This window comes from Phacochoerus africanus, chromosome 15 (assembly GCF_016906955.1).
Source record: "Phacochoerus africanus isolate WHEZ1 chromosome 15, ROS_Pafr_v1, whole genome shotgun sequence".
In the NCBI taxonomy this organism is placed as follows: Eukaryota; Metazoa; Chordata; class Mammalia; order Artiodactyla; family Suidae; genus Phacochoerus; species Phacochoerus africanus.
This window is the reverse complement of record NC_062558.1, coordinates 6,641,662-7,083,637: the sequence shown is the minus strand read 5'-3', so window position 1 is coordinate 7,083,637 and position 441,976 is coordinate 6,641,662. Positions and strand designations below refer to the sequence as shown.

General features: G+C 46.9%; 10 protein-coding genes, 1 long non-coding RNA gene and 1 other non-coding gene across 28 annotated transcripts in view; 4 read left to right on the top strand and 8 right to left on the bottom strand.

Annotated features, from left to right (window-relative positions):
• Positions 1-17,003: 17,003 nt before the first annotated feature.
• EGR3 (early growth response 3) lies at positions 17,004-22,645 on the top strand. 2 transcript variants are annotated; one of them, XM_047761704.1, is made up of 2 exons: positions 17,004-17,527; positions 18,814-22,645. In XM_047761704.1, the coding sequence occupies exons 1-2, from the start codon at positions 17,374-17,376 to the stop codon at positions 19,821-19,823; spliced, it is 1,164 nt and encodes a 387-aa protein (XP_047617660.1). In that variant the 5' UTR covers positions 17,004-17,373; the 3' UTR covers positions 19,824-22,645. The 2 variants fall into 2 exon arrangements, with proteins under 2 accessions (XP_047617660.1, XP_047617661.1); XM_047761705.1 differs by lacking the exon at positions 17,004-17,527 and adding an exon at positions 17,610-17,978.
• Positions 22,646-42,252: 19,607 nt separating this feature from the next.
• BIN3 (bridging integrator 3) lies at positions 42,253-90,479 on the top strand. 4 transcript variants are annotated; one of them, XR_007132118.1, is made up of 10 exons: positions 42,253-42,345; positions 68,535-68,583; positions 75,727-75,767; positions 76,166-76,227; positions 79,509-79,645; positions 80,179-80,219; positions 86,496-86,637; positions 86,760-86,894; positions 87,795-88,031; positions 89,653-89,712. XR_007132118.1 is itself a non-coding variant. In XM_047759531.1 (9 exons), exons 1-9 carry the CDS (start codon positions 42,338-42,340, stop codon positions 89,797-89,799), a joined length of 762 nt encoding a protein of 253 aa, XP_047615487.1. In that variant the 5' UTR covers positions 42,253-42,337; the 3' UTR covers positions 89,800-90,479. The 4 variants fall into 4 exon arrangements, 3 of the variants coding, with proteins under 3 accessions (XP_047615487.1, XP_047615489.1, XP_047615488.1); XM_047759531.1 differs by lacking the exon at positions 87,795-88,031 and having other exon boundaries at positions 89,653-90,479; XM_047759533.1 differs by lacking the exons at positions 42,253-42,345; positions 68,535-68,583; positions 87,795-88,031 and adding an exon at positions 68,617-68,806 and having other exon boundaries at positions 89,653-90,479.
• A 199-nt stretch (positions 90,480-90,678) lies between these two features.
• On the bottom strand, positions 90,679-105,269 carry CCAR2 (cell cycle and apoptosis regulator 2). 2 transcript variants are annotated; one of them, XM_047759523.1, is made up of 21 exons: positions 105,113-105,269; positions 104,160-104,255; positions 103,792-103,883; positions 103,291-103,382; positions 102,972-103,086; positions 102,678-102,807; positions 102,399-102,495; positions 97,852-97,971; positions 96,018-96,240; positions 95,813-95,926; positions 95,373-95,536; positions 94,762-94,933; positions 94,445-94,675; positions 94,107-94,325; positions 93,381-93,525; positions 93,166-93,248; positions 92,569-92,715; positions 92,302-92,413; positions 92,021-92,209; positions 91,730-91,935; positions 90,679-91,506 (listed from the first exon to the last, which is right to left on the bottom strand). In XM_047759523.1, the coding sequence occupies exons 2-21, from the start codon at positions 104,215-104,217 to the stop codon at positions 91,462-91,464; spliced, it is 2,754 nt and encodes a 917-aa protein (XP_047615479.1). In that variant the 5' UTR covers positions 104,218-104,255; positions 105,113-105,269; the 3' UTR covers positions 90,679-91,461. The 2 variants fall into 2 exon arrangements, with proteins under 2 accessions (XP_047615479.1, XP_047615480.1); XM_047759524.1 differs by having other exon boundaries at positions 93,166-93,245.
• A 1,873-nt stretch (positions 105,270-107,142) lies between these two features.
• C15H8orf58 (chromosome 15 C8orf58 homolog) lies at positions 107,143-111,947 on the bottom strand. 2 transcript variants are annotated; one of them, XM_047759525.1, is made up of 7 exons: positions 111,784-111,947; positions 110,123-110,634; positions 109,429-109,608; positions 109,213-109,321; positions 108,973-109,085; positions 108,666-108,772; positions 107,143-108,138 (listed from the first exon to the last, which is right to left on the bottom strand). In XM_047759525.1, exons 1-7 carry the CDS (start codon positions 111,833-111,835, stop codon positions 108,027-108,029), a joined length of 1,185 nt encoding a protein of 394 aa, XP_047615481.1. In that variant the 5' UTR covers positions 111,836-111,947; the 3' UTR covers positions 107,143-108,026. The 2 variants fall into 2 exon arrangements, with proteins under 2 accessions (XP_047615481.1, XP_047615482.1); XM_047759526.1 differs by having other exon boundaries at positions 107,897-108,138; positions 108,666-108,748.
• A 113-nt stretch (positions 111,948-112,060) lies between these two features.
• Positions 112,061-113,601, top strand: LOC125115494 (uncharacterized). Its single transcript, XR_007132119.1, has 3 exons — positions 112,061-112,395; positions 112,570-112,675; positions 112,855-113,601. It is a non-coding gene; the product is annotated as an uncharacterized LOC125115494 (long non-coding RNA).
• Positions 113,602-116,494: 2,893 nt separating this feature from the next.
• PDLIM2 (PDZ and LIM domain 2) lies at positions 116,495-130,862 on the bottom strand. 4 transcript variants are annotated; one of them, XM_047759527.1, is made up of 10 exons: positions 130,569-130,862; positions 129,084-129,178; positions 128,183-128,334; positions 125,981-126,050; positions 125,713-125,864; positions 125,515-125,593; positions 120,885-120,958; positions 120,492-120,637; positions 118,839-118,956; positions 116,495-117,087 (listed from the first exon to the last, which is right to left on the bottom strand). In XM_047759527.1, exons 2-10 carry the CDS (start codon positions 129,174-129,176, stop codon positions 116,910-116,912), a joined length of 1,062 nt encoding a protein of 353 aa, XP_047615483.1. In that variant the 5' UTR covers positions 129,177-129,178; positions 130,569-130,862; the 3' UTR covers positions 116,495-116,909. The 4 variants fall into 4 exon arrangements, with proteins under 4 accessions (XP_047615483.1, XP_047615485.1, XP_047615484.1 ...); XM_047759529.1 differs by lacking the exon at positions 130,569-130,862 and adding an exon at positions 130,165-130,465; XM_047759528.1 differs by lacking the exon at positions 130,569-130,862 and adding an exon at positions 130,247-130,465.
• A 3,415-nt stretch (positions 130,863-134,277) lies between these two features.
• SORBS3 (sorbin and SH3 domain containing 3) lies at positions 134,278-162,694 on the bottom strand. 3 transcript variants are annotated; one of them, XM_047760770.1, is made up of 21 exons: positions 162,573-162,694; positions 157,331-157,487; positions 156,945-157,062; positions 154,935-155,128; positions 153,702-153,765; positions 150,267-150,305; positions 149,470-149,563; positions 147,461-147,551; positions 147,123-147,209; positions 146,977-147,030; positions 146,040-146,126; positions 145,489-145,535; positions 144,936-145,069; positions 144,699-144,751; positions 144,511-144,557; positions 144,224-144,338; positions 141,168-141,293; positions 138,544-138,852; positions 137,802-137,905; positions 136,612-136,718; positions 134,278-135,105 (listed from the first exon to the last, which is right to left on the bottom strand). In XM_047760770.1, exons 1-21 carry the CDS (start codon positions 162,674-162,676, stop codon positions 135,044-135,046), a joined length of 2,193 nt encoding a protein of 730 aa, XP_047616726.1. In that variant the 5' UTR covers positions 162,677-162,694; the 3' UTR covers positions 134,278-135,043. The 3 variants fall into 3 exon arrangements, with proteins under 3 accessions (XP_047616726.1, XP_047616727.1, XP_047616728.1); XM_047760771.1 differs by having other exon boundaries at positions 156,945-157,017; XM_047760772.1 differs by lacking the exon at positions 162,573-162,694 and adding an exon at positions 160,258-160,867.
• Positions 162,695-167,676: 4,982 nt separating this feature from the next.
• On the bottom strand, positions 167,677-255,519 carry PPP3CC (protein phosphatase 3 catalytic subunit gamma). 6 transcript variants are annotated; one of them, XR_007132215.1, is made up of 17 exons: positions 255,211-255,484; positions 220,371-220,568; positions 219,905-220,029; positions 211,277-211,388; positions 204,541-204,686; positions 202,720-202,859; positions 199,112-199,189; positions 198,931-199,025; positions 194,928-195,053; positions 193,876-193,947; positions 183,860-183,886; positions 182,880-182,961; positions 182,163-182,260; positions 173,598-173,627; positions 172,179-172,485; positions 169,868-170,006; positions 167,677-168,107 (listed from the first exon to the last, which is right to left on the bottom strand). XR_007132215.1 is itself a non-coding variant. In XM_047760773.1 (15 exons), the coding sequence occupies exons 1-15, from the start codon at positions 255,257-255,259 to the stop codon at positions 172,259-172,261; spliced, it is 1,605 nt and encodes a 534-aa protein (XP_047616729.1). In that variant the 5' UTR covers positions 255,260-255,484; the 3' UTR covers positions 171,978-172,258. The 6 variants fall into 6 exon arrangements, 4 of the variants coding, with proteins under 4 accessions (XP_047616729.1, XP_047616731.1, XP_047616730.1 ...); XR_007132216.1 differs by lacking the exon at positions 169,868-170,006; XM_047760773.1 differs by lacking the exons at positions 167,677-168,107; positions 169,868-170,006 and having other exon boundaries at positions 171,978-172,485.
• Positions 255,520-277,884: 22,365 nt separating this feature from the next.
• Positions 277,885-325,540, bottom strand: SLC39A14 (solute carrier family 39 member 14). The gene is made up of 9 exons (XM_047760521.1): positions 325,381-325,540; positions 294,112-294,389; positions 291,974-292,160; positions 288,225-288,394; positions 286,338-286,460; positions 285,358-285,546; positions 285,025-285,232; positions 283,885-284,069; positions 277,885-280,934 (listed from the first exon to the last, which is right to left on the bottom strand). Exons 2-9 carry the CDS (start codon positions 294,373-294,375, stop codon positions 280,788-280,790), a joined length of 1,473 nt encoding a protein of 490 aa, XP_047616477.1. The 5' UTR covers positions 294,376-294,389; positions 325,381-325,540; the 3' UTR covers positions 277,885-280,787.
• On the top strand, positions 315,436-315,542 carry LOC125117097 (U6 spliceosomal RNA). The gene has a single exon (XR_007132473.1). It is a non-coding gene; the product is annotated as a U6 spliceosomal RNA (small nuclear RNA).
• A 9,578-nt stretch (positions 325,541-335,118) lies between the features above and the next one.
• PIWIL2 (piwi like RNA-mediated gene silencing 2) lies at positions 335,119-401,627 on the bottom strand. Its single transcript, XM_047760511.1, has 22 exons — positions 401,434-401,627; positions 399,764-399,851; positions 399,481-399,619; positions 397,730-397,978; positions 396,724-396,834; positions 395,316-395,433; positions 394,510-394,634; positions 392,995-393,075; positions 392,562-392,675; positions 370,970-371,158; positions 370,298-370,382; positions 369,303-369,392; positions 364,944-365,084; positions 361,117-361,230; positions 359,136-359,324; positions 356,524-356,625; positions 355,831-355,947; positions 354,283-354,371; positions 353,021-353,126; positions 338,467-338,720; positions 337,045-337,152; positions 335,119-336,001 (listed from the first exon to the last, which is right to left on the bottom strand). The coding sequence occupies exons 1-22, from the start codon at positions 401,623-401,625 to the stop codon at positions 335,845-335,847; spliced, it is 2,958 nt and encodes a 985-aa protein (XP_047616467.1). The 5' UTR covers positions 401,626-401,627; the 3' UTR covers positions 335,119-335,844.
• A 35,717-nt stretch (positions 401,628-437,344) lies between these two features.
• The window catches only part of POLR3D (RNA polymerase III subunit D), a 6,797-nt gene continuing 2,165 nt past the window's right edge, over positions 437,345-441,976 (bottom strand). The window contains exons 3-9 of the mRNA XM_047761161.1: positions 441,620-441,663; positions 440,753-440,904; positions 440,370-440,494; positions 439,719-439,887; positions 439,107-439,372; positions 438,239-438,391; positions 437,345-438,098 (exon numbers count right to left, since the gene is read on the bottom strand). Of these exons, the coding sequence (XP_047617117.1) occupies positions 437,976-438,098; positions 438,239-438,391; positions 439,107-439,372; positions 439,719-439,887; positions 440,370-440,494; positions 440,753-440,904; positions 441,620-441,663 (1,032 nt within the window). The 3' untranslated portion in view covers positions 437,345-437,975. The remainder of the gene's footprint in view (positions 438,099-438,238; positions 438,392-439,106; positions 439,373-439,718; positions 439,888-440,369; positions 440,495-440,752; positions 440,905-441,619; positions 441,664-441,976) is intronic.

Genomic DNA, 441,976 nt, shown 5'->3' with positions numbered 1-441,976 from the left:
CTCCCCCACCCCCATGCCAGTCCTCTCAGCCCCACCCCTACCCCCTCAACTGGCCTCTCTCCTCGGTTTCCCTCCAGGAGTTAATTACTGCCCCCTCCTTGGCTGGAATTCAGCACCCTGGGTGACTCATGCGTGCAGAGTGCCTGAGCTCCCCATTGAAAGGGGCGGGCTGAGCACGGGCTCATTACCTGCTTAGAGCCATGGCCCACGTTGAGTGAAAGGCAAGGGGCCGACCCCTCAGCCCAGCTGGGCACACCCGTGACGAGCGGGAAGATGTCCGTGGTGGGAGCTGGAGACCGCCCGGAGGTGGGAGACAGAGGTGGTGATAGGCTGGGAACTGGACGATGCCACGCCCTCCCCACCCCCACACCTCCACCCATAGATTCAGTTCCCTGCCCGGGCGATGGACACCAAGCTCTTGTTCTGTAGAAGGGCCTTTGACGCCAGCCTGGTGGTGGGAACTCCCCCCATACCCTTCTAGGCCACCAGGCAGGCTTATCAGCAGCGCCACAAGAAGCAGCCAAAGTTCTGGTTACAGCTTTGGCGTGAGTTCGATTCCTCCCCCTCCCCCCCAAAAATAAGTAGCTAAAGGAAGTGTCCAGTTGCAGTGTCATGGAAGCCAGCCCTGGATGATACTCTCTGGGTGTGTGTGACCCTCCCTCTCCCTGGGCCCTTCTCCCCACAGCCCCCACCCCATCAGGCCCAGGGTGTAATTGGCAGCTCCGGTTGGTGCCCAAGGCCAACCTAAATAGCAGGTCAGCTTCCTAGAGCAGCCCCAAATCGGACACATCCTCCCCTCTTCTGCTTTTAATTCCTTGTGGCTAGCATGTTTATTTTGGGTGAGGGAAAAAAAAATCGGATGTTTATCCTTCGAGGAAATTATCGGCTTGCTTTCCTTCCTCCCCGCTCCCTCCTTTCTTTTCCCCTGGTGTTTTGGGCTTTTAGCTCAGCTCCTGGAGAGACCCCCACCTTCCTGGCCCCAAAACGTGAAAGAAGAACAAAGCTGGCCCAGGCTGTAGGCTGAAGCCAGCACTGCCAGGCGTCCCTGGAAACCACAGAGAAGGAGCTCCCAGTGGTCAGGAGGGGAAAGCTGGAGGCCAGGAGACCTTGGGGAAGCCCACCCAACTCAGCTCTCTGCCTGCAGAAGGCTTGAAGCCTCTTGCCCCTTTTCTTGTCACTGCCTCCTCCAACAAGATGCAAAATGAGCAGGTAGATGGCTTTGAGATGGCCAACGAAGCAGCTCAGAAGAGAGGAGAAAGGGCGTAGTGGTGACTCCTTTACAGGGACTGAGAACTGATAGCATCATCATCATCATCAGATACCATTTGTGGAGCACTGTCTGCATACCAGGCACCATACCAAAGGCCTGACGCGTGGCATCTCATTTAGGGCATTCCTGCCCCGCTGCGCCACCAGCCAGGGCCTTCATCCACAGTCTCTCATCTGAGTGTCACAACCACCTAGTAGCGTAGGTGTTGTGATTCTCATTTCGTAGATGAGGAAACTGACATTCTGATACATTAAGGAACCTGCTCCCTGTTCTGTAACTAGTAATGGTAGAAGCTGGTGTTAACTCAAGCCTTCCCACCCTTAATACTCAGAGGTAAACAGTACTCTAATTTTACTCTCCGGGCTACATAAAACAAAGGCCAGAACTTCTGTTTAGTTAGAAGTTGGATGGGCCAAGAAGGAAGTCTGGAAGTTCCAAAGGAACTTAAGGGGGGGAGAGGTTGTCTCCCCCAAACATCTTCCCTCCCCCAGCTTCCACTATTCTAGACCAAGTGTGATTTGTAGGGAAGGCCAACTCCTGGACACTCCCAGCAATGACCTGGCCCAGTTCAAGGCCATTACCACCCTCCTTTACCTGTGCAAGGCAAATACCCCTACAGTTGAGCACCCTCGATCCTTTGAATCACCCCCTCTCCCTCCCAGAATGTTGCCTGTGTAATAACTGCTGAAAGAGAGATGGAAAAGGAGGGAGAGACATAGCAAACGATGACGGATGAGATATCCCGGTGGTGGTGGTGGTGGTGGGTTCAGGGGTTCCAGCTGAGCACGCAGGAGATAGGAAGAAAGCCTGCTAGATGCACAAGGTGGTGTAAATTTTTTTTGTCTTTTTAGGGCCGCACCCACAGCATACGGGGGTTCCCAGGCTAGGCATCGCATCGGAGCTGTAGCCACTGGTCTACACCAGAGCCACAGCCACGCCAGATCGAACCTGTGTCCTCATGGATGCTAGTCAGATTCACTTCCACTGAGCCACAACGGGAACTCCAAGCTGGTGTAATTTAAAAAGGGTAACTAGGAGTTCTCCTTGTGGTGCAGCAGAAACTAATCCAACTAGGAACCATGAGGTTGCAGTTTGATCCCTGGGTTAAGGATCGGGCGTTTCATGACCTGTGATGTAGGTCGAAGACGCATCTCGGATCCAAAGTTTCTGTGGCTGTGGTGTAGGCTGGCAGCTGCAGCTCTGATGTGACCCCTAGCCTGGGAACTTCCATATGCTGAAAGTGTGGACTTAAAAAGCAAAAAAAAAAAAAAAAAAAAGCTTTTTTCACTTAGCCCACCTAAATTCACAAAAACTCTACCACTTGATAGCCCTATGACCACGGGCAACTCAATTATTCTAGATCTGTGTTTCAACTGCAAAAAACAGTATAATGGGGAAAAAAAAAAAAGTGCCTTCCTTGAAGATCTGTTGCAATGGTTAAATGAGATGGCAAGAAAGGCGCCCGGCGCAGTGCCTGGTATGCAGGCTGTTCAGTAAATGTGTGTTTTCCTCCCCGTCTCTGCCTGCACCTCACCTGCTCTGCTCCCCAGCTCGGCTGGAGCAAGCAGTGAGGCTGACAGTAATGGGGAAGTGTGTCCCCCCACCCCATAAGAGCCCTTCCTGAATGACCCATTAGCTGATGGAAGCTCCGGGGAAAGGGCCAACTGTGAAGGGAGCCTCAAGCCCCAGCCCACATCCCCCTCCCAAGCTCAGCACAACACGGGGAGGCTTGGATCAGGAAAGACAACCCAGTTCCTTAGCAACTAACAAGCACTTCTCTGTAAAGACAAAGACCCTTCACTCAGAATGTGCCTTCCCTCCGCCTCTCCAGGTATCTAATCCATTTGCAGGAGTGGGGCTGGGGGCTGCCTGCCACCCCCAGGAAGCCTCAGGGCCTTCAGCCCCACCCTCCCGGCTGTCCTGATATTACCTGCAATTATCCCACAGCACCTTTCATCCTGACAGTAATTAACTTTCCCATTTCCCCCAGGAGCTGCTGGGAGACACATGAGGTGTACACACACACACACACACACACACACACACAAATACCGTATTTCCCCTGCAGAGACCCTTGACTCCATTTCAGAGACCAGGAAATTATGGTTAGAGTAAGGAGGCAATTCCTTGAGGGTCCCATCTGCCTCCTGAGAACTTGGAAGGAGAAACAGAAGTGAAGAAGCTGGCTCAAGGAGAAGAAAGGACAGTGTCCCTGGCGATCTGAGGGATGAAGGACCAGGAAGGAGAAAAATCTTTTGAGAGGACTGATGAAAACCATGCCAGGACAGGGCCTTCGCTCTGAGTACCACCTTGATGCTACCAGATATAAGCCATCCTGCTTAAGGCAGAGAAGGTGTTTCAAAGAGGGGGAAAAAAGGAAATATTTCAGTAGAATAGGAAGAGAATGAATCAGAAAGAGAAGGAAATAGGAAAGACATGGACATCTGGCCTGATGTCATGGAAAGAACCACTGACCAGGAGTCAAAAGCTGATTTTAGCACCTGCGATCCCATTCACTGCTGTGTGACCCTGAGGATGTCGGCTGCCCTCTCTGGACCTCTGCTTCCTCATCTAGAAAATAGTTTGGGATGGATATTCTCTGAGGCCCCCCTCTAGCTGAATAGTCCACAACTCTATGTAGTCATTCGGGGCATGGGAGAGAAAACCCCTACCACTGTCTCTTTGGCCATGGGCAGGCTGGTGGGGGGGGGGTGAGTGGAAGCCACCAGAAACAGGATAGAGTGAGCATCTTTGGGATTAAGAATAAAAAAGGGGCAAATGTATGTGGCTACAGGAGCCAGAAAACCCTATAAGGAGGTCCAAGTTAGGGAAGAGTTTGCAAATGTGGGGAGCAGGAGATCTGGGGTTTCACCAGATCCAGGAGCCAGCTAGCAGAGCTCACCCTCCCCAGAGCCAGGCCTGAGGAGACCATTCAGGGACCCGAGTGGAGGGAGGACAGAGGGCACATGGGCCCTGGGTCTGTACCCAGGCACAGAGGGAAATCTTCTGACCTGCTCTGAATGAGACCAGGACAAAGAAGCACCCTCTTTGCCCCTTAGGAGCTGGAGTTTACCCCATGGACACGAGTCAGCTGGGCAGGAAGCAGAGATTCAAAGGAAAGAGGCTGAACCGGTCAGAAAAGGGGGGCACAGAAGGGCCCTGAGTCCAACTTTCATTTCCAGTTTCATGAAAGAAGCAGGCAGAGCGGGCTTCCTTCAGGGCCTAGGCAAAAGGACAAGCCTGGGCAGTGCTGTGAAGGAGTCCAAACACCACACACACACACACACACACACACACACACACACACACACACACAGAAACAGCTGGATATGTACATTCAAGTCACCATAAGGCAATAGATTCCTTCTCCCCAGGCTGTGGCTGTGAGGCCAGCGCACAGCCAGCTGCTCCCTGGTATTAATGGAGGGCCAGCTGAGTGCTAAGGATTGAAGGGCCTACAAGAGAAACCTATAAGGTCTCTGTCCAACCCCCCAGCCCCCGGGGGGGAGCTCTTCTATGCAGTGGGAGAGAGTGTGGACAGACCCAGAGACTGTCAGGAGGCCTGTGACTGTGAGGCCTGCAGAAGCTCGGACAACACAGGATGAAGAGGGCCAACAAGGAGAGGGGATGGAGCAGCCTGCGGAGGGGAAACGGGGCCTGAGGAGAGGGGCCTGACAGGAGCTGAGTCCTGCAGTAAAGGCATCCCATGAAGACCGAAGCTGGCTGGTCTCTCGCCCACACCCCCACACCTGCAGGTCACTCACTACCTTGCCCTCCAAGCCTGACCCACAGACGCCACCTGCATGTGCCCACAAGGACGCTGGTCACCCCTGTCCAGAACTCGCCTGTCTTCCTCCCGCCTCAACCCCAAGAACCGGGCACTGCCAGTCCACACGTACACAGACGTACACACACACACTTATACACACCTCTATTTTATGCATCCTGCGCACACATACTGTAAATACACCAGCCCACACAAAATCACATGGTGTATGCACCCGCTAGACACCCCAGGGTTTTGACTCTGCCAAGCTCTTTCTAGACATCCATGCAAGCTGCATGCACATGCACTGTTCAGCCCAGGCGGTGGCAAACATAGGATTTGCATGCATACTCGGTCTCCCTATATGCACACCCGCTTCATTCACAACCCACATACACACCGCCTCGCTGGTGGCACAGACATACCACCCTTTGGATTAAACCAAGAACTAGACCGGTCCTAACCCCAGCTCTCACTTTGCAGTCTCTTGATGCAGCCTTTGTGGCTGTGTCTGTGGAGGGTGTGTGTGTGTGTGTGTGTTTGGGAGGGGGGGCGGCCTGGAGAAGGTTAAGGAGGAGGTTCTGGCAGAGGAGGGGTACAGGCCTTCCCCTGAAGTCCACAAGGAAGGCACTCAGACACACACCCTCCTCCCAGCCCCCCTACCTCTGGGTCCTCGCCTGCTGCCAGGCCAGGGAAAGGAGAAGCTAAAAGTGGCCAGTCTGAATTGCTAAATTGGTCTTTGGTGGAGAAGGGGAAACACGTCAGTTCCCTGGGGAAGTGGCCGAGCCCAGGGTGGCCACAGGTCCCTGGGCTTCTACTCCGATGGAAAAAAAAGTTGCTCAAATAGATCTGACGCTCTGTTTTCGAACCCAAAATACCCTGTGGTGGCTGCCGGAAGTGTGACCGCGGGAGGGAAGTGGGGCAAGAGGAGAGGTTAGCTCGAGTTTCCATTGCAGCAACTTTTTCTTTCATTTGGGGTCTAGAAGCAGTCCTGCTCATCCAAGAGAAGGTTTCTTCTAGAGGCAGTGAGGCTCTGAGATTGTGGGCTGGGGTACCTCAGCCCCAGTCACCCTTAGCCCTCTGCCATCCCTTCCCCAGAGGCTTCTGAAAAGAACTGGTCCTCAGGCCCCATCAGAATTTTCTCTCAGGCCACCTGGTGGCAGGTGGGAGAGGGACCAGAGAAGAGGGCCTATTCCAGGGGCAAAGGGCCAAGGCACAGGTCAGAGACCTGACTTTCCTTAGGGGACTTTGATGTAATTTTTTTGAACAAAGATCTTATTTACACAGAAATTTGCAAATGGCATCCAATAAATTCGCTAGACTAACAGCACAGACCCACAAATTCTGATTCAGTGCTTTAGTCCATGGCACTAGCGCTCGTTCCAAATGTAAGGACTACACACACAGGATCTCAACATGCACTTCCCATCGCTCTCTCCCCTGAATGTCCTTTTTCTCGAATCACTTACCACCACGTCGTGTGTCTTTTCTCATTGCCCATCCCCTCTGCCCTCGTTAGGCCTGGAGTCTCCCCATGGAGTCTTTCTATCACAGCTGTATTTCCAATGCCAGACACACAGTAGGTACACATGAGATATCTGTCAAATGTTGAAGGCAATCAGGAGGGAGGGGCAGTCATCAAACAGTTCTCTTGCCTAGTGGGGACTCCTTAATTCAAAAATGCTGAGGCCTCAGTTCCTGTTGTGGCGCAGAGGAAATGAACCTGACCAGTGTCCATGAAGATAAGGGTTCGATTCCTGGCCTTGTTCAGTGAGTTAAGGATCTGGCGTTGCCATGAGCTGTGGTGTAGGTCACAGACGAGGCTCAGATCCCGAGTTGCCATGGCTGCGGTGTAGGCCGGTGGCTGCAGCTCCTATTTGACCTCTAGCTTGGAACTTCCATATGCTGAGGGTGTGGCCCTAAAAAATAAAATAAATAAGTGTCATGGTCTGCTATACACCAGACATGAGTGGCAGGTGGGGATGGAGTGGGCTGAGAGGGGCTGTATCATGGGAATTCACTGCAAAATCAGAAGTGGCCCCTCCCCTACAGGCCTCCTCCTGATAGTCACTGGGTCTGTCCATACTCTCCCACCACACAGAAAAGCTTTCCCCCAGGGGGTTGAGGGGTGGACAGAGACCCTCTAGGTTTCTTTTGTAGGCCCTTCAATCCTTAGCACTGAGCCAACCCTCCACTGAAACTAGGGAATGGCTGACTGTGCTCTGGCTTCACAGCCACAGCCTGGGGAGAAGGAGTCTATTGCCTTACGGGAACTGTCATGTACCCATACAGCTGTTGCTCTGTGAGTGTGAGAGAGGGAGAGAGAATGAGTGTGCAAGTGTGTATGTATGTGAGAGTGAGTGAGGCAGGAAGGTGGGAGGCAGACATCCATCAAATGATTACACAGCTAAGTGTAAAAGGTAGTGGTGTTTGGTTTATCACCTGCTGTTTGGGCTATCAGAGGAAAGGCTTTCCTTTTTTTTTTTTTTCTGTCGTTATGTCTTTTCCAGGGCCGCACCCACAGCACGCAGAGGCTCCCAGACTAGGGTTCCAACCGGAGCCACAACCACTGGCCTACAGAGCCACAGCAACTCCAGATCCGAGCTGCATCCTCCACCCACATCATAGCTCAGCTCATGGCAATGACGGATCCCCAACCCACTGAGCGAGGCCAGGGATCAAACCCTCAACCCCATGTCTCCCAGTCGGACTCGCCAACCACTGAGCCATGACAGGAACACCAAGGCCTTTTTTTTTTTTTTTTTGTCTTTTTCCAGGGCCAGACCGGCAGCATATGGAGGTTCCCAGGCTAAAAATCCGAGCTGTATCCGCCAGCCTACGCCACAGCCACAGCCACGCAGAATCCACGCCTCCTTTGCGACCTACACCACAGCTCAGTGCAACTCGGGATCCTTAAACTACTGAGCGAGGCCAAGGATCAAACCTGCAACCTCATGGTTCCTAGTCGGATTTCTTAACCACGGAGCCACAACGGGAACTCCAAGAGGAAAGGCTTTCTGATAGGTGTTGATTTAACTGAAGGAATGCCTTCAAGGGCATCTTGGTCCAGAGAAAACGGCGAGGCTACGTGGCTAGGTGCGGGATGGCATTGGGGCCGTGCGGGTAGTTTGAACTGGTGGCCAAGGAGACAGAGCGGCGCCCCCACCCCCACCCCTGCCTTGGCAGTCGGAGTTGGGGCTTGCGAACCCGGGCTGCAGTTAGAGGCCGCTGCGCGCCCTCGGTGCCCGGGTGATCTTTACCGGCTCTTAATGATGGCGGGGTAATCACCCTAATGAAAAACTCCCTCCGGGCGCGGGCCAGCCAGACTGCAGTGAGGAAGCCGGGAAGCGTTTCGGAGCCGCCGGTGACTCAGGCTGAGTGTGCAGCGCGCGGTCTGGCCACTGGGCTCGAGGGACCCGCAAGTCCCCGCTCATGCTCCGCGCGTCCCTCCAGAGCGCGGAGAACCGAGGCCGTGCCGGCTCTCGGCCGCCAAGCCACCCGCAAAGCCGATGGACCACTGCCGCCCTCCGCCAGGCCCGCGGCCGAGAGACTTCTTTCTCTGGCCCTGCGCGGGTCTCCCGTGCCCCCCACCGCACCCCACTCATGACCTTGGCTCCCCAGCTGCCTGGCTGTGGGAGGGGGCCACTCCCTGCGATGCTCCAGGCACCTCCGCAGATGCCGGGCTCTGCTGGCCTTTGCATCTACTCTCCTAACCGCACTTTCTCCGCCAGTGCCTCAGTGTCCCCGGCTGAGGGGCCACAGCTCAGATTCTTCCACACCACCCCCCACCCTGCCCCCGGGTGGCGGGAGTATTAATTACAGTTTGTTCCTGGCTTTGAAGATGAAAAATGCCAAGGATCATTACCACTCAATTAACGGGGCTATTACCACTTGAGTTTATGTCTGATGAATCCTATCCCACCCCCAGCCTGGGACCCATGTTGTCTTGGACTCCTCAGGCTCCTCCTTCCTCCTGGATTCCACCCCTTTCCTGTTCCTGCTAACAGTATCTCAAGTGGGACATTCATTCTCCAACAAACACTGATGAAGCACCACCCCCCACCCCGTCCCCCTTTATAAGCCAAGTTCCAGCTGGGGATACAGCAGTGCAGGCCCAGACCCAGGCCTTTGCCCTCCTGGAGCCTGCATTCTAGTAGATGCACTAATGTCTGATGGCATCTAGCAGATCCAGTCTCAGAGCAGTCTCCCTTCTCTGTCTCAGATTCCTCCTTCACCCACAAGCAAACTATAATCAGGCCAGAGAAGGCCTGGAAGGACAGTGCTAATGGGTTCCAGTTTCAGAGATGAAAAAATGTTAACATGAAAATCTGGGGGGAAATCACAACTCCTCTGCTCCTCACTCCCCCTTCCTCCCCTCCACCCTCAGGGGTCTCATCCTACCCTCAAGGCCTTGATCAAGCCTCCCCCACCCCAGTCAGGACTTCCTCTCTCCCTCTTTGTGAACATGTCCTCTTGCAAGCCCCAGTGGTCCTTCCCCGACTGAACCCCCTGCCCACACCTCCTTTGAGAACTGATCCCATCTTGTGTATGGTCGTTTCTACTTCAGCCTCATTCCTCACTTCCCTCTAAACTGCCTGCTGCCTGACAGACAGCAGTCTCAAGTCTGACACACACACCCCCACAGGAAGTGCTCCCCGGATGTCTGTCTCATTGGAACAAGAGAGCCAAGTCCCAGACCCAGGAGTGTCCACCTCCACCCAGTGAGAAAGGAATTTTGGATGAGGGGCTTCCCATTCTGTATGGGGGTGGGGGCAGCGGGTGCTGGAGCGGTAAAATGCAAGGACCAGGTGGGAAGGGCACAGTGGATCCCCAGCTCCATGTTTCAGAATCACCCATGTGGACACTTGACTTGGGTCAACAACCACTTATGGGGCACCTGCTTGGGAGAGGCAGGGGGTGTACTGGGGGAACAGAGGAGTAAAACTCTGTCCCTGCCCCCAGGGAGCTCAGACACCATCTCTCGTCGTCCAGTAATTTTCTTGGTGATCTGTAGCCATGTAATTCTGAATGGCCCAAATAATTCTGCCGAGAGAAAGAAATATATCATGCTGCCTCTCCTTTGCCTATCTGAACCCTAGCGGAAAAACTCATGCCATCAGTCAGGCTGATGGGCAGACTTCCAGTGGGTTCCAGCTGATCAGTACTGTTCAGCAAGCAGAGTGACGGGGTGAGCCAAGGGCGGTATCAGTGGTTGCAAAAAGTTTCATTTTCTAGGAGAGCTTACGGCATAACCGAGGTCAGGAAGCCCTGCCTCGGCCACCTGATGAAAGAGGACCCCAAAGAGTCATTAACTGCTTTTCTCCACATCTCAGGTTTTTAACTGCATAGAACAGCAAAGACAACACCAAAAGTCTGCCCCCAAGTCCTCTCTTTGATGGATGAGGCAAAGGGCCCACATGTTTTAGGCTGAGGAAGGGAGTGAGGCTGGGAGCTGATGAGAGACACCAGGATCTAGAGACCACAGCTCTCTCTGATTCCCCAAAGGCTTTCCTTCTGGGGCAGGGAGGAGAGGAATCTGCCAACCTCTTGGATCCCCGGCCTGTCCCATGGGTGAAGGCTGCAGCCAGCAGGAGGCTGGTTGTGTGTGTGTGTGTGCGGTGGGAGACCTGCTGTCATACATGCTCTCACCTCTCCCTCCTTTTATCTCTCTCATTCCCTCCCCCACCCTGCCACCACTCCCCCCTATACTCACCCCATTTCTGGTTCATTTCAAATGACAAAGTTCCTCTTTCCAAAAAGCCTCATCTCCCCAGAGCCTTTCTGCAGAGACTGAGAAGGGGGCTGTCCCACAGTGGCCCCCAGGGGCAATGACAGGCTCTCTGAGCACATGACTTCACTTACCCTCCAGGCACCCCTGAACTAAGACACCAAACTCCCACTCCAAGCCCTCATCCCCTGACCCATTCTCCCTCCTCTCCGAGGGTCCCAGAAGCCCAAACTTGACTGGTCCCCTCCCAACCCTTTCTGCAATAGAATCCAAGGCCCATGGGTCAGCAGAGCTGGGAGGAGTTCAGAGGTAGGTTATCTAGTCCAGTCTGTACCAGAAGGCCAGGTCCAAAGTCACATAGATAATTGATGGTAGGACTCAGGAGTCCTGATTCCCAGGCCATGGCACTCCTACTTTCCATTTACTCATACAGCAAACTTTTCACAAGTCTCACCTTTTATCTAAGACCTGCCTCCTCTCCCTGCCCCAGCCCTGAATTCTCATCCTCTGGACCCCAGCGGCAGTTACTGCCTTGGACTTCCAAGAAGGGGTCTCCAGGACCACTTTGCCCGCCCCCTAGCAAGTGCTACTTTGCTATAAGATTTTTCTCCTTTTGAGCACCAGACTCTCCCCAAAACTGGATGAAGAGTAATCAGAAACACCCTGATTCAAAATGATTATAATGAGTTAGTCTGAGTGTAGGCACAGCAGATGTTGGAAATGGAAGTGTGTGATTGGCTTGGCAAGAAGTCTGTGGTCTTGGAGACAACCTAGGGCAGTGGGACCCAAGCTCAGAATGGCACAGATGCTATTCCACCTGTTGGGAGTCCTGGCAGAAACACTGCTCCTCCTTGACCTCCCTGTGCACAGCACCCCCTACTCTCCCCTGGGCGGGGGCTCCTGCTAGGTTCCAGGGGTGCTAGGAGGCAAGATCCAACTAGCCTTTCTTCCATTCATTGCCTTCTCCACAGGTTTATACCTATCCTTCCTCTTAACCACACCTGCCACCTCCTTTCTTTGCCCAGACGGCCATAATAGGGACAAAGGCTGGAATTAAGAGCAGTAGCTTTGCGGAAGTTCCTTGGTGGCTCAGCAGGTTGGGGATCTGGCATTATCATTGCTGTGGCTGTGGTTGCTGCTGTGGCGGGGGTTCAGTCCCTAGCCTGAGAACCTCTGTGTGTTGCAGGTGTGGCCAAAAACAGAAAAAAGGAAAAAGAAAGGAGCAGTAGCTTTGGAATCACAAGGTCCTGAGTTCAAACTTCAGCTCAGTGACTTCCTGGCCAAGTATCCTCCAACTAACTACTTGGACTCTTTCCAACACCCTAGATCTTTCACTTTAAAAATGTTGGGGGGCATCCCTAAAACTTCCTCACAGGATTGTTGTAAAGAATGAATTAGATGACATGTGTCCATGGTCCCCCATCACCCAATCTTCTGTGGGTACAGAAGCTCCGCAAGCCCGAAGCCTCTGGAGGGCCCCACACAATGTTCGTAACTAGAACCACTACCCTCGAAAGTCAGGTGTTGAGTTCCTTCTGCAAACATCTAGGCCAAAGCCACCTCACCTCAGAGCTGGCTGTCATTACTGAAGAATGACAGTGACCCCTAGAACATCAGGGAGGGTTGGCCAGGAAGATTGCCCCAACGACCTGTCCGTCTCCTGCGAACACCCTGAGGGGCTCCCCCAATGGAAAACAACTTAGAGCCCTTAAGGGAACAGTTATCCAGGAGCATTCCCACCATGGTGGGTGCCTGGTGTGACTTGAGGAACCCCAGACTCTCTCTGTACCCCAAACATCCCATTCTTTGTCACTGGACCCGACATCCCACAATGAGACCTTACCCAGCAGCATTTATGAGTTCCTACCATTTTCCAGGAAGGCACAGTGCTAAGCACTAGGCTTAATTCCTTTGGGGTATAGATTTCCCTTTTGCAAGCATCTTCTGTTAAAAGGCAAATACCCTCTGAGACTGGTAGTGCATTAAATCATCAACCACCTGGTTTGAACTAATTGGGGGTTTCCTTCTGGTAAGACAGGCGAGAAGGACTGAGTAGCTTTAGCAAAAAGGAGCTCAAGATCAGAGGGCAGAGGTGACTGCAGAACTAAGGAGCAAAACAGAGTGCCAACCTGGCCTTTTCCTGCTATGGCTTTGTAGGGCCACGCGCCCTCCTTCTTCCACCCGTTCACCAAGACAGACACACCCACTGCCCCCACAGGTGCAGCAAGTGAGGATAGCTGGATTCCCCAGGAGAGAGGAGTGGGGGCTGGGTGGCCTTGGCCCAGTTGCAAAGGGGCAGGGCCTGCCTTTCACCATCTCCAGGGTGAGGACGCCCTAAACCAGTGCCTACTCGCTCCCCAACAAGTTCAGGGCTTGGAGTTCAGGTAATTAGGCCCTTGGCAATCTCACCTAAGCCTGCCAATAAAACAGACGATCACCCTCAGCCCCTGTTCAGGAGGGAGAGAGGAAAGAAAGAGAGAGGGGAGGAAAAAAACTTTTTTTCTCTACACTGAATTCAAGACTTGGCAACCAGAAGGGAGAATGCTCTTAGTCTACAATCCGCCACTCCAATCCCCCTCCCCAACTCCATACCCGGGGTTGTCCCCTCCTGCCACAGAACGCTGATCTCCACCTGCCGACATCATCCAGGTTGATGGGACACCTGTTCAGGCTGCAACCCGAACAGCAGCCAGGCAGTGAGGACCTAGGCTTGTAGAGGCAGGCCTTCCCCAGCATGGCTCCTTCCAGGGCAGAGGAGGGGAGGAAAGGCACTTGAATCCCCCACCCCATCCTGGAGCCACAGCCACCTTCTGTAAGAGTCTAGAAGGATGCTCCAGAGTGTTAAAGAGCAACTAAGGGACTTCTTTGTATCCTGCTTTATGCCACCATCAGCTATTGAGGGCTCAATCCTTGTCTGGGATCTTACAGAGTGGGGGCCATTCATTAACCATCCCTCCAACGACAAAGCAGGTGCCTGGCACACAAATAGGACTTCTTGTACATGATCACACTGATATGGGATGGAGTTTCATACCTGACCCTTTTTATTCCTAATATCAACTACACTCACTCCTAAGACCCACCAGGGGAAAGTATGTCACATGGTACAGTGGGGGAGAATATGGCTTACTGATAATAACTGCCATTTTTTGAGTGGTTCCTGGAGTCTAGCAAAAGTACTCTATGAGGATTATCTAACTGAATTCTTCCTTAGGGAATCAGTACTATTATTATCCCAATTTACAGACAAGAAAACTGAGGCTAAGAAAGAAATGCAGAAATTTGCCCGAGATCACTCTAAAGTTGTAATGAATACTTATTTAATTGAATTGATGCCTCCCATTCTAGGTCAAGGGCAAGCAGGAAGGAGGGGGCAGGCATCATGTCCCAAAAGACTCCTATCCAACCTCACCAACAAGCAAGCAGGCTTGGAGCAGGCCTGCAAACCCTACTACTTGCTCTTCTCCTTGGATGCAACAGGTCCAGCTCACCTAAAAGAGTTTGCAAGCCAACTCTGGACTGGCTACACTCTACAGTCTTTGGTGCCCTGGAAGCTTTCAAATGCTCCCACTGCCTCTGCCTTTGCTAACGTGGGCCCTGGTCGAACAGGACTGGGATTTCCAGCTCCTCATTCTCCTCCAATCCTGGGGAGAGGTCTCAACAGGTGGGAGGGGGTGCATAATCATGATAGGGACCACAGTAGGAGTTGAGCTGGGCCGCCAGGAGGGCGCTCATTTCCTCCCTGCCACCCCCGCAGGCGGAGCTGTGCCTTGCGCGGGGAAACATGGGCACTGCAGTCACTATGGGGGCCTGCGACTCGCCTAAAGGCCTCGGACCTCGCGGCATCTCCGGGCCCCGGACCAGAACCCGTAGAGACCCCCACCTCTGGATGCACGCGGAGCAGGAAGCGCCGCGGAGGGGCCAGGATTGGGACTGGAGCGGCCGAAGCTCGCCGGTGGCCGCCGCTCCCCGCCTCTCCCCCGCTGCCTGGCTCCGCGGCCAGAGGCCCGAGCCGCTGGCTAATTTTTCACAACCCCCAGGCCGCCTCCCTAGGTGACGCTACAGCCTGTGCGGTTCCTTTAAAGGCTGCGGGTTCCGTTCTTCTTTCCTTTTCCACTGGATGCCAAAATATGCAAATCCGGGGACCGGAATCGGCAGCCAAATCGAGAAGGAGAAGGGGCGCGGCCGGCGCGTCACCGGATCCGCTCCTTGTATGGCTCTTCCCGGCCTGGCCCGCAGCCCCGCGACCCTCCCTGCAGCCGCCAGGGCCCCTCCCGCGCCCAGCCAGGCTCACACAGCCGCCCACGCCCCCAGGCCGGCCAATTGCCCCCCCCCCCCCCCTTGGGAGGGAGCCGGGGGCGGGAGGCGCTGCATGCCCTGATTCCGGCCGGAGCCGGGGACCGCTGCAGAGCGTTCCCTCCCCGCGCCGCGCGGGCGGAGGAGAACCCGGGGGCTCAGAGCCTCTCGGGTATAGGTGTGGGGAGCCTGGTGGGTGCGGCAGCAGGGGCGGGGAGAGGGGCTCGCGGGCGACGGGAATCCCTTCTTTCCTAAGAAGCAGAGGAGATCCGGGGGAGACCGGGCCCTCCCACCCCTAGTTCTCTACTGAGTGCTGTGGAGGGGAGGAGAGCGAGGTTGTCATCCACCCCCACGACAATGTGCAGCTCGGGAGTTCCTCCCACAGTCCCCGGCCCGCGTGGCCCTCCCACGGAGTGAGGCCCGGGGATCCTCTCCTCTTCCTTGTCAACACTCCCACTACCCCTGAGAAATGCACGTTCCCCCATCCCCGACTCCCCAGCGAGGGCCGCGGGATTCACCGCGCCCACACGGCCACCGACGAGGGAAACCTCCCACGCCGAGCCGGTGTGATTCGGGGTCGCTCCCCCACGCTCCCCTCCTCTCCTCCCCCTCTCCCGCGGCCCGGCCGCGCGCGCTCCAGGAGCAGGCCTCGGGGAACATATCAGCCGCCCCCGGGATTTGCTGCTGCTGCTGCTCGGGGAGGTGACAGCTTTCGGGGTCGGCAAACAGGCGGCCCTTGACAGCAGGGCGCCGGCAGTCAGCAATGGGAACAGCCCTGTGGAAGGCGAGGGGGAAGGTAGAGACTAGGGGAGGTCGCCACTGTGGCTCAGCAGACTCCTGCCGCAACTCCGCGGCGGGCCCTTCGCAGGCAGCAATAGACTGAGTCTGCGCCTGGGCCTGCTGAGCCCTCCTGCCATCCCGTGGCCAAAGGGGGTGCTTTGGAACCGTGAGGAAATTTGTGGAGGATTTGGTGCACGTGTTTCCTACCCCCTCAACTTCATTCCTCCTTCTTCGTCACCAAAACTGCACATCCTCGACCCCAAATATTCGAGGTTCTCGCCTCCCGCGCAGTCGCTCTGCAGCTACGAACCTCCCCACCACTGCGCTCAGCTGGGTGTCGGCACAGGGTCAGGGGCCCGAGGAGCAGCAGGAGTGTGGGCGGCGAATCACAGGGAGGGTGGCACAAAATTTCCTGGGACACTGGACCAGAGATCCCTGACCCGCTAGAATCCTCCTCAGAGGGACTTTTTCCCTGTCCCGGGCAGGATCCTGGGCGCGAGAAGAGCGGCGAGGCAGGGTCGGTGCGCACACCTTCCGGGTTCCCCAGAAGTTCCCGGGCAGTGAAGAGACCCCGCCGGGTGTTTTCAGTTCTCTTTCTTCCTGATGGGGGTGCTGGAGGCCACTTGGAAACAACGCCACCTCTGCGGGCCCCAGTCCCACAAGCGCGCTCTCCTAGTGCAGACATCAAATAAACATACACGCGGCTATTGGTCTTTCAACCCGGCGCGGCGCGCTTTACGCTTTCCGTACAGTTACATCGCTCTTTCCTCTCTCCTCTCGAATTTTCCTTCTTTCTTCTCTACTGTTTTTCTCTCTCTCTCTCTTTTTTTTTTTAAGATCCGCGAGCGGTGCGGGCGCCGCACGTTGGCTGCGGCCCGCTTCCTGCTTTCTAATGTTCCATTGTGAGGAGCTTCCATTGTGACGTCGCGCCCCTTCGGCTGGGCTTTGTCTGTCCATATATGGGCAGCTACGTCACGGAGCTTTCCCGGGGCTCAGATAAATAGGCTGGTGGAGTTCCCTGGCTGGGAGCTTTTGGGCAGCAGTGAGCTTGCTAGGAAGCGGCGGGGCTGGTGGTGGTGGTAGCAGCGGCAGCAGCAGCGGCAGAGGCGGCGGCGGCGGCGGTGGCGGCGGTGGTGGATCGGGGGGCGGGGGGGCCGCGGGCGCGCGTCTGTTTGTGATATCAATACTGAGGCCGCGTCCGACCCCCTTGGGCCGAGATCCACCCCCCCAGCTCAGCCCCCGTCCACCCGCCGCACACGCCCCCCCCCCCGACCAAGACTCTACGACACCAGCTGAGACACCAAGAGGATTACCCTCCTTTGCCCTCTCTCCCACCCACCCCCCAAAAAGAGAAGATCCCCTCCCCAGGCCCACCCCTTCCCCTCTTCCCTCCCCCCTCCCCCCGAACTTTCCCTCTCGCATGCTTTTCCCCTGCACCACGGATCGCCTCTCGGATGCCGCTTGCCTGGAAGCTGCGTTAGGAGCGAGCGGCGGCGGTGGCGGCGGTGGCGGCGGCGGCAGCTCGGGAGTGCTATGACCGGCAAACTCGCCGAGAAGCTGCCGGTGACCATGAGCAGTTTGTTAAACCAACTGCCTGACAATCTGTACCCCGAGGAGATCCCCAGCGCGCTCAACCTCTTTTCTGGCAGCACCGACTCGGTAGCCCATTACAATCAGATGGCTACAGGTAAGGGCGGCGGGGAGGCGGCGAGGCAGCGAGGAAGGAAAGGGAGAGAGGAAGAGGAGGAGGGAGCGAGCTAGAGATAGATAGATGGATGGATGGATGGATGGATGGAGAGATGGGGGGCGCGCTGGGAATTTTCCGGGGGGCGAGTTGCTTTTCCCACCCACTCCTCCCGCCCTCCCTGATCGGGAAGGCTCGGTTGGCTACGCCACGGTAGAGGCTTCGGTTCTCCCGGGTGGGGGCAGCCGCCGACCGAAGGGAGGTAGGTGCGAGCGGCTCTGGGGTTCTCCACTTAGGGGGCGCGATCGCCGGGCTGCGCGCAAGGCGTAGTGCTGTCGCCCCCTTTCTCGGGAGGAGCCCAACGTCCCTTTCACCCGCGCTCTCCCCCCTTACTCCCTCAGCCTCCCACCCGGGATGGAGCCATGTGCGGCGTGGAGTCCCCGCGGTGGGAGAGGTACTGCGACGCTGCCTTTCCAGGGCGTTCAGCGAAGCCGTGGGGGTGTGGGGATGTGGGGACGGCGGGTAGGGGAGAAGGTGGGGGGCCACCCATGCGGGGGCTTCCACGGGCTCGATCCCCGGGCGGAGGAGCTTGGGAAGAGCGGCCACTCCCGTCATGGAGACACTGGCCGGTTTTCCACCGCCCTCCACTCTCGCTTAGCTGAGGCTGGGCTTTCCCCCTCCCGCAAGAGCCGAAAGCTCCTTCAGGCCCGGAGGAGACTGGGGCTAGGGGAGGCGGCGGGAGAGCTCCTTTTGCGGGCAGCACCCGTCTATGCGCCGAGGACAAAGCGTCGGAGCGCTCTGGGTCAGCGACCTGGGCGCAGAGCGCACGGGGGGCTTCGTCGGGGCAGGAAAGGCGCGGCGTCCGGCGCGGACAGGGCTAGGGGAAGAGGCCGAGTTGCGTGTGCTAGAGAGCGAGAGCCACACGCACTCCGGGTCTGAAACTACCTGTAGCTGCAGCTACCTGCCAGCCCCACCTCAGGAATAACAACAATGCTTCTCGCGCGCGCGCCTGTGTATGTGTATGTGTGTGGTACGTGTGTGTGCGCGGCGTGTGCGGTATGTGTGCAGCAGCCACTCCACACCCCGATCCGTAGTATTTTGCTGTATCCAGGTTGCGCCCGGGAGCGCGGCACCGCCCGCTTTGCGCCGGGCGCAGCTTTCCTCTTACCCCATGCGCTGCGCACTCCACCCGGCCGCACCCTCCACACCTGGGCAAAGACCTGGGCACCCTGGCCCGGGAGCCGACTCGGCTTCACTCACCCCTCCCCTCTCTCCCCCGCTCTCCGCAGAGAATGTGATGGACATCGGTCTGACCAACGAGAAGCCCAACCCGGAACTCTCTTATTCGGGCTCCTTCCAGCCAGCCCCCGGCAACAAGACCGTGACCTACTTGGGAAAGTTCGCCTTCGACTCCCCTTCCAACTGGTGCCAGGACAACATCATTAGCCTCATGAGCGCCGGCATATTGGGGGTGCCCCCGGCCTCAGGGGCGCTCAGCACGCAGACCTCTACGGCCAGCATGGTGCAGCCGCCTCAGGGCGAAGTGGAGGCCATGTATCCGGCGCTGCCCCCCTATTCTAACTGCAGTGATCTCTACTCGGAGCCTGTGTCTTTCCACGACCCCCAAGGCAACCCCGGGCTCGCCTATTCCCCGCAGGATTACCAATCGGCCAAACCGGCCTTGGACAGCAATCTCTTCCCCATGATTCCTGACTACAACCTATACCACCACCCCAACGACATGGGCTCCATTCCGGAGCACAAGCCTTTCCAGGGCATGGACCCCATCCGGGTCAACCCGCCCCCTATTACCCCCTTGGAGACCATCAAGGCATTCAAAGACAAGCAGATCCACCCGGGCTTTGGCAGCCTGCCCCAGCCGCCGCTCACGCTCAAGCCTATCCGGCCCCGCAAGTACCCTAACCGACCCAGCAAGACCCCGCTCCACGAGAGGCCCCACGCGTGCCCGGCGGAGGGCTGCGACCGCCGTTTCAGCCGCTCGGACGAGCTGACCCGGCACCTGCGCATCCACACGGGCCACAAGCCCTTTCAGTGTCGGATCTGCATGCGGAGCTTCAGCCGCAGCGACCACCTTACCACTCACATCCGCACGCATACGGGCGAGAAGCCCTTTGCCTGCGAGTTCTGTGGGCGCAAGTTTGCGCGCAGCGACGAGCGTAAACGCCACGCCAAGATCCACCTCAAGCAAAAGGAGAAGAAGGCAGAGAAGGGGGGTGCGCCTTCTGCGTCCTCGGCGGCCCCGGTATCCCTGGCTCCTGTGGTCACCACCTGCGCCTGAGGCTCCGGCCCCCAGATCCCACATTTCCCCTCCAGTGTCTCCCGGCTGCTCGCCTGAAAGCAGCCAGAAAGCTAGCCACGGAGGCGCAGGGGCCGCGCCCTGGCCTCTCCATGGACGTAAGGCCCCTTGTTTCCCTTCGCTGTCCCCGGTTTCCACCCTTTCACACCGGCCAACGGGCGGGGGTCAGGGCAGGAGGTGCCTTCCCCTCGCTGCCCCCCCTTAGCCAAGGCGTGGGGGCGGAAAGGTGGCGTCTAGCCCGCTTTGTTCAGTTCGGATCGTCTTGATCCAGGGGCCGCCGGGCCGGCCAAGGACCTGCGGGGGACTGAAAGCGGGGCCGGCCCAAGCCTCGCTGGACCCGAGCACCTCAAGGTTCCCCCCGCGTCTCCCTCGGTTCCCCTTCGAAGACCCGAGAGGGGGAGGGGGTAAGGAGCGCACCAAAGCGCAGAGCTTGCTGCCCGCCGCACGCACGCGCGCCTGCGTGCGGGGATGCGCGCGAGTGTGCGTGCTCGCGTGAGTGTATGTGTGCGTGTGTGTTTCCGTGTGTGTGTGTGTGTGTGCGCGCGCGCGCGCGCACGCGTGTGTGTGAGACTCTTGAGCTGAACGGGGCTGTGTCCACCCCAAACTCTTCCGCATATCGGGTCCCCAGGCCGCTGGGGGAATGTCCCAGGCTGGGGGCCTGCATGTGGCGGGACGAGACGGTCTTCCATCTGCTCGGAAATAATGTTTCTTACAGAAATGCCTCGGATGCCGCCACCGCGGTGCTGACACCGCCGCTTAGGGTTTGGCCCTTCAGAATCCCTCCTTTTCCGAGTGCTTCCCTCTCAAGGCCTCAGGGCAGTTTGATCTGCGGGGAGAAGGAACAGCCATCATTGAACCTGCCTTTTTAGAAATGTACTTCCTCAGCCCCACTTTTTCAAATCTCTGTTCATGAGTTTGCCCTCTGCCCTTTCCTCCCCCAGTTCCTCTCCCTTCTCCCCTCTCCGGCTTTCCCCATCTCTTTCCAAATCTTTTTCCCAAAAGGCAGGCCTCAACCAGCCACCCCATTTCACCAGCTTTTAATTTTATCTCCCTCACATACCCATTTCTCTTCCCACCATTGATGGGAAAGCAGCCTCTTTTTTTTTTTTTTTTTTGCCCTTTTTCATCACCAACACAACAGGTAGAATTCAAATTTATGTATAGGATGTGTGTGTGTGTGTATACATGTATTATTTATGTGTGTGTACACACACACATATATATACATATATAACATACGCACAGTATGTATTTCTAGCAAAATAAAATCTCTAAGATACTTGGCTCTCCAGTGCAGTGCACCGGAATAAAGAGAATGTGTAGGCATATACAGCTTTAAATGTATTTTTATGCAAAATTTAACTGATGAGATTCTATCTACATCTCTGTGTCTGTGTGTGTATGTATATATGCATCCGTGGACACACATATACACACATCTCTGTCCAAATTTTTTTCAAAGCTCTGGGGATGTTTGCATTAATCCATGTTGTTGAATGAATGAGGCATTTCTTTTCCATAGCCCAGTCTCACCTTCTCCCCGCCCTACCTCACCTCTTCTCAGGCACCCCCTCCTCCCCAGCCTCCTCCACACAGGGGTGACTCTTTGGAAGTGGAGTAGTAGGGAAGGTTGCTCTCTGACACAGCTTCCAGAAGTCTTGTCTGAATGTACTGTGCTCTGTTAGCGTTATTTCTCCTGTGGTCAGTAAGCTGCCCGGAGAGAAGAAGCAAAGGTCTGGAGTTTACAGAATGCCTGTTTTTAAAGTCACTTTATGCGTTTCCCACATTTTTTTTTTTTTAAGAAGAAAGCACCATGGTTTTCTTTCTTTCTTTTTTTTTTGTGTGTGTGTTTTTGTTTTGTTTTGTTTTTTTGTTTTGTTTTGTTTGGTGGTGGATAAATAATACTAAAAGGAGTCTAGTGAAAAGGGAAAAAAAAAAATCAAAGAGCAGGGGTGTTGTGGATTTCCAGGTACTTGGACTTTTTGTAGAAGGAGAAAGAAGTGGATGAAGTTTGCTGGGAGGGCCCATATTTTTTCAGCTGAAAGGTAAAATCTTTCTTTGCAGAGACAGTATTTTGCTGAATACTTTTTATAATGTGATGATTATTAAAAACAAAAATTTTGGTCACTTCAAAGCTAGAAGGAGGAATCAGATATCCTTTAATATTTTTTCCTTGCTCCTTCTGGTATATGCATGTCACTGCATGATAACTCTGAGTTTTCCTTTGTTTTAATAAAACTGTTCTCAGACGTTTAAGCTAAACTAAGAGAAAAATAACTTTGTTGCCAAAAGGTTGTGCTGTCCAGATTTTTTATATGTCTGCATGTTTTAAAAAAACACAACAAAAGAAAATGCACTCTAACTTATGTGAACTGAGAGAAAAAAAAATCAGGTTTTAAACAGGAAAACCTATGGGGAATGATATTTTTTGAAAGACTTTTGTATAAAGTTGAGTACTTAGAAAAAGACAAACCAGATGTAATATATTTTGTGGATGTTTTTATTTCTTGGATTTATAGTACCTTATACTAAGGTTAAAAAAATATGCTTGATATTGTGAAAAGGTGAAATTCTTCACCAACATTTCATTTGCTCCTTTGTCACATTGTTATGCCAATATAATATAGTTAATGAAAACAGCATTTTTAAAAACCGAAATATTGAAATGGTGTAATGTTGTACCATTTGCACTGTGAGCAAATGCTAATACAGTAAATATATTGTGTTTGCTGACAATCAGCCGGCCTATAAATCTCCTTATTTTATTTCTTGTTTTCATAGCATAAAGTTTTGGTTTGGCCTGGTTTTTGTCTTGTTTTGTTTTTGGCTGGTGGTTGGATAGGTTCTTATGCCTCGTTTTGTGATTCTTGCTCTGAAACCCCTCATCGTGGAAATGTGGACTCTGGCATTATTAGAAGTTGTTCAGAATTTTGTGCGGGTTCTGGTGTTTCAAATTCAGTGTTGAGTGTTTACTGTGGTTCTAAGGATTCTCTTCCACGCTTCTGGGAGCCTCAAACTCCCAGAAAGAGCAGGGGAATCGGGGCTAGTGACTGGAACCTTCTAGAATCCTCCTCTCCAGTGGGTATTTGAGGTTGGAAGGGAAGGGAATCTCCTCTCCTGGTTTATGAACTATTTATCTGATGGTCGCAGGGAGCACCAGAACAGGGCCCAGGAGGATCTCTGCAGCCACAGTGAATAGTGCCCCTGCCAGAGCTTTCAAAGCCTGAAAAACAGGTGGAGAATTGCAAAGGGTTCTTGAGGGTTAGCAAGATACCCAAAGAGATGAGTAGCTCTTTTGTGATCAAATAATTGGCAAAAATCAGGTTTACAGGCTCTGCAAGTCAGTTCCCCTTGGACAGGCTTCTCCAGGCCTCACTATTCACAGCTGCCTGAGAAAGGTGGTCCTGGTTGAAAACACAGCTCTTATGAACCACCCAAGTGTTCAACGCTTAGAAGAAAGAACACAGGGACCATTTTATATAGCAGTAATCCCGCTCATCTTATGATTTTACCCCTCCTAGAAGTAACACTTCCCTACTCTGTGAGCTTTCTTCTCCAGAACCTTCCTTTGCCCTAACTGGCTTGCTTTGCCAGCCCTAGAGCTTTCTCCATTTCTCTTAAAGAGATATGTACCCTTTACCTCTTCTGTCCACGTCTCTAGCCTGCTCCCTTCCCCTTATTTCCCACAGTTTTTAGAATCCTTTATTTATCCCCGTAAGCCTTGTTCTAGAACAGTCTTTCTCTCCTGCCTGCCCTCTAAAACACTCACTTGGGTTTCTCTGCCATGCATTTTGCATATGATCTGCCTCAGCAACGTTTAGGGGCTTAGTGTACGACGCAGAGCTATGTCGGTGTAGCAGGACATCGTGACTCGGGGGCAGCGCCTCAACACCTGAGCTGCCAACCAGGCCAGCCATGCTGTGATAGAAGTGTACTGTGGTGTCCCTGCTCGGAAACTGCTCTTGTCCTACCCCCGACCCCTCCATGCAGGTCCATCCTAGTGGCAAATGTGGGTGGTATTTCTGGTCGGCTAGAGTTGATGTGATATAGTTGATGTGGTGTCGAGGGCAGACCCGAGTGGAGGAGTTGGGCTGTGACCCTCAAAAAGAATGCTTTTGAAGTGAGAGATCAGTAAGGAGAATGCGGTATGCAATCCTAAATTTTCTCATCCACACGGTTCTAGGTCACTGGCTGCCATCTGGAATTCCCTTCTCTCATGTCATGACACTTTAACGTTCCCATCTGCAACTTTGTGTATAGCCATGAGGAGGAAGCCCCTGAGAGGGAGTCCAAGATGGCCAAAAAGTCCCAGGGATGGAGCATGTCATATCCGTCTCCTTGCTAAACGAGATCTCTCCTTCCAGGTTTCTATGTGTTTTCAAGTGAATATTATCAGAGGGAGATAGCATCACTGGATGTCTTCACGGTTAGCCCTCAGCCCCACCTGCACCTTCTCCAATCAGACCCAGCCCTCAGAGTGACACTTTCGTCAGCAGTGTACTATGCTGCATGATTAACAAACTCACTTCCCATTGGTGCATATTACTCAACCCAACCTGGTTTAACCACTGGGTTACTTGGCAATATGGCAGCCGCCTGGCTGGCACCAGCCCTGGGTGGTGTAATCTCTGATTCACGCTTTGGAGCTAGATAAGACTGCCCCAGATAGCATCACACTGGCAACCCAACCTGCCTGGGTTTTGTAAACAGGTGAGAGGAGACTCAACCCTGAAACTTAGGGGTGAGGTGGGAAGACGGTAGAGGAAAGACGGTAGATGGACGTGGCCATCATGAGAAGGAATCAGTGGAGGGTTGGCGAAGAAGAGGCCCAAGAGCAAAATCAGATGTAAAAGTGTAGAAACCCTAAGTTGTTTGGAGGTGAATGAAAGAACCACACACACACACACACACCCCTCAGGAGTGGCGTACTGAGGCTGATAACTCTTTACAATATTGCACTCAGTGAACCGGGTTTGGGTACAAATGAGGAGATACTTTGTAAGAGCTGGGGGCAAGGAATAGCATATATTTTTATGTGGTGGTGGTGATAAGTGTGTGTGTGTGTGTGTGTGTGTGTGTGTATTATTCACAAGTACATAAAAAGGAATGAGAAGGTAGATTCTGGTGAATGAAGACAATAGCTTATGGCCGGTCATTACTGATCCCCTTTTGCTAATCCAGAATTTGTTGCCAAAGAGGAGGGTTTTACGAGCTGCATTTTCCTGCCTTGATTGGCTCCCCTGGTGTCCTGGGATAATAAACCTGGAGAAAGTAGGAGGCCTCTGTATGTCCCAAAGACTAGCAATCATACTGGCAAAAACTAAACGACTAGAGGGACATGACTTTCGAGAAGGCACCGGGAGGTTCTAAACATAGGTCATAATCTTAAACCTATCCCGTGCATCTTTCTAGAAAACCCACTCTTTATGCAGAAAGGAATGAGGTCTCCAGAAGAAGAGGAAAGATTTGAGTGACCCTGGGAGCCCCTTGGTCACAGCAGCATAGCCCTGAGGACATAGCCACCCCCTGCCCCTGTCAGACTTCTGCCAAGGCCAGGAACGTGTCTGGCCTCATTAGCTTCCCCCGGCATCCCAGCTCTTGAAATTCCACCACTCCTTTTGGTTGAAGCTTCCCATCTATACCATCGCTAATATTTTCCACGATGATCATCGTCGCAGCCCTGTGCAAGAGAAGAGGCGGGCCGTGGTTGGGGCATGTGCCGTGGGCCTTTCCCCAGCTTTTGCACTAAAGTCTCTGACGTGCACAGGCCCAAGCAGGAAGGGACCCAACCTTGACTCTCCTGCCTGGGATCCTCATTCCTCATCCTCATAATGCTTCATCTGGGCCATGGACCTGGAGCCATCCCTGCCTCCACCCCTGCTAGCCACCAGGGGCACAGCACGCCTCTGCCCCCTGACCTGGGTGTCAAAACACCATTTCTGGCAAGCACGTGATGGCTAAAAGGAAGGTTTTGGAGCAATCTTACTAAGGAAATAATGCAAACAGATCATGGCCACAAAGCTACACACAAGAATCTACAAGGTTCTAGATGGCGCCAGCTACTCAACTAAATGTGGGGCTGGTTTGCTGAGATCCTGCTCTGGTCTCCAGGTTTCTGGATGAAGAAGGCACTCACTGGGCCTGGAAGTACATTTCCTGGAGCTCAGGCACCCTACCCTACTCCTGCAGTCTCCTTCACTCATTCCTGGGGGCTCCAAGACTACATCCTCCAGGCGCATTGCTGCTCCAATGATGCTCTCATTCTGCGTGGAGTGCCATCACTGGTTCTTTGGGCTGGCCCTCCCCAGGAGGCCTGCCCAGGCCCCACAGTCATCTTCCCCCTGGACCTTTCATAGTGGCATCATGACCCAACCAGAAACAGGTGCTCTTTTTGGACCCAGCTAGCAGCAGACTTGAATTCCCTTTGGGGTTACCCACCAAGTTCCTAGGTAGAAGCTCAGAAATTCTTCCACCTCTCAGCTCCCTGGAGGAAAAGAGATGACCTGCCTCCCTGAGGCTGGGGACAGCCCCACCATCCATGGGGAAGTTACCCTTGTCTGTGGACCTGCATTCTCTGGGGTGACTCACCCCAGGGGTTGACCACCTGCCCGGGAGGGATCAGGTCTCGGTTTCCATCAAAGGCAAAGAGATTACTGAGTAGAACAGGACTGGGCCTCCAGGAAGGCTGGCTTCTTCTCAAGGATGGGTTGCTAGAGCTCTGGCACTTTTACTCCCGAGCATTGTGCCCCTCCACGTGGTCCAGGTGCCTAAAGGTCTTCCATTCTTTCTTGTTCCCTTCCTCCCCACAGCTTAGGAAGGCCAAGACAGCTGAGCAGGAAGGTAGAAAATTTCTGTTTCCTGTGCAACACCAGAGTACTAAGAAAAGCTTTCTTGCGAGTTCTTGGTACTTACTTGGGCCTCTGCCCTGCAAATTGAGAGGCAATTTGATAACCCAGCAGCTACTCCGGCTTCTCCTTTGGGGCCCTTTACCTGCTTTGGAATCATCTCCGTCACCTCTATTCTAGATCTGAGTCCCAGCTCGGCCACTTTCTTGCAGTGTGACTGTCGGCATGTTTTTAGTCTCTCTGGACCTCACTTTCCGCTTGTCTGATCACGGCCACTGGGGGAGTCAAATGAGGCGACATATATCGTGCCTGGGTCAGTGTGGATGCTCCATAAGGGTTGCTTATCTTTCTCGTCCCTTGCCCCACCCCCTCTCCCCATCCTGCAAACACAGATGTGAGAAAGAGGGCTCTGTCTCTACCAGCCAGAGGTCCTTGCCATCCTCACGACCACACCCAACTCCAGCCCCCCACTGGACATCTGTGTTCTTAAAGTGGGTCTGCTCTACCCCCCGACCCCCGCTTCCCCGATCTACCCAGAGGACATGAGTCCTGTCCCCTCTTGGCCACAGCTACTGCTCATTGTGGCCATTTCCTGGCCTGGTTCCTGACTCCTTCCCAGCTCCTTTTGTCTCTCTCACTTGGTTGGGTGGATGTAACACCTTCCTGATCCAGTATCATCTGCAAAGTTAGTTAATGTGTCATTGGGCTGTTGCCTGCTTCCTGATCCTTATCAGGGATTTAAATAAAATGCAGCAGCCACAGCTCTTCCCTGATCATCCCTCACCCCGGATCTGAGGCTTGTTCTTAGTCATCCAGTCCCTGACCTCAACCTTCTGGCCAGTTCTCAGCTTCCAGCCCCAGGGCTTGTGGCACTGCCTCCACCCAACCCTAGTTCAGGAGCAGAAGCGCCATCCGGGGTTTTGACAGCAGTGGTGTTCTATGAGAGAATCGGGAATGTCGGGGTCCTTACACGATCCTGCCCCCTTGGGCAGCTTCCCCTAGATTTTGTAGAGTCACAGGGGACCTTGAGAGGCCGCTTAGTCCAATGCACTCCTTTTCAGGTCAGGAAATAGAGGCCTCCAGAAGTCCCATGACTTGTCCAAAATCCCACATCCAGTAAAGGCAGAGCCAGGATTTCAGATCCAGACTCTCAGTGGAGGGTCCCCTAGAAAGGGGCTGATGGCTTTATGTACATACATATGTGTTGAAGGATACGGTGGTGAACGGCGACAGCAAAAATCCCTCCATTTTCAAAGACCCTCTTCACCAGGGCAGACACAGGTAAAAACAAACAGGCAGAATCGTCTGCTGTCACATTATGATATGTGTCATGGGGAAGAATTGCAGCAGAGTAAGAATGGGGAGTGGTGGCTTGCAGGTTACAGTAACACGTTGGATGGCACAGGGCAGCCTCAGGGGAAGGGTCCTTTGTGCACGGACACCAGAAGTGATGGAGCTGGCCACGCCTGGACCTCTGGGCCAGAGCGCCAGGTGGAGGGGGCAGCGAGGGTCAAGATCCTGCCCGTGGTGTTCTTGGACTTTTCAAGGAATCGCGTGGAGCTGAGTGATTGGAAGCAAGCGAGGAAAGGGATCCGCCAGAGGAAGCAGTTGGAAAGGCAGAGGGCCCAGATCACAGAGAAAGTAAATAAACTCCAAAGACGGATGGTCAGAGAGGGCCTCTCCCGATCTCCAGGGACAGCCATGACCTGGCCCTGGGCTGAGGGGCCGTGGGACAGGCGCCCTCTCCCTCTGCCCAGGCTGCCTCTCCTGTCGGCCTTCAAACCCCACTTTCTCTGCTTGGCTTCCTCATGACCCTGGCTGCAGGCTTCTTAACCTTTCCTCCATGTCCTCTCAGAGGCCCACGATGGTCCCTAAACTCCAGCTCATCCAAGGAGAGACAGAACAGCCTCCTTCGAGAACCGCAGCCTGAGAACGAACCCTTACGCTTGCTGTTGACATTTGCCTTGGTGCCAAGGTCCTAATAAGACGGCTGACTCTTCCTGCTGCCCAGCCTCAGAATGGGAATCTCCCTTGGCCTGATGTCTCAGAAACTGCTCCTGAAAGCCAGTTCCCTCCTTCATCTGTGGCTGGATTGGCCATGTTTCCTGCCTTGGCGAAGAGCTGGCAGAAGGCCGGCTTCCTCCAAGATGGTCATATTCTCACCCCTGTCCCAGCCTTGACCATGCAAGATGGGGTGGTCTTGAAATCATTTCATCTACAGTCTCCCCTGCCACAAGCTCCGTTTCCCCGCAGTGTTGCAAATCTTAGTCTTGGAGCATCCTTTCTATATGCTCGTCTAAGCGGTTTCATTCCGGAGAAGAAATGTGTCTTCCCTCTGCCTTTTTTTGGTCCTCCACTTCATGTCTTTCCAAAAGCCCCCCTCAGTCTCTGTCTTTCGTGGCAACTTGGCATCATCCAGAACTTCTCTGCATTGCATTCATTTATCCACCGATTTAGCAAAACTGTATTAAGCCAGGCCCAGTGCCTGCCCAGGGGAGGGGAGGGGAGGAACAGGCAGTACAAACACACCCAGGACGTGGTCCCTGCCCTCAAGGATCTTCCATTCTGCCAAGGGAGAGGCAGACACGGACAGTTTTGGAGTTCCCACTGTGGCGTGGTGGTAATGAACCTGACTAGTATCCAGGAAGATGCAGGTTTGATCCCTGGCCTTGCTCAGTGGGTTAAGGATCCGGCGTTGCCATGAGCTGTGGTGTACGTCGCAGTCGTGGCTCGGATCCCACATTGCTGTGGCTGTGGTATAGACCGGCAGCTGCAGCTGCCATTTGACCCCTAGCCTGGGAACTTCCATATGCCATGGGTGCGGCCCTAACAAGACAGACAGGCAGGCAGACAAGAAGGCAGGCTGGCAGGCAGGCTGGCAGGCAGGCAAGATAGGAGAAAGAAAGAAAGAAAGAAAGAAAGAAAGAAAGAAAGAAAGAAAGAAAGAAAGAAAGAAAGAAAGAAAGAAAGAAAGAAAAAAAGAAAGAAAGAAAGAAAGAAAGAAAGAAAGAAAGGAAGGAAGGAAAGGAAGGAAGGAAGGAAGGAGGAAGGAAGGAAGAAGGGAAGGAGGAAGGGAAAGGAAAGAAGGAAGGAAGAAAGAAAAAGAAAGAGAGAAAGAAAAGGAAGGAAGGAAGGAAGATAGAAAGAAAGAAAGAAGCAGACGATGTCAGTCCCCTGGGCCTGGTGTCATGGAGGGTGGTTCCTGACAGCAAGTGTCCTAATCAGAGTCTGGTGGGAGGCAGGGGAGGCGGAGGTGGGGGGTGGGGGGGGGGAGGAAACTTTCTGGGGCATCTTAGAGAGTTCTCGTCCAGCTCCGGTAATAATAATGAAGCCACAAAGATACCGAGCACTTCCTACCTGCCGAGTGTTGTGCTAAGGTCTATCGTGAATTGCCGCATTGGACTCCAGGTCTACCTGGGATTCTCACCTATAGGTGAGAGGGCTGTTTACTATAGGGCTGTTTACTCCCGCATAGGAGTATATGGCCTATAGGGCTGTTTACTCCCCTGTCCTTTTTGCCTCAAGGAGGAAGAGAAAAATCCCAGTGGCCCACAGGCCCCCGGAAACAGCAGAGCAGCTTGGCGTCTCTGGAGCAGGCCCAGCTGGCTTGGTGGAGGTTGTCCAACCCAAATGACATGTCCCTGTGTTACATTCTGGTTGCTTCTTCCTGCTACAGGGCCGACTTTTCTGGGGCTGGGGGAGGGGTTGGGATGGGGGCTCCATCTTTGGATTCTGCTTGGTCCATGCAGCCCTCTCTGCCTGGTCCTCAGCCCAGGACCTGGGATGCTAAGCTGGAAGCAAAGCCCCCCAACCATGCCCTCTTCCCTTTGGGCACTGTGAGATCGGCTTCCACAGTTCTGAGCCCCCATCACCCCGCCCACCTGCTTCTCCTTTGCTGCTGGTGGAAGAGCTCAGGCCTTTCAGCCAAAAGACCAGAGCTGTAGTGTCAACCCCGGCCTTGCCTCTCTGTGTTTGACCAGAAGTCAATCTCAGAACTTGGCTGAGCCTCTATTCTCCCATCTGTAGAGTGGAGTACCCCTACTCTCCACCAGGCTGTTTAGCGGATCCCCTGCAAAGTAAAATTATGAAAAAGAGCCATCCCATCCCAGATGCTGGAAGGAGGCTTTTTTTTATTTTTTGCATTTTTAGAGCCACACCCAGGGCATACGGAAGTTCCCAGGCTAGAGGTCGAATCAGATCTGCAGCTGCTGGCCTACACCACAGCCACAGTAACGCCAGATCCAAGATACATTTGTGACCTACCCCACAGCTCATGGCAACGCCGGATCCTTAACCCACTGAACGAGGCCAGGCATGGAACCCGAGTCGTCATGGATACTAGTCAGGTTTGTACTGAGCCATGATGGGAACTCCCCAGAGCCCAAGCTTAACAATCCTGCTTCCTGCTGCTCAGAAGCTTTGGCCTCTCTGCGGCCCCCAGGCCCCTTCACTATAGTTCCTTCTGGCCTGAGTGGCAGCGGGAGAATGTTCCGTGGCTGTGATTGTTTGGGGAATGTCTTTTCTAACCCTTTTTTCTCCCTGATTTCCCTGCAGAATGTGTGGACACAGACATTGAGTGAGGTCCCCTGGTTTGGGCTCCCATTCAATCCAGATGCTCTCAGCAGTGGCCTGGGGTTCTTGGCCCGATCAACCTCCCACCCAGGGACAGGAAGGCCCCGAAGGGTGGCTGGCTCCGGGGAGGAACCACTGCCCTGCTGATGGGCTTGGCAGCTCTGCCTCAGGGTCTCGTCCTGCTGGGAGTCCTCCACTGGAGATTTTGGCCCCAAACCCACACCTGAGCCTCTGCCCTTCCTGCCAGGACCTTGTCCCAGAAAAGGTCTCTCAGGAGGTTCTGGAACTTCAGTGCCTAACCCCAAAGCCTCCTCCCATCCTCCTCCCTAACAGGGTGCCCGGAACCAGCCACCCCTCCCTGCCGACACACCCTTTCTCCCTTATCGCAACATCACCTACTTATTCCATCCCTCACCCCACTGGAGCGTCTGCTGAGTTTCCCAACTGACCCCTGGGTCAAGCCTGTGTTGGATGAGTTGAGTCATGGGCTCCATCTCCTCCCCAGCCCTCCCAGTCCCAGGGCTCTGTCTGGTTTAGCAGGCTGGAAGGGAGGACTCATCCCTTCCATGGAAGTGGACTCCAAGGTCCACCGGTCTCCCCGGACTCAGATTTTCCTGGTATTCAGCACCCCCCCCTTCTTCCCCAGAACAATACCTGGTGGGTCCTCCTCTGACAGGCGCTGTAGACCCACCCATCGCCCATGAAACCCAACCACGCAACAGATGGCACAAGTTCCCTTCCTGCCCATCTCTCCCCCACCCCGCGCCTTCTCTGAGTACTCATGGAGCGCTTCACACAGCAGCTGGCTTCTCTGGGGCTCAGGTGACACATCTGTAAAATGGGGATAATAACACCTCGCCTGCCCCAGGCAGGACACCGGCTCAACCGATTTTCCAAGGCCCTCTTCTGGTCCTCTTGGGTCTGCTCACACTCAGTGCTTTCTCAGCCCTGCTCTGAGAACAGCATCTCCTCTGTAACCGCTTGGGTTCCTTAGTTCACTTGGTCCCCATTCTCTGGGCACCGGCTCTTTCTCATCAGCTCTCTCCCATCCACATGCCCGGACCCTTGGGTCTCTGCAGACTTTTTTACAGGCGTCTCCCAACAAATCCAATAAAACCCCCAAGAACAGGTCTCCAGACCCCCCTCCCCACCTCCCCAGGTTCAAGTCACCACTTCCCTCTGCACACCCCCCACATCGTCCAGGGAAACCCTGCGGTTAAGGAGCAAAGCCCAGTTTCCCTCTGGGGACAGGAAGACCCTCTGTTCACGCAGCATTCTGGAGCTGGTGGTGGGGGTCTCCCTTCCGTGTGTGCCCCCCACACACATGCAGGCAGCGGCCTCACTCAATTCTCTCGCAAGCACAGTCGCTCCTGCTCTGCCTCCCCCTCTGATCTCTCTTTCTGCGCTGTGCTCCCAGAACACACCCTCCCAGCCCACCAATCCTACACACACCACTGCACTTTACAAGCATCAGCTCCAGAATTTCCCAGTTCTCCACTCGCTCCTCCACCCTATCCCTCCAACTCCTCCACCCCCAAAGGGTGGGCCCCTGTCTGCCCACAAGACAGAGATGCCTCAGCTTCCCCCGGCCTGCCTTTGTCAGAAGGGTCCTTGTGGGCTCCTCCCCAAGCCCCTCACCTCCCTTGCCCCGAAGCCCAAGGTCCCCACCAGCCCCGGCAGCCCCTCCCCAGCATCTGGTGAGAAGACGAGAAGGAAGAACTGTAGGTTCTTTTCCCCAAGGCTCCTAGATTTTGTACCAAAATGCAGGGTGTGCTCCTGTTTGCATTTTTTTTTTGTTTCCTTTCTGAAAATAACCATGAAACTATCATTTCCTCCCACTGCCTTTTCCCTATCTTATTTGGATTAGCAGAGTTGCTGGGAGAGGTGGTTTGGAGCCAGTGACAGCCTCCTTCTCTGACCTGAGTCTGGAGGACTCACGGGTGCCTTTCAAGCAGGTGCTGCCAGATGGGTGCTGGGTCCCCGGGGTTGGAGGGAAGGAGCACAGATGCTGGGCACAGTGGGTCCAGGAGACCCACCCACAATCAGAGACTTCTGGGAAACCGGGTTTCTGCCCAGTCTTGGCCCCAACGTGGCAAATATTGGGAGGAACTCTGCCCTGGTTTTCCCTCAGCTGTAGCTTCTGGGCGTGGGGGAGGGACCAGCATCTCGGCCCCCTCCCTGGCCTGCCAGGAAGAGAGGCTGCAATAGTGGCAACCTCTCAAAGTGGCTGAGGGGAGGATCAACACAGAGGGGTGTGCACTTGCATAAGAAGGGGAATCGGGTACATGCTGGGCAGGGTATTTCTCTTTCTCTATTTTGTTTTCATCCAATACCTCCTCCCGTTCAGCCATTCTGGGCCCTTGTGCTGTGGCACCAAGCAAGCCTCTAAAGATGCCAGATCCAGGGTGAGGGGCGGCGGGTCAGAGAGGCCCTCAGAGGAAACTGCTGCTCCTTGCACCCGAGTGCCTTAGGGTGCAGCCCAGGATATGCCTGAGAAACCGAGTTCTTCCTGCCCCGCACCCCAGGACTCGCTCTGGAGAGATGCTGGCCTTGCAGGTCTCAAGCCGTCTGTGATGCCTCAGAGAGGCCCAGAGGCAGCAGCTGGGGCAGAGGGAGAGCACTTAGATGTGGGGGGTGCCTCTCACAGGGCGCCCCATCCCAAGGGCTCCAGCCCCAGCTCCGGGCACCCAGCTCCGGGCTCCAGCCTGCAGCTGCCCATCTTTATGTCAGGTTGAAGCTCACCCTGAGGGCAGTCCATGGGGCCGGGGAAGGTGCAGTGTCGTGTGACACTAGGGGTGCTGAGGCTGAAGGAGGGTCTGAGACTGTGCTGCACACAGACCTTGGCCTGGCCTTCGGGGTTTGGGGAACTGGTGCCACCGACTCCCTCCCCACCACTCGCTCATCCTCCCTTTCCTCCGCTGTGTGCCTTCTTTGGAGAGATTTTCCCTGCTCAGGGCAGAGGTGCAGGGGGCCAGGGCTGGAGCGCGGCAGCTGGCCTGGCCTCCGGGGCCCCTGGTTCCTGCCGTGTAGCTGTGAGACCCTCTACATCCCTGCTCATGCTGGTACCATCTTCTCACCTCAACCAGATTTGCCCTCAGGAAGGCTGGAGGGATGGCGGCTGCCCCATCTGATGGCTCTGGGGCATGGGGAGGGCTACCTACGGGGGCAGTGTGAGGGGACAGGCTTCCTGTGGCAGTGAGGACCTCATTCCTTTCTTTGAGGGCCCTCCCCCGCCCCAAGGCTGGAAGCCCGGAGGTGAACTCCTCCCCCAACCCCACAGTCCTTCCAAACACATCCACCCCCCACACCTCCCCCCCCAGTCCTGCCCCTTCTTCCCGGAGGACCCTTCTCCTCCCCCACTCCCTTTGCAGGGCTGAGCTGCCCGGCTATTTGGGGCTCTGGCCGGTCCTGCGGTGTAATCAGTGCCCAGGGATAATTGCCACCTGCCCTGCCGGTGTCTGGGGGCTGTCTCGGCCACGCAGCAGGGGGCGGACGCTGGGCAGCCAGGGCTGGAGTGAGGTCAGGCTAGGGCAAACCTCCCACCCTGGAGATCTGCTCCTTGCCACGCATGGGACCCCGCAAGGATTCCCCAGGAAAGCCATGCCCCCCTGGGGGCTGTGCCCACCTGGGATGCCCTGGGCTTCAGCTGGGAATGGGCGGCGGCCCCAGCCAGGGGACAAAGTTCAGAGGCCACTCTATCACCCATAATCTGAAAGCCTGTTCCCTCACACTGCCCCCAGGGGTACCCCTCCCCCGGCTGCAAGCTGACCTCTGCAGGCACCAGGACTGGAGAATGAGCTTTGCAGCTAGGACTTCCACTTGACCTTCAGCACAGGCTTTCCTGTGGCCACGCCCTCCAAGCCCCATTGTTCTCCTTTAGGGAGGCAGCAAAGGAGATGACACGCGAGAGTGAGTCTCCCCAAAATGCCGGTGCCCTCCTCTTTTGCTACTTTCTTTTCTACTCCGAGGGAGTTTACACAGCTTGGGTTTACACACCTGTTGTTCAGAGTTCCCTGATGGCTCAGCGAGTTAATGATCTGATGTTATCACTGCATGGCTTGGTTCACTGCTATGGAGTAGGTTCTACCCCTGGCCGGGGAACTTCCACATGCCGAGGGCAGGGCCAAAATATTTTAAAAATAAACAATGAACACCTGACCTTCTCACTTGGCCCACCCTATGATCTTAGGCAATTGGTTCAGCCTCAGTTTCCTCATCTACAAAAAGGCGGTCAAAAGAGGGGCTGCCTCACCAAGTCACTGTGGAAAACATATTATCTGGGAGTCCTCCTTGTGGCTCAGCAGGTTAAAAACCAAACATAGTGAGGATACAGGTTTGATCCCTGGCCTTACTCAGTGGGTTAAGGATCCGGCGTTGCTATGAGCTGTGGTGTGGGTTACAGACACAGCTGGGATCTGGCGTTGCTGCGGCTGTGGCGTAGGCTGGCAGTTGCAGCTCTTATTCGACCCCTAGCCTGGGAACCTCCACATGCCGTGGGTGCAGCCCTAAAAAGTTTTTTTTTAAGAGTAAAATCTTTTTTAAAAAATCGTTATCTAATAACAATCTAATAACTGGGCCAAAAGCTTAGCCCAGTGCCAATAAGACTTGACAATGATAGTTATTACTGTGGGGAACGTCAGAGGGCAGACAATGGGGCCTCGGAGCATCCAGAGGCCAGTCGTAACATGCTCAGGGGAGCAAAGCCTGATGAGACAGGCTGGGGCTGGAGGGACAAACCTCATAGTGACCCTGGTGCCCGGACAGCCCCCTTTGCAGTGATGGCCTTGGGGGTTGAGGGTGACTTTTCCCAGGCCTTCTCCTTCTTTTAACCCCATTTGTTCTAAGGTGATGCCATATATGCTTTTTGAGATCAGTGAACACCAGACACTGTGGATGTTTTATTTTTAAAAGAGAATCTGCAAGAGCAAAATCAAGATGAAGTACTTTGATCTTGAGAGATGTATAAATAAAACTGTTTCTTTTTCTTTACTGTTAGAATCAGTCCAAGGCTAATTTGTCCTAATTCTTAGAATCCTTCCCACAGACCTCCGTGAGTGGCTACTAGTCGAAGGGCCACTCAGAGAAGTGACTTCTTCCCAGGGTGGAGTGACACTGTCAGGGGAACGGGCTGCAGGGCTGGGCTGAGAGAACAGGACTCACAGGGCTGGCCTGTCCCTGCTGCAGCCCAGGGCCATCCCTCCCGGTTTCACTGCCTTCCCCGAGCAGACACCGAGCTCCCATCTCTGGCACCCTGGCCAACAGGCCAGACCAGGAGAGCACCTTAGCTCTCCTGCCCCAGCAGCACCACTGCAGGGGCAGAAAAGGCCACTTAGGGTAGAAAGGTGAGGCCAAAGGCCTAGATACCACCCCCCTGGGGAGGGAGAGGAAGGGAGAGTGCTGAAGCATGGGGCATGGAAACTGGGTACCATCCCCACCTACAGGGATTTCTCAACCCCAGTCTGAGCTCTGAGGCCCCCAGGCCAAGGCAGTTCCTGGCCCCACTATGGGCTGGGTACCAGCCCCACATCACAGCCATCATGGCTCCACGGTGCTCTTCCTCATCCTTTTCAGCCACCAAACCCCACCTTGGGAGCCACATCCTCGGGGACTTCCTCTTGGTGGACTCTGGACCCACCTGGAGGAACAGGCCACCCAAAGCCAACTCAGCCCCTGGGAGCAGTGGGCCTGGTGCTCCTCCAGCTGGTTCTCTTTCCAATGGGCGCCTCCTACTGTGGGGCAAGTGATCAGGGGGCGCCCAGATGTGGCTGAGCATCCCTTGGACTGATGCCTGGGGCCATGCTGTGGGGGGGACTGTTTTCCCTCCTGTGCGCTCTCCTTCTCTCACTAGCGTCTCCTCCCTGGCTTCTGTGAGCTAATCAGGGAGCAGGAGGGGGAGGAGGGGGATGCTGCTTGCCTTCCCCGTTATCTGCAGCAATCCTCGGTGACTAATGCTCCCAGTTGGTAAAAAGGCAGTGTAATCAAAACACTTTTTTTTTTAGTCCTTAAAGTTAGTCATTCTCCCAGAGTGGAGGAAAAAAAAGCCCACAGCAGGCACCATGAAATGCAAGCTGAGAGGCTCACTCTGCAGGTGGAACTAAGTCTTTGGCCATGGCAGCTCCCTGTGGGTCTGAGACTGGGTCCCTCCTCCTCGGGGCCCTTGGCTAGCCTTCCTCCACACCCTCATTTGTTCGCGCTTTCCTCGCTATCTGGGTTGTTTGATCCCTGAAGGACTCCCATGCCAAGTCAGGAGCTGCCCTTTCCTCTCACCCTGCCAGGTGCTGCCACCTGCTGGTCCTGAGTGTGCCAAACTGGAGGAAGTATATAAAAGCTCCCAGGCTGAGGCCCAGGGTCAGATCTCTTGTTAGGTGCCTGATCATGTGCTCACCTGCCCTCTACCCCAACCTGGCCATTCAGTGTTTGTGCATCTCCTGGATCCGTCTATCTTCTGACCCCATTTTTTTCTCAACAGAATCATAGATTGTCAGGAATCATCAACAAGAGCTGGTATTCCATAGTGGCAAAAAGGCTTAAGGGTTGGTGGGGGGGTTTGCCCATGTTGGAATCTCCATTTTGCTACTTACTGACTGTGCTTCATGCTAATAATAATAGTAGTACCTACCTACCCTGTAGCGTTGTTGTAAAGATTAAATGTGAACTGCTTAGAATAGTGCCTGGCACATCATGAGTGCTCCATTAATGCATAAAAATAACAAAATAATAAAGAGGAATGTATACGATCCCATTCCCTTTATTCATCCATGGCAGACATTGCTAATCAATCACAGACTTTCCCCATCAATAGAAGATTTCCCAGAATCCTCAACAGAGCACTCCAGGCAGCCAGCAACAACCAGTCTGAGATCTAATCAGACTCTTACTGTCAAGGAAGATGAGGCCCTGAGGAGAGAAGAGACTCCCTCAAGCCACTCGGAGGCAGAGCCAGGATCCAGACAGCTCTTCCTGGCCCTGACCTCTGCTTGTCAGCCCAGCTTCTAGTTTGCCACTTCACCCTGACCTTTGACCATCCATGTGGGCTCCCCACCACTGGAAAGTCTCACTCTGAGACCCTCCATCTTCTCCCACCCTCACTCCTCTCCCATGTCCTTGGCCTATGTCCGCCCAGAGAATTCTGTTGTTCTGAGGCATCTTGCTGCACAGGTGCAGAATAGGGAGAAGCAGGGAGTGAAACTATGTAGAAACCTGCTGCTTAATTTATGCAGCAGGAGCCTCCCTGAGATACAAAGACCTTCAGGGCTACAAGGGAGCTCAGCCCATCAATTTGGCCCCTTCATACTTGGTTCCCTCAGTCTCAGCCTTGTTCTCATGAAGCCCCTAATGGCTCAGATCCATTCTAGAATCCTTACTCTTAGCTGCCTAGAGGCTGGCATGGAGAGGAGTTAGATCAGCCCTAGACCTCTGTGTGGGGAATTTGAGAGAGGGCATGTATGAAAACTTCAGAGGTGAGAGTCAATGGGAAGCACCTGATTACCAACTTCTGCATGAAAAGCTCCAGAGAGAAGTCTGTGGTCTGATGGCAGAGCTGGTTCTTCAGCTGTTTGCCCTCTAGTAAATAGCTTTGGCCACTAAAGCAGATCCCTGCCACCTGAACAGGGAAGTTTTAACTTCTAGCTCAGACTTCTGGGGAGGGAGCAGTAGTTACCAGGCTTGAAACCAGGAGCACCCAAAGCTCCTCCACTCAGAAACCGAATTTGCTCATATTCTCTCCCACTCCACCCCCAGAAGGTCAGGGTCGGCCTGAATGGTGCATTGGTCACAGAAGAGAGAGACATAGCTCCCAACCCTGGGTCTGGAGACCCTGCAGCTGAATTTTCCACAACAGTGGTTGGTGTTTGTGCTTCTTTGAGTTCAGCTCCCCCCGGGATCAATGCCACATGGCACACCATGCTCACGGAGGGAGGCTTGTGGGTCCAGAGGAGAGCAGGCTGCCTGTCCCAGCCCAGCCTCCACCCTCAGCCCATCGCACGCCAAGCTGAGCCAGTGAGCCACAGGTAAGGAAATGGGGCCCAGCTCAGAGCAGGTGCTCCCCTGACAGACTCCTGGGAGGCCAGTCTGCTTGCCAGTCTCCTCCAAGGTCCTGCTGTCTACGTGGAAGGTTTGGGGTTGAAGATGAGAAGCAGAGCCCCAGTAGGGCCTCAGGTGGAATCCTTCCCTTCCAGAAGGTACATGTTTTCCCCTTTTACTTTCTATTATTTATTTATTGAAATATAGGTGATTGACAATTGTGTTAATTTCAGCTATACAGCAAAATGATTCAGTTTTACTTAGAAATTCTTTTTTAAAAATTCTTTTCCATCATGGTTTATCACAGAACACTGAATAGAGTTTCCTGTGCTATATAGTAGGAGCCTATTTGTTTTGTTTTGTTTTGTTTTTGTTTTTTGTCTTTTTGCCTTTTCTACGGCCGCACCCGTGGCATGTGGAGGTTCCCAGGCTAGGGGTCTAATCAGAGCTGTAGCTGCCAGCCTACGCCAGAGCCACAGCAATGCAGGATCCGAGCCGCATCTGCAACCTACACCACAGCTCACAGCAACGCCAGATCCTTAACCCACTGAGCGAGGCCAGGGATTGAACCCGCAACCTCACGGTTACTAGTCGGATTCGTTAACCACTGCAGCACGATGGGAACACCAAGTTTATCCACTCTGTGTATCTGCTAATCCCAAACTCCCACTCCATCCCTCTCCCATCTCCCCAAAGTATATGTTTGGCTTCATCCCAAGGTAGCAATGCTTCCTCCCACCTGCTCACCTCTCTGGTCTTGCCTCTCTGTTCAGACCCCATCTCACTTGCCTTCCCCACTCTCCTGTTTCCTGAGGGCTTCTGGAGTCAATAGTTAACTTGGAATCTCAAAATACTGGCAACTTTGGTACTTGGTGATGTGATCCATCCTCTCATCCTCTCGATGAAGAGACCAAGGCCCAGAGAGATGTGACTTGTCTGAGGTCAACTGTAGGATCAAAGAACAAGAGCCCAGGACTCCTCCAGATTTTTTTTTTTTTTTTTTTTTGGCTGCACTCAAAGCAGATGGAAGTTTCCGGGGCAGGAACTGAATCCAAGCCACAGCCATAGCATATGCTACAGCTGCAGCAACGCAAGATCCTTAACCCACTGCACCAGGCTGGAGATTGAATCCATGCCTCCGCAGCAACCTGAGCTGCTGCAGAGACAACGCCACTCCCCAAATTCCTAGTCCAGAACTCATCATTCTTGGCCAGCAGGATGTGGTTTCCTGAAACAGAACTCCCCTGGGATATGGCGGTTGCCTAGGCTAATATGTGGACATTCTTTAGCACTCTGGGGCAGTAACTAGGGGAGAGAGGATGGGGAAAAGAGGAAGCAGGTGGGGGAACCATCCACAGGTGCTGAAATTCCAGGAGGCTCATAAACACACAGCATCCTCCGTCCATCCACCATACCCTGTGCAAAGCAGCAAGGACTGTCCCTCCCCTGCCCACTCTTTGGTGACTTCTCTGTCTCCTCTTTACTCTTCAAGGCTGCTTTACTGCTCATGTTGGTCTGTTTCCTGAGGGATAACATGGTGATGAAGCTGATCTGTGCGATGAGCTTGGGGGCCCATCCTCCAATGGAAAATCTCTATTGAGTCACACTCTAGGCCCCCAGGAATGGGAACAGAAAATATAAATGAAAGACTACCTCCTGTGGACCATCTTCTGTCCCCCTTTCCCACAAGCCAAGCCCCTCCACCCTGCCCTGGGTGGGCAGAACAAATCATCCAGGTCTTGTGTTCTAATTCATTGGCTTAGCTACTCGCCAAGCGGCCCCTAAAACACTAGAGCCCCTTTGAAGGGGGAGAATTCCTAGAGAGAAGGCCTTTGGGGACCCAGCAGTTACCCACCCAGCCTCACTGCCTGCCACTCTCTCTTCTAAGGCAGGGAGGTTTAGGGGGGTGAAGAGGCTAACTTGGTCCAGACCAGCTTAGGAGGGACTCTGGAAGACCCAAGGCAAGTGAGCTGCTTGCCTGGAACTCAGTCCTCTTCTCAGCCGCGATAGGTACCCTCTGCCTGGACCCTCCCTGGCCTTCCCCTCAGGCTCACCTGGCACAAGCCTGATTTGCCTTCAGGATGTGGCTTGCATATTGACTCCTCCTAAAAGCCCTCACTAAAACCCCCTGTGCCCTTTAGGCGGACCCCTTACAGGCTGCCACAGCGTCCTAGTCTTTCCCATCATACTTTATTACCTAATTGCCTGTTTACTTCTCCCTCCAGATAAGTAACTCTGAGAGGGCATAAGGGCAGGTTTCCATGCTTTCTCATGGTTGTATCCTGGAAGTTAGCATAGTGCTGACACATGGTAGAAGCTCAATGAATGTTAAAAGATTGAGTAGAAAGAATGAGACCCTTCACGTCAAAGTTCTGTAGTGGGGAGCGCGGAGGCAAGGCTGGAAGACTAGGAGCAACCCTTACTCTTTGTCTTCTGCTGAGTAAATCCACCAAACATTCCAACCTGGAAAGCACCTATTCCATTTCTTTTCAGAGCCCTGTGCCATCTTGGAGGAGCGAAAAGATCCATTTGTTTTTTTGTTTGTATCAGGTAACCATGCACCGGGTACAAAATGTAAACGATACAAAAGATAATAATGAGAATGTGGGTCTCCCTCACACCCCCTCCTCCATCGCTCCTTACCCCGCCCCCCTCCCCCCCGGATAATTACTGTTACTGTCCCTGGCTGAGAAATCTCTTTAAAGACTGAAAAACTAAGGCAATACCCGGCTAGGCGACACGTGTGGTCAGCGGAAGAGAATTGTACAAGTCCGCGTTTAAGGCAGAAATGGCTCCCGGGGTCCTCATGCCCTCGCCACTGGCTGAGCCTTTCGGGATCCCCTAAACCTACGCGTGAGGGTCGCGGGCTAGGGCAACTCCGCCGAAGTACGCGGCAGCAGAAGGGTTAACGCGCCGGGCCCCGCCCCTCCTGAGAGCCTCTTCCGGGCAGAAGGGGCGGGGCTCACGTCACTTCCTGGAAACTGGTTAAATCCGGAAGTGATCCCCCAGGACAGAGTTGCGGCTGAGGACCCCGGCTGCAGGGCCAGGTTCGGGACCATGAGCTGGTGAGTGAGGCCCAGGCGGCGGGTTCGCCGGAGCCCCCGGCCCGCAATGCGCTTTGCCCTGCGTCCGTCTGAGTTGAGTTCCTTGGCCCGCGCTGCCCGCGGACTCTCCGTCCCAGAGCATTGCCCGACTGGCCCCTGCTCTAGGGTCGTTCTAGGACTTTCCTCCAGTGCTTTCACAGAGGCTCCATCTCTCGGCAGGACTCACCAGGAGGTGGGGCGGGGACCCCTTAGCCTGAGATCCCGAGTCTGCTACCCGACTCCTTCTGTTTCAAGGAGCCGGTCCCATCCGTGTTCTCTCACCAACGTGAAATGAGGGACTTCTTCCCTGTGCCCTACTCACCGAAATATCCACTTCTTTCCCCACCGTGGACGTCTCTCCACCGCTCCCATCAACCCCAGAGTTGTGGCCCTCTCTCTGGGCCCAGTTCACGGATCAAAACCCACTAGCTTTCAGATGAGTAGCTTTTGCCTCACTTAGTCTTCAAGAGGCAAAACTTGCTTTTCTTTTGGAAGGAGCCAGAGTTATACACCCGGAGTCCCAGTATGGGATTGGATTAATTTTAATTGTTTCTAAAGCCATTACCCACTCTGCTTTCTCTCTTAAATAAACGTAAGTAAGCTTAAACATTATGGGAACTATCAGGCCAGGAGAAAAGAAGCCAGGGAGTCTAAAGAGTAGTAGAGGCACAACTCCAGAGCTGGCAGGTATGTTGCTTTGGAACAATGTGATATGTGATACTTGGCTTGTAAAATCAACACTTCATAATGTTTAGTGGTTTATTTCTTTAGTAAAACTCAATTTGCCCAAAGGATTTTACCTTCAGGCCCAAGGGCCTGCATATCCACAATCCCAAACCTCAGAGGATCCACCTACAATGTGCCTGTATAAATGCATTGACCTCTGAAGAGGTACCAGATGAATCAACCCTTTTGGAATTCAGGTCCCATTAGCATAGGAAAAGTTTGCCACTCTCTGCAAAGTCTAGCCTGTTTCTCTACGAAAAGTAAGTGCACAAGAACTGGGAACGAGCGAAGATAGTAGAATATCATTCAGGAAGGTTCCTACAGACTCACCTTTGGCCATCAGTGGAGACTAAGCTCTGGCCACAAGCAGCTAATGTCAGTCAGTGTCAAGGACAGCTCTCTAATGTAAAATGTAAGCCATTCTGTGTCTCCCCCTTCCCCATGCTTCTCAGAGGAAGATTGACAGACAGACAGCACCAGCACATGGAGGGCAGCCTCGAGCAATCCCCTAACAAGCCCCAGCAGGAGCTGCTCTTCCTCCCTCCTCCTTTGCTCCAGGAGGCCAATAGGGGGCTGGAGCCTTAAAAAGCTAACTTTCCCATCTTGTTATAACCTAGTTAGCGATGGGCAAAGTGGCAGTCCTTCAATTTCCTTTTTCTAGAGGAATTACCTCCTTAAAGGGACAGCCTGGGTCCCCTGACCTTGTGATGTAGATGCCTTCTTGTCTGCTGCATCTTGAATCTCAGAGTTCTCTTGCCTAATTTCTTAAGGAGAACAGCAGAAAGGACAGGTGCTTTATATTGCTTAGATTGGCATTAACAACTCTTAACATGAATTAACCTTTTCTTCACAAACTGGGAGAAGAGGAGAGCAGAGACCACTAAAGGTAAAGGATTCTCTGGGTTATCTGTGGCTCATTGTTTCCACCTGCCTTGCAGAAAGCTTTTTTCTCAAAGACTAGTAGCCTATTTCCTGAAGTGTGTCAGGCTGGAGAGAGTTGCAATTGACAAGTACTGTTCAGCCAAAGCTGAGATTTTTATCCAGTAGAATTCATTTACCAGTACACACACATCTTGGCACCTTCTTGGACCGAGGGTCACAACCAAAAGGGTGGCTTTGTTCCTCAAGGCTGAGATTCTTTTTTCTTCCTCTCTTGACGGCTTCTACGTCATCTCTTGCGTGGACCATGACCCCCTCTCCCTGAGAGGGGAACAGCACCAGCGCCTGGGTGCACAATCACACTCAGTTCCTGGCTCAATGGCTGGCAAGGGGACCTGGGCTGGGTCCTTCTGATTCACTCCTGGAGTGGTTTTCCTGCTCCCAGAATGAATCCATCCATTCATCCAAGATCGGAATGCTCAGTGGGGGAAGAGACCAGAGTGACGTATAGTACAGCCGTCTTGGGAGGCTGATGCCCCAGGTCAAGTTCACTAAGCCCATGGGATCTGCCAGCTATCACTGAATAAGGCCTAGGGGCACGCAGCCCATGGTCCCCAGAGGGTAACCATTGTTCTGGGCTAGGCTGGGCTTTCAAAATGTCACAGTGAGAAATTGTCCAGTATTGGTGCCCTTTGCACACTGTGGACTTTGCATGAAGAGTGAGAGGTCATTGTTCTCTGCTTCCTCTGTGCATGCAGCCCGCCCACTCCCTGTTTGTTTAGTGGGCCCCTATTTCCTTCCTGCACCATCTACTCATCCACCCATCTACCTATCTGCCCTTTAGCAAGAAGGCCCAGTGGTGGATCCTGCTTGGGAGAAGACATTTGATGATCTACCTCTTGGCCCCAAGCCAAGTGCTTCTGCTTTCCCCACCTCCTTCCTGTGTGTGTGTGTGTGCACAAGTGTGTGTGTGCACGTGCGCACGTGCGCGTTTTTATTATGGCATGGAGGGAGCATTAAGTTGAATTACAGACAGTGAACTTAATCTTGCCTAGCTATCTCTAGGAGTGAAGTCTGCCTTGGAACCATGCTCCTTGATGCTGATCTTAGGCTTCAATGACAAGGAAAAAGGAACACTACTGGGAAAAGTCATCCTGTACCTAGAGATTTGGGGGTTTGACTCATAGAAAGGAAATTAAAGTCAGAGCAGATAAATTTGGTAGGAGTTGGAGTGCTGAGTTCAGGTTATATTTCCCTCACTCACAGTGTGGTCTGGTCGGGCACTGAGCCTTTCTCTGTCTTGTTTTCTCCAACCATAACATGGAATTGGATAATCCCAAGTGACACTTTGTCACCCAAGTCTGTTGTGAAAAGAATGGAAACTGCGGATAGGGTTGTTTTTTTTTTTTTTTCCCCCTGACCCTTCTGGGCTCTTCTACCTCTGTCTGCCCCTTAATTATTGATATTCCTCAGGGAGCATCCTATTTTTCTTTTTTTCTTTTTTCCCATTCTCACCTTGAATACCCACCGCATCATTTTCAAGATAAAGGCCTAACTCTGGGCCATAGTTTATAGAGGCTTTTTGGATCTGGCTGTCCCCTATTCACTCCTGTGTCCAAGTTTCTCCTGCTTGACGCTGCTCCTTTGTATGTACGTGCTATCCCCTCTGACTGGGATGCCCTTTACCCCCACTCCACTCCACCTCCTGTCCACCAGGCCAGCATCCACTCATCCTTAAAGAGTCAGGGCAGGCTTCGCCTCCCCTGAGAGTCTTCCCTGAATGGCCCTCCACACCCTGCCAAGCAGAGTGGGGGCACCCTTCCTCTGACCCTGATTAGCATCTGTACTGGAATTGTTGACTGACTTTTCAGTCAGCCCACCAGCGTGTGAGCTGTTGAAAACAGAAATTGTCTCTTGGTCACCATTCTATCCCTAGCACTGTTCCCAGCAATCAGTAAACGTTTACTGAATGTGTGAATGAGGACTCTGCTCCTCTTTACTGACTTGCCTTCGCTCAGGAAAAATTTGAAGATAAGACTGTGCATGGGAGTTCCTGTCGTGGCTCAGGAATGAATCTGGCTAGTATCCATGAGGATGCAGGTTTGATCCCTGGCCTTGCTCAGTGGGTTAAAGATCCGGCATTGCCATGAGCTGGGGTGTAGGTCGCAGACGCAGCTCAGATCTGGTGTGGCTATGGCGTAGGCTGGCAGCTGCAGCTCTGATTCTACCCCTAGCCTGGGAACCTCCATGTGCTGCGGGTTCAGCCCTAAAAAGACAAAAAAGAAAAAAGAGAGAGAGAAAGAAAGAAAAGAAGAAAAGTGCAAAATCTGCAGGCCACTTCCTGAAGCCTGTGTCCTCTTGTTAACATAAAGAAGTAGTTTCCAGGAGTTCCTGCTATGGCACAGCAGATTAAGGATCCTGAGTTGTCTCTGCAGTGGCACAGGTTTGATTCCCTGGCCTAGTGCAGTGGGTTAAAGATCCAGCATTGCTGCAGCTGTGGTATAGGTTGCAGCTGTGGCTCAGATTTGATCCCTGGGTGCAGCCCAAAAAAAAAAAAAAAAAAAATAGGACATGACTTTCAGACTCCCTGGGCAGGGCTGTCTCTGTTCTCTTCCCTGCCCACCCCCTGCCCAAGCTCCTTTATTCTCAAACTCCGTGGTGCTTCTCCTGTAGCGCTTTCACACTGTCCACACACCACAAACGTGCACCTCCCTCCCACATAAAAGCCAAGAGAGCAGGACCCACAGACTTCATCTGTGTGTACACATACAGTCTTGCACGTAGTGGGCATCTAAGCAGTAATCGTTAAATGGATGGAATATAAAGAAAGGACAGTGCAAACATTTTCTCAGCGGAGTCTCTTTTCCCTCTGGCTTACATTTGTATAACTATTTGCAAATTACTTTCCCATCCATTATTGGATTTCATCCTCACATCTACCCTTTGAAGTTTGCAGTTGAGGCCTGATTTATCTCCCTTTGACAGCTTACTTGATTCCCTCAGGGAGGACCTGGAAGAACTAGAACCGAAACCTGCATCTTTTGAGTGTTCGCTGTGCTTAAATAGGAACTTTAGGAAAGCGGAGGACCATTCCCGAGCTGACTGGATCCCACAGGAAGGTGTTTGACTTTGCTAGGCCATGTCGATGCAAGCAGATTGGGGATTACAGAAAGTTAGCACACATAACATACATGACGTGACAGAGGCAGCCCTCCATCCTGCAGGCCTGCAGCTATTCTGGACCATTTCAGCTTCTTCCTACCGTGGGGCTTCCCTGCCTAGGGCGGCCTTACCACTCACTGCTGTGACTTGTGGTCAGGCCAAGCTCTCCCCAAGCTTCTTCCTTCTCAGTGGAGAGCATGGTAATGCCTAGAAGACAGGGGCGCTCAGGAGATTATGTTCAGCATCATTTTGGGCACAGTGTAAAACTCTTATTTTAGCTGTTTGTAACAATGTTATTGAATCTAGTCTCTGCTGGCTGCTTACAAAGTCAATACTCACAAATGGTGGAAAGGAAAGGTGCCTTTAGTCAGAATGCTGGCAATCTGGGGAGTTGGTGGACTCAGCGTCCTGCAAAAAGCGTGTCCAAAGATTCTTCTTGGCCACGAAAGCTTTTAAAGGGAAACGGGAAGTAATATCAGCTAACCCTTGAGATCGGGGGTCCGAGTCATCGCCATCCCCCTCCTTGGGCAGCCTTGTTGACTCTGTGATCTTCCTCTAGATTATCTTGTTCACATGGTTTGGTCATACGGTTTGTTCGGGAGATTGCTTGCTGAAAGGGAAGAAGCTAGGGAAGAGATCACGGTACCTGTTAATTACTTATTCATTTCTGCTTCTTTGACCTACAGATAGAAGTGACAACTTAGGCAGAGTATCCTATGATGAAAAGATTTGAAAGGTGTACTTGAGCCATGGGGGTGCCTGGTTTAAAAATTAGTTACGGTGTAATTTTGCTAACATAGCAAGAAAGGGGGCTTCCTGCAGAGGGTGGTTTCCTTCAAAGAGCTGTTTACAATAAGAGGTGAGGGGAGTTCCCGTCGTGGCTCAGTAGTTAACAAACTAACATCCATGAGGATGCAAGTTCGATCCCTGTCCTCCCTCCATGGGTTAAGGATCCCACATTGCTTCGAGCTGTGGTGTAGGTTGCAGACACAGCTCGGATCCCGCGTTGCTGTGGCTGTGGCGTGGGCCAACAACTGTAGCTCCAATTCAACCCCTGGCCTGGAAACCTCCATATGCCTCGGGTGTAGCCCTAAAAAGACAAAAAGACCAAAAAAAAAAAAAAAAAGAGGTGAAGGGACTTTGGAAAGAGTAGTTGAAAAGAGTCAAGTATATTGAATCCTACAACTTCTTAGTCAAGGATGTTTTCTTGGAGTCCTCACTGTGGCTCAGTGGGTTAAGAACTGATATTGTCTGTATGAGGATGCAGGTTCAATCCCTGGCCCTGCTCAGTGAGTTAAGGATCCAGCGTTGCTGCAAGCTGCAGCATTGATCATAAATGCGGCTCAGAACCGGTGTTGCAGTGACTGTGGCATAGGCTTCAGCTGCAACTGCAGCTCTGATTCGACCCCTAGCCTGGGAACCTCCATATGCCGCAGGAGCAGCCCAAGAAATAGCAAAAAGACAAAAAAAAAAAGTTTCCTTAAGTATTATACTCTTTAAGTAAATCTATTGAGGTAACTTTCAAATTGGCAATTACGCTATTAAAGTTGTTTTCCTAAATCCATTGTTCTGGTGGCTAATGCATTTAAATAGAGCCCAGTATAGTTTGTCGCACATAGATAGTCTTCAGTGAATCTTTGTGGATTTAATGCATATTGAACTTTATTTATTTATTTGGTCTTTTTAGGGCTGCACCCATGGCATATGGAGGTTCCCAGGCTAGGGGTCAAATCAGAGCTGTAACCACTGGCCTAGGCCACAGCCACAGCAATGCCAGATCTGAGCCACGTCTGCAACCTATACCACAGCTCATGGCAACACTGGATCCTTAACCCACTGAGCAAGGCCAAGGATTGAACCTGCGTCTTCATGGATGCTAGTCAGATTCGTTTCCACTAAGCCGAGACAGGAACTCTGCATATCGAGCATTTTTTTAATGTACATGGACCTGTGCTAAATGTTGGAGAATATTCAAAAGGCTTTAAGAATCCATCTTTGGAGTTCCTACTGTAGCACAGTGGGTTAAGAATCCGACTGCAGTGCCTCACGTCTCTGCAGAGGTGCAGGTTCAATCCCCAGCCTGGTGCATTGGGTTAAAGGAACCGGCATTGCTGCTCAGATTCAATCCTTGGCCCAGGAACTTCCATATGCTGTGGCCGTGGCCACACACACACACACACACACACACACACACACACAAATCAATCCTTGTCTTGACCAGCTTATGGAAAGTGACAGGGGTCCACAGGAATGACAGTGGATCACTAGACATCTGTGTGGCATCATCAAAAAAGCCTTCAAACAGGGTATGATTTTAACTGAACCTGAAAGGTGTCCTGTTGCTGTGGGGAATGAAAGAGGAGGGGGTTCCAGCTAGAAGGATGGTGTGGAAAAGGTGTGCGGAGATAGAACGCATCAAGAGTGTTGGGGGCCAGAGTTCTCGCTGTATCCATGAGGACACGGGGTTTGATCCCTGGCCCTGCTCAGTGGGTTAAGGATCTGGCGTTGCTGTGAGTTGCAGTGTTGGTCACAGACATGGCTCCAGTCTGACGTTGTTGTGGTGTAGGCCAGCAGCTGCAGTTCCAATTCAACCCCTAGCCTGGGAACCCATATGCCGTGGGTGTAGCCCTAAAAAAACAAAACAAAACAAAAAAAAGTGTTGGGGGCAGACAGTCAAGAAGCCAGCCTGGGTTTAGTAAATAGTGACTTGGGTAGAGGCTTTGTGGATGAGAGCTGGCGCTCTAGTTGGGGCCACATTGTAAGTGCTTTCATTGCCACGCTGAGGAATTGAAACTGAGCCTAGGCTTTTGGAAATTGAAGGTTTTTGAGCAGGGAAGTGGCAGGGCAAAAGCAGTGATTTAGGTTAATTTGGCAGTGGTCTGCAGGATAACTCAGCAAAGAGAAAGAATGGACCCTGGTAGGGGGACTAACTTGGATAGTAGCTTCCAAAATTTTTTGACCACAATTTGCAGTCAGAAATGCCTTTCATTTCAGCGGATATGCATGCTCACACACACACTTGACATGTTTCACATCGCATGTGTACAGTGTACAGAGATACTTTCTATGATGTTTTTTTTTCCTTTGGTCTTTTTAGGGCCGCACTCACAGCATGTGGAGGTGCCCAGGCTAGGGGTCAAAGTGGAGCTGTAGTCTCTGGCCTACGCCACAGCCAGAGCAACATGGGATCCAGGCTTTGTTTGCAACCTACACCACAGCTCACGCAATGCCAGATGCTTAACCCACTGAGCCAGGCCAGGGACTGAGCCCGCACCTCATGGATGCTAGTCGGGTTCGTTAACTGCTGAGCCATGATGGGAGCGCCCTCTATTTTGTTTTTTAAAGAATGACCCACTTTAGTTGATTTCATGATGGATTTTGAGATTTGTTTACGATGGAATAATGCATAGCAGTGTAAATGGTGAGTGATGAGTATTCTACATACAACCCATTTTGAAAAACACTTATCCGGGAGTTCGTTAAAAAATATTCAGAGTAGAAATTTACCTCTGCGAATCCAGCCAGGTAGAGAGAGTGTTGTTTGTTAATTTGGTTGTGTGTCAGGGGTTATAATAAGAAATACAGAAGAACCCAGGCTGGTCCTTTATAAGAACTTATTCCATAGATTTGAAAACCACGAGTCACTTTATAGAAAAGAAAACCCAAGTGGACAAAAGCCTAAACCAAGATGTTCCATTTATTTGTAGTCAGGGAAGAGCAGATTAAACCAACAATGAGAAATGAGATGCCATTTCACTGCCATCAGACTGGCAAGAATGGTAAATTGCGTCTGGCAATGCCAAGTATTGGAGGATGAGGAGTGGCGGGAACCGGCAGCCACTGCATGGGGTGGAGGTGGGCAGAGGAGCGACACAAAAATGGCTCTGAGAGTTTGCAACACCTCGCACAGTAGGAGACAGGCCTAGCCCTCACACAGAGAAACTTCTTCACCTGCACAGCAGCAGACCTGCACAGGAGTGGTCACGGCTTCTTTGTTTGTAGAGGTCCAGCCTCTGAAGAATGGGAAAATAAAACATGGTATCATGACACAGTGAAATATGTAGTGATGAAAATGAGTGAAGGAGAGCTGTGTGTGTATCTACAGGGGCAGATCTCAGAAACATAAAGCTGAATCTAAAAGCTAGTTTCAAAATGATACATTCAGTATTGTGCTATTTGTATCGTCTAGACTTGTAAGACAATATGTTGTGCTTATGGACTCAAACTAATGTAGTAAAAGTATGAGAATAAACCCTAAATTCGGGGTAGTGGTTACCTGGAGGATAACAGGGAAGGAGGGGAGGAAATGGAATCAGGCTGGAACACTCAGAGCTTTAGCAGGATCATTGCTGTTGTACTGCTGAAGCAAGTATGGCTCAGTGTTGGAAGTTGGCAACGCTAGGTGGTAGATACATGAGTACTTACTGTGTATGCTTGATACTTTTCTGCGTGGTTACAGTATTTCTGTAATTCTTGTCATGCTTAGCCTGACCAGCATCAGGGCCAAGGCTGACCTCGTAGAGAATTACTGCCTCCTGTGGCCGCAAAGCTGGAGATGACCTAGGGAGGTGGGTCTATAGGTGAGTTTGCATCCAACCCTCCTCCTCCTGCTTTCTAGGGGCCAGCCCCTTAACAGATAAGGGGAAAAGGTAGCATGAAGGCTCTTTTTAAGATTCCTGGTTTGGGGAGTTCCCGTTGTGGCTCAGAAATGAACCCAAGTAGTATCCATGAGGTTGCGGGTTCGATCCCTGGCCCCCTCAGTGAGTTAAGGGTCCAGCAGTGCCATGAGCTGTAGTGTAGGTCGCAGACGGGGCTCAGATCTGGCATTCCTGTGGCTGTGGCATAGGCCGGCAGCTACAGCTCTAATTTGACTCCTGGTCTGGGAACCTCCATATGCTGCGGGTGTGGCCCTAAAAAGAAAAAAAGAAAAAAAAATCCTGGTTGGTAAGGGATGGAAGTAAGAATGAAATTAAAGCTAGTGCCTCAGAAGCTAACCAGCTGGTCTGGTGTCTCTCAGAGTCTGCGTCTCAGCCACTGTGAACCCATCAGAGTGGAAGTCAGGCCATCGAAGGCTTCTCTCTGGCTTGTTCCATAAGCAGGACAAACCTTTCACCTCCAAATGCCTTATGATTCCCCTTTATGAACTGGGAAATCCCACTTTCTACCTCTTCCTGTCTTAAATTAGAATGAGAATAGGTAGTTATTTGTCCGTCAAATATTAGAAGTTTTTAAAGAGCTGCCCCCACCAATCCAAACTTCTTCCCCAAATTGCCTTCCTTCCTCTCTCTTCTTGACCTTTTGATGCTCCATCAGCCTCCAAACGTCTGCCACAAATTCTTTCACTACTCAGGAGGAAGTTACCACTCAGTTTTAAGCAAATATGTTAACTTGGGCCTGGTAGTGGTGCCTTGTGACGTGGAACTGCCGCCTGCTTCCGGAACATGTCAGGTTTCCGGGCCATACTTTTCTCTGTGTAACTTTGTTCAGGTCTCCCCTCTGGGCCTCCGTTTGATCATCATCATCAAAACACCACCGCTACGATCTTTACGACAGATACTTACAGGCTGCTTACACTAGGCCAGGAAACATTAAAGTCATCTAGCTTTTAAGGTGACTCTATACGATAGGTACACTCTGACCCTATTTTATAGACAAGGAAACCGAGACACAGGAAGATGAGGTAACTTGTACACATCTCACAGCTGGCAGATCTTGAGCCCAGGCAGTCTGACTCCGGGGCACATCCCCTTACCCAAGGCACTGTCTCTTGAGTGAACTGTGGGAGGGCACTGCTTTGAATGAGCTGACAAGCTAGGAAGCACCTAGCACGGAAACCGGCAATAGTAGCTGCTCAATAAATGGCTGCTTTAATGGGCTGTCTCCCCCGACATTCTGGGATTCGGTCTGTCTTTCCTTCTCAGAGGTCAGCCCAGGGAGCATGGGGAAGGAGGGATCACAGCTGAGCTGGGTGAGTGTTCTGGTCCAAGTGACAGATCAGCCAAGTCACAGAGTCATGCCTTTTATTTTTAAACACACACATACCTCCTCGGACTGGCGGCCAGCGAGGCTCGTGTTCTCCGTGCTCTGGTTTGGGATCCGGCTAATTTAGGGGAAGGACTAAGGTGGGGCCGGAGAGGCTGTGGCCGACCGTAGGCGCTGGAAATGGGTCACTCACAGCTCTGCCCATTTCCCCTCCTGACACGGTCTCTCACGTCCTTGCCGGGACTGAACTTGCCTCGGCCCTTGGCACCGCGGCCAACTGGCCCTTCAGAGAGGATGGCATCCAACAAGCAGCTGCCGCACCGGAGCCAGCTGACTCCCCCTAAGCCCTGGCCTGGCCCGCCGCACGCTCTCTCCCATTGTCAAGGTGCTGGTAGCCTTGGGGGGCCTCAGACCAGAGAAGGCTAGGGTGACAGAAGGCTGGGAGGAGGGGGGCTCATCCTTCCAGCCTGCAGAAGCTGCTGCCTTTCGCCCACCTTCCTGCTCTTGCCGAGACAGTGACTCAGGCCCAGACCACTCCCCGGGGAGCCAGGATTTCAGCCACTATCAACTGCCGCCTACTCTTTGCTCTGCTCTCCCTTCATTCTCACCTCTCTCTCCTGCCCCCCCACCACCAAAAACAAAAACAAACACAAAACAAAACAAAAAACCCCTGTGATCTTTGCCCAACTGGAGATATCAGAAAGATACAGGGTGGGGTAGACTGAATCATTGCATGGTTCTCTCCACCCCCAACCAGGCCTAGGCCCAGGCCCGTTCACTCTCAGTGGAAACAAATTCTGGAGGCCAAGCAAAGGCCGGGGAAGAGGGTGTAGGTTTTTAAGCTCTTCTCGGTCATGGAAGTGGAAGACTCTCTGAAGAAGGCGGGGCCCGAGGGATCTGCTGGGGTGACCAGGGGATCCCCACCCAGCTGCCATCTGGGCCTGCCTCTCATCTCTGCCTCTGCAGTGGAGGGGGTGGGGAAACAAAAGATTGAGAAACCTAGCAAATTGAAAATGCACAAGAGCTGGTTTTGTAAATAGACGTTACACAAGAGCAGGAGTTTTTTGGGAAAGGTTTTACTGAGGCAGACAGAATTAGCCAGCTGGCATCATGCTGCTAATGGAGATATTTACTGTTTGAAAAAGTATATTTGTAGCTTTGGAGAACATCCTGTTGACTTTTCTTTATTGTGAAAGAAAATAGAACCTTTTTTTCCCCCCCTTCCCCTCTGTACACATAGAACTTTTTTTTCTTTTTGAGGTGGGGCCTGTTGAGGGTTGGGGAAGGGTAGGGCTGAGAGTCATGTTTTCTCCATTTTGTTGCTGAGACCAAAATACCCCTGCTCCTGCCCTCTGGTGCTCACATTTATGGCATGGCAAGTGGAACCAAGTCAGGAACTCTGGTCCGGGGCCGGGAGCTCACAGCCTGCCTGATGGCTTCCAGAACATCAAGATTCTCTGGGGAGCAAGAGAATCTGCCTATGTACCCGATTCCAAGGGGAGACCCCAAGGAAAGCTCTCGGGAGGAGGAGGAACTGAAGTCCGGAGCCCAGTGAACCCCCATGCCCCATCAGCCCGGCTATGCCAGGGCAGCTCCATCCTCGGAGCTGCTGTGATGCTGTCACTCTTGCCACACACTTTCCAAAGCAGCTGCTTCTGAGGGTGTCCCCACGTTCCTGTTCACAGGATGAAGTTGGGGGTGGGGGATGGTCACCGAGAAGAGGCAGAGGAGCCGGTTGGTGTGCAGTTGCTTTGCTCTTTCCTCTCGCCATCTTTCACCCCCTCAGTGGCAGAGAATCTGATCCCTCCATCAGGGCACCCGCCCCAGTTTTCTGGTGCAGAGTGGAGCACCTTTGCTATTTGGCAGCCTGAGAATAAACCCAGCAGGCTCTCCTCCACCCGTCTTTCCACTCAAGCTCTTGAAAATGTCTTCCCTTGACCCCTGCTCTGATAACGTCACCAGGCTTTACTGCCACTGCCAAAGGCCAGCTCCGTTTGTCTCAGTTTCCACTGAACGCACTTTCCCTTGACTCCAGCTGGTACTTGTGGCTGGTGATTCCTCTTTCGGTGGTCTTTTGGCCAGGCAGGGATCGAGAGACCAGGGACAATGACATTACCTTCCTTTGTCTTTTATGTAGCCTCATCTAAGAGTAGGTTTTTCAGGAACCCTAAATTATGGCATTTTATAGGGCCCTTGGGGCAGTGGACTCATTTTACTCATCCATTTAATCATTCATTCCCTGCTTACTGTGTGCAGAAAACCAGACTCCAAGCTCCATGAGATCATAGAATGAATCTGCCTTATTCATCCTGATGTCCCTAGAACCTCACATAGTGCTAGGCGTGGAGGAGGCCCTTAATACCTAGTTACTGACTGTTCATTCAGTAAAAGGTTGAAAATAGCACTGTGCCTAGTACAGCACTTGCAGGAGTTGGAAAGAAGCGGTAAGATTCAGTCTCTGCGCTTGAGGTACTGATATGTCACGATCAGAAAGCAAAATGTATGCACACCAAAGTTAATTAGCATGTACCTTTTACCAAGCGGAGTTGACTTCAGTAATGAACGGATGGCTTAGTCTTAGGACAAGCATTTGCACAGTTGGTCACAGCACTAGGTTGTAGGAGAACCAACTGGTCAACTAAACGCGTGTTGAAAAGGCATCGATGTAATTCAGAAATTCAGTCTTCGTGTCTCTCAGTAAACTAGGAACAGAAAAATATTTCTTTACTCTTGGGAGGCTTCCTGGCTGAAACCGGGAGCCCTCCTTATTTTTAACAGTGGAAGATCAGACTCAAAGCATTCTTACTAAAGTCAGAAACATTTTTCTACAATTTCTAGCTAATGTAACAAGGAACAAGAAATTCGTATCAAATATGGGGGAAGAAGAGGGGTACTTTGCAGTTATTTTCAAATGATATGACTGTCTATTTGGAACCCCAATTTTTTTTGTTTTTTGTGTTTCTTTTTACCCCCCACCAAATTTCTTGGGCTGTATAGGTTAAGTATGTAGATATGGTGACTGATTGTGGGGTAAATATTTAACATCCAGTAGCTTTCCTGGGTATCAGGAGGATAAAATGAAAAAGAGAATCCATTTGTACTATAGCCAAAAATATGAAATTCCATGGAATGCACCTAAGATGTGTAATGCCAAAAATTTCACATATAAGTGTTACATTGGGATGTTAATATCTAACAAAATAAATGTGGAAGACTATATGAAAATAACCCTTGGAGTTCTGGTCATGGCTCAGTGGTTAACGAATCTGACTAAGATCCATGAGGACTCGGGTTCAATCCCTGGCCTCATTCAGTGGGTTAAGGATCTGGCATTGCCGTGAGCTGTGGCGTAGGCTGGCAGCTGTAGCTCCCATTTGACCCCTAGCCTGGGAACTTCCATATGCCGTGGGTGCGGCTCTAAAAAGCAAAAAAAGTGGGGGTGGGGGGAGTGAAAAAACTCACAAATGAAAGAAAATAGTTGCAAATCATCTATTTTATTAGACTTAGGGACTTGCACCCAACATATACAAAGAACTCTAAGTCCTACTGTATAGCACAGAGAAGTATATTCAGTATCCTGAAATAAACCGTAATGGAAAAGAATATGAACAAGAATGTACATATATGTATAACTGAATCACTTTGATGTACACCAGAAACTAACACAACAGTGTAAGTCAACTATACTTCTATTTAAAAAAATAACTCTTCCAATTCAACAAAGAAAAAAGATAACCCATTTTTAAAATAGGCTAAGAATTTGAATAAATGTTTCTCCCTCATAAATCCTGCAATAAGCACAGTAAAGTGATTTTTTTTTGGGGGGGGGGTCTTTTTGCCATTTCTTGGGCCGCTCCCGCAGCATGTGGAGGTTCCCAGGCTAGGGGTCTAATCAGAGCTGCAGCCGCCGGCCTACGCCAGAGCCACAGCAACACGGTATCCGAGCCGCATCTGTGACCTACACCACAGCCCACGGCAATGCCAGATCCCCACCCACTAAGCAAGGCCAGGGATCAGGGTTCCTAATTGGATTCGTTAACCATTGTGCCACGACGGGAACTCCGTGATTTTTTTGTTTTTTTGAACATAAAATCTATAAATTCAGGGAGAATAGAAGAGGCAGTGACAGCATTTGGGGCCTGGATTGTAGTTACTTGGGGTAACTGAGTTAGTTCCCAGAAAGCCAGATCGTAAACTGGCCTTTAGGAAAACCAAGAGCTTTCATCACAGAATCCTCAGAGTTTCAGGAACCACTGGCCCTAGGTACCCCCGTAAGTGGGGGTGAAGCAAACACTGGGATCAGGAGGACTGTTTGAAAGCTGTTTATAAATTAGTCGAGAGCCATGTCATCTCTTCCCCAGCCCCACTTCACCAGCGACTGTTCCCGTCTCGCCCCTGTGGAAGGACCAAGGGCCCCCACCCTCTGGAGAGGGGAGCAGGGAGATTCTCTGCTGGGGCACACAGAGGTGGATTTACTGTGTGAAACTAATAAAGCTTAAGCTTCAGGACCCCTTGCTTCCATGGACCTCATCCAAGGCCCTGGAAGGAACCCTAACCATGTGTCCACATGATCCTGCGTTTCTGTAAACTTCATAAATGTATTTATACTACACTCACTTAAGAAAACCCCTACCTTCCTGTCCTCCTTCCTTTTTTAAAAAATTTTATTGGAGTATAGTTGACTTGTAATGCATTAGTTTCAGGTGTACAACAGAGTGAATCAATTATATATATATATATATATGTAATTTTTATATATATATATAAAATACACACACACACACATATCCATTCTTTTTCCCCATATGGGTTATTCCATACTGTTGAGTAGATTTCCCTGTGCTAAACAAAAGCTCTTTGTTAATAATCTATTTTATATGCAGTGGTGTGTATATGTTATTCCCATCCTCCTAATTTACCCCTTCCTCCCATCCTTTTTCTTCTTTATACGACCCTTCATGTCAGGCAGCTTTGGAGTAGAATAGACCTTTCTTGGAATGGGACTGGATTGAGGAGGGTTGTTGAGTTGGGAGTATGCTGTTTTGACCTCAATTTGACAGACATTTTTTGAAAAACTTTAATGACATGAGAAATTATGGAGTCCTGAGTTAGAAATGCACAAATAGGTACCTTTTTGGATCCTCTTTAAATTTGTTTTATAACAAAGAGAAAAATTGGATAAAAAATAGAACACAGCAAAAGTGACAGAGGTGAGCAATGAAATCAATAGATATTATCCTGAAATCAAGTAAAGTGTAGCAAAACATTGTCACATTGTACTGAAAGCTAGTAATTCATTAAGAGAATAAGACCAATTTTAAATAGGAGTGGTGATTATTTGATAATCTAGTTACTGAAGAGGAGGAGCAAATCATGTGAACACATTGCTAAAACATTTAAATTCTTAGCGGATTTAGCATGAAAGACATAACGAAGATAACATAAGACTCATGATATGTCCTCCTACAAGGACATCAGTGACAAACTGATTATTCTCATTAATTCAGGGAGCATTTAAGATTAGTCACTGTGCAAGAAAATTTGAAATGTGCCCTGAAATCTTACAGTTTATTTATGAAAGAGACATGAGATTTTCCTAATTTTATAACAATCTGAAAATTTGTTATATTTATATATTACCAATAAGCAGGGGGGAAAAAAAGCTTTTCTAAACTGTCAGTAACAGAAAACAAATTTCAATCAACCCTTCTAGAGAAAAGGCTAAATTATCTTTCTTTTCTCTCGAAGAAAATGATTTACCAACTCTGTGTCACATGAAAAGGCAATCATAGACTGTGCAGCCAACAAAATATAGAGAAATGAATATAAAGGTGTGTCAAGTGGATGATTAATACAAATATGAGGTTATTCTTGATTTTCTGATGTTCATGTTATTTGTCAGCTTTCATAACTTGTAATTTATCATGCTCTTTTTCTCTGTCTAAATAAACATTCACTTTCAGGCCTATTTTTATATTTGTAATTTCATCATCTCTTCTTAAAAAGAGCATGCAAAGTCGTATAAGCTTCAGGCCCACAAAACCCAGGCCCACTTCAAGCACAGGTGAGGACAGGGCTTTATAGGAGGTTGAAGTGGATAAATGTGCCTGGAGCACTGACCCAACCCCAGTTCCCCAGACTCAAGGCCTCTTCCACTCTTTGAGCTCCCAAGACAGTGAGCTGGGCCTTTATTCCCAACACAGGAGAATGGAAGAATCTTCTCTAGGGAAGTTTACCTCCCCCAGAAAAAAGACTAGATGCTGGTATCAGGGGTTCCCAACCAAACTTCACTGCCAGATCATCCTATACAACAGACCACAGACGTTATTCTGTCTGTTATACTCACAGGTTCTTGTCAGCTTTTTTGTCTCCTTTTTTTATTGAAGGATAGTTGAAGACAGCCAAGAGTTACCACTCATCCAAGGGACATGTTTAATATGAAAAATGAAGACCAAAGCAAACCAAAAAAAGCAACTTGAAGGGAAACTGAGGCTTTAAAGGAAAAAGAAACTTTTTCTTGAGCTATCATTAAGATTCTCAGAGAGAGATGGCGTCCAAGAAAGTTAAAAAAAGATAAAAATAAAAAACAGGATACCACAAAGAAAAGAACATCCTGAAAATTAAGAAGAGCTGTTGAAAATTAAAAACATCAGAGCAGAAATGGAAAACTTTAGAAATATTAGAAGATAAGAAAACATTGAAAAAAATAGAGAAATTAGAGGACCAGCCAGGGAGGGTCGGCATCAGAATTGCAAGAGTTTCAGAAATAAAAAAAATAGAGAAAATGAATGCTTGGGGGGAGGGGTCAACAACAACAACAAAGTTTTCTTTACTCCCAGAACCAAAGATTATAAATTGCCAAATTGAAGGAGTCCTGTGACTCCCCCAGCACAATGGATGAAAACCAACCCACAGGGTACCTCATTGTGAAATTTTACACCACAGGGGACAAACATGTGATCCTTGAAGCTTGCATGAAGAAAACCAAAAGGTCAGGATTTCCCTTGTGGCCCAGCAGTTAAGGATCCCATGTTGTCGCTGCTGTGGCTCGGGTTCGATCCCCTGCCTGGAAACTTCCGAATACCACAGTCATAGCCAAAAGGGGGTGGGAGGGCAGGCCAAAGTTCAGGAATCAGAGTGGCTTCAGACCTTACCACTACAGCAGTACCAGGATGCGAGAAGACAGTGAAAACGTTTTGTGCCTTTAAGATTCTAGAAGAACTCATATCCAGCTTATAATTCTATACCTAGTCAAACTAGTGTAAAGATAGAATAAAATGGGCTTGGCCTGTGCAGAGTCTCAGAAATGATCTCGCTTACTCTTTTTCTCCACACAAATGAGATGTAAGCCAAGAAAGAGGAAGACATGGAATCCAGGTGGAAAAAATCTTAGAAGAGGAAGGAATCCCTGTGAGGATGGTGGCTGTACAGCAAAGGTGGAGGCAGCTAGTCCAGGCCTGAGCAAGTCAAAGGCTCCAGTAGAGACTGTTTCTGGAAGGGACGATGATGGAACACCTGATCCTAGTGAAATGTGTTGGGAGTGTGTTAGGCAACTGAGGTAAATCAAGCATGGGAAAGAAAAGTAAAAATTATTTTCTTTTTTAAGACCGTACCCATTGCATATGAAGGTTCCCAGGCTAGGGGTCAAATCAGAGCTATAGCTGCTGGTCTACACCACAGCCACAGCAACGCCAGATCCAAGCCTCGTCTGCCACCTCCACCACAGCTCACAGCAATGCTGGCTCCCCAACCTACTGACGAGGCCAGGGATCAAACCCACATCCTCATGGATACTAGTCAGATTCTGTTCCGCTGCGCCACAGTGGGATCGCCCTAAAAATTATTTTTAGGGAAGGCAAAAACTTATGCAGTATTCTTAGTTCTGTATTGCCGTGTAACAGATTACCCCACAACTTGGTGCCTCCCAACAACCATACCGGTTTCTGATTGTCAGGAATTTGGGAGTGGCTTAGCTGAGGTGGGTGGGGGTTGGCTTGGGAACTCTGCTGTCTCCTGAAGGTTTGGCTGAGGCTGCACAGTCTGCTGGCTGCCACATGCAGGAAGGAAAACAAATCACATTAGCTCCTAATCGTTGATTTTGTATTGGTCTAACCAAATCAGTGTAACTCTTTTGAGAAGACAGAGTTGCAAACGTGCCTTTGGATAATAGGGATAAAGACTCAAAAGAGGTGTGTTTGTTTAGTTAAATCTTCCCCTTCCAAAATAAAAAGTCAATAGCTAGGGCCTAAAACCTAACAATCAAGAAGTGTCAATGCACACATTTTTCTCTGTTTTTACCCTTAAAAAAATTTTTTTTATTGAAGGATAGTTGATTTACATACAGTGTGTTAATTTCTGCTGTACAGCAAAGTGATTCAGTTATATATATGTATACACATATATTCTTTTTTATGCTTTTCTATTACGGTTTATTCCCTGGTTCCTTGTGCTATACAATAGGACCTTGTTGTTTATCCACTCTATGTGTAATAGTTTGCATTTGCTAACCCCAAACTCCAGTCCATCTCTCTCCTTCCTCCTTCCCTTTGGCAGCCACAAGTCTGTTCTCTATGTCTGTGAGTCTGTTGCTATTTCATACATAGGTCCATTTGTGTCATATTTTAGATTCCATATATGTGATATATGTTATTTGTCCTTGTCTGGCTTACTTCACTTAATATGATAATCTCTAGTTCTATCCATGTTGCTACAAATGGCATCATTTTTTCTTTTTAATGGCTGAGTAGTATTCCATTGTATATATGTACCACATCTTTATCCATTCATTTGTCAGTGGACTTTTAGGTTGCTTCCATGTCTTGGCTGTTGTGAATAATGCTGCAGTGAGCACTGGGATGCATGTATATTTTTGAATTATGATTTTTATCTGGATATATGCCCAGGAATGGGATTGATGGATCATATGGTAGCTCTGTTTTTAGTTTTTTTGAGGCACTTCCGTACTGTTTTTCATAGGGACTGCACCACCTTACATCCCACCAACAGTGTAGGAGAGTTCTCTTTTCCTCTACATCCTCTTCAGCATTTGTTATTTGCAGACTTTTTGATGATGGCCATTCTTACCTGTGTAGGTTGGTATCTCATTGTAGTTTTGATTTGCATTTTCCTAATAATTGGTGATTCTGAGCATCTTTTCATGTGCTTATTGACCATCTGTATGTCTTTTTTGGAGAAATGTTTATTTAGTTCTTCTGCCCATTGAGTTGTTTGGGGGGTTTTCTTGTTGTTGAGTTGTATGAGCTATTTGTATATTTCAGAAATTAAGCCTTTGTGGGTCAAGTCGTTTGCAAATATTTTCTCCCATCCTATAGGTTGTCTTTTCAGTTTGTTTATGGTTTCCTTTGCTGTGCAAAAGCTCGTTAAGTTTGGTTAGTTTCCATTTGTTTATTTTTGTTTTTATTTCTGCAATACACACATTTTTATTTAGTAATGCAAAGGTATGTATCAAAAACAAACAAGAAAACCCAGGAGTTCCTGTTGTGACTCAGCAGGTTAAGAACCTGACATAGTATCCGTGATGATGTAGATTTAATCCCTGGCCTTGCTCAGTGGGTTAAGGATCTGCGTTGCTGCAAGATGTGGCATAGATTACAGATGTGGCTCGGATCCCTTGTTACTGTGACTGTGGCATAGGCTGGCAACTGCAGCTCTGATTGGACCCTTAATATACTGCAGGTTTGGCCCTAAAAAGAAAAAACAAACAATGACCACCCAGCAGAATGGAAAGTGCTCATCTCAGGCAAGTGAGATTGGGGGTCCTAGAACCTAATGTTTTACTTATATGTTGTAACCTTGTTAAACTGTATACATGTATAACTTTGATAAGAGCAAAACTTGGATTAATAGAAGGAAATAGTAAGGGTAATAAATACAGATGATTTTTCTATGTTGGGATGGAAGAGGCAGGTCTTTCTCAGTATGACACTGAAAGAAGACATCATGGCGGGAAAATAGATTTGGTCAATTTGACTTCATAGTAATTAAAAGCTCCTGTTGCATTAAACACACACAGGTACAAAAGGGAAAGGTGAACACTAAGCCAGGAAAAAAAAAAAAAATCCTGATATACCAGCCAAAGGGCTGGTGGCAAAATGTAAACTATTTCAATGCTTTAATAAATGTAAATGTTTCATTTTATCTCTGGAGCAATTTGGCAAATGAATTAAAGCCTTGAACCCACATACATCCTTTGACCCAGCAATACTAATACAAAGGATTTATGCTATGTGACTAATCCTTGATGTGCCCAAAGATTTAGCCACTTGTTTTTGTTTATAATAGAAGAAAAATTTGTAGTTAAAATGACATTCAGTAAGCAGTATGGGTTCCAAAAATAAAACCAGTGGTACAGTTGATTAATGCAAAAGTCAGGCGGATGAAGCCCATGTATTGGCACATAAGAACACTCATAATACATGTTGCTTTCACTTTTTAAAAGTTGTGTGAGTGTTCATATACTATACATACATCCATGTATATGTGTATACACTGAGATTTGGAGCATTACTTTTTCTCTCTGGGAAAGTGTGTGTGTGTGTTTGTCCTTTGTGGTTTTCCAAGTCTTTGACACTCATCAGGTGTTATTTTTCTAGTAAAGGGAAAAACTTAAGGGTTTTTTTTTAGTTCATTTGAAAAATAGGGAAAGTGCAAAGAAGAAAACAGTAATCATATTCTCACCACCCAGAATTAACCAGTACTAACATTCAGCACATTTGCTCCAGGTTTTTTCCTTCCTGCAAATGTGTAAAAAATAATCAACACCAGAATATTAACCTTGGTTATCTTTTTGATATGAGACTGTGGGCTATTTGGGGTGTTTGTTTTTTTCCTTTTTCTTTTCTTCTTTTTCCTCTCTCTTTTTCTCTCTCTTTTAGACTTTTCTGTATTTCTCATGCTTTTTTCTGATGAGCATGTTTCGCTTTTTAAAGAGATGAACTGTAATTAACTGTACAAGGTAAAATATTTTTAAATGGCCAAATAAAGTCATAGACATTTGGAGGAAAATAAGCAAGGTTCAGAACAGCTCTGACGCAGCCAGGAGACGGGACAGTTGTTCCTATGGGTGAGGGGGCCATATGTCCCAGTTGTCCTGGACAGTCACCATTTTATGCTTTTTGTCCTGATGAAATTATTCGTGACATATTGGCCCTACAACATGTTTTGGGAAGGAAGTTACTTATAAGGAGTCTGAATTTGGCAAATAAATGCATAGCCACTTGGCTGAGTCAGGGTAGTTGTATTGGGTAAACGGGAAGGGAAACTGAAAGGAAGGTTGAGACCATATTATAGAGGCATGGTGGCTGCTGGTTTAGGAACTTCCTCCGCAGTTCTAGGGCTGGAGCAGGAAATGTACAAAGTGAGCCTGGAGCATCTGTAGTCCAGAAAATAAGAAAGCACTAAACCACACCCCCACCCCCCCACAGATGTATGTCAGAAGGAGCTCCCAGTGGCCAAAGCTGGAACAGTTTGAGCAACAGAATGAAGTAGCATTGGATTACAACCCATATAAAATAACTATCTATGTGTTTATACTGATTTAAATGAATAAATGAAGAGAAATCTCCCATGCAGAATCCCAAATAGCTTAGGCAAATGCTCTGCCCAGAAAGAGGTGGAGGATAACTCCCACTCCCTGAGTGTGGGCTGTGCCTACTGGCTTCCTTCCAGAGAGGGTGGGAGTGTGGGAGGGGTGAGGAGCGACTGTCTGTGGAGAATCCTGGGGAAAGGCTCCTTCCACCAGGTGACTGAGGTTCACCTCAGCAATAGCAAGTCAAGGTGCTAGCTTTTGCCCTGAGTGTGATGTGGTGAGAATGGCACTTTACTTCCTCCTCCCCAGACCCACTCCCCAGTCTAGCCATGAGGAAACAGTAGACAAAGGCTGGATTTTAAGTCCAAACTAAGAGAATCTGATTAAAGTATAGGCTTTAATATTTCAATATGGGTTAATTGTGACAAGGATGGCTTACTAGTAGGAGATGTTAATGATAAGCGAAACGAGTGTGGGGTATATGGAGATAGTGTACTACCCTTACAACTGTTCTGTAAATCTGAAACTTTTACAGTTAAAAGCTGTCTTTTTTTTTTTTTTTTAAGGCCGTTCTTCTAGCCGACAGGGAGATGGCTTTGGAAGAGATCAGTTGGAAAAGAATCAGAATATCAAAATCTTATGATAAAGTTATAGATGGTTGTCAGGAGCTGCAGTGGAATTACAGAGAAAGACCTAGTTCCATCTACATTGTTCATGCAATCTCTCATTTGTGCAGAAGCGCCCAGTTCAGCACCAGCCTCCTCCCAATATCGCTGTCCTCTTTCATTTCCTATCTCTCTTTTTTGGGGAGGGGGTCACACCAGTGGCATGCAGAGGTTCCTGGGCCAGGGATTAAACCTGCACCACAGCAGTGACAATGCCAGATCCTTAACCTGCTGAGCCACCAGGGAACTCCATCCAGTCTCTTAACTGAACCGTTTCTAAATTACACAGAATTTAAAATTAGGTGTTTGGGGAGTTCCCATAGTGGCACAGCAGAAATCAATCCAACTAGGAACCATGAGGTTGCAGGTTCGATCCCTGGCCTTCCTCAGTGGGTTAAGGATCCTGTGGTGTAGGTTGCACATGTGGCTCAGATCTGATGTTGCTGTGGCTCTGGCATAGGCCAACAGCTGCAGCTCCAACTAGACCCCTAGCCTGGGAACCTCCATATGCCTCAGGTGCGTCCCTAAAAGGACAAAAGACAAACATAAATAAGATTAGGTGTTTTGATCAAATGATTTTTTTTGTTTGTTTGTTTCAAATACATGTAAGAAATTCATGTGAAAGAGTATTAAACTCTGAGTAGAGAGAAACTGGACAAGAAGTCACAGCCTTGGAGTTCCCGTTGTGGCTTAGCAGTTAACAAATCCGACTAGCGTCTGTGAGGACGTGGGTTCAATCCCTGGCCTCGCTCAATGGGTTAAGGATCTGGTGTTGCTGTGAGCTGTGGTGTAGGTTGCAGATCCTGCGTTGCTCGGATCCTGCGTTGCTGTGACTGTGGTGTAAGCCAGCGGCTGCAGCTCCAAGTCAGCCCCTAGCCTGGGACGCTCAATATGCCACAGATGCGGCCGTAAAAAGACCCCAAAAATTTTTTTTGTTTTAATTAAAATTTAAAATAAAAGTCATCACAGCCTTGATTGTTCTGGGTCTTGTCGTTGAATGACCCTGGGCTTGTCACTGAACCCTCCAGATCTGCTTCCTCATCTATAAAATGAGAGGGTTGAACTGGAAAAATTTCTATGGTAACTTGCAGTTCTAAAAATACCGAGATTCTAAATTAAGATTTAGGGAGAGGCTGTGGCACCACAAATAATGGAATCTAAGTTCCCAATTTCTTTGTATCTAATCTGTAGTACTAGACTCCAAGTTAGAATCACTTTGAAGTCTGCTCTGAAGAGTCTTTAGCATTTTCATCCCGCTGCCCTTGTTCTTGGAATGGAGAATCAGTTTAGAATTCACGTTTTTCGATAAGCTGAAAGGGCTGTCTTGTCCAACCCTTTTTTTTTTTTTTATAGTTTGTTCAAGAAATGAGTCAAAGGCAGAGACCAGGGTTTCTGATTGCTGGTCTAGAGCTTTCTATATGGCAGCGTGCCTCACACAGAACAGGATCAATCTTTTCCCGATGCCACCAGGACCTCATTTGCACTGTCACCAAAATGGTCCTTGAGGGCACTTGCTCGCTGTCCGAAACCATTGTGTCAGTCAACTCAAATCCCTGATTTGGGGACGAGTACCAAGGGGAGGGCGCGAGGACTAAGGTGCTCCTCTCCCCTTAACCTTTCCTCCTTAGGTCTGTGAAAGGGAAACGGCAATTTCTTTTTTTTCTTTCCTTTTTGGTTTCAAGGCTTACCGTTCCCCCTGGTAATTATAGAGCCAGAAATTATTTGTTTACAGAAGCCACGTGAATCCACCAGCCCCCAAAGGGTTAACGCTCCCAAATTACGGGGCTTGGTTAACAATAAACAGGATGTCCTCCAGAAATTAAATTTAAACCGCTGTGACTCAGGCTGGCCCATCCTCTCAACCAGATTGTTGTCTGGGGTTATTATCGGTGGTTAATTATACCATCAGGTTTAGCAGCAGTATTGGTCAGTGTGAGCCAAGAGAAGCCAGGCTCTGGGATAGGGGGGTGTGAAGGGAGGGGCCTGGTGGAGGGGGTGGGGGCAGCAGTGCGGCGGGAGGTTTGAATGGAAGGACGGCTGGTCCTGAGCACTGGAAAGAGAGCAGTGAGAGGGGTCCGTGGAGTTCCTGTTGTAGCTCAGCGGTAATGACCCTGACTAGTATCCTTGAGGATGTGGGGTCCACCCCTGGCCTGCGCAGTGGGTTAAGGATCCGGCGTTGCTGTGAGCTTTGGTGTAGGTCACAGACACGGCTGGGATGCTGAGTTGCTGTGGCTCTGGCGTAGGCTGGCAGTTGCAGCTCCAATTTGACCCCTAGCCTGGGAATTTCTATATGCCTCAGGTGCAGCCCTTTAGAAAAAAAAGGGGGGAGTCCTAGCCTGCACCCCTAGAGCTTGTCCCTGAGCTGATCCCAGCCAGGGGTACAAAACTCACTCCCACCTGGTCCAGGAGAAAGCACTGTGGTTGCTTTCTAGCCTGGTTATTCTTCTCAGAATTGTAAGAGTATAAAATTTGCAGCACTTGAAGGAAGCTTCTAGATTATCCAGTTTAACCCCCTCATTTCACCAGGAAATTAAGTCCCAGCACCGTCATTACCTGCCAAGAGGGAGGCAGGATTAGCGCTCAGGGTTAGGTTCCTAGGCCATGACCTTCCTTCCATTATGCCAAGCTGTCTTCTCTTTCCAAAAAGGGATCCTGAGCTGCAGAGCTTCCCAGCAAGTTCAAGGCAGACTTGGGCTTGATTCAGTCTTCTGCAAGCTAGCCTCATTTAGGTATTGTCAGTTCTCACAGAAAGTAACCCAGCCTGGCTAGTCCTTGCTGCTCCTACAATTTGTCACCTCTTTCCTGGCACACAAGAAGCCCTCCACCGTTTGTCTCTCCCTCAAAAAGTAGGGAAGCACCTAATGCAGGTGATAGTGGGGTTTGTGGTGTTTTTTTAAAGGCGCATTTTCCACAATGACAGCTATCCAGTTGAGTCTCAAGCCACGGACTTTGTGGTGACTTTTATTTGTGCAGTATCTCGTCTTTCCTGCCTTCACCTTTGCAGTGTATTTAAACAACACACTATTAGTAGGAAAGATGCTCGGGCCACCCCATCTGACACTGTCCCTGGAGGACTATTCTCCTGGAGCCCGGGCCTGGCCACTCCTCACTACCCTCCGGAGAGAAGTGGCCCATACTCATCCAGTCTTTTTCAGCCACATCTTGCCCCCATTTCTCCTAACACCCCTCCTTGTCTCTTTCTCTTACAGGATTCCTTTTAAGATTGGGCAGCCCAAGAAACAGATTGTCCCCAAAACAGTGAGTAACCAGTTCTTTCCAAGACTCCGGTGGCCTTTGCTTAGAACCGGAGCTCTGGCCCAGTGCCGCGTGGGGCTGGGGAGGCAGGCCCTGGGCCTGTTACTCCCAGTCGTGCTGCTGTAGAACCTCGCCCGGACGGGGGCTTGCAGGACCTCCTGTCCTGGGACACTTTCTTCCCTCAGACCAGCCTGGGCTGCTTCTCCTCCAGGGGCAGGTGAAAGAGGTGGGTGAGGACGGACAGACACCCTGCTTCTGAACAGCCCATTCATTACCGGGACCTGGCATGGCCGTCTGCAGTTTGCAGAAAGGGTTCCTGCAGCATAGGCCCCCTCAGGCGGTGTTAAAGGCCGGGAGACTTTCCCATGATGTCCAGGTCCCTTTCTCTCTGCTGCTAAACGCATTCTTAGCCAGGACCTGGAGCCACTCAGCAGGAGTCGTGATTAAATTCTACCTCCTTGTAAGCCCCCAGTTTTTATCCCTATTTTATCTCCACAATGGGAAGAGAAGAGAATCTAGGTTCTTAGAAAATTAGAGCTGGAAACCCTGAGAGGTCATCCGTTCCAGCCTCCTGAGTTTTCCTGATGAGCACACCAAGGCCCCAGGAGTTGCAGTGACTAAGGTCATAAACCTATTCTGACACAACTGGGAGTAGAATTCGAGTTTGAGGCTCTGTTCTGTATTCTTTACATTGCTTCATGTGACCCCACTCAGGCTGCAAGGCCCTCCTGAGGTTGTGGACTTCTGGTCAAGTGTGGCCTCTCAGCTCCTCACCCACAAATCTGAGTGAGGGTTTACCACGGGAGACCGTATCTATACAGTGTCTCTCACCGTGACAGCTCCAGAAAGCCCGGCGCTGTCAGCCTGGTGGAGGCCCTTGTCTGTCATCCTAGCTGCTGACAATTCTTGTCTTAATAACCTTGGCCTTCCTTGGCCCAGGACTCAGAACTGGCTTTGGCAGGAAGGGAAGTCCAGCACACATCTGAACAGTGGCTCTATCTTTGGGAAATCCAAAGGTAGGTCCCTTAAAGGGAAATGGGTTCACATTAAAAGAGCCCTCCTTTTTTTCAAGCAAAGGCAGGAGGAGGACAGACTCAGAGTTGACCTCCCATGCAGAGGCTGACCAGCTGTGCAGGCTCTCGGCTGAAGCGCCAAGCATCTGGGCAGGCTCCAGCCTGCTCCAGGAAGTGGGAGGGTGTGGCTCCCAGTCTCCAGAGTTTAATCCAGGGCAGATCTGAAAGGGAAGTGGTTTCCAGAAGGGTCTTTAATTCCCAGCACTCACTACCAAAAAACCAACCAACAAACAAAAATTTCTCCTAACACCCCAACCTTTATCAAAATAGCTTTTGTTCTCCTCAAAAGAAGTAGAGGCTAGGATGCAGTGACTAGCATCTTTGCCTGAATTTGCTGTTGGAAAGCTCTCTGGGTCCTTTACTCTGAGAAGTTAGTGGCCAGGACTCCACAGGGGAAGGGCAGATGTACACACCCAGTGCCTATAGATGGGCTGGTGACCTCCCTCTTTGCTTCCTCACATCCGCCTTGTTGGGGATGGAACTGTAGTCCTCTAACTCATGGCATCCGCTCCTCCAGACAGGCCAGGCCTCGAGGAGTGGTTCAGAAGCCGGGTTTGGAAGGCTCCCTGCCTGGATTCCCCTCCTGGCCTTGCCACTTGCTGTCTGTGACCCTAACGCAAGTTCAACCTCCCTGAGCCTTTGTTTTCTCCTTGGTAAAGTGAGGTTGCTGCTAGTACCCGTGTCGTCAACATGTTCTGCATCTTCAACGAGGTAGTGCACATGAAGCACTTAACACAGGGCCTGGCACGTAGTGAGCCCTCTATAAATGTTAACAACATGATGAGAAGAGCGCTGACTTGACTCTCTCTAATCCACCAAGGACACAGCGTGTCCTAAGCAGCCAGATTCCCCAGTGAAAAGAAACGGTAGGCTGGGCCACTGAGCTCTCACGCGGAACCGGAGCCAGCCTACAGCTTGAATAGAGTCCTTCGCTTCCTTGACTCCCCAGAGGCACTGAAGCATGTGTAGCAAGACCCTGCCTCTTCAGAGTCTCCCCCAACCCCATAAGCCCCCTCCTGGCCCCCAGGCAGGCTGAGGCTGTGCGGTTGTCTCAGCATCTCCGGCAGCTGCCCCCGAACGCTGGTGACGCACTCTGTTTTTCTTGTCTAGGCACTTTCAGGGAGGGGAGCAGATGTGGCTGCCTGGGTTATTGGAAGCCGTGGCACCCCAGTCATGGGAAGAAATGCTCATGTTATCTTCAGGGAGTTTGAGGAGGTTTTTGGCTCAAGGGACCCAACTGTCAGACACAAAGACAGTATTGTGCCTTTGCCCTCCCTGTTCTCCTGGGCCCAGGTTATTAACGCAGACTCCAGAAGTGTCAAGGCTTTGGCTGGAAGGGCGCGTTCTCTGCAAGTGCTGACCACTGGGATGGACGTGGAAGGACAAGCACTCCCCCACCTCCCCATCCCGCTGCCCCATCCATAAAGAGAAGCTGCACCTCCCACCGTAACCGGGATGATGGAAGGCTTGGCTCTTTGAAGCCAGGGTCTGTCTCCCTGGGTCTCGCACACACCTAGATTGCCAGCCACACGGGCACTCCAGGAATTCAAGGCAGATGGGAGTGCTGGCAGGTTGAGCCTTCACTTGAAAAAGGTTTTCACGTGCAAAGTGGAGGGATCCTTTGTAACAACCAGAGGGAGGCTGCTTTCCACCTCGAGCAGCCCTAGAAGATGAGCTTCTCAGAAGCCCCAGGGCTCCCTCTGCCTCAACCCCCATCTGGCTCAGCTTAGTTCCAAGATTAAAGCCAGGCCCCGAGTTCCCTGGTGGCTCAGTGGGTTAAGGATCCAGCTTTGTCATTGCTGTGGCACAGGTTCAGTACCTGGCCTGGGAACCTCTGCATGCCGTGGGCTCAGCCAAAAAATTAAAAAAAAAAAAAACAAAACTAATGCCAGCCCTGCCAGTTGGGCTCCTTCCCTTTACCATGAGCACAGGCGGGTGGGGACTTAGCCCTCTACTCACTTAACAACCACCGAGCTCCTGCCATGTGCCATCCTGGCCTAGGCCCTGGGGACAGGCTGTGAGTAGCACAGCCCCTCCTGCCACCCCGGGCCTCCGTGAGTGGAGGGGCAGCCGAGGCGGTCTTGGTGCTTGATCCTCCCCGCACTGACCTCGCCAGCCTGACCCGGCCCACCCTGACCTGCACACAGTCGCGCACATGTGTTTACACTTGCATTGTTGACTGGGCTCCAGTTGCCTTTTTGGCAAAGGCATCAAGCATCCAAAGCTGTTCAGATCTTTTGTTTTTGGCTCAGAATGGATATACCTTGGAATGAGACTTCAGTCTGTCCCTTAATCCCCTTAGCCATCCTTTGAGGGCCGAATCCCAGTGCTGTGCCTCTCAGATCTTTCCCCAGTGGAGGAGAGAGACCTCAGGACCAAGGATCTGTGGAAGCAGCCCCCAGCTGACCCCGGAGGCAGAGGAGCTAAAGCATTCCTGAACTTCTCTTAGGCCATCAGATGGCCTTGAGCACGGAGAGTGGACGAATCGAGTTCCCACCCTGACACACTTGTCCACTTCCAGCGGGAGACAGCCAGTAGGAAAGCTGCGGTCCTTCTCCGTGCAAGTCCCAGCACTGGCAGCCGGGGAGCCCAGGTGTTTGCTGACATCCCACACGCAGCACACCAGAGATTGCAAGAGAGCCCTTGCCTCCCTCCCCTCCCCAGGCACCTACTCTGTGCTCTTGATCTTCAGGAGAGCTGGACTCTGGCCAGGGCGTCCTTAATTTCAATTTCATCATTCTGGCAAAAACTACCTGTAAGATGTGAAGGCTGCTCAGCCGTCACATCCTAGGAAGCAAGAAAGGAGATGGGCGCCGTGCAGAGAGGCCCCGGTGCAGCCCCAGGAGCAGGGCTCCAGCTTTATTCCAGCTGCCAGCCAACCTCCTCTCTGCCAGAGGTTTACAGACCCCCCATCCTCTCAGCACCTAGTGCAGAGGAGGGGAGCAAGGAGACCCCGTGCGTGGGCTAGGCACCATGCTCTGCAAGCCACACCCACTGCTCATTAATCCTGCAGACAAGCCCAGCTGCCTTCTCCGCCACCTGAAGTCCTCATGGGGTGAGACCAAATGAAATTATCCCATTTTACTGGAAAAGAAACTGAGGCTCAAAATGTTGGTAATGTTTCTAATCTAGCCTCCGAGTTCATATACTCTGTCTCTGCGCATTTGCCTCTGCCACCTTCCCCTGAAGTTCTGTTGGAGAAAGGATTAGACCAACTTCAGTGTGGACTCTGACTGGTGGGGAGAAGCCCCTATGCTCCAGAACAAACCTCCCACCTGCTGTCGCAGGGGAGTCCATTTAGACCTTCTGCTAAGACGCTGATTCCTGTCTAACTACAGATCCCCTGAGGCAGGTAACACTAATCTTTTATCAGGCACAAGCACTTTAGTGGGAGTGAATTACGAATTCCTTCTTTCTTTTTTTTTGGCTATACCCTTGGCATGCGGAAGTTCCCTGGCCAGGGGTCAAACCTGCAGCACAGCAGCCACCCAAGCCACAGCAGTGGCAGTGCTGGATCCTTGACCGGCAGAGGGGGCTCCATCAGTGTTTTTTTAAGAGAATCTTTTGGTAGATTGGAAGAAAAGTGATGATGAAAATGTTGGGTTCCCATTTAGAGAAAGAGTAGGTCTGTTGAAAAGAGAGGAAAAGATTGTAGGGCAGAGGCTGGGGCACCAGTGATGAACTGTACTTCACAGCTTTGTAGAAGATCCCAGGTGTTAGGGTCAGAAAGTAAGGGAAAGACTGTGCCTTCCTGCTTCTAAGTTGTACAGTTCAAGTGCGGAAGGCAGAGTTCCTGTCATGACTCAGCAGAAGTGATGAATCTGACTAGCATCCATGAGGACACAGGTTCGATCCCTGGCCTCGCTCAGTGGGTTAAGGACCTGGTGTTGCCGTGAGCTGTGGTGTAGGTCACAGATGTGGGTTGGATCTGATGTTGCAATGGCTGGCTGTGGTGTAGGCCAGCAGCTGTAGCTCTGATTGGCTCCCTAGCCTGGGAACCTCCGTATGCCGCGGGTGAGGCCCTAAAATTTAAAAAGAAAGAAGAAAGCAAGCCAAATGCAGAAGGCAAGCTGTCTCCATACAGGAGGACCGGTGCTAAGTAGGGCCTCTGCCTGGGGCCTCACTGTGCCCTTCCCTGCCTTCAGTGGGCCTCCCCGCAGTCCTGTTGTGGGGGTGGGGGGTGTTTATCTCCCTCACCAAGGCCCTATGTCTGTCTCATTCACAAGTATATCCAGAACACCTGGCAGAACGTATTGCACTTAAGGGGTGCTCAGTAAGTGTTTGTGAGATTAATGAATGTAGTTTTGGGGGGAGTCTCTGTTTATTTGTGTTTTAAAGGCCTGAACTAGGAGTCTGAATTCTAGCCCTGCCCCCATGCGAAGTAGCCCTGCATTCTTATGTAAATCACTTCCCCACCCCAGCCTCTTCTCCTCACCTGTCCTGTGAAATAATTGGCCTGAATGATGTTCTGCCTGTCTACAACTGTGTTGAATTTTCCTGAACCCGAACGTGGAGCATGAGGCCAACAGGGCTTTAGAAAACTCATTCTGGGCCCTGTTGATGAAGGGGCAAGGGGGCTTTGATGATTTCTGCAAATTTGTACTCCTTCACCTCCGACCTGGAGCATGAGGGAGGGACAGGATTTCGGACCCTCCCCAGCAGGAGTCTCTCGGGGCAGCAGCAAGAAGGTTCCCTCGGAGGTCATGGCTTTGGTTCATCAGCTACTGCTTTCTCCCCCTTTGGTAGAATGACGGTCAAGGGCACAGGCCTGGGATCTAGGTCACCTGGCCCGTGTTCAGACCCAGGCCTGCTGCCTGCTAGCAGTGTGATCTCGCACAGACCACCCCTCCTCAGTCCCAGGGACCTCAGTGCAGTGAGGGCCATCAGTACACCGGCCTGCCAGGTGGGTGGTGGAGGGGAAGCAGGTCAGAGGGGCGGGTGGCGAGCACTCTGTGCCTGTGAGCTGGCTCTGCCTCAACAAGCCACAGGGGGAGGCATACAGCCTCTGAAGGAGAGGCTGGGGCTCAGTCCCTCCTATCAGCCCTCGGACTGCAGGACTCCACAGGCCACTTCCTGAGACCACTGCCTGGCCCCACTTTACAGATGGGGAGATTCAGGCTCTAGAAGTGCAAACAACTTTCCTGACTGCACCTGTCGTGGAGGCGGCAGAATTGGTTCAGGGCTCATAGCTACTTGGTTTAAGTATTAGGGAAGGAGTTTCTGTTATGGCTCAGCAGGTTAAGAACCTAACTAGTATCCATGAGGACTGGGTTTGATCCCTGGTCTCACTCAGTGGGTTAAGGATCTGGTGTTGCTGTGAGCTGTGGTGTAGGTCGCAGACACAACTCAGATCTGCCGTGGCTGTAGCTGTGGTGTAAGCTGGCTGGCAGCTATCCTTGGAACTTCCATATGCCGTGGGTGCAGCCCTAATATATATATATGATATACATACATATATATATATATATATATGTATGTATATCAGGAAAACCTGATAATAATGCGGAATCTAAAGAGCCTCGCCTGCATGGATAATGATCGTTTTGGGGATGAGTACATCCCAGTGCACTGAACACGGAGGCCTGGTCTCTCAGGTTCGGGACTTGGGAGGAAACCAGGGCTGGGAGGGGAGGTGACCTGTTCCCGCTCCAGAGCTGCTGAGTGGCAGGGACAGGACTAAACTCTAACCTGCTGGCTTTCCTCAGTGCCCCGCCTCCTCCCCAGAGAGTTTCGGCCACACTCTGAGCACCTTGCCTAACCCCCCGGGGGAGGGGAGACGCAGGAGCACAGCCCAGCCCTGCTCCCTGCCGCTGTGGTGGAAGAACAGAGCCGCGATCCGCTGGTACCTGCCTGCCTGGCCCATCTGGGAGGAGAGTCTTTCACCCTAAATCAGTTAATTAATTTGGGAACACAGGGATCCTGTGTCGTGAACGATGTGCTGGTGCTTGTATGGATAGGACCGTGTTGTTTTCTGCAGACTGGAGGAGGGCCTGGAGGGAGTTTCTTGTGACTGGTAGATTTTTTCCAGCCTGCTGTCATTCCTCCAGCGATTGAGTTATCTCTTTCCTTACAGGTGGAGAGAGACTTTGAAAGGGAGTATGGAAAACTGCAGCAGTGAGTGTCAAACCCCACGGGGGTGGGGGTGGGGGGTGTGCTGCCGCTCCGGGAAGGAAAAGAGCCTTCTGCCCGGTCTGCTTCCTGCACTGCCTCATCCACTGAGCATCCATCATGGGCTCCTCCTCTGCCCCGTGAGCATCCTGGGAGCTGAGGGCAGCGCATTTCACCAGAATTCTCCCAAGTGGTGGGTGTATGATAGTTACTAACTCGCCATTGGGGTCATGGCCTTGCACCAGCTCTCAGTGGCCCTTCATTCAGTGGGAATATCCTCACGGGGCAGCCCCCCAACCCTGGCGGGTAACCCTGAATATGAGGTACGGCTCAAGTGGGCAGACAGTTGGGGCAGAAGCAGGTGGGCAATGCCAGGTCCCCAGACCCGTGCCCCTGCCTTGCAGGCTGGAGGAGCAGACCAAGCGGCTGCAGAAGGACCTGAAGAAGAGCACGGATGCTGACCTGGGTAGGTGACCCATCCCCCAGGCCTGGGGAGGGGCAGTGGTGTTCAGAGGTGGGCATCCTCCTCGCTCAGTCCCTTTAGGTCTGGCTTTGAAGTGAGTGCCCCGTAGATGTCCCTGAGAAGTGGCCTGAGGTCACTCTTCACTTAGCAGATCACCACGTAGCACTTTCCCTGGAGCAGCAGCCACCAGTGGGTGAAGGGCAGCTCCTGTGGCCTGTGCCATGCAGCCCCCGCCAGGGTTCATCCAGAGGGTGGGGGCAGGTCTGGCCGTGACCGCCCCTACTCCTAGTCCCTGGCCTCTCCAAACTGGGTGTTGCGAGCCGCGGGTCTGATTTTGAGCCCGTCCGTTGTTTGTTTTGTAGTTGGTTCTGGGTCTGGATTCCATCCTTCTTTGAGGCTCCCCACGGCCTTTCCAGCAGGGAGGAGCTGTGACCTGTGCCTCCTTTCCTTTCTGCTTTTCCACACTACTGCACTCTCAGAGCACGAATGGAAGGACGAGAACGTCATCCATGATGTACAGGCTGGCTGTAGAGAGTGTAGGTTTGTAACAAGGAAATCGGGATGAAGGGGCTGCTTCTGTCCCCAGTCAGAAGTGGAGTGTGAGCAGAAGCAGTGGTGCCCATGCCCCCTAGTCCAGACCAGGGAGCCTCACAGGCTGGTGGTTGGTGCTTCAGAGTCGCTGAGGGCTCGCTGCTGTGCGGATCACCCGGCCCACCCCCAGACTCTGATTCATCAACTCTGGGTGATAAAAATCTGTGTTTCTAACGAGTTCCCAGGCAGTGCAGATGCAGCTGTTCCAGGAGCCCCACGTTGAAAACCACTGCTCCAGGCACTTGAGGGGGAATCACATTATCCCTTTCTTGGTCTTAGAAACTCCTTAGCTGCTGCTGAGGCTGTGGGTTCAAAATAAAACAAATGGGTGCCTGCCGGGTCCTTGTTGACCCTCCCCTCCAAGGTTGCATTAGGGCTCCAGAGACCCACGAAGGATCCCAGAACCTCATGCTCTCCAAGGTTCCAAGTCTCCCAGCATCCCAGTTTGTGCTGGGCCTATCACGCCCACCCCCTGTTCCTGTAGAGGCAGCAGGAGGGGTGTGAGCTGAGGAGGAGCATGGAGGCCACAGCGCCTTGCTCCGTTCACAGAGGCCAGTGGTGTCTGGGGGTGGGGGTTCAGGCCCAATGCCACCCCACGGACTCTGGCTATTGATGGACTTCACATGGTTCTAGCAGAGACAACAGCATGAAGATGTGACAACTTTAGGAAAGAAAAGGAAAATTGAAAAGCCTACCCTCCCAAACCCTAAGCTTTTGGGAAGTTTTTCCTCAGCTATTAAAATAAGTGGAAGAGGGAGTTCCCATTGTGTTGCAGTGGAAACCAATCCGACTAGGAACCACGAGGTTGTGGGTTTGATCCCTGGTCCCACTCAGCGGGTTAAGAATCCAGTGTTGCCGTGAGCTGTGGTGTAGATCACAGACGTGGCTTGGCTCTGGCGTTGCTGTGCCGTAGGCTGATGGCTGTAGGTCCAATTGGACCCCCAGCCTGGGAACCTCCATACGCCATGGGTGCAGCCCTAAAAAGGCCAAAAAAAAAAAAAATGAGTGGAAGAGGAGTTCCTGTCATGGCGTAGTGGAAACGAATCTGACTAGGAACCACGAGGTTGCGAGTTCGATCTCTGGCCTTGCTCTGTGGGTTAAGGATCTGTCGTTGCTGTGAGCTGTGGTGTAGGTCGCAGACTTGCTTGGATCTCGAGTTGCTGTGGCTGTGGTGTAGGCCGGTGCCTGTAGCTCCAATTGGACCCCTAGCCTGGGAACCTCCATATGCCGCGAGTGCAGCCCTAAAAAGCTAAAAAAAAAAAAAGGAAGAAATTTTTCAAAAATATTTCCAGTTTTGTCCAGGCTTTTTTATCTTTTCATTACGCTGTCTGTTCCATGAGAGCTTGCCCACAAACTCACTTTCGAGATCTTGAGGGTTTTTCCCTCCAATGCGTCAACATCTCTGGGAAGCTTACATTTCCAGTCGTCTTTTATGTTCTTCCCTTTGGCTGGCGGACTGCAGCACACTTCCAGATACAAGAGAAATCGAGGCACTGTAACACTTGATAGTGTATCCTGCTCTAATTGGCACCATTTTGTTTTCTTTCTTAATGGTTTATACAATAATGGTGTGTCTTACAGTTGGCAGCGTCTTAAATTTAATGACATAAAATAGTAAGAAATACACTCAAAAACCGGTTTTCCCCTGAGACTGCGAAGCTGGTACAGACACTCTGGAGCAAACATGGCCTCTCTCCAGCCTCTTCCCGCCCCTCTAGGATTTTGTTTGCCAGTAGTGGAGACCTGAAACTTCTACAAAACCAAGAACGCCAAAGCTGCCAACAGGATGCCTCACCACACCAAATCCAGCTTAGTTTTGGCCGTAAAGTTTTACTGGAACACACCACACATTCTTTGGGTATCGCCTGTGGCAGAGTTGAGTTGTTGCAGCAGAAACCCTTGTGGCCCACAAAACCTAAATCTTGTCTCTAAACCTGTGTGGCAAGTTCGCCTCCCTGGTGTAGCTACCCTGTTACTCCTTCTGTGAGGAAGTCCCAGACCAAGCTTCATGTCCAAACCACCTGGAGATTTATTTATTTGTTTTTAATGCATATTCCTGGATTCCAGACTTACTGAAATAAGTCTTTTGAGCTGGAAAAATCCATTTCTTTTCTTCTCTCTCTTTTTTTTTTTTTAATCTTTAGGGCAGTACCCACAGCATGTGGAGGTTCCCAGGAGTGGAATCGGAGCCACAGCTGCCAGCCTATGCCACAGCCACAGCAGCGCCAGATTGGAGCTTTGTCTGTGACCTACACCGCAGTTCACCACAACGCCAGATTCTTAACCCATTGAGCAAGGCCAGGGATCGAACTTGCATCCTCATGGGTACTAGTTGGGGCTGAGCCACGACAGGAACTCCAGAAACATGCATTTCTTAAAGCTTCCCACCCCAGTGATTCTGTCATAAGCCAGAGTTTAGAAAATTAAATCATGACAACAGGTAAATCTGCTCAAAGGAACTACCCGGAACAGCCTCAGGTGGACATTAACGGCATCAGGAATGCACACTATGCAGTACGGACCAGCGTCCTACAACTCTGTTGGAACTGCGTAGTTTTTGTGGCCTGTGCTGGGGGTGGAGGTCTTCTGAGTGCAGGCCTCTGGCCCCCCCCCCCCAACCCCGGGAGGACAGGGAGTCCTGAGGAGAGGACCTTGAAGCCTTCATCTGTTCACTAAGCTTTGACTTCTCATAGCCATGTCCAAATCCGCTGTGAAAATATCCTTGGACTTGCTCTCCAACCCCCTCTGCGAGCAAGACCAGGACTTTCTGAACATGGTGACAGCCCTGGACACGGCCATGAAGCGGATGGATGCCTTCAACCAGGAAAAGGTGACTGCGGTCTTGGTCTCCTCCTTCTTGAGGCTTCTTTCTGGGTGGAGCACCACATGGGGTCCTTAAGGAGGCTCAGCCTCCTCTCTGGGTGCCCTCAGCCACCTGAGGCCTGCGTGCCCCACCCTGGGAACTTTTCTGGTCTCCTGCCCCAGCCTGGGGGTTTCGGGGCACCCCTGAGCTCGCCTCACCCACTGTGAGGCTGTGAGGGAGACCTAGGTCTGCCCACCTGTGCCCCTCAGGCCTGCCGTGGCTGCCCGCCCAGCCTCCTCGCTGAGCCAGGCTGTCGTCGGCCTCGGCGCACAGCAGCTGGCGGGATGACTGACCTGGGGTGGTGTTCCTCGCACCCTTCAGGCTCCCCGGTCGTCATCTCTGCGTCACTCCAGGGCAGTTAGGGGTGTCCCCTCCCTGCCCAGGACTCTCAGGGGGCCCCTGGCAGGACATCCTTCTCTTCCCAGGAACTTGGAGCCTCACCTTTTGGAAAGAATCTGACTCCCCCCAGTTTTGATACCATTGGGTTTTTCTTTTGACAGGTGAACCAGATACAAAAGACCGTGATTGAGCCCTTAAAAAAGTGAGTAAAAGTCGGGGGATCACGGGCCTTGGGGCACTTACTGGAAAGGCAGGTCACCCAGCCACTTGGGGACCGAATATCATTTTAGCAACCTGGCCCCAGACTCACGAGGGGCAGACGAGAACTGCCAGGGGACATCAGCTGCCCGATCTGTGTCCCGGGATTGACACTCCTGGTAGCCCAGAGCACCCACCTTGCCAGGTGCTCAGTGATGGCAGGGCCCTTCTGATGCGCCACGGAGGCCAGCGGCACTCCTGTGGTCACTCCGCAGTTGTCCCTTTGTTCCCGGTTGAGGACCCGCGGGAGCAGGGCTTGCCGAGTTAAGCTAGCAGAGATCTTGGCAGCCCTCAGTGGGGATGAGCGAGGCCTTTCATCTCGCTCAGCCGGATTGGGAGAGCAGCTGCCTGCAGCACTCGGCTTTTGAAATGTGGGGGCGGCCGCACACGGGGAAGGGAGCAGCAGCAGGGTCCCGCCTGGGAAGGTCCCCTGACTCCTGACCTGTCGGGGTCAGAAACTCTTCTGTGAGACGCATCTTCTGTCCGCGGGCGCTGGTCAGTGATCAGACAGGCCTATTCCCCGGGTCCCCTGGCGGGGGCAGGCAATAGAACAGGGGGGCCGGGGGGGGGGTGGGGGGGGGCACGGGCAGGAACATTGCCTTGAAGCTTCCGAATCACTTTGTCTTCCTCCCTGGCCTCTCCCAGCCCGGCCTGACCTAGAAAGGCTCCCGCTCCAGCCCGGCAGCTGCACTCTATTACCTCGTCTGTGGTGGTCCCTAGCAGTTGCCTCGCCAGGGCCTGGGTAATGAGTCTCTGCTAATTACTATTCGGCCTGGATCAGGGCCTGGAGGGAGATGAAGAGAGCAGGTTTGGATCCTCCGGCCCTGGTGATGGGGTTGTTGAGCTCTTGTTCCCTGTTTGGGTCCAAGAGGTGGGGTTGGGGAAGCTCTTTCTGAGCTGGGCTGTCTGGAGGCTCAGCCATGGCTGGGAGGCTGAACCTGGCCCACAGGGATTTTGCCCCACTCCTCCTCTCCTGCCCCGGCCCTTGCTCAGCCCCAGGGCACAGGTCACATGAGGAGCCGGGCACTGAGGAGGCTGGTAGCTCAGCGGGGTGGTGCTGGAAGGGGCTTGCTGCTTGTGGCTCTCTGACCCGGACTCCAGGCCTGAGGGTTCAGAGCGGCCCCTGCCCACGGCAGTCCAGGGGGCTGCCACGGAGGCTGCCGTGGACACCCCTGGCTGGCAGAGCTAGGCAGGGGACACCAGCCTGCAGAACTGGGGGACTGACTCCTGCCTCGATTTCACAACCAACGAGGCGGCCTCGAAATCTGATGCCTGGCTTCTGGAGCCAAATGGAGAGAAATCCCGGCTGCTTCCCACCACCCAGCAGCCCACCACCTGCCAGGAAGGTGGGCGAGTGGCTGAGGGGGCGGGCACCACCTCCGCTGCAGATCCGCTGACCTCTGCCTGAGCCCCCCAGCCCGCCCGCCTGCCCGGCTGGCTTCCCTGCATCCCGTGGCGACATGCGATCTCCTGCAACCACACCAGGCCGGCACTGCCTGTTGCCGCCTCTTGCCAGGAGAAACGCTCCCCGGGACCCCAGCACCGGAAACAGGAACCTGCAGCTTTCCTGTCCCCTGATGAGGAATATCACCACATGGCCACCCGGCCGCCCCCAGCCTCCCCCCAGGGGGCTCGGCCTCTAATCCCCCCATCTCTGGGCCGCGTTCACATGGTCGGATGGGGATGCTTTCAATTTCCCCTTCCTGGTGGGTGGAAGATCCCGGCTGTGTGGGCACAGATTGAGGAATGGCAGGCATTCCCCACCAGGGCCGGCTGCTCCCAGCCCACCTCCCAGCCGGCCTCCCTCCCCCCTTTCCCTCCGCCTCTCGCTGCCTCTTCACCCCACGCTCCCCCGGGGAGGTGTTTGTTGTCCAGGCTTAGGACAAGCCAGAGACAGCAGAGCTGCAGCGAGCGCCTGGGCTAGGCCCAGCCCGGTTCTCCCTTCTTTGAGGGTAGATCTGATTCAGACTTTAGGAGCTCAGAATGTGGTGTGGAAGCCAGGATGCAATCTCGAGAAAAGGGACCAGGATAACAACCGGGGCAGTGTGAGGAGGCGGGAGGGCAGCCCAGCCTCGGCCAGGCCTCGCCTCTGAGTCCCTCTGAGTTGAACTTGCAAAATGGCAGAGCCCCGCTCAGGAGCAGGGCGGGGGATGTCACGGGCTGTGTGCGGGGACAGGGTGCCTCCTGGGGTCCTGGCCGAGGGACTCCTTGGCGCTGATTTCCAGGGGAACGCCGGGCACAGAGCAGGCGGCTCTGACCCACAGCCTTATTTCTTAGTGGCAGCCCAGCCAAAGGGCAGGCTTGGCACCTCGGGGAGAGCTGGTCCCCCCCATCGTGTCAGGCAAAGTCAGGTTCCCTGTAGGGTCCCGGGGCACATCTGGGAGGGTCCAGTCACTGGATCAGCCTGTGCTTGTCCTCCCTCCCTGCAGCCAGGGGAGAGGCAGCACACGAGGGGGTCCTGCAGCCTGGAGCTCCTCTCCCACCCAGCAGCAGCCGCAGAGCTCTTACCGTTACTGCCAAGTAAAAACTGCTAAGAACAGAACAGTTCTTCCTGTTACCACTAAGTCGAAAAAGAGGAGGGGGCCTCAGTGGGGCGGTGACCTGAGCCAGGAGTTACAGAGGCCCCCGCTGTCGTCAGCCACCTTTGATTACAGTCTGATCTTCCGTGCAGACCTCAGTTGCTCTGCTTAAGGTCAGAAGGGTGTGTCTCCTGCCCCTGGGGTTCCCAAAGCCACCCAGGCAGTAAGGGATTCCTACTCACAGCAATGAATTGAGCGAGCTGAGCGCTCCGCGGCCTCTGAGTTTGACTATTGTGAGAAGTGGGAGTTATCATGGTGAAGAAATGCTTTTCCTGGAGCGTCTCACAGAGCAGCTGGGATCAGTTCCGGCTGCAGCCACTTCCTCCCGGCAGAGGACAGGTGGTCTTGCTTCCAGAAGGCTGAAGGTAGTGTCCCGTAGACACACCCGTCCCCTGAGGTTGCCCGGAAATCTGTCGGCCCTGGCTCCATGCCTTCCTCCTCTGCTCAGGACCCGGCCTGGGCTTGGCTTTTGCTCCCCCTGATCAAGTCCCTGCATTCAGTCAGCCTTCCCGGTGTATCCACCCCTGGCCCTGGAAATAAAGCCTGGTTGACAGCTGGGAGAAGAGGGTTAGGACACAGGTACGCGTGCTGCTGGGGTCAGAGGCATGACTTGCCTGACCTGGGCCGGGAGACCTGTCCTGAGCCGCAGGCCACCCCGCACATGTGGCTTCCTTCGTTGCGGTGGCCTCCTTCCTGAGCATGTGAGCCAAGGTGATGGCCCTGGGCCCAAGGTGAGGCCTCCTGTCCTTGTTCTGTTGCTGTGCTGGCCCTTACCCAGCATCTCTCTGGGCAGCCAGAGGCCCAGGCACTGGGGCCACCAAGCCGAGAATCAGGGAAGCTACTAGTGGCCCTTGTCTAGTTAAGGGGCAGAGGGAGGTGATGTGATAGCTTCTCAGACCCAACCAACGCTGCTGCCTTGAGCCACATGCCTCTGGGCCAGGAGGGAGAGGGGCGCCCCTCGCAAGTGCACCGCCCGAGGCCAGAGCAGCGAAGTGAGTCCAGCTCGTCCCGATGATCATGTTCAGCCCTGTCCCAGCGGGACGTGTCCTAGAGGGGGCTGGTCCAGTGTGCGCAGCGCAGAGTAGGCCTACATCTTCTGCCTGGCAGATCAGTCGTTCAGGTATTAATTTGGGTTTTGGGGGCGGGGGGGAGGTGGCCATGATGGAGGATTTGGAGAGCGGAGTGCTCTGGCCCCACAGTAGCACCTCCACCTACGTAGTGAGCCCACTATAGACACCCAGTAAGTTAGAAGAATCCACTTTAGTGGCCTCTCCCTTTATTTCATCAAAATCTTCTTCCTGGGTCTATAGCTTTGCTGGGGGCGTTTGGTGCTTCAGTCAAGTGTGTGTTCTCTCTTCTCTGGCAGAAGTCTTTCCTTCTCTCATGGCATGTGGACTCTAGATGTGCAGAGCCTTTGTCCCACCCCGTCTTCATCTTCTCCGGGGTGCTCCTGGCCCAGAGATGCCCCACTCTGTGCTGCTCAACCCCCTGAGTAGCGGTGGCGCTGTCATCTCGGCCAGGCTGGATCTCCAGTCGCTTCTCAGGCTCCCAGCTGTGAGATGGGCACTCCCGCCCCTCAGGCTGCACGTTCAAGGAAGCTGCCCCGTCTTTTCCCGTCCAGTTGTAGAAAACCTGCTTGCGGTTTGTCTGGCCTCCTCCCACAGCCATTAAACAAGGAAAATGCAGCGTCTCTGCCTGGGACGTGGCCCCGCCCTGGGTCCACCTCAAGGTCGTGTCGCCCTTCCCAGTCCCGAAGATCATGCCCGCAGGGGCCAAAGAGGCCGGAACCTCTGCTGCGGCCCTGTCCCAACGGCCAATCTAGCATCTCCCGGTGGTTCTTTTAGTCCTGGTGTTGTGGAGGAGCTCTTGAGTCATTCTTCTCAAACAACTGGTTTGACAGTTTGGCTATTTCAGCAGTAGAACATGAGGATTCCTGCTTTTCCCACAGAGCTGGTGCAGTAGGCCCGGAGCAGGAGGTAGTGGTGGTGGTTTATGGAAATAGAGTTGATTTACTACATTGTGTTAGTTTCAGGTGTACAGCAAAATGATTCAGTTACACACACACACACATTCTTTTGCAGGTTCCTTTCCATCACAAGTGATTGTAAGATAGTGGACATAGTTGCCTGTGCTCTACAGTAGGTCCTTGTTTCTCTCTTTTATGTATAGCGGTGTGTATCTATTAATCACAAGCTCCTAATTTATCCCCCCTTTGGTAACCATTCGTTTGTTTTCACTGTCTGTGAATCTGTTTCTGTTTTGAAAATAAGATCTTTTGTATCATTTTAGATTCCTCATGGAAGTGATACCGTATGCTATTTGTCTTTCTCTGACTTACTTCACTTAGTGTGATCATCTCTAGGTCCACCCATGTTGCTGCAAATGGCATTATTTCATTCTTTTTCTACGGCTGAGTAATATGGGAGGTTTGGTAGTTCCCTGGTGACCTAGTGGTTAAGGATTTGGCATGGTCGCTGCTGTGGCTCAGGTTTGATCAGTGACCTGAAAACTTCTGCATGGTGCAGGTGCGGCCAAGAAAAAAATACAGAAGGTTTTGATTGCAGTTCTGTCACCTGCTGGTGGCTGCATGACATGGTGCAGAGGTGTCAGATGGGGAGCAGGGACACGAGTTCTCTGCTGACCATCATTGCCTGCCTGGGAGCTAGGACAGGCTATGTCATCTCTCTGGCTTCAGTTCTCTCACTTTTGTGAGGGAAGATGTTGGGCAGAAGCCTGATCTGCACGCTTCTCAGATACCAGCCCTCTGTGCGGCTGGCCCCGCCCCGCTCCTGCAACACCCCTGGGTCCAGGCCCCTCCCAGGGGAGCCACCTCTGTCTGTTCTAAAGGCTTCCTGAGCACTGTCTACCCCTGTTCCCTTGAGATTGTCCAGGGAGCTCTCCTGGTTCTGCCAAGTCATCTGTCTTTTTTTTCTGAGATGCCCGATGCTAATTAAAACCTGAATCATTTTTGGTCCAAGAAAAAAGATCCAAGGAGTCTTCGGCTCCCCCCTGTTATGTTACAGGTCTCAGAAATGTGGGGCAGGGTCACACAGACAGGGGCCGAGGCCAGTGGCAGTTTAAGTGGCATCGTGCTTTCATGACCCTCTGAGTCTTACCCAGGCCAGTGAAGTGGCCCTGGCCCTGTTCCCCCTTCCCCTGGCCTCACCCCAAAGTAGCATTCTCAGCACATGCCCCACGGGACCCAGGGCCTCATCTGTCTCCTTCACAGTGAGCTTCTCAAGACCTACAAGAGGGGCTGGAGCTTGGTAGGCGCTCAGCATGTCTTTTGTTGTTTTTTGTTTGTGTCTTTTTGTCTTTTCAGGGCCACACCCTCAGGATATGGAGGTTCCCAGGCCAGGGGTCTAATGGGAGCTGTTGCCGCCAGCCTATGCCGCAGCCACAGCAACGCCAGATCTGAGCCGCATCTGTGACCTACACCACAGCTTCAGCTCACGGCAACACTGGGTCCTTAACCCACTGAGTGAGGCCAGGGGTCGAACCTGCAACCTCGTGGTTCCTAGTCGGATTTGTTTCTGCTGCGCCACGAAAGGAACTCCCAACATGTATTTTTGAATGAGCAACGAGCTGCCTGCCTGCAGCTCCCAGGAACTGCCCGTCTCCAACCCAGCCGTGTCTGGCAGGTTTGGCAGTGTCTTCCCGAGCCTCAACATGGCGGTGAAACGGCGGGAGCAGGCCTTGCAGGACTACAGGAGGCTGCAGGCCAAGGTGGAGAAGTATGAGGAGAAGGAGAAGACGGGGCCGGTGCTGGCCAAGCTCCACCAGGTACCAGGGAGAAGGGGCTGGGGGTGGACAGGGCCACGGGGTACCAGGCAGCAAGTTCCTCCTTCCCCGGGAGACGCTGGGCTAGCCAGAAAGAGCTGCGACACCCAGGGTCTGCCCCCCAGGCCCGGGAAGAGCTCCGGCCCGTGCGGGACGACTTTGAGGCCAAGAACAAGCAGCTCCTGGATGAGATGCCACGGTTCTACAACAGCCGCCTGGACTACTTCCAACCCAGCTTCGAGTCCCTGATCCGCGCACAGGTAAGGCCCTGCCCTGCCCCCCCAGGATGGCCCAGCCGCTCTTCCCTGGGGAGACAGTCACCGGCTTTGAAGACCCATCTCATGCCTGCCCAGCCCCACTCCCCACACCTGAGGGTGGCTTTGCCACCCTCTGCGAAGAACATCACAGTCCCTGCCCCCAGCACCCCCCCCCCCCCCCCGAGGGCTCCCCGGTTGTTGGGTGGGATTCCTGTGTTGGTTCCTACTGGCTGCTTTGGTTAAATCCCAGCCTTAGGATGGGAGTGGAGAGCTCTTCCACTCGCCCTCTGCAGCAGGAAAAACCAGCTGCGCCCCCAGCACCTCACCCTTTGCCTGGTGTCAAGGATGAGGACAGGGGCCAAGGGTGACGGCTCTTTTCTGAGGACCCTGCATCCCGCTCCCTTCCCTAGTCAGCCCTTTTCTTTTGATGGAAGACTAGACCCCTTGGAGGGGGTCCCTAAATCCTGGAGAGAGCCTTGCTCAGCGCCCCCGCCTGGGCACCAGGCTGTAGTGCATCATCCAGTGGAAAGGCAGGCTGGGCTGAGGCTGGACGTGGGTGGGACGCAGCAGTAGCACTGAGGCCAAGACCCTGCCTCCTCCTACTCCAGGGTGTAAGGACAGTGTGGGGTCAGGTGTCGCTCCTGCCCTCCCCCAACCCCATTCAAGCCATTAGCAGAGATTACTCCCCCTGTTTGTAAAAGAGAAAGACTTGAGGTGCCGAAACCAAGAGGTCTCTCCTCCTCATGAGACCCACACCCACACCCCCTGGCAGGGGGCTGCAGGTGCTCAACATCCTGCCGCCTTCCCCACCTGGAAGGCTCAACGTCCCCATACACCTCCAGCCCACCTCTGCACTTGGCCTGGGTATCTGGCGCCCTCCAGTGGACACTGTTGTTCTTGCAGAGTCCACGGTCACAGTTTCTAGGAAAAGCCTGATTGCTAGCTCCCAGCTGCGTCTCTGGAGAACACCAAAACCCATGGGGCTGCACACTTGGGATCAGGAACCCTTCGCAGGATTGATGTTGGAGCTGGGACTTGTCAGTGACCGTGTCCCCAGTGTCTCAGGGAAAACGAGGCAGAGCTTAGTGCGTAGGGGTGCGGAATGTTCCCACACTCGCCCCCACAGCACTGCCCCTGGAGGTACGGGCTTCCTTCCAGCAGCTTCACCCTGGGCTGGGGAGGGAATGTGTTCAAGGAGACCCATGCCTTCCCTCTCTGTGCTGTCACCGTGCTGTTCCCAGCCCCCCAGCCACCTGCCCTGCCCCCTCCTTCCTGTTGCTCAGAGCACAGGAGGAAGCCCCAGGGTGCCCAGGTTGGGAGTCTGGGATGCCCTATAACCAGGCAGAGGGTTGGGGGGTTGTTTACTGCTTCATCCATGCCAGCCTCCCCCTCCTGTGGCTGCTGCTGCCATTAGTCACTGGAGAAGTGAGCATTCCTAGTGACTCAGCCTGGCGGTGCAGCTCAGGGCAGGGAGCTGGGGGAGGTGGGCCATCCTCTTCCCTCCCCAGCACCAGCCCAGCCCCCATCCCCTCAGGTGACAATATTTGGAGACCTTGACTCAGCTCCCCTTCAGCCCAGTGGAAACCTAGCTGTGCGAGTGTGGAAGACATGGCCTTGCTTTCCATTAATAGCACTCGAAGTTTCTAGAGAAGGAAAGTTCCTTCTTCCCAGAGACAACTTGGAGCTGGAGATGGTAAAGTCTAGGGCTGTTTGTTTGATAGTGTGGAATGCTTTCTTCTAAGTGCACACTTTTGTTTAGTCATGAGGTAAAGACTGAGCAAGAAATGGCTCCTGCCCTCGCAGAGCCCTGCCCTGCACCTGCTCAGCGAGCCGCCTCACTCCTGTGGGCCTCGCCATCCCACCTCTGGTGCCTGAGCACAAGGAAACCTGGAAATGAGCCTGGCCTCTGGGCCCTGCTTTCCTGGCTCTGCAGCTTAGGCAGCGATGAACGATGGGATGAGTTGGGAAGGGACAGAGGTTAGGACCACGTCACCTCTCTCACCTTTTTTTTTTTTTTTCCTCCTGTCTGTTTAGGGCTACACATGCGGCATATGGAAGCTCCCAATCTAGGGGTCCACTCAGAGTCGCAGCTGTCAGCCTACACCACAGCCACAGCAACGGGGGATCTGAGCCACACCTGTGACCTACGCTGCAGCTCAGGGCAATGCCGGATCCTTAAGCCACTGAGCGAGGCCAGGGATCAAACCTGCAACCTCATGGGTACCAGTCAGGTTCGTTGCCACTGAGCCACAACAGCAAGTCCCTCAACTTTACATCTAAGACCGCCTCCCAGGGCTTTGGGAGCTGCAGTGCCCCCGTCCCGTGGCCATAAGTTTCTCCTAGCCTCTGTAAAGCAGCCCCCGTCACACTGCCTGACTCCCTAATCGCCCCCCCCCACCCCACCCCCGCTCTGGGACCTGCCCCCAGCCCTCCCCCCTCAGCTGCTTGTTGAGCTCAGAGGGCAGAGCCCCACCTCCACCTCACCGAGGACCTGTTGCTCCCTTCCCGCAGGCATACCACCACCCAGGAGTGGGCAGTGAGTGTTCCGGAAGGGCTTGGGGCTTTGGCTGCCCTGCAGGTCTGGGAGATGGCCTGAGGGGAAGGGTGGTGGTGGAGGGCAAAGTGGAATCCAGCCCCTTCACTCGGCCCTGTGCTCTGCTGGAGGGGACAGCAGCGGGCCAGTTGCCCAGGGGTGTGGTATGGGGGGGCTTGGTGCCCCGGAGCCCAGCACCTGCCAACCTCCTCTCACCTCCCATTCCAGGTCGTGTACTACTCGGAAATGCACAAGATCTTTGGAGACCTGACCCAGCAGCTCGACCAGCCTGGCCACACTGACGAGCAGCGGGAGCGGGAGAACGAGGCCAGGCTGAGCGAGCTCAGGGCCCTATCCATCGTGGCCGATGACTGAGCCCAGGCCTCAGAGGACCCCCGGCACACGAGTCAGCCGCTAGTCTGCCCTTCTCAAACTTAGGCTCGGGCGTCAGCCAGCAAAGGGCCCTTCCCTGGGAGAAGTTTGGGGATGGCAACGACTCCCACTCCACCTCCCCAGCCCTTGGGAATGAGCCTGGCACCAGGAACCCCAAGCAGGCTGCCGTCTCCCCACCCGTAGCAAGAGCCTAGACAGGTAAGCAGTGTAGACTGTCTTAGTTCCTAAGGAACTGTCCAAAGTGCATCCAAACCTAGGGCCAGAGCATGGGCTTTGTCTGCTCCCTTGAGGTCTTAGCCTGGCTTGCACAGTTGGGGCCACATCTACCTCCAGAAGGGCCACCTGGGGGAGTCACCCACCCTCGTTGCCTTTCCACCTCAGACTCCCCTTTGCTGGGAGAAGCCTGTGACGTTGCCCTCGGAACAGTGAGAGCCGTGGTCTCCCAGCGCCCCCAGCAGGACAGTGGCGCTCTCAGCCCTATGCGTCTAGTTTTACAGGTTCCCTAGGAAACCAGGGCTCAGTGAGTGTAAATACCCTACCAGGCAATATGTCACTGACTGATTCACAGGCCTCAAAGCAAGAACAGTGGGGTTTGTGTCTCACCTGATTATTGGGAATTTTATTTTTCCAAGTAAAGTTTTCAATAAAATTTCCTTATATTATTGTGCTGAAACTAAGGAGAGGAGGGAAGCTCCACCCCCGGGCTTTCTCAGGGCCAATCTCCCCCCTGGGGAGCGGGCAGGACCCCACCTCCTGACCACCAGGCCAGGGAGCCCAGAGGCTGGGCGAGGGCCAGGAGGAGCAGGGAGCACAGGCAGACCTAGAAGAGGAGCAGGAGAGAGCTATGGAGGACACGTGGTCTGTTTTTGACTTTGGTTTATTTAAAAAACAAAAAGCCAAAAAAAAAAAAAAACCAACTTTATATACAAAGTCAAACTGAAATCACGGATTATGGAAAAAGGTGAGACTTATGGGGAACAGGGGAAAAGGTTTGGGCCAGAGCCAATACCACATTCTGAACACGAGGAGCCGGGGGGAGGGGTGCGGTGCTGGTTTCTTCTGGCACGTCTGGGGTGGCTGGAACACAGTGTTCACTGGCAAACACGGCCCAACACTGAGCGCTCGCTAGCGCTGCGGACCCCACTCCTGCGATGGCCAGGGGAGCCCCTTCCCCCAGGAACCTGCTCCTGTGACCCGGCAGGACTGTGCATCCAGAGGAAGGGGCTCTTACCCCAGCCACATCCGCGCCTGTTTCTTCAGTTTATTGGCATCAGACCTTACGACAGACACGAAAAGCCTCTTCCTCCCCTGTCTTACTCTAAACTGGGAGAGGACAGGAAAAAGTCAGCACGAGACGAAAGGGCCCCAGAGGAATCCCAAGGTGGGGGCGCGAAATGACACTGGAGGGCGCAGAGGATGCTGGATCTAGCTGCAGGTGGAACCGGCTTCCTCACTCATCCGTCCCACACGGCAGACCCCGCCCTGCCGGCCCGAGCCCCTCCGCAGAGGCTGGGCACAGGGGTCAGCCACCCCTGCCTATGGCTCCCAGGTCCTGCTCCAGCTTCTTTCTGGAACCAAAAGGGCTCTAACATCAGCAGGCTCCATCGTTGATGTCACAGGACAGCCGCTTCCGCACCAGGCCTCTCAGTTGCTGGGGGCTGGCTCCTCCTTCTCTACCCAGCTGTCTGCCTATGTGAACAGATGTAACAAGGATCAGGAGGAAGCAGGAAGGACCAAGGTCCCAGGACACCAACCCCTTCCTCCGGGGAGACTCCAGGCAGCCAGCTGCCGACTGCCAGGCACCATGAGAAACCAGCCCATGGCGGCGAAGGTGGGGTCAACCTGGACGCGGCCAGAGGGGCCGCCGAGCTGCGTCCTGACCCCAGCCTCACAACCCGCCCAGGAGGCTCACCTTCTCAACCATTCGCTGCATCTCCAGCTGCAGGGGGGTCAGGCGCCTTCGGAAGTCCTGCAGCAGCCGCTGAAGCTGGTTCTTCTGTCGCTCGGCTGTCCGGGCCGCCTCCTCAGCCTCAGCCAGCCGGGTCCGCAGCTCCTGCATTTCCGCTGCCAGTGTCTTGTTCGTCACTTCAGTGGCTGAGAAACGGTTATGGCTCTCCTCTGGCGGGGAAGACGGGAAAGACGGCCCTCAGCTGAGGAGGGAGCAGGGGCCGAGAGGCCTGGGGCTAAGGGGTGGGCCACTCACCCAGCTTCAGCTCCAGTGTGTGAATCTTGTTCTCCAGGTAGAGCCGCCCGCTGTCCTGCTGCTCCGCGCGCTGCAGCAGGTTCCCCACGTCGATGAGGCTGCCGTTGTGGGACACCAGGCCCTTGTGCTCCACAGGGGCGGCCCCCGGCTTTGCGCTCTTCCCAGGAGGAGGTAGCAGGTCCAGGTTTCCTAGAAGGGCCGTGAGAAGACTCAGCGCCCGGATCCCGGGAGAGAGCAGCCTGCCCCACCGTCCCCGGGTGCCCAGAGACCACGGGACGCACCGAAGAGAGCTTCCTCAGGGAGCCCCCCGTCTGGGCCCTCTGGGCGGCTGTACTGAAGGCTCCGGTACTGGCAGATGTTCTGGGTCACCACCCTGCTGACCAGCTGTTTGGCCTGCAGGAAATACACGCCCAAGATGTCCGTGGGTGAGAAGGTGCCAGCCCTCCCGCAGGACGTGCAAGAACCCAAGACCAGAGCATCCCGAGCTGCGCCTGCGCCCACAGCTGTCGGGCGAGGCGTCTGAGGGGACCAGGGGCACAAGGCAGCACCTGCTCTGCGCTGAGTCGGAGCCCAAGGGTGAGCAGGATCCTCTCCAGGTCTCGCCGGTGCAAGTAGCCACACCAGTTGGCATCGAAGAAGACGAAAGCAAGAAGACAGTCCAGGGGGAGCACAGCAGAGGGGTCCAGCTCCTTGGGCTGCAGGGGAAACAAGGATGAACTGGATTTACAAACAGTGCTCTTAATGCTAAACCAGCCAAAATCGAAGCCCTTTCAAAAACAAAGCAGCTTGGCCGACAGATACGCCCAGACACGCCTTCCAGTTGGAGACCTGGCCAGGCTGGGTAGGTCCCTGTGCCTGTAACCACAGGCCTCTTTGGGGCGCTTGTGCCCCAGAGGCTCTCACAGAGGAACCTCCTGTGCTCCGAGACCGGTCAGCTCGCTCCAGTCCCACCCTAACGGAAAGACTGAAGCATTCTCCTGGATCCCGCGCACATGCCACCCCATGAGTCAAGCACCACCTTCTGTCTTTCGTCACTGAGAAGATGCCAGAAGTCATTGAGTAAAAGCATTCCTCTCCGGGAGCGAGTCAGAGGCCATGCTAAGTGTCCCTGTCACTGAAGCCCGGAGGGGCACAAAAGGTCTCACCATATCCTGAAGAGAAGAGAACTCCATCTCTGACTGGTTTGAGGCAACTGACCGGACCTCGGAATCCTCGAGCTTGGCTCCTGCTACAGAAAGCCTGAGATGAGCCTGGAGCGGGGACCCCCGCGGACCCAAACTGGCTCCACGGTCAGACCAGGCAGCGCGCAGCAGAGCCCCAGAGCCAGGAAGCCGCCGTCTGGGGCCGGCACCGCACTTACCGAACTCCTCCTCCCCGTCGTCCCTCAGAAGCAGCAGCTCGGGGTCGAGGGCCATCTCACAGAGGTCCTCGGACGCCTCGCCCCGGGGCTTCTCTTCTTCTTCTCCCCCAGAAGATGGGGGTTTGGGCAAAAGTCCGTCTTCCTTCTAGAAGAAGCAGACCAGGATGAGGAGAAGAGCTGCCCCTGTAACTTCTGACAGCAACAGTAGTAAACATCTGAGCAACAGCCAGGTTCAGGCGCTGCATCAAAGGCTCCTGTGCAACACCTTATTTAAAAGTCGTCAGTCACATGGGGATTGTGGAGGTCGGAGCAGACCAGGGTGGGTCCAGACCCCTGGGACTGTCCTCAGGCGTCAGCCTCAGTGTGTTTACTTGATAGTATTTGGCAAAAAGCAGACCCACGTGGTTTAACGATGCTTAAGAAAGTGCAGTGTTCTGGTTAGCCCTCGTGTTAAAGCACCGGTACCTGTGCAAGCACTCCTCCTAACAGAGACTTCTGTGCTGCTGCATCAGCCATGCTCCCCTTCACTTAGGGGCTGCGTGACCATGTGGCAGAGTAAAGAGGGCCCTACGTTTGGGTCACAAGGTCCGAGCAGTGAGCAAGGGGCAGTGAGACCCACAAAGCGCTCAGAGCAGCGGCGCCACCACGCAGCGCTCCCTTCTGTCCAGTGTTACTACACGCCCCCCAGCCCTGGTGCCCGAGCGGGGTGCAGGGGGAGGTACTCACCGGAGGGGTGTCTGACTCGGCAGCTGTGCCCTCACTCTGTACCTCATCCTTGGACTCCTTGGCCTCCTCCTTGACCACTTCTTCCTCCTTGGCTGCCTCCTCCTTCTCGGTTTCAGGTGGGGCCACAACCTTTTCAGGAAGGCTCAGTAGCATCTTATAAATCCTATAGCCAAAATCCCTCTGCAGCATCTCCAGAAATAGCTCAGCCAACACCATCACCTGGTGGAAGAGACCGCAGGGGGCCATGAGCATGAAAAAAGAGAGTATTCCAAACCCTGCCCTCCCTTATGCCCTGCCCCACCCCCCACCACACACACCCACCCACACCCACACCCTACCTCAAAAGAGATCCTTTCTTTTGGCCTCCGGTCCTCCAGGATACCATGGAGGGACAGGTTTACACAACCAGGGCGTGCCACGACAGCAGGCTCTAGAGGGGGTGGAGGGGCCTCTGGGAGATCAGAGTCCATTTCCTGCTGTGCGGTGACCTCTGGATTCTCTGCATTCTGTTTAGAGGTGTCTGCTGCTTGCTCTGATGCATCAGCCGCCTGTTCTGTAGGCTCTGTTTCCTGTGACCAAAGTCAAGAGCTGTGAGCACCTGGTCCAGGCCTTAGGACACCTACTTTCCCCACATGTTCATAAGGCTCAGCCTCACCGCTGGCACCTCCTGGGGTGGGGGAGCTGTCTCTGCAACTTTCTGCTGGCACAGGGCCTCCCACTCTTCTAAAGTAGGCATGATGGTCCAGACATCCGGCAGGTACACCACCACGGTCTGGAGCCGCCTTGGGGGTCCCGGCTGCAGGTACTGAAACTCGGCAAAGCGCCACCTGCTCACAGCAAGAGGAAGAATGAAGTACTGACCCATGACATTCGCAGAGGAGCTTCAGCTTCCAATCAGCATGTAATAAATACACACTGCATGCCAAGCTCCAAACATACAAAAACAAAAAATATAGACCAAGTCCTTGAGAAATGGTTAGTCCGTGGAGAGTCACAAGTAAGCAGATAATTACTATTCAAGGTGCTATAGCAACAAGGAGCACAGAGTGTTGCTGGGAGGACCACTGACAAGCCTTGGGAGGCTTCAGCATCCCCAGCCCTGCCCATGACCAAGGCGACCACCGTGAGGGCCGGAGGGAAGGATGAGCGGGACTAGGCAGCAGATGAGAACTAACAGGTCAGAAAGGCCCAGCAGAAGCCTGGCCTCCTGACCAGCCTCGCCAGCTCAGTGGGTGGCCGCAGATGAGAGCTGGGGCAGCCACTCACCACTTAGTGCAGGCGCTCAAGTCGATGCCGGTCTGGGCCTGCGCGCAGCGGATGGCGGTGCGGACTAGCACCTGCGGGTCACCCTTGGGGTCAAGGCCGTCCAGGGAAGGAGACCACTCGCCCCCAACCAGCACGGCCTCCTCTTCTTTCCGGCCCAGCAAAAACTGCAAAAAGAGACCAGGGAGGAGAAACAGAGAAAGCAATTACCCTACTGGGAGGTGACCTGCCACCGCTGGGGAACAAAGGCAGCAGGATGTGAAAAGTGCACCTCACGGAGGGTGGAGGGCAGTCTCTGCCCCTGACCATAAACCACCCACATGGTCCCTTCTGATGAGGAAGATCACCTCTGAGCCTCGCCATCCTCCTGGTGAAATAAGTGGTCCTGACAGGGCTGAACACCATCAGTGACTGCATCTTGCCTCCTGGATGCCAGCTCTTACCTTAATTTGCTTCAGAGGATGTTCTGGCGTCTCCCTCGGCTCGGCCATGTCGTCCACGAAGAGCATGCAGCAACGATACAGTTCCTCCAGCCCCGGGGAAGAGAGCAGCAGGACCTGTGCAGGGCAGGGCAGCGTGAAGGAGACACTCGACAGCCTTCTCAGCCTCCAGCCATGGGCTAAAGTGGCACGACCCCAGCCAAGTCACCTTGGAACTGTAAGCAGGGTCACTGTCCGTGGGGGTGGGCTCAGCTCCAGCGTCTGGAGCTGGCTCCTTCTCAGAAGATGCCTGGATGCGGCTTGGATGGTGGAGGGAAAAGGGCTGGCTCAGAGGGAAGGCCGACAGCCAGCTCAGATGCACGGCCAGAAAACCTGAGGGAACCAGGAGGCTGCGGTAACGGCGCTGGAGTTCTAGGAAGTCACAGGTGGGGCTGCAAGAAGAAAGCACGGAATTCCAGATCAAGCAAAGACTTGATTTTTAAAATGGAAAAGAACTGAGAGGGGAGTAAACTATGTTATAACCCGAGAAAGGAGAGCTTTCTAAATAAGACACCTCTGAAAAAACAAAGATGGGTTAGATTTAACCACTAAAATATTATGACCTCTAAGGGCAAAATAAAGTCAACCTGTGGAAGGAAAAAAAAAAGATATCTGCAATATGTGAGAGAAGAGGGTCACCATCTTAATATAAAAGGAACCCACAAATCACTAACAGAGTTTCACAAATCTAAGAGAAAACTGGAAAAATGGATAGCAACAGATCCTTAGAAAAATGAGACTTAAGTTCATTAAAAGATGCTCAGTCACCATCATAATGAAAGAAATGCAAATCAGAATGTCACTTTTCACCTATCAGACTGACAAAGATCGCAGAGCTGGATAACACAGCGTTGGCAGAGGCTGGGGCACAAGTACCTCATGCCACCTTGTGAAAACACAACTGATCCAGCCTCTGAGAGACCTGGCCTATCTTTCAAGGTGGACAGACTTTTGGGCCAGCTATTCCATTTCTAGGAACTGAGCTCAAAATGCTTGCACCTGTCCACATAGATGTACAGAGAAGGATGTTTATTATTTCAACAATGTTTAGACTCAAAGTGGAGAACTGGCTAAATAAAATTCTGGTCCATTCATTTGGTGGACTACTGCGTCGCTGCTAAAAAGAATGACATCAATCTAAGAAATGTTAACATGGAATAAATGCCAAGATAAATGAAAAAGCAAAGTACCAAACAGTATGTACAACAGGCTTTCATTTGTGTTTTAAGAAAACACACCTGTATGTGGCTAATTGTTAGTAGTCCTGTTCTGATCATGTGAGGGGGGCTCTATATTCACCCATCCAGCGGTGATGATGTGGGGATCAGACACTGACCTTGGGAGGCAGGTGGGTCAGCATGCAGACTTGAGAGGCCTGGCCTGGGTCTGGGGAGAGGAACCAGTGCCACAGCAGCCCTCCTTCCCTGCCGTCTTGACAAGGAGGTTTCCGGAAGGAGGCTGTCCCCTCAACTACAACTTAGGTGGACTCCGCTTTAGGGGCTTAGCTCTAAAACAGCAGCTGGATCCCTGCCGCTCCACTGTTGGATGGAATCTGTAACTGCTCATCTACCTGTCACTCAACTTAAAGGCGTGACAAGTAAGCTTGTGGGCCAGTGTTCTCGAATATGCTGTAGCACTTAAAAAACAATTCAGAGCTTCCCTGGAAAACCAGTCCCTGGGTTCCCATGACCCATAGTTTCTACCTGATTTATAACTGGTATTGGGTACCTGGATTTTGATTTCAAGCCTTAATTATAGCCTGGCGTCATTTCTGGTTCTATCGAGGAAACCCATGTCAGAAGTGATATGCTGGTCAAATTTTGAGATTTTGAAATAAAAAATGTCATATTAAAAAACAACCAAAAAAAACCCCCGAAACAAAAAGGTCATGAGACCACACATATACTTACTCCCAAATAGACTAGATCTCATTTACATGAGAAAACTACCACCAGCTGCAAGTCTCACTGCCCCCCCCCCCAAACCCCACCCTCACCACTGACCTGTCCACAGTATAGGGAGTGAGATGGACTCGGTAAGGAGGCAGGTCATGCCTTGGTTTCTTAGCACCCCAAGGCTCTCCGCCAGCCCGCTGTTTGCGTTTCTTGGAGTCATAGTCATCGCTGGAGGAGGATCCGTCACCAGAAGGAAGAAACCACACTGTTACACAGATTCAGTACATACAGGCCTAAAAAGAACTGGACACTGTCTGAATGCCCAACAGTCAAGAAGGGGATCAAGAAGCCATATAGGAGATAGATAGTTGTAAAAGATGTTAAAATGGATATTTAAATGCTTTTTTTTTTTTTTTCGGCCGTACCCACAGGATGTAGAAGTTCCTGGCCCAGGGATCCAACCTGCGCCACAGCAGTGACATCAGATCCTTAACCTGCTGTGCCACAGGAGAACTCCTAAATGCTCTTAATAACAAAACCACATATAGTAAACAAAAAGAATAGTATCTGATACTATACATTAGTGTGCCTCAAACACAAAAAAAAAGGCATTAAAAGACTGAAAAGAAAATATTACCGGTGGATGCCTCTGACTGATAAAGCTGATGACTATTTTTTTGTATTTTCGTGAACTTTGTAAGTTATAGTTAACATATAATTTTTTGAAATTATAAGAATTTAATTTTTTAAAACATATATATTTACATACATATATATAGTACCATGCTATGGGTTCTATCAAGTAAGTTTTATTAAAATAGACAGTTCTTGGGAGTTCCCTGGTAGCCTAGCAGTTAAGAATCTGGCATTGTCACTACTGTGGCTTGGGTCACTGTTGTGGAATGGGTTTGATGCCTGGCCGGGGAACTACCTGCATGCCATGGGAGCAGCCAAAAAAAAAGACAGTTCTTGTAACAAACCCTTAAGAGTACACATTAAAGTCATAAAAATACTCAAACCCTTTGATCCAATAATTTCACTCTTAAAAATTTATCCCAAGGAAGCTAATTCAAAAGAAAAAAGGTTATATATAGTAGAAAAAAATTCAAGCTAAGAAAACCACATGCATATCTAGCAATGCTCTGAGTGAATTTTTATGGTAAATAAATAATCGTACAGCCATTAAAACAATCATGAGGATTACACTGCAACATGGAACAGATATTCAATAAGAATGTATTAAAAAACCTAAACTCCGAGATTAAAATTATAAAAAATATATATAAAGACTAGAACCCAGGGGAAAAAGGTGGCAGAAAGTAATTTTGCTTTTCAAAATTATTTTCTAAAGAATGGTTACCTTGGGGAAGGAGCAGGAAAGATAAGGGTAGGAGATTAAGAGGTACTACAAACTATGGAGTTCCCATCGTGGCACAGCAGAAATGAATCCAACTAGGAACCATGAGGTTGCAGGTTCGATCCCTGGCCTTGAGCAGTGGGTTAAGGATCAGGAGCTGCCGTGAGCTGTGGTGTAGGTCGCAGTCGGGGCTCAGATCTTGTGTGGCTGTGGCTGTGGCTGTGGGGTAGGCCGGCAGCTGTGGCTCTGATTCGACCCCTAGCCAGGGAACCTCCATATGCCGCGAGTGCGGCCCGAAAAAGACCAAAAAAAAAAAAAAAAGAGGTACAAACTATGTACAAAATAAAATAAGACACAAAGATGTAATGCCCAGTACAGGGGATACAGCCCACATATAACTTTAAATGGCATATAATTATAATCACTATATTGTACATTAATATAATATTGCAAATGAACTGTACTTTTAAAAAATGTTTTTAAATGGTTATTTTAAATGGGGAAGAGCATTTTTACAGCATTTTATATAATAGCATGTACTACTTTAAACATTTTTATAATAAATCACTTATTATAGTATCACTGTTATGGGTGCAATAAATGAAAACAGTAAAAGAGAAAAAACCTTTAGACCATTATAAAATGCCAGACTGATAAGAGGGAAAATAAATGACTCACAGGTAAATAAAATCAACTGTCCATTCTTCATGCTGAGGTAATGCTGAGCTGATTCTATTTACCAGGTCTCTGCTCTTTCCCTTTAGACCTGTCTGGCTTCTTTTCTCTTCTTTACACCCCTGAGCAAGTTGATTACATTTAACACTAAGTTTTTCTTCTCTTATTTCTGCCTGGCTAATTTCCTCGTTTGTGAGCATCTCCCTCCTAAAGCCGCCTTCTAACCTTGCCCTTGTGGGGTGTCAGTGCTTCTGTGTCCCTAACAGTGCTGCTCCAAAGTCATTTTGAAAACTCTCTTCAGCTCACCCGTGACTGAACTCTCCAGTAAATGCTGCCAGCCTCCAGTTAAAATGAATGTTCCACTGAATCCTATAAACTCGGCAGCCAGTTTTCTCCCCTTATCGTGAAATGTCAGGAACAGGTTATAAAGAATGACCAGTAGAACACACTGTAGAAACCTCAGCATGATACTGAGATGATACATCCAGATGAATACACTCGTCTGAAAACCTCAGGAGGTCAGCATTAGCAGTCCAGGGCAGACACTGCTCCCTGCCTCCCCAAACCTGAAGTTCAAAATAAAACTTGGCTTCCAGTCACCCACTCAGGCTGACTCCATCATAAATGGTTATTTCCCCTCCAGGTGACCTCATTGCTACTGTCCCCCTTCCTACTCTGCAAATGCTCTCTACTGACTGAAGGCATTGTCTCCCTGTCAGTGGTCATGTCTCCTTTCTCTAGAAGCCACTACACTGAAGCATTATGGCCAAAGTAATAGAACACAGGTCCAGAACAATTAAATGCAACTGGCTATACAGAAAGGCTGAATTTGCACCTAAAGCAGAAAGTCACTAGCAGCCATTGCTTCCCCCTGGGCTACATTATCCCTGAGGGCACCTGCTGTGATTATGTAATGAAGTCTTTAGTAAACTCAGAATGTGAGAGGTGACAAGTCCTTGGAAACTTGGAAAGACCAAAGATGCACAGGACAAGAGCTGTGAGTATATGCAAAATATATACCAGTGCCTTGAGAATGAAACAGTGTTTCAGGCAGTGGAGACATTGTGGAAAATCATCCTATGCCATCGAAACTTCCCCAAGTCCTTAAGAGTTCATGATGACACATCCAAAGGGAACGAACACTAGCTTCAGCACAGAAACTGAGCTACATCGCTTTGCCTAAACTTTTTGTCTGAGGAACTCCATGCTCAGTGGACTGCATTTCCAGGCCTTTCCATGTAATAATCTCCTGGCCCCTGGGATTGTGGGTTGTTTCCTTCTCAGAAGAGTCCTCCTTTCAGAAGGGAATTAAAACATGAGAACACTTTGTGGAATGGCGGAAATGTTCTGTATCTTAAAAGGGGTGAGATTTACAATGGCATTTCCCATTTGTCAAAAACTGTCCACTGGAGATATGAGCGCTTCAACCTGTGCAAATTTTACCTAAAAAAAAAAAAAATCAAGTACAAGGGAATAGATGAAAAAGAATGGCAGATGTTGATACTCGTGAAAGCTGGGTGACAGATATATGAGGGTTCATCATCCTGTTCTACGTAACTGTGCTTGTATGCTTGAAATTTTCCATAATAAAAAGTTAAAATGAAGACCAACAGAAAGAACCAGAACGAGTCTTAAGAAAGCTAGTCCAGTGCATAACTCCTAGAGATAGAAACAAAAACTTTTAGGGAGAGAGTAAGGCAACATAAAAAACATGTGAGCCAGAGAGAAGAGGAAGCATGCTGCTAGCAGGCCCCAGCGGCTCAAAGGTGACACAGGATGGCCTAGGATGCCCCACAGGCTCCAAATCCATCGTGCCTGTTCCACACAAGGCCATGTCTGCATGTCCACGGCACGGGCCTGGATTTCTGGGCAGAGTGCAACACACACAGTCTAACGCACCACTGGCTTATACAGTGTATGTAAAAAACATGTTTTATATTAAGAAATCATGCACTGCAGGAAACTAAAAAAAAAAAAAAAAAAGAACAAACGTTTTTAAAAAACACAGAAACAGACTTATGGATAAAGAGAACATTACTGGTGGTCACCAGAGGGGACGAGGGTGGGGGGAATGCGCAGAATTGGTGAAGGGTGATTAAAAGGTACAAAATCCCAGTTATAAGTCACAGGGATATAATGTACAGCACAGAGGATGTGGTCAAGGATATTCTAACAACTCTGTATGGTGACAGCTGCCAACTAGACTTATTGTGGTGATCATCTCACATAAAAATACCCAATCTGCTGGTATAATGTGAACTATACTTCAATTTTAAAAATATACTACAAGGGTACTTTTTTTGGACAATTACTATTTTCTTGATAGTTCTGACTCTTACTGTCTGACTCTTAGGGACTAGAACTAAAAGGGAAAATTCTATATGAAAAAAGTTCAATGTGATATTTTGAAAGATTACACCAAATCCCCACTTGCTGAATCAGCTTATAAAGTTCCAATATTTGCATATACATCTCTATGTATCGGCCTGCATCAGGGGGTGAAGGGACTAGGATCTAGCTGCAGAAAGAATGTTAGCGTCAACAGGTGGCAAAAAAGGGGGGACATTCTCCTAGAGGCAAATAAATAAAGTAAACTACCTTTCCTGCTTGATCATCCTCTTACCTTCGGCCCTGATCCAATCGTCCGTGAGGGCCCCGAGCAGGAAATCTGTTCAGGTGGCTCAGATGAAGTGTGTGGGATGTTTGGAAGAGACTCAGAGCTGCAGAAAGGAAATGGCTGGTAACTCAAAACCCTAAACATTTGCCCAAATTTCCTGTCTCTTTCTTCCAGTTCACAAAGTACCCACTTCTATTCTGAGAGCAGCAGCCTAACAGTTACAAGTCCATCCATCCAGAGTACCCCATAAAGTCACACCCCCAATATCCATGCCACTGGACTCACGCTTCTGAGGAAAAAGTGGGGGAATCCGGTGAGGCTGGAAGATCAACTGGGGCTGAGCTCCCAGAATCCCTTGCTTCTGGCCTAGGGCTGCCACATGTAGAAGGGGAGGTGCTGGGGACTTCAGCAGGGGCTGCAGGGCAGGAAATTCAGGGCATCCCATGGCTGATGTGCTCCCTACCTTGGAAAGATGCAGCCCCACCCCCTTGACCAAAGTAAGGTTTCTGACCAGCTTTCAGGGCACAGAGGCTTCCCTCCCATCCCTTTCCAACTCAGGTGCCAAGGAGAGATGAATACCTGGTTGGAGAGCGTTTGCACCTTGACAGCATTCCAGGGCACTGCCTGGCCTGGGTTGTATGCAGCCTTCACCAGCACCTTCTCACCCAGCTGGGGCAGCCGGCCCTTCACCACACTGCCAGCACACAAGCCAGGAGACCCAGTCAGGAGAGAAACCCTGGCCCAGCCACCCTGACTGTTTCTATGAGGACTTTCCCATCAAGATTTCTCACACCATGCATAAAAAGAGCAAAGCAATGGCTTTAGAGGGGACCCACCAGCATGGTGACAGAACTGAATCCAATAAGCATTTCTGGAAGGGGACCAGCCTCAAGCCTACCTTAGCTGAAAAAAGACCTCTTCGTCCACCACCCCAAAGTAGTCGTGCAAGCTTGTAACAATACCAGTGAAGACCCGCTGCTTCTCCCCACCCTGTAAGAGATGAGGGCAGTGTAAAGGTAACAGGGAGCACCTGTCCACACTCTGCCACCAGCATCTCATCTTTATCCATCCCCACCCCAGCTCAATCAGAGTACCGCATGGAGTTTCCCATGGAAGAAAGCATACGTGAAAAACAGGCATATCTATTGCCCAAAGGGGTGGGGGGTTCATGCTGGAAGGATTTTCAGTTCTTTAATTCTAAGAAGCACCCTAAAGATTTTCCAAGAGCCAGAACCTAGGGCTCCCCAGTCAGAGGTGCCTAGTCACCTCCAGACTGCCCCAGGACAGGCGTGTCAGGAAGGATGAACACTGTGATGTCCGAATGAATGCACTGGGCAGCCATGCACTCTGGGGTAGCCCCAGGTGCTGAAACTCACTAGATAGAGGATGCCCAACCTACCTGAAGATGCCTGGCATTTTGAGACAGGTCTGTGGCCACAGGAGGAGTGAGCAAACCAGGAGGAGGACCCAGAAGAGATGTTGAAGCTGCGCCTATTGTGACAGAGAAGCCATCTAGGAACAGTACCTACCATCCAAGGTACTAGAGGCAGCAAGAGGATACAGTAAACCCAGAGGGCAAAGTGGATCCAAGCAAGTTCCACCCAGGGTTTCGCTGACAACCACTCTGGTCATCTCCTATTTTCCTAAGAAACATCAGCAGCAAACTGCACTGCACCAGGGAAACCCCAAAAGCCTCATTTTAAAAGAAGACTAACTCCAAAGCCCATACTTCCCAGTATGAGGCCAGGTAGAGATAAAGGTGATCACCTGAGAAGTTGCGTCCCCCTGGAAGCGGGTTGATCCGCTGGCGCTTAAACTGGGACATTGGGAATGCTGTCCTCTTTCAGAGTCTTGGGAAAAAACCTTCAATCGGAAAAGAAATTAACAGCTCACAGAGAAAACTCCCATCTACCCCCAAAAAGGAACTAAGGGTCTTAAAGAAAGTGGCGAGATGAATACTGAGAATGAATGGAGAAGATGGATGGAGAGGATACAGAGGAGCAGGAAATGGAGAAATTACAATGTTCCAGTGTGCCCTCACAGTAACCTAGCGGTGGGTGATACTGTATTGCTCTTTCAAAAACAGGAAACTGAGGCTCGAGGGACTGAGACTTGCCCAAAGCCACATAACCAGGTAGGGACAAAACCAGGACTCACACCCAGGTCTCCGACAACTTAGCGCTCCTCTCACCATGCCACGCCACCCTCAGATGGTTGGGGAGAGTAGGGGGTTGGAAAGAGCCCCGGTGACATTCATTCATTCAAATACATCCGCCAAAAGCTCCACGCAAGGCCCGGAAAAATGGAGGAGGCTGGTGCCGGAGAGATGGTGTGGGCCCTCTCCCCGGAAGCCCGGCCCGTTGTTCCCGGACGGGTTGGTGGGAAGACAGCTCCGTGGCCCGGCCGGACGCGAATCCGGCTGCGCGCCCGCCCTCCTGCTCCCGCGCTCCCTGGCCCTCGGCTCCTGCCTCAGCAGCCTCCAGCTCCGGGTCTACCGGCCAGACAGCGACCGGCCACCGTGGGAGGACGAAGGCGCGCGGTTTCTCCTCCTCCCGCCCGCCCCCAGGGCCGAGGCCGTTGCCAGGGAGACGGGACTTGCAGTCCGAAGGGGGGCTCGGCCCCTTCTGCGCCCGGTGCATCTTCGCGGCCCGGCCCTCGCAGCCCCTCGGCCGGGGGAGGGGTGAAGGGGCAGAGGGGCGACGGAAGGCCCCCCAACCCACCTGCGGGCCAGGGCCGCGACACCGGGGGGACAAAGACACCCGGAACCACCACAGCCGCTGCTGCCGCCGCCACCGGAAGCGCCTCTCCGGAAGAGCGACCACTGGTCGGAAGCTGCCACTCTCCCGGATATGGTCCCTCCCTCCTCTCCACCGACCTCTCCCTGCCCCCACGCCGGTCTGCCATCCCGCTCCAACTGCGGAGCGGAAGTGCGCCTTCCCCCGTCGGATGCGCGTTAGGAAGGCGTGTCTCGGCGGTGTCCTCGCTTAAGTGTCCCATTAGAAAAGCAGGCTTCAGAGAATTGGTTCCTAGTCCAAAGACAGCTGGAGCTGGACAGCCCCCCTCCCCCCAAAAAACATAGGGGAACACCTACCACCCCGACACTGGCAAACCCCAAGACCCCAGCAGCAACAGAACTAGTTGACTTCCTCCTGACTGAAGGAGATTAGTTGACTCCTAATCAGTGGCCATCTCTAGGAGACGTTCCAGTGCCTTACCCAACCAATGGGTAAACCCCATCCCTAGCCCTACCCTTCCATTGACCAGGCACCCACACCCACACACACTTCCCATCCTCTGGGTACCTGCAGGAGACTATGCTTCCCCCCATCCTCAAATAACAAAGAGCTAGGAACCTAATCTAGTAAGATAAACATCCATGATAATTAGGTATACATTTATAAAGAGGTCTCGTGGTCATTTCCTTTAGTTCTTACATCAACCCTTGGGGAACAGGCAGGTCTGGAACTGGTGTCTTAATTCTCAGATTTGAAACCTGAGGAACTTCAATGAAATGACTTGCTCAAAGTCTTGCCATTTTAGTACCCATTAGCAATACCAGTTCCCCCTTATCCTCTGACCTTCCCATCATCCCTCCTGTCTAGCCTCCCTCCAACACCCTTTCCTAATCATTTAACATGCACGAAGCACTTTGAAACAGCTTGATCTCATATTATCCTCATAACAAGCCTGTGAGGTTGGTAGGGCAGGCATCATTATACCATTTGGGAGATTGAGAAGGTACAACTCAGAAAAGTTAGGGGTTTTGTCAAGGTCTAATGGCTAGTATTGGCCCCTGGTTTCAGCTGTGATATGGAAAGGCTAGTAAGGAGTAAAGCAGCTGAGAAGAGACCTTGAAGATTACTCTGCTGTTCTGCTTGTTGTCTTGACCCTCCCATCTCTGGCACAGTCTTCAGGGCCAAGATTTGGCCAAGGGAGTGCCCCGCTCTGTCCTGGTCTGGTGAAACAGAGCAGAACTCTATGGTCCTTTCCCACCATGTCTTCCACCTGCTTTTGTCTGTAGAAATACTTTGGCCAAAGGATAAGTTTAATCAGAGACATGAGAAAATACAGACAGAGGAAAATAAGGCCAAATAGCAATGGTTTACCCATTAAAGAAAGCCAAGGACTTTTAGTTCCTCCTCAAAGGCTATAGATAATATTCTGAGCCATATCCTTCCAGCTGTCTTTTAGATACTGAAACCCTCATTAGGTGGAAGAACTTAACTACGTAACTACCAGGCCATAGCCACGACATAAGCTGCCACAATTCCAAGAACTAGCTTCAAAGAAATAGGAATAAACCGACCCTAGAATTGAAGATTAACTGTACTTAAGATGACGCTGGTCAGTCCACACTGCAGGACCAATTTCAGGATGACTGTCAGAGCTGACCATACTGTTTCTGCACCCAGCCCCCTCCCTCCACCTATACACCCCGGAAACTCCCCTTTAAGAGCTCTTGTCAGAGAGCTTAGGCAATGGGTTAAGATCTCAACTGCAGCAGCTCAGTTCACTGCAGAGGTACAGGTTCAATCCCCTGGCCTGAGGCAGTGAGTTAAAGGATCTGGCACTGCCACAGCTGTGGCTTGGATTCAAGCCCTGCTCCGGGAACTTCCATAAGCCACAGGTGTAGGCATGAGGGGAGGAAAAAAAAAGTCTTTCCCTGCTGGTTGTCAGCGGGGAGAGTCAACCTTTGGACATGAATCTGCCCTCCTCCCCAGTTGCTGGCCTCCAAAATAAAGCACTTTCCTTTCCACCAAGTTTGCATCTTTATTGACTTTAGAGCAGCTAACAACTGGACCCCACTTTCGGTGGGGCTGCCCACGCAGTATGAGAAGGAAGGCAGGACTCCAGCTCAGTAAGTGTCCACTCAGGAATGAAGGTCAGTTCCATCCTTCTGCAGTCACTTCATCCTGGAAGACTGACTTTTTTTTTTTTCCCTCTTTTGTTCTTTTTTAAGGTCGCACCCACAGCAGATGGAGGTTCCAGGCCAGGGGTCAAATCAGAGCTGTAGCCACCGGCCTACACCAGGGCCATAGCAACACCAGATCCAAGCCGTGTCTGCGACCTACACCACAGCTCCAGCTCACGGCAACACTGGATCCTGAACCCACTGAGTGAGGCCAGGGGTTGAACCCATAACCTCATGGTTCCTAGTCAGATTCGTTTCCCCTGCGCCATGATGGGAACTCCCGGAAGACCGACTCTTTGAGTGCATGATTCCAGAAAGATGGTTGGATCCAGTTGGATCCAGCCAGTTCACAACACTGACAGTCCCACAGATATATACATATATATCATTTTGCATAAATATACATCTGCGACATGCTGGGTGCCGATAGATCGCCGTGCCAAACACACTCCATGGGTGCCAGATAAATAAGTTCACATTGCCTAAGCCCAGGGATTTCTGGCAGTCAGGGAGGAGCCTGAGAGCTGCTGCACCTGAGGCCTCGCAGGGGCCCAGGGCTCCTCGGCTGCTCAGAGAAACTCAGCCCTCGCCTCAGAGAGGAGGGTGAGGTCAGCAGCTTTTCCCGGCAGTGTCCCGAAGCAGCAACAGGGCAAAGGGCGAGGAGGAGGACTTCACTGCACTCCGCTGACCCGGGGTCACGTCCCTGCCTGCACCAAGAGGTCTCAACACACCGAAAGGTTTTTGGCTCGTTGCTTCTTAACCACTAATGATGGCATAAAGGTCTTCCGGAGGGGGTGGCACGGAGGCCTGTCAGGGAGGTCACCTGATGCAATCCTGGGGGGAAAGAAAGGAGGCACTAGGCTAGGAGGCAGAAACAAAGGCAGCGATGCCCCAGAGTTGACCAAGCGTCGTGAGAAACCTGGGGATAGTCATTGACATGGATAATTCCCCCTGAGAATTATTCAGTAAAGACCCCCACCCCGATCCCCCAGCATCCACCTCAGAATCCTGTACACCCTACCTTGCTCTCCTGGGAAAACCTGGGGAGGTGACCTAGGTTTCAGCTTTGAGGAATGAGGGCTTGCTGGGCTGACATGAGGATTTCCCATCTTCCGGTCCTGGCTCTGCCACTGACTCACCATGTGGCCTTGGGAAAACAACGTCCCTCCCCTGCTCAGTCCTCATCCTCCTATCTGCAGATGGGGCACTTTAACTGCTTTTTGGTTCTTCCAGCACTCTCTCCAAGTCTATGTCTCTCAAATTTTGCAGGGACAAAGGAAACTAGTGGCAGTGTAATCTCAGCAGCCTACTTCATCAGGTTTCTCCCTCTGCCCTATTCTGGGCTGGGCCACAGGACTCACCTGGGGGCAGGGCCATCAGGAGGGGCAGGGGGTCCAGCAGGTCGAAGGCTCCTCCACCGGATCCGGTTGAGCAGGACCTTGACCTTGTTCCAGTGGGAGAGATCCCGCTGAGCAGAGGGTGGGGGGGGGGGGTCACCCAGAGCCCCTCCCCACAACATACCCCTGACCAAGCTCCCAGAGTTAGCTGTCATCACAGCCAGGACAAGTCACCTGCTCCAAACAGGAATCCTCTCATTTTCTAGCCTTCAGGGTATCCACGCATCCCCACCCATCCTGCCACCTGGCCCCACGTATATCCCTCCCCTACCTTGTGTCCCTGGGAGGATGGAAAGGTATGAGCTGGCTCTGCCGGGGCCTCTGACAGCCTGGGAGGCCTGGCACTGGGCGCGCCTGCCTTTAGGGGTGAAGCTGTTTTTGCTCCTTCAGAAAGAGAAGCAGATTACTCAAGGCCAGAAACAGGAAGCAACCCGCCCAGCCCAGGGCTCAGGAGGTCTGCTGGTGGGGCCCTGGGCAGGCAGGACACAGAGGGAGACACAAAACCCCTCACCTGTCTCTGTTTGGCTGAGTTGCTCCCATGGCCCATGTACCTCACTGCCTGGGGTGTGAGAGGGTGGGAGTGAAGGGGCCAGGGCCGACTCCTTCTCCTCTTCAGGATCCTGTGCACAGTAGAGATGGGCCCTCAGGGCCTGGCTAGCAGGCCAGGGCTGTTCTGAAGGGCATCCTGGTTCTGGGGGTCCCACCCCTCCTCCGCCTCCCCACTCACCTGCCCGCCTGCTTGCCTGAGCGCCCACAGCTCACTCACCCCCAGGGCCCTCTGAGTCTGCAGCTGCAGGCACAGCTGCTGCAGCCTTGCCATCTGCTCCAACACCAGGCACAGGTGTTCCAGGTAGCGAAGACCCTGCCCAGGAAGGCAGGCCCAGGCCTCAGGCCCCAAGCCCTCCACCTGTGGCACAGAGTGAAGAGGGGAGACTTCCGAACCCAACCAGCCTCCCACCCTCAGGGGCCAGCAGATGGGGGCAGGATACATAAGAGGAAGAACACACACCTAGCTGGCCTCCCAGTAGCCACTCAGGCAGGCCCCGGACCGGCCCAGCTCCATACAGCTGGGAGCCAGGTGAGGTGAAGTTCTCACACAACCCATCAATTAGTGGTGAGTTACACCCCACCCTGAGAGAGCTCCAAGGAGAGCAAGTTGGGGAGGGGGAGGACTCCATCCTCCATCCCATTCTTTTTTTTTTTTTTTCTTTTTTGGCCGCCCCGAGGCCCATGGAGTTCCCAGGCCAGGGATCAGATTCAAGCCATAGTCAAGACCTATGCCACAGCTGTGGCAATGCTGGATCCTTAACCCACTGTGTCAGGCCAGGGATCGAACCTGCATCCCAGTGCTCCCAAGATGCCGCCGATCCCACTGCGCCACAGTGGAGACTCCCATCCCACTCTTGAGAGTTGGCACTCACCACCTCTGGTTTTTCCAGGCCAGCCTCTAGGTCACTCTCTGCCTTGGTGGCCTCCTGTCCCCCTGCTCCACAAAGGGGCATTTCACTCTCAGGCTTGCTGGGCGGCTTCTGGCAGCAGCAGTGTTGTGATGAGCTGGCAGGGGAAGTCGGGAGCTGGCAGGACCGCTCCAGCACCTGCTCCAGCTTCCGGCTGGCCAGAAGCCGGCTAAAGTGGGCAGGAGGCTCCATGACACCAAGGGCCTGGGGCTTAGGGCTCCCCGTGGGCTCAAAGCTCAGAGAGTCTTGAGAAAGGCCCAGTGAGGTGGCCAGGGAGCTTTCTCCCACTGCCATCTCCACTCCTGAGTCCTGGGAGGTCGGTTTGAGAAGCAGCACCTGCTTCCTGAGACCTCTCAGCCTGCCATCCCCATTCCAGGAGTCTGCCGAGCACCCTAGAGCAGCGTCTGGGATCCGTCTGTAGGTGCTGGTGACTCCAGGCACTACACAGCCACGTGCCAGGTCCTCGCCAGTCCCATCTGCAAGGAGAGTGTCATCAGGCTGGGCAGGCTGTCCCCAACACCCCCAGCATTCCTGGCAGTTTGTGGCATTCCCTGGGGAGGAGTGTCCTGGGCCACTGGTGACAAGAAGAGCCTGGTCAGACACAGCCCCACCCAGATCTCTCTCCAACCCTGGCTGGGAGATGTTAGGATGGGGTTCTCTTTGCCAGAGTGATTCTTAGCGATATCTTCCTTCCAGGGGTTGGGCACTGTCTTCCTGGGAGCCCTTGTGCTCAGACCCCTGGGGTCAGCCTAAGACCTCTGAGCCAAAATTAAGGAGCCTCAGCCTCTTCTGTGGCTCCCCAAAGAGGAGTATGACTGTGCGGCGGCCTCAGGGAGCGGGGAAGGGGTGCAAAGTGAGAAGCCTGAGTCCAAACTGGCATTAGGATGGAAGAGGAAGCCCACCCTGGCATTCCTAGGGCAGGGTAATAAAAAATAAAAATCGCTATAACCATTTGGGACTTTTGTTTTTTTAAGTGAGAAACAGGCGATTTTGTGAAGAATCAGAAGAAAAAAAGTGTAAACGGAAGAAAAGGAGCTGGGGAGTAGAGGAGAAGCAGCGTGCTCCCCCATTCACTATCCCACAGCCCTCCCTGCCTGTGTCAGGTTCTCCTTCGATCTAGGATCTGAGCTCCCCGACTGTAATGATGCAGAAACTCAGGCGGGAGAGGTGGAGGGCCGCCTTCGTCTCCCAGCCGGCCACAGCCGGCCACTCGGGAGAGCTGGATGCCAATGCAGGCTCCTCTGGGCGAGGAAGTCGGCCAGGAAGTCCACTCCTGCGCGGCTCCTTGGAAAGGAGTCCGCCGCCGCGGAGGGAGCTTTTCGGAACTACTCGCTGGGCAGGGCGGAGAAGGACCCAGACGGGGAATTAGAGGGAAGTGGACCCGGACGAGGGGGGGGGAGGACGGAGGTGGTGGCCAATTTAACGCCAAAAGCCCACGGGTCTCCGACGTGCAAGACGAGGTCCCCCAGCCCTTCCTAAGGAAGGCGGCGAGGAGGGCGCAACGAGGTCGGGCGCCTCGGGCGGCCTGTGCCGGGGTAGGGCGGGGAGCGCCGACCGGGGCCCAAGGGGTGCGGGAGTCGGCTCCTAGCCTGAGGCCCCGGCCGGCCCGGGCGTGGGCCACTCACCCCGGCCGCCGTGGAGCGGCTCCACGGCGAAGACGCGCCGCCGGCCCAGCATGGCCCCAATCCTGGCCCCGACGCGGCGCCCCGGCCGTGGCCGCTGCCGCCGGACCGAACGATCCCGGCCGGCGTCCCCGCGCCGCCGTCGGGCTGGCGGCTGGGCTGGCGCGTCCGGCCGGGGCTGGGCGCGGCCCGGGGACCCTCCCAGCGGGGTGGGGGAGGGGCGGCCGGGGGGAGGGGTGCGCAGGTGTTCGGGCGGCGCGGGGCGGGGTGGGCACGCCAAGAGGGCAGGGGCCTGGGGGCCCCCTAGTGCGGGCGGGGAGCGGGACCCGATCTGCTGTCCTTCGCTCCCTTCTGCCTGGGGATGCTGTCGGATTCGCGGCCCGGGGTCACCCGGCCCTCAGTTCCCAAACAGGGTCTGTCTTCCTGCCGCCGACATGGAGGCGGGCGGGGGTGCGGGGCGGCGGCGACCGGACGCGAGCGCGTAAGGAAATGGAAGCGCACGTGCCAACGGTGGGAAGAGCGCTGCCCTAGACCCCCGGGTCCCTGCGCTCTCAGCTGTGTGCCTTGGGACAAGTCACTCCGCCACTCAGAAACTAGGCTCCATCAAAGGAGGAAGTGAGTCCTGGCACAGGGAAATCCTTTCCAGCAGTTGCAGAGCTCCTGTGTCCTGAGCCAGATCTGGATCCCCTCCTCGTCCCACCTCTTTTCCTCACCCGGGTACCCTAAAGCTTGGGGGTGGGGGGCGGGCTCCCTGTCTCCACCCCCACCCCACTCTCTTTGTGTCCGTAGGATTCCACCACCCCCACAATGGGAGCCCAGGCAGCTGCTAAAGGTGAGACAGCCTGTGACAAGATGGACTGGTGGCCCCTAAGGAAACCTCAGCCTCCTGAGGAAGGTGACAAGGCTGGAAAAATCCGGGCATGACCCTGAGGGAGGGAGATAAGGGAGCTCGTGGACGTGCAAACTTGCACCTGAGCCTCTGGGGGTGGGGGCTGGGGCTGGGAGCAAGTGGCTTTTCAGTGGGAGAGAGATGACAGTTGTTGCCACCACCTCCTCCCTCCCACCCTTTCTCAGCACCCCAAGCAGGAGCCGACATCAGAGAACCACAAACAAGATTGTAACTGTGTGAGATGGGGGAACAGGCCTACAAGTAGGCCCTGGGAAGAATGCGAGCCAAGAGCCTGAATTGATCTTCACACCTGGATTTTCAAGCCAAGCCCTGCCCTGCTAGCCGTGGCTCCTCTGGGCCGCCCCTCCCAGCCCTGTCCTCCTGGACAGCAACCCCCGTTCCTCTTTCCCAGGCACAGAGAGGGACACTGAGCACACTGGCCCTGGGGGAACTGCTTTGTGCAAGTCGGAAGGGAGGAGGGTTGGTGGGTCAGGTGGCTTCCTCCCTCCAAAGTCAGAGGGTGGGGAGGTAAGGGGAGGGAACCTTTGCCACATCTTGTCCTGAATTTGGAGAATGTGGGGCCAGATTCCAAGCAGTCTCTGTGGTGACTGTGGGCAGGAATGCATCTGGAGCAGGAAGCCCAGCCAGCAGGAATGCGGTGTCTCAGCACAAGCCTTTGTGTGGGCTCAAACCACACACACACACACACACACCCCAAGCACCCTCTCCATGCAGATGTGCACAGTTGGGGGGGCTCACCCCATCTGCCCTCTGCTGCCCTGACTGCCAGCCCCATGCCTGCTGGGCCAGGCATTTACCCCCCTACCTCAGAGGGCCCTGAGGCCCCACATGACCACCTCCACCGTCCTACTAGAGGAGAATCTCCAACTTTTTATTTTTATTTTTTAGGGCTGCACCCATGCATAGAACCATGCATAGGTTCCCAAGCTAGAGGTCGAATCAGAGCTGTAGCCACCGGCCTACAACACAGCCACAGCAACATCAGATCTGAGCTGCCTCTGCAACCTACACCACAACTCACAGCAACACTGGATCCTTAACCCACTGAGCGAGGCCAGGGATCGAACTTGCATTTTCATGGATGCAAGTCAGATTCATTTCCACTGAGAACTTCTGGAATCTGAGAATCTTCTCCCTTTAAATGAAGGAAGGGGAGGGGCTGCACAGCCACCCCTCACTGCCTACCTGAGGGGTGAGCAGCTACTGTGAGTTCCTGAGACAGAAGGTGGCCCCAGCAGTCATCCTCCAGGCTGAGGCTAGGGACACGGCTGCCTCTTACCCTCCATGAGGAAGTCCCAGCTGCAGGAAGCACCTTTCCTGCAAGCTCAGCACTGAGCTTGTGGGAGGAAGGGCGACAGCCGAGAGCCTGGGGCAGCTCCTGCCAGACTAGAGGTGGCTGCAAGCTGTGGTGACCTCCTCTATGGCCTGGAAGGTTACCTCCGGTGATGGAGGAGACAGAGCACCCCAGTGCAAGCCGGAAACCCAGGAGTCAGTCTCAGCCCCCTCTCCTTACTGCTAGGAGCTTTTGGACGGTGACTTATCCTCCCTGTCCTCGGTTTCTTTATCTAAACAAGGATGACAACAGTACCTACCTCAGAATCATGAAAATCAGAGTTAAAGCACTTGAGAATTATCTAGCGGTGTCCCCTTGGGAAAGTCATTTTCTCATCTCTAATAGAAGTGGGCTGTATCAGAAGCTCTCTCGGGTCCCTTCTAACTCGAATCTATCATCATTTCTGAAGTTATTCCCCCAAATACAGAAAAAAGGAAAGGGGGCACTGTGCTGGACAAATTGCAGCCACATGGTGCGGCAGTGCCTCCTCCCCACCCCAGCATGTCTGAGTCAAAGCAGGTGGGTGCTCACAGCTGGCTTGGGTGAAATTGAAGGCAGGAGGCAGAGACCAAAGGCTACCCCCAAGCTTCTCTGCTGACAAAAAGGATTGGCTAATAACTCCTTCTTCCAATGAAGTTGGTCCCCAAGCTCAGGCTGGCTTTGGGGCAGTAGCGAGCTCTGATGACGAAACCCTTGGGCCCCAGGGAGAAAAGCTGGCTGCCACAATTAGACATGTGGATTTTACCTTGAACCCGGTCAGCCTTCGAAAGGCCTTCGGCAGCTCGCTGGCCTACGTGTTTCACGTGTGTTTCCACTTCCCATTCGTCCTCCGTTCTTTAGAACACTGCTGGCCCACCAGGGTTTGTTACTGAGGGGGATCTGAACATGTTAATATGCCAACTCATCCTTTTCCGACCTGTCACTTCCCTGTTGAGAATTTTTTCCAAGTGTCCCCAGAGCCTCAAGGTGAAGTTCAAACCATATCTTCTGGCACTCAAGATTCCCATCTTTCTGATCTTATCTCAGTATCCCCTTCAGCCGCTGCCCTAAACTGCGCATTCCACTTGCACTCAGCCCCTCACTCTGCATCTCCCTCCTCCGTCGGTCCATGTCCTGTTCATCCTCTCATACCCATGGCCCCTGCTCTGAACTCACCGGATTCTTTGTGCTCACCATCTCATGCCATTATTCATTTATGGCAGCTCAGTCACTGCCCTTGACAATTCTCTTTAGGAAAGCCAACAAAGTGCTTTGTCTTTCCATGCTCCCACTGCTCCAGGACCCAAAAATTGACAGTCCCCTTTTGTGAGCATTCACCCCAGCTGGTAATTACACCTGACACTAGGTGGCGCCAAGGAGCCCATCCCACTTGGGAACAAACAGTTCTGGCCTGACAGCTCCTGAACCACAGCCAGCATTGATCTTTCCTATGAAAATAAAGGCAGCCATCCAGGCAAAAGGTGAGGCAATTACACCAAGGGGTAAATTATAGCAAGGTGCCTGAGGAGGCAACGCAGGCAGTCTCCACCTGGATTCCTTCTAAAAAGAGGCAGACAGCCCAAAATGTCCACTGAAGCCCTGCTTTGCTCTTTTCTTCCAGGCTGACAGGGGCCACAGAGGAGGTGGAGGGGGGAGGGGTCTGGAGCACCCAGTGGCACCTGTGCACCCTTCTGAAATGTCTTCTGAGATTAGAACTGGCGGTGATGGGTTGACCACTGTCCCCTGCCTGACTGAAACATATCCCTAGGGCAGGCAAGCCTAGCACCAGCTTTCAAATCAACCACCAGTGAAGCCAGTTGGAGCTCCCTGGGAAGGGGCCGGCAGACCAACCCTGACTTGAAGGTGAAGCCATTGTTGGGTGGCAGTCCTCAGGGTGGGGGAGGGCGCTGCTGGCTTGTCTCTCCAGGCAAAGCAAACTCACAGTCCTGTCCAAGAGTATTCCTGAGGGTGATTTTTTTCAAAGGGGTGCAGACATGCTTGGGCAAGTGTAGGAGGCCCTCTAGATGTGGCCCTCTCTCCCCCCATCCAGCTCTGGGGAACTCAGCAGGGCTGGCAGCATCCACACCCAGTTGAGCAGCGAGAGGCACAGCGTGCCAGCCCAGCCCGTGCTGGCAGGGCCAGATGCTGTCTGCAACAGACGGAAGGGGTCTCGGGGGACATCTCCTGTTTGCTGCCAGCCCTTGCGCATCCCTTCCCCTCTGCAGGCTCCCAGTGAGAACCTCATTCATCTACCAGGGATCATCCCAATAAAACAGGTATCTTTACAAAAGGGTCCAGGAAGAGCATGGCTAAAAGGAGCAAGCCTCTTCAGTAGGGCGTGTCATGTGGCGAAGCATCTGGTAGGGTGAGGGTTTGAGAGAAGGGGAGATAAAAGGGAAAACGTTATATATATAAAGACTCTCCACCCAATATGGGGAGAAGCTCATCCCCAGGGGCTGGGGCAGGGAAGGAGAGGAAAGAGGGGCACCGTCTTTACTTTGTCCACTGAATAGTATATATTTATAGAGCTCATACGTCGAAAACATTACACCGTGAATACCTGTAGCCTCTGGCCCACCCCTCTCCTTCTAGATGCTTATCTCCATGTCCGAACCTGCTTAACTCCTGTTGCACAAACATGTCCAATGCAGCATCCACTTCAGACTTTGGTGCAGAGCCTGTCCAGCAGGGGGACGTGAGAGAATCCAGCAGAGGTGAGGTGAGGCCGCCCTCGCCCACAGCACAGACAGGTCCCAGCCTCTGGCCTCACTCAGTGAGGAGAAAGGGACCCACCCCACCCCGCAAGGCCTTTCCATGGGAACTCGCTATTGGCTGGGCCCTGGCACGGAGGTGCGAGCAGAGGGCGGTGGGGCAGGGTTGGAGGGGTTCTGAACACGCAACTGGCGCTCAGGCTTGGGAGTTGAGGGTGGAGGGTGCAGAGTAGCGCTGGCGGGCGTGCTTCTCGCAGTACAGCTCGTCCCCCACCCAGAAGTGCCCACGCATCTTTAAGTTCAGCCCGCAGTCGGCACAGGTGTAGCAGCCGGGATGGCGGTACCGCCCCTCCTGGATGCGCACAGCCTGGTTCCTGTGGGGACAGGGAATGGACAGCCATTAGCCTGCGGGGCAAGAGAGAGACACAGAGCACCAGGCAGGATGCCACTCTTCCCATTCTGAGAGTCAGGCGCCAGAAAGGCTCCCAAACCTCAGACACTTGCCTCTGCAAGCCTGCCCTCAGGAATCTCACTTTAACAACCCTTCAGCCCGCACCCCCAGGACCCCAATTTTTTTCCTTTTTTTGGTCATCCCCAGGCATATGGAGTTCCCAAGCTAGGAATCAGATCCAAGCCGTAGTCACCATCGGAGCCGCAGTTGCGGCAACACCGGATCCTTAACCCACTGTGCCTGGTCTGGGGATCGAACCTATATCCCAGTGTGATCCCAAAATGCCGCCGATCCTGTTACACCACAGTAGGAACTCACAAGATCCTAATTTTCTTTTTCTTTTTTTTTGTTTTTTGTCTTTTTGCTATTTCTTGGGCCGCTCCCGCAGCATATGGAGGTTCCCAGGCTAGGGGTTGAATCGGAGCTGTAGCCACCGGCCTACGCCAGAGCCACAGCAACACGGGATCCGAGCCGCGTCTGCAACCTACACCACAGCTCACAGCAATGCCGGATCGTTAACCCACTGAACAAGGGCAGGGACCGAACCCGCAACCTCATGGTTCCTAGTCAGATTCGTTAACCACTGCGCCACGAAGGGAACTCCCCAAGACCCTAATTTTTAAAAACTCATTCCTGGAGTTCCCATTGTGGCTCAGCAGATTAAGAATCCAACTAGTATCCATGAGTATATGGGTTTCATCCCTGACTTCAATCAGTGGGTTAAGGATCTGGCATTGCTGTGAGCTATGGTGTAAGTCGCAGACACAGCTCGGATCCCACATTGCTGTGGCTGTGGTATAGGCCGGCAGCTACACCACATTTGACCCCTAGCCTGGGAATTTCCATGTGCTGCAGATGTGGCCTTAAAAAGAAGAAAATAATAATTAATAAAATAAATAAAAAGTCGTTCCTCCCCCACACAAAGGCAGACAAGCACCATCCTAGGTTTTCTGGACCGAGAATGGAGCAATGGTTCTCAAAGTGTGGCCCCAGGGGCCAGGACCCACAGCATTGCCTCACCTGAGAATGAATTGGAAATGCAAGTTCTGGGGCCAGGGACCTTCTGGAGAGGGTGCTCTGGAGGTAGGCCCTGCAATCCCTCTCGGGGGCCCAGGAGCTACGCTTTGGAACCATCAAGTTGGACCCCTTCCTTGGGCCTGCATGGCAGGTCTGCAGACGAAACCCTGAAGCCCATGGAAGCTAGCAATCTGCCTAAAATGACTCATCTGACCCTGGCCCTTGTGCATGGAAGAAACTTACCTGGGGGAAGGGTTCACTTTTCTAGAGAACGTGGCTGCATTATAATGCCACCCACTGAGAAAACTGGAACTACCTCTGGAAAAATTCATCCCATTCCAAAGGGAGAGGGGGAGGGGGTACAAGCAACATTTTCCAGGAGGAGGCACCTCACCCAGAGGCAGATCTCCAGAGGCTTTGGGATTTTAGGAGAAAAATCAAAAGCAATAGCATTTCTTCCTCCTCTGGGGAGGGGCTGAAGAAATCCGGGAGGAGATGATGCAGCAGGAAGAAGGCAGCACAGGCATCTTAAGAAGGCTGAAATAACACCTGAGGTGCCCATCACACATCCACTGCGGAGAGGCTCTCCCAGGGCCCCACAGGCCCCTCCCGAGAGCAGCAGGGCCCTGCCCTGCAGGGTGAGCCGCCAACACTCACGCGATGCTGGTGCTGCACTTCTCACACGTGTGGAGCTTGGGTGGGGTGGCCAGCACCCTGGAGGTGGGCAGGGAGGACTGGGGGCTCAGTGGGCTGGGCAGGAAAGCAGGCGTGCCACCTGGCAAGGAGGGAAACAGACAGACACATCAGAGCTCAGGGTGGCAGCAGCATCCCGGCTGTATTTGTTAAGCCCACCCCACCTTTTCCAGCACAGCTCCGGAGGAGGCTTAGCCTCAAAGGCGCACTTAGGAGCAGACGGGAAAGTAACCGTGGGTGTGAGGAGGGTCAGGGGAGAAGGAAGCCATCATGCCAGATCCCTGGCCGAAGCTGGTCAAAGGCAGGAAACACGTTCAAGGCTGAGTTAGCCCAAGCTCAGGCTGCCTGAGCTGTTCTGTGTCTGACACGTCAGGCCAGGCAGACGCTTCCTCTCATGATCCAGTGGTGATGATATTAAGAGATGGTAATGATAGATAATAACAGCACCATGGTACCTCTGTACAGCTCTCAGAGAGCTTTTATGTGCATTACTGGGCATTACTGTGCCTGAGCCTTGGAACAAGGCTAAGGTGAAGCCCACATGCTGTCGGGCAGAAGTGATCCCCAGGACACCCCGAGACTGCAGGGGTAAAGTCACCGTCTGCACTGCCTTCACCCCGCCGCCCCTCCCTGTGCCCCATTCCCAGGCCTGCTGAGGCCTCTAGGTCCTGATGGACAGGATTTGCTCCAAACCTTCCCCCCTTCTCCTTGCCCTCTCTGAACACCCTCAGGAGCGAAACTTCAGAGTTGCACCAGCCACCAGGTACGGATGAGTCTGTCCATCAAATACCTGTGCCATCCTCTCCCTCCCTGCACCACTGCCCAGGCTGGCCTCTTCATCTCTCCCCTGGGTGAGGTCAATGCCCTCAACACACACACACACACACACACACACACAATCTCCTGCAACACCATCTACTTTCTTAGGAGCTGTGCAGCCAGTCTGCACAATAAACAGAGCTCCTTGGGGGCAGATGTGGGTCCTGACTGCCTTCAACTGCCACGTGGCACATGTCTGGGACATCAGATGGGTCACTAAACGCCTGTCGAGTGAACAGCTGAACGGCTGGTGAAAGTCTGCACCGCTGTGGCTCACTTCGGCACCTCACACACTGTCTGGTGTTATTTAACCAGCCCTCCTGGGTTGGGACACCCCTCAGCCTGGTGTGCGAGGCTTCACAGCCAGGACTTCACCTCCATGGCCACCCTCCATGCTGGACATGGGACAGGCCCACTGCCCTCTTGCTCCCACACCCCAAGCCCTCTGGCTCCTGCCTCCGCATTCCACACTGCTCCGACATCACCTTAAGGCCATTTGTTAAATCTTTCTTTCATCTCTCTTCAAAGGCCAAGTCAAACCCTTCTTCCTCCATGACACCCTCCCTGGAGATCCAAGCCCACCACCAACTTTATTGTTCCCTTGGCAGTCTCGTCATCCCAGCCAGCACCCCTGGTAACCCCTCCTGGACCGTAAGCTCCTTTAGTGCGGGGGCTCTGGCTGGCACAGGTCAGTGCCTGCTCTGAGGGACACTTAAATACCAATTTAATAACATGCCCAGTCAGGGGGCTGGGGTATGGGGGGGGCGTCCTTCCCCTCCGGCATCCCCTGGGTCTCACCTCTCTCCTCAGCCTCCAGGGCTTCCTGCAAAAGCCGAAAGGAGCTGGACTGCCGGGGGGCCACCCGGGCCTCCCGATTTTCTTGCAGCATCTTGAAGACTTCGGAGTCCTCTCTCAGGAGGTGGCTTTCCCCTTCCGAGGCCACGCTGAGGGGAGGGGAGAGAAGCAGCCAGGAATGAGGGTCCCTTTCTGGGGAGGTGGGGGGTTGGGATGGGTGTGAGGGCAGAGAAAGAGTTCCTGATGGGGAAAGGGTTAGGGGGCCAGGGGAAAGCTGACCAGGCTTAGACAGCCCAGGACCCGCAGCCCTCTCCAGGAAGCCGGTCTGTCTCTCGCCCCTCCCAGGCCCTCCCAGATCCCGCCCCCCCTCCCCATCTCACAGAAATCCACTGGTACCTGAGCCTGGGGCTGGAGGAACGGGGACCTGGGGAAGGCTGTGGCGGCAGCACCAGCACAGCCCAGTCGCCGGCCTGCGGGAGGGAGAGGCACCAGGGGAGGAGTCAGTGGGAGGGCGGGCGGGCAGGCGTGGGGCCGGGCCAGCACACCCATCTGGGCGGCCAAGCCCGGCCATTCTGCAGGCCCAACACCAGAGGGCCCCCCGGCCCTTGGTGACCAGCAGCCCCCTACCCTGGCCGTGGACCGCTGCCAGCCACTGCCTGCAACTGCCTCCGCTGGGTCCCAAAGAGAAGGGAGGCCAGCACTGCGGCTCTGGGAGCGTGAGCGCGCAGCCCTCGGGACCGGGCCAGAGGCAGAATGAAGATGAGGTTGCAAAGCCATCAAGAGTGTCCTTCTGCCCCCTCACACGGTGTGTTTGTAGAGATGTTGCACACGGGGGCCTGATGGGCAGAACAAGCAGAAAGAAAGTACGCTGACCCTTTTACACGGAGGAAAAGGAACCAGAGGGCCAGGACCCCTCTTGGAGTCAGGGCCGGGGCCACATGCAGGTCGTGTCTCCCTGTGCACACTGGGCCCTCCCCTGAGCCAGCTGCCGTGGGAGGTCTGGTCCTGCCCCTGGAGCCTTGGGGAGCCAGGCCCATTTGGGGCCCTGAGCAGAGCCCCTGCTCAGTTCGTGCCGTCCCTCTCGGGCAAAGAGCGTCTCAGAGACAAGCAGGCTGCCACGGTGCACCAGGCTGAGGGCAGTTTCCTCCTCAATTTTAAAATTCAAAGTTGGGGGTGAATTATGAGATCAATCAAGCAGAAAAACTGCTTGCGTTCTTAAGCTAAAAACAGAAACTTCGGTCTTAAAAAAACAGTCTAAAGAGTTCCCTTGGTGGTTCAGTGGGTTAAGAGCCTGGCATTGCTGCTGCTGTGGCTCAGGTTGATCCCTGGCCTGAGAACTTCCAACAACAGCAAAAAAGAAAAAAAAATGGGAGTTCCCGTTGCGGCTCAGTGAACTCAACTAATATCCATGAGGATGATGGTTCAATCCCTGGCCTCACACAGTGGGTTAAGGATCCAGTACTGCCTTGAGCTGTAGTGTAGGTCGCAGATGCGACTTGAATCCGGTGTGGCTGTGGCTGTGGCGTAGGCCAGCAGCTGCAGCTCACATTCGACCCCTAGCCTGGGAACCACCATATGCCACGGGTGTGGCCCTAAAAAGACAAAAAAAAAAAAAAAAAAAGCAAGACCCTCACCCCACTGGCCCTCTTGCTCTAGCGACATTCTTCTGCTCTTGAGCCTCGACAGGTAAGAAGACTAAGAGTCAGAAGGGCAAAGTGGCTGGTCTAAGCCACCTAGGGAGTGGGAGGCAGGGCCAGGAGTCCACGCCTGGGCTCCTGGGTGCCTGGTTGGTCAACTGACCGACAGCTGGTGAGACTGTTCCCGCAGGAAGGATGGCCAGCACCAGGTGCTCAAGAACCAGGTCCCATCTCACGTCCTGGACAGGCCAGCATGTGCCCTGCACAGGGGCCCTGGCCAGCCCAGAGGGAAGGCAGGGCTGCCCCCGCTCATGCCAGCCAGTGGGAGAGAGGCTGTTTTCACTTCGAATCTGCCCACTAAAGCCTCTGACTGTCCAGGGAGGTTTCTAGAAGGGCTCTGCAAGGACAGGTGATGTCCTACACTCTAACCCAGGGCGGCCTCAGCCAGCCCAGGGGCCAGGCAAGGCCACGGCTACAGCAGTCTGAGGTGGGGCACCTCATCCATAAGCTCCTCGGCCCCCTTCCTCCTGCCAGACCACCTCCCCTGGGTGGAGAGGAACCCCCCCCCCAGTCACGCAGGGACACCCGCCTTCATAGAAGTGATCTTTCACCTCCAGGTCCCAAAAAGCTTATCACCTGCCTATCAAGAGCTGTCTCAGGAGTTCTTGTCGTGGCTAGGCCAAAACGAATCTGACTAGCATCCATGAGGAGGCAGGTTCGATCCCTGGCCTTGCTCAGTGGGTTAAGGATCCTGTGGCTGTGGTGTAGGCCAGCAGCTATAGCTCCAATTTGACCCCTAGCCTGGGAACCTCCATGTGCTGCAAGCGCAGCTTTAAAAAGACAAAAAAGGGAGTTCCCGTCGTGGCGCAGTGGTTAATGAATCCAACTAGGAACCATGAGGTTGCGGGTTCGGTCCCTGCCCTTGCTCAGTGGGTTAACGATCCTGTGCTGCCGTGAGCTGTGGTGTAGGTCGCAGACGTGGCTCGGATCCCACGTTGCTGTGGCTCTGGCGTAGGCTGGTGGCTACGGCTCCGATTCGACCCCTAGCCTGGGAACCTCCATATGCCGCGGGAGCGGCCCAAGAAATAGCAAAAAGACAAAAAAAAAAGACAAGGAGTTCCCGTCGTGGCGCAGCGGTTAACGAATCTGAATAGGAATCATGAGGTTGGGGGTTTGGTCCCTGCCCTTGCTCAGTGGGTTAACGATCCCGTGCTGCCGTGAGCTGTGGTGTAGGTCGCAGGCGCGGCTCGGATCCCGCATTGCTGTGGCTCTGGTGTAGGCCGGTGGCTACGGCTCCGATTCGACCCCTAGCCTGGGAACCTCCATATGCCACGGGAGCGGCCCCAGAAGTGGCAAAAAGAAAAAAAATTTAAAAAATAAAAAGACAAAAAAAAAAAAAGCTGTCTCCGACCAACACCTGTCAAAACGTGTTTGGGGGATGTGAATAAGTGAGTGGTGGGGAGGGGGGATGCCAGGAGAAATGCTGCAGTTAAACAAGTTTAGGGAATGAAAAAAAGTAAACTTTCTTTCTCACAGGACTTTTCAGAGTGATTAAGGTGCTCAAGTGCAAGGTGACACCCCAGAGGGAACAGTGGGACTCGATGATCCTACAGGCTCCTCTGTAGACCAGAATGCAAGCTTCCCCGGGTGAGGAATTTCTCTGTTTTTCCACCCGTGCATCCCCAGAGTCTAGAAGAGTGCCTGACACAAAGCAGCTGCTCCACAAATATTTGCTGAAGGAATGACCAGGGGCCTCAGGGTCAGAGAAGGGAATTCAGAGCTTCGGGTCTGACTCGAGGCCCAGAGAGTGGAAGAGGGCTTCGTCCAAAGGGACACAGTAGAGGTGGAACTAACCCAGGTCTCCTTGCCTCCCTGCCTAGGGCTCCTCTTTACACCCCATGGGTGGTCCCCACGTCTGTGTGAGCATCAGAACCCCAGGGCTCCTTAGGACTCAGATGGGTGCCCCCACCCCCACCCCTGTGCGCACCCTGGCGTCTGCTCTCAGAAGGCGAGGCTGGGGCCTGAGACTCTGCCTTTCTAACAAGTTCCAAGGTGCTGTGGCTGGTTTGAGAGCTTCCCTGTACCACCCACCTCCCTGCCTTGCCGGGGTCATGGATACCGAGAGGAAGGAGGCCAGGGCAGACCCAGCTCATTCCCAGCTGGTGTCAGCCCTGGGCTCTCCCAGAGAAGGCCCTGCCGGTCCACTGCTTTCCCAGCTCCCCAGCTCTATTCGAAAACCTGCCCCATCCTACCTCTGACATCCTGCAGGATTCCTGACCAAGCCTTCTCAAGCCACCCCAGCCCACACTCAGCTGTCCCCTCCCAGAATGCCTCCTGCTTTTTTAATTAAGACCATACTGTTCGGGGCTTAATTGTTCCCAAATTGTTTTGTGTGTTTATCTTATCTCTGCAACTACATCTTAAATTCTTTAGAGACCCAGATCTCATCACAGGCATACATCTGTATGCCCACATTGCCTGGGGGGCTGCAGGGAGGGTCCACGGCCATCACCAGAGAGCCCTACCACGCAGCCCCTGGAGGACCTGGCTCCTTCCTCCTCTAGAGCCCCCAGTTCCTAATTCCCTCCCTAGCCTTTTCCAGAGGCTCTGCTTTCTAAAATGCGGAATCAACCCAAAGGTAGGATTTCAGCAGCTGGGCCTCATCCCCTTCACCCTAAAGCCTGGACATGCCCCCCCTAACTCTGCCCCCAGCAGCTGTAGCCCAGGACTCTTAGTCACCTCCCTCCTCACCTCCCCAGCCAGAGGGAGGAGAAATTCCATGGGAGGGTGGGGGTGGCTGGCTGTCGCTAGTGGACAGTGGGACCTGGAGGGGGGTCTGGGGGAGCCAGGGCAGGGAGGTGGGACAGACGGAGGAAGCCAAGGGCAACGTGAGTCGGAACCACAGTCCGGCTGGTGGTTCTCTGGTGGTTCTTGGGGGGGCTGAGTCAGAGGAGGAGGAAGGGGGGTGAGGGCTGGGAGTGGGGGGCGGGCATGGGGCTTGGAATGGGGAGGAATGTGTTCAAGAGATGCAGCCAGAGCCAAAGGGAATCTTCCCAACAACAGCAGCAAAACTATTTCGGTCTTGGCCCAAGAGCAACACGAGAGAGGGGAGGAAGCCAACAGGAAGGGGGGAGGCGGCGGCGAGTGGGGGTGTAAGAGGTAGAAGGCCACCTGGGACTGGCCGGCCCGGAGCAGCCAGTGTGACCCACTGCCAGAGCACTGGCCTCCCAGCTCAGGAGAGGAGCGTGCCTGTTGCTAGGAGACGGAGGCCCTCGCTGCCCAGGTGGGACCAGCCACATGTGGCCTCTCCAGGACAGGGGGCGCCAGCAGGACACCAGGAGCAGCCCGCCGGGACCAGGGGGGCGCTCTGCTTCCCTCAGTCTCCTCACCTGTCGGCTTCCGGGGCGGCCCCCGTAGGACAAGTGGTCAGCCGTGGCGGGTCCCGGCGAGTGTGCCAGGCTCTGGAGACTGAAACGGGGAGATGGACAGTGTGTGTTGGGTGCCCCCAAGCTGACCCAGGGCCCCCTCAACCCAGCTACGGAGACTTTGAGAGGCTGGCCTGGACCTGGTGGCCAGCGCAAGCTCACCTGTGGCTGGTCACCACCTCTCCAGCGGGGGTGTGCGGGCTGGTTGGGGGCAGGGTGGAGAAGGGGCTGCTCGGCCGGGGGCTGAGGGAAGCCTGGCTGGAGCAGGAAGACCGCAGGGAGGACTGGCTGTCAGTGTGCCCCCTCCGGGAGCCCTGTGGGGAGAGGGGACTGGCAGGGCGGGGCCAGGAAGAGCAGGGGAGGGGGCCTCCCCCACCAGCCCTGACCAGACTGCAGGGCGCAGGGCTCCCAGCAGGAGGCACCATCCTACCTGAAAGCGAGTAGCCAACACCTCCATGGAGCTTTCCCCATTGGTCTGCCCAGGAGAGGCAGCCCGAGACCTGCGTCGAGGACAGAGGGAGGCCAGGGTCACCGGGGTCCTGGACCCCCCCGCCCCCAGCCAAGCGGGTCAGGGCTGTAGATTCCAACTGTTCCCACAGTGGGTCCTGAAGATTGGAAAAATGTCCAAGCCATTTGGACACAGGGAGCCAACTTTTAACTTTGCCAAATTTACAACAAATAACCATCCTCAATGACCACCAGCATTTCTTAAAAGAAAGGACAACTCAGCACTAAAAAGTAGAAAGGACATAATTTCAGCAAACAGTTTGATAAATTCAGTTTAATTAAAAAACTCCTCATATCATCACCCATCCTCCCTGGCTTGGCCTCGCCCTTTCTTTTTCTTTCCTTCCTTCCATCCTTCCTTCTTTTCTTTTCTTTTCTTTCTCCCTTTCTTTCTTTCTCCCTCATGTGGAGGGGAGGTGGGCATTTCAGGCAGAGCTTGTCGCTGCTCAGCCTCCGTTTGCAGATGGATTTGGCAGGGGACTGCTGCCTGCATGTAAACAATACTCTATCTTTCACCCCTGGAGAAACCGAAGCCCGGAGAGGGAGTGTGAGTTGCCCAAATTCCTAAAGGCCAACAAGAGCCATGCCAGCTGCCCCCTCTCCCCAGAGGCCTGTCCCCTCCACCAGCTCCACCCTGGGGTAGCTCCCTCCCTGCCCCTTCAGAAGGTTTCTCCCCCATCAAACAGGGGGGTGTCAGGCAGCTGAAGGACCTAGAGAACAAGGCGGCCCAGTTTCCCTTCCAATCACCGAGGCTCCCCCATCTCCAGTTCCCCAGGGACCCCCGCCCCCATCCCAGCCCTCCCCGTGGAATGAGCTAGAACCTCAAAAAGGAGGCCCCTGGAGAGCTGGGGGCTGGCTGAGGGTGAGGAAGGAGCCCGCCTTGTCCTATACCCAATACCCCATTCCTGGATGTCTGGCCACTTGGAGAGAGGTCAGCAGGAACCTCAGTCACCACCAGCACACCAGCCACAGCCTCCCTGGGGACAGTGAAGGGAGCTCGGGCTTTGGCTCCGCCCAGAGCACTGCTTCCTGCCACAGGGCCTCCAGTGCCTGAGAGGTCTCCTGGGGGAGGGGGACTGCCCGAGGTTAGGAGGGGTTTGGGCAAAAGAAAGAAGAAATGGAGAGCCTTAACCTACCCAACGTGGAGCTGGAGGCCTGGGGGTATTCAGCCAGGCCCCCCTCCCTGGTGGGGGCGTCCGTCTAAGAGGCACCAGAGAGGAAGTGATGGTGTCAGCAGCTCCCTGCCCCTCCCCCGCCCCATTGGGCTTCTGGTGGATGTTGGTCCCCTTCCCAGATGCCAAGAGCTCCTCTCCACCCTCCTCCTCTGGGTCCCACTCCTGCAAACACTCATGCGCCAGAGAGGCACGAAGTAGTCACTGCAGGGGGCAGGGCCGTGAGAGTGTCAGGGAGCCAGCTTCTGCAGCCCTGCAGGGCGGTGGTGGGGGGAGAGGGCCTGGAGCCCGAGGGTGCAGAGAGATTGGTGGTGGGGGCGGTGGCAGAGGCGCAGGAGGTACCTGACTCAGGTTCAAGGCCCGCCCAGAGGGTTCTCCTGGCTGGGGATCTCCCAGCATTCCTGCCCTGTGATTCACCGGGAGGCTCCACCCGGGGGGGGGGGGGGGGGGGAATACCTGTACTCCCCCAGCCAGGCCTCCAGGCTGAAGCCTGAGAGTCGGCATTCACCAGCGGGGCCCAGAGAGGCAATGGGGAGCGACAGAGGGGCTCCACAAGGAGTGAGCCCTCAAACTCCTCACCCTTCAGGGTCCAAACAAAGGCCCTCCCCTCCCCTCTCGGAGGCGGAGGCCCTGCACACCCAGCCTTAGGGGCACCTTTCCGCTCTTCGATCCATTTCATGCCCATGCCCTGTACCCCACACTCCTGGGAACTAGCTAAACCTGGGCGTCCGGGTGGCTGATGCCAGCCTGCCCTGCCTATGACCACACATCCAGCTGGATACAGGGACGTCCCTCAGCCCCCCTGCGGCAGCCCCAGGGACGGGGACCTTCTCGCACATGAGCCCCAAGGGCTTGGGAAGGCCAGGTGGAGTGGAGGGCAGGGCTGAGGGCAGCCACTGTGCAGGGAGCTGGTGGAAGAATGCTGGCAGGCCCAGCAGAGGTGGAGGGCCTACCGGTCCAGCTGCAGCCTCAGGGGTGAGGGACTCTGGCGAATCTTGCTCTGGGCCTCGGCATGAAGCATGCCCTTCGCACTCTCCCCGTTGATGGCCACAATAATGTCACCAGGCCGGAGGTCAGCAGCCTCAGCCTTGCTCCGCTCGGTGACCTGTAGGGGATGAGGATCAGGGAGTCTGAGGTGACCCTCAGGTAGGGATGGAGGAGAAGGGATTTCCCGGTCCTGCCCAGGAAAGGCAGGAGCTGGTTTGAGCCAAGCTGGCCTGCATCCGCCTTTAATATCTCTCTCCCTGCCAACTAGTGTCCACCCAGCTAACCAGCTAATCCCCTCCGAAAGCTGGAGTGGCAGCCCCCCACCCCAGCACTGGCATCCTAAGGGGCCTCCCTAAGAACAAACGTGTAATGGCAGAATTTCAGGAGCTGTGCTTGGAAATACTTTCGGATAGAGAGCCCTGCCCGTGCAAATCAAATCATGCAGGTGCTGCCCGCGCGCAGGCCCTCTGCGTGAACACTGCCTGGCCTGGGCCTGGGTCAGGGGAAAGCTGCCAAGAGTGCGGGGCTCCTGTTGGAGCAACCACCCAAAATGGCTGCCAGCAGGTTCAGGGTTGGTGACCAAGGAGACAGGAGCAGGCCCTGCCCTTGGCCCAGCTCCCCTTCCCTTCCTACCCTAGAAGCCTGTTCCTGAGGTGACCACCACATCCCCACGGCAATGGGGCCCCAGCCCTCCCAGGGCCAACAATCCCAGGAGCAGGCCTCTGGCTTCACAGCAAAAAAGAAGTCTCTGTGAGGAGCAGGAGCGGGTGGATGGCGGGGGGGGGGGGGGGGGGGGGGGGGGGGGTGTGTCCACCCTGACTTCGGGGGAGGGGGAGTACCTCCCGATCTCCTGGAACTAGCACTTACCTTGGTCACTGTGATAGGCATGTGGAAATCCCTGCCTCCGGAGATGCGGAAGCCCCAGGGCGCCGGCCCCACCACATCCACTGTCAGCGCCATACCTGAAGGAGAAAGGATGGAGAGATGGAGCCTGCCACCCAAAGGGATGCTGTGAGGTGGCAGGAGAAGGGGGTGACAGGTCCCTAGAGCAGCCAGTCAGGGGCTGGGGGTGGGTGGAGGTGGGTAGAGGAAGTGACTAACTCCCGCCCCGCATGCCCCAGTTTCACTTCCCCCCACCCTGGGAAGTCAGACTCTGAGTTCCCCCTCTGCCATCTCCAGCAGAGCGGCTCCCTGGAGGCAGGCTGTCGGGGTGCTAGACGGGGGCTTGCAGGCAGGGCTGGCAGGTGGTAAAAATCAGCATTTCCTCCCTCTCCCCCTCCTCCACCATCAAGGCTAAGTCCCCTTCGCACTTGCTTCCTGTCCCCCAAACCGACAGCAGAAGGTACTTCCTCCCTGCTCTAGGAACAGAAGTGACAGCACAGAAAGGGGTGGCACCACCTCAGACTTTCAAGTAGTTGGCTGGTGGGGGGCGGGGCAGCTGGCCGAGGTGGGGCCAGGGTCTTCAGAGGAGAGGGGCCTCCCCCGCTGCCTGCGGTCCCGAGCAATGTGGTCCAGTTAGGCAATACTGGGCTTCCCACTGCCCCCAGGGGTCTGCTGCCCTCCCAGCGGCTCCAGCAAGAAGGACCGGCTCATCTGCCGAGCTGGGCACACCCACCCCGCTGGGCACTGGCCAGCAGGGCGAGCTGATTGATGCTGCCTGGGAGCCGGGGCCACGGGGCCTCTCATCCACTGCCCCTCGGCTGGGTAAGGGAGTGTCTCTGCAGATCAGGCCCTCGTAGGATTTCCTGAGCCTCGAGCTCTAGAGTCAGGAGCCAACCCAGGCAGGAAGCTGCAGTGCCAAGCTGGGCCACCACCCTGCCCAGCACCCACCCTGGGGCTGCCCCTGGGGAGGCCCGCAGACTACAAGTGCTGCCCAAATTTCTCAAGCACTCGGGGACCACGGCCCGCGTCTCGGGGCCTGGGGAAGGGGGCGCAGGGCAGGCTTCACCTTTTGACCAGGCCCAGTCTCTGTCCCTCCCTCGGGCCCCAGGTCGGCGCTGGCAGCTCGCAGATGCCTTGGATTCCCAGACCTTTGAGCCGGTCAGTGAACTCCGCGCCGGGGTCGCCGGGAGGTGCCCGGCTCGTCGGCCCGGCTCGCCCAGTTCTGGCGCCTTCTAAGCTCCGAAGCTAAAGCACCCGTGGGCTGAGGGGCTGGAGGAGGAGCGCCCGGGACGAGAAAGCCCAGCTCGCGGGAGGCGCCCACCGCAGACGAGGCTGCGGGGAGCGACCGTTCGCGAAGTCCCGGCGCCGAGCGAGCCGCGGGAGCGCAGGGCAGCGAGGGCGCCGGACCGGGCAGGTCTCCGGCGGTGCGGACGGCGCGCAGGTGGGCGCGCTCCCCGGGCTCCCGCTCACCTGTCGGGCTGGGCGGCCAGGCCCGGGAGCGAAAGGAAGGCTAGGAGCGAGGCGAGGAGACGCCGCCGCCGCAGTCTGTCCGACTCTGGGGAGAGCCCGCTCGGGGCTCCGGGACCTGCCTCCGCCCATGTGATCCCGGGGCCGCCCTTGCCGCCGCCCCTGGCCGGGGAGGCCGCCTCCTCCGCGCAGCCCAGCCCCTCCACTGCCACCTGGCCGGCGCCGGCTCGAGGCCCGGGGATACTCTCCCGAGAGCCCCCTAGAGGCTACAGGGTGTCCCCATCTTCCCGAGGGCAGGGAGGAGTTCTGGAGACGGGCGCCGGGCCACACTTCGCAGACAGCTGAGGCTGCCGCCCCCGAAGCTCGCCCAGGTCGCCCGCGCCCACCCCTTCTCCTAAGGGGCCCTAAGCTCCTCTAACCCCAGCCTGGGGCCGGGCGGGGGCGGGGACGGGCCGGCAGGGTCTGTCTGCGGTCTGCCCGACTCCCCCGCCCACTCCAGGCTCCGACGCTGGCGCGGATGCAGCCCCGACACCCACAAATCCCAAACTAGGGGCCGCCCCTCCGCCTTCATGCCCGGCCGGCGCGCTCGCTGGGCCGCAGCCGCGGACTGCTGCGGTTCTTCTGGCTGCGCAGAGCTTGCTCCACTCAGGTCGACCAGCCAGGCCCAGGAGGAGATGGAGACTCGGGATAGAGGTGACACGGCGCCCTCCGGGGCCTCCCTCACTCTTGTGGGCTGAGGCCTTTTCCGTTCCTGGCTGCCTTCCACTCACCCTTTCTGCCGCCCTGCCCGGGGCCAGCCACTCCCAACAACGACCACCGGGCCTCATCCCGAGCGCCTAGCCCTCTGCCAACCACCTGGAACCCCTACTCTAGGGATCAGGGGAGAACTTGCCAAGGAGAGGCCCCAGGTCCCAGCTCAGAACCATCTGGCAAATGGTTTTCCCCAGAGCCAAACCTGGCAACCCTCACCCTGGGGACCTGGGGACCCACCAGAGCCGCTCTCGCATCTCCCACTGGTCTCCTCGACTTTACCCTCCGCCAGGCTGGCCTGTTTCCAGGGGAGCACACCTGTGGGCACAGCTGTAACTTGCCTGCCTGAGGTGTGAGTCATTCCCTCCGGGTTCCCCCTGCAAAGGAGTGCCCTCACCACGTCTCTCGCCTACCTATGCCGTCTCATCTCTGGACTCCCAGACCTGCCCGTCTCCAGCACGGTTACCTCCCCTGTCCCTCGCCTCAAACAGCCTCTGTCCTCCCTGTGTGTAAGCCACTCTCCCACTAACAAGTCCCGGGCCTCCAGGTGAGGCCTCTTTGCCTGATTCACCTGTTCTGCCTCCCCAACTAGACTGGAAGCCCCCAAGGGAGCAGGAAGCTGGAGTTAGGGCAGGCACTGCCTGGGGGGAACACAGACCTAGCCTCAAACACCAGCTCTGCCTCTTCCTGGCTGTGTGACCCCAGGCAAGTTCCTCAGCCCCTCTGGGCCTCAGTTTCCCATGTGTAAACTGGGCATCATGCATAGCTTTCCCTCTTGCTGTACGAATCGCATCGCTTCCCATCCCCTCCACCCCTCCCACCCCTGGTGTAAATCTGTGCTGTGCTTCCTTGGAGGGCAGGGTGGGTTCTAGTCTGGTTCATTGCTCCATTGCTAGAGCCTAGCACAGGGCCTGGCCCACAGCAGGCATTCAATTAAATTTCGTTGAAAGGATATTGTTTGAATGAATGGATTAATTTCCCTTTCCTCGCCACTCATTCCCATCTCACCAATTTGCGGCAGGTACTCAGTTTTGCCCCTTTGTGCTCAGACTTGGATAGTCTCTAGAAAAATCTGCAGGTTCATCTGCAGGATTTTCTTCTTTCCTTCCTCCCTCTCTTCTTCCTTTCTTCTTTTCTCTCCTCTTTCTTTTTTCATGGCCACACCTGCAGCATGTGGACATTCCCAGGCCAGGGATTGAATCTGAGCCTCAACTGTGGCAATGCCATATCCTTTAACTCACTGCGCCCTGCAGGGATCAAACCCACACCTCGGTATCAACCTGAGCTGCTGCAGGAGGGATTCTTAGCTCACTGTGCCACAGCGGGGACACCTCATCTGTAGGTTTTCTGCCCCACGCAGTCACAAAAGACAAAGGCAGCAGACTTCAGCACACACCCCCTGGATCAGGAGGGCATACTGTTCTGTGGCCCCAGGCATGTCACGTACCCCACTGGGATGAGCATCCCCAAGGACCTAAGGTCCTTTCTGACTCTGATGCCCCGGTTCCCCTCACTTCTCCCTCCTTGTGCCGAGTCAAGGCAGAGAAGGGGTCATGTCCAGGCAGGGTGCGACCTGCTGAAGAGGCTCTGGGGCCCCACCAAAGAGAGGGTGTGGATTGGTTTCTGCCTCCAGGAAAGGAAGTCTCAGCCCTTAGATCTTTTGAGGGCATCGGGCTGGGAGGAGCTAGAAGGGTATCAGGAGCAGGCCAGCAGGTTCCTGAAGAATGGTCACTTCCACAGGATAGGCTGGACCTGCCACCTTAGCAGCAGGCTGTGGTGAGCACTGCAATGCATGGAGGAGTGAGAGTAGGTCTTGTTCTTCAAGCTCCTCTTTAACCACCAGTGGGGCCCGGGCCACACCCAGGCTCAAGGAACCTGCCAGGGACCAGCCACAGCCCTGTCATTCTCAGGCCTCTCCCACCTCTCCTGACAGAACTGGGCACCACTACCTCTTCCCACCCACCTGGGATGGCGGTGCCCTAAGTGACAGGCCTAGATGACAGGATTGCCAGGACGAATATCAGAGAGGCCCCGCCCGGGGCTGCCCCTGACCTCATGCCTGACCTTCCTTCTCCAGGGCCTCTGGACAAGGACTGCCCAGGCATTGGTAGACTGTGCAGAGGCGGCAGTAGTCATCAGAACTGACTCCAGCATTCTATGATGATGTGACCCAGACGGCTTAATTTCTCGGCCTCAGACTCTCCTCCTGTAAAATGGACGCATAACCTGCCTGTTGGGATGCTTACTTCAGCTAACATGTGGGTAGCACCTTATGCCCTGCTCACCTCCCAGCAGCGACCAAGGGATGGAGCTTTTCTTCCTCGTTAGAGCAGCCAGGCTCAGACTGTGCCACCACTGTGGCCCCACAGGAACCAAGCCCTAGGACTCTGCCCTTAAGCCAGAAGAGTTGCCTTAGCTAGCTGTGCCCCACCACTCCCAGCTTCCTGCAATCGATTGACTGCTCAGAAACCCAGCCCAAAAAGAAAGTAAATACACACACACACACACACACACACACACACACACACACACACACACGAGAGCTTTGGTGTGTAAGTGGAGCTCACAGAAGGAAAACATTAGGAACAGAACAAAGAGAAATGTCATCCAGTTCAGCAACCCCACAGCAGTTCCAGAACCAAACAGCCCACAAACAAGGCCACATTCAGCTCCCATCTCTGGTTTCTCCCCACAGTCAGGCTTTACCCTGGTCCCTGTGACGTTAGTTTCTCAGCACTGCCTGCCAGAAGCTGCCCAGTCCTCTCGGCTGCCCAATCCTGCCTGAGACCTAAGGGCTGAAATCTTCAGAGATAATAATGGTGCTTTTCCAGCCTCCCCTTACGCGCACACACACACACACTCACTCTCCCACCTGATTCCCAGCCCAGCCTACTGCAGAAAGAATTCCCATAATCCTAAACAGGAGTCCTCCTCTCCCACCCCCAAGGGGAAGGACAGGAAGCAAGGTCTCTGTAGCCAGATTTATTTTACATTCTCTTCCAGAGGGGACTTGGGGGTTGGGGGGAGCTGGACAGGCAGGAGGACAGCACACATCAGTCACCCTGGAAAACATTTGGGACAGGCCAGTCCTTGGAGGCCCCACCCTTCCTGGGCACAACAGCAGCAAGACAATAAGCACAGCCCAGGCCCAGGGAAGAAGGGGCCTTGGGGCAAGACCTCTTGCCCGGAAGCCTCCAATGCTGAGAAAGTGCTGCATCCATCCCCCACTTTGCTCCCAGGCTCAGCTGGAGGCAGGAAGGCAAAGGGGACTGCAGCAGGCAAGCTGGAGAGAAAGGGGAGGAATCCCCTCTGGGCACAGGCGGCCTTTGGTTAGGAAGCTGGTCCTTGTTAGAGGAACCCCACGGGGGTGAAGCTGGGAGCCGATCCCTGTTAGAGGAAACGCCATAGCAGGGTGGGGTAAGGGGGGTCTGGTCTCAATAAGGCCGGGAAACAGTTTCCACTTCAAAGCAGACCTCTATATTTGGGGAGTGGGGTAGGGCAGGAAATAAAACGGCTGTTAGAGGAATGCTTGTGAGTGGTGGGTGGGAATCAGTCCAGGGGGGTTTGAGGGAGGTTCCGCGGGAAAGGCTGCCGGGGTTGTCAGCAGATGCCAGCAGCTCAGGTCCTAGGGGAGGAGGATGTGGGAGAGAGGGGTCCTCTCTCCCTCCCATAAGTGCTACTGCTCCCCGCCCCATCCTGGCTGGGCTCTGTGTTGCCACGGAGACCACTCACACCGGGGCTACGTAATTTCCAGGGAATGTCCCAAATTTCTGAGTCCTCCGGGAGACACCTGAAAGAGGAAAGACAGCATTCCCCACTTTTTTTAAACCGAGATGTGGAGGCGAGAGTCTCGCCCTCTGCTGGCAGTGTCCAGAACTGCAGGTGGAGTCCCGGTCCCGGGGCGGGAGGATTTGCTTTGCCTCACTCCTGCCCCAAGTGGCAGAAGCTTAGAGGGGCCAAACCACATGTCGGATTTCGATAATGATGGGCTAATCTGAGCACTCAACATCTGTGTATAACTTTGCACACAGCACTGAACAACCCCACCCGTCCTCAGGAAAGCAAGAAAGCAGGAGGATGAATCATAGAACTTAAATCGGGAGGAATCTCACTGGTCTGGTATGACTTCCTCATTTTAGAGGTGAGGCAGGTAAGGCCTAAGAGCAGGCTGAATGATACTCCCAAAACACTCAGCTGCTTAGGCAGAGGCTTCCCTGTCTGTCACGACCCCAAAGAAACCTGTGTCCTGGGGTGGCAGAGGAAAGGCTAGAAGATACAGGAATATAAAATCAAAGTAAAGCCCTAGGGCTTCTTTTCTCTGCAGGTGGCCATCCTGGCTTCTTTCTGAGCAGCCCAGGCCCATCTCGCCCCCAGGCCTCACCTCCCTTCTGCTGCCTGAACTGCCTTCTTTCTCCTCTCTGCCTCCCCAACTCCTTCCCCTGTTCTGAGAGGCCTAGCTCCCCTACTTCTTCCAGGTGTGTCTGAAGCTTGGTCAGTCATGAGGTGCTGGGATTCAGATGAGAAAGGGTGGGCTGCCAGGTCAAGGGACCACCCCTATGGCCACTCCTGCCCAAGAAGCCCTCCAAGCCCTTCAGGCCCTGTGGCATGAGGAGCGGGAGCTTCTGGATGTCCACTGCCATCCGAGGACAGCCCCGTCCTCTGAAGCGGAGGCATGGACATGGCTTGCCCACTCTGGGAAAAAGGGCCATGTGAAGCCTGCTGGGTTGGTCACCTTAAACCAGGCCAAGGCCAACCTAGGGCTTCCTGCTTTAGTCCTTTGCCTGAGCTGCTCTTCGGCCAGCCTTGAGGGCCGGGATCTTTCTTTGCTGTCTTCTTTTGGGGGTAGAGAAGGGAGTAGGGGATACACAGGCATGAGACCTTTCCATCAGGAGCTTAGTGTCTCAGGAGACGGGGCCTCTCCCCCCAAGGACTGCTTCAGAAACAGAGGTCCTGGAAGGTCCAGGCCCCAGAAGCAGAGGCCTGGGGGTCGGGAAGTCCACTGCCCTGAGTCCAACTGACTTCATCAGTGACCCTGAGCTTCTCTGGTTTCTTCCCAGGCCTTGCCCCTGTTCAGAGAATGAAGGCAGATGACAAAAGCGCTGGCTTTAGGGGAGCAGCCAGCGCCAGGCTGGAAGTAGATGAGGACTGGTCAGCTCGAGAACCTTTGCTGAACTAGCACTGGCAGGCACCCACATTCCCCCAGAATCCTGAGATACCCCTTCTGGCCTGCCCCCAACCCATCCACCTAGAACCCTGAGATATACCTGCCCCCAGCCTACCCACCAGGCCCACGTACCCACAAACCAGCCATCGTCACACTGCTGCATGACATCCACCCGGTCCCCCTCCCGCAGCTCCAGCTCATCCTCGTTCTGGGGCCTGTACTGGTACATCGCCCGGTACCTGCAGGAAACATCATCATAGCAACCACCAGAGCCCTCGCCCCTTCTTCAGACCAGGCCTGAATAAAACCAAGGTTATGGCGTTCCCATCGTGACTCAGCGGATTAAGAATCTGACTAGTATCCATGAGGATGTAAGTTCAATCCCTGGCCTCACTCAGTGGGTTAAGGATCTGGCGTTGCCCTGAGCTGTGGTTTAGGTTGCAGATGTGACTCCCATCTCACATTGCTGTGGCTGTGGCGTAGGGCGGCAGCTGTAGCTCCAAATTGATCCCTAGCCTGGGAACTTCCATATGCAGCCCTAAAAATAAAAATACAAAAAGACCAAGGTTGGAGTTCCTGTTGTGGCACAGTGGAAATGAATCCAGCTAGGAACCATGAGGTTACACACTGGATCCCTGGCCTCATTCAGTGGGTTACGGTTCCAGCATGCTGTGGTGTAGGTCCCAGATGTGGCTCGGATCTGGCATTGCTGTGGCTGTGGCATAGGTCAGCAGTACAGCTCCGATTGCACCCCTAGCCTGGGAACCTCCATATGCTGCCGGTGCGGCCCTAAAAAGCAAAAAATAAGTAAATAAATAAAACCAAGGTTGCTACATCCTCTGGATTTCCCAGAGTCCCTCCATGCTCCCATTAGCCTCTGCCCCCGCCTCCCCCCGGGATGGTGACTGTATCTGGCTTTAGCACATTGTTCCCTAGGCCTGCTCTCTGCCCTCTAAGCCCTTATCGCCCAAACCCCACCTCCTTTGAGCTCCCAGTGCCTTCAAATCTGTCCTACCAGCTCCCACACTTTGCGCACACACGCGCTAACCTCAGGACTGGAAACCCAGTGAGGAGACAGAGGCCGAGGGGCCCAGTGTGGGAAAATTGCTTTAAGGCTCAGGGCTGGCAGGGACAGGTCAGGAACACTGCAGACAAGCGTCCCTCCCAAAATCACCCATTAGCCCTAAAAGGACAAGCACTCCTTGGTAGAAATTTACCAAATCCACCCTGTGGGGGAAGGGTGGGTGGGTGGGGTCCATGTGCTCAGCACTGCCTTCCAGGAAGCCCCCCACCCCTGACCGAGCACCCCAGAGGGTACTCACGGGGTCCAGTGTATCTGAGTGGTGTTGAGGGAAGAGGTCCCCTGGTCCAGGGGACGGCTGGAGACTCCGGGATGGGACAGAGCTGACCCAGGGGTGCTGAGACTCTGCGGTCCACAGGAGGGAAGGCAGACAGGCAAGCATGAGGGAGGAGGAGAGAACGGGCCCACCCACTTCACTGGGAGCAGCCTCCCAGGCTGCCTCGTCCTAGCTTACCACCCCACGGCAAGAGGAGTCCTGCGCGCTGGCCGGGTCTGCCCATAACTGTTTGCTGAGTGAATGGAGGCGCGCAGGGGTGGAAGCGCTCTCCTGTGGGCTGTGTCACCATGAGGACCATTGACTATCATTGATCCTCCAGCTACCATCTGCCAACTGCCCTCTGCAGCGGGAATGCCTAACCCCCCTCTACAGGGGAGGGAACCCAAACTCAGAGAGGGTAATTCATTGGCCCAAGGTCCTACAGCAGGTACGTGGCAGACCCCTAACTCTGGGCACACCCTGTCCTAGAGGCAGATGCAGGTAAATCCCAAGAGTGGATTCTGGAAAGTCGGGAGGCCTGGGCTAGCTTTGGGGTCCCCCCCAGAGAGCCCCGCCTGCCTGGGCTGCAGCACAAGGTTCTGCTCAGTCATCCCACTAAACTGTCCTTGGCAGTCTGGGAGGGATTCTGAAGCTCAGAGTCTTAGGAATGGAGGATACAGTGTTGGCAGCAAGGCTCAGCTCTGTTGTCTGAGGCAGGACATCGTACCTGAGTCTGGGGTCTGGGCTCCTGGGCAGGGAAGGAGAAGCCAGTGCGGCGAGGGGAGGTCCGGCCACCCCAGTCGGTGGGGTCAGCTGGGCTGTGCGGCGTTAACGGGGAGCTGTGGTGATGGGCCAGGCGGGTGGCAGTCAGGCGGGGAGACGCAGGCAGCTGGGGGCCATCTTCGCAGAGCCGGAGCCGGGGCTCCCGGCTCACCTGCACGTAGCTGGCAGGGAAGATGCCCTGGCGTCCGGTGCCGGAGATACGGCCCTCGTACCAGTGCTCATTCACCTTGCGGATCAGGCAGATGCGCTCCCCCTGGTGGCAGAGAGGGAGTTAGTGTCTGCAGAGCTCTCTGGGCACCACACAACAGAGGGTGCCGACCTGGGGGGGGGTCTCCTTTAAACCTAACACCCTGCTTAGAGGGATCGGGCTGGGAGAGGGTCAGCAGGCTATGCAGAGGTCACACAGCTCAACAACAGGCTGGTAAGAAGCTCTAGGCGGGCACCAGCCACCAGTGCCATGACTGGCCCTTCCCTGCCTCTGCCCTGGGGGATCCTATCACCACTGCATCAAAAAATAAACTCCCTGAGAGCAGCTGGCGCATCCTCAAGGCTGCATGCTGACGGATGCCCTGGGAAGGCTGGTCTCCCCCCTCTCCACACCCCTGCCAAATCCAACCACCTCTATCCCCCTTCTCCCTGGGCCAGCTCTTCTGGGAAACCATTTATTAGGGTCATTCACGGCTTCTGTCCCCCAAATCAACCAAGGGAGGTCAGTTCCCTGCTTTCTAGGACAACATTTTTCAAGCTTCCTGGACCATGATCTGTAGTAAAAAAAATGTATATGTTTTAACAGCAATCCAGAACAGGGTCTAGTGATTAGGACTGATGGTCTAGTGGTTAGGACTCGGTGCTTTCACCCCTGCAGCCTGAGTTCAGTCCCTGGTCTGGCAACTAACTGATCCCACATCGAGCTACTGCACGCTGCAGCCAAAAAACAAAACCAGGAGTTCTCGTCTTGGCTCAGCAGTTAGCGAATCCGACTAGGAACCATAAGATCGCGGGTTCGATCCCTGGCCTTGCTCAGTGGGTTAAAAGATCCGGCGTTGCCATGAGCTGTGGTGTAGGTCATAGATGTGGCTCAGATCCCATGTTGCTGTGGCTCTGGCGTAGGCTGGCAGCTACAGCTCCGATTCGACCCCTAGCCTGGGAACCTCCATATGCTGCGGGAGCAGCCCAAGAAATGGCAAAAAGACAAAAAAAAAAAAAAAAAAACCCACAAAAAACAAGAAAACCAAAACCAAAAAATCCCCACGCAATTAAACAAACAAAAACAATAATCCAGGACACACACACATATACACAAAGCTGCCTAAAAGTTTTCTTTCCTTTTTTACCGGCTGCACCTGTGGCATATGGAAGTTCCCACGCTAGGGGCTGATCAGAGTTGTAGATGCAGGCCTACACCACAGCCCCAGCAACGTCGGATCTAAGCCACATCTGCGATCTATGCTGCAGCTTGTGGCAACGCCAGATCCTTAAACCATGAGTGAGGCCAGGGATCCAACTCGCATCCTCACAGAGACTATGTCGGGTTCTTAACCTGCTGGGCCACAGTGGGAACTCCATAAACTGCCTAAAAGTTTCATAAAATACCCTTTCTATGTGCAAAGCATTCTAAGATCTCCATTCTGTTTGTTTAAAAATGCTGATTATGATCCTCAGAGCCTACCAACCTACAACACCAACCTACAATTTGTTGTTACTGTTGTTGTTGTTTGTCTTTTTGCCCTTTTAGGACTGCACCTGCAGCATATGGAGATTCCCAGGTTCGGGGTCTAATCGGAGCTGTAGCCACCAGCCTACACCACAGCCACAGCCACACGGAATCCGAGCCACGTCTGTGACCCACACCTCAGCTCACAGCAACACCGGATCCTAACCCACTGAGCAAGGCCAGGGATCGAACACGCAACCTCATGGTTACTAGTCAGATTTGTTAACCACTGAGCGATGACGGGAACTCCCCAACCTACAATTTGAAAATAGCACAACCACTCTGGAAGTTTTGAACTTTATTTATTTGGCCACACCCATGGCATGTGGAAGTTCCTGGGCCAGGAATCAAACCTGTGCTACACTTGCAGCCTGGCCTGTGCCACAACTGCGTTACAAAGGGAAATTTCTTGAACTTTTAAAAAATGGGCTAGGCATTCCTGTCATGGCTCAGTGGAAATGAACCCAACAAGTATCCACAAAGATACAGTTCGATCCCTGGTCTCACTCAGTGGGTAACGATCCAGCGTTGCCATGAGCTGTGGTGTAGGTTGCAAAGGCAGCTCAGATCCCGCGTTGCTGTGGCTCTGGCGTAGGCAAGCGGCTACAGCTGCGATTGGACCCCTAGCCTGGGAACCTCCATATGCTGTGGATGCAGCCCTAAAGAGACCAAAAAAACAGGGGGGCTAAATTAAGGGAAAATATATCCATAGAGACTGGAAAAATATGAAATACTAGGTGAATATGGGGACACCTGATTCTTTATGCAAATTTTTTACTCCATATATTTACCTATGTCTACATCTGCCCCCTCCTCCCACCCTGCCCCTCACTTCCCGCCTGGCCTGGCCGCACCTTTCGGAAGGAAAGTTCAACCTCCAGATCCCCCTTGAAGTTGTACTGGGCCACAGCTTCTCCATACTCCAGCACCTGGTAGGTTGGAGGCTTGATGGGCTTGGGGATCTCATCTGCAGGCAGCACCTGCAGGAAGAGAGGTCAGGAGAAAGATTCAGCCTGGGCATCAGCTGGCACAGACATGGAGCTCTTGGGAGGGTGGAGGTCACAAAGAGAGGGTAGTATGGGCATGATCTGTTCCCAGGCCAGAGAGGAGATGGACAAAGCCTGGGGGTAGCCAGATGTGCGCAGCCAAGGGGATGGTTAGTCCCAGAACGCTGCCAGGAGGAAGAACTTCCACCAGAGGTATATGGAGTGGGCATCACTAGAGTGGACAATGGCAGTGCAGAGATGAGAGAGTTTAAATTGTCTTTTTTTTTTTTTTAGGGCCACGCCCACAGCACATGGAGGTTCCCAGGCTAGGCGTTGAATCAGAGCTGCAGCTGCTGGCCTACACCATAGCCACAGCAATGCGGGATCCGAGCTGCATCTGTGACCTACGCCACAGCTCACAGAAACGCCAGATCCTTAACCCACTGAGCAAGTTGAGGCATGGGATCTGCATCCTCATGGATCCTAGTCAGATGTCAGATATGTTTCTGTTGAGCCACAAAGGGAACTTTCTGTGGAGCACAGAAAGAAAAAGGGAGTTCCAAGCAGAGGAGAACTCCTGGTGACCTGTTCTAAAAGTGAGGATCTACCATTCCACTACTGCTGAGAACCAAGCATCCTTCTTTCTCCTCTTCTACCCCACCAGGTGCCCAGAGTACCAATGCTCTCTTCATTTCACCCTACTCAGAAAAATCAAGTTGCTAATAAACTATTTCATACTAAGGTGTAAATGACTGATGACATGAAATACTGTATATACTCTGTGGAACTTCAGGATCAGGGACAACGTTCTGACGGTAGAAGAGGCCTATTGATGCCTATGAGATGAAGAGTCTGAATTAAACAACTCAAGCTGTGGGTCAAAGAGAAAGTCACAAAGGAAGTGAGAATAGTTCAAGTTGAATGGAAAAAGCCCCCGAAATATCAAAATCTGTGAGAGTTCTTGCTATGGTGCAGTGGATTATGAATCTGACTGTTATAGTTCCTGCCATGGTGCAACAGGATTGGTGTCATCTCTGCAGCACCAGGATGCAGGTTTGATTCCCTGGCCCAGCAGAATAGGCTAAGAGATCCCATGTTGGCACAGCTGCAGCACCGCAATTGTGGCTCAAATATGATTCCTGACCCAGGAACTCCATATGCTATGGGGTGACCAAAAAAGAAAAAAATAAATAAAATTAAAATTTAAAGAAAGAAAAAGGATCCAACTGTAGGAGCTCAGGTTGCTGCAGAGGCACAGGTTCAAGTTCCTGGCCAGGAAACTTCCATATGCACAGGTGTAGCCATAAATATATATATTTATATATCTGTGGGATACAGTTAAAGTAGTACTTAAACAGAAATTTATTGCATTAAATTACATTGGGGAAAAAGGTTCCAAATCAATAATCTAAACTACCACCCTAAGAAACTACAAGAAGAACACAACGCAAGCTGAAGGAAGGAAATAATGAAGAGGCAGAAATGAATGAAACTAAAAACAAAAATAGGAGTTCTCGGAGTTCCCGTCGTGGCTCAGTGGTTAACGAATCTGACTAGTAACCATGAGGTTGCGTGTTCGATCCCTGGCCTTGCTCAGTGGGTTAGGATCCGGTGTTGCTGTGAGCTGAGGTGTAGGATGCAGATGCGGCTCCGATCCCTCGCTGTTGTGGCTCCGATTCAACCCCTGGCCTGGGAACCTCCATATACCGCCAGAGTGGCCCAAGAAGAGGCAAAAAGAAAAAAAAAAAAAAAGGAGTTCTCTGGTGGCACAGTGGGTTAAGGATCTTCCATTGTCACTGCAGTGGCTTGGGTCACTGCTGTGCTATGGGTTTGATCCCTGGCCCAGGAATTTCCACATGCCATGGGTGCGGCCAAAAAACAAACAAGCAAAAAAAGAAACTTAAAAAGAATAAAGCAAAAATAGAGGGGGGAAAAAAGCCATGAAATCAAAATTTTGTTCTTTGAAAAGATCAATAAAATTAATAAGGAAATTTTATGAACAACTTTATGCCCGCACATTAATCTGAAATTCCTTAATAGATGCAAATACCAAAAAGAACCAATAGTTCTGTATCGATCAAATCTAGAACCTGTCTCTGGATTCAAAGTTTACACCTTGTATTTAACAACTTGTCTCTGAACCTTAGCAAGTGCATCTGTAGAATGGGGTTAATCCATTACTTTCCCAGGTTAAATGAGGGGAACAAGAGAGGTAAGACACAGGAAGGAGAAGAGGCAGGTGTGTGACTTGTGAACACTTGCACTCTTCATACTTTTGCCAGATGCAATGAGGGCTTTTCCCAAAGACAGCTTGAGAGAGATGGATTCTTTCTTTCTTTCTTTTTTTTTTTTTTTTTTTTGGTCTTTGACTTTTCTAGGGCTGCACCAGAGGCATGTGGAGGTTCCCAGGCAGGGGTCTAATGGGAGCTGTTGCCGCCAGCCTGTTCCAGAGCCACAGCAACGCAGGATCCAAGCTGCATCTGCAACCTATACCACAGCTCACAGCAACGCCAGATCCTTAACCCACTGAGCGAGGCCAGGGATTGAACCCGCAACCTCATGGTTCCTAGTTGGATTCTTTAATCACTGTGCCATGAAGGGAACTCCGAGAGATGGATTCTGAGTGGTGAAAGTTGGGGATGCTGACGGGGCCTTTGTACAGGAATAGAGTTGTTTGGTTCTTCCCTATGGGCTGGGCTCCACCTTTAGCCCTCATTTAACAAACATTTCCTGAGGGCATGAATGAGGCTGAGACTTGGCCCCTGCCCCAAGCTCACAGTTTTACATCTTAGGAAACTTGCCAGATGTGAGGGAGCAGCCAACTCCAGAGAGGGGCCCTGGTTGGTGAGAGGGCTATGCAGTCTGTAAGTCTCTGCAAACCCACCCACCCTCCCAGCCAGGCCCCTGCTTGCTACCCTGCTCACCTCCACGTAATTAGCAGGGAAGATGCCCAGCCCGCCGTGGTGCTCCCCCTCCAGCCAGTTCTTGTCCACCTCTTTGTGGATGTAGACAATGTCACCCTTCTTCAGAGTCAGCTCCCTGAAGGCCAAAACAAGGACATCCAGCAAGCTGAGGTCCTCCCGGTGCCCCTTCCCTTCAGCCCCTGTCCAGCACCCTCAGAGTCCCCGCCACCCTCTGGGGAGGCCCACTGCAGCCCTGTCCTCCCAGAGGCTGCCCCAGAAGGAAGGAGAGCTGAGAGAAGGGCACTTACTTGGGGGACTGTGCCTGGAAGTCAAACTTGAGCCTGGCGGCCTTCCTCTGGGCAGGGGGAGAGGGCAGAGGAGGGGTTACCTCAGTCATGCAGGTTGCAGCTCTGGAAGGGGTCACGGGGGATGGCTGGGACCCACCCCAGGCCCTCCTTGAGCCCTGGCCCTGATGCTCCCACCCCCCACCCCTTACCTTCTTCTCTTCCTTCCTGGCTGGGCTGGCCCCTCGTTCCGAGGCACTAGGGTCTATGGAGAAGCACTGCCTCAGCCTGGGAAGGCCATGTCTGGGGGGCAGGGTTAGGATGGGGTAAAGCGCCCCCTCCCGCCGAGGACAGCAACCAGTGGCATGGGGTTGCCGCCGGGGCACCCGTGTATTTGGTGCGTGGTGGTGGGCGTCAGGGTGAGAAAAAGAGCAGGATCTGGTCCTTACCTCGGGTTGAGGAAGGGTAGACAAAGTCTCTACGACCTAGGAAGGGGCTTCCTCCATCCGCCATCCTGTGGGGGCTCAGGGAGGAACCCTGGTAAAGTGCATTCGGGGAGCTGGCGCTCCAGGTGGAGGCCGGGCTGCGCAGGACACAGCAAGTGAGCCACCTGCCTGGAGCCTCACACCTTACCGGGCCCCCGACCGCCCAAATGTCTCCCCCCATCTCCTGCTGCCTCCTCCCAAGGCCTCTCCCAGGTCCCGGGATCTCAGCAGGATGTCCTACTTCCCCAGCGGTCAAGGCCGGGAAAGGGTGCGGCCCCACGCCGGGGAGGCGGGAGAGCGCGCGAGATCCCCTCGCGACCCAAGTCCCGAGCTGGGGGTAGGCTTCCCTCCGCAAGCCAGGGACGGTCCCGCTGGTGGCGAGGGATGATCCGCCGACCACTTTCCGTGCTCAGGGCCCCTCCTCCCGCCGTCGCCCCCTCCTCGCTCCGCGGCCGCCACCCCGCGCCACGTCCCCGCCGACGCCCCTCCCGCCCCGGCCCGCTCTGCCGCCACTTACCACGCTGGAGGCCGCGGCTCCCGGGACCGTCGGGGCGCCTGCGAGCTCTGTGCGGGAGACGGGCGCGGTCAGGGCCCGGGACGCCGGTCCCCGCCGCCGCCGAGGCCGCCGCCTCCGGAAAAGTTTGCGGCTCGGAAGGGAGCGCGAGGGGGAGAGGGAGGGGAGGGAAGGGGCGGGAGGGACGCGGGGTCCTAGAGTCGCCTGCGCGGGAGGAGCGAGGAGCAGGGGGAGGAACCGCGGGTGCGGAAGGGGGAGGGGAGGCCGGGAAATGGGCTCTTGGTAGGAGTTGGGGTTCTTGCGGGCTGGACTCCCTGGAGCGGGGTGGGAGGGCCCCTCCAGCTCCCTCCCGGAGGGCAGGCTGACGTGGACTTGGCCTGGGGAGGGTTCTAGGGGTCACTAGGAACAGTGAACGCCCTGCATTTTAGGGAGGAGAGAGCAGACTGAGGTGAAGTCTACCCAAGGTCGCTGAGTGTGGCTGGAGGCGAAGGCTCTCACCCGCCTGCCCCTCCCACCCACGCCGGCGGCCCTGGAGGGGACTGGGAGGCCAGTACCTTGGGGGACGGCTGCCGGGTCTCAATTGCCCGCAGGTCCTTGTCCAGCTCTGCGCTCAGCTTGGCCAGCTCCCTCTCCAGCAGGACCTGAGGGCGGGTCAGGGAGAGACTCGGGCAGCGGTGGGGTGGAGGGGAGGCAGAGCACCGCGGGGGGCACTGGTCAAAGGTCAGACATGAGAAGCCGAGTGGACAGCAGGACAAAGCGCAGGGTGCTCTGGTACAGGGCAGACTCAGGGCGCAGGGCCAGGCCAGGCTGCCTCCCTCTGGGCCTGCCAGGAGGTGTGTCTCAGGGTGTCAGGAGGACCCTGCCACAGCCTCTCACCGGCCCTTCCTGCTGACCCAGCTCACCCCACCCGTCCCCTACACTACTCCTATGCTAATCCTCTAGCACTTCCTGATAGTGCTTTGGCACCATTTTTTGTTACTTCTCTGTTCAAGAGCCTCCCTGGCTCCCTACTTCCTCTCCCATCAAGTCCTCTATGGGCTTCCACAGCCTGGCTTCACTGTATCCAACCTGCTTCCCTCCCTCTGCCCCTCCAGCCAGCTGAGTGTTTTATACACACACACACACACACACACACACACCCCACATTCTTTCTCTCTCCTTTGCCTGTGTCTCCCCCATCCTGAGCACCCTCTCTGTGCCTGGCCTCCAGGCTCCACCTCCAAGAATATTTCCTGACAATTCCAGTCCACGCTGACCACTCGCTTCTCAGCTCTTGCTTTGATGAACACACGCTTACTCAGTGCCTCCTATATGCCAGGCACTGTCCTGGGTGCTGGGGATACAGAAGTAAGCTGTATAGGACGGGAGAGGGTCAGAGCTCTGGGTCTGTGGCCTTTGCCCATGGTCTCTGGGGCCAGCACCACCCCGAATCTTCTTCATTGGTCACCCAACATGCTGTCTCCCCCCATACACCTACCCTGCAGCACCTACCTCAATGGGCTGGGAGGTCTTCTCAACAGGCTCATCCACCAGCGGTTTCTTGGGCTAAAGTGGGAAGAGTGAGTCGGAGGGTATAGATTCGCTCCCCCAAAATGCACTAGCTGAGGGGTGTGTCTGAGGACTAGGCCCACACTCACCTTCTGACCAGTCTCTAGTTCTTGTAGAAACTGGTTCCAAGATTCTTCTGTCCAGACATTGTCCACTTTCTCTCGGCGTCTAGGCACCTGCATGGAGGTGGGTAGAGAGCAGCTTGAGTAGGGCGACTGGGACACTGGCTAGGCACAAAAAGCAGACTTTCAAAAGGCCACTGTCCCACCCCTGTGCCTCTAAGTGCCCTCCTAAGGGTTCTAGGCCCTCCTCGCTGCACAGGTCCAGGCTGACAAAAATCCGGTCTATTGCAGCAGCAGGCCTGGCCAAAGAGCCCAGTGCCGGGGGCGGCATGGGGAGGATGCTGGGTGGGTGCTGGGGGGGCTACCTGATTTGGGGTCGGGTGCAGGGAGGAGGGTGCTCCAGAATTACAGTTGAAGGTGCTTCTAAGAAACTCTTCAGAGACATCCCAGCTTCTTCTAAAGAAAGGGAAGGACATCTTTTCAGGGTTTTCCTTTTAGGGGACCTGAGGCATCTGTGAGCACACAGCCCTGGGGAGGGAGCTGCACCCCCTCCCTCCCTGCTATGGGCTGTGGAAGAAGTGTTGAGCAGTAAAACATTATAATCTCCAAGTTCAGATCCTAGCCCCACCATTTAGCTTTGTCACCTTGTGGTTGAGCCTTTGATTCAGCACCTATACTATGAGAGAATGATCCCACCTTCTAAAGGGTATGGTGAGGGAACATGTATGAGACACCCAGGAGAATGGCTGACACACGTGTCTGCTCCAGGAGTGGCCCGTTCCTTTCCTGCTGCCCACACTTGTGTTCTGCCTGCCCTGTGACAGCAAGTGTATGTTTGTGCAGCTTCAGTGCAGATGGGCACCATGCCCAAGTGACCTTGCACCCATGCCCAAGGGTGTGGGATTATATCTTAGTCCCGAGAAGACCTAGTGCAAGGGAAAGAGCCTGCCGGCTTGACCTGGGAGCTCTGGGCAAGTTACTTCTGCTCCGAGGGCCCCAGTTCCCTGAGGTGCTGGGTGGGTGATGTCATCTGTCACATTTGCCTTAGATCCCCTCCAGGGCTCCCCTCTTTGCTGGCTGAAACGTCCCAGCCTCTGCTGAGTTTGAATATTTATCAAGTGGAGCCACTGTACCAAGCTTATCAAATGGTGGAATGTCTGATGGGTGGGTCAGGATCTGTAGGCTATAACTATGGACTCTATTCTCTATTTTATTTTATTTATTATTATTATTTGCCTTTTAGGGCCGCATTAGCAGCATATGGAGATTACCAGGCTAGGGGTTCAATCAGAGCTATAGTATAGCTGCTGCAGCAACGCCAGATCTGAGCCGCACCTGCAACCTACACCACAGCTCATGGCAATGCCAGATCCTTAACCCACTGAGTGAGGCCAGGGATCAAACCCACAGCCTCATGGTTCCTAGTCAGATTTGTTTCCAATGAGCCATGCCGGGAACTCCTCTATTCTCCATTTTAAAGATAACATTAGCAATAACAGTGATAACGAGAATGGAATAAGCTGCTCTTAATTTAGGGGGCTCAAGTCATAATTCAGCTTGTATATTAATAAGTTTGAGGAGACTTGCAATGTACTTTGATCTTCACAACCAGCCTCTGATCCCCCCTTAACAGACGGGGCCAGTGAGGCTTAGGTTGGTTCCGCTGCACAAGGTCACATGGCTAGTGGCAGCACACTGGCTTGAATCCAGAACTCTGGGTCCAAATCTTGAGCTCCTAGTGCCTACCTTCTTGAGGATTCCAGGAGCCACAGCCTAGTTAAGGCCATGCTAATGAGCTAGCCCCTCCCCATAGAGGAATCAGAAGCTCACTGATTGTCCTGTGACAGAGATGCTCCTGACTCCTAAGGTTGGACTGAGCCCCTGCAGGGTCCTGGCAGCAGGGGCTGGGCCTGTGTGCTTTGCACCTAGAAAAGGAACTGCATCCTTGACCTCTCTGGAGTGTGCCTCTCTCAGCGACATCTGAGAGGGAGCTTGGGGTCCTCTATACCCCTTGTTTCCTCTCTGGCTTCAGAATGGATGGCCAAAGGTGGCCATGCCTAGCTGAGCACCGCCCCGCTCCCTACCCCATCTGGTATGTGGATCTGGAGGTGATATCTTCCAGCAGCCAACCACAGAGGCATCAAAGGCATTCCTGACCAGGACTGGCACAAAGTCCACCCCAGCCTGCCATTCCCCTTTGGTAGGGAGGGGAGTATCTGGAGCACTGGGGATACCGAGAAGGGGCAGAGCCATCCGGAGCCAGCGGGCCTACTCCGAGGCTGTGCCAGCTGTGGCCACCAGGGGGTGCCAGTCCCCTCAAGGAAGCCAGCACCCCACCTCTGCGGCCCTGAGACCCTTCCCCAGGATGGCTCACCCGCTCAGAGTCGACGACTGGCCTGGCCTGGCCGCAGGTCTTTGCTGGGGCCCTGGATGCTTTGAATCTGCCGAGGTGGCACTGGAAGAAGCCACTGAAAGTGGGAGAAAACAAGCAGGGGTGGTGGGGGTGGGGGCAAGGAAGGAAGTGAGATCTGGGGTTGAGAGCATCTGGGTAACCATTGAAGTTCTGGTGCCCATATCCACCCAGGGGCGACACTCCAGACTAGTAAATACTGGTTTGGTGCCAAGAGCTTTATACGATTTATCAAACCTTTTTTTTTTTTTTTTTTGCTTTTTAGGGCCACACCCACGGCATATGGAGGTTCCCAGACTAGGGGTCTAATCAGAGCTGCAGCTGCCTGATCTACACCACAGCCATAGCAATACAGGATCCAGGTCATCCTACACCACAGCTCTCAGCAATGCCAGATTCTTAAGCCACTGAGCAAGGCCAGGGATCGAACCTGCATTCTCACTGTTACTAGTGGAGTCTATAACCGGAACAGCCAGAAGGGGAACTCCCCAAACCTTTAAGACATCTTCTGGGGTGTTGTTCCTATTTTACAGGGAGGAAAGAGGGGCCCAGAGGAATCACAGCCAGGGCTCAGCATTCACTGGGCAGTGAAGCTGAGGCTCTTAGTTATCATCCACCAGGAGATGTGGAGCTCACAGAGATGGGTTATACAAACTTCTCAGGTTGGACTAAGCCAACCAGGAAGCCCCAAAGCCAGGCACTGCTGCAGTGAAGGGCAAATGCAGGTGCCAGGCTGGGGTGGGCTACCTGCACCTCCTCACCTTTGGGGGCTTCCTCAAAGGTCCAGTCCAGCTGCAGGTCTGTGGGAGCGGAAAAGAGCAGGTCAGGGCTGGGGAGCAGGCGAGCACAGGGTGCCCTGTGAAGCTGCGGGGTGGCTCCCTGCCCCCCTCCTGCCTACAACAGGGGCCGAGGGGCTGAGTCAGAGCCTGAAGAATGTCCTGAGGGAGGGAAGGAATTAGGAGGGCAGTTCTCAAGAGGGCCTGAAAGTGCTTCTGGCTGACCGAGGGCCTGGGCGAGCCAGCCTGAGCAGCAGCCTGGCCCAAACCCTCCTGCCCCTTCCTCCCTGCGTTCCCACACACACCCTCTCCCTGCCCTCTGCAGACCTGCCCCACCAGGTCAGTCTGGGGAATTCTACTGCCCCTTTCCCTTTCTGCAGCCTTCCCTAAATGCTTGTCCTTCTCCTTTGCAGAGACCTCCTCCCCAGGGTGATGGGACTTTCTGGGGAAAAGCTACTGACTTGCTCCCCTTGGCACGCAGACCCAGGACAACAGCGCTGACCTTAAAAAGAAATCTAAACACCTCTCTCTGGACCTCACATCTTCCTCCAGCTCCTGGATTTTTCTGCTCTCCTCTGCAGCAAACCACTGACCATAACGACCTCACTGACTCCAACCCAGGCTCTCAGCCTAAGCTGCCTTCATCAAGGACCCCAGTGACTTCCCCAAATCAAATGTCAGTCCTACTTGACCACTGGCAGCATCTGTCACAGTGGATCACTTCTTCCTTTTGAAATTCTGTTTCACTCAGCCTCAGGGAGGCCACTCTGGTGTTCCTGCTACCTCTCAGGCTGCACCTCCCCGTCTGCATAGCTGAATCCTGCTCATCTGTCTCTCTCTCTCTCTCTTTTTTTTTTAGGACCGCACCCACAGCATATGGAAGTTTCCAGGCTAGGGGTCTAATCAGAGCTACAGCTACCGGCCTAAGCCACAGGCACAACCCCGCAGGATCTGAGCCGTGTCTGTGACATACACCACAGCTCATGGCACTGCTGGATCCTTAACCCACTAAGCGGGGCCAGGGATCGAACCCACAACCTCATGGTTCCTAGTCGGTTTCATTTCCACTGTGCCATGACAGGAACTCCCCTGCTCATCTCTTGAACCAAGTGCTTCAAGGCTCAGCCCCTGGGCCTCTGTTTCTCCACCTCCCTAGGTCATCTTGTCTTGTCCTCTGCCTTAAAAAAACACTCTTATTCCAGGGGCTCACAACCTTAGCAACATACCAGAGTTATGTTGGGGAAGCTTTCTTTTATTTTTATTTTTATTTTTAAGGCTGCACCCATGGCATATGGAGATTCCCAGGCTAGGGGTCAAATCAGAGCTCCAGCTGCCAGCCTACACCACAGCCACAGCAATGCCAGATCTGAGCTGCATCTGCACCTACACCACTACACAGCAATGCTGGATCCTTAACCCACTGAGCGAGGCCAGGGATGGATACACTCAGGTCAGTAACCGTCTGAGCCACAACGGGAACTCCAGGGGGAGATTTAAATCAAAACTTTTTTTTTTGTCTTTTTGCCTTTTCTAGGGCCGCTTCCACAGCATATGGAGGTTCCCAGGCTAGGGGTCTATCAGAGTTGTAGCCAACAGCCTATGCCAGAGCCACGGCAATGCCAGATCCTTAACCCACTGAGCAAGGCCAGGGATCGAATCTGCAACCTCATGGTTCCTAGTCAGAATCATTAACCACTGCGCCACGACAGGAACTCCTAAGTCAAAACTTCTTTACGTGAGTATTTCCATCTGCTGCTCAGGCCTTGCCCCTGAACTTCAGTATATCAACTGCTGCTTGGATGAACCAGATGTAAAACTGAATGCCTCTTAGACCTGTACCTCCTGCAGCCTTCCCTGCATGTATAAGCATTTAGAAGTGGCAAGTCTGTCGACTCCCTCAGGTTTAAAGTCACCCTCGACTTGCCTCTTTGTTTTCTTTTCTTCTTCTTTTTTTGTCTTTCTGTCTTTTCTAGGGCCGCACCCATGGCATGTGGAAGTTCCCAGGCTGGGGGTCCAATCAGCGCTGTAGTCACCGGCCTATGCCACAGCCACAGCAATGCCAGATCCAAGCCGCATCTTCAACCTACACCACAGCTCACGGCGATGCTGTAACCTTAACCCACTGAGCAAGGCCAGGGATCGAACCTGCAACCTCATGGTTCCTAGTGGGATTCGTTAACCACTGAGCCAAGACAGGAACTCCCTCTTCTTCTTCTTCTTCTTTTTTTTTTTTTTTTTTTTTGGCCACCCCATGGCACATGGAGTTCCCAGGCCAGGTATCAGATCCAAGCCACAGCTGCAGCAACACCAGATCCTTAACCCACTGTGCCTGGCCAGGGATCAAACCTGAACCTGCATCCAAACTCTCCCAAGATGCCACCAATCCTGTTGTGCTACAGCGAGAACTCCTGACTTGCCCTTTTCATGCCACATCCAATTCATCAGCAAATTCCCATGACTCTGCCTCCGGAATCCTGCCAGGCCTGCTGCTACTGCCCTGGTCCAAGACACTGTCATCTCCAGCCTGGACTCAAGCCAGACCTCCTGACCGCCGGTCCCCTGCCTCCACCCAGCCCCATCTCTTCCCCACCTGGCAGCCAGAGTGAGCCTCTTCAGCCAGCACCTGTCAAAGCAGGGCACTCACTCTTCTGCTCAGGAGCATCCCCGTGGCTCTCCAGCTCTTGCAGAGTTAAAGCCAAAGTCCTTATGATGGCCCCCAGAGGCCCTTGGTGACCCTAGCCCATCACCTTTGTGATGTCTCTGCCACCACGGGCCCTCTTGCTGCGGTCCAGCCTCTCTGACCATGCCTGGTCTGCTCGGCGCTAATGCTCCCCGTGCTGCAAGGCTCCTCCTGCCACCCTGCAGAGCCAGCTCCTTCACACCCTTAGCTGTCTGCTCAGATGCCACTTCTCAGGGCCCTTTCCTGACTGGCCTGCCTGAGGGGGCAGCCTCCCTGCCTGGGCACTCCCCTGGCCTTTCCCTCCTGGCCCTTACCTCTGTCTGCCACATTAAATACTTATCTGTGAGTATAACAGAGAGTCTGTGCCCCTCTGTCTTAGGCCTCCCTAGGATAAGGACATTCTTTTTTGGTCCCTGTTTTATCTTCAGCACCTAGAAGAGTGCTCAGCACGACAGTAAGTGCCCGACGGAAGGCTAAGAGACTGACTGAATGGATGAGTGGATCATGGCCTCTCAGGCCCTCAGAAGACACTGGGAACAGTGGTCATTGTCCCTGAGGAGAGCGAGGAGACTGGAGGCCCACCCCTTTGGCCTGGGATAGCAACCACTTACCACAGAGCCTGGGGTGGGTGGGGAGACCTCCTCAGCAGAAAAGTTCCCTTTTCTGCCCCTCATTTGTTCCCCAAGTGCCAGGGGCCTGAGCCCAGGCAGGCAGAGAGGGGCCTTGGAGGGGTGTCTCACCTGGCATTTTCCGGTGAATCTGCTGGAACATTTTCCGGTACCAGTCCCTGGGGCTGTTGACACTCTGGGAACAGAGAAGGCAAAGTCAAGCCACCCTCCCAAGAGCAAACTGAAGATGTCTCTCCTCGCTGTCTCTTCCCTGGCCATCCTTGAAAGTTCAGTATGTGCGCTGTTGGGATATATATATATATATATATATATATATATATATATTTTGCTTTTTGCTTTTTAGGGCCGCACCCACAGCATATGGAGGTTCCCAGGCTAGGGTCGAATCAGAGCTACAGCTGTCGGCCTACACCACAGCTACAGAAACACGGGATGTGAGCCGTGTCTGTGACCTACACCACAACTCACGGCAATGCCGGTTCCCAACCCACTGATCAAGGCCAGGGATCGAACCCAAAACGTCGTAGTTTCTGACTGGATTCGTTTCCACTGCACCACGACAGGAACTCCTGTTATGATCTCTTTGCTAATAATAACTTCATGGGGCATATTACGTTTGGACAAGAGTTATTGAAGGATCTCCACCAGTGATGACCCCTAAGCTGGGAGATTTGGGGTGGTTCCCATTTTTGTCTCTTGGCTTTTCTATATTTCTGATGATTCTCCAAAAGCATGTGCTTCTCTGTAATGCAAAGTAAATGTAACAGCATCGGTGGCGGGTGGGGTGGGAATGCTATTTCACATTTTCTGCCTCACCTGTGACACAAAACAACCCCGGGGAGACCAAAGGGTAGATGACTAACTTGAGTTTCAGGGAAGGAAGTGGAGAACTAGAGGCAGGTGGCTGGTTCAGGACAGGCCTGGGGGTGGAGGAAGGTCAGGGCCCCTCCGAGCCTGGGACCCCGATCTTCCCACACCTGCCGCCCCATGAAGCCTCCTCACCCAGGACTCTCCCTCATTCAGCCAGTCACTTACTCAGCAACCATTTCACAAGGCCCATGCCAGGCCCCGAGGCCACAAAAATGAGGGGGTCCCTGCCATAGTCAGCCCTTCAGTAGTGGCTCTCTACCACTGAGAGCCTGGGGGGCAGTCTGGATCCCTCCCAAAACCACTTGTGCAACTCAAACGCCATAATTTTATGGGGCTCTTGAGCCCCCCCCAACCCATCCTGGCTGAACTCTGGCTTTAGTCTGGCATGGTTTGCGTACAGCATTTGTGGTCAGAAGTGGAGCTCGGTGTGGGTCCCTGGGTCCCAACCATTAGGGGCCCCAGCCCTGGACTCACAGATCGGGGTGCAATAGGCATGCCGCTCTCATCCACAGGCCCGATGCCCTCATACTTGACCCAGCGTTTCTCCCGACGTTTGCTGTCCTTGGTCCACGTGGCTGACCAGTTCTGGGGATGCTGGGAGGCAGGAGTCTTCTGGTTCCCAGAGGGCCGGCTCCCAGGGGCTGGCCAGGTCTGATACCAAGCAGGGTCTGTGAGGTACATGCAGGGGAGTATGGGCAAAGGGCGCCTGGGCTTGCTTGTCCCTTAGTTCCTCGGAACACTGATCCCTGTGGGTTCAAAAGTTTCAGTATCTCCTTGTTTGTATGAGTTCTATGAATGTCCCCATCCCCAGCAGGACTACAGGCCTCTGTTCATTTTTCAGTTAAAAGGAATGAAAATGGATTTGGTCTTGAGAAATGTGCCCATCCCACCCCACCCTGCTTTGCTAGGGATGTCTTATGAGTTTTCAGAATGAGAGCTGGAATCATCACTTGTAGAGAATGCTGGAGAGAGACAGCCTGGGGAGGCAGCAGGGGGTGGCAGAAGAGACCCCAGTCCTGGGAGGGAAGACCTGAATCCAGACCTACTGGCTGTGTGACCTTGGGCGTAGCAATCAGCCTCTCAGGGCCTCAGTTTCCACTTCTGTACAATGAGAGCGGTCATAGCAAAGACCTAGGGTGTGTGACCATGTTCAGGACAGGGCCTGACACATAGTCAAGAGGCAAGGGACAGGAGTTCCCATTGTGGCTCAGGGTTAACTAACCCGACTAGTATCCATGAGGACTTTGGTTTGGTCCCTGGCCTCACTCAGTGGGTTAAGGATCTGGTGTTGCTGTGAGCTGTGGTGTAGGGCTGCAGCTGTAGTTCCCATTTGACCTCTAGCCTGGGAACTTCCATATGCCATGGGTGTGGCCCTTAAAAAAAAAAAAGAAGAAGGAGCAAAGGATAGAAACTCATTCACCAGAGCTTTCAGCCCCCAAGTGTAACAGCATAAGGGCTTCAGGGCAGGATAGACCAGATGGGAAGCTCAGCTCAGCCTCTGTGACTGAACATGTCAGACTCAGGTTCCTCACTGGGAAGATGTTGATAATCACACCTTACCTTGCCAGGCTATTGAGGGATGATGTGAGATAAAGCTTGTCCAGTGTCTACAGTGTCCAGAATGTTCTACAGGCTTAAGAGTCATTTATTTTTGTTTGGGTTTGTTTTTTGGCCACACCCGCGGCATATGGAAGTTCCCAGACAAGGGATCAAATCTGAGCCACAACTGCAACCCACACCATAGCTGTGGTAATGCCAGATCCTTAACCCAATGTGTGGGGCCGGGGATCGAACCTGAGCTGCCATAGAAACAATGTCGGATCTTAACCCACCATAGCAGGAGCAATTATTTGTTAATTCTTGTTTAACTTTGTTAAATGAATAAACTACTTGACACAGTGCTTGCCTCAAGGGACTGCTACAAGAAGGCTGCTACCCTCCTCAGGAGAGGGGCCCTCAGGGTGGGCCTGCACCCCAAAGGTCCCGGGATCTTGCAGACCCTGTGGCCCAGGCTGGGCTGACTCAGGAGCCCAGGAGCCAGCAGGTGCCCAGAGCTGCCTTTCCAACCCTCTGCTGGGTTGGTGAATACAGACCAGAGCAGCCCTTAGGGACTGTCGTGGGATCAGCCCCCATACAGCTGACACAGGCTCACAGTCCTCCACCTCAGTCCAAGCCATCCCCTGGCCTGCGGGAGGTCCCCTGGACCCTAAACCGATGTCACCCCACACTTCCTTCCCCTGCGTGGGTGGGATGTGTCAGCCTGCTTTCTCCATGGGCAGTTTCACTCTCACAGGCCAGCATGTTCACATTAACAGTGAGGGGCAGTTCGCTGAGCTCACTGGCCTGGAACCTTGAGAGGCCCTCAACCCCTCCCGCCCCTCCAGCTCACCCCAGGGAGGTGCTGCAAGGCAGGGCCCAGGAAGCTCTGACACCCCTCATCCCCCCATGGGGCTCCCGGATCAGGGTTTTCCTGAGCAGACCCACCTGGCTGCCTGGGAGCCTCTCTCCTCGGTGGGAAGTACCCATTGCACACGGTCCTGGGCGCAGGGTCATGGAACTGGAAATTAAGGGTGTTGGAGCCACCATTCCGGATCACAGGCACCTGTTGGGGAGGGGCCAGGAGCGGCAGCTCAGGCCCAGGAGGTTCCACAGAAGGAAGAGAGGGATGGCTACGAGGGCAGAGCCATACCCTGTGGTGAGGGCTCGAGGGCCAGCCTGACCCATTTCGGGGAAACCAGTGAGGCTCTCCAGAGCCATCTTCCATCCCCCACCCCACTTTAATTCCTTTAATTCTCCTGTCCCGCACCTGTCCCAAGAGGCCCCCCTCGACTACCGATCCACAGTAAGATCTCCCTCGATGTCTCACTTACCCGTGTCCCCCGGGGGGTTGACTGTGCATGGGCCCGAAGGTGGCTGGGGATGAAGTCATCCAGGCTGAGCCCAGCTGGGAGGCTGCAGGGTGGGGCCTGCATGCTCGGGTCAAGGCTGGAGGACTTGGTGTGGACCAGCTGCTTCTCTGCGTGCTCTCTGTGGGGAAGGAAGGAGGAAGGAAAAGCCCGGCTGGGTCCCAGCTGCCTGTGCCCTCTGGGCTCGACCTTGGGTTGGGGAGGAGATGACTGCTGTGGGAGGGGGCTGGGCCAGCTGGGTGGGAGCTCAGGGACCCAGGAAACAGGCCACAGTGGGCACTCGCCTGCAGGCTGCCCGTGCCGGCTCCCAGAGGCACAATGGGCTGCTTGTTAGGCCGAGGGCAGGAGCTCCGTGTGGGAGTGGGGGAGGGGAGGCCAGGAGAGGAGGAGGAGGGGCGGGGGGCGAGGCTGGCCAGGAGCAGACCTGCTGGCCAGCCCCTCTGGGGCTCTCACTGCACAGTGTGGCCCGCTCCCCAGGAGGGAAGGCAGAGGGAACTGGGGCAGCTGGCAGAGGAGGCCTGGGCACTGGGACTTTGTTTCAGTTCCCTCTGCCTCCCCAAGCCCCACGTGAGCATCTGCTTGCCAGCGGGCACAAGGGGTGGCTCAGGCTCAGGCTGGGGGCGAGGCCCTGGGCAACAGCAAGCCCGCCCGCCCACTGTCCCACAGGGCCAAGGTTCCTGAGAGAAGGGAGAGCGTGAAGGCATTTCCAGGCCCCAGGGACCCTCCTGAGCTCAAAGGAGGATCGGCTTCCTTCTTTGGACTTTTTGCCCAGACTGAAGCCTCAGAGGGCTCTGAGTGCCAGTAAGGGCTGGGGGTGGAGAGTCAAGCAGTGGGTGAGTACAAAGTTGGACATGCTTCTGGGGAGGTAGTGCTGAGGGCCGTGCGCACGCACACACACACACACACACACACACACACACACGCACGTGCGTGCAGTGCACACTCGTTTTCTCCTACACCTCCAGGCTGGGTTTTGGTTTTGTTTTGTTTTGTTTAGTTTTTCTTCCAAGGGCTGCATCCATGGCATATGGAAGTTCCTAGGCTAGGGGTCAAATCAGAGCTACAGCTGCCAGCCTACACCATAGCCACAGCCACGCCAGACCCAAGCCAATTCTGTGACCTACACCACAGCTCACGGCAACACCAAATCCTTACAGATCCTTAACCCATTGAGCAAGGCCAGGGATCGAACCTGCATCCTCATGGATACTGGTTGGGTTTGTTCACTGAGCCAGGACAGCACCTCCATCCAGTCTGATTTTTGAACCGAGGGTCTTTCTGGGAGCACTATGCCTGACCGGCCAGCTGGGTCAGAGGAGAGGGCTGGGTCAGAGGAGAGGGCTCCCTGCATCCGGGAGGCAGTGGGACTATCCAACAGGGCTCTTCTACCAGAGAGCTGCGCTGCCCAGCCCGTCCTGCCTCACCTGTCCGGTTGGGCGGGGCCAGAAGCTGAGCCAACATCGGCCACACTTTGGTGCTGGACCAATGCTGACATTTTTGTTCAGCTAAGGCTTGCGTGTGCCTGTGGGGCTGGGGGCTCACGGGAGGGCTTCAAGGGCCTTGTAGGTGCTGTGTGCCTAGTAGAGTGTAAGCACAGAGCTGCAGATGTGACTTAGGGGAGCGTACCACGGGGTGGGGTCATGCAAGCAGCATGGGGGGTGTGAGTACAGAAAGGTATCAGCTGAATAGCAGGTGTGAGGTGTGCACTGGGGGGGTCATACGAACAGCATGAGAGAGACCAGAGGGGATGAAGGCTCAATGGGATCTCTGATTACTGCTGTACCCAGGTTTTGCTCAAGCCACGGGGGGCTGGAGCATACGCACCGGGCTGGGGGCAGCTCCCTGACTCTGGTCTGAAAGAAGATTCCTTCTAACATTCAAAAAGACCTAGTGGGGACCCAGCTTTTCTGTCGCCACCCCTGGCTGTAGGGGGAGTGGAGGGCTGAGGCTGGAGGAGGGGCTGCTCACCAGCTGGATCCAATTAGGACTCCTACCAAAAGCAAAACATGCAGACACACCCCAGTTCCTGCTGCTCTCCCTTTCTTTGCAGGGGAAATTGAGGCAGGGGAGAGAGAGCCATCCAGAGGCTGGTTGCAGGCTGGTTCCTAGCAGCAACCCCTCCCAAGCCAGCTGACCACTGGAGGCCAAACTGCAAGGTCAGCTTGGGCAAGCCATCAGCTGACCCCACCTCCTCCCCTCTCCCTGGGGCTCACCCTGCTGTGCTCACTGAGAACTGCCCTCTAGTAGGAAAGGGCAGGCAGGAGGTCTTGCCCACACCACCCAATTTTTCAGATTTTTCAGGGGCTGCTGATTCTGAATGGCCCAGCCTGACCCTTCCCAATGCACCCCGCCTCCCCAGGATATGCAGGGGTGGGAGGGGAAGGGTGGACTGAGTTTTCCTTCTGACTGCTGTACCAGGAGACGGTAAGAACACCTCATAGGGAGGATGGAGGTGAGGTGTGTGTGTGGGGGGGGGGCAATGGGTCTCCCAGCTAGCAGAGGATAGGGGGTGCCAGGAAATTCCTGGGGTCCCTGCAGAATTCAGGCAGCCCTTCACCCCCGCAGCCAGCTCCCATGGGCTAGAGAAGGCAAAGTCACCCTGCTATAGTTGGCAGATTCCTACTTCCTTCTAAGGACTGCCCTGACCTTGGGGGCTTGGGGTAGGCGCATTCCAGGGTATTTTCCAGCTACAAGTCCATGTGGGCAGGAATAGGTTTTCTCGATTTTCACCTTAACTGGATTGAGGGGGGCATCTCACCTCTTTCCTCCCCAGAGTTTGGGACAGGACCCCAGGGGGAGGGGCTCCCTGCCTTCCCCTGGTGTTGGGCGCCGGCCGTTCCCCGACAGCGGCCCCGCACTCCTCTCCGCAGCCTCTCCTTCCCGGCACCTACCTTCCCAGGCGAGCAGGTGGCGGGGACTGAGGACGCCCGGGAGGGCAAGAGCATCTCTGCGCGGCTCCTGCCTGGCGCGGCCACAGCGGACCCTCGGGGAGGGAGGGCAGGGAGAAGTCCGAGTCGTGCCGTTCGCCCTCGTGACCGGGTCAGGACTGGCTCCGTTAGGCTGCGCGCCCAAGGAGGAAGAGGGGGATCCACGGGGCGGGAGCTGGGGCTTAGGGCGCGCGCGGGGAGTTAGGACCGTGAGAGGCGCCCTGGCTGGCGGGCGGCGGAGTGTGTCTCCCTGCGATCTGCACCGCGGGCCGAGCTGGAGTGGAGGGCGGGGGCTCGGGCCCGCCGGCCGGGGGCGTGCGAGTGCCCCCTGTTAGGGCGCGGGGACACCGAGGACCTTGCCGGGGGCCGGGCTGGTCGCGAGGCGGCGCCGGGAGGGACCGCCCAGTGTCCCCGGGGAGCCCGCTCCGCTTTCCCAGCTGCTTCCCCGGGCCCCCACCGCAGGACTGGCGTCGGGCGGGGGCCGGCAAGCTCCACTCAGAGTTTCCAGCGACATTTCCAGCGGGTGGGAAGGGAGCCGCAGTACGCCGGAGCCAGGACAGAGGGCAGGAATGATTAAAGAACCCGGGTCCAGCCAGCAACTGATACGGACTGGCGGCCTCGGAGACGGGACCGGGATGCAGACAGGCTGTGGCCGAGATAAGGGCGCCACACTGGCAGAGCGGCCTAGCGGGCCGAGTTAAGGCCCCTCCGCCTCCCTCCCCACTTCGGGAGAGAGTTTGTTCTTGAGTGAGCGCGCGTCCAGGCGGGTGCAAACAACACACGTGCGCGTGCACAGGCAACGGGCGGATGCTCACACACGTGCAAGCCTCCGCGGGAGGGCAGCCGCTGGAGGAAATCGGCCTAAGGGAGCGGCCCCCTGGGCCTGCCGCGCCCCTGAAGAGGATAAGGGCGGGGTCCTTTTGGCGGGGATGGGGTTACCAGGGTCTTGGTGTTCCCATACACCGTATTGTTTTGATCTTGCTGCTTTTCCGCTGTTCCCCCTGCTCTGACACCGGTCCCAAGAGCCCGCGTGCCCATGGGAACCCGACCTCTCTGACCATCCCCTCTTCTCCTCCCCTTCTCGCCTAAGCTCTGTGCCCACATAGGACTCCTAATAGTGAAGGTACTTATGGAGTATTTATGGCCAGTAGAGAGATTCTGGGGTACTTCTTAGTCCTTGGCTTGGCTCTGGGACCCCAAGCCCCAAACCAAGCAGACAGCCAATAATTTTTGGGCAATTTGTGATTTCTTTTGGTAGTGATCAATTATAAATTATGAAAATAGAAAACATTTATTGCATATCTACTGGGTGTAAGATTGGTATCTCTAGGCCACCATGTACTTCAGAGTATTTCCCGAGCTCATCTTTCAACTCACAAGTTGAGAAGGAAGAAAGAGGAGAAGGATTAAACTGTATTTAAGAGTCTTGGGAGTTCCCGTTGTGGTGCAGTGGCTAGCAAACCCGACTAGCATCCATAAGGACATGAGCTGGATCCCTGGCCTCGCTCAGTGGGTTAAGGATCTGGCGTTGCTGTGACCTGTGGTGTAGGTTGCATAAGCAGCTTGGATTGCGTGTTGCTGTGGCTCTGGCGTAGGCCAGTGGCTTCAGCTGTGATTGGACCCCTAGCCTGGGAATGTCCATATGCTGCGAGTGCAGCCCTAAAAAGCAAAATAACAATAATTTAAAAAAAAATTTTTTTTTAATTCCCTGCCATCACTGACACTATTGGCTACATCTTTTCCCACTTCAGTTAAAAATGCTATCGGCGTTCAAGTGAACCAAGTGGAAACGATCTCACATGGGAACAGCAGAAGAGGCTTAGGTTGAGAAGGCTGAGAGAGAGGCATGCCCCTAGCTTCCAGTGTCTGCACAGTGCCGCGTGGAACAGAATGGCTGCACTAGCAGAAGTGGCACCACTGAGTACACGTAGCCCCTCCCCATGGACAGCATCCGAAGGAGATGGGGGAGTTCCCGTCTTGGCTTGGTGGTCAACGAACACGACTAGTATCCGTGAAGACTTGGGTTTGATCCCTGGCAGCCCCCTCAGTGGGTTAAGGACCTGAGTTGCTGTGAGCTGTGGTGTACGTCACAGACGTGGCTCAGACCTGGCCTTGCTGTGGCTGTGCCTTAGGCAGGCAGCTGCAGCTCCAATTCTACCCCTAACCTGGGAACCTCCATAGGTCACCATCCCTTATGTATCACCCTCTTCCCTCCCTCAGGGAAAAATGTGTGCCTGTTTCCCTCGTTACCAACTTTTTGTTTGTTTGTTTTTTCCCACCTGTCAGCATCCTGTTGATTAAGGACCACATCTCTTTCATGCTCTTCCTTGTTCTCCAAAGATGGTGAAGCCGATGTTCTTCCAACTCCAAGAATCCTGGCCATACCCTCTCTCACCAGCAGCGAGCTTCTCTTATTCTCTAGGGCTCTGACCTGGACTCCAAGATAAATATTTAATGTAGAGGGTGCAGCTGAGCCGACAAAGGTCCCAACTTCCTGTTTCTCACAAGAGGAGGTGGCAGCCACGGGCAAGGAGCTGGGGACTGGCTAGCAGCCTCATCTCTATGGGAATGGGGAATCCGGTAAACAGCTTTGTAGGAGGGGGCAGGGAAGGCCCAGCTGGAGACTTGAGCCTTCCTCCTGAGCTGCTTTGACTTCTGCCTGTCTGCTTATGTCCTGCTGGGTTGATCTCCTCTCTCAGGTCAGAACCTGCTTTGCCCTGGCACCGGTGGCAATAGCTCTCTCTCCCAGAGTCAGAAGCAGCAATGTGTTTGGGAGGAGCTGTGGCAGGATCCCTCCAACATGTTCCCTGGTGCCCATCCAGGCTCACAGAAGACAGGATGGGAGCATAGAGCATAAGGAACCTGGACTGACTCCTCCCTTTCTGCCCATATTTAGGGAGAAGAATCCTACCCCTTTGAAAAGTGAGAGATTAAAGGGAAAAAAGTACTGAAGTCTGGAGATTCCGCCAAAACCCAGGTGTCTGATTTCTCCCTCCAGCCTCGGCTCTATCTGCTGCTGGCCTGACCCCGCAGATAGCTGGCATGGCTCAGGGAGAAGCTGAGGATAGGGAAGGCTGTCTTGGGTGACCTAGCTGTTGTCAACCGAGCAGATTCCTTTTATCCCAAGGCACTATCTCCTCCCTTATCATCTAACAGGGACCTCCCTCCCTGTGACTCTTCCCCATCTCTGGCATGGCCTTTTGTCAGGGGGCAGCCTCTGCCTTCTCAGAGCCACCTGAGCCATAGTAAACACTGTTACATAACTGCTCTGTTTTCCCTGGCTATCTGATCCCAGTTGGCAGTGTGCCCCACCCCCACCCTGCTCCTTGAGGCCACCTCCTTTCGTTCCCTGGATTATCCCCCAATGGCCCCCTTGTCAACAGAGGTCTGTCCACGCCCACCAGACTAAGGGATGATTACCCAAGAGCACCAATAGATGCTGTGGCTCTTCACACAGAGGGGGAGGGGAACTCAGGTCACTCTGAACCCAGCTTCTGTCACCAAGAGGAAGGATGAATGGAAAGAGCACTTAAGTAGCTGTTTATTGTAAGTGAGAATTCAGTGTTCTCCAGTAGGAAAAAGGAAGCCAGGGATCCCAGAAGACATGAACCTGAACTCTCAGTTCTTGAGGATTATCTGTGTCCAGTACTGGGAGTCTGGTATTCAAATGTCACTCAGTCCACCCAGAGCAGCCAAGTAGCTCCCCGAGTCTGTGCTTCAGCACAACACCCTTGCTCCCCGCCACATTAGACAAAGGAAGGGCAGCTGCTGATCCCTCTCTTCTCCATAGGAAGGAACTCTGGTATATTCTTTACTTGGGCTCTCAACAGGTTTTTAATTTGTGCTCTCGGAAGAGTGTTTTCTTCCCACCAAGGAAACCGAGCAAGCAGATGGAGTGGATTAGCAAAGAAAGCACTGTCCCTTCTGAGGAGCTGGGCTTCTCTAGAAGGGAAGACCACAGTGATTCTACAGCGAGGAACTGAAACCAAGGCACATCAGAGACATGAGCACAATTCTGGACTGTTTCGTCCCCTGGGCTCTGTCCCCTTCTCCTGATTCTAGCTCTTGCTAATGTCGCCAGCCAATTCTACTAAAAGTCCTCATCAGGCCAAATATTCATGGGAACAGGAGTGGGAGAAGGGGAACACAAGGGACTCACTGGGACACTTGGAAGACCAAGTGTTTTGGTTCAGTTGCTGTAAAGTCAGGGATCTCTGTGAGTGAAAAAAAAACCCATTACAGGTCAAGTGTGGCCAGTGTTGGGACCTGGCAGCCAGGGCGAGTGGATCCCCATGGGATAGAGAGTGAGGGGTTCAGGCCTGGCTGACACAGATATTTCCATAGCACACATGTGACGTAAGTCAAGGTTCTGAGAGTCAAGCACATCCAAACCCGGGAGGCTGGGAGAGAGCTCAGCCTCCTGTCCACCCAATTATCTAGTCTGTCTTCGGGGAGGCCTTTCCACTGACATCATGCCAACGACTGTTCTCTCTCCCTCCTTTTATAGATGAGCAGGCAAGCACAGATGGGGTGTCTTTGAGAAAGGCTGAACTGGATGAACCTCTTTTAGTTCTCAGGACAGAAAGACAGAGCAAGTGGCTGTCAGCTCTTCAGAAAGCTAATTTTATGAGGGCAAGATAAATAAATGATGACCTCAGAGGGAAAACCCGGCCAAGTTAACTCAGCGTTAAAGCAGGGCACACAGACCAGGAGCTGGAAAACTAGGTCTGCGTCGCCCCGTCCCAGCAGGTAAACTGAGATAAGGAAGATAAGAGGGCTGGTTTTCTGGCCAGTGGATACTGCCAGGCAGAGCGCTGGCTTCCAAACAAAAGAATGACCTTGTCGTTCCACCTCCTTGAATTCTATGATGAACCTTCTCTTGAACTGCAGCAACATTAAAAAGGCTAACATACCACTATTACTAATCCACTGTATCAAAATTGAACCGACTTTCTAAAACCTGGAAGTTATGATTTAAAAAACCCCCAAAAGACCAGGCAATTACATACAGCAGGCAATAGAGCAGGGATTGGACCTAGATAGAGCGAGAGGTAAATACGAATTTGCGCTTGAGTTCTTAATTTCCAGGCCTAAAAAAAATTTTTTTTCATGACTCTGAAATAAAGGCAAGTATTACCTCATTTTACTGAAGGTTTAGCTGAAGTATAAGGACACTGCTAAGTGAGGATGCTATTGGGATACGAAAGATCCCCAAATGTATATGTAGCTTATTTGGAATGAGAACTGTGGGCTCATTTTCCAGCCCATAAACTGCACTGTGGCCCTTGCTGTGGCTGCACTGAGAGTGAAACTGATTTAGACTTTCAACCTCTACTGCTGAAGCTGATAGGATCCCCTCACTGACACATTTTCATCTCTAAAGAGCCTACCCCTCAGCACCCCCGCCTGCCCCGAGGTGTGTTATTGTTCCTTACAGATCCACAGCACCTCGTGGTATTTCTACTTTCTCGAGGAACCAAAGGCTGGCCTGACACTTCCCTTCTTGGGGGTCCAACTCCATTTCAACTCCTCTCTGACTTCTTCGACTTCTCCCATGATGGAATTCACCTGTGTCTATTATTAGGACCACATGCAGAGTTATTAAATTGCTATGATAAACTTATTTTTATCTTTTGTAAAGACAGTGTTTTCTGGGATGTCTGTCTTCCTTTTCTTTGAGTAGCGGCCTCTGCTGGAGAAGCCATGGAAGGAGCTGGGACTTGAGCGTGACTTTGTGGTGGGCGAAGTGCCAGGAAGGAGGCCAGGGCAAGGGAATGGATTCTGAGTGGGAGAAACAAACACCAGCACAGCCAGCAAAGCAGATTTAAAACTAGGGAGCTGAAGAGGCGAAGAAAAGAGGTTCCTTTTACTGTGATGGGTTTCCTTTCCTTGAGAGGCCAGTTCCTAGGCATTATCAGAGACCAGACCAGACATGGAACCTAAGGCTTTCCCTTGAGGTCTGGAATTACTAAATGGGTAAGAGCCAAATACAAGTGTCTCCACTAGGAAATAAAGGAAATAAAGACACAGGAAGCCAATAAAGTTATCTTTAATTTTAGGAGTGTTTTCTTCTTCTTTTTTTTTTCCAAGATGACTTCCAATTTACAGTAAGAAAGTTTTAACAAGTTAATTTCTTGTTCACACACCAAAAAAGACTTATTAACTGATTTCTGCCAACAAATAACATTTCCACCATTTGCTTTAACATAACCGAAAGCAGGAAAGAGCAAGTAACCTCTAAGCACAAGGAAATAATCCATCATCCAGAAAAGCCTTTAAAAAATGACGCCACCAGCTAGTCTCATACATCTGACCACCTCTTTTAGGACCCTTTTTTTGGAAAGTGCCCGCTGAATGACATTTCTGTTAGGAAACATAGCTGTTGGTCACAGTGCTCTGAGAAAAGAGAAGTCAGGTGCTCTTGATGGCATCTTCAAAAAGGTTCTCTGACAGACAAAAACCACATCTTTACTGCCACAAGTCAAAATCTACAGTAGACCTCTTTGTTATCACATGCACTTTAACATGCAAAAAAAGAAGTTACTTGGAGATCGCTATGTTAAGGGAGTGAAGGGAATCTGGGCAAGAACTTACAGGAAGGCAGTGTGCATGGCCCTCCTTCAGAGCTGCTCAGAGGGATGGTCCACATCCATGTCCTCACTTCTTGATCTTAAGCCACCCAGACTTGTCATGAGGGTGGAGAAGAGAAGATGGATAACCCTGTCTTGGACGAAGGTGTTCTTTAGCAAGTCTTGCCAAGGTTGCTGGGGCATGAGGCCACGGCCTCCCGGGAGGGAATATACTCTCCAGGATCACCTTCACCTTTGTGACTGCATAGAAGAAGGCAGGTAACCCTGACCCCGTTCACTTTGGCTGGCTAGACACTGGCAGGTCAGGTCACAAGTTTCAAAGGAATGCAGGTTCCCTCTTTCACACTCCGTCAATGGCACGAAGCTCTATTGTTCAAGAGTAACAACCCTGTTTTTCCGATACAACTTTCTTCCTCTATAAGCATCTGCTCTCTTAGGGCTTTGCTATGAGCCTTTGATCACAGCAGTGCTGAGGACAGGCTATGGCATTACAACGCTTGGGGACTGCTCTCTAGGTAAACTGAACCCTCCTGCTGCTGCTGCTGGGGCTCCCTAGGCTGCCCTGTACTCCCTCTTACAGCAGTTTTCAGAAAAGATGTGGACCTGGGTGCCAGACAAGGTGGTATCCATGATGATAACCACAAATTCAGGAAACTGGAGCCTTCTTCCCACAACTGGGGCTCTGGGTTCACCCACCCTCCAGCCTGGGTTGGGAAAGCTGAATAATGTTTTAAGAAGCACTTGGGTTCCACTGTTACTAAAACAAGTATAATAAACATTGGAGATTCTAGAATGATATCTCAATAAGTGTTTATGGGTGCAGAAATAATTTTCAGTACAAAAGCTGAAGGAAAGAACTTGACAATTGATACAAAGAAAACCCATGAACTAGTCAATCTGGTACAAGCTCTTCCTAAGCCATTTTAACTGACTGGTCACCTAGATTGGGCAGGACAAACTTAATTCTCAAGAGCTTGAGTATTATATTTGTAGACATGGTATAGTCAAAAATTCTGGAGATCAGTTTTAATATTTACATAAAACAAGGGAAGGTAGAGGGAACAGATTTCAGCCTTACTCACTCTGAGAAGCTGGAGAGATATCTTGAGTAATGACCATGAGCAGTGAGCTCGGCTGTGTCTCACACAGGCATGGTTTGTAATATTTTTCTTATAGAAAGCAGCTGCCTCAAACTCTGTGTTCTGAAATTACTCAGAAGATGATCTAGGAGACAATGCCAAGGCCCCAAAGTTATCCAATTGTAAGAAATCTCACCCTTACTCCATAGTGACATTAAATAATAATATCCTGCTTACAAACAAGAGCTTTTCTGACTTTGAACAGTGTCAGAAAGTCAGTAATCCAGATAAGAAAGCAAATCTTTGCTATTGAGAAAAGTTTGCTTCATTGAACTGCAACTCTTCTGTAGGAACAGAAAAGGCAATGTAAATACAGATAAAAGGACATGAAAAATACTGATATTCCTGGAGAGTTGGCTTCTTCTATCTCCAGGCAAGAAACCGTATCAAGCTCATCAGTGTGACAAGCCATTTTCACTTTGCTGGTCAATAGCTATTCAAAAAATGCAAGAATCAGCAATGTCTATACCCATCTTCAAAGTGTTACCTTGAGGTTTTAAAGAAAACAGGCTACTTTTGTTTTAGTATTCCATCACACACACACACACACACACACACACACAGTTTATTGTTTTGCTTTTGCTCTAAATATTCAAAACACAGAGATTGAAATTGCACTAGACGAGTTTTAAAATTTTTCTTAACAAGAACTGTCATCTAATCAATTTGAAATTCGTATGATATGGGAGTTCCCATCATGGCTCAGTGGTTAACAAATCTGACTAGGAACCATGAGGTTGCGGGTTCAATCCCTGGCCTCGCTCAGTGGGTTAAGGATCCGGCGTTGCAGTGAGCTGTGGTGTGGATCACAGACTCAGCTCGTATCTGGCATTGCAGTGGCTGTGGTGTAGTCCGACAGCTGTAGCTCTGATTTGACCCCTAGCCTGGGGACCTCCATATGCTGCAGGTGCGGCCCTAGAAAAGACAGAAAGAAAAAGAAAATTCATATGATATAAACGTAACAAAATTGGGAAAACTGGTCTTTGGGAAGTATCATTTCTAAAATGGTATTTTAGGGAGTTCCTGCCATGGCCCAACAGAAACAAATCTGACTAGGAACCATGAGGTTGTGGGTTTGATCCCTGGCCTCGCTCAGTGGGTTAAGGATCCAGCGTTGCTGTGAGCTGTGGTGTAGGTCAAAGACACGGCTCGGATCCTGCATTGCTGTGGCTCTGGTGAAGGCCGGTGGCTATAACTCCGATTAGACCCCTAGCCTGGGAACCTCCATATGCTGTGGGAAGCGGCCCTGAAAAAACAAAAAGTTATTTCAGAAAAGTTTACAAAGGGGCCCTCTGATGGGTCTAGGGAACTGACGTGAGAAGTGTCCCCTGTCAACCCCAACCCCCCCGCCAGATGAGAGAAGTTGCATAAGGTCTCTGTGGACCTTCAAGTGAAGGAGAACAAGAGAAACGTATTTTTAGTATCTTTAGATCATACAGGAGGAGGATTTAGTAAAAACAGAAGAGGCTTTGAAAACAGCAACACTGCAGAATGCTGACAGTTTAAAAGGTTTGTTTGGTATGAGGGCCCTAGGCAGACTATCAGGCCTCAGGTAGTCCTATGGCCACCCAGTCATCTCAAGAGCTACTGTTTAGATTAAAACCTTAAATGATATGTTAAAACCCTCCAATGAAGTCTAAAGTGAAGGACAAATACTGTTATTACAATATATTCCTAAGATTCATGCCTTCTAAACTGTCCTGAATCACAGGTGCAAATGTATATATACACTGATTGCTGGTCTGGCTTTAAGCTACGTGTGTCATAGACGCACTCACCACACAACCTTCTAAAGTGCTGAAATATACACTCCAGCTTTCAATAGAACATACGAAATGCCTTTACCTTTAGAATTCAATGGGATCTCCAAACCTAACTTCCTTCAAGAGCCGTTGTTGCGCCCTTGTGAGCCCTCTCCAATTTTCTTGAATCATGACAACTTAACTCTGTACTCCAGCGGATCCTTCAACAGCTCAAAGGATACCTATAAAATACATCTTTTCACATGGCTGTCAAGGAAAACTGCTTTATCGTACTACTTCATTTTGAAAAGACAATGAAGGTGATTTCCAAAGTAATCATCCTTTTCTCTAAAACATTTTTTTGCTTATAAAGATTTGTAATAACTATTTCACTATGTGCCTTGCTGATTGAAGCCCTTAAGAGTGAAGCTCAGGGCTTCTCCTTGGGCATGTGTATGTACAGCAGTAGCCTCAATGGAAAGAGAAAGGGATCAGGGAGTCCTGTCTGTCAAACCTGTCCTGTGAACTGACCTGCACATTAGTGAGATTTCCAAAGCAGCAGCCCTTTCTATACTGGGCTTGGGGGAGGGAGGGGTATGAGGATATGCAAGTGATGAATTCCTCTTTGGTTATAAAGAAACAATGGTCAGTAAAGACAGCTGCTTGAGACTTTTTCTCCTTTCTGTCAAACGTTTTACTCACACACTGCTAAGAGATCTTCCATCTCCTTCCCAATATCCTACCTTTTTGGTTAACAGAACAAACTATGCCACCAGATTCTAATCCCCACATGCTTTGATCTCAGTCATAAACAAATCAGGAATTGTTAGCAAGGCAGAAGGAAACAGATATAGATGGGCTAAATCATTCTTCTCATGAAATTACAGTTTTGAAAATGGTGTCCATGAAGCTCCAAACATAAATTACTACTGTCTGAGATACTTGCCTCAATGCTGGACACCTACATGCTGAATGACATTAATTCCACAGTATGCACTTTGATGTAGTGTTGCCCAGACATGTACACTCAATGCAAAGCTGACCAATGAGTATTACGACATGGCACTTGTCACCAGGCTAAACCACAAATGGGAGCCTAAGGATCCCTGAAATTTCCTTCACTTTTTTTTGCCTTGTATTTTTAGGGCCACACTCATGGCATATGGAAGTTCCCAGCCCAGGGGCTGACTTGGAGCTACAGGTGCCAGCCTATGCCACAGCCACAGCAACTCCGGATCCAAGCTGTGTCTTTGACCTACACCACAGATCACAGGAACACCAGATCCTTAATCCACTGAGCAGGCCAGGGATCAAACCCGAGTCCTCATGGATACTAGTCGGGTTTGTTAACCACTGAGCCATGACGGGGTTGATTGTGATTTGAAAAACTAAAGGAAGATTATTCAAATATTGTATCTGAACAATTGTTTCCATATTCCAAAACAGGCTGCCAGAGACTGACACACAATTCAACCTAATGAGTGTTGAGAAATGGAGAAACATCCCAGTAATTAATGGACAGGAAATCCTCACTCATCCAATGCCCTTCAGCAAGACTTCCAGTTGGCAAGGGGACCATTCTAACCTAGTCAGTTTCCATTACCCTAGTTGGTTTCAAAAATGCTGACACAGAAAAACAGATGGATGCTGAGGAGAATAGATGTGGGAGCTGGTGCAGTAACACAGAAGGGTATACACACAGAACGGTCTGACCGTTCAAGGTTCTACATAGGGCATTTATAAAATATTTAGACCTGTTGCTTCCTTTGCAGATGGACTAAGTCACCCAGGGTTCAAAAATAAAAGCAAAAGGATGTGGCAACATTTAAGAAACCTCCAAAGTTCTAAGGGAAGTTTCAATCAATCATGCTCATGGTTAGATGAACAAATTTTAAGTAATTCTAGGAAAACCCCTCATTATTTTTTATTTTGGTGTACTAGAATACAGTCAGAATAACTGAGTCCAGAGAAAAGTGGGTTATTATGGAAAACATTTCCCTTGGCCCTTTAAAATCACTGCATTTGGGTTATTCACTTAGAAGTTCTATAATCAAGTTTTCCGTAAGAAGAGAAATTCTAGCCACTGAAATTTAAGAGATCTTCTTCAGTGGTACCCTATAGAAAGGAAAAAGAAAAAACCCTTCTGTGTTTGAAAAGCGCTTAGTCTGAAATGAAAGATTTTAGCATCCAAAAAAACAAGAGAAAAGGCTGGCTAGTTATTCAAGTCAGAAACCCAGGGTGGAGGTTTCCAAGGCCCTTTTATTAGGGGACGGTCCCCTTTATAGCACAAGACTTCACATATGTATCAGGCAATTGGATCAGTTCCTAAAAATCAGGGGAAAAAGGGAAAAACAAAACAGATGCACTTTTTATATATATTCAACATAAATTAAAAGAATTTACAAAATGGTCACCTTTCTTACAGGATAAATGCACCTCCAGGTTTAAGTTGTTTTTGTTTTGTTTCCCAATAATAAATAAGTAAAATGTGTTCTTAAGTTTTGGATCCTCCTGTACCACTGCTGGGCTCCGAGTCATTACTGGCTCTTCTCCCCCTGTCGTTCCTGTGCACAGCGTTTGCTTGGACAGGGGTTACCAATTTCACTGGCCCATCAAAGTACTGGCTATCTTTGCGGGGTGGCATCCGCTCATTAATTCGGTCCAGACCTCGGGCTTCTTCAAAACTGCGGATCCTGTGCTGAAGCGAAAACCCTCTGATGGCTACAGAAAAACAGGAAAAAGAGGAGCTCAATTAGACAGCAAAGGGACTCTAAGTTCTTAGCATACGAACCTCCTAGAGAAAAACATAGAATGGTGGCTGTGGAGCACATGTCTGGTGAAGGAATGGGCAATATTTGATTTCAATTAGCCTTGGCTGAAGCTACTGCTTCCTTAAAGCCCAAAGGGCCACTGAAACTGTCAAAGTAATTTTCACTGAAGCTCAATACAATTAATCACAGCAAAAGTAAACCTGACAAAAAGCCCCAGTACATTTGAAAGCGTCTCTTATGGGCCAGAAACGTGCTCAGTGAGAGAGAAAAAAGGCAACACTAGAACAGTAGAACAAGTCAAGCAGAGTAGTTACTCTAACACAAACATCACATCAACCACACAAAAAAGTAACAAAAGAGCGAATCTGTTTGCTTAGAAGGACAGTGTTTTATCTTGCACAACCAGGAGCTGAACATAAGTTAAAAGCCATCTAAAAGATCAATTCTAGATATTTTCTTTCTGACTGAACTTTTTGTATCACCAAGGAAAGGCATTCCCATTGTGAACCACCTTATCTCACAGAACAATTAAATTGATGACACCAGTTTATGAAGTCCAATGGTTTTTATCCTCAGATTTATAGACAATTTGTTACTTTAAATTTGCTTTCATAGAGACAATGGTAATTTAGTTTGACTGACTTAGGGAAACTTCAGAAACAAATCAAATTCCCATCTACTTTTGTCTCCACTCTTGATATGCTTTGGAATCATTAGATAAAGAGGCGGATGGCTTGAATCTCTGATAACCAAATGGATGCCTCTTGGATGCGGAAGGGCTATGAGATGATATCACTTGACCCCCCATGACCAGCTGCTTAAGCTTCAGCCCTTGCATTAAAACTGATAGGGCCCAGAAAGGCCTTTAGCTGTGGAGAGGGTCATTTAAATTAATACAGGACACGAAGGAAACACTTTGTGAGCATGCCTGGAGATATCTATTCCTATCCTCACTGTTACAGTTCTGGTGATGCAATAATAAAAGATTTCAACTGTTGACAAAGCTTTTTAAAACTAGTAGACAGACACATGATCACATCTATCAGAGGAATATGGCCATACCTTCCCGGGCCTCTACCGCTTCTACTGTGGCTGTAAGAGGCAGGAGCAGTGGCATGCAAAAATGAAGACAGAAAAAGAGTGAGTAAACCAACAGCACTGCTGCCAGCACAGATATCCCAAGGTCCCACCTTATGGCCTATTCTCTTCCATAATAAAAGTCAACTAGTTAGAAAAGCGAGAGGATCACTTAAAAAACTAAATGGGGTGGGGAGTATGAGGTGTGGAGTTTCTATTATTTTTAACATTGCAAGTGGCATGAGAATCTTTTAGCTAATGGCATCCATAGCTAAGACAATGGGGACTAGAGGAAACCAAGAGCTATGTCGCTTTCCTTATTTTAAATAGCCAGCTGCTGATTTACAACCTGGCATTCACATGTCAAAATATGTCAAGTCAAATCATTCAATATTACAACTGTTCTTTAGTCTGTGATAGTTCAGATGGTGTTGAATGAGCTGCTGCTGTGTCCTATTAAAAAAAGTTATTTAAAACTATTTCTTAATGCTTCCAAGTAAACTTGTGTGGAGTCCAAATGTCCTTTAGAATTACTTAATAAAAAAGGGTGGCCTTTGAATAACAGACTGGTATTTGGAAGTAGAGAAAAATGGGTTATAAGTGAGGGGTTATTTCTTTTCGGGGAGGGGGGATGCTAAGCTGCCAAAGGCATAAAGCTATTCAATTCCAAATCCAAATTCATGTACCATCTGGGATCTGAGACACAGCAGAGGCTGACATTTCCAACCCATATGGCTTCCATTCGCTGTGTGAGAGAGCAGGCCAATTACTAAGAAGGTGCTATTTTCCTTCAGTGATGGAAAAGGAAGCTAAAATTAAAAATTAGTACCAACAGGTAAACTGTCTTGCATTTTCTTTCTAAGATAGTAAAAGCCCTAATACATGAAAAGGTTACAGGTTGTAGTAAGAAAGATCCTATCAGGACAGCCCTGTCAGTTCCTCCAATACTAATTTTTAAAAAGAAGGCAAGGAAGAAGAATGAACACTAAGTTTGCTGTTCCTGGGGCTTTTTATATCAATCAGAGAGGAGAAACTGGAAGAAGTGAAAATTAACTTCCCAACACAATGTGAAAAATGGAAACTTGGAATCAACTTATCAAGTGCTTACATGTGTCAACCATTCATAGGCATGTGTTAAAGCAATGTCACATCCTCTCAAATCTCCTCAAAGAGAACAAATAAACTCTTACCAACAAAATGATAGTGCCTTCAAAGAACATATCACTTAAGCAACTGTTAGGAAGCGGGAGAACAAAGCAATATGTGAAATTGTATACAGAATGTTGGTCTAATTAGAGTTTAAAAGCTATATCTGTGGTAAAATGTATACTAGTATCACACTGTTTGAGTTCTCCTAGAATTGCTTTTTGCACTGGGTATTAAGGTATCAGTCTTGGAGTTCCCGTCATGGCTCAGTGGTTAACAAATCCAACTAAGAACCATGAGGTTGCAGGTTTGATCCCTGGATTCGCTCAGTGGGTTAAGGATCCAGCATTGCCGTAAGCTGTGGTGTAGGTTGCAGATGTGGCTCAGATCCAGAGCTGCTGAGGCTCTGGTGTAGGCCGGCGGCTACAGCTCCAATTCGACCCCTAGCCTGGGAACCTCCATATGCTGCAGTTGCGGCCCTAGAAAAGATGAGGAAAAAAAAAAAAAAGATATCAGTCTGCACTGAGGATTCCTTATAAGAAACAGTCATATTCGGAGTTCCTGTCATGGCGCAGTGGTTAATGGCTCCGACTAGGAGCCATGAGGTTGCAGGTTCGATCCCTGGCCTTGCTCAGTGGGTTGGGGACCAGGCGTTGCCGTGAGCTGTGGTGTAGGTTGCAGACTCGGCTCGGATTCCACATTGCTGTGGCTCTGGCATAGGCCGGTGGCTACAGCTTCGATTAGACCCCTAGCCTGGGAACCTCCATCTGCCGTGGGAGCGGCCCTAGAAAAGGCAAAACAACAACAACAAAAAGAAACAGTCATATGAAACTGAGAAACTTTTTTTTTTTTTTTTTTTGCTTTTTAGGGCCACACCCAAGGCATTTGGAAGTTCCTAGGCTAGGAGTCTAATTGGAGCTGCAACTGCCGGCCTACACCACAGTCACAGCAATGCCAGATCCGAGCCATGTCTGCAAACTACACACACCACAGCTCATGGCAACGTTGGATCCTTAACCCACTGAGTGAGGCCAGGGATCAAACCTGTATCCTCATGGATAATAGTCAGGTTCACTACTGCTGAGCCACAACGGGAACGTCCAGAACTTTTTTCAAAAAATCTTTACTGCAATATAATTCATACACAATAAAATTCACTTGTTTATGTCATACAATTCAATGATTGTATTCTATGGTTAGAATACTTTCATCACCCTCCAAAAAAGCCATTTCCATCCCTCATCCCTTCCCCTTAACCTTACAGTCAACCACTAATCTACTGTCTCTACAGATTTGCCTGTTCTAGACATTTTGTATAAATGGACTCATACAATATGTGGTTTTAGTGACTGGCTTCTTTCACTTAGCATAACATTTTCAAGGTTTATTCATGTTGAGAATTGTAACATTACAGCATTCCTTTTTATGACTGAATAGTATTCCATTGTATGCATATACCATATTTTGTTTATCCATTCATCAGGTGATAGACAGTTGTATTGTTTACACTGCCTATTACAAAGCAGCTGCTATGAACATTTGCGTACACGTTTTTGCATGAATGTTTGCATATCTCTGGGTATATGACTAGGAGTGGAACTGCTGGGTTGCATGATTCACTCTATGTTTAATCATCTAGGAAACTTGCTAGATTGGTTTCCAAAGGGCTGCTCCATTTTCCGTCTTCACCAGCAGTGTAAGAAGGTCCCAATTTCTCTCCATTCTCACCAACACTTATTATTCGTCTTCTTAATTACAGTTATGCTAGTGGGTTTAAAGTAGTATCTCATTGAGGGTAATGTCTAATGATGCTGAACACCTTGTCATATGCTTATTGGCCATTTTATATGTTCTCTGGAAAAATGTCTATTCAATATTTTACCCATTTCAATTGGGTTATTTGTCTTTTTATTATTCAGTTATAAGAGTTCTTTGCATTTTCTAGATACTAGTCTCTTACCAGATGTATGATTTGTAAATATATTCATCTATGCTGTGTGTTGCCTTTTTCACTTTATTGATGATTCCAACTTTTGATGTAGTCCAATTTATAATTGACCTGTTTCTTATCTTACAGTGTTTCCTCTTCATTTTGGCTACTAGGAAGCCTGGAGTCAAATCTGTGGCTGACTAATGGCTTTCACTGGTTATGTTTTCCTTTTGTGCTCCAATTTCCAAGCATACTTATTTCACTTCACTGTGTTGTATGTACGCTGTAACTTACTCAAATCCCTCTTGGAACAAGGTGGGGCATAAATGAATGTAGGCTATAAGGCCGCATGGGATGGGATATTGGTGGTTGAAAGCTCTCCAAGTAAAGTTACATAAAACAATAAAAGGCCCTTTTTAGCTCATGTTCCACTTTGCCAATGAACCTGTGGAACAGAGGCTCTGATGGGAAAATGACAAAATAAACTCAGTTCATGCCAATCAGAGAGAATAACAGCTTTAAAAAGTTGGCTGCAACCAACTTTTGTTCTTACACATTCCTAAGATTTCTATCAACTTGGGAGGTATCAATAAACAACCCTATATTGATTAAAGCACTCATATTCAAGTTAAGAATGAAGAGAAACTAGATATATTTGGGACTGAGAACAAAAGGCAACCCAAGGATCATAAACAACAAATCTCCAAATTACACATCTATAAAATTCTTTTCGTTACTTATCTCAGATTTGCAGATTTACTCTTTCCAATCAAGGTCTAGAAGAATTTGGTTGAGATTAAAATAACAACTTTGTGATCAGCAAATTTTTGGAACTTTTTAAGAAAGGATGCTAAGGACACTGTGTTTCTTTCTCCACATTACCTATCAACTCTAAAATGCCCTGTCAGAGCTGCTCTTGGAATATCTCACAGGACTAGCAGCAAAGTTGGGGGGGAAAGCATTTTGCTCACAAGAAACTGTGCATTTGAGAGAAAAATTCAATCTGAAACAGTTTATTGATTCTATCAAACTATAGAAGAAAGTTAATTATGTACTTCCTAGGAGAAAATGTTCTCTCTTCCTTATAAATTGCTAACCTCTAATATTTCAGTGTTCAATCTGAAAGAGGAGGAAATCAATCCTATAAAAAGAGGGGAGGAGGTGTGGTTCCTATTAATCAATAGCACTGGAACGTTCACAAAACACAAAGAATTCCTGTGTCAGGATGACAAAGAAAAAGAAAAAGTTAAGTAGAAACAATTCAAAAAACAAGGGGGCAAAAAAGCAGTGAAACTCTAACTTTCAATGCTTCAACTCCAGTTTTCTTTCTTCTTTCTCTTTTCGCTGCCCCATGGCATATGGAGTTCTCCAGCCAGGGTTCAGAGCCAAGTGGGTAACGCTAGATCCTTAACCCACTGTGTCAGGCCAGTGATTGAATCTGCATCCCAGCACTACACAGACACCACTGATCCTGTTGCACGACAGGGGGGGACTCCAACTCCAGTTTTCATGCCTGGAATAGTCATCCAATGATTTGATCTCATTTCTCTTCCCCTTGCTTGGCTGTTTATTCTGACCAACATTATTCTTTTCATTCTAGGGTTCTATAGAGTCAGCACCCACACAATTCTTAGAGCAGACGCTCTGGCTAAGGAGGTGACTGTGGCACTGTTGTAGGATATGGCCTGCAGGCAAAGAGGCAAACTCCCTCTCTGAGTGAAAAACTCTAGCCCCCCACATGAGGGTATACAACATACACAAGTGAGTCATAACATGTGTACAAATCTGAAGTGTACAGCTTAATATATTTTTATATATGTGTACACTTGTGTAACTACCACCCAGATAGGGACACAATACATTTCCACTACTCCAGAAGCACCCTGCGCCCCTTCTGGGTCCATGTTCTCCCACCAGAGGAAGCACCACTCTGACTTCTTTTGCCATTAATTAATCTGTCCATTCTCTCCCCCCACCTTTTTTTGAAAGCAGAAAAATAATTTATCCTAAAAGATGGTGGAAATAAATCCATCTTGAAAATATAGTTTGGCATCATTCCAGTGGGACAGATCTTCCCTCTGAGCAAGTTCTCCTCCTGACTGCCCCATGGGGTCTTACTGTATTGGAACTGTTTTTAAACACTTTGGGGACTCCCATGTTGTGAGCAGGCAGAAGCCACTTTCAAATCCACAAGACCAAGGAGAGAATAATATATTTCTCAGAAGAGAATCAATCAATCTTTCTTTCTTTCTTTCTTTCTTTCTTTCTTTCTTTCTTTCTTTCTTTCTTTCTTTCTTTCTTTCTTTCTTTCTCTTTTCCTTGCTTCCTTCCTTCCTTCTTTTTCAGCTGCATCCACAGCATATGGAAGTTCCTGGGCCAGGAACTGCATCTGAGCTGCAGCTTCAACCTGCACCGCAACTGCAGCAATGCCAGATCCTTAACCCAGTGCGTAGGGCCAGGGATCTCCATACAAACAAGCACATCATTAACCTGCTGCACCACAGCAAGAACTCCAAGAATAGCACTTTCTATCTCAGAAGGGTGTGTGAACATTTCATGGAGTCAGCATGGTTTAGGTTAAGTAGGCACATAATTCATCGAAGTGTAAAAGGAAAAAAATAAGTATAAGATACTCAATTGTGATGTGAATGTTTAAGGCAGCTGATGGCCAAAAGAGGTGAGTCAAGGAAGGTAGACTGGATATGGAGGTGATTTTACATACAGAGGGAGGGATTCTCTTCATGATAAGAGCTAGCAGCAGTGAGGTTGAGACCCTCAGGGATGAATCAGGGCTCCAAGGAAGCTGACGAAGCCCCATGACACACTCATCATGATGAGAGGCCCGTATATGCCATAGCTGCCATGGGAGCTGCTGCTCAATTTGGTCCCACCCAGAAGTGTTAGTTTTCCTGTTCCTTTTTTTTTTTTTTTTTTGCCTTTTCTAGGGCCACACCCATGGCACATGGAGGTTCCCAGGCTAGGGGTCTAACTGGAGCTGTGGCCGCTGGCCTTCGCCAGAGCCACAGCAATGCCAGATTCGAGCCTCGTCTTCAACCTATACCACAGCTCACAGCAATGTCAGATCCTTAACCCACTGAGTGAGGCCAGGGATTGAACCTGCAACCTCATGGTTCCTAATTGGATTCATTTCTACTGCTCCATGATGGGAACTCCATTTGTGTGTAGTTTTTTAGTTTATCATGATGTGTGTGATATTCAATCATGTTTCTGCATGTATTGATAATGTTACACTTTACTGCTGAGTAATATTCCATTGAATAAATATAAGACAATTTATTTATCCTACTTTTTTTTTTTTTTTTTTAAGGGCCATACCTGTGGCATATGGAAGTTCCCAGGCTAGGGGTCTAACTGGAGCTGCAGCTTCTGGACTGCATCATCTGTGACCTACACCACAGCTCAATGCAATGCTGGATCCTTAACCCACTGAGCGAGGTCAGGGATCAAACCGCATCCTCATGGATACTAGTTGGGTTCGTTACCGCTGAGCCATGATGGTAACGCCTATCCTACTATTTTTTTGGCTGCACCTATGGCATGCAGAAGCTCCTAGGCCAGGGATGGAACCAGCACCACAGCAGTGACCCAAGCCACTGCAATGACAATGCTGGATCCTTAACCAGCTGAGCCACCAGGGAATTCCTACCTTACTATTGATGGAAATGTGGGTTGTTTTCCATTTTGGACTATTATGAATAAAGCTAAAGTGGTTTTGTTTTAATTTTTTTTTTTTTTTTTTTAGGGCTGCAGCTATGGCATATGGAGGTTCCCAGGCTAGGGGTTGAATCAGAGCTGTAGCTGCCAGCCTACAACACAGCCACAGCAACATGAGATCCGAGCCATGTCTGTGACCTACACCACAGCTCATGGTCACTGAGCGAGGCCTGGGACCGAATCTGTATGCCTATGGATACTAGTCAGATTCGTTCCCACTGAGTCACAACAGGAACTCCTCACTGTGGTTCTGATATCCATTTCCCAGATGAGTAACTACTTTAAACATCTTTTCATATGCTTTTTGGCCATTTTGATACCATCTTGTGAAAAACTTGCTAAAATCTTTTTGACAATTTTTTTTTTTCTTCTTTGGCTGCATCTGTGGTATATGGATGTTCCTGGGTCAGGGATGGACCCAAGCCACAGCTGTGACCTACGCCATGGCTGCCACAATGCTGGATCCTTACTTAACCCACTGCACCAGGCCAGGGATCAAACCTGTGCTGCTGCAAAGAAAACACCAGATCCTTTACCCACACACCACAGTGGAAACTCCCTTTAGCCCCCTTTAAAAAAATTGGTCGTGTTTTTCTTATTCAGTTGTAGTTCCTTATATAATTTGAATATAAGTCCTTTGTTAGATATATGTACTACAAAATCTTTTCCTAGTTTATAGTTTGCCTTTTCCCTTTCTTAATCTATTCACGTTTTTGCGAATAGACATTCCTAATTTTTTTGCTTTTTTAGGGCTGTACCTGCAGCATATAGAAGTTTCCAGGCTAGGGGTTGAATTGGAACTGCCATAGCAACACCAGACCCAAGCCGCATCTGCGACCTACACCACAGCTCACAGTAATGCTGGATCCTGAACCCACTGAGCTGGGCCAGGGATCAAACCCACATCTTCATGGATACTAGTCGGGTTCATTAACCACTGCCACTGAGCCACTACAGGAACTCCAACTCTGACATTCTTTTTTTTTTTGGTCTTTTTGCCTTTTCTAGGGCCGCTCCCACGGCACATGGAGATTCCCAGGCCAGGGGTCTAATTGGAGCTGTAGCCGCTGGCCTATGCCAGAGCCACAGCAACTCGGGATCATAGCCGTGTCTTCGACCTACACCACAGCTCAAGGCAACACCGGATTCCTAACCCACTTAGCGAGGCCAGGGATTGAACCCACAACCTCAGGGTTCCTAGTCAGATTCATTAACCACTGCGCCACAACGGTAACTCCTCCAACTCTGACATTCTTAATTTTAACACAACTCATTCGTTAGTTTTTTTAAGGTTAGAACTTTTTGTGTTGTATTTAAGGACACTTTATCTACCCCAATGCCTACTCTCCATATTTTCTTCTGGGAATTTTATTGTTTTACCTTTTACATTTAAGTTATAATTCATTTTGATTTAGTTTTTGTGTGTGGAGAGAAGGGTCAAGATCCATTTTTCCCCCAGAGATGATATCCAGTTGCTTTAGCATCATCATTGAAAGAAGCTCTAATTTTCTCTGTTTTTTTTGGGGGGGGGGGCATGCCCACGGCATATGGAAGCTCCTGGGCCAGGGATCAAACCCGAGCCACAGCAGCGACCCAAGCCACTAGAGTGGCAACACCAGATCCTTAATCTGTTGCACCACAAGAGAACTCAGATAATAAAATTAAATAAATTTTAATTTTACATAGATTGCTAGGTAACAGGCACACACCTCCACAAAAGGAGCATGTTTCATACTCACCTGTCTCAATGGTCTGCTTTCCTCCTGAAAGGACACCCAAAGGGAGTGTACCAGTAGGAGTCAGGCCCTTGAGAGTCAGCACACTCTCACTCTCTTCCCTGCAAAGGAAGATCAAAGCCCTGGGTTAATGCCAGGGTGTCCAAAACTCAGCAACCCAAAGATACTGGGAAAAGGTGAAGAAGAGATGCACAGAGATGGAGGACAAGTTCTCCTTTGCCCTACTCCTTCCCTGACTCAAAGAAAGGGAAGTTTTCTGTAGATATTCCAATTTTAAAGTTAGCCAGGTTTTCAACTAGAGTCACTTAATAGTCAGGTGCTGCTCTAATGTTTTCCATGTATTATTCTATTTAATCCTCCTAATAACCTTGTAAGGCAGATCCTGCTATTTTGATTTTTTAACAGACAAGGAAAATGAGGTGCAAGATGACACAGCTGAGATGTAGAGCAGGATGGGAACACAGGCAATCTGGCTCTAGAATCCACACTAAATCACTGCATTCACTGCACAATATCTAAATTCATCCCAATTAATTGTTGCTAGAACATTTCTAGTGACTTTACCATGTAGGGCTGACTCAATCTGTGCACAACCCAAAGACCTACAGTTCTAAAATCAAATTCTAATTCTAAAAGATTTCTAATTTCTAATTCAGAAATCACCTTCTAAATTACTCTCAAAATGCTTTTATCCCACAACGTAATGACAGTTATCCTTACCGAAGAATTGAAAAGACCCGTGCCATCTTTCCAATGGCTCTGATTTTATTCTTGATGATCTCCTTTCGAACTGTAGTGCCTCCTTAGAGAATACAAAGAATAAGTATGTTAAAGGGATATGTTAGCAGGTTAGTTTTTTAAAATGCAAGATGAAGTGTCTTTCCAAATTAAAGAAACTGTTGTTTTTAAAAAAGAAACCAAGGTCTAGGTTTGTTTAAACAAACAAAAATCCCAGGAAGTTCTAAGGAGCAAGAGAAAAAAAAATAATCCAGGAGACAGGGAAAAAAGATGAAAGAAAAAGTGGAGGAACCACAAAAAAAGACAGATTGAGCAGATCTATGGAAGTAGGAACTTATTTGTGGTTCCGAGATGTAGAACACAGTGAAGGATGAAATACACACACATAAACAAAGACAGCTGCTGCAGCAAAGACCTCTTTTGAGAATGCTGTGGCCACCTTAGGATGCAGGGTTTGGCCTGCCAAATGGCAAGTGATGATTTGAGCAGTTGCTTTCTACATGTAAACACAACACACAGCTAGCCCTCCTGAATTCAGTGAGAGCTGCTTTCATTCTACAATCCTCATTTACAAACTAGTGAGTTATTTCCTACAGTAGATGACTGTGCAATGCAAATTATGATGATAGGTAACGTAGTTTACAAAGCAACATCAACAAAGTTAACATAAGATTTTATGGCCTGTTCTCATCTAAGATTTAGGATACAGCTCACACATGAGAAGCCACGGTTCAGGCATGCATCAGGTGACCGCATTCAAAAGTCAGAAACTCCTCACCCCCCAGCTCTCAGTATCCTGCAGGATTTTACAGCAGGGTCCAGAGAAAACATACACATTAAAACAGAAAGGGAGGATGGAGAGCCTGTCTGAAATTACCTGCTACAACTAAAAAAGTCTAATTAATAGACTGTGGTGGAACAGACAGCGAGTATTAAGCTTGTAGCACATTTTGGTCAGATACCTTTCTGATAGCTTGAAATGTAGTGATCTTCAGGGAGAAGAGACACCAATAAACAAGGAGATGAAAATAGAAATATGGGAAGAGAAATTTAAGTTTGCATGGAAGACAGAAAAAAAAATCAAAGTGAAATGCAATGAGAGAAGCAGGCTATTACCTAAATAAGCTCAGAAGAGATATCTTTGGTGTATGATAAAATATAAATTACAGATTTCTTGACAGTCATTTATTTCTTAAAAGTTTTATATTAGTTCATTCATTATTCTTCAACATATTCTATCCCCACAGATCATGAAAATACAATTAGACAAAGAAAAATGTATTATTTGTGGAACAAATAATGCTGAAAACAAACCAATGAACAAAAACAAAGAACAGAATGAACAGCTTACAAATCTCTTAAGAAGAACATCAAGTTTTTGCATAATGGATTCAGTAACATATCTTTCTGGAGATATTATAGCTTTTCCATCTTGTAAGTTCCATATTTTCTTCAGAATCTCCAGTTCATTCAAGTTGCTTTTTGTTGTTTTTGCTGTTGTCTCTTTTAAGAGACTTTCCTGAGGAATCCCATAATCCTTGGTGTCTGCTCATGATTAAAAATGATGGATCAGAAAGTTTCAGAGCGGTGGGTGGACTGTCAACTTGGAACCCTCCATTCAGAGTGATTGGGGTGGGCGTGTGTTAGGGAATTCTCTGTTTCAGTACTGAGAATGCATATGGCCACTTAATCCACATTTGGGGCAAAGTATTGATGCCCTTAATTGTACTCCTGTCCAAAATTCTTTCATTTACACTTTCTAGAGGTTAGCCTCCAGTCTTGGAGAAGTGGCAGCTACGACTTTAAACTGCCTTTCAAACAGCAGCTTTTACCTACTTTACTTATTTTACCTCAGTACCTGTCTCCCTCCTCCCCTCAACTTACAGTTCCCAATTTTAGCATTTGGTGTAGGCTACCAATTCCTTTGCTCTGTAAGGATTCTGTGCTGGAACTCAGCATTCCTCAGTCTAAGCTAGCTGGGCTTTAGTTTTCTTGACTCAGCCAAGTCAGTAACACTAATTTATTTGTTTTCCAGCTTCCAAAATTCCTGCAAAAATCTCCACATTTTTGTACGCTTATAACTAAAAAGAAAGCTCTTATTGTGAAGTATGATAAACATACAGAAAAGTACACAAAGCAAATGTATAACTCAATGATTTATTAAAAATCAAATGACTACATAACCAATTGGGTCAATGAACAGAGAACCTTGCCAGCACCCCAGATCACCCTTTTGGCCTCTCCTAAAAATTACAGTCTCCCTCTTCTCAAAGAAAAGCATTCTCTTGACTTCTACTGAAATCACTTTCTTGCTGTTCTTTATAGTTTACCATGTAAGCCTGTATCCACAAGCACTAGTTTTAATTTTTAAAAATTTTATGGATTGGAACAAATAATATATTTTTGTGTCTGGTTTCTTTGACTCAGCATGATGTTTGTTAGATTCATCCATGTTTTCCCTGTTCCTGCAGTTTGTTGTTATTTATATAATTCTGCTATATGAATATGCCACAATTTATCTTTTTTACTGTCAGCGGTCATCTGGGCTGATTCCAATATTTGGCTATTCTGAATTCAGCTGCTATGAATATTCCAGTGTATTACTCTCTGCTGCACATATTTCTGCTAAGTATATTCCTAGAATTAGAGTGCTCAGTTATAGGGTATGTATATTTTCAACTTTTGGTAACCGTTTGGCTTTACCTACTAAAGGGGATATACTAATTTGTACTCCAGTATATGAGCATTCCTGTTGCTACATTCTGGACAATACTTGGTGTTATTCACCTTTAATTTCAGCCAATTTTGTAGGTGTGTAGAATCATCCATTGCAGTTTTAATTTGCCTTTTCATGATGACTAATGTGGTTGAATAAGTTTTGATATTTTTATTGGCCATTTGGATATCCTCTTTTGTGACATCTCATCTGACTCATCTGTGGTTCTTAATATATTCTGCAAATGAGCCATTTGTTGGTTGTGTAGCAAACATCCCCTCCTACTCTGTAGCTTATCTCGTCACACTCTTAATAGAGTCTTTTGATAAATATGAGTACTTCTTCTTTTCCAGAAGTTCTTATTTTTAATATAGTCCAACAGTTTCCTGTATTGTTAGTGCTTTTTGTATTCTGTTTAAGAATTTTTTCTCTACCTCAAGGTCATGAACACATTCTATATTATAAATACTAGAAGATTTATTTTTTGCCTTTCATATTTGAATGTATTAATCCATCTGGAATTTATTTTTGTGTTCGGAATATGACAGGGGTCAGGTTTAATTTTTTTTCAAACGGATATCCATAAACCATACCAATACTATCATTTTCCAAATACTCTGCAGTGCCACCTCTGGTGTAAATCAAGTGTCCATATATATGTGGATTTATTTCTGGATTCATCGCTTGACTATTCTTGCACTAATAATTCTAATTACCGTAGCTTTATAGTAAATCCTGACATCCTATAGAACAAACCCTCTCACCTTATTCTTCTTCAAGACTCTAGCTATTTCCATATTAATTTTAGAAACTATCCTTAGCATCTCTATATAAATTTTAGGCTCAAATTGTCTTTTATTATTTATGTATTTTTATATATTTATTTATTTATTTAGCTTTTTAGGGCTGCGCCAGTGGCATATGGAGGTTCCCAGGCTAGGGGTCCAATCGGAGCTACAGCAGCCAGCCTATGCCACAGCCACAGCAACACAGGATCTGAGCCATGCCTGCGACCGACACCACATCTCACGGCAATGCCAGATGCTTAACCCACTGAGAGAGGCCAGGGATTGAATCCGTAAACTCATGGTTCCTAGTTGGATTCGTTTCCACTGTGCCACGACAGGAACTCCTCAAACTTTTAATATTTGATTTTGTATTGATTCTATAGATCAATCTGGAATAACATATCTTTATACTATTGAGTCTTCCAATAATCTATGAACAAGATGTTTCTTCCTATTTGTTTAGATGTCCTTTAATTTCTCAAATAATGTTTTACAGTTTGTTGCTGAGAAGTATCCCATATTCTATGTTAGATTTATTGTTAGGAATGACATTGTCTATGACATAATTTTTAAATTTCATTTTGCGTGTTGCTGGTAAATAGAATATGAATTATTTTTGCTTTTTGACTTAGTATCCAGTACCTCTGCTACACAGGCTTTTTGATTCTGATAATCTATAGACTCTTTTATTTGTTTTGTTTTGTCTTTTGTCTTTTTAGGGCCACAGCCGTGGCATATGGAGATTCCCAGGCTAGGGGTCTAATGGGAGCTACAGCTGTTGCCCTACACCACAGCCTCAGCCATGTGGGATCCAAACCTCGTCTGCGACCTACACCACAGTTCATGGCAACGCCGGATCCTTAACCCACTGAGTGGGGCCAGGGATCAAGCCTGCAAACTCATGTTTACTAGTCGTCTTCGTTAACCACTGAGCCATGATGGGAACTCCTAATCTATATACTATTTAAAATTTCTTTATACATAGTCACATTATCTATAAATAATGACATTGTATACAGATACTGTATCCTTGTCCCTAATCACTAAGGAAAGCTATCAACATTTCTCCATATATTTGCTAAAGGAGTTTTCATAGATACATTCGTCAGATTAAATAATACCTCTGTAAGCCTAGTTTAAGAGATCTACTGTAAATGAAATATGAACCTTATCCAATGCCATTCCTACACCTGGTGAAGTAATGATTTTTCTTTCTTTCTTTTCTTTTCTTTTTTTTTTGGTAATGCAGTGAATTATGATGATTGACTTAAAAATTTTTACTTTAGAATAGTTTTAGATATACAGAAAAGTTGTCAAGGTAGCATAGAAGGAGTTCCTATTGTGGCTCAGTGGATTAAGAACCTGAAGACCTGATGTTGTCTCTGTGAGGATCCGGGTTCAATCCCTGGCCTTGCTCAGTGGGTTAAGGATCCAGCATTACTCCCAGCTGTGACGTAGATAATGTATTTATTCTGGATAATATATTTATTCTTCTCCTTTTACTTTCAAACTTTCTGTATCTTTTTGCTTTAGATATCTCTCTCTCTCTTTTTGGCTATGCTCACAGCATGTGAAAGTTCTCAAGCCAGGGAATGAACCCATGCCACAGCAGTGACCCAAACCTTAGCAGTCACAACACCAGATCCTTAACCCACTAGGCCACCAGGGAACACCTAGATCCATCTCTTATAAAACATCATAGAGTGTTTTTATTTGTTTGTCTTTTGTTTTGCTCATGACTGTGGCATGTGAAAGTTCTCGGGCTAGGCATCAAACCGTGCCACAGCTGCTACCCGAGACACAGCAGTGTCTTAACTGCCAGATCCTTAACCTGCTGCACCACCAGGGAACTCCAAATTTTTAAAAAACATTTTATGATAATAGAGTTCTCAGGTAGCTGAATGGGTTAAGGATCTGTCATTGTCACTGCTGTGGCTCAGGTTGCTGCTGTGGCGCAGGTTCAATGCCTGGCCCCAGAACTTTTTTGTGTTCTCAGTGGTTTAAGTATCTGGTAGCATGGGTGATGCCCCAAAAAAGTCTTACTTGACAATTTTCATTCATTTATATTTAATGAAATTGCTGATGTATTTAGCGCACGTATTTCCTACTATTTGTTCTCTTTATTTCTTCCTGAATCTCCAAGCTTCCATCTGGTATTTTCCTTCTGCTTGAATAATATTCTTTAGAATTTCATTTACCATAGGTCTCCTGGTAATTCTCTTAGAATATTTACTACAGGGAGAGATACCTGAAAAATGCTTACTTCTTCTTCATTTTTGAAGGATATTTCTACCATGTTGAGAATTCTAGGTATAGCAATGATTATCTTTCAGTACTTTGAACATGATATTCCATGGTTTCTTGCTCCCATTATTTCCATTAAGAATCTACTGTCTTTTTTTTTTTTTTGTCTTTTGTTGTTGTTGTTATTGTTGTTGTTGTTGTTGTTGTTGCTATTTCTTGGGCCGCCCCCGTGGCATATGGAGGTGCCCAGGCTAGGGATTGAATCAGAGCTGTAGCCACCAGCCTACGCCAGAGCCACAGCAACGCGGGATCCGAGCCGCGTCTGCAACCTTCACCACAGTTCATGGCAACGCCAGATTGTTAACCCACTGAGCAAGGGCAGGGACCGAACCCGCAACCTCATGGTTCCTAGTCGGATTCGTTAACCACTGCGCCACGACAGGAACTCCAGAATCTACTGTCTTTTTAAATCAACCTTACTTCAATTAAAAAAAAAAAGAAAAGAATCTACTGTCTTTTTTTTTTTTTTCTTTTTAGGGTTGCACATGCAGCATATGGAAGTTCCCAGGCTAGGGTCGAATCAGAGCTGCAGCTGCTGGCCTACATCACACAGGATCCAAGCCGCACTTGTGACCTACACCACAGCTGAGGGCAATGCCAGATACTTAACCCACTGAGCAAGACCACAAATAAAACCCACACTCTTATGGATACTAGTTGGGTTCTTAACCCACCGAGCCACAGTGGGAACTCCAAGAATCTACTGTCTAATTGTTCTCTTGTGATAGTAATTTTTTTTCCTGGCTGCTTTAGATTTTGTTTTCTTTCATCTGAAGAACTTTTACTATGATGTGCTTCTTAGATGTTCTTTTCTTTGAATTGATTCTGCTTTACTTTTGGGGACTTCTTCAATCTATGGCATAACTTCTCAGTTTTAGAGAACTTTTATCCAATATCTTTTCAAATACTAGTATTACTCCTTTCTCTCTTCTCAAGGATTCCAAACACACAGATGATACCTATTCATTGTACCCTCCATGCCTCTTTTGCTTTTTTTTGGTATTTTATTTTTCTCTTTGTGATTTATTCTAGGTTGTTTCCTCTGACCTATATTCTGGTTTGTTTACTCTCTATTTAGCTTTATTTAATCTGTAATAAATTCATCCGTTGAATTTTTATTTTATTTTTCATTCCTAGAATTTTCTTTTGGAATTTTATCAACTCTGCTATATCCCTTTTTATAACTTACAGTTCTCTGCCTTTTTTGTTTTTGTCTTTTTAGGGCCACACCCACGGCATATGGAGGTTCCCAGGCTAGGGGTTGAATCAGAGCTGTAGCTGCCGGCCTACACCACAGCCACAGCAATGACAGATTTGAGCCATGTCTGCGACCTGCACCACAGCTCACGGCAACACCGGATCTTTAACCCACTGAGTAAGGCCAGGGATCAAACCTACATCCTCATGGACTAGTTAGATTCGTTTCCACCAAGCTACGAGGGGAACTCCCCCAATTTTTTTTTTTTGTTTGTTTTTTTTGTCCTTTTTAGGGCCGAACCCCGTGGCATATTGAGGTTCCCAGGCTAGGGGTCTAATTGGAGCTGTAGCCGCTGGCCTATGCCAGAGCCACAGCAATGCCAGATCCAAGCAGTGTCTGGGACCTACACCACAGCTCACGACAATGCTGGATCCCTAACCCACTGAGCGAGGGCAGGGATGGAACCCGTAACCTCATGATTCCCAGTCGGATTTTTTCCCACTGCGCCACAATAGGAACTCCCAAAAATTTTAATCTAGTCTTCGATGGTCTTGAACACAGCAATGTTTTGATTTTTTGGCACAGTTATTTTAAAGTTTTGTCTGATAAAGCCAATGTTGAGAGAACCTGGGTGTTGGTTTTTTATTTTTTTATTTTTTTCACTCCTTCTGGTGGTACTTATTCATGTCATTATAGCTCTTCAAAGGTCCTTTTTTTTTTTTTTAATTACTCAATGAAAGGTCTAGTTATTTTCAGTTGTGAGCCACACATTACATTTGAAAGACTGTTTGCAGTAATTTAAGGTCCTATATAATGCCATCTCAGTCTAGAAAGGTTTGCTTTTGCCAGATGCTTAGGACTGCCTTATTCAGATTTCAGAGACTGAAATGATTTGAAGGTAGGCTGTGGTACCTTTCAGGCTGTTCTATTTCCAGTTCACTCTTACTCTTACATGGATGCAACCTTTAGGGGTCCCACACTAATGAGCAGAAGCTTACTAGCACTCAATTCATCTTTGGTAAGCCACGAGTCCCAACTTTTAGCTTCTATTGAGAGGGCTCGTCAATCTCTTAGCCTCCTCTTTTGAAATTCATGTATGTCTTTAGGAGAGAATTAGTCCCAAATGTCTTACCTCTCTGGATTTATGCCTTTTTCCAGATCTCTACTTGCTAATTCTTTATTACTTTTTTAGCTTTCTGAATGCCTTTGAAGCATATTTTTGAAATATTTTGTCTAGCTTTTCTAGTTTGTTAAGAATCAGTATTGATATAAACTAATGTGTCATTACTTCAGTGAAAATCTTTAGTTTATGTCACTTAAATAAAACCAACATTGTATTGTAGTTTTGGTGTGGTTTCGGGGAGGAATGGAATTAGAAGTGTGTTCAGTTCTCCAGCTTAACCTGAAAAGTTATTCTTCATTTCCTTGCAGAAAAAAAACCCATAAAAGCCTGTATCAGTTTATACCTTCACACCCTGTAAAAAATGGGAATGAGAGGATTCTATCCATTCACTTTTATACTTAACATCTAATACATTTTCCATATCAACACCAATAGCTCTATTTTTTTAATAGTTGTACTTCATACAATTCAATGTATTTCAACATATATTTATCTATTATGAACACTGCACAATATTTGGCTTTAAGGCAATAATGGTAAGCAAAATTTTGTCCCAGCACTCAGTGAGTTTATAGTTGAGCGATTTGTAACAATATAAATATATTAATCTTGTGACAATATAAATAAATGTAAAATTGCATTCTGTCAAATGCTAACCAGTTAACACCATTGATATAAGAGCATGACAGGGCTGTTGGATCTAGTCCAGAAGATCAGAAATATTTTCCATGACAAGCTACAATAAGCTGAATGGGACCTAACTAGAGGAGAAATGAAGAAGAAAGGAGGCTTACAAAAGGGAAATAATCTTCCATGTAGAGAATCTATCATGTGGATATATCATAACTGATTTGCCCAGCTTTCCACTGAGAGATATTTAGATTGTTTGAATCTTTTGCTACTATAGGTGTTACTTCAATAAATATTCCCATATATAATTTTTGGCCTAATTTAGTAAACACATCCTTAAGAATACATACAATAGAGTTAATACATACAGAAGAGCTCACAATAATTTCCATTTCCACTTAGATTAAATATAAAATTTACTAGATCTATTTCTTACATATTTTATCTTTTCCTAACTTAAATTTTTTGTTTTAAATTCCACTTGGCTGCACTATTTCCTAAAGAACTAGTCCTTGAACTGATTTCCTATCCCATTCATAAAGGTAAACACAAGCTATGTTCCATCTGCTCTGCACCTTCAATGTGGAATCTGATGCATAAGTATGTGTAAGACTCTAATCAATATTCTCAAAGTAAGCTAGGCTTTCTCCACTATGTAGACAGTTCATCCTAACAGTTGAGTGAATCACCTTGGCATAAGCTCATAGAGAATGAGACAGTCAGAGGTTTGTGCTAAGGTGCTGCTATCTTTTCAGAATCCTGTGCATTTACAGATGGGTTAAGTCCTATCTTCAAAATCAAACCTCCCACAACACACTAGGAAAAAAATATGTGGTTACAAACACAACAAAATGTTACTATATCAAGATCACAAGCTGATAAGAAAAAAACAAACATAGTCCAGTATAAAAGTGAGCAAAAGATATGAATTGACAATTCACAAAAAAGAAATAAAGGTGCCCAATAAACACAAGAAAAATTGTTCATATAACTAAAAATAGGGAGTTCCCGTCATGGCCCAACGGCAACGAATCCAACTAGGAACCACGAGGTTGCAGGTTCAATCCCTAGCCTTGCTCAGTGTGTTAAGGACCTGGCATTGCCATGAGCTGTGGTGCAGTGGTACAGGTTGCAGGCACAGCTCGGATCCCACGTTGCTATGGCTGTGGCTATGGCTGTGGCTGGTAGCTGTAGCTGCAATTCGACCCCTAGCCCAGGAACTTCCATATGCTATAGGGGTGCCCTAAAAAGCAAAAAAAGAAAAAAAAAAGAAAAAAATTAAATGAAAAAAACACCAGACTATAAAAATTATAATAAATAGTATTAGAGACAGTACTGTATCTACACATACAAAATGTAAACTGTTACAGACTTTCTATTCAATTCAAAATTGTAAGTACTAATTGACATAGATTTTCAATTTCTAGAAATTTATCCTATGGAAATAACCAATAAAATTTCCTAATGTTGGAAATATCCTATATTCACCATATATCAACAATTGACTTATATTTATTGTTTGTTTGTTTTTCCTGCCACTAGAATATAAGTTTATTGAGAGCAAGGACCTATACAGCTCTTGGCACATTTAAGGCAAATAATAAATATTAGCTGTTCAGCAGAACACTCAAAGATTCATCCGTAAAGATTTTCAAAACTGTGAGGTTTTAAAAGAAAAAAGTTGAAAAAAAATTCAATATCCAACAGCAGCGGAGTGGTTAAAACAAAAAATGATCAACATGGACAACTATGTAACCATTAAAAATTAGTCTACGAAAAACCAGTAAATGTTTACAATGATAATATCATGACTTCATTCTTGCTAAAGAGAAAAGAGGGGGGAAAATTCAGCTAATACAGTATTTTATTTCTTGGCCACACCTACAATATGTGGAAATTCCCAGGCCAGGGATCAAACCCGAGCCACAGTAGTGAACCCAACATGCTGCAGTGACAGTGCTAGATCCTTAACCCCCTGCACCACAAGAGAATTCCACTAATATAGTATTTACATCAAGATGTTAACAGTGGTATCTATGAGATGGTAGGATTATGGGTGACTTTTTTTTTTTTAATTTATGGTTTCTTGTATTTTTCACATTTTATTTTTCTACAACGAACACAATTCTTTTTTAATAAGACAAAGAAAATTATTCAAAACAAAGACCAAGACCAAAACATCTTCATTTCTAGTTCAAAGAAGGAAAAGGCAAGTTTACCTTCAATCTCATCATCAGAAATCAATTCATCATCGGAGCATATGTTGAGAATATTAACCAGCATCTCTGTGACTAGATGATAAGACAAAATAAACCAAAGTTTATATAATTAGTAAGGTACTTTCTCTAAAATGATGGGGCTATATAAATAAACATGCACGTTAAATAGATATAGGTAAAAATGATTTGTCATTTTGCTATTTGGAGTAGCTATAATTAGCAGCATTAAGTACAGATGTTCAGGTTAACATAGATTTTAGGGAGATTACTTGCTCCAGTTAAAGTCTGGAGTTTTTAAAGATTCTACTGCTTAACTACTTGATTTCAGTAGACTGCTGCCCAGAGCCTTTTCCTCACTGATAATACACATGAAAAGATCTCTCATTTTACAAAGGAATTAAACCACAAGTCCCAAGTACAAAAGGCTTATTCCATACTTGCACAGCTGATTTGTAGAGATGAAGAAACAAAATTTTAAGGACAATATTAAATTTCTTTATTGCTGAAGAAATGACTGAAGGAATGGTTATTTTATTTTATTGTTACTTATTTTAACATCTTGATCATAGCAGGGCAATTATTTTAAATTGACATTTAGACTAGAATTTTGATTTCAATCAATTAAGTGCCACTTAAAAATCTTTGTAGAGAACAATGAAAAACAGAAAACATTTCTGATAACTTTTTTTTTTTTTTGCTTTTTAGGGCTGCACCTGCAGCATATGGAAGTTCCAGGCTAGGGGTCAAATGGGAGCTGCAGCTGCCGGCCTACACTACAGCCACAGCAACTCGGGATCAGACCCACATCTGCAAACTACACCACAGCTCAGAGCAACACCGGATCCTTAACCCACCATGTAAGGCCAGGGATTGAACCCGCATCCTCATGGATACTAGTTGCGTTCATAACCTGCTGAGCCACAGTGGGAACTCCCCATTTCTGAGAACTTTTAAGAGAAACACTTTTGAACCATCGGGAGACTCATGCAAATATAAGGGTGCTCAGTCACTGGTCAGAACAACTGATGGTCCAGATGCTTTAGTTCTCTTACCTTTTTCCCCAACAAAAGGCAAAGACCATGTGAAAACATCCATAAAGTTTGGAAGCCAGTATGGGTGTGGAGAACAGTTAAACTGCCTAATATTCATGACATTGTTTTCATATTTTAATACAGCAGCTAAAAAGGAAAAAGAAGGAAAGTTGAGCACAGACGAACATGACATGGCAGCCAGTATGCACTGTACAGCTGTGCACCTACTACACAGAATTCAGGAATTTGCTTTCCACTTATAAATTCAGGACTCAGTATTTAAGGGCAGATGAAAAATTTTAAAGCATGTTATACAGTCCATTCTTTTAAGAATTATCCCAAGGAACAAAGTTACCTGAAGAACTTCTATAATAAAAATACAAAAGAAACTAAACTCTGAAACTTCAAAGGGCCTTGACAGTAAAGGAATCTCAGATTCCACATGGGAAAAATTTCATCATAATTTCCCTTTATAGGCCAAATGGTTATAATTACAACTTTTCTTTGAGGCAAATATTTCTCATTAAATGGACACAACATGTTTTGCTAGTCATTAGCCAAAGGGTTTTATAAACGTCCTATAAATTTATAATAATTTATAGCAATTATTAATTCACGGTGGGGGATACAAATAGATGGTAAACTTGGAGCAACATAACAAGGCTCAAAGTAGGTTAAATCATCTCTGCACACAGTATGTGAACAAAAAAGTGCCTATCTCTCCTATACACCATCAGTATATTGCTCACACTCTATACATGTTTCATACTAACCAGTTCGTATATATAGGTCATCTCCTGGCTCCTGTTTCTTTGCTTATTGAAAATTTAAGTATTCTCAAAAATTTAAGTCAGTGAATGTCTAAAATTATATTATAGATTATAAAGAAGATATATGAAAATAAGATTTTTAGCTTTTAAAAACCTAAAACTGGCTACCATGTATAGGTCCCATTATTTCCATGTATATGCATTTTACTTAAGTTAGATGAATACATAAATATTCAACAATTTCTTCAATCTAAACAAGAAAAAGAGGTGGGAGGTGGACACAAAAATAGGAATAGGTATCTTTAAAAATCATGACTTCAAGGTCTTTCATGTACCCAGAACTAATAAATACCTGTTGGTGCCGATAAGTCGAAAGAGTATGCAAGAAAGAAAAGCAACAGAAGAAGAAAGAGAAGAAGGAAAGAGGGACAGACTTGTTTTTCTAAGAAAAGAGGTACTTGTATGGGGAAAAATTGAGTACCACCAGAGATTATTTCAGATGCCATGTTTTCTTCCTCCGCCCACCACCAACAATAAGCTTTAGAAATAAACAAGGAAAATAAGATTGTTTCAAAGTAAAGTACATTACCAATTATGTCAAAGCAAACAAAAAGCTCAGAATCAACTGTAACTTTAAAAGTTTACTAAAGGAATAATCAAGAACAAGACCAGATTAAAAAGAGGCAAAGAATGAGCTGGCAGTTAGTAAGCTAATAAAGTGATCGCTGATTTAGATGACATGTTTCAGCCTAGCATACTGATAAATTCACTAGGTCATCAATAGACATTTTTAATAGTAAGGTTAAAAAAGCGAGTAAGAAGGGAAAGTCTTCGTCACAAATACCAGGACTAGGGACACTAACTGTCCTTGAGGAAATTTAATGACACAAGTGGCACATACCATTGATAAGGGAGGAAACAAGAACAAAAACTAAATCTCTCTAATACATTGGAAATATTAGGAAAAAGGAATTAAGAAAGAATGGAGTTAGGGAGAAGCAGAGTATTGGAGGATAGCTAAGACTCAGAAAAGAAGGATGAGAAGCAAAAAGGAAACGTAAGACTGGAAGACACTTTTAAAAGAAATACCTTTTTAAAATGGACAGCAAGTCACTAAGGACATCCAGAGATAATTAATTCAAATCAGATTGAAATAAGATGTGCTATTTCATAGTTTACTTTGAAACAGAGGAAATAGTAAGTATATTGTGGACCTCTTTTAAACTACTTTCCCCAACTGCATGTACAAGATATGACTATAAAGTAATGAGACTTAAGAAACCACCAACTACAAACACACCAGACCTTATATATCAGATGAGTGTGGTCCTCTGATGTAATCACACCAGGCACAATAAAAGTAAAATGTAACAGTAGTGTAGCAATTTATACTTTGACCAATGCTTTTAATATTCATATTGATTATTCCAATGTATCTTCAATAACCCTATACGACAGTTATTTCCAAGATAAACTGAGGCTCAGAGAAGCTAAGTATCTTATTAACTGTGCCTTTAAAAGTGAGGCAGGACTAGATTAGGATTTCTTTCTTTTGTTTGTTTGTTTGTTTTTGTCTTTTCTAGGGCTGCTCCTGCGGCATATGGAGGTTCCCAGGCTAGGGGTCGAATCGGAGCTGTAGCCACCGGCCTACACCAGAGTCACAGCAACGCGGGATCCGAGCCGCCTCTGCGACCTACACCACAGCTCACAGCAACACCAGATCCTTATCCCACTGAGCGAGGCCAGGGATCAAACCCGAAACCTCATGGTTCCTAGTCGGATTCCTTAATCACTGCGCCACGATGGGAACTCCTAGATTAGGATTTCTGACTCCTGGCTTAGTGCTCTTACCAATATACCTTGCTGCCCTACTATATATTTAATCCAAAGATGCTGCCATTACTCAAAACATTTTTGGAACTCCTCTTTTGGAATTGCCTTCAGAGCCGTTTTATAAGCAACACAAGAAAAATTAGTCTCATTACCTTATAATCAGACCTTGTTTCTGAACCCAAATGGTATTGTCTGGCTTGATCACTCACCTTATTCACCCGTCTTGACTCCGAATGACTTTTGGCTGTTCCAAAAATCAAATCCACCCTCAAAGGACGAAGATTTCCCATCATTGAGGATAATCAAAAGAATTTGTCGCAGACTCTGAAGGCAATGCCAAAAGAGGAGTTCCAAAAATGTCTTGAACAATGGCAGCATTGTCTGAATAAGTGTATAACCTCCCAAGGTAACTACTTTGAAGGGACAATACTCACTTGGATATATTTGTTCTGGCATGTTTGTTTAAAAGTTCTATTATTTTATAGTCATAGAGGCATGTTACAGAAGAAATTTTTAGGTAGACCACTCTGACCTGATACAAAACTTATGAACTAGGAATCGTAAAAGTTAAATTAAAAAAAAAAAAGACTAAAATTCTCAAAAGTAGAATTTCTGGATCAAAAGGCACGTGTATACCCAATTCTCTTTTTTTATATGGGAAACTGAGGCTAAGAAAGATTATGCGATTTACCTAAAGTCACACTATTTGTTTCTGGCAGGGCTTAGACTAAAATGAAGATTTTTCTGACTTTTTGTACAGTTTTCATTCTATTTGTATCATTTCTCATGAAAAGTAAAAACAGCTTAACAGACAAACATTAAAATACTAATGGTGACATTTTGATAAGGTACTACTGTAAATAAATTAGATTCACCAAAACCAATAATTTATGCTGACTATTCTAACTAGAACCTGAAATAATTTATTCTTTTTTTTTATTTAATTTTTTGTTTTATGGCTACACTTGTGGCATATGGAAGTTCCCAGGCCAGAGACTGAATCCAAGCCACAGCTATGACCTATGGTGCAGCTGTGGCAACACTGGATCATTTAACCCAGTGTGCTGGGCTGGGAATTTAACCCATGTCTCTGCAGCAACCCGAGTGGCTGCGGTCAGATTCTTAAACCACTGCGTCATAGCAGGAACTCATGAAGTAATTTATTCATCTTATATTTTGATTCAATAGCACAAATCAGACCTATTATAATCATTATTTATATTCACAAAGAGCCTTAGGACAGGAAAACCAGGCAGCAGCCTAAATTCCAAGTTTACTGGCCTTTGATTCAGTTGACTTCTCTTTTTATTATTTAAAATTTATAGATTTAAAAAAATACCTATGCACATACATATGATTAAACTAGAGCTCACATTTCCCCACTCACAAATTCAAACTCAAATATCGCTGGTGTCCTTTACCTTTATTGTTATAGACATCTAGGTAATTGGGGGCAGAGAAAATTGTTATGAGTGATGGAAAGCCCGTCGTTTGGCTCTTCCTGTACATTCGATACCTGCAAGAGAGATGACAGCCCATCTATCTTGATATTACAGGCAATAACTCTGCAGTGCTGCTTGGTACAATTTTAATATAACTTACCCAGCATCTTGGGCTTCATGGGCTCTGATTATTGATAACAAATTATTGTTCTGTAAAAATTCACAAACTGCTGGGTAACTGAAAAAGAGAATTAGAAAACAAATCCAGAATTAAAACATTTATTTTTTAATAGGAGGAAGGGGGAAAAGTCAAGACGAAATGAGTTGAATTTATTCCAAAATTATACATTTTCATCACCACTGAACTTTAATTTATAGCTTAGCAATCATCACTCTTGTTTTTCCATGTCACTGATATACCTCATTCTAGGTCAAGTACGCAAAAAACAGACAACAGGACAAAAACAAAGCTTCCTCATCTTTCAAATTTTTTTTTTTTGTCTTTTGTCTTTGTTGTTGTTGTTGTTGCTATTTCTTGGTCCGCTCCCGCGGCATATGGAGGTTCCCAGGCTAGGGGTCGAATCGGAGCTGTAGCCACTGGCCTACGCCAGAGCCACAGCAACGCGGGATCCGAGCTGTGTCTGCAACCTACACCACAGCTCACAGCAACGCCGGATCGTTAACCCACTGAGCAAGGGCAGGGACCGAACCCGCAACCTCATGGTTCCTAGTCGGATTCGTTAACCACTGCGCCATGACGGGAACTCCTCAATTTTTTTAGCCCATAAAAAAATACACCAAAACTTTTTAATTTTCAAATTGTCAAACTGTTAGAAAAATTAAGTTAGCTTCACAGATGATGTCAACACCAAGACGATGTTATGCAGGACTATTTCAGGAACCAGAGCAAGTATTACACACAACCTTATTCTAATGAAAGGTATGGTACTTGCAACTCTCCTATCATAGTCTTTCAGGGCTAATATCTTTCTTTTGTGTGTGTGTATGTGTGTTTAGGGTGCACCCATGGCCTACGGAGGTTCCCAGGCTAGGGGTTCAATGGGAGCTGTAGCTGCTGGCCTATAGTACAGCCACAACAACATGGGATCCGAGTCACGTCTGCAACCTACACAATAGCTCACAGAAACGCCAGATCCTTAACCCACTGAGCAAGGCCAGGGATCAAACCTGCGTCCTCATGGATGCTAGTCAGATTGGTTTCTGCTGAGCTGTAACAGGAATGACAGTACTAGTATCTTTCTGAATGGCAAATATCTGATAGGAAGAACTGCAGAAAACAAAATTATCCTGGAATTACCCAGGTGTTAATTATTTGATTTGTGTTTAAATCTTCGTTTCTTATTATGTTCACCACAAAAAATTAACTTTTAGAATAGGTTGCAGAATGCCACGAGTGTGGCCCTAAAAAGACAACATGACAAAAAAAAAAAAAAATAGGTTGCGGAATTCCCTAGTGTCTAGTGGTTAAGGATTCAGTATTGTCAGTGCTATGGTTCATTGTCACTGTTATAGCTTTGGTTCAATGCCCGGCTGGGAACTTCCGTATGCTGTGGGCGTGGCCAAATAAAATAAAGTAGGTTGCACATTCACGTGGCATAAAATTGAAAGAAATAAAATGTCATATATTGAAATGTCTTCTTCCTTACTACTTCAACATTTCAGCTATCCTGGAAGCAACCAATGTTCTTGATTTCTCTGCGTGCTTTTTCAGAGACATACTATTCAATTTCAACCAATTCTACGTGTACAAACACACAAACACACCCCTTACCCTTTTGGAAATGTTATCAGATGGTACACGTAGCTCTTTTTTTTTTTTTTTTTTCTCGCTTTACATTAGTGATTATCCCATTCAGTATATAAGGGGTTTATTTTCATTTCTAAAAAACAGTCTCGGAGTTCCCTGGTGGCCTAGCAGTTAAAGGTTCATCATTGTCACTGCGGTGGTTCATTGTCACTGTTGTAGCTCAGATTGAATCCCTGGCCTGGGATCTTCCACATGTTGCAGGTACGGCCAAAAACAAAACAGCCTCACTGAATTGTGTGGTACATTCCATGGTCTGGATGTACAACCATTTATCTAACTAGTCTTCTATTGAACATTTAGGTTGTTTAAAATCTTTCATCATAAATAATGCAGCAACGAATAACCTTTTACATGCCTTTTACACATTTTCAAATACAGTTGACTCCCATTATTTGCAGTAGCAATGTTCTAAAAAGCTACTACAAAAACTGAATTAGTGAATTAGGGGAAATAGAGGGTTAGAGTCCTGTGAGCCTCTGGTCACAACATTTTCACAACTAATCAACATACAACCTTGTTTATGTGTGTTTCTGTGTAAAGATACCTTATTTAATAATATGCTATTGGTTCATTAACATGGGATTCATGGCCAACAGTGTCATAACTCATTCCTGAATGAAGCTTATATAACATATCAGAGCCTTCTTGCATGTAGGATCCCTAGACAACACTTCAGAATTATGCTTGGGGCCATTTTAAACAGCAAAACACCAACAAAAATGTGGGAAATGTTGCACTAAATAGACCACAAAAAGAATACTTGCTTACCGTATAAGAGCTGAAATAAGAAAGGCAGAAAACTGCTTGTTCAACAGTTGGAACGAGCATGTGGTTACCTGATTTTCAATTACTGTATACACATGAATGTCTGTGAGCGACTAAAAGCATTGTGGGTATTGATTCTGGGGTTATAAATAAATCTTATTAGCAAGTAGGCAAATTTGCAAACCAGAATTTGTGACTAATGAGAATTCGACTATACAGCCTATACATTTTAGAAGTTGAACTTCTGGATTAAGGCCACGGACATTTATAATTGAGAGATATTGTTAAGCTGACTGCCATAGAAACTGTACCAATTTATATTGTGTTAAACATAAAAAAGGTTTGGTTTTGTTGTTGTTAGTTTTGTGGGGTTTTTTTAAAATAAAAAAGTCTTATGTTCTTTATTTTAACCAATGTAAAGAGAAGTAAAATTTAAATGATTTCATCATTAGTGCTAAAGTTGGCAGAATGAAAAAAGGTTACTTAGAAAATTGTTAAAACTGGCAAAATTGAGGCTTCTTAATGCATTATCTTAGGGCAATTATCAGAGTTTTAAGGTAAAAAATACAGACACTATTTAACAGAATAAAGCATCAGTTTTCTCTTTTCTTTTTTTAATTTAGGCTTCAAATTTCCCTGAATCTCTCTATTTTGGAGTGGCAAAGCACAATAAAAACTCACACATAGATTTAAGACAACGACCAAGTTCCAGGAAATGTCCTGGGCTTAGTTCACAATGTCCTGTTCTTTTTATATCTTTGTCTATACTAGTGGTTCCAAACGCTGGAGAGCTTTTAAAAAAAATAACAGGATTCCCTAATCTCATGTCTGTTGAATCAGAATCTTTGTGAGAAAAGCCAAGAAAGTTAAAAAAGTTAATAGATGATGTCAAGGAAAAAAAAAAAAAAAACTAGATCATTTAGAGTCAGACAATGACATTTAAGCACTGCAAGATGTTCTGTTCAATCATGTTCAGTATATTATACTTATTAGGGTATAATACTTAATAAAACATAAAAAACAAGACAGAGTTTTCTACATTCTATAAATCATAAAATTAAATACAAGTCCCTGAGCTATACAAACTCAAGATATAAAATACGTAGTTAGAAATAATTTGATAAAATATATTACAATTTCTTTTTCTAATTTTCTAACTCTGAGGATTAGTTTACCTGTAAAAATAAGAGCACCCTCGGACTGTGTTGTGGGTATAGTGTTCCAAGGTCTTTTCACTGCCATAATCCTCTGAGGGGTCAGACCAAAGCAGGTCACACACTGGCCCAAAGGCTGGAGGTTCTTTAAACCTGTCTAACTAGAAGACATGCAAAAGCCAAAAGAAGAAAAATCATGAAAGCAAAAGAGCTTTTAGAAACTGGTATGGATCAAAAAAACACCCTTCCACCTACAAGAATTATTACGAGAGTGGGTGATAAGCCCCTAAAGAATTTTCCTTTAGGAAGAAAACAAACATAAATCTGGATACATAATTTTTATTCATTTTTGGTAATACATTTTAATAAATATCCCTATCCCTACAGTAGAAAAGGACCCCCTTACAAAAATCTTTTTTTTTTGTCTTTTGTCCTTTTGGGGGCCACCCCCATGGCATATGGAGGTTCCCAGGCTAGGGGTCTAATTGGAGCTGTTTCTACCGGCCTACACCACAGCAACAGCAATGCCAGATCCGAGCCGTGTCTATGACCTACACCACAGCTCATGGCAATGCTGGATCCTTAACCCACTGAGCGAGGCCAGGGATCAAACCCGCAACCTCATGGTTCCTAGTTGGATTCGTTTCTGCTGCACCATGATGGGAACTCCAGAAAAATCTTAAAATCTTAAATTACTCATTTAATTTGAATGTGAAATCAATCACTACAGAAATCTACAATTAATTAGAAAGACCCTGTAAAGTTTTTTCAACTGCCAAGGTGAGCCAATGTTACCATGAGAGCAGGAAGGGTTTTGCAATGGTTCTGTTCATTGTTTACTTCATTCCAAAGGAGATTTCTTTATTTTAAAGAATGCTAGTTTTATTTTGCAAAGGGCTTTCATCCTTCCATTCTATTCAGTGGAGGCATTTCAACATGTTATTAACTCAAGCCTTTAGTCACTGCTGTTTTGGTTAATGCATGAAAAGCAAGAGAAAACAAGTAACTAGAATAGCTGATTGCCAAGGAAAGGACTTCTACTAAGTGAAAGGGGAGCTTTTTATTAATACAATTAATTCAGAATTGTAAAATTCAAGACTTACTATGTAAAAGAGAAATGTTGGTTATTTAATAGCAATAAGGCAGCAGGAGAGGCAGTGCATACAGAGACATTCCCTCCTTACCCTGAGAAGAGTAACTTTACTTCAGAGAAAACAGTTTTACAAACAGAAAACTCTTTGGTTTAAAAGAGAGGTATGAGAATACAAAGAGAAAAGAAGATGGTAACAGGTAACAATATATGTTAAAAAAGATGGATCACTTTTTTTTTTTTAATTATGAAGATACAGAATCCTGAAAATAATAGCCAGGGAAACATAGTAATTAATCTCTATCATCTGAAATACCAAAGTCAATGAATTTCAAAGCTGGAAGAGTCCTCAGACCATCCATTTCAACTTCTTCATTTTACAGAGAAAATCTACGAGATTTAGTAATTTGGTAAAGTTTACAAAATTAATGGTAGAATAGGAATGAGAACTCGTTTTCTTCCTTTCTTATTGCTATGTAATTTAAAGTGTCAGGTCTATATTCAAAATATGTTATGGTTCTAGTTATCAGAAGCACAGATTTCATTAAAAATTATTATAGACATTTTCTGGAAGATATATAGGGAAGTGTTAATAGTAGTTATTGCCCAATAAAAAGATCATAGATGATTTCCATTTTCTTACTTTTAATTATCTGTATTTAACCATTTTTAGCAACAAAGACATGTAAGTTGACTACAGTAACAGACAAAAAAGCAAATTTACTCTATGAGGCTAATGAAAGCTTACTTACTTTCCGAATATCATCTAAACAAGTAATTTCAGGTGACATCCCTCCGTGTACACACAGAAACTGCTGGTTTAAGAGGGCAGCAAGAGGAAGACAATCAAATGTATCCATACATGCATCATACACCTGTTCAGAATATTTGATTCGACCTATCAAAGTGGGAAAAATGGTCAAAGGAAGAAAAGTTAAAATTCATCACACATGAAGGATTGATGGCAGATGATTATGAAGCTACTTCAAAGCCACTTATGCGGCAACACAATCATCTTTGTAAAAGATAGTTTTGAAAAGTTGTCAATAAAGGGCAAACAAAATCTCCATATCTTTCTAAAGACAAGTGTGACCTTGGACTAACTTTCTAGCTCTGTTGTCCTGGAAACCTGATAAGGTGAATGTCAGCTGTGTTATTAGGCAACATTGCTTATGGTAAGTAAAAATTACCCAATAATCTTGTGGAAGCTATAGCTTTGGGCTTTTCTGAGTACCATGACTCATAAAGAATGTCCCTTGTGGGACCCTGGAAACTATGCCAATAAAGCTTTTACAAGAGATATTGGCACTTGTGAAGCATGAGGCTTCTAAGCCAGGGTGGCTCCCTAGTTTGCCCAATGTGGATATTGTTTCCTTGCATCCTGAGCTGTGACTAGGAGAAGAAAAGGCAGAAAACCTCTGGAGAGCTGAATGCACTCCTATTAAAGCTACTCCATAAAAAAGGATACCTGGTGCTGCCCTTCCTGGACTGTACTCTTCTAGGATGGATGCCAAGTACACCCCATGGGCCTCTTGTGAGTCTGAATATTTTGTTGGGTCTAAAAAAAGACCTCCTCGTGGTGGAGTTTCCACTGTGGCTCAGCAGTAATGAACCCGTCTAGTATCCATGAGGACACAGGTTCAATCCCTGGCCTCGATCAGTGGGTTAAGGATGAGCTGTGGTGTAGGTTGCAAACATAGTTAGGATCTAGCATTGCTGTGGCTGTGGCGTAGGCTGGCAGCTGTAGCTCCAATTCGAACCCTAGCCTGGGAACATCCATATGCTGCACCTGCAGCCCTTTAAAAAAAAAAAAAAAATGAAGGAGGTACATGCTGGTAGAGAAGGCCAGAAGTCAGGCAGGCAGCCTACAGAACTGTGAGCTTCTTCTCTTCTAAGATTCTGTGAAGATGAGTCAAAGCCTATAGAACCCAGAGAACAACTCACTTGTTTTTTGCAGAGATAAATATGTCAAAAATGAACTGCTATACTTTCATCCTCAAATTATTTCTGGATTTGAAAGAAATATTTTAAAAAAATCTCTGCAATACAAAGCACTTTAAAAACTGATATAAGAAATGAAAAGTCTCCACTTGCCCCCCCCTTAGATATATTAACAAAATTGCAGCTGCATAATTTGGAACTAAGCATCACTTAGCAAAGCATCACGGTAATTATAAGGTGCTGATTCTAAATGCCATTGTGGCCCTTTAAGAGAGATCAGTTTAAAAAAAAGAAAGATCTGTTTATCAGTAAAAATACCCATGCAAAATGCACACATGCTCTTTCCTTATATAGGAATGAAATGTAAAATTGCACTTGAATTTGTGTGCTTGTTCCAAGATTTATTTACATTTATGATGCAGCATTAGAATAAAACAGGAGTATCTTGGTAGATAAGAGAAAAAGAAACCCGATTTGCCTAAATTAAAGCATATGAAAAGCAAATAAAAGCCTGAGATAAGAAATTCAGGGCAAAATGACACTTAAAATGTTTTCCAAGACTACTGCTCCATCTTCTAAAAACAATCTGAACCAATTATATTACCATTAAAAAAAAATCTGAAAAATACAGAGGAAGAATTAGATAGAATGTTACCTAAAAAAACCCCTGAATCCTAATTCAAACAGAGGCATTTACAATTACTTACCTAGTGCTAAATATTGAGCATTCCAGGGCCTTTGTTAACTGGCTTGATAGGCATTATTTAGTTTTCCCAAGTAAAGAAAGAGAGGTGTAATGAGGAATATCCCAATATTTGGCTTAGAAAAACAATGTAAAATATTTCCAATTGTTATACTATTTGATAAAATGGTTCTCAAATGACAAAGAATAGATTCTTTCCAAGCCTCTAGGTGTTCTTAGCCAGTAGCATGCTGCAGAGTTAGCCAGGATGCTTTAAAGAGCCTTTTAAATGCTTAGGCCCCAATTGGATAATTTTAAAACTACCAGTTTAAAAAACTGTTATAATAGTACTATATAATGGCAATAAAAAGATAACTCAAGCAGTCCTATGGGAAGACAAAAAATTGAATTAAGTCCTGATCCAACTCTCCACAGGTAATCACTGTTACCAACTTCTTCTGCACATTATATATTTTTAATTTACAAAAGATGTCACACTACACATATTCTGCAAATGCTTTCTGTCACCTAACAATATATTTGAACATCTCTCTATATCGGTACATCTAGATCTGCCTTGATTTTTCAACAACTGCCCAACCTTCCATTTTTTAGATGTATTATCACTTTTTTTTCTTTTTTTGCCCACACCAGCAGCATATGGCCATACCATAGCATCTGTCCACACCTCCAGGCCAGATGTCACACCCAAACTGTAGCTGTGTGTGGCTGTGTCAAGGCCAGTTCCTTAACTCACTGTGCCAGTCTTGGGATGGAACCCATTCCACCACAGAGACAACACCAGATCCTCAACCCGTTGTTCCACAGCCGGAATGCCTACTAATATTTATGTAAGCAGCTCCTTATTGATATTTTGACTCTCTCTCTCTCTCTCTTTTTTTTTTTTTTTGGTAGTTAACACTATAATATACATCCTTACATCCAAATTTTATTATTTTGTTGTGAGTACATAGAGTGGTAGGCAGAATTCTAAAATGACCTGCAATGACCTATACCTTTGTATAATTCGTGCTCCTATGAATGGGTGGAACTTGTAAAAATGTTGAGATTCCCATGATTATGCATCATTACAGCAAAAGGGAGATTCTCCTGGTGAGCCTGACCTAATCAGGTGAGCCTCTGAAAAGCCGAGTATTTTCTCCAGCTGGCTGTTCACAGAAGAGGAAGACAGATGCATTTGCTCTGTCTGGAAGAAAGCAAATACCCAGGCTGGGAACTACCCAAGCAGTTTCTAGAGACTGCTTGCAGTTCTGTGGCAAGGAACTGCAAGCAGTTGCTAGAAACAGAGGGCAGTCTCTAGTCAATAGCTAGAAGGAAACTGGGACCTTAATCCTAGAGTCACAGGACTGCCAACAACTAGTGACCCTGGAAGACACCAAGCTCCAGATGAGAACTGCAGCCCTGGTGACACCTTAATTTTGACTCACTGACACTCTGAGCATCAAATTCAGCCACACTGTGCCTGGACTTCTGACCCACAGTAACTGTGAGATAATAAATGTGTTATTTTAGACAGTTATGCAGCCTTTAAAAAAAAATACAATCTGCATGATAAATTCCTAGAAGCCAAATTGCTGGATCAGAAATTTTTACAGATATTCCTATAAAATACAAATATAAATACAGATATTTGAAATTACTCTTCAAATACTTTATGCTAATTTAAACACTTACAACAGTACATCTAATTCTTTTTAAACTTCCTGACTAATTACTCACTAATTTAAAGAGTTTATTTCAATAAATTCCAGGGCCTGGAATGATCTATATCTTGCCCACTTGTAGCTGACTTTTCTCTCAGAGGGAAAAGTTTAGGTGTTCACAGTCTAAAATTTCTTACAATAAGAACAACCTTTCCTTTAGGCTCTATTGGAAGGAAGGCTGTCACCATGACTGCCAACTCCAATGCAGAAAGCTACTGGTAACAAGAGCTAATATGAGCATATAGAACACTGTTACACTGTAATCCACTTGTGAGTAAAGGGATTTTGTGGCGTGTTGAATAAACCCTGAGTTTCTGATAACAAATGTAAAAGTTTCTGCATTGATGGTATAGTGGGGAGCATAGCTGCTTTCCAAATTTAAAAGTTTTTTACAACTTCGAATATTCTTTTGGGAATAAAACTTCAAATACACTATAATCTGGAGAGAAATATGAATGTGACACAAAATAAAAATCCGGGAGTTCCCATCGTGGCGCAGAGTTTAACGAATCTGACTAGGAACCATGAGGTTGCAGGTTCGATCCCTGCCCTTGCTCAGTGGGTTAAGGATCCAGCGTTGCCGTGAGCTGTGGTGTAGGTTGCAGACTCGGCTCGGATCCCGTGTTGCTGTGGCTCTGGCGAAGGCCGGCAGCTGCAGCTCCGATTCGACCCCTAGCCTGGGAACCTCTATATGCCGCAGGAGCGGCCCAAGAAATGGCAAAAAAAGACAAAATAAAATAAAATAAAATAAAAATCCATGGTTAAAATATCAATTATATGAGCAATAAAGTTTTTTTTCTTTCTTTTTATTTTTTTTTTTTTGGCCCTGCCCATGGCACGTAGAAGTTCCCCAGGCCAGGGATCAAATCAAAACCACAGCTGTGGAGTTCCCGTCGTGGCACAGTGGTTAACGAATTCGACTAGGAACCATGAGGTTGCGGGTTCGATCCCTGCCCTTGCTCAGTGGGTTAAGGATCCGGCGTTGCCGTGAGCTGTGGTGTAGGTTGCAGACGCAGCTTGGATCCTGCGTTGCTGTGGCTCTGGCGTAGGCCGGCAGCTACAGCTCCGATTCGACCCCTAGCCTGGGAACCTCCATATGCCGAGGGAGCAGCCCAATAAATAGCAAAAAAAAAAAGACAAACAAACAAACAAAAAAAACCCCGCAGCTGTGACCTATGCCACAGCTGCAGCAATGCCACATCCTTAACCCAATGCACCAGAGTGAGAAATCCTGGGGTTTTTTTTTTGTTTTTGTGTTTTTGCTTTTCAAGATCGTATCCACGGCACATGGAAGGAAGTTCTCAGGCTAGTGGTTGAATCGGAGCTGAAACTGCTGGCCTATACCACAGCCACAACAACTCGGGATCTGAGCTGCATCTGGGACCTACACCACAGCTCACGGCAACGCTGGGTCTTTGACCCACTGAGCACAGCCAGGGATCGAACCCACAACCTCATGGTTCCTAGTCCGATTCGTTAACCACTGCGCCAGGTTACTCCTCCTGGAATACTTCTAAGCATTAAAGTAACATTTTAAAACCATGTTAAAAATATTTAGGAGGCGTTCCCACTGTGACACAATGGGATCAGCAGCATCTTGGAAGCTCTGGGACATAGATTCAACCCCCATCCTGACATAGTGTGTTAAGGATTTGGTGTTGCTGCAGCTGTGGCTTAGGTCACAACCATAGCTTGGATCTAATTCCTGGCCTGGGAACTCCATATGCTGCAGGATAGTCAAAAAAGAAAAAAAAAATTAGGAGCTCCTGTTGTGGCTCAGTGGGTTAAGAACCCGACAGAGTGTCTGTAAGGATGCAGGTTCAGTCCCTGGCCTCACTCAGTGGGTTAAGGATTCAGTGTTGCTGCAAGCTGCAGTGTAGGTTACAGTTATAGTTTGGATCCGGCATTGCCATGGCTTTGGTGAAGGCTGGCATCTGCAGCTCCAATTCAACCCCTAGCCCAGGAACTTTCATATGCCAGTTGTGTAGCCATAAAAAGGAAAAAAAAATTAATGATATGGAAAAATGCTATTATACAATGTGAAAAGAGCAATTATTAATTAGTACATATAATAGGAGCTCAATTTTATTTTAAAAACATATACAGTTGGCCTTCCACATCTGCAGGTTCTGAATTCACAGATTCAACCAACTGTGGATATAAAATATTCCCCCCCAAAAAAAAAAAAAAATCCCAAAAGTTCCAACACATAAAACTTAAATTTGCAGCAGGCCAGTAACTAATACATAGCATTACAATGTACTTACAACTATTTACATAGTGTTTACATTGTATTAGATATTATGAGTAATCCAGAGATGATGTAATGTATACAAGAGAATGTCAGAAGGTTGTATGAAAATACCAAGCCATTTTGTATGAGACTTGCAAATCTGTGGATTCTGGTATCTGCGGGGATGGGGGGGGGGAGTCGTGGACCAATTCTCATGGATATCAAGGAATGACTATATAGATGTAAATATATTTGAATGATTTCATGATCAGTTTTTTGTTTTTTGTCTTTTTGCCATTTCTAGGACCGATCCCACGGCATATGGAGGTTCCCAAGCTAGGGGTCCAATCGGAACTGTAGCCACTGGCTTATACCAGAAGCCACAGCAATGCGGGATCTGAGCCACTTCGGCAACCTACACCACAGCTCACGGCAACGCCGGATCCTTAACCCACTGAGCAAGGCCAGGGATCGAACCCGCAACCTCATGGTTCCTAGTCGGACTAGTTAACCACTGAGCCAAGACGGGAACTCCCATGATCAGTTTTTAAGTATACAGAAAAAAAAAAAAGAAGACTGTATCCCAAATAGTGAGATAATAGTTATTATTTTAAAGTGGTGTGGTTGTGGACAATTTTTATCTTCTTTGGATTTTTTAATGTTTTCCAAATATCCCAAATGTATTACGTTTAAACACAGAGGGAAACTCAAAAACTATTTTCAAAACAAATGTCTTAAAAGGTGGAATGTAGCTTCTTAAAAGAAAAAAAAAAAAAAAAGAACAGGAAGCATTTGAGGTCCATTTCTTCCTTCCTTCCTTTCTAAGTTTCTTTTTTCTTTGTGTTTAATTCACTTTGGGACTCGCTAAAGGGCAACTATACAAGTTCTGGAGAAGTGATTATACTTACATTCCTGTTTGAAGGTGAAATATTCTGTAAGATGCCTGCATTCATGATTTCCTCGAAGCAGAAACAATGTTTTGGGATGATTAATCTTTAAACTCCATAAAAACAGCACACACTACAAGACAAACACAAGGAAAAAAAATTTTGTTTTTGATCACAACACATAAAGACAGTTTATATAAATTCAAATGACTTGTAATGGCACAATCTCTTTGCTACTCCCAAGCTGAAACAATTAAAAGTTCAGTTTGAACTCAAAGTTTCGGTTGAAACAGCTGAAAAATTGCAGCTTTTTTTTTTTTTTCCTCTTTAGGGCTGAAGCTGCAGCATATGGAGTTCCTGGTCTAGGGGTTGAATCAGAACTACAGTCACTGCGATGCCAGATCCGAGTAGCCACACCACAGCTCATGGCAAACGCCATATCCTTAACCCACTGAGAGGCCAGGGATTGAACCTACATACTCATGGATACTAGTTGGGTTCATAACCCTTCGAGCCATAATAGGAACTCCAAGAATTCCAGCTTTTGAATGAGATTGGCTGTTGCCCCAGAATTTGAAAGATCACAAAACAGCAGCCTTCATAGGAATCTCTTCTTACTTTCTGTTCCTGTGTTCTAACCACATATCTAGAACTCTATGACAAGGCCATCTACATACAAACCCTAGTTCCCAAACTTACATTTTACTTCATGGAGAAACATGAGAGATATTTCCACTAAAAATCAGGAATGAGGCAAGGATATCCATTATTACTGCCACTACTCAACATTGCACTAAAAGTATTAGCCAATTGAATTAGACAAAAGAAATCAATTAGAGGCTTAAAAATGAGTAAAAAAATAAAACTATCTCTATTTGCAGATAATATAATAGCATACCGGAAGAACTCCCAAAAAAATCAATGACAAAACTAACTAATAAAAAATTCAATAACATGATAGGATATAAAATTAACATTCAAAATCTCAGGAGTTCCCATATGGCTCAGGGGGTTAAGCATCTAGCATTGTCACGCAGTGGCTGAGGTCGCTGCTGTGGTGAGGGTTTGATCCCTGGCCTAGGAACTTCCATATGCCCCAGGCACAGCCAAAAAAACAAAAACAAAAACAAAAAACACCCCAAAACCCTGAAAGTTATGTACTTTCATGTACATAAACAATAAGAAGGACACAATGATAGACAAAACTCCATTTACAAGAGCAGAAAAGAAGGTTAAATACATAGGAATTAATTTGGCAAGAAATGTACAAAACTCACACCAGGAGTTCCCGTCGTGGCGCAGTGGTTAACGAATCCGACTAGGAACCATGAGGTTGTGGGTTCGGTCCCTGCCCTTGCTCAGTGGGTTAAGGATCCGGCGTTGCCGTGAGCTGTGGTGTAGGTTGCAGACGCGGCTCGGATCCCGCATGGCTGTGGCTCTGGCGTAGGCCGGTGGCTACAGCTCCGATTCAACCCCTAGCCTGGGAACCTCCATGTGCCGCCGGAGCGGCCCAAGAAATAGCAACAACAACAACAACAACAACAACAAAGACAAAAGACAAAAAAAAACTCACACCAGGAAAAACTTATAACACTCCTAAAAGACACAAAAGTAGTCATGAACAAATGAAAAGACATTCCCCTGTTCTCAGACTGGATGATTCAGCATGAAAAGATTAGTTCTTTCTAGTTTATAAACTCATCACAGTTCCAATAAAAATACCCAGTAAGCTATTTTATGGAGTTAGACAAGTTGATAATAAAATTTATATGGAAAAACAAACATTCAAGAACAGCCAGGAAATAGCCAGAAAGACACTGAAAAAGGGGGTTATACTTGGTATATCCTCTGCCTGGAATGTACTTTCCTTGCCTCCATCTATGCATGGCTCATTCCCTCAGGTCATTCAAGTGTCTGTTCAAAGGTTACTGCTTCAGCTAGGATTTCCGGGGATCTGCAACTAAATTAGCTACTCCTGTCTCCCCTCAGCCCTTATCCTGATTTGATTTTCATGGACACTAAAATATAAGATGTCTCTCTTGGTCCTGCTGTACAGCAGAGGGAACTATATCCAATCTCTTGGGATAGACCTTGAGAGAAGATATAAGAAAAAGAATGTATATATATGTATTTCTGGGTCACTTTACTGTACACCAGAAATTGGCACAACATTGTAAGTCAATTATACTTTAATGAAAATAAAAAAGAAAACATGGAGGAGAGCACTAGTATCTGAAGGTATCTTGCCCTCCTCTGGGGGTTTTACAGTCCAGCAACATGTGCTTGCAAAAAAATTAAATTAAATTAAAAAACAATTTTAAAAAGACGCTGTCTCTCTTACTAGAAAACAGGACTTGACTTTGCTTGTTCATCTCCAAATCCCCAGAATTTAACAATGTCTCTCAACACAGATACAATTAACAAGCACAATTTTTTGTTGCAAGATATATTGTATTCCTGGACACTGCTCATTAAATGCCAGTAGAACTTTTCAATTATTGTGACAAATATTATTGTCATTCACATATCATTGTTCATGTGCAGTATAGTTTCTTAAAAATAAAATTATAGGATAAAAAATATACACATTTATTTGAGACAGACATTGCAAGATAAACATTATAAAATCTAAATAGACACATACAAATATATTTGGATGGCTTTTTTCTTTTTTTGGTAGACTTTCATTGTCAACATAACAACTTGCGCAAAATATTCCAAGGAAAAATTACATTAAATTCACATATAAACACAGAAAGCTTTTTCTCTTTTCTATACTTACCTGTCCCAACATGATATATCTTTTGATTTCTTAGGGTCTTTATTTCTGCCTCCTGAAATGACCAACTAACCTTTCTGAAGTAATGAGATATGAAAGCACTATGCATACCCATGCTACAGTGTTATTTGGTTGATACAGTTCTCCGCCTCTAATCTCAAGCTTTATTTCCTTATATTATACATTTGGATGCAACTCCTGCGATTCTTGTACATGCCAATTAAGGTCATCACCATCAGAAGATCTGTCCAGATACTCAATTACTTTTGGAATTTCTATGAAAAGAATTCTTACTCCAAGAATCATTTCTATACGTCAATAATTGTTCATTAGTGGCTCACCTGATAACATTTACATCACATTGACATCTGACAACATTTTCTCTTTGGTGGCTTCTGCGCATTTAGTATTACATATTCTATGCTAAAAATGTTCCTTTTAATCCTTCCTCTTATTTCAAAATCAGTGAAAGGAAACTAAAATTTAGCTTACCCTACCACAGAGGAAGTACTTCAATAATGGGTAGAAATGAAGAAGAAACATCAAAAGGCTCAGAAAAAAGTGAAACTTTACTATTCTGTTTTATCAGTGACATCTGTTTCAATTCTTGTTGTACTAATCAAAGCTCACATTGCTTCAGGAAAGATCAGTGCTTGCTCTGGGGGTGAAAAAAAACCCATCATGTCTTGATTCTCTCAAACAGGCTTAAGGAAAGAGAAATTATTAAAGTATGAAAAGAAAAAAAATGAAATAAAGTTCTGTGAAAACGATTTGGCAACTGGTATCAAACATCTTAAAAAGGCTCACATTCTTTCAACCAGCTCTCTTAGTTATAAGAATCCAGCCTAAGGAAATATCAAAAATGCTATTAAAGATGTGTTCAAAAATATGTTAACTGCAGCAATATGCAGAATGGAAATAACTGGAAAACAATGTTGTCCACTCATAGTACCTGTTGCTTAAGTCATAAAGACATTTAATTATCTCAGAAAAGAAGCAGTCTGGAGGTAAGATGTACAGGTTTAGTGTACTAGTTCAACATCTTCAACAAGAAATCATGCCCTCTCTACATCTGCAATTCATAGCAGGTCTGCTTTTCATTCTTAGTTGCAGCACCTCCTCACGATCACAAAATAGCTGCTACAATACACACACTCACACTTGAACAAATGATATAGTGGGATGGGGGTCCAAAAACTTTTACCTTGCAAGAGTCTTTACATCTGGAAAGAAAAATTTTCAAAAGCACACATGCCAACAACACTGCTCCCCTTATGCATCACTGGGTGAAAGAGAATCCCACTTTTACCCTACACAAATCACTGGTGACAGGGGACAGAATGCCATGCCTGGTTCAGACCAACCAGAATTCATTCCCTGGGCCTGGGATAATGGCCTTCCCTTCCTTAAATTAAAAGTTCTCCCTGAACCCCCAATCCCATTTATCTGAACAAAACGGGACTTTGTTAGTAGGGAAAAAGGAGAGAAAAGACAGCCAATAAGCAGTACCTGCTACAAATCTATCTCCAACAACAGAAAAGTGGTGAAATAAATTATGGCATTTATATCATTAACCATGCTTTTGGAGAAATTTTTATAGAGAAAAATGCTCTCAATATAATGTTGAGTGCAAGTGGGGGAAGACTCCAAAAAAAAAAAAAGACTACAAAAGATAAAGCACAAAATGATCTCAACTTTCTTTTAAAAAAATTATACACACACACACAAAAGAAGAAAAAAGACTGAGGAATACAACAAAATGTTAACGGTAATTATCTCATAAAAGTTTTTGTGGAGTTCCCACTGTGGCACAATGGGTTAAGAATTTGACTGCAGCAGCTCGGTCACTACTGAGGTACAGGTTCAACCCCCCTGCCCAGCACAGTGGCTTAAAGGATCCAGCATTGCCACAGCTGTGGCATATGTCACGGCTGCGGCTTGGATTCAATCCCTGGCCTGGGAACTTCCATATGCTGCATGTAAGGTCACAAAAAAAATTTTCTTAAACAGAAAAATAAAAGTTTTTGGAGCTCCCGTCATGGCTCAGTGGTTAACGAATCCAACTAGGAACCATGAGGTTGTGGGTTCGACCCCTGCCCTTGCTCAGTGGGTTAAGGATCTGGCATTGCCGTGAGCTGTGGTGTGGGTCGCAAATGTGACTCGGATCCCTCATTGCTGTGGCTCTGGCGTAGGCTGGCAGCAACAGCTCCGATTGAACCTCTAGCCTGGGAACCTCCATGTGTCGCGGGAGTGGCCCTCAAAAGGCAAAAAACAGACCAAAAAAAAAAAAAGTTTTTGTTTTCTTAGATACTGCATTTCCCAATTTTTCTATCCAAAATGACTATTTATAACAAAAAATTGTAATGGGGCTCCATTACCTTTTTTCCCTCCATTCGACAAAACACATTTATCAAGGACATTGATAAAAATTATTGTTCAAGTATACATTTGTATCATATTGGACTAAGCTGTAGCTTACAAAAATCTATAATCTTAGTGGTTTATAAGTAAGTGTCTTTCAACTAACACGAGATATACCCTACAGTTCAGTTACTATTTAGCATTGTCACTTTAAAGTTTTGATTCATTCATCTCTTAAGCTATTCCAGAAAAATGCTCTAAGTTAGCCAAACATCAAATAACTGGATAAAGCTAAATACAAACTATGATTTATTAACATCAAATCAACAAACATTGAGTGCCTATGTGTCAGATACTAATACAAATATGTGCTCAGTCCTAATATGAAGAATATTGCTGGAGTTCCTGTCACGGCACAGCAGAAGCGAATCTGACTAGGAACCATGGGGTTGCGGGTTCGATCCCTGGCCTCGCTCAGTGGGTTAAGGATCTGGTGTTGCCATGAGCTGTGGTGTGGGTCACAGATGTAGCTCAGATTTTGCATTGCTGTGGCATAGGCTGGCAGCTACAGCTCTGATTAGACCCCTAGCTTGGGAACCTCCATATGGCGTGGGTGCGGCCCCAAAAAAGACAAAAGACAAAAAAAAGAATATTGCTAATAATTAAATAGGTATTTTCATATTATACAGAACAATCTATTCATAAGTGTATCTTTTCTATTAGATTGTCAGCTCCTTTAGAGACCATGAATCCTATTCATTATTTTATCCTCAGAGCCTACCATAAAGTTGGCACTCAGGAAACATTTGTTGATGTGTGAGGGAAAAATTATGTAATGCAAAATACTCTGAATATGGTATGTGCATACAAATATTGTTGTGGGAGTTCAAGTTGTGGCCAGCGGAAATGAATCCAAACAGTATCGATGAGGATGTGGGTTCAATCCCCAGCCTCACTCAGTGGGTCCGGGATCTGGCATTGCTGTGAACTGTGGGGCAGGCTAACAGCTGTAGCTCTGATTCCACCCCCTAGCCTGGGAACATCCATATGCCATGGGTGCAGCCCGTAAAAAGCAAAAATAAATACATATGGAGTTCCTGTCGTGGCGCAGTGGTTAACGAATCCGACTAGGAACCATGAGGTTGTGGGTTCGATCCCTGCCGTTGCTCAGTGGGTTAACGATCCGGCGTTGCCGTGAGCTGTGGTGTAGGTTGCAGACACGGCTCGGATCCCGAGTTGCTGTGGCTCTGGTGCAGGCTGGTGGCTACAGCTCTGATTAGACCCCTAGCCTGGGCACCTCCATATGCCGGGGGAGCGGCCCAAGAAATGGCAAAAAGACAAATAAATAAATAAATAAATAAATTTTTAAAAAGATATTTAAAATTATTGTGGACTATGTCTGTATTGTGAAGATACTGATGTGCTGAAATGATTTTTAAAGTGTGTGAGTTAATTAGATGATGATTTGGCACAATATTTATCATTTTAAAAGCTGTTTTAAGACCTGTGGTTGCCAAGGAGAAGGGGGAGTGAGTGGGATGGATTGGGAGTTTGGGGTTAGAAGAGGCAAACTAATGCATTTGGAGTGGATAAGCAAGGAGGTCCTGCATAGGGAACTATATCCAATCTCTCGTGATGGAACATGATGGAAGAGAATATGATTTACAACTATAATTTTAAAAGTTGTCTCATTAAGTAAAATGACTAACTAAAAGTACTGTATTCTTCTCTTCAGCCTCTAAAACCTCCTCATGCTACTAAAACACTCAAAGAACTAAGCATTCAGAGTGACTTTCAAACACCCATAGTTTTGACATACTGTCTGTTGAAACAGTATGTGAATAGATACAGGGAAGCTTTTAATGATATTGTCTGTAGGTATGATCTCTACCCCTTTCAGGTACCAATTTAGAGATCTTGGGAATTTACAGAGCAGCAGGGAAAATGAGCTTATTTTCTTAGCTTCTGTCATCCTCACAGATGACACTAAATGAATTTGAGACACTAGCAAGGTGACACTGAATGTTGCTGAGTCATGAATTTAGGCTGCCTATCTAAATAAAAAGTAAGCTGTATTTCTCTTGTCCTTTACTTTTCTGGCAGCTTTAGAACCACAGCTGTTTCTCTGAGTATCAGGTAATACAGCTGACTTGTATTTAGGAGTGACGCTGCATGAACAATAATTTGTGAACCTCCAGAAACACACTTGGTACCAGGAGAGTTCCTCACTACAAGGGAGAGGCAGAACTAAAGACTGCAAGAACAGCAAGCAGACTCAATTTCTCATCTCATGCTTACTCCTCACAGTTATAAATTTGATTCCTGCACTATATTTTTTGTTTTTAAATGATTTTTATTTTTTCCAAAATGGTTGGTTTACAGTGTTCCATCAATTTTCCTACTTTTAGCAAAGTGACCCAGTCGCACATACATACATTCTTTTGCTCTCATTATCCTCTAGATTCCCTGCACTATTTTATAAGTTACCTCTCTTTTATTTGCCAAGCATGTACAGCTGAATCAATGGTTATTAAATATGAATGTGCTGTGGTTCCACTGTACTCAAGTCCTTACATTAGGTTTTAAAATAGTTTTATCTTTTGCACATAAATGCCTATACTTTATCTTAATTCTAACCATTTTTCTTTCATCATACAATTCTCAAAATACATAAAAGTAAATTGTGAGTTTTCATTAACATCATTAACCATAATCATTTTTTTCTTTCAATAAACATTTATCAAGAATTTACTAAATGCGGGAGTTCCCGTCGTGGCGCAGTGGTTAACGAATCCGACTAGGAACCATGAGGTTGCCGGTTCGGTCCCTGCCCTTGCTCAGTGGGTTAACGATCCGGCGTTGCCGTGAGCTGTGGTGTAGGTTGCAGACACGGCTCGGATCCCGTGTTGCTGTGGCTCTGGCGTAGGCCGGTGGCTACAGCTCCGATTCAACCCCTAGCCTGGGAACCTCCATATGCCTCGGGAGCGGCCCAAGAAATAGCAACAACAACAACAACAACAAAAGACAAAAGACAAAAAAAAAAAAAAGAATTTACTAAATGCAATAATATTTAGTAAATTATTCCTAAAATATGCTAAGTGTCTGCTTATTTAGCACTGGCAGTTAATCTAAGTATTAAATGTAGCCCAGCAGCTTATGGTTTTATAATTAAGGTGAGCTAATCCAAACCCTGTTTAGGGTAAATAGCCATTTATGTCATTTATATACAGCCGGTATAAAATCTATAAAGAGGAAAGGTTAGTAAATACTTAACTTATTTGCAAAGCTGGGTTAATAAAGCCTTCTATATGCCAGATTTTTAGTGGTTAATAAAACGAATAGATTTTTTATATCAATTAAAACGTGTCTCTATCACTTTAATTATTGAAAGTAATAAAGTTTATAAATTCTGCCAGTGTTCTTATTTTAATTTCTTCTACTGAAGAATGGAAAGGAAAAAACATTTAAAGACAATATGATAGTTCCAACACATGTAGTTTAATTTTTACCTCTATACTGAAATAGCCTCTGTCCACATAGTCTCCCAGAAAGAGGTAGCGTGTGTTACTAGGTGAACCTCCAACTTCAAACAACTTCATCAAGTCAAAGAATTGTCCATGAATGTCACCACATACTAGGGAAAAAAAAGGACATAGGGTGGGTAAGGTGAAAAATGATGTCTTAGAAGAGAAAGGGCATTACACTAATAGGACCACAGTTTAACTTTTAACTTAAATCATTCCAGCTTTTGACTGGACTGCTCAATAACTGCAGTCCATCTACCAATACTGAAGAGTCCTACTGGAAATATTAGACATTTTAAATTGTATTTCTTCAATTAATAACAAACATACTAAACAATTCTAAGACTGCTTGCAATTCCCAGAATAATCATCACACATTTTAGTTGGTTATTTGTAGTCATTTCTCAAATTAGCTCAAATCTAAGTACCACCATGCAAATACTTCTCATACCAGTGATTGGAGCATCTACTTCTATCATAGTCTTCTCTTGTCTCAGGATGGCAGCCCCATCATTGATTATCTTTAAGGCTACTTCCTCTTCCAGTCGCCCTTCCTTCACCAAATGGTTTTTCAAAACATCTATTTTAGGTTTTCCATTCTCGAATACTTCCTTCAAAGTAAGCCGCTGGGTTGGAGGAAAGGGGACAGCTGGGAGGAGAGAGAAAAACAATTTAAACAGTTAATGGTATAGAGAATAACCATAAACACATTTCTTTTATGTAACAAATAAAACCTAATACATCACCATGATTTCACATCCACAGCACCAGAACCACAAGGGGAAAAAATAATCTAAATTACTATATATTATAGATGATCAATTCTAATTTTCTAAAGGCCACAGTTAAGTCAAAGGTATTTAAAAGATATATGCATGTGTATAAACTATAATGTTTTACATATAAACATGAAAGACTAGGTGTTGTTCAGCAAATAAGCTAAGAGTGAGACGAGGACTAGACGATATGAGTATCTTTCATCTATGGAAAAGGTGTTAGAAATGAAACTATGGTTTTAAAAAATTAAGGAAAAGAAAACACAACGCTAAATGGGCATTTATTTCTTCCAAAGAGCAGACCTAATGAAACCATGTCTTGGAAGTTTGACCTCAGTACCTGATCAGGGGAATCATAGGTGTTTTTGTTTGTTTGCAGCATATAGAAGTTTCCAGGCTTATACCACAGCCACAGCAATGCCAGATCCAAGCTGCACCTGCGACCTATACCACAGCTCATGGCAACACTGGATCCTTAACCCACTGAACAAGTCCAGGGATTGAAGCTGCATCCTCATGAATATCAGTTGGGTTCATGAACACTGAGCCACAATGGGAATTCCCATAGACGTTTTTATGTATGTATGTATATATTATTATTATTAAAAAGTAGTTGCTTAAAATATTACTGATAACAGGAATACCACTAACAGGATGGAGCTCTTCCAGAGAATAACTTACTATAGTAATAGAGCAAAAACTTGAGAAGAACAGATACAGGAGGTCTAGTTGTATTTCCTAATCTGGAAAAGCTAACAACTAATTTCAGTTTATAATGGATATAAAGTTTATACATAACATGGTAAATTAGCAACTTCAACAGAAAAATTTTTTTGATATTTTAAAACTGGCTGCCATCTCTTTGCTTACCTACCTCAAAAGTAGTCTACTTTATTTATTTACTTTTTGGCCGCACCTACGGCATGAAGTTCGTGGGCCAGGGATTGAACCCGAGGCACAGCCATGATTCGAGCCACAGCAGTGACAATGCCAAATCCTTAACCCACTGAGCCATCAGGCATTCCCTGTAGTCTACTTTAGATTCCCTGTGATCTAATAGCCATAAGTCTATAAACCATAAATTTTAAAGGAGGGGTTTATTTTGTTATTTATGTCTGGTGATTCCATCTCTAGCTTTATGGAAGTGTTATTAAGAACCATGTTGAGGGAGTTCTCGACTAGCATCCATGAGGATGTGGGTTCAATCCCTGGCCTTGCTCAGCAGGTTTAGGATCCGGTGTTGCCGTGAGCTGTGGTGTAGGTCGAAGACGTGGCTGGAATCTGGTGTTGCTGTGGCTGTGGCATAGGCTGGCAGCTACAGCTTTGATTCAACCCCTAGCATGGAAACCTCCATATGTCATGGGTGCAGCCCTAAAAAGACAAAAGACCAAAAACAAACAAACAAAAAAACCAAACTGAGGGACTTCTCTAGTGGCTCAGTGGGTTAAGGATTTGGCATTGTCACTGCTGTGGCTTGGGTCACTGCTGTGGTGCAGGGTTTTTGTGTTGTTTTGTTCTTGCTTTTTAGGGCTGCACCCATGGCATATGGATGTTCCCAGGCCAGGGGTCCAATTGGAGCTACAGCTGCTGTCCTACACCACAGCCACAGCAACATCAGATCCAAGCCGTGTCTGCAACCTACACCACAGCTCATAGCAACGCTGGATCCTTAACCCATTGGGCAAGGCCAGGGGTCAAATCTGCAACCTGACGGTTCCTAGTCAGATTCGTTTCCGCTCTACCACGCCAAGGCAGGAACTCCTGTGGTGCAGGTTTGATCCCTGACCTGGGAATTCCTATATGCCATAGGTGTAGCAAAAAAAAAAAAAAAAAGTTGAAAACTAGACACTTAAAAAATTGTTGATTTGACCTAGCCATATATCATTCTGTATTATTTCCAGGTAAAGAAAGTCCTATGGTAAGTTTCACAATGCTCTTAGCTATGATTGACACATTTTGACTATTCAAAGCCAATTGAAAAAAAATCATAGTAGCTATCCAAACAGCCAATATTACCCTGAGATAGGGGATGATATAGACGCCAGTTTACTCAAGACACCCCAGTACTAGATATTTCAACTTCTCTCCTAGCATAACTTAATAGTATCCTTCTTTCACTCTCGAAAAGACCTCAATTTGAAGGACAAATTAGTCTTAATTTATGTAATTCACATGGAATATCAATATACTATTTTAATAGGATAATCTACATCTAAAATAAACCAAAAATATGGAGTTGCCTGGTGGTCTAGAAGTTTTAAGAATTCAGTGTTGTCACTGCTGTTGCTCAGGTTCAATCCCTGGCCCTAGGAACTTCTGTATGTTACAAGTACAGTTTAAAAAGTAAAAATAAAAATAAAACAAAAATAAAATATTATGATGAATCTTTTAATTATTGGTCTGGTGGGTCTATAAGACACAGTGAAGGTTAGTCCTGAACAAGTTTACTTACACTTTTACTAAAATACTAATGGTACTGGCACTATGGCTGTGTTAAGCAATAAAAATGTAGAGATTCTACGAAATATTTTCAGACAAAAGTTTATGCTATTTAGGATTTGCTTCAAAATAATGGGAGGACAGTAGTATAGATGAAAAAAACTGGTAATAAGTTAACTGTTGAAGGTGAGTGATGTTTACTTGAAGTTTGTAATACTGTTTTCTCCACTGTTGTAATGTTTAAAAATCCCTGTAATAAAAAAGTAGAAAGAATTACTAAAACTAAGAGTATAAGCCTTAGAGAAACTTTCTTTACAGAAATTTATGTGAGGCTCAATCAAGAGCTACATTCAATCTAATTTCTTAGAGATGATTTCAGAGAACCGCCAAGGTCCTCTAAAATCTTAATCCAAAAAAATAATTTTTTTTCCATTTCCAAAAATGGAAGATTTAACCATTACCCTTTCATACCTAAATTTTATCTTCTTTTGGTTTTCAAACTCTTGTTCTCAATTTCCAGCTAGTTAATCAGCCCTTTGCCAGATATGAAATGAACCCCTGCTTTGTTTTTAATTGCCCACTTTGTAAGTCAAAGAAATGGGTCAAAAACCAAAAACAATGTGAGATAATGCAAAATCAAATATGTTGGAACTGACAAAAAAAGTATCATAACAAGTAGTATGAGAGATAAGAGATCTACAGATATTATTCAATTTCTACCAGCTATAGTATTAGTTACTAATAAAAATGTTTCCTCCAGTGTTAGTTGTAATCTGAGAACACTTTACAAAATAGGAAATCCATTTTTCATACATATCATAAAAGTTACGTAAGTAGAGGTGACAATAATCTAAAGAGCTCCTGAGGAAGTAATTTAGAAAGATATTATTTCTTTCGGTAGAATGCTTCAGTTGCTATTTAAAAATCAAAAACAAGTAAACAAGTCACTTAGATGAAAGCAAAAGCAAGAGAAATGGGATGCAGCTGAGGCAGGAACACTAAGTGGAATTAAGATTGACTTGGGACAACATGCGTGACATAAAGTTCTAGAAGAGTCCCAAGTTTTTCAGTAAGAGTTATTTTTAAAATCAATATCCTTCAAATCAGGAAAAGAGAAGCCTTAGCTTTAAAGGAGTGGGTCCTATCTCCCTTCAAGTTATCCCTCGCTACGTTTATACGCCCTGAATTCTACTTCCCTTCTTTTACGGGATAGTTCTATAAACACTACAGTGGAGGTTGATTCACAATAGTGGGAACAGCAACAGCCCTGAGAAGATGAAAGGAAATCTAGCTATGTTTGTTAATGAAAGGAAATAGTAGAAACTTTCCAGTTAAACTTTAAACCTCCATTTAAAAAAATACGCCCTGGATATACAGTGACCATCTGTAACCCAGTTTATTTTCTTTGTCCTGATGTAATTATTATAGTGCTTCCTTTTACCCTCAAGTATCCTGATTTAAACAACCTATCCAGGAACAACATGAATCAGAATCAACTGATTCCAATTCTTGGGCCTCAGACTTGTGGAATCAGGACCTTTGGAGATCCACACTGGCATTTTCATCCGCACAGGTGCCCAAGGTGACTTTTGCGCACACTAAAACTGGTGTTAAAGGAAAATGGTTAAAGGGAATTCTAAGTAAAAACACAAACAAACAGATAATCAGCGCTCTCATCACCAGTTAAAATACAGTATCATAGTTTACTGATCCTCATGTCCTTTCCCCCAGCTCCTATGTGGCCACATGGATACGAGGAGTTTAGAATTTCTGAGTGAAAAAAGATGATGTAGAGTAGTGCTTTGTAAACTACCTGTGGAAACCTCTCCCCATCCGAGCACCAAAATGTGGAAAATCATACTTTGTAAAATGCAATAAAAATAAATAACTAGAAAAATGATCACATGCATAGATGTTGTACTAATGTCAAACTGCTATGAAAGTTTTTAAATGCTCAATCTCCGTATTTATTTCAGTTAGTAACAATTCAGGGACTAACACTGATCCACAGACCACACTTTTGAGTAACACTAGTTTGGATAAATATGGACTTAGGAGAACAAGGATAAGACTGGAGTTAGGAGTTCCCGTCGTGGCGCAGTGGTTAACGAATTCGACTAGGAACCATGAGGTTGTGGGTTTGGTCCCTGCCCTTGCTCAGTGGGTTAACGATCCGGTGTTGCTGTGAGCTGTGGTGTAGGCTGCAGATGCGGCTCGGATCCCGAGTTGCTGTGGCTCTGGTGTAGGCTGGTGGCTACAGCTCTGATTCGACCCCTAGCCTGGGAATCTCCATATGCTGCCGGAGCGGTCCAAGAAATAGCAAAAAGACAAAAAGACAAAAAAAAAAAGACTGGAATTAAATACTATATATAATATGACTACTATGTATACATATGTCTTCAAGCACTAGTTTGGAGATTTTATTATGTCTAATGTATACAAAAGATAATGTTCAGCTGGCTTCACTACTCACTTCACAGTGGATAACTCTTTTTCTAAACCCAAATCTCTGACAAGTTCATTTCAAACTGTCTTTAAGGGAACACAGGACTTCACTAATAAAAAATGCAACCTAAACACTTGGACTCTAAAGTTGAAGCTTCTAACAACTAATCCAAGATTTAAACTATGAAGTACCTAGAGGTTTGGCTCTTGCATCCTTTCAGATTATAAATAAACCACACACCACCACTCAAGGAAGTTTCCCTTCTTTATTTCTGTGGCTATGTATTGCCATTTTAAATATTCCATTCATAAAGCTGTCCTCTTTCCAAACCATTTCTCAGAACAATATTTCAAATTTCAAAGAAAAGATACTCAGTGATTACAAAGCTAAAAAGTGATTTCAGACATTTAATTTGTTCAAAAAAATTACACTAACCAAATTAGGCATTTTTAAATGAAAGAATAAAAATGTCAGTAGTGTCAGTGCTCAAGTTACTGCTTTATTGGTTATTTCATATGGTCACTTGGAGTGGTTCCTTCATATTCAACGTAGGCCTTTTATTTTATAAACTACAATCCTAACCAACAAGAAAGGGTTAACAAACGGATTAAAGAGTCTCAAAACAAGGAGTTCCCGTTGTGGCTCAGTGGAAATGAATCTGACTAGCATCCATGAGGACTAGCATCCATGAGGACGTAGGTTGGATCTGACTAGGAACCATGGGGTTGCGGGTTCCATCCCTGGCCTCGCTCAGTGGGTTAAGGATCCAGTGTTAGTGTGAGCTGTGGTGTAGGTTGCAGACACAGCTTGGATCCTGCATTGCTGTGGTTGTGGCATAGGCCAGTGGCTACAGCTCCGATTTGACCCCTAGCCTGGGAACCTCCATATGCTGTGGGTGCGGCCCTAAAAAAATAAATAAATAAACATTCACAGTAAATACCGGGGGGAAATAATTTAGCATTTTTATCTTTAAAAATGAAACTAAGAATTGTAAAAATGACTTTATTTTGCAATTAACATGATTTTTAACACAACATTATAGAGAGGTGTTTGTACAAATACAACTACAGCCAAGAGTTTCATCCTAAATCTTCTAAAAACTGATGAGCCTAAACTCTCCTTTGAACTCTAGACTCTTTAATCCCACAGCCTACTTAACATCTACTTGGATGGTTTTAGACCACTGATTCAATCTCCTTATTTATTATTGGTCTGTTCAGATTTTTCTACTTCTTTATAATTCAGTCTTGGTAGATTGTATGTTTCTAGCAGTTCATTCATTTCTTCTGGGTTATCCATTTGTAGTGTATAGCTGTTCACAGTAGTCTCAAGATCCTCTGTATTCCTTTGGTATCAGTTGTACCACCTTCTCTTCATTTCTGAATTTATTTAAATCTTTTATTTTTTTCTCAGTCTAAAGTTTGTCAATTCTCTGCTCAAATGTTAACTCTTCAGAAATCTCTTCCCCAACCATTTTATCTAAACCAAACCAAACCAAACCAAACCTCTTCCCTAAACACCGTCTGGCAGAAGCGATCTGGTTCTTCATCAATTTTTTTTTTTTTTTGGTCTTTTTAGGCCACACCCATGGCATATGGAGGTTCCCAGGCTAGGGGTCAAATCGGAGCTGTAGTCACTGACCTATGCCACAGCCACAGCAATGCAGGATCCAAGCTGTGTCTGCAACCTACACCACAGCTCACACTAACACTGGATCCTTAACCCACTGAGCGAGGCCAGGGATGGAACCCGCATTCACACCAATGCTAGCCAGGTTTGTTTACCATTGAGCCATGATAGGAACTCCTCTTCATTAATATCAACAGAGTACTCTGAGGTATATATTACATGTACTCTCATTGTTAAGACATATAGAAACAGTCTGAGCCAGATAAAACTGTTGAATTCTGCAGTTACGCCACCAAATTTTCATTTCGGACATGGTAGACTCCTGCTCAACCTTTCATCCTAAAGTTCTCTCCTACTTAAAGTGTAGTCTGGAGGATCAAAAAATAGAAAAATCACCCAGAAGCCTGTTAGAAATGCAGAATATATAGCCCTGGCTCAGATCTACTGAAACAGAATCTGCATTTTAACAAGATCCTCAGATGCACATTAAAAAGCACTGCTCGGAGTTCCCGTCGTGGCGCAGTGGTTAACGAATCCGACTAGGAACCATGAGGTTGCGGGTTCGGTCCCTGCCCTTGCTCAGTAGGTTAACGATCCGGCGTTGCCGTGAGCTGTGGTGTAGGTTGCAGACGCGGCTCGGATCCCGCGTTGCTGTGGCTCTGGCGTAGGCCGGTGGCTACAGCTCCGATTCAACCCCTAGCCTGGGAACCTCCATATGCCGCGGGAGCGGCCCAAGAAATAGCAACAACAACGACAACAACAAAAGACAAAAGACAAAAATAAATAAATAAATAAATAAATAAACGCACTATTCAAATAGGTAAATTCATGTGTAAGATTCTAAAAGCAGTTAAAAATTAACAAAACTCAGAGTTCCCACTGCGGTACTATGGGTTAAGGATCTGGTGTTGTCTCTGTGGCAGCAAGAGTTAGATCCCTGGCCTGGTACAGTGGACTGAGGATCCAGCATTGCCACAGCTATGGCACAGGTCACAGCTGCAGCTCCAATTTGATCCTTGGCCCAATAATTTTCATATGCTGCAAGTGCAGCTAGAACAAAAATTAACGAAACTCAAGAATATTTGGGTTGAATGCAGACCAAAAAGTTGTCATTTTTATAATTTATGCCCTAGGCAATCTGTGCATCAAATTTCAAATTCTTCCTTTTTTTTTTTTGCTTTTTAGGGCCGCATCTGCAGCATATGAAGGTTTCCAGGCTAGGGGGTCAAATCAGAGCTTACAGCTGCTGGCCTACACCACAGCCATAGCAACGCAGGATTCAAGCCATGTCTGCAACCTACTTCACAGCTCACAGCAATGCCAGATCTTTAACCCACTGACTGAGGCCAGGGATCGAACCCTCAACCTCATGGTTCCTAGTGGGATTTGTTTCCGTTACACCACAAAGAGAACTACAACAAATTCTTTCTTTTGGTGTTCTAAAATTGAACTGATTTAAGGAAAAAAGTTTTTCCTTAAAAAACTTGTAAAACATTTTGGAGGGAGTTCCCGTCGTGGCGCATGAGCTATGGTGTAGGTCGCAGACGTGACTTGGATCTGGCTTTGCTGTGGCTGTGGTGTAGGCTGGTGGCAACAGCTCTGATTGGACCCCTCGCCTGGGAACCTCCATATGCCGTGGGTGTGCCCCTCAAAAGACAAAAGACAAAAAGAAAAAAAAAATTTGGAAAACGTTTTAAAAATTAGAAAATGGGGGGAAACTCTATAGAAATTTTCATTACGGTACATATTAAATGAAAAGCAGATAGCTACATGCTAAGCACTACTGCATTAATAATAAGGCTGGGGCAGCAAAACATGTTAATAGATAAGCTTTCCAATTCTGAGCTACTATAAATAACACTGCTGTGAACATTCTTCTGCCTATCTTTTTTTTTTTTTTTGTCTTTGTTGTTGTTGTTGCTATTTCTTGGGCCGCTCCGGCGGCATATGGAGGTTCCCAGGCCAGGGGTCTAATCGGAGCTGTAGCCACCGGCCTACGCCAGAGCTACAGCCACGCGGGATCCGAGCCGCGTCTGCAACCTATACCACAGCTCACGGCAACGCCAGATCGTTAACCCACTGAGCAAGGGCAGGGACCGAACCCGCAACCTCATGGTTCCTAGTCGGATTCGTTAACCACTGCGCCAGAACGGGAACTCCTCTTCTGCCTATCTTATGGTGGGTGTAAGCCCTCCTTTCTCTTGGGTATGTACCCAGGACTAGGACTGCAGGGTTAGGGGGAGGCACGGGTATTGTCAAACAGTTCACCAAAAGCTTATACCACTTTACTCACATTAGTGAGGTGTGAGGGTTCCAATTACTCCTTGTCAACACTTAGTATTGGTCATCTTTTAAATTTTATCCCATTATACTGAGAGTCTACTTGTATCTCTTTGTGGTTCTAATTTATACTTTCCTGGTGAGTAGTGATACTGAGCCCCTTTCCACTTGTTTATTGGCCATCTGGCTATCTTCTTTTGACATGCCTAATCAATCAATTCTTTCATCTATTTAAAAACTCATTCAAGGAGTTTCCATTGAGGTGCAGTGGAAATGAATCCGACTAGTATCCCTGAAGATGCGGGTTTGATTCCCGGCATCCCTTGGTGGAAGATCTGGCATTGCCATGAGTGGTGGTATAGGTTGCAGATGCAGCTCAGATCCTGCATAGCTGCAGTTGTGGTGTAGCCTGGCAGCTGTAGCCCTGATTCAACCCCTAGCCTGAGAACTTCCATATGCCTCAGGTGCAGCCCTAAAAAGAAAAAAAAAATTTATTCAAGATATATTTTCCATTGACTGATAAAAGTTAAGTTCTTATACATTCTGGGCATGTCCTTTAACAGATACATCCTTTTTTTCTTAAACATTTTTATATAAGCATATAATTCAATGAATTATGATAACCATTATAATAGAATTGACTTATAATAATTCTTTAAATTTTCTTTTTGAAAATATAAGAAACAATTTCTGTAGGGAAATAATGGGTGTATCATGATCTTTTTAAAAATTTTATTGGAGGGGACTACATCATATTTTAAATGTTTTCTTTTTTTTAGGGCTGTTTTCTTTAAAAAATTTTTATCTACTATTATAAGTAATACTGCAGTGAACATTCTCATAAGTCTTTGTGCAAATCTTTATTTCCCTATTATAGACTTCTAGAACTTGAATGTATTAATTTTATCTATTGCTGTGCAACAAATTACATTAAAACTTAGTAACCCAGACTTCAGACAATACTACAAAGCTACAGTAATCAAAACAGCATGGTATTAGCACAAAAACAGAATATGGATCAATGATATAGAATAGAGAGTCCAGAAATAAACCCACACACCTGTAGTCAATTAAGCTTTAACAAAGGAGGCAAGAATATACAATGGAGAAAACACAGTCTCTTCAGCAAGTGGTACTGGGAAAGCTAGACAGCCACATGTAAATTAATGAAGTTAGAACACTCCTTCACACCAAACACAAAAATAAACTCAAAATGACTTAACAACTTAAACATAAGACATGATATCATAAAACTCCTAGAAGAGATAACAGGCAAAACATTATCTGACATAAATTGTACCAATGTTTTCCTAGGTCAGTCTCCCAAAGCAACAGAAATACAGCAAAAATTAAACAAATGGAATCTAATCAAACATACAAGCTTTTACACAGCAAAGGAAACCATAAGCAAAATGAAAAGACAAACTACAAAATGGAAGAAAATAGTTGCAAATGATGCAACCGACAGAGGCTTAATTTCCAAAATATACAAACAATCCATATAACTCAACAACAACAAAAAACCCAAACAACCCAGGCAAAAAAATGGGCAGAAGACCTAGACATTTCTCCAAAGACATACAGATGGCAAATAGGCACGTGAAAACTGCTCAACATTGCTAATTATTACAGAAATGCAAATCAAAACTACAATGAGGTGGAGTTCCCATCGTGGCTCAGTGGTTAACAAATCCGACTAGGAACCATGAGGTTTCGGGTTCGATCCCTGGCCTTCCTCAGTGGGTTAAGGATCTGGCGTTGCCATGAGCTGTGGCGTAGGTCGAAGACACGGCTTGGATCCCGAGTTGCTGTGGCTTGGGCGTAGGCCGGCGGCCACAGCTCTGATTGGACCCCTAGCCTGGGAACCTCCATATGCCGTGGGTGAGACCCTAGAAATGGCAAAAAGACAAAAAAAAAAAAAAAACAACTACAATGAGGTATCACCTCACACTGGTCAGAATGGCCATCATTAAAAGGTCTAGAAATAACAAACACTGGAGAGGATATGGGAAAAAGTTAAAAAAAAAAAAAAAACAACTGTTGGTGGGAATGTAAATTGGTGCAGATGCTACGTAAAACAGTATGAAGGTTCCTTTAAAAACTAAAAATAGAGTTGCCATATGATCCAGCAATCCAACTCCTGGGCATATATCCAGAGAAAACTAATTCAAAAAGATACATGCACCACAAAGTTCATAGCAGCTTATTTATAATAGCCAAGACACAGAAACAACATAAACGTCCACTGGCAGATGAATGGATAAATTAAATGTGGTGTATATACATACAATGGAATGCTACTAACATACGTAAAATAAACAACAAAGTCCTATTGTACAGTGCAAAGAAGTATATCCAATGTCCTATAATAAACCATAATGGAAAAGAATATGAATGTGAAATATATGTAAAACTGAATCACTTTGCTGTACATCAGAAACTAACACAACAGCAAATTAAGGATCCAGTGTTGGCACTGCAGTGGCTTGGATGCTATGGTATGGGTTTCATCCCTGGCCTGGGAGCTTCCACATGCTATGGACCCAGCCAAACCCTCCCCACCCCCAAAAAAATTTAATGGCTTGAAACAACAATTATTATTATTATCTCTCAGAGATTCTGTGAACCATGAATTCAGACAGTGGAAACAGTGGGGCTGCCTCGTCTCTGCTCTAAGCGTCTGGGAGCTTCCTCTGGACACTTACCAGTCTAAGGGCTGGAATCACCCAAAAGCTCACTCTCTCAGTAGTCCAGTGATTACTGCTGGCTATTGGCTGAGGCTTAAGCTCAGGTCTTGGGTGAGAATATCTGCATGTGGCTTCTTCATGTGGCTGAACTTCTTTACAGGAGTTCGAAGAAATAAACAGAAAGCCAGGAGGAACCTGTACCCTTTTAATATTTAAGCCTTAGAAGTTACACTGTATCATTTACACCATACTCAACTGGTTGGAGCAGTTAGAGGCCTGCCTAGTGTGTCAAGGAATAAGAAATAGTGTCTACCTATTGAAGGAGAGTAGCAAAATTGTGTCAGAGCATATGAGACCAGAAATATTCTCTGGCCATTCCCTGAAAACAGAATCTGTTAACTTTATTTAAAAGTGGGAAAAAGCAAAGTCGCCGATGCCTCTAACAATACCTTTAAATCAGAGCCCATTTTTTAAATGGGTCATCCTATTTCCAAGCTAATACAAAATGAGAATATCTATTCACCTTTTATAGAGAAACATTAAAGTTGATATCTTCCCAAATGTTTCAAAATAAGTTAGGATGCTATATGAGAAGTCGTATAAACTGAATATTTTCTCATTTGCCAGTTGTTAAAAAACTTCAATTTGTCCCTCTAAATAAACAGAAGGGATACAAATGCAAAAAATAAACCATTGATATAAATAAAGCATATGCCTTAAAAACACTTGTTTTGAAATAAATATCAGGTTTCCAGTTTAAAATGACTAGTAACTCCTGATGTAATACCTATTAACTTTTAACTAAAATACATATGAAAATAAGAAACAGAACAACTCTCAACAAAAACCATGAAGGATTGGCAACTCAACCAATATCTTCAAGGTATTCACTCAAGTACTTTCACCAAACTGCTACTTTGTGTTAAGTATTGTCCTATGTGCTACTAAAAAGATTTGGTTTTTTTGGTTTTGACCTGTGGCATGTGGAAATTTCTGGGCCAGGGGAAACTAAGCCACAACAATGCCCAAGCTGCTACAGTGATAATACTGGATCCTTCACCTGCTGAATCACAAGAGAACTCCTAAACGTTTTGACCAAGACAATATCTTTTTTTTTTGTCTTTTTGCTATTTCTTGGGCTGCTCCCGCGGCATATGGAGATTCCCAGGTTAGGGGTCAAATTCAAGCTGTAGCCGCCGGCCTAAGCCAGAGCCACAGCAACACGGGATCCGAGCCGTGTCTGCAACCTACACCACAGCTCACGGCAATGCCGGATTGTTAACCCATTGAGCAAGGGCAGGGATCGAACCTGCAACCTCATGGCTCCTAGTCGGATTCGTTAACCACTGCGCCACGATGGGAATTCCTTGACCAAGACAATATCTTAATGCACAAGTATACACAGAGATACCTTTAAAAAAAAGTCACAAAATATTTCCTCACAGGTAGATATCATAATTTACTTACTTATATGTTATCATTTATTTAACCAATCTCTAATTTTTTGGAATCTCAGTTAAACTTTAGGTATTTTACTGTTACATTTCTGTAGCAGATTTTTTTTTTTTTTTTTGGATCAGACCCGTGGCATGTAGAAGTTCCTGGGCCAGGGATCAAACCCAGGCCACAGCAATGACAACGCTGAGTCCTTAATTACTAGGCCACCAGAGAACTCCTGCAGCAGATTTTATTTCCCAAAAATGGCTGCAGCAAAATTTGCCACTCCATGTGTTCTTCTACAATGTGAGCTCGACCCTCACTTATCAAGAAGTGGAGTCTAATTCCCTTCCCCTAGAATCCAACCTAGCCTTAGTGATTTGCTTTAACCAACAAACTTCAGGAAAAATGACTTTCAGTTTCTGCCTTGGTCTCTTGGAATCCTTGTCCTCCAACAGAGTAGCTAGTCAATAACCCCAGCTAAGCGAGGCTTTGAGGAATCTTAGCCCAGGTATAATTCACCTCGTTCAAGAGTAAGTGATGCGCCAATGAATGGGCTGTTGGGACCATCAGTTAAAAAAAAGACAAAAATTCTACATGGCAAGGGAAAGAGAAGACCATCTCAGACACTCAGTGAAAAAGCACAGCACTGAAAATGATAAGATCCAGATGTTTTTATGAAATTAATAAAAACAAAAAACTATCAGTATTTCAGCAGAGAAATATTGCACTGAGGCCCAATATCAGTCTGCACTTTAGAGGAGACATTTTAGGATTATAGTCGGTATAGGAGGCCAAGAGAAAAGAGGAGAGGAGGATGTAGAGGTCTCCACTAGCAGATTTTTTTTTTTTTTGGTCTTTTTTGCCATTTCTAGGACTGCTCCCATGGCACATGGAGGTTCCCAGGCCACGGGGTCTAATCGGAGCTATAGGTGCCGGCCTACGCCAGAGCCACAGCAACGCAGGATCCCAGCCGCGTCTGCAACCTACGCCACAGCTCATGGCAACGCCGGATCCCTAACCCACTGAGCAAGGCCAGGGATCGAACCCGCAACCTCATGGCTCCTAGTTGGATTCGTTAACCACTGAGTCACGACGGGAACTCCAATGCCATGAATATATTTCTGATCCAAGAACTATGAACTAAATAAAAAATGGGCATTATTTTAAGCCATTAAGTATGTAGCAATCTGTTACAAGGCAATAGAAAACTAATACTGAATTCTCAAAGTCAAAGGTTTTTCCTAAGCCGTTTCAACAATTATAGATACATTTTTATAATACACAAACTAATACGACCTGCCTATTAGAATCAAAACAGAAGTCACAACTTATAACTGTACTATGATTCATAAAAGAGATAAACTGAACCAAACTAAACCACAACATGCATCACGGGCCATCAACTCTTTTTTAACACCTAAGCCTTCAGATCCATATGTTCCAAGATAAGACCTCAGGCAGACCAATTTAACAATACCTCTGCATAGATACTAGATCTGATTTAAAAGTAGAACTTCATGGAGTTCCCGTCGTGGCTTAGTGGTTAACGAATCCAACTAGGAACAATGAGGTTGCAGGTTCGATCCCTGGTCTTGCTCAGTGGGTTGGGGATCTGGCGTTGCCGTGAGCTGTGGTCTAGGTCGCAGACTCGGCTTGGATCCCGCGTTGCTGTGGCTGTGGCTAGGCGGTGGCTATGACTCCAATTCGACCCCTAGCCTGGGAACCTCCATATGCTGCGAGAGTGGCCCAAGAAATAGCAAAAAGACAAAAAATATATAAATAAAAATAAAAGTAGGACTTCATGAGTTCTAGCAAGTAATCAAGTTTACAAATTCTAACTAGTCCTTGTCCAGATTACAAACTTCCACTCTAAAATAGAGCACTAGTCCCTCGTCCAACAGCATCCAAAATGGAGTTTTTCCTAACTGCCTGCCCTATGGAAAAGGTCCCTAGTTCCTCTGGTTCTCTCTGCTTATTGCAACAAGTTAAATAAACCTAACTTTTTTTTTCTTTAACTACAAGTAAATCCTTTAGCTGACCTTGTTTCTTTGGAGACCCATAAATTTGTAACAGCGGGCATATTTGAGACCACTTGACTTCCACCTGCTCAGGGGTACTCTGTCTACAAAAGTGACTTTACCTGAGCTTTAATAATTTTGCTGTGTACTTCAGGATCAATGTAATATTTGGGCCCTCTGACTTTCAGTCTTATCATATTGTACTGTTTGAGAGAGAAATTTGACTTCTACCTAATTAATAGCACTCCTATCATCTGTTGGTATCTTAAGTGTCATTTATCTATAAGAGGAAGTCCACAGGTAGAGGACAGACAAGAACTTAATAAGTCTATCTTCCAGCCAGCCCCAAAGTCTGACAGGTTCAGGTCCCATTAGACCAGTACCTTTAGACAAACTGCACTGGGTCGATTTTTCTAAAACTTCCTAAGGACTTTCCTGAGAAGTGTTTTGCTCAGTTCTGTCTGCCTAGAGCCAAGGCTCTGGTCAGCTCTCTCAACTGATGATAGCTTATCTTTGATGTCACTTCATGTCTTCTGGAGATATGTGGTTGCAAAAAGTGCCATCCTTGGAGTTCCTGTTGTGGCACAGCGGAAACGAATCTGACTAGGAACCATTAGATTGTGGGTTTGATCCCTGGCCTTCCTCGGGGGGTTAAGTCTATGATGTAGACTGCAGATGCGGCTCGGATCCCATGTTGCTGTGGCTGTGGCGTAGGCTGGCACCTATAGCTCTGATTAGACCCCTTGGCCTGGGAACCTCCATATGCTGCAGGTGTGGCCCTAAAAAGCAAAAAAAAAAAAAAAGTGCCATCCTTAACAATCATTGCAGGTCACATGGACTTTTCTCAGTCTGAATCTGTTTCCTCTGTGCCTCCTCTATCTGCTTCCTCTACATTTTCAGATAACGAATATACTCAATAATGGTAGAATTTCACCAAGGAAAAAAACTGAATTACAAATGGCCTTCTGGGGAACTTTTAACGTGAACAAGATTGTTTGAGAGGCACCTTATAACAAAATAGGAAACAGAATTCTGAATATTCAATGGACTGCATTCTTTAATATGAGGAGGCTTCCAAACGCAATTTAAATTCTAAAACTGCCTCCCTGAAAAACTTCCCAAACCCCAGAATAATAAGAACATTTATGAAGAAATCAGGCTTACATCAGCTCACAACTACAATATCTTTGCGTTTATACTAAATGATCATTAAGTAACACAAAGATTTGATCCTTTACCTTATTAAAAAGATTTTTGAAGGATTACAGAAATTATTAGCTCTGTTTGGCATTCTCCAACTTCTAATTAAATTGAAACTATTGTGAAAGCTCTTTGCTTTATTAAAATTGGCTTAAAAGAAAAAAAAATCTGGGAGTTCCCCAGTGGCCTAGTACTTTAGGATTTGGTGTTGTCACTGCAGTGGTTTGGGTTCAATCCCTGACCTGGAACTTCAGCATTCTGTGGTGTGGCCAAAAAAGAAAAAAAAAAAAATATATATATATATATGACAAAGAGTTCAGCCTTTCTAAGTTAGTCATGTAAAATGCGTTAAATGTAAAATCATGTAAAATGTGTTAAAAGTAAATATGCTTCAATGTTTCTGTATCTTTCAGGTTAAAGACACATTTATATGCAAAGATTGACACAGTAGCTGCCTACAAAAAGATTTTATCTCTAGGTTTAAATAAGCTTGTATTGGTGAAATACATGTTATAGGATAAATCAAAGGCCTGGAGATTTGTCAGCGTCCTTTCTGTTCATAATATATTCTTACTTCCAGAATAATCAACAACTGACTCCTTATAAAACTAATTGTGTAATTTAATACTAGATTCCACTCTCTTCCATTCTGATAAGGCTGGTTAATATAATAAAATAACTGAAGTCTATAGACTCAACATCCAAAAGCAGTTTCTGCTTCTTGCTTACATTCACCTAAAGTTCCCAGCCACAATCTAAAGATCAAGAATTGAGCCTCGAGGAAACATGTCAAAAGAACCTCTGTAAAGGTATGTATCATGTACTTGTTGTTGTTTTTTTTTTGTTTTTGTTTTTTGTCTTTTTGCCTTTTCTAGGGCCGCTCCTGCGGCATATGGAGGTTCCAAGGCTAGGGGTCCAATCGCCCTACGCCAGAGCCACAGTAACTCGGAATCTGAGCCATGTCTGCAACCTACACCACAGCTCACAGCAACACTGGATCCTTAACCCACTGAGCAAGGCCAGGGATCGAACCTGCAACCTCATGGTTCCTTGTCAGATTCGTTAACCACTGAGCCAGGACAGGAACTCCTGTATCATGTACTTATAACTACTAATACTACAGAGAATAAATAATGTCTGTTACTAACATCGTTGCTCTGGACAGACACTATCTGAGTTAGGATTTCCACAACTGTTTTGGTCCAAAAGCAAAAGACAATGCGAATAGACCTTTTACATCCAAGATCAACAGAACACAAGTTCCCAGATGCCAGAAGCCACTGATTACCACGCACTTTGCACGGCCTGCCCTTTATTTGCTAAGCTATTAGCAAATAAAGAATCTCTCTCTGCTGGTTCAAGATTCTAGACCATCAATAAACACCCTGCCCTTTATTCTTAGTACTGCCAAGATCTTTATCACAAAAAAAAACACCAAATGCAGGACTAATTCTGAAAGACACTAATGTTTGAAAGACACTGACAAAGGTGAATAATCCCAATTCAAATTAAAGGGGAAAAAAAGACTTGGTTACCAAAAGAAGGTCCAAATAGACGTGAGATTTATGGGACATTATTTCCAATTTTAAAAGTAATTCTTATGCCACGGGTGCGGCCCTAAAAAGACAAACAAGTAAATAAAGTAATTCTTGTTTGAGGTTTTGTCTATTACAGATACCATATGTGTGGTCTCCAGAGTCTTAAATGCTGCAATTAGCCATTATCATAACAGGTGATTCAAGAAAAGATCATCTAAGAAAAAGAATAAAATGGTTCAGTGTATGTAGAGGTCAAAATGACTACAAAGCTTGATAATCACTCACAACCTATCTAACAATGGTATACATCTTGATTGATCAGTTCCCCTAAATGATAAATCTTCCAGCTTAGTTAACAAATGGTCAGAAGCCAAGAGTGAAAATTCAAACAGAAACCATAAATTGCTCCCAAATGTTCAGAAAAACATTACAACTTAAGAGTCAGATACAGTGAACTGAACCAAACCAAACCACACCACACCACAATGTACATTACAGACCATCTAAGATCTTTAAAAAAAAAAACCCAAAAAAACCAAAAAAACATTAACTCATAATGTTCCAGTACCATAGATTAACTGATCTGGCCGTAACTCCTCAGGGACTCATGGGTACTAAAGTATTCAATGTTAACAAATTTGTATTATACTATGTGTTTATTAAAATCAAATTAAAGACCCTTTAATTTGCCTTAAACAGCCTCAAAAATGGAGCTATGCTTGATAAATATGCCTCCTACAGTGCTATAAATAATGCAAAGGTTTTCAAGCTATTCTAAAACTTTTTTGAAATTCTCAAACATAAAATTTACAAAAATAAAAAGAACAGCAATAACACTCATGATTATCAATGTTCAACCTTCTGCTAATCTTCAAACTACTCTTTATTTCTCTATATCAAAGATACTATGTACTCAATGCAAAAGAATTTTTTTTTTTTCTTTTTAAGGACACACCTGACGCATATGGAGGTTCCCAGGCTAGGGGTCGAATCGGGGCTGTAGCCACTGGCCTACACCACAGCCACAGCAACGCCAGATCCAAGCTGTGTCTGCAACCTACACCACAGCTCACAGCAACGCCGGATCCTTAACCCACTGAGCAAGGCCAGGAATCAAACCCGCAACCTCATGGTTTCTAGTCAGATTTGTTTCCACTGCGCCACAATGAGAACTCCCAAAATAATTTTTTAATAAGAGGAGTTGCTGTCGTGGCTCAGTGGTTAATGAACCTGACTTGCATCCATGAGGACATGGGTTCAATCCCTGGCCTTGCTCAGAGGGCCACTGCCTGAGCTGTGGTATAGGTTACAGATGCGGCTCAGATCCTGCCTTGCTGTGACTGTGGCATAGGCCAGCAGCTGCAGCTCCTATTCCACCCCTAGCCTGGAAACCTCCATATTGCCACGGATGTGCCCCCCCCCCAAAAAAAAAGGAAAAGAATTTTTTTTTTTTTTTTGCCATTTCTTGGGTGGCTCCCGTGGCATATGGAGGTTCCCAGGCTAGGGGTCGAATCGGAGCTATAGCTGCCAGCCTATGCCAGAGCCACAGCAATGCAGGATCCGAGCCATGTCTGCGACCTACACCACAGCTCACGGCAATGCCGGATCGTTAACCCACTGAGCAAGGGCAGGGACCGAACCCGCAACCTCATGGTTCCTAGTCGGATTCGTTAACCACTGCGCCACGACGGGAACTCCAAGAAAAGAATTTTTTAATAACAGATACAAACTACTATATGTAAAATAGATAAGAAACAAGGATTTATTGTTATAGCACAGGGAACTATAGTCAATATCTTGTAATAACCCATAATGGAAAATAATCTGTAAATATAGATATATATATATCAATATATATATATACATCTGAATCTCTGCTGTACACCTGAAACTAAAACAATATTGTAAATGAACTATATTTCAATAAAAAAGAATTATTTAAAAACTAAAGAGCACAAAAAACAGTAACTACTACAAAAACAAAACCAAAAATCTCTTGGAATGCCATCAACCAAAGATAACAACCACTGTCAAAATTTTGGTGTGTATCTTAATGTTTTTAATATTTAAATATATTATTTTATAATCAGTTTATATAATCTTGTAATCTGTCTTTTGAATTCTGTATTAAACTCCTAAAACTTTCTCATACCAACAAATATTCTTCTACAATATAATTCTCAGAGTCTGCATCATGGAAATAATAAAATTCATCTAACTAATCTGTTATTATTAAACATTGCAGTTATTCTTATTTATTTTTATTTTTGCTATTATGACTAATGTGGCAACAAATATCTATTCATATATAAGTTCACGTGTATTGGCCACTTGAATTTATTCATTTATAAATATTTACAAACATTATATCCTTTGTTCATTTTTATTTTTGTCTTTATATGTGATCTACAGTTATTTAGTAAGTATAAAAGAGGACTAAAAAAAAAAAAAAAAATGGACTTCCCTGGTGGCTCAGCAGGTTAAGGATCTGGCATTGTCACTGCTATGGTTCTGGTTACTGCTGTGGCTCAGGTTCGAACTTTGGCCCAGGAAGTTCTGCATGCTGTGACTGCAACCACAAAAAAAAAAAAAAGACTAAAAATACCCCCACATATTAAAACTGACAATAAAGTGCAAAAATTTTACCCTTAAAGCATACTTTTAAAAGGAGGCATTTCACCTCCAGGCCATATTTCAAAGTAAATTGTATCCTTCTAAAGTAAACTACTAATCCCTAGTTCAAAGGATGTCTCCATTTCATTTATTTCCTTCTTTTCAGCTTTCAATTCAATTTTGTAGTAGCCTATTAACCTGCAATCTCGTTTTAGCCAAAGTAAATCATCTGCACTATGGAGTATAGCTTCCATAACTTCTTTTTGAAAAATAAGCTATATTGAGGGGTATTTAGGTACAATAAAATACATCCGCAAAAGTGTATAATGTGATAAATTTTTGACATATCTCTATTAAACCACACCACAATCATGACATAAAACATTTCCCTTGCCCCAAAGATCCTGGCCTCTGCCTCCAGCACCAAGCAAACACTGATTTGCTTTCTGTCACTACAGATAAACCTGCACTTTCTAGTTTTGTTTGTCTTTTTGTATTTTTAGGGCTGCATGTGCAGCATATGGAGGTTCCCAGGCTAGGGGTCGAATTGGAGCTATAGCTGCTGGCCTACACTACAGCCACAATAACGTGGGATCCAAGCCATATCGGTGACCTACACCACAGCTCAGGGCAACACCAGATCCTTAACCCACTGAACGAGGCCAGGGATCGAACCTGCGTCCCCATGGATGCTAGTCAGATTCATTTCCAATGAGCCAGGATGGGAACTCCACTTTCTAGTTTTATATGAATGATCTGCCCAGCATTTAATGATCTGTCAAGTCTGGTATTTTTCATAAGCGCAATGGTTTTGTGATTCACCTGTGCTGCTGCATATATCAGTAGTTTGTATCTTTTTATTGCTGGGTGGGTGGTACTCTACTGTGAGGATATACTGTATTATGGTTACCCATTTACCTGTTGAGTATTTCCTGGTTTTGGCTATTATGACTAAAGCTGTGATAACATTTGTGTACAAATCTTGTTTTCTTTTCTCTTGGGTAAATACCTAAGGGTGGGATGCCAGGGAAGTATGACAGATGTATAATTAACATATGAAAAACTGCCAAGTAATTTTCCCAAGTAGTTCTACAACTTTACATACCCGTCATGAGAGAGAAGGCATGAGAGTTCCCATCACTCCGCATCTTTGTCAAACTTGGTAATTGTCTTTTTAATTTCAGCCATTATAATGGGTGTGTGGTGGTAGTCCATTGTGGTTTTAATTTTCAGTTCTCCAATAGCTAATGGATATTTTTTTTACATTTAAAAAAATTGTTTTAATAGTTATTTCCCCAATACAATTTTTTTTCCTACTGTACAGCATGGTAACCCAGTTATACATACATGTACAATACTGATTCAAAACAATAACCAAACTATAAAAATGAGTTTCTGAAAGGGATGGCCATAGCTGTGAAGGGGTAGGAACTACACAAGAGTCTTGTGGTGGTGGTACAACTGATTATCTGCGTGTAACTGATTAAACTTGAGATAAGCCCTCTGGATTGTGCCAAAGACAACTTCTTGGTTTTGGTACAGTACTGTCATGATGTGGGATGCTGACATTGCGGAAGAGACCTAAGGGAGGGTGTAAATGACTTTCCTGTGCCTTTCTTTGCAACATCCTGTTAATCTATAATTATCAACATAAAGATTTAGTAAATCTTTAAAACTAAGCTCCTAAAGTACCCTGAAGAAATTCTGCAGCCTTTTCAGGGTCAAATTCAATTCAGTATACTGATACAATATACATCCACTACACAAATGACTTCCATATGCCTAACATCTGAGGCAGATCTGCATAAAAGAGAAAAGCCACATGATGACCACTTTAATCCTACAGTAAGTATAAAAGATAAACCTTAAAAGTTATTGGCCTATAAGTTATTAGATTATTGTGTGGTCTTACCCTCATGGGACACTAGGATTTACCTAAATAGCTATCTCTGTTCACAACAAATAACCCTGCTTCCATTCCTATTTTAAGCCAACAAGCCTGCCCTACTTTTGCAGACTTATTTCCTAATCAACTCACCTGCCTTTCTAATCATGAACCAGTTAAACACTGCTTAAGAGGTTTATATTAAATATTATTAGTGAAAGTCATATGCACCCTTCGGATCCTTTCACAACCAACTAAAACAAAGAATTTTATTTCAATAATCTGAAGTAGCTCTTTGAAATCTCCGTACATTTTTTGAGAGTCACAGAATTCATTAGTTTGACAGGAATAATAACTTTATAGTGACATTCATATGTTTTCAACAAAACAATGTACAATAGTAAAAAAACAAGGAAATTGCTTTCATGAATAAATCCACCAGTTACCTTTATTACTCTGGTCATTCATTAAAACCATCCTATTTTTTAAATTTATTTTTAATTTAATTTTTTTTTTTTCTTTTTAGGGCCACACTCGTGTCATATAGAGGTTCCCAGCCTAGGGATCTCATCAGAGCTACAGCTGCTGGGTTACACCACAGCCACAGCAATGCCAGATCTGAGCCTTGTCCGTGACCCACACCACAACTCACGGCAATGCCAGATCCTTAACCCACTGAGCGAGGCCAGGGATCAAACCCGCAACCTCATGGTTCCTAGTTAGATTCACTTCCGCTGCAGCACGACAGGAACTCCAAAACCAATTATTTTATTTTTAAACTTCTACAAAGCCTTAGATCACAAGAATAAGATGTACCTAGGCATATACACACAAAAAAATTAAGTTTTACCTCTTTAGGCCACTTATCAACAGTCAAAGTTTAAACTTGAAAGGGTTATCAATTTATATAGTAAAGAAGCAAACAATTTCATACCAGATATAGTCTACAGTTTAGTCATCTGCTGTTCCTGGTGGTATTAGTCATAGGAAGCTCCAAAGTTCTAATTTTCTGTTACAGTTTGGGGAAGCTATCATATGCTATAATGGGTACTTTTCAATACGGTATTTAAGCTTCTGAGTATGACCAGAAATTTGTTGCTTGATGTAGGAATTCATCAAATATCTGTTTATGAATACATTATTTCCAAAATTCTATCCACGCTACAGAAAAGGAAATTTTCACTATTTTTATTAAGCACTTTTAAATCCTTTCAAAAGCTAAGGAGATTAAAGTTGGAAAATATAAAACATAACACTCTTAAACTATCATTTCACCTATGCCACTTAAAGTCAAATAGATCTGCTATCAAATCTCACCAAAATTCAAGGAGAATTCATTTAATAAAGAATAGTTAACATTTATTAAGCACCTACTGTGCTAAGCACTTTACATAATATAATATGAAATACAATCTTTAAATTCTGAGGTAGGTATTGTTATCTCCTATTTTAAACTTGAAGCAAGGAAAATAACAAAAGTCACACAACTAGTGATTAGCAGAGCCTGTGCTCTTTCCTACACTGTCTCCAATTAAAAAAAGGCTTCTTATGCTTTCACTTACTTAAACACTTTCCAATCACCAATGTGTGAGGCACTGTATTTAGCACTAAGAATATGCAGTTCTTTTTTTTTTTTGTCTTTTTGTCTTTTTTGTTGTTGTTGTTGCTATTTCTTGGGCCGTTCCCGCGGCACATGGAGGTTCCCAGGCTAGGGGTTGAATCGGAGCTGTAGCCACCGGCCTACGCCAGAGCCACAGCAACGCGGGATCCCAGCCGCGTCTGCAACCTACACCACAGCTCACGGCAACGCCGGATTCTTAACCCACTGAGCAAGGGCAGGGACCGAACCCGCAACCTCATGATTCCTAGTCGGATTCGTTAACCACTGCGCCACGACGGGAACTCCTAAGAATATGCAGTTCTTGCACTTGAAGAGAACAGTTTAGAATAAAGAATGAATTAGAATGAATTTTTAGTTAGAAATTAGAATGAATAAGGAAGATAAAAATATTCAAAGAAAATTTTAAAGCAGAGTTCCCAATGTGGCTCAGTGGTTAATGAACCCAACTAGCATCCATGAGGACGAGGGTTCGATCCCTGGCCTCACTCGGTGGGTTGAGGATCTGGCATTGCCATGAGCTGTGGTATAGGTTGCAGACACGGCAGCTGGGATCCCGTGTTGCTATGGCTGTGGTGTAAGCTGGTGGCTGCACTCTGATTAAACCCCTAGCCTGGGAACCTCTACATGCCACCGCTGCAGCCCTAAAAGATCCAAAAAAAAAAAGAGAGAGAGAAATTTGTAAAGCAATGAGACTGCTCATGCAAGCATAGCAGGCAGTATCTCATCCTTCTGAAGATGATGGCAGTTAACATGCATTGAGCACTTGCCATGTGCTTGTCATGCACTTTGTGGAGCTGATTTAATCCTTACAACTATCCTGCAAGCTAAGTTTTTTTATCCCTTTTCTTCAGAGAGGGAAACTGAGGCAAAACAAGGTTTAAGTGATTTGTCCATGGTTATGCAGATTCTAAAAGAGGTAGAATTTGAATCCAGGTACATCTGACTTCACAGTCCATGTTCTAAAACCATTACTCACACAGCCTCCTAGTAAAGGTGGAAAAGCTTCTCAGATGTCCTCTTGGCTCAATCTTCAAAGTTAAACAGGGGTTAGTCAAGCTGGGGGACAAGATTCTACATAGAAGTAATGCAAAGAAGCCATTCATAGGAGTTCCCGTCGTGGCGCAGTGGAACCATGAGGTTGCGGGTTCGGTCCCTGCCCTTGCTCAGTGGGTTAAGAATCCGGCGTTGCCGTGAGCTGTGGTGTAGGTTGCAGACTCGGCTCGGATCCCGCGTTGCTGTGGCTCTGGCGTAGGCCGGTGGCTACAGCTCCGATTCAACCCCTAGCCTAGGAAACTCCATGTGCCACGGGAGCGGCCCAAGAAATAGCAACAACAACAACAAAAAAGACAAAAGACAAAAAAAAAGTGAAAAAAAAAGAAGCCATTCATAAACATATACAACACAACAAGGCATTCTAGGGAATGACAAGGAGTAGGAAAATGGGTTTGGCAATGGGGGTATGAAATGAGGAGGAAGTAACACAAGGTTAGAGTTTTAGCATGAAAGGAACTTCTGCATCAACAAAGTTAGGAAGTTCCTGTGCAACACAGCGGGTTAAGGACCTGGCATTGCCGAAGCTGTGATACAGGTTGTAATTGTGGTGTGGGTTTCATCCCTGGCCCAGGAACTTCCACATGCTGCAGGTGGGGCCAAAAACACAACAACAAAACAAAAAAACCCAAAGTCGTGTGATTAACAAGAACGGGAAATACACTTAGGAAACCTTTTCTATCTCTCCTTATTAGTGCTTTTTATTTTATTTTTAAATTATTATTATTATTTTTTGTCTCTTTGCCATTTCTGGGGCTGCTCCTGCGGCATATGGAGGTTCCCAGGCTAGGGGTCTAATGGGAGCTGTAGCCGCCGGCCTACGCCAGAGCCACAGCAACGAGGGATCCAAGCCGCGTCTTCGACCTACACCACAGCTCACGGCAACGCTGGATCCCTAACCCACTGAGCAAGGCCAGAGATCAAACCCGCAACCTCATGGTTCCTAGTCGGATTCGTTAACCACTGAGCCACGAGGGGAACTCCTTTATTAGTGCTTTTTAATATTTATTTTACCCCTCTACCACTTTCTCATTCTACTCTCTCCAATAAAATAAAAACAAGTTTGTTACAGTATCTATTTGCATAATGTTTGAATTTCCCATAATTTTGAATTATATTCATAAACTGATTAAGCCTCAGTTGGTTGTTTGTTTGTTTTTGTCTTTTTTGTTGTTGTTGTTGCTATTTCTTGGGCCGTTCCCGCGGCACATGGAGGTTCCCAGGCTAGGGGTCGAATCGGAGCTGTAGCCACCGGCCTACGCCAGAGCCACAGCAACGCGGGATCCGAGCCGAGTCTGCAGCCTACACCACAGCTCACGGCAACGCCGGATCGTTAACCCACTGAGCAAGGGCAGGGACCGAACCCGCAACCTCATGGTTCCTAGTCGGATTCGTTAACCACTGCACCACGACGGGAACTCCAGTTGTTTGTTTTTTAAACACATAGACATCAAAATAATCTTGCTATCTTCTTGCCTTTTTTTTTTTTTTTTTTTTAAAGGGCCGCAGCTGCAGCATATGGAGGTTCCCAGGCTAGGGATCAATCGGAGCTACAGGTGCCAGCCTACTCCACAGCCACGGCCATGCAGGATCCTAGCCACGTCTATGACCTACACCACAGCTCACAGCAATGCCAGATCCTTAACCCACTGAGTGAGGCCAGGAATCGAACCTGCATCCTGATGGGTACTAGTCAGATTCATGACCCACTGAGCCACAACAGGAACCCTGTGTTCCTTAACAGAATCACTGTCAACTGCCCTAGCAGTTTTTAGCAATCCCTCTTTCTCCTCCTTTTCTTCACTTTATTTAACCTCTTCCCATTTTCCGACACTTCTGGTTTACTCATCCTCTCACCCCCTTAGTCAAGTACACCTTGCTTCTCTGTCCTTACTTCAGCATGCTCTTCCAATCTCCACTGTAAAGCTGCAACAACCTCTTTTCCTACTAAACAAGTTGCCTCCACTCCACAACTTTAATGTACTTTAAAACTCATGTTCTTCTTTTTAGCTTGCCTTCAGTTAAGACACCACTGAATCCTGGGATATGATGGGCTTTTCCCAAGCCTACTTATTTGAGGCATTTCTTAACTGTATTCTTTTTTCTCTCTCCAACTTTACATTTTGAAAAACTGAAGTCTTATCAAAAAGCGAAAGAACAGTAACATGAACATCCATTTGCTCTTTACCCATAATCACCATAATAAACACTTTACCACTTTTGATTTCTCTCTTGACAAAACACTTTTTTTTTTCCCCCTGAACCATTTGAAAACAAATTGCAGATACTGGGATATTTTAACCTAAATATCTCATCAGGTATTGCCTAAAAATAAGAACATTCTCTTTTATAACCACAGTACCGTATCACACTCCCAGGACACTTAACATTGATGTATCTAATGTATACTCCATATTGAAATTTCCCCAGTTGTCCCCAAAATGTCCTCTGTGGCTTTTTATCTTCCCAACCCAAGCTTGGCACTATACTCGACCGTCATTTCTCCTTCATCTTCTCTCATCTAAAATAGTCCTCTTGCCTTTTCAATTTTTCATCACTTCAGTAGTTTTGAAGAGTTCAGACCAATTATCTTATGGAAAGTCCCATAAATTGGATCTGTATGATTATTTACTATAACTAGATATAGGCTAAACATTTTTAGCAAGGATTACATAGGCAATTCTTGAATGAATTCTTAAAAATTATCTCCTAGTGTTTACTTCATTTAGGATTTCACTCTCTTGGGCTGACATCGTCTAGACACTGCACAAAAACATCATGAATTGTTAGTATTCAATAAATCTACTAATGGTCATCAAAGATACACATTTCCATGGTCAGCTAATACAGCATACTTTTCTGTCACCCAACCTAGAGATCCAAGTTACAAAGTTATACCTTCTTCTAATAATAAAGAAAAACTCAAGAAACCAAAAGATTTCATGATAAAAATCTAGTTTACCAACAAAATAAACTGCATATAGGGAACTAAAAGTTCCCTCTGCATACATCTGAATAATTAGGTAGCTTATAAAGATAACTAAGTCAGATATCACTTAGGTTAGGTTGAAATTTTTAGACCTTAGTTCTGCAATTTCAAATGAAGCTAAAATTTGACATGAAAACTTTAAAATAGTCTTAGAGTCTATTAATGATTGCACCAAAGGATGATAATGATTAAAAGATATTCCTTGTGAGTAGTTAGGCCACTGCTGTGACCTGAGTTCAATCCCTGGTCTGGGAACTGAGATCCCACATCAAAGCTGATCCATGCTGAGGACAAAAACAAAAAACAAAACCAAACCAAAACAAAAAACCCAAAAAAGATATCCTTTATTTCCATTTGTCCTTTAGCAATTAAGTAGCAGCAAAGCCCCTAAATGACTACGAATACCAGAATTAGCTGAATAATTCTGTCTGTCATAGATATAGTCTAAAAATTAGCTTTTTCCCAAAATGTCACTTTAATGTAAAAATATTCTATTTCTATGAAGCTAGAACACTCTCATACCATGCACAAAAATAAACTCAAAATGGCTTAAAGATGTAAACATAAGACATGATTATCATAAAACTCTTAGAACATAAGCAAAACATTCCCTGACATAAACCATACAAATATTTTATTAGGTCAGTCTCCCAAGGCAATAGAAATAAAAAAACAAAAATAAACAAATGGGACCTAATCAAACTTACAAGATTTTACACAGCACAGGAAACCATAAAAAAAAAAAAAAAAGAAAAGACAATTCTATGATGGGAATGGGAGAAAATAGCTGCAAATGATGTATCTAACAAGGGCTTAATCTCCGAAATAAACAAACAATTCATACTCAACAACAACAAAAATCCCAATTGAAAAATGGGCAGAAGACCTAAATAGACATTTCTCTAAAGAAGATATACAAATAGCCAGTAGGTACATGAAAAGATGCTCAGCATCACTAACTATCAGAGAAAAGCAAATCAATACTACAATGAGGTACCACCTTACATGGGTCAGAATGGTCATCATTATTAAGTCTACAAATAACAAATACTGGAGAGGGTGTGGACCAAAAGGAACCCTTCTTCACTGTTGGTGGGAATGTAAACTGGTACAACCACTATGGAAAACATTTTGGCAGTTCCTCAAAAAACTAAAAATAGAACTACCATATGATCCAGCAATCCCACTCCTGGGTACATATCTGGACAAAACTACAATTCAAAAAGATACATGCTCCCCTCTCTTCACAGCAGCACTATTCACAATAGCCTAGACAGGGAAACAACCTCAATGTCCATCTAGAGATGAGTGGATTAAGAAGATGTGCTACAGGAGTTTCCATTGTGGCTCAACAGTAATGAGCCCAACTAGTATCCATGAGGACAAGGGTTAAACTCCTGGGCTCACTCAGTGGGTTAAAAGATCTGGTGTTATCATGAACTGTGGTGTAGGTCTCAGACACAGCTCCAATTCAACCCCAGGCCTGGGAACCTCCTTATGCCCAGGGTGCAACCTTAAAAAGACCAAAAAAAAGAAAAAAAAAGATGAAGAAGAAGAAGAGTGGTAGTACATATATCCAATTGAATACTACTCAGCCATAAAAAAGAATGAAATAATGCCATTTACAGCAACATGGATGCAATGAGAGATTATCATATTAAGTGAAATTAAATCAGAAAGAGAAAGGCAAATACCACATGATATCAATTACATGTGGAATCTAAAATATGGTACAAATGAACCTATTTAAAAAACAGACTCATAGACACAGAGAACAGACTTGTGGTTGCCAAGGGGGAGGCGGAAATGGGATGGACTGGGAATTTGAGTTTAGTAGATGCACACTATTTTATTTAGAACAGATAAACCACAAGGTCCTACTGTACAGCACAGGGAACTATATCCAATCTCTTGGGATAGACCACGATGGAAAACAGTACATATAAAAGATGGAGTTCCTGTCATGGCTCAGCAGTTAATGAACCCCACTAGGATCCATGAGGATGTGGGTTTGATCCCTGGCCTCGCTCAGTGGGTTAAGGATCTGGCATTGCTGTGAGTTGTGGTGTAGGTCGAAGATGCAGCTTGGATCCTGAGTTGCTGTGGCTCCGGAGTAGGCCAAAGGTTACAGTCAAACTGGACTCCTAGCCTGGGAACCTCTATATGCCATGGGTTCAGCCCTAAAAAGACCCCCCCCCCCAAAAAAAAGAATGTATATATGTATGACTGAGTCACTTTGCTGTACAGCAGAAATTGGCAAAACACTGCAAATCAACTATAATTTAAAAAAAGAAAGATACTCTATTTCTATTACCAAGCACTGCTTAGTAAAAGGTTTTTAATTAAATCTTTAATTCGCTTTAAGTAATGAGTCCTTAGTATTTGTCTCTCCAATGACCAAACTCTTTTTCTTTTTTTTAACTTTACAGTAAAATGTGATGTTACGTCATGGAAGAAAGCTTTATTACCAAATGTTTGATATAGTTAAAGCTTCAATCACAACCATTACCATACAGGTAAAAAAAGAACACCTTATTTCTGTTTAAAAATTTTTTTTAAGTGTTTAAATTAAGGCGTCCTTGGAGTTCCTGTTGTGGTGCAGTGGAAACAAATCTAACTAGTAACCATGAGGTTGTGGATTCAATCCCCGGCCTTGCTCAGTAGGTTAAGGATCTGGCGTTATGGTGAGTTGTGGTGTAGGTCCATACACAGGTGGTCCCTCTATCCCCAAATTTCCTCCCTGTCCTTGGTTCCACATCCTTGGATTCAACTATCCTAGGGGCACGTAGTACCATTAGTACTTACTGCTGAAAAAAATCCACGTTTAAGTGGACCCACACAGATCAAACCCATGTTGTTCAAGGGTCATGAAAAGTCCATGTAGAAGTATTAAGAGCAGTGGTTTCTGGAAGGAAGGCTTTGTTTTCTTCCCTTCTCCCTTTCAAATTTTATAATTACCAGGTTAAGCTTATATTTAAAAGAAAAAAATGCATAAGCCCTTGGTAAATTCATTCTCATAATATGGAAAAGGAGATGGGATAAGAGGGGAAATAAATGAGGTATAGGTATCAGAGACTGAAATGGGGTTCAGCACATACTTGTAGAAATAGCCAGTTTTGTCCATACCACTCTTCCTAAAACCTTTTAACAAAGTCATAGCCACACTATTCTCAGCGCCAGGATATTAAAGAACTAGGAGCTTCCAATGCGTGCTACGAATGAGAGTGCATTTGAATTCCAAGAGGATGGGAGAACTGTATCAGCATCTTCCTGAAAAAAAGTCTGAGTTTTCTGTTAAAGCCCAAATAACAAACTTAGACAATGGATTCTACACATCCATCCTGTAATTCCTAGTGAAATTTCCTTGTTGCTTCTGAAAAGATTCAGCCCAAAGGAATAAACTGTTTTTATGAAAATCACTGTCAAAGAAAAAAAATTCCCTCAAACAGGAAAAGAAACTCGCAAACTAAAAATGAAAAAATAAACAAATAAAGCTGAAAGATTTTCATAATTCAATTATTTGAGTTTCTAGTTTTCTGCTCTAGATACCAGTAGTGATGCCGCAGTGCATATGGATTGTTCTAGAGGCTTTTAAACAAAGAAGCAAATGAGCACCTACTGGGAGTTGACTGCAGATGGCTCTCCATAAACATTTAATGAATGAGCGAAATCATAAGAATTTTTATGTTTTTAAACACAAAATAAATACCTTCAACTGCTAGAAAAGAAACCAGCTGCTAGGAAAGTAGTAGACAATTACTGGTCTCTATGATGCTACCCATAGAATGCCACCTAGATATCCTTTACATTGTAGAAGAGGTATTTTTCTGGTATTTAATTGTTCTGATAACAGCTTCTTAACTTATGTTGTAATTTCATATACTTTCTAATTCTAATATATTTTTAAATGTTAATAATGATTTCTCTACTAACCACTTATGTAAAGTAGCTGATTAGTATCAAACTACTATCATGTTTCATAATACTATCTTAAGCTTTTCATATTTCATTGCATGGCTGAGATGCCTAACAAAGAAGGTAATATTAACCCTATTTTGCAAATGAGACAATTGAAGCACAAAGGAAAAAAAAAAAAACAAAAGAAAAAAGAGAGAGTTTAAGAAAAAGGAGGCAAGGTTAAAAAAAAAAAAAAAGGCAAGGTCACAATGAGCTTCAGAAGCAGGAGTAAAACCACCAGTTCAGACCTTCTTCATTTTAGGAAACTTGCTATTTAAAAGACACTTAAAATACAAATCACTCCCACCCACCTACTCTTCTCCAAGATTTGCTCAAGCAAAACAATTAAAGAGACTTTAAAGTTAACAGGAAATGACAGAACCAAAAATAACTGGGGTGTGGTCTCACCTCTGAAAAAGATTTCCAGCTATGAATAAATGCAAACAACTCTGGCCAGACAAAATAACATTAGATCAGGATTTAGTACCCAATACAATGGACCTTAGCTGTACATATAGTGACACCTTACTTTCTTAGAATAAACCTTAATATTTCAAACTCAGGAAAACCCAGAAAAAAAGCAATGTAAGTCACCAAGAAGCCAAAATTGCTGTGTTCAGGTCCTCATACCAAAGTTTTTACATACAAGATAAATCTACATATTGTAAGAGCCTGAAATCATTTTCTCTTTCATTTATTTAAGAGTACTCTTATAACAACAGTCAGTAATATATAATTTCACCAAAAACCAAATTTGAATCATACAGACCATGAGGACGTTCGCTTAACTGTAGGCATGCCTAGCAATAAGCCAGCACCTGCATTTTAACTGCATTTTATTTTACTTTACTCCAGTTTTTAAGAGTGTGAAAGGGTCATTTTAAAGTATCCTTTGTATCTTATGGCATGTTATGGTGAAAATTACATGCTACAATGGCGATCAGAATTTGAGATTCATGAAGGTCTGAGGACTGCCACTAAGCTTCACTCAGATCCTATTTATTCTGACTTGACACACTATTCTGGTTTATCTGGTTTCCCTGCCTACCTCAGCTTAGAAGTGACAGATTAGAAGGGCGTATTTTGACAGATAGAGAACAGTACTGGAGGAAATAAACTAAAAACAGACAAAAGCACTAAACTGGTATAGCAGGGAAGAGTCTTTTTAGCACAGGAGGAAACTGCCAACACCCTTATACAGCAGAATGCACCGGCCATATTAACTGCACAGGACAAAAATTAATGTATATACTGATGACCTTGATTTATCAAAAAAGGTTATGTTTAGTATATTCTGAGTCTTCAGAGAAAGTTATATATTACATATTATATACTAATACAATATTATATTATAACTATAGTTACATACTATATATTATATTCTTTATGGGTTATATACTATAAAAATTGACATTTAAATGGTCAAAATAATTAAGCAGTTAAAGAGCTGTCAGTTACATGAACAAGTTCCTTCAACCCCTAATGATACCAGACAGGTCTGAGTTGGTAAATCTCAAAAACCCCATTATATTTAGTAAATATTATATGCTGTAGATAATTAGCATTTATAATCAACACTTATGACTTCCTGGGGGGGACTACATAGTGTAGACAATCAACATTTATGATGCTTAATGTTTCTAACGGGGAAAAAACCTGAACAATAAAATTATCTCCCTTCATTGAACATTCAATAATTTCCAATTAAAAAAAAAGTTTTCTTGTCACCAATCTTGGTTTCCTTTCTAATTACCAAAACGAAAAAATAAAAGTATTTTAATAGTTTTTCCCACTTACAACTAACTTACAGCCTTTTATCCAGAGGCCACTAATACACCTGGTCTAGGTATATTCCCATCTTATAAAAGAGTACTTTCAAACCAGAGTGTTGAAACTCAGAGAGAAGAGTTGTACTTAAGTCTTATGGCTGAACAAAAGAAGCACATAAATTAGTGGTTATGTTTAAACCACTATTCTTAGTTTAAGGGCAGAGACAGCTACAATGTAAAAACCCTGCAAGTATTAGTAAGAAACACTTTAGTTTTAGTTGGACATCTGAATTAGAGAAGCTCATTCTCCAAGCCTCCGTGGCCAAAAGGAAAATAAAACACCAAAAATCATGTCAAGAGAACTGTAGATAGCTTTCAAATATCATAAAATGGATTTATTTGTATTTATGTCACGATACATAAATACATGGCTAAAAAAGGTATACGGCATCCATCCTTTAAAAAAGGGTGGGGAAGAGGCAAGAAAGACCTGACTGTACAGAAGGGAAGTGGTGGAAAGGTCTGATTTGGAAGTCTACTTACACTCCCTGCCCACATCGCCCTAGATGGCTTCCCCAGGTAAGAGACCAGAAAAGAGGAATCGTTTCTTTAAAAAAAAAAAAGGGGGATCCAGGCCCATTGGGGGTGGTAGGAGAAGAAATTCCCCACCCAGCCTGGAAATCTGACGCGACAGGAGATAAACCAGCAATCTCCAGCTAGCTACTAGTCCAGGTGCAACAGAAAACGCCCGGCGCCCCCGCGGGGCAGCCCGGGTGGGGATGCCCACCTCGCGTCTCCCACACCCCCTCCGGATCCTCCTCTGGGATGGGCGCTGCCCGGGACCCCGCCGCCCTCCTGCCTCCTGTCCTCGGCTCCCTCCCTCTGGCCCCGAGCCTTCGCCTGGCCCTGGGCCGTTTCCCGCGGGTTGACTGGAAGGCCCGGCCCGCTCGGCACCTTTGATGACGCGCTCGGTGGTGGAAAGGTGGAGGTTCCTCCCGGACATGGTCCCCTCGGCCTCCTCCCGGTACAGGAGACCGCCAGACGTGCGCCTCCGGTCTCGGCTCCCTGGGGCCGGTCAGCCCGCCGTGGCCTGGCACCGCTCCTCAGGGCGGCCCAGGCACCAGAAGGAGGCAGCTCCGGCAGCCCGCCCTCGAGCCCAGCGGACAGGATGCCGGCCCTCTGGCCACTCGCTCCTGAGGCACAGAGTCCGGGGCGCCGGCGACCGCTGCTGAAGAAGGAAACCCCGGCCGCCGCGGCAGCGAGCGGCCCGGCCCCGCGTGCGCGCGCTCGCGCGCTCCCGCCCGGCGTCCCCCAGACTTCCCGGCGGCCCGCGCGCCGCCGTCACCGCCGCGGTGCGGAGGGGGCGCGCGGCCCCATGGTACTGGCCGGCGCCGCCGCCTGACCTCCCACCCCCGGAGAGTCCACGACCCCGGCTTTACTCTGCGTCGGGAGGACTTCAGTCCGCGAGGCCGCCCTCCGCTCACGCGCTCTTCCGTCCTGTCCTCCAGCTTCCGACAGTCGGTTTTCCCTTCTCCTCTAGCCTGCCCTCCCTGCCCCTGCCTCCTCGGCTGCCTGCGCCGCCTGGGCCTGGAGCACCTACCACCAGCCCCTCTGTCCCGCACCGAAGGTCCCAGCGGAGCAGCGGCCATTTTGCGACTCGGCCTGAACGAGCCAGCAGCTGCTCGATGAACCTGTGCACCTCCTTGTTCCCCCTGGGGCCACCTTACGGAGAGCCCTTGACCTCCCTGACCTTCCCCACCGGAGGTCTCCTTCCCTTTCCTCTGGTTATCCACACCACCCCTCGCACACACACGTACACACTCTCTCTCTAGGAATCTTTATCCATTTGACCACGCTCCAGCCCTCATTCACCAAACCCATTTAAACCCCTGATTTAAGTTGTCACACTTGTCAAGAGCAGTTGGTATAGTAAGAAGGTCATTCGCGCCCATCCTAGTTCCAATTCAGTAATAAGGGGCAGAGAAGAGACGCTTTCCTAGTGGGTGGATAAGACCCTCCTTTGGGCCCCGTCTACTTTCCACTCATAAGAAAGGGAGAGGACTGGAGTTCCGCTTGTGGCGCTGCAGAAACCAATCCGACCGGTATCCATGAGGATGCGGGTTTGATCCCTGGCCTTGCTTAGTGGATTAAAGATCTGGCATTGCTAAAAGCGGCTGCTTAGGCCACAGATTCAGTTTGGATCCCGGGTTGCTGTGGCTGTGGCATAGGCAGCTACAGCTCTGGTTTGACCCCTAGCCTGGGAACTTACATATGCCACAGGTGTAGCCCTAAAAAAGCAAAAAAAAAAAAAAAAAATCCTGTGTGGCGCAGCTGGGTAAGGATCCAGCGTTGCCACAGCTGTGGCACAGGTTGCAGTTGTGGTGCAGGTTGGATCCCTGTTCTGAGAACTTCCACATGCCTTAGGTGCAGCCAAAAAAAGAAAAAGTAATCAGAGCTCCATACCTTTATTAAACAGAGGAAATTTCTTTCTTTTTTCTTTCTTTTTTTGCTTTTTAGGGCCGCAGTCACAGCATATGGAAGTTCCTAGGCTAGGGGTCAAATGGGAGCTGCAGCTGCCAGGCCTACAGGACAGCCACAGCAACATCAGGTCTGAGCCAGCAACTCATGGCAACGCAGGATCCTTATCGCGTTGAGTGAGGCCAGGGATCCAACCTGCAACCACATGGTTCCTAGTCGGATTTGTTTCTGCTTCGCCAGGACAGGAACTCCCAGGGCAAATTTCTAAAGGTCAAAAACAAATTGGTTCCTACAGTGTAGCAGAGGCTAAAATTCATCTGGAAGAACATAACAAGATGACTGAAAACAAAGAGTTTAAGAAAACATTGCAAACCAATGTGAAGAGATAGATTATTCAAAAGCAGTAGCAGAAAAATTAACTGTTTTGAATGCGAGCCACTCAAAAGCATCAAGATAAAGTGTTACCTGTTAAAAATGAAAGAAAAAGTCTAGAAAAAAATGAAGAAATTATCCTACTTGGATAATTGTGGCAATTCTAGAGCTATTAGATGCCAATAGATGGTGACATCCCTTCTCCCCACAAGCGTATTTATCAGATCAAAACCAACTTAGTAAACTCAGAGCAGGGCTTTCTAAGCTCAAAAGTAATAAAAGGAATCACAAAAGAATGCTGTTTGACTATGGGAAAAAGATAAACACAATTAGGCACAAACCAGGAAAATAAAGAACTATCTCTATTCCACAGAAGAGCTCTACAATTCAGTATGGGCAAAGGTCATGAATAAATAATTCATTTAAAGAAATACAAGACGGGAGTTCCCGTCATGGCTCAGTGGAAATGAATCTGACTAGGAATCATGAGGTTGCCGGTTCGAGCCCTGGCCTCGCTCAGTGGGTTAAGGATCTGGCGTTGCCATGCGCTGTGGTGTAGGTCGCAGATGTGGCTTGAATCTGGTGTGGCTGTGGCTGTGGCTGTGGCTGTGACTGGCAGCTGTAGCTCCGATTAGACCCCTAGCCTGGGAACCCCCATGTGTTGCAGGTGCTGCCCTAAAAAGCAAAAAAAGAAAAGAAAAAAAAAGGAAAAAAAAAAGCAAGGCGCTAAATAAAAAACGTTCAACTTCATAAGTAATAAAATTTGAGAATTAAAATGATTTTTTTTTTTCTTGCTGCCCAGTGGCATATGGAGTTCCTAGGTCGGGGATCAGATTCAAGCCACAGTTGTGACCCAAGCCGCAGCTGTGGCAACATTGGATCCTTAACCCACTATGTGGAGCTTGGGGATTAAATCTGCGTCCCAGTGCTCCCAAAACCCTGCAGATCCTATTGCACCACAGTGGGAACTCCAAGATGCCTTTTTATTCACATAGAAAATTAGGAAATAGGTTTGTTTTGTTTGTTTGTTTTGTTTTTGTCTTTTTGCCTTTTCTAGGGCCGCTCCCACGGCATATGGAGATTCCCAGGCTAGGGGTCGAATCGGACCTATAGCCGCTGGCCTACACCACAGCCACAGCAACTGGGGATCTGAGCCACCTCTGCAACCTACACCACAGCTCACGGCAACGCCGGATCCTTAACCCACTGAGCAAGGCCAGGGATTGAACCTGAAACTTCATGGTTCCTGGTCGGATTCGTTAACCACTGCGCCACAATGGGAACTCCGGATAATTAGGAAATAGTTTTAACAGGTGATGCAGTTGTTAGAAATAAATGAGCACGATTTCTCTGGAAAGGGATTTGGCTGTATCAATCAAAGAAGATGTATGTATGACCAATGAAAGATTCTCAACATTATTATTCATCAGAGGAATGTAAAATAAACCATATTAAGATATCACCCAGCTACAATGGAAAAAATTAAAATCGTAAAAATAAAGAGAGAGAGAGAGAGAGAGATGGAGCTCCCATTATGCACAGCGGAAATGACTCTGACTAGGAACCATGAGGTTACAGGTTCTATCCTTGGCCTCAATCACTGGGTTAAGGATCTGGCGTTGCCATGAGCTGCGAGGAAGGTTGTAGACGCACCTTGGATCTGGCTTTGCTGTGGCTGTGGCTATGGCCGCCAGTTGTAGCTCCGATTGGACCCCTAGCCTGGGAAACTTCATATGCCTCGAGTGTAGCCATAAAAAACAAAAAAAGAAAAAAAAATGATAAAGACTCAATACTAAGAGTCAGCAAAGATGGAAGCATCTGGAACAATCCTACATTGCTGGTGGGAGAGAAAAATGCTACAACTACTTTGGGAGTTTCTTATAAAATTAAATAAACATACACCTACTCTATGACCAAGTAATTCTACTCTTAGGTATTTTACCCAACATCAGTAATTATCCAAACAGTGGAATACTCCTCAGCTAATAAAAAGGAAATAACTGTTGATACATGAAACAGTGTGGATGAACCTCAAAAGCCTTATGGTGAACAAAAGAAGCAAGACACAAAATAATACATACTATATGATTTCATTTGCATGGTAAAAAGGGTTAAATAAATTCTGATATTGGATGGAACATTACACAATATGAAAAATCATATTTTAGATTAGAGAGATATTTGATAGCATGAGAAAAGTCTCGAGAGATACTGAAAAATCAGAAAAGCTAGAATATCATCATGTACAGTGTGGACCCCATTTTATTAACAAAAAAGCTAATGTATGCATAAAAAGACTAGAAGCAAATATTAATATATTTATTCCTTCGATAAATATGAATTAGGTGCCAACTGTGCCAGGAACTGTGCTAGGTAGTAGGGATAGAGTGATGAACTAAAATCAATATGGTTCAGGAGTTCCCTGGTAGCTCAGTGGGTTAAGGATCCAGCATTGTCACTGCTGTGGCTCGGATTGCTGCTGTGGCACAGGTTGGATCCCTCGCTCAGGAATTTCCACATACCATGGGAGAGGCCAAATAAATAAATAAAAATTAAGGAAAAAAAAAAATCTGGGGAGTTCCCGTCGTGGCGCAGTGGTTAACGAATCCAACTAGGAACCATGAGGTTGCGGGTTCGGTCCCTGCCCTTGCTCAGTGGGTTAGGGATCCGGCGTTGCCATGAGCTGTGGTGTAAGTTGCAGACGCGGCTCGGATCTGGCGTTGCTGTGGCTCTGGCGTAGGCCGGTGGCTACAGCTCCGATTCAACCCCTAGCCTGGGAACCTCCATACACCACTGGAGCGGTCCAAGAAATAGCAACAACAACAACAACAACAAAGACAAAAAAGACAAAAAAAAAATCTGAGTTCCCTGTTGTGGCTCATCTGTAACAAACCTGAATAGTAGCCATGAGAATTTGGGTTTGATCCCTGGCCACGTTCAGTGGGTTAAGGATCTGCTTTTGTGGGACGCTGTGGTGTAAGTCAAAGACGAGGCTCAGATCTGGCATTGATGTGGCTGTGGCATAGGTTGGCAGCTACAGCTCGGATTCAACTACTAGCCCAGGAACGTCCATATGCCGCCAGTGCAGCCCTAAAAAGACAAAAATAAAATATAAAATTAAATAAGCATATTTTATTCCCGCACAAAGCGTTAGCTGATGAGGAAAAAATATTGAGTAGCTCTCTCTTGGTGGTATGATTAATTAAGAGTCACTCATAAAAAATAATAATTTTCTGTATTTTACAGATTTTCTATGGTGAAAAAGTGTTATTTTATAACTAGGTAAACATTTATAAAAAGTGCTCTTTTCGGAGTTCCCGTCATGGCTCAGTGGTTAACAAATCCGACGAGGAACCATGAGGTTTCAGGTTCGATCCCTGGCCTATCTCAGTGGGTTAAGGATCCGGCGTTGCCATGAGCTGTGGTGTATGTTGCAGACGCGGCTCGGATCCTGCGTTGCTGTGGCTCTGGCGTAGGCCGGCAGCTACAGCTCTGATTGGACCCCTAGCCTGGGAACCTCCACATGCCTCGGGAGCGGCCCTACAAAAGGCAAAAAGACAAAAAAAAAGTGCTCTTTTCTTTCAAAGGCCTATTTCCACTACCCTTAAATATTCTTTTGGGAAACTTTCGGAGTGACTTCTTTGATCAAAACAAAACATCTTGAGCCACTCAATGAAAATAAAAAAGGAGAAAACTCTTAAGCTCCCTTCCAAAGATTTTGTTTGTTTTTGGTTTTATTTTTGTTTTGCTTTTTAGGGCGGCACTTATGGCATATGGAAGTTCCCAGGCTAGGGGTCGAATCTGAGCTGTAGCTGCCAGTCTACACCACAGCCACAGCAATGCCAGAGCCTAGCCTCATCTGCAACCTACACCACAGCTCATGGCAACAAGGGATACTTAACCCACTGAGCAAGGCCAAGAATTGAACCCTCATCTTCATGGGTCTTAGTTAGCTTCCTTACCGCTATGTCACAACGGGAACTCTGATAATGATTTTAGTCATCACATTAATAGTTCCTGGCAACAGGAGTTCCCATCGTGGCTCAGTAGTTAACGAACCTGATTAGCATCCACGAGGACACGGGTTTGATCCAGCATTACCGTGAGCTGTGGTGTAGGTGGCAGAGGCGGTTCAGATCCCGTGTTGCTGTGGCTCTGGCATAGGCTGGCCTCTACAGTTCTGATTGGACCCCTAGCCTGGGACCCTCCATATGCCACAGGAATGGCCCTAAAAAGGAAAAAAAAAAGGTTCCGGCAACATTTGGAGAGTTCTGTTTCACTCAATCTACGCATCTATCCACCTGGTCAGGGTCAGTTGTATTTTCATCTAATTGGTGAATTTGATTCTTTCCTTTTACTTTCCACAATGGTCAGAATTGACAAAATATTTGAAATTACCAAGGTTCATGCTTAATCGGCAATTCTATTAATTTCTTCAAATCTAGGTTTCTATGTTATAGGGCTTGTGAGACTTGGTATTTTTTCCTTATGAAACTCCCTAAGCTCTTCATAAGCTTTAATTAGAGAACAACCCTCCTGAGAAATAATTATGAAATCTTTTAATTTAACGAAAGCACAGGGAATCCTACTTTCCACTGTTGTATAAAAGTAATCTGGCTTCAGTTTTGATTTGTATGAATAGAAGCCATTAAATATTAAATTTCTGTGTTAAATGTAGGCAAGAAAACTGCAGAATAAAACTAGAATAAATAAAACTAGAGTAAAATGAGCATTTCTAAAATAGCAGCACAGAGCAAAAGGTATTTTATAGGGTGTGATCTCCAATTTTGTTTGAAAAGCATTACATAAATGTTTTTATTAATAATACATATTATATGGACATCATACACAATTCTGTCTTTTAATTACATCTTCCTATAAGTGCGTTTAATTTTAATAAAATTAACTTGGCCTTGGGAGTTCCCTTCATGGCTCAGTGGTAATGAATTCAACTAGTATCCATGATGACTCGGTTTCGATCCTTGGCCTCGCTCAGTGGTCGTGGTGTAGGCCTGCAGCTACAGCTCCAATTTGACCTCTTGCTTGGGAATTTCCATATGCCACAGGTATGGCCCTAAAGAGCTAAAAAGCTAAAGAAAAAAAAAATTATCGTGGCGTGGATCCCCCACAGCTGAGGTCTAAAAAAATTAGCAGGTCACAGATACAGCTCAGATCCTGCATTGCTGAGGCTAGAGTGTAGGCTGGAGGCTACAGCTCTGATTCAATCCCTAGCCTGGGATTCTCCATATGCCAGGGGTACAGCTCTAAAAAGACAAAAATAAATAAATAAATAAAAATTTAAAATTCAGCAAATCCAGATTTTTAAAAAATTGGGGGGAATTCCCTGGTGGCTCAATGCGTTAAGGATGTGGCATTTTCACTGCTGTGGCTCTGGTTACAGCTGTGGTGCAGGTTTGATCCCTGACCTGGGAACATTTGTAAGCCATGGGTATGGCCAAAAAATATATATATATTTTTTCTTTTTTTTCTTTTTCTTTTTTAGGGCTGCGCCTCAAGCATATGGAAGTTCCCAGGCTAGGGGTCGAATCAGAGCTACAGCTGCTGGCCTACACCACAGCCACAGCAACTCAGGTCCAAGTTGAATCTGCAACCTACACCACAGCTCACGGCAACATTGGCTCCCACTGAGAGAGGCCAGGGATCGAACCCGCAACCTCATGGATACTAGTCAGATTCGTTTCTGCTGCTTCGCCATGACAGGAACTCCAAAATATATATATTTTTGCAATTGGAAAAATATGGTCCAAAATAGCATTCTACGAATTACGGCCTGATATCAAATTAATAAACTCTTTAGATACTTGTAAGTAAAAAAGCTAATGAAGTTTTGCTGACTGGTAAATATATATGTAGGGGTTGATATTCATCCCATTTTAAGGGCACTGTGCAAATGTCTAAACAGTGTGTTAACCTTTGGTCTTCTTGGGAGACCCAGTACTACAATGCGACAAGGATTGGGGAGCCCCAAAGCTGCCATCACCCCCTATTATTTTGTTTAAATCATCACAAAGCAGGAGAACACGGCGGCAGTCATTACTGGCTATGCATAGTCTAGAATAGAATTTAATACCTCTCTCACACCTGGGATCCAACTTTCCACAGGTAAGATGCCGCAAGTAAATGTCACAGGCATTCATCAAGTTGCTGGGGTTCAAACTTTGGAGCAGGGGGAGGACAGAGAAGAAGGCTCGGTCCCTCACACCTCATATCCTATAAACGTACTCCCCCTACAGTCCATTTTTCCCTACACCAGCTCTTTCTCAACTTCAGTCTGATGTTTGACCTTCCTCTGCTTAAAACCCTCAGGCGTCTCCTCTACCCCCGCCCCCTGAAAGTGGTCTACTTCTTTGAAATCAGCTCAAACTTCTTCCCCCATGTCCACGACAGTGTAGACACATCGGCTTGTTTATACTGTATATACTGCCGTTTATACAAATTGGCCCCAACAGCTCATTTCTGTCCCAGAGCTCTTGCATTTACTGTCCCTTCTGCTTAGAACACTCCTCTCCTACATCACCACAAATCTGCCTCTTCGTGGTAATGAGGTGCCATCTCCTGAGAGAGGTGCTCCCCATAGCTAGAGCTCTGACCACTCAACTTCATTACCCTAAGTTAATTTACCTGTAGCATCTGCTTCTCTGTGTCTACCTTCCCTCCTCGAGGGGAGCATCTCTGTCCGTCTTGATCACTGCCATTGTCACTCTATGCTGTCTCTGGCATGAACTTGGATTTAATAATTTTTGGATAAATATCATCTTATTCTGGTCCCAAGTAGTTCCTAACCTGTGGTGCAGGGGATTCAAATCATCCCCATTCCCATCCAGCTCCCAACTAGAAAAGAAATTAAGGTTTTGAATATATTTTAAGTGCTTTGAGGAGGGTGAGAATGTGTAGGAAAGTATATATTTTTCAGAGTTTCAAAGAAAAACAGATAACAAAATGTTAATGACCACTGAGTTTTAATCTCTAAAGCACTTTCTCATACATTTAGTTCTCATTACGTATGTGTGTGTGTCTCTGTGTGTTAGTCTTTTTTTTTTTTTTTTAATCTTTTTGCTATTTCTTTGGGCCACCCCACGGCATATGGAGGTTCCCAGGCTAGGGGTCAAATCGGAGCTGTAGCCGCTGGCCTACACCAGAGCCACAGCAACATGGGATCCGAGCCGCGTCTGCAGCCTACACCACAGCTCACGGCAATGCTGGATCCTTAACCCACTGAGCAAGGCCAGGGACCAAACCCACAACCTCATGGTTCCTAGTCAGATTCGTTAACCACTGCGCCACGACGGGAACTCCTAGTCTTTTTTTTTTTAGGGCTGCACCCGAGGCATATTGGAGATTCCCAGGCTAGGAGTCTAATTGTAGCTACTCCTGCAGGCCTATGCCACAGCCACAGCAACCCAGGATCCGAGCTATGTCTGTGACCTACAACACCGCTCACAGCAACACCAGATCCTTAACCCACTGAGCAAGGCCAGGGATCAAACCTGTGTCCTCAGGGATGCTCATCAGATTCGTTTCCGCTGAGCCACTACAGGAACTCCTCTCATTACATTTATAAACAGATAGTATAGCAATGACAATTTCCACCTCATAGATAAAGACACTTAGGTGTGGAGAGGTTAAACATATCAGTTCACACAGCCAGTCAATGATGGAATTGACATAAATCCATTTTTTTGGACTCAAGATCTTGTGCTCTTTCAGCTGAAGACCAAGACAGAATCCACTCTTACTTGTCTTCATTTGCTTGGAAAAGCATCAAACTTAAACACTTTTCTAAGGGCTTGCTTTCTTTCTTTTTTGGCTGGAATCGTAGCAAGTGGAGTTCCCCAGGCCAGGGATCAACCCTCACTACAGCAGCAACCCAAGCTGCAGTGACAGCACCAGATCCTTAACCCCAGGTGCCACAAAGTAAACTCAGGGCTTTCTTTTTTCTTTTTTAGGGCCGCCCTGTGACACATGTAAGTTCCCAGGCTAGGGGTTAAATCAGAGCTACAACTACGGCCTACACCACAGCCACAGCAACACAGGATCCGAGCCGCATCTGCAGCCTACACCACAGCTCAGGGCAATGCTGGATCCTCAACCCACTGAGTGAGGCCAAGGATCAAACCTGCATTCTCATGGATCCTAGTTGGGTTTATTAACCACTGAGCCATGAAGGGAACTCTGATGTCAGGGCTTTCTTATTTAAACTTGCTTATAAAACTTTATTAAAATTTTCAGTGAAAAAAAATTTGTCTTTTTAGGACTGCACTGGTGACATATGGAAGTTCCCAGACTAGGGGATGAGTTTGAGCTGTAGCTACCGGCCTATACCACAGCTCACACCAATGCTAGATCCTTAACCCACTGATCGAGGTTGGGGATTGAACCTACATCCTCAGAGATACTAATCTGGTTCATTACCACTGAGCCACAATGGGAACTTATCATCAGCTAAATCAAGGCAATTTTCAAGCAGAAAGTATGATCCAAGGAAGGCAAAATAGTTTCTATTAGGTTACATAAAACATAATCGGGGAAAATGCTGCAGGAATAATAATACACCTTCAAACCAAATGAAAACAATGTTGAGATCTCTCATGTTTAGATTTTATCTGCCCTTTTAGTTAGCGGTACATAATTGAACCATCTATATTGAATACTCAATTTAACCTTAACTTAAAAAAAAATTTTTCCCTGGGAGTTCTCCGTCGTGGCTCAGCTTAAATGAATCCAACTAGGAACCAGGGGGTTGTGGGTTTGATCCCTGGCCTCGCTCAGTGGGTTATGGATCCGGCGTTGCCCGAGCTGTGTTGTAGGTCACAGACTACGCCACAGGTGCAGCCCTAAAAAAGAAAAAAAAAAAAAAAGTTTTCCCGGAAATAAAAAACTAAATTTAATCTCTTCTCCTGTTCATGTAGTTTCAAGAGAAATGGGATGGGGGACCTACATTTGGAGAATTACCACAAAATATTTAAACCATGTGAATTTGGCAGCATTAGATATTTCTTCTCAAGGGCCCATGCCTATAAAGATACAAATAGACGCTGGCTTCAAAAGAGCTTGTTTTATTCACCTCAAGAACTTATAGAGGAGTTCCAGTCTTGACTCAGTAGTTAACCAATCTGACTAGGAACCATGAGGGTTGCGGGTTCGATCCCTGGCCTTGCTCAGTGGGTTAAGGACCCGGTGTTGCCACGAGCTGTGGCGTAGGTCACAGACGAGGTTCGGATCTGGCTTTGCTGTGGTTGTGGCGTAGGCTGGCGGCCACTGCTCTGATTAGACCCCTAGCCTGGGAACCTCCATCTGCCCTGTGCGAGACCCTGGAAAAGACAGAAAGACAGAACAAACAAACAAAAAAAACCCAAAAAACTTATAGGGAGCATGCCACTTGAAAGAATCTTCCATTCTGGGATACAGTAAATAAAAGAGACTTTTTCCTTCCTTATTAGCATCTATAATTGAAAAACCTAATCCTTTATTTTAAGGAAGAAAAAAATGTCTCCTTTATTGAATTGGTTGTTTTCTTATTCTTTAAAACACACAAGGTTATTATCAGGTTTTGGAAGGAATTTCCATTTTAACTAGGCTCTGTTATCATTCTTAGATTTTGGTGCATTTAAAAATTTTAGCAGCATTCCTGCTTCGGTTCAGTCAGTTAAGAACATAGTGTTCTTAACATAGTGTTCATGAGGAGGTGGGTTTGATCCCTGGCCTTGCTCGATGGGTTAAGGATCTGGTGTTGCAGAAAGCTGTGGCACAGGTCAGATTCAGCTTGGATCTGGCATTGCTGTGGCTGTGGTGGTACGCTGGCAGATGCAGTTCAATTTGATTCCCAGCCTGGGAACTTCTGTATGCCACATGTGCGGCCCTAAAAAAGAAAAAAAGAAAGAAAAGGGAAAAAGAAAAAGAAGAAAGAGAAGACAGAAAGAGAAGAAAGAACGAAAGAAAGAAGAAAGAAAGAAAGAAGAACGAAAGAAAGAAAGAAAGAAGAAAGAAAGAAAGAGAGAGAGAGAAAAGAAAGAGAGAGAGAGAGAAAGAAAGAGAGAGAGAAAGAAAGAAAGAGAAGAAAAGAAAGCAAGAAAAAAAACGAAAAGACAGTGTTAACCAAGCAGCATGCAGTCCATCTTTTCCGGGAGTTTACCACCTTCCACTGTGAAGCTCTGTTCCCAGTCCCCGCTGCCCGGGGTGAGGCCCAGCTCCACTCACAGCAGAGATGGAAAGGTGGTAAATAGAAGACCAACACTGCTGAAGATGGCTCGCCTTTCCTGCTGGCAGTCGTGGAGGGAGAAGGGGGATTCACCCACTTACAGGGTGGGTCTGCAGCTAGGCGCAGACGTTGACAACCAGTGTATCCAGGATTTCTCCACTGAAGGCTTGTTCAAGTTCCACTTTGGGGTCCAAGGGCCTCACCTGGGCAGCTGCAGTGCCCACAGGGATGATAGTGGACTCCAATGGAGACATTATCATGGCAGGCTCTGACAAACATCTTAGAAGATGGTCAGCATCTTCTGAGGGCCAGTTCAAAACCAAGATTGGAAAACAAAACAAAAAGCCACCCAAGATTAGAGCTGGTTGCCTCATGGGCCCCAAGGGAGTAGCCATGGAACTGAATGGACAAACCCTTGTGGTTGACAAGCTGCTGCATCTTTACTTTCTGGCCCAGTGGCCAAGCGGGTTGGCCATGTTGGAGGCCACGGGGCCACTGACCAACACTTGGCAGGGTCCTAGCTTTTGACTGTGAACAAAAATGAGATTGTAGTGACAGATTTCCATAACCATTCAGTGAAAGGCATACATACATACCTCTTCAGGTCTGGTTCCCACAGATGGGCAAGGGGCAGTTGAATGCTCCCATGGGAGTAGGTGTGGAGGCCAAGGGAAGGGGCAACATTCCCGTCCAGGCCCTCCACAGCTCTGGCTCTTTCCTGTCCTGCAGCAAGTCTGCAGAGCCACCTTAGCATCCATAGGGCCCAACACAGACTTGCTTATTTTTATTATTTTTGTCTTTTTAGGGCCGTACCTACAGCATATGGAGGTTCCCAGGCTAGGGGTTGAATTGGAGCTGTAGCTACCAGCCCATGCCACAGCCACAGCCACGCTAGATCCAAGCCAGGTCTGCGACCTACACTACAGCTCATGGCAATGCCAGGTCCTTAACCCGCTGAGTGAACCCACATCCTCATGGATACGAGTCAGATTCATTCTGAGCCACGACAGGAACTCCCTGACACAGACTCTGGATGGCCAGGTGGTGGTGGGCCTCTGCTGGTGTCAAAATAATCAGTAAACGATCTATAATAGGAATGGAGGAGAACAGTTTTATTTGAGCCAAACTGAAGAGTATAGCTTAGAAGACAGGCTCTCAGAGAACTGAGGTGCTGCTCCAGAGAAGCCTGGTTTTCAGCACAGCTGTCAGAACAAAGAACATTAAACAACAAATAGGAGTTCCTGCCGTGGCGCAGTGGTTAACGAATCCGATTAGGAACAATGAGGTTGTGGGTTTGGTCCCTGGCCTTGCTCAGTGGGTTAAGGATCCAGCATTGCCGTGAGCTGTGGTGTAGGTTGCAGACACGGCTCGGATCCCTTGTTGCTGTGGCTCTGGCGTAGGCCGGTGGCTACAGCTCCGATTAGACCCCTAGCCTGGGACCTCCATATGCCGCGGGAGCGGCCCAAGAAAGAGAAAAAAAAAAAAAAAAAAGATTTCAAAAATAAACAAAAACTGGTTCAGCATGTACACAGGGAGTCACACATAGCGAAATCAGCATGGCCTTGGCACCTGGGAAGGGAGTCTGATTGTCAAAGGAGAACCAGCATGGGCCACCCAGAGAGGCATTTAATCTTTATGTTTAACATTCTTAACTTTTGGTCAATGGACCTTTTTTTTTTAAATGAAGATTCATATTTATTTATTTATTTATTTATTTTTGTCTTTTCTAGGGCCACACCTGAGGCATATGGAGGTTCCCAAGCTAGGGGTCCAATTGGAGCTGTAGTCTCTGGCCTACATCACAGCCAAGGCAATGGCAACGCGAGATCCGAGCCTTGCCTGTGACGTACACCACAGCTCACGGCAACACCGGATCCTTAACCCACTGAGCAAGGCCAGGAATCGAACCCGCAACCTCATGGTTGCTAGTCAGATTCGTTAACCACTGAGCCACGACGGGAACTCCAACCCTTTTCTTGCTAAATAAAGCAGATGTACAAAGTGTGTTTGATAGGGCACAAGTAGGCTGTTTTAGTTAGGGGAAAATTCAAGGTAACTCATGTATAACCAGCATGACTTCCCTATACCTTAATTACATTTTTTTCCTGAACATTTCTTTTCTCAGTGGTAACCACTGTTCTAAGGGCTATGCTACCTCCAGTCACTGCATGGAGGCCTAACTAACTCCTGTAGGGATGTACCTAGGGTAACTTAAGAAGGTCTGGAAAGGATGTGCCAGAATCTGGCAGCACCGAATGTGGGCCATGGACCTGCCCCCTCCCATCTGCCAACCGCACGGTGGCTCTTTATTCAATCCTTGCCTTGAGGGTGGTCCCAAGGATGTGCGCGAAGCTTCACCATACCGTCCTCACACCTCCCCTTTCCCCCTCCATCTGCGCCCCACCCCCTGGTCAGGGGCCAGAACAGCCTTACTCCAGGACAGAAGCCCCTCTGGCTATTTGCCTACCACGCTATACACAGACAGCAATAACCCATCTCTCATATGAAATGAGTTCACACACACAAAGCCAAATGCAGAACAATACATATTTTAAGAACCCATTTTACATTTAGAATTACTTCATCAAAAGCTTTCCTTTCAGCTGCCTCCACAAGGAATTTTCTGGTGGCTATTACATGTGCATATGTATAAAAACTGTGTGGATTATTTTCTAAATTTATTTAGTCTTTCTAGGGCCACACCCACAGCATATGGAGGTTCCTGGACCAGGGGTACAATTGGAGCTGAAGCCGCCACCTTACACCACAGCCACAGTAACACGGGATCTGAGCTGCATCTGCAACTCACACCACAGCTCACGGCAACGCCAGATCCTTAACCTACTGAGCGAGGCCAGGGACTGAACCCTTATCCTCATGGATGCTCGTTGGGTTCGTTAACTGCTGAGCCATGACGGGAACTCCTCTAAGTTTCTTCTTAGGCAATCTCAATGTACCTAAGATCTATAAGCAAACCACAGATAAAGGGAAAAAAATCCAGAGCCTAATGGAAGAAAAAAACTACTTCTTGGCTTATGATTTCCAGAGTTGTGAACACTTTTAGGTTATTCCTTAAATATAATTGATGTCACTATCTCAGAATCCTACTTGCTGCCAGGGTCAAAGATTGCCGTTATACAGGAAAGGCAGTCTGTTAACTCCCTTCCTTTATTTAAAGTAGACCTCAACATATGGCAAGAAGGGTTGTGATGTTGGAAAGAAAAATATTTTTTGGCTGACAGCTCTAAACATACTTAGCAGAGGGCTGATAAGTACCTATGGATCTTTTCCAAACACATTTTTTTTTTTCTCTATTGAAATGGAATGTAATTCAGTTTATTCCAAAACGATTTACTCCTGCTGGGGTTCAAACTTATCATTCTCGAGAAGTGTATTGCACTCGATTCAGAATGTAAAAATCTTTAAAATAGAGGAGCATTTTGTTTTCCCACAAATCAAAAACTCTGGATCCACATTTGGTATCTTTATTTTTTTTTCCTTTTTCTTTTTAGGGCCACAACTGCGGCATATGGAGGTTCCAAGGCTAGGGGTCCAGTTGGAGCTACAGGTGCCGGCCTTACCACAGCCACAGCAACATCAAATCTGAGCTGAGTCTGTGACCTACACCAGAGATAGCGGCAATGCTGGATCCTTAACCCACTGCTTGAGACCAGGGATCCAACCTGCAACCTCATGGTTCCTAGTCAGATTCTTGAAATGGATTTTGCCCAAATCAAATCTCAGCATAATGGTAAAGGGGAGTGTGCAGAAGCAACTCAATAGAAGGGCATTCACCCTCTACCAAAATGTCCTTCATGGCTTAGCAGGCTAAGAGTATTACCAAGAGATGGCTAAGATCAAGGTTTTAATCTTCTTAGCGACCTATTTACTTTGCTTGGCTCTATTTTATCTTGGCTACAAATTCACCTCTCGAAACTTCTGTTGCTAAATTAAGAAGGACCAGGAAACAAGGCATTAGTGAAACCACACTCAAGACAGGAACACACAAAAACTGCTGCCAGTGCAAAAGGAGCACAGAATTTGCAGGCATTTCATTCATTTTTTGTTTGGCAGGTGCTGGAATCACAGAAAGAAACCAGGAATAGCCTCTACTGAGAAGAAACTCGGTGTATAAAGAACAGGGATTGCAGTGCAAGTCCAGTAACTGTGTTATTATCAGGGAGGCACTAATCCCAGCCTGGGCAGGCTCCCCAGAGGCACAAGCCAAAGGATGGAGTGAATGTCATTTTGAACAACTACTGCAGATACTAGTCGAATACAGTAGCTAGTTAATGAAATTTAAAAGACCAGTAGGAGCCACTTAATATATTATTCTAGACTTGTTTTATTTTTTTAAGGAAGTACTGAGAGAGTTCCCGTCGTGTCTCAGCAGTTTAGTGAACCCAACTAGCATCCATGAGGATGCAGGTTCAATCCCTGGCCTCACTCAGGGGGTTAAGGATCCTGCATTGCTGTGGCTGTGGTGTAAGCGGTGGCTACAGCCCCAATCAGACCCCTAGCCTGGGAAACTCCATATGCTATGGGTGTGGCCCTAAAAAGACAAAAAGACCAGGGGAGATGGGATTAAGATGGCAGAATAAAAGGACTGGAGCTCACCTTCTCTTATCGGGAAAACGGAGACCCCCATTTTTGAAAGGCGCACGCAGGCTTTCATGTGCACAGGATCCCAAGGCAAAGCAGAGGCTCCATAGAAATATGGGTTGGACCTGACAGCAGTTCTTGAAGGAACTCCTGGGAAAACGGGGTGACTGTGGCTTGTTGTGGGGGAAGGACACTGGGGGCAAAGCTCTCGGGAATACTCATCAGCGTGTGTTTCTCTGCAAGTAGCTATTTTGGGAAAATCTGGCCCCATCTATCAGTGCTGAGATGCCCTAGGACAAACAATAATCCAGGTGGGATCACAGCCCCTCCCATCAGCAAACAGGCTGCCTCTAATCTCACCCACAGACAAAGCGCCACCCACCAGAGGGATAGGAATCAGCCCCACCTACCAGTGGGCAGGCACCAGTCCCCCCCCATCAAGAAGCCTACAGCAAGCCCCTTTACCAACTTCAGCCACAAGGGTGGCAGACAACAGAAGTAAGAGAGGCTTGGAGTTCCCTTAGTGGCACAGCGGAAATGAATCCAACTAGGAACCATGAGGGTGCGGGTTCGATCCCTGGCTGCACTCAGTGAACTAAGGATTTGGCGTTGCCATGAGCTGTGGTGTAGGTTGCAGATGTGACTTGGATCTGGTGTTGCTGTGGCTGTGGTGTAGGCTGGCAGCTACAGCTCTGAATAGACCCCTAGCCTGGGAAAAGAGTGCAGCCCTGAAAAGTCAAAAAAAAGGAAAAAAAAAAAGAAGAAGAAGAAGAAGTAAGAGAGGCTGCAACTATATTGTTCACAAAAAGGAGACCACACCAAAAACCTGTAAAAATGAAAAGGCAGAGAACGATAACTCAGATAAGGGAGTAAGAAAAAACTCCAGAAAAACAGCTAAATGATCTGGAGATTATCAGCATCCAGGAAAAAGACTTTAGACTGATGATGCTGAATATGATGCAAGACATTGGAAATAAACTAGAGGCAAAGACTGACTATTTACAGCAAACACTGAGCCAAGAAACACAAGATTTAAAACTTAAGCAAGCAGAGATGCAAAATACAATAACCGAAATAAAAAATTCATTAGAAGCAACCAACAGAATACAGGAGGCAGAAGAATGAATGAGGTGGAGGACAGACTAGTGGAAATCACTGATGAACAGAAAAGAGAAAAAAGATTGAAAAATGAAGACAGTCTCAGAGAACTCTGGGACAACGTACAATGCACCAACATCTGTGTTAAAGGGGTGCCAGGAGAAGAGAGAGAGGGGACAGAAAAATTATTCACAGAGATAAGAGCCAAAAACTTCCCTAACATGGGAAAGGAACCACTTGATCAAATCTAGGAAGCAGAACGAGTACCATATAAAATAACCCAACTAAGATCCATGAGGATGAGGGTTCGATCCCTGGCCTCACTCAGTGGATTAAGGATCCAGTGTTGCTGTGATCTGTGACGTAGGCTGGCATCTATAGCTCTGATTTGAACCCTAGCTTGGGAACCTCCATATGCTGTGGGTGTGGCCCTAAAAAAAACCCAGAAATAATAAAACAAAGCAAAACAAAATAAACCCAAGGAGGAACATCTGAGACAAATATTAATCTAAGTGACCAAAATTAAAGACAAAGAAAAAATACTGAAAACAGCTAGGGAAAAGAAGCAAATAATATGCAAGGGAATCCCGATTAAGCTTATCAGCAGATTTTTCAGCAGAAACTCTGCAGGCCAGAAGGGAGTGGCATGATATACTTAATATAAGGAAAAAACCTCCAACCAAGATTACTTTACCCAGCAAGGCTCTCATTCAGATTTGAAAGAGAAATCAAAAGCTTTACAGATAAGCAAAAGCTGAGAGAATTCAGCAACACTAAATCAGCTTTACAACAAATACTAAAGGAACTTCTCTAGGCAGAAAAGAAAAGGCCGCAACAGGAAACAAAAATACCGCAACAGGAAACAAAAATACCGCAAATGACAAGGCTCACCGGTCAAGGTATGTATACAGTAAAGATAGGAAATCATCAACTCACAATTATGCTACCAAAATCAAAAATTGTGAGAAGAGCAGGGTACAAATGCAGGACACTGGAGATGCACTTGCAAATAAGAGACCAAAACGTAAAACAATCTCATATATATACAGACTCCTATATCAAAACTTCAGGGCAACTGCAAACCAAAAATCTACAATAGATACACATACAAATAAGAAAAATCAACTCAAATATAACACTAAAGATAGTCATCAAACCACAAGAGGAGAGAACAAGAAAAGAAGGGAAGAAAAAAGAGCAACAAAAACAAATCCAAAGCAATTAATAAAATGGCAATAAGAACATGGCAATAAGAACATACCTATCAATAATTACCTTATATGTAAATGGACTAAATGCCCCAACCAAAAGACAAAGACTGACTGAATACATACAAAAATGAGACACATGTATATACTGTCTTCAAGAGACCCACTTCACTTTAGGGATACATACAAATTAAAGTGAGAGGATTGAAGAAAATATTCTATGCAAATGGGAATCAAAGAAAGCTGGAGTAGCAATACTAATATCAGACAAAATAAACCTTAAAATGAAGAATATTTTAAGAGACAAGGAAGGACATTACATAACGATAAAAAGATCAATCCAAGAAGAAGACATAACAATTGTAAATATATATGCACCCAACATAGGATCACCACAACATACAAGGCAACTGCTAACAACCTTAAAAGGAGAAATGGACAATTACACAATAACAGCAGGGGACTTTAATACCCCGCTTACAATACTATGGACAGATCATCCAGACAGAATATGAACAAGGAAACACAGGTCTTAAATGAAGCATCAGACCAGATGAACTTAATAGATATTTATAGTACATTCCATCCAAAAGCAGAGTACAAATTCTCAGAGTTCCCATCAGGTGCAGCAGAAACGAGTCTGACTAGATACCATGAGGTTGCAGGTTTGATCGCTGACCTCACTCAGTGGGTTAAGAATCCTGTGTTGCTGTGGCTGTGGCAAAGGCTAGCAGCTGTAGCTCTGATTCAACCCCTAGCCTGGGAACCTCCATATGCTACAGGTGTGGCCCTAAAAAGCGGAAAAAAAAAAAAAAAAAAGGAAAGAAAAAAGTCGTCATCAAGCATCTTTTCCAACCACAATGCTATACAACTGGAAATCAACAACAAGAAAGAAACTGCAAAAAACACAAACACATGGAGACTAAACAACCTGCTACTAAACAACCAATGGATTACTGAAGAAATCAAAGAGGAAATTAAAAAATACCCAGAAGCCAAAAAAACAAACAAAAAAAGCAACAAAAAACCCCAAACAAACCAAAAACAAACCCTAGAAGCAAATGGCAACAAAGATACAACAAGCCAAAACCTATGGGATGCAGCAAAAGCAGTTCTAAGAGGGAAGTTTATAGCAATATAAGCCCACCTCAGGAAACAAGAAAAAGCTCAAATAAACAACCTAACTTTACATCAAAAGCAGCTAGAGAGAGAGAACAGACAAGACCTAAAGTTCTCAGAAGGAAAGAAATTATAAAGATCAGAGAAGAAATAAATGAAATAGAAACAAAGAAAATTATAGAAAAGATCAATGAAACTAAGAGCTGGTTTTCTTTGAAAAGATCAACAAAAAAGGTCAACCCTTAGCCAGACTCATCAAGAAAAAAAAAAGAGGATTCGAATCAATAAAATTAGAAATGAAAAAGGAGAAGTTACAATGGACATCACAGAAATACAAAGGATCATAAGAGACTACTGCATGCAACTATACGCCAATAAAATGGACAACCTAGAAGAAATGGACAAATTCTTAGAAAAGTACAGTCTTCCAAGACTAAACGAAGATGGAGTTCCTGTCGTGGCTCAGTGGTTAACAAGTCCAACTAGGAACCATGAGGTTGCAGGTTCCATCCCTGGCCTCCCTCAGTGGGTTAAGAATCTGGTGTTGCTGTGAGCTGTGGTGTAGGTCACAGACACGGCTCAGATCCTGCATTGTTTTGGCTGTGATGTAGGCCGTCAGCTGTAGCTCCAATTGGACTCCTAGCCAGGGAACCTCCATATGCCGAGGGTGTGGCCCTAGAAAAGACAAAAAAAGACAAAAAAAAAGACTAAACCAAGATGAAATAGAAAAGATGAATGGACCAATCACAAGTACTGAAATTGAAAATGTGATTAAAAAACTTCCAACAAAAGTCCAGGACCAGATGGCTTCACAGGCGAATTCTATCAAACATTTAGAGAAGAGCTAACACCTATCCTTCTGAACCTATTCCAAAAAACTGCAGAGGAAGGGACACTCCCAAACTCATTCTATGAGGCCACCATCACCCTCATACCAAAATCAGACAAAGATACCACAAAAAAAGAAAATTACAGGCCAATTTCACTAATGAACATAGATGCAAAAATCCTCAACAAAATACTTGCAAGCTGAATCCAACAATACATTAAAAGGATTGTACATCATGATCAAGTGGGATTTATCCAAGGGATGTAAGGATTCTTCAATATCCGCAAAGCAATCAGTGTGATACACCACATTAACAAACTGAAGAATAAAACCCATATGATCCTCTCAACAGACGCAGAAAAAAGCCTTCGACAAAATCCAACACCCAGTTCTGATAAAAATGCTTCAACAAGTGGGCATAGAGTGAAACTACTTCAACATAATCAAGGCCATATATGACAAACCCACAGCTAACATCATTCTCAATGGGAAAAGCTGAAAGAATTCCCACTGAGATCAGGAACAAGACAAGGATGTCCGCTCTCGCCACTACTATTCAACATAGCTGTGGAAGTCCTAGCAACAGCAATCAGAGAAGGAAACGAAATAAAAGGAATCCAAATTGGAAAGGAAGAAGTAAAACTATCACTATTTGCAGATGACATGATACTATACCTAGAGAATCCTCAAGACGCTACCAGAAAACTGTTAGAGCTCATCAGTGAACTTGGCAAAGTCGCAGGATACAAAACTAATACACAGAAATTGACTGCATTTCTATACACTAACAATGAAAGGTCAGAAAGAGAAATCAGGGAAACAATCCCATCTACTACCACATCAAAAAGAATAAAATACTTAGGAATAAACCTACCCAAAGAGACAAAAGATCTGTATTCTGCGAAAGACAATTAGACCAAAAAACAAAAACAAAAACAAAAAACAAAAAACCCCAAACCAAACAAACCCCAAAGAAGTACAGAGCAATAGGCATTTGAGAATCTCCAATGTACATAGCAATAAGATGGCATCAATTATTTTACCGTACTCCTCATTTTTAGTATCAATAACAGATGCCTAGCCCTTTGAATAAATTGGGACAAGGGCAGGCTGAGAATTTTAAGTCTCAGGACAGGAATTTCCCCTGTAAGACATACCAGAGATAAGGTTTAAATGAACCAAATATACATTTAAAGTTTGAAACCATGGATTTATACAAGTGAAAACTAGTGTGACACTAAGTTCTCCTTGGGACACACCACAGTTCTTTGATTACTGATGAAGTCACAGGTTCCATTAAAAGATATATTAATCATTTTAAAGTGGGCATGTGATGCTATCTGAAGCTCCTCCTAAAATCCTCTCTCTAGGAGTTCCTGTGTTGACACAACAGGATTGGCGGCTGCTCTGCAGTGCCAGGATGCAGGTTTGATCCCCGGCCCTTGACAGTGGGTTAAAGGATCCAGTATTGCTGCAGCTGCAGTGTAGGTTGCAACTTTGGCTTGGATCTGATCCCTGCCCTGTGAACTCCATATGCCTCAGAGTGGCCAAAAAAGAAAAGAGGGGGAGAAAACCTCTCTCCAAATGCAGGCTAGGCCAGCAAAACAAAGCTTAATAAGTAGTGAGCTACCACTGCCACCTTGTGTTGAACAGTCTTCATCACACTCACGGTATTGCGAAAGATTACACTTGAGATTGGACAGTTACAGAATATAGCTTTATTTAATAGAATCTTAAATAAAAACATTTACAGTCCACATAACTTATTTTCTCTTCTAATTTATCCTCATAACACCTGAGTCATTTTAAAAAAATACTGTGATGGAATTACAGAACCATAGAAGGAAATTTGAATAATAAAAACCTAACCTCCCTCTTCAAAAATCAGTCAACATTTTGTTTTTTAAGCAGACTTCCAACATATTACCATTTCCATATGACTATGTGGAAGAGGACTTAACTAAAAACATCAGAAGAGAGAAGCCTTCTTTTTTAACACCCAGGGTGAAGGACCAGTGAAGGAAAGACCCAAGCTAACACTAGACACAAAAATACCTTTGGGGCAGGAACAACCTGCAAGCCAGGGTGAGGGTGAGAAGCAGCAGAATCCCCGCCCCTGCACCTGACACATCATTCCTCGTTATCCTTAATAGGGGCCAGGGCCAGGGCCAGGGCCAGGGCCAGGTCAACGTGGGCAAGAGAAGTTGAAGATGCTAATGCCGGGGGTGAAAAGGTCCCCAGAACTCACTACTCCTCAGACTTCTCATATGTATGTACAAATGCTTAAAACAGCAAATCCAACACTTAAAAGTCAAAAAAGAAACTGCCACACTTTCAATTCATGGCCAAGGTCAGCACATAATCACCCCTCCTCAGCTCCAACTAGGACTGGCCCCTGGACCCACTTCCCTCAAGGCAGCTGTCTCTGAAAGGAAAGGGGTTAATGTAGATGGGAAAGCACCCTACTACTTCATATTTTATTTTTTAATGTGTTAAAGACTACGTTTTTTAGCTCTTCGTCTAAACCTAGAACCCACTAACTCTTCCTTAGGATTCTACTCCAAGAATAACGGCATTTGGAAGGAATGACAGATCTATAGGCGATGCTAAAATTAGAAATTTAATACATCGATGTGAATGAAGGGAAGCAAAATCTTCTCAAGTCTTTATAAAACGTTATTTCCAGCTAGCTCCTGAAAGCAATTTGAAAAAAGTACAACAGAAAAGACAAAGACTCGCTTTTAACACAGTAATGATATCATAATGGTAATATAAAAAAAAGAGTTAGGTTCCAACATTCACGGAATTGGTTCTTTGGTAAAAACTGGACCAGCATCCTGCTTAGGGAGTCCGTCCTGATAGTTCATCTAAAATCTTGAGAACTGAGTTTTCCTTCATCCGCCCATTCTCAAATCTATCAGAGACATCAGGCAAGATGAGAAATACTAATAAAGCATCACTGGCAGTTTTCCCGCTCATGTTCTTTTGAAGAATATTCCTGGTCTGGGGGCCATTTCCCACAGGAGAGTGGGGGTGGGGGGGGGTGGTAGGGGGAGTAGATGCTGCTTTTAATTACTGTAGGGTGGAAAGTGTGCCTGGCAGAACTGAAAAACGAATGGGTGGTGGCGACGACCCGGCCGGTCAGTCATGTGTAGGGTCAGTTTGTGAACACAGCCCCTGGGCTGCAACGGTGGGCACCACTGAGGAAGGCTTCTGGAGAGGTCGGCTCCCCAGAGTGGCCACGGAATCTCACATTATCAATATGATAATAATAAAGCAATTCACCTAGTGAACCTGGAGGTTAGCTCCCCTTGCAGCCAGAGCCCTGAGGAGAGGGCTCCACAGTGCTGGCGGCGGGCTGACCGTCTCACACACACACAAGTCTGTCGATCAGTTTTCTGAAGAGAGTTTGAGCAATTCATATTCAACTCAATACAGGACTCACCCTTCCTTGTTTAGGGGGAGGGAGGGGGGGTCACCTAAGGCAGTGAAGCATAACCAGTAGGGCCTCCGTTCCTTCAACACTGGGGGTGCCCCCCATCCAGGCCGAATACTTCGAGCTCTAGGACTCACACTGCTGTGCATGGAATGAACAAATCCTACGTGTTGCTTGCACTGACTCGGTTTTTTTGAAGACCCTGGTTTAGAAGAGCATGAGGCTCAGTGCAATTCTAAAGCAAGTGTCAACTTGTCACTTGGCGGCAGAAGAGTTGACTAGGGGAGGTAAATGTGTGCGGGCTCCCCTCTAACAAGAGCATCGTGACTGTGCTTTAGAATGTGCTTCCAGGGAGGCCGCAGCAAAGGCTCTCAGGAGCTGGGGGGGGGGGGGACATCACAACAAAACCCACTGACTGCTCACAAGTCAGTCCTCTGTCCCCCAGCCTGTCAGTGTCCACCTGAAAGAAGAACCTCCATGCCGGCTCATCTGGAGGGTCACAAAGTCAACACCCCGCGTCCCGGTAGGGACAAGCAACTGTCCTGACAAGATACCCCCTCCCCTGGCCCCCAGGACAAGCCTTGCCTCTCCTCTGGCCATTTCCAACTTTCAGGTCTCTTCGACAGAATAGGGAACTGAGCAGACTTTGGAAAAACGAGAGATTCCTGTCTTTTCGTACCTTTTCTGTAAAAATAGGCAAATTCACTTAAAACCAGGTCATCAGGAGACCCACGATACACATTTAGATTGATGGGCCCCAAATGACTGGTTCACCTCCTGATATTTCTAACCTAGTTATGACCCTCGGTTATCTTTTTGCATTGTGGGGCAAAGGATTCAAATGTCTCTGTGCTGGCTGGAAGAGAAAGAGGCCAGGGGGACCAGAGAAAAAAGTTAGGCTTGTCGTTGAGGCTGCATTCGGTTCCAGAATCACTCTGAGAAAGAAGAGGGAAAGGACAGAGGCACTACCTAGAGGCCGGTTACCAGGGCAGCTTACTCTTAGGATAGAGCATTTTCAAGACAGCCGACGTTCGAATGCAGGAATACAGTCCGTGTCACAGTTGTTAAGAGAACTGCCTCTTCCGAGGTGCTTCACGGATGAGGAGTCCTCAGGCAGGGATCGGGCAGCCAAGGGCCAGACTTCCAATCCTGCCAACTCCTGGCCGGGCCCTACCCGATCTGGATCTGTCCTGAATACATAGTGAGGACCACCATGATGGTGAAACCAGTCAAGAGGCCCAGGTTCTGGATGACAAAGGGGACCAAGATACTGCCCTTCCTTTCATCCTCTTGGCAGACCTCGTTCATCTCAGGGAACTGAGGAAAGAAAAAACACGACAGCTGCAGTTCCTTTCTTAACCTTTAAGTGCAGGTCAGTTCAGTAGTATAGGTTATCAAATAACTGTTACCATATGTATTGTTATATTACTATCATAAGAGCAATACAACCATTAGTTATTATTACTAGTTATTATTGGTTATTGTTTCATTTATTTTATTATTTTTAACTTTATTTTTCATTATTTTATTGGTTACTGGTCATAAGTTACAACTAATATTAGTTATTCGTTTTAAGTTATTATTTTTAATACATAAGATATATATATAAATAAAATATAGCATTGGTTTACAAAGAAAATCAACAGCAATGATCTCTACTGCTTAAATGGAATAGTCTTTCTCCAAGGTGGTACCCTCTAGTTTACAACTAGGGAGGTAAGACCAAGTATATACGCCTGTAGCCCAGGATGTGTTTAGACGCTGGCTAAAGTAATCACTTTGATTAAAAGTATTATTGTGATCTTATGTATTTATTTAGGCCAGGCCATGCAGCGGCTTGATGCAGGATCTCGGTGCCCAGACCAGGGATTGACCTGGAGCAGCAGCAGTGAAAGCACCAGTGTCTGAACCACTAGGCCACCAGGGAACTCCCTATTGTTATATTCCCACCACCCTGCTTTTTTCTTTTTTGGCTGCCCTGCAGCATGGCACTGGCCAGGGATCAGGTCTGAGCCACATTTGCAACCAACGCTTGCAGCAACTCTGGATCCTTTAACCCACTGTGCCAGACCAAGGATCGAACCTGTGTCCCAGTGCTCCAGAGACGCTGCCTATCCTGCGGTGCCATAGCAGAAACTCCTGTGATCTTTTTTTAAGGGGTGCCACACACGTGGCATATGGAAGTTTCTGGGAGAGGGATCAAACCTGCGCCACAGCAGTGACAATGCAGGAAACTTAACCTGCTGTGCCATCAGAGAACTCCTATTGTGATCTTTGAAAACACTTGAAAGGTCTTTTTGCTACCAGAATGCTGTCACTTGTCTGGGAAAGTGAGCAAATGTGTAAGGGGCCAGACAACAGAGCTACAACACTACAATGACTCAAGGCTTCCTGCTGTTGGCTAAGAAGGCAGGCGGCAAAAAATACTCTAACCCTGGGGAGAGCCACCCATAGGAGGAAAGAATCTAAGATGTTTCTATGGGCTGAAGATAAGGCATTGTGGTCAGCACTCTTATCATCTCATCAAAAATACTACTTTCCAAAGTTGCCTCGGGGCTTGGCAAGTTAAGGAAATGGCCTTGTCACTGCAGTGGTTCTGGTTATAGCTGTGGCTTGGGTTTGATCCCTGGCCCAGGAACTTCCACAGGCTGCAGGCTTGGCAAAAACAAACAAACCCACAAAACTGCTTTCCAGGGATATGGGAAATAATACATGTAAATATGCCAAAGAACATGTCATACCAACAAACAAGGAAGGAAACCAACCTTATCCAAGTGTAACAAATCAGGTATTTCACTAACAAACTCAAAACTAATTAAATGGCTATACCAAACATTAGAGAATACAGAACAACACACCTGCTAATAATGTAAAGAGGGGAAAAAAAAAAAAGAAAAGACGTTCCCGTCATGGCTCAGCAGAAATGAATCTATCTGACTAGCATCCAAGAGGACACAGGTTCAATCCCTGGCCTTCCTCAGTGGATTAAATATCGAGTGTAGGCCAGCAGCTGCAGCTCCAATTCAACCCCTAGCCTGGGAACCTCCATATGCTGCAAGTATGGCCCTAAAAAGTCAAAAAAAAAAAAAAAAAAGATAAGTCCTTCTAGAAAGCAATTTGGCAATACATATTAAAAGTCTCAAACCACACTCCCGTCTGAGCTAGCAATTCTGGTTGTGGATAAGGTAACTCCTATCACCAAATAATACTACCAATCAAAGGATGCTTTTAAAGAGTATGCAACATGAAAGATGTTTTGGATACATCAAGTAAAATGCAAAATAAAACCAAAAAATTTATATATTTAATGTGATTAGATTTAAAAACAAATACAATGTACTGAGAGGAAAAAGAACAAACCCCAGTGTTGTTGTTTTAGGGAAGAGTAATTACAGGTAATTTTCTTTCCTTCTTTCCCTCCCTGCCTCCTTCTATTCAATATTAAAGGACCCTGGAGTTAAGTTATTTTCTTTAATGACACGTGAAAACATGTGGTTTAGTGGGCTATGGATCTGGCGCTGTCACTGCAGTGGCTCAGGTCACTACTGTGGCAAGGGTTTGATCCCCGACCTGAGAACTTCCCTATGCCATGGGTGTGGCCAAAAACAAACAAACAAACAAACACACACCCCACTAATGTTCCCTTAAAAAGCACTGAACACTTTCAAGAGGTAAACTGTGTGGTATATAAATGGATTCCTCCATAAAGCTGGTATTTGAAGTTCTCATCATGGCTCAGTGGAAATGAATCTGACTAGCATCCATGAGGACGTACGTTCAATCCCTGGCCTCGCTCAGTGGGTTCAGGATTCGGTGTCTCTGTGAGCTGTGGTTTAGGGCACAGACCTGGCTTAGATCTGGCATTGCTGTGGCTCTGGCGTAGGCTGGCAGCGACAGCTCTGATTAGACCCCTAGCCTGGGAACTTCCATATGCCGTGGGTGCAGCCCTGAAAAAACATAAAATAATATAAGATAAAATAAGCTGGTATTAAAAACAAACTAATAAGCAATAAGGTCCTGCTACACAGCACAGAGAACTATATTCAATATCCTGTAATGAATCATAAGGAAAAGAATATGAAGAATATACACATGTATAACTGAATCACTTTGCTATACAGCAGGAACTAACATAACACTGTAAATCAATCATATTTCATTCAATAAAACAAACGAAATTAACTAATGGCTCACTCTCTGTCCTACCAGCCGATGAATTCAATAACCTGATCCAGTTTTGCCAAGGCATAAACCATGGAAGACTTACCATATCAGCCAGAGAAATATACAGGAACATTCCTCCAGCCAGTGCAAAGATCCAGTTGGCAGAGAAGTGGCTGCCGGCTAAGATGCCGAAGGCCAGACCCACGTAACAGCAGCAGGCAGAGAGGAAGTTGAAGAAGAGAGCCTGCTGGATACTCATGCCAGCGTTGAGCAGGATGACAAAGTCTCCTAGGGCAGGGAGAACCAGAGGGGAGGGAGTGGATGGAAGAGTCATGCTAGGCCCCGGGACACAGAACTGGATGAGAACAGCATGCTTAAACCACAGGTGGAGACTGGATGAAAAATCCAGCCAACCCCAGAGTGGAGGTCATAGCAACAAGACGAGGCCCCGTTTGCCTCCACCCTCAAGGCTGAAGACACCTGCAGGGGAGTCTCAGAAGAGAAAACCATACTGTGTTGGCCTCATTTCTCTTTTGACAGAAGGTGAAACAGAAAGCTTCCTTCCTCAAAACCACAATGAGTGACACTTTTAGGAAAGCTATAAATGGCAAAACTGGGACATGACCTCCCAAAATCCCTGGCTTTTGTACACTCTCCCTCTGATAAAACCAAGGACATTCCAACTCCTGGCCATTCCACTTCTTCTGGCCACAAAATTTCAAACTTTGGAGGATTAATAGGATATACGAGGAATTCCCGTCGTGGTGCAGTGGTTAACAAATCTGACTAGGAATCATGAGGTTTCGGGTTTGATCCCTGGCCTTGCTCAGTGGGTTAAGAATCTGCCGTTGCCGTGAGCTGTGGTGTAGGTCTCAGATACGGCTCGGATCTGGCATTGCTGTGACTCTGGCGTAGGCCGGCGGCTACAGCTCCGATTCAACCCCTAGCCTGGGAACCTCCATCTTCATGACAAATCAGTGGGGTGGGTACCGCTAATTAACCCCATGGTAGAGGTAAGGAAACCGAGCTACAGGATACAGGGCGCAGTGGAACAAACGGAACAAATCTCTGTAAAAACTCCGTCATTTCCAATGATCAGTTTTTAATTCTAAATTCAATGATTATTGAACATATTAATTATAATAAGTGTGCTGCAGTTGGGGGAGGAGTCAGCCACATGAAGGGTGTCCATGCCAGTATCGGAGGCGCCGGGAGGGGGGACGGCGGGCACACGCCCACTTACCTAGCTCGTGTGGGAACTCCTCGCAGAGGATGGCCACCGAGGTGCTGATGCCTTGGAAGACAGACACAGTGAAGGAGGCTCCAATGGCCAGGCCATCAATGAAGTTGTGGAGGCCGTCGCTCAGCGTGATCATCCAGGCCAGCGTGCCGATGTCGGAGTAGCGGATACCCTTCAGCCAGTAGCAGGCGCTCTGGGAAGCCTGCAGATCCTGCAAGAAAGCCCGGCCCCACGGCCTTTAAGTCAAAGGATGGACCTTCAGAGTATGGCCCAGAGTCATCAAGGCCAGGACCGCTGAAAGATGCCTGGCAGCCAAGCCAGAGATGGCCCACTGACCTGGACAGACAGGGAGCCCACGATGACCTTCTCGTCGAGCACAGGGGCCTTCCTGTCCAGCTCGCTGCTGCAGTGCTGAGGAATCATATGGTCCAGATCCCCATTCTGTAGCTTCTCCGTCACCCCCTCCTCCTGGTCCTTCTGGGAAGGGAGCGTCTCAGAGGTGTAATGGCTATGTCCATGATGGTGCTGGAGGGCGGCAGGATGGGGCCAGGTCAGCACCATGCTGGCCCAAACCACTCACTGAACAGGAAGACCTCACCCCCACCATCACAGAAAACACAGGCAGGCACCAGGACAGAAACCCAGGCCAAGCTGTTGGAGAAAGCTAAGCCAAGGGGACTGGGGGGCGGGCGCAGCACGGATGTCAGAGCTGTGACCTCAGGGCCAACGCTCATTCCCACCAGGAGGCAGAGTGCTGAAGTTGCTCCTTGCAATGGCTAACAGTATTCCATCTAGCAATTGTTTCGGGGAAAATTACAGGGCAAGCTCCAAAGACAACTTGGAACTACACTGCGATACTCAGACCTATTTCAGGGTTCCCTGGTAGCCTAGTGGTTAAGGATCACTGCTGCAGCGTGGGTTCCACACCTGGCCTAGGAACTTACGTGCCCCAGGTGCAGCCAAAAAAAAAAAAAAAAGAAAAGAAAAGAAGAAGAAGAAGAAAAGCATCAGTCCTATTTCTTTGTGGTTATATATCATACCCAGTTACCCAGTGAATCCCCATCTATGAAAGGTGTAAAATTCTATGAAGGGAATAACCTATACTAACACAAAAGAGGTATACTGCCTCGTAAAAGGCACAAAGGCCAGATCTAGTTTCTGGTTTGCCCTCAGCCCCTGCTAATCCCCTCCTGAGGTGAAGTGGAGTATCTCCTCAGGAAATAACCTGTGGGTTTGAATCCAGGCAGGCTCACTGGAGTGGTATTGAGGTAACACCACCACCAAGATACATCGACGTGTCTGATGTGGATGCTCACCTCATTTTTCTGCTTAAGAAGCATCTTCAAGATCTTCTCTGTGAAAAAGAAAAGATAAAAGCCCCCGAACACCACTGCAGACTTGGAGACATAATCACGTTCCGTTGGGTTGAAACCAAAAGCCTGTGGACCCGGGAAAACAAAATGAATTTAAGAATATAGAAAACCTTCACTGGTCCCTTCTCATCTCTTTAACCACTTCCTTGGGTCTAGGAGAGGGAGAGGTTGGGACAACTCTGCCCAATCGCTTTCCAGCATAATCTAACCCCTGATGGTTCCCTAATGTCACATCACCAGTCCTGCTTGGTTCTCTCTAGCTTCCTTTCTGATGCAGATGGACAGCTGTCTTTGGAATTTTACTCTCAGGAAGAACAGTCCTGGATTTGGTTTTCTACTTTTAACAAGGACGCTGTCTTCATTTTTCCTGGTGCTTTGTTTTGCTACAAGGGCAGACTTGGCCGGCAGATCCCATCTTTAAGGAGAAGACACGTGTGTTTATTTCCATCGTTATCTAGTATCCCTGGCTGATCTGCCTGTAAACACAGAGGGAGATGGTGTAATTACACCATCTAAAATGGGAAATCCTTTCCCCAGTTAAACAGTACAATTGCAGCATCTTCCTGACCGCAGACCTCCCAGAGACCACAAAGCCGAGAAAGCAGACAGTGTTCCTGCATGTGTCAATTTGGGGGGTTTTGTTTTGAGCTCTGGGAACTTCACTTATTAGGGAGGGAAAAAAAAAAAAAAAGAAATTTGAAAGCAACAGGAGTAGAGATCAGGAGAAGTCCATTCTCAGTGATGCTCCTGGCTCATGGGGGAGGGGGTGCCTTGAGAGAGTGTCTGGTGATCTGCTCCTCAGCTTCCTGACAGGAAATGGGCCTCTTGAATGACCACCGGTGCTCTCATGAACGGGTCACAGATAAAAGTGACCACCAGTGCCAGGAACTCTAGGCTGCTCTGTGTTTTTCTTTTCTATTTTAAAAGGACAAAACACAATCTTGACCCGGAGTATGGTTTTCTGAGACATTAAAGGTCAAGTTCTAGAATAGAAATGACACATTCAGGCTGGCTTTCCCAGCAAGTCAAATCATGCTAGGGAAAAGTGGAGCAGGAAGAGGCAACCATCAGTTCTCCACGCAAAGCCCTGGGATATGAGCTCCTGTGCAGGTTGGATTCTGCATCCATTAAATGGGTAAAACATTCCTTTTTTCTAGACATCACAGAGTTGATCTAAGGATCAACTCAAAACCCAAAACCGTGTCTTGGAAAACAAACTGCGCCATCTTTCTGCCTCACCTCCCACTAGTCTGGGCCCACCCACAGGTAGTCAGGCCACCCACAGCGAGGGTCAGAAACTCCTCCAAAGCCCTGCCAAACCTTGTGAGCACTGCCCTGCCCCCCCTTAGGGAGGGCTTCCCGGTGAGCCCAGGAGACAGGGCAAAGGTGCTGTCAACGTGTGAGGCTGGCCTGAGAAGAAGGGATCTTTTAATTGAGACCTACGGGCTCTGCTGATGTGGCGTTTTTTTGGTGTGCCAAAAGCCCAGAACTGGGAGCCATACCACGATCTAACTACACGACCTCTCTTCACCCAACAGTAAGCGTTTACTAGGTACCCATCTTGTTACCAACATTGACCCACGGAACCCTCAGGACATTGTCTGTCCCATTTTGCGTATGAGGGCCGGACCTCAAGCAGAGAGAATTTAGGCGACTTGCCCAAGGTCAGAGAACTTATGGCTGATGGAGCTGGGAGGTGAACCTGCTCTCAAACCCACTCTCTGCCGCCTCTCCCAGCTCGTGCCTATGCCTTAGCCTCGCTTTCCAGGAAGGGAGGACCTCCCCCCAGGAGACGGCGTGCTCCTGCGTGAGGGCCCTGGCTCGCCATACCTCAGGGATGAGCTGGAAGAGGGCGTTGGAGTAGAGGGTTCCAATCGCCAGAGCTATGAAGTAGAGCAGCAGCCTCTTGTAAAAAGTCTTCTTCATGAAGGGCACCACGCTGGCCCCCATGAGGGAGCAGAGGGAGATGACGGTCACGCAGAGGAGACCGTACCCCCACACTGCCGTTGGGGGAGAGCCAGCCCCACCCGGGACAGGGGGAAGGGCCATGCCCCACGGGACAGCAGCCACCATTTAGGGAGAGGATGGGGGGGGGATGGGGAAGGTTTGGGTGGATATTAACAAAGGAGGCAAAAAGGAGAAATCAGAGACAAGCAGGGAGGGAGAGAGAAACAGAACATTTGTTAGTGATTCAAGTCTGATGCAATTTCCATCAATCGGTTCAGGAGAAATGGGGAGGAACTCGAGGTGGGCGTGGAACCCTGTGTCTCCTGCCCCTGCTGCCTGGTGTGGAGTCCTCGTTGCCAGCTGCTGTGACCAGCAGGGCGGTTGCTGCGGGGTGCCCGGCCAGAGGCTAGCGGACAGACTTTGGACTCGCAGGCTCTCTGGAGGAAACGAGAGTGAGGCAAGAACTGGTCTGTTGTGCCGTCCTGTCTGCACATCCGACCTGAGCCACGCAGGCACTCGGGACACTCCCTGCACCTGGGCTGCTCTGTGCAAGACACAACAGTCACACGTGCGGGGCAGCGACAGAGGACAAGCAAGGTCTGCTGCCACAGAAGTCATTCTTTTTTCAAAGATTCATGGGTTTTTGGGTTTTCTTTTCCTACGGCATATGGAAGTTCCCAGTGCTAGGGGTAGAGTCAGCTGCAGCCTGCTGGCCTACACCACAGCCACAGCAACACAGTGTCTGGGCTGCATCTGTGACCTACACCACAGTGTGTGGCAATGCCGAATCCTTAACCCACTGAGTGAGGCCGGAGATTGAACCCACATCCTCATGGATACCAGTCAGGTTGTTAACCCGCTGAGCCACAGTGGGAACTCCCCAGAATTCATTCTCTTAATGATAGCTCAGGTTTTGTCTGTTTCCATTTGCTTTGAGAGGGCTCCAGTGTAGAGAACAGAGTTCCAAGACCACTCCATCCAAAAAATACTTCCTCTGCCATTTCCCAGAGTCACACACTCTAGGCAGGATCAAAGTAAGCCAGGCCTGGGCCTCTCCTGGAAGCCCAGGGGCAGAGTGGGGACTGTCATTCTATTCCCATTCAACAGGCAACACAGCATTTCATTTCCATTTCTTGGAAGAAAAAAAAAATTAACAAATTTAATTTCTGGAGCTGAAAAAAATAGCCCAAGATGAGGTCTGCCCTGAGAAGTGCTTGCTAGATTCACACCTTACACCAGGCTCATCTCTCCTTATGAAGAGGGAGCAGGCCAGGCGTGGGAAGCTGCCAACACAGGCTCTTTATGGAAGGTGGCTGCTGTCATTCCCAAAAGAGGCCCACACGTCACCCACCTGAGCTGACAGGTGGGCAGACTGTCACTTTGGGTCTTTTTTTTTTAGCTCCTCATTGGTTACAATCAAAAAAACAAAATTAACAAACATTTCATAACAGTCAAGGAAGGGCACCAGGAAGTCAGTCTCATCAGGACAAAGTCAAGATGCAAGGTGTGAAGAACCATGGGTCCCTTTCCTTTAGTTTGCAATTTTAATTTCGCTTTTTTTTTTGTTCAGCAGTCTTTTTTTCTTTTTCTTTCTCTCTCTTTTTTTTTTTTTTTTTTTTTTGCTATTTTAGGGCCGCACCTGCAGCATATGGAAGTTCCCAGGCTAGGGGTCAAATTGGAGTTATAGCTGCCCACCTACGCCACAGCCACACAGGATTTCGAGCTGCATCTGCAACCTACTCCACAGCACACGGCAAGGCCGGCTCCTTAACCCCGACTGAGGCCAGATATCGAATCCACAACCTCATGGATACTAGTCAGGTTCGTTAACCGCTGAGCTATGAAGGGAACTCCCTTGTTCAGCAGTCTTCATTCTGTGTTTGGCTCCTCCACTATGGATTATGTCCTGCTTAAAAAAAAGGAGTACGTACTTCTCAGGCCAATTCAGCTTTTCAGTTGGTAACCTCTTTCCTTTCACCTCACTGGAGGTGGACAATCTCCTGGTGGCCACACCTGAGTACTGCCACAGCGGCTTCTTAGAACAGAGAGGGGTCCAGAGGACCAAGGGCAGGGACAGCCAGCACCGTGCAGCTTTCCCTCTGAACCCTGCCACTGGGGCTTAGAACAGGCACTGACGGAGGAAGGAGGCTGAGGTCCCCGAGACAGGGGGCACATGCTAAGCACCTTGCACCTGACATCCCCTGAAGAGGCCAGAGGCAAACCTGGTGCCCCAGGAACGAAAGGAGCCCTTGAGATCCAGAGGCAGAAGTCATTGGCGTCCCTTGACATGAGGGAAAGGTTAACGTTTCAGGTGGCAGCTGTCAGGTGCCTTTGAGCACAGGGTGGGGGCGGGGGCGCCCCGGGGAGAGAGGACGCGCAGGGTTCTATTCTACTGCACCTCTGGGATGAGCTGGAAGAGCGCATTAGAGAGCAGCGTTCCAATGGACAGGGCGATGAAGTAAGTGAGCACACGGCTGAAAAATGCTTTCTCTGTGCACGGCAGGACGAGGACTCCCAGGAGAGAGGCCAGGTTAATCAGTGAGACACTGAGGAAACCAAAGCCCCACACTGTGGAGGAACAAGAAGAGACGAGGGCCTCCATTACTAGGGGTGAGGGTGTGCCTGCTGCCGGGGGCAGCTTATTGTGAACTTGGGGTGATCGGGGCAGACAGAGATCCGTCACCCGTTGGTAAAGGTGTGTCAAGTCCCTCTCTTGCTAGGTGCTGTGAAGCCTAAAAAACACGCCAAAGACGCCATCCAAAAGGAGCTTACCTTTTCGATGGAGAGGCAGGTGACAAGGTGAAAGGCTAAAGACCATAGGAGTTAAATAACGATAGCGGGAAATGATGAGGGGGCATGACATAGGTGCCACATGCAAGGTACCCAGTGTTGGGACAGCTCGCAGCAGCAGGACAGGATTTCACAAGGGTGATCCAGGCCCGAGGGAACCGGGTGCATGCAGATCCCAGGAGTCCACTGTGGCTGGAGCAGAGGTACCCGGCAGGCAGGGGAGAAGGATGAAGTGGGCAGACTGTCAAAGGCCTTAAATGCTAAATTGAGAAGCCAAGGTGTTGGCCCCCTTGTAGATCTTTTTTTTTTTAATTTTTATTTTTCTTTGCAGGCTGCATCTGTGGCATATGGAGGCTCCCAGGCTAGGGGTCCAAATCAGAGCTGCAGCTGCTGGCCTACACCACAGCCACAGCCACAGCCAAGCAGGACTGAGCCTCGAATGCGACCTACACCACAGCTCACGGCAACGCCGGATCCTTAACCCACCGAGTGGGGCCAGGGATCAAAACTGCATCCTCATGGATGGATACTTAGTTGGGTTTGAGCCACAAGAACTCTGGTCCCCTTGTGTTTTAATGAAAACCCAAATGGAAGAGGGGTGAGAAAGAGTACCTCCAGGCTGTTCCAAAAGCACCAGCCACGCTGCCCAGTTTGGCAACGCGCTGACTGGTCTTGTAAGCACAAGATACAGGCACATTCATTATTCCAACTCACCCTTCCTGATGATGATAAGACGAAGGTAACCAGTTAAACATTCAGCGGGCAGCTCTATCTGATCAGCCCAGCGGTCCTCGTGCAGATAGGCACGGACGCCAGGCCCTGCCTTCCCGTCCCCGGCTCACCTTCAACTGAGCTGGGCCTCCCCTCTTCCGTCTTCTTGTTCTCCTCGTTCTCTTGGTTCTTAGAGGAGCAGGCCTGGGAATCGAGCTGCTGGAGGATGGTGGGGCAGAACTCCTGGAACTCAGGTCCTCTAATTCGAGACTGGTCGCTGAGGTTGTGGGCAGCGAAGAGGTCTCCAGAACTGAAGCACTGAAACCAATTGGGGGACAGGGGGCAAAAAGTCTCTTAGGACCCAAGTCACATGCCTGGCCCCTGACGAGCCTTCCAAGAGGGAAAACAAGATGGAACTGTCCCAATTTCATGGACTCTGCAAACTAATTTCCAAGGTTCAGAGCAAAGTGGTCCCTACCTAAACTTGAAAAACTGATAAGTAATCTTTGGGACCGGCCATCCACACATACCTTTCACACAGCCATCTGTAAATGGCTACCCAGAAGTTCTGGGAACAACTGAATTCCAATCATTATGACCAGGGTGTGGTTGCTGGAAAACATGCCTCTATTTGCATACCTGAAGATACAGCCTCATCCAGATACCAAATCTGGCTCCACACTGCACGGCCCAGGGAGCTATTATTGTAAAATGCAGATGTCAGATACTTCTCTTTGGTAATTGAGCACAGGCATCTAAGGGGAACAGTAGTCTCCTTGACCGACACACAGTGCTGTCCCCAGGCTGCAGAACGTGCTGGCACAGACTGGGGAAGGAAGGAGGGGAGATCGCGAGGCTCAAGACCTGCCACGGAGCAAGTGTGGGCTGGCCCGCGGACGAGAGCCCTCGGTCCACTTGGGAGGCATCAGCTAAGTGGAGCTCACATACCGGTCCTGTGAAACACTGCCATTTCACTTGTAATTATACGCTTAACACATCAGTCTAGCCGAGGGTTTATGTGGGTCTGTCTCTAAGAGAGCCAGCCCTTTGGGAGTGCTGACCAGTGAGAGTTTCTGGCCCTACAAAGCTGGAGGCTGGACTCAGTGACCCCAAGATTCTGCTGCTGCACCAGGTGTGCTGAGGTCTGGCTGACCAGCCCCGCCCCCCACCCACACCCCTGTGGTTCTGTATCTATGGCACACGGTCCCTCACTCCTGGCCATTCCGAACTCTGCTCTCCTTCAAGGCGAAGCTCCAGGGCACCTCACCTGCAAAGGTTCCATGACCACCTAGAGCACACTCACCCTCTTCTCTCATTTCTGAATCCTACAATGACTGTCCAACCCACGGCAGCTAACTTTGTTTTTGGTTGGTTGAGCTCCCCATCTTGATGGTCAACTCCCCAAACAGGACTCATTTTTCTCTATTTCTCACCACACTCGGCACAGGGAGCAAAGCAGAAATATATATAATGACTTCTGTTTGGCTGTCACAAACAGGGCCTCTGACTCTGACGAGCCAAGGTAACTGGAACGAAGAACAAAGAACCAGATGCCAAAAGCCCCAAGTCCTTTTTTTTTGGGGGGGGGTCTTTTTAGGTCCTCACCTGCGGCATATGGAGGTTCCCAGGCTAGGGGTCCAATCGGAGCTGTTGCCACTGGCCTATGCCACAGCCACAGCAATGCAGGATCCGAGCCGCGTCTGCAACCTATACCACAGCTCACAGCAACGCCAGATCCTTAACCCACTAAGCAAGGGTAGGGATTTAACCCACAACCTCATGGTTCCTAGTTAGATTCGTTAACCACTGAGCCACGACAGGAACTCCTAAAAGCCCCAAGTCTTAATCCTGGGTCCCTCCAGGGCTTGCTGTGGGACACTCAGAATCTCGGTATACACAGGACATGGTGATTTTTCCATCTGCGCCTCCAGGCTCACCTGGGAGAGTAGGCAAAGGGCTTTGTAGAAACTCCATCAGAAACACTAGCTGGCCTGGGAGCCCCTGCTGACTGGCTGTTCCAGGAGATCTCCGTATAGCTCTGAGGAAGGGTCTAGAGGGCTGAGAACCTCTACTTCGTGGCTGCCCTTTGCCAAGGACTTCAGTACACCCACGGAAGAGGCTGGAGGTGCTGGTGGAGACTCACACCAGCTGATCCAGGCAACGGGGAGAGAGTGGCCTCTCTGCTCTGTCATCAAGGCCTGCCTGTCCCCACCTAGACTGTGAACCTCAAGAATGCAGAGACAGGGCTGGGCAGGGCTGGGAGCCTTACCGTTGAGAGGTTCCTCTGTTCTTGCACAGACTGGGAGACGTTGGCCCGGCTCACTCCCACATTGAGGCGGTTGAGCAGGGTCTTGAGCTGCTGCAGGCTGAGGCTGTCACCTTCCCCGTAGCGGTGCATGAGGTCCTGCAGGAAAGAGGCTGCGCTGATGGCAGGCATCCCGGTGGACACAGCGCGCGCCTCGGGAACAGCTATGCATATGCTGAGTAGAGTCAGCAGGAAGCAGTGAGGGAGAGCTGGGTGCAGCGGCTTCATGGTGACAGGTGAACCTGGAAGAGCAAAAAGCCAGATGAGGGCAAGGTTTAGAGACCCACCCTTGTGTCCACAGGCAACCAGGCCAGGCCCAGTCACATTCCAAACAGGAGCAGTCCCTCCTTAGACTTGGAACCCAGTCAGTATGGGAGCGGACTCCTCACCCCTTCTCTAATGCCTCTGCGTAGCTTCTGAGAAACATTCTTCTTTTGAAACAGAATTTAAAAAGATAAAAGGACAAATTTAGCAAGTTTGACTAAATTTAAAAAGAAAAAAAAGCAGAAAAACCATGTGCTTACACTTTTAAAGTCCTTACTTATCTTTTTAGAGATGTTGAAATCACCATGGATGAAATAGCTTACTTGGGATTTACTTCAAAATAACAAAGGAGAGGGTATTTGCATTAGAGTACAGATGAGACAAGATTGGGCAGGAGGTGGTAACTGGTGGAACCGAGTAGATGGAAATTAATTATACTAATCTATCTACTTTCAAATGTTTGAAATTCTCCAAACAAAAATTTTACAAAATAAACCACAACTAGAAGGTGGGAAAAATACGTGGGAAAAATCAGACGCTGTCAAATTTGCCAAAGAGTTATTTCTATCCTGCCTAAATGGGTAGGAAAAAATACTTAGTCTCTCTGATTTGTTAAGAATGCAAATTTAGGAGTTCCTTGGTGGTACAGTGGGTTAAGGATCAGGCAATTGTCGATGCTGTGGTGCAGGTTTGATCCCTAGCCTGGGAAGCTCTGCATACAAAACACTTTTTTTTTGGCCACAGTCTCAGCATATGCAAAATTCCCAAGCCAGGGATCAAATCGAGCTCCAGATGTGACAACGAGCTCCAGATGTGACAATGCCAGATCCTTAAGCCACAGCGGGAACTTACAAAAACCAAATTTTTAAAAAAGACATAAAATCAAATGTTAGTGAAATTAAACAACAGGATAAGATACTTCCATAAATAATATGACTCTTAAAAAATTATATGATAATATATTTAAATCCTTTAGTAATCCTACTTCCAGAATCTATACCAATAGCGGCAATCCAAAAATAAAAAGGCTATGTACAGGCAGAAAGATGTGTTGCAGTCAAGTGAATTCTATCAATTTGATAAATCATATGCAGATATAAAAAGGAAAACCGTGAGTTTAATGTTAAATAAAGAAGCAGAACAACTGCGTAATAAAACAGTTAAGAACTGAGAAGGAACAGAGAAAAATGAAAGCTTATAGTAGCAGTCCTGGGTGGTTTTTCTTTTGTTAATCATTTCCCTTGGTATGGTTATAATTTAATTTGTGAAATAAACAACCTGGGCGCAGCACCGATTCCCAGGTCTCCCCAGGCCCCCAGGGCTCTGGCTCAAGGCCCCGTGTGGATCACTCCACCTTCCCGCCTTTGCTGGGAACAGAGGAGCCAGAGCAGGGGGGTCAGGAGTAGGCTTGTTGACATCCGGACTCTGCCATTTACCAGCTGTGTGATCTTGGGCAAGTTATTTAACCAGAGTCAACATTCTAGAATCACCCAGAGCCGTGATGTAGCATACCATGGCCTTCATGTCAGAAAGACCTGGCTTGCATTTCCACACCGCTGCTTCCCAGAAGTGACCGTGGCCAACTTACGTAGTCTTCCCTCCATACCTCAGTTTTCTAATCTGTGAAACCAGTACCCACCTCACTGGACTATTGTGAATGTTTAATGACATGGGCTTTGGCAAGGGACTTAGACACAAGAAAAAACTCGAGGAGTTCCCGTTGTGGCGCAGCAGAAATGAATCCAACTAGTAACCATGAAGATGCGGGTTCGATCCCTGGCCTTGCTCAGTGGGTTAAGGGTTCAGCACTGCCATGAGCTGTGTTGTAGATCAGCAGCTGCAGCTCCAACTAGACCCCTATTCTGGGAACCTCCATATGCTGCGGGTATAGCCCTAAAAAGACATGAGACATATTAAAAAAAAAAAAGTGGCTATGATTATTTTAAGACCTAATTAATTGCCAGGGCCCCTCCACTTTGACTCCCTCTCAGTCCAGGTATTAAGCTGCCAGTGAAACCAGCAGGAATACCCAGTGGCCGGCTTTACTTTACTCCAGGCCTGCAGCACACACAGCACACAGGTTCCCAACCACAAGCAAACCTGGGATATCCCAGGCTTTAGATTCCACACAAGGAACACACATAGAATCCGGGGACAGAAACCAGCATTCTTCAATGAATCCACACAAATGGATGGAATAGGCATCAGCCAAAACGATAGTTTATAGAAGTATTACTTTGAGACTATTAACTCTCAAAGCTCCACCCAGCATCAAACAAGTTAAATTACAGTGAGCAGGGTGGATCTTGGTCCACGACAACTAAACCCCACTGTACAAAGAAAGCTGTTCTTTGCCGGACCACACCGAAATTTATCTAAGGCGTGTGCTGCACTGTCAAAACGAAGGGGAGGAGGGTTGTTATCCTATGGGTTTAGAAAAGGGGAGCCAAAGAGATGATGATGATGATAGCAGCCAGCAGCCCGGACTTTGCTGAAGCACTTGACGTTCACCGATTTCCTTTAAGAGCAGGTGGGATGCTTAGCCTTACTTAACAGATGAGGAAACCCACGGCCAGCAAGCAGGGCAGTGAAGCCAGAAATCCAGCTCTTCATGAACAGAAACCAGGTCTGAATAACACTAAAGTCAGGGCACCTTTTTTTTTTTTTTTTGTCTTTTCTAGGGCCGCACCTGTGGCATACGGAGGTTCCCAGGCAAGGGGTCTAATCAGAGCTGTAGCTGCCGGCCTAGGCCAGAGCCACAGCAACACCAGATCTGAGCCTCGTCTGCGACCTACACCCCAGCTCACGGCAACGCCGGATCCTTAACCCACTAAGCGAGGCCAGGAATCGAACCCACAACCCTATGGTTCCTAATCGGATTCATTAACCACTGAGCCATGACGGGAACTCCAGAAGTCAGGGCACTCTTAACCACTGTCCCCACTGTGTGGGGACACAAACATACACATCCTGCGTCCCTGGGAGAGGCACCTGTCTTTGGACGGATCTTCCCCAATTTCTACCAACCCCACAAGCACCTCAATCTGTCAAGGCTTAAGATACTCTGAGGACCTGTGCAGGGGAAAACCCAGGTCTGCCTCTACAGACTTCAACAGTTGTCTCCACTCCTTCTCATTTACACTGAGAAACAGACACACAAAAACATTTCAAGGGTGAGACACCCACAGTACCTAGAGCTTCACATGGATGGGCATTCACAGCAAGATAAGTACCTACTAGTGCTGGTTCTTCTCTGATCCGGGGCGGGGGCCCCTGGCCCCTCTGCCAGGGAAGGGCCCTCCTGCCAGGCCCACCCTCCAGTCACGAACACCCCCCACCCCCAAGACAAAGGAAAGTCTAGAAACAACTGGAAGGTGGTTGAAGTTCTGGTTCAGGGATCCTGGAGTCGCTAAAGACACTTCAAATCCAAGTGACCCTGGCCTTCTGGCAGACAAGAAAGGGGAGCTTTCTGCTCCGATGGAGATTTGTTATTCTTAGAGGAAAAAAAAGTTTCGAAAAGAGTCTTTGGAGGAAAAAAAAAAAGAGAGGAAGCAAACACATACAGCTCCTGGGTGCAGCCGAATGGTGAGGCTGGACAGGGTCCTTGCGCTAAGGCCCCAGCTGCATGGAGGAAGCCCTGGGTGGGCTGTTCCCCTGGGGAGCTGAGCCAGTGGCCCTCAAGGCTACCTTCCTTCTAGGAGGAGTAAGAGGAGTGTGGGGCCGGGCACTGAACACAAGCCAGAGCAAGACAAAGGCTCGAGTGCGCTGTTAGCTCCAAGGACCAGGCTCCCTCACTGAAGAGACACTGGAGTCTCTCCACCCTTTTGTTTACTTGGCTCAGGTTCAAAGAAGTAAATTATTTTAGTGCCTTAGGTCTGTCTTCCAGGCGCCAGACCCAACCCTCCCTGGGGCATGAGAGGTGGCTGGAGAGAGAGGCCTGCTCTGGTACCCTCCTGGGGCCCAGCAGACCCAGGTCCTTCCCACCCGTTGTCCCTAAGCACCTCATCCTGCAAGTGACCCTTCTGTCCCATGGACACACTCAGCTACTGTACTTACTGCGCCACAGTTTTTCCATGGCCACCCCCTGTCTCAGAGAGAAGCGAACATTCACTTCTTTGGGATGATGGAGCAGTGACCCTGCTGGGGTGCGGGGTCCAGAGGCTGGACGCCGATGTGAGCAGTATAGGCAACAGACCCGAGGGGCCTGGGAGTTGCTGCACCTCCAAACACCCATCCCTTCCCTGAGTGCAAGCTGTCCGGGAGCCCACCTCGCTTCCTCTCAGATTCCTCTGGGCCGAGGAATGGAACACGGGAGATAAGATCAAATGCCCTAGAGTCAAACTTGGCTAAAGCACAGCCGTCTCCAAGGCCAACTGGAAGCCACAGGAAATGGGTAAAGGCTGTGCTTGTAACCAGACCTACTCTCCAGCCCACCCCGCGCCCCCTCGAGGCTGGGCCGTGTGGGAGCACAGTGGACTGTAAGCGAGGGCGGTCAGAACAGGGTTTCTGTAAAGCACTTTAGTTCAAACTGAGAAGGTGGTGGTGGTCCACACCAAAGAAAGACCGGGACGGGGAGAAAAGAGGGAGGCTACGGTGACGGGAGTGATGGCTCCCAGAGTCCCTGGCCCCACCACTGACCAGCCTCAGTAAATCATCTTAAGCTTTTCCCCTCAACCGTCTCCTCCCCACCTGAAATCCAAAGGATATAAAAACAGGCATCACAATCTTTACTATTTCTCTTGGGGACAGACAGCAGGGGGTCTCTGAGGTACCTGTGGCCTCAGGTCATCCCCTGAGATGGAGAATCTGAGCATTAATGACCCAACTAACCTCAAGGCGGCCGCCACCCCCTGGGGGCGCTCTCTAGGTCGACAGCGCACTTTTTCTGCCCGACCCACCCATTCTTAGGCTGTGATCCATCAGCCTAATAATAGGAATGTCTCCCCTATGGACACTCCCCACGGAAAGGTAACTATTGGGGGAGGGGTAAACAAATGCAGATGGTGAGCCAAGGGGGCCACATGCCTGAGCCTGCCATCAGGAGGGGCATATAAAAAGCTTAGAAACTTGCAGACCGAAGACAAAGCCAGGCCTCAGGGAGGACGTGGAGGTCTTGAGGACTCAAAAAGCCTGGCATGTCTTCCGGGACTTGGGTCTGTAACTAGGAGAAGCCTAACCGGTAGGGACACACAGTACCTCACTGGTCTCACTTGGTCTGCTCCCTTATTTTGGAAAGAGGAAAACAAACCCACGGAGCTTTGAGCATTAAGAAAAGTATGTTGGAGTTCCCTGGCTCAGCCGAAACGAATCTGACTAGCATCCATGAGGACGCAGGTTTGATTCCTGGCCTTGCTCAGTGGATTAAGGATCTGGCATTGCTGTGAGCTGTGGTGTAGGTCAAGACCAACGTGGGCTCGAATCCTAGGTTGCTGTGGCTGTGGTAGAGGCCAGCAGCTATAGCTCTGATTTGACCCCTAGCCTGGGAACCTCCAGATGGTGTGGGTGTGGCCCTAAAAAGAAAAATAGAAAGAAAGGAAGGAAGGAAGGAAGGAAGAAAGAAAGAAAGAAAGGGAAGGAAGTATGTTGAAACATGAGATAAAAATAAAGATTTCCAAATTAAGATGGAAAACTGAAATGGCATCATGATTTTTCCCTCCCGTATTTAACTAACTTTGGAGTTTTTTTTTTTTTTTAAGGGGGGGGGGGCGGGAGTTCCCATCGTGGTGCAGTGGTTAACGAACCTGACTAGGAACCATGAGGTTGCGGGTTCGATCCCTGGCCTTGCTCAGTGGGCTAAGGATCTGATGTTGCCGTGAGTTGTGGTGTAGGTTGCAGAGGGGGCTCAGATCCCGCATTGCTGTGGCTCTGGCATAGGCTGGTGGCTACAGCTCCAATTCAACCCCTAGCCTGGGAACCTCCATATGCTGTGGGAGCGGCCCTAGAAAAGGCAAAAAGACAAAAAAAAAAGGTAAAAAGCACACCAAAAAGTCACCAACAGCAGGCCATCGAGGCAACAGGCATAACTGGACATGCTAACTTCCAAACCAGAGCCAAGGAAGGGAATGTAGATGGCACCACTGGTGGCTTCCCTCCCTCTCAGCCCTGGTGATGAGAGCAGAACCGGGAGGGTTCTGGTTACACCCGCCCCAAGTTTGGAGAGAGGCAAACTGCCACTAAGCCTTCTTTCTCCTCAACTGGGAAGTAGTGGGAAAAGGTGCTGGAAAACAAACAGGTGGAAGGGGAACAAGAGCAATGGGCAGACTCTCTCTGAGGGAAATAAGGGCTCCAAGGCCACCTATTCAGTCAGGGAAAGCTTCCAATTGCAGAGAGCTTCCCCATCTCCGAGAGCATGGAGCATCTCCCCAGTCCGCAGGCTGAACCACACCACAGGGGCCGCCACCGAAGTCCCAGAGCAGAGGGCAGAACCCGTCTCACCCCTGTCTCCACATTCCCCACTCATTCAGGCTCCAGGGAACACGCCATCAATACCCAGCCCTCATCAGCATTGCTACTGTTGGTGTGCAGACAAGAAAGCCCCAATGTGGTGGGAAGAAAGTCACTGTCTTATTTTAGAGCCAACAGGGCTGAACAGCACCAGCATGAACACGATGAGAAGAAACAGCAGGCCAACCACACGAGACACAAAGAGGTCGACCCAAAGGAATACCTCACTCCAGAGAAAGCACTTCCTCTGTGGCATAACCCAATCAGAATATTCTGGCAATAAACTCAGGGCTCAAAGATGGGACTGAAAAACAAAAGGACACTGCCAAAAAAAAAAAAAAAGAAAAAAGAAAAAAAGAAAGAAAAGGAGAGAGATGCAGGGGAGTTCCCATTGTGGCGCAGCAGAAACAAATCCGACTAGTATCCATGAGGATACGGGTTTGATCCCTGGCCTCGCTCAGTGGGTCAGGGATCCAGCGTTGCTGTGAGCTGTGGTGTAGGCTGGCAGTTGCAGCTCTGATTAGAGACCCCCTAGCCTGGAAACTTCCATATACTGTAGGTGCAGCTCTAAAAAGAAAGAAAAAAAAAAAGAGAGAGAGACTCACGCTTATCAGAAAAAGAACAGAACATCACTGAAGAGCCAACACATAGATTATAATGAACAGAACAAAATCTTGCCAGTAATTTCATACAGAAATACTGACAAGGGGTTCCCATTGTGGCTCAGCAGGTCAAGGACCCAACGCCATCTCTGTGAGGATGCAGGTTCTATCCCTAGCCTCACTTAGTGGCCAGGATCTGGCATTGCAGGTTGCAGCTGCAGCTGCAGCTCCAATTCAAGCCCTGACCCAGGAACTTCCATATACCCAAGGTACAGCTGTAAAAAGAAAAGAAGAAAAGAAATACTGACAAAATAAAGTTTGAGATAACCAAAGTGACTGCGGATGGAAAAGACACAATACCAACATCAGGATAACTGGTGCTGCTGCAGGAGAGAACCGGGACTAGAACAGAAGATTTGTTCCAAGATTAAAAGCACACGATTTCCCTGAAATGAAAGGAAAAACAGAACCTGATGATTGAAATAATACGCTGTACTCCACAAACATTTCATGCAGAAGGCTCAATGCTGAGACATTGCCCAGTTAACTGCACTTAAGACTTTTCCAGGCATTCAGAAGAAATTTTTCCCCCAAAAAATTTTTCTTTAAAAAAAAAAATTGTGAAACATACTAAAACTTCTTTCAAGTGGCAGAAAATTCATACTGCCCTCATCTTTTCCATAGTGAGATTTAGTATCAGAAGAAGTGCAACAACATTTACATAATTCTGCAAGAAAGAAAACAGGAGCCAATGAATATTATTTCTGGCCATAACGTCCTACGAATGTGGTAAAAACAGGCATGAAAAAAATCAAGACTTCAGTCCCCTTGAGGGCGGCGGGGGAATGACACGATAATAAAATGCGGCTAATGAGTAGAAAAATAAAAACGGAAGAGCTCAGGAATGCAGAAATGAGGTAAGCATTAAAATGCTTCAAATATGAAATAGAAACTATGTGGATTACGATTATAGGACAGAATCTAAATGCTATCATCATGGGCCGTTTAATAACATAATTAACACAATCAAGACAAGGGAAGAAAGGGGAAAATGTGGAAATGCTAATGGCCTCATTTCTCATAGCAGAGTCAATAAATACTGTCTAAAATGGAAATAAGTAATTACAGATGTGACTCACAAGTCTCTCTTTTTTTAAGCCTTTTTGGGGTCTCTTGGGAAATCACCTCTCTTGTGAAACACACAGCTTAATAAATATTAGCCTTTACAGCTCAATAATTCCTTTACTTTTACTAGTTTCTTTTTCTCCTGTTATATCCAGGCAAGTTTTAATATGCTTTTTTATAGCAGTATTTATATGTATTTCTCTGTATCCATTCATCTGTGAGCATGCCTACAAGAGTGCCTGGAATAATGCTCACCATTTCTGAGTGGTGGGATTTCGAGTGTTTTGACTTTTTGACTTTTTTTTTTTAACCATAACTCACTGATGCACACCACCAATGGGTGGTATAGGCATGGCAACATAAGCAAACATGGGTGGAAGTTCCCATCGTGGCTCAGTGGAAAAGAATCTGACTAGCATCTATGAGGACGCAGGTTCGAACCCTGGCCTCGCTCAGTGGGTTAAGGATCTGGCGTTGCTGTGAGCTGTGGTGTAGGTCACAGACAGGGCTCAGGTCTGACATTGCTGTGGCTGTGGTGTAGTCCAGCAGCTATAGCTCCGGTTGACCCCTAGCCTGGGAACCTCCATGTACCATGGGTGCAGCCCTAAAAAGACACAAAACAAAAGCTATGGGTGATTATTTTTATTTTTATTATTTTTAAATTTATTATTATTATTTTTGTCTTTTTGCCTTTTCTAGGGCCACTCCTGCGGCATATGGAGGTTCCCAGGCTAGAGATCGAGTCGGAGCTGTAGCCGCTGGCCTACGCCAGAGCCACAGCAACATGGGATCTGAGCCATGTCTTCGACCTACACCGCAGCTCATGGCAACGCCACATCCTTAACGCACTGAGCAGGCCAGGGATCAAACCCGCAACCTCATGGTTCTTAGTGGGATTCGTTAACCACTGAGCCACGACGGGAACTCCTGGGTGATTATTTTTATAATCAAGAAGTCAATACAGCAGAAATTGGCACAACACCATAAATTAAATATACTTTTAAAAAGTCTGAAAAAAAAAAAAAGTCAGAGGAGTTTAGACCCCTAGCCTGGGAGTCTCCATATGCTGCAGAAGCGGCCCTAGAAATGGCAGGAAGACAAAAAAAAAAGTCAGGAAGAACTTTTTCTGCATGGAACAAAAGCTAGAACCTGTAAAATTAATAATCTGACCACAAAAACTGCCAAGTGTTCTATAAATAATTAGTGTACACTGGGTATTCACGGTGAAACTAATAACGATACAGTCCTCTGTGTAAATCCCAATAGACCCAGTTAGAAAACCAGTAGTCTCACAGCTTGGTACTCAAGTACATACTCTCTGGGGCCCAAAAGGTTCAGAACCAAAAGGTTCTGAAAAAAAAACACTGCCTAGCCTGTGGTCCTCCCTACCCACCGAATGAACACCATTCAGAGGCTACTCTCCCCTCAACAAGCTGAACCCCCCTCCCAAAGAGGGTGCAAATCAGAGCTTGAAAGCCAGTCCTTGATTCAACAGGCCCATTATTCTGCCTCCCTCACCTCTCTCCCCCACCCCCAACCACTCTCCTATATACCCTAAAAGGATGTGCTCTCCTTTTCCTGCTCCAACTCCCAGAAACCTAGCCTCAAGCTTTGGCTCAGCCAAAGGCCCTGGGGGTGGGGGGGTGGGGGGGCTCTGTAAACAGTGAGGAAGGACTGTGGGAGGGGCCGGGGGTACCTCGAGTTCGCGGGTTCACAGGCCCTGTACTGTCCCTGTGAAACCTCACGTTGCATGGTGAGATGAGAAAACTTTCAAAAAAAAAAAAAAAAGCAGTGACCCAGAAGCAGGGAACAAAATTAGAACCAGTAGCCTGCCGCTCATAGACCAATATTTACTGAGCCCCCATTGTGCGTGTCAGTGCCCACGAAGGGAGCCAGGAAGAGCCCTGGGCGGCACTGTAGACCACAGACGACGGCAGGGGGTGGCTGATTTAGCCACACACTGAGCCCTGAATGAGCTTAAAGACAGCCAGGCCCAGAGGGCTGGACCAGCAGGGGAGAGGAGAGCATTTGCCAGGCTCCACCATGCCTGTGGAGCCTGGGCCTGACCAGACAGAGAACAGAGAAATCTTCCAAAATCAACTGAGTTAGCACCCCTGTAAGGGGCAGCCGGCAGGACTTCCCCAGTAGAGGCCGGGACGAGTCATCCCTATTCTCATCATTCATCCACCAACATTTCCCAGACACTCCATTGCAAAATTCTGACCTATTGTCCCTCTTAAGTCCACTTCTGTTTGCCAGACCATGGGGTGCGGTGTGTGGCTTAGGAAACAAGGCACTCACATCCACCACTGACATCATCCACTTGAAGCAAAACTCCCCAATTTGTTATGTGGGGTCAAATAAATAAGTAAAATATATGATCTAGTGGCTAAATCATAAGACAGCATGACAAGCTGGGCTGGGTTCAAATTTGGGGCCAATTACTCTATGAAACATCCAGCCTCTCAGGGGGATTCTGATAAATGACAAAGAGCCTAAAGGTGACGGCACAGTATGTACTTAGGTCTGTTCCTTCTGTTCCCTGTCCTCCAAGCTCTCAGGCTAATACCCACAGCTAGACCTGAATCTGCCTATTCTCAGAGTACTTCTTCCAGGAAGCCTTCCTGGACCACTCTGAGCACTAATCTCCAGCTGCTTTGGACTCCTAATGACCTGGTCTCCTGGGGAGCCTTCTCAACAGTTTTTTGTTCCTTGAAGGCAAAGAGGTCCTCCTCTTATGCTTCCCCGTAACATAGTGCCTGGGTGGTTTCTGTCGTGGCTCAGTGGAAACGAATCTGCCTAGGATCCATGAAGGAACGGGTTCAATCCCTGGCCTCGCTCAGTGGGTTAAGGACCTGGCATTGCTGTGAGCTGTGATGTAGGTAAAAACAACAACAAAACCCCATAGTGCCTGGACCAGTGCTGGGCAGACAAGGGGGGAGAAGCAGAGAATTTTCTGCTGGAAGATGCCGAGTCCAGCCTCCCATCTAACTGATGTCTGCCCACATCACCCCTACAGCTCGATAAGGAACAGGAGCCCAGCATCTCCTTCCACAGACATCCTACTCCCCACCACCTACCACCCTGGGACCTTCAGACATTATCTGAAGTCAGATGTCCGGAACACTTATTACTCTAGACTAAACAATCCCCATTCCTTCAATTTTGTTCATATTCATTGAACAGAAGGCTAGCTACCTACCCCTGCCGGACTTTAAAAAACACAGTCCGAGAGTTCATTCATTCAACAAATATGCATTGCCTACTGGTTTCATACCAGGAATAAGGATGTGAGGGCCTAGTGCCTGCCCTCACAGAGCAGGGAAAGCAAACAATTCAACAAGCAACTTACAAGAACAGTGATGACAAGGCTGTGTACGGACAGGAACTTCATATAGGTACATTAAATGGCCTAGGGAATTGGGAGTTCCTGTTGTGGCCCAGCAGATTACACTTCAACTAGTATCCATGAGGATGTGGGTTCCATCCCTGGCCTTGCTTGGTGGGTTAAGGATCCAGCACTGCTGTGAGCTACGGTATAGATTGCAGACACCAACATTGGATCCCATGTTGCTGGGGCTGTGGTGACCCCTAGCCTGGGAAATTCCATATGCCAAGGGTGCCGTCCTAAAAAGCGTGCGTGTGCGCGTGCGCACGCACGCACGCACGCACAAAGCCTAGGTAATCATGGGAATCCCCAAGGAGCTCCCCCTACCCCTACCCCCACTATCAGGTAGCTATGGCACAGGGAAGCTGCCTGCTCCAGGATCCTGCTGGCCCTGCCATGACCCATACCAGCAAAATGCATGTCCTAGAGGGCATCCTGAGCAAGAGGGTGTCCACACATTGAACACTGGACTGAGTGTGGCTAATTGGCAGAATGCAAGTCACACTAGGAATTCCAGGGAAAGGATGTTTGGCAAGTGTCATGTTTTTGATTCTCTACTTTCATTAGCTTAGACTCTAACTTATTGCCCAAAGAAAAGCGCTCGATAGCGAAAGGAGGCGCTATTAGTGAACACACCAGACAAGAGGAGCAAATGACAGGACTGCCTTGGTGTGGATGCCTGGTAAACAAGCCAATCTACATCATCAGCTTGGAGAACACAGCAGGGCAGTCAGGTCTAGTGTCAGGGAACAGGGGAGACCTCCAAGCGGAGAGATTATTTTACCTGAGACCTGAAAGAGGGTGTGTAAAAGTGGGCCACGTCTAGGTGAAGGAGTGAGATGGGGTGGGGTGTTCCAGGAACATGCAGCTTCATTTGGAATGCCTCAGCCAAGAAGGTAGCCAAGAATGCCGCATCTAAGAAGGTAGATGCCAGAGTTTTCAGTATACTGATCTGGCTACACTGTGGAGAATGGACCAGAGGTGGCCAAGAACGGTCAGGAGACCAGGTAGGAGAACACAGCACCCAGTCTGGTCTTAAAAAGCAAGGCTTCCTTCTCCCAGCTTCAGTGCAGCCAGGGGTGCTTCCCTGCCCCTTGGGTCCATTGACCTCACAGTTTTCAATGCATTAAAATGCTGAACAGACGCCCCTTTAATGGCTACAAGGAGAGAAACACCACTGTACTGGAATCAGTTTGAAAAGACCAACCCTCCCCCCATCATTTCCTCAGTCAGGGTGAGACAAGCCCCCTCAAATCAACTCTCTGGCTGTAGCAGGAGGGTCCTTTATAAAGGTCAACCGCAACTCCTGGGCAGCAACACCCTGCAGGCAGAAGTTGCCACCGAGGGCCTCTGACAAGAAGTCTCTTAGGTTCCCTTCTTCCCAAAAATGGGTAAGAAGGGCTTCTGAGCTGCAGGCTCCCTCTGGGCAATGAGGTGGGCTCTTCCCAGACAGTGAGCCTTTACAAGACCGTGGGCTGCAGCAGGCAGAGGCACGCTTGGTTTCCCTGCTTCAGGGAACCCCAGGACGGCTCCACTGCCCTGCCTGCAGCAAAGACTGTGCTCCGGCCAGCCCACCCGGCGTCCCTCCCTCCACGTCCTGCTGCAGCTCTACCTCCCCCCTTTCCAACCCTCCCATCCTGAAGCCGGCGCAAGTCCCCCACTCAAAGACCCTGACCATGCCAATCTCTACAGCTGAGATGCTGAACGGGGGTGGGAGTAAGTTCTCTAGGAAAGCAGTTCTCAGAGTGTGGTCCCTGGCCCAGCAGCATCCATCACCTGGGAACCTGAGCCAAGCATAAGTTCTCGGCTCCACCCAAATCTGCAGAATCAGAAACTCTGGGTGGGGCCCGGCAGTCCAGGTTTTAGGAAGCTCTCTGGGCACTTACGATGCAAAGGGAGGTCTGAGGACAGCTATTTTCAGAGGATGATGGTTAGATTTCCAGATTTCTTCACCAAAAGCCACTGCTGTCCCGTGGTGGCCCCTCCTCACAGTTACTGTTCATGAGCATTTGGCCAGGGCCCCAGAAGGAAGGCACAGGCTGCATCTCAGGCCTTAGGTTTCTGTGACTATAAATAGTGATGAGCAGAATTGTGAATGAGCCTCACTCTCCAGAGAAAGATGCTTAGGGGGAAAAAGAGAAAAAAGCCCCAATTTCCAAATCAGAGAAAGGTGGCAAAAAGGGGAAGGAGATTGAGAAATTACATTCCTGACTCATTCCTCCCTTTTCCCTCCCATTTCCCAAACCTCCCACAGGGTTCATTCCCAGCCCGAGGTCACTGAGGTCAAAGGCCTTCCCTCATCCTCTGTTTCCTCACCCTGTGCCTCACTGGGACCAGAGCACCCCTCTTCTTAGGACTCAGGAGAGAAACCACTGCCCTTACACTCTCCTGCTAAAATACCTACCTTCCATCACTCCTCTCCACCCAACAGCAAAGTTTAGTCCCTCTGCCTGGCTGTCATGGGTCCTCCAATGAGGCTCCCATCATCCTTCATCCTTAGCTGCCCTGACTCTGGCTGAGACCCTGGGCTGCACTCAGAATGCCTGCCCCCAGCCTGTGCTGTCTCTACACCGCCCACAGGACCAAGACTGGAAAGTCTGATTAACATCTGGTAGAAACATCAGTCAGAAAGCTGAACACAGCCCACATGTGTTCCAAGCATTCTCTCCACAAGTGTGTTGTGTAAAACAAAACAAAACAGAAATCCATGAATTGAAGGAAAAAGCACCATCTCTGCTTCCCCTCAAATCCCCCTCCCCCCCAGCCTAAGTCCCACCCTGTCAGGAAAGCCTTGGCATCCTCCCCTGAACCTACCACTCTATCTCAATGGTGCAGTGTCTCAGAGTGACTGTTCTAACACCTTCAGTTACTTTTCCTGGTTGTTTCTTAACAATCCTAGGAGGTTGGAAGGATCTAAATAAGTTCTTTCGGCACGAATGGATATGTAACCACAAATGCCTACGTAAACAGACATACCCTCACTTTCTCCAGCAATCACAGGATGGCTGGGATACAGTGCACTGAAGATGCAGTTATTTAGGGCCACAGGGTCAAGGGCAGGAGCGGACAAGTGTCTCCTCAAAGCTCTTTCTTTGTCAAAGGTGCAAAGGGGAGCATAAGGATCCCAACACTTTTGCCCTGCTGACTCCCCATCTCTAACCAGCCAGAGCCCTGGAGAGGGGCTGTCCAGAGCAAGATGGATTCCGGAGCCAAGGCAACCTCGTTTCTGGCTCCTGTCATCATCAGATCCAGATCGGGGCCAGTAAAAGACCCACACAGAGAAGTTCCCCTTTCTCAGGTTAACATACCCCTCAAGGCCATGGGTACAGCAGCAGTCTCCAGATAGTACGGTGCCAATAAGGGACCTCCCTAACAACATGACCCTCACACATGTATTTCCACTTGCCCTCCCCGCCGACCTCCTGCAAACTGCTTGCTTATTAAAAAGGGATTAACATTCTAACCAGACTTAAAGGCTTACCCTCTCCTGCCAACACAAACCCCAAGGAGCAACGGGACTGCCCCCTGGAAAGGGCTTCCGATTTTAGCTTGCAACTCAGACATCTTCTAGTTTGGGTGACTTTCAACCCCAAACAGAGAGGGGGAAAAAAAGAAGTTAGAGATAAAAAATTCTTGCGGCAACACTATTCACCAAAAAACCTTGGAAGCAACCCAGAAGCCCATCAGCAGAAGAGTGCACAAATAAACTAACCACCTCTCACAGCGGAAGAGCAAACAGAGCGAATCGACTACAGCAACATGAACACCCGTGTACAGTACAAGGTTTCGGTAACAACCGCCTTTTGAATGCTAAAATTTGTCAAGACCTCACTCAAGAGCAATTCATTCTTGAAGACTTCTCCAGAAGATGCACAAGGACGGTCTGAATCTGCAGGCAGGGAATCTGAGTGAATTTGAGATGCTAGTTGAAATAATGTAAAATCTCTTAACCAATCCCTTCCAGCTTCCACTGGGCACTCACCCTAACCTGAGTCCTCTCTCTCTTTCTCTCAGATCTGAGCTGCAGTTGGGACCTACACCACAGCTACAGCAATGCTGGATCCTTACTCTGCTGTGCTGGGGTGGGGATGGAACCTTCATCCCAGCACTCCAGAGATGCCAGCTGGCAAGCCCGTTGTGCCACAGCAGGAACTCTTTTTAAAGTGTAACATATACACACGTGAAGTGCCCAAGTCTTAAGCGTACAGCTCAATTAAAGGGTCATCCTTACCTATTTTTTTTTCTTTTTTCTTTCTAGGGCCACATCTGCGGCATATGGACGTTCCTAGGCTAGGGATCTAATCAGAGCTACAGCTGCTGGCCTATGCCACAGCCACAGCCACGCCAGATCCAAGCCACGTCTGCGACCCATACCACAGCCAGATCCTTAACCCACTCAGCAAGGCCAGGAATCAAACCTGCAACCTCATGGTTCCTAGTTGGTTTTGTTTCCACTGCACCACGATGGGAATTCCTATAAAGAGTCATCCTTTTAGAGTACACAGCTGACTACAGCACTTTCTTTGGTTTGAACCCAGTACAGGTGGAATCAAATCTAAAACCCTTTTCCTGGAGTTCTCTTGTGGCACAGTGGCTTAAGGGTGGTGTGGTCACTGCAGCAGCTTGGGTCATTGCTATGGCTTGTGTTCAATCCCTAACCCGGGAAATGCCACAGGTGCGGCCAAAAAATAAAAAATAAAGCCCTTTTCCTGGCATCTCAGTCACTATAACATCTGGACCTTGCTGACCCCACAGACCTCACAAGGATCCTGCCACCCGGCCTTCTTTCTGTCCCTTTAGCACATCCAGTGCCTTTGCACTGGCTGCCCCTCTGCCGGAAAAAGCTCTTCCCCTACATCTTCACATCAAGTTTCACTTCCAATGTCACTTCCTCAAAGTAGAGAGCCACCTAGTTTAGGGGTTAAAAAAAAAAACCTACTCCTGAGTTATTGAGAATCCCAACACTGTTTTATTTCTTTCTTATCATATATCATTTATATATACGTATATATATATATATATGTACATATTCTTGTTTTGTTTATGTATTTATTATCTCTCTCCTCCTACTGACTATAAACTGCACAAAGGTGAGACTCAGGTCTATTTTCTTCCCTGAGCCTGGAAGAGTGAGTGTCTGGCACTGATACAGCCCCCAAAGAACATCTGCTGAGTGATGTGTTCACTTCCCACTGGCCCCTTGTGGCTGTGCCCAAGTTTAGAACCTTACTGTTCTTTGGTCTTGAACCCCAGTTGAACCATTAGCAACTTTCAGGGCGAGGACACACCTCCCCTGCAGCTCCCATAGAGCTGAAGACCCCAGAGAGCCAGAAGTTCATCTGGAGTTGGAATATAAAACATAAGGTAAAAAAATAAAGAGGACAGGCACCAGCTGATAGCCCTGCTGGAAATACCATGTTAACTGTTCCCCGTGGCAGGGAGAGAAAAGAAAAGGAAACCTCACAAGTACAGGCTGTTTCGAGAATTTCTCAGCTGCTCATGGAAACCCTGAGTCTTGGTGCTGCTGCTAACAACCTCTTTCTGTGCCAACTGCACACATCCTGAGTGCGGGGGGAGGGGCTCGTGGCCACTGCCAAGAATAGGGAGAGTTCTGAGGAGCCAAGGTCACCGGCCCAATCTGGTCAGCAGAGCCACGGTCAAGGCCTCTGCCATGGGAGGCACCTCCACGGCATCTGCTGGATGTCGGGGAGGTGGCTGAGGCAGGAGGAGCAGGAACCAAGGAAGAATCTCTGTTCCTAGGGCTGGTCAGACTGTCCCAGACAGCACTCTGGCTAGTGGCCTGGTCTGGGGGAGCAGGTGACTTTGTACTTTTTTGTATCTTTCTTGGAAAGGTGATGAGAACAACCCTGGCTTGCTACCCCTGGAAACTTCCCCCTGGTATCCTGAGAACTTGCCCAGCCCCTACGTTGGGAAATGGCCAGCACTGAAATCTACAGAGGCTAATCAAAGTCAGGGAGCAGGGGGAGAGGAGCAGAGGCCAGGAGGGAGTGGAGTCAGGCCCTTCTGCCTCTGGTTGGGGAAGCAGGGCCAGTTTCCCTGCAGGCCAGCATGGCTGCACCTCGCCCCAAGCCTCACGTACTCTGTGCTCTGAGAAAAGCAAGTCCTGGGGCTGGCTGGGAGCCCTCTGGTTTCCAGGAAAGGAGGACATTGGCCAGCAGTTTGGCCTGCTCCCCGTGATTTACAGCGCGCTCTTGACTAGCAGGACACCCCCCCCCACCTCACTTTCTCCCACACAAACCAACCTTTCAGGCTTCCCTGGGAACTTCCATTTGCCACGGGTGCGACCCTAAAAAAAAAAAAAGAAAAAGAAAAAAGAACAAACTCACTATGCAGTATGTTCAACTATCCTTCTGAAGATTTAACTAATTTAATACTCCTACTGTCTGTGGATAAGGATGCCTGCTTCATAAGATTCTCACCAACACTGAGTATTAAAACAGGATTCTATCTTTGCCAAATAGTGTTAAAAAAATTTTTGGGAGTTCCCATAGTGGCGCAGCAGTTAACGAATCCGACTAGGAACCATGAGGTTGCGGGTTCGGTCCCTGCCCTTGCTCAGTGGGTTAATGATCTGGCGTTGCCGTGAGCTGTGGTGTAGATTGCAGACACGGCTCGGATCCCATGTTGCCGTGGCTCTGGCGTAGGCCAGTGGCTAGAGCTCCAATTCGACCCCTAGCCTGGGAACCTCCATATGCCGCGGGAATGGCCCAAGAAATAGCAAAAAAATAAGACAAAAAAAAACGAAAACAAAAACAATTCTTACAATTTTTTTGGGGGGGTCTTTTTAGGGCCACACCCACGACATATGGAAGTACTCAGGCTAGGGGTCGATTCAGAGCTATAGCCACTGGCCTACACCACTGCCACAGCAACACCAGATCAGAGCCATGTCTGCGACCTACACCACAGCTCAAAGCACACAGGATCCTTAACCCACTGAGAGAGGCCAGGGATCAAACCTGCGTCCTCAAGGACACTAGTCAGATTCGTTTCTGAGCCATGATGGTTACTCCCAAACTATTTTTACAATTCTTTTAATTTGCATTTCTTTGATCATCAGTGTGGCTAAACACACTTTCAGGCTTTAACATAATTCCTTCTTTTAAAAATTGCCCATCACTCTCCTCTGCCCATTTTTGCCATTCACTTACTGATGTACCTAAGAGTTTACAGTATGGTACAAATATTAACCTTTGTCACATATTACAAATACTCTTCCTGCTTAGTCATTCTGCCTTTTAATTCTGTTAACTGGTCCTATTGACAAAATTTTTAAGTAGAGAGCATTCCTGGAAACGCTTTCTCACCCTCAAGTTATAAAAATATAGTCGTATGTTTTCTTGCATTTAAAAAATTTAAATCTCTAATTCATCTAGAATTTGACACAGTGTGAGAAAGAGGTTCTAATAACTTTTTTTAAAAAAAAAAGTTTTAGCCAGTTATCCCAATGCTGTTTAATGAACAGTCTCTTTTCCTTGTAAATCTCAACTATAGCGCCTATAAAAGGTAAGAAACCCAGGTGAAGACAGCTACATCCTTTGTGCTAAGGAAGGAGACAGCTGGCTACTCTACCAATGGAATGTAACTGAATGGCTGGGATCCCTCCCCTCCCTTCTTCCTTCCTGCTCAGAGGTACAGGCTCCACCACCTTGAGAAGATGTCTTAAGTGCCAAGGATGGCGGAGCAGAAATATCCCTTGAAGAGAGCCTGGGTCCCTGCAGGCACCACTGGGCAGGAATACACTGGCCTCCCACAGCTAATCGCCAGATGCTTTATATGCTATTTGCCCAAACCAGCCTTGACTGGACTCTGGTATTTGCATCTGAACATTCCTGTAACTCATCCACAATATGCAAGGATTTTCTGTTGTCTGCCAGGTACTATGTAAGGCAGTTTGTCTTCATTATTTCATTTCATCTTCTCAACAACCTTATTAAGATGGAGTCTATAGTGCCTCCTTAATTATAAGTATCAATGACAGCTTTTCAGAGTAGAAAAAGATACTCTGTTAAATGCATGTGTCAATAAGACCCCTCCCTATTTCAGAAACATGGAAACAAACGAGAAACCTTTTTAAAACTGAAGAAATGGCATCATTCTCATTTTACAAATGAGGATGGTGAGGCTAAGAAAACGTATTCAAAATCACACAAGCAGTAAGAAATAATATGACTACTGTTTACTACGTGCCTACATGGGCTGAGGACTGTTTCTTTGGACATTTCTCTTCTGTTCCATTTATCTATCCTATGTCCTTGTCACATTTAAGTTTTTTATTTGTTTGTTTGTTTGTTTTTAAAGGGCCGTAACCGCAGCAGATGGAGGTTACCAGGCTAGGGGTCTAATCGGAGCTGTAGCTGCCATCCTACACGACAGCCAGACAGCCACAGCAACGCCAGAGCCAAGCAGTCTGTGACCTACACCACAGCTCATGGCAATGCTGGATCCTTAACCCACTGAACGAGGCCAGGGATCGAACCTGCCTCCTCATGGATCCTAGTCAGGTTCGTTAACCACTGAACCATGCTGGGAACTCCCCACATTTAATTTTTAATTTTTTCTGGTAAAGCAAGTCCAACTTCACTACTTTCTTTTTTTTTTTCTTTTTGGTCTTTTTGACTTTTTCTTGAGCCACTCCTGCTGCATATGGAGGTTCCCAGGCTAGGGGGTCTAATCAGAGCTGTAGCCACCAGCCTATGCCAGAGCCACAGCAACACGGGATCCAAGCCATGTCTGCGACCCACACCACACAATGCCGGATCCTTAACCCACTGAGCAAGGCCAGGGATCGAACCTGAAACCGCATGGTTCCTAGTCGGATTCGTTAACCACCACGCCACGACAGGAACTCTACTACTTTCTCTTTAAAACTATTCTTAGCTAGTCTTAAACATTCTGGTTTTTTTTTTTTTTTTTTTTTCAGGAAAAAAAAAAACTTTAAAGTCGTCTTGTCTAGTCTCAATGCTCTACTTTGGGAACTCATGACATCTTGAATGGGGGCATTCAGCTTTAAGGAATTTCATAGACGTATACATTCAAAAGCAAATACCCACCAAGTACCAACTGGTGTGGGCACAGGGAATATGGCAATGACCCAAAGACAAAAGTCCCTACCCTGTGGAGCCTGAGCTTCTGCAGGGCTCGTAATAGTGAAAAACTGCAAGCATCCGAAATGTACAATAGAAGGGGGCTGCTAAAGTAAGGGAATCCAAGTAATAAAATAAACAGAGTTCAAACACAGAGATTAAGAAGAGCTTAGGCTCTGAGTGCAACAGACTTTGGTGTGGATCCTGAATCTGCACTTACTAGCTTCAAGGCCTTGAGTCAAGTCACAACTTCAAGGAGACTTATCGTCCTTATACAGGAAAACAAAGCTACTAACCGTCTCTCTCTAGGAGCAACTGAGAAAATTAAGTGAGATATTGAGTATAAGTACAGCGCCTGGTGCTCAATTCAGCAGCACACATAACTAAAATTGGAATGATACAGAGAAGATTAGCACGACCCTGAGCAAGTCTGACACGCAAATTCGTGAAGCATTCCAAAATTTAAAAACAAACAAACAAATAAATACAGTGCCTGATACACGTAATAGCTCAACAAAGGTTAGTATCTGAGGGAAGACATGGAAAGATGTTCTTATGTGAAGTGGGGCGGGGGGGTGGAGCCTACAAAAGTACGTACAGCAGACCAGTTTTGCTTAAAATGTATGCATTCACGGGAAAAGTTTAAAAATATTTAACTGTTATTTCTTGGTGGTGGGTTTAATGATAACTTCTGTTATCTTTTTATTCATCTGTATTTCCTATAATGAATCTGCATGACTTTATGAAGTTAATTTTAGAGTTCAATTAGGAAATGAGAAAGGCTTAAAAATGACTTAAAGATGGCTGACCAAGTAGAAGGCTTCTCTCTCCTTTTCTCTCCCTCTTTCCTTTTTTTTTTTTTTTTTTTGGTCTTTTTAGGACTGCACCTGAGGAATATGGAAGTTCCCAGGCTAGGGGTCCAATCGGAGCTGTAGCTGTGGGCCTACACCACAGCCACAGCAACACTAGATCTAAGCCAAGCCTTTGACCTACACCACAGCCGACGCCAACACCAGATCCTTAACCCACTGAGTGTCTCTTCTCTTTTTAGAGATTCTCACTTAAAAGAGTCTGGAGGTAGATTCCAGGCCTAATTGGTCATGGGCTGGACTACATGCGTGCCTCTCCTCAACCTGGCAGCCCCAGTGGGCAAGGCCTCACCTCATCTCTCCTCAGTCAGAGTCTCCTGGGTGAGATCCAGGTGTCTTATCTGTACACAGAGTTCTGACACATCAACCGGGTTCTTGTCAGGGACACTGGTCTGACATTTAAGTCTGGTCAGGTTGTTGGACTAGTCACAGATCAGCTTGACATTCTCCAATGTATTTAAACTCTTCAAGTCAGTTCCGCCCTCTACCAAATGGGTCCCACAGAATCTGCCCTGCCCACCCTACAGGGAAAAGAACATTCAAGGAGAACCCCATGCACAGAAACAAGCGGCTGGAATTCCAGTGTCCAGGATGTAGGGATTCTGAGGCCACCTTTATAATTTATACCCACCTGGTTCTCAGATCTGTCTCAACATGAGGGGAGCAGGCAGCCTGAGGGTGGGTCCTTGCCTCCACGGCAGCCAGGCCTACTTTCTGTCCAAGGCCTAAAAAGAAACCTCCCAGAGTTCCCATTGTGGCTCAGTGGAAATGAATTTGACTAGCATCCATGAGGACACAGGTTTGCTCCCTGGCCTCACTCAGTGGGTTAAGGATCCAGCATTGTCGTTGAGTTGTGGTGTAGGTCATAGACCCAGCTCAGATCCTGCATTGTAACTGTGGTATAGGTCAGTAGCTACAGCTCTGATTCGACCTCTAACCTGGGAACCGCCATGTGCCATGGGTGGTGGCCCTAAAAAGACAATAACCACATAAAAAAATAACAAGAGACCTCCCTTTTCTACTGCAGCTCTATAACCGGAGTTTACAGAGGACAACTGCCCCATTCTGAGGGTGATGGGTTGAATACCTCCCCAAATCCATGTCTACCCTAAACCTCAGAATGTGACCTTATTGATTAATAAGGTCTTTGCAGGCATAATTATTTAAGGATCTGGAGATGAAATCATCTCGGGCTTCAGGGTGGTCCTCAAGGCTGGGTAATGAGATAAAGGAGAGGGAGATCTGGACACAGACACACCTGGAGAAGACCATGTGGGGAGACGAGTCAGAGACAGAAGTGATGCTGCCACAAGCCTGGGACACCTGGAGCCAGAAGAGGTGGGAAGAGAGAACATGGCCGGGCTAAAACCTTGATTTTGAACGTCTAGCCTCCAGAATTGAGAATAAATCCCTGCCATTTTAAGCCACAGAGTTTGTGGTAATTTTTCCAGGCAACCAAAGCAACAGTGGGTTAAGGGTTAGGAAGAGACCATGGCTTGGATCTGACCCCTGGCCTGGGAACTCCATATGTCATGGGATGACCAAAAATGGAAGTAAAAAAAAAAAAAAAAAGAATTTGAAACATGAGAAGGTTCCAGTATTTGAGTAACTGGCCATGTACTTGCTCTTCCCTCTTCCAGCTACTCTGGCCTCTAGTGACCACTCCCACCCCAGAAATATATCTCTTTGTGCCATTATTCACATAACTCTTCCATCAAAACTTGGCTCAAGGGAGTTCCTGTTGTGGCTCAGTGGTTAACGAACCCGACTAGGAACCATGAGGTTGCGGGTTCAATCCCTGGCCTTGCCCAGTGGGTTAAGGATCCCGTATTGCGTGAGCTGTGGTGTAGGTCGCTGACGAGGCTCGGATCTGGTGTTGCTGTGGCTGTGGTGGAGGCTGCAGGCTACAGCTCCAATTCGACCCCTAGTCTGGGAACCTCCATATGCCGCGGATGCAGCCCTAAAAAAGGCAAAAAGACCAAAAAAAAAAAGAGGTGGAATTGAGCTTTTTTTTTTTTTTTTGGTCTTTTTGCCTTTTCTAGGGCCACTCCTGCGGCATATGGAGGTTCCCAGGCTAGGGGTCGAATCGGAGCTATAGCCACCGGCCTACACCAGAGCCACAGCAACTCGGGATCCAAGCCTCATCTGCAACCTACACCACAGGTCATGGCAATGCCAGATCCTTAATCCACTGAGCAAGGCCAGGAATTGAACCCGCAACCTCATGGTTCCTAGTCGGATTTGTTAACCACTGCGCCACAACGGAAACTCCTCAATTCCACCTCTTGGTAGCCTTTCCACACCACTCCTGCCCCCAGTCACTTGCCTTCCACTAGCCTCTTTATGGGTCTCTTATCTGTTCCACTTAATGGAGCTTAAAGAACACCATGCCATAGCATGTAATTTCCACAAGTACTCAGCTCATCTCCACATGTATTTTACAAGCATCTCTGGAACAGAGACAGTGTTTGCCTGTCTTCATGGAGTGGGAGAGTGGGAGCTCTTAGCTGAGCTCTGCTGGCTAGGCCTATCCCTTCCATTTCTCCTGTGTATCCTTGTAGCAAAGAGGGCCCCTCAGCTGGTACCAGCCCAGGATTCATTTACCAAGGGTCTGCAGTGCCTGTTCCCAAACGTCTTTATGCTAGTTCTGTCTGTTTTTAATTGGGTAGTAATTTAATTAGGTAGTAACTGAAAATATAAACGCAGAAAAAGGTTTTATCTCTACAAAAATGAAACTAAGTGATTGACAACAGTAATTCTGAAACTGGGGTCTTGGATGACACTGGGGCCCCTGAGACTGTTTAGAGGGACTGTGAAATAAAAACAAGTTTTATTATAAAGTTAAGGTGCTAGAAGCTTTTTCACTTTCATTTCTCAGAGCCTGCGTGAAGTGGGATGAATGCGTGCCTGTGCTGTCTTAAGTTTTCTGAAAATTTCTCAGGTAGAAGTTTAAGGTGTAAATGCGTGTGTTTTCAGACATTAACTCAGCTTGTTCTTGGGACTTCCACTGGGTATTAAGCAGCAAATCTATGTACACCTATTACAATCTATTCTCTCGTTATTATCTAATCATTATTCTGAAATCCTGAAGATGTGCAAAAATGTAAAGATGCCACTTTTCCCCTTTGCTTTTATTAACTTTGAAAAACATAATTTTTTGCTAAAAACATGCTTTTATGTTAACACATAATGACCTCATTTTTATAATTTTAAATGAATAAGTAACTTTTTATATTTAATTTTAACATTATAAGTGTCATTAGATATAGCCAATAAACAAAAGACAACATTAAGGAATCCTAGGATCAAAGTTTAAGATCCACTCATCTAGAAAGATATGCTACAAATGGGGGGGAAAAAAGATTAAATTAGGTGTGTGGATTTAAAAAGTAAGATTCTGGGGAGTTCCCTTGCAGTGCAGCAGCTTAAGGATCTAGTGTTGTCACTGCAGAGGCTTGGTTCAATCCCTGCCCTGGGAACTTCCACAAGCATGGCTGGGGGTGGGGTGGGTGAGGAAGATTCTCCACATGGACTGTTTTGCAAAGATCTTAAATTCTGACTCTATTATTGTTTCCCCAGGGCGGCTCCTGTGGCATATGGAGGTTCCCAGGCTAGGGGTCAAATCAGAGCCGTAGCCACCGGCCTACGCCAGAGACGCAGCAACGAGGGATCCGAGCTGCGTCTGCAACCTACACCACAGCTCACAAAAGGCAACACCAGATCCTTAACCCACTGAGCAAGGCCAGGGATCGAACCCTCAACCTCATGGTTCCTAGTCAGGTTTGTTAACCACTGAGCCACAATGGGAACTCCTATTATTGTTGATTTATTTTTATTTTTTGCTTTTTAGGGCCAAAGGTGAGCCATATGGAAGTTCCCAGGCTAGGGGTCGAATTGGAGCTACAGCTACGAGCCTATGCCACAGCCCCAGCAACGTGGAATCCAAGCCACATCTTCGACCTATGACCAAGACCACAGCTCACGGCAACACCAGATCCCGGAGTACACTGAGCAAGGCCAGGGATTGAACCGAATCCTCATGGATAGCAGTAGGATTCATTTCCGATGCACCACAATGGGAACTCTTATTTATTATTTTTTTAATTGAAGTATAGTTGATTTACAATGTTGTTAGCTTCTGCTGTACAGTAAAGAGATTCAGTTTTAAATATATGTATTTTTTCTCTTTACATTCTTTTCCATTATGGTTTATCTCAAGACATTGAATATAGTTCCCAGAGCTATACAGTAGGACCTTGCTGTTTATATAGTCTACATATAATAGTTTGCATCTGCTCACCCCCAATCCATCCCTCCCCAACCCCACTTGGTATTATTTTTTCTTTCCTTTTTAACATGGCTGCACCTGCAGCATATGGAATTTCCTGGGCCAGAGGTTGAATCAGAGCCACATTTGCAACCACAGTAACATGGGATCCTTAACCCATTAAGTGAGGACAGGCATCGAATCTGCATGCTCACAGAGACAATGTCAGATCCTTAACCCTGAGCCACAAGTGGAACATTTATTTTTTTATGGAGAGGAATTAATAGATGTACATATCCTGTCACCCAGCAGTCCCATTTCTGAGAATTTCTTCTATAGTTGTATTTGTACACATAATGCCATTTGTATAAAGTTATTCATTGCAGCATTGTATCTAACAAAATACTGGAAACAATGCAAGTTGGGGGTAGAGAGGGAAGCAACATATTGGTTAAAAAATTACCTTGCTTCCCTATTCTGGGATATGCAATTAGGGTAAAATAATAAAAGTATGCTATAAGTGGATATGGAAAGATCTAGTATAGTTGCTAGGTGAAAAAAGCAAGACACTAAACAATGTCTAAAATGCTAACTTGTACACTTGTAGAAATGGGGTGGGGTGAGCAGAAGGAAGACTTTTCACTGTCTAAGAGTGTGTGGGTGTGTGTAGTTGCTTTTTAAACTTTTTTATCCTTTTGATCTTTGAACTAGGCTAGTGAAAAAACTTTTTTCTTCCAGGTTTACTGAGATATAATTCACATACGGTGAAAATATTTTCATAAAAGATAAGAAACAAGAAAGCGCAGGTGATACATGCAGGTGTGATTTTTATATACAAACAAATCGCAAGTCTATTTAGGGGACCTAGAGACCCAAAGAAAAGGCCACAGACCCAAACCAAATTTTGGTAATAAAAATACATGCACCTGGGGGAGGGAGGGGAATTGGATGAAGGCATTCAAAAGTTACAAACAACCAGTTATAATTAAGTACTAAGTAAATAAATAAATTAAATAAAGTGGAATTCCCGTTGTGGCTCAGTGGTTAATGAATCCGACTAGGAACCATGAGGTTGCGGGTTCGATCCCTGGCCTTGCTCAGTGGGTTAAGGATCCAGCACTGCTGTGAGCTGTGGTGTAGGTCGCAGACATGGCTCTGATCTGGTGTTGCTGTGGTTCTGGCATAGGCTGGGCATAGGCTGCCGGCTACAGCTCCAATTAGACCGCTAGCCTGGGAACCTCCAAATGCCCTGGGGGCAACCCTAGAAAATACATTAAAAAAAAAATTAAGTACTAAGTAAGTAATGTACAACATGATCAATATAATTAGCACTGCTATAGGTTATACATGAAAGTTAAGAGTGTAAATCCTGGAGTTCCTGTCGTGGCACAGCAGAAACGAATCAGACTAGGAACCATGAGGTTGCAGGTTTGTTCTCTGCAGGGCCTTGCTCAGTGGGTTAAGGATCTGGCGTTGCCATGAGCTGTGGTGTCGGTTGCAGATGTGGCTCAGATCCTTTGCTGCTATGGTTCTGGTGTAGGCCAGCGGCAACAGCTCTGATGAGACCCCTAGCCTGGGAACCTCCATATGGCTTGGGAAGCGGCCCTAGAAAAGGCAAAAAGACAAAAAAAAAAAAAAAGAGTGTAAATCCTAACAGTTCTTATCACAAGGAAAAACTTTTTTTCTATTTCTTTAATCTCGTATCTCTGAGAGTTGATGTACGTTCATTAATCTGACTGTGGTACTCATTTCACAATTGAACACTGATACAGTGTTGTACGTCAGTTACATCTGAATAAAACTGGAAGAAAAAAATTCAAGGACATGTTTTTAAGGAAAATGAATTGTTTAAAACATGAATGTTTTTTAAAAAAAAGAATTCCCAATGTTTAGCTAACCATTTTTTTATTAATTACTAATTTTTTAATAAAAGCCTCTAAGGATCCAGTGGTAACAAATTTAGGACAGTCACACTCATTTTCCTTCTACCAAACCCCAGGACTTTCCTGGGCCTGAGGCTGTTGGAAGGTTAGGAGGCCTGAGGATGCAGTCAGATCCCAGGCAGGAAATTTGGTTTCCCACAAATGGGCATGCAATGTGCTTGCTCCAGGCGGGTTCTGTGGTCACTTTCCCTCCCTCTTTGTGGGAGTCCCAGAGGGCCCACAGGGGGCTCTGCCTCCAGATCTCACCCAGGCCCAGTAAGAGGGGATGGCCACAAGTACGGGTGAGAACAAGGCAGCTGGGCCTCAGAGACCTTGTGGTGAGGCCGCCCTGCTTGCCTTGGGAAGGGCAGAAGGCCCCTTGGCTGGCAGCAGACTCTGGACTCCTTATCTGCAGGCATTCTGCCAGCCCGCCAGCCTTGAGGTCAGAGTAGTCCTTCTGCAGACATCTAGTGCGTCCTGCCAGGGGTCCCAGCAGCATGACCCTTCCTCATCCACCCCCTACCCTCCTATGTCACCAGGGAGTCTGGAAAGAGAAGGCTCCTCCAGAAGGAATTTCTATCCACACAAGCAAAGAACCCCCTCTTCCTAAATAAGCACAGGGACAACTGGCTCTTTCTTCTTCATGTTTTCAAGAAAAAGTCTAAGATTATCAACAATTTTATCATCACACTTAGGAATAAAATTTGAACCTTTGGTCCTCTCTAACAAGCCTCGTGGCCTCTGGCAAGCAATGTGACTTGGGAACACCAATTAACCTGTCTAGATCCAGTTTCTTTAGTTGTAAAACAAAACTCAAGATTCCTCAAGTCCCTCCTAGTCAATGTCCTATCGTCTGTGGTGCTACAAAATGCTTAAGTTGTTACTTTCTTCAAGCCTCAAGTGCGAAAAGGCTGACTTATTTTGGAGGAGGTCCCGATTTCCACACATATACATCTATTCATGGCACTACCACTTACATCCTAAGATCTTGTAAATACTGGACACGGACTGAGGGTCCTCCGGGAATGAACAGAGTGAGGTGTGAACAGGTAAGGAAAGTGGAAGGCTGCAGAAAGTGTTTGAGAAAAGAACCAGTCCAGTGACTTGATATGTATATATTGTGCACACGCACACACGAATACTTCCAAACATGCCCACGCGCACACACAGACAGCTACACACTGTTTGTCCTTCCTACCTATTATCAGCCCAGAAAAGGGACATTTCCTTTACCTGAAGAAATCAAAGTAGCTCCCCAAACTAAAGGTGGAAGAAAAGTCTCCGTGGGACAGTGAATCTGTGGGACAGTCCCTCGCAGTACACAGAAAAAAGGCCTACCCAGAAAGGCAGGGAAATTGCACCCATGTTCCTAAGGGGGGACTGGGCTCATACCATTCTTACAATCCAATCTACCCATCAGCCCCTGGGACCCCTAAATAAGCCAGCCTGTCCCACTGAGATGATGCTGATAACAAGACCTCAACTATGTTCCAGGCACAATCACAACATGCTGCGCCATATGAGAACATCAAGAAGTGTCCCCTGGGGCAGAGTGATGGGGCCAGGATCTGAACAGATTTACCTGGCTCAAAAGCCTGAAATTCTCCTGCTACCTTATACCATCTCTAAGGGAGTGCTGTCTTCTCTGAACTTGACCAAACACATCAATGGGAACTTTTCTTGTGTTGCTACCTTATTCTCCATCTATGACCCTAATAAGGGTCTCCTGGAGCCAGGCCCCATCCTCTCTTTGCACCTTCCAGTGGCCAGTGCAGAGCCAAGCAAAGACCAGGCGCTGTGTATTTTACATACTGAAGGGATGAAATACTGAGAGTGGGGGTTTGGTAGATCAAGGTAGTATTCTCACCTAAATGACAGGGTCAATAATTCTGTTTGGTGCCCTCTAATCAAACCTGCAAATCAGGCAGAGTACCACTAGTCTGCGCAGTGGTTTTCAATTAATGAAAACCTTACCTACTAGCCTCCAACAGAAAATGGAATATATAGTTTTTAATTCCAGCTGTTAAAAGTTATGATTCTCAACATTCTTTCTCTGGCTTCATCAAATTTCTCTCAGTTTTTATGGCTCTGGTTTTAAGAGTTAAAGAGTAATCATAAATCATAGACGCTGTGGGTGAGCCCACAGATTTAACCTGACCTTAGCACTGGTCCCCTTCTTCAGGCCATAGCACAAATTAGGGGCAGAGCTGGGACTGAGGCAAGGTGGCCAGGCCAGTACCCACTACATGTTCCCCTCACCACTTCCCACCAGCCGACCTAGGTGGCCTGGGGTTCCTACGAAAGAGTAACTCCAGTCAAATCCAAGCCTAGGAGGCTCCAGGATGAAGGGTCAGGTCAAAGCTGTTCCTGTCCCCTAACCCCTTTCTTAGGCCCCAGCAGAGTACTCAGCCCCTCACCAAATCACAATCACAGGTCCTCTTGGCCACCCAGCCCTGGTAGATTTTAGATCCTCAAAACTGAAGCCACAACTGAGAGTTGAGGAAAATTCCTTAACTCAGCTGGACCTCAGGAACACAGGGTAAAACGGCTTGGATGGCATTTTGACCCATTGCGTTAACCCACCAAGAGAGGGCAGCCTCCGCCAGACCACCTAATTCAGTCGGTAGGGACCAAAAATAGCTAAAAAAGCCGTGCCCACGGGACAAGCCGGGTCAGAGTTTAGTTAGTCCCTCCTTTGCCATTCTCCAGCTCCTGCTCCGGCCAGCCGGAAGATGCCGGGCATTTGCCTTCAGCTGGAACGTGGTCTGACCAGTGTTGGGTGGGGGACTCAGCTTCTGAAAAGCGAGGTCCAGAACCAGTGCCTCATTGGAGCTGCCCCTCAGATGTGCCCGTCTACTCTCCGCTTTTTCTGTCTTCGACACCAAGGACTCGAAGGAAACCTCTCTCAGCCTTTCAGCGCGGCTATAGACATCCTGCTCTTGTTCCTACATCCCCCGCTCTCCAGCCAAAGGGACCGCAACTGCGCTTTCCCTCCCCTGGCCCCCAAGTAACCCCCGTCGTGGCACCGCGGCCAGGTGTCGCCTCCTTCCAGCGGACGGGGCCCTGTGCCGGCCGGCCAGAGCGGCTTTCGAAACCGCGGCCAGGCTCCGGGTCCTCGGCGCAACCGTGCCCGTGCCCCCACCCCCACCCGGTGACCCGGAGCCCTGGAGGCGCACTGCTCCTCCGCGCGATGCCTCATCTCCCGGGCACGGCGCCGCCCCGCCCGCGCGCCCTCCACCCCTCACCTGAAGCTGGGCGGACACACCTGGCCCCGCGCACCCTCACAAGCCAGGCCCTCGAGCAGCCCGCAACGGCAGTGGCTGCAGCAGCGGCAGAGACAGCGTAGCTAGGTCGGCGCGCCAGCGCAGGCAGCCCGCGTGCCCTGACCCCCCCTGCCTGCGTCCGTCCCCCGCGCGGCGCGCATGCCCCGCTATATACCCTGCGCGTCACGGCCAGGCCCGCCCCCGCCCTCGCCCCGCCCCCCTGTCCCCAGGGCCTGCCACGTGGGGACCCGGCCGGCTGTAGGGCGACGTGTGTGAGCTGCCAGCCAGCTGCCCGATAGACCCAACCAGCGCTTGGCTTGCCCAGGCTTGCGGGGCGAGCTAGGCCCATCCGCGCCTCGCGGCCTGGGCCCGAGACCCTAGATCGCCATCATCCTAGCTCACCTAGCATTATCGGCTTCATCTTCTAACCCAGCCGCGAATTCCATTCATCTTCCACTGAAGCCCCACGGGCTCCTCCTTCCGGTGGAAACCTTACATTAAAGACCTTTCCCTCCTTACGTGAGAGGCTCAACCAACCTGGCCTCCATCCCCTCGGAGTTAACACTGCTACTCACCTGAAATGTATATGTGTGTGTGTGTGTGTGTGTGTGTGTGTGTTCCCCCCCCACACACATACACATACACATACCTCTTAACACTTCTGATTAACGTAAAAATATTCTCACCTTCCTCCCCAACTCAATTCTGAAATACTCCTTGGAAGAGGATGCACCCGTAAACAGTGTTTCTTCTGCATTTTTCCACCAGATGAAAGAACAAAAAATTCCCGTTCAAGTTCCAAATAAGCCATATTATACTCGCTTTTCGAATTAGATGTTGCACCACTCCCCCAAACGATCAGACTCCCTAAGAAGCCGTATTGCTTAACCAAAAGCTGGAAGAAATGTTAATTTTTTGGGTGAGAAGTGTCTTAGGAGTCTTTTCTGATGTGGAGTGGTTCTATTGAGATGGATATCAAGTCTCGGAAATGCAAATTTCTTGAGAAAATAAGATGACCATTAAACTCCCATTGTTCTATTCTGCTGAATGTCAAGATTATTTCCTCTGCAACTAGACCAGCTGCCACCTGGGTCTAGGGAACCCCAAGGAAGGGCCTCCTGAACTGTCGCCTGTTAGTACCCCCATTCCAGCTCAGTGACTGTGCTCAGCAAGAGCACTAAGTGTCTATGTGGATTTGCACAGGGCAGAGGGGCCACATCTCACTCTGCAAGTCCTGGGAAGAGGAAGGCCCGTGCATGACAGTGCTTGCAATAAAAGGAAAGCAGACAATCCCTGGAGCGGGGGGCAGGAAGAATCTGGGCTCAGTGGCAGCTTGTTCCTCCTTAGGAGGAGGGGAGAGAGGGAAAGAGAGAAAGCATTGAAGCAAAGCCAGAGTAGGCCAGATTGTTTATGCCACTCTAAGAGCCTAGCTGGGCCATGGGTTTTTCTAAAATTTAATTATCCTCACCCTGCAATTACAGTGCTCCAGCTGAGTAAGGGGTGGGGTGATATCTCTCATTTTCCAAGAGATTTCAGAGTAATGGTATCTCTTGCAAAATCTCTCTCAAAGCCCCTTCGTCTCTGTAATAACCCTTTATATTTGTCTTTCTTGGTTAAACTAAGTATTTTTCAGACATTATGTCATCCATTTGGGACTCTCAACCCCATCTCCAATGGGCTGTCTAAAATGGCCCAGTCTCTACCACACCTTCCCTTTCTTGAAGTCCTGGAAAAGGAATGGGAAACTCACCCAGTGATTAAGCAAAACAAGCATGCTTTTAACACATAGAGCTCTGAAAAGTATGAAGTCCATAAATACATATTACACAGAGATATTAAACTCTTCTTAGAATTGAGGTCTAAAAGCAAGCCCAGAGGCTCTTCAGGCAATGTGTCAATACTACCAACAGGGGGAAAAGGTCCCTGTCAGAGAGGGGAGGCAGGACAAGACACCCCACCACAGGGCCTATCACAGCATTCTCACTTGTTTGCAATCGGTGAAGGGTAGAGCTGCCGAAGTCCACCAGAGCTGATAAGCTATCAGTAATCCATTAGAGAATTTAATTAATTATTAACACAGCTCAAAATCAAAAGGTCTTAACACTCCATTTCCACCCACACACAAAATTCTTCAGGTACACCCAAAGTCCTGCCTTGTCACTCAGTCTTTCTTGCCTAATGCCAGGCTTGGAGCCCCAATTCTGTTTTTCTATCTAATCTGCCCCTTTTTCCTCTTATTACTCCATTTCCACCTGTTAAAAATTCTAACTCTTCAAAGCCACCTCTCTTCAAAAAGATTCTTTATTCTTCTGAAGTTAATTTACCCTGTCAATTTTTTACTCTCACAGTAAAAAATATTTTACATTGTATCTCCAGTACAAATAACAATACAGCAAAAAAAAATCTTACCAAACTGCCTTAGTGTATATGCAATCTACTATTTTATATTCTATTTCATTTTTTTAAAAACCCACTGATTTCATTACCCATGAATGAATAGGCCAGCTCACTAAAAGTTTGATGTTGGGCAATATTTAAGGTACTAAACACAGAAACAGGACATTTTTGTTACTGCTACTTCCCTTCTTATGAGATACCGCAGCTGCCTGCCAAAAGATAGGCAGCCAGGAGTTCCTGTCATAGCCCAGAGGAAACTAGGAACCATGAGGTTGTGGGTTCGATCCCTGGCCTCACTCAGTGGGTTAAGGATCCAGCGTTGCCCTGAGCTGAGCTGTGGTGTAGTAGCAGACGCAGCTCAGATCGGGCCAGCAGCTATAGCTGAAAAAGCAAAAAAAAAGATACGCAGATAGATTTCACATAGCTGAAGTGAGTGGAACAGCCTCGGGAAAGAAGCCAACAAAATGAGACCCCAGCCCTGAGAGTGTATAAAGTAGGACTGAGCACTTAGGGAATCAAAGGCCCCCCTCAAATCAAAGGTAGTAACTTGATCGGCAGGGTGGGGCAAGGTTCCCCTTTTCACTCCTCAGCTATCAGGCCAACAGTAGAGAGACTGAAGAGAAAGACCAATGACCAGGTTTCTATGACACTTCAAGGGGGGAAATGAGTTTTCCATGTTTTGGCATGTCTTAATGAGAGGAACAGAGGGAATGTGCAGGTTCTATTTTACGCAAAATCATGTCAGAGGACTAGCATCCGACAGTCAGCCAAAAAAAGAACATCTTTAGAAGCTTCAGTCATTACTGTTATCATCTGATGGTTTCAGAAGACAAAAAAAGACAATTGGAAAAAAAACACTTGGTTCAGTAGCAAGTTATCATAGGAATTTATCCATTTCATCTACGATACCTAATTTGTTGGCATTTAATTTTTTTGGCATCTAATTTTTCATAGTATTTCTTTGTAATCTTTTTTACTTTTTTTTTTTTACTTTTGTTTTTTTGTCTTTCTAGGGCCACACCCAAGACATATGGAGGTTCCCAGGCTAGGGGTTGAATCGGAGCTGTAGCCACCGGCCTACGCCAGAGCCACAGCAACTCGGGATCCGAGCCGCGTCTGCAACCTACACCACAGCTCACGGCAACGCCGGATCGTTAACCCACTGAGCAAGGGCAGGGACCGAACCCGCAACCTCATGGTTCCTAGTCGGATTCGTTAACCACTCCGCCACGACGGGAACTCCTCTGGTTGTTTTTAAGGTTCTCTCTCTTTGATGCTCTAGAGTTTCACTACAGTACATCTAGGAGTGGTTGTGCTTTTCTTTATCCTCAGTGAGTTTCTTCAGGGGGAGAATTCATACTTGCCTCTAATTCTAGAAAATTCTGTCTTCATATCTTCCACATTGTGCAGCTGATTCTATTTTAACCTGCAGGAACTATGAGACCTTCCCATTCCCTCCTATGTCTTCTATAGCTCACATTTATATCTCTTTGTGCTACAATCCAATTAACTGAAAATTTGTTTCTGCAGGGCTTGGGGCTCTCACCAGTCTGGGCCAATCTTCATGGTGAGGTGTCAGCATGGGGTCCTTCCACGTGCTAATAATAGTAATATAAATTCAGGCTGTGGCCCAGGCTTGGGGATTTGTCATGAGTGCCTTTTGCCCCTAAGCTTCTTGCTGCTGCCCCAGGATGGTTGGCATAGACACCCCTACGCCCTTTCCAGACTCTAGCTCTCTTCACCTCAGAGAATTCACTCCAGCAATCCTGCACCTCATGGGGTCTAAGGATGCATCTTCTACCCTTACCTGGAATGAGAAACCTCACTGCTCCTATCCCTGCATTTTGTCCAGAACCCATAATCCTGGGAGCTGTGTTAGCAACAACTGTAACCACTCTGGCTTCCATTTCTTTTTCTTTTTATGGCTGCAACCTTGGCATGCACCCAAAGGACTATGGAATCTCCCAGGCCAGGGAATGAATCCAAGCTGCAGTTGCAACCTACACTGCAGCTGGAGCACTGCCAGATCCTTTAACCCACTGTGCCAGGCTGGGGATTGAACCCGTGCCTCCACAGAGACCAGAGCCTCTGCAATCTGAATCCCCCCAACACAAGTTTTTAGAGCTGCCCCAAATTTAGGGCCAAATTGGAGCTGGGCTACTGACCTGCACAACAGCCACAGCAACACCAAATCCTTAAACCTGCTGAGCAAGGCCAGGGATCAAACCCACATCCTCATGGATACTAGTCAGGTTCCTTACTGTTGAGCCACATGGGGAACCTCTCACATACTCATTCTTAAAAACAAACAAACAAACAAGCAATATATATATATAGAGAGAGAGAGAGAATACGAGTGAGCAGCTTTAGGTTCACAGCACAGTTTGTGGAGGATAGAGATCTATCGTATGCACACAGCCTCCCCCACTATCAACATCCCCCACAAGGATAGTACGTGTGCTACAATAGTGAACCTACATCAATGTGTCACAATCACAGTCCATAGTTTACATCAGGGTTCATACTCAGTGTCTTACATTCTAAAGGTTTGGACAAAAATCTAATGATGTATATCCACCGTTACAATACAGAATAGTTTTTCTTTCTTTCTTTTTTTTTTTTTTCCTTTTTATGGCCACATCGGCAGCATATGGAAGTTGCCAGGCTAGGGGCTGAATCTGAGTTGCAAGCTGCCAGCATATGCCACAGTCACAGCAAGGCCGGATCCAGGCTGCATCTGCAACCTACACCACAGCTCACACCCTATACCACATCTTGCAGCAATGCTGGATCCTTAACCTGCTGAGTGAGGCCAGGGATCAAGCCTCCATCCTCATGGGCAGTAGTTGGGTTATTAACCTGCTGAGCCATAGCAGGAATTCCCGGATTAGTTTCTTTGCCCTAAAAATCTTGTGTTCTGCCTATTCCTCCCTCCCTCTTCCCTAACCACTGACCCTTTCACTGTCTATAGTTTTAGTTTTTCCCAGAACACTACATATTATATCATATATATATCATATAGTATGTAACCTTTTCAGACTGGCTTCTTTCACTTGGCACTGTCCATTTAAGTTTCCTCTGGTCTTTTCTTGGCTTATAGCTCATTTCTTTTAGCACTGAATAATATCCCATTGTCTTGTTGTACCATAGTTTATTTGTCCATTAATGGATATCTTGGTTGCTTACAAGTTTTGGATAAAGCTGCTATGAACATCCATGTGAGTGGTTTTCTGTCAAAATAAGTTGTAAAGTCACTTGGGCAAATATCAAGTAGAATGATTACTAGATCGTATGATAATAGTATATTTTGTAAGAGAGTACCAAACTTTCTTCCAAAGTAGCTGCACTATTTCACATTTCCTCAGGCAATAATGAATCAGAGTTCCTGTTGTTCCACATCCTCACCAGCACCTGGGCTTGTCAGTGTTTTGGATTTCGGCCATTCTAATAGATGTGCAGTGGTATCTCATTTTAATTTGTAATTCTCTAATGTATGTGATGTTGAGCATATTTCCATATGCTTATTTGCCATCTGTATATCTGAAATATCTCTTCAGATCTGTTTGTCCAACTTTTTTTTTTTTTGTCTTTTTTGCCATTTCTTGGGCTGTTCCCGCAGCATATGGAGATTCGCAGGCTAGGGGTCAAATCGCAGCTGTAGCCACTGGCCTATGCCAGAGCCACAGCAACTCGGGATCTGAGCTGCGTCTGCAACCTACACCACAGCTCACGGCAACGCCAGATCCTTAACCACTGAGCAAGGCCAGGGAATCGAACCCCCAACCTCATGGTTCCTAGTCAGATTCGTTAACCACTGTGCCACGCCGGGAACTCCTGTCCAATTTTTAATAAAGTTTTTTTTTTCTTTTTCTTTTTTGGCTTCCCCACAGCATATGGGACTCCCAGGCCAAGGGATCAGTTCTGAGCCACAGTTGCCAACCTATGCTGCACCTGCAACAATGCCGGATCCTTAACCCACTGTGCCAGGCTGCGGATAGAACCTGTGTCCCATCAGTCCAGACACACCACTGATCCTGCTGCATCACTGGTAACTCCAGATTGTTTTTCTTCTTGTTGAGTTTTAAGACTTCTTTGTATATTTTGGATAACAGCCCTTTATTGGATGTATCTTCTGCGAATATTCTCTCCCAATCTATGCCTTTTTTTTCTCATTCTCCTGATTTTTTTTTTTTTTTTGGTCTTTTTGTCTTTTGAGGGCAGCACCCATGGAATATGGAGGTTCCCAGGCCAGGGGATCCAGTTGGAGCTGCAGCTGCTGGCCTACGCCACAGCCACAGCATCATCAGATCCAAGCTGCATCTGCAACCTACACCACAGCCCACGGCAACGCTGGATTCTCAACTCACTGAGGAGGCAAGCGATCGAACCCGAAACCTCATGGTTCCTAGTTGGATTCGTTTCTGCTGCACCATGATGAGAACTCCTTTCCTCATTTTTTGAAGAAAGAAAATAGGTCAAAACAGGAAAAGTTACTAAGAAAGAAAAAGCTAAGTATATAACCACAGAGAGAAAGCAGTGTTTTCTCCAATAATCCCAAATCATTGAGAAATTTCAGGCACAAATTTTAACATTTTAAACATAAAAAGCTTGTTGGAGTTCCTGTTGTGGCTCAGCAGTAACGAACCTGACTAGTATCCATGGGGATGCAGGATGCAGGTCCAATCCCTGGCCCTGCTCAGTGGGTTAAAGACCCAGTGTTGCTATGAGCTGTGGTGTAGGTTGAAGACCTGGCTCGGATCTTGCATGGCTGTGACTGTGGCTGTGGCTCAGGCCAGCAGCTGCAGCTCCAATTCAACCCCTAGCCTGGGAGCTTCCATATGCCACAGGTGTGGTCCTAAAAAAAAAAAAAGAAAAAAACCATAAAGAGATTGTCATTTATAAAACCACTCCCTTTTTCACACAATTCAATAAAATGCTGCCCAAATAAAAAGGGCTCTATAATGCTGTGTAGAAATTAGGTTCTTTCTAGAATGAGTTCAAGAAGCACTGCATCATTTAAGATGGAGTTCCTAGATAAACAGAAAAGGTTGTAGTGGTGAAGGAGGAAGCCAGGGTGCTTTGGAAAGGTATTTTTATTTTTTTTGTCTTTTTTTTGTGTGTGTGTGTGATTTTTTTGGGCCGCTCCTGTGGCATATGGAGGTTCCCAGGTCAGGGGTCAAATCAGAGCTGTAGCCACTGGCCTACGCCAGAGCCACAGCAACTCAGGATCTGAGCCGCATCTGCAATCTACACCACAGCTCACGGCAACACCGGATCCTTAACCCACTGAGCAAGGCCAGGGATTGAACCCGCACCCTCATCGTTCCTAGTCAGATTCGTTAACCACTGAGCCACGACGGGAACTCCTGGAAAGGTATTTTTAAAGGGTACAGACACCCCATGAAGTGTATGCAAAGAAGTGCAAACACTAGAAAAAGGTGGAGAGAGGAGAGGGCCATCTTAGGAGCTGGTTCTCATTTAGGCTGACAAATTTTCTGATGGGGAAAGAGATTTTTAAAAACAAGACAAAACACACATCCTTGTGCCTCATTTGTCCCTGTTAGTATCTTTTCCAAGAAATCTTACTGCCCAGCTCACAGTAAAATTGCCTGGATAGTAATTCTGGAGCTGAACCCGGCATGCCCAGTAACAAATTATTAATTCTAACAAGTACTACAGCTCTGTGAAGGGAAAGAACTGTATCAATATGTCAACGATATTGTTTCAAACACAACTACACATTTATACAAATTTGTTTTATTTCCTACCCCATGCCCCAGTCGTTTCACGTTAAGACTGAAAAAACAAGTCAAGAAAACCAGGAATAAAAGAGAAGAAATGTTTGTATTATATTCAAGTATTTGTCTTTTCTAATTAATATAACAGAAAACGAGTATTAGGAAATCTAACTTCAAAGGAGAAATTCAAAACGCTTCCAAAGAAAACCAGAAAACTGTTAAGACAAACCCCAGTGATCTGATGCGGTGTTGAAATCCCAGGTCTCAGCCTTCCCCGTCCCGCACTGTGAGTGGCTTCGGGAGTGCACTATGCTAACTCTGCTTCCTTCTTAAAAGGAGTTTTTAGCTAAAGTTTCTCTTCTCACACACTGTCATATAAAATGGGGATTTCTGCCTCATTCCCTCCCTGCTATCACACCAAAAAATAAATACAAATTTGAAAAGGTTAAATAAAACTGGTTTTTAAAACTTGGGTAAAGCACGATAAGACTGAATTAGCCCTGAAGGGACTGGAAGATTTTAAAATGGGGAAAAATAAACACACAAAAAAATAGTTCTTCCCCAAAGTACTGAAATCCACAGGCATAGTGACAACTTTCTAAATTGAAATGTCTGGACTTTGGCATGTGTGTCATATTTTCCAAAGCCAACTTCTGGAAACCTTAATGTGTATTCATAAAATTTTCTTTTTTTTTTTTTTTTGCTCTTTTTTCAGGGCCGCACCCAAGGTATACGGAAGTTCCCAGGCTAGGGGTTGAATCAGAGCTACAGCTGCCGGCCTACACCACAGCCACAGCAATGATGGATCCGAGCCTCGTCTTTTGATCTACACTACAGCTCACAGCAACACCAGATCCTTAACCCACTGAGCAAGGCCCAGGATCAAACCCGCACCCTCATGGTTACTAGTCGGATTCGTTTCTGCTGTACCACAAGAACTCCCAGAAAAATTATAATAAAAAGAGCCAACAGCTGGGAAGAGAATATTGAGCAAGGGAAATGAGTGATTCAATTTGGAAACATATCAACAGAAAAAGTGACACACTGGGAAGAAGGGGTCAGGAATAGCTCACACCCCATCATGAACTTTCCTAGCTGTTAAATTTCACATGTTCTGATTCTTAATTTGTGTGTGTGTGTGTGTGTGTCTTTCTGCCTTTTCTAGGGCCGCTCCTGCAGCATATGGAGGTTCCCAGGCTTGGGTTGAATCAGAGCTGCAGCCGCCAGCCTACGCCAGAGACGCAGCAAAGCGGGATCCGAGCCGCAAATGCGACCTACACTACAACTCACGGCAGTGCCAGATCCTTGACCCACTGAGCAAGGCCAGGGATTGAACCTGCAACCTCATGGTTCCTAGTCAGATTCATTAACCACTGAGCCACGACGGGAACTCCTCTGATTCTTAATTTAAAAAAAATGAAACTTACTAAAGATCGGTAACAAGGAGCAAAGCTATGTGTGTGTATGTGCCTGGCAGGGATAGGGGCTGTGGAGGTAGGAAAAAAATCAACATGGCATACTATAGGAGTTCCCTGGTGGCTCAGTGGGTTAAGGATCCAGCATTGCCACTGCCATGGCTATGGGAACTTGCACATACCATGGGCATAGCCAAAACAAAACAAAACAAGACATACAATAAAGCAACTGAAATATGCAGAAAAAACTGCATCTGGCCTCTCTCAAGAGGCCAGGGAATAGCTAAACATCCTCTTTCAAAGCTAGCTCAAGTCATAGGTATCATTAGTTCTATCCCTAGAGAAGATGAGGTCAGTGAGGCACTGACTCCCCACCAGGTGGTTTTACGACATACCTTACCACACTTGCCAGCGAGAGCTGTATCTTAAACTCTGCCTTTTTATTACCTTTCTCAGTTGCCTAAATAAAGTAGCTCTGTACTTTAAGATACTTGCAGTGACTTCATTCATCACCACCTTTGGCACCAGAAATGGGAACTGCTTAGTAAGCAGAGTTTAATAGGTGTAATTGCTGCTTCTGCAGGTTTCTATAGCTCATGTTGGCTTTGGAGGCTCTTAAATGGTCCCATCTTCACCCGCCCCACCTATGCAGTTGGAGCACTATCCCCATTTGCTCTACAAAGGTAACAGGAAGATTTCTAGCTGATACTTAGAATGGAACCTGCTTCTTGGTGATATCAGGTTTAAAAGAGAAAGAAAAAGAAAAAGGTATCTTATTCTACTGTGTTGGTAAAAGGGAAATCACCAATACAAAACGCCTTTCGGTCGCTGTTGATCCTACACAGCTGAGTTCAGAAGTCTGACTGCTCTGACCAGCCCATGTACTGACTGTCCAGTCACAGAAAGAACAGGTTCTCACACAGCTGGATGGCTGGTTCACGATGCAAGATTTGTCCTGACAGGAAGGCCAGTTTGTGGGCGTACTTGCAAGGAGCTGGAACTCTGATGGTACCAGGCCAATTCCAGTACATGTGGCACAGTTTGAAAGTCAACCTGTAAGGCCAAGAAGAAAACATAATCCTTATGATTCTCCAACTTCCGTTTGGGGCACAATCATGTACTTACGGGTGCAGGACACAGAGCATAATTACCAGCAAATTGGGGAGCTAAGGAATGTAAGACAAAATTTTGGGGAATCATTATTTTTAAGTGGAATTGTTTCTATTTCCAATGTTTGTAAGAGGACATGGAGGAATTCCCTCATTTTAGGTGCTCCTGTTTTTATATCGAAACAAGGAAAATAACAAGGAGAGCACTGTTTTGGTTTTTTTGCCTCAAGAAAAAGCTGCAGAAAGGGAAGTACACCAGCAAAGTTTTGAAATAACTTGAGCTCAAGAGCAACAGGGGAATTCCCATTGTGGCACAGCAGATACAAATCCGACTAGTATCCACGAGGATGTGGGTTCGATCCCTGGCCTCTCTCTGTGGGTTGGGGAGCCAGAGCTGCTGTGAGCTATGGTGTAGGTCACAGATACGGCTCGGATCCCACGCTGCTGTTGCTGTGGCTGTGGTGTAGGCTGGCAGCCGTAGCTCCAATTCGACCCTAGCCTGGGAACTTAACATGTGCCACGGATGTGGCCCTAAAAAGCAAAAAAAAAAAAAAATTGGGTATCAAACTTGGCTGTGTCATACTCACTGAAACACTTTTTAAAAATACAAATGCCTCAGTATGCTTGGAGAAGAAGCCTGGGTGTTAGTATTCCTGAATGCTCTCCAAAGTAATTTTAGGGTACAACAAGGATTATCAATCACTCCTCAAAAAGATACCAAAATCATGAATGACATGAAGAAACTCAAGGAACACATATTCTTGGGCAGTATCTGTCTTTTCTGATTATGTATGAGAAAATAAATATTAGGAAATCCAACTTCAAAGATAAATTCAAAATGCTTATGAAAAGAAACAGAAACCTATATTAAGCCAAAACCAGTGATCCACTTTGTTTGATTTAGCGGTTTTTAAAATTTCAGGTCTTAGCCTTAGCTCATTGGCCAGAATTATTTACAAGTGAGGATTAAGTTACTGGTCAGCTCACCTCTGCATATGATCAGGGCTCAGGTTTGCAGTGTTGAGAACGCAAACATAATGGGTAGGAATGCCACACCCCTGCCGTACATGATGGGCAAGAAGGTAGAAGTCCACCCTGGGAAGAAAAAAGTACAAAGTAATGATATGGTTGGGTTTGGCCAAAGAGAGCTGGAAAAGATCTTAGAGATCATTCTAGCTCCTTCATCTAGGGCTCAGAGAGGTCAAATGACTGGGTCAAGGATATACAAGGACCAAACCAGGATGAGAATTCAGGTCTCCTTACTCAACAGGCTATTTAAGAATGGTGTTAGGCTCAGTGGTTAATGAACCCAACTGGTATCCATGGGGATTTGGGTTCGATCCCTGGCCTTGCTCAGTGGGCTGGGGATCCAGCACTGCCATGAGCTGTGGTGAGGGTCACAAATGTGGCTCAGATCTGGCATTGTTGTGGCTCTGGCATAGGCCAGCAGGTACAGCTCCTCAGATTCGACACCTAGCCTGGGAACCTCCATATGCTTCGGGTGCGGCCCTAAATAAGACAAAAGACCAAAAAAAAAAAAAAAAAGAATGGTATCAGAGGAGTTGCTGCTATGTTGCAATAGGTTAAAAATTCAACTGCAGTGGCTTGGCTGTCTGCAGAGGTTCGCTCCCCAGTCCAGCACAGTAGGTTAAAGGATCTGGCATTGCTGCACCTGCAGCTGGGACTCAATTCCTGGCCCCGGAATTTCCACACACCGAGGATAAGGCCAAAAAAAAAAAAAAAAAAGAATAGTGGTAGAAACAACCATATCTGTGTGCAGAGGGCTAGGAGTGCATGTTCTTAGGAAAAGAATATATGTTCAATATTTTACATTTAAGAGATAAAAGCTTTATTGTTGGTTAGCTTTTATTTATTTATTTTTGGCCACACTCACAGCATATGGAAGTTCCTGGGCCAGGGATTGAACCCAAGCTATACCAGCAACCTGAGCCACAGCAGTGATAATGCCGGATCCTTAACTGCTAGGACACCAGGGAACTCCACAATTTTTTTTTTTTGGTCTTTTTGCCATTTCTTGGGCCACTCCTGCGGCATATGGAGGTTCCCAGGCTAGGGGTCCAATCACAGCTGTTGACGCCAGCCTACACCAGAGCCACAGCAATGAGGGATCTGAGCCGCGTCTGCAACCTACACCACAGCTCACGGCAATGCCGGATCCTTTAACCCACTGAGCAAGGCCAGGGATGGAACCCTGAAACCTCATGGTTCCTAGTTGGATTTATTAACCACTGAGCCATGACGGGAACTCCCACAACTTAAATTTTTAACAGTAAAATCCCTGAGGCTTCCATTCCACATCTCTGCAGGCAACCTCCCCATGCCAGTACCCAAGGGACAGATAATTTCTCCAACCTTTTCTTGCTGAAATATCACAACTCACCCACTTACCACTCACAGCTTGTTATTGTATGATCTACCACAGTCCCAGGGGAGGGAGTCACAAAGTGCTGGGCAGCAGCCAGGTACAGATTGGTGCTGATCTTCTTCTGAACTACAAATACCACCATCTTGGGCTGATAATTCTGAAAAGCTTCAAAACACTGCTGGAGCTGAGGAATCTCAAAGCCGGCTACTGTCTTTAATTGGCCATCAGACACTCCGTCACGGTACACCACAATCTTCTCTGGGAGACAGTGGTTCACCTGAAACGACACCTTACTGAGGTGAACTGTGTGGCCCTGGGGCTACTGACCATAGGCAGAGGGAGGCTCATTCAGCCAACAACCTGGAATCGCAGCAACAGTTCCCTTTGATAGGTAGGCCCAAAGCCATCATATCAGAAGGGTAGAGAGAAGTAGCTTCTAGTAATTTCTGGACTTTCTCAGGGTAGTAAGACAGATCTAGCACAACAAAGGTATTATAAAATATGACACCAAAAACCCTATAAAATATGAAACCAAATAACCAAGGTATTATAAAAATGAAACCAAAACAGGTCTAACCAACAAAGGTATTATAAAATATGAAACCAAATAAGTATTTATATAATACTGTATACTACATAAATAGTATAAACACTTGTTTATACTGAAACAGCGTGAACAAAGTTAAAAGGAAGGAAAATTATATATGCTGAATCAATCTTCCTTCTACTTGGATTTAACAGTAATCACTGTCTAAGCAAAGAACAAGGTGAACTGTTAGAAATTTTAACATATGACCACACATTCCACAGATCCACCATCATCACATTTTTGTGTACTAGCAACATCCAAAGTTGCTAAGAAATGAAAGGGTCCCTTACTAAATACTATCCTACCATCAGGTATAGTGTGAAAGTCTTTTTATAACCAAGTAAACAGCAGTTGTGGTAAATTGTCCATGGATCAAAATCAAATTAAATGCCAGCCTAAATCAGTCTGAAGAGTAATTTTTCCCCAATTAAAGAATTAAATTACATTTTAGTTGTTTTTGACATCAATATTTCAAAAAAATTAAGCTGTTTCATTTTAAACTAGCCATTTCCTTTAAAGTGTGTTGGTTTAATTCAGTTGGTTAAGCGACAGTTCGTTTCTAATTGAGTGTGGGTCATTGTAGGTTTTTGTTCACAATCTCCCTCAAACACCTAAATTATCACTGAATCAGACAGACTTATACTGTGTATTCTTGATAGATTATTCTACAAGACAATTTATGTTTCACTTCAAAGAACCCTTTTAAAAAAATAAATAATCTGGAGGTCCTGTCATAGCTCAGTGGTTAACAAACTCTACTAGTATCCATGAGGACACAATTCGATCCCTGGCCTTGCTCATTGGGTTAAGCATCTGACATTGCTGTGAGCTGTGGTGTAGGTCGCAGATGAGACTGGGATCCCACGGTGCTGGGGCTGTGGCATAGGCCTTTGGCCGCAGCTCCAATTCAACCCCTAGCCTGGGAACTTCCATATGCTGCAGGTGTGGCCCTAAAAAGACAAAATAATAATAATAATAATTGCTTGGAATCTTTCTGGAGTTTAAGCTCAAAATTCAAATTTTAAAAAAACGTATGTTATTTTTATGGCCACACCTATGGAATATGGAAGTTCCCAGGTGAGAGGTCGAATCAGCCCTGCAACTGCTGGCTACAGCCACAGCAACGAGGGATCCAAGCTGCATCTGTGACCTATGCCACAGCTTGAGGCAATGCCAGATCCTTAACCCACTGAGCGAGGCCAGGGATTGAACCTGCTTCTTCAGAGACACTATGTTGGGTTCTTAACCCACTGAGTCACAATGGGAACGCCTCAAATATTTGATAATCATTCCTTTTTTCTGAGATCCCTTTGGTACTATATTTACAAACATGCAATTCATCTCCACATTTCAAGACTGGAATTATTGCCCCAGTTTGTAGTATTTTTTTGTTTTTATGTTGGTTTTAGCTGTCTAGCATCTATTTCTCTATTTATGCTAAGAGTATCTTAGCGTCCAACATGATATGGTCTGATGGGATTGTTAATTGAGGTGCGTTCCCCTAAGCCAGGGTTTCTTGATTCCAACACTACTGACCTATGGGGCCAGTTAATTCTTTGTTATTGGGGGCTGACATGAGAAGATGTTTGGCAGCATCCTGGTCTCTAGATGCCAGTAGCAATCTCTCCCAGTTATACCCAAAATGTCTCTAGGATGCCCACAGGGAAGATAAAACTGCCCCCAACTGAGAACCACTGCAGTAACCAAAGGACACAGATATGACACCAGCAGAATATTCCTCCCTCACTTGGACACTTTGGCAGAGGATGAGAAACACTTGGACTCAGGCGCCTTTGTGGTGGTGCTTCTTCCAGTCCCTGCACCTGGAACTCCTGTCCATTTCCCAGCTTAACGCTCAACCTTCTCACCAATCCTCTGAGACTCTCCATGATCTTCCCAATTAATCTCCATTTTGCTAAAGACAGCACATTTTGGTGACTTCCCAAAGACCCCTGATATTTTGCATTAAAGGGTAGATAATGCAGGCACTGAAATCTGGAAAAAAACCTTTATTTCACAGATGAGACAACAAGGAATTACACTGGATCTGGGGTCATCAGACCTGGGACTGAGTCTGAATGTTCTGCTCCTCAGCTATGATCCTCAAGACTTGGTTTCCTTACTTAAAAAATGGAGGTAAATGATGACCTTAACTTCTTCTCAAGGTTAACAGGGATAAAGTGTGTATATATGTATATAATTTTTCTTTGGCTGCATCTGTGGCATGAGGAAGTTCCTAGGACAGGGAATGAACCCACACCACAGCAATGACCTGAGCCAATGCAGTGACAATGCCCAATCCTTAACCTACTGAGCCATGAGGGAATTCCTATATGTAATTTTTTCAAGCTACACAGAGAAGTTGAGAATGAACTAGATCAAGGAAATACAGTATTCTGAAGCAACAGGGAAGGGATCTAACAAGATCAATGGAGTGAAAAATAGAATTGAATTTGTCTCAAGTCTTCACTGAGATTACTTTAAAATTGGCCCTACCACTGACTGTGAGACAGTATACCTGACCCTATGTAAGCTTCCAGTAGAAGGGAAAGGCATGATTCCTGTTATTAAGGAGCTTTAAAATCCAATAATACAATTGTAGTCAACAACGATAACTTTCCCAGATCACCTAGTCGATTCTCATTTCATAAATGATAAAGATTATGATCTAGGGAGAGGTCAAAATAGGAGATAAATCACAATACTGAAACATAAATGTTAAATATACATTATTAAATCACTTCAGTATTAGGTAAATATATGAAACAATAAATTATTGAGTACTAGAAGCAGGACTGTGCTCACTGGCTTGTATCCCTGGCACTAGTACAAAGGTGAGGGTTAAGTAGAAAATAAACATCTGCTGAGAGTTTGACATGTTCGTTTATGTGTGATTCTGCTCATTCACTGAACACCTAATGCTCCCTAGATATGAGCCACTGTGCCAGTCTCAGAAATATAAAAAATTATCTTGCTCTCTTCCAAATATTAGCGCAACTCAAAACTAGGGAGACAGACACATAACCAAGTGCTCTCAATACATTATAAATAACATAATAAAGGTATAAGTAAAATACTATGAGAACAGAGACAAATACAACATATGTTCTCTGGAGGAAGAAATCAGCATTATGCCTCAGCGAAAAAATTGGCAGGCAATTCAGTCAGCAAAGACGGATAAAAGGATTCCAGGTAGAACATGAACAAAGTCTAGATCATAGCTGGACAAAGGGCAAGTAAACAACTGGAGACCTACCCATATGAGGAAAGTAATATAAATGTCCATCAACACATGAATGGATAAGCAAAATGCAGTATCACATTCAAGAGAATATTAGGCAGCTTTACAAAGGAAGGAAATTCTGCAATATACTACGACATGGACGAACCTTGAAGACACTATGTTAAGTGAAATAAGCCAGTCACAAGAAGACAAATACAGTATGATCCACTTACATGAGGTACTTAGAGCAGTCAAAATCAGAGACAAAAAATAGAATGGTGGTGGCAAGGAGCTGGGGGGAGGGGAGCATGGGAATTACTGTTTAATGGGTATAAAGTTTCAGTTTTTTTCTCTGTCTTTTTAGGGCACCCACAGCATGTGGAGGTTCTCAGGCTAGGGGTTTATTGGAGCTGCAGCTTCCAGCCTATGACCCACTGATAGTCTAGGGATAGAACCCTCAACCTCATGGATACTAGTCAGATTTGTTTCTGCTATGCCACAACAGGAACTCCCTATTTTAAGTAATTTAAAAACATTAACAATGTTTTCAGTTGTAACTTCTCATATGGTAACTATTGACAGATAATACCATTAATTACTGACAGAATATACCCATACAAACAAAAGACTGTGTAATATTCAAGAAGGTAAAGAGTTCCTTAGACCATAAAACTTGGTAACTGCTAGACTAGAAATACAAGTACAGATATTAAATGAAACCATAGATGAGATTAAGCTTGCCATCAAGGCTTCTATTAACCCCAAGTTCCCCAACCACCCCACCCCCGGCCCTCCCCCTTGGCAACCACAAGTCAATTCTCCAAGTCTGTGATTTTCTTTTCTGTGGAGAGGTTCATTTGTGCTGTATATTAGATTACAGATATAAGTGATATCATATGGTATTTGCCTTTCTCTTTCTTACTTCACTCAGTATGAGAGTCTCTAGTTCCATCCATGTTGCTGCAAATGGCATTATTTTGTTCCTTTTTATGGCTGAGTAGTATTCCATTGTGTATATATACCACACCTTCCTAATCCAGTTGTCTGTTGATGGACATTTGGGTTGTTTCCATGTCAACTTCCCTCTTCTTATAATCACTGGCTTAGGGTCCATTCCTATTCAGTCTCACTTCATCTTTACCTGATTAAATCTGCAAAGACCCTATTTCCAAATGAGGTTACATTCACAGGTTCCAAGAGGACATGAATTTAAAGCAGCAATATTCAATTCAATACAGTCCAATGTATAATTCATTTTATTCACTGTTAGATTTGCCTTGCTAATATTTTGTTAAGAATTTTTACATCAATATCATGAGAAATATTGGTCTGTAGCTTCTTTATTATAATGCCTTGACCTGGATTTGGAGTGAAGTGGTATCTCATTGTGATTTTGATTTACATTTCCCTAATGACTAAGGATATTAAGTTCTTGTGGTTTGTTTTTTTTTTTTTTTTTTTTTTTTGCTTTTTAGGGCCCCGCCCACAGCACATGGACCTTCCCAGGCTAAGGGTCAAATTGGAGCTGTAGCTGCTGACCTATGCCACAGCCGCAGCAATGCCAGATCCAAGCCGCATCTGCGACCTACACTGCAGCTCAAGGCAACGTCAGATCCTTAACCCACAGCAAGGCCAGGGATTGAACCCACATCCTCATGGATACTAGTCAGATTTGTTTCTGCTGAGCCATGACGGAAACTCAGAGAAATGTTTATTTAAATGTGTGCCCATTTTTACAGATTATCTGTCTTTTGGTTTTGAGCTGTAAGAGACCTTCTGGAAACTAAGCCTATATTAGATATATCAAGTGAATGATCTGTCCCATTCAATGGCTGCCTTTTCACTTTCTTGTACTCCGAAGCACAAAATACTTTAAATTTGATGAAGTCTAATTTACATTTTTCTCTACTTGCTTTTTGCTTTCAGAACAGCTAATAAACTGCTATCTGTTAAATGGTCACAAAAATATAAACCTATGCCATCGTCTGAGTTTTATAATTTTAATTCCTACATTTAGGTCTTTAATCTTTTTTTTTTTTTCTTGTCTTTTTAGGCTGCACCTGTGGCATATGGAGGTTCCCAGGCTAGAAACTGAATTGGAGCTGTAGCTGCCGGCCTACACCACAGCCACAGCAACGTGAGATCCGAGCTGTGTCTGTGACCTACATCACAGCTTAGGGCAACACCAGATCCTTAACCCACTAAGTGAGGCCAGGGACTGAACCTGAGTCCTCATGGATGCCAGTCAGATTCGTTTCTGCTGAGCCAATCAGGAACTCCCCACCTGATTTTTGTATACTTCGTGAGGCAAAGAACCAACTTAATTCTTTGGCATGTGGATACCCAGTAGGCCCTACACCATTTCTTGAAGACTATGCTTTCCCACTGCTGAATGTCACTCTAGTAGAAAATCAGTTTACTACACACAGGTTTACTTTTGGACTCTCAGTAGATCTCTACCTCCATTTCCATTTGAGAACCAGATCATCTTGCTGCTTCTTTTTTCAGGTTGCTCCGTGACATATGCAAGTTCCTGGGCCAGGAATGGAATCCAAGCTACGCCACTACTACGGCAATGCCGGATCCTTAACCTACTGCACTGGGCCAGAGATCAAAGCCACACCACCTCAGAAACATGCCAGATCTTTAACCTGCTGTACCACGGCAGGAACTCCCAGACTGTTTTGCTTATTCTGGCTTCGTTGGTAAGTTCGGTATTCAGAAAGTGTTTCTTTCCATCTTTTTTCAAAATTGTTTTGCCAATTCTGGAATTTTTTACATTTCCATATGAATCTGAAAATCAACTTGTCCATTGCTACAAAAAAAATTAGACTTCTAATATTTATTTCCCTGAATCTCTAAATTTATTTGAGGAGTATTACCATTTTAACATTATTAAGTATTGAACACATATGTCTTTCCTTTTATCTAGGTCTTCTTCAATTTTATTCAACGATGTTCTACAGTATCCAGTACATGGCATTTCTCTTAAAAATCTTCTACATAGTTGTTTTTATGCTGATATAAATGGAATTGTTTTAAGTTCATTTTTGGATTGATCATTGCTAGTGTACAGAAATAGTTGCTTATTGTATACCAATCTTGAATTCTCAATCTTACTGAACTCTTTTTACTTGCTACCATGGGGTGTGTGTGTCTGTGTGTGTGTGTGTATTCTTTAGGGCTTCCTATATACAGGATAATGCCAAATAGAAATAGGTATAGTTTAATTCTTCCTTTCCAGTCTTGATGTCTCCTGAAGTTTTCTTGTGATATTTCTATTTAGCTTTAGTATGAGGTAACTGGCCTTATGGTATAAACTGGGAAGTGTTCCCTCCCTTCCTATTTTTGGGAATTATTTGTGAATGATTATCAATTCTTTAAATGTTTGTTGTAACTAAGAAGTTTTGGTAGTTTGTGTCTTTCTTAGAGTTTGTCCATTTCATTTAGGTAATCTAATTCCTTGGCATACAAATATTCAAAGTATTTTCTTTCTTTCTTTTTTTTTTTTTTTTTTGGTCTTTTTGCCATTTCTTGGGCCGCTCCCGCACAAATGGAGGTTCCCAGGCTAGGGGTCTAATTGGAGCTGTAGCCACCGGCCCTTGCCAGAGCCACAGCAACGCGGGATCCGAGCCGCGTCTGCAACCTACACCACAGCTCAAGGCAACGCCGGATCGTTAACCCACTGAGCAAGGGCAGGGACCGAACCCGCAACCTCATGGTTCCTAGTCAGATTGGTTAACCACTGCGCCACAACAGGAACTCCCAAAGTATTTTCTTATAATTGTTTTCATTTCTGTGAAGTCATCAGTGACTTTTTTTCATCTCGAATTTTAGTGATCTGATTCTCCTCTTTTTTGCGGATAGTCTAGCTAAAGGCTTATCAAATTTGTTGATCTTTCCAAATAATTTCTGGTTTCACTGATCTTCTCTATTGTTTTTCCTTTCTTTACTTCTTTCTCCTCCTTCCTCCTTCTCTCCCTTCTTTCTTCCTTCCTTTTTCCTTTCCTTCCTTCATTCTTGCCATACCACAGCATGTGGAAGTTCCTGGGCCAGGGACTAAATCTGTGCTGCAGTTGCAATCTGTGCCACAACTGTGGCAACACAGGATCCTTAACTCACTGTGATGCCAGGGAACTTCCCCTCTATTGTTTTTAATTCTCCATTTCATTTACCTATGCTCTAATCTCTATCAATCCCTTCCTTTTTGCTTTAAGTTTAAGTTTGCTCATCTTTTTCTACTTTCTTAAGGTGCAACTTGGAAATTTTTCCTCTTTTTTAAATAGGTATTTATAGGTATTTCCCTCTGAGCACTGCTTTGCATACATCCACAAATTTTGGTATGTTTTGTTTTGTCTTTATTTTCATTTATCTCAAAGCATTTTCTAATTTCCCTTTTGATTTCTTCTTTGACCCCCTGGTAACTTGAAAGTATTGTTTAACTTCCATATAGTTGTGTAGGTATTAATTTAAGTTTATCCCCATATTTCCTCTTTTATTCCTTATTTATTCCTTTAACGATTTCTAAGTTTCTTTCTGGGATATTTTTCCTTCTAGGTGAAAAACATTCTTTAGTATTTTCCTTCAGTGCAAATTTGCCAATGAGTTTCTCAATTTTTTATTTGCCATGGAATGTCTTTGTTAATCTTATTAAAAGTTATTTTTAGTTCCCATTGTGGCTCAGAGGAAAAGAATCTGACTAGTATCCATGAGGACATAGGTTCAATCCCTGGCCTCATTCAGTGGGCTAGGGATCCGGCGTTGCCATGAACCGTGCTGTAGGTTGCAGAGGCAGTTCGGATCCTGAGTTGCTGTGGCTGTAGCATAGGCCAGCAGCTGTAGCTCCAATTTGACCCCTAGCCTGGTAACTACCATATGCCGTGAGTGCAGCACTTAAAAAAAAAAAAACTGTAAGAAAGAACAAAATCAGAAAGTATAAGTGAAATAAAAAATTCACTATAAGGGGCTTAAGAGCAGATTTAGTCAGGCAGAAGAAATAATAAGTGAACCAAGAGATACATCAATCAAGACTATCCAGTGTGAGAAAGGGAAAGGAAAAAGAAAAAAAGATAAATGAATGCAGCCTCTGAGACCTGCAAGATACCATCGAGCATAACATACTAATAACTGGGGTCTCAGTAGGCGAGGAAAGAGGCAAAAAGTGTGTTTGAAGAAACAGGGGACCCAAAATCCCCAAATGCAATGCAAAAGTTAACCGACAGGAGCTCCCATCATGGCTCAGTGGTTAACAAATCCAACTAGGAACCATGAGGTTGAGGGTTCAATCCCTGGCCTTGCTCAGTGGGTTAAGGATCCAGTGTTGCTGTGGGCTATGGTGTAGGTCGCAGACGCGGCTCAGATCCCATGTTGCTGTGGCTCTGGCATAGGCCGGAGGCTATAGCTCCAATTCAACCCCTAGCCTGGGAACCTCCATATGCTGCAGGAGCAGCCCAAGAAAAGGCAAAAAGATCAACAACAACAATAAAAAAAAGTTAACTGACACATGCAAGAATAGTAAGAAATACCAATTAGGATAAACTTAAACTTGATCTGCAACATTAGCTCTTTCCTGGGTCTCTAGCCTGCTGGCCAACCCTGCAGATTTTGGACTTGCCAGCCTCCATAAATCACATGAGCCAATTCCTCAAAATACACATGTACACACACACTCTATTGATTCTGTCTCTCTGGAAACCCTCACACAAAATTAGCACAAAGAAAGAGGGACACCATAGAATTACACAGGAACAAACTTTTAATGTACTACTGAAATTAATTTGGTATTAATATGAATGAGACTGTTATAAATAACACGCAGAAGCAGTTGATAAAATACAACACACTTTCACTTTAAAACCCTCTGCAAATTAAAAACTTCCTTAATATAATAAAACGAGTCTATGAAAAACCCACAGCTAACGTCACACTCAATAGTGAAAAGACTTAAAACCATCCTAAGATCAGGAAAAAGACAAAGATGCCTGTTTTCACCACTGCTATTAAATATTGTACTGGAAGTTCCAGTCAGAGCAACTAAGCAGGAAAAATAGATAAAAGGCATCCAAAGTGGAAAGAAAGAAGCATGACTATTTCTATTTGCAGACAATGTGATTCAATATATAGAAAATCCCTAAGAAATAGAGGAAAAAACCGACTAAAGCTAATAAATTCAGAAAAGTTGCAGGGTTAAGACACAAAATAGTTATGTTTCTCTACACCAGCAATGAATTCAAAACAGAAATTAGAACTATTCCATTTACAGTAGCATCCAAAAGAATAAAATACCCAGGAATAAATTTAAATGAGGAGGTGAAACGCTTGTCCACGAAAAGTAGAAAACATTGCTGAAAGAAATTAAAGACAACCTAAATAAATGGAAAGACATCCTGTGTCCACATATTACAAGACTGACTATTATTTTTTTTTTTGTCTTTTTAAGGGTACATCCATAGCATATGGAGGTTCCCAGGCTAGGTGTTGAATTGGAGCTGCAGCTGCTGGCCTATGCCATAGCCACAGCAATTCGGGATCCGAGCCGCATCTGCGACCTACACCACAGCTCATGGCAACGCCAGATCCTTAACCCACTGAGTGAGGCCAGGGATTGAACCTGCATCCTCAAGGATACCAGTCAGGTCGTTAACCACTGAGCCACGATGGGAACTCTAAGACTGACTGACTATTATTAAGATGACAATACTGGCAAAGTGATCTATAAATTCAATGCAATTCCTATCAAAATTCCAATGGCCTTTTTTTTTTTTTACAGAAATGGAAATGCCTACTCTCAAACTGACATGGGATCCCAATGGGCCCTCTGTAGCAAAAACAATTAAAAAAAAAAAAAAAACCTCAGACTTCCTAATTTCAAAACTAACTAAAAAGAGACAAAAATCAACACAAGTGTTATACTGACATAAGGATGGCATACAGCCCAATGGAGTAGTATTCAGAGTTCAGAAATAAAACCAAACATCTAAGGCTAACAGATTTCTTAACAAGTGTGCCAAGAAGTTTCCATTGTGGTGCAGCAGAAACCAATCTGACTAGTAACTATGAGGTTGCGGGTTTGATCCCTGGCCTTGCTCAGTGGGTTAAGGATCCGGCGTTGCTGTGAGCTGTGGTATAGGTAGCAGATGCGGCTCGGATCCCGCACTGCTGTGGCATAGGCTGGAGGCTGTAGCTCCAATTGGACCCCTAGCCTGGGAACCTCCATGTGCCACAGGTGCAGCTCTCAAAAACAAAAAACAAACAAACAAAAAACCCCCAAGTGTGCCAATATTACTTAAAGAATACAGTGTCTCCAACAAATTGTTTTGGAACAAGCAAAAGAATAGAGTTGGGGAGTTTCTTTTTGGTACAGTGGGCTAAGGATCCTGCATTGTCGATGCAGTGGCTTGGGTCACTGCCATGGTGTGGGTTCCATCCCTGACTCAGGAACTTCCACATGCTACAGGTGCAGCCAAAATAACCCAAAAACTAAAACTAAAACAAACAAAGAGTAGATTTGGATTCCTACCTCACTCTATATACATAAACATAACTCAAAAATGGATTGATGGGAGTTCCCGTCGTGGCACAGTGGTTAACGAGTCCAACTGGGAACCATGAGGTCGTGGGTCCGATCCCTGGCCTTGCTCAGTGGGTTAAGGATCCGGTGTTGCCGTGAGCTGTGGTGTAGGTTGAAGATGAGGCTCGGATCTGGCATTGCTGTGGCTCTGGAGTAGGCTGGCAGCTACAGTTCCAAATGGACCCCTAGCCTGGGAACCACCATATGCCGTGGGAGCAGCCCAAGAAATGGCAAAAAAAAAAAAAAAAAAAAAAGACCAAAAAAAAAGGATTGATGAGCTAAACATAAAAGCTAAAGCTATATAAAACTGTTGGAAGAAAACAGAAGCACAATTTTTCAAGACCTAAAATTTAGCTACAGAACTGACATACAAGCACATGGAACAAAAGAAATAAATAAATGAGACTTTATCAAAATTTAAAACTACTGTGCATCAAATAACATTATCAAGAAAAGTGAAGACACCTATAGGTGGGAGAAAATACTTGCAAATAGTACATCAGACAAGAGATGTGATATCCAGAACATGTTTAAAAAATCCCTATAACACTTACAACTCAAAAACAAAAAGACAACTAAAATAACTGAAAAAGACAAAGGACTTGAAAGTACTTCTTTAAAGAAGATACACGAATGGACAATAAACACATGAAAAGATGTTCAACATCATCAGTCATCAAGGAAATGCATATTAAAACCACAATGAGAAACTACTTCACAATAGCTACAATTTAAAAAACGACAAATAAAAAATGTTGGCAAGGAGGTGGAGTAGCTAGGACCCTTCTACACTGCTAGTAGGAATGGAAAATGGTGCATCTACTGTGGAAAACAGTTTGAGGGTTCCTCAAAAAGTTATGATCCAGCAATTTCACTACTAGGTTTATACCCAAAAGCGCTGAAAAAGGTACTCAAACTAATCCATATATAGGCCTGTTTACAGCAACATCATTCCAATAGTCAAAAGGTGGGAACAGTCCAAATGTCCATCAATGATGAATGAATAAATATATGACGGAATATTATTCATCTATTAAAAAAAGATCAAAGTAGTGATATATTCTACAATTTGGATGAATTTTTTTTTTTCTTTTCAGGGCCGCACCTGAAGCATATGGAAGGTCCCAGGCTAGGGGTTGAATTGGAGCTGCCAGCCTATGCCACAGCTACAGCAATGCCAGATCCAAGCCTCATCTGTGACCTACGCTGCAGTTCACAGCAATGCTGGATCCTTAACCCACTGATCGAGGCCAGGGATTAAACCTGAATCCTCATGGATACAAGTCGGGTTTGTTACCACTGATCCACAACAGGAACTCCCTGGATGAATTTTATAAGCGTGATTAACAAAAGAAGCCAGACACAAAAGATAACATATTTTATGATTATCTCTATTTAATATGTCCAAAATACACAAATCCATATAGACAGAAAGTAGATTAGACATTACCAGGAAGTAGGTGGAAGGGTGATTAGGAAATAACTACCCCCTTCCAGGAGCCAGGAGTAGAAAATAGTTGGAACCAGCAAGCAGATTATCTTGGTGTGTAGCACCTGGGCCCAGAAATGAGTGGACACTGGGGGCTGCAGCAGTACAGAAACTGGCTACATGTAGACATATTTTTCTTGCACCTTAAGAAGTGCAAAATGCTGGTAAGAACTGTTCTGTTTAGCAAGAGGACAGAGAATGCAGAAGGCCCTGGGGCAGATTCCCTGAGGAGAAGGACCTGTGCACAGTGGCAAGTTAGACTGATCCTGCAGCTCCAGAAGGGTCAAATAGTTTCTGCTAGAAACAGACACCTCTTCTGGACTGGGGTTGCATACCTGCTGGTAGATGCAAATGCTCAAAATACTATAAAAAGACTAAAACAGAAGACACTAAACTAGTTTGCCAAGTCACATTTCCTCAGACCAAGGAACACACTCTCATCTTCAGAGTAACTATTTGACAGAAAATTAGAAAGAGCAACTGAAACATTGTTTTGGCTAAAATAAAGAGAATAAAGGTGCGAAGGGTTAGCTTTTATTTAATTAATTAATTAGTTCATCTTTTTAGGGCCGTACCCACAGCATACAGAGATTTCCAGGCTAGGGGTTGAACCTGAGCTGTAGCCGCCAGCCTACACCACAGTCACAGCCACGCCAGATCCAAGCTGTTCTGGCAATCTACACCATAGCTGAGGGCAACGGCGGATCCTTAACCCACTGAGTGAGGCCAGGGATCTCACCTGCAACCTAATGGTTACTAGTCAGATTGGTTACTAGTCAGATTGGTTTCCGCTGAGCCACGACAACAACTCCAAGGACCATAAAGAACTAAGTCTAGCTAAGAAATGGAGCAGAGGGAGAAAAATGAGAAAGGTTTTACAGAAGTAATCTTTGCCTAGGACCTAAAAGACAGATAGAACTTTGCCAATCTACAACAGCAACAACAAGAAGGAGGGTGTAATAGAATTTGGTAACCAAGTAGCATATCACATGGACCTCCTTAGAGGCAAAAACTTAACTTCTGTAATACTGAAACAGTAGCAAACTATTTGAAGGACACTGTAGGAAACATTATTCTAAAAAGAATCAAGGTGGAGTTCGAAAGAGTGACCTTAATCATGCAAAATCTAAACTTCTTCTCTATGCCAAGGGCTAATTCTGACCCTAAGAAATGAAAGCCACTTATCAGTGCTTCCTTTGATGTACTGGCCAAGGCAAAAACTAGTCCCTTGCTTGCTCATTGTTCCAGACCCAGTATCAGATTAATGACAGCAATTCTCAATGGTTAGCATTCTTTGGAGTTCTAGGGCTAATTTTCAGGGAGACATTTTTCTTGAACCTAAATGAAATGAGCCAGTACCTAATGATAGCCATAAAAAGCTGGGAAAATTAATAAGCTGCTTTAATTACTGAAATTTACCCCAACTTCTCAGATAAGGGTCTAAAGATTGTATCTACAGGCAGGAGGCTCACAATGTAGGAAATAAACATTACTTACCAAACCAAATAAAAACAATGAACTCTTAAGCTGCTGTGTATAAGCAGAAATCTGAAAACAGTCCTTTTGAGCTGCTTGTGTCAGCTGGATTAGGAAACTCACCTTCAATTTGGGATCCCTTCCACTAAATCAGACTTCCTCTTAAAAGGGTCAGGACGGCAATACTTTAAAACCTTGATAGATAGTTTTAGAACTGCTTTTCTCCTCACCTGATAAAACTTTTTTAAGGAGCCCACCAGGCACAACTTCAGGCTATCCACAATCTCCTGATGAGGCATCTGGAATACCACTTGTGAATGCCACTTTGTGAGAGTGCTGGGGCAAAGGCAGTAAAGAGAAAGAGAGAAGAGAAAGATGAACACACACTGAGGAAGGCCCCCATATGAATGTCAGCACACACAGGCTTCTCCATGCACCACTCACACAAGTACCCAGCAAATGTGTTTTACATGGAAAAACACATGCTGATACAGGGAAAAGATACATGTAAGCCAACAACAGCATATAAAAACATAGGCATAATTGTGGATATCCACTAAAAAATTGCTTCCAACTGAAAAGATTTAACTAAGATATATACCAACAGAAGACTAGTTAAATAAACAGTGCTCTAGCATATAATAAATTCCACGTAGCAATTGCAAAGAATTAGTTGATATTTATTTGTATTGATATGGTAAATACACAGGGTTTTTTGTTTGTTTTGGGGTTTTTTTTTGCTTTTTAGGGCCTCACTGGCAACATATGGAAGTTCCCAGGCTAGGGACTGAATCAGAGCTGTAGCTACTTGCCTACACCACAGCCACAGTAACATGGGATCCGAGCCTCATCTGCGACCTACACCACAGCTCACAGCAACACCGGATCCTTAAACTACTGAGCGAGGCCAGGGATCAAACCCTCATCGTCATGGGTACTAGTTGGATTCATTTCCACTGAGCCATGATGGGAACTCCCCAAAATATACAGTTTAATTTCATAAAAGAAAATGAGGAATAGTATACATAGTAATACGTGTGTGTGTATGTATGTGTACCAGCTACATATGTGTTAATATATGCATACAAGAGTAACTAAAAGTATATATACATCAAACCTTTGGTGGTGGTTAATAAAAGATGGATCATGAGGAGTTTTCACTTTCTCAATTTCTGGAAATATTTGCCTGAACATGCTTTACTTTTATAATCCAAAAGAACAAATTTTTAAAAACCCTCATTTCTGGGGGGAAAAACCCACCACAACTAAGACACAGACCCCATTCTGAAAGAGATTACACTGCAGCCTGGGAACAAACTTACACATGTGATGAGAGATTGCACAAACTAATATCATAGGAAAATAGAGAAGGAATGAGTTCAGATGTTTTTAAACACTGTAATATTAAACACTCAAAAAATTTTCTGGCTTTACAGTATTAGGCATTAAGATAAAAGTAACCAAATGCAATGGAGCCAGGAGTGGCACTTACAGATTGATGCTTGCAACAAAGCCAACCACTGAGCGCATGCCTCTGCTGGGGTCATGGTAAACATCTATCCCAATCACCATTAATTGTTTCTGGGTCAGAAAACAAAAAACAAACCAAAACATCCAAGCAATCCATCACTCCATTTTTAATTGTTATCCTAATGCCATAGCTATATATGAAAATAAGTTTGGGGAAAGGAAAAGAGTATAATCAGCTTGACTTTTTTGGGGGGGATTTTTAGTGCTGCACCTGTGGCACATGGAAGTTCCCAGGCTAAGGGTCGAATCAGAGTTGCAGCTGCTGACCTACATCATGGCAACTGCAATGCCAGATCCTTAACCCACTGATGGAGGCCAGAGATTGAATCTGCATCCTCATAGGTACTAGTCAGGTTCATAACCCACTGAGCCACAAAGAGAACTCCAACTTTACATTTTTAAAACACTATGAACAGGCAGGACCTCCCTGCCTACCTGCCTGCATCTCTCACTAGCATCCTATCTTAATAAATCTATTTCTTGCCTACAAAAAAAAAAAAAAAGAAAAAGAAAAGAAAAAACTATGAACAAACAGGTTGAGACCAGAGATTGAAAACTTTCAGTAAAAGACAAAGAGTAAATATCTTGAGCTTTGTGAACCACACAGTCTCTGCAGAAACTGTTCAATTCTGCCATTCCAGCACACAAGCAGCCAGGTAGTACATAAAGGAGCATGGCTAGGTTTCCTTTTTTTTTTGTCTTTTTTTTTTAGGGCCATGCCCACAGCATATGGAGGTTCCCAGGCTAGGGATCGAATCCAAGCTGTAGCCACCAGCCTACACCACAGCCACAGCAACACCAGATTCAAGCCACGTCTGCAACCTGCACCACAGCTCATGGCAATGCCAGATCCTTGACCCACTGAGCGAGGCCAGGGATCAAGCCAGCAACCTCATGGTTCCTAGTCAGATTTGTTTCTGCTGGGCCACGACAGGAACTCCCAGGTATGGCTATGTTTCAATAAAACTGCATTTAAGGATACTGAAAACTGAATTTCACATAATTTTCATGTGTCTGAAGCTATTACTCTTGTTTTTATTTTTTTCAACTATTTTTTAAAAATGTGAAAACCATTCTTACCTTGTGGGCTATACAAAAACAAGCAATGAACCACTCAGACTATTTATAAGCATTGAGAATAAGGATGGAGTTCCCGTTGTGGCGCAGTGGTTAACAAATCCGACTAGGAACCATGAAGTTGCAGGTTTGATCCCTGCCCTTGCTCAGTGGGTTAACCATCCAGCGTTGCCGTGAGCTGTGGTGTAGGTTGCAGACGCGGCTCGGATCCCGCGTTGCTGTGGCTCTGGTGTAGGCTGGCGGCTACAGCTGCTATTAGACCCCTAGCCTGGGAACCTCCATATGCGCGGGAGCGGCCCAAGAAATGGCAAAAAGACAGAAAAAAAAAAAAAAGAGAGAGAGAATAAGGAAAACTCTATGAGGACGATTAGAAAGATATCTAAGTAGGACTCTACGGAGAGCTGAACTGAAGACATATCTCAGTATCACTCACCAGAGGGATATCCACTCCCCAGAGTTCACCACCCAATTTACAGTTAATCTGAAGTAAAATTTTCTGCGCCACACTCCGAAGCTTGGTGGGCTGACTAATGGTTCGGACATTGATGACCTATAACGGAGGGAACAAAAGGTTTGGGCAAAGATGACATTAGCAACCTTTCAGACAATGTAAACATTGCTAAAGCAAACACCACATTTAAGAAACTGCAGATTACAGATAAGACATTTTGTCCTAATAGTTCTAACTCTAGGGTCTCTAGTCAGGCATGCTTGAGTATGCACGCATGTTCACATGCTCATACACACACCAAATCCAAAAAACAGCCAGCCAAAAAAAACTTTCAAAAAGGTCTCATGCAGATTTAAAAAAAAAAAATTAACCTCCATACAAAAAACAGCTTTCCCCTTTCAAAGTCAAGTCTATGCTGTCAGAACCTAGTCATGTGAAACCACCTGATGAATAACCTCTGAACAAGCAAAGGTGCTCATTTGGGAACATGAAAGCATTCAAAAGAGCATCTGCTATTCGCCAGGTTACTCTAACATGGAAGGTTTCACCAGCCGGGTCTACATACGCTAGCTTCTAATAGTTACTTGAGTCTTTTTGAACACATGTATCCCTCTTTTCCAAGCCTCAAGGGAGGCTAGAGTTTCCACCTGTGCCTCCCGCCCAGCTCCCACTCACCTGCGAGGGCACAGGAGTCTGCACACAGCACAGCTTTTTAATGGCCCCATAGAGATCATCACGTGTGCCCATGATTATGCAAACAACCATCTGTATCTTCCCCTTGAGGAGGTAAAGTATACATAAGTCAGGCTTTGGAACTCCAAGAACCTTGACAGGGCTTCAGCTGGGGCAGTTGAAGAGTCTGCAAAGCCGCAGGACCTTTAGGGGAATGAGGGGACTGAAACAAAAATGGTGGACATTCCAACACAGAAAAATGTCCTTGAAGATGAATGAGCATTTGTTGAGTTCCAAGCTTCTTTGCATAACTACATATTAAGTTACCTAGGGCTGATCCTGACTACCTGATTTATTTGCTATAAGACTCAACACGCCTGGAAAAGAACAAGACTTTAAAATATTTAAGAATTTCTTACTACATGATGCTTTCAGTTCCCTATAATTTTTTTTTTTTTTTTTTGCCTTTCCTAGGGCCGCTTCCCGCGGCATATGGAGGTTCCCAGGCTAGGGGTCGAATCGGAGCTGTAGCCACCGGACTACACCAGAGCCACAGCAACGTGGGATCTGAGCTGCTTTTGAGACCTACACCACAGCTCACAGCAACGCCAGATCATTAATCCACTGAGCAAGGGCAGAGATCGAACCCGCAACCTCATGGTTCCTAGTTGGATTTGTTAACCACTGCGCCATGACGGGAACTCCTAATTTTTTTAATACTTAGTAAACTAAGCGCCTTTTTACATTCATGCCTTTTGACATTCATTCAGAACTTTAGCTGAGGAAAGTGGGATACAATACCATAATAAAGGATTCAGAAGCAAATGCTGAGGAAATGAAGCTATTGCCAAATCCACAGGGAGCTCTCCTAACTCTCTGACTATAGAGAATACTGCCAGTAGTATACCTTTTTTTTTTAATGGCCACACCCAAGCTATATGGAAGGTCCGGAGAAAGGGCTTGAGTCTAAGCCTCAGCTGTGACAATGCCAGATCTTTTAACCCACTGTGCTAAAGCTGGAGATCAAACCTGCATCTCTGAAGTCAGATTCTTAACCCACTTTGCCACAGCAAGAACTCCAACCAGCAGTGTTGGAGTTTATCTCTGCATCTTCTACCTCTCACTGCTTAAGAGATTTGATATTGAAAACAGAAAATCTTTCGAAATCTGAATAAAGAAAAGCAGCACACAAGTGAAACAGAGTTGCCAACCCTTTATCCCAGAAATGGGTATCAACAGTACACTATTCCAAATCAAGATTAGTTTTTGATTAAGACTTCTCAATGGACACACGTTCCAGCAATCACATCAAAGAACTTTCCAAGTCACTCATAACTCCAACTGCATGCTGGGAGCCTGTGGGCTGGATCTAGGAAACAGATGTGGTTTTTTTACCCCATAATGATTTGTAAGACTTTTTAAAATTAACCTTTAAACATAGGGAGGTATACAAATATGCAAATCTAGATTTTTAGCTTCTACTGAAAAACAAACAAATTAAAAATCAATTTGACAACACTGGGCTATTATCTGCAGTCACAGAATTTACTCTCTTTAGTTCACACCAAGGTCCCCTCCCAGCCCACTTCATTGGTTTCTGTGACTCATCTGGCTCCCAGAGACGTCTGAGTTTATGACCTTTAAACAAAGAGAATAATAAAACAGAATGCCCTAAAGATGAGAGGGAGACAGCAAGACCAATATGGATAAACATTATGAATGAAAATCATATCCATGCTTCATGAAGACTGTTGGCAGTGCACTCCCATAAAGACAACATGCCAAGGTGTGCGACTGGGCAGCTGATGTACTAAGCTGGCTTTTTCTTTTGAAAGCAGGACAGAATTTATCAATGATCAGGCCCACAGGGAGGCCATTAACAGAGTAAGAAGGCCTGGGAAGTCAGGAAGACAATATGAGAAAAGAGAAAACCTGAGTGTGCTGTTACAGATGACACACCTAGAGTGGTGGATCAAAAGAGAAAATCATGATGCCAAAATAATCTAATTCTAGTATTGACCTCACAAGAACTGACTCTTCAATTCAAAGACTAATTATTTCCAAAAACTTTGTCCATTTCCTCCTTAATCTTTCTCCTCTATTTTATGTACAAACAGCTAAGAACTGCAGGCCTGAACTACTGAGCTGTGAATACTATGACCTGCTCAGCTCCAGTAGTCCCTCCCATTTATCTATCAGGACCAAGACGATGGCCCCCTGCCAAGTGTATCACCAGAGCAATTTGAATCTTGAGCCAGACCAGACTGTGACAGCTCAGTAGTGAATCGTGCAAGATGGCACCTGGCCCAGGAAGTTGCTTTCTGAGCACAGCATGTTCTATGTAGATAAGGAACTGAAATCAGCTATTTTCTCAGCCCATTACGTGAGGAACAGAATGCTAGAGTAAACAAGAGTGCCAACACAGAATGAAAGAAGCAAGACCAACCAAAGGACACGAGGACGACCCTACTGGTTCAGTACTTCATGTGTACATGAGTAAAATACATGTTCCTAGACATCATCAACAGCAGACCAATAACCAAGACAATTTAAAATCAAGTATTCAAGTACTGCAAAATGGGAATTCTAAAAATTTACTCAAATAAAATTATTACCTCAACTCCCAGGATGGACTGAACGGTTCTGACGTAGGTCTCTATGCGATCATCCTTCAGCTCCACACAGGCCGGCGGGCTCATGCGCATGCCCATGGGACCAGCTACCTTCTCTAACATGTTCACCAGTTCTCGGGCCTGATCCACTGCTCTCTTTGGGTAAAAGAGCGCCCAGAAATGCATGGGGACCTAGGAACAACCACAAACTATTTTTAGTACTTCCCCCAACTTGAACACCCCAATTCCACATTCAGGAGATGTTATTCTAGAGAACAACTTGCTTTTCACTCTCTCTGCTTGAGCCCTGTCTTACCTAACGCCTACTACTAATACGGATGTATGTGATAAGTAAACTGTGGCACAGTCTCAAAATGGAATACTACACAGCAATGAGAATCAAAGACCTACCACTATCCTTAACAATATGAAGAAACTCACCAAACAAGGTTGAAGAAATGAAGCCAGACATGAAAGAATATACACCATATGATTTCACATATATATCAAGTATGAAAAAAAATCAATGCTATTAGGAGTTCCCGTCGTGGCACAGCAGAAACAAATCCAATTAGGACCCATGAGGATGCAGGTTTGATCCCTGGCCTTGCTCAGTGGGTTAAGGACCTGGCGTTGCCGTGACCTGTGGTGTAGGTTGCAGACACAGCTTGGATCTGACATTGCTGTGGCTGTGGCTGTGGCATAGGCCGGTGGCTACAGCTCCAATTAGACCCCTAGCCTGGGACCCTCCATGAGCTGCAGGTGCAGCCCTAAAAAGACAAAAAAAAAAAAATGCTGTTAGAGGTCAGAATACTGGCTTTTTTTGAATTGTGTAAGGGTGACAGGTAGTAACTAGGAGCAAGGAGCAGAACTCCTGGGGCACTGGTAAAGTTCTAATTTTTTTTTTCTTTTTAGGGCCACAGCCGAAGCATATGGAAGTTCCCAGGCTAGGGGTTGAATTGGAGCTGGAGCTGCTGGCCACAGCCACAGGTACAGCCACACCAGATCTGAGCCTCATCAGCAACCTACACGGCAGCTGACGGCAGCACCAGATCCTTAACACACTAAGCAGGGCCAGGGATCAAACCCGCATCCTCAAGGATATTAGTCGGGTTCATTACCACTGAGCAGAAACAGGAACTCCAAAGTTATGTTTCTTAACCTTCAGTGTTAATTACACAAGTCTATTTAACTGTGAAAATTTATCAAGCTACATATACTTACGAGTGTACTTTTTCCTTTAAATATATCTTGATAAAAAGTTTTAGAAACTGGAGTTCCTGTCGTGGCTCAGTGGTTAATGAATCCGACTAGGAACCATGAGGTTGCGAGTTCGATCCCTGGCCTTGCTCAGTGAATTAAAGGATCCGGCGTTGCCGTGAGCTGTGGTGTAGGTCAAAGACGCGGCTTGGATCCCGCGTCGCTGTGGCTCTGGCGTAGGCCGTCAGCTACAGCTCTGATTCGACCCCTAGCCTGGGAATCTCCATATGCCGTGGGAGCGGCCCAAGAAATGGCAAAAAAGCCAAAAATAAAAAAGTTTTAGAAACAAAGGTACTTTACTCATGGCCATAGAGAGCAGATTAGCCAAAAACATTTAAAAATAATTCTCTATCATTTTGTTCCTTGGTCGCCTTTGTAGGAAACTGCTTTAATTTTAATTCTTTCATAGAAATCCTATGGGAAAAGAGGAAGGAAAGAGAAAGGAAGAAGGACAAACAAAGGGAGAGTGGATACTAGGCTGGCACCACATGAATTACCACAGGAATTTATTTCCTTGTCTTAAGTCTAAGGTCAGTCAAAAGGCTTACCTCTAACAACTCATCAACTTGCTCTTACTTGAAGGACCCCTGTTTAGCAAATAACTCAGGATGGGAATTCAGTTGGTACTTCCTCTCATAAAGAGGACACTAAATAATTCATGCTTCCTGATCTCCACACTTTCAGGGAAATTGGACCTCTCTTTGCCACTTCACAAGATACTTACAGTCAAGATGGAAAGATCTCTGGTTATTTCCTTCATCCAGTTTAGCTCCTGAGATGGGATAAATGATGTATTTCTTAGGTTAATTCTTTCCATTGGCAGAACACGTCCTTCAACCTAAATAGAAAATAAAGTGTCTAAGACATGAACCATCTGCAAACACTATTTAGAAAAACACTGATTCTGTTCCGCAGTCTGGTCAGCTCCACTATATACACCTATACAACTGCTAGCAGTGAGAATTTATGTCAATAAAACCCTGGACACACATAGATGAATTTTGATAGACACTGCTCTTTAATAATTTTTCATTTTAGGGCCACACCTGTGGCATATGAAAGTTCTCAGGCTAGGGGTCCCACTGGAGCTGCAGCTGCTGGTGGCCTATACCACAGTCACAGCAACACTGATCGGAGCGACATCTGCGACCTAGGCCACAGGTCACAGCAACACCAGATCTTTAACCCACTGAGTGAAACTAGGGAATCAAACCCCTATCCTCATGGCCACCATGTTAGGTTCTCAACCCACTGAGCCACAATGGGAACTTCCTCTTTAATTACTGAAGCTTCTAACATAGTCCCCAAGAAAGACATCAGTCAACACTGTCTCTTTACAATCAGGGAATGTATGTAAAGTGTCTATAATTTCAAGATGAACAAAAAAATAATCTTAGAATATTTTAAGGGAAAAACTAAAAGTAGAAAATTAAAGATAAAATTTCTTTTTTCAAAATTTTTTTTTTTGTCTTTTTAGGGCCACACCCATGGCATGTGGAGGTTCTCAGGCTAGGGGTCCAATCAGAGTTGTAGCCACCAGCCTACGCCACAGCCACAGCGAATCCGAGCCACATCTGCGACCTATGGTACAGCTCATGGCAACGCCGGATCCTTTAACCTACTGAGTGAGGCCAGGAATCGAACCCGTGACCTAATGGATACCAATCGGGTTCACTAACCACTGAGCCATGACGGGAACCCCAAAGATAAAATTTCTTAATGAAGCTAAACATAAACTATTGTTACGTTTTATACAAAAGCAGGGGAAAAAGTACAAGTATAATAAATAACCAAATTGAAGTTAAGAACAGTAAATCAATTAGATCTAAATATCCAAAAATAGGAAGATAACTAAGTTGATGACACATCAATACCAAGGATATTTTGCAACCATTAAAATCACTAACTGCATTTAATATAATCCTGTTTTTGCAAAAAATACATACCAATGTATTGATTATAAGTGTACATATGTGTATGTATATAACTGAAACACTTTGCTGTACAGCAAAAATTAACACAACATTGTAAATAAACTCAAAAAATAAAATAACGCCAGGAAGGCTACTGTAAAGTGAAATCAAGAGGGGCAATGAGGAGTTCCCATTGTGGCTCAGCAGGTTAAAAATCCAACTTGTATCCATGAGGATGGGGGCTTGATCCCTGACCTCGTTCAGTGGATTAAGGATCTGGTGTTGCAATAAGCTGTGGCATAGGTCGCAGATGCAGCTCGGATCTTGAGTTGCTATGGCTGTGGTGTAGGCTGGTAGCTGCAGCTCCTATTCAACCCCTAGCCCGGGAACTTCTATATCCTGAAGGTGCAGTCCTAAAAAGAAAAGGAAAAAGTAAGGAGGAGTAATGACATAAAGCTGGAAATGTAGGAGAAGGTTAGACAGCTAGATAATTCAGAGCTATGCAGACCAATATGGGAAGCCATTAAAAGCTTTCAAGTAGGAGTTCCCATTATGCCTCAGTAGAAATGAGCCTGACTAGTACCCGTGAGGATGCAGATTCGATCCCTAGCCTTGCTCAGTGGGTTAGGGAACCGGCATTGCCAAGAGCTGTAGGTCGCAGACTCAGCTCAGATGTGGCAGTAGTGCAGGGCAGCAGCTGGAGCTCCAATTCAACCCCTAGCCTGGGAACTTTCTTACACTGCAGGTGCAGCCCTAAAAAGCAAAAAAACAAACAAAAAGCTTTCAAATAGAGGAGTAACATGGTTGGTTTAATTTATAGCCACACCTGAGGCATATGGAGGTTTCTGCGCCAGGGGTTGAATCTGCGCTACAGCTGCGAACTATGCTGCAGCTCTGGCAGCACCGAATCCTTTAACCCACGGTGCTGGGCTAGGGATGATCAAATCTGAACCTCCAAAGAGAACTGAGCTGCTTCAACTGGATCCTTTTTCTTTTCTTTCTTTCTTTCTTTATTTTTTTTTTTTTTGCTTTTTAGGGCCATACTCCCAGCACATGGAGGTTCCCAGGCTAGGAGTTGAATCGGAGCTATAGCTGCCAGTCTACACCACAGCCACAGCAACTCAAGATCCAATCTACATCTACGACCTACACCACAGCTTACAGCAACACTAGGTCCTTAACCCACTGAGTGAGGCGAGGGATCAAACCTGCAACCTCATAGGTACATCAGATTGTTTCTGCTGTGCCACAATGGGAACCCCTGCAGTTGGATTCTTAACACACTGTGCCACAGCAGGAACTCCAAGAAACAACTTTTACAAGAAGTCAGAGTGCAAGAAAACTAGAGAAAAGATAACATTAGTTATTTTGGTATACCCTAGAAAGAAAAGTAAAAAGTAATAAAACCTAATATTTTAGCACGTGCTGTGTGTCAGATAATATGCTAAAGATTTTACCACTTAATTCCTTTAACTCAATCACTATCTTTATTCTAGTGATAAACTAAGAGATGCTAGGAGTTCCCGTCGTGGTGCAATGGTTAACAAATCTGACTAGGAACCATGAGGTTGCGGGTTTGATCCCTGGCCTCCCTCAGTGGGTTAAGGATCCGGCGTTGCCATGAGCTGTGGTGTAGGTTGCAGACGTGGCTCGGATCTCGCACTGCTGTGGCTGTGGTGTAGGCCGGTGGCTACAGCTCCGATTAGACCCCTAGCCTGGGAACCTCCATGTGCTGTGGGAGCGGCCCTAGAAAAGGCAAAAAGACACACACACACACACACACAAAAAGAGAGATGCTAAGCAATTTGTTCCATGTAAACAAGGTGGCAAGTAGTAGAACTGAAACTGTAAGCCCTGTAAGCTGACAGCAAAAGCCAAAGACTTCACCACCATCTCATGGCGCCTTTGTGCTATAGATCACGCAGCACAAAACACAACAGAGTAGACTCAGGAAAACTGCAGGTCAAAGGGCCATGTGAAATGTAAAACATAGGAATTACCATTGTGGCACAGCAGAAACAAATCTGACTAGTATCCATGAGGACACAGGTTCAATCCCTGGCCTTGCTCAGTGGGTCAAGGATCTGGCATTGCCGTGAGCTGTGGTATAGGCCAACAGCTGTGGCTGTGGTCTAGGCTGGCAACTATAGCTCTGATTCGAGCCCTAGCCTGGGAACTCTCATATGCAGCAGGTGCAGCCTAAAAAGCAAAAAGCAAAAACAAAAGAAAATTAAAATGTATAAGTCTGAGTCTTTACATCTACAGAAACAATGACAGTAGTATACTCAAAGAAACACAATTATTGGGAAAGAAAACCTTAAGGGAGATAAAGGAAAAACATATAGAACTTCAAGAATAATATGGGTTGGAAAACTTAAAAAGAGATAAATTTTAAGTCAATATTTCCTTTGCTATCTATTTGGAAATTAACAGCTCAGATCCTGGGAGCTACCAAAGAAAACTTATAAGATACTACCAATTAAGTCAAGGAAGTTCAAGCACTATAACTAGGATGTTAAAAAAAGAAAGGCACCATAATAGAGCAAAAACTTCAAAATAAAAACAAGATAGGGAAGTTATCACCTAGAATCAGAAAGCTCTAAAATGCTGTTTCCTATCCATCTGTTTTCTGGTTTACCTTATGTACATCCTTCTGCAGGCAGAGTCCCCAACGTGTCAGTTCATTGTTGGCTATCTCATTTTTTGAAATTCTCTGTAGCAAGCATTCCAGAGCATCATGGTGCTGCTTGGGGCTCAGGTTGATCTGCTGGGTCAAATCCTAAATAGAATCAAAAGAAATACTAAGTTATCACTGTCTCTGGAATGAGGTTAAATAAACTCCAATGTGTAAAACATTTCCATAATAACCTCCTTCCAATTGAACTTTGCAGAAAAATTTAAACACCTCCAGGGACATTAATAAATATCTCATGAATGTGAAGGAGGTATAAGGTTAAAAATTTAATTATAAAAATAAGAATTTTAAATGTCATTGTTCTAAAGACTCAACCCCAAAACTACTTGAACTGATCAATAAATTCAGCAAACTAGCAGGATATAAGATTAACATTCCAAAAAAAAAAAAAATGGAGTTCCCGTCGTGGTGCGCAGTGGTTAACGAATCTGACTAGGAACCAAGAGGTTGCGGGTTCGGTCCCTGTCCTTGCTCAGTGGGATGATGATCCGGCGTTGCCGTGAGCTGTGGTGTAGGTCGCAGACGCGGCTCGGATCCCGAGTTGCTGTGGCTCTGGCGTAGGCCGGTGGCTACAGCTCCGATTCGACCCCTAGCCTGGGAACCTCCATATGCCGTGGGAGCAGCCCAAGAAGTAGCTAAAAAGACCAAAAAAAAAAAAAAAAGATTAACATTCAGAAACCAGTTGCATTTCTGTATACTAACAATGAAACTAATATTTAGTTTAAAGGAATACAAAAATATATTTTAAAGCTGCATCCCCAAAAATCGAATACCTGGGAATAAACCTGACCAAGGAGGCGAAAGACTTATATACTGAGAACTATAAAACATTAATCAAGGAAATTAAAGAGGATGCAAAGAAATGGAAAGATATTCCATGCTCCTGGGTTGGAAAAATTAATATTGTAAAAATGTCCATACTACCCAAAGCAACCTACAGATTCAATCCAATCCCTATCAAATTACCCATGACATTTTTCACAGACCTAGAACAAACAATCCAAAAATTTATATGGATACAGCTACAGATGTGATAAATTCATTTGAGTAATAAAAAAAAATTTACATGGAACCACAAAAGACCCAGAATTACCAAAAGCAATCCTGAGGAACAAAAACCAAGCAGGAGGCATAACTCTCCCAGACTTCAGGCAATATTACAGAGCCACAGTCATCAAGACAGTGTGGTACTGGTACCAAAACAGACATAACAGACCAATGGAACAGAACAGAGAACCCAGAAAAAACCCAGACACCTATGGTCAATTACTCTTCAACAAAGGAGCCAAGAATAAAATGGGAAAAAGACAGTCTTTTCAGTAAGTGGTGCTGGGAAAACTGGAAAGCTGCATGTAAATAAATGAAACTGGAACACACTCTCATGCCATGCACAAAAATAAATTCAAAATGGCTTAAAGACTTAAATTTAAGACAAGACACCATCAAACTCCTAGAAGAAAATGTAAGCAAAACCTGATATCAACCTAACAAATGTTTTCTCAGGCCAGTCTCCCAAAGCATCAGAAATAAAAGCAAAAATAAACCAATGGGACCTAATCAAACTGACAAGCTTTTGCACAGCAAAGGAAACCATAAAAAAACCAAAAAGACAACTTACAGAATGGGAGAAAATAGTTTCAAACAATGCAACCGACAAGGGCTTAATCTCTAAAATATACAAACAACTTATATAGCTCAACAGCAAAAAAGCCAATAACCCAATAGAAAAATGGGCAAAAGACCTGAATAGACAGTTCTCCAAGGAAGATATACAGATAGCCAACAAGCACATGAAAAAATGCTCAACATCACGGATCATTAGAGAAATGCAAATCAAAACTACTACGCGGTACCACCTCACATCAGTCAGAATGGCCATCATTAATAAGTCCACAGATAACAAACGCTGGAGAGGGTGTGGAGAAAAGGCAACCCTCCTGCACTGTTGGTGGGAATGTAAACTGGTACAACCGCTATGGAAAACAGTACAGAGGTACCTTAGAAAACTATACATAGAACTACCATATGACTCAGCAATCCCACTCTTGGGCATATACCTGGACAAAACTTTCCTTGAAAAAGACACATGCACCCACATGTTCGTTGCAGCACCATTCACAATAGCCAAGATATGGAAACAACCCAAATGTCCATTGACAGAAGATTGCATTAAGAAGATGTGGTATATATACACAATGGAATACTACTCAGCTATAAAAAAAGATCAAAATAATGCCATTTGCAGCAACATGGATGGCACTAGAGACTCTCATACTAAGTGAAGTAAGTCAGAAAGCGAAAGACAAACACCATATGATTTCATTTATGTCTGGAATCCAATATAGGGCACAAATGAACCTTTCCACAGAAAAGCAAATCATGGACATGGAGAACAGACTTGTGGTTGCCAAGAGGGAGGGGGAGGAAGTGGAAAGTATTGGGAATTTGGGGTTAATAGATGCAGACTATTGCCTTTGGAACGGATAAGCATTGAGATCCTGCTGTATAGCACTGACAACTATGTCTGGTCACTTGAGATGGAGCATGATAAAGTGAGAAAAAACAATATATACATGTATGTGTGACTGGGTCACCTTGCTGTGCCGCAAAATATTGAAAGAACACTGTAAATCAGCTATAATGGAAAAAATAAAAATCATTATAAAAAAATTAAATGTCATTGTTTCTTTCTCCCTCATGACACTTAAATCTTATTATTCTCTTGCAGTTTTCTTATGACACAGCAGTGTAAGGATCTGGTGTTGTCACTGCAGCAGCTTGGGTTGTTACGGCACAGGGTCAATCCCTGGCCTGGGAGCTTCCATATGCTGTGGGTGTGGGCAAAAAATAAAGTAAAATAAAAATTAAAAATAAATAAATCTTACTCTCTTTCTCAAAGCCATGTAAGGGTGCTTGATTAGACCTATTTCATACTTGGTGGGGGATGGAGGGTTGGAGAAAATTCCCTGTGCCATGCAAACGACAGAATAGAAAAACACATCTAGTCTCATACTTTATGTCATAGGACCCTGGCCATTTAATTTCACCATAAGACACTCCTTTGGTCCAGTGTGTGGCCCATAATAGGTATTTTCTAAATATTTATTGTTTTGTTTGTTTGTTTGTTTTTGTTTTTTGCTTTTTAGGGCTGCACCCAGGGCACACGGAGGTTCCCAGGCTAGCGATCCAATCAGAGCTACAGCTGCCAACCTATGCCACAGTCATTGCAACATGGGATCCGAGCTGCATCTGTGAACTACACCACAGCTCACAGCAATGCCAGATCCTTAACCCACTGAGGGAGGCCAGGGATGGAACTGCAACCTCAGGGTTCCTAGTCGGATTCATTCCTGCTATGCCATGACAGGAACTACTAAATATTTATTGCCGAATGAATATATATTAGGTGTTTATGAAGATTCTGCATCACATAAGTGAGTTCCTTCTTTACTCTTCTGGGACTAATGAACTGTGAACCTGCTGCTCCCTGCATGGCAGTCGTTAGAGTCAATGAGTCTGGGAGCTACAGAGATAGCCCTGTGACCATGAAGTCATTAGGCAACTGGGAGTTATAAGGAAGAAGCCTTGACCTACATATTAAAGGTAGAAGTACAGAAGGTAAAGATGAAAGAAACCTTTTACAGGAATTCTGAGCTTCACTTCAGCTCTTTATAATGTTACCAAAAATAGTACATGGCATCTGAGGCAAGCCCAGGGGTCCAAAATTAGGACAGACAAGCACTGCAAAAGGCAGCAGTACAGCAAGAGGGTGGAAGCCCCTAGCAGACAGTGTGGAGGTGGAGCCCTTGGGGTCTGGACCCACACTACTACACACATTTCCTATGAGAATGTGCCCAACACAGAACTTCCACGACCCTCTAAGCCCCGTAACATAAACTCCCATCCTTTACCCTCATCCTCTTACTTGCTGACTCCTTGCTACGTTATCTCCTTCATTCCTTCAAATACACTGAATGCCTACAGAAATGTAAGGAAAATTCAGTGCTCTCAAAGAGCCTCATTTATGGTCATATGACCAGTTTACAGTCATCCTTCTAATTGGTGAGGGTAGCGACATAATTGCTTGTTTCCTTTTACCTTATAATCCAGTCACTTACTGTTCTAACAACCTTCCAAAGGAAGGTCCCAAGAAAGGTTTTTTCACAGTGTCTGGGAAAGGCCACGCATCATATTTACCAAGAGGAAAAATATGACCTGCCCAGGGGTGATGCAAGCCTGGTCTGGTTCTGCTTGTATCTGCTATCAAAATAAGGTCATCAGTTCAAACCAAGCACTTCTCACCTTCATGGCTCTAAAGTCCTTCTTCATCTTCTCAGGGATTCCAGTCATGAAGGAAAGCTCAGGCAGCAGCAGGATTTCACCTTTTAGCAGCTGTGAGGAAAGAACAGAGAGGGAAAGTAAGGCAGTAATAGAGGGTCTTGTTCCTTCACCAGTACAAGGTCTGCCAGGCCCAGAGCTGGTCCTTCAGGGGTGCAGCTGGCACACTAAGGAACACAAAACCCCAGAGAAAAAGGCAGGGAACACTACAAGCATTTTACCCCTTCTCCCCTAAAGCCACGATAGCCTGTTGTGTGAGGTGAAGAGAAAAATATTCACATTGTTGAAAGCAAAGGAAAAGCTAGAAAACTAAAACAGTTCTTCCCATTTGGGCCTCTCAATAAGCTGTGACACTGCAACCTATCAGGCTGGTGCCTCCGTCTCATCTTTAGCCTACTGATCTTCAGTCTCCTTAAGACAGAGGAGTCAGGTGTCGAGGTACTCCCCACCCCCAGGGCTCCCTGCCCTGTTAAACTGCCTATAACTTCCATAACAGACCCGATGTTTTAATCTTTAGCAGCAAATTCTCCTTGGTTCTTAGCTAAATTGCTCCTGTGGATGTTTAGTTCCTCACTAAGGGGACTCCAGAAGCATCTCTGTCTAGAGGAGACAGACAAAACTCTGCACAGCTTTGCCCATCTACACTGTAACCATAGCTCCATGGTCCCCAGAGCCACGAGGAAGCTGATGAACAGCTGATGGGGGAAGAATTTAGCTGGGGGAGTTCCTTTTGTGGCATGGTGGGAAACTAGGAACCGTGAGGTTGAGGGCTCAATCCCTGGCCTTGATGAGTTGGTTAAGGATCCAGTATTGCTGTGAGCTGTGGTGTAGGCCGGCAGCTATAGCTCTGATTTGACCCGTAGCCTGGGAACCTCCACATGCCTTGAGTGCGGCCCTAAAAAGAAAAAAAAAAAAAAAGAATTTAGCTGAAAGCAAAGGGCTGACAAGCCCCTACTCACCATCCCCTGGTTATTCTGTCGCTCACTGGGCCTGTGGATGAGCAGTGGCTGGTCCTCTTCCCTTACTGTGATCCCATAGTTTTTGCTAGAGCAGAACAGAGGCAAGAAAAAATGGCAGAAGCAGCATCACCACTCAGATAGAAACATACTGAGTCTCTTAACCAGCACTGAGATACACAATTTGCAAAACAGCCTTGTCAAGGATCCATGAGAAACTCACCACAACATTATTTATAACTGAAAAAAGCAGGTTCAAGTTAACGTTGCAGTAAACAGAGGGGAAATAGGCTAACAGCCCAGGAAAGAATTTGTTTAAAATTGCATCAGGCTAAAGAGCTTAGGTAACAAGAAAGGCAAAATAATAGTCAAATGATTAACGACTTGAATTTAATCTCTCCAACCAGACTTCTAACCAAAACGGCAAAGGAAACACAATTCAAAGTCCTGAGGTTAATTTATGAAGTAACGTCCAAAAGTACTAAAAGAAATAAAACTGTAAGAATAGCAGAGCCTGACCAAATTCCACAAACAAGCCCGTCAATCTTAGATGCATTACCAACCCAATTATTTTTGAAGTGTCCTGCTATGTGCCCAATGGAGATCAACATCCTGCAGGGAAGAGCAGGTTACATCCCCTACCTGCAAAGCCCAAGGCCTGTCTATTCCTTCTACCTGTAGTATTCCAAAAAGGTAATCTCCTTCCCATCAGACATGGAGAAGCTGTCTTTTGGAGTCTTGTTCCAATCCACATCATCAATACGATAGGTACGATTATTATATCGGGTTATAACAATACTGCCAACCAGAAGCTTAGTGCACTCATCCTTGAAGTTTTCTTTGTTCTGTTGGTACATGGCATGCCTTTGGGAAGAGACAAGAGACTTCTGGATCATATGTAGTATACACAGAGCAATATGAAAGGGACAGGGGATGCAAGTGAGAACTTTAGGGTTATGATTGCAGCTACACAGCACCAGAAGGCTCCAGTCGTCTCTTTTAAGATGCTCATTTCTTCTCTTTTTAACATTACCCCCCCCAAAAAAAGGAGTGAAAAGATAAAAATAAAATTAGAAACAGCAACTACACATTCATAAAATAAGCTACCCCAATCATCAAATAATTTTCATCATCAATATTAGGAGACAATCTAGAGAGGAATTACAAAACATTCCTTAACTGCATCTGCCCTTTCTAGCTGGAGAAATTATAACTACCTATTAGAAGACAGCACTGGTGAAGGCACTAAATATGAAGATACAAAAAGTCTCACCACAGACAAATGTACCCTTCAAGGTAACCTCTATAATGGTGTCATGAACAAGATTACACAGGAAATTCACAGAAAGCATGTCTGAGCATGCTCAGGGAGTCAAGGAAAGTTGACAGAGGCAGGTACTTGAAGGAGCAACCTGCCAGACAGAAATGCCAGGGCAGGGGAATGAGTTAATCCCAGGCAGAGGCAGAGGTATGCAGGGGACAATTAGGGATCTGGGACTGGGGAGAGCAAGGAGGTAAAAGAGAGTCAGAAGATGGTCAGTGTAGGCTGAAGAAAGCCAGGGACCAGATATAAATTCCACTGAGGGTCAAGGAACAGAGGTTGGGATTTTTTCAGTGGGCCAATGTTACCCAGAGAACATTTCTCAGAAACAATTATCTTTTGAGAAGTCATGACCGGGTGAAAAAATTTCTACAATAAAAAAGCTGGGGAGTTCCCTTCATGGCTCAGTGGTTAATGAATCTGCCTAGTATCCATGAGGACACAGAATCGATCCCTGGCCTTGCTCAGTGGGTTAAGGATCTGGCATTGCCATGATCTATGGTGTAGGTTGCAGATGCAGCTTGGATCCTGTGTTGCAGTGACTGTGGCCCAGGCCGGCAGCTGTAGCTCTGATTCAGTCCCTAGCCTGGGAACTTCAACATGCCGTGGGTACAGCCCTAAAAAGAAAAAAAATTAATAATTAAAAATTAGAGAAGCTGGAGTTCCCGTCGTGGCTCAGTGGTTAAGGAATCCGACTAGGAACCATGATGTTGTGGGTTCCATCCCTGGCCCCACTCAGTGGGTTAAGGATCCGGCGTTGCCGTGAACTGTGGTGTACGGCACAGGTGCGGCTTGGATCCTGCCAAGTTGCTGTGGCTGTGGCGTAGGCCGGCGGCTATAGCTCTGATTCAATCCCTAGCCTGGGAACCTCCATATGCTGCAGGTGCAGCCTTAAAAAAGACCAAAAAAAGGAAAAAAAAATTAAGAGAAGTTGAGTCCAGGACTTCCCTGGTGTCTCAGTGACTGATCTCTAGTGACAGCAGATTAGTACTTGCTGCCCACAGGGGCATAAAAGAGCAGAAGTGGGAAGAAGTTTCAAAGAAACATGAGTAAATTTTGAGAGGACAATTGGATATGTTCATTTTCTTCATTACGATGTTTCACAGACACATAAATATGTCACAACTCATCAAATTTTATACTTTATCTTTTTTTAAAAAAACAACATTTATAGGAGTTCCCATCGTGGCTCAGTGGTTAACGAATCCAACTAGAGACCATGAGGCTGTGGGTTCGATCCTGTCCTTGCTCAGTGGGTTAATGATCCGGCGTTGCTGTGAGCTGTGGTGTAGGTTGCAGACACGGCTCGGATCCTGCGTTGCTGTGGCTCTGGCGTAGGCTGGTGGCTACAGCTCTGATTGGACCCCTAGCCTGGGAACCCCCATATGCCGTGGGAGCGGCCCAAGAAATGGCAAAAAGACAAAAAAAAAAAATAAATGTTTAAAATAAATAAATAAAAAATAAATAAATAAATAAAAATAGTAAAGGAAAAATGGGTAGAATAACTTTCTAACCATTTAAAAAATAAAATTCTTCATAAGTAAGATTAATGTGATAAACAATAAATCTCAATGAAAACAGATATTCAGATACTCTTGGAAATTAAAAAAATCTCCACAAACTAGAAAAAATGGATTGTTTTGTAGTTACTGTAACAAGTAACCATAAGAGTCATTTTAAAACCTGTTTAATTACTCTATATATCAACTCATATTAGCAAACATACTTTTGCAAACCAACCCAACCGGTGTCATTCCCTTTTTCTGGAAATCCTAGAATGATAACCCCATAAGCACCCCACCAAGTGCTAATCAATCAATGACAGAAGAAAATGCTTCTACAAATGATGTCGATCTACTTGGCTTCAAGTCTGCAGTCCTGAACTAAACAATTCTCCAATACAGTACTCTATATAAGATCATACATCTCTTACTGTAGTGAGCAGTAAATCAGCTTTCTCTAAAAGGTCTCAACATCCTCTGAGAATTCTGGAGATCTTACCAGGATGACTGTGAAAACTCTTCCTGGGCAACATTACAGGGAGTCTCAAACCAAGAGATGCACTCATTAGGCCCCTTATACTTAACTCCATTTGTCCTTCAGATTTGCTGCCAAGTTTGTCAATATCAACAACAATCTGAGGTCTGACTGGTTTCACCAGGCTCTTGTTTCTTGTATAACACTGCTCTCTTAGAAGTGCATTATTGGGTATATAATTAGACCTAGGAACAAAGTCTTTAAATTTTCTGTTTTGAAGATATACTATTTGAAACTATTTTTGCTATTGACTTGATTATTCTTCATTTGCTTATTTTGCTTTTGTTGTTATTTGTCTATATGTATAAATACTTCTTTCATTAGTTTTTATCCTGGATTTCCTCGTCTCCGTTAAATGTACAAAGCAGTGTTCTAAAAGGAATGGACAGAGGCATAAGCCAGGTAAGTCTCAAAACCAAGCCAACCCACTCCTGAGAGATTATGGTTGGAGGTCCATTAGATCAGCAACCAATCTGTAAAATAGCAATTAGTCAAATGTCATGAAGGCATTCCTTGTCTTGTCACTTTTTGAAGGAAGATCACTTTTGTCTATTTAGTTCAAATTCCAGGGTCAATGATAGTTGGGTCACTGATCTCATGGACCCTTCCTATCTGTGCTTAGAACCTGAGACACAGTTCACAAACACACATCCTTAGACAACCTTACTGCTCCTCTTTCTTGTTTGTCATGGGTCTGCTGGTGTCAAAATCTCCATTATCTCCCTGGAAGAATTTTTGCATCCAACTTATAAAGACAGACTAAAATCCTAACTCTTGCATTTTCCTTGGTAAGTGGAAAAAATTTTTTTGAACTAAAGTTTAAATGCCCAAAGTGCACATGGAATATCATCCAGTATAGATCACATATGAGACCATAAAACAAATCTCAATAGAGGGATATACCTATACAAAGTAAGTCCTCTGACCACCACAGAATGAAATTAGAAATAAATATAAGGAAGATACTTGGGAAATACATAAGTATGTGAGAATTAAACAACATATTCCCATAAATAAACAGTGGGTCAAATAAGACATCACAAGAGAAATTAGAAAATACTTTAAATTAGGGAGTTCCCATCATGGTGAAGTAGAAATGAATCTGACTAGGAACCATGAGGTTGCAGGTTTGACCCTGGCCTCACTCAGGGGGTTAAAGATCTGACATTGATTGCCGTGAGCTGTGGTATAGGTGGCAGATGTGGCTGGGATCTGGAGTTGCTGGGGCTGTGGCTGTGGTGTAGGACAGCAGCTACAGCTCTGACTCGGAACTGAGAACCTCCATGTGCCCTAGGTGCAGCCCTAATAAGCAATTAAAGAAAAAAGAAAATACTTTGAATTAGAAAATGAAGACACAGGAGGAGTTCCTGGCATGGCTCAGTGGAAATGAATCCAACTAGTAACTATGAGAAAGTGGGTTTGATCCCTGGCTTCGTTCAGTGGGTTAAAGATCCGGTGTTGCCATGAGCTGTGGTGTTGGTCTCAAAAGCAGCTCAGATCCCATGTTGCTGTGGCTGTGGTGTAAGCCAGCAGCCGTAGCTCTGATTTGACTCCCAGCCTGGGAACTTCCATATGCCACAGGTGTGGCCCTAAAAGATGAAACAAAACAAAAAAAGTAAAAGAAAAAAGAAAATGAAAACACAGAATAACCAAATTTATGGGATATAAATAAAGCAATAAATAGACAGGAATTTATAGTTATAAATTCCTATATTAAAAAAAGATCTCCGGGAGTTCCCATCGTGGCTCAGTGGTTAACAAATTTGACTAGCATCCATGAGGAGGCAGGTTTGATCCCTGGCCTTGCCCAGTGGGTTAAGGATCCTGCATGGCTGTGGCTGTGGTGTAGGCCAGCAGCAACAGCTCCAATTCAACCCCTAGCCTTGGAAAAACTCCATATGCCTCGAGTGCGGCCCCAAACGCAAAAAAAAAAAAAAAAACAACTCAGGAGTTCCCATTGCGGCTCAGTGGAAATAAATTCAACTAGTATCCACGAGGAAGCAGGTTCGATACCTGGCCTTGATCAGTGGGTTAAGGATCTGGCATTGCCATAAACTGTGGTGTAGTCGCAGATGTGGCTCAGCTCAGGCATTGCTGTGGCGGGGGCACAGGCTGGAAGCTGCAGCTCCAATTTGACCCCTAACCCAGGAATTTCCATATGCTGTGGGTGCGGCCCTAAAAATAAAAAAAACATTAAAAAAGATCTCAAATAACCTAATCTTCACCTTGAGACACTGGAAAAAAAAAACAACAACCTAAACAGCAGAAGATGAAATGAGAGGGGGCTGGGAGGCCATGAGTAGCTTCAGGATTAGGGCTGGTCCCCAGAAAGAACAACGCATGACTCGAGTGTTGGAACTTTCACTCCCAATCCCTGGCCTTGCTCAGTGGGTTATGAATCCAGTGCTGCCGTGAGCTGTGATGTAGGTTGCAGACACGGCTCAGATCCTACATTATCACGGCTGTGGCAGGGGCTGGCAGCTGTAGCTCCGTTTCAATTCCTAGCCTGGGAACTTCCATGTGTCGCAGGTGCGACCCTAAAAAAGAAAAACATAACAACAACAACAAAAAGACAAGTGACTCAATTTAAAAAAACACCAAAGGATCTGAATAGACATTTCCTCAAAGAACATATACAAACAGCTGATAAGCACACAAACAGATTTTCAATAGCACTAATCATCAGGGAAATACAAATCAAAACCATGCCACTTCCCATCTACCTGGATAATCAGAATCATAAACACACATAAATGCTGACAAGGAAATGGACACGTCAGAACTCCTCACACACAGCTGATGGGAACGTAAAATGGTAGAGCCATTCTGAAAACAGTCTGGCAGTTCCTCAATGGTTAAACACATAAAGCTAACACAGGATCCAGCAATTCCATTCACAGGTATTCACAGAAGAGAAATGAAAACATATGTCCACATGAAACACTTGTGCATGAATGTTCACATCAAGATTATTTGTTGGAGTTCCTGTCGTGGCACAGTGGTTACCAAATCCGACTAAGAACCATGAGGTTGCAGGTTCGATCCCTGCCCTTGCTCAGTGGGTTAAGGATCTGGTGTTGCCGTGAACTGTGGTGTAGGTTGCAGACGCTCAGATCCTGTGTTGCTGTGGCTCTGGCATAGGCCGGTGGCTACAGCTCCGATTTGACCCCTAGTCTGGATCCTCCATATGCCGCAGGAGCGGCCCAAGAAATGGCAAAAAAAAAAAAAAAAAAGATTATTTGTAAGAGCCCCAAACGTGAAAACAACCCAAACGTCCGTCTACTGACGAATGCATAAAACAAAATAAGATATAACCATTTGATGGAATTATTATTAAGCCATTAAAAATCACTGAAGTACTGGGAGTTCTTCACGAACTCATGGATAATAGTCGGGCTCATTACCGCTGAGCCACAATAGTAACTTTAACTTCCTTGTCTTTTTATTATTGAGTTGTAGGATTTTTAATACATTCAAGATACAAGTCTCCTATCAAGATAAATGATTTGGAAATTCTTTCCTATTCTGTAGATTTTCTTCACTTTCTTGATTACCATTTGAAGCACAAAAGTTTTCAATTTGATGAAGTCCAATTTATCTCTTCTTTTGTTGCTTGTGCTCCTAGTATCATGTAAAAATCATTGCAAAACCTGAAGTCATAAAGATTTACACCTGTGTTTTCTCCTAGGAGTTTATAGTTTTATCTCTTACATTCAAGTCTTTAACCTATTTTGAACAAGTTTTTTTTCTTTGGCTGTGCCCGCTGAATGTGGACGTCCCTGTGATGCAGGGATTGAACCTGCATCACAAACAGCAACTCCTGAGCTGCCGAATCCTTAACCCACTGCACTACAAAGGAAATTGCTGGGGTTTTTTTTGCTATTTCTTTTGGCCGCTTCTGCGGCATATGGAGGTTCCCAGGCTAGGGGTCAAATCGGAGCTGGAGCCGCTGGCCTACGCCACAGCCACAGCAACTCGTGATCCGAGCCGCGTCTGCAACCTACACCACAGCTCACGGCAACGCCGGATCGTTAACCCACTGAGCAAGGGCAGGGATCGAACCTGCAACCTCATGGTTCCTAGTCGGATTCGTTAACCACTGCACCACAACGGGAACTCCGGAACTCCCTATTTTGAATAAATTTTTGTGTGTGATGTGAAGTATGGGTACAACTTCATTCTTTTGCATGTAGATACATCCAGTTATCTCAGAAACATTTATCAAAAAGATTATTCGTAACTTCGCTGAATGTTGTCACCCTTGTTGAAAATCGGTTCAAAAAATAAAGAAAAAACTTTGTTCTTGCTGTGATGCAACAGGATTGGCGGTGTCTCTGTACTGCCCGGATGCAGGTTCAATCCCTGGCCGGTATAGGTCACAATTGCGGCTGAGATCTGATCCCTAGCCAAAACTCCATATGCCGCAGGGCGGTCAAAAAGAATGAAAAAACAAAAACAAAAAAACATACAGAGGGAGAGAAAAAAAATCAGTCCAACACAGGGTTATCTGCGGACTTTTCAGTTCTGTTCCATTGGTCTACATGACTCTTTTATCCAGTGTCACATCTCATTACTGTTACTGTAAGCTTTGTGGTTTTTTTTTAAGGCCTCGCCAGAGGCATATGGAAGTTCCCAGGCTAGGGGTAGAACTGGAGCTACAGCTGCAAGCCTACGCCACAGCCATAGCAATGCCAGATCCGAGTTGCATCCACAACCTACACCACAGGTCACGGCGACACAGGATCCTTCAGCCACTGAGGGAGGCCAGGGATTGAACCCACATCCTCATGGATCCTAGTCAGGTTAGTTATCGCTAAGCCACAACAAGAACTCCCTGTATTGTTTTTGAAACTGGAAAATATGTCTTTCTATTTATTTATTTATTTTTTTATTTTTTTAACTGCACCCATGGCATATGGAAGTTCCCAGGCTAGGGGTCAAATCAGCTACAGCTACCATCCACAACCACAGCCATAGCAATGCAGGATCCAAGCCCCATCTGCGACCTACACCACATCTTGCAGCAACAATGGATCAATGACCCACTGAGCAAGGCCAAGGATCGAACCCACATCCTCATGGATACCAGTCAGATTCATTGCCGCTGTGCCACAACAGGAACTCCCACAACCTTTCCTTTTTCAAGATTGCTTTGATACTTTTTGATTTCTTGCAACTCACTTTTTTTTTCTTTTTAGGGCCGCACCCTTGGCACATGGTAGGTTCCCAGGCTAGGGATAGTCCAATCAGAGACTATGCCACAGCCAAAAGCAACACCAGATCCGAGCCACATCTGTGACCTACACCACAGATCATGGCAACGCCAGATCCCCAAACCAATGAGCGAGGCCAGGGATAAAACCCGAAACCTCATGGTTCCTGGTTTTGGATTCGTTTCCTCTGAGCCATGATAGGAGCTCCCTCACTTTGATTTTTAGAATCAGCTTGTCAAACTACCCGTATGTCGACTGGAATCCTGATAGGAATGTGTTGAACCTCCAGCTTAATTTGAAGAGTTACCTTAACAATTTTAAGTCTCCTGATCTATGAGCACAAGTTTTCCCATTTACTTAAATCCTCTTTAATTCCATTCAACAATGTAGTTTCAGAGTATGTGTTTCACATTTATCCTAAGTATTTTACACTTTCTGATGACTTTGTAAACTGAATTTTAAAATTTCATTTTGAATTGTTCATTGCAAGGGTATAGAAATACAATTGATTTTTGTGTATTGGTCTTATATCCTGCAACATGTCTGAACTCATTTGCTCTGATAGTTTTGTCATGGATACCTTGCAATTTTCTGTATAAGAGATCCTATCATTTGAAAATAAGAGATTTTTCTACTTTTCAATTGGGTGGGGTTTTTTTTGCTTTTTAGGACCGCACCTAGGGCATATGGAGGTTCCCAGGCTATGGGTCAAATTGGAGCTACAGCTGCCGGCCTATGCCACAGCAACGTGGGATCCGAGCTATGTGTGTGACCTACACCACAGCTCACAGCAATGCCAGATCCTTAACCCACTAAGCAAGGCCAGGGATCAAACGCACAATCTCACGGTTCCTAGTCAGGTTCATTTCCACCTGCACCCCAACGGGAACTCCTCAACTGGGTATTTTTTATTTTTCTTCTTGTTGCTAGAACCTCTAGGTTCAATGCTGAATGGAAGTTGTGAGAGTAGACATCCTTTTCCCTGTTCTAGTCTTTCATCTTTAAGTATGATGTTGGTTATGGGTTTCTGAAGGTGCCCTTTATCAAGCTGAGGGATATCCTTTTATTCTTAGTTTGTTGAGTGTTATTTATCATGAAAGTCTACTGGATTTTGTTGAATCCTGAGTCTATAAGATGTCACATTAAAAACTGATCTGATTTTTTAAAAGATTTTTATTATAGTTGATTTACAATGTTCTGTCAATTTCTGCTGTTCAGCAAAGTAACCCAGTCATACACACACACATATACTTTTTCTCACATTATTCTCGATCATGTTTCATCACAAGTGACTAGATACAGTTCCCTGTGCTATAAGCAAGACCTCATTGCTTATCCACTCCAAATATAATACTATGCACCTACTAACCCCAAACTCCCAGTCCCTTCTACTCCCTCCCTCTCCCTCTTGGTAACCCACAACCACAAGTCTGTTCTCCAAGTCCCTGAGTTTCTTTTCTGTAGATAGATTGATTTGTGCCACATATTAGATTCCAAATATAAGTGATATCATATGGTATTTGTCTTTCTGGCTTACTTCACTTAGTATGAGAGTTTCTAGTTATATCCATGTTGGTGCATATGGCATTATTTTGTTCTTTTTTATGGCTGAGTAACATGCTATTGTGTATATATACCACATCTTCTTAACCTGTTCATCTGTCTGGTCATTTCGGTGGTTTACATGTCTTGGCTGTTGTGAACAGTGCTGCATGATCTGATTTATAAATTGATTTTTTGGATGTTAAATCAACCTTGCATTTCTGGGTAAATCTCACTTGCTCTTGTTGTATAATTATTTTCTTATGTTGCTAGATCTGGTTTGCTTTACTTTGTTTTTTTTTTTGTTTGTTTTTTGCTTTTTAGGGCTGCACTTGCAGCATATAGAGGTTCCCAGGCTAGGGGTTGAATCAGAGCTACAGCTGCTGGCCTACACCACAGTCACAAGCCACATGGGATCTGAGCTGTGCCTGTGACCTACACACAGCTCACAGCAATGCTGGATCCTTAACCCACTGAGCGAGGCCAGGGATTGAACTGGCAACCTCGTGGTTCCTAGTTGGATTCGTTTCCACTGCGCCATGACGGGGAGGTTTGCTTGTACTTTGATGAGAATTTTTGTGTTTCTATTCATAAAAAATATTGGTTTGTACTTTTCTTGAGATGCCTTTGTCTGGTTTTGATATCTGGGTGATATTGAACATATTCCCTCCCTATTCCATTTTTTGGAAGAGTTGTGAAGGATTGGTAATCATTTTTGTTGAATGAATGGTAGAAATTCAACAACAAAGCCATCTGGGGTTGGGATTTTCTTTGTAGTTTATAATTACTAATTCAGTATCTTTACTTGTTAGGGGTTTATTCAGATTTTTTATTTATTTTTGAGTCAGTTTTTATAATTTGTATCTTTATAGGAATTAATTCATTTAAGGGGAATAATTTGTTGGCATACTGTTGTTTAAAGTGTTCTCTTATAATCCTTTTCATTTCTATGAGGCCAGTAGCACGTCCTCTCTTTCATTCCTGATTTTAGCAATCTTAGTCTCCTTTTTTCATAGGTAGTCTAGCTAAAGGTTTGTCAGCGTTGTTAATCTCTTAAAAAACCCAACACTGGACTTCCCATCATGGCCCAGTGGTAACAAATCTGTCTAGCATTCATGAGGAGGCAGGTTTGATCCCTGGCCTTACTCAGTGGGTTAAGGATACGGCACTGCTGGTGTAGGCCGGTAGTTATAGCTACGATTTGACCCCTAGCCAGGGAACCTTCATATGCACAGGTACAGCCCTAAAAAGACAGGGAAAAAAAAAATCAATGAAGTACTGATATATGCTACCTCATGGATGAACCCTGAAAACCTGCCAAGTGAAAGATTATCACACATACATTATATGATTATATTTATTTGTAAATTCCAGAAGAGGCCAATCTATAGACAGTATATTAAGTGTTTGCCTACAGAACTGGGAAGTGAGGGCTAAAGGGTGCAGGATTTTTTTTTAAGACTGTGAATATGGGAGTTCCCGTCGTGGCGCAGTGGTTAACGAATCCGACTAGGAACCATGAAGTTGCGGGTTTGATCCCTGCCCTTGCTCAGTGGGTTAACCATCCAGCGTTGCCGTGAGCTGTGGTGTAGGTTGCAGGTGCGGCTTGGATCCGGTGTTACTGTTGGCTCTGGTGTAGGCTGGCGGCTACAGCTGCTATTAGACCCCTAGCCTGGGAACCTCCATATGCCGCGGGAGCGGCCCAAGAAAAGGCAAAACGACAAAAAAATAAATAAATTTAAAAAAAAATTAAAAAAAAAACTGTGAATATGTTCTAAAATTGATTGAACTTACAGATATACAACTATGTGAAGAATATTAAGCCATAATTGAAATGGGTGAATTATATGGTGTATGAATTGTGTCCTAATAAAGCTGTTAAAAAAGATCACACGTACTCATCTTCTCATCAGTATTTTGGGTGTGTAGCTTAGTTGAAAGCCTGTTTCAGGGTCTTTCACAAGGCCTCAAGCAAGGAGTCAACCAAGCTGCAGATATCTCAAGGCTCAAATGAAGGAGGATCTGATTCTAAGCTCACTTTAGTAGGCTGTTTCCCTAGGATGATGGATCTGAGACAGCAACCGAGCAAGCACCCAAGACAGAGGGCCACAGTCTTTTTATAATCTCAACTCACAAGTGACATCCATTGATACCAAAGCAAAGGCAAAAAAAGCAAAATTATACAAGTAGGACTACATCAAACCAAAAAGCTTTGGCATAGCAAGGGAAACCAAAAAAAAATGAAAAGATAATCTACAGAGTGGAAGAAAACGGTTGCAAATCACATATCTGACAAATGGTTAACATCCAAAATATATAATAAACTCATGCAACTCGACAGCAAAAAAACTCCAGAAAACCTGATTAAAGAATGGGTAAAGGGGGAGCTTCCATCATGGCTCAGCAGTAAAGAACCTAACTAGTATCCATGAGGATGCAGGTTTGACACCCAGCCTTGCTGAGTGGGTTAAGGATCTGGTGTGGCAAGCTGTGGCAGAGGTCGAAGATGTGGCTCAGATTTTGGATGCTGTGGTTTATGGCATAGGCTGGCAGCTATGGCTCCAAATCATCCCCTAGCCTGGGAACTCCCATATGCCATGTGTGTGGCCCTAAAAAAGACAAAAAAAAAACAAAAAAAAAAAACAAAAAAACCCCACCAAAACCACTTCATTGTTAAAAATGATAAACACAAAAAAATTATAACCACCATCTGAGCCTTCAGCAAGCTGTAATATTTTTACAATAATAACATCAAAGATCACTGACCACAGATCAGCATAAGAAATATAATAATAATGAAAAACTGAGCTGTGGCAAGAATTATCACAACATGATATAGGAGCTCCCTTGTGGTACAATGAGTTAAGGATTTGGCACTGTCCCCGCAGCAGCTTGGTCACTGCTGTGACATGGGTTTGACCCCTGGCCCAGCACAGTGGGGTTAGGAATCTGGCATAACAGCTGTAGCATGTATTGCAGCTGCAGCTCGGATCTGATCCCTGACCTGGAACTCGATATGCCGCAGGATGGCCAAAAAGGGGGAAAAAAGAATAGACAGCCTAGAAAAGTCATGCACTTATGGCCAATCTATAACAAAGGAGGGACAAATATACAGTGGGAAAAAGACAGTCTTATTAAAAAGTGATTCAAGGAAAACTGGCAGCTACACACAAAAAAAAATAAAATTAGAGCACTCCTCCAACACATATACAATAGATAAACTCAGAATAAATTAAAGATCTAAATGTAAGACTATAAACCATAAAATTCCTAGAAGAAAAAAAACAGTCTTTGACATAAATCATACCAATATTTTTTGGATCTGTCTCCTAAGGCAAGGAAACAAAAGCAAAAATAAACAAATAAGACCTAATTAAACTTAAAAGCTTTTGCACAACCAAGGAAACCACAGACAAAACCAAAAGACAGGAGAAAATATTTGCAAATGAAATGACTGATAAGGGATTAATATCCAAAATATATAAACAGCTCATACAGCTCAATATCAAAAACAAGCAACCCAATTAAAAAATGGGCAGAAGACATAGATACATATTTTTCCAAAGAAGACATGCAAATGGCTAATAGGCACATGCAATGATGCTCAACATCACTGAGATCAGAGAAATGCAAATCACAACCACAGTGAGATAGCATCTCACACCTGCTGGAATGGCTATCACCAAAAAGACCAAAAATAACAAGTGTTGGCAAGGATGTGAAGAAAAGGGAACATTTACACACTGCTGGTGAGAATGTAAGTTGGTGTAGCCTCTAAAGAAAACAGTACTGAGGTACCTCAGAAAACTAAAATCGAAACATGATCCAGCAATTCCACTCCTGGGTATATATCTAACAGAAAGAACAATTTGTAAAGATACATGCACTCCATAGTTCACGGCAGCAATATTTACAATAGCCAAGATATGGAAGTACCTAAGTGCCTAAGTGTCCATGAACAGATGAAAGGATAAAGAAATGAGATACACACATACACAAACACACTGGACTACCACTTAACCATAAAAAAAGAAGGAAATTTTGCCATTTGCTACAATAAGGATGGATCTGGAGAGTACTATGCTTAGTGAAATAAATCAGAGAAGACAAATACTGTATGCTATCGCTTATATGTGGAATCTAAAATTTAAAACTAGTGAATACAGCAAAAAAGAAACAAACCCATAGATACAGAGAACCAGTGATTACCAGTGGGTAGAGGGAAGTGGGGAGGAGCAAGATAGGGGTATGGAACAAAGAGGTCCAAACTACTCTGTATAAAACAAGTAAGCTACAAAGATATATTGTACAACATAGGGAATATATCCAATATTTTATAGTAACTTTAAATGAAGTATAATCTATAAAAATTTTGAATCGCTTTGCTGTATACCTGAAACTAATAATGTAAATCAACTATACCTCAACAAAAATAAATTTAATTTAAAAAAAAAGAAATCTGAATAACTTTAGATTTTCTCAACAGCAAATCTGAAAGCAAAAACAAAATGGAGCAAAACTTCAGTGACATTTTTTGGAGAACTCAAAAAACATATTCTGAAATTAATCTTGGAAAATAAATGGGAAAAGCAGTTAAAGCAAAGAGAAAGATAGTGGCGATAAAGGCAAGGAAGAAGGATTTGTCTTGGAGTTCCCATCATGGCTCAGTGGTTAACGAATCCAACTAGAAACCATGAGGTTGTGGGTTCGATCCCTGGCCTTGCTCAGTGGGTTAAGGATCTGGCCAACGTTGCTGTGAGCTGTGGTGTGGGTCGCAGACGCGGCTCAGATCTGGCATTACTGTGGCTCTAGCGTAGGCCAGCAGCTACAGCTCCAGCTGGACCCCTAGCCTGGAATCACCATGTGCTGCAGGTGGGGCCATAGAAAAGACAAAAAAAAAAAGAAAGATTTGTCTTACCAATACAAAAATATACTACTAAGCCATAAAATTTTTTACTTTTTAATTTATTTTATGATTTTTTTCCATAAATTTTTTAAAAGTATAGTACTTCTATAGAATTTAACAGATCAAAGCTGAAAATAAAACATGAAAAAAAAAAGGATGAAGCAATATTAAAAGCAAGATCTGGGCCTGCCCAAAAGGTACAAATGAAGTAAAAAAGACATAATGATGGCGTAGGACGTAGCTGTTTACTCACAGAATGAAAAAGTGGAAAAATTTAGAAATAAGGTATTCATGAGTTCCCATGGTGGCTCAGTGGTTAACGAACCTGACTGGTATCCATGAGGATGTGGGTTTGATCCCTGGCCTTGCTCAGTGGGTTAAGGATCCAGAGTTGCTGTGAGCTGTGGGGTAGGTCTCAGATTCAGCTCAGATCTGACGTGGCTGGGCTGTGGTGTAGGCTGGCAGCTGTGGCTCCAATTAGATCCCTAGCCAGGGAATGTCCACATGCTGTGGGTGCGGCCCTAAGAAAAGCAAAAAAAAAAAAGACAATGTAAATATGATTTTCAAATTCTGAGGGAACATTTTCTCAAACCTTGAATTTGATGCCCAATCAAACTAAGATGAAGACATTTCAAACTTGTAAGGTCTCAGAAACACTTCTTGCAAGGACTCTTCCTCTGGAAAATACTAGAAGATATTATTCTACACCAAAACAAGAAAGTAAACCACAGAAGAAGTTTGGGATGGAGCTATAGGAGACTTGTGGTAGAGGGAATTGGAATCCCCTGCACAGTGCAGGGGAACCCCAGACAATAACTGTCAGCCTGCCCGAGAGCAACCACTCCACAAACCACTCCACTCCAGCAGGTGTTCACAGAGATTCAGATGATATAGAATTCTGTGGGAATGGGTTGCTAAAACCCTTATTGAGAAGTTAACAGCAACATATGAAATCTAACTTTATTTGGCAAACAGTTATTTCATGACCCTTTAAGAAGTAAGCCAACCAAGGAATCTGGGTCAAGCCTTTCCACAGTTCTTGGAGGACATCCTGGGAAAACAGGGGTGAATGTGGCTTGTTGTGAGGGAGGGACATTGAAGGCAAAGCTCTCGGGAATATTCAGCAGCTGCCTTTCTCTGGAGGTGGCCATTTTGGGAAAATCTGGCCTGATAAGTTTATCGGCAGGTTTTTCAGCAGAAACTCTGCAGGCCAGAAGGGAGGGGCATGATATACTTAACGTGATGAAAGGAAAAAACCTCCAACCAAGATGACTCTACCCAGCAAGGCTCTCATTGAGATTTGAAGGAGAAAGCAAAACCTTCACAGATAAGCAAAAGCAGAGAGAATTCAGCAACACTAAACCGGCCTCACAACAAATACTAAAGGAACTTCTCTGGGCTGAAAAGAAAAGGCAGCCACAGGAAACAAACCTACCACAAAGGACAAGGCTCACCGGTCAAGGTATATATACAGTAAAGATACGAAATCATCCATGCACAATTATACCATCAAAATCAGAAATCATGAGAAGAGGTGAGTACAAATGCAGGACACCGGAGATGAACTTGCAATTAAGAGAACAACAACTTAAAACAATCTCATATACATATAGACTCTTATATCAAAACTTCAGAATACCTGCAAACCAAAAATCTACAATTGATATGCAAACAAGGAATCTCTGGAGAAGAAATATATCTCATAGTAAATAAGTGCATAATCCACCATGAAGGGGGTCATTTGACATCATTCTTGGAATGTTGTAGTCTTCTTAGATCTGATTTTGATTTCCTCTCCATCAAAGAATTTATGATAATTATAATTAAATAATGCAACTATATAATTCAATAATACAGTTCTACAATTGTATTATTAATAACCATTTCTCTCCACAGTACAATGTAAGGGCTATAATGTCTTATCACATAACCTAGAATGGTGATTCACCTATATTGAAGAATCAATAAGATGTAAACAAATTGTGAGGACATATTTTATAGTTACACTGTTTTTTAACCAATTTATGCATTTTATATTTTACTTATTTTCAGAGGGTGTATTATTTTCATTATTCTTACCAGTGAAGTTATTCTTTTTATTATACTATATAAAACATTTAATGGTATATAAGGCTTTCTTCTTTATAAATTTTAGTTGCATAATATACACAATTTTAATATGCTAATTTTTAAAGAAAAATTGAAATGTAATAGATAATACTAAATAGTAAAGGTGAAAGCCATATGAAATGGAATAAAGTATAGAATAAATTTCCTATTTGTCTCAGCATATTTTCTATTCCACTTCTCCAGAGGGAACCACTTAATCTGTTTCTTCAGATCCATGATATAATAATCTGTGTGAATGTAATTGTGTTTAAATATATGTATTTTATTCTGTAAAAAAAATAAAAATAAAATTACAAAAAAAACCCAAAACACCTCGGTTGATGTATATATATCTATTTTCTCTTACATGTTTTGATGACATCACAGGTATGTTCATATGTCCAAACTCATTAAACTGTATATACCCAAAAAAAAAAAAAAAGGTAACTTTTATATCTAAGATAAGCAACTGGGCAAAAAACAAAAATAATCACAGTACATACCACACAGCTAATCTATATATAGCTTTTGTGTAGTCATAATATGACTACAACTTTAATAAAAGTGGAACTTCAATGAAAATAAATTTTAGGAGTTCCCACCGTGGCTCAGCAGAAACGAATCTGACTAGGATCCATGAGGACACAGATTCAATCCCTGGCCTTGCTCAGTGGGTTAAGCATCCAGCATTGTTGTGAGCTGTGGTGTAGGTTGCAGACTCAGCTCGGACCTCACGTTGCTGTGGCCATGGCACAAGTCAGCAGCTGTAGCTCGGATTCGACCCCTAGCCTGGGAACCTCCATAGGCCACGGATGCTGCCCTAAAAAGACAAAAATAAAAATAAATAAAATCTAATAAATAAAAACACATGCCATTTAATAGAAATCTCAGAGTTCCCGTTTTGGCTCAGTGGTTAAGAACCCGACAAGTATCCACAAAGATGCAGGTTTGATCCCTGGCTTCGCTCAGTAGGTTAAGGATCTGGCCTTGCTCCAAGCTGCACTATAGGTCAGATACAGCTTGCATCCCACGTTGCTGTGGCTGTGGCCTAGGCTGGCAGCTTCAGCTCTGATTTGACCCCTAGTCTGTGAACTTACCATATGCCACAGGTGTGGCCATAAAAAAGTGAACATACCATATGCCACAGGTGTGGCTATAAAAAGACAAAATTTTTCTTTTTTTTTTGTTTAGGGCCACACTTGCAGCACATCGAGGTTCCCAAGCTAGGCATCCAATCGGAGCTACAGCTGTTGGCCTATGCCACAGCAACGTGGGATCTGAGCTGTGTCTTCAGCCTACACCACAGCTCACGGCAATACCAGATCCTTAACCCACTGAGCAAGGCCAGGGATCGAACCCGCAACCTCATGGTTCCTAGTCAGATTCATTTTCGATGCACCACAATGGGAACTCCAAAAAAATTTTTCTAATTAAAAAAAAACATAAAGAACAGAAGCCTCACTTAACACTCTCCCCAGTGCCAACAAAATGCCAACTGATTATTTGCTTTATTTTAATTAAATTATTTAAAGTTTCAGAATTCCCGTCGTGGCCGAGTGGTTAATGAATCCGACTAGCAGCCATGAGGAGACAGGTTCCATCCCTGGCCTTGCTCAGTGGGTTAAGGATCCGGCAGTGCCATGTGGTGTAGGTCGCAGACACGACTCAGATCTAGCATTGCTGTGGTATAGGTCGGTAGTTACAGCTCCAATCGAACCTCTAGCCTGGGAACCTCCATATGCCATGGGAGTGGCCCTAGAAAAGGCAAAAAGTTTCACATGAAAGAATAAGCAGGTGAAATTCAGTATAAAAATTCTAGGAGTTCCTGTTGTGGTGCAGTGGAAACAAATCCGACTAGTATCCATGAGGATGTGGGTTTGATCCCTGGCCTCGCTCAGTGGGTTAAGGATCTGGCATTGTTGTGAGCTGTGATGTAGGTCACAATCACGGCTCAGATCCCACATTGCTGTAGCTGTAGCTGTGGCCAGCAGCTGCAGCTCCAATTCAACCCCTAGCCTCGGAACGTCCAGTCCATATAACACAGGTGTAACCCTAAAAAAAAGCAAAAAAAAAAATCTAAAAACAATTTCTCGACAAATATTAAAAACGAATAAAACTGCAATAATTTTTTTTTTGTCTTTTCTAGGGCTGCACCCACAGCATACAGAGGTTCCCAGGCTAGGAGTCTAATTGGAGCTGTAGCAGCCAGCCTATGCCAGAGTCACAGCAACGCGGGATCTGAGCTGCTTCTGTGACCTATACCACAGCTCCTAGCAACGCTGGATCCTTAACCCACTGAGTGAGGCCAGGGATCAAACCCAAAACCTCATGGTTCCTAGTCGGATATCCTTCCTCATTAACCACTGTGCCATGACGGGAACTCCATAAATTGCAATAATTAAAACAGTATCAAATTGGTTTTTCTTTTTTGGCTGCTCCTGAGGCAGATGGAAGTTCCTGGGCCTGGGATCTAATCCGAGCTGCAACTGCAATTTATGCTACAGCTGGGGCAATGCTGGATTCTTAACCCACTGTGCTAGGCCAGGATTAAACCTGTGCCACTGCAGACAACCCTAGATTCTTAACCTGCTGCACCACGGTGGGAATTCCTGAATCACATTGGTTTTAACCAATGGTTCAAAATGAAATATTCAGAAATAAAACCAAGTATTTTAACATACAATAGTGATTTAAATCTAAATAATTGATTTAGTGTTTTTCAATAAAATTTTTAACAGTACAAAGACAATCATGATGATCCCAACATCATACCAAGATGAAGTCCAGATAGTTTGAAACGTTGGAAATAAAGATAAAACAAGTAGACCTTTCTAAACAGAAAAAGACAGAAACCATAAAGAAAGAAAGAGTGAATCTAAAGATATCTAATTTTTTGGCTGTGCCCAGAGCATGCAGAAGTTCCTGCACCAGGGATCAAACCAGTGCCACAGCAGTGACAACACTAGCTCCTTAACTGGCTGAGCCACCAGGGAACTCCCTGAAGAATCTATTCTTATTTAATAAACATTCTTTTTGTTTTTCTGTCTTTAGTATTTTTAGGTCCGCAACTGAAGCATATGGAGGTTCCCAGGCAACAGGTCCAATCGGAGCTGTAGCCACTGGCCTACACCACAGCCACAGCAATGCCAGATCCAAGCCACGCCTGTGACCTATACCACAGCTCATGACAACGCCGGATCCTTAACCCACTGAGCAAGGCCAGGGATCGAACCCACAATCTCATGGTTCCTAGTCAGATTCGCTTCCACTGCGCCACGACAGGAACTCCTTAATAAACAGTCTTAAACACCCATTACAAAGCTAGGCATAAACTAGGTCTTGGATATACCGTACGAGAGAAAGAGACATGGTGCCAGTCATCAAAGAGAGACAGTCTAGGACAGACAGAATAAATTCACTCAATTTATTTACTCAATTACAAATTCACTCAAAAAAGTCCAAGTCATCCTCAACCTCTCTCCTTCTCAACCCCACATCCAGTCAGGAAATCAACTGAGCACTACTTTCACCATAGATCCAGAACCCAACCATTCCTACCTCCACTGTTGCCACCCCCATTTCTCTACTGGATCACTACAAAGGCCTCCTGGCTGGTCTCTCCAGTTCTACTCCTTTCTCACCAAGTCTGTTCTCTGCACAGTAATAAGAGCGATCCTTTCATAACTCAGTCACATTGTGTCACTCCCTGGCCACAGCCTTATGTTTCACCAACAGTGAAAACTGAAATATTTTTTGTTTGTCCTTTTTTTAGGGCCGTGGCATATAGAGGTTCCCAGGCTAGGGGTCGAATGGGAACTGCAGTTGCTGGCCTACACCACTGCCACAGCAATGTGGGATCTGCACCACGTCTGTGACCTATACCACAGCTCACAGCAACACCAGATCCTTAATCTTAATCCACTGACGAGGGCAGAGATCGAACCCAAGCCTTCATAGAGGCTAGTCAGATTCGTCACTAATCCACAACGGGAACTCCCCTTTTTTTGTCTTTTTAGGGCCACATCCATGGCATAGGGAGGTTCCTAGGCTAGGGGTCAAATTGGAGCTACAGCTGCCAGCCTACACCATGACCAGAGCAACATGGGACCTGAGCCGTGTCTGCAACCTACACCATAGCTCACGGCAATGCCAAATCCTTAAGCCACTGAGTGAGGCCAGGGATTGTACCTGCAACCTCATGGATACTAGTCAGGTTTGATAACTGCTGGGCCACGATGGAGCTCCCTGTTTGGCCTTTTCATTAAGTAATTCCACTTCTAAGTACACAGCCTAAAATAAAAAATCATATAAGCACACAGATTTATGCATAAGATAGGATTTCATGTAGCCACTACAAATTACACACATCTATATTTACTATGATAAATATTTAGTATATTAATACATTTAAACAAAAGTTCAAGGTGTGTGTATATTAAACCAAATCTTTTTTTTTTTTTTGCTTTTTAGGGCCACACCCATGTCATATGGAGGTTCCCAGGCTGGGGGTCAAATCAGAGCTACAGTTGCTGGCCTACACCACAAGCCACAGCAATGCAGGATCCGAGCCTCGTCTGCGACCTACACCACAGCTGACAGCAACATCAGATCCTTAACCCACTGAGGGAGGCCACGGATCAAACCCGCAACCTCATGGTTCCTAGTCGGATTCACTTCCGCTGAGCCACAACAGGAACTCCTAAACCAAATCTTTTTTGATTTCTTTGGTTATGCCCACAGCATACAGAAGTTCCCAGGTCAGGGACTGAACCCAAGCCACAGCAGCAATCGAATCACAGCAGTGAAAACACTGGATCCTTAATCTGCTGAGCCACCACAGAACTCCTGAACCAAATCACCGATACTATACAATTTACTTATCATGTTTATTATTTACTGTTTAGCTCACCTGACTGCAATGCAAACTCTGTGAGGAGAGGTCTAAGCGCAGAGGTCTCCACTCAGAGGCCTATCTTTGTAGGACTCACGGAATAGAGAACATATATTCAGCATTCTCAATCTATTCTACAGTTTAAAACCCAAACAGAACAATGGCTAATCTGTATTTATTACCTGCTATTACTGAAATTCTTAAAAAAATTGTCAGCTTGTTCAAGGTAGATCCCACCATTCACTCACATGATGTCCAGCACAGAATCATTCCGAATGACCTTGTGGGAGACATCGGCTAGCAGGAAAAGGCCTCCATCTGTCCTTCGGATGCTGGCCGCATAGCCTGGCCAGATCTGCAATCTGAAGAGACAGGTGGGCTTTACCCTGGGGTCCTAAAAGAACCACAGATATTCCCATGTCCCCATCTGAAGCAACCACAGATAGTCCCATGCCCACATTTGAAGCAATACAGTTACTGCCCCTCCCTAATAAGAAACAAATTAAATTAAATCAACACCATTGTGATCTTACTAAAAACTAAATAATGGAAGATAATTAATTCATAAATTACACTCACTAACATAAATAGTGCTAAAATTTCTGTCCTAAATATGGTGATTACAATGATAAATTTCTTTCCGGAACATTCACAAGTAAGGAAGAGGAAAACACCACCAACCTGTGTTGCTGTAGTACCATAACACGTATAGGGTCATAGAAGTTTCTCCCCACAAGTGTCATATCTAGAAGTTTCATTACCCTAAAATAAAGAACAAGAATGGGTTTTCTAGAAGAATAAAAAAATTAAGCTCTACTGCTATTAGCTACATTTTCCCTTGGAAACCTGAAAGAGCAGAAATGTTGATGCTCTTTGCAGAATACAGCTTTTATGTTAAGAACACTCTTGCCAAAAGAAAAATAAAAATCACCAAAGCATTCATCTTGGGGTATATGCAACTACTGCAGCTTTTTCTATTAACTAGGTAGCCAAAAATCAAGTTGACTTTGCAAGCTCAATTTACATTACTTTTTCCCAGGAAATAAACAGAGCTCAATAGAGTCCATTTCTAAATTTGTAAATATTAGTTTGGCATAGGAAGTTATGTTTGTTCCTGGCAGTTCAGCTTACTAGTAGAAATCAGGTTGTTTCGTTTCTTTTTTTATTTTTGGTCTTTTTATGGCTGCACCAGCAGCATAAGGAAATTCCCAGGCGAGAGGTCTCCAATGGGACCTACAGTTGCTGGTCTACTCCACAGCCACAGCAACTTGGGATCCAAGCCAGATCCTTAACTCACTGAGTGAGGCCAGGGACCGAACCTGCACCCTCATGGATACTAGTCAAGATTCATTTCTGCTAAGCTATGATGGGAACTCCTGTGTTTCATTTCAAAAGAGGTGGTTTGGGGAGTTCCAGTTGTGGCTTAGTGGTAATAAACCTGACTAGTATCCACAAAGACGTGGGTTCGATCCCTGGCCTCACTCTGAGTTAAGGATCCAGTGCTGCCATGAGCTGTGGTATAGGTCGCAGACTTGGCTCGAATCTTTTGTGGCTGTGGCTATGGTAGAGGATGGCAGCTGCAGCTCCTATTCGAACCCTAGTCTGGGAACTTCCATATGCTGCACATGCAGCCCTAAAAATAAATAAATTAACTAATTAATTTTCGGGAATAACAGTTTTATGAAAATTTGAGAGTCTTCAGAAAAGTTAGAAAATTTATGAGCTGCCTATATCCAAAAATTTAAAGGACTGGTGAAAATTCTTGAGATAAATTCTTAACAACTCAGCCTTAATGTCATCCATTTATTTATTAAATGTTTGCAAAGTTATCTATATATGCAATATAGTGTAATACCATCCATGCTTCTTGAAAAGCTTTGTTACAAATACAAGACTGAGGTTAAAAAAAAAAATAAAACATGGAGTTCCCATCGTGGCTCAGCAGAAATGAATCTGACTAATAACCATGAGGACACACACAGGTTCGATTCCTGGCTTCCCTCAGTGGGGTAAGGATTCGGTGTTGCCATGAGTTGTGTAGGTCACAGACACGGCTCAGATCTGGCGTTGCTGTGGCTGTGGCGTAGGCTGGCAGCTACAGCTCTGACTGGACTCCTACTTTGGGAACCTCCATATGCCACGGGTGCGGCCCTAAAAAGACAAAAAAATAAAAATAAGACTTCAGCTGTTTCTCACCGACGGAAAACAACATTGTAGAAGGGAATGCACAAGTCAGAACAGGGCTCCAGGATCTTTGTCAACTGAATCTTAATGGTGATCTCGGCACTGTCAGTTTTCCTTTGACTTTTTAACTCAAGAACCTAACAGATAAATACACGCAAGTAAAAAGAAATGACAACACTACCAAACCCCAATCAGTGTTCAAGAACACTAGAATATCTTAAACATGTTTTATTCTTGTCTGTTACTTTGCTATGTATACTGGACAAAAATCACAGCAGGACAACTAGGACCTGGTAAGAGAAACCCAATGGAGAACTAGCAAAAAAGATCCTTTTGAATTTGAAATCTTTACTCTTTTATCATGAAGGTCAAGGGCTTCCAACCACTTCTTTTTGGGGGGGGAGGTGAAGGAGAGAAAATAGCTTTATTGCTTTGCCAGGCAAAAGAGGCTCACAGTAGGCTAATGACTTAAAGACTGTGCCCCCTCCAACCACTCCTCTTATGTGAGAAGGGACTTCCTGAAAGAACTCGAGTGTAAAAAAGAATAGATATATGCACAAATGATTCACTTTGCTGTACACCTGAAATTAACACAACATTATAAGTCAACTATACTCTAATAAAAATTTTGTTAAACAAGAATTCAAATGTAAAAGTTCCTCAGTTTGCAATTTCTTTGTTATGGATAAATCTGCCTACCTTCTCAGAATAGGAAAGTACAATTCAAACACTCAGGCACACTATGATTTCCCACTACTCAAGCAAAGCACCAGAATACTTATGTTTCATCCCAAAATGCATCTCCTTTTTGGTCTCACTTGTTGAAGCTTAACAGGCAGATAAAGAATGGATCCATCAAAAGCAGTGGTGTTTCCGGTGACAGCTTGATGGTCCCTCAACATGCCAAACCTCATTCTTTTGCACTCCACATTGGGGCTAAAAAATAATAAAGAGGACTTCAATTTGAATACGCAGCTAGCTACGCAGATTTGTTAGAGACACAGTCACTTGTAACTACTACTCCATCTAGTGGTCATATTAAAAATTTTAAATACATCTGACCAAAGTATATTGGCATACAGAAAATAAAAACCACTCATAATTCCACAACCCTAACACAATTACCTTAGCCTGTCAGTGTACTTTCTTTGAGAGTTTAGACTAGAAGGTCAGAAGACATTTTTAGAAACAGCCTAATAGTAAATACTTTTACTATTTTATAGGCCATACAATGTCTATGGCAACTGCTTAACTCTGTTCACATAGCACGAAAGCACCACAGCCGAAAAAAAACAATGAGCATGGCTATGTTCCAGCAAAATTTCACCACAAAAACAGAAGATGGGGATTTCCTGCTGTGGTGCAATGGGATCTATGGCATCTCTGCAGTGCCGGGATGCATGTCACAACTGTGGCTTAGATGAGATCCCTGGTTGGGGAACTCCATATTCTGAGGGGTAGCCAAAAAAAAAAAAAAACCAGGGAGTTCCATCACGGCACAGCAAAAACGAATCTGACTAGTATCCATGAGGATGTGGGTTCCATCCCTGGCCTCACTCAGTGGGTCGGGAATCTGTTGTGTCGTGAGCTGTGGTGTAGGTCACAGACGCAACTTGGATCAGCTGTGGCAGGGGGTCCACTTCGACCCCTAGCCTGGGAACTTCTTATGTCGCAGGTGCAGCCCTGAAAAGCAAACATAAACAAAAACAAAAAACACATTTTGCTAATCCCTGCTCTAGAAAAGCACATTTTAAAAATATACAGGGAGTTCCTGTTATGGCTCAGTGGAAACAAACCTGACTAGTATCCATGAGGATGTGAGTTCAATCCCTGGCCTCCCTCAGTGGGTTAAAGGATCTGGCGTTGCCTTGAGCTGTGGTGTAGGTTGCAAGTGTGACTAGGATCCTGCGTTGCTGTTGCTTTGGTGTAGGCTGGCAGCTATAGCTCCAACTGGACCCGTAGCCTGGGAATTTCCATATGCTGCAGGTGCACCCTAAAAAGAAAAAAAAAAAAGGTACTTGTGTTGAAATCTAAATCGCTAATATAGCTAAATACAAAAAAAAAGGTAACTGTAAATTTATTGGAAGCATTTGTGTATATGAATTATTGCAGGGAGAGATTCATCTGGAATTATACAGAAGAACAATTCAGTTATATTCCTATGGAACTATTTTATCACTGCTCTCTAGAAAGTGAACAATAACAGGAGAAAAAAGCTGTGAATACCTGAAAGTCACATGATATTGATAAACTGCTTCATTTTGACACTGTATTTTGATAAGGTTTAATCCCAAATATTGAGGTGTTCCTTTTGATCCTTGCTTCACAAGAATCTCTCTAGAAAATAAAAAAATAAAAACAAAAGTACCCACATACACCAAAAACAAAGAAAAAAACGCTGTACCACAAAAATACAAGCGAAAAGAAAGGGGAGGGGGAAAGGAGGGGAGAAAGAAAGATAGATTGGAGGAAGTAGTATCTCACATTTCGCCTACAGGTACACAGACCAGGAACCCAGACATACAAAAAGAAGCTTTGAAAGCAAGAAGGTAAATTCTTAGCAATCTCTAATTAGAGAAGCAAAGTCATCCTATGAGGTTGGCTCTCTAAGAACGATAAGAACTAGTTCTGTGGACGAACTGCTGGAATATTTGTCCTAGATCCTTTATCTTCAACATGACAACGAAGTATCTATGTCTGAGCTGAGAAGGGGATGTTTATTCTCTGATACACACTGTCACCATAAACCCCATTTCAGGAGTTCCCATGGTGGCTCAGTAGAAATGAGCCCAACAAGCATCCATGAGGATGCAGGTTCGATCCCTGGCCTTGCTCAGTGGGTTAAGGATCTGGAGTTGCCGTGAGCTGTGGTGTAGGTTGCAGATGCGGCTCAGATCCCATGTTGCTGTTGCTGTGGCTGTGGCATAGGCTAGCAGCTACAGCTTTGATTTGACCCCTAGCCGGGGAACCTCCATACACTGTGGGTGTGGCCCTAAAAAGTAAATAAATAAACAAATAAACAAACCCCACTTCACTTCATTAGGAATTGTCCCACCACCCTGTTGTTCTCCCCACTTCCAAAAAAAGAAGAAAAAAAAAAAGAAAAAAACCCAACCCTGCAGTACCTACCATCCAGGGAGGACTTTAGACACAACAGAACAGAGTTGACAATACTATGAGAAAGCCTCTTCCACGTCAACATCAAGCAGGGAAGGCAGCACTCCTGACTTACTTTTCCTTGTGTTCTGCAGTCCCAAGTGGAGGGTGATCCAGAGAGTGCAGTGGTGCTGGAGGCAGGGGTGACGGAGATGACAGCTGGGCGGGATCCGGAGAAGTCAGGCCTGGAGCCTTGTACACTCCTCTACCAATACCACCAGTCAGGCTGGGAGCACTCAGAGGCTTGTATACTCCTCTGCCAATACCACGACCTGCTCTTCCCACAGGTAATAAAGATGCATCCAAATTCCCTCTTCCAAGCATTCTGAAATGTTGCAGAGGCAAGTCAGGACTTTCTTGATCACATTTCTATCTATGGCCCATCGAAATGAGTCCCCCAAATCTACATTCTCTCCCTGGAGGAGTCAGCAAAAAGGAGCCAAGCATTGGGATTCTCTCCAAATCGGCTATGTCACATGATTCATTTATCAACTACTATCAATCTATCAATACTGACTTTCACAGCCAACAGCAGAAACTGAGGTGGAAGTTTGACCCGCCTGGCTTTAAAAAAAAATACCATCAGGGAGTTCCCGTTGTGGCGCAGTGGTTAACGAATCCGACTAGGAACCATGAGGTTGAGGGTTCGGTCCCTGCCCTTGCTCAGTGGGTTAACGATCCGGCGTTGCCATGAGCTGTGTGGTGTAGGTTGCATACGCGGCTCGGATCCCGCGTTGCTGTGGCTCTGGCGTAGGCAGGAGGCTACAGCTCCGATTCGGCCCCTAGCATGGGAACCTCCATATGCCGTGGGAGCGACCCAAGAAATAGCAAAAAAGACAAAAAAAAAAAATACCATCAGGCTTTTTTTTGGGGGAGGGGGGAGGCAAGCCCATGGCATGTGGAAGTTCCCAGGCCGGGGACTGAACCTTCACCACCACAGCTAACAGAGCCACAGCAGAGACAACACTAGATCCTTAACTAGCCAAGCCACCAGGGAACTCCAGGCTGACTTCTTAAAGAGGGCAAATGGAGTATGAACTATTCGGTAGAGAACTATTGACCCTTGTCCAAAGACTAACTGGATTGGTACCTGCTAAATACTCTTGAAACCCATTCTTTTCTTTTTTTTTTTTTTTGTCTTTCTGCCTTTTCTTGAACCACTCCCACGGCATATGGAGGTTCCCGGGCTAGGGGTCCAGTTGGAGCTGTAGCTGCTGGCCTATGCTAGAGCCACAGTAACGCCAGATCTGAGCCGCATCTGCGACCCACACCACAGCTCATGGCAACATTGGCCAGATCCTTAACCCACTGAGCAAGGGGAGGGATCGAACCCGCAACCTCATGGTTCCTAGTCGGATTTGTTAACCACTGCACCACGACGGGAACTCCCTCTTGGAACCCGTTCTTTTTTTTTTTTTGGTCTTTTGTCTTTTTGTTGTTGTTGTTGTTGTTGTTGCTATTTCTTGGGCCGATTCCGCGGCATATGGAGGTTCCCAGGCTAGGGGTTGAATTGGAGCTGTAGCCACCGGCCTACGCCAGAGCCACAGCAACGCGGGATCCGAGCCGCGTCTGCAACCTACACCACAGCTCACGGCAACGCCGGATCGCCAACCCACTGAGCAAGGACAGGGACCGAACCCGCAACCTCATGGTTCCCAGTCGGATCCGTCAACCACTGCGCCACGACGGGAACTCCCGGAACCCGTTCTTAACATAAAACCATGCATTGTTTGTCTGTGAAGTAATATAATCCTCTTTAGAGTTTCTCTTTGGACTCAGATTTTTCACCCGAATTTGATGGCTATTCAAGAAGGCAACTTTACCCACCTATTCCAACCAAAAGAGGCCTCTGCCATCTTGCTATCCCCAGCTGCCAACATTGAAGGATCCAGAAGAGTGGGATGGGGTTCTTCTTTGTCCTTGCGTGCCACCCTGGTAGACAAGCCTCGACCTAAAATGCCTCTACCTAAACAGAAGCATCAAACCCTAGCTGTAACTATGAGCCGGACATTTTGCAAAGTATGTAATTTTTCTGAAGATATACTGTATGAATTTAAGAACAAAGCCATCATACATACAACACATTTTCTTGAGATAGCTTTCTACATACCTAAAGGAGGCATTTCCTGTTTCAGAGAGGTCTGGGATGCTGTTTCAAGGCCCAGTCCTTGGAACATGGGGACCAAACCCACAGATTCCTACGGAAAAATCAAAGAATAAAGTTACTGTAAGATGTAGTTTAAAAACTCCAGAAATACTGTTGGTTTTCTTAAAGTCTTGGTAAATAATAAAAATCATCCATCCACTTCAAATTCTATAAATGCTATGAGAACAAAGAATAAAAATATCTCATAAAAACTGTTTAAATACTTACAGTCTTTTAAAAAAACTTATAATTGGAGTTCCCACTGTGGTGCAACAGGTTAATGATCTGGCATTGTCTCTGTGGCAGTGCGGGTTCAATCCTCAGCCTGGTACAGAGGGTTAATGATCTGGTGCTGCCACAGCCATGGCTCAGATTTGATCCCTTGCCCAGTAATTTCCATAAGGCATAGGTGTAGCCAAAAAAGGAAAAATACGAAACATTTATAACTATGTCATATTAGGTTTTTAAGCATAAATATAGTCTATGATGTGATGTATAACAACAGTCACAGAATCACCTTTTCAATTTTTCTAGTTAATTTCCTGTACACCTAAGGAAGTGGAACAAGCATACTAACAAATCTCTCCAAAAAACAAATCATTTGCGTTTTTTTCAAACAACCTAAACAAAACTTGCTACTGTTTGCCTGCAGCAGCCTTGAAAGTTTACTATCATTACACCAATCACAGCTGCTACATATGGACTCAATCCATGTGAGTAAAAATACTAGAATACTGTCACCAATGTTTTTTTACATAACATTACATTTATTTGACACTGTCAACATTACTAAAAATTGTCATAACTGCATTATTAGGTCCTTCCTGTATTTGCTCTTTTTTCTTTGAGGTTTATTAATTATTGACAAATATCATTCTTAAAATTACTATACAATTAAGAGACTAAAAATGCACATCCATGCAAGTATAAATACAGCTGTAGCAATAGCTGAAGATCCTTTTGATTTGGGCAAAGAGGAGTTCCCGTTGTAACTCAGCAAGTTATAAACCCAACGAGTATCCATGAGGATGCAGGTTTGATCCTTGACCTCCCTCAGTGGGTTAAGGATCCAGTGCTGCAGTGAGCTGTAGTGTAGGTGGCAGAGGAGGCTCGGATCCTGCGTTGCTATGGCTGTGGTGTAGACTGGCAACTGCAGTTCCAATTCCACTCCTAGCCTGGGAAACACCATATGCCCACAAGTGCAGCCTTAAAAAGACGGAGGAAAAAAAATCTGAGCAAAGAACATCTGAAAAGAACCATTCTTAACTATGACCTCAGAGGTTAGAGTGGGTTGATAACACCTTAGAGTCAAGCCCAGAGTGGAAATCTAAACACACAATAAAAAGGAAAAGGTTGTATCTTTAAATCTATCACTTATTTATGTATGTACTTACAATTATAGAAGCTGGAGGACTAAGGCATTTACCCAAGTCCATCTAGCATTCATTATGAGCACTTTTTCTAGACTCGCAACTCTAAAATTTGAAATATATGCCCAGAAGATGCACCTACGTGTTAAGGGGAAAAAATAACCCTTGTTTTTGCATAGAGCTTCACAGTTTTCTAAGTACCTTGAAACCCACTATTTGACAATAAGCCATATGCTACTACTATCCATGCAGTCATGGTGTTACCCTTTGTGTTGGCCCACTCGGTGGGCTTGGCTCTTCTCCCATTCCAAATACACGGCCTCTGCCTGAAGGTCCTGCCCTACCCAGAGCTGAGTCCAAAGGTTTTGGAGCTTGTGGCCGAGAGCCTGGCATCCGCACAGAGCGAGATGGGTGCACAGGAGACAGGACCCTGGAGGGTGGTCGAACAGGATCCATTGAAAGGCTGCAGAGAACACAGGCGTTAATCTGTTCTGGTTAATTACCAGCTAGCCGTTTGTAAAGTTTTAAAGATGGAGTTCCCATCGTGGTGCAGTGGTTAACAAATCCGACTAGGAACCATGAAGTTGTGGGTTCGATCCCTGGCCTTGCTCAGTCGGTTTAAGGATCCGGCGTTGCCGTGAGCTGTGGTGTAGGTCACAGACAAGGCTCGGATCCCGCATTGCTGTGGCTCTGGTGTAGGCCAGCGGCTACAGCTCCGATTTGACCCCTAGCATGGAAACCTCCATATGCTGTGGGAAGCAGCCCTAGAAAAGGCAAAAAGAGAAAAAATAAATAAAGTTTTAAAGAGCCCTATGTTTCCTTCTCCTTCAACACAGACTCATGAAGCATTTAAAAAACAAAAAAAAAAGTTCACATTGTGGCTCAGTGGGTTAAGAACCCAACACAGTGTCTGAGAGGAGGTGAGTTTGATCTCTGGCCTTGCTCAGTGTGTTAAACATCCTGCACTGCCGCAAGCTGCAGCGTAGATTGCAGATGTGGCTTGGATCTTCTATTGCTGTGGCTGTGCTGCAGGCCAGCAGGTGAAGCTCCAATTTGACCCCTTGCCCAGGAAATTCTATATACCATGGGTGTGGCCCCCCCCCCCAAAAAAAAGCTACTTTGGATCAGATCAGTGATACAACCAGCCTCTTACATCATATTCACTTCGAAACCTTCTATTTAACCCAGATTATTCTATTCTAAACACTCTTCACCCACCAACAATCTCTTAAATTTACTTATATTTTTTTACCCAAACAGCCTCTCAGAGAACTCAGTCCTGTAAGTTAACCACCAGTTACGAAAGGGCATATATGGGCATGATTTTGCTTTATAAGCAAGTTTATCGTTAACATAACCATATCATAAAATTTTTCTGTCCATAAATATTTATGGGTTTTGCTTTGGTTTGGGCCTCTCTTCTACCAGAGTCTGAATTTTTCTTCCAGTCTATTTTTACATTAAACTACTCCATCTCCTCGATTCCTTAGTTGTTTCTCTAAAACTTTATCCAATTCCTTTCTATAAAACTCTTCTTTAAAACTCTACCAAAACTGAGGTCTCCAGGTACAAAGCCTTTTTGGTTTGAGCCTATGATTCCTGGTGAGTCTGACAGGTGACATTTAACACCTTTCCCCCCCAAGGTAACCAGGGATGCTGCTCTTCCCACCCCTCAAATCTCAGATCCACCAAGCCTCTTCAAAACCACTTTCTATGAGTTCCTGTCATGGCTCAGTGGAAACAAACCCGACTAGGAACCATGAGTTGCAGGTTCGATCCCTGGGCTCACTCAGTGGGTTAATGGATCCAGTGTTGCCGTGAGCTGTGGTGGAGGATGCAGACACGGCTCGGCTTGGACCTGATGTTGCTGTGGCTGTGGCTTAGGTGAGCCGCTGTAGCTCCGTATGGACCCCTAGCCTTGAAACCTCCATATGCTGTGGGTACGGCCCTAAGAAGCAAAACAAACAAACAACCCACACTTTCTAATCTATAGACTTTAGCACTCTTTCTTTCAGGGGCGCCCTTCATTGCCCCCACTCACCCCCGATCCCTGAAGAATCTTTAACTGACAAGCCTCTTCACAGCTTTTGTAAGCCTGTCTTAAATACTAGCTTCAGAGAAATCAGGCCATGCAGGAAAAAAAAAAACTGACATAAAATTCCTAAATCTATACTACAGGCAGAGGTAGTTCAGGATCTGGCAAAAACTTTTTAAATAAACTACTGTCTTTTACACTAAAGTAGGAAGACGTGCCTCCCTTCCTCAAAGACAATTCTCCCCTTTAATTGCTTAAATCTCCTTTTCAGTTAGCCTAGACTTTTCGTTCACACCTTCCCAACACCACTGGAAGAGCCTAACTGGTACAAACTGAGAAGCACTATAACACCTACTAATTACAAGATTTCTGGAACCTTCTTTCTCCACCCCTCTGGCACCTCCACCATCCCTTCTAGAGATTCAGGCACCTCTTCCAGAAGGTTCTCCCTTAACGTGGATTCTTCTCCTTGCATCAGTTAGCAGATAGTTAGCGACTACACAAGCCAACCAAGAAGAGTCTCAGGACCAGTGCGGCCTACTCTCCTCCCTCCTCCAGGTGTGAGCTGCGGGCCAGAGCCTGTGGGGCTCAAGCACATCCTCTGCTCCTTCGACTCCGGACCAAGTGCACGCCCTGAACCAGACTCCGCCCACCATTTCTATCCAATGGTCCTGCCTACCTGTCTGTTCAAGTAACGCTCACGCCCACTCTCCCCCAAACCTACGAGCAGCCCCCCCTCCTTCAGCCACCACCATTCCACCTTCTGGAGGTTCGATGTTCTTCCTACACACCTGGCCTCGTAGAACGACTCCCCGCCCTCAGCCCAGGCCCCATCCCGGGACCTACAGTCCTCGCGCTTCCCAGGAGAGAGGGGAGAGGTCAGGGGAGGGTTCCAGCAGGCGCGAGGGACTCCGGCTCACGAGCGTGAGCTGGAGCAATTGCGCACCTGGCCTGTGGCCTCCCTGGCCTTCCACACCCGCACCCTTTCCCTCACCAGCACTCCAAAGCTCGCGCAGCTCCGCGGAGGGCTCAAGAAAACGCTGCGCTCAAGGGTCGCACCACACCACGCGCCCACAGACTCAGCCTCCCAAGTTCCGGTCCTCTCGCGGGGCCTCAGGGACTAAACCCATTGGCCAAACGACATGTCACTCACAAGAGTCAGCCGTCTCATTGGCTCTTCTGCAAAGAGCACCTCCCTCTCCCTCTCTAGCGGATTCATCCTCGACGTTCCCTGCAAAGGGGTGCTGACAGTTGGGGCCCGGAAGTAAAAAGCGTTAAAATCGTTAAAATCCGTTACATTCTGGACTCCCCATCATGCCTCAGTACTAATGAGCCCAAACCAACCAGGAACCGTGAGAATGCGGGTTCGATCCCTGGCCTCGCTCAGTGGGTTAAGGATCCAGTGTTGCCACACGCAGTAGTGTAGGTGGCAGATATGGCTGGAATCTGGCTTTACTGGGGCTGTGGAGTTGGCTGGCAGCTGCAGCTCTGATTTGATCCCTAGCCAGGGAACTTCCAAATGCTAGAACTTGTGCCCTAAAAATAAACGAAAAAAAAATTTTTTTAACATTTGTTATATTTTGGAATTACCCTCGTGGAGCAGTGGTTAACGAATCTGACTAGGGGCCATGAGGTTGCAGATTCGATCCCTGGCCTTGCTCAGTGGGTTAGGGATCTGCCCGTTGCTGTGAGCTGTGGTGTAGGTTGCAGATGCATCTCGGATCCCTCTTTGCTGTGGCTCTGGCATAGGCCGGCGGCTACAGCTCTGATTAGACCCCTAGCTTGGGAACCTCCATATGCCAAGGGAGCATCCCTAGAAAAGGCAAAAAGATAAACAAACAAAAAGCCGCATTCGTTGCATTTTGAAGATCCCAACTCCCTTGCTGTGAGCAACTCCTGTAAACAGATTTAGCTTCCATGCTCATGTTGAAATTGACTTGACCCATCCTTCCCAGTTAAAGGAATAAGAATATGGGTGGTGAAGAGGAAAGAGTAAGCTTGAGTTTACATTTGAACATATGATTATGTGATCTCTGCACCTCACTGTCTTTACATATAAATTTGGAATAAAATCGTCCATTCATAGGGTTGTACAGAAACATACATACATTAATGAGATGATAAGTGTAAATACTTCACACAAGAAGACTGCCTGCAATAAATGTTGCCTATCATTATTTCTTGATACTTGAATCTGTGAACCAAGAGCTTTCTTCGAACTATGTAAAAGCATACTGCAAGTACAGTATATTTTCCAAGGAAATAAAGATTTCTCTCCCTCCAGTCAGTTTGGCGAATAACCACACCCTTCTCCAATCTCATGTCTTCTGAGATGGTTGGGGTGAGGCTTCCAGAGACCATAGCTGATGCTGTGGTGACATGCAAATGCTCTGTATGGAATAGGGCTAGCTATTTCCAAGCCTCACCTATCTCATACCTTGTTTCAATCCATACATTCAAGGACTCTGTTAGGTTTGCTGAGGAAGAACATACAAGGCCAAGCTGGTAAAGCAAGAGAGATTTATTAAGGTATCAGGGGTGGGGGCATGGGCTGAGCTCAAGATGGTGGCAGCCCTGACTGTGACGAAGTGCCAGGCTTATAAAGGATCTGTAGCGGGAATCTGTGGCTGGAGTTCTTGGCAGAAATTTGTGGCCAGAACAATGAAGAAGGCGGGGGCGGGGGGGAAGGTCAAGGGAGGGGTAGGCCTCAAGTCCCACGGCAGAGGGCAGTTAATCCTTGTAGATGGTTAATCTATGCAGGTAGTTGTTTTCCACAGGCCATAGTTTCTTGACAGGTAGAACATCTGCCTCTCAAAGGCACAGGCAAATTCCTCCTGGGATGACTTCCTTTAAGGCCATCAAAAAATTTCCCTCATGGAGTTCCCATCGTGGCGCAGTGGTTAACGAATCCGACTAGGAACCATGAGGTTGCGGGTTCGGTCCCTGCCCTTGCTCAGTGGGTGAACGATCCGGCGTTGCCGTGAGCTGTGGTGTAGGTTGCAGACGCGGCTCGGATCCTGCGTTGCTGTGGCTCTGGCGTGGGCCAGTGGCTACGGCTCCAATTCGACCCCTAGCCTGGGAACCTCCATATGCCGCGGGAGCAGCCCAAAGAAATAACAAAAAGACAAAAAAAAATTTCCCTCAACACTTACAAGCCTCTTCCCTGAGACCTTAGAGGCCATGCATGTCATGTAAGACTGGAATGGAGTTTGTGGGCCCTGTTTTTTTGTCTGTCAGGGGAAGCCTGGCTTATAAAATGGACTGCAAGAATGGCACGTCCTTTCCTGGTCTGAGGTCTAGATTAGTGTATAGAGTAGACATGGGAAGGGGACATGGACCCTCACTGTGCTTAAGACTCCATTAGCAACTTCCCTCAGGGGCATGTATTGGGGTTGACAGGGGCATGTGGACAAGTCTTTTAACTCAAATGGAATGGGAGCATGATGTTGAGCTATGGAATGAATGGAGGTGTCCCATCCCCTGAGTGAAACAATGGAGGCTGCATGAGCAAGGAGGTGGGAGGGCTCAGATATAGAAGAGAGAAGCATAAAGGAGGCTGTGAATTTAAATAAAATGTCTCTGCCGAATCGGGGTTAGGTACTGGGGTAGTATCAGGAAAGAATGGCTGAAGGGTGTTCCTGAAGAGAGTGGGTGTTGTTAAGGGTTTGGAGATTAGGCCATCGCCCCCCTATAATAGACACTTGAAAGGAGTGCATGGGGCCTATAAATTCAGGTAGTGTTGAGTAAGTGGCCCCTGTGTCAATAAGAAAAGAGATCAGTTTACCTGCAACTAGAAAAATTACCCAAGGCTCTGATGGAGTGATAGGCCTGGGGTGGGGGGGCAGGGGCGGGCACCCTCAGTCATCTGTGGACAGGCAGGCCAAGGTGGCTTGGCAGGTTGAAGTTCTATGAATCAGGTCTCTCCACAGGAAGGATGTGGCCCTTCCCTGAGGGGGGATGGTCACAGCCGACCTTTCAGTGCCCTCTCTTGCCACATTTGAAATATAGGCCTGGGAGTTCCTATTGTGGCTTATCAGTTAACGAACTGGATTAGCATCCATGAGAATGCAGGTTTGATCCCTGGCCTCCATCAGTGGGTTAAGGATCCAGCGTTGCTGTCAGCTGTGGCAAAGGCTGGCAGCTATAGCTCCAATTCGACCCCTAGCCTGGGAACCTCCATATGCCGCAGGTGCAGCCCTAAAAACAAAAAAAGACTTCCTTCTGAGGAAGGGTCTAAATTTGTATATTTTTGGAGAGCCTCTGTTAAGTGGGGCAGGGTTTTCATCTGGGCCTTGGCGAATTTCTTTTAGTTTTTCATAGTTAACAGCTCTGTATGCCACCTTCTAGAGTCCTGCTATGAGGCAAGTTACCATGTGTCTGTGGCCTGGGGAATCTGCCTGATAGTCCCCGTCTGGATCCTGCCTGGGGATTGCTGCTGCCCCTACTGGTGGTGGTTATCTTGGCGGTGGAGGTTGTCAGTGTGGGCTTGAGCTGCTAACCAGATCCTCTGCTTTCCCTCGGGGGAGACGGTGGAGGATAAGATGATATAGACAGCGTGTCACCTAAGGTTATAGGACTGATTGAGACATTCGAATTCCTTAATGTAGGTGAAAGGGTCAGAAGAGAAGGAGCCTAACCTTTTTTCTTTTTTTTTTTTTTTTTGTCTTTGCTATTTCTTTGGGCCGCTCCCTCGGCATATGGAGGTTCCCAGGCTAGGGGTTGAATTGGAGCTGTAGCCACCGGCCTACGCCAGAGCCACAGCAACAAGGGATCCGAGCCGCATCTGCAACCTACACCACAGCTCACGGCAATGCTGGATCGTTAACCCACTGAGTAAGGGCAGGGACCGAACCTGCAACCTCATGGTTCCTAGTCGGATTCGTTAACCACTGCGCCACGACGGGAACTCCCCTAACCTTTTTTCAATTTGAGGGAGGCTGGACATAGGGACAGGGACATGGACCAAGACAATCCCTTCAGCTCCTGCAAGTTTCCCTAAAGGGAGTAAAGGAGCTGGTTGGGAGGAGGTGTCTTTAGAGGAAGGAGGTCGGGTCCAGCACCATGTGTGAGGAGGGGAGAAAGAGGGGTTGGGATCTGGATTAGGATCAGGTGGAGCTGAGGAAGCTGAGGGTGAGGAGCGGAGGACTGAGTGCTGGTGGAAGAGCTGGCAGCACGGAGAAGGTTATGTGCGGGAGGACGATGATCTGCAGGATCAAAGGACGAGATAACCAGAATCAGAGGGAGGTGGCTGTGAATGAAGGAGAAAAATTTGAAAGGTGGAGCAAGAAGAACAGAGGGAGGGTCAGGAGTGGAGGGTAAAGAAAGCCCAAACATAGGGAACTTCAAACCACCTGCCATTACGGCAACAAAAGTTATCAAGGTCATGCAAGATTTTAAAATCGAAAGTGCAATTTTGGGGCCATTGAGATCCATTATCCAATCTGCATTGTGCCCAAGCGGGATTATAAATTTAAAATAGTTGGACCTGGTGTCTCCTCTTAGTTGGAGCGCATCTAAAGTTTGTAAGAGGCAGCCAAGAGGCGTGTTCCCGGAGGAGTGGAGGAGGTGTTCCTCAAGATGAGAAGGAAAGAGAGGACTGAGAGGGGACGGAGGGTAAGTAAGGGAGTGCCACTCCTCAGGCTGGGCATCCCCAAGGTCTGAGTAGTGGCCCCAAGAAGAGAGAGAGGTTGTGCTCTGATGCGGGCATTCCCAGATCAGAGGAACCAGGGCCCAGTGGCCGTGGAGTCTTCTGACCCAGCGCTAGGATTTGTCTGAGAGGGTTGCACTCTGATGCATCAGAGGAACCAGGGCCCAGTGGCTGTGCCGACAGTAGAACCAGAGAGGTGGCAATCACTCACCCAAGAATTAGGAGGCTGGTGTTGGATGCGGAGTCCGTAACGGCAAAGTGCAACTCCCAGTTGGGCGTTGCTCCCTGGCTGGGCTCGAGAGGATTGGTGGGGAGGTGCCTAGATCAGGGACCCAAAGCTGGATGGGATCTGGAGGTTTGCCCAGGAAGAGCTGTCCCTGCCTGCTGAGCTCCGGGGTGCAAAACCAGAAGTTTTGGGCACCGCCGACCAGGTACCCATTCCCTCGCCATTCCCTCCCAGGTTTCAGCACCAAATGCTAGGTTTGCCAAGGGAGGAATGTGCAAGGCCAAGTTAGTAAAGCAAGGGAGATTTATTAAGGCATCTGAGGGGACGGGCTGAGCTCAAGATGGCACCAGCCCTGACTGTGAAGAGGTGGCAGGATTATAAAGGATCTGTGGCGGGAATCTGTGGCTGGAAGGAGTTCATGGCGGGAACTTGTGGCAGGAATGATGATGGAGGAGGAGGGGAAGGTCAAGGGAGGGGTAGGGGGTCCGAGTCTCATGGCAGAGGATAGCTAATCCTTGTAGATGGTTAATCTATGCAGACAGTTGTTTTCCACAGGCTATTGTCTCTCCCTGCCCAACTTGAGCATCCACATTCCCGGAAAGGGCAAAGATCTTGTGCCAGGCTGTACCCATGTCCGAGGTGGGTCTCCAAGGTGAACAGCCACATTTGGGGCCGGGGGGCAGGGGGGTCTCCATTCTCCTGGGAACCTATCAGACTCTCTTCTCCTTTCCAAATTAGAACAGAATTTAAAAATTATTGGAGCAGGAAAATTTCCAAAGCAGGAATCTAATCGGCAGGCTACCCCTACTTACAATGTTATGTCATAATAACACATATACTGAATTCTGTTGCCCATGCAAACATTTAATAGCAAGTGCACTTATTTTAGGGGAAGGATTCAGCAGATCTTCACAATAGCAATTCTCAGAAGAATTTCTGAAACTGTCAGTTTTGGAATCAAAACCAAGAGCATCATTATAGGAGTTCCCGTCATGGCACAGTGGAAATTAATCCAACTAGGAAGCATGAGGTTGCGGGTTCGCTCCCTAGCCTCACTCAGTGCGTTAAGGATCCGGCGTTGCCAAGAGCTGTGGTGTGGGTCACAGACATGGCTCAGGTCTGGTGTTGCTGTGGCTGTGGTGTAGGCCTGCGGATACACCTCCGATTAGACCTGGGAACGTCCATATGCCGCAGGTGTGGCCCTAATAAGACAAAAAGACAAAAAGACGAAAAAAAAAAAGCATCATTACAAAGGGCATACACATTGGGTTCCCTAGATTTTTATATCCTGTCACACAAGAGTAAGTGGCCTTGGTATAATATTTCTAGCCAATCCACATATAATGAATACCAGTTATTTCACTAAAGGAAAACCCACATGGTCTTGGTGTTTACTGAAATTAACGGTGGTATAAGCTCTCTGAAGTATGGACACCTGCCTAAAATCTTTCAAATGCTAATCAACCTCTCCTGGAGTTTACATTCCCCAACAGGGCACTTCAATCAATAATTAACCATCCCTAGAATATGGATTTAAAATAGCACACACAGGAGTTCCCATCGTGGCGCAGTGGTTAGCGAATCCGACTAGGAACCATGAGGTTGCGGGTTCGGTCCCTGCCCTTGCTCAGTGGTGTGAACGATCCGGCGTTGCCGTGAGCTGTGGTGTAGGTTGCAGACGCGGCTCGGATCCCGCGTTGCTGTGGCTCTGGCGTAGGCCGGTGGCTGCAGCTCCGATTCAACCCCTAGCCTGGGAACCTCCATATGCCGCGGGAGTGGCCCAAGAAATAGCAACAACAACAAAAGACAATAAAATAAAATAGCACGCACATATTGTCCTGTTTAAAGTATTTGAAATTAGGAGTTCCCATTGTGGCGCAGTGGTTAACGAATTCGACTAGGAACCATGAGGTTGCCGGTTCGATCCCTGGTCTTGCTCAGTGGGTTAAGGATCTGGCATTGCTGTGAGCTGTGGTGTAGGTCGCAGACACGGCTTGGATCCCATGTTGCTGTGGCTCTGGTGTAGAGGGGTGGTTACAACTCCGATTAGACCCCTAAAAAACTCGATATGCTGTGGAAGCGGCCCTAGAAAAGGTAAAAATAAAATAAATTATTTGAAATTAAATTACATATGATATCTCTATAGCACCCAATTCTCTCCACTTGGCCTTGCCAGGCTCTAAAATTGAGGGTGAGAATGGCCTTGTAACTAAATACAATCTGGATTTTCCCAAGCAGTTGTGGCATCAAATAGCCTGGCCTTTTTTGTTGTCGTCGTTCTTTTCTATTAGGTTACAGTTGCTTTATATATTTATTTTTTTTCCACTGTACGGCATGGGGACCAAGTTACACGTACACGTATACACACTATTTCCTCCCATTGTTAGTCTGGCCTTTTGTCCCCAGTAAGTACTTCCATTCTGACCATATACCTTGATTTGCTGTTGCTATTATTGAGAAAATAGTCACTAGAGCCACAGCAAGATTAAGGGCAAAAAATGACATTATCTCTTTGGCCTAGAAACTATGGGCAGGATAGAGTTGAAAATGAACCTATATCTATAGTACCTCTGGGTTCCAGGCAGAGGTAAATACAGACCTGTCCTGGAGAACTACACCCTCAACCTGGCCCTCAAACTTCCCAAACAAGAACTCACAAAAAAAAAAAAAAAAAAAGATAAAACACTTTAGGGTCATTATGTGTGGACTGTTTTGTTTGTTCATTTTTTTTTTTTTTAGCTTAAATTTAAAAAACACAAATTAGGCTCAAGAAGAAGACAAATAAGAGTTCCCACTGTGGCACAATGGGATTGGTGGTGCCTCTTCAATGTCAGGACAAAGGTTCAATGCCAGGCGGGCCCAGCACAGTGGGTTAAAGGATCAGGTGTTGCTGCAGCTGTGGCTGGAATCTGACCCCTGGCCCACATGCCTTGGGGCATCAAAAAGAGAAGAAAAAAAAAAGACGAACAACCCAATTTTAACAACAGGCAAAAGATGTGAACTGATCTTTCACCACAGAGGATACAGATGGCTAAAAATCACATGAAAATGTGCTCTTCACCATTAGTCATCAGGGAAATGCAAACTAAAACCACAAAGAGCTGTTTCACACCCACTAGAATGGCTGTAATAAGTTACTAGAATGGCTGTAATAAGTTAAGACAGATAATAACTGTGAGGGTATTTTATGTATCAATTTGACTGAGCCACAGGTACCAAGATATCTGGTCAAACATTATATTCTAAGTGTTTCTGGGAGGGTGTTTTGGATGAAATTAACATTTGAATTGGGAGACTGGGCAAAAGAGACAGCCTCTCTAAGGTAGGTGGCCTCACTCACCAGTTGAAGGCCTAAGACCAGAAAGCTCACACTCTCTGGAATCAGAGAAAAATTTTCTTACCTGACTGCTGTGATGTGAAAAATTTTCTTTTCCTGCCTCTGGACTCAAGCTAAAACACTGGTTCTTGGAGTTCCCTGGTGGCCTAGCTATTAAGGCTCTGGCATTGTCATTGCTATGGCTCAGGTCACTGCTGTGGCATGAGTTTGACCCCTGGCCCAGGAACTTCTACATGCCACAGATGGAGCCAAAACAAAACAAAACACTAGTTCTTGGAGTTCCCGTCGTGGCTCAGTGGTTAACGAAGTTGACTAAGAACCATGAGGTTCGATCCCTGGCCTTGCTCAGTGGGTTAAGGACCTGGCATTGCCATGAGCTGTGGTGTAGGTCATAGATGTGGCTCAGATCCCATGTTGCTGTGGCTCTGGTGTAGGCCAGCAGCTACAGCTCCAATTAGACCCCTAGCCTGGGAACCTCCATATGCCCCAGGAGCGGCCCTAGAAAAAGGAAAAAGACAAAAACCAAAAACAAAAACAAACACTAGTTCTTTCTGGGTCTTAAGCCTGCTAACCTTCAGACTAGAATACCACCATTGGCTCTCTTGCAACTCCAGTTCCCAACTCATTCTGAAGATCTTGAGATTTGTCAACCTCCCTATGTATATATATACATTTATTATATATGTATTTTATATATGCATATATAAAATATATACATGGCTTTATATATCTCTATCTATCCTAGTGGTTCTGTTTCACTGGAGAACCCTGACTAATATAGATTTTGGTACCATAAAGTAAGGTAAAAATGTGGAATTCATAAAAATTTGCAAGTGGCTTTGGAACTGGGGGATGGGTACAAGTGGAAGAGTTTTGAGGTATGTGCTACAAAATGCCTAGTTTCCCTTAAAGGAACTGTTTGGAAAAGGATGGATGTTAAAGGTGCTTTTTTTTTTTTGTCTTTTTGCCTTTTTCTAGGGTCGCTCCCGCAGCATATGGTGGTTCCTAGGCTAGGGGTCTGATCAGAGCTGTAGCCGCTGGCCTACGTCAGAGCCACTGCAACGCCAGATCTGAGCCGAGTCTGTGACCCACACCACAGCTTGTGGCAATGCTGGATTCTTGACCCACTGAGCAAGCCAGAGATCGAACCTGCAACCTCATGGTTCCTGGTCAGATTCGTTAACCATTGAGCCACGACGGAAACTCCTAAAGGTGCTTTTGATTGGTTGACTTAAAAAAAAATGCACAGCCTGAAAGTTGAGAGTTAGGTTTTATTTGGGCTGAAATTAGGACTTAAGCCCAGGAGACAGCATCTCAGGTAACCCTGAGAAACTGCTCCCAGGAGGCGAGGGGGGAAGCTAGGATATATGGGTTTTGCAACAAAGGGAAGGTAGTTGTAGGAATAAAAGGTTTACAGATACCTAGATTTACAGAGAACCTGTTTCTGTAGGAAGATGTCAAGGTCTGGGCTTACTGGAACCACTCCTTTGGTGTTCTCCTCAGCTGTGGGCCAGTCTTTGTTTCTTTCCTGAGTTCCCTCAGGACTCACTGGCCACCCTTGAGAGTGGCTGTTCTCACAGATGACCACGACATCTTCTCTTCTGTCCACTAACTACAGCCCAGGAGGCAGTATTTCAGGCAGAGGCAAGAGGAAAGGGCGAGTCTCAAGCTCTAAGTCCTAAAGGTGAAGGGGGAGGTGCGCGCAGCCAGAAACGCCTTTTACAGGAGGAGTCTGGTCTGCTGCTGGTCTCGGGAAGGTTACTGCTAGTCGCGGACACCAGTCATCATTGAAGGACTTTAGTGTTTCTCTAGCTATGAGGAGGTGCAAGACCTGGGCTCATCATATCTCCTAAAAATATCTAACTATCTGGAGACCTGTTCTTCCCGTTTTCCCAGAGCAGAGTGCCTCACTCCTGGTCTCCACGCTGACCTCTGCTCAGGGGGTGCAGCTGCAATGGTTCATGCTTTACTCCATGTAGAGGCTGATGCAAGTGCCAAACTCCAGTTCATAAGGTCTCAGACTGAAATGAGGAAGGTATTATTGGAAACTGGAGAAGAGGTGATCCTTGTTATAAAGGAGCAAAGAACTTGGCTGAATTATAGTCTAGTGCTTTGTGGAAGGTAGAACTCACTTGGATTTTTTTTTTTCTTCCTGTTTTTTTATGGCCACACCCAAGGCATATGTAAGTTCCCGGGTTAGGGGTTGAACTGGAGCTACAGCTGCTAGCCTAGCCACAGCCACAGCAACACAGGATCCAAGCCGAGTCTGAAACCTACACCATAGCTCACAGCAATGCTGGATCCTTAACCTACTGAGGGAGGACAGAGATCCCAGTCAGGTTCGTTACAGCTGAGCCACAACGGGAACTCTGAACTTGGATATTTAGCTGAAGAGATATCTAAGCAAACTTTTGAGGTGTAACCTGGCCTCTCCCTTCTCCTAATAGTGAAACCAAGCAGGGCCCTGTGGGGCTCCTGCGCACAAGCCTTTCTGTGCCCTCCATTTCTTGTTTCTAGGGAATAAGCTTCAGCCTCCATAGCTTGCCTGAGTTCCAAAGGGCAGTTGCTAGTCAGGGAAGGGAGGGGATGCAGAGACAAGGGAGGAGCAGTCAAGAAACAACAGTGCAGTAAATAACCAGCCCCAGGAGCTGGTTCCTCCTCACGGAATATACATAACAGTATTTTTGAGCTCTTCTGCAGAACTAAGACTCCAACAATTGAAAATAAGAGGTGGACCACCAGAAACCAGTCCTGGGGCCATTAAACACTAATTCTGAAGACTGCAAGCTTGCATCTATCCTGATCCTTTTTTTTTTTTTTTTTTGTCTTTTGTCTTTTGGCCATTTCTTGGACTGCTCCTGCGGCATATGGAGGTTCCCAGGCTAGGGGTCGAATTGGATCTGTAGGCACTGGCCTACACCAGAGCCACAGCAATGCAGGGATCCAAGCCACATCTGCAGCCTACACCACAGCTCACGGCAACGCCGGACCCCTAACCCACTGAACAAGGCCAGGGATCGAACACAAAACCTCATGGTTCCTAGTCGGATTCGTTAACCACTGAGCCACGACAGGAACTCCTCTACCCTGATCCTTATCTGTGGCCCTATTTTCTACTCCCAAACTATAAAATCACTTCCTATTCTCTCCCAAAGGAGGGCACAGTCTTTAGGGCATTAGCCTGTTGTGACCTCCTTTGCCTGGCAAAGTAATAAAACTATTTTTTTTCTCCTTCACCCAAAATTCTGTCTCCGAGTTTTTATTCAGCACTGGTGGACCAAGGCCGAGTATTTGCAAAAATAGTGAAATGCAAGAGGAGAAAGATAAATTGAAAGATGAAGCAAAAAAAAAAACAAAAAAAAAACAGAATTTTTAAAGATTTGGGAAATTCTCAGGCTATTTCTATTGCAAAAGTGAGAAAATTTGTTCTGGAGAGAACACCCAAGGGTGTGGCTAGACAGTCACTCCATTTCGAGATTAATCATGATTAACTATGCAGTTAATCAGCCATCTCAGCAGAAGTAAGGAGCAAAAATGAGATTATACTGCCAGTGTGCACCAAAGGGAGCAGAGGCTGGATGAAATAAAGGAAGGTTTGCTAACGGATGGCTTTTGGACTTCTGGGATTCTATAGGACAGGATAATAGAGCTTGATCCTTTAAGAAAAGGGAAGAATAACCCTAAAGATGATTCAGCCATCCCTAGGGCTTCCACTGCCACCACAAGGTTCCATGGCAGAGTTACTTCCTCTTCTCAGCTTCACAGAATATTGCCTCAGGATGAATCATATCTCCAGGCTTACTCATACCTGATTCAGATGATGTCTAGATGAAACTCTGGCCTTAAAATGGGTTAAAAGTTGGGGGAGCTATGGGGATGGGGTGAATCATTTTTTGGTGAGAAGACAGGATGTTATGAACTGAATTCCACCCCCCCCACCCAAGATTCATATGATGAAAGCCAACCCCCATGTCACTGTTTGGAGACAGGGCCTAGAGGGAGGCAACTAAGGTTAAAAGAGGTCATAAGGGTAGGACCCTACTCTGAGAGTATTGGTGTCCTTATAAGAAGAGGACACCAGAGATCTCTCTTTCTTTCCCAGTGAATAAAGAGGAAAGGCGGTGTCAAAATACAACAAAGAAGGTGGCTGTCTACAAGCCAGGAAGAGAGCCCTCACCAGAAACCAAATTTGCCAGCACCTTGACCATGGACTTCTAGCCTCCAGAACTGTGGGAAAATAAATGTTTGTTGTTTAAATCACCCTTTTTGCAGCATTTTTTAATGGCAGCCCTAGCTGACTCATACAAAATAAATGTCAGCAAGGATGCCGTACTGTAAATGCCTGACATTAAGCTTTTGGGATTGTAATTCAAGTGCCTGATTTAAGCTTTTGATTGCCAATACACCCGTTTCAAAGACATCCCTCTCAAACATATTGCCAGCTAAATGACTAGATAAGGACCCAGGCCGCCTCCACTCATGAACTCCCCCTTTTAGAGAGCCCGGGGTGACTCTGACCTCCTGAGTGCTCCTGCTCTTTCCTCCCCTGCCCTAATTCCTGCTCTTAAGATTCATTCATTAACCTATTTATTTTGAGGTGGTGGGGCCTGGAGGCTTTTTTTTTCTGTCTGTCTGTCTTTTTAGGGCTGCACCTGCAGCATATGGAGATTCCCAGGCTAGGGGTCAAATCAGAGATGTAGCTGCCAGCCTACACCACAGCCATGAGGGTTTTATTTCTTGACTGGTTCACAGCATGGTAGGCAGGCCCACTATGGGGCCACCTCGGAGGCCACTTCATTGTGCCCCTGGCCTGTGGCCATGAATACCTCCCTCTGCTCCCATTGGATGGAGTAGCTGCCACTCTGGCTCAAACTCCTTCACACACTACCTGTGGTTCACATGCTGGCAGTAGTCCCATTGGGCTGCTGTGCTTGCAGGCTAGAAAGTCAGGGAAGATGATAGGTTCCACCTGAGAAGTCCAATGAGCACAGTAATCTCACTGCTGGAGCATCAACTGCACCTTGTTCATCTGCTGCTGAGTGGGCACCAACTCATGCTCCCTGTGCCAGGGGAAATCATAGTTGAGCAGGAAGATGGGCATCCATCCACAGTGGGCCAGCGGTCTCCACTGTTGCATCGCCCAGGTAGCACCCAGTCAGGTGCACCCTGTGGCTGCTGTTACTGCGGGTTCCTGCAGCAGCCCGTGCTCTTAGGTTTTAAATTCACCAATGAAAATAAACTTGTAAAACCCTAGGCACGCCACTTTCAACCTTAATAAAGGCAGGCATGTAGCTTTTCTCTTTCTCTGTTAGTTCTCTCTCTCTCTCTCTCCATGATCTTACTGTGTGGCCATCATGCATTTCATGTACCCTCCAAGACTCACTTTTGCAAAATTCCCTAATGCTTCTTGCTGGAATGTGTCATGTAATCATAATAAGAACCACAAGAGTCAATCCAGTCACAACACTGGCTCTGGCCATGTAAGCAGAGAGGTGAGGGTGTCCCCAGGGAAAGAGAACCAGGCATGGCTTTCTTGACATGAGAGAGGCCATTTTGGCCTAAGCCCCCCCCCCCCCCTTTTTGTCTTTTTAGGGCCACACCTGCAGCATATGGAAGTTCCCAGGCTAGAGGTCAAATCGGAACTACACCTGCTGGCCACAGCCACAGCAATGGCAGGATTGGAGCTGTGTCTGTGACCTACCCCACAGCTCATGGCAATGCTGGATCCTTATCCTACTGAGCAAGGCCAGGGATCGAACCTGAGTCCTCATGGATACTAGTCAGGTTCGTTACCACTGAGCCACGACAGGAACTTGAAGGCCTAAGTCATTTTGTGATCTAAGCCTGGCCACAATGCTTGATCTTGAACAGGTCTCAGTAATCAATGATCCTAAGGAAACAAAGAAATGCAGGAACAGATAAAAGGTAGTTAAAACAATGGAGCAGTAATACAGTAGAGTCCTAGTCCCTCCTCAAGGGACATATATAACAGTATATCTCTTATGTGGAGGATGGAATGGTGACTTTGATCCTCCTGTCTCCAATTAACTACAGCTTGGACTCTACTGACCTTTGCCCCAATTCTATGCTGAATTCTCTGCTCAAGCCTTTTCATGAATATACACGTACTTTCAGTTTCAAACTTCCCCGTTGTGGCCCAATGGTAATTAACCCAATTAGTATCCATGAGGACATGGGTTCAATCCCTGGCCCCGCTCAGTGGGTTAAGAATCAGGTGTTGCTGTGAGCTGTAGTGTAGGTCACACTCAGCTCAGATCTGGAGTGGCTGTGGCTGTGGCTACAGTGTAGGCTAGCAGCTATATCTCCAATTTGACTCCTAGCCTAGAACCTCCATATGCCATGGGTGTGGCCCTAAAAAGACACACACACACACACACACACACACACACACACACACACACAGCCTTCTTTTTTTTTTTTTTTGTCTTTGTTGTTGTTGTTGTTGCTATTTCTTGGGCCACTCCCGCGGCATATGGAGGTTCCCAGGCTAGGGGTCCAATCGGAGCTGTAGCCACCGGCCTACGCCAGAGCTACAGCAACGCGGGATCCAAGCCGCGTCTGCAACCTACACCACAGCTCACGGCAACGCCGGATCGTTAACCCACTGAGCAAGGGCAGGGACCGAACCTGCAACCTCATGGTTCCTAGTCGGATTCGTTAACCACTGCGCCACGACGGGAACTCCCACACAGCCTTCTTGATAGGCATTCCTACTTGACAGCATCACTATTAATAGGCTGAAACCAACACAAAACACATGTGCTAAAACCAGAACCCTACTACTGGTGAGAATGTACAATGGTGCAGTACTTTGGAAAACATTTGGTAGTTTCTCAAAAAATTAAACAAAAAATGTCCTGTGGAACCTAAAAGTCCACTCTTTGGTAACTACCTAAGAGGAATTAAAACACATGTACCTAAAAAACTTGCATGCAAATATTCATAGCAGCATTACTGATGAAAGCCAAAATCTGAAAACTGGAGTTCCCATTGTGGTGCAGCAGGATCTGAATCCATGAGCATACGGATTCAACTCCTAGCCTTGCTCAGTGGGTCAGAGATCCAGGGTTGCCATGAGCTGTGGTGTAGGTCGAAGACGAGGCTCAGATCCTGTATTGCTGTGGCTGTGGCAGCTGCAGCTCCAACTTGACCCCTAGCCTGGGAACTTCCATATGCCAAAGACAAGGCCCTAAAAAGACATTAAAAAAAAAAAAAAAAAAGACAATGGTAAATAAATCAGGGTCATAGCTGTCTTGCAGGGTATGGCCAACTCAGCAATCAGTTCAACTTAAAGGGCTTGCAACGGGGCATCATCTCCCTTTCTGAGGAAGCTCAAAGGTGGTTCTCCAGAGACAGATCATTTGTGTCTCTCCTCTTCCCATTCCCCCCATCCCAGGGACCAAAGTAGTCCCTCGCTGGTGCCTGAGTCATTACTCTCGATCCACTGGGTCCAATTCCAATAACTACAAATTTACCATTTGTCACACCCAGACCTTTTGTCCAGAAAGATTCAATATAAGAGGGATAAGTTTATTTTTTATAAAATCTAATCAGCTGTGCCCCTAGTGTCTCAAATTCCTTTTTTTTTTCTTTTTTGGTCTTTTTAGGGCTGGACCCAAGGCACATGGAGGTTCCCAGGGATCCAAACTGTGTCCTCATGGATATTAGTCAGATTCATTTTCACTGAGCCACAACAGGAACTCCTCCCTCATTAATTTTTTTACAGTAACCCAGGGCAAAAAAAGTACTGAAAAATTCCATTTATTAAGTTATCAGATCCAATTTAATACATATTTATGTTGTCACAACTTTGTGGCCATTCGAAAAACATACATATAAATTGAAAGAAAAATAATACTTTTATTTATTGTCTTTTTAGGGCCATACCCTCAACATAAGGAAGTTCCCAGGCCAGAGGTCGTATCAGATCTATAGCTGCGGGCCTAAAGTACAGCCACAGCAATGGCTACAACCTACACCATGGCTCATAGTAATGCCAGATCCTTAACCCACTGAGCAGAGCCAGAGATAGAACCCATGTCCTCATGGATACTAGTCAGGTTCATTACTGCTGAGCCAAGTTGGGAACTCCCATTCTTTTTTTTTTTTTTTTTGGTCTTTTTGCCATTTCTTGGGCCGCTTCCATGGCATATGGAGGTTCCCAGGCTAGGGAGCGAATCGGAGCTGTAGCTGCCAGCCTACGCCAGAGCCACAGCAACTCGCAATCCGAGCTGCATCTGCAACCTACACCACAGCTTGCGGCAACGCCGGTTCATTAACCCACTGAGCAAGGGCAGGGACCGAACCCGCAACCTCATGGTTCCTAGTCGGATTTGTTAACCACTGCGCCACGACGGGAACTCCCTATTCTATTTTAAAATAGAATAGTCTTCCCTCATCTGAAGTGTCACTTTCTTTTCTTTTCTTTTTTTCTTTTTTTGTCTTTTTGCCTTTTCTAGGGCCGCTTCTGGGGCATATGGAGGTTCCCAGGATTGGGGTCGAAACGGAGCTGTAGCCGCCGGCCTTTGCCACAGCCACAACAATGCCAGATCCGAGCCGTGTCTGCAACCTACATCATAACTCACAGCAACGTCAGACCCTTACCCCACTGAGCAAGGCCAGGGATTGAACCTGCAACCTCATGGTTCCTAGTCGGATTTGTTAACCATGGAGCCCCGACAGGAACTCCAGCAGTGTCACTTTCTACAGTTTCAGTTACCCTTGGATAACTGTCTTCTGAAAATGTTAAAGAGAAAATTCTAGGACTTCCTATTGTGGTGCAGTGGAAACGAATCTGACTAGTATTCATGAGGATGCAGGTTCGATCCCTGGCCTAAGCACGTCCAGGATCTGGCATTGCTGTGAGCTATGGTGTAGGTCACAGATGCCGCTTGGATCCCATGTTGCTGTGGCTGTGGTGTAGGCCGCCAGCTGTAGCTCCGATTTGACCCCTGGCCTGGAAACTTCCATATGTAGAAGGTATGGCCCTAAAAAGCAAAAAAAAAAAAAAAAAAGAAAGAAAGAAAGAAAAAAGAAAGAAAAGAAAAAAATCATGTTTTAAATTTATATCATTAAATGAGTAGTGTGATGAAATCTTACACTACCTAATCTGTCCCATTCAGGATATGAAATATGAATCAACCCTTTGTCCAGTATAGGAAAACACAGTATATAAAGGGCTCAGCACTATCTGAGGTTTCAGACATCTACTTGAAACATATCCCGTGAGGATACATAATTAATTTCCTGGGATGTGCTGGGTGCTGTACAACTTCTCAAATCTTGGGTAGGGACATACATACTTATTTCTTGTACCACACCAATAGTCACACAGTATTTGCTTTTTATCACGGCAGTGGCAGAAAACCCAACTTTCCAAAGATATGATATTATCAAAAGGATAACAATCATGGGAGTTCCTGTCGTGGTGCAGCGGAAACGAGTCCGACCAGGAACCATGATGTTGCATCCGATCCCTGGCCTTGCTCGGTGGGCTAAAGATCTGGCGTTGCCATGAACTGTGGTGTAGGTAGCAGATGAGGCTTGGATCCTGTGTTGCTGTGGCTGTGGCATAGGCTGGCAGCTGTAGCTCTGATTTGACCCCTAGCCTGGGAACTTTCATATACCGCAGGTACATCCCTAAAAAGCAAAAAAAAAAAAAAAAAAAAGGGATAACAATCTGATGTTGAAACCATGCTCTACCTTGGGCTAGCATGGGTCCATAGTTTCCTACAGATGGTATCATTGCCTTTCCCTTGAAAAAAAAAATTTTTTTTTTTACTTTTTAGAGCTACACCCGAGGCATATGGAGGTTCCCAGGCTAGGGGTCCAATCGGAGCTTTAGCCATTGGCCTATGCCACAGCCACAGCAACGCCAGATCCAAGCCTCGTCTGTGACCCACAGCACAGTTCACGGCAACACCGGATCCTTAACCCACTGAACGAGGCCAAGGATCAAACCTGCGTCTTCATGGATGCTAGTTGGGTTCGTTAACCACTGAGTCACGACTGGAACTCCTCCCGTGAACATTTAAAATAGAACCGACCCTTGAACAACCTGTGGGGTTAGGGCCGTCAACCCTCGGCACAGTCAAAAATCTGTGTATAATTTATAGTCAGCCAGATTTTCTACATGTGGTTCATCCCATGTTCCACATCTGTGGATTCAACCAACCATGAGTTGTGTAGTACTGCAGTATTTACTATTGAAAAAAGACCACATACACATGGACCCATGCAGTTCATGCTCATTTGTTCAAGGGTCAGCTGTATTCTGTGATGCTCCATGGCCTTGCTGCTGAGGCACTCAGCAGGTGCCTCAGGACAGTTTGGGAAATGTGGGTCTAACACAGAACTGTTAATTCAGTTTTCAGGACAAAATTCTTGGGGAAAAAAAATTCATAATCAGATTGTCGCACTTGATATTATTTAGTAGTGTGAATGTTAACAAATGGCATAAAGAGTTAATATTAAAAACAAAATTTAGGGAGTTCTCTTTGGAGCTCTGGTAACAAAGCCGACTAGTATCCATGAGGGCTTGGATTCCGTCCCTGGTCTCGCTCAGTGGGTTAAGGATCCAGCGTTGCCGTGAGCTGTGATGTAGGTCACAGACGTGGCTCAGATCTGGAGTTGCTGCGGCTGTGGTGTAGACCTGCAGCTGCAGCTCCAGTTGGACCCTAGCCTACTATGACTACAGCCCTAAAAAGACCACAGATAAATAAACAAATAAATAACTTAGCATTAAGTTTGAATCTCTTAAGTCCCCCTTTTGCAGCCACCAGAGGGTGAAGCAATCTGGCCTGCTGGGGTTGCCATTAGGAGAAAGGAAGAAACATTGTACCTAAAAGGGAAACTCAGATTCTCAAAATAGGTTCTACATAACACTCCACCTTTCCATTCTGATCAGTACCCAGGGAGTGGCCAAGAAGAGGAGATTGCTTTCTAAGAATATCCATATTTAGTGACCACACTGCCTTGTTAATGCACATGGACCCTGAGGAGGTGATGGATGTAGGGTCAGAAATTGTTTTGGGTTGATTTTTTAAAATAGTTATTTATTTACTTATCTATTTACTTATTTATTCATTCAATCATTTATCCATTCATTCATTTATCCATCCATCCATTCACTCACTCTTGGTTGCATCTGCAGCTTGTACAAGTTTCCCAGCCAGAGATAGAATCTGCACCACAGTAGTGACCCAGGCCACTGCAGTGAGAATGCCAGACCCTTAACTCACTGAGCCAAAGGGAACTCCTTAAGCTGAGTTTTGAGGAGGGCTTTCCAATGCTCCACAAACCAGATGCCTGTGGATAGTGGACAGTGTGGAAAGTCCATCAAATACCTTGGTGGCTTGACAGTCCATTTCGAGCAAAGGTCCATCATCATCCGACTACAAATGTCTAGGGCCAGAAATGCAGCTAAGGTTGGTTTCAAGAACCACAATGGTCTGGCCAGAGTCAGCTGATGGGACTGAGATGCAACATTGCATCCTGAAACTGTCAACAATGACGAACCCCAGGAGGGGGGCAAAGGTTCTATGGCTTTGCCCTGTGCGATGGGCCTCCCTCACCAAGACCAACACTTCGAACTTTTATTAGGAGTTGCAGTCCAGCATGCAGTAGTAGCTAGTGCATCTGAAACACAGAGTCCTTTACCAGGCGCTCAGTCTACGCAGTGGATATGATGCATGTCTGGTTTAATGATGGGTCCAGGCAGCAAGGGTGGCTCTCTGGGCAGTACAGGCTCAATTCACAGCTTTTTTTTTTTTTTCTTTTTAGGGCTGAACCCACAGCATAAGGAAGTTCCTAGGCAAGGGACTGAATTGGAGCTACAGCCATTGGCCTACACCACAGCCATAGAAACGCGGGATCTGAGCCACGTCTGCGATCTACACCACAGTTCACGGCAACCCCAGATTCTTAACCCACTGAGTGATGCCAGGGATCAAACCCGAATCCTCATGGATACTAGTTGGATTTGTTTCTGCTGTGCCACAATGGGAACTCCCTCAATCCACAGCTTGATTGCAGTCCATCACATTAGAGAAAGAACCTTCATCATGGGTACCTACAAGAGTGCCCAGATGGCTCCATGAACAGCCTTGACTTGTTTCCATGGTTGGTGGCCCCAAAGAGGGAAGTCTATAATCTGCCAGTCTGTAGTTTTCCAAGTGGTAGACCAAACAGCTAGGCCATTGTCAACAGCCCAAACAAGAGTCAGCAAAAATATGACAAGCTTCAGCAAGGATATTGTCTGGAGCTGTGAGGAAGGCTCTGAGTTCTTTCCACCCAGCAGAGGGACCAGATCAGTCTTCTGTTCCACATGCCCAGCAAGGACGCTTAATAGTGGACACCATGGGTTTTGGCTTAGCCAAACAGTGGGCCAGGCCCAGGCTCTGAGGAGACCCACTGTGGACTGAGCGTACCATGAGCAAGAGGCCTTGCTTCAGGCTGTGGAGGACATTTCTCCCAAAGGGATAGCTGCCTGTCTGTCTTGTAAAGCTGAAAACGCCACGGGGTTGAGGACAGTTGGAGATCTAAATACATTATCTCCAGAGTTCTCATCATGGCTCAGCAGAAATGAATCTGACTAGCATTCATGAGGACGTAGGTTCAATCCTGGCCTATCTTGGGGGGTTAAGGTTCCGGCGTTGCCGTGAGCTGTGGTGTAGATCACATTTGTGGCTTGGATCTGGTGTTGCTGTGGCTGTGGCGTAGGCTGGCGGCTGCAGCTCCAATTGGACCCCTAGCCTGGGAATCTCCATATGTTGTGGGTGCAGCCCTAAAAAGACAGAAATAAATAAATACATCATTTCTATCTGACAAGAGAGGCTTGTTGAGCTCTCATCACACTGAGTCGGAGTTAACCTACTCCCTCAAATATCAGTCACAAGACCCCAGTGGGTATGTGTTGTAACACCCTCAGGTGTTCAGTTTTGACAAGACCCCAACAGCAAGGTAAGAGGTGCTTTTTGCAAGAGGTGTACCTTTTAGCATCATCAGGGAGGCAACAAACCCATCAAGCGACATCCCCCAGGTGGAGGCTGCCTCTTGCTGCCAAGTGTTTGGATCAGAAAAATGATCAGAGAGATTTTTTAGCACAAGGGATTACAAGAGTTGTAGGGTCTCAAAGGCATGAGTACCTCTCTACACGCAGCAATTCCCCATTAGTACAATCCCTTCGGCACGTGTGAGCATTCACAGAACATTCACGGAAAACACCTATGCCAATTACACACTCAGCAGCGGAAGCCACAAGAACAGTCCATTGAATTGGCCCAAAGCCCTGCCCACAAGGTCAGCCAGCTCCTTTCTTCTTCCTGGAAAAGTGAGGGCCATTCTTCCCTTGAAAGGAAGCCTAGGAGACTTGAAATGTTCTTTTTTGCACTTGCTCAGAAGTGCAGTTAATAACTCTTTAACACACACTTACAGCCTTCACACAATGACAGTCATTCCTTCATTCCTGCAACTAACATTTATTTGGTGCCTATTATGTACAAGAAACTATTTTATGTTCTGGAGATAGAGTAATGAGCAAAAAGCCTAGTGGGGGAGTTTCCATTGTGCCTCAGTAGCAATGAAGTATCTATGAGGATTCGGGTTCCATCCCTAGCCTCGATCAATGAGTTAATGGATCCGGTGTTGCTGTGAGTGGTGGTGTAGGTCGCAGATGCAGCTTAGATCTGGTGTTGTTGCTGTGGCTGTGGCCAGTTGCAGTTCTGATTGACCCCTAGCCTCGGAATTTCCATGTGCCGCAGGTGCAGCCATAAAAAGCATTAAAAAAAAAAAAAAAGTCAGGAGTTCCTGTGGTGGCGCAGTGGTTAACGAATCCGACTAGGAACCATGAGGTTGCGGGTTCGATTCCTGGCCTTGCTCGGTGGATTGAGGATCCAGCGTTGCCGTGAGCTGTGGTGTGGGTCACAGACGCAGCTCGGATCTCGCGTTGTGGCTGTGGCGTAGGCAGGTGGCTATAGCTCCGATTGCACCCCTAGCCTGGGAACCTCCATATGCCGCAGGAGCAGCCCTAGAAAAGGCAAAAAGACAAAAAAAAAAAAGTCAGGTGGGAATATCAGGCCAAAAAAAAGAAGTAGATAATATGTCAGATGGTGATAAATTCTATGGAGAAAAAGAGCAAGAAGAGAGCAGGAGGAGTGTCAGGGATAGAACTTCCCTAATTTATGTTTGGTGGTCAGGGAGAGTCTGAGAGACCTGAAGGGAGCGAGGAAACAAGACAGGAAGGTATCTGGGGAAAGCTGATTCCAGGCGAGGGAAAAATGACACGAAAACCATGAAGCTGGAGCCTGGCTGCACTGTTACATAAGAAGCAAAGTCTGCGTGACTGGAGTAGAAGGACTCAGGAGAGCTGGACGCAGGGTTACAGGGTTCATGGGAGGATCCCATGAGGTCTTGGAACTTGAACAGACTTGGCTTTTACTCTGAATGAGATGGGAACTGGCGTCACATGACAGATTTTACCAGGATCTATCTGGCTGCCGTGTTGAGAACAGACTGGTGGGGTGAGGGAGGGGGGTAGAGAAGCAGGCGGATCATTTACAGGGCAACTGTAAAGAAAACTCCACAAGAGAGGATGTTAGTTTGGCCAAGAGTAATAATGCTGGAAGTGGTGAGGAGCAATACCATTCTGGAAAGATTTTTTTTAAATTATTATTTTGAAAATATAACCACAACACCATATTATAGTTAAAAAAACCTAACAAAAACAACATTATCAAATATCTGTTCAATATACAAACATCCCTGATTGCCTCTCCATTTTTTTTTTTTTTCCTTAGGGCTGCATCTGCGGCATAGGTGTCCAGTTGGAGCTACAGCTGCAGGCCTACGCCACAACCACAGCCACACCAGATCAGAGCTGTGTCTGCGATCTACACCACAGCTCAAGGCAACGCCGGATCCTTAACCCACTGAGCAAGGCCAGGGATTAAACCCGCAACCTCATGGTTTCCAATGGGATTGTTTCTGCTGCACCGTGACAGGAACTCCAGCCTCACGATTTTTTAAAAATTTTGTGAAAAATATCTAAGATAAATAAAAGCCCAGAGTTCCCCGGTGGCTTAGCAGTTAAGGACTTGCCATCGTCACTGCTGTGGCTCAGGTTACTTCTGTGGCTCAGCTTGTTGGATACCTGGCCCTGGAACTTCGCATGCCGCAGGTGTGGCCAAAAAAAAACCCCCCAACAGAGCCAGATATTAATTAAAATGGTGACAACAGATTTTTTTTCTTTTTTACAGCTGCACCTGCGACATATGAAAATTTCCAGGGTAGGGGTAGAGGAACCACAGCTGAGGGCTACACCATAGCCACAGCAACACCGGATCCTTAACCTGCTGAGCAAGGCCAGGGCTTGAACCTGCATTCTCATGGGTACTAGTCAGGTTCATAACCCGCTGAGCCACAACAGGAACTCCCAAGGATTTTTTTCAGTAACTACTAAAGGAGGGGAAAAAGCTTAGCTCCATCCTAATTTGCAAAGAGGCATTGTAAAGAGAGAATGGGGGCAGGGACAAAGAGTTGGTTACTGCAAACGTGACTAGGTTGGCAGTGTCTGCTAAATAGCAATTATGGAAGTAGGATTCTATCCTCGAAGACTGGGAGACAGAAGCCCTCCCCTTCTTGATAATTACATTTCTAAGGACTGGCTTTCAGGTCCTTGAAACAGATACTCTGCAGTTACAGAAGGTACATATCATCTCAAAGGATTCACAATTAGAAGCCATTTTTGAGTAAATGTCTAAGAAAGAGAGGTTACAGGACTGTCTGGTGTCAGCTAGAACAAAGAGCAACATTTTTGGACAGCCCTAAACTTTTCCAGACAGACATTCAATAAGGGTCGGGTGGTTCCAGGGACAGGGCCTTAAGGCACTATAAGCCACGTTCAAGGTTGGTTAAGACCCTTAGTGCTGGGTTTGAATGGAGTCTTCCTGCTGAGAGTTTACTGCAAAGTATAAGGCTCATACAATGCAATGGATTGACGTTATCTTCTAAATCTCTTTTTACCTATAGCTTCCTCCTTCATTCCCCTTACAATTTGTTGGAAAATTTGAGTCATTTGTCCCATAGTTTAAAGGCTTTGCTGATGGAACTCTCATGGTTATTTTTTTTTTTTATTTTGTGGAAGATCCAGGGCCAAGGATCGAATTCGAGCCACAGCAGCAACCCAAGCTGCTGCAGTGACAACACTGGATCCTTAAGTCATGGAGCTCCATCTCTCTCTTTTTTTTTTTTTTTCTGTTTTTGGTCTTTTTAGGGCTGCACCGGCAGCACATGGAGGTTCCTAGGCTAGGGGTTTAATCGAACCTGCGGCTGCCGGCCTATGCCACAGCCACAGAAATGCCAGATCCAAGCCAAGTCTGTGACCTACACAGCTCACAGCAAGGCCAGATCCTTTACCCATTGAGTGAGGCCAGGGATTGAGCCCACATCCTCATGGTTCCTAGTTGGGTTCATTAACCACTGAGCCACGAAGGGAACTCCCACCATGGGTTATTTTAAATGTTTCTTGTTCCTTGTATTTCCCCAAATTGGCAGGTGGTTAGGGGTGAGTTGCCTACTAGACATACAAGAAAAGATGGGAGAATAGGCAGTTGGATACAAGGCTGGAGACAGGAGAGAAGTCCGGGCTGGAGAGAATAAATTGTGAATCATAGACATGGAGAACTTAAAGCCATGATTCTAGGTGAGATGGTTGAGGGAATGAGGGCAGACAGGCCAGAGAAACGTGGGGAGGTACCACACCAAGGAAAGAGATGGGGAGCACATCCGGTGAGACAAGAACGATCAGTTAGGACAGTGTCCCCGCAGGCAAGAAAGGAAGGTATTTGAGGAAGGGAGGAGTGATCAACTGTGTCAAATGTGACAACAGATTCAGTAAAATAAGGATGGCAAATTTAGTACTGAGTTTGGCAAAGCCGTCACTGGTGACCTTGAGAAGAGCTCTTGGGTGGAGACTCAAAGGCAGACTGGAATGGGTTCAAGAGAATGAATGAGAGGAAGTGGAGACTCTCAAAGACAACTCTTTTTAAGAAGTTTTGCTGCAGTTCCCATCATGGCTCAGTGGAAACGAATCTGACTGGTATCCATGAGGATGCAGGTTTGATCCCTGGCCATGTGCCACAGGTGAGGCCCTAAAGGAAAAAAATAAAGTTTTGCTGCAAAGGGAAGCAGAGAAAAGAGGTGATACCGGAGGCGAATTCGACCTTGAAGGAAAATTTGTTTTCAAGATGGATCCTAAGAGCCTATTTGGATTGTGTGAGACTGAGAAGGAAACACGTGGATGCGCGCATGTTTAGGGGGTTGCTGGAGCAAGAACCTTTGAGGAGGAAAGAAGGACGGAACTCAGGGCCCCTGTGAAGGGTCTGGTCTCCAGGAGGACGGTGGACAGTTCATCCACTCACCACTCACACAGATGCAAACAGACCAGTAGATGTGGTGGTGGGAACGTGCAGTTACTGCTTGTTTTCCTCACATGATGAGAGGCAGCGTCAGGAGCTGAGAATGGGGAAAGGTGTTGGAGGTTTGAGGACACAGTATTCTCTGGGGAGTGGGAAGAAAAATGGATAAGGAAAACATACTAGATTACTGGTCTTAAAGTGAGATGGTACAGCCTGGTTGTGCGTGCTTCTCGGGCCAATTTTAAGTCCTCAGGGAGATGCAGAGTAGGCAGAGACTTAGATCTACCCAGAAGTGGGCTCTTTCCTGTCAGACAGGAGAAAGGGGCAAGGGCACTGAGAGTGAAGGCAAGGAAGCGGTTTTATTTTTTTGCTTTCTAGGGCTGCACTCGCAGCACATGGAGATTCCCCGGCTGGGGATTGAATAGGAGCTATAGCTGCCGGCCTACACCACAGCCCCAGCAATGCAGGATCCGAGCCACATCTGCGACCGACACCACAGCTCACAGCAATGCCAGATTCTTAACCCACTGAGCGAGGCCAGGGACTGAACCCGAAACCTCAGGGTTCCTAGTTGGCTTCGTTTCCGATGCACCACCTGGGAACTCTGGTTTTAACAACAGCATGAGATATCTATGCTGGTAGTTGAGGGTTTGCTTACACAAGTGATGTAAATTGGAAGCTCTTCTCTGTCACAACTGGGACCAGGAGATGTTCAGTTTTTTTGTTTTGTTTTTTGCTTTTCAGGGCTGCACCTGTAGCATATGGAAATCCCCAGGCTAGAGGTCAAATTGGAGCTACTGCTGTCAGCCTACGCCACAGCACCGCCAGATCCAAGCCTTGCCTTCAACCTACACCACAGCTCATCGCAATGCCGGATCCCTGGCCCCACTTAGTGAGGCCAGGGATCAAACCTGAGTCTTCATGGATATTACAGTCGGGATAGTTACCACTGAGCCACAACAGGAACTCCCTCATCTTTAGATTTTTACAGGAGAGAAAAGTTCATTTAAAAAAAAAAAGTCTAATTGTTTAATCCACTGTTATTTGGGAGCTCTATTTCTCTTAGCTGAACCTAGTCTTAACTGATATTTTGGGGAAAAAGCTTAATACAGGAAATATATCTATTTTAAATATTTGAACACTTATATTTATCTTGCCTAAACTTAATTCGATGGTTGTATCTTTTTCTTTTTGTTCCTTTTTTCCCTCTTTTGGTGGCCTGGTGGCATATGGCATCCTGGGCCAGGAATCAGACCCAAGCCACAGCTGTGAACTATGATGCAGCTGCAGCAATGCCGGATCCTTAACCCACTCTGCCGGTCTGGGGATCAAACCTGCATCCAGGTGCTCCAGAGACACCACTGATCCTCAGGAGCTCCTCAATGGTAGTATTCAGCGATTCACCTTTATTAAGTCTTTCCAAAGCATTTACCTTAGTTTCTACAGAAATAAGAACTTTCTTTTAGCAGTCCTACTTCATCAGTTTATGTAATATTTAATTAAATTACGTGCTTACCTTATTTTCATCAGAAAGTTTCTTCTAATCCTCATATTTTATTAGTTTATACCATCTTTAATTGAATTATGTAATTACAATGGTGAACACCACTGGCAAAAACAAACTTGGGAAAAACACAACTGTCTTTTGGAAAGCACATAACCCAGCCATGTGAGCAGTGTCTTCACACACCAACCCCCTCCTATGTCTGAAGGAGTGAGGAGACAGGACATTAGTTACCTATCCTGAGGGTCAGTTGAGTACATGCCAGGTCTCCTACAGAGCATCTTTTTACATCAATATAGTTCAAAAACAGAATCTTGATTAAACATTTAACCTCACAAATCCATGAGCAACTTACTGTTGATGGGCATGTGGACAGGTGCAAACATTCTGGAGGGCAGTGCCTACCAAAAGCCATAAAGAGATCATAGAATTTGACTAAGTTTTTTTTTTTTTTTGTCTTTTTAGGGCTGCACCTATGGCATATGGAGGTTCCCAGGCTAGGGGTTGAATCAGAGCTGTAGCTGCCGGCCTACACCACAGGATACAGCTGCATCCTTAACCCACTGAGCAAGGCCAGGGATTGAACCCACGTCCTTGTAGACATTAGTCAAGTTTGTTAACTGTTGAGTCACGATAGGAAGTCCCCTTTAGGATTTTTTTTTTTTTTTAATTACAAATGGCTTTAATGGAGTTCCCGTCGTGGCTCAGTGGTTAATGAACCTGTGACTAGTATCCGTGAGGTCACGGGTTTAATCACTGGCCTCACTCAGTGACTTAAGGATCTGGCGTTGCCTTGAGCTGTGGTGTAGGTCACAGTTGTGGCTTGGATCTGGTGTTGCTGTGGCTGTGATGTAGGCTGGCAGCTGCAGGTTCAATTTAATCCCTAGCCTGGGAACCTCTATATGCCACGGGTTGGGTCCTAAAAAGACCAAAAAAAAAAAAAAAAGCCTATGGAAACAATGAAGATATGGGCAACAAGTTAACTACAAAATTGTTTATTGCATCATTTTTTAAAATAGTGAAAATTGGAAAAACCAAAATTGTTCAGAGACTAGGGATTATTTGGGTGAATTCTGATAGTCCAAAGATGTATTCTAATGTAGCCATTAATGTTTTGCTGTACACTGTAAGAGAAGATTCCAAAAGAATTCGTGTATTATCTTGTCCTGGGGACAGGTTTGAGAGTCACACTGGGTAGAGTCAGTTTTAGGTATTGTGTTTTCATTTGGAATATACTATTTTGAGGGGGTGAATCAGCATCTATTGGTAGCATGACATGGTCACAGATAGCGTTACCTTCAAATTTTGGATACTTAAGCCAACTCTGGTGAGTATGGTTGACTGGCACTCTTCAACCACCACTTCATTAAGTGCCTGCCTGGATTACTGGGGCTAGAAGGGGAATGCTACATTTCCTCAAATCTCTCATACTAGGGTTCTGGATGTGAATCAGGTTCTGCCAATTGGAATATGAAAGGTGGAAGTATGGGCCACCATTCTACTGCTTTGGCTGTTCACTGGTGCCAAAACTGTGGAGTCGGTCAGCTGGATTCTTGTCTTTCATACCCCACAGCTACTTTTTTTTTTTTTTTTCCTGCTTTTTAGGGCTGCACCCAGAGCATATGGAGGTTCCCAGGCCAGGGGTCTAATCGGAGCTACAGCTGCCAGCCACAGCCACAGCCATGCCAGATCCGAGCTGTGTCTGTGACCCACACCACACCTCACGGCAACACCAGATCCTTAACCCACTGAGCGAGGCCAGGGATTGAACCCACAACCTCATGGTTCCTAGTCGGATTCGTTTACACTGCACCATAATGGGAACTCCCACCCCACAGCTACTCTTATCAGCAGATCAAGTATCAGAAGCCAATCACTTCCCAACACCTCCACTATCACTTTCTGGTCCAAACCACATCTGTTGCCTAGGTTAATAATACAGTAGCCTACAAGAGTTCCCATCGTGGCTCAGTGGAAAACAAATCTGACTAGTATTTGTTTAATTACTTTAAGCCTCAACCTAGAAGCCTTTTGAAATCTGAGATGCTTGCGACAGCTAACCATCTCCCTAAGAGTAAAGCTAAAGTCCTTACGATGGCCTTGAAGCCCTGAGGACCTGGCTCAGATACTATTCTCCCTTTCACAGTGTCCGTCAGCTGTCAGCTTGTCTCCTTACTGTCCTGACTCTAGCTGTCCCCACCCCTACTAATCCTGCTGGTTCACTTCCTCGAATACTTCTTCAAGGAAGCCTATCCTACTTACTGTGATCTGCCCCACTATCACCCACAGACCCCTCTTACCCTTTAAAAAAAATTCCACACCTGTGGCATATGGAGGTTCCCAGGCTAGGGGTCCAACTGGAGCTGTAGCCGCTGGCCTACACCACAGCCACAGCAATGTGGGATCTGAGCCATGCCGGCGACTTACACCACAGCTCAGGGCAACGCCAGAGCCTTCACACTGAGCAAAGCCAGGGATCGAACCTGCATCCTCATGGATGCTAGTCAGGTTCATTAACTACTGAGCCACAATGGGAACTCCCACTCATCACATTTTATTTTTTTTATTTTTTTGTCGCTATTTCTTGGGCCGCTCCCGCGGCATATGGAGGTTCCCAGGCTAGGGGTCCAGTCGGAGCTGTAGCCACCGGCCTACGCCAGAGCCACAGCAACGCTGGATCTGAGCCGCGTCTGCAACCTACACCACAGCTCACGGCAACGCCGGATCGTTCACCCACTGAGCAAGGGCAGGGACCGAACCCGCAACCTCATGGTTCCTAGTCGGATTCGTTAACCACTGCGCCACGACAGGAACTCCGACTCACTCATCACATTTTAAATACTAAGTGACTTACTTCTACTTATGGATGGTCTCCCTCACTAGAATGCAAGTTCTACCAGAGACCTTTCTGTTCTGTCACTGACGAATCATAAGCTGGAACTGAACCTAGCACACAGTGGGCACTCAGAGTTTCTTTTCTTCAGGTGTTCCAGGGTCCAACTTTAGCTCTGTGGTTCTCCAGCCAGTTGACACTGGGCGTTTTCTGATCTCTGCATTGCAGCTATGCAGTGTGTTCTGGAATTCAGCTCTACCCTGGTCCTTGGGTTTCCTGATGCTAGCAGGGGCTGGAGCTCCCCTGGTGGACTAGTTCTCTGGGGGTTCTGACTCCAGGAGGCTGAACCTATGGCTCTCTTCCAGCTTTCCAGTGAGTCTAACAATACTTATTTTCCTGTATTAAACTTTTCTGCTTAGAATACCTAGAATGGTTTCTATTTCTCTACTGAACTTTGAAAAAAATACACAAGATAAAACTGGGGCCAACGACGATCAAGTCTGCCTTTCTCCTGACTGACTGGGTCTTAAATGTCCATGAGCCGAACGGAAGAAAGTCCAACCTCTACCTCAGCTTTCGTGGAGTTGGACCAGTGTCTGCTCCAATGGAAGGGGACAGAAGAAATGCTTCAGAAGAGCTGAGTCAGAAGTTGGCCACAGATAAGTGCTCCTAGAGTTGGCATTCTACCTCCATTTTTTTCAGATGATGCCCCTGAGACCTAACCCCACTCCAGTCCCAACTCTCTTATGAGAACTTTGGCAGCTGAACCACAGTCCAAGAGCAGCTGTTAACATCACATCTGTCACTAGCCATAGCCATCTTAAGAGGGGACTGCCCCAACTGCGGAAGTATCCTGCCCTAAGATGGGGGTGGGATGAATAGACAGCAGATGTCATTTTTTCACTGTGGCTAGACCCAAGACATAAGTCTCTCTCTCTCTCTTTTTTTTTTTTTCTTTCCCTTTTTAGGGTGGAACCCATGGCATATGCAAGTTCCCAGGCTAGGGGTCCGATTGGAGCTATAGCTGTTGGCCACAGCCACATCTGCAACCTACAACATAGCTAATGGCAACACTGGATCCTTAACCCACTGAGCGAGGCCAGGGATTGAACCCGCATCCTCATGGATACTAGTCGGGTTCGTTTCCACTGTGCCACAACAGGGATTTCCAAGCCTCTTTTCTTTTAAAGAGCTGAGTGTGAGGGATCAGTTCCACTGGAACACGTGGGTAGGTCTGGGAGGATTAAAGGGTGCTTGCTGTCTCTGATACTTTCAGTTAGATCAGAAGTACCTGAAGTACAAGATGGTTATTAACATGGAAGAACTGTATTTACCTTTGAGTGAGATGGAACACATAATAGGACAGCATGTTTATATTATGTGCAACATACGCAATTTTGCAGTCTGAAAGAATATGCACTAAAATATTAAAACTGGTTTATTTAGTAGAATAAAAGGTAATTGAACATTTCAAAAATTCTACCTACTTTAGGATTTTACAATAGACGGTGTATTTTTTAATTGTGGTGGCAGCTATCATGGACTGTCTACCTAACTGCCATTCCTGTTTCCTACCTACTAACAAAACCGTCTCATAGGCAACAAGCTGCCAGTGCCAGGGCACAAACTGTCCACCCCTCTTCTCTCTGCCAGTGCCCGTGCAAGGGTGGGTATGTGGCCCAGCTCTATCAAGAGACATAAGGGCAAGTCTCTTTGGGCCTCTAAAGGATATTCCTCCTGATGAGAACAGCATGAGGAGAAAGTTCCTTTGCTGCTGTCTACTTTGCTTCCAGCTTTGGCTTTGGACACTGTAATTTGAAGAAAGGATGCTGAGCTGTAACAGCCACTTTGCAAGACCAAGGAGGGCAGAACAAATGGATCCAAGAAAATCTTGATGACATTCTGGCTGCTACCCAACTCTGGAACCATCTATTTCCAGACTTCCCATTACATGAGATAATTAAATGCCCTAATTGTTTACGTCACTGTCAGTCTAGTTTTCGGTTACTTGTGCTGAATACATCCTGACAGAACCACTTTTCTGTCTGGCACGAAATAAATGCTTTGTGTCCACTATAATTTAAAAGCAACCCTATTAAAAAGCTACTATTACCTCATTTTTACAGAAAATGAGAAAAATTGAACTCAGGGAGGGCAATTTCCCCCAAAATTACTGGTAGTTAGATTCAAACCCATTTCTGACTCTAAAACCCACACTCTGTGACTTAGCAAAGTAATTAAAAATGAACAAGCCTATATAGTGCACATTCGGCATATTAACAAAATACACACAGATATAGAGAGTTAATAAATTTGCATCCATTTTTCACTCATACATGAATTTAGCTTTGGGCTTTTTCGTCCTTGTTATTTGCACTTATTTGTTGGTAGAAATGTGTGCTCTGGGTGCCTGCCCTGTCCTTCTACCAACACTGTCCAACTTGTGTATGAGGAAGAGAGAGACAGGTCATGGAGATGCTGACGCCGAGTCATGACTTAATCCCCAAGATACCTGAAACGGTGAAGCGACGAACTCTCAAGTGGTAGATGCTTTCCCTCAGGCCTTCGCAGAACAAACAACTAAAGACTAAAACACCAAACATCTCACGAGGCAGGTTTGAGTTAGCCTGGAAAAGAAGAGTGTTTCTGAAGCAGACAAACCAAGAGAAACAAAGAGAGGACTACAATGGAGACTCACTGGCAGTGCATTACTCCTGAAAAGGAGCAGCAGCAAACGACGAAGCCCAGAGAACAAAGAAGCAGTTGCTTCACCAAAGCTCAGCCTTAGACTAAACAGGACTTCCATGGCCCACGACTCCAGGAACCCTTTCTGCTTGTTCTCTGCAAAGATCAGAACATCAGCATCCAACAGAGCTCACTTGAGCTCTTAGCTACAGAAGGGGTGACGTGGGGACTAGTCAGTCCTGCCTCCTGGCTGTGGCTAGGAGCTTGCTGGGCTCAGTGTAGAATGAATGATGAATAAAAAACAGGCTCAAAGAACAAAGAGAAGGAGGGAAGGAAGGCATATCCATCCAAAATCTCTGGGGCCACTTAAGTCAGGAAGAGCCTGTGTGGTTCACACCTGTTCCAAAGGTGGTTTGCTAAGCTCACAGCAAAGGGAGCTGCAACACTGGCTTGAAAATAGACTCAGGCAAAGGGAAACTAAACTAACATTTATTGAGTGACTACTGTGTACGTCTGGCCTTGTGCAAGGAGTTTTCATCGAAAATGCTCCATTTCATCCTCACACCAACCCTGTGAGGTAGGTATCGTCCTCATTTTTCTCAGATGAGGAACATGAGGCTCAGAAAGGTTAGGTAGTTTGACCAATCACACGATTAGTAACAGCAGAGCTGGGACTGCATCTCAGACTCAAGAATTCCCTACTCGCTCTTGGGCGTTGCCTCACAGGAAGAAGGAGGGAGCAAAAGCAGCCATCCTTCCGTTTCCCACCCTGAGAAGCAAAGGAAAAGCACCCTTTCCCACAGACCGTCCCCTCTCCACCTGGGGAGGGGACAGGCAGGTGAAGAGATAAGACATAAATATAAAAATAAATAGCAAGGACAAATCCCCCAGCGGTGAGGAGGTGCAGTTTCTGTGCTGTGGGAAGGTCGTCGCCATTCACGGCTGCTGTGGGAGGGAGCCGCGTGGGCCCTGGGGGGAAAACTGGGACAATGGCTGGAGTGGGTGGGCTAAACAGGCCCCTTCTGGGTCCAACAGATTTGAGAACAAAACGTCTGGAGCAGGCAGCAGCCGTGGGCAGTCACCACCATGCTCCATCTGCTCGTTTTACCGGTGCTTGTGATCCAACAGGGATTCAAAATTGGGAGAACATACAAGTTTGTGCTTCACATGTCCCAGGACTGTCATCTCACCCGTCCTACTGTCTCCAAGGCCCACAGACACCAGCTCCTGCCAATCGACAGAGACAGTGAGAACCAAAACCACAGCCCTATGGTTTGAACACTTCCCTTCCTCCCCACATTCCACACCAATTCCTTAACCCTCCTCAATGTCTTAAAGAGCCTCAGAGAGAGCTGGCGGGCCCTCACCTGCAGGAAAGAGCAGGCGGTTCCCATCGTCACGTCCAGAGTCACCTTGCCCAGGAGGAGCTGCACCTTCCCTGACTTGCGGATGAGCAGCTTGCCAACCTGGCCCTCTGTCAGGTCAGCCAGGGTACAGGTGTTCTCTGCCAGGCGGGCTTCCTATGAAGACAACCAGGGGATGGAAACCAGGTAAGGAGCCGTCTCTTCCATCCTTCAATAATGAACCCTTTCCTACAGGAAGGCAGCAGCAGCAAAGGTTAGAAGGAGCTCCCCAGGGAGTTCCCGTCATAACGCAGCGGAAATGAATCTCACTGGTATCCATGAGGATGCAGGTTCGATCCCTGGCCTCGCTCAGTGGGTTAAGGATCTGCCTTTGCCGTGAGCTGTGGTATAGGTCACAGACATGGCTTGGATCTGGCTGTGGCTAGACTGGCAGCTACAGCTCCGATTCAACCCCTAGCCTGGGAACCTCCATATGCTGCGGATGTGGCCCTAAAAAGACAAAAAAAAAGGGGGGGGGGAGCTCCCCAAAGAGGGCCTTTTCCTGGAGCTGCCTGCCATTGGTCAAAAAACCAAACCCCACCCACAGCAAACACCAGCAAATGAGCAAAATACCAGCAACTGCTGCAGCTGGATGATAGTACACAAGAATTTATGTTCTCTCATTTGTGTATGTTCAAAATATTCCATTGTGAAAAGGAAACACATACAATTGGGGTTGAAGTGCAAAGCCCCAAGGCCCCTGCATGCAGAAAGAACAAATGCATACTGTTCTCCCATTTCAGGACAGGAGGCACACCTTTACTTCCCCTAAGGGTGGCTGTGTCCCCTCTCAGTGCCCCCGCATCTTCACAGGACTCATTCCCGAGCATACCCGGTCTTTCTCCTGCTTTATAACCACCATCTGGCCATCCTCGCCCTGCACCTCCGTCTTGACAGGCTTGATGTCCTGAGTGGGTGGCTGGCCAGGGAGCGAGTCTGGCAGCTGCAGGAACAGCAGCTCTTCCTCCTGTGTGAGGCTCAGCTCCCTGAGCAGCTCTGCCACAGACACGTCCTTCGGTAGGCTCGGGGTCTTCCGGGTGGCTCTGGGAGGAGCCTTCACCTTGGTCTCCTCCTCCTCATCTCGTGGCTCTTCTTTCACTGCCCAAGACAACAGAAATGGAAGTGCTATCAAGTGGCCATCACCCATGATCTCACTGCACCCACCCCTTCGCCTGGGTCTGCTCCACTGTCATTCAGCCAGGAAGCTGGAAGGAAACTCTGTTTACAAAGAAGGATCCAGGAGTTACCTAAAAAGAGGTATGTGAAGCTGGGCCCACCAATTCCTGTTGCCAGGAACCTGCTGAGAGTGAGAATTTAGCGCCCGTGGCCAGGTCCTGTATTTGATGGCTGGACTGCCTTATGAGTTGGTCTGGGAGGCTCATTCCCAGAGAGGGGGTGGGCCAGGCACAGAAAAGGAAAGGAGACATTAACTGACACAGAGTACCTTTCACAGCAGGCCCGTCCACATCCATGTCCTCTTCCTTGTGGCCAGGAAGCCAAGGTTTAACATCTGCTTCTTCATCCTCTTCCTTAAAAAGCCAGCCTGAGTGAGCCAGTGGCAGTTGCACAGGTGTATTTCGAGTGTCATTCCTTAGGCCAGGGTCATCGATGAACTGTCAAAGAAGAGCCAAGGGTCACACGGCCGGGCCTGCAAACACATTTGCCTGGAGTGCAGTCCATGTTCGCCCCTTTTTTCCCCCACCTTAGCCTTTTTTTTTGGGGGGGGGGGTCTTTTTGCCTTTTAGGGCCACACTTGTGGCATATGGAGGTTCCCAGGCTAGCGGTCCAATCAGAACTGTAGCCGAGGCCTACACCACAGCCACAGCAACGCAAGATCTGAGCTGCATTTGCAACCTACATCACAGCTCATGGCAATGTTGGATCCTTAACCCACTGAGCAAGGCCAGGGACCGAATCCATGTCCTCATGATGCTATCCGGGTTCACTAACCACTAAGCCACGACGAGAACTCCCCACCTTAGCCTTTTCCTAATTGAAGATTCCTGCTACTCACGGGGCTTCCAGGACATCAGAGCTCTCTTCTCCCCGACCTGGCTCCCCAGAAGCCCCTTCCCCCTAGCCTGATGGTACCTACATCATCCTTCTCCAGCATACGCAGGATCTGTTTTGTTTCTTCGTCCGTCTCCCTCTTCTCCTTTTTGATGTTGATGATGTGAGAGGGCCCAATGTCTGACATGTCCACGGTCTTATCCCAGTTCCCTGTGGGAAATGACGCAAGAAGTAAAGAAGGGGCCAACAGCAAGGAGGCATGTCCAACATGCCAACAGCAAGGCCAACATGTCCACGGTCTTATCCCAGTTCCCTGTGGGAAATGACGCAAGAAGTAAAGAAGAGGCCAACAGCAAGGAGAGCTAACTGGGAGCAAGCAGGGGAATGCCACTGCCCTTGCCCTCCTCGTGGGCAGCTGGACCTGAAAGCCACTGGTTCCTTCCTCCCAGAGCCCCGGCAGCTTTGTACCCTTCTTCTTCATCATTTCAGCTGGGCCCTGCTCAAAGATGGAGTGGGACTGGATCACTTCTGGGCGCCCCCGACCCCTTCCATGGCCCTCTCGCTGTCGGTCTCTATCCCTTTCACGCTTTTCCTTCTTGACTGCTACTTCTTCCTTGGGCCTGGAAAAGAGAAGGGGTGAAATAAAACCACTCACTTCCCTGCCCTCCGAGGACTGGTCTTACTTTCCCACACCACTCCACTCCAACTGCATGGAGAATTTAATGAGCCAACAAGTACATCATGAGAAGCAGAACCCCCAATCCTAAGTCAAGCATCTTTTCACTTGTTTGATGAGGTGAAGTCCTTTCAGTTTACTGTTGCTTTACCTTTTTGTTTGAGATCACGTATTAGAACTATTAACTCAAAAGTTGAATATAGAGACTGCCCCAAAATGTGGATTTTCTGTATTGAGTGAAAGCAGGAAGGCTGCAAGGCAAAAAAACCTTATGGACTTGATACATCTTTGTCTGGGCTGTCAACTCTGGCTACAAAGATAATCACTCCATTTCCTTGCAAACAAATTAAATCACAATTTTAGGGGTCGACTCCCAGGCATCAGTATTTTTTTTAAAGCTTGCACATCAGAATCCCCTGGGAGCCTACTGACAGACCACTGTAAAAATCAACTACAATAAAAAATTTTTTAAAAATCCCCTGGGAGCCAGGGTTGAAAATAACTACTGAAAAGAACTAAATCTATCAACTTAAATTTCTCTTTTTTTCTTTCTTTTTATAAACTTAAATTTCTGAACCACATACCTACTTCCTTCCCCCAAAGCCCAAATTCTGAGTAAGTAAATAAGGAACAAGTATTCAGAAGGCCTGGCTACTTACTCTTCCTTGATCTTCCGACTGATGATATTTGGGGTGAAGGTTTTCTGAAAGTAAAATACAGGAGTTACTGATTTGGTTAAGTTCTGATCCCAAAGCACAGAGGAAAATAAAAACTTCCAAAGGGCATTTTCTATAGATAAAGACCAGCAAGGTTTTATTCTACACACTCCACACCGTTGTCAAAGTTTTACAGAAATGGGCATATGCTCAATTTTTTTTTTTCTTTTTAGAGCCATACCCTCAGCCTATGGAAATTCCCAGGCTAGGGGTCGAATTGGAGCTGCAGCTGTTGGCCTAAGCCATAGCCGCAGCGACACTGGATCCGAGCCGCATCTGTGTCAAATACACTACCGCTCA

Coding starts and splice junctions, on each gene's coding strand:
- EGR3 (XM_047761704.1), top strand. CDS start 17,374: ATGACCGGCAAACTCGCCGAGAAGCTGCCGGTGACCATGAGCAGTTTG. Junction 17,528..18,813: donor TTACAATCAGATGGCTACAG/GTAAGGGCGGCG, acceptor CGCTCTCCGCAG/AGAATGTGATGGACATCGGT.
- BIN3 (XM_047759531.1), top strand. Junction 76,228..79,508: donor GAGCACGGATGCTGACCTGG/GTAGGTGACCCA, acceptor GACTTCTCATAG/CCATGTCCAAATCCGCTGTG. Junction 86,638..86,759: donor TGCTGGCCAAGCTCCACCAG/GTACCAGGGAGA, acceptor TCTGCCCCCCAG/GCCCGGGAAGAGCTCCGGCC.
- CCAR2 (XM_047759523.1), bottom strand. CDS start 104,217: ATGTCCCAGTTTAAGCGCCAGCGGATCAACCCGCTTCCAGGGGGACGC. Junction 102,496..102,677: donor CCCACTTTTTCCTCAGAAGC/GTGAGTCCAGTG, acceptor TCCTTTCTGCAG/CTCTGAGTCTCTTCCAAACA. Junction 93,526..94,106: donor CCGAGTCAGACACCCCTCCG/GTGAGTACCTCC, acceptor TGCTTCTTCTAG/AAGGAAGACGGACTTTTGCC.
- C15H8orf58 (XM_047759525.1), bottom strand. CDS start 111,835: ATGCTGGGCCGGCGGCGCGTCTTCGCCGTGGAGCCGCTCCACGGCGGC. Junction 109,322..109,428: donor TCAGGCAAGCAGGCGGGCAG/GTGAGTGGGGAG, acceptor TACTGTGCACAG/GATCCTGAAGAGGAGAAGGA. Junction 108,139..108,665: donor CCTGATGGCCCTGCCCCCAG/GTGAGTCCTGTG, acceptor CTTTCCCCCCAG/GATTGCATCAGGTGACCTCC.
- PDLIM2 (XM_047759527.1), bottom strand. CDS start 129,176: ATGGCGCTGACAGTGGATGTGGTGGGGCCGGCGCCCTGGGGCTTCCGC. Junction 128,335..129,083: donor TGCCTATCACAGTGACCAAG/GTAAGTGCTAGT, acceptor CATCCCCTACAG/GTCACCGAGCGGAGCAAGGC. Junction 126,051..128,182: donor CTGAGGCTGCAGCTGGACCG/GTAGGCCCTCCA, acceptor TCCTCGACGCAG/GTCTCGGGCTGCCTCTCCTG.
- SORBS3 (XM_047760770.1), bottom strand. CDS start 162,676: ATGGCCAGGATTCTTGGAGTTGGAAGAACATCGGCTTCACCATCTTTG. Junction 147,031..147,122: donor AACTAGAGACTGGTCAGAAG/GTGAGTGTGGGC, acceptor TTCCCACTTTAG/CCCAAGAAACCGCTGGTGGA. Junction 145,070..145,488: donor GAGCCGCGGCCTCCAGCGTG/GTAAGTGGCGGC, acceptor TGTCCTGCGCAG/CCCGGCCTCCACCTGGAGCG.
- PPP3CC (XM_047760773.1), bottom strand. CDS start 255,259: ATGTCCGGGAGGAACCTCCACCTTTCCACCACCGAGCGCGTCATCAAA. Junction 220,569..255,210: donor CACCGAGCGCGTCATCAAAG/GTGCCGAGCGGG, acceptor CTCTCCTCCCAG/CTGTCCCCTTTCCTCCAACC. Junction 199,026..199,111: donor CATGAAGCCCAAGATGCTGG/GTAAGTTATATT, acceptor TCTCTCTTGCAG/GTATCGAATGTACAGGAAGA.
- SLC39A14 (XM_047760521.1), bottom strand. CDS start 294,375: ATGAAGCCGCTGCACCCAGCTCTCCCTCACTGCTTCCTGCTGACTCTA. Junction 286,461..288,224: donor TCTTCCAGCTCATCCCTGAG/GTATGGCGAGCC, acceptor CCGGGTCCACAG/GCTTTTGGTTTCAACCCAAC. Junction 280,935..283,884: donor ATATTTCTCTGGCTGATATG/GTAAGTCTTCCA, acceptor TTCTTTCCTCAG/TTCCCTGAGATGAACGAGGT.
- PIWIL2 (XM_047760511.1), bottom strand. CDS start 401,625: ATGGATCCTGTTCGACCACCCTCCAGGGTCCTGTCTCCTGTGCACCCA. Junction 393,076..394,509: donor TACAATGTTGTTTTCCGTCG/GTGAGAAACAGC, acceptor TCTTTATTTTAG/GGTAATGAAACTTCTAGATA. Junction 338,721..353,020: donor CCTTAAAAAAGTTTTATCAG/GTGAGGAGAAAA, acceptor GTGTCGTTTCAG/GTGAACCACTGTCTCCCAGA.